The 576,716-nt window shown below is 33.2% G+C and overlaps 5 protein-coding genes and 7 long non-coding RNA genes across 24 annotated transcripts in view; 4 read left to right on the top strand and 8 right to left on the bottom strand.

Moving 5' to 3' along the window:
- Window positions 1–46,742: 46,742 nt before the first annotated feature.
- On the bottom strand, window positions 46,743–63,483 carry LOC126890719 (larval/pupal cuticle protein H1C-like). The gene is made up of 3 exons (XM_050659887.1): window positions 63,408–63,483; window positions 47,329–47,650; window positions 46,743–47,241 (listed from the first exon to the last, which is right to left on the bottom strand). Exons 1-3 carry the CDS (start codon window positions 63,417–63,419, stop codon window positions 46,823–46,825), a joined length of 753 nt encoding a protein of 250 aa, XP_050515844.1. The 5' UTR covers window positions 63,420–63,483; the 3' UTR covers window positions 46,743–46,822.
- Window positions 63,484–111,619: 48,136 nt separating this feature from the next.
- On the bottom strand, window positions 111,620–252,846 carry LOC126890709 (tachykinin-like peptides receptor 99D). 7 transcript variants are annotated; one of them, XM_050659878.1, is made up of 9 exons: window positions 223,565–223,683; window positions 198,309–198,622; window positions 189,940–190,058; window positions 183,435–183,596; window positions 171,399–171,573; window positions 143,103–143,309; window positions 134,702–134,852; window positions 114,561–114,757; window positions 111,620–111,847 (listed from the first exon to the last, which is right to left on the bottom strand). In XM_050659878.1, exons 3-9 carry the CDS (start codon window positions 190,010–190,012, stop codon window positions 111,688–111,690), a joined length of 1,125 nt encoding a protein of 374 aa, XP_050515835.1. In that variant the 5' UTR covers window positions 190,013–190,058; window positions 198,309–198,622; window positions 223,565–223,683; the 3' UTR covers window positions 111,620–111,687. The 7 variants fall into 7 exon arrangements, with proteins under 7 accessions (XP_050515835.1, XP_050515836.1, XP_050515834.1 ...); XM_050659879.1 differs by lacking the exons at window positions 198,309–198,622; window positions 223,565–223,683 and adding an exon at window positions 252,690–252,846; XM_050659877.1 differs by lacking the exon at window positions 198,309–198,622 and having other exon boundaries at window positions 223,565–223,693.
- LOC126890705 (uncharacterized) lies at window positions 125,584–128,271 on the bottom strand. Its single transcript, XM_050659867.1, has 2 exons — window positions 127,964–128,271; window positions 125,584–127,809 (listed from the first exon to the last, which is right to left on the bottom strand). The coding sequence occupies exons 1-2, from the start codon at window positions 128,109–128,111 to the stop codon at window positions 125,768–125,770; spliced, it is 2,190 nt and encodes a 729-aa protein (XP_050515824.1). The 5' UTR covers window positions 128,112–128,271; the 3' UTR covers window positions 125,584–125,767.
- A 2,684-nt stretch (window positions 252,847–255,530) lies between the features above and the next one.
- Window positions 255,531–394,479, bottom strand: LOC126890706 (zinc finger protein 678-like). 4 transcript variants are annotated; one of them, XM_050659872.1, is made up of 4 exons: window positions 394,070–394,479; window positions 356,537–356,662; window positions 351,228–351,356; window positions 255,531–256,929 (listed from the first exon to the last, which is right to left on the bottom strand). In XM_050659872.1, the coding sequence occupies exons 1-4, from the start codon at window positions 394,191–394,193 to the stop codon at window positions 255,644–255,646; spliced, it is 1,665 nt and encodes a 554-aa protein (XP_050515829.1). In that variant the 5' UTR covers window positions 394,194–394,479; the 3' UTR covers window positions 255,531–255,643. The 4 variants fall into 4 exon arrangements, with proteins under 4 accessions (XP_050515829.1, XP_050515826.1, XP_050515827.1 ...); XM_050659869.1 differs by lacking the exon at window positions 255,531–256,929 and adding an exon at window positions 281,699–288,226 and having other exon boundaries at window positions 394,070–394,474; XM_050659870.1 differs by lacking the exon at window positions 255,531–256,929 and adding an exon at window positions 281,699–288,226 and having other exon boundaries at window positions 394,079–394,464.
- A 478-nt stretch (window positions 394,480–394,957) lies between these two features.
- LOC126890711 (uncharacterized) lies at window positions 394,958–400,223 on the top strand. The gene is made up of 2 exons (XR_007700414.1): window positions 394,958–395,122; window positions 398,268–400,223. It is a non-coding gene; the product is annotated as an uncharacterized LOC126890711 (long non-coding RNA).
- A 488-nt stretch (window positions 400,224–400,711) lies between these two features.
- LOC126890712 (uncharacterized) lies at window positions 400,712–405,252 on the bottom strand. Its single transcript, XR_007700415.1, has 4 exons — window positions 405,046–405,252; window positions 404,776–404,936; window positions 404,421–404,654; window positions 400,712–401,239 (listed from the first exon to the last, which is right to left on the bottom strand). It is a non-coding gene; the product is annotated as an uncharacterized LOC126890712 (long non-coding RNA).
- A 4,993-nt stretch (window positions 405,253–410,245) lies between these two features.
- Window positions 410,246–412,139, top strand: LOC126890718 (uncharacterized). Of its 2 annotated transcripts, none has more exons than XR_007700423.1 (3): window positions 410,246–410,511; window positions 410,714–411,025; window positions 411,690–412,139. It is a non-coding gene; the product is annotated as an uncharacterized LOC126890718 (long non-coding RNA). The 2 variants fall into 2 exon arrangements; XR_007700424.1 differs by having other exon boundaries at window positions 410,246–410,515.
- A 2,992-nt stretch (window positions 412,140–415,131) lies between these two features.
- Window positions 415,132–417,124, bottom strand: LOC126890716 (uncharacterized). 2 transcript variants are annotated; one of them, XR_007700421.1, is made up of 4 exons: window positions 416,928–417,124; window positions 416,572–416,782; window positions 416,329–416,511; window positions 415,132–416,266 (listed from the first exon to the last, which is right to left on the bottom strand). It is a non-coding gene; the product is annotated as an uncharacterized LOC126890716 (long non-coding RNA). The 2 variants fall into 2 exon arrangements; XR_007700420.1 differs by lacking the exon at window positions 416,928–417,124 and having other exon boundaries at window positions 416,572–416,868.
- Window positions 417,125–440,328: 23,204 nt separating this feature from the next.
- On the top strand, window positions 440,329–514,646 carry LOC126890115 (zinc finger protein 91-like). The gene is made up of 5 exons (XM_050658962.1): window positions 440,329–440,724; window positions 469,280–469,408; window positions 475,173–475,304; window positions 489,193–490,386; window positions 512,090–514,646. The coding sequence occupies exons 1-5, from the start codon at window positions 440,607–440,609 to the stop codon at window positions 513,508–513,510; spliced, it is 2,994 nt and encodes a 997-aa protein (XP_050514919.1). The 5' UTR covers window positions 440,329–440,606; the 3' UTR covers window positions 513,511–514,646.
- Window positions 514,647–536,726: 22,080 nt separating this feature from the next.
- Window positions 536,727–541,630, bottom strand: LOC126890717 (uncharacterized). Its single transcript, XR_007700422.1, has 3 exons — window positions 541,457–541,630; window positions 537,223–541,295; window positions 536,727–537,124 (listed from the first exon to the last, which is right to left on the bottom strand). It is a non-coding gene; the product is annotated as an uncharacterized LOC126890717 (long non-coding RNA).
- A 29,931-nt stretch (window positions 541,631–571,561) lies between these two features.
- LOC126890713 (uncharacterized) lies at window positions 571,562–574,144 on the top strand. Its single transcript, XR_007700416.1, has 2 exons — window positions 571,562–571,843; window positions 573,713–574,144. It is a non-coding gene; the product is annotated as an uncharacterized LOC126890713 (long non-coding RNA).
- Window positions 574,145–575,943: 1,799 nt separating this feature from the next.
- Window positions 575,944–576,716, bottom strand: part of LOC126890715 (uncharacterized) — a 6,891-nt gene continuing 6,118 nt past the window's right edge. For both annotated transcript variants that reach the window (XR_007700418.1, XR_007700419.1), the window contains one exon: window positions 575,944–576,716. This exon is cut by the window's right edge and continues 2,708 nt beyond it. This is a non-coding gene — a long non-coding RNA (uncharacterized LOC126890715).

The raw sequence follows: 576,716 nt of genomic DNA, 5'->3' as shown, positions 1-576,716 counted from the left end.
GTAAAATAGATGAGAAGGCAAATTCAAACTGTTTCATTTTACTTTTTAAATTATTAGCTGTCATTCTCTACTCACGATCCGTGGTAGTTAATATTATTTTAGACAGTGTTTTTAAAATTGACATGTAGTTCTGCTTTACACAAGCACAGTTTGAAATCTGGATGACCACCTAGTCACCGATAGCGTTTTTAGAGTATAAGCGATTTGGTTGGAAGTTTTTCTGCATTGTTTGCTAAATCGAATCGAGAGAAGTTTTAAAGATTTCCATGTACTGCATAAAAACGTTGGGTACGCATGCGTAAAATAATATAGCAATAACACATTTTTACATATTATATGAGACGACAAGATGGGCTCCTGATATATTGGGGCACCCCCGCAAGCTTCATGCTACGGGGGACTCTGTTACGCCCCTGAAAATACCAGTGTAATGTTGACGTAAAATCAACCTGCGATGTCCGTTATTTTTATGAACAATAAAATACCTACTTCTTTTTAAACAAACTGGAACATGAAGTAAAACCACTTCTATATAAAAGGTATATTTGCTAAAATTTTTAAAAATCCCAATGGATTGAATAAAATGTGTTCATCAGAACGTTTTCGAACCTATCGGTCCATCATCAGTGAATTTGGATACTTGCAAAATAGCCCCAGAACCAAACAATGGTTGTGATTATAAATCAATCTACATTGTGTTAAAATAATATTGTAAAGGCTAAAAGCCGATGTTCATGGATATAACCTCTGGGAACATGGTGATACTCTACCCTAGGACTCAATCAACCATCTTAGGTCAACGATTGACCTAAGATGGTTGATATATAGTATAGTTTAGGTATATTTGAAGCATATTAAAAAATAAACCACATCTCGATAAAAGGTGTCTTATCGAAAAAAATACTAAGAGTCGAAAACGTTTTAAAAACACTGTTTAACTAATGGTACCGCAATAATAGTTTAATTGGAACGTACACAAACATTTGGGGGGTTTAAAGGAACAAACCCCCATAAAAGTTATGTACAGTAGGAAAAATTAAAGAATACCCATGAACGAACATATAAAACACGCTGTATTTTCCTGTCACCGTGTCACACAAAAAATTGACCAGCGCAAATACATGTAATAATTATTATTACATGAACTTGCGATGGTCAATTTTCTTTGTGACACGGGGACAGGAAAATACAGCGTGTTTTATATGTTCGTTCATGGGTATTCTTTCATTTTTCCGACTGTAAACATATTACAGATGAAGCCGCATCTTGATAAAAACTGTCTTATCGAAAAAATACTAAGAGGCGAAAAAGTCTTAAAAACAATGTGTTTAACTAATGGTACTACAATAATAATTTAATTGGAACGTACCTACACAATCGTTTGGGGGGTTAGGGGAACAAAACCCCATAAAATTTTTATGGGGTGTACAAATTTCACTGTTATTTTTTTTAAGATGTTCCTGCCATAAGAATGCCACATGCCCATTTTCAATAAAAAATCTCGAGTTTTTGATATATGGAAAAAAATCAATTTTTATTTTGTAACTTCAAAGTTAGCTTCGATCTATTTTTGGCCCCAGAATATGTGATTTAATTCAGGGACCCGGACCGAAATGAAATAAAAGGTTCCGGTCCGGTTCCGCAGTAAAATTCAAAATTTTAGGTCCGGTTTTGTTAAAATATTTCGATTCTGTTCTGACCAATTTTTTTTGTCCAAACGGTTTTTTTCTGTTCCTACAAATTTTTCAATTTCACAGTCTGATAAAAAAGTAAATATATGGTGTAATTTCTCCATATAAAAGTTTTTTATGTAAGATATATAGTAGGAGAGGAAAGTATGCTAAATTTTCAGTTACTCGAGCGTTATGGGGACCCATTGGGTTGTGAAGAGTAGGTCTTAAAACCAAAAAAAGTTAAGTGAAGTTTTCCATTTAAGTGGGGACTAGCCATTTTTTAATTTAATTTTCCATTTTCAACAATCGTTTTTCCGATTATAGCTGCCGTTCCGCCATCTATCATCCATAATTCGGAAAATATCTCGAATAAAAGTTACTTATTTTTACGTAAGGAATCCAAATCTGCAATAAAAAATGGGGGCTTCTATTTAAGATAGTAACCCCCACCCCACCTCCGTGGGGGGTAGTGTTTGGTGTAATTCGATAGATTTTTCAAAAATATTGAAATACGTATATTCTGCACTTTTTCGATCTGATGTTCATTTTGCGAAATATAGCGGGGTTCCTATGTAAAATTTAAAAACAGCCGAACCATATTCTAGTCCAATCAGAGAGTGCTGCAAGCACCCCTACCGGTTTCGAAACTCATTAGTCTCTCATCAGGAGGCACCTATGCTGCTCTCCCTGATCCAACCAAAACAAACCCCAGCGTGCAGTCCCGGATTGCAACGAACGAAATGGCATAGTTGCCCTAGCGGCAACTGCTAGCAAAAAGATTAAGTTTTCACTCTAATGGCACATAAAACAACATAATGCTATTCTACATCCCACCAGAATGAAAACAATGGGAACCTTCTCTAGTTACACCCCCGAGGCTTCTACAATTTGCAAGCCATACGGATGCTGAGACTAAGGAAGATGAGGTAGAATATGGTTCGGCTGTGTTTTCGTTTTGCAACGAAATTGAAAATGGTTATTCATTTTTTATTTACATTTACTCTGTGTGAAGTATGAAGGGAACCATTCTCATCTTCCTTAGTCTCAGCATCCGTATGGCTTGCAAATTGTAGAAGCCTCGGTGGTGTAACCAGAGAAGGTTCCCATTGTTTTCATTCTGGTGGGATGTAGAATAGCATTATGTTGTTTTATGTGCCATTAGAGTGAAAACTTAGTCTTTTTGCTAGCAGTTGCCGCTAGGGCATCTATGCCATTTCGTTCGTTGCAATCAGGGACTGCACGCTGGGGTTTGTTTTGGTTGGATCAGGGAGAGCAGCATATGTGCCTCCTGATGAGAGACTAATAAGTTTCGAAACCGGTAGGGGTGCTTGCAGCACTCTCTGATTGGACTAGAATATGGTTCGGCTGTGTTTTCGTTTTGCAACGAAATTGAACATGGTTATTCATTTTTTATTTACATTTACTCTGTGTGGAGTATCAAGGGAACCATTCTCGTTGGAACTTTACCGCGCTGAGCAGATGTGACGTGAATTGTAAATTGTAGAATTCCCTCATCTTCCTTAGTCTCAGCATCCGTATGGCTTGCAAATTGTAGAAGCCTCGGAGGTGTAACCAGAGAAGGTTCTCATTGTTTTCATTCTGGTGGGATGTAGAATAGCATTATGTTGTTTTATGTGCCATTAGAGTGAAAACTTAGTCTTTTTGCTAGCAGTTGCTGCTAGGGCGTCTATGCCATTTCGTTCGTTGCAATCCGGGACTGCACGCTGGGGTTTGTTTTGGTTGGATCAGGGAGAGCAGCATATGTGCCTCCTGATGAAAGACTAATAAGTTTCGAAACCGGTAGGGTGCTTGCAGCACTCTCTGATTGGACTAGAATATGGTTCGGCTGTGTTTTCGTTTTGCAACGAAATTGAAAATGGTTATTCATTTTTAAATTTTTTATGTTTATTTAAAATTTTGGAGGCATTTTTGTGGCCCCAAGTGATTCCAACATATAAACTGTTTTACTTTTTTTCCCACATCCGCACATTCTGCATGGCACTTCCCACATAACAATTTCATGTTCTTAGTAGATTTATAGAACATACTTTTCAGAAAAAGTATATACTATGAGAATATGCGTAGTTACCATTGCGAATGTGCAGAGCACATACTGAGTATATACTACATTACAGTACTTAAACGTTCTATGTATATACTTAGAATGTACTACCGCACTTCTTTTCAGTATATACTAAGAATATACTTTTTAGAAAATTCCAAGGACGTGCTATAAACCTTCTATTTATATACTTAGAACGTACTACCGCACATCTTTTTAGTTTATACTATATAAGAACGTACTTTTTAGAATATTCCAAGGAAGTGCTATAAACCTTTTATTTATATACTTAGAACGTTACTGCACATCTTTGTATTAGAAGAATATACTTTTAAGGATATTCTAAGAAAGTGCTATCAAGTGCTATATTGCTCAGAAGTATGTTTTCAGCATCACCTAATCTCATTTTGGGTTCTACCAAGTACCTATTATATTTACATATCTTAATGGCAAATGAGAGTGTAGTTAGTACCTATACATTCCTTTACTTAAAAAGTAAGTACATATTTATAAATTTTAGTTATTTATATAACTATTATATTATAATATTTAGCTAAACTAAACTATGTATGAGTAACTAAAATTTATATACTTATATGTACTTACTTATATGTATTTATTAAATAATATTGAGTTACCAAAATAGATTGTACCTATTTAGAAGCACCGCAAACAAAATAAAGTGATTATTTATGTTCTTTAGACCTAGTACTTTATTATCATTCGTCTTCATCGACTTCATCCTTAACAATGCATGCATAGATACAAATAATGCCTATTTTCGATTTCATATTTTACCGTTGTTCCTATCCCTGATCCATTCAGGTAAGAAATGATCAGAATAAGACGGGGATCGGGGATATTACGGATATTTGTATTGTGGAATAACAACATCGGTGCACCGGTGGTTAGTGTTGCCAAACGGAGGGAAATTTCATTTTTTGCGGGAATTTTCAATATAAAAGGTGATAAAGGAAAAAGTTAACTCAAAAAGGGAATTTTGTTCCAGTCTAAATTGTAAAATATTAAAAAAAAATCAAAATATTTGAAAATATTTAAACATATCTTCTCAGATTTTGTAAACAGGAGGGAATTTGTTTATAAAAGTGGGAATTTTTAAGGTAAGTTGACGGAAAAAGCTTAATCGACGGTGGGCAACACCAAAACCTTTGGTTGTGGTTTTTGGCATGCTTTGGTTCTGGAATGGTCCATATTGAATTTAATGTACCCAAATTCAAATTCCAACTATGTAAAAATACTCATGATAAACTCGAAATGGTAAAGTTATTTCAATTATGAAAACGAATTTTTAATAATAAACGTTAATACAATTAATGTTTAAACTTTTTTACCACACAACAATTTTGAAATGAAATTCGTCCAATACTATACTTACATACATAAATTTTATTAATTATTCTAAAATATAACGAAGTTGATAATCTATAAGGCTAATATTATACTTCCTATACTTACATATTATTTTTAAGATATTTTAAAAGTATCTACTTATAAGTATGTGTTAAGAATGTACTTATAAGTATGTGCTAAGAATATTCGATAAAGGTATATTCTAAGAATAAACTTTTACGCATATTCCGAGATTCTACGTACACTGTCGTACACGAATGTACTCAGTATATTCGGTACGAGAATAGGAGAATATACTTTAAAGTATATGCAAAGAACATGAAATTTAGAATGTTTTTAAGGTACCTACATGCTATGCTATGTACTACACATATACTAAAAAGAATATACTCCGACGAATGTTGATAGTATATGCTTAGAACATGATGCGAACATCATTGTTATGTGGGTTGAGTTTACTTATTACAATCGACATCAAAGTTTTCATCTTTAAGATCATTCCAGAATTCCGCTTCTTCTTCTTCGCTGCTATTTTTTTCCACTACTTTCTTCTTGGCCCTTCTTGCCAGTTTTTTTCTTTCTTAAATTGCATTTTCTTCTTACTTCTGTCTGAGCTCAAATCAGGTCTCGAGTAGGATTGAGCACACCGGTCTTCCCACGTTTTCGCGTTTTTTCATTTTCTGGTTTACGGGACTTAGAGCCTACTGGAAGCGGTGACAATATTACAATACGGTCCTTATTTTTTGTACAAATGAAGGTCCCTACAACAGGTGCGAGAGCACGCCAAATATAATTCTATTTTAGTGACGTCACGTTGCCTAGCAACCGTCGATTCTCCCATTATGAAATTCTATTTTGTGACGTCAGCAAAATAAAATTCTATTTGGTGTACTCTGGGCCCAGGCACATTATCTTCTGGCATTTTAATTTCATATTTCGAAGATATTTCATCAGTAGTATTTTCAGAGTGAATAATCGATGCTTCTAAGCGCTCTTCTTCTGCACTTTTTATGATGGCATACGGCATACTCGGGCATACCTAAAGTGTTACGGTTCGGTTCCAAAAATTATATTTGATATCAAATAAGGGTTCAGTTTCGGTTCTGGTCCACTAAAAAATATCGGTTTCGGTTTGGTTTTCTGTTTTAGCGGTAGGTACATTTTTGTTATTAGGTTTGTTCCAACATGAACTTTTGGACGGTCCAGAAACCGTCACGAAACTACTTGTACCGTTTGTTGTGCGCATGTTCGTAATTGTATCGCCCAGTTATCGTCCCATGACGGTAATTTTGAAACCGATGTTGGAACGGTTATCTGACTGATAACTGATTTATCTATAATTATCATATATATGTCATTTTTGTTGGTGACGATTGTGTGCTTTTAGTCGATCAAAGGCTCAAAAAATTTAAAGAATTAAATCCTAGTGCGCAAGTCAGTCCAACCAGCACATTATGCATCTGCCTGATTACTGAAATGATCATCACGAAACCGTCACTGAAAGATCACAATTCTTGTTGGAACATTGGGAAGGACGATCCGATGACGATCATATTTTTGTTGGAACGGATTTTGTTTACTGCGCAGGAGCGTTACCGTTTCGTGACGGTTCTCGGTCGTGTTGGAACAAACCTATTGTGTTCTTACCGATTTTAAATTTTAGATGTTACATTAGGTTTGTTCCAACACGACCGAGAACCGTCACGAAACGGTAACGCTCCTGCGCAGTAAAGAAAATCCGTTCCAACAAAAATATGATCGTCATCGGATCGTTCTTCCCACTGTTCCAACAAGAATTGTGATCTTTCGGTGACGGTTTCGTGATGATCATTTCAGTAATCGGGCAAATGCATAATGTGCTGGTTGGACTGACTTGAGCACTAGGATTTAATTCTTTAAATTTTTTGAGCCTTTGATCGACTAAAAGCACACAAGCTGTCACCAACAAAAATGACAAATATATGATTACCGTCATGGGACGATAACTGGGCGATACAATTACGAACATGCGCACAACAAACGGTACAAGTAGTTTCGTGACGGTTTCTGGGCCGTCCAAAAGTTCATGTTGGAACAAACCTTATGGAAATATTTTATATGGCAACACTGTAGTATTTTTAGCTTACTTCTTCTTCTTACTTACGATCAATTATCAACTTGTCATTTGTCGATGATTGTCAACTACAACTACAAATTGGTTTGGTTATGTTTGGTTGCTCTTGCCTCTTGCTCTGCTGTCCTGTCCAAAACAAATTATATAAATCAATAAATCTAAAGAAGGTTCTTTTCTTTTTCAATAAACTGTGTTACATTTGATTTTGCTGTTTGGATGTGAACTTAAAACTGAAATTAGTAAATAAAATCAAATATGGAAATACACCAAGAAGCTAGTGAGAAACCTTGTAAAATAGAAGTAGAAGATTGGTGCTTGGATGGCTTCAAAATTGAGATTAAAGAAGAACCAGAAGAATCCAAGAGGGAAACCACATACGAGGCATTTGATTGTTTAGACTTAAACGAATTTTCTCTAAACACTAAAGTAGAACAAGAACAAGATGAATATAAATTTACTCCATTTGAAGAAAAGCAAAAAACAAATGAAGAAAGTAAGTAAATAAAACTGATTAATACAATAACATGAGAAATTAATTGTATGTTGAAAAAACATATTATTTTTTGTTCACTAATGCTGGCCACTCAATATCAGGTACAGGGCCACTCAATATCAGGTAGACCTGTTGGGTGTACCTGATAATGTGTGGTGGAAAGAAATAGTGGTTCTAGTTTCGAAGAAGGGATATTAAAAAATGTTACAACATATTAATGAAGTTCTTGGTGACTTCATTGAAATATCTTCCCCATGTGCCATATCAAAATTATCTGACATTGACCATCGCCATTGTGAAGGCTTCTCAATCTACTGCAATATGGAATAATTGTTCTGCATTTGATATTCAGAGTCCATTCACTAATGTTTTTTAACCAAGAAACTTGTTCTCTCCCTACACCTCTATGTTGCGTTTAACATGTTAACGGACAGTGCATCAAATGTATAAGCAAGTGTTGTGACACTATATATATTTCGCAAAGTAGAATATGGAAAATGCAACATCTATTAGACATTTTGTCACATTACATTAATGGAAATTATATTTCTATAGACGTTCTGTCTGTCAACGTGTTAAGGATCAGTTTGGATAATATTTTCGAAATCTATCTTTGTCTTACAACGCACTCGGTGGAATAGAATATTGTCAGTCAGACAGTGATAATCAGTGACAATTTTAAATATTTGACATGGCATCGGGAATATTTTGAGTTGTTGATAAAATAATATTGATATATAATGTATAGTGTATTTGATAAATAATTGATTTAAGACGTGAACTTAATAAAAAGTTATTTATTGTGTATTATTTGTGGAAGATCCAAGCAGAGAATACATCAGGATAATATATTCTGTGATCCAAGTATTTTGTTGTTAAAGATGTTCAAAATTTTAAGCATTCCATAGTAACAATATATTATTAAAAAATCACTTTAACACTTTTCCTCTTTTCTCGATTGAGTATTAGTTTTTGTTGTACATATAAATTATTACAATCACTGAATACATAGTTAGTGAAAAAATTTATCACATTTATTAACTGAATTACTAAGTTGCAATTATACAAATAACAGTTATCCAAGAACATTCAAAAGCCATCTCTTTAAGTTAATGATGACATTTTCAAGTAGCATGATATTCTAGTAATGTTTACATATCCATACCAGTGTGAATTTTACTACACATAATTTACCGTGTAAAGACAGAAAAAGTAGGGATAGCCATAAAATATTTGCGAATCATGTACCCATGGCCTTAAGTATAGTACCTAATTATATAATTTATAGCTAATACAAGAATATTTATATGGCCTAAAATGTTAATTTGAATGTTATTTACTACAGTGTTCACAATCACCCCCTGAAATGTTGAGCATGGGGTAAATGAAAACATCTGTTAGGAGTAGATGGAAACAATGTCAGGAAAATGGAAATCAAATTTTCATGTTAAGGGAATTATTTTATTACAAGTCTTGCCATTTTAAAAATGCTGAGCAAGTACATATAGAAGAGAGAACCAACAAAATACTGTTTGAATGATTTAGAAAATGCAGTGGCAGACATTAAAACGAAAAAAAACACAGAAAGGATGCTGCTTACTAAAGTAATCCATATTGCATTATTTACAACCGCATAAAGGGTAGAAACATACATGAACTGTTAAAAGGGAACTAGTGTGTCTACTGCATGGTCAGCCAAAATTGAAAACAATATTGTTACATGCTTAAAAGCACGAGATTGTTGTTTACTTTTACCCCGCTTTTTAGTTTTTTTCTTAAAATTTCTGAGGTAAATGGAAACTTTGAATATCTTATTTTTTTGTGACTTTTTCTTACTAGTTTTTAAGACATTTTACTGTAGACTTATTGTAGAATAGCTTTTACTTTAGCCAAAGGCTTTTATTTTATTATAATATGAAACATTATATTTTTAAATAAGTTTCAAATGGTTAGATGTCATGAAATTTCAAATAGTGTTTTCAATTAACCACATTAACCCTATTCACAGGGCATAGCTGTATTTTGTAGGTCATACGTTTTTTACAGCGTCACAGACCCAATCACAAAATATAGTTTGGCATTTAATGTGTTAATGATATAACGTCCATCAGGTATACTTGAGAGTGTGTGTGCTCCTCATACCGGACAGGTCTGTCTGTTCAGGTGTATCTGAGGGGCTGGCCTAAATTAATAGCACTGGCAAAGCTAAAACCATGACTGGCAAAAGGTCAGTCATGGAAGTTTATTATCAACTTATGTATGTTGAGAATATGTGTATACAGTGATGAGCACACTAATAACCGGCAAAATAACGCAAAAGATGTAAAACATATTAAGTTGTGAGATAAAAAGAGATGAACATAGTAGAGGTGTTAAATTTAGCGATAGTAACTTATAGATTGACATTATATTGATTGTTTCCCACCTTTAGACGTATCAGGCGAGTTTGAGAAATGCCACTGTCACAGTGACAGTTATAGTTGACATACTCATCTGATACGTCTAAAGGTAGGAAACAATCAATATAATGTCAATTTATATGTTACTATCGCTAAATTTAACAACTCTACTAGTTTTATTTCTTTTTATCTCACAATTTAATGTGTTTTCCATCTCTTGCGCTATTTTGCCGGTTATTAGCGCGCTCATCACTGTATACAAGTACTTTTAGTATAATGATTATATTTACACTTGAGTCCAGAGATCTTTACCCATGCGTCATTAATATCTGGCGATATAAAACACATATTTGATAACTCAAATTTTAACCTGTGATAGGAGCAGTAGCTACTTACTGTCACTTGCTGTTGTGTTTAGTAATACGAGAATATTCATACGGGAAAATTCATAGTATCCTTACCGTTCAAGGAGCCGATAAGTTCACTCGGAGATTCTTTTCGGCAAGCGAAATATCGTTTTTTAAATCTCGAGTGAAAATTAAGTAAGACGCTGATTTAAGAACTCTTTATAGCACATTTATTGAGGAATATAAAGAATTAGGTCATATGAAAAGTTTGTGTAAAGTTTCAGAAGCAGTAACAGACTTTAGCGAAAAGGGCACATTTTATTTTATGCCACATCATCCAGTTCTAAAGGAGAGTTCTCTGACCACACGTTTGCGCGTCGTGTTCGATTGTAGCGCTCCAACAACAAGTGGTGTCTCATTAAATCATATTCAAATGGCTGGGCCAACCCTGCAAAATTACTTACTCTCCATTTTATTGCGGTTCCGAACCCATCTATATGTGGTGAGTGTGAGTGCCGACATAGAAAAGATGTACCGCCAGGTGATGGTTGAAGACGAGCAGAAATCTTTGCAATGCATTTTGTGGCGAAATCATCCGGAAGAGGCTATTGAAGTTTTCCAATTGCAAACAGTGACGTATGGAATGAAATGCTCTTTATATTTGGCGACAAAGTGTCTAATGACATTAGGTGAGGAGCTAGAAGCTAATAATCCGGACCTTGCTAACATTATAAGGACCGACTTTTACGTGGACGATCTTCTAACGGGTTTTAATTCAAAACAAAAGGTGCGCGAAACCTGTAAGCAATTTTTTGAGGTCCTCAAGAGAGGAGGATTCACATTGCGTAAATTTTATTCAAATGAACCGGAGGTATTAAGAGATATTCAGGATACTACTGCCGCAGACTCGGATATTCAATTCGGCGAAAATGAAAATGCGAAACCTTTAGGTTTGTTATATTCACCTCAATCGGATACTTTATTTTATAGTATAAATTCGTCTCTATATCGTACCGTTACAAAGCGAATTTTATTATCGGAAATAGCTCAAATTTTCGATCCCATGGGTCTATTAGGCGCGTGTACAATTACCGCGAGAATTATGCTGCAAAGGCTATGGCTGGAGCGTCTTCCGTGGGATGATCCCATACCCGAGCATTTAGCGAAAAATTGCCTACAATTCAGGAGCGCATTACGGCATTTAAATAAGGTAAAAATACCGCGGCACGTCATATGCTCTCGTGAGGTCAATATTGAACTGCATGGATTTTGTGATTCATCTGAAAGAGCATACGGCGCTTGCATATACGTAAAATCTACCGATACGTTAGATAGATCACATTCATTTTTATTATGTGCGAAGAGCAAGGTTGTGCCCGTAAAACCCGTTACCATGCCGCGTTTAGAGCTCTGCGAAGCAATAATTTTATCGCGTTTGACCAATAAGGTCAAAATGTCATTAAATGTACAATTTAACGCATGCTACCTCTGGATAGACTCCTCAATAGTGATTAGCTGGTTGAAAACCCCGGCTAATTTATTGAAGACGTTTGTGAGCAATCGCGTAGCCGAGATACAAGAAACCACGTCCTTTGCGCAATGGCGACATGTTCTTGGTAAAGATAATCCTGCAGATTTAGGGTCCCGAGGGGTGGAGCCAGAAAAAATAATGGAATGCAACTTATGGTGGCATGGACCCGAGTGGCTCATGCAAGAATCTGATAAATGGCCAAATTTACAAGTTGCGTCTACTGAAATCAGCGAAGAGCGAAAAAACAAAGGTTTTTGTTAACAAGCTGGACGCAACACACAATGGGGAAGTATTTTCGTTTGAGCGCTTTTCTAATATTTCGCGGTTGAAACGAACCGCAGCGTACGTGTTCAGATTCATTCACCTTTGTAAAAGCAAAGAAAAGACTTCCGATCCCCTTTCGGCGCAAGAAATAAATTCTGCTTTTAATCGAATTTTAAAAATGTGCCAGGCACAAGCGTTTTCCAGCGAAATTGGTCTTTTGGGCCAGAAAATGCCTCTGGAGAAAAACAGTAAACTCATAAGCTTATCTCCATTTCTTGATAATCAGGGCATTCTGAGAGTAGGCGGTCGTTTAAAACATTCGGAGTTCGCGTATGATAAAAAGCAGCCGATCATTTTAGGGGCAGATCATGTAGTTACGGTTGTAATATTTAATCATTTTCATAAGGACTTAATGCATGCGGGTCCTCAACTTTTGCTCTCTACAGTAAGAGAAACCTTTTGGCCCATATCGGGTAGAAATTTAGCACGACGTATCGTGCATAAATGTGTGAAATGTTTTCGTTTGAAATCTAAGCCCATTCAGCCAATAATGGGAAACCTACCTGCGTCGCGTCTCGCAGGTGGTCCACCGTTCATCGTGACCGGTGTGGATTATGCGGGACCTTTCTTAATTCGCGACAGAAAGGGTCGAGGTTGCCGATTAATAAAGAGTTATATGTTTTTATTCATTTGTTTCTGTATGAAGGCCATACATTTAGAATTAGTTACCGAATTATCTAAGGAATCATTTCTGTTGGCTTTTAAAAGATTTATTGCGTGTAGAGGCAAGCCTCAAAAGATGGTTTCCGATAATGAAACCAATTTCATAGCACACTCCAGCGATAAGAGAATCCTTGCTAAAGGATAATATTTCGTGGTCTTTCATACCTCCGTATTCTCCTCATTTTGGCGGCTTGTGGGAAAGCGGGGTAAGAACAGTTAAGCATCATTTACATATAGTCTTGGAAAATGCCCACCTAACGTTCGAGGAATTTTATTCGTTGCTTGTGCAAATTGAGTCCATAATAAATTCCCGACCTATTCATCCTTTATCCTGTGATCCTAATGATCTCTCCCTCTTGACTCCTAGTCCAGAGAAATAAGATTTTTCTCGTGACACATTCCCCTCCAGGCCGAAACCAAATTTTTTGAGTAGTATGGACATCTATATTAATAACCTATATGTTTCCTGCAGCCGATTTTGATGATATACATAGTTATAAACAAATGAAAATCAAAAAACGCTAAATTTTCGCTTTTTTCGTCTTTTTCGTCTATTACTAAAAAGTGAAGCATTTTAAACAAATTTGAGAGTAAGAAACTAATAAATCATATAAAAAACTTCAATATGACGTTCGCTGCACATCTATATTCTTATTTGTTGCTTAGAAAATTGCAAAATAAGTCATAAATTTTGAGATTTTATAAATATTCATAACTTATGTAAAAATTAAGTTAGAACATTCTTATTTCACAGAATGCTGAGACTTCTGGTGCTTAAATTATATTCTAAATTTCAAAACAATTGGTCAAATAGTTTAAAAGTTATTTAATTTGTTTATCCCAAATTAATGTTTTTTGCGACACTATAAGTCAGAAAACGATAAGGTTATAGTAATACTTCCGACAGTTTATGAAAGAAGAAAATTTATGCTATTAACTTAATTTAAAAAAAATGACAAAAAATAATTTTAAATAGCGTAAAATTATTTTGCAAGAACATGTCGATTTTTTGCTTATAAACAATTAGAATAACTTTTTAACCGTTCGCTGTAGAAAAATTATTTTTCCATATTTAGAAAGACTGAATTTTTATACATATTTATAAAGAAAAACAATTGTCCTAGCACAATTAGGGACGAAGTTAGCACCCTTCTTTTTTTAATTCACAGCAGCTTTGTTTATAACAATTAAGAAATAAAATTAGACGCATTTGAAAGATCATACTTCAAAGTTTTAACTTACCAAGTATACAAAAGATTTCCTTTTAAGGAAATCGTCCACAAAGTTTAAAAATGTGGCCCTTAAAATCGGCCGGCGTTGAAACTTGGGATGGCGATGAGAGGGCGGAAGGAGCTGTTAACTGTATCTCTGGTTCTCGATTATTTATTTCGTTGTTTCTTTTTTTAATTTGTATGTACTTTTTACGTACATTACGAATAGGCGTTATTTAAATAAACTAATTGTTATATACACCATCAAATTTGTTTAAACAATTTTTTTTTCAATTTTTTAAATAATATTTGATGTACCTTTTATTGTAAAATGTACATATTAGTTATACAGGGCGTAACAAAAATACATGCCATAAATTAAATCACATATTCTGGGACCAAAAATAGATCGATTGGACCTAATTTACCTTAATACAAATGTTCACATAAAAAAAGTTATAGCCCTTTGAAGTTACAAAATGAAAATCGATTTTTTCCAATATATCGAAAACTATTAGAGATTTTTTATTGAAAATGGACATGTATCATTCTTATGACAGGAAGATCTTAAAGAAAAACTATAGTGAAATTTGTCCATCCCATAAAAATTTTATGGGGGTTTTGTTCCCTTAAACCCCCCGAACTTTTGTGTACGTTCCAATTAAATTATTATTGTGGTACCATTACTTAAACTCACTGTTTTAAAACTTTTTTTGCTTCTTAGTATTTTTTCGATAAGGCAGTTTTTATCGAGTTGCAGCTTCTTTTTTAATATGTTTACATAAAAATTTTATGGGGGTTTTATTCCTTTACACCCCCCAAATGTTTGTGTACGTTCCAATTAAACTATTATTGCGGTACCATTAGTTAAACACAATGTTTCTAAAACTTTTTTGTCTCTTAGTATTTTTTCGATAAGGCACCTTTTATCAAGATGTGGCTTCTTTTTTAATATGGTTCAAAAAATGCCTAAAAATGTAAATTATAAATAAATTTTCATACGATTACCAAGTCTCCATAATCGTACTTAACCATATTTACAAATATGTGGTGGATTTGACTAATATTCAAAATATCTCAATAAAAACTGACTTTTCGAAAAAGTACTGAGAGGCAAAAAAGTTTTAAAAACATTGTGTTTAACTAATGGTACCACAAAAATAATTTAATTGGAACGTACACAAAAGTTTGAACATACACAAAACGACACCCCATAAATTTTTATGGGATGTCAAAATTTTACTATAATTTTTTTGTAAGATGCTCCTGCCATAAAAATACCACATGTCTATTTTCAATAAAAAATCTCGCGGAATTTTCGATATATTGGACAAAATCGATTTTCATTTTGTAACTTCAAAGGGCTGTAACTTTTTTTATGTGCATATTTATACTAAGGTAAGTTAGGTTCAATCGAAGTATTTTTGGTCCCAGAATATGCGATTAAATTTATGACCTGTATTTTTGTTACGCCCCTTAATTATTATATACTAATCCTATTCAATTATTCCTAAATCTAACATTGGCTTATAATATTGAATTGAAAATAAAAAATCTCAAATAAACTAAGTTTTATTTCTTGATAAACATGCTACTAGAAAACGAAAAATGAAATGTAACAAAATTAGAGAGAGGATAAAAAGAACAAAATTATTTTCAGAAATTTTCTACAACATTGCAATAATTGTATCTTACAAGATTAAAAGTTATAATTTTAAGATTGCAAAAAAGCAAAAATTAAGATATTTCATACATTTTGGTATTATAACAAGGCTATTAAAATAAAATTAAAGGAGATTTATTTAGGAATACTTGTATTTTTATGAAAAACGTAACAATTATCAGTTACCTATTTATTATAAGTTATTGTAAAGTCAAATGCATATGATCCAATCCTATGATTGCCAACAAAGGCATTCTAAAAACATCGTAAAAGAATTTCCAAAAATTGTTTACACAATTTACATAGTTATTTAAATACCCACTTTATTATCAAAAAACATATCCGTAACGTACGCAAAGAGTACATACAGATTAAAAAAAGAAACTCCAAAATAGATAATAGAGAAAGATAGAGGTTTTGGTTATCGAAGTCCATAAACTATTTATATCTCTGTACTAACAAGTACCCGGTGCAACCAGTTTTGCAAGAGCAGATAGTTTATTTTAGTAAAATATCTGGTATAAAGATATGTCATGGACAGGGGGGGCGTGGCCCCCTAGCTTTTCGGGTGCTGTTAACTATATATGGTTATCCAAAGTATACAAAATATAATGTGCAACATCTTCACGTCTGCCCCCCCTGAAAATGTTTATATAGGCGCCCGTGTATAAAGAAGATCTGTTGATCGGATTGATACTAACGGTTCTTAGCTTAATTTCCAACCCCAATCAATTACGTTTATCTCTTGTTTGGCGGTTCTGTAACTTCAGTGTTTTATTCATCTAATAGCATGTTTACCAGTAAATAGTCTATCAAAATCTTATTTGAGATTTTCTGATTTCCATAGACCAATATTATTTTTAGAAACAATTGAATGGGATAATTTGTTTTTTCATACTGTGACGAATTTCTAACTGAGGCCGGCCCTGCCCCTAGTAGTCAACAAACAACAGCGACACGTCATCGACGAGTATTGTCTCCGCTAATCCAGAAGTTTCCCCGATGATAGACGTGGACCCGCCTCAGGCCTTCCTGACGTTCTCGAAGCAGAGCCGTATCTATATAAGCGGATGATTTTTAAGCAGCAGGCAGTCAGTTAATATATTCGACGCGATATATTGTTTTATTGTTTGATCGGGTTGCTGAAATGTATGTATTTTTAAAGTAGATAAGTCGTATTTGTAAATAAATTAAATGTTAGAAAGTGTAAAATAAATTAGATATTGTTGTTAAATAAGTGTTAATTGTAAGTGTTATAAATAAACAATTTCAAGTAAGTCTTTTATTTATTTAATAATAATTAAAAGTCAATTCGCGTAATATTTCCTAAAAAACCTAACAAAATGGTGTCAGAAGTGGGATACTTGAAATACATAAATTTAACGTAAATTTTCGGTTTAAATAGAGTGTGGAACTTTTAAAAATAAATGAAATATAAATCGTAATAAATAAAGTGTGTGACAATGTCTTCACAACATAAGAAAATCACTGAATTGATCGTTAAGGAGCTCCGCAACCAGTTAGAAGAGAGAGACATGGACACTACTGGGAAAAAGGCTGATCTAGTCGAACGTCTAAAGAACGCTCTTCAAGAAGAGGGTCAAGATCCAGAAACCTATTTGTTTGAAGACAAGCATGCTGCTGTGATCTCGTCGATTTCGAAAGTTTCCTCCGATGTTTCTAAAGTTTCCTCCGATGTTTCTAAAGTTTCGACAGACATTACATCGTTAGAGAGCAAAGTTTCTAGTGAAATCTCCCAAGTTTCGACAGACATTACATCGCTGGAGAACAAAGTTTCAACAGAGATCACATCGTTAGAGAAAAAGGTTTCTGGTGAAATTTCCCAAGTTTCCTCGGATGTTTTGAAAGTTTCGACAGACATTGCATCGTTAGAGAAGAAAGTTTCGGGTGATATTTCATCCCTTGACAGCAAAATGACTAACGAGATCTCTAGGGTCACTTCGGATTTTGACGACAAGATATCGTCCATAAAATCTACTTTTGAAGAAAAGATCAAGGAAATAGAAAAGAAAATGGAGGAAACGGAAAAAGTAGACAAAGGGATGGAACCCATCTTAACAGATATTAAAGATGATGAAACCAAATACAAATTGGAGCCACGGTCGATAGCTGAAGGGAGTGTGGGTCATGCTCGTGTTAAGCTGCCAAATTTCGACGGAAAGTCATCATGGAACAACTACATGAAACAGTTCGAATCGGCGGCCAGAGCGAACGGATGGTCCGAAAAAGAAAAGGCTGTAAACCTCACTATTGCTCTTCGAGGCGACGCTTTGGATGTCCTCCAGACCATAGCCGTAGAGGAGACAGATGACTTCGAGCAGCTTAAAAAGAGACTGAATATGCGATACGGGCACGAACATTTAGAGCATGTCTATCAGTCGCAGTTTAAAAATCGAAGACAAAAGAAAGATGAAGCTCTTCAAGAATACGAGGTCGATATTGCCAGGTTAGTACGGTATGCATATCCAACAGCTCCCGAAGACATGATGGAAAAGTTGGCTGTTCAAACATTCATTGATGGCCTTCGTGATCATGAAATGCAAAGAACACTGCGATTAGCTCGTCACAAGACGCTGGTTGATGTCTTGTCTGCCGCCCTCGAATACGAATCAGCTACCCAGGCATCTGGCGGGTACAGTAAAGTTAGGACTGTGAAAGAGGAAGAGGATGAAGACAAACTGGACCAGATTGTCAATATGATAAAGGGCATTTCATACAAGAAAACAAAGACCATAAGGTGCTGGAATTGTGGGGAAATGGGACACGTACGGAGTTCATGTAAGTACCCTAGGTACAATAACAGTCAAGAGACTCACCAGCAGGAAAACTAGAACGGGTCGGCCTTAGGGAGGCAGCTTCGACCCGCAACTTTTCCAAAGACCCTCTCATACTAATAGCTTCTTTGAAATGTCGTGAAGATAGTGTATATGTGGATGGAGAAATAAATGGTAAAAAGTACACATTGTTGGTGGATACCGGAGCGACCAGGACCATTATACGACCGTCAGTTTTAAACAGCCGTAAGAAACTCTTACCAACGAGGTTGCGACTGCGGACTGCCACAGGTGAAAACGCCAACACCCATGGAGAAATCCAGATACAATTAGGGATTGGAGCAGAAAAGTTCGTCCATACTGTCATAGTTGCAGACATCGAAGAAGATGTTATATTAGGAATGGACGTAATGAATTTGCATGGATTTCAATTGGATTTTAAGAATAGGGTAATCAAAGTTGGCAACGAGGAGGTATTTCTTCATCCACATGATGACAGAACTGTGCTAGCAGCCATTAAAGAAGATACAGTTGTGCCTGCGAGGAGTGAAACGATCATCGTAGCGCGGTTACAGGGAACTGTAGAAGAAGGAACACCTGTTATGATGGAGCCATGGAACCACGACGAGGAGGTTGGCCGAGGGATCATAATTGGAAAGGAATTGGTTACTTCTGCTAAAGAAATTCCCGTGAGATTGATTAATGTCAATGACTACCCGGTGACCATCAAGAAGGAGACAAAAGTAGGAACTTGTGTACCCGTGACGTCCATAATCCGTCAGACAACAACATCAGATAATTCCAACGACAAGTTCGACCAAATGGTTGCAGTTGCAGGCCAATCTCTGAATCAAGTGGAGAAAAGGAAATTAAGGGAATTTCTTAGGCAATATCGTAACATATTCGTACCGAAAGGAGGAAAGACAGGAAGAACGACAGTTGTCAAACATAAAATTGACACTGGTACCGCTAGGCCAATTCGTCAATCAGCTCGACGATTACCACAGGCGAAGAGAGAGGAAGCTGAAAGGATTGTTCAAGAAATGAAGAAAGACGGGGTGATAGAAACTTCTACGAGCCCATGGGTCTCTCCGGTGGTCCTGGTCAAGAAGAAAGATGGAACTACGAGGTTCTGTGTGGACTACCGTTTGTTGAACAATGTTACCAAGAAAGATAGTTATCCTCTGCCTCGGATCGACGACACGTTGGACACATTAGCTGGAAGTAAATTGTTTTCTACGTTGGACTTGAAGTCTGGATATTGGCAGGTAGAAATGGATCCAGTGGACAAAGAGAAGACGGCCTTTACGACAGGATCTGGATTATGGGAATTCAACGTTATGCCGTTTGGACTCTGTAACGCTCCTGCGACATTTGAGAGGCTTATGGAAAATGTGTTGAGAGGGTTATCTTGGAAAACGTGCCTGGTGTATTTAGACGACATAATCGTTTTGGGAGAGACGTTTGAAGACCACCTGAAGAATTTAGAAGACGTCTTTAATCGACTTAAAGCTGCCCAGTTAATGTTAAATCCCAAGAAATGCCAGTTATTTCAAAGAAAAGTCAATTATTTAGGTCATATAGTCAGCAAAGAAGGAGTGGCCGTGGATAAAGGAAAAATCGATGCCATTAAGGAATGGCCTGAACCAACTGATAAACATCAAGTGAGAAGTTTTCTGGGACTATGTACTTACTACCGGAGGTTCATTAAGAAGTTTGCAGATATCGCTAAGCCATTAACACGACTTACAGAGGAAGCAAGAGATTATTGCTGGGATGAAGACTGCCAAACGGCCTTTGAAACTTTGAAGAGGCATTTAATTACAGCGCCAATATTAGGGTATCCACTACCAGAAGGAGAGTTCATCTTAGATACGGATGCAAGTAATGTGGGAATTGGAGGAGTGCTGTCTCAGATCCAAGGAGGACAGGAACGAGTCCTTGGATATTTTAGTAAAGTGCTTTCAAAACCTGAACGAAATTATTGCGTCACGAGAAGAGAACTTCTAGCAGTAGTAAAATCAGTGGAACACTTCTATCAATACCTCTACGGAAGGAAGTTTCTAATCCGAACCGACCATGCCGCCCTTAAATGGTTAATGCAGTTTAAGAATCCAGAGGGTCAGATAGCCAGATGGATTGAACGACTTCAAGAATATGATTTCAAGATCGAGCATCGGGCCGGAGTTAGCCACAGAAACGCTGATTCTCTATCTAGAAGACCGTGTCCAGCAGAATGTTCCCATTGCAACAAAACAGAGTCAAAGGAAGCAGCAGTACTAAGAACAACAGTGGTCAACGACGAGTGGACGCCTACCAAGATCAAGGAAGAACAAGAAAAAGATCCAGTTTTACAGAAGATTCGAAAATGGAAAGAAGAAAATCGTCGACCATCTTGGCAAGAAATATCAAGCCTAGGCTCAGCAGTTAAGACGTATTGGGCCCAGTGGGACTCATTTATCTTGGAAGACAGCTTGCTTAAACGAGTAATAGAAAATGATGATGGTTCGGTGAGGAGAACACAGTTGGTGATTCCAAAGAGTAGAGTAGCCGAAGTACTTCGTCAGTTACACGACAGTCCATCAGGAGGGCATTTTGGTGTAAAGAAGACCCTTCAGAGAATTCGGGAACGATTTTATTGGATGAAGAGTTCCGACGATGTGAAGGACTGGTGTAAGAAATGTACTACCTGTGCTACAAGTAACGGGCCCTACCGGAAAAGAAAGGCTCCTATGAGACAGTACAATGTTGGAAGTCCGTTTGAAAGAATAGCTTTGGATATTGCCGGGCCATTTCCAGAAAGTGACAATGGATGCAAATACATGTTGGTGGTAATGGATTACTTCACGAAGTGGGTGGAGATCTTCGCAATTCCAGACCAGAAGGCCGCCACTATTGCAGATGTGTTAATCAAAGACTGCATCAGCCGATTTGGAGTACCTCTGGAGATCCATAGTGACCAAGGAAGGAACTTTGAGAGCGATCTATTTCAAGGAATTTGTGATAAACTAGGCATGAAGAAGACAAGAACCACGGCCTATCACCCGCAATCGGATGGAATGGTGGAGCGTATGAATAGGACAGTTGGCAAGTATTTGACAAAGATGGTGTCCAATCATCAACGAGACTGGGACCAGTACCTTCCGTTCTTCGCAATGGCCTATAGATCTGCTGTTAATGAATCAACTGGCCAAACACCAGCAAAAGTCCTATTTGGACGTGAGATGCGTCTACCCTGTGATCTAGAGTTTGGATGTCGACCTGGAGAAGATGTTGCTGGTGAGGATTACGTGAATGAATTGCGAAGAAGAATGGACGATATACATGAGTTGGTCCGTTCTAATCTTCAGATCGCTAGCGACCGAATGAAGAAACGATACGATACCCAAGCCGAGAGGGGATGTTTCAAGGAGAACGACAAAGTCTGGCTTTCTAATCCAAAGAAGCGAACAGGTTGTTCTCCCAAGTTGCAGCAGTTCTGGGAAGGTCCGTACCTCATTGTCAAGAAAATCAATGACGTTATCTACCGAATAAGCAAGATTCCTAGGGGAAAGCCGATGATAGTCCACCATAACCGGTTGGCGCCGTACGAGGGAGACCACGACGTAGATGAAGAAGTGGAAGTCAACCAAATTCGAGGAATACCTGACCTTACCTTTGAAGAGTTCATGGGTGCCTACGGAGGTACCGGTAAAGCAAGACATGGTGTTACCACTGAAGAAAAGCGAGATCTTCTCGCACTTCCCGATGACTATTCGCTGGCCCATACCATCCCGGCCAGTATCAAAGACGCACGAGGGTTGGCATCCGCCTTCCGAAGGAAGTTTGGTCGAGTTGCAGAACTTCAATGCCAACTGCCAGCTCCTGGCAAAGCATTGAAACTCCAAGATGCATCACGTTACCTATTCTATCTGGTAACAAAAGACACTGTCCGTGACCAACCTACCTACCAAGATGTATGGGATGCATTAATTCAATTGAGAGAGCACGTGTTGGAGTCCGACGTGCAAAAGTTAGCCATACCAAAGTTAGAATGCAGCCAATTAGACTGGAGAGTTATCCGAAATATGGTAGAAGAAATTTTCCAAGACACCGAGGTCCAGGTGTTAGTCTGTTGCAATCCGCATAGTTACTGGTGCGGAAAGAAGACCGTCCCCTGTCACTTTTATACAACTGGGAGTTGTAAAAGAGGGTCCAGTTGCCGATACCAGCATCCAGTTCCAGTCCTGACAAGGTTCCAGGAGGAACCATCTTTTAAGGAGGGGGCAATGTGACGAATTTCTAACTGAGGCCGGCCCTGCCCCTAGTAGTCAACAAACAACAGCGACACGTCATCGACGAGTATTGTCTCCGCTAATCCAGAAGTTTCCCCGATGATAGACGTGGACCCGCCTCAGGCCTTCCTGACGTTCTCGAAGCAGAGCCGTATCTATATAAGCGGATGATTTTTAAGCAGCAGGCAGTCAGTTAATATATTCGACGCGATGTATTGTTTTACTGTTTGATCGGGTTGCTGAAATGTATGTATTTTTAAAGTAGATAAGTCGTATTTGTAAATAAATTAAATGTTAGAAAGTGTAAAATAAATTAGATATTGTTGTTAAATAAGTGTTAATTGTAAGTGTTATAAATAAACAATTTCAAGTAAGTCTTTTATTTATTTAATAATAATTAAAAGTCAATTCGCGTAATATTTCCTAAAAAACGTAACAATACTTTAAATTATTACTAAGTTTAATAAAAAACTATGTATTATTATATTATTCATAAATATTCATGTTTTGTGATTAAAATTACTTAAAATATTATAAAAGAAATTGAAAAAAAATTGTTTAAACAAATTTGATGGTGTATATAACAATTAATTTATTTAAATAATGCATACTCGTACTGTACGCAAAAAGTACATACAAATTAAAAAAAGAAACGTCGAAATCCATAGGCGAGAACAAGAGATACAGCTAATAGTTCCTTCCCGCTTCTCATCGATCTCCCAAGTTTCAAAACCGGCCGATTTTAAGGCTCACAATTTGAAGCTTTGTGTAAGATTTGTTTGTAAGTATATATTTTTTATATTTGGTACATTAAAGCTCTGAAGGATGTTCTTTCAAATGTGACTGATTTGATTTCGTAATTGTTATAAAGAAAGCTGCTGTGACTTAAAAAAAGGGGAGGGGGCAACTTCATCCCTAATAGTCCTAGGACAATTTTTTCTTTTTTTAAATTTGTATAAAAATTCAGTCATTCTAAATATGAAAAAATAATTTTTCTACGGGTAATGGTTAAAAAGTTATTCTAATTGTTTATAAGCAAAAAATCGACATGTTCTTGCAAAATAATTTTGCGATACTTAGAATTATTTTTTGTCATTTTTTTTAAATTAAATTATTAGCATAAATCATCTTTCATAAACTATCCAAAGTATTACTGTAATTTCATCATTTTCTGACTTACAGTGTTGCAAAAAAAATTAATTTGGGATAAACAAATTAAATAACTTTTAAACTATTTGACCAATTGTTATGAAATATATTGTATAATTTAAGCACCAGAAGTCCCAGCATTCCGTGTAATAAGAAGGTTCTAAGTTAATTTTTACATAACTTATGAATATTTATAAAAACTCAAAATTTATGAATTATTTTGCAATTTTCTAAGCAACCAATAAGGATATACATATTCAGCGGACGCCATATTGAAGTTTTTTATACGATTTATGAGTTTCTCACTCTCAAATTTGTTTAAAATGCTTAACTTTTTGGTTATAGAAGAAAAAAGCGAAAATTTACCGTTTTTTGATCTTCATTTGTTTATAACTATGTATATCATCAAAATCGGCTGCAGGAAACATATAGGTTATTAATATAGATCTCCATACTACTCAAAAAATTTGGTTTCGGCCTGGAGGGGGTTGTGTCACCAACATGATATTTTTTTTCCTTATTTCTCTGAACTATCCTGCACATTTTCTCATCGGAAGACCACTTACTACCAATCCAGATCCAGATCTTCGTCATATTCCAGTTAATCGTCTCTCGAAGTTTCAACATATCCAGCAGCTTTCCCAGCACATATGGGAACGCTGGAACAAGGAATACATCTCCGAACTACAGAAGCGTACCAAGTGGACTACTACTCATGGTGAAGTGACGGAAAATGCGTTAGTGCTTATTAAAGAGGACAATTTGCCTCCATTAAGGTGGAAGTTAGGTCGCGTGATTGAACTGATTCGCGGCAGCGATGGTGTAGCAAGAGTTTTCAAGATAAAGACAGACAATGGTATTATTACTCGTTCCTTCGCCAAAGGGTGTCCGTTGCCTATTTCGGACTAAGTTAGTTAAGACATTTGAACAGTTGTTTAGCGGTATTTGTTGGCAGTGTTTGCCAAGGCGGGGGCCATGTTTATGCCCTCTTGGTAACGTGGCAACGTGGTAGTTTTATACCAATATATCCACATATCATACGATAAAGCCAGTCGCAAGCAACAGTTGCCCACGAAAGGTTCGTAAAGCATATGCGTCAAACACCACGGCATGGGCGAAACAATCCCATCTTATCGTGCATATCTCTTCAAAGTGTCGTGTCGTGTTTATCCAAACTTTAGACAGTACAAAGTGTAACGGACTTATCTTATATTTTACTGTTTAATTTAGTGTCTTAGAGCTAATAAAGTCAATATCTTTCACACGTTGTAATCACTTAACCAGCATCTTATCCAAGTTATTTATCGCGTTAACTCAGTCAAAGTCAACAGTCGTCATATTTTGGTACGGATGGGCCTGCCTTAAAAAATTTATTCAACAATGTTTTTCCTGCCTTCTTGTCTATTTCGTTCTTCGTTGATTTATGACAGTTAACAGCTGAGTTAGTTTATTGAGAAACTTAAGCACTATGTTCGATGTCAGGATCATTTTCAAGGAGAATGTTTATTGCTGGTTCGAAATAGGAAAAACCTGTATATAAGTTTTTTGATGTTAGCTCTTTGGATACAACAGACTCTGTCTCTTCATCAATGGCGGTTCTGTTTGCAACTGAATGAGTTCCTCATATGAAAGGAGTTCCTTATCAGCTTCATATAGATCAAGCATGTCACATTCGTTCAAACCCTCAAAACCGAGATCATATGCCAGATCTAAAATGTTTACCCTAACTTCAGGAAAGAAAATAACTTCTGCATCAGTAATTTTTACACATACTGGCCATATTTTGTCCAAACATAGTTCATTTTTATTAATTTTAATTCCTTCAATGATTTACTAATGCTGTCAACGGCATCCTTATGTTATAGTTTTTCCAAAAGGTTTTAATTGAAGATTTACCATCAGTGTCCCTTAAAAGTTGTCGGAAAGTTCGGCGTAGTTAATATGCCTTAAAAGTGACTATTGCAGCCTGATGCATTGGTTGGATCAGAGTTGTTGTATTTTTCAGAATGTATTCAATCATGACATCTTCAGATAGTTAAGATAAATTAGTAGGATGGCCTGAAGCATTCTCCAAAATTAGCAAATTCTTGTTGCTTAAGTGATTATGTATCGTGTTTAATATTTTTGCTTCTGTACAAAAGTGATTTTTAAACCATTTCTCAAAAGTAGTTTTAGTCATCCAAGCTCTCTTGTTGGATCTCCATATCACGGCTAATTGATTTTTATTTAGTCCTTTGAGGCCTTGGATTTTCGGACAAATATATTAAAGTGGTTTTAGCTTAAAATTACTCGTGGCATTTGCATTAAGTAGAACAGTTAATCATTTTTTAAACACCTTATATCCAGGTGCAGATTTTTAGATTTTTGTCATGCGATCACGCATTCGCTTCTAATAAAGCCCTGTTTTGTCTATGTTAACCACTTGTTCAGGTTTATAACCACCTCTTTCAATAAATCCCTTTAAACTGTTGGGATATTCCTCAGATCCTGTCTCATTGGGGCCAGAGGTATCCTCTTTTATTTTCAAATTATACAAATAAAATCCTTTTTTTAAATTTTCAATCCATCCTCGGCTTGCTTGAAATGAGACATCTTCAGCAGGTTCATCGGTATCTCCATTCTTCAAATTTTCAAAAATACTTAAAGCTCTTCCTGGATAGTCATTTGACTTATTTGCATTCTCCGTTTGTTATTGTCCTCAGTCCATATTCTTTCTTTCTTTAAGTACTGTGCCCAAATTTTAGGCGTGAGTAGCTATCATGACAATTTGTCGATATCATTCTCGATCTTGCGCGGCACGTAATAATTCATCTGCTGATAAACCAGTCCATTGACGAAGGTATCGGAGCCATGAATATTTCTTCCTACCAGTGGCGTGCGGTGACTTTTTCGAAAGGGGAAGCGATTCAATAAGGATATAAAAATATTTGCTAAGGGTCGAGCAACTTTCCACCTGATAACACTCTGATGCGCAGGGGCTCTCTATCAGCAAAGTACTTAATTATGTGAGACGTCCTGCGTACAAGGACTCAGACACTAAATCCGTGACGCGTGAATGCGTGAGGCACTCTATTCCCGCTATTTCTAGTGACTAGTGACCTATCATTGATCTGTATTGCTAGTTCGGGCCTTGAGTCCTCGCGCCGGGCTTAGTTTCCTAAAGAAGAATCCTATTTAAAAAAAAATGTACTCCGAGGCATTTTCCACAACACACAACTTTCACTAAAATGACATTTATACTCGAGGTCTATTCTCCTATCAACTTCTGATAATTGTTGAATGCAGTATTTTTCAATGGATAATAGGGCTAACTTTCAAAGTCTGTCTTTGCTTGTTGAATTTCTTTTAAACTCTTAATTTGAAACTTTTAATGCATCTTAATACTGCAAAACTTCGTTCAACTGATGCACTTGTGGCTGGGATAGTTAGTAGTACTAATTCACACAATTTGACCACTTCACACAGCGACTTGTTTAAACCAGTAGTTATAAAGAAATCCCAGATTTCTGGGTATTTCTTTATCATTCATGTCAGTTGTTTCATAAATGATACTTAACTGAGAATGCAAAGCTGGGATATCAAAAAATTTTCATTATTTAATCGTAATGACATAAATTCCTCTGTGGGAAATTTTGATGAATTATAATTAGAAATATTAAGATTATATATAATTCTACAAATTTTAAATCTGCTCTCGTTTTTTTTTTAATTATCGTATTAATAAAGTCATCAATTTGTCTTATACAAAATGCAATACTATTTGATTTCTGTAAAATGTCAAATAAAAGATCAGTAAAAGGAAATATCTCTGCAAAAAATTTAAATGGAAATATTCTTTAAGCGAATGTATGTAATACCTAAGCACCCCTTAGCAGCAGTAACAGTCGGAGCATCTCACTTTCGGGAAGGCGATATAACGAGCGCTTCCATGGCATACCAAAATTTGCGCGACTAGTGGGTGCGGTCATTGAACCCTGACCAATTTTAAAAGGGACAACTGCATGACAAGCGGCGATTTTGAGATGCGCTTCTGCCAGGAGTGGACCAAATAGTTGAATTGTGTGCATATTGAGTTCGTTCGTACGCGATAAATTTTTAATATTTTTCAATGCCTATTGGCTAGGTAATATGTAGATTATTTGGATTATGGAAAAAAAATTATTATTAAATATTAATTAATAATATATTTTCTTATATCGACAAATAAATAGGGAAGCGGCGCTTCCTCCGCTTCCATGGACCGCACGCCTCTGCTTCCTACCAATTCCTCTTTTTCCGTCGATCTTTCCGTTGAGTTTTAACTACAGTATCCTGTATCTGTTTAATCTGTTACCTCTCATTATAAGCCCCAGATATTCAAGTTTGCTATTTTTATCATCTTCATTAAGTCACCTTCGCCTTGACCTACCCTGTTTAAGACTTCTCTGTTTGAAATGCGTTGAACCGAAGATATTCTGAGCATTTTAACATATGACCACATCTCGAAGGCTTCTAACTTGTTCATCACGTTAACCTTCATGATCCAGGTTTCACATCCATGTAGTAATACAGGGTACAAATAACATTTTAGGAACTTGATTCTTAGTCGTAAATTCAGCTGAGAATTGCTCAGAATAGATCTAAGTTTCATATATCAATTCATCTAATCAATAGTTTTTCTATTTTTCCATAATTGAGAATATAATTTACCATAAGTACATATTATATCGAGATCGAAAAAAAGTTTTTTTGGCCGTTATAGCGAAACATTTTAGGCCGTAAATCGAGAACTGCCTTAATATGTATTATCCTGCATAAATAAGAAATTATTCCCAACGAAAGGGGCGTAGATACTCTCATACAGTCCGTCTTAATTTACTTACCGTTGCACGTCATTATTTACGTTAGAGATCTAAGTTGACATTGTTGCCCAATTACAAAAAATTCTTGAATTCATTTTAAATCAAATACATCACATAATTTTTGCGGAGGTGGAATATACAGCAAAACAAATTAATATTCAATGTAAATAAATAAAAACTTTGGAAATAGAAAACAAGAATTAAGTTATAATCTTACGTTAAAGTACATAATAAAAACAGTGAATATAAAGAAACAAATAAATAGTAAAGAATAAAAACAAATATGAAGTGTCATCACCGCAACTGTCAAATAAATGTTACCAATTTATGCCAAAATATCACCTTCGTTCGATTACAGTTACAGTGTGTTCCGAACAAATGTGCTTCACAAAAACGCTTTATAATCCATTTATACAAATTAAATAAAAAGTGTTATTGTGTATTTCTTTAAGTTAGCATTAATAGAACTCTTTAAATATAATTTCTACGCGTACATAATAAAATATGTCTAGTGGCTGTAATGCCAGTGTACTCGGCAAAATGAGTCTAAAAAAGAACACACCTACCGCCTAAATATTTCGTGTTGGTATCATGTGACGTCACGGGCTGTGACGCGGATGACGTGCAACGGTAAGTAAATTAGACGGAGTATATGTACCTATCAGTGGCGGCTCGTGATGTTTAAAATAGGGGAGGCTATACATAACTCTAAAATATCTAGACAAATTTGCACTAGCAAAATAATGCGCCAGAAAATGTAATGTAAGGCCCCTTTTTTGACCATTTTTTATTTACATTTCATAATATCATAATTCATAATTTCATAATATCATATCATTTTAAGAATACACTCTGGTGCAGAAAAATCGATCCACTAAAAATTTGGTCATTTTTGATGTTTTGAATTTCCTAAACCTTTTGTCCGATTTAATTGATTTTTTACCACATTATAGCCTTATCCATTGACAATATCGATGTAATAATATTGTTGCTAGACAGTAAACTGTCATTGTATACCGGATTTACGAATCAAACTGTGTTTTTTTCTCAAAGTTCGCATCACCCTGTGGACTATTCTAGCATTTATAAAACACTGAAATTAAAACCCAACTATAGCCTCAGGTTTTCTTAACATTTTGTCTTTCGATTCATTCGCTTATGTTGAATAATAAAAAATTAGGTACTTTAACAACTGGCCATGTTGGTCATCAGTACAGGGTGTTTCTAAATAAGTGCGACAAACTTTAAGGGGTAATTTTACATGAGAAAATAATGACAATTTGTTTTATAATCATATGTCCGCAAACGCTTCGTTTCCGTGATACGGGATGTTCAATTTTCTTTTACAAACTGACGATTTATTTATTGCTTTAAAACCAGTTGAGATATGCAGATCAAATTCGGTGGGTTTTAAAACGTAATTGTTGCACATTTTTTGACATACAATTAAGAATTTTATATTCACCATTGGCGTGCGTACGGGTAATATTATCGGTCATAATACCCGTTTGAGCGCCACTGGTGAATATTAAATTCTTAATTGTATGTCAAAAAATGTGCAATAACTACGTCGTAAAACCCACCAAATTTGATTTGCACATCTCAACTGGTTTTAAAGCAATAAGTAAATCATCAGTTTGTAAAAAAAAAATTGAACATCCCGTATCTCGGAAACGAAGCGTTTGCGGACATATGATTATAAAGAAAATTGTCATTATTTTCTCATGTACAATAACCCCAAGTTTTGTGCAAATATTTTAGAAACACCCTGTACTGATGACGAACATGGCCAGTTGTTAAAGTACTTAACTTTTTTATTATCCAACATAAGCGAATGAATCGAAAGACAAAACGTTAAGAAAACCTGAGGCTATAGTTGGGTTTTAATTTCAGTATTTTATAAATGCCAGAATAGTCCACAGGGTGATGCGAACTTTGAGAAAAAACACAGTTTGATTCGTACACCCGGTATACAATGATAGTTTGACTGGCTAGCAACAATATTATTACAGAGATATTGTCAATGAATGTGGCTATAACGTGGTAAAAAATCACTTAAATCGGACAACAGGTTTAGGAAATTTGAAACATCAAAAATGACCAAATTTTTAGTGGATCGATTTTTTGCACTGCAGTGTAATTAATCTAATTGTAAAAGTTTAATACCAAAGTTTGTGTCGTTTATTTGTTAACAATTCCATCTTTGTAAGTAGATATGCATATCAAAATAAATACAGATTTGAAGTTTTGCAGTCCATACAGGTTGAAGGTTTACATTTTTTAAGATACTCAAATGAATTTTTTAATTCGAAACGCGGCCTACTGCGAATTGAAAAACATGATAAATTACCGATATTTTGCTTTGCGTTACAAATATCTCAAAAAGTTATTTTAACAAGTTGTTCCAAATCCTACTCTAACACCAAATACCAAATTTCATAACAAAATTCGCACTTTTAGTTTTTTCATTATTTTTAGTCAGGACCCTAAAATTCGTTGTCCCGAGATGCACGCAATGGCAACGGAGCCGAGAAGCTAGTTAGCCTCCGTTGGTAAATCTCCGGGCAGCGTGTTAGGAGACCGGGACTCCTTAAACGCCTGCTGCGCTGCGCGGAGCATTAGCAACGGAGGCTAGCCGGCTTCTCGGCTCCGTTCATGCATCTCGGGATAACCCAGGGTCTGCAATAATAAGTAAAAAAACTGAGAGGCAATCAGCGTTCTAAGATGTTTACTTCTGCACAGAAAATGTATAGAAACCAATATAAACATAGCAAGTTGACAGCTTATAGAACAACTGTATTTGTAGTTTACATACAGTTGTCATTGTATTAAAGTTGTAAAAGTTATAAGTATTGTAATATTGTTGGGGTGTGAGTAAAGTTTTTTTTTTAAGCAGAGTAACAATGGTATTAATTACTGTATTTTTTGTATGGAAAAACAATTATTTTGAATAGTTTCATGACAGTCACATGACATGATAGACATGGGTCACAGGTGAGAAAGGGCCGGATTAGTCCACGCCTAGAAATGATGCTGTGAGATGCAAAGTGGCCTAACCCACAACTTAAAATGTTACCAAAACGCTTTTATTACATTAAAGTTATCCCTTATTTAAGTATTTTCAGATGCAGAGTGGCTCAAGCGTTGGTTGCTTGAGCCACTCTGCATCTGAAAATACTTAAATAAGGGATAACTTTAATGTAATAAAAGCGTTTTGGTAACATTTTAAGTTGTGGGTTAGGCCACTTTGCATCTCACAGCATCATTTCTAGGCGTGGACTAATCCGGCCCTTTCTCACCTGTGACCCATGTCTGTCATGTCATGTGACTGTCATGAAACTATTCAAAATAATTGTTTTTCCATACAAAAAATACATTAATTAATACCATTGTTACTCTGCTTTAAAAAAAACTTTACTCACACCCCAACAATATTACAATACTTATAACTTTTACAACTTTAATACAATGACAACTGTATGTAAACTACAAATACAGTTGTTCTATAAGCTGTCAACTTTCTATGTTTATATTGGTTTCTATACATTTTCTGTGCAGAAGTAAACAGTGCAACAAGTGAAGGGTTCAGGACTGTATTACCTCAATGCACCCGTGTGTCTAGTAGCGTGGCGGTTACTGTATTATATTTCTTTGTTTTGCCGTTTCAGTAAAATGTTTATAGTTGGTTTTTATTTCAGGTTATTCTCAGGAAGAAAATAAAATAAAACTTATGGAAACCTTACATTCGCGCCATAAAGGAAAATCTACAGGTCGCCTAGTTGAAAGAAAAATATTGAACAAAAATATAAAAGTTGCAACTAAACACAAACCTTACAAATGTGAAATTTGTTTTAAGCCTTTTATTACAACACGTGGTTTGAAAAAACATTTGAAAGTGCATACTGATTTGAAAATACACTCGAGAGTGCATACTGGCGAAAAACCCTACAAATGCGAAGTTTGTTTTAAGCAGTTTAGCCAAAGAAATAATTTGAAAAGACATTCGAGAGTACACACTGAAGAAAAACTTGACAAGTGTGAAATTTGTTTAAAACAAATTACTACAACAGCTCATTTAAAACAACATTTGCGAATACACACTGGGGAAAAACCGTATAAATGTGAAATTTGTTTTAAACAATTTAGTGAAGCATGTAATTTGAAAACACATTTGAGAGTGCACACTGGAGAAAAACCTCACAAGTGTGAAATTTGTTTTAAGCAATTTAGTGAAGCAGGTTCTTTAAAAAAACATATGAGAGTGCACACTGGTGAAAAACCTTACAAGTGTGAAATTTGTTTTAAGCGGTTTTCTCAGAATGGTTATTTGACAAGTCATTTGAGAGTGCACACTGGTGAAAAACCATACAAGTGTGAAATTTGTTTTAATCAGTTTAGGCAAAGAACTAATTTGAAAAGACATTATTTGATAGTGCACACTGGAGAAAAACTTTACAAGTGTGAAATTTGTTTAAAACAGTTTGGTGATTCAGGTAGTTTGAAATATCATTTGACAACACACACCACAGAAAAACCGTATAAGTGTGAAATTTGTTTTAATAAACAATTTTCGCTAAAACGTTTGTTAACTGCACATATGAAAGTTCACAGTGGAAATAACCCTCACAAATGTGAAATTTGTTTTAAACAATTTACTACAACAACTTATTTAAAACAACATTTGCAAACACACACTGGAGAAAAACCTCACGAGTGTGAAATTTGTTTCAGGCAGTTTTCCCAAAAAAGTTCTTTGAAAAATCATTTGAGAATACACACTGGGGAAAAACCGTATAAATGTGAAATATGTTGTAAACAATTTAGTGACGCATGTAATTTGAAAAAACATTTGAGGGTGCACACTGGTGAAAAACCATACAAGTGTGAAATTTGTTTTAAGGCATTTGCTAGAAAATGTGATTTGAAAATTCACTTTAGAATGCACACTGGGGAAAAGCCTTTTAAGTGTAAGATTTGTTTAAAACGGTTTCGTGAAACAGGTTCTTTGAAAAAACATTTGAGAGTGCACACTAGAGAGAAACCTTATGAGTGTGAAATTTGTTTTAAGCAATTTAGTGAAGCAGGTAATTTGAAAGTACATTTGAGAGTGCACACTGGAGAAAAGCCTTTTAAGTGTGAAATTTGTTTTAAGCAATTTAGTGAAGCAGGTAATTTGAAAGTACATTTGAGAGGGCACACTGGAGAAAAAATCTTATTAGTGTGAAATTTGTGTTAACCCAAACAGCACAAGTAGGTACATCCCTGGGGTGTTATTGTCGAATTCATTCGAGCTCATTTCGCATACGAAATTAGAATAAATTCGCTCGAAATCCAGTTTCTTGTATTTTCGAATACTTCGTGTACGAATTTTTTCGTATACGCTGTGAGCTCGTACGTAGAGGGGATATTTAAAATTTCGTGAACGTCAATAGTGACAAATCAGTGAACGTTCGCTGGAAATTTGACATAAATGTCAGTGAATAATTTAAAACATTGAAATTAAAAACATTAATAGGAAAAAATATTAGTTGGTCAAAGCTGTGGTGTATATTTTTACCTTAAATAAACTTACGTTTTAAATACTGAATTTAAGTTTTTTTAATATTTCGTAATATGTAATTGTAAATTAATCTAAGCGCCATCTACACGACAATTGTGAAAGTATCCGAAGTAAGAAATTAATATTTCATTAATAGAACGTCAAAATGGTTAGCAAAATCTTAAAAAAATCGATTACAATTTAATTACTTTTTTGCGTTGTAAATACTACGCGATAAAAATTAAATAATAAATTTAAAAATTTCCGGCGAAAGCTGCATTAGTAAAATCCGCTGGTTAGCGACTCCAGCGAAGCTCAGAGCGTATACGCCGACTCGAATGGATCTAAATGTTCGAATTTTGATGCTCGTATACGAATTAAAGAAACAGAAATAACAGACAGAAAAAACAGAGCATATTTACTGATGCAACAGGGGCACAGAACCCGACAAGCAGAGGAAGAATATAAACAACTACGCAAAGAAGAACAGAAAACTCCCCAAAGAAAAAAGAGAGAATATATGAACAAAGAACTTCAAGAACTGCAAGAACTAAGTAGATCGACAGAGACAAGAAAATTTTATCAGAAACTGAACAAAAGCAGAAAAGACTTCAAACCGAGAACGACGATGTGTAGAGATAAGGAAGGTAATATATTGACAGAACTGCAAGAGATACTAAGAAGATGGACAGAACATTTTACGGAAAAGCTTGAAGGAGATGGGAGTGAGACGAACCCTGATATACTATTAGACCAAGCAGACAACAGAGAAAAGAGTCCACCAACAATAGCCGAGATTAGAACAGCAGTAGACAAATTAAAGAACAATAAATTACCGGGATCGGATCAAGTAGCATCGGAATTACTGAAGGAAGGAGGAGACACACTACAGAAAGCGATACATGAATTGATAACAAAGATATGGTCAAATAAACAGCTACCAGCGGAGTGGAATAGTGGTATTATTGTACTATTACATAAAAAAGGGAATCAGTTAGAATGTGGAAACTACCGTGGAATCACGCTGCTGAATGCAGCATACAAAATAATGTCCAACGTCATTTATGAAAGACTTGGACCACACGCTGAAAAAATAGTTGGCAGGTACCAAAGTGGCTTCTGTAGACAGAAGTCAAAAATAGACCAGATATTTGTTCTGCGACAGATCCTCAAAAAAACAAGTGAACATAACATCGACACACATCATCTCTTCATAGACTTCGAAAGCACATATGACAATATAAACCGAGAATTCTTAATAAAAGCAATGAAAGAATTTAATATACCAACACAACTAATAGAACTGATAAAAGAATCTCTAAAAGTAGAAAGTAAAATCCGGATACAAAACAAACTAACGGAAACAATAGATGTGAAAAAGGGACTACGCCAGGGAGACGCTCTATCATGCATCTTGTTCAACATCGTACTCGAGAAAATAATGAGGGACACAACAGTCAATACTCGAGGAACAATAATTAATAAAAGCGTGCAAATATTAGCATTTGCAGATGATGTTGACATAATCGCAAGATCAAGAAGAGAAATGATAGAGGCATTCAATCAAATAGAACCAGCTGCACAAAGTAGTGGCCTTAAAATCAACCAGAACAAAACAAAATATATGCAGGTAAGTAAAAACACAGAAATAAGGCAGCCACAAAATATAACAATAGGAGAATACAACATCGAGGGGGTAAAAAACTTTACATACTTGGGATCCCTAGTCACATCTGATAATAACGTAGCAGAGGAAGTGAAGAGGCGAATATTTATTGCCAATAAAAGTTACCATGGCTTAATTCGGCAACTAAGATCAGATAACGTCGCAAGGAAAACAAAATGCCAAATATACAAAACCTTAATAAGACCGGTACTCACATACGGCTCAGAAACCTGGACATTCACTAAAAGAGAGGAAACATTGCTAGCCACCTTTGAAAGAAAAATCTTGCGACACATATAGAAGGGCACAAAAGAAAATGGAATTTGACGAAGAAGGTACAACTTTGAACTATACGAAATATACGAGGATCCGGATATCATAACATTCATTAAAATAGGACGGCTGCGTTGGATGGGACATGTAGAAAGAATGGAAGAAGGCGAAATACCAAACAAAATATTCAAATAGATGCCAGTAGGAAAAAGAACAAGAGGAAGACCGAAGCTGAGATATTTAGAACAAATAGAAAATGATATAAAAACCTTAAAAATAAAAAACTGGAGAAAAAAGCACGAAACAGATCAGAGTGGAGAAGAATCCTGGAACAGGCCAAGACCCAGAAAGGGCTGTCGAGCCAATGATGATGGTGATACGAATTAAAGTAATAATTGTCATTATGTGATGTGTACGTCAGATAAGATCTCAGATGATAGTTTGTAATCGTTGTTGCATACAATATTTTTACATTGAACTTACATTTTAACATTGGATGCATCTCAAAAAATTCTCTCAATTCTTTTTTTGTTCGGCCAATACTGAATCACTATATTTCATGCCCTTTTTTGCTCTTTTCAGCTAATTTACAATACAAGAATCGAATTGTTTTAGATAACAGAATCATAGACTTATATATTATCATAGAAAGAGTGTCATTCAGAGCGAAGTGACAACACCGTCTTTTTTATTTGGCTCAGTGCTGTTTCACCCTTACGCTTAGTAAAGCAGCGACAGTAGTCCTCCCCTTCCTTGCCTGTACTCACACTTAAATGTCATCTTAGTTTCTCGATACAATGTGCTAGAAAGAGATAGCACCAAACCAGTCCAAGAGATCTTGTCGTCAGGAAGTGTGGAGGGTTAGGCTCACTCTATGTTAATATACAGGGTGATGCAGATAAAGGGCCTATTAGAAATATCTCGAGAACTAAAGATAAGAAAATCATGAAAATTGTTATACAGGGGTTTTGAGGTGTGAACTATTTAATGAAAATATTTTGGTCTCTTTGCTACTTCCGGTTATACCGGAAGTTGATTGTAACTTCGTTTTTTTTTTAAATGGGACACCCTGTATATTTTTACATTTTTGAATTCTCGATTTTTTCTTTCTTTAAATATAAGGTTTTGTAATATTATACAGGGTAGGTTAAAAGATAATTACGTTTTCTTATTAATTTCGTAGCAACATTCATACCCTGTAGGCTTGTAGTAGTTTGACATAATAAACTCTATTTATGTTCAAATGATTTTTTAATATAGTCTACTATTGTTAGGAATTATTGGTATAGTTAAATTTTTCGTTTTAGTATACAGGGTTGGTCCAAACTCGGAATGAGTATTTTCTGAGTTTTCTTAAATGGAACACCCTGTATTTTAGTATTGTAATGAAATGTTCTTTTATGGTACATTTTAATTACTTAAGCACTCCCTATACCTAACTGCTTTAATTTGCGAGTTATTGGTAATTCAAGCAAAACATTAATTGCAACACAAAATATGTGAAATTGTATTAGGTTGGCCATGAAAATATTCATTCACAAATAATTTTTGGAAATAAATACATATTAATCTAGACTGATACTTAAAATTGCCAATAATGGTTGAACTGTCAAAATACCATCGAAGTTAAGATTGTTGGTGCGATTAACAATTAAGCACAAATTAAAGCAGTTATAATGCTTAAGAAATAAAAAAGTACCATGAAGTATCATTTCATTACAATACTAAAATATAGGGTGTTCCATTTAAGAAAACTCAGAAAATACTCATTCCGAGTTTAGATCTACCCTGTATACTAAAATTAAAAATTTAGCTATACTAATAATTGTTAACAATAGTAGACTATATTAAAAATCATTTGAACGTAAATAGAGTTTATTATGTCAAACTACTACAATCCTACAGGGTGTGAATTTTGCTACGAAATTAATAAGCAAACGTAATTATCTTTTAACCTACCCTGTATAATGTTACAAAACATTATATTTTAAGAAAGAAGAAATCGAGGAGAATCCAAAAATGTCAAAATATACAGGGTGTCCCATTTAAAAAAACGAAGTTATAAGCAACTTCCGGTATAACCGGAAGTACCAAGTAGATGAAAATATTTTCATTAAATAGATCAGTCTTCAAAACCCTCATAATTCAGTTACCTTTAGTTCTCGAGATATTTCTAATAGGCCCTTTATCTGTCTCACCCTATATACCTCTATGGACGTGGCTGCGTTCACCAGAATTAATCGGTTTAAGTTTCAACTAAACAGCTCTGTTTCAGCGCTTTAAAACTATGTTCAATCTGGTGATTGATCAAAAGAAATAATTTTTAGTGCTGCTGTGCTGGACTTGGCAGAACCATTGGATGATAATGTATTCTCATCATAAAGAAATAATAATGCCACGAGAAATATGAATTATGTTGAAAATATTCTTCCTCAATACATAGATTTACAATTTCGTGAGCATAGACAATTATGTATCTTCCCATTTTCAATTACTTTATAATTAAAACATGATTAAAACCATTGTAAAAGTAAATATTTTCAAATAAGCACGCCATACAATATATTTCTTAAACACGTTCAATATTGAAGCGATGCAAATCCTACGTTGAATAAAATGGCGACCGCTTCGTCAACACGTTGAAGTTTAGCCTAAATTGACATTGACGTTTACCCGAAAAATCTTAAACAGTTTCAAAGCGCTGATACAGCGCACTGGTCTGGTGAACGCACCCAAAAATCACCACAAGATAGGTCAAGTAAAACTGTCAATTATTCTCATTTATTTTTCTTATTTGAGCTTTGGTTGTTCGAATTTGCAGTGTTGCCGGTGCAAATTCTTCTCGTAGACGTAGGTATATCCAGGTCCACGTGTGTAATGTGTGTGGCGCACACAGGCGCAGTGTGTCCAGAAACTCTACCGACAAACGAAGACAGGAGATTCCTCAGATAATTTTAAGACAATTTAACCCAATTCACCTAGCCCGAAAATGCTTCCTAAGGGAGCTAGAGCTTTTTGAAGATGGCGTCATGTAATTAGTTTTTCTTAAATACCTCCAGAACGTTTCTATTTAGAAAAATGAAAATTGGTATGCATATTTACTTTCCAGAAATGAATCGATTTCATCCATTGCAAATTTCTAGTACCGGTCATAGGCGTCCGTTTTGGGTAGGGCAACGGTTATTTTATCGCCTAACTTTTTTGTCTTTAATTTTTAAGCATTTTTGGCTCTGAATTATTAAATTGTTAGGTATTCTAGTACTAAAAGGTTCTTACTTTAAGTCGATAGGATACACCGTTTTCTAGAAAAATCGATTTGAAAATTTTTCGTTCTTTGAATGTCAAAAAAAAGATTAAAAAAAACTATTTAGAAAGATGAAAACTGGTACATTTATTTATTTTCCAGAGATTAATCGATTTCATTAATGGCGAATTTCTACTACCGGTCATAGGCGTACGTTTTGGGTAGGTCAACAGTTATTTTATAGCATAATCTTATTGTCTTTAATTTTTAAGTATTTTTGACACTAGATTATTCAATTATGAGATATTCGAGTACTAAAAGTTACTCTTGCTTTAAGTTGGTAAAATACATCGTTTTTTTTTATTTTTTTCGATTTTTTTTTCAAATTCCCAAAACTAAAAACTTTCAAATCGATTTTTCTAGAAAACGGTGTGTCCTACCGACTTAAAGTAAGACTACCTTTTAGTACTAGAATACCTTGCAATTTAATAATCCAGTATCAAAAATGCTTAAAAGTTGAAGACAAAAAAGTTATGCGATAAAATAACTGTCGCCCTACCCAAAACGGACGCCTATGGCCGGTACTAGAAATTCGCACAATGGAATCGATTCATTACTGAAAAGTAAACATGTATACAAATTTTCGTTTTTCCAAATAGAAGCGTTCTCGAGGTATTTAAGAAAAACTAATTACATGTCGCCATCTTCAAAGAGCTCTAGCTCCCTTAGGGAGCATTTTCGGACTAGGTGAATTGGGTTAAATTGTCTTAAAATTATCTGAGGAATCTCATCCTGTCTTCGTTTGTCGGCAGAGTTTCTGGACACCCTGTATAGTGATGTTAAATATTTAAATGGCCATTAAAAAATAACGGTTGAATATAAAAAAGTGAAAATTTAGGATTGTATGTATATTTTGGTTCTACATCGTATAAAATTAAGAAAAAAGAGTTTGTCCAAAAAAATTTAGAAAAATTTCGGGGGGGGGGCAAGCCCCCTTTTCACTTAGGTTGACCGTACCACTGCGAAAACCATCCCGCGTTCATGCACAACAACTTTGATTAAGGTCATCATACGATCAAATGCATAGTTTGCAAGTCTATAAGGTACATACATACATACAAACATACATACATTCATTTTTATTTATACTTACATTGTACCTTACAGAGAATGTGTAGAAATGCAAACAAATTTAACAGTATTTAATGATTTTTTCGATTTATCACTAAGTACTATTAAAAATAAGATCGAAAATACCTTTTATGTAATCACATTGTGCTTTAATGAGTTAAGTTAAATTTAAGTTGATTTGTAAAAAATGGCAAGTTCGTAAATAAAGTATTAAGTGCATTAAGTACATAAAGTACATTACGTTACATAGAATTTTGTTCTGATTATAATTAGGTAATTAATAATTAAAAAATGACTTTTTTTATAAATTAAAAAAAATCCACTAAAGCAGATATTATTTTAGTGTAAATTACAAAATCTCTCTTGTAATTTTTCTATTAAGTTGATCGTTTTCGAATTATAAACAATTTAAAACAAAAAAGAGAGAAAAATGACGATTTTAAAGGCTTAAAACATATGTTAAGTAATAAAATATCATTTTTGAAATTACGAAGTACCTAAATTCAAGTTAAAACTTTGTTCTATCAGTTCTTGATAAGTATTTTAGACTTATTTCAGTTTAAAACATTGTTTTTAAACGCTTTTATTTAGTTCAACAGTTTGCGTCAAATCTTTAGACACGTTAATTAGACTGCCTTTTCTTCAATGCAAATGAATGAAAATTTGCAGACATGCATTCGCGGGAACAATACACGAATAGTCAATAAAAAAAATTTTCACTAGTAATACCACTAGAGGTCAAATTATTTCCGGAAATTTTTTTGAGATCATGAATATTTTGAAAATTTCCCGAGTCGCAGACGAGGGAAATTTTCTAAAAATATTCATGATCAAAAAAAAATTTCCGGATATTAATTTGACTTCGCGTGGTATTCGGTAAGAAAATTCCACACCAAATTTGCATTTGAAAATCCAAAGCTGCATGAACAGATTAATAGCGCGCCATAGCTTTGTCAGCAATTATTTATAGTCCAGAAAGCCACTGCGCATCCGCTAGGAAAAATATTCTAATTCGGATTTTTTGCACAATCTTACTCAAAAAGGACTCCTTTTAACAAATTTGCATGTTGCCAGGACCAAAAAGTGGTCAAAAATTTTTTAAACTTTTTTTTTTGTTTTTTTCCTAAAATTGTATGGTACACCGACAGTATGGTGCAAATGAAAGGAATAAATTCGTTATTTCGTAAACCGGCGACTTTAAGGAAAAATCCCGAAACAGGTCGATTTTTTAAGTTATGATATTGTGGCATATATGGTATACTAATGACGTCATCCATGTGGACGCGATGACGTAATCGATGATTTTTTTTAATGACAATAGGGGTCGTGTGCTAGCTTATTTGAAAGATTCTTCAATTCTCTATTCAATAATATAAACATTTACATAATTATTTATACAGGGTGTCCAAAAAATTTTTATTAAATTAAATTATTTGACAAAAAAAGAAGTAGAAGGACACCCTGTATAAATAAATATGTAAATTTTTACATTACTGAATAGAGAATTGAAGAACCTTTCAAATGAGCTAACACACTACCCCTATTCTCATTTAAAAAAATCATAGATTACGTCATCACGCCCAGACGGATGACGTCACTAGTATACCATATATGCCACAATATCATAACTTAAAAATAAAAATCGACCTGTTTCGGGATTTTTCTTTAAAGTCGCCGGTTTACGAAATAACGAATTTATTCCTTTCATTTGCACCATACTGTCGGTGGAAAATAGTGTCGCGCACGCTTGATTAGCAATTAAAAAACAAAGGAGTTTTGAATATTGTATTGCAAAAAACTCTTCGGGATTTCATCAATCGATGTTTAAAGAATATCTATCTACCTTGGCAACATTCAAATTTTCAGTTTTTCACATAGTTTTTGAGGGTTAAAAATGGCCGATTTCGCAATTTTTCAATTTTTAATCGCTTATATGTCAAAAACTATCATTTTTAGAGAAGAGTCACTAAAGACCTTTTCTGTTTGAAATGATCCAAAAAACCTAAAAAAAACTTTTTTCCATGCAAAAAAAATAATTTTAGGAAAAAAAACAAAAAAAAAACGTTTAAAAAATTTTTGACCACCTTTTGGTCCTGGCAACATGCAAATTTGTTAAAAGGAGTCCTTTTTGAGTAAGATTGTGCAAAAAATCCGAATTAGAATATTTTTCCTAGCGGATGCGCAGTGGCTTTCTGGACTATTAGGCTTTCAAATTCGTAATTTCTACTCATTGTAGTTGCATGGGAATACCATTTCAAGATAGAAAATAGTATATTCTTCAATTTTACATAAGTTTTGATTAACTACAAGTGATACAAAATTATTTTTTGGCGTTTTTAAAACTAAACTACGCAAAATTGAAAGTACTGAATGGGAAAAAGGTAAATAAATTAGTGTCTAAATATTATATATATTTTATTAGACATAGAAACTTAATTGAAAACATTCAAAGTCCTGCATTTTCGCCATTAAGAAGAGAGGAGGTGTCCGAAGAATATAGAAAACATCTTAGCTTTGTAACTAAAATGAATCAAAACTAAATTATGTAAACAAATAAAAACCAGTCTGTCAAAAATGTTCTGTTATTGTAAACGTCAAAAAATTTCCACTATAATTCGCTGTTGGATACCCCACGAGCAAAAAATTTCCGATAAAATACCTCCGTTGCCATGGTGATCTGTCAAAATAACGTATTTTGATTGGTTCAAGATTACAGGTGTGGAATTTTCATGTTTATTAATTGTTTAAATAAAAAAAAACGATTTTAATGGAAAACGCTTGTTTTTTACAATGTAAAAACTTGAAACTTTTACGGATTGTATAGCTAATATGAACAATACATAATTTCACTTTTTACGTTAATTGTTTACGTTATACTTCATTAATAAACAATAAAGTTTTAAATTTTTTGCCGATTCCGACTACTTTTCATGTTAGTACATCATATATGTTTTATACATATTTTAATAAACATGACGATATATTTTAATGTTTAAAAAGTGTAAGACTAAAAAGTAAAAAATACAAAAAAAAATTGTAAGAAACGCTTTTCTTTAGTTACGTGTGACTAAAATTAAAAATATAAAAAAATCAACCAAAAAGCAAAAAATATAAAAAATTGAAAAAATCTAACACATTCGTTAAAGAAAAGCGTGGGGCGAAAACCGTTTATTCTAACATTATTTAACCGGATGTGTTAGATTTTTTCAATTTTTTTTATTTTTTGCTTTTTAGTTGATTTTTTTATAATATTTTTAATTTTAGTCACTCGTAACTAAAGAAAAGCGTTTCTTAAAATTTTTTTCATATTTTTTTATTTAGTTGTTAATGCAGACCGATCGCCCTTCTTCCCATAAAAAACCTTCCTCATTAATAATTAAAAATATATTTTAGAATAAAGCATGGCCAACATTCTTATCGGGACTTGATAGAATAGAAGAAGATTTGAACTTTTTAGGTACTTGATGGTTACAAAAATAATATTTTTTACTTGTGTTTTTGAGCCTTGAAAATGGTCTTGGTTCGTTCTTTTTTCAGTTTTAAATTATTGATAACCCGAAAACGATCTACTTAAATGAAAAATTACAAAATACGTTTTTCGTTTAGAATGATCCAAAGAATCTAAAATAATGTCTGCCTGGGTCGAAATTTTTTTTTAATATTTTATAAAAAAATTAGGTTTTTAATTAATTATATGTAGTCAGAACAAAATTATGTCGGTCACCCCTTGTTTTTATGTATATTAGCTTATGTACTAAATTATATACATATTGGGTGGAATGCATAAAACGTGGTAGCTGCTAATGCTTCAAGTACGTACTACATTTTTGAAGAATTTGCTACACTGACAAAGCATTTGCTTTCCTCCGTAGCATCTGCTACTATTTACCAGATACATAGAAGAATGTACTACGCTTTTGAAGTATTTGCTAGTTTAGTAGAATTTGCTTCAGTTTAGGTGAAGTTGGTGGATGAACGACTTCGGCGTATGTGTTTTTTATTAAAAATTGCAGCATTTATGAATGTTCGTCGTAGAAAAATCTACAAACCAGGAAGAAGATACAATGACGATATTTATCGTAAAATATTTAGGTAATTATCATGAATCATGCAATTTTATTCATACAGTGCGCTGGAATATTAACTATTACCTCCCATATTAACTCATTTATTTTTAGTATATAAGCAAAACGCTCGTAGAGGTCAATTTTGAAAATAATATATCATAGTATATTATAGCATCATTGTTTCGAACTTTACGCAATCCCTCTTCAGGTGACAGTGATAACTATGATTTTTTAAATGGGAAAGTACATCATGTGACACCCCATTTAAAAGCTTCTGAAATACTGATTACAAAAATGTATAATACTTGGGCAAAATTTCGGTCAAATGCTTTTTAAATGTATTCATTTTTTTCAAATCCTGAGAAAACTAATTTAGTATTTTTGAAAAATTTAAACGCAGAATGAAAGATTACATTATTACCGAGGGCCAAAAGTCCCTTAGACTTAGAATAAACAAAAATTTTCTTTTGAATGATATATTTGAAATTAAAAATCATACTAAATTTTCTCTTCGTTTTCACCCCTGTAACTTATTTAAATAAACAATATAGAAAATTTTAGGGACTTTCGGCCCTCGGTAATAATGTAATCTTTCATTCGGCGTGTAACATTTTAAAAATTCTTATTAGTTTTCTCAGGATTAAAAAAATGAAAGCATTTAAAAATCAGTGGACCGAAATTTTGCACAAGTATTATAAATTTTTGTAATCAGTATTTCAAAAGCTTTTAAATGAGGTGTCACATGATGTACCTACTTTCCCATTTAAAAAAATCAAAGTTATGACTGTCACCTGAAGAGGGATCGCGTAAAGTTCGAAACATTGATGCTATAATATACTATAATTATTTTAATTATTTTAAAAATCGACATGTCCAAGCGTTTTGATTATGCCGAAGACTGTTGAGCTCGAGCACAAGAAATTTGAGCTTCGGCTGCTTCAATTTGTTTTCGTAAGCAGATCTTCTGTAGTTCAATCAGCGACTCCTCCTTCGCACTAGGATATTTGGGAGCTCTGCCTGTTAGTTTTTGGCAACCAGAATTGGACCTAAAAAGAACGTTTTCATCATTTTTTTTTTGTAATGAAACCTCAATCTCCTCTTTTACACGGGCTTGACAAGCACCTGGTACCCTGTGCAAGACGAGGATTTTCTCCAATGGTCCATAACTTATAGAATTTTCTTTGCCAGTCAGTTGGTCTGATTTTTTTGTTACCAGTTTTTTTTACGTCAACAATTTTTTTAACTTTTGTTTTCATCTTGTTGAATTTCTTCAAAATCTGTTTTGAATCTAGGTTTTTTCGATTATTTCATTAACGGCAACAGTTAATTTATTCAATGCAGCTTCTTTTTCATTTTTAATTTTTGGGATCATTCTTTTATCAAATAAAATTTGATAATTTTCAAGAAGATTAACAAACAATAGGGCACTACGGCTGACGCTATGTTTAGTAGTAGATCCTTCAGGTCAGTAGCAGGTACTTCGGTTTTGTAGTACGGTCTTCTCAACAAAGCACCTACTTTTATGTAAAAGAAAATGCTACAAATTAGATACTATTTGCTGAAGCAATAGCATCTACTATGTTTTATGCATTCCACCCATTATATCCAATAATTTTTATCCTATAAACAGATCGGTGCAGATCGACCTTATATCGGATCCTATAACGCTTCTTTCACACATTAAGAATTTGAAACGTGCGAGGGTTAGAACGTACGATGACATTCCAATGTTGGCTCGAGCAATCATATGGAACTTTTCTCATTACACGGCGGCGGTTGGAACGTTCGGTGTAATGTGAAAGTTACCATGGGATTGCTCGAGCCACCATTGGAATGTCATTGTGCGTTCTAGCGATCGCACATTCAAATTCTTAGTGTGTGAAACCGGGGTAATACAATAAAAATACAACTAATACAGAAACAATACCTTTTATTCAAAGTTCAATAAATAACCTTTTTTATATACAAAAACATAGCTTTTGCAAAAATCAGTCTACCATTCATAAGCAGTTCCTAGGCCGGTAAATGTAGTGTGGGCTACAACTGTGGCAGGAGAGTAACCAATCGCGGCCTTAGCGACAACAGGTCCAGCTGAGACGGTTAGGGGGGCAGCAACTGGGGCAATTGTTTTGGTCAAAAGAGGTGCAGCATAAGACTGGAACACTGGAGCGTGGACAGCTTTAGCAACAATTGGACTGTGGGCAGCATAGGCTACGGGAGCTGGAGCGGCATAAGCAAGATGTTCCGGAGCGGCAACAGCTACAGGTGCAACAGCTTTAGCAATGACGGGTTGGGCATGTTGGATGTATGATGTGCTTACAGAGGGAGCAGCTGAGTAAGCAATAGTTGGAGCTAAGGCTTTGGCAACGGGGGCAGCGGCATATGCAGCTACGGGAGCATGGGCTGCAACACCTAAAAGAAACAGTAAGGTATTACATAAAATAGTCAATCTAAGTTCACGTAGTACCAAACACAATAGGTAAAGAAAAATATTATTACCCAAAGTCAAAGCATCATTGGTGATTCTAGTGTCATATTTTCTTACGCTGGAGAAAGCGCTGTCGATGGCTTTGGAGTAGTGAGAGATAGATTGGGCTCCTCCAAGAGATCGTTCTACGCTTTGATGACTGGATCCATATGCAGGGGCATGGATTGCTACTGGTGCAGCCGCGTATGCTGATACGACAGGCTTAGCAATTTCCAAGGGAGCTGAGTGGATGTAGGCAGAACTAACTGCAGGTGCAGCAGAATAAGTTGCTACGGCAGGTGCACCCAGTAGGCCTGCATTAGTGTAGGCTAAGAAGGAAGCGAAGATAACAAGCTGAAAAATGTAACATAGCTTCAGTAATACTCTTTTTTAGATTTTGAAAAAGCGTTAGATCATGTCCAACACCACAAGTTAATGCAGATTTTCAAAAACTTGATATATACCAAAACGACATAAGATGCATTAAAAATTTTTACTGGTATCAAACGGCAAAATTAATAAAAGTAGACATTTCTATATCAAAGCCCTGTACATATAAGAAGGGGTGTTCGATAGGGACGTGTGCTTTCCCCTATTTTATTTAACATTTATTTGGAAGCCATATTTCAAGAGTCTTTGGAAGATGCAGAGATGGGAATCAAAGTGAATAGATTATTGATCAACAACATACGATATACTGATGATGGTGAACTATAATCTGTTGTAATGGTCAATACTATAATCGGAGAATACAGTAAGCGAATAAGATTAGAGATTAATACCAAAAAGACCAAATTCATGATCATCTCCAGAAACTTGTGTGCACTTGAAAACTCCACCATAACACTGAATACCAAGTCCATTGAAAGAGTGAGCAAATTTAAATACCTGAGAACGTTGCTTTTTGAAGACTGAGCATCGGACAGGGAAGTACAATGTCGCATTGAGCAAATCCGACAAGGTTTTGTAAAACTGAGGAAGGTGCTGACCTGTTCATAGTTCGATCTTCAACTAAGATTAAGGTTTACTAAGTGCTACGTATGATCGGTGCTGCTATATGGCCTAGAGTCGCAAATGTAGATGTCCTTAAAAGAATCAACCAAGAACGCCAACTTTTCGAAACCATCAAGAAATGGAAAACGGCGTACCTGGGTCACATCATGCGAAACGAAAAATACCAGTTCTTTCAACTTATAATCGAGGGTAAAATTGAAGGCAAGGGAGGAATAGGACGCAAGAAAATGTCCTGGCTCCGAAAAATAAGGCAATGGACAGAGGGTAACAATTACAGATAGAGGATACAATATCTGATACACCCCAGGCAACCAAACGACGTTTTTATAACGTAAATAACACGTCATAAAAATGACCAATTGACGGGTTTCTATGACGTAGTACTGACGTTGAAAATCACGTGTATTTGTCTCATCGATTTGACGTCATAATTGTGACGATTTTAAAACGTCAAAAAGATGACGACTTTTACACGTCGCCGTCGGTAAAATCACGTCTGTAATACTTTCAAAAAATGACCTCTTTCTCTTTTTGATGCTTCAAAATAGTATAAAAAATATATAACATGAAAATGTAGGTTAAAAATTAATTTAATTAAACTCGATAACACATAATCAGTTCATTAACAGAAAAAACATAACCTCAAATAGTTGACAAGAAGAATTACTGCATTAAACTAACTCATTGAGCAAAAGCGAATAAAAATCTCTTAATTAACACGTTTCTTCAACTAAATATCTCAATGAAAAGTCTTATTTTATCACACCAGACACAAAGCACGTAAACAATAAATGAGAAATTTCTTAAGAACTACGTTATAAACTAAATTGTTTGAAGTCAAAACAAACAAGCTTTTTAAGCTCCTCCCAATTTTGTGACGTCAGACTTAGGCTGTCTGAAATGAAAACGTCTTTTAACCGTATTTTAACGTCATTAATCTTACGTATTTAAAATCACCTACAAAGGACGTTTATATCCCGTAATGTTCAAACACGTGTATATATTCAAACAAAACTGACGTTTCCTCGACGTTATACGACGTTACTTGGTTGCTTGGGACACATTGCAAGAAACAAAGAGTTAATAGAAAATGTGGTCGCTAACATACATTAGTGGATTTGCATCTAAAGAAGAAAGAAGATTGGATGAACAGATCTACTTTTATAGTCATGCGAATAAATATTTGTGTATAATAAAATGGGAAGGAGAATGATAGTAAACTTCAAAACAACAAAGAGTCTCTTACTGCACCGAGATGTTCCACACTTTCAGAAATATGTAAAACATATTGGAAAATAGACTAAAAACACGGAAAAAATGAAATACCACATACAAACGAATTACACAGATGATCGAGTAGGGTTGACAGAGTTAACATGAAGATTTGAGTTACTTGAAGAGGAAGAGGATTAACTTTGAAAACACAACAGTAGGAGATGAGATATAAGATTTGCAGATAAATGACAATGTAGTAATAAAGGACATATATCTCAATACCTACATAAAAACTAAAAAAGGATCCCAAATGGGTGAAATATTTTTAACCGTCAGAAAATTTAACATGTTAAATGTTAAAAAAAATTCATGGTTATAACAGCAATTCCAATAAGATGTAAATTAGAGATCTAGATGGTCAGATAATAGAACAAGTGATGCAGTTTAAATATCTAGTCATGACATCTGACTATCTATTGATGGCTCGAAATAGAAGTGAAAGATGGAGTAAATAGAGCAAACAGAGCCGCAGGTTGCCTGAGAATGAAACAATATGAACAAATAAAAATATCAGAAAACAAATGAAAGGCAGAATTTACAAAACATTAATCAGATCAGACCAATAATGACATAATAGGTATGCGGTAGAAACACAACCTGACACAAGGAGAAAACCCTTCGCAAAATCGATGGTAAGACACTATGGGACAGAGCTAGAAGTACATACAGATATATGACTGAGATGCAAGGTGGATAACAATAATAACTGGGTAAGAAACAGAAGAGCAGAATGCAATGACTATACAGGGTGATTGATTAGTAGGGTAAAGCTCAATAGCTCCGCTATAGTAATAGATAGCAATAAAAGTTAATAACAAAAATTTTATCCACCTTTGAGCTTCACATTACAAAATTAGTTAAAATGTTACAGGGTGTTCGATAACACAGTGGCAGACCAAACTGATGTTTTTTTTAAATGGAACACCCTATATTTTATTTTAAATTCGAAATCCTGTTAACTTCTCCATCACAAAAATATAAAGGTTTGTTATGTTATACAGGGTATTTACAAAGTTATAAGCAATTTTATATGAAAATCGTAACAAGTTCAACTCCCTGTATAAATAAAAATAGGCAAACAGACAATGGTTTATTAATGCCATATTTTTAACGTATTGTCAAAATTTTCAAGAATGGTCGATATTGCTAATTTTCTTTGTATCAAATACAGGATGAGTCAAAACGCAAGTACATTATTTTATAATTTTAAATGGAACACCCTGTATTTTATATCACTATTGAAAAGTACCATTACCGTACTTTAATTTTTAGATAACATTCCCTATGTCTAAATTTATGAGTTTTCGAGATATTTTCATTTTTCAATGGACCAGTAGCGTGGCCACCCAAATCACCAGAATTTAATAAACTGGACTGATTTTTTTGGGGTTACGTTAATAATGAAGTTTATAAAATACCTCCAACAACAAGGGATGAGATGAAAAATAGAATACAAACTGTATTTCGATATGTTAATTTACAAATGCTCCCCCACATAACAATTTCATGTTCTTAGTAGATTCATAGAACATACTTTCCAGAAAAAGTATATACTTAGAATATGCGTAATTACCATTGCGAATGTGCAGAGCATATACTGAGTATATACTACATTACAGTACTTAAACGTTCTATGTATATACTTAGAATGTACTACGGCACTTCTTTTCAGTATATACTAAGAATATACTTTTTAGAACATTCCAAGGACGTGCTATAAACCTTCTATTTATATACTTAAAATGTACTATCGCACATATTTTTAGTATATGGGAAGAATATTCCAAGGAAGTGCTATATACCTTCTAGTTATATACTTAGAATGTACTATCGCATATATTTTTAGTATATTGGAAGAATATTCCAAGGAAGTGCTATATACCTTCTATGTATATACTTAGAATGTACTATCGCACATACTTTTAGCATATGGGAAGAACATTCCAAGGAGGTGCTATATTTCTCAGAAGTATGTTTTCAACATCACCCAATCTCATCCTAGGTTCTACTAATATACTATACTTACATATTCTAATTGCATATGAGAATGTAGTTATTACATTCTACAATATTACGTAAAAAGTAAGTATAAAATATATAAACTTTAGTTAGTTATATAGGTACCTATGTATAATAAATATTATATGGGTAAGTAGCCTATATATAAAATATAAGTAATATATTTAGTTATTATGTGCACATCAAAATAAAAATGCTGCTTATATAATTATATAATAGCCAAATATATATAATATGTATGTAAATTACTAAAATTTATAGGTATCTATATACATTATACATACTTTTACTTACTAGGTATTTAGGAAATATTGAAGTACCAATATGAATTTATTATTTTCAAGCTGCTTTTTTTTAAATGTTTTAGTCCTTGTAGCTAGAAATATTTCGTCTTCGCTTCGTCCTAACTGGACATAAATGCCCACCCCCTCATCTATGTGCCTAAACTGCTGGAAACTATTTTCATATTTTGCTCTTTTGTTACCTACTCCCTTCCCTTGTGCAGGTATAAAATATGCAATGCAAGGGTCAGAATGACAATGAATGGCCGTTTCCGGATTCCCGAAAAGTATAGGTAAAAATACTTATGGTATAAACTCAAATTAAAATGGTATATTCATTTCAATTGAAAACGAAACGAGAATTTCTCATTTTTCTTCAATAGAATTAAGTTTTAAACTTTTTTACCATACAATTAAAACGGTTTAAAAAAAATGAATTAGATAGTTCAGTAGTACCTACCAAAATACCTAAATTTTATTAATTATTCTTAACGCGAAGTTGATAATCTATAGGCTAACATTATTCTTCTTCCTATAGGTACATACATATTATATTCTTTTTAAGATATTTTAAAAGTATATACAAGTATGTGTTAAGCATATATACTTACGCATATACTTTTGCATATACTTACGCATATACTAAGAATATTCTATTAAGGTATATTCTAAGAATAAACTTTTACGAACATTCCGAGATACTACGTACACGAATGTGCTCAGTATATTCGGTGCAAGAATATTCTTTGAAGCACATGCAAAGAACATGAAATTTGGAATGTTTTTTATGGTACATGCTATGCTTGTACTACGCATATACTAAAAAGGATATACTTCGACGAATGTTGGTAGGATATGCTTAGAACATGATGCGAACATCATTGTTATGTGGGCCGTAGAGTAAGTAGCTCATTAAATGATCGTTTTTAGGCGTACATAAATGTGTTAGGAGATAATTTTGAACACCTTATGTAATTAAATATTAAAAATATTTTATTAAAAGTAGCTTCTAATTTTTTCAAACATGTTTTTTTGCAAAACGTATTACTGATAAATTATGTTTCGTTCTTTATTTGTTACATTGTTACCTTTACATACAAAAGTAGTGTTTAATTGTCTTCACAAAATATTGTATTTTGTGTTTGTGTGTTTTTTTGTAAAATTTATTACTAATTTTCTTTGTTTATTTGTTGCATTTACATAAAAAGATAGTTTTTAATTGTTTCAAAAATGTTGCATGTAGTGGTTGTGTTTATGTTTGTAAAATGTATTACTAATAAATTATTTTTATTTCTTTATTTGCTACAGTGTTACATTGATTACCGGATTGATAGTCTTCAATTGTCAATTCAGTCATGGCTTACTTAAAATTTAGATAAATTTAAACACCTAAAATAATTTGCTCTGAAAAATGAAAATATCTCGAAAACTAATAAATTTGGGCATAGGGAATGTTATATAAAAATTAAAGTACGTTAATGTTACTTTTCAATAATTATATAAAATACAGGGTGTTCCATTTAACATTACTGAGAAAATAATGTACTTGCGTTTTGACTCACCCTGTATTTGATATAAAGAAAATTAGCAATGTCAATAATTCTTAAAAATTTTGACAATAAATAAAAAAATATGGCATTAATAGACCATTGCTGTTGTGCTTATTTTTATTTATACAGGGAGTTGAACTTGTTACGATTTTCATACAAAATTGGTTATAACTTTGTAAATACCGTGTATAACATTACAAACCTTTATATTTTTGTGATGGAAAAGTTAACAGGATTTCGAATATAAAATAAAATATAGGGTGTTCCATTTAAAAAAACATAAGTTAGGTCTGCCACTGTATTATCGAACACCCTGTAACATTCTAACTAATTTTGTAATGTGAAGCTCAAAGGTGGCTAAAATTTTTGTTATTAACTTTTATTTCTATCTATTACTATAGCGGAGCTATTGAGCTTTACCCTACTAATCAATCACCCTGTATAAGCCGAATAACAACGAATAGTAGTACGGATGGCGAGAGACGCTTCCCCAATAGGAAGACGATCAGTGTGAAGACCACGAAAATAATGGAACGACAACTTACTGGAGGCACATTGAAGAAACAAATAGGGCCATGTAGACACAAAAAGAAGAAGAAAGCATCCAAATAAAAGTACCTGAGGCACAATCACAAGCCGCTCTAACTTTTCCCATGCATCAGGATTTATTTTCAAACAAATTAAGTCAAAACCTACAGTGAAACGAACGTCGATGTGTATATACATTTTTTATACAGCGTGTCTACTTAAGTTGGAAACATATGGGAAACTTTTTTGTTATTCATTTTACGAAAAAAAGTTATTCTTTATAAAAAGTTCTGCATGTTCTAAAACCTAAGATTCAATCATTAGATATCAAATTTTGTCAATATTATACGAGGTATGTTAAAGAATATGAATTTCGTTCAAGAGTAAAGTACCTTTATTTCTCTCAATATCGAAAATTCTTATTATGAAAAGTTGTTTGGAAATAAAAACTAAAATCAAATATGCAATTACATTCTTCTAATTGGAAATAAATATTTTCCAAATTTTTCTCAAATTTATTGATATAATACTTAACTTCGTTTTTATTTATTACACATACGATAACTCTTTTATTATTACTTTTACGAAAAAACTATATTCTTTATAAAAAGCTCTGTATGTCCTAAGATCGAAGATGCAACCATCAGATATCACATTTTATTAATTTTATACGAGGTATGTCAAAAAATATGAATTTCACTTAAGAGTAAAGTACCTTTATTTTTCTCAATATTGAAAATGGTTATTAAAAAAAGTTGTTTAGAATTAAAAACTATGTTTCAATATGCAATTACATCCTTCTAATTGAAATATTGTGAAATATAAAGGTACTATAATCTTAAGCGAATTTCATATTTTTTGACACACCTCGTATAAAATTAATAAAAGTTGATAAATCATGGTTGTGTCTTAGATTTTAGACCATGCAGGGCTTTTTATGAAGAATAACCTTTTTTCGTAAAGTGAATAAGAAAAGAGTAATAATCATAATTGTAATAATTAAAAACGATGTTGGGTATCCATATTTTTTTTTTTCAATTAGAAGCATGTAATTGCATATTTGACCTTAGTTTTTAATTCCAAACAACTTTTTATCATAAGAATTTTCATTATTGAGAGAAATAAAGGTACTTTACCCTTGACCGAAATTCATATTTTTTGACATACCTCGTATAATATTGAGAAAATTTGATATCTGATGATTGAGTCTTAGGTTTTGGGGCATGCAGAACTTTTTATAAAGAATAACTTTTTTTCGTAAAATTAATAATAAAAAGGTTTCCCATGTTTCCAACTTAAGTAGACACGCTGTACTTTATACTATATACTACACACAGCAGCGTACGTTTCACTTTAGGTTTTGACTTAATTTCTTTGAAAATAAATCGTGACGCATGGGAAAAGTTAAAGCGGACAAACAATATGCGTTCAATTCGAATAAAAATACATGAAGCAACAGAATTTGTTTAATAAGTCGTAAAGTTAGACAAAAATACGTAATAATTGAAAAATTATACATTTACACAATAAATCTATTTCTGTTTCACTAGAGTAGATAGAGACTTATTTTAGATTAGAGCGACACTCCCTAGAAATACGCTCAAATGAGATACATGACAACAGCACTAGATAGAGAGGGTGGAAAAGATAATCTAAAGGTTTATCTCCAAATTTATAAAAAAGGCTTTAACATAGATAGACGGTGGCAACGTTGCGCTGAGTGTGTGAATATTAATTGTATTTTGCTCCTCCATTAAACCCGTTTTTCGCGAAATGCAGAGTAAATCAATTACAGCAAACGCATAAAGTGTGAAGTTAAGTGAGTAATCTTCGCGCTGAACGAAAAATAATAAACTAAATATTGAAATTGTGCTCCAAATTGGCAAAAATCAAAGGTAAGCGTAACACATAAACAAATAAAACGTCATCGATATTACGATATTCGAAGTGGATTCTTGTTTGATTGGAACGCGGTGTTGCCAAGTCGACAGGGAAGTCCTGTAAGTAGGGAGGAGCGAAATAGTATATACTGCTCAATATAATTTTATCAAAAAAAAAAAAGAAAAAAAGTAAGACGCTACACTGAGAAAGGTTAATTTTCCGCGGAGATAGTCCGAACGAGACCTTTATCGCAGTAAAACGAACCAGTTGTAATGAGCAGAGAAGATAAAAAATACGAAGAGCTATTATTTCGAACAGAAAGTGACGGTACCACGACAGACGAAAACGACAAGAAGAGAAAAGAGGAAGAATTGGAACGGGCTTTTAACAAAAGTCGAAAAATAAGCAGATCTCCCTCCTACAGAAAGGAGAAAATGGAGGAGAATATAGAAAAAATTATGGAAATGATGGCACGAGTAAGTCTAAAAATCGAGGAACAATCAAGAGAACTTAGCGAGATGCGTAGAGAGCAGAAAGAATATAGAGGTGAAATAAGAGCTACGCCAGGAGAATGTAACATTAAGAGAAGAAAACACGAAACTAAAACAGGCAGTTTATCAAATAGAAGACCGGCTTGAAAGTTTAGAAAATCAAAAAAGGCGGAAAAATATAATTATACAGGGATTGAACATAGATACAAATGGGCCAGATATCCTAAAACATGCAATGAAAAATTTTATGCAGACAGAATTAGAAGTAGATGTACAAATAGAGAAGGCTCTGAAGTTAGGAGAAAAAGTTTGTCTGGTTGAGCTTGAAAAGGAAGAAGATAAAAGAAAAATCATGCGAAACAAAACCAAATTGAGAAATCGAGAAGAAGGTCTAGTTTATATCAACGATGACCTATCAAAGAACGACAGAATTGTACAGAAACGTGTCAGACAAAAAGCGCAAGAACTAAGAAAGGAAGGGAGAAAAGGTATAAGAAAATATATGCCGATCATGAAATATGGCGCTGGGATGGAATGAACTAAACGTTGGTGGTAGAGACCAAAGCAAAAAACTAAGCAATAGCAATGAAAGGAAACAAATGACGACGAAAAATGCAAAGAATAGGATTACGAACTATGGAAATAAAACAAATCAAGACAGCAATAAAAAAGAAAAGCCGAAAAATGACAAGATACAGTTTGCAACAGAGATAAATAAGACGGAAACGACGCAGGCAATGGACAAGGCAATAAGTAAAGATAACAAAAAGAAAACTAAAGTCAACTTGGGTACATGGAATGTAAGAGGCACATACGAAACAGGAAAACTCAAAGAATTAATTAGAGAAATTAAAAGATATAATGTAGAAATAATAGCTTTACAAGAGACAAAACAATTGGAAACAGAAATAGTAGAAATAGAAGACGTGGTATTTTTTAAAAGCGGGGGAGAAACCAGAAGGTTAGGAACAGGTTTTATAATACAGCGAAAATGGAAGGAAAGAGTAATGGCATTCCAACCAATATCAGATAGACTATGCACAATAAGATTAAAAGGGGACAAACGAAACATAAGTATAATAAATGTACACGCACCGATTGAAGATGCCACAGAAGAAGAAAAAGATGAATTCTACGAGCAATTGGAAAGAGAATATGATAAATTACCAGGGTTTGACATCAAAATAATAATGGGAGACTGCAACGCCAAAGTAGGAAGAGAGAATATATACGAACACATAATAGGGAAATATAGTAAGCATGAGGTGTCGAACGATAATGGCCAAAGAATAATAGGCTTTGCAACAGAAAGGCAAATGGTGATACGAAGCACACAATTACGCCGAAAAGATATATATAAAGGAACGTGGATTTCCCCTGATAAGAAGACAGTAAATCAGATAGACCATATTTTAATAGAGAAGAAGCATGCAAACAATGTAATAAATGTAAAGAGCATGAGAGGAGCGGACTGTAACTCTGACCACTACCTGGTGAGAGCAGAATATAAAATCGAGCATAACATAAAGCGAAACAATAAAACAACAGAAAAAATTGGAAAACAATTTAACATAGGACTACTAAAAGATAACAACACACAGAAGAAGTATGAACAGGGAATAACCAACAGACTAATCAGGGAACAAGAAACGTCAAGCCCAGACAAACAATGGCAAAATATCAAAGAAGCAATCTTGGACACAAGTAAAGCAATCCTAGCGAAAACCAAAAGAAAACACAAAACAAAAGATTGGTATGATGAAGAATGTCAAGAAGTAGCAGAAGCAATAAGAAAAGTAAGACTCAAAAATCTCACAAATGACGAAGAAAGCACTAGAGAAGAATACAGAGAATTGAGAAAAATCATGAAAAGAAAATGTAGAAGCAAAAAGAGAAAATACAACGAGAACAAACTGAAAGAAATAGAAGAAAAATTTCAAAAAAAAGAAATAAGATCATTCTACCAGGAAGCAAAAAAAATGGAAAGAGGATATCAAAAAAACAACCCATATATGAGAGATGATAAAGGGATGTTGCTAAATGAGCCTGAAAAAATAATGGAAAACTGGCAAAACTATTTCACAGAACTGCTAAATAAGAGCGAAGTACAAACAAACCATGGAAACGGTTGGAAACAAACCATGAAATTGAAGATGATCAGATAGCAATAGAAATACCCACAGAACAAGAAATAAAGAACGAAATAAAGAGCTTGAAAAATAACAAAAGCCCAGGAATAACAGAAATATCGGCCGAAGTGATAAAATCAGGAGGGAAAAGACTACGGAAAGAGATATATGACCTGATAAAAAGAATATGGGAAGTAGAAAAAAATGCCAGAAGAGTGGACCATAGCAAGAATATGCCCTATACATAAAAAAGGTGATAGAATGCGATGCGAAAACTACAGAGGCATCGCACTATTAGAAATAGTTTACAAAATCTTGGCACAAAGTATAAGAAAAAGGCTAAGTCATTATTCGGAAAAAATACTGGGGGCATACCAGGCAGGTTTTAGAAACAACAGATCAACGACTGACCAAATATTTGCCTTAAAAGAAATACAGACTACCTGTTACGAACATAAAACAGTACTATATGCTTTGTTCATAGACTTTAAGCAGGCTTACGACACAGTAAATAGACAGCAGATGTACGAACTGATGAAAGAATTGGGGATACCAAGTAAAATTGTCAGGATGATAAAGATGACGATGGAAAACACAACAAACGAAATAGCTTGGAAAGGGTATACATCCAAAAAGTTTGAAACCAAGGAAGGATTACGACAAGGAGACCCACTATCAACAATGGCATTCAATCTAACATTGGAAGGAATAATCAGGAAAAGCAGAATAAACATGCAAGAAACGATATTTAAAAACGGCCACCAATGCATAGCATTTGCAGATGATCTGACGCTATTAGCAACAAGCAAAAAAGAACTACAAAAGTTAATGAAAAACATAATAACAGAAGCCAAAAAATTCGGACTTAAAATAAATGAAGAAAAGACAAAATATATGATAATGGGAGAGATCCAAAAAGAAAAAGAGAATAACATCATAGTACAAATAGATGGAGAACAAACATACTCGTTTAAAAGAGCCAAAGAAATTATTTACCTGGGAGCCAAAATAGATGAAAATGGTCATGAAGAAGGGGAGATAAAGGCAAGAATAGCTAAAGGAAATAAAAAATATGGAGCATTACGCACATTATTGAAATCCAAATACGTATCAAGAAAAACAAAAATAAGAATTTATAAGACTGTTATCAGACCTACAGTAACATACGCAAGCGAAACATGGGTGCTCAAAAAGTCAGAAACAGACCTGTTAGAAAGATGGGAGAGAAAAATGCAAAGAGCAATATATGGAGGTGTGAAAATAGAAGGTCAGTGGAGAAGAAGAACCAATAAAGAATTGGAAGAACTATATCAAGAGCCAACGATTACGACGACGATCAAAGCACAGAGAATACGATACTTGGGGCACATAGAGAGAATGGGAAGTAAACGAATGCCAAAAATGGTACTTTCACGAAGACCAATACAAAAGAGGAGGAAAGGCAGGCCAAGGAAAAGATGGAAGGACAGTGTATATGAAGACTTGAAGAAAAGTAACATTGAGAGATGGAAAGAACTAGCATTGGACAGAAGGAGATGGAGAGAGGTTGTGAAGGAGTGTATAAAAAGACTGAAGTGTATTTAAATAAAATTTATAAGTTATGTAAGTTATATTAAGTTATTTACTATATTATTTATGTAATCAGAAATGTAAACATTTTAGCCCTAGGCCTACAAGGCCTGTTGCGCTTAATAAATAAATAACATAGATAGACAGTAATACTTTAACCGTTATTCTCAGAGAATTTGTTGAAGTTACTTAAAATATACTATTATGTCCACAGACAAATAAATAAATCACAAAAAAGAAGAAGAAAGCTGCAATTGTAATGATAGAGGAAAGGACCATACATAACTTGTAAATACGGACTTTTTGATAATAGGTAAATCTAAAATTTATGTTTGTGTCATATTTGATTTCATTTTCTAGAGACGACTAATTGAAATTCTAAATAACGTATATATTATAGGAATTGATGATAAGGGCATCCGAATTGTGACAAATCTCTACTGGAATCAGACAGCCACGGTAAAAGTTGGCAATTCGTGCACAGGGAGCACCGATATCAGAAAAGGTGTGCGACAGAGATGTATTCTCTACCCTCTCCTGCCAGACAATTGACAATAAAAAACCAATTAATTCAACAAGTTGACTCGTATATATACCTTGGAACAGTCGTATATACGATACCTCGAAATTGGATCAAACAACCGAAATACGATCTAGAGTTGAAAAGGCCAGAGCAATATTTAACATGAGAAATATATTCACCTATTGCGACATATATCTCTCCCACTAAAAATACTAGTAAATACGTTCTTTAATGGTAAAATATTGCAAAACCTCATAAGTTTTAAAGAACCGCTTGGATTGACATGAAATTTGGCGTACACATAGCTAACAAGTCAAAGAAATAAAGTGATATTGTGCCGATGTGTGCTTTTGCCCTAAGGGTGAGTTTCACCCCCCTTTTGGGGGTAAAACATATATGTTCGAAATAAGTCCGAAGATGGATAAAATGACTAATTCTAAGCAACTTTTGCTCTATAAGTTTTTTCACCAAGTTAATACTTTTCGAGTTATTTGCGAGAGAATGTTAATTTTTCTAGAAAATAACCACGTTTTCAGACGGTTTTTCACAAATAAGTCAAAAAGTAAGTATTTGGTCGAAAAAAAATTCTTACCAAAAATATAGCACGTAAAAAAGTGAAAGAACATGGTTTACATATTAGGTCATTATACCTAGTAGAAGCAGAGTTATAGCTAATGAAAAATAGGTTCATATTCGTCAATTTCCAAATCGAATATTTTAACGTGCCATAACCAAGAAACGAAGCAGTGTTTTGGGGAAAACTCATTTTACCTTTTTGAAAGTGTTTAAAAAATGCTTATTTTTGTTTTTTTTTTTAAATTTCGGCATCAAAAGTAAACAAGTTACGCTCAAAATAAAGTTAGTCCCTTTTTTTTGGTAAGAAATCGGGAAAATCACCCCCTAATTAGCATTTCAAATGAACTTAATTGTTACCACTTCACAAGTTTTTTACTCGCGTATGTATTGATTATAATATGATCTGTAAGTTTCATCGGTTCAAAGTCCTTATTTTTGAAAGGGCTGTAGTTAAAAGAGCTTGAACGAGTCACTTATCACGAGTGTATGCAAATTTAGAAACACTGAATCTTAACCAATTTTTGTCTTACAGAAAAACAAATAAACACAAAATATTCAGAAAAGTAAAGCCGACATTTTTTATTGTTTAAGATTTTTGGTATCTATAAAAATTTTTAAGTTATTTTGAAAAAAATAATGTTTTTCAAAATTAAAATTTTTAAAAATTTTACTTTAAAACCAAATTTTTTCAAAATAGGCACTTTGAATCGATGAAACTTACAGATCATATAAACACAACATAAGTAAAGTAACTTGTAAAGCGGTAACGATTAATTTCATTTACATTGCTAATTGGGGGTAATCTTCCTGATTTTTTTTTGTCAGAACAAAAGGGGCCAACTTTATTTTTAGCGTAACTTGCTTACATTTGATGCTAGAATTTTTTTTATAAAAACAGAAATAAATAATCTTTTTTGAAACACTTTAAGAAAGTTTTTTTTTTGGCACAGGCATTTTAAGAAAGTTGTAATGTATTTTCCCCAAGAATGCTTCATTATTTGGATATTTCACATTGAATTATTCTATTTGGAATTTTTCGAATATCAACCTATTTTTCATTAGCTATAACTCTGTTTTTGCTAGGTATAGAGACCTAATATATACACAAATTTTTTCACTTTTTTTATAGGCTATAGTTTTGCTAAGAATATTTTTTTCGATAAAATGCTTACGTTTTGAGTTATTTGCGAAAAACCGTCTTAAAACGTGGCTATTTTGTTGAAAAATGAACATATTCGCTTGCAAATAACTCAAAAAGTATGGTGAAAAAACTCTATAGAACAAAAGTTGCTTAAAATTAGTCAGTTTATCCATTACGGGACTTATCTTGGACATATATTTTTTCATCCCCGAGATGGGGTGAAAGTCACCCCCAGGGCAAAAGCACACATCGGCACCATATCACTTTTTTTCTTTGACATGTTAGCTATGCCTATGCCAAATTTCATGTCAATCCAAGCGGTTCTTTAAAATTTACAGCAAAAACCGTGAAAGAATGTACCTACTATACGGCTGCTAAAATGCTATGTATTCCAGGCTTGCTGTACGGCGCAGAGCCTTGGACAACAACCGAAACATTAATAAGGAAGCTGGAGGCATTCGAAATGTGGGTGTACAGACGTATCCTCAAAATATCCTGGACGAATAACATAACACCACCAACGTAGAGATATTGCGTCGAATGGGAAAACAAAAAGAAATCTTTTTCACGATTAAGAAACGGAAACTTGAATACCTCGGTTATATTATGAGCCATGACAAAACGGAAACAAGAGTGAAACGAACACATTAGTAGAATGGTAGAGGATAGGATAGTGCAAATAGCACGAGATAAGTCACCAAATGGATGAAGAAGTATTGGCTGACCAAAAAAAGATAATTTAAACAATTTAGGAGGCTAATATTGAAGAAGAAACAGTATTTAAAGCCTACATACAAGAAAGAAGAAGATAAATATCATATACTCCAACTGATAATACAGGGTAAAATAGAGAGCAAACGCGGACCCGGAAGAAGAAGACACTCATAGCTTCAAAACTTACGCCAATGGTTTGGACTAACATCGATTGAGTTATTCAGAAACGTTGCAAACAAAATTGAAATTGATATGATCATAGCCAACGATCGCAACGGACAAGGCACATGAAGAAGAAGAAGAGACGACTAGAAAAATTAGCAAAACATTAAAACACAAATAAAAGATATACTTGCATTTGTATATTTTAACAATTTTTATACATAGATATTATAAATACCTAATGTTAAATTCACTTACTTTGAATGCCATTGTTTAATGTATGGAACAAGAAATGATTAACTGATGCATATTGGATGAACATACCGACTTATATAGTCATCCGAATTGCATAATTTTGACCCAGGTCCTACCAATAATTGTTCTCATCTGATTTTTAAGAGTTGGAAAGTACTTCCACAACAAGTTATTTCTCGGTAACGTTGAATAATTCCGATTAGGGTTGTAATATCGCTTTAAAGTGTATTATAAAATAGGTAAGGGTAAGGTAATTAAGAGAATACTATCTAATAAAGAAAAGAAGAAAAATAAGAATAAGAAAAATGATTTTTTTGGAATGTCCAAGGAATAGACAACAATTCGGTTTCAGAGAAGGATTTGGAACAAGGGAAGCTTTTTTCTCAATGCTAACTTTACTTCAACGGTCAGAAACCAACTTACATCTGATTTATAGAGTCTGAGAAGGCGTTTGATAGGGTTAAACATGATAGGCTGTTTGAATATCTAGAAATTATTGAAATATGTATATGATAAAGATCTGAGACTGTTACAACTTCTATATTGAAATCAAGAAGCTTCCATTCTGGTAGATGGCAAAGAAACAGACAAAATTTGCATTCAAAGAGGTGCCAAACAGGATTGTGTGTTGTCCACAACTTTGTTTACCGTTTACTCAGAAATACTTTTTAACGAAGCCTTGGATGGGCAATGTGGAGTTCGAATCGAGGGGGAAAAACTACATATTAACAACATCAGATATGCAGATGGTGACACCGCTATCATGGCTGAAAGTATTGAATATCTTCAATTCCTTATAGATCGAGTCACTAGAGAATGCTCCAATAACGTACTTAGCATAAATACAACAAAGACAAATAGACCGATCAAATAAAATTACAATACATGTAAATCAAAATGTAATTCCGTACAGGTTGGAATAAATTTTTTATCAAAGTTTAGGTACAAACAAAAGATATTTTCAAGAAAGTATATGATTCATATGAGGGGATCATTGTTTAAATAATTAAAAATTGATAATTTTTGCACAAAATTTACTTTTTTAACTGCTGCGGTAATTCGTGTTTTTATTAAGGATTTTACTATTTTTTCTGCAAAGATGAAGAAACAGTCTTTTATATGAGACTTGCTAAATTAAATTTGACCCATAATTTATTTAAATAATTGTAAATCAATATTGGAAAACAAATTTCCAAAAAAATATTATTTGCAATATAAATAAGCACTATAAAATATTTTGTTTTGCAGAAAAAGTTGCGCTATAAAATCACAATAAATTGACAAAAAAATTGGTTGTAAAATATTAAGTAGTTTAGGAGATATTTAATTTGTTTATAAAAAATTACAATTTTTTCAATTGCAAAAACGCGGTTGTTGCCTACAGAGTATATAAGTTTTTAAGGTCTCATTTGTTTAGCTTTTATGTATATTTTCGATAAATGTATTGACAAATCAAAATTTCAATTAAACACCCCTCCATAATGGCGTTTGAAAATTGGTACCTATAATTTGTTTTTAACTTATTTTTTTAATAACATCGCTGGTATTAAAAATTTTTAAATTATTTTTCGATATTCTTATTCTAGGTAATTTTTGACATATCCACAAAAAAATAAAAATTTTCTAGAAGCATTTTTGGCCGAGATAGCTTTTCCCAGTTTAATAATTCATAATTTGTTTATTTATCAATATTGACATTTAAAAGTACGTAAGTACATCTATTAACCTTAATACTTAACAATGTCATTTATAAACATAATAAAAGTTGTAGAATATTATAAAAAATGATGATATTCGTAGCACCTTATGAAAACTTTTTGTCTGAAAATTGGCGGAGTAGTTTCCAATATCTCCGTTAATAATGTGCCAATTTCAATATTTTCTATTAATTTAGGGTAACATATAACCCTTATATATGACCCTTTTCACATCCAAGATAATCACAAAAGAGCATTAAAACAAATTTGTATTTTAAAAATTTAACAAAATAGTACAGGGGCGTCATTTGGGCGTCCAGGGGGGGCATTTCCCCCCCTGACCCTAAAAAATGACTGAAATTTACAAAAAATACATTAATATTCATCATAACATCATATATAATGTATAATATATATAGTACTTGCCCCCCCAAACAAAATTTCAAATGACGATCCTGAAATAGTAAAATTTCGTTAAAGAATCACAAAAACTTTGTTCTTTGTACAAATCATTGTCACAATCTGGCAAAAATAATGTGAATACATACAAAATTAAATCTATAAAAATAATGGAGGACAACCTCTATATAAATATATTATGTATATAAGTGAAAAAAAAATAACAAATATATACACAATTCTTAGTGTATTACCTGTTAAAAAGATTATAGAATTAATTGTAAAATAGATATATATTTTAATACATAGTACAAAGAAAAAAGCCTTTAACAAATTTTAATGCTAATTCAGTATTATTTTTTTTATAAAAATCTTTTGTATCAACTTTTATTTATAACATCTAGAGAAAAAAAAATAAAAGAAATTGTTTATAACAAATTGACGAATATTTATTGTTAAAAGTGTCATTTAGATGTACTATTTTTATATACTACCATAAACTAAAAAGAAACATTGAAATTGGTCCATTATTAAAGAAGATATTGCAAAGTACTACTGCACCACTCTTCATGCAAAAAGTTTTCAGTTAAGGTCGCTACGAAAATCATTATTTTTTAAAATATTCTTAAATTTTAACTCTATGTGTAAATGACATTGTCAAGTAGTAGGATTGAGAGATGTACTCACGCACTTTAAAATGTTAATATTGATAAATAGACAAATTATGAATTTTTAAACTTGGAACAGCTATCTCGGCAAAAAATGGATCTAGAAAATTTTTTTCTTTTGTAAGTGTGTCCAAAACTACCAAGAACACGAATATCGAAAAATAATTTCAAAATTTTTAATCCCGGTGATGTTATTAAAGCGCAACTTTTTCTGTAAAACAAAATATTTGATAGTGATTATTTATATGGCAAATAATATTTTTTTGGAAATTTGTTCTTCAATTTTGATTTACAATTATTTAAATAAATTAAGGGTCAAATTTAATTTAGTAAGTCTCATATAAAAGACTGTTTCTTCATCTTTGCAGAAAAAAATTGTAAAATCCTTAATAAAAACAAGCATTGCCGCAGCAGTTAAAAAAGTAAATTTTTTGCAAAAATTACCAATTTTTAATTATTTAAACAATGATCCCCTCATATGAATCATATATGTACTTTCTTGAAAATATCTTTTGTTTTGACCCAAACTTTAATATTAAATTTATTCCAACCTGTACGGAATTACATTTTGGTTTTATTTTATTTTATTGGGCTAAAAGTTACTTGTAGTTACTATACAAGACGTCGGCCCTATGCAACTAATTGCCAGTAATGAACAGATAACCAAAGTTAACCATTTTAAATACCTAGGATGTTGGATAAATGAAACAATAAATCCGGATGAAGAAATCAAAACTCGTATAGAAATTGCAAGAGGAGCATTTATAAAACTTAGATCTATTCTGAGCAATTCTCAGATGAATTTACAACTAAGAATCAAGTCCTAAAATGTTATGTGTATCCTGTATTACTATATGGATGTGAAACTTGGATCATAAAAGTTAACATGATGAACAAATTAGATGCCTTCGAGATGTGGTCATATTTTAGAATGCTCAGAATATCATGGGTTCAACGCATTTCAAACAGAGTAGGTCAATACGAAGGTGACTTAATGAATATGATAAAAAAGAGAAAACATGAATATCTGGGGCATATAATGAGAGATAGCAGATACAGGATATTACAGTTAATACTCAATGAAAAGATCGACGGAAAAAGAGGAATTGGTAGGAAGAAATATTCATGGTTTCGAAATCTTCGTCAATGGACTGGCTTATCAGCAGATCAATTATTATATGCCGCGCAAAGTCGAGAACGATACGGGCAAATTGTCAAGAAAGCTATCCACGCCTAAAATTTGGGCACGGTACTCAAAGAAGAAGAAGGGGTAGAAGTTTCTATCGAAAACTTAATTCCACTGTAGAAAGTGCCAATCCTACCTAGGCCAAGAAGAAATTCTCGAATTTTGCGGAAATCAACTTTCCACACCAGCTGCTCGTAACACCAATGATGGATGGATAGAAGATACGACGCACAACTGTCAACACTACATTATTACTCTCTACGAACCATTCACCACTGAAAAAGTCTCAAATATCAAATAGCATAACTGGAAAAGTCGTGGGCCAGACGGAGTTCAAAACTTCTGCCTTAAGAAATTTTGGAGTGTTCATGAGTGCTTACCAACATTAACTAATCATGTTATTTCTAATCCGCAGGAAACATCATCATTCCTAACTCAGGAAACAACTTATCTAATATCTAAGGATCACAATAATACCCAACAAAATCCAGCCAAGTACCGCCCAATTACTTGTTTTCCAACTCTGTATAAATTAGTCACATCCTGTGAACTGTGCTCTGAACAATATCATAGAGCCTCTAAAACAACACTTCATAATCTGCTCTCGCATTTCTAACCAGGCAAACACGTACCAAAGGATCGGAGGATATACCAGATATTTCACGGGAGGAAATTCAACATGTCCTTATAGGCTATTGATTATGTACCTATTATAAAAAGGAACTACAACGTTAACGGGGTTTTATTGTTTAATATAGTCAATGGACCTCTAAAAATGAAAAAAAACGTGGAGTGCTATCATTTAAAGAGGTGCATTTTTGAAAAAGGGGTGAATTAGTGCCTATGCACAGGGCGAATTAGCGTGAGTTCTATGCACTTTTGGTATAAACACGTCTACAAGAAAATTGTTCCAGGTTAAATTTACTATTGAAATATCATATTTCAAAGTGAAAAAAATTTTTTTTTGCAAAAATATATTCAAAAGAAAAGCAAAAAAACAACACGAAAGATAGCAATTTTATTTTTTGCCCCATAACTTTTTCCCATGGGGATATAGGTATAGGCATTGCTTCACAGAAAAAAACTTCCATCCTTCCTCTTTAAAATGGTGTTTGGTAAAAGTCTCTACAAATTATAGTTTCCAAAATATGATTTTTCAAACTTCTCTACTCACAGCAATTTTGACCCATTTTCCTTGTTCCTTCGCAAACATTGTTCTGTAACTTTTTTCTACGCAGCTTTAGGTATATGCAATGGTACATTTAGTAGGAAGAAAAGTCAATCACCATTAAAATTGTCTATTGTAGAAGGCTGTATGACTATTTTTAACGACGTTCTACACTCTACACCTTCGTTGCGGGGTATGCCTCTCAGAGGAAAGGGGGGAAACTTATATGCAAGCGAAAGTTGGTAACAATGCATTTATAGCAGAATACTCAAATCATATGTTTCAGTATTAAATACTTTATAAAAATAAATTATAAAAAATTACGGAAATTACGGAATTAATTATAATAAATAAATTAAAAATAAATGGTACGGTACACAATCCTCATTTTTTAATATGGTATTCCTTACAAAAAAACCTTTAATTTAAGCACAAATAATTTAAAATCGTAAATTTGGGTCAAAAGTTATTAACTTTTTAAGAATTCCCATAAGAGCCCGTGTTAAAACTTAACTTTGTCCCTTAATAGTAATTAAACGGCACGGTATAACAATTTTTTAAAAATCAAGTCTTAGTTTTTTGAAGTAAACTATAACATACCTACTAAAATTTCATGCAAATCCTTAATTCTTTGCTGAAGGTGTAGAACGTATTAAGCAATATATGGTTTTTAAAAATTGTATACTTTTAATGATTTTTGATATATTTTTCGATTATTTTTGAATTTCTTCTTATAACTTTTTTTATTGTACGAGTGTAACAAAGAATAGTTTGATTGAACCTAACTTACCTTAGTACAAATGTGCATATAAAAAGAGTTACAACCCTTTGAAGTTACAAAATGATAATCGATTTTTTCCAATATATCAAAAACTATTAGATATTTTTTATTGAAAATGGACATGTGGCATTCTTATGGCAGTAGCATGTTAATAAAAAATTATAGTGAAATTTGGACACCCCATAAAGTTTTATGGGGGTTTTGTTCCTTTAAAAAACCCCCCCAAACTTTTGTGTACGTTCCAATTAAATAATAATTGTAGTACCATTAGTTAAACACAATGTTTTTAAAACTTTTTTGGCTCTTAGTACTTTTTTGAAAAGTCAGTTTTTATCCAGATATTTTGAATATTTGTCAAATCCGCCACATATTTGTATATGGTTAAGTACGATTATGGAGACATGGTAATAATATGAAAAATGTATGATTTACATTTTTAGGTATATTTTGAACCATATTAAAAGTAAGCCACATCACGATAAAAGGTGCGTTCTCGAAAAAATATAAACAGACAAAAAAGTTTTAAAAACACTGTGTTTAACTAATGTTACCGCAGTAATATTTTAATTGGAACGTACACAAACATTTGAGGGGTGTATAGAACAAAACCCTCATAAAATTTTTATGTTAACATATTAAAAATAAGCCTCAACTCGATAAAAACTGCCTTATCGAAAAAATACTAAGAAGCAAAAAAGTTTGAAGAATATTGAATTTAACTATTGGTACCACAATAATAATTTAATTGAAACGTACACAAAAGTTTGGGGGGTTTAAGGGAACAAAACCCCCATACAATTTTTATGGGGTGCACAAATTTCACTATAATTTTTCTTTAAGATGTTCCTACCATAAGAATGCCACACGTCCATTTTTAATAAAAAATCTCGAATAGTTTTCGATATATTCGAAAAAATCGATTTTCATTTTGTAACTTCAAAGGGCTGTAACTTTTTTTATGTGCATATTTGTACTAAGGTAAGTTAGGTTCATTCGAACTATTATTGGTCCCAGAATATGTGATTTATTTATCTTCTTCTTCTTCTTCTTCTTTTTATATAGACATTACTCTGTTTTTCAATGTGCCTCCAGTAAGTTGTCATTCCATCTTTTTCGTGGTCTTCCCACTGATCGTCTTCCTATTGGGGAACCGTCTCTCGCCGTCCTTACTACTCTATTTGCTGTCATTCGGCTTATGTGGTCGTTCCATTCTACTCTTCTGCTTTTCAACAAGTTATTAATGTTGTCCACCTGTATTTATTTATTTATGACCTGTATTTTTGTTACACCCTGTATATTTAGGTATATACATTGTGCAATAAAAAAGCCTATTTTCTTTACTTTAAAATGGTGTATTGTAAAAAATTTTAGGACTATTTTTAAACAAGATATGCGTTCTCAAAATGTGACATATACACATTTACACATGCCACAGGTCCCACTAAGCTGGAACCATATGGAAACATTTGTATTACCTATTAATTTATGAAAAAAATTACCTTTATATTTCACAATATCGAAAAGTGTTATGTATTAAGAAAAGTTATTTGAAATTAAAAATTTTGTTATAATATGCAACTATATTCTTCTAATTAAAAAAAAAATAAAAATTTTTAAAATTTTTCTCAAATTACGGATACTCTTCGATATCCTACGGATATCTTGTTTAGAAATAGTCCTAGAATTTTTTGCAATACACCATTTTAAAGTATAGAAAATAAGCATTTTTTAAGCACAATGTATATACCTTTTTTTTTTTTTTTTTTTTTTTTTTTTGGGAGGTGGGAATCTTCTCAAGACCGTCTGGGAAGGTGTCCCAGGTGTGTCGGATTCGGTCCGTCCTATCTGTATCACGGGCCGCCTACCGACTAAACCCACCCCCTCTTTTCTCCAGCCGACGGGTCTGGGACCGCTCTTAGCGAGCATATCTGACCCGTCGACCTTACTCATATCTCCCCTCCGGCACTCCTAGCGTGCATTCCATGAATCAGTTGGCCCCCGGGTCGACCCCCCGCCCACGCCCCGCACCAGGCCAGTCAGCGTAGCGACCGTCTGGCGCAACCCGTGCGCAGGTAGGGCGACAAGGAGGCCCCCAATCCCGGATAAAAACAGCCAGAAGATGTCAGTTGGCAGTTACGAGCAACTCCAGTCGTTCATACTTTCATCTATGCACTCTTTCTCGTCCGCTCCTTCATACTTTCTCTCATTCAACTCCAATCATTCATACTTTCATCTATGTAAGCTTACTCATCCACCCATTCAGTTCGGAAATTAAAATGGGACAGTCGATGGTAAAACGATACAAGACATAACACAAAGGACTAAACGAGAGTGAAAAAAGAGAAGAAAAGAGCAGAGATAAAATGAGAGAAGAGAAAAGAAAGAGAAAAGACATAACGAAAAAGGAAAGAAAAAATAAAGGACAGTGAAGAAAGAAAAGATAGAACACATAGACAGGAAAAACCAAAAATAAAAATTGTTGGAAAGAAATATTAACTTATGTAAATAAAATTAAAGAGGTAAATAAATAAAATACGATAAAATAAATAACTAAAAATATGAAAAAGTAAAATAAGTAAATAAAAAAATAAAAATAAAAATGGGCAGTCAGCGTGGTTTGGATGTAAAGGGTCCGCCCCCCGCTGGTTGCCCGATCACAACACAAACACATTTTAAGAAAATAAATATAAAGCGGTCATCCCGCTTGCAGCCGCCTCTCTTTCTCTTCTTTGTGCTTTATTGTCTTTGTGACGAAGGCAATGATCAGCTCAAAGTCTCGTTTGCTGTCGATAGCTCTATCGATCAGCTCATGAGGCTCGCCTAGTGGAGATCCCAGGCCCAGCTGCAGTTCGGTACGCCCCGCGCGATAGGCAGGGCATACGAACACGACATGCCGCGCGTCATCCACCACACCACACTCGGGACATAGATCGTCCCTAGTTTTCCCAATACGGTGGGTATATTGTCGAAACGATCCATGCCCCGTCAGAAACTGTGTAAAGTAGTAGTTGACGCGCCGATGCCGACATCCGTACCACCTCACTACATCCGGGATCAGGGATCTCGTCCAGGCGGCCCTTCCGACTTCGGCTGCCCATTCCCTCTGCCACGTCTCTAAACTTCTAGCTTTCTCCAGTGGTCCTGAACCTATCGCCCCGTTGCCCCTTCGGTACATTTGGACTCTCTCCCTGGCCAGGATGTGCACCGGCAGAGAACCAGCCACTACCTGTAAAGCAATGGTTGATACAGTCCTGTACGCGCTGCACACTCTGATCAGGGGTTTCCTTTGAGCCCTCAGAAGCATGTCTTTATACTTTTTCATCCGGAGGACCTCATGCCACACTGGGGCCCCGTATAATATTATGGATAATATTGATTGTAACATCATTAGCCTCTTCTGGGATCCGGGCCCCCCTATATTTGGCATTAGTTTATTCAGCGTTGAGGTCCTCTCCTCCGCCTTTCGACATGCTTCTATCACATGTTGTCCAAATGTCAATCTCTCATCCAAAGTTATGCCTAAATACCTTACTGTCCGTTGGGGTCTTATTTCGGAACCTTGATATCTGAAAACTGTATCATCTCTTTTTCTTGGTCCCCTCAAGATTATTATTTCTGTCTTTTCTACTGCTAACTTTAAATCGTTTTTCTCTATCCACGCCGCGGTCTTCTCTATAGCTTTATTTACTTTTTCCGTTATACCCCGACTCATATCATCTTCCACCAGTAAGGCTAGATCGTCCGCGTATGCTATCGCTCTAACTCCTGTTCTCTTGTGAATTTCTAGTACCCCGTTATATAATATATTCCAAAGTAAGGGTCCCAGGACTGACCCCTGGGGTACTCCCGCGGTCATTTGTTTCTTTTTCTTCTTCGATATGCATACGGATCTCTCAGATAGATAGTCCTTAATTATGTTGGACAAATATTCCGGAGCACCACATTCGCCTATTCGGTTCACTATGAGGCCCCAGTTTGCTGAATTAAAAGCGTTTTTTATGTCCAACAGAACAAGGACCACCCATCTTTTCTTGCTTGTCTTAGCCGCATCCCTTATCCAGGTAGCGGCATCGACTGTCGATCTACCTTTTCTAAACCCATATTGTTGACTAGATAAAACTGTCTTATCTTCCAACATGCCCTCCAGCCTCCTCTTGACAAGTCCTTCATAGAATTTACCAAGACAGTCCAGGAGGCATATTGGCCGATAAGAAGTTGGTGAATCAGGGGGTTTCCCAGGCTTTAGGAGTAGAACCAAGTTCGCTTCCTTTAAGTCCCTGGGAAACTCTTGTTTCTGCAGTAACTCATTACATATTTTTCTGATCAAACCTGGTTTCTCTGTTGCTATAATCTTTATTGCCTCTGGTGGCAGCCCGTCAGGGCCGGGAGCTTTCCCTGTCTTCATTTCCTGACCAGCGGTTTTTATTTCCTCTTCCGTGAACTCCTCGACCATGGTAGGAAATACCTTAATAAAATTCTGTGGTTCCTTAGTGGGGAAGAGGAGCTCAGCTGATTTCATCCGCTGGTCTTCGTCGAGTCTATATGGGGCCATTATCTTCAAGGTTTTCATTGTAATCCTGTATGCGTCGCCCCATATATCCTCGTCCAGTGCTTTTATCAGGGTCTGCCACTTTTCCTTTTTCTCTCGTTTTATTTTATTATTTAATGTTTTCTTTAAGTCTTTATATATTTCTTTGAGCTCGAGGTTGCCCTGGCTTCTCGTGTAAATCCTTCGAGCTCTGAGGCATCTCTCCCGTAAACCTTCTATCTCATCCGTCCACCAGTAGGGGGATTTTTTATCATTTTTCTTCTTAACGGTGGCCAACTTTGCTGCATTTTGTAAAGCTCTTCTCAGTTGGTCAAGGTCAGAAATCTCTTCTTCGTTTATTTTTCTGACCTCCGATAGGTACTTGCTTTTATTGAAGTATGATTCTGTGTGACCTATCGTCCGTTTTAATCCCCCTTTAACCTTTATCTCATATTGTATGTAACGGTGGTAGGTAAATAATTGATCGTCGAGGACGTCCCATCCGTGCACCTTTCTGGATAGCCCTTCGCTTGCGAACGTGACGTCAATATGTGATTGGCTGGCCCCCCTTACGAATGTAGGTTTGTCGTTGTTTAATACTTGGAGGCCAGCCTGGGCTATCCATTCATTCCATAGTTCCCCCTTTTTGTCGTTTATGGGGGAACCCCATAATCTGGACTTCGCATTAATGTCCCCGGCGATCAATATTTCTTTTTCGCTTATGGCGGTGCTCATTATTTCATCAACGATGGCTTCGTATCTCATCATAGGGATGTTCGGAGATATGTAGCATGCCAGGAGGCTGAAACCCTTCAACCCGATGAGGATATGATTCCCCCCCCTGACAATGCTCTGCACTCCCACATCCCTATTTCTAATGAACACCGCCACGTTCTTTCCATTGTCTTGAACCCAACCACCGCCCGACGTAATCTTTATGTTTGGTTCGGGGACGATGAGCAGGTCTATGTCTAGCTTGCAGGCTTTTGCGAGGACAAGGTCGTGCGCTCGACGCGCCCTGCCCACGTTTACCTGCAAAATCCGTATACCAGGTTGATCCTTGAGGTCCACTTTGGTTCAGTTCCCTGAGGTCGTTTCTGCAACGGATTCGCGTCTTTCTACTGAATTAAAATTCCTACAAACTACAAAAAATAAATAAATATATATAAATAAAATAAATAAGTTGGTAAAATAGTTAAAATTTGTATAAATAAAATTATTTAATAAATAAATTATATAAATAGGTAAAGAGAATAAATAAAATGAAATAAATAAAATAAATAAATGAAATATATAAACAAAATTTGTATAGATAAAATAATGGGGTGTTTGATTTTCAATAGAGTCTATTCTTCGCGAAACTCTGTGAGAGGTGGCTTCCTGTTTCACTGGTGGACCGTATAGGGGCCCACTCCCGTTCTCCAGAAAGCAACCTCTCACCTTTTCACTGTTCTTTCTATTTTTATTTTTATTACTCACCCTTCTGGAGTTCCCCATTTCTTCCCCTGCCGTACACCCACGCCCTATAGGCTGGGCATTGCATACGGTCCATCCTGTGTCCCTCTTCTTTACAGGTTAGACAGTATGACGCACTGCTACACTGTACCGCAGTATGTCCCGTTTTAAAGCAGTTGTAGCAGCACGCTACCCTGCTCTCCCCCTTACATTCGTAGGTGTTGTGTCCATAGTGAAGACACTTGTAACACCTTGTGGGGGTGTATCTTTCCATTATAGGGCATGACACCCAGCCTATCACTATCGCATTATATTTGCGTAGCTCCTCCGCTTTTGTAGGGCGCACGGCTATGGTGGCAACCTGCTCCCCTTGTCCATTTGTTCTTAGCATTTTTATACTTACCTCTTCTTTGGGTATTCCCGTATAGACCTTAATGGCATCGTGCAAAATTTCTTCTGTGACCCCTGGGTGCAGTTTAGTAATCGTGAAATTATGCTCCTTTCTCCTAATTGCCATATTCATGCCGGACATCCTAGTATCCATTTCCTTTCTTAGCTTTTCAGCAGCTCCCTTCCCCTTTAATTTTACGAGGATATCCCCCCCGTCTGTCTTCTTCATCCTGTCTACTTTAATTCCAATTTTTCCTATATCGATCTTTTGGTTCATTTCCTTCAAGACGTCGGTATATTTCTTCCCACCAGTTTTGATTAGAAGGGCCTCTTCATGTTCTTGTCTAGCCCCTTTATCCATTTCTTTCCCTCTAATCACGATTTCCCACGTTATATTTTCTCCCCGACCCACGAATTCTAAGGCTTTCCGCACGTTTTCTTTATTTATTTCATTATTTATGATTACACGAATTGTTTCCGGCGGTTCTTCCCTCTCTTTGATTTTCTTCATGGCCCTCTCGGCCATTTCATACATACCTTGCTTCCTAGTTTTTGCTACGTACGTGTACCACAGCCTTTTTCCGGTGGCCATGGAACTTTTTTTCACATTTTCTATATATTCAATGCTTCCCTCTTTACAACCTTCAATAATTTCATAAACATCTTCCCTGATTGTGCGTATGGCGCTTTCTACCCCTCCCTCTTTTATATCGTTATTCGTTACTATCAAACATTCCTTCTTCTCTATCGTGTCTTGTAGGCCCCCCTGTTCCCATTTTGTTTTTTCGTATACTTTTTCTTCCCATTTCTTTTTGTATATTTGACTAAAATGATTAATGTTCCCCCCTTCGTTTAGGACTCTTAATATTTTTTCCGTTTCTTTTTTTTGTCTTTCCTGTTTTATTTTGATTTTACATTGTTCGCATTTCGTGTCTTCTTCCTCCCTTTGTGTCGTTTGATTTTGGGTTTGGCTAGTCTTGTTTTGTATGGTTGTTATTTCCCCTATTAACTTTCTCGCTTTCGCCTTTTTTTCTCCTTCTATGGATCCATTAGCATTTAGGATTTCTAGTACCTCCTTTAGCTTTCTTTGGATCCTCTCATTTTCGGTTTCCTCGGAATATGTTAGGCTTTCTTCTCGCTTCTCTTTCTTGAATTTTTCATTTATTTCGAGGCTATCCCCTTTCCTTTTTTTATTTTGTTTTATTTCTTCTTTATCCGCCTCATCGAACAGAAGAGCCGACAAGACGCTCTCTTCTGTGTCTTGCCACTGTACATTCCTTTGCTCTTCTTTTTCCCTTTTGGCTTCTGTTTCTTCCTCTTCTTCTATTTGCACTGAAGAATCATTCTCCCCTTTATCTTCTTCTTCTTTCTCTTCTTCTTTGTTGATTTCCTTTACCATATCATCCCCTACCAGTGTCGAGTGTTTTGGGGTACATGACCTGTTCATCTTTGGCTGCCTATTATGCCACTCCAACATTTCTTCTTCGAATCTTCTTTGTTCCTCTTCTTCTGATCTGCCGTCTTGCGGCTGTTCTTCCCTATTCTCATGTTTCTTGGTTAATTCATCGTCCTTTTTCACTTGCCTGTAGTCATCTTCCTGTTTTCCTATTTCTTTTTTTGTTTTTGTAGTATCCATATAAGTCCCACGAGTCGGGACGTGTTACATGTCCGGCGCGGCAGTGCGCCCTTACCGCGCTAAGACTGCATTACTTCGGGAGGTCGCCAGGTATCCCGAAGGGATCGTTTGCGATGCTCTAACCCTCGCATCTCTCATATCTTTGGCACGATGCCTTCCACCGTGATAGTGGGGATTATTTTATTGAGGTTTACTCCTCTAGGCTTTTTATCACGGTTGCCTCCGGACGCAGTGGCAGTCTGTATTCACAGGCTACCTGGAATTTCCGCGTAACTGCTGCCTCCCCTGTCACGCGGGATTTGGAATGGATATGTGGTAGGAAAGGTACTTTGGTGGGGTAAGACATGGCGACTACTCGCAGTGGGTATGTCGAGAAAGTTCTCGAATAAAGATTTGTGATCGGAGTTCGACGTAGAGCCCCAGCATGGTGCGTGGGGCTCCCCCTCGACCTCCGGCAACAATGCTGGAGTGGGCGAGAATAACTTTAGGGATTACAGTAGTCGTAGGGAAGTTGGAAGGTGAAATACAATAGCTGAAGGCGAAGGCGTCGCAACTGCTCACCTCAGTTGCGACGCCTTTTAGCGTCCAGCGGCGGTGTCCGGCGCTCACCCGGTGCACAGTCGCTGGACGCTGGGACTGTTCTTGGTTTCATCGGTCGTGCTCCCCTCACAGTTTTAGGGACCACGACCGGTTACTCGGCCCTCCCACCGTCGTCGAGGTAGAAATACAGCCCCGGGGAGGGACAATGTATATACCTAAATATACAAGAAAAAAAGCCATAATAAGAAATTTAAACAATAATCATAAAAATATCAAAAATCATTAAAAGTATAAAATCTTGAAAAAGCATAACTTGCTTAAAAATAGTCGCACAACCTTATACAATATACTGTTTTAAAGGTAACTAACTTCTATTTCTACTAAATGTACCATTACATATACCTAGAAATACGTAGAAAAAGTTACAGAACAATGTTTGCGAAATAATGGGGAAAATGGCCCTAAAAATACTGTGAGCGACGACTTTGAAAAATCCTATTTCGGAAAATATAAATCCTGGTGACTTCTACTAAACATCACTTTAAAGAGAAAGGACTGAAGTTATGTTTTGCTGAAGCAATAGCTATACGTATATCCCTGAGGAAAAATTTATGGGGCAAAAAACAAAATTTCTTTCTTTGGTGTTTTTTTCTTGCTTTTCTTTTGAATATATTTTTGTAAAAAAAATATTTTTTACTCTAGAATGTGATATTTCGATAGTAACCTGAAACAATTTTCCTGTACACGTTTTTGTACCAAAAGTGCATAGAACTGACCCTAATTCACCCTAAGCCTAGGGACTAATTCGCCCCTTTCTCAAAAACGCACCCATTTAAATGGTAGCACTCCACGGTTTTTTCAAATATAGAGGTCCATTGACCATATGAGACGATAAAATCCCGTTAACGTTGTAGTTCCTTTTAGCTCTCTTATTTTGAACATAATCAATAGCCTATTAAAAATATGAAAAATAATAGAGCTCCGGGGGAAGATGGTGTAATCATTGAGACATTAAAGGCCGGTTGTTCGAACGCTAATCAAGAAGATGATTATAATTAAGTACCCTTAATAACCATCAAATAACAACACCCCTCATTCGTACGTCAATCAGTTGATTGTAATCAATTATGTTAATTAACATTATGGTATGAACATTAACGGAGAGTTAATTAACAATATACGATACGCTGATGGCACGCTAATAGTAACAGATAACCTAGCAAATTTACAGTATTTGATGGAAAACATAAACACTCATACCAATAAGTATGGTCTAAAACTGAACATCAAAAAGACTAAATTCATGATTGTAACAAAGAAGCTATACACCAATGTGAATTTAACCATAAATAATCAGCCAGTTGAAGGAGTTCCGTCCTACAAATATTTAGGGGTTTGCTTCACTGGTACTAATGACCAGACAAGAGAAATCAAGTGGCGAATTGAGATAGCGAGACAATCGTTTGTTAAAATGAAAAAGTTCCTATGCAGCCGGGACATAAATATAAACTTAAGAACGAGAATGTTAAGGTGCTATGTTTTCTCCGTTCTGCTGTACGGCATGGAAGCTTGGACACTGAAAAAGATAAACATCAAAAACATGTAGGCATTCGAGATGTGGTGTTACAGGAGAATGTGGAAAATACCATGGACAGAAAGAGTAACAAATCAAGATGTTTTGCTGAAGATGGGGAAGGAATGCGAAGTCATAAAAACCATACAAACGAAGAAACTGGAGTATCTAGGCCACGTAATGAGAGGAGAAAAGTACTCTCTGCTAAGACTCATAATCCAAGGAAAAATCTCGGGAAAGAGAAATGTGGGACGTAGGAGGATTTCCTGGTTGCGAAATTTAAGGGAGTGGTATGGGTGCAGTTCAATACAGTTGTTCAGAGCTGCAGCCAACAAAGTTAAGATTGCTGTGATGGTAGCCAACCTCCGATAGGAGACGGTACTGCAAGAAGAAGAATTATCATTATGATAATTAACATAATTAAATTATGATAATTACAGTTGGTGACAGTAATTAAATATTTGATAACGATCAGTTGATTCCATTTTTGATTAGCGTTCGAACAACCGGCCCTTAAACTATTAGGAGGTCCATTTTTGATGTCACGAATCCAAACACTTTTTAATCTACGTCTGAAATTTTTTTATCGAGATATTTTGAACATTTGTCAAATCCACCACATTTGTAAATGGTTAAGCAAGATTATAGAGACCTTACTGCTCTATTTGTTGTCATTCGGCTTATGTGGTCATTCCATTCTACTCTTCTGTTTTTCACCCAGTTATTAATGTTGTCCACCTTGCATCTCCGTCGCGTCGTATATCTGCACTTCTAGCTCTATCCCATAGTGTCTTACCATCGATTTTTCGAAGTGTTTTCATCTCTGCTGTTTCTAGCATTCTTTTTTCCTTTCTGTATCAGGTCGTGTTTCTGCTGCGTACGTCATTATTGGTCTGATGACTGTTTTGTAAATTCTGCCTTTCACTTCTTTTCCGATGTATTTATTTCTCCATATTGTTTCATTGTGGTAACCTGCGGCTCTGTTTGCTTTATTCACCTGATCTTCCACTTCTGTTTCGAGCTTTCCGTAGCTAGATAGTGTGACGCCTAGATATTTAAACGCCATGACTTTCTATTATTTGACCCTCTAGCTCTAATTTACACCTTATTAGATTTGCTGCATTGCACCATGCATTTGATCTTTTTGGGGAAATTAACATGTTAAATTTTCTAGCTGTTATGTTAAATTGGTACAGGATACGTTGTAAATCATCTTCACTTTGAGAGATTAGTATTGCGTCGTCCGCATTGCAGATTATTTTAATAGTAGGGCAGCAAAGTATGCTAAATGTGCAGTCACTCGAGCGCTTTGGGGACCTATTGAGGTTGTGACGAGTAGGTCCCAAAACAAAAAAAAGTTAAGCAAAGTTTTCCATTTTAGTGGGGACTTTTCATTTTTAATTTAATTTTCCATTTCCAACAATTGTTTTTTTAGATTATAGCGCCATCTGTCCATAATTCGAAATAATGTCTCGAATAAAAGTTACTTATTTTTACGCAAGGAAACCAAATCTGCAATAAAAAATAAGGGCTCCCATTTAAGATTTTAAAGTAACCCCCACCCCACTTTTGTGGGGGGTCGTATTTGGTGCAATTCGATAGAATTTTAAAAAATATTGATTAAGTATATTTTTCAGTGTTTCGATCTGATGTTCATTTCGCGAAACATCGCGGAATTCGTATTTAAAATATTAAATTTACCCCCCCACCCCTCTCGGTGGGAAGTCGTGTTTGGTATCATTCGATACATTTTTGAAAAATATTGAGTACGTATTTTTAAGTTTTTCTATCTGTCATTCATTTCGGGTAATATTCGCTTTTTTCTTGTGAAACTTTACGGCCCGCTCAAATCGTCAGATTTTCGAAATATACACCGTTTTGCATGTACTTAACTTTCCTTAACTTAATCTGACAATTTCGAGTTTTTCTAAGGATAGATTTTTTTTGGGGCCCCTTTAACAATCGTCCCTCTATTAAGATCCAATATATGGTAGAGGTACATTTACAGGGTACAAGGTTTCTCCCCATACCATAATCTGACGCGCTCGAGTAACTGCAAAAATCCCTGCTTGGGCTCCCCTACCATAAGTTGTTTTTCTCCCATTTGGTATCCTTTTTTTGTTCTTACTTTATTTATTATTTTATCCATGATCAGGTTGAGCAATAGAGGACTTAGGGAATCTCCCTGTCTTATCCCATTGCCAGCTTCAATTGGGTCAGTTAGTTCTTCATCTACTTTTACTTTTATTTTGTTGTTCTGGTATTTTCGATCGTTTTAATTATTCCTGGAGGTACCCCTCTTGGGTACAATAAATGGACAACTTCCTTTAATTGGACTCTGTCGAATGCCTTCTTAAGGTCCACGAAACATAAGTATGCTGGTTTGTTGTATTCTAACGATTTTTCTTGAACCTGCATCATTATAAATATAGTGTCGGTGCATGATCTTCCCGACCTAAAACCTTGTTGTTCTTCCGCTACTGTTATAATTTTATTCAGTTTGTTTGTTATTACTTTGGTCGTTAATTTTAGTGTTGTGTTTAATAAATTTTTCTCCCTTTTTGAAGAGAGGTATTAGGATGCTTGATCTCCATTCTTGTGGTATTCTGTTTTGTTCTATTATTTTTTGGATTAGTTTTAATAGTTGTTTGGTTAGATATTGTCCTCCGTACTTTAGGAGTTCATTAGATATTCTGTCCTCTCCAGTGGCAGATCAAGACATTTTTTCGGGCGGGGGGTGGGAGTCATGGGTCTTGAGGGAGATTTAATTACTTGTCTCTGATGCAAGGTCACTTAGTCTTACCAACCCATAGGTGGGTTTACAATTTGGGTGGGGTCATGACCTCCGTGACACCCCCTTGGATCCTCCAGTGGTCCTCTCCTGGTGATTTTCTGTTTATAATTTCATTAATGCTTCCGTTACCTCTGCTTCTTCAATGTTTATTTCTTCGTTTGTTGTCACTTAACGTGTTGGTGGTTCGTTATTTTTATCTTTAGCAAACAGAGATCGAAAATAGTTTGCCCAAGTTTCCTTCTGAATGTGTTTGGTTTTTATTAGTTCGTTCATCTCTTTCTTTATCCTCTGATCATTCTCCATATTTCATTTTTTGTTCCGTAGAAGTCGTGTTCCATCTGTTTTGAGAAACTCTCTAAGTGTTCCCTTTTTCTTTTTCTGATTAAAGTGTGCGTTTCGTTTCTAATTCGTTTATAGTGGTTATATGCCTGTTGTGTTTGTTGCGTTCTGTATTGTAAAAAGGCTTTCTTCTTTTCTTCACATTTTATCTTCACTTCCTCTCAAAACCATGGGGTTTTCTTTTTTGATATATTGGTATTCGTTACTTTTCTCTCCCCAAGTGATTCTGTTGTTGCGTTAATTATGTTATTTTTTAGTTTATCCCAGCTTTCCTCGATGTTATCGTTTTCTAATATTCCATTCTCAGCAATCTTCTCTGAAATTATTTTTCTGTATAAGTATGAGTATTCCGTGGATTCCGTATTTAGTCCTTCGACTCTGATTTTTGTTTACGTTGGTGCCACTCTGTTAGGTCTGAAGTATTTCATGGTGATTCTAATTTTACATAATACTAGACTGTGGTCACTACCTACATCTGCTGAGTTGAGGCATCTTACGTCGATTATTTTTGATGGATGTATATCTCTGTTAGATATCAACATAATCTATCATAGATCTTTGTCCGCGGGTGTTATTGAATGTATATTTGTGTTGATCTTTGTGGTCAAAAAGGTGTTGTTTATTCGAAGTTCGTTATTCGTGCAGAAGTTTATCATCAGTCCGCCATTTCCGCTTTTGACATTCTCATTATGTTTTTGTTTAATTCCGAGTATTACTTGGTTGCCTATTCGAGCGTTAAAATCCCCCAGTATTATCAACTTTCCTCTAACTTGATCTACTACTTGTTGCAATTGATCATAAAATAGTAGTCATCATAAATCAGTCAAACCCAATGATTACAAATCAGTGTAAAAATTAACTTTATTTTTCGTCAGAGAAGGGAATAATAATTATTCAGATCTTTTCTGCTCATTTTTCATTCAAACTTTAATTGATTTAATTAATATTCTGATCAATCTAATAGTGAAGTTTAATACTTATTGAAAAAGTAAAATTTTCAAAAAGTAACACTCCGAGCTCTATTTGTGGTCCACTTTCGATCTCGTTGAAGGTCTGGGTTAGGGCGTTACCTACTTCTTCACTCGAACTTGATGCAATTTGGTCCACCGAATTAAATGTACAGGTCCGTATCAAACAAATTTGTAACCATTTAAATAATCGGCAAATTACTAAAATAGTTTTTCAAAAAAAAATAAATTTAATCTAAAAACAAAATTAAAACTAAAATAGTATAAAACATTAAAATAGTATAGTCGGACATAATTTCCAATTGATTTGTTACCCTATCATTAAACTCTCATGCAAAAATCAGACTGCTATTTATCACCAACATAATTTCTTTCATTTGGCATATTCTACGTGCCGGACTTATTAAAATGCCCAATATATTTGTCGGACAAATAATTTTTCATCTATTATATAAAGTTTTCCATAGTAGTTCCATTTTATCTTTGCCCGTGGGGTACGATTCATTTTCAAACAAATTAAATCAAAACATAAAGTGAAACGTACGCCGAAATGTGTAGTAGAAAATTATGAAAATCAGAATACAGGGGTTTTGAGGTGTGAACTATTTAATGAAAATATTTTGGTCTCTTTGCTACTTCCGGTTATACCGGAAGTTGGTTATAACTTCGTTTTTTTAAATGGAACACCCTGTATATTTTTACATTTTTGGATTCTCCTTGATTTCTTATTTCTTAAAATATAAGTTTTTGTAATATTATAGGTTATGTAGGTTAAAAGATAATTACGTTTTTTTATTAATTTCGTAGCAAAATTCACACCCTGTAGAATTGTAGTAGTTTGACATAATAAACTCTGTTTATGTTCGAATGATTTTTAATATAGTCTACTATGTTAAGAATTATTGGTATGGCTAAATTTTTCCTTTTTTTTTGTGTACAGGGTTGGTCGAAACTCAGAATGAGTATTTTCTGAGTTTTCTTAAATGGAACACCCTGTATTTTAGTATTGTAATGAAATGTTATTTTAGAATACTTTTTAATTTCTTAAGCAATCCCTATACCTAACTGCTTCAATTTGTGAGTTATTGGTGATTCAAGCCAAACATTATTTGCAACACAAAATACCTGAAATTTTATTAGGTTGGCCGTAAACATATTTAATCACAAATAATTTTTCGAAAATAAATACATACTAATCGAGACTGATACTTAAAATTGCCAATAATGGTTGAGCTATCAAAATATCTACGTAGTTAAGATTATTGGTGCGATTAACAATTAAGCACAAATTAAAGCAGTTGGGTATAGGGAATGCTTAAGAAATTAAAAAGTACCATAAAATACCACTTCATTACAATACCAAAATATAGTGTGTTCCATTTAAGAAAACTCAGAAAATAGGTACACATTCCGAGTTTCGACCCACCCTGTATACTAAAATTCAAAATTAAGCTATACTAATAATTGGTAACAATAGTAGACCATATTAAAAATCATTTGAACATATAAAGGGATTTTGATGTAAAACTACTACAATTCTACAGGGTGTGAATTTTGCTACGAAATTAATAAAAAAAAACGTAATTATCTTTTAATCTACCCTGTATAATACTACAAAACCTTATATTTTAAGAAATAAGAAATCAAGGAGAATCCAAAAACGTAAAAATATATAGGGTGCCCCATTTAAAAAAACGAAGTTACAATCAACTTCCGGTATAACCGGAAGTAGGAAAGAGACCAAAATATTTTCATTAAATAGTTCACACCTCAAAACCCCTATATTCCAATTTTCATAATTTTCTTTACTTTAGTTCTCGAGATATTTCTAATAGGCCCTTTATCTGCCTCACCCTATATATAGTACAAGAATAAAAAACCGCTAAAGGCCGTAAAAATGAGTGGCGCATACAATATTCCAGCTACAAAAGATTTGATATGAATATTACGTGGCGCGAAAATGTATTTTCATTTTGATGCAAAACAAAATTCAAGTTTTATTTTAAAAGATTTTTCCATAATATTTGCTAAATTTGAAGTAAACGCACCACAAAAGAGTAACTTTGATACAGTTTGAATTTTGAAACTCTTTTGTGGCGCGTTTACTTCAAATTTAGCAAATATTATGGAAAAATCTTTTAAAATAAAACTAGAATTTTGTTTTGCATCAAAATGAAAATACATTTTCGCGCCACGTAATATTCATATCAAATCTTTTGTAGCTGGAATATTGTATGCGCCACTCATTTTTACGGCCTTTAGCGGTTTTTTATTCTTGTATCAGGAGTTTTTCAAAGTTATTTATAAATTAAATGTATGAAGTTGAATGCAATGTTTCTCGATTACACGTTAAGCTTTATAAATGGTCACCTTTGTTGTATTATCTCCCAAATGATCGAGTGTCCATCGAATGTACACTAGATTTTCTTTCTATTCAAAATAGATTTAAAAAATATTGAGATGGCCGGTAAATGAACTCGGATTGCCCATTGCTAGATCAAATTTAGCGTCGTAACCACTACAAATACGTAAACCATCGGGAATACGTAGGTATTCTCCTTTTCATGAACATTTTTCAGTGCGTCACAAATTATAGAAAAAAAGGTAAGTCCGTGATAATACACATTTATGACATTTATTCTAACGTGACATTTTAGTTAAATCTGACAGTTGTCAAATTTTATTTTCAATTTGGAATAAAACCAAATCAATTGTGTCTATTGCATTTATAAAATGGTATTTTCTTTCATTTGTATAGTCTTATAAATTGTACAGATTATATTGATAATATTATTATTTTATTTAATAAATAATTCTTTTTTGATTATGGCGCCATCTATCGACAACTAGAATAATCACCGAACTAGAATAATTACCGAAGTATTCCCAGACGTGCCTTTTTTTCTGTCATATACAATTTAATGCGTTAGAGAGAAATCGAAAAACTGTGACGCACTGAAAGATGATCATGAGAAAAAGAATACGAACATTCGTGAATAATCGTTAATTGGATTATACTTTTGTAGCTTAATAAGTTCTAAACGGCTTAAACGATTTTGATCAATAAACATGAGTTTGAAACGTATTGACCAGTAGTGTCTGATGGACCTAAGGTCAAGTATGATAACTGAAGCTATTACAGGAATTATTGAGCCCGAGAAACCGTTTTTCCCATAGGAAATAGATTTGATCATACTTATGAAGCCTATAACTTAAAAATTCGAATTTTCCCGAATATAAGGTATACACCGTTAGATTCGTCTAGAGTCCTTCTACAAACGCTCAGTTATTGGCGCAATTCGTAGGTTGAAATTTTGAGTAATTGTCGAAAAACAAAAATTTTCAAAGTTTAGTTTTTTAGTTTTTCGGCTATACTGAGCCGTGTCTATGTTTGATTCTGACGGCTTAAACACCATTTGAAAGCTTAACTCAACACTATTGATTTGGTGTATTTGAGGTTCTCCTGTCTCTTCTTAAACCGAAGATATATACCTCCAAAAAATATGCCGTTTCGTACCTACCAAGTCCTATAGCTGGCTTATGGGTGATCAAAAGTCACAAACTACACCGGTTCTGAATCGGTCCTGACTCCCTCTTCAAACACAGAAAAAAAAATTCAAATCGGTTTAACTTTTCCACATACATAGGTACATACATACATATCCACAAACATTTTCCCTTTTTTAAATAGAAATTGAGTCATATTTCTGAGCTCGGTAACTTTTGAATGGTATAACCGAATTTTAAAATTGGACATGCATTGGAAAGGTAATGATCAGTACTATTAGAAGTCGTAAAGGTCGGACTTAAATTTTTGAAGTTTTTGGGAGTTTTGGGGACGAGAACGAAAAACAGACCCTAAATAGGAAGGGCCGTAATATCCACACCTTTGGACCAAAATGGATGGTTGACATATGAATGGGTGAGTCTTTTCCTGAACTTTAAGATGGGAGTTGGCCCAATTTCCATTTCAGTCAGATTTAGAAAATCGAAAATTTCGTGTATATATAGTGTCGCGTGTGGGGGGTGTGGTGTGCGCCACTGGCGAGAACTGCCGTTCTCTGGTAATACAAAATGTATATACACATCGACGTTCGTTTCACCTTATGTTTTGACTTAATTTGTTTAAAAATGAATCCTGACGCATGGGAAAAGTTAGAGTGGACGAACAATATTGTATAAACTTAAAAACAACTCTAGTTTTCGCAATCATAAACTTGTCAGGATGACACGTTCCACAATTAAAGCTTTCCCTATTCCAGTGTTCCCATACATCAATATTTGTCTAAGTAGACACCGTTAAGCTAATAACAAATTTTCAGCTTGCTATTAATAACCTTTTTTTGGTACGCGGGATCCAGGCCTAGTATTTTCAGTAAAATAAAATGATTACAGCCTGATCTATTATCGCAGACTAGGTACTATAATTCTGTGATGGATTCGACCGTTACATGATGGAAGTTCGTTTTATTTAACAGTAAAACACTTGTTTTCAATACTTCAACAACATTTTTGTAGTTAATGTTACTACACCTGTTTCGGCCGAATACTTTTCTCAAGTCATATTATATTTATCTGTACTGTACATCTGCACTGTAAAGTCTTTAACTGAATATGTTGAGGAGAGAAGAGCTAATTGTCTCAAGTTAGTCATTCAGTATTAAATTTGTATTTTTAACGAATTAATTTCCATAGATTCTAATATAGATAGCTTAAGGCGTATTCTAATAATTTTATACATGAAGAATTTGAAACAGTTGAAAGACTGATAAGTTTGTACACACTTGAATAAACGAAGGAAGTGAAAATATATGTAGTATGTCAAAGTGTGTAAATAATTTATTTCTTTAGCTGAGCGCTTTCGACATAGACGTGATCATCGAAGCTAATGCTACAATAAAAAAAAATAAATAAAAGAAATATTGTGAGAAAAATAAGTACAAAACTCTTTTTTTTCTTACGTCAATTAGTAAAAAGTACCGCTACATTGAGGCATATGCGCGAGCATCTTCAGAATATAAATATGAATTTGATTTACAACTTTTCTAAGTGCTTTGTCCACCGTACAACCCCCTAAACAGCAAAAAAACAGAAAAAACTTTTATCATGTGTTACGTGTTATGTGTTTGTGTACCGTATATGTGGCCGTTTTTCTGTTTTTTTTTGCTGTTTGGGATTGTACGGTGGAGAAAGTACTTAGCAAAGTTGTAATTCGAATTCAAATTTAAATTCTTAAGATGCTCACGCATATGAATCAATGTAGCGAGCAGTACTTTTTACTCAGGGCATCCAGGGCGCATCTGTTTTGAGATTGACGTTTAGAAGTAACTCAAATGTTTTTGCAGAAATTGCTTGAAAGTAACTCAAATAATAATATTTGAGTTATCCTCCCACTCAAAATGGTTCTGAACATTGTTTAAATTATCAAAATGTTAAAATATTAAGGAAAAATTCGAATTTTTTATTGTTTTTTTGATTATAACTTTAAAACTATTTGTTTCTGAGAAAAGTTTTACCAATATAAAAGTTGCGTATTGAAATTTCCTACAATATAGAATTGGTCATAAATTTAAAAAATAGCCACCCTTGTTGCAAAATAGCAACAATTGCGAAAAACACCATACAAAAACAAATATTCGCATTTTACGTTTTTCAACCATTTATCCTACACTTTGAACCTTCATATTTTACCCAGAAAAACTTTATGATATAGTAAAACAACACTGTAAATTTCATTAAGATCGGTTTAATAGATTTCGCAAAATAAATTTTACAATCCAGCTTTCGCAAAAAAAATTCATTTTTTTTTAAATGTTGCAGGACTGAAAATAAAGCAGATAGCAAGTTGAATATTTTTTTGATTATAAAAGTGTACTGTACCTTTCATTTGCAATTTGCAAAAATAAAATCGATTAATTACCACGGCGTCAGGAATTTTTTTAAATAAACATTAATTTTTGGTGCTACGCGCAGGACAGCGGTGTTCAATTCACATAAGTTGATTTCCACCCAAATTTCTTCCAATCTTTATCTAATATATTATTTTCTTACTTTATATTTTGTTGTATTTTAATATTTTAATTCCACAAAAATCAAAATAGTTTTATTATTGTTTGTGAAATATTGTTTAAACAATGGCATATGTTTAAAAATAATAAACTTTTATTCTCTAAGTTAAAATATATGGACAAAGAAAGTTTTCGCTAAAAAAAGTGTTACTTCAAAGGATAGAGTATGTGTTTTTATTTTGCAATAAACAAATTTATTTATTTATATCGAAATGTAATAAAAATTCTTCTTCTTCTTCAGCCTGTGTTCGTCCACTGCTGGACATAGGCCTCTTCCATTTGCTTCCATCGGTTTCTACTCTTGGCAATTCTCATCCACTGTTTGCCCGCGACTTGTTTGATATCATCTGCCCACCTCTTCTGCGGTCTGCCTACTAATCGTAATAAAAATTAAAATGTATCAATTATTATCAAAGGCCATTGGAATGCCCAATCAGAGCAAACTATCCGCTGTCCTGCGCGTAGCACCAATAATTAATGTTTATTTAAAAAAATTCCTGACGCCGTGATAGTTACTCGATTTTAGTTTTGCAAATTGTAAATGAAAGGTACATAACAGTACACTTCTATAAGCAAAAAAAAATTCAACTTGCTATCTGCTTTATTTTCAGTCCTGTAACATTTTGAAAAAATGATTTTTTTTTTGCGAAAGCTGGATTGCAAAATTTATTTTGCAAAATCTATTAAACCGATCTTAATGAAATTTACAGTATTGTTTTACTGTATCATAAAGTTTTTCTGGATGAAATATGAAGGTCCTTAGTGTAGCACAAATGGTTGAAAAACGTAAAATGCTTTTTGTACGGTTGTTTCGCAATTATTATGTCAGTACAACTTTTCTCGGAAATGAATACTTTTAAAGTTATAATTAAAAACGAAGAAGAAAATCGAATTTTTCCTTCATTTTTTGACATTTTGATTATTTAAACAATGTTCCGGACATTTTTGAGAGGGAGGATAACTCAAATATTATTATTTATATATTTATTTATATATTTATATATTTATATATTTATATATATATATATTTATATATTTATATATTTATATATATTTATATATTTATTTACAATTTCTGCAAACAAATTTGAGTCACCTCTCAACGTCCAAATGTACTAATATTTTTACAGATGCGCCCTGGTCTACTAATTGACCATTAGCTCCGATGATGACGTTTATGTCGAAAGCGCTCAGCTAAAAAATAAATTATTTACACACTTTGACATACTATATTTTCACTTCCTTCAGAATTTGAAACTGTCCATTATAATAATGATTATGATCTAGAAGGTGAAGTGCGTATGTACAATATGTTTTTCTACTTTCGAAAGCTCTTTTGTGTTCTGCTATATGTTTGTTAAAGGTTCTTCCAGTTTGACCGATGTAATTTTTTGGACAGTCACCACATGCCAGTTTGTAAACACCACTCTGTAATTGCTTTTTCTTTTGGCTTTTATTGTTCTTAATATATTTGCGTAAGTGGTTGTTTTTTCTGAAAGATGGTGTTATTCCTTTCTTTTTATGTGTTTGACTATTTTTGTTGATATCTTGCCTGTATGTATATATAGAGCAATAGTTACTGGGTTTTGCCTCTGGTGATGGAAAGGCTAATTTCAGGGTTTTCTTATGCAATTTTTGGTTTAAAATTTTGTTTACTGTTTGTTCGTTGTAAATAATTAAAGTAAATACATGGTAAATGATGGTCACATATGCAATAATTATTCTTCTTCCTTTTTTACTCTTAGAGATCTTTATATAAGAAATAAGGAATAACATAAGTCAATTAAAAAACAGAAAATCCCCAGGACTCAATGGGATACCAAATGAACTCCTAAAATATGGAGGAGGAACCTTAATCGACAACATAGAGATCCTCTTTCAAGAAATAATATGTAGTTAGCGTATACCAGACCAGTGGAGGACGAGTATAACAATATGTACCTATACACAAGAGAGGAAACAGCAAAGACCCTAGCAACTACCGTACCATCACCTTGCTGAGCACAACTCTTAAACTTTTAACAAAAATACTTGCTAATAAAATAAATGAAGAATACACAATTAGTGAGGAACAACAAGGTTTTCGGAAAAATAAGTCCACAATAGACGCCATATTCATAGCCAGACAAATTGCTGAGAAAACACTACTGGAATACAATAAACCTGCATTTATGTGCTTTATAGATCTGACTAAGGCCTTCCATTGTGTACGATTGGAAGATGTGCTAAGATTGCTAAAGGAGAAAAATCAGTCCAACAAGATGATAAGGATAATTATTAAAGACATTAATACGAAGAACAAAACTAGAATAAAAGTCGAGAATGAACTAACATCGGAAGTAGAAATCAGCTCGGGAATCAGACAAAGGGATAGCTCAAGCCCTTTGCTTTTTTGAACATATTTATCATTTTTCGGCTATACTGAGCCGTATGTAGTGTGTATGTCTGATCCTGAATGCTTAAGGACCATTTGAAAGCTTTTTATTTATCTACTCAATACCATTGATTTGGGGTATTTGCGGTTTTCCTGTTTCTTCTTGAACCAAAGATATATACCCCCAAAAAATATGCCGTTTTGTACCTACCCAGTCCTATGGCTGGCTTATGGGTGGTCGAAAGTTACAAACTACACCGGTTCTGAATCGGCCCTGACCCTCTCTTGAAGCACAGAAAAAAAAATTTAGATCGGTGTAACTTTTCCACACACCTACACACATACATACAAACATAGTCCCTTTCTAAATAGAAATTGAGTCATACTTCTGAGCTCGGTGAATGGTACAACAGTTTTTCAAAATTAGACATGCGTTGGAATGGTAAGGATCAGTACTATCAGAAGCTGCAAAGGCCGGACTTAAATTTTCGAAATTTTTGAGAGTTTTGGGGATGAAAACGAAAAACAGACCCTAAATGGGAAGTGGAATGTGGAAAAATAGAATGTGGAAAATTCTACACCCTTGGACCAAAATAGATGATTGACATATGGATGAGCGAGATTTTTCCTAAACTTTAAGATGGGATTTGGGCCATTTTCAATTTAGTCAGATTTAGAAAATCGAAAATTCCGTGTAGGTATACAATATAATATAGTGTCGCATGTACGGGGGTTATGCGCCACTGGCGAGAACTGCCGTTCTCTGAGCTTTCGAATCCTGAGAAAACTAATAAATATTTTAAAAAGTTTAAACGCAGAATAAAAGATTACATTATTACTGAGGACCGAAAATCCCTGAAAACTTCTATAATGTTTATTTTAATAAGTTACAGGGGTGAAAATAAAAGAAAAAATTCAGTGTGATTTTTAATTGCAAATATTTCATTCAAAAGTAACTTTTTATTTATGTAAGGGACCCTAATAGCACACGACGTCCAATGGACGTCCAAAATAGGTCCATTTTTGGTCCTAACGTCCATGGACTATAAATGGACGTCCTTTGGACGTCCCATGTTGGACGTCCTTCGGAAGGAATAAATATGGACGTCCTTTGGACGTCCGACGTTGGACGTCCTTCGGACGGAATAAAAATGGACGTCCTTTGGACGTCCGACGTTGGACGTCCTTCGGAAGGAATAAATATGGACGTCCTTTGGACGTCCGACGTTGGACGTCCTTCGGACGGAATAAAAATGGACGTCCTTTGGACGTCCGACGTTGGACGTCCTTCGGAAGGAATAAATATGGACGTCCGACGTTGGACGTCCTTCGGAAGGAATAAATATGGACGTCCTTTGGACGTCCGACGTTGGACATTCTTCGGACGGAATAAAAATGGACGTCCGACGTTGGACGTCCTTCGGATGGAACAAATATGGACGTATATATACTGGACGAAATACGGACAATTCCCTAATAGCACACGACGTCATTTGGACGTCCAAAATAGGTCCATTTTTGGTCCTAACGTCCATGGACTATAAACGGACGTCCCATGTTGGACGTCCTTCGGAAGGAATAAATATGGACGTCCTTCGGACGGAATAAATATGGAAGTCCTTTGGACGTCCGACTTTGGACGTCCATACTGGACGAAATACGGACGTTTTATGAACGCTTATATTGGACACATTATACCAATTACGAGATCAAATAGCAAAATAATTCAATAAAATATTAACTTGCGTTAACTTTACGTTAATGAAATACAGTCAAACCTGTCACTAACGGCCACTAAAATGAAAGAACTATTGGCCGATATAGAAAAGTGGTCGTTATTGCCAGTTTTTGTAGCCTAGATATACAGTACAACCTGTGTTACTGGCCACCTGTACTAACGGCCAGTTTAAAAATTCCCCAAACCAATTATATCTAGACTACAAAAACTGGCAATACCGGTCACCTTTCTATATCGGCCAATAGCTTTTTCATTTTTAGCGGCCGTTACTGACAGGTTTTACTGTAATTAGTGTGGGGAATTTTTAAACTGGCCGTTAGTACAGGTGGCCGGTGTTGGCAGGGGGCCGGTAACACAAGTTTTACTGTAGTTTAAATCGATTAGATCGAAAGATTAAATCTTAATTCAAAATTGTATATTAAATTATTACAATTATAAAACTATATAGTTTAATATCCAAAACATGTTTTGATTTCATGTAATGTAATGAAAATCTTATTTGTAAATTATTGGTTACAATGTTTAACAACAGGAAATATTCAAGAATAAATAAAATAAAAGTTTCCCCTAACAACAAAACATTCCAGGAATTCTACTATCAAAGTTCTATTCCGTGAACATCTGATTAAATTATGGCTGGAAAGTTACCACAAGATATTCTATGAAAAGAGTACAATGTCCTCCTGGAGGGGTAAAATTTTCCATACTCTAAAGAGAGGCCATTTAACTATTCAATTTGCGTTCATTTTCAAATTTGCCGCGCGAGTATCTATGTAGCGTCGCGTGGTCATTGGTCATCAAGTCATCAATTATTTCATTTTCATCATAAGATAACCTAAAAATTTAGTAAAAATTTTGATTGGAAAAAAATGCATCGATAAGGGGGTGAAAAATGGAAATTAGTGGCTTTTTTTGCTGTACTCAACTGTACTGTTTTGTATGTACTAGTATGCTAGTTTTGGCTATGGCTGGATCTCTTAAACAATTATGTAAGTATTATAAAATCCGTTTTCAATTTTCTTTATGAAACGAATCATTTATGCATGTATTACCTGTAAATATTTTGATTTTTAATTGTAAAGAATAGAAAAATTACCGTTCATTTTAATTTTTTTTAGAATCAGCTGAAAGTGGTCTACAAAAAACCAGATATAACCAAAATAAAGATATAAAAAGTGTATTGGCTAATTGGAAGAAACAACATTGTCCATGCATAATAAGTTATTACTTTATAAACAAATATTAATACCTAGGAATGGAACCTGGATATAATCATCAAGAAGATAGCAGGAATCCCGACAAACAACTTAAATAAGTACAAGAATATTGAGGAAATCCTCCTCGATACTACTGGGCAAACTAGAAGATTGAAGAGGACAAAGCCTTTTGAACTAGTTTGAGTGATAGGTGATAGTGAAAAGCAGAGCATAGTGCGTGATGTGGCTGTGTATGTTAGAATAGTGCACGATCTTGTTAGATTAGATAAGAGACGCTATCGGGTAAGCTCTTCATTTTAAGAAACATTAGTAATTTAGGTTAAATTAAAATTGCTCATTGGTCAGTTATGACCAGATTGCTTTTTTTATGTTTGGCAAAAAGGGCGTAAGTCAGAATTGCACATTGCTAATGTTTTGATGATTTCTGGACCAGCAAAAAACTGTTGTAGACGTAAACTGTATGTACCAATAAAAAGAGCCGATTTTTCTGGTCCAGAAATCATCAAAACATTATCGATGTGCATTTCTGACTTAAGCCCTTTTTCCCAAACATCAGAGAATTGTAATGTACAAATTCTCCTATCTGATTTTTCATGAATTTTGTAGGAGACGAAAAACCATTTTTAGGATCATCTCCTGCTTTCACATGTAAATTTTGACATGTCTTGTAGTAAATAGATAGTTGAATTTACTACAAAACATGTCAAAAAATATATGAAAACAGGAGGTAACCATAAAAAAGTTTTTAGTCTCTCTTACAAAACTCATGAAAAAACAAATCGGAGGTATGTCACATCAGTGACTATATCCAGGGAATGTCTAAAAAATATACTTTGATGTCCCAAGAACCAAATATAACCTTTATATATATACAGGGTGTAACAAAAATACAGGTCATAAATTTAATCACATATCCTGGGACCAAAAATAGTTTGATTGGACCTAACTTACCTTAGTACAAATGTGCACAAAAGAAAAGTTACAGCCCTTTGAAGTTATATATTAATAGCACCAAGGGCCTTAGAGGCCCATGGCTTGAAAAGTTTGTTTTTTCTTCATTTTCACGTTTCTTTATGTACTGAGATCTTCTCTGGCTTGATATGTGATTTTTCTCCATTCCTTCCTCTTATTCATTTTTCTTTTCTGACCCTGTAACACCATTCTTTCCAAATCTTTTTCGACCTCTTGCTTCCATCTATTTTCCGGTCTTCCTCTTCTCTTTCTTGAAGCTATAGTGTAGTTTAGTACCCTTTTCGGAGTCCTCGTTTTTGGCATCCTTTCAATGTGACCTCGTGATCTAAGTCTCTGTGCCTTTATCACTCATTTGAAGTTACAAAATGAAAAGTGATTTTTTCCAATGTATCGAAAACAATGTGCTTTTGTGCACGTTTCAATTTAATTATTATTGTAGTACCTACCATTTAAACAACGTTTTAAAAACTTTTTTGCCTCTTATTGCTTTTTCGAAAAGTCAATTTTTATCGAAATATTGTGAATATTTGTCAAATCCACCACATATTTGTATATGGTTAAGTACGATTATGGAGACTTGGTAATAATATGCAAACTTATTTATGCTTTACATTTTTAGGTATATTTTGAACCATATTAAAAAAGAAGCCAGACTCGATAAAACGTGCCTTATCGAAAAAATACAAAGAGGCAAAAAAGTTTTGAAAACACTCTGTTTAACTAATGGTACCTCAGTAATAGTTTAATTGGAACATACAACATTTGGGGGGTTTAAAGGAACAAAACCCCCATAAAATTTTTACGTGGACATATTAAAAAAGAAGTCGCAACTCGATAAAAACTGCCTTATCTGAAAAATACTAATAATGGTACCACAATAATAAAATTGAATTGGAACATACACAAAAGTTTGGGAGGATTTAAGGGATCAAAACCCCCATAAAATTTTTATGGGGTGCACAAATTTCACCATAATTTTTCTTTAAGATATTCCTGCCATAATAATGCCACATGTCACATGTCCATTTTCAATAAAAAATCGCTAATAGTTTTCGATATAATCGAAAAAATCCATTTTCATTTTGTAATTTCAAAGGGCTGTAACTTTTTATGTGCATATTTGTACAAGGTAAGTTAGGTTCATTTGAACTATTTTTGGTCCCAGAATAATGTGATTTAATTTATGACCTGTATTTTTGTTACACCCTGTATATACAGCCCATTACGCACCACCTTAAAAATTGGGCATTTTTGATGTCTCGAATTTCCTAAACCTGTTGTTGCATCTAAGTGATTTTTTTTATAATATTCTAGCCTAGGCCCTAGAATATGTTACCTCCTTATGCTTGTCATGCACAGGGAGCTATACTGTAATATATATTATATCACATTACTATAGAGAGCGATATGATATAATATACATATATTACAGCATGACAAGCTTAAGGAGGTAACCTATAGCCTAGGCTATAATATTATAAAAACATCACTTAGATGGGACAACAGGTTTAGGAAATACGAGACATCAAATATACCCCATATTTAAGGTGGTGCGTTAATTTATTGGAGAAGTGTATTGTAATTTAATGTAAATACTGTAATATACAATAATTGTAATTTGATATAAGATGAAATATAAGTTCCTTAAAAAATATATTTTTTATTTCCCACAATACATTCTCCACAGGTCTAAATATCGTCGCTAGACGTCCACCGAATGACCTTCCAGGACGTTAGATGGATGTTCAGCAGCAAGACATTGGACCAAACTGGGACATCCTATGAATGCCCAAATGACGTCCACCGAACGTCCCCTCCGACGTTAGGTGGACCTCCATTGGACGTTTAACAACTTGGCCTTTGGACCAAAATTGGACGTCCTGTTAAGGTCCAATTCACGTCCCCTAGGACGTCCGATTAAGGTCCAATTCACGTCCCCTAGGACGTCCGATTAAGGTCCAATTTACGTCCGATTAAGGTACAATTTACGTCCGCTTAAGGTCCCATTTACGTCCGATTAAAGTCCAATTTACGTCCGATTAAGGTCCAATTTACGTCCGATTAAGGTCCAATTTACGTCCGATTAAGGTCCAATTTACGTCCGATTAAGGTCAAATTTACGTCCTATTAAGGTCCAATTTATGTCCGATTAAGGTCCAATTTACGTCCGATTAAGGTCCAATTTACGTCCGATTAAGGTCCAATTTACGTCCCCTAGGACGTCCGATTAAGGTCCAATTTATGTCCGATTAAGGTCCAATTTACGTCCGATTAAGGTCCAATTTACGTCCCCTAGGACGTCCGATTAAGGTCCAATTTGCGTCCGATTAAGTTCCAATATACGTCCCCTCGGACCTTAGATGGACGTCCAATGGACGTTCGGTAGCGCGACATTTGGACCAAAATAGGACGTATAAAGGACGTTCCTCGGACGAAAACGGACGTCCAAAGGACGTCCCTAAAGTCCGTGAAGGACGTCCAATGGACGTCCATTGGACGTCCTTGTGCTATTAGGGGACTTTCGGTCCTCGGTAATGAAGTAGTCTTTCATTCTGCGTTTAAATTTTCCAAAAATACTTATTAGTTTTCTCAGAATTCGAAAAAACTAATTACATTTAAAATACATTGAAAATTTTGACAGGCATCAAAATTTTGCATTTTGTTCCTTTCCCCTTAAACTGTAAAATTTGTGAAAAATGTTTATTTCGTAAACGAAATAAATAAAAAAGTTCTTGAGACATAAGATTTTAAAAAATAATAAATATTTCTCCTTCACATGCACCATAACAAATCAAGTCATGTAGCGAAATCATCAATCTGGTTTGAAATAATTATTTCAATGATTCAACCAACATTAAAACTTGTTCAGGTGTTTCGATTGTTATTGTGGTCCAGTATTGTACTGGTTCGTCTGAAGGTAAAATCAAAAACCAGATTTACTCTCGTCGTTGTAGTTCAGGTTTTAATGACAGGATTGGGTTAAGTTTTTCTAGAGAAAAGTATACACTTTATTACTTTACATTATATTATAATAATTATTATTATACACACATTTTTTTATAATTTCCTCTTTTAATAGTAAATGTAAGAAGAATTGGATCTTATTATAAAATCTATAAATAATTGAAATAATACTAGTCCAGGCTGTATGCTCGCCCCCGTTAGGTAAACTAATCAGATTCCTTTTTTTTTGCAAACTTACTCAAAAAGAGATCCTTGTAATAAATCAACAGGGTGCTAGTCGGTACCGCGGTCGAAAAATTGTTGAAACAATTTTTAAACAAATTCACAAATATCAATTTTTTCACTTCGGACATTGTTTTTTTTTAGAATCTTTGGGTTATTCATGGGTTATTCTCAGTAAAAAAAAAAGTATGTTGTGATTTTTTTCTAAAATTGATTGTTGTCGAGTTATACGCGATTTAAAATTTAAACTCAGTTAAAAATTATTATTATGAAAGCCAGAAAGTGGCCAAATCAACGTTTAAAGCCCCCCTACAAGATCCTGAAGAAATTGTTGTCATTATTTTATTACAAAGCTGTTATTTTTAATTATTAACAATGAGCGCTAAATGCGTATGGAGCGCCGCGCCGCCGCTCAATAGAGTGCGGGAGAGATGCACCAGTGCACGGCTGCGGCCGGGCCGCGCATATCTCACATTCTATTTAACGGCCGCCTCAATACGCGCTTAGCGCTAATTGTTAATTACAAATAGCAGCTTTGTAATAAAATAGTGACAAAAATTTCTTCAGGATCTTGTGGGAGTCTTTAAACTTTGATTTGGTCACTTTCTGATTTTCATAATTATATTTTTTAACCGAGTTATTAAGCCTTGAAAATAACCATTTTCGCGTTTTTAAAATTATAAACCGCGTATAACTTGACAACAATCAAATTTAGAGAGAAATCACAACAGATCTTTTTTGCTCAGCAAAAACCCAAAGATTGTAATAAAATTGTCCGAAATGAAAAAAATTATTTTTTAAATTTATTTAAAAAAAATTGTTTAAAGAATTTTCTGACCGAAGTACCGCCTGGCACCCTGTAGATTTGTTACAAGGACCTCTTTTTGAATATCTAAGCTTGTGCAAAAAAACGAATCAGAATAATTTACCTAACGGGGGCGAGCATACAGCCTGAACTAAACAGGGTAATCAACTTTCGTGATAAAGTTCGTTTTATCTGTTATTATAAGATAACCAATTCCTGATGTTCCTGGATACCTGGGTTCTGATGGCGTATTCGTGTTCATCAACCGCAAAGACCCCTCGAGTAATATATTTACATGAATTTAGTGTCGGAAAGCCTCGAAATTCCAGAATATGAAGTGCATATCAGTCACCCTTGACACTCTGTACCTACTACGAGAGTCGGTTTTGATGTCATATTCGTATTCAGCCACCCCATACATCCCCCGAGTAATCTGATTGTAACAAATTAGTGCCTTTAACCATCGAAACTCCAGAAGATGACGTGTCTCAGCAGTGACCCTGGGCACCAGATACTCCGGGGGTCTGTTATGATGACGTATTCGTGCTCGGCGATCCCAATTGAGTGTCGAAAACCCTCGAAACTCTAGATGACGTGCTCTAGCAGTAACCTTGCGCACCAGGTGCTTCGAGTGTCGTTTTTAATTGCGTATTCGTATTCAGTGACCCCAAAAATCCCCCGATTAACAAATTCTGGCCCTTAATATACTGATTTTGACATGTTTATGTTTATGTTGACTTTTGGATACATGATATGCACTTTAAAATGCAATTATGCATTTCCACCCATTTTGCTATTGTAGACGTTTTCCTGACGTCATCCTGAACACAATGCAAAAAGTTGTCCCTAGGTGCTATATTTAACAATCAATTTATTTTGTGCTAAATGCTCTGGTCTATTGTGTCCCATTTAAAATAATAAATGGATTATGACAAAATATTATTTTGTATAATTAAACTGGTAATTCTTCTTTTAATTCTAATTAAAAGTTTATTTATTAAAATTGAAAGGGTAATTAAATCTAAGGCGCATAAATCAGAAAATTTATTGTTTTAATTTTTCAAATTGATTTGTCATATCAATTTACTATTTTAACTCGGAATAAGCGACAAAATTGGCTTATTTTGCACACTATAATAGATAGAGACAGCTAAACCGCATACACAGCATAGCACCAAATATAATAATGTAGGTAAGTGAATTAAATACGTGTTATTATGAAGGACAAAAAAGGCATCTCATCCTATAGTCGGTTCGCTAAACTCAGACACAATTGGCTAGTAATTTTAGTAGGTAGGTAATTTTTTGTTTTTGACCAATTTTGCCAAAATTGGCAAAATTACTAACTATTTAGTAATTATTAACTAATTAGTAAGTATTTTTTATCAATTTTACCAAATTGGCATAATTACTTACTAAAATAACTAGCCAAGTGTGTCTGAGTTTAGCGAACCGACTATAACAACCAATAAATATTACATATATGCAGCCTGTTTCATATTGCAGGGCGTATACGCTCTACGTTGTTGTCAAAGCGTAAATTAATTATATCTGTTTATCCCATCTACATATCTAGTCCTGTCGCCAGGGGAAGGGGGTACAACGGCCTCCTTAATTCAGATGGACTTACCCAAGTTTTTTTTATGTATTTTGACCCGTAGAACACGAATTTTTTGGGCAACAGTTGATAGATGTCGATAAGATTGTTATAAACAAAGAACTTGAGGAATTACATAACAGCGATTTTTGGCAAAACAAAACATTCTTTTGTATTTTTTGGGTGATTCTAAGTAAAAAATGTTCTTACAAGTTTTTTCGTAGGATGCATAGTTTTCGAGATAAACGCGATTGAACTTTAAAAAAAATCAAAAAATTGCAATTTTTGAACCCGAATAGCTTTTGATTAAAAAATAAAATAGGTATTCTGCTTACCGCATTTGAAAGTTCAAGTCAAATTCTATCGGTTTTGATTATTTTCACTGCTAAAATTTTTTTATTGTTAAACAGAGCTATAAACACATAGTGCTTAAATGATGTTTTCGATGCATTTCTTATTTAAAATCGAACGAGTAGGCGCGCATATAGACAATTTCTACGTAGATTATCTACATTAAAACGCATGCATGGGCACGGGAAACACTATGTGTTTATAGCTTTGTTTAACAATAAAAGTATTAATTTTTAGCAATGCAAATAATCAAAACCGATAGAATTTGACTTGAAGTTTCAAATGCAGTAAGCGAAATTGCTATTTTATTTTTTAATAAAAAGTTATTCGGGTTCACACATTGCAATTTTTCGATTTTTTGAAAGTTCAACCGCGTTTATCTCAAAAACTAGGTATATATTGTTCCGAAGCTATTTCGTTGTGGCATTTTTACAATCAACTATTTTCAATGGGAAATAAGCCACAATTTTATAAAAAAAAATGATTTTATTAACGTTTCGAAGCCCAAATCGGGTTTCGTTGTCAAAATACAAAATACTACTCTATTTTAGTAGTATTTTGTATTTTGACAACGAAACCCGATTTGGGCTTCGAAACGTTAATAAAATCATTTTTTTGATAAAATTGTGGCTTATTTCCCATTGAAAATAGTTGATCGAAAACTATGCATACTACGAAAAAACTTGTAAGAACAATTTTTGATTAGAATCACCCAAACAATACAAAAAATGTTTTGTTTTGCTAAAAATCACTGTTATGTAATTCCTCAAGTTCTTTGTTTATAACAATCTTATCGACATCCGGATCAACTGTTACCCATAAAAAATTCGTGTTCTATGGGTCAAAATACATAAAAAACTTGGGTAAGTCCATCTGAATAAAGGAGCCCGTTGTACCCCCCCCCCTGACTACAGGACTAATCCTTTAATCTTCTGCATTTTTCATATTTTTAAGTGCGGTTGCATGAAAATTTGGATTTAATTTCTACTTTCCCTCCACTTTAAAGTTAAATATGTAGATATCGTTTGTTGCTTTTACTTGGGGGGTGGTAGTCACCCCTTCTAGGGAGTGAAAAAAATTAACTACCTAAGCAACTTTTGTTCTATAGAGTTTTTTTTATCTAAGTCAATACTTTTCGAGTTATTTGTGAGCGAAAGCGTTTATTTTTCAACAAAAAAAAAACAGCTTTTCGGGCTGTTTTTCGCAAATACCTGAAAAAGTAAGTATTTTATTGAAAAAAATATTTATCTAACTCAGAAATGTAGCTTATAAAAAATGGAAAAAGAAATGAAAAAAATTGTTCTTATTCGTCAAATTCCAAATCGAATACCTACTTCAACCAAAAAATGAAGCACTTTATGAATGAAATGTTTAAAAAAGCTTTATTTCTGTTTTTTTTTTACAAGAGTTATTAGAGTCAAAACTAAGCGAGTTACGCTCAAAATAAAGATGGCCTCTTTTTTTGTAATAAAACTCGTAAAAATCTTCCCCTGTCTAGCACCCCAAAAGTAATTAATCATTGTCGCCTTAAAATTTACTTAATTTTTGTATTTTTTATATGACCTGTAAGTTTCACAACATGTTCAAAGTGCTTATATTTTTGAAAGGGTTTCTTATTGCTCATATCTTAACCAATTTGTGTCTTACAGAAAAACAAAATAAAACCAAAATATTTATAAAAGCCAAACCTACATTTTTTTACTCTCGTATCACTAATATTATTTTTTATTTGGAAAAAAGGGCAGTTTTACAAATTTAAAGGCCAACTTTATTTAGAGCATAACTCGTTTAGTTTTGATGTTAGAAACTTTTATAAAAAATAAAAATAAAGCTTTTTTAAAATATTTAAAAAAAAAAATAATGAGTTTCCCCGAAAAAATATTCATTTTTTGGGTATTTCACGTTGAATTATCCAATTTTGAATTTGACGAATAAAAGCAATTTCTCATGAACTACAACTTTGTTGGTTCGATAGACTTGCGAAAGACCGCCTGAAAACGTGTTTTTTTGTTGAAAAATAAACATTTTCACTCGCAAATAAGTCGAAAAGTATGGACTTTTCGTGTCGTTAAAACTCTATAGAACAAAAGTTGATTAGATTTAGTCAATTTATCCATTTCCGGATTTATCTTGAACTTAGATTTTTTCGACCCCGAGAAGGGATGATTTTCACCGACCAAGTAAAAACAACCAACAGCACAAGTGCAAATTTGAAGTGGAGTGTAAGTAGAACTTCAATCCAAATGTTCAAGCCTATCCGTTGTGACGATGTCAATTACACTCAAAAATGGTCATTTACTGAGCTAAAAGCGTACCTAAATTAATTATCTGTTTATTCCGTATATCCTTGCATCTTCTGCATTTTTCATATTTTTTTAAGTGCGGTTTAATAGTGCATGCATTGTTATTTCATGAACTTGGGTTGTTATTTCTTACGGGACATATCTAAGCCTGTTTAAAATTTAAACTTGTGTTTACCTCGGTTTTCAGTAGAAATAGTAAAACTGTATGATACGAAGTATAACAAACGAAAAAAAAAACATTGGCCAATAAACAGTAAAAATATAGTTGAAATAACGAAAATTTCGTAAAAATACATTCAAAAAGTACATAATTCTGCATAATTATGTGATTAATGTTTATTAATCTCAAAATGTACAGTCAGAAGATACAGAATCACATTCGTTTAGTTGCCTTTGCATTGCTGGCAGTTATTTGAATAAAAAAGTGTGAAATGACGCATATTACATGATTCTGGCGATTGTTGCGTATGTACGGGCGGTTGTACATAAGTACTAGGTTCTGAATATTGTACGTCAAAAAGAAAATGTACCTACTGTTCATCAGTAATTTCAAAAGTTCCTTATAATTTGAAATTTCAAAAATATGCTTGTAAAATAAAATTTTCGAATTTCTTTCGGCCAAATTGGATCCACTATTTTGTTTTTCAAAAAAATAATGTTAGATTTGTAATCAGCGAACTTCAACTACCTACCAAATTGACAAAAAAAAAATGCGTTTTGATTGATATTTTTATTTTCTTACAGCCATGTTGGATCCGCCATTTTGTTTTTCAAAAAAACTAGTGTCAGATTCGTAATCGGCTATGCCAAAAACCCTTAGTAGTAGGTACAGTCATTCAAGCAATTCACCTCGCAATTCTAAAAACCTTCATGGATTTGTTTGAAATTTTGACAGTAGCTCAAAAATGATGCAAATAACAAACCTGACTTAGTACCAATGTATGCTTCCACCCCGGGGGTGAATGTCAATAATTTCCGAGTTATTCGCGATTGAAAATTCCAAAAAAAAAACGTTATCAACAGTTTTCGGAAATAAATCGAAAATTACGTATTTTCACGAAAAAATCATTCTCATCAAAGTTGAAACTTATAAAAAACAAAGAAACTAGTCAGTTTTAATTAAATTTTTTAGATTAAGAAACTTATCAGTCACTGAAAACGAATTTTTTGTTTTTTGTACATTTATGCAAAGATTTGAGCTCAAATAAGGGAAAAATGATTAATTTTTCATAGAAAATGTAACTAAACATTTTTAAAGTACTCTTTTAAGCCTTCAAAATATGCTTTGAATAAGCTTTGCCCCAATATATCAATCAATGCTTTAATAAAAGCCTCTAGCATTAGCATAAAAATTAAGCAAGTTATGACGATTATTTCATTCATAGGAGATTCTGACCAATAGAAAGCTACAGCAATCTAAATTAAATCGATAATTTTTGATTATTTATTTTCGATATACAGAAATCTGAATTAAATCGATAATTGCCCGTCGTTAAGTATATTACGTCAGATGCCCTTCGTTGCTACGAAAAAATACATTCAGTGACATTAATGACAATTAATGTTTTAAAAATTATAAAAGTGATGACTTTCAATCGTCAAATATTTATAAAAACTTTGTGTTTAATTGTACTAATTTGTACTTACATAAATAAATTACAATAAAATTTTGGTTTTGAACAGTTTTATTCATGAAATAATCGCAACAAATTGCACTCGACCTCTGAAATTAATATAGAATTTTTGCTCTCGTGACACTTTGACATAATTTCACTCGCCTTCGGCTCGTGAAATTAAAACTGACAAAGTGTCACTCGGGAAAAATTCAATAATTTCAGAGCTCTTGTGCAATTACTACTGATAATTTTTGGTAATTGAACGTCGTTAAGTATATTACGTCAGATGCCCTTCGTTGCTACGAAAAAATACATTCAGTGACATTAATGACAATTAATGTTTTAAAAATTATAAAAGTGATGACTTTAAACCGTAAAATATTTATAACAACTGTGTGTTTAATTTGTACTTACATAAATAAATTACAATAAAATTTTGGTTTTGAACAGTTTTATTCATGACATAATCGCAACAAATTGCACTCGAACTCTAAAATTAATATAGAATTTTAGAACTCTTGTGCAATTACTACTGAAAATTATTTAAGTTAAAAAATTGACGGTAAAATATACACTGTGTCTAGGTACACGCTAACGTGTACGCAAATAAAAAAAGTTAATTACACGCGAAACGTCATCAAGTCAGTGACGTCACTATTTAGCGTGCACTGTTGATAACTGTCTTTTTGCATACACGCTAAATAATTGATAATACCGCGAGTGAGGTTAGAATTTGTCTAATCGCGTTGTGTTTACATTTTTATATTGATTATAGTAAAGAGATTTCATATTTTTTTACTTGTTTATTGTTTGTTTTTAAATTAATTATGGAGTGTGGACAATCATTTAGTTCTTTTAATGAGTTTAACAACATTTTAAAACAGTATGAAAAAGATAAGAGACAAAAATTCGTGATTAATATTGTAGCAGAAGTATTAAGATAAAATATACAGGGCGATTAATTAGTGTCATAAAGCTCAGTAGATCCGCTATACTCGCTATAGTAATAGATAGCAATAAAAGTTAGTAACAAAAATTGTAGCAAACTTTGAGCTTCATATTAAAAAATAGGTCAGAACGTTACAGGGCGTTCGATAACATAGTGGCAGACAAACTTTTGTTTTTTTTAATGGAACACCCTATGTTTTATTTTATGTTCGAAATCTTCTTAACGTCCCCATTACAAAAATATAAAGGTTTATTATGTTATACAGGATATTTACAAAGTTATAACTAATTTTCTATGAAAATCGTAACAAGTTCAACTCCCTGTATAAATAGAAATAAACACAACATTGATTTATAAACTGGTATAATTTACTACATATAAAAATTATTTTTTTTATGGATGCTATACAATATGCAACTTCTCTCACTACTTACATACATACATTCAAAACGAACAATACCTCAGGCAGTGAGAAATATTTTTTCTCACGGGTTCTCCTACGATCTTTCATACTATGATCGCCGTTTCCATGGTAACATGCACAATACAAACACAATTAATGTTGTCAAATAAATGTGTTAAAGCAAAACTTACCAGGAATTGCCTTTCAAAACTGTTAAAAAATAACTTAATTAGAATTCAAAAAAATAAGGTATATAAATTTTAAGAATAATAAATACCTACATGTATATTATGTATCTTATTTTAATTTATGCATATAATTTACGTAAAAGCACCTAAATTATTTAATTTTGAAGTTTGAATTCTTGACAAATTCGCATCCATAGAAAAAGCACAGTGTACAACACATGAGAAAATTACATATTTCTCCCTCGCTTGATTTGCGGCCTTCGGCTCGTGCCAAGAAACTTCTGCGCTCGTGAGAAATATATCTTTTTTCTCACTTGCTGTACAATATACTATTAACTGTATTTTGTACATGTCATGTCAACTAAATATTTATTTTGCTAACCTTAAATACTTTTATACTATACACATTGATTTATTACAATTAAGTTTGAAACATCTGAATAGTTCTGCTTCCCTTCCCCTTCGCTTAATAACAAATATTTTTTATCAAACAAACACTAAACATATCAAAATAGCGCGTACCAAAATATACAGTCAATGTACACGCTAAATAATGACGTCGCTGCTGGCTTGATGAAGTTTAATTCGCGTGTACTTAACTTTTTTATTTGCGTACACGTTAGCGTGTACCTAGACACAGCGTAAAACATATGCCATATGGGGCAAAATTAATATTAATCATACCCCATGTAAAATTAACTTTATTTATGTTCCAGTAACACGTTCCAAAAGTTTAAATAATTTAGAACAATTACGTTTTGAAAAACCTTCAACGTAGGTAATTACGTTTTAAGTAAATTTTTATTTTTTCGATTTTTAAAAAAATACGTTATTTTTTCAAAATATCTCAAAAGCTATTGGATTTCTTAATCCAATTAAGTGTCCTGATCAAAAATTTTGCTTTTTTTTACTGAAAATTTTGCTTGTTTTAACTCACTTAGCTTATAAATTATTCGAGATATAAGCGTTTAAAGTATTGGTTTCAATGCAAAGGGAGCGTCTTTTTAGCCATTTACCATTAAAATTCTCTGAAAAAATGGGTCTAGAAAGATTGCAACTCTCATGATCTTACAGCTTATGAAATTCCCTACAAAATGATGTGTGGGTGAATGCAAAAAGCTTAAAGGGAAGCTTATAGGTACGAAAGTAATTCCGAAGTGAATGAACAATATACGCTTTTAAAGGTTTATGACCACCTTTTCGGCATTTGGCACCACAGTGTGATGGTGCTGGATTTAATTATAAAAATTATAAATATGCCAGGAAATGAATCAATAAACCTATCAAATTTTTGCAGTTGGATTAATCTCACTAAAACTTTTTGTATTCGATTTGTAAGAGCCTTAGGAAATTTTGTGAACAAAAATTTCACGAATATGATGATGACGAAATGAAAATTGTATTATTGGAAAAGTAAAATGCATTTCGAAATGATGAAAATAACAAATTTGTAATTCTTAAATAATTGATCGAAATGAGTCTAATTTTGCTACCTTTTAGTTTGTAGGGTCGCTGAACACTAATATCACGTTAGTGATGATCACTGAGGCACCTGGTGCCAAGGATGGGCCGCTTCTCCTAAAGTTTTATCGAAATGTGATACAAAGTCAATGCAGACTCATTAATCGGCGGGTTTTTGGGGTTGCTGAATGCTCATATCATGTCGGCGATGGTCTCAGACACCTCGTTCCCATAATGGGTATGTTCTATAGTTTTATGGTAATTCGATACAAAATCAGTACAAACTCAGTCATAACTATAGGTGGTTTTTCATTCATTACTCGGGGGTTTTTAGGGATGCCGTAATTTGCTAAAATTACTCCTTCGTCTTTGCAAGTCTCTCTCATGTTTGTACATGTTAGTAGATGGTGTGATTCTGAACCACACCATAGTAGCAGCTATCAACCTCCTAGTATCCCCATGTTCTCGGGTTGCTAGTACAATCTGTTTCGAATCTGTTCGCTTTCCATTTCAGGTGAGAAAATTTGTATCCAGCTACCATTTTCCCTATTAGAATAGCCATGATGATTGCTAACCTCCTTCGCAGAGAATGCACGCAGAGAAGAAGACCATTTTTCCTGTAAGCGCAAAATGTTTTATACTAGCTGACGCTTGCCATAGCTTTATTCAGCGTATTTCAAGCTCTTCCTGGACGGACATTAATTTTTTCAGAAAGATGTTCTGAAACCTTAGCCTCCTTGACTGAGTTTGGTGGTCATATAAGAAGTATCTTCGTATCTTTGATCCGAAGTTACCTCTGACGTGACCTGTTTTCTAATGGGTCGACGATTTCAACTATGAGGTAGTCATCTTTGATGGATTTCGACTTCAGATAACCCGATATTATATGGACTGTTTAATGAAGAGCAACGTCGACATTTGTATTTATAAATTCCTTGACGACAATATGATAAAACATAATGCTACGATAGAGGTGCGGAGACTATGTGGTCGTGCTCAACATTTTGTATTATGTATTTTGCAGATTATGTTATTTCCTGCGCTTACTGTTTTCTTGGCCTTTTGACAATAGTATCAGTAAGACACAGTGGTGTCATCGTGTGGGAACGCGTGGGAACGCCGTTCCCGCACTGGTTAAGAAAAGAAAAAAAAAATAATAGATAATTTAGGTTTTGTAAACAAAAATTAGCAGTGCGTTGCGGCACTGCGTTCCCGCACTGCTAATTTTGCCATGACACCACTGGTAAGACATAATTCCATCCAAACGTATGCCGAAGTATTTTGGCGTTTCGTTGTAATCTAGGATCTGGCCTCGCTATTCCACCTCTAGAGTTAATCGAGTATGATTGTTACGAATGTGGAAAGCTCACACCTATGTTTTTGCGGGATTGAGTGTCAGATGGATTTCATCATAGTATAGTGTTAAGTCTTACAGAACATTTGGTAGTTTTTCATATACTTCATTGAAGTTTCTTCCCCAAGCTATTGGTTTATGGGACGTTAGTGTATATAAAGTATGGAATCGGCTCGAGGACACTTACCTAGGTTAGCCCATTTTTTTGGTTCTTCCACCGACTGTTCCTGGACTAAATGTTATGTGGAAACGTCTGGTCTGGAGAAGGCATTTCACTAACCACGTGAAGTTTCGTTGAATTTAGTTAACAGTCGTTAATAGTTAACTGTGTAGTTAACTATAGGCGGAATCCTATGATAGTCATGGGAGACATTTAGGTCTACGAACATTATCCCTGTTTTCTCTTTTTATTCAAAATCATCATCAGTGTGTTGGTTAGGGTTAAGAGTTTGGCTATATCAGGGCTTTCCGGGTCTGAACCATGCTTCTTCTGGATTAATTTAGTCTCCACAAATTCAGCGTCACGGTTCAGTATTATTATTTCTTGAAAAGGTAACACAAGAGAGAGATAGGTCTAAACCTCTTTGTATCCAGCAGATCCTTCTCTGATTTAAAGGGCGACAACTATGAATTTCGTCCATATTATTGAAATTTGTAATGTACTGATGCAGCAAATCATCATTCGTACAAGCCACCCTACGGTTATTGGTCCAAAGTTCTTTATTTAGGTTTTTCGTATTTCGTCCAGACCACCTTCTTTATTATCTTACATTTAGTGGATCGTGCCTTTCATCTCCTCCTGACAAGAAGAGATAGATACCTAGAACTCCACTTTCACAGTGTTCTTTCTTGATATCAATATACTATTTGTCAGGAGACTTTGGGCTATCTGATCGAATGTGAGTTCTGTCAGGTTGGGGGCAGGGACAGAGAGATGGATTTCGAATCAACCGAAAGTTATAGATTTTAAGCAAGGGTGTAGGTACAATCACTACAATCTATCATATTTGATATCTTGGAGTGAATTTGATGTGATATCATATTTTATTTTTGTTTTCTGATCCTAAAACAGAACTTTCGGGTTTCTCTATTTATTTGAAAAAGCAAATTTGGTAATTTTCGTCTTTTTCCTTTATTAACTAGAAGAAATCTTTAATTTATCGTGGATTGTTGAGATATTTTCCGCCTATTCTTATTTCTATTTATCCTTTCTTGAAAACACGTATGATGTGATTAACCCATTTTAATGATATTTTCTTTTTTTGTCTTATTCCTCCATTCATATAAGTATAAGTAATATATTTATTGTTCCTGTAGCCAGAACATTTTATTTTTGGTTGTTAATTTTCTTTTCCAATGTAGCCGTCTTAACTTTTATCAACAATTCATTTAACAGGATACATAATATTACCTTTTAACACTTCTAAAATGACATGATTTTTTAAATTAATCATGCAGACAAAGGCATACTCTCACAAACTCACTTTGCCAAAAAATATTAAAAAAGAGGCTTTAGTTGGTGCACTGTTTATTCTTATAGCTTAAACAAAAAACAGACAACTTTTACAAACACAAATATCTAAAACGTCATTTGAGTCGTTAAAGTATTATTCCGTTGCAATTTTCTTCCATAATATGATTCTTGTGTATAAATCCTTTCACTTCTACTAGGGGATTTACTTGGATCTACTGTAACAAAAGGCAGAAAAGAAAACACTTGTTTGAATCCTCTACGGAATCTAAAATATAAAACAAAATTAAATGTAGTTGGATACTGTTACGAGATTACTGATTTATATTTTGACACTTATATTTATTTAAATAAAAACACTTAATTTATATTCTTTATATACAAAATTATTGTTTAATTTATTTAATATTTAAATTAATTTATATTATGGTTATGGTTATGATTATGGTATATCAGGGTAGGGCCCACTTGTGAGCCCTTCAGACACTTAGACCTCATACGGAGGGTCCATTGTCCATCTTACGAACCAGGTACATAAGAACCTGGTCTTCGGCGTTTCTGGGGCCCAGGGTACACCAGGCTCCCATGTCTCTCAGAATCAGCAGGGCCCGCACATCTGAGCTCCTGCCGATGCCACCCCGAACGTCTAATCCCCAGAAACCTTATGTTTAGAAATAATTATTTTACAATTCAGAAATACCGCAGAACGTACCGCGTAAACGATTATCTTATCTTCATATCAATCCTCAGAAATTTACCTAACGATAAGTGCTCTCCTCAAGCTGACTTATGGTAAGAAGGTTGAACCTACTGAAGAAGAATAAAATAGAAACCCTCTAAAGCGCGATGTGTTCCGGCAATGTAATGGAGAAGAGATCCTCAGCTTCAATGAAGTGTTGCCGTTATCAGTTATTTATGCTGGGGCCACACTAACGGATAATGCCGTTAATTATTGCATTATTTGACATTAAAGAGAAGTGTAGCCAGGACTTAGCGCGCTAATTTGTTATAGGGCTTTTCATCGATTGTTATATGTTTCGAGTTTATGTCATATGTTGTATAATACGTGTACAATATTAACATACACGGATTATACGACATATGACAGAAGCTCGAAACAAATGACTGTGAATGAAAAGCCCTATTGCGATTATCAATCACGTTAAACGTTATGCTGGGGCCACACTAACGTTAAAGTTTAACGTTCATTATCGTATTAATTTATACGCCAAAAATGATGGATTAAACTGCGCATTTGACTGACCACACTTATTTTAGCGCGTAGTCAGTAGAAAATGCGTTTTTTAATTAAATAATTTCTAGGTGGAAATCGAAGCTGCTATACTGTTATATTGTATGACTGCTAATTATTATTTTGTGAATATATTATTTTATAAATGGATCAAGTCAAAACCTAGACTCAAAAGAATATGATAGATGATAAAAATGCACAGAAAACGATTTTTTATACCTATTTATTTAAATGAGTCGTATAGTATCCCATAAGAGTGTCTTTTTTCTTTTTTAGTTTTCTACCGTCGCTGGAAAAAATAATGACTGCACAATTTGACGCCAAGTGTCACCATGAACACCACGATTTTTTTGTGATTTTTGTCGGGGATTCGATAAACAAGGTTATGTTTCAAACACTGTTAAAAATTCGATTATTTTTTCATTACTCCACTCCAGTTTCGTAGAATAGTATGTATTTCACAAAACAAATTACTCTGCTGAACTGCAAGCTAGAACTTGTTGCGTATAACTAAAACAGCGCTAGTGTAGCCAAAACAACGCGATAAGTAACTCCTTTGATATGTCGAAAGGAACCGATACCCGAGCTATTGCCTAACGTTTAATGTGATTAATAATGGCAATAACAAATTAGCGCGCTATGTCGTGGCTACACCTCTCTTTAATGTCAAATAATGTGATAATTAACGGCATTAGACGTTAGTGTGGCCCCAGCATTAGGCGATAGCTCGAGTGTCGGTTTCTTTCGACACATCATAGGAGTGATTCCATCACTTATCGCGTTGTTTTGGCTACACTAGCGCTGTTTTAGTTATACGCAACAAGTTCTAGCATGCAGTGCAGCAGTGTAATTTGTTTTTTAAAATACATAGAATAAGAACATACTATTCTACGAAAATTGAGTAGTGCAGTGACAAAATAATCAAATTTTTAACAATGTTTGAAACCGAACCTTGTTTATGGGATCCCCGACAAAAATCACACAAAAATGGTGGTGTTGATGGTGACGCTTGGCGTCGAATTGTGTAGTCATTATCTTTTCTAGTGACGGTAGAAGATTTAAAAAAGAAAAAAGACACTCTTATGGGATACTGTACGACTCATTTAAATAAATATAAAAATCGTTTTCTGTGCATTTTTATCATCCACAATCTTCTTTTGAGTCTTGGTTTATGCTTGATCCATTTATAAAATAATGAATTCATAAAATAATACCTAGCGTTCATAAAATATAACAGCATAGCAGCTTCGACTTCCATCTTGAAATTATTTTATTAAAAAACGCGTTTTCCACTGACTACACGCTAAAATAAGTGTGGCCAGTCACTTTAATGCGCAGTTTAATCCATAATTTTTGGTGTATAAATTAATACCATAATGAACGTTAAACGTTAACGTTAGTGTGGTCACAGCATTACATGCAAGAAACGTTCTGTCATTGAAGTGATTTGAAATTATTGTACGAATGAGAGTGTTGATTCTGACTGATAGCACCTGATAGTCAGATCTTTTTAAAATATCATGAACATGAAAGTATTGTTAGGTTTTTATAAACAAAAATAAAAAATATTAGTTTAAAATATCGTAAAATATAATTTTTTTTATATCCTTGTAACAGTTTCCCAACATTTATGTAAAGGAAACATTATTTACAAAAAGACGTAAAATTTACGAGACGCGCCCGCTTCTGTGAAATTATAAGGCGCTCGAGGGTTGAAACAGTTACTTACCGTGCGTTCATCCAACAATATATGATCGGATTATACATGGAATTGCTCATTGCTAACCAGTATATCAACAGATATACCTCCTGAATAAAAGGAGCCAGCGTTATAGATGGATAGTAAAAAGTAAGCAGAAAATATATTTGATAAGGAGACCAGCAAACTGCAAATATTGTTACAACAACTATCATCATTTTGACGACCTAAAAAATAATAAATCGTAAATGATAGGTGTCTGAAAAATTACTGATAATATTTTCAAACTTCATTTCTAATCGAGTTATTAATTTTGAGTTGATCAGGCAAAAGAAAGAGCACACGATGCCAAATATAAAAGACAAGAGAAACAAGATGGAGAGAACGTTTTAAAGAGGTAACACATGCAGACGTAGATAACATAGTGAAGATACAAGAAATTCATTCATTCATTATTTATTGACGGACCGAAGTCCATTAATACATGATACAATTAAAATGTCACACAAATTAGTAAAACAATTCAAAATAAGATCTATGTAGTAGGTACAAAATTGGTAAATACATAACAAAAAATAATAAAAAATAAAATTACTTGCTCTCATTTAACAATTGAGAGCTAGAACATTTTGCAATTAACAAATACAACCTATCTTACAACAAAGACAATAACAGTAATTAACAAATCAGTCTTGAAATTAGAACATAACTTAAATATAAATGTAATTGTGTGGAAAACGCAGTAACGGCGTTCATAAAGAAATCAATATGCGGAGATAATGTGTTTGCTAATTTAATAGCTTTACAGAGATAGGAACTTGAACGTTCCTATCCGTTTGCACGGTTAATGACTTCGTGGAAGGTAGTCACAGAACGGGTGGTTCTTGAAGGTATACGTAGACCAGTTTTATTTAAGAGTGAGATACAGAATTTATGACCATGAATTAAGTTATATAAGAAGCAAAGGTCTTTATGTTGACGACGACTCTGTAATGAGTCAAGTCGAATAATTTGCAGTAAAGAATCATAACTTTGACCAGTGAGATGCATCTTATAAGCATAATAACGTAAGAATTTACGCTGAACTTGTTCGATTTTATGAATGTGACAATTATATTGAGGTGACCAAACATATGAAGCATAATCTAAATGTGGTCTAACCAAAGAATAATAAAGAAGTTTTAAAGAACGACCAGTCGTAAAGTCATAGCTGCATCTTTTAACAAAGCCAAGCATCTTTAATGACTTAGAAACCATGCTATTAATGTGTAGGTTGAAATTCAAGTTAGTGTCAAGAATAACATCCAGATCTATACCTGAGTCAACTAATTGTAACCTAGTGTCCCGTATATAGTAAGAATTATTCTCAAAGTTTCTTAGCCGAGAAAAAGTTATAGCATGGCATTTGTTTTCATTTAAGTCCATACCATTAAGTGAGCACCATTCCACAAGACCATTAAGATCTGATTGCAAATTGTAGCGATCCCAATCAGAGGTAATTATGTGAAATAATTAAGGTCATCAGCAAATAGAAGAAATTGGGCAAAATTGAAACTTTTATTTATGTCATTTATAAATAAATTAAAAAGGATAGGTCCCAAGTGGGAGCCTTGAGGTACCCCCGATTTAACTATAATTTCATTAGAGAAATAATTCTTAATACGAACTATCTGCCTTCTATCTAATAGATAATTTCGAATCCAACTAAGCAGAGGATCAGAGAAATCTAACTGTTCGATCTTATGTAACAATAACGTATGGTTGACCCTATCGAATGCCTTGTAAAAATCTGTATTAATCGCATCTACCTGTTGTTTGCTTTCCAATGCTTCATTTAAGAAGGATGTATAATTTAACAAGTTCATTTCAGTTGATCTTTCCATAACAAAACCATACTGTTGTTCAATGATTACATTTTGTATAGTAGGCTAAATTTTGTCACATATTAAACTCTCGAACAGTTTAGGTATATTATTAAGGATACTAATAGGTCTGTAGCTTTGAACCATGCTTCTATCGCCACTCTTGAATATCGATGATATAAAACTAACTTTCCAAACGGGAGGTTATTCACTCGTTTGTAATGATTTTTGAAAAATAAAGAATAAGGGACGAGCAAGATTAAAACTACAGTATTTCAGTAAATTGGGTGGGATTCCATCAGGCCCTGGACCCTTATGTATGTTTAGCTGGGATAATTTGATATATACCTCTGAAATAGATAAGTCACAACCAGTAATGTTGAAACTAGTGTTAACCCTTGCACTATTTGGAATAGGACATTAGTCCTCACTATACACTGCAGCAAAGTACTGAGCAAACATCTTGACTATGGTAGAACCATCGGAACTGGTTTGGCCATTATGGTTTAAGGCGTTCGGAATGCTATTATTGTTCCTTTTAGAATTTATGAACCTCCAGAAGCTTTTAATGTTACTGAGAAGTGTATGTTCAACGTTTGCTACAAACTGATTGTATGCTTGACCTGATAAGGACTTGCATATCGACCTTAATCTAGAAAATTCATTATAGTCTTGAGGTATCCTGGTCACTTTAAATTTCTTATGAGCTTTCTTTTTAGCAATGATGCAGTTTCTTAACTCTCGGGTATACCATTTAGGAAAATTGCCGGTATAAAACTTTTTCATTGGTACATAAACATCGATAGCGCCATATAAGACATCATAAAGTATATTGACCATATCATCTAAACTTTTGTCTCTGAAAATTTCATCCCAGTATATTGTGTCTAAGTAATCAGAAATACCTTGAAAATTTGCTGATTTAAAGTCGTAGAAAAAGCCTTCAGCTTTCATTTCATCAGCTAAAACATCTCAGCGGTTTAAATTAAAGCATAAAGGAGAGTGGAAACTATCGGGGTCAAATAATCCCTCGTCAGCTTCTGCGACAATGCAATTTTTATCATGAACCAAAACTAGATCAAGTAATAAGTTTACATTATTATAGATGTTATTGCGTTGGAAAAGATTTTGATAGGAACATACATGATTCATAATATTTATAGCATCTTCTTCGATTAAAGGAATGCCTGGAGCAGGAATTGCCGTAGAACAAAAATTATCATGAGACCAAGAACAGTGTAGGTTGAAGTCCCCTGCAATACAGAAATGAGAGGTGGGAAATGTATTTGAAAGATATCGATACTGTTATTGAAAGAGATATATTTTTCTAAAGCAGATAAATAAATTAATGAAGAACAGGTGGAATCCATAACAAGAGAGGAATTAGAGAGCGACAAAAAGAGTAAGATTAGGCAAAGCACCAGGCAAAGATTATATCACCCCGGAAATGATAAAATTCATGGGAATGTAGGAAATAGACAGCATGAAAGAACTAATGAATGATATCATTAATAGAGCAGAAAGGACTGGAAGAAAGACATCTGTTACCAATACACAAAAAGGGAGACAAGAGAAACTGTAATAATTACCGAGGTATTACCATATTATCAAGTATCTCTGGGAAGGTATTCGCAAGAATAATAGAGACAAGAATAAAAACTCAAATAGAAACAACTATGGAAGATACACAGTATACTTTCAGGAAGGACAGAAGCACGTAAGACGATACCGGAGAAAGTAAAAACGGCAGTCGTTAGATCAGTAGTTAGACAAACAACCATGTATAGCAGTGAGACATAAACATTGAAGGGGAGACAAACATTCAGAGTCAATGCTATAGAAATGAGGTTTCTGGGAAAAATAAGAAGAATAGCAAACAGAATGACAGGCAAAATACGAAACGAAACAATCAGACAAAACCAAAACCTAGAACCAATCAATGAAAAAAATAGTAGAGGGACAACTTAGATGGTTCGGGCACGTGTGTAGAATGTCGAACGAGAGACTACAAAACGAGTGTTCAAAACGAGATTGCAGAGGCAAAACAAAAGAGGAAGACCAAAAGGTATTTGGGTAGATTAAATCAGGAAAGAAGTCGAGAAGAAAGGATTGACTAGTGATGAGCGAGACTGGTCTTGTTCTTGCGGTCTTGGTCTTGGTCTTGCAGCAAGACCACGACCAAGACCGCCTTTTGGTTTGCAAGACCAAGACCAGGTATTCAAGACCAAGACCAAGACCGAACCTTGCAAGACTACGCAAAACCAAGACCAACCTGCAAGACTCTTGCACTTTTTTGCCAAATTGGTTTTTTATTATTTAACTTTATTTTTTTTAGTTCAATAATATATACTGACACTGTAATAAACCTTAAACAATATCGAATTTTTAAAATACATAATATTTTAAGCTAAAAATCAACAATTTTGATATATACTTTGATCGGTAGTAAAACAGATTAAGGGGAATTGGTTTTAACAGTCCTCTTCTAACTTTTCTAGCGTTATCTTATAATTTTGCAACAGTAAGTACAGGGTATTTAACGTAAGCAGGCCACTCAAATAACAAAAAAAGCAATCGAACGTCAAAAAAAAAAGGGGAGCACAATCTAATTTAAAAAAAAAATGCCCCGTATTAGACTGTCGCATAAGAACACATTTTATGAAAAGAATACTGATGACGTCGTTTCTGTAGTACCCAAAAATTACATTTAAAAAACCGTATATGTAGAAACAGAAATAAAATTATTCCTATGACAGTTCAACAGTTTCCAGTATAATAGATTTTCCGCCATATTTGTTTCTAATTGGAACTTAAAAGCTAAAAATAATGAAATGTTTTTGAGTGATAGTGATACTGGATTCTTCGGAAAATGATTTTCTTTAATTTTTCTATTTTCAGTTATTCTCTGTTATGAACAGTTTCCGAGATATCGAGCTTTGTCACACTATACAGCCACCCTGTATATGCAGAATGTTTACTAAGTATGTGTACAAACTTTATAGGTTAAACGTTCATATGACCTGAAAATAATTTTTTCTACGAGCGTGCAAAAATGTCTACTTACGCGCACGCGTTTTAGTTTAGAAAGTTTTACTTTTCCGCACGCGTGTTACTTTTCCGCACGCGTTTTACTTTTCCGCACGCGTTTTACTTTTCCACACGCGTGTTAATTTAGATATGTTAATATGGCCTTAAAGTAATTATAATACATGCAATATACTAATATTTAGATATTATTTACTAATTTATTTCAAATATATCTTATTATGTTCATGTTTTAATGAAATTAACGCGAGAATTCGATGAAATAAAATAATTTTGACATAATATTCGAAAGTCAAATCAGTAGACAATAACAGTGGTTTTAAATCGTCGTCATGGAAATCAAGATCGTCGTCATGCTAACCAATTATGCTGAAACTTTGGTTTTGACAACCTTGTCAAAGATTTATTTTGTGTATGTATTTTCATATTACTTAAATTAATTGATTAAGATTTGGTCATTTTTTAAAGACTCGTAGAAAAAATATTGTTCCTAACGCTTGCAGAAAGTCTCTTTTACGCACTCGACTGCTTGCCGAACTCCCGCTTCGCGTCGTTCGGCAAACTGCAGTCGCATGCGGAAAAGTATGACTTTCTGCACTTGTTAGGAAAATAACTATTACATCTGGTTAAAATTGAAGGTTTTTTTAATTTTTTGTTCACATAAAAAACACAGTTTTGCTTTTGCCTTGTATATAAGTATGTAGGTATAATTAAACAAAGCGCGTATTTCCTCCAAATAAAATAAAATGTAACTAATAACTTTTTCTTTTTTCTTCTTTTTTTTCACTTTTTTTTCTTTTATATCATATGCTATTGAATGTATAAAAAGCAGGTTGTGTCTCAATTCAACTTAAAATTGAAATTTGAAAATACATAAACCTTTATATTTGAAACATACTTTTTAATGAAATAATTAGGTGAATGTATAATGTTAAAATTGGTATCCGTTTGAAACTACATTCTACATTCTTTTAAAATTTTAAAGCAAAAAATATAGTTTCATTCTTCACATCTTTATTTATTTCAATGTACATTTTATTCGAAATTGTTTGGTTCAAATTATTACTACCAAAAAAGCAAGACTCTTGCAGCAAAACCAAGACCAAGAACAAGACCGGCTAGTGCAAGACCAAGACCAAGACTGCCTTTTAGCTGCAAGATCAATGACCAAGACTAGCCTGGTCTTGGTCTTTTTCTTGTTTTGCTCATCACTAGGATTGACATTGGAAAGTGCGAGAAACCTAACACAAGATCGGAAAGCATGGAGACTACAATGCCAAACTCAACTGCAGCAGCCTTACACACTTAAAGGTAGAAAGGCTTAGGACTAAGTAAGTAAGTAATTTTGAGTTGAACTGCTAAGTGAGTCACTAAAAATATAAAAATTCAAAAAAATACAATAAGTTTTAAAATAGATTGTTTGTCAAAGCCAAATGGAATACACTTCTCAACAATTGAAGTGGATATTATGAAAATGTGTATTTTATTTTTTGTTAATGTTGTTCTGAAGCTATTTTCTTGTGGCATTTTTACAATTTTAACTATTTAGAATGGGAAATAAGCCACAATATTATTAAAAAATGATTTTTATTAACGTTTCGACGCCCAAATCGGGTGCCGTTGTCAAAATACTTTTGTTTTTTTATAAAATATTTGGGCGTCGAAACGTTAATAAAAATCATTTTTTAATAATATTGTGGCTTATTTCCCATTCTAAATAGTTAAAATTATTTTTTGTTCATAAGGTCAAATAGAAAAATGGAGTGATATAAATAAAGATTTATTTTTACTTCGTATTTTCATACAGATGAACCGAAAGAAAGAAATTATTTAAGAAAAAAAAAATAGAAAATAAACAAAAATTGTAAAAAAACCTAAAATTTCTATTTCTGCTCAATTTCTAATATCCCGAAAAGAAAAATTAATAGTGTGTGGGTCCATCTCTGTGTCGCCTTAGCGCTCTACTCTATTTGGAAGACCTCTTATTAAATTATTGATGAACTGCTGCGGTATACGTTCCCAAATCGCGCGTAATGTATTGGCCAACTGATTTAAGGTTTGGGGGGGGGGGGGTTGAAGGAGCCTGTTTTGTTGCCTAGACATTTCGGCCCAAACATGTTCAATGCAATTCATATCAGGTGAACACGGTGGCCACTCCATTCTTGTAATGCCATGAGCTTCTATACACTCGTTGACAATTCTAGCACGGTGAGGGCGAGCATTATCATCAATCAGAACAAATTGTTCGCCTATTGCACCAAAAAATGGAACAACTATTGGTACTGTGACTCTGTCTCGATATCGTGTAGCAGCCATTGTCTCATTAATTATGACGACTAAGTCCGTGCGACCGTCAAAACATATGCCTTCCCACACGCAAACGGATCCACCTCCAAAAAGAGTGGTTGGGACTCTCAGATTTTCATTGTAACGCTGTCCTCTTTCCCTCCACACCAATATTTGGCCATCATTCGTATACAAACGAAATCCACTGATAGTGTTCCATCGCCCAGCGATATCTTCATGCACGCTGCTCCCTAGTTAGTCGTGGATGGGTAGCGCGCCGTCTAGCCCTTAAATTGGATGCATGTAACCGTCTTCTGACAGTTTGACTGGAAATCGCTCGTCCAGTAGCATGCCTGAAGATACTGTTAATTCTGGAAGCCGTGAATGTAGGGTTTCTTCTTGCCGTCAGAACTACAAAACGGTCTTGCCGACGAGTTGTAGATCGTTCTCTTCCTCCTTCATGCCTGTATGTTGCAGATCCAGTTGCTACATACCGATTCCATGCACGACTTATCACACATTGCGAGCATTTAGCCTCATAGCAACCTCTTGTTGAGTTATGCCTTGTTGGATCCAACGAACTAATTGCTCGAGCTGCACTAGTTCTAAACGTCTTTGCGGCATAATGTTTTTGTGATAAATAGATTTCTTGACTTATTGACAACTGGTAAAGCCAATACAAGCACTTTTATACGAATGATATATTCATGTTTGGAACAACATTTCTCTCTTTGTACGAGATAAGGGCCGATAAAAATAGGGAGAAAAAAACCACATTCAAAAAATATTCTCAATAAAGATAGCATATAGAGTATAGTACAGTATTTTAAAAATAGTTTTATATGTTAATTTTAGGAATTTTAAAATTATTCACTTCAATTGTTGAGTAGTGTATATTAAATATTTCGTGAATGAGAAATTTTGGAAATATATCCCCAAACAAGCCGATTTTTATTTTTAAATTATGATATTTTGGCATTCATATCATACTAGTGACGTCATCCATCTGGGAGTGATCACGTAATCGATGATTTGCACGTAAATAGCGCCAGTATTGCAGAGTGGAATCCCCAAGGGAAAAGAAAAAGAAGTCGTCCAGCGCAAACTTGGAAAAGATCCATCATGGACGATATATGAGGTTAAGGTTCTATGTTCGCGTTTTTACGCGACGGCGCGTTTTTACTGAGGCTCTATGCTTGCTCCACTTAGGAGTTCAAGTTGAATGAAAATGAATGAAAACTATGGTCCGAAAGATTGCATTTTAGTAACTTAAGTTAGAAAAGAACTGCACTCATGTATTTTTTGATCATATTTTAGTACCAAATAAGAATATATTTTAATAGTTTTCTACTGTATGGATGCAAAATAGCTATTATACTGTATGAATCTCTTGTCAACAATTTTTTTTGTGGACAACGCTTGAACCACCTATGGTACGCTGATGACATGGTATTCATATCCGATAAAAAAGAAAAATTGTTTGAAATGATGAAAAAACTGGACATAGAAGTGGAAAGATAGGTCTTAATATAAATTACAGCAAGACTAAAATCATAAATACTTATAGATGAGGATATCACAATGAGGATCGGACAAGATGAAATAGAACAAGTTCACGGGTATATACAGGGTGTTACAAAAATGTAGCTCATAAATTAAATCACATATTCTGGGACCAAAAATAGTTCGATTGAACCCAACTTACTTTAGTACAAATGTGCACATAAAAAAAGTTATAACCCTTTGAAGTTACAAAATGAAAATCGATTTTTTTTCAATATATCGAAAACTATTAGAGATTTTTTATTGAAAATGGACATGTTGCATTCTTATGACAGGAACATCTTAAAACAAAATGACAGTGAAATTTGTACACCCCATAAAAATTTTATGGGATTTTGTTCCCTTAAGCCCCCCCAAACTTTTGTGTACGTTCCAATTAGATTATTATTGTGGTACCATTAGTTTAAACACAATGTCTTCAAAAATTTTTTGCCTTTTAGTATTTTTTCGATAAGGCAGTTTTTATCGAGATGCTGATTCTTTTTTAATATGTTTACTTAAAAATGGTATGGGGGCTTTGTTCTTTTAAACCCCCCATATGTTTATGTACGTTTCAATTAAACTATTATTGTGGTATCATTAGTTAAACACAGTGTTTTTAAAACTTTTTTGTCTCTTAGTATTTTTTAGATAAGCGACCTTTTATCGAGATATGGCTTCTTTTTAATATGTTTCAAAATATACCTAAAAATGTAAATTATAAATAAATTTTTATATTATTACTAATTGTTCTTAACCATATTCAAATATGTTATGTGGTGGATTCGACAAAAAACAAATAAACAAACATATTCGACAAAATATCTCAATAAACACTGGCTTATCGAAAAAGTAGTTGGAGGCAAAAAAGTTTTAAAAACATAGTGTTTAACTAATGGTACCACAATAATAATTTAATTGGAACGTACACAAAAGTTTGGGTGGGTTTAAGGGAACAAAACCCCATAAAATTTTTATGGGGTGCACAAATTTCACTATAATTTCTTTGTAAATATCTTCCTGTCATAAGAATGCCGCATGTCCATTTTCAATAAAAAATCTATAATAGCTTTAGATATATTGGAAAAATCGATTTTCATTTTGTAACTTCAAAGAGTTGTAACTTTTTTATGTGCACATTTGTATCAAGGTAAATTAGGTCTAATCGAACTATTTTTGGTCCCAGAATATGTGGTTTAATTTATGACCTGTATTTTGGTTACACCCCTGTATATCAGGGTCAAATTATAAAACTTAACAAGGAATACGAAACAGCAGAGATCAAAAGAAGAGATAGACTGGCATGGGCGGCATTTGGCAAACATATCCACAACATCTTAAGACCAAGGTATACAATGCGTACTCCCTGTACTTATGGTTCCCAAACGTGGACGTTTACAAAAGCAAACATGGAGAAATAGACCGAGAGATATTATACAGAAGTTCAGCCACGATTTTCTAGGTCCTGCCTTTTGCAATAGTGAAAGAGTAGATGAGGTACTTACAAATTGTGGAAATATCCACAAATTTCCTGTGACATTTTCCTGTAAAAATTAGATTTTCCCAAAAAATAAAAATAGGGTTTTGCGATGAATTTCTGAGTCCTGCCATATTCGTAGAATGACAGAATACTATGGATTTTATGAAGAAAATTTTTTGGGCAGGAGTGTTGCAAATTGGCTAACGGAGTATATATGTATACAAACATGCAAGGAAAATAATGAAATTTTCATGATTTTCTGGGTCCTGCCAACTAAATAAATTAAACTATTTATTTCAAAATGATCAAAAAAAATGTTGGCATGACGTCTCCTACTGTTTAAGTATACTTGTCCCTTGAAAAATTATGCGCAAAACTTTTACCCTGATTCCGTGATTTTCTGACTCCTGCCTTTAAAAAGTTATACTCAAATACAATCAATACTTTTTCGGTACTCGGCAGGAAGGTTAAACGGTTCTTGTAAGATGGCAGGAGTCCTAGATTTGTAAGAAAATTCGTGAAAAATTCCACGATGTTCTGAGTCTTGCCATTTTGCATATGTTTCAAGAACCTTAATATAAGTTTATTTACAAAGAGGCAGGATGGTTTTATAGTTCGCTGTTGCGCGTGAAAAGGGGGACAAGTCATAAAATGTGAAAACGAGAAAAACGCTATTTAAAATTTTACAAAAAAATGATGTTTTTTTACAGATGTTTTGAATGATAATCTACTTGAAATTTGTTTTTACATGTACTTTTCCTACATGGATTAAAATTTTTTTGCTGAGTATTTGGGAAAAAAATATGTTTAAAACGATATTTGTTTGACTTACCTCGTTTTTCACAAATACTCATATGACTTACCCCCTTTGTAGTTGAACATAATAACGATAACACAGGATAATGGAAAATTTTATTACGTTAATACAAGCTTACTTAAGTGCTACATTATATTTATGTACTAAAAACATTAAACATAAATTACTTATGCATACAAATCTAGCTACAAGATACTTCAAACTTTTAATCGTCGTCAGAAGTTGATGAATCCGGGAGCACATCAGCTAAGTCTTTATCTGTGGGTAGATTTTTGTAAAAGTCCCACAGTGATTCTGATATATACGGCAGTAAGTCCATCAGGTGCTTTTTCTTTTCTATCGTTATCGGCACAGGCTTGTTATATGCCTCCTTGGGTAATAAATTTATAGCCGCTTTTCCCCTCTTTTCTAAATCTACGGTCTTAAAAGGTTCTTCTTTGTCAAAGGACAACTTGTATTGAAACTGGTTAGATTTTTCATACCGTAACCAACGATATTGTCTCCAGTTTATCTTGTTATTTTGAGTATCAGTTTTGCGGTTAACTAATACAGAATTAAATAAGCCACCAAAATTAAGAAACGCAGAGCGCTGCATTTCTGTAACTAAAAATTGACGTTTGCTCCCTACTTGCCGAATTAGTTGAGCCCAATCATGTGGATGTTCTATTTGACTACTAAATTTTTTCTTCTTTTTTTCTATTAAACTATGATCCGTATCGCACTCCATATGTGTATGGCCTGGTATTAAAAACTTGTGTTCAATAATTTTTAAATTTGCAGAGCATTGTAAAGCAGTTAAACAAGCTGCTGTTATGAACCTGTTCTTATTCTGGCCAGGACAGCAGTCTGAATACATTATTACGTGTTCAACTTTAGGATCTAAATCTTTTGTTAGGTATTGATATAGGCAGGAACTAATTTCATTTCCGCCCCGTTTTGCTAAAGATTCATGCCATAAATAGCAGTGGGCTTGTGAGTTATCACAGTCGTGAACTGTAAGATTAAATGTCCACAATTGCCTCTTGTAAAACGACTCACTACTGTGGAGGTCTGGTATTGGCAGGCATTGCTGGAGATCAAAAGTAATAGTTTTCATTTTAGCATTATCCTTAGTCAGAAATTTATCGTCTTCTTTGTTTTTATATCCTTGATCAGCTTGTAAATGGTGTTCGTTTAACTCTTCTTTTAGTAGTTTTATTTCATCCTCATTCTTGCACATAGTAATTTTCATTTTTAATTTGTCACATTTACCGCATGTGTCTTTCTTAGGTTTCTTTATAGTGATGTTAAGGCTGTGAAATATGTTTTCGTACATTTTACGATTAATAAAATTATCTGGGTAAATCTTTTTGTAAGCTTCATAAATAGCAGTGAGTGTGTAGTTTGAAGGTAAATATTTCCTCGATGACTGCCTTCTTGTATAGTGACTTTCATATAAGGGGATAGATAAAATGTGATCCCTTGCCCTTATTTTTTCATCATCTGATACCTTCTTCCGATTTTCATGATATCCTCGTTGGTCTAATGTCATTACGCCTGATATTTGAGAACATTTTTTCGCTACTATAACTTCTATGAATTTCTTACTAATATTATAAGTTTTCATAAAACAGTCCTTGCAAGCAACAGAACGAACGCCATGAAGAGGGAAATGATAAATTATGGTATGCTGTCGGTACCGTTGTTTGCTTGGGTCAGAACACCTAATTCGCATAGAACTCTTCTCTTTAACATCCATGAGAGCAGCTATATATTCTAACCTACGATTGTAGCTTCCCATTTCCCAGAATTCTTTAAAAAGTTGCAAGCGAACTTCGTCCTTTATTTTTTCCTTGCACTTATTTCTACATAATTTCAGTTCTTGCATAGTTTTTTCTTTAATCTCTTTTCCAGTTCTTGTAACATACGCCTTACCAAAATTTCGTTTTTCTCGTCTCTCTTGTCTCATTTTTCTCGTTTCTTTGTTCGTGCGTTTTTTAACTTTCTCGTGGACTTGCCCGTCTAAGTTATATTTGTCTACTGCAGTATTATTTATATCTTCTTCTGAATTGGCTCTTCTTTTTTTTCTTTCTACTATATCGCTGTCCGCGGCAAAGCTATCATATTTTTCATCCTGCGCAGGGACAAAATTTGGATCTGCAATACTATCATCTGATGAAAAATCTAATAGATCCTGAATTTCATCTGGAAGTGATGCAGCAACGCTACTGGCGTAGGACATCTCAGACTCATCTCGGGCATGTTGCTCTAAAATGCAACAAAAATAAAATTAGCTAATAAAATTTTTATTAGCAAACAACAAAAGAACGACACTAAATGCGCATTTTGTTTTTGTTCATATAATTTCTTCCATAGTTTGTATTACGTGTACCCACTTTTAATAAAATTATTTATTACTTACCAGAAGGAAAGGTTTTCTGCATTGGTATAATCCCTTCCAAGTAATTGTCAGCATTTGTACATCTTTTATTGCAATTTTCTAATACAGTTTCCTTATCTGAACAATATATACGAACATTCTCTTGTTCATCTGTAAAACAATATCCCATTTATTTTATTTATTCTGTGTACACATTATACATACAGAAACAACTGGATAATTTTAGATTACAGTAAAAATATTCTACCACTACCAGTGGAAAATAAATTATGATTTTACTTACCATCGGCATTTAGCATATTTAGAATTGGTTTTCCTCTAGACATTTTTTAATTTTCACTTATTATATTGGTATTACTAAATTTAAACAAATATTTTTATTTTGCAATAATAATCACAACTATGACTCGTTTTGCATACTAATTTATAGGTTATGTGTGTTAAGGTGGTTGCTCGCTACATTAAAAGCTAACCGTGAATAAGGGGGCAAGTCAAGTTGTCTCATTATTCACTAAGAGAAATACTGATATGGGCAGTGCCAAAAGGAATATGTTAACATATCCCTTTTTACACTAAACTTTATGTACTATTTTGTAAGTGCCTCTTTTGGAACAATCAACTTTACATACAAATTCAGCTACATTGACTAGTCCCCTTTTACACACAATTAAAACATACTTTTTTCAACCTATATTTGAGTTAATCCCGTTTTCATCAAAAATTGACTTGTCCCCTTTTTCACGCCCAACAGCGAGTTATTTCGTATACAGGGTGGGGCATCAGTGTGACAAAGTCCAATTACTCGTTTGTCGTAAGAGATACGAAAAAAAGTTATTTAGGTAAAACGTGGGGCAAAGAGAGAATCATAATTTAAAAATATTTTCTAATATACAGGGCTACCCGTATTGACAGGGTGACACAAACTTATGTTTTTTTTTAATGGAACACCTGTGGTAACGGCCACCTTGTCAAAACCGGCCACCTGAACTAGCCGGCCAGTTTCAAAGTTCCTCGAACCAAAATTTGTGAACTACAAAACCTGGTATTAGCGGCCACCTTTTTATATCGGCCAATAGTTCTGTAATTTTTGGTGACCGTTATTGACAGGTTTTACTGTAATTTTAAGATTCCTAAGATAATTTTAAGACAATCTAACACAATTCACCTAATCCAAAAATGTTTCCTAAGGGAGCTAGAGCTCTTTGAAGATGGCGCCTTGTAATTAGATTTTTTTTATCTCCAGAACGCTTCCATTTCGATAGACAAAAACTGGTCCGTCTTTTTATCTTCCAGATATAAATCGATTCCATCAATTGCGAATCTCTAGTACCGGTCATAGAAGTCCGTTTTGGGTAGGGCAACGGTTATTTTATCGCATAACTTTTTTGTCTTTAACTTTTAAGCATTTTTGACACTATATTATTAAATTGTGAGGTATTCTAGTACTAAACGGTACTCTTGCTGTAAGTCGGTAGGATGTACCGTTATCTAGAAAAATCAATTTCAAAATTTTTCGTATTTTGAATTTAAGAAAAATTAAAAAAAAATTAAAAAAAACGGTGTATTTACCGACTTAAAGCAAGAGTAACTTTTAGTATTAGAATACCACATAATTTAATACTCTACTGTCAAAAATGCTTAAAAATTAAAGCAAGTTATGAGATTTCGTTGATCTACCCAAGACGGACGCCTATGACCGATACTAGAAATTCACAGTTGATAAAATATCCATCTGTGGAAGAGAAATAAACATACTAGTTTTCGTTTTTCTAAATAGTTTTTTTAAATAGTTTTTTTAATTTTTTTTTTCAAATTAAAAAACCGAAAAATTTTTACAAATCGATTTTTCTAGAACACGGCGTATCCGTAAGCAAGAGTACCTTCTAGTACAAGAATACCCCATAGTTTAATAATCCAGTGTCAAAAATGCTTAAAAGTTAGACACAGAAAAGTTATGGGATAAAATATCCGTTTCCCTACCCTAAACGGACGCCTATGACCGGTACTAAAAATTGACAAATGATGGAATCGATTTATCTCTGGAAGATAAATAGGTGTCAGTACCAGTTTTCGTTTTTCTAAATAGAAGTGTTCTGGAGCTATTAAAAAACTAATTAGAAAACGCCATCTTTAAAGAGGTCTAGCTTCCTTGGGAAGCATTTTCGGACGAGGTGAATTGAGTTAAATTTTCTTAAAATTATCTGAGGAATCTCCGGGCTTCGATTGCTAGAAGAGTTTCTGGACACCCTGTATAATAGGTACAATCCCTACTATAACCAATTAATTGTAAAATTATTGATTTTCTTCCTATTACTTTTATTACGTTTACTTAGATACAAATATGATCTATTCGCTTAAATTAAATGTGTTACAGTTTGGTATTAGATTTGAAAGGTGTGTAAAAATCCGAGACATTACTCAGGAAAATAATATTTAATACCGTACGATTCTTTTAACGATATAAAAATTAATTTATATGTATTAAATATTTTTGCGGTTATCCGGCCACGTTGTAAACGGTTTTAGATTAGTGTTTTTTAAGCATACCTGACATGGCATGACTCAGAAAATTGTGGTGATATGAATATGTTTGTATAACAACCTGCAATAATTTTACTGACTTCAAATTTTATTTTTATATACGATTTAGTCTCATTCGAACCTTCAAGCAGTTAAGAAGTATCAAAGAAATAACTAGTATAATTACCTTATTATAATCATTATCGTATGGTAATTAATTTGACATTAGAAAACTGAAATACAACCGGTGCGATGTTTTGTATTTAAACAAAAACTGTTGTGTTGTGATAAATGTTGAAGTAATTATCCAGTTCGAAACCAGTACTACAAATATATGTATTAGTAGGGGAGATATGGGCAAAATGATAATTCTAATTTATAACGATGGCTAGTAACTTCAATTACAATTATACAGGGATACCACTATCCCAACCAAACCCAGCAATGTTCTTAGATCAAAACGGACAAATGTACCAAAATAGTCAAATGTACAATAGTCAACCGTTACCTGGATATCAACCAACACCACTTCAAATGATACAACAAACAGCACCAACATACATGCAGATCGGTGGAAACGAACCCAACATAAACCAAAACATTGTGCAAACAACGTTGTTACCACAACAACAACCACAAGCGCCAAATGAATGGAAAACAGTAACCTATCAGAAAAGAATACGCAGTCCCGATGATATCCAAAAGCACTCAAAACAAACCAAATTGGATGACTACTGGTTAGGAACAAACAAACAAACAAATATATTTGAAAATTTACCAAAAGAACAAGAAGAAGAGGAACACGAAGCTAAAAACGACCAAAAAGAACCAAAACCTCCACCAATTTATATAGACGGTGTAGCTGACATAAATCCATTAATATCACTTCTAGAAGAGATCGTTAAAGAGCAGTATCTCATCAAAACGGTTGGACAAGAGAAAGTCAGAGTACAACCTAAAGTAGGTGAAGCCTACACTAAAATTATAAAAGCCTTGGAAGAAAAACAAACCCAGTTCTACACGTATAAGCCGAAAACTGATAAAACCTACAGAGTCGTGTTAAAAAATCTGCATCGTTCCACTGACATGGAAAAAATCAAAACAATTTTAATGGCATTAGGACACGAAACTGTAAATATACACAACGTTCTCCAAAGTCGTACAAAAAAACCTTTGCCACTATTTTTTGTGGACTTGAAACCCAAGGACAACAATAAATCCATTTATGAAATAGAAGAGCTCATGAACTGCAGTGTTATAATTGAACCACCTCGCAAGAAACGGATAATACCCCAGTGCACGAGATGCCAACAATACGGTCACACAAAAAACTTCTGTCAGCGAAATCATAAGTGTGTGAAGTGCGCGGGTCCACATAATACAGCAGAGTGCCTCCGGAAAACAAGAGACAACACAGTGAAGTGCGCGAATTGCTTAGAAAACCATCCCGCTAACTACAGGGGTTGTGTAGTGCACAAACAGTTACAACAACAACTTTACCCGAAGCTACGAGAAAAGACCAATGGAGAGAACCAATCAAACATCAGACCTGGAATATCATATGCTCAAGCAACAGTGGGACAACAGCAGCAACAAATACAGCAAGTAAGTAATACTCAAACTCAGATACCATTACAAATGATACCTCCACAGCAAAACGATATAACCGAGTTAAAAGGAATGTTGAAGGACCTAATCACACAGATGGGGACCATGATGAACCTTATCACAGCCCTAGTTAACCAATTATCGAAATGAAACAGTTACTAAAAATAGCTCAATGGAATTCAAACGGACTGAGCCAACATGCAGAAGAAATAAAGACGTTTCTCAAAGAAAACAAAATAGACATCATGTTAATAGCAGAGACGCATTTTACTAAAAAGTCTTATATGAAAATCGCAAAATATAATATCTACCAAACAAATCACCCAGATGGAGCAGCCCATGGTGGAACTGCAATTATAATTCGCAGCAATATAAACCACAACGAAGAAACAAACTATGCGAAAGATCACCTGCAAGCAACAACAGTTGCTCTAAATACTGGAAGCGGTATTCTAAAAGTTTCTGCAGTCTATTGTCCTCCAAAACATAACAATAAAAAACAAGAATACTCTAAATTCTTCGAAACGCTTGGAAACAGATTCATAGCAGGAGGAGACTATAATGCCAAACACAAAGCCTGGGGCTCCAGACTAATAACTACGAAAGGTAGAGAATTACTTCAAACTATAAATCACAGTAACTTAAAGCACTTCGCCACAGGAGAACCTACATATTGGCCCAGTGATCCACAGAAAACACCAGATGCCATAGATTTTTTCGTAACAAAAGGCATTAATACTAAACAACTCAAAATACAGTCAAGCTTTGATCTGTCATCTGATCATTCACCAATACTGTTAACCATGTTTGAGGGAATAGTAGGGCGACCAAAAAAACCTATAGTATGCAATCATAAAACAAATTGGGACACCTTTCAGGAACGGGTGGATGCATGTATAGATCTTAAAATTCCTCTTAAAACAACCGAGGATATAGAAGTAGCATTAAAAAAACTAACAACTTCCATTCAAACTGCGGGTTGGGTTGCAACCCCGATACAAAAAGACAGTGATAAAATCGACGAAAACCCAATCATAATAAAAGACCAAATTGCTGAAAAGAGAAGACTACGCAAGAAATGGCAGCAAATAAGAAAAACCTCAATAAAGCAAGTAAGGACCTAAAAAAACTTCTGTTAACGATGAAAAATGACTCGGTTCAGGCATATCTTGAAAACCTAACGCCAACGGAAGCAACAGACTACTCACTCTGGAGAGCAACAAGAAAATTGAACAGGCCACAACAACATATTCCCCCTATAAAAGATCAACAGGGGAAATGGGCCAGAAACGACAAAGAAAAGGCCAATGCATTTGCACTTTACCTATCAAATGTGTTTAAACCAAATGAAGTAGAGAGTACACAAGAAGACATGGACGACATACAAAACTACCTGGAGTCACCTCTCCAAATGGAACAGCCCATAAGCAACTTTAAATACAAGGAAATAAGAGATGTAATTGTACACCAAATTAAACCAAAAAAAGCACCGGGCTATGACCTAATAACCGGCATTATAGTGCAAAAACTCACTAGAAAAGGAATCACAGCATTACTACAAATTTTTAACGCAATGCTAAGGCTGAGCTACTTTCCAAATCAGTGGAAAGTAGCAGAAATAATAATGCTTCCCAAACCAGGTAAAAACCCTAATGAAATATGCTCGTACAGACCCATCAGTCTCTTGCCAATCTTATCAAAAATATTTGAGAAACTTCTACTCAAGCGAATGCAGCCAATATTAACGGAAAAAAAGCTCATACCAGATCATCAGTTCGGCTTTAGAGCAAAACATGGCACAATAGAACAAGTCCACAGAGTCGTTAACATTTTTTCGATCATTTTCAAATAATTATGTTTAATTTATTAAGTTGGCAGGACTCAGAAAATTATGAAAATTTCATTATTTTCATTACATGTTTGTATATCCATATACTCCCTTAGTCCTTTTGCAACCATCCTGCCCAAAAAATTTCTTCATAAAATTGATAGTATCCTGTCATTCTATGGATATGGCAGGACTCAGAAATTTATCGCAACTCCCCATTTTTTCCTCGTGGAAAATCTAATTTTCACAGGAAAATGTCACAGGAAACCCGTGGATTTTTCCATAAATTTTAAGTACCTTTTCTAACCTTCCAGTTTTGCAAAGGGCAGGACTTAGAAAATCGTGGTTGAAGTTCTGTTAATATCTCCCGGTTTAAAAATCATTAAAATGCAAAGAGCAATGGAAAGGCAAATGTTGCACAAAAGACTAATGGATAAAAAGAGAAACGAAGGGATAAGAGAGAAAACCAAAGTTGGGGATGTTAGACAAGAAGTTGTAAAATTGAAATAGAGATTTGCCGGATACAATATAAGACAAAAAGAAGACAGATGGAACAAAATTCTTATAAATTGGAGACCGTGGGAAAATAAACGAAGCAGAGGAAGGCCACAAATGAGATGGGCAGATGATATCAAGAAGCAGGTGGGCTCTAGGTGGATAACTGTAGCGACAGACAGAGACGAATGGAAAAGTATTGGGGAGGCCTATGTCCAAAGATAGACTGAAGAAGGCTAATTAGATAGATAAAGATAGAGAATCTCTTATATGTTGTGATTTCACTATGCAAATAACTTTTGTTTTACCTTTCTTTTGTTTGTGATAATCTCCATTTGCCTATCGGTAACTTCACCGATACTTTTTGACCACCATAGTTCCGCTGCTACTTGAGAATATGAAATAATCATCGCAACGATAGGCATAACGTACATAAAAACTATGAACGATATGTTGTAGCTGAAACAAAATTAATACATAGATATAGTAAGAAATAATATAGTAGAAACATTTTAAGAGCGGAACCTTTGGTCCATGTTTTGTTTATATCGACAGGTTTGCACAGACCGAATCAGTTTGTACGAAGTATTTTAGGTTTTAGTCGGAAAGCAGTTGCTTACTAGAGTGTAGGTGTGTATAAGATTTAATTATGGTATATTTAAAATTCCCTAAATAAGGATTACATTAAATCACAGAATGTTTTTGGATTATAAAATCCATCATCAGTGTTACTAAAAACCAATAATAAAGTATGCATGCCTGAGCCACCAAAATGTTTTGGGTAAAAACCCTTTCAATGTTAAAAATTGTTATGATATACCTACTACATATTTTTAATAATACATATTTAGTGATGTATTCCTGGATATTATCCAGGGCAACACAGAACTCTTCCCATGTGGTTGAAATTTAAGGATTGAAACCTCACATACAGTTGAGTCCCTGAATCTTTACCCGTGCATCATCATTTAAAGCATTTAAAATAAGTCGATGATAAGTCGGAAATTGAAATTTACTAAACGCAACAGCAAGTGACAGTAAGTGACTTACTGTTGCGTTTAGCAAATTTCAATTTCCGACTTATCATCGACGTATTTCGTATGCTTTAAATGATGACGCACGGGTAAAGATTCAGGGACTCAACTGTATTGGAGTTAAATGGCCAACTCTCCACCAACTAGGAGAGTGTAAATTGTAGAAAAGTTTTTCAGCAAATTGCAATTCATCTCAATCTACAGGCAAGTGTAATTGTTACTAATGCAGCAATGTATAAATCAAAAACAGGGTTTTTCTCATCATCTCTTTTATGGGAAGTTGCAGAAAAAATAGACTGCCAACCATCAGTGTGGTTGCAAGTTATTTGCACTAATCACCCCCGCAAACTGTTGCAGTACTTTTGCTTCAGTTGGTACCAAGTTCTTCAGGATGTGAAAGAAATTGGTCATTATTTGAACACATACATTCAAAAAAGAGGAACAGATTTATAAATTCCCGAGTTGAAAAACTTGTTACAATTCGCAGTAACATGTATATTTCCGATAAAAATGTTGCAGGAAAAATGACACTGAGCGTTATGGGGACCTATTGGGTTGTGAAAATTAGGCCCGAAAAAAAAGTTAAGTAAAGTTTTCCATTAAAGTGGGGACTTTCCATTCTTTAATTTAATTCTCCATTTTCAACAATCGTCTTTTTAGATTATAGCGCCATCTATTTACAATTGAAAAAAAAGTTTTTATAGACGAAGCAACGAAACATTAAACCTAGGAATTTTGTGCAGTAAGATGTATCGTCATGCAATTTTTTGCATTCGATTAGAGAGAGTGTCAGGCAACTTTGTGAACTAAATTCATCTAGGGCAAAAATTTTTGTGCATAAGAAAATGCATTTTAAAAGTGCATCCCGAAGAGGTGAAAAAGAAAAATTTAGAACTCGGGAAATATTGATAAAAATGAGTTGAATTTTTATAATCGGAGGTTTTGGGGATCGCTGAGCACGAATTTCATATCGGCGCTGGTCTCCGAGGTACCTGGTGCCCACGGTGGAACTCGTCGCCTAGAGTTTTATGTTATAATCATTAAAAATCAGTCAACATCCATTACTCGGGAGGTTTTTGGTGTCGCCGGCCACGAATTTAATGTTGGCGATGGTCTCCAAGACACCTGGTGCCCAGGGTGGAACTCGTCGCCTGGAGTTTTATGTTATAATCATTCAAAATCAGTCAATAACCATTACTCTGAGGATTTTGGAGGGCGCTGAACAAGAATTTCATGTGGTCGATGGTCTCCAAGGTACCTGGTGCCCAGGGTAGAACTCGTCGTCTGGAGATTTATGTTATAATTGTTACAAATCATTTAAACCATCACTCGGGGAGTTTTGGGGGTCACTGAGAATGAATTTCATGTGGGTGATGGTCTCCAAGATACCTGGTGCCCAGGGTGGAACTCGTCGCCTGGAGTTTTACGATATAATCATACAAACTTAGTCAATAACCATTACTATGAATGGTTTAGGGGTCGCTGAGCACCAATTTCATGTTGGCGATGGTCTTCAAGGTACCTGAAGCCCAGGGTGGATCTCGTCGTCTGGAGTTTTATGTTATAATTATTAGAAATCATTTAAAACCATTTCTCGGGGAGTTTTGGGGGTCGCTGAGCACCAATTTCATATTGGCGATGGTCTTCAAGGTGCCTGCAGCCCAGAGTGGAACTTGTCGTCTTGTGTCTTATGTTATATTCATTCATATATTCATTCAAAATCAGTCAATAACTATTACTCTGAAGGTTTTAGGAGTCGCTGAGCACCAATTTCATGTTGGTGATGGTCTTTAAGGTACCTGGAGCCCAGGGTGGATCTCGTCGTCTGGAGTTTTATGTTATAATTGTTACAAATCCTTTAAACCATTACTCGGGGAGTTTTGGGGGTCACTGAGAATGAATTTCATGTCGGTGATGGTCTCCAAGATACCTGGTGCCCAGGGTGGAACTCGTCGCCTGGAGTTTTACGATATAATCATACAAACTCAGTCAATAACCATTACTATGAATGGTTTAGGGGTCACTGAGTACCAATTTCATGTTGGCCATGGTCCTCAAGGTACCTGGAGCCCAGGGTGGATCTCGTCGTCTGGAGTTTTATATTATAATTATTCCAAATCATTTAAAACCATTACTCGGGGAGTTTTGGGGGTCGCTGAGCACCAATTTCATATTGGCGTTGGTCTTCGAGGTGCCTGGAGCCCAGAGTGGAACTTGTCGTCTTGTGTTTTATGTTATAATCATTCAAAATCAGTCAGTAACTATTACTCTGAAGGTTTTAGGAGTCGCTGAGCACGAATTTCATGTCGGCGATGGTCTCCAAGGTACCTGGTGCCCAGGATGGAACTCGTCTGGAGTTTTATGTTATAATCATTCAAAATCAGTTAATATCCATTACTCTGGGCGTTTTGGGGGTTGCTAAGCACGAATTTCATAACGGCCATGGTCCCCGAGGAACATGGTGCCCTGGAGACCATCGCCGTCATGAAATTCGTGCTCAGCGACCCCCAAAACTCCCCGCTTAGTGGTTTTAAATGATTTGGAATAATTATAACATAATACTCCAGACGACGAGCTCCACCCTGGGCACCAGGTACCTTGGATACCATCGACCACATGAAATTCTTGTTCAGCGACCCCCAAAACCCTCAGAGTAATGGTTATTGACTGATTTTGAATGATTATAACATAAAACTCCAGGCGACGAGTTCCACCCTGTGCACCAGGTATCTTGGAGACCATCGCCAACATTAAATTCGTGGCCGGCAACCCCAAAAACCCCCCGAGTAATGGATATTGACTGATATTTAATGATTATAACATAAAACTCTAGGCGACGAGTTCCACCGTGGGCACCAGGTACCTTGGAGACCATCGCTGGTATGAAATTCGTGCTCAGCGATCCCCAAGACCCCCGAGTATAAAAATTCAACTCATTTACATCAATATTTCCCGAGTTCTAAATTTTTCATTTTCACCTCTTCGGGATGCACTTTTAAAATGCATTTTCTTATGCACAAAAATTTTTGCCCTAGATGAATTTAGTTCACAAAGTTGCCTGACACTCTCTCTAATCGAATGCAAAAAGTTGCATGACGATTCATCTTACTGCACAAAATTCCTAGGTTTTGGGCTTTTTAGTGCTTCGTTGCTTCGTCTATTAATTTTTACGTAAAGGATCCAAATCTGCAATGAAAAATGGGAGGTCCTATTTAAGATTTTAAAGTTACCCCCTACCCCAACTCCGTAGGGGCCGTGTTCGGTGTCATTCGATAAATTTTTCAAAAATATTGAATACGTGTATTTTGCAGTTTTTCGATATGATGTTCATTTCGCGAAATATCGCGGTGTTCCTATTTAAAATTTACCGCCCACCCCTCTCCGTGGGGGTCGTGTTTAGTATTAATCGATAGATTTTTTAAAAATAATAAAAAAGTATTTTTTAGTTTTTCGATCTGACGTTTATTTCTTAAAATATTCGCTTTTTTCTTGTAAAACTTTGTGACTTACCCATTTCCTTACGCCCCGCTCAAACCGTCAGATTTTTTAAATATACACTGCTCTGCATGTACTTGACTTACCTTATCTTAATCTCACGATTTCGAGTTTTTTTAAGAATATAATTTTTTTTCGGGCCCCCTTAACGAGCGCCCCTGTATTAAGATCCAAAATATGGTAGGGGTACATTTACAGGGTACAAGGATTCTCGCCGTATGATAATCTGACGCGTTCGAGTAACTGCAAAAATCCCCGCTTGGGCTCCCCTACCATTATATTTGTTGTGTTTATACGAATATTGATAATTTTATTGTGTATTATTTGAGAGAATATATATTTTGTTATTGTTTAATTTTTATTTTATTCATCACTCTTTAAAAAATCAAAAACAACCTTCTTTCACTGGAAATCCGGTAATTAAATTGAAGGGCTTAATGTGAAACAATGACAAGCCTCAAAAAGGTAAAAATGAGATATTTGACCTTGAATGTTAAAAATAATATTAAAAAGTGAAATAATAACTTTTATTGTTTTAGTTTAGATATTTCGATGCGTCATGCCCTGGGACTATAGTTGACAACAACATTAATAAACTTACTTGAAACTCGAGAAAAAACAGCCTTTATTTAAAAAAAAATGTGGCTTGTTACATTATTCCATTAATAATAAATACCCAAATTTTAGATATATGTAGATTCAGAATTTTCTATTATTGACCAAGTTCGGAGCGGTTTCAACCCTATACGTGTTAAACAGTGTTTAAGTATTTCTTTGTCTCCATCAACTTGTTGGAATTTTTGACGGGTGTGTTTGGTTTTGTCCTTTTTATTGATGGACCTTGTTTATTATCCTACAATCAAATGCAATAATATAACAAGCCACGTCACAAGCCATGCACTACATTAATCTTGAATGGTAATAATGTGACAAGTCACATTTAGGAAAAATTACATATCGCTGTATTTTCATTACTTGACTTACTTCTAGATTGTACATAATAGTACGTTCTTTAACGGTAAAATATTGCAAAACCTCTAAATTTTAAAGAACCGCTTGGATTGACATGAAATTTGGCATACACATAGCTAACATGTCAGAGAAAAAAAGTGATATTGTGCCGATTTGTGCTTTTACTCTGGGGGTGAGTTTCATCCCCTCTTGGGGGTGAAAAATACATGTTCAAAATGAGTCCGGAAATGGATAAAACGACTAATTTTAAGCAACTTTTATTCTATAGAGTTTTTTCGCCAAGTTAATACTTTTCTAGTTATTTGAGAGTGAATATGTACATTTTTCAACAAAATAACCACGTTTTAGACGGTATATCGCAAATAACTCAAAAAGTAAGTATTTTCTAGAAAAAAATATTCTTAGCAGAAATATAGCCTGTAAAAAATTGAAAAAAAATGGTGTAGGTATATGTTAGGGCTCTATACCTAGCAGAAGCAGAGTTATAGCTAATCAAAAATAATTTCATATTCGCCAAATTCAAAATCAAATATTTCAATGAAAAATAATCAAAAACTGAAGCACTTTTTGGGTAAAACTCATTTTAACTTTTTAAAGTGTTTAAAAAAAGCTTTATTTCTGCTTTATAAAAAAATTTCTAGCATCAAAATTAAACAAGTTATGCTCAAAATAAAGTTGGTGCCTTTTGTTTTGATAAAAAAATCGGGAAAATCACCCCCTAATTAGAATATCTAATGAACTTAATCGTTACCACTTTACAAGTTTTTTTACTCGTATATATATTGTTTATATGATCTGTAGGTCTCATCGGTTCAAAGTTTTTATTTTTGAAAGGGCTGCAGTTAAAAGGATTTGAACGAGTCACTAATCACGAGTGTATGCAAATTTAGAAACACCAAATCTTAACCAGTTTTTGTCTTACAGAAAAACAAAAAAATACAAAATATTCAGAAGAGCATAGCGGACTTTTTTTTGTTACTTAAGATTTTTGGTATCTCTGACAATTTTTAAGTTATTATGAAACAAAGCATGTTTTTCAAAATTAAAATTTTTTAAAAGTATACTTTAAAACCAAATTCTTTTCAAAAATAAGCACTTTGAATTAATGAAACTTACAGATCATTTAAATCCAACATAAGTAAACTAAGTTGTGAAGCGGTAACGATTAATTTCATTTAAGTTGCTAATTAGGAGGTGATCTTCCCGATTTTTTTTGCCAATACAAAAGGGTCCAACTTTATTTTGGGCGTAACTTATTTACTTTTAATGCTAGAAATTTTTTTATAAAATAAAAATAAAGATTTTTTTAACACTTTAAAAAAGTTGTAATGAGTTTTCTCCAAAAAGTGCTTCATTTTTTGGATATTTCACGATAAAATATTCGATTTTGAATTTGACGAATATGAACCTATTTTTCATTAGCTATAACTCTGCTTCTGCTAGGTATAGAGCCCTAACATATACACCATTTTTTCAGTTTTTACAGGCTATATTTTTGTTAAGAATGTTTTTTTCTAGAAAATACTTATTTTTTGAGTTATTTGCAAAAAACCATCTAAAAACGTGGTTATTTTGTTGAATAATGAACATATTCACTCGCAAATAACTCGAAAAGTATTGACTATAGAGAAAAATTTGCTTAGAATTAGTCACTTTATTCATTTCCGGACTTATTTTGGACATAATTCATCCCCATGGCAAAAGCACACATCTCTACAAACGGTTCTTTAAAATTTACAGCAAAAGCCGTGAAAGAATGTACTATAATCAGGGTTACGGTCACCGTCATCGAATGTCAAGTCAACTTTGCTATTATTCTTACTAGAGTCGTCAGAAATCAATAATTATCTGAATCGCTTCCGCCCAGTGGCGGCTCGTCAGAGGAGGCAAGGGAGGCTCAGCCTCCCCATAAATTTTTTACACACTCTACACTGTTTTGTTTATCATGAATCGCGAAAATAACAAGCACTCTCACTATTATACAACGTGTAAAGTCCATATTATCACTAATTATCCATACGTACGGAGCATTAGCATTAGAACGCATGATCGCGTCTCAGTTTTATTACATATTATTGTAGGCAGGACCCTGGGTTATCCCGAGATGCATGAACGGAGCACGGAGCCGAGAAGCCCAGCAGTCTCTGTTGCTAATGCTCCGTGCAGCGCAGGAGGCCTTTAAGGTCTCCTAACAGTGGCATCTACGGTGCCATCACACGCTGCCCGGAGATATACCAAGGGAGGCAGAATAGCTTCTCGGCTCCGTTGCGTGGTTGCGTGCGTCTCGGGACAACGAATTTTAGGGTCCTGACTAAAAATAATGAAAAATCTAAAAGTGCGAATTTTGTTATGAAATTTGGTATGTGGGGTTATAATAATATTTGGAACAACTTGCTCAAATAACTTTTTCCGATATATCTCTAACTCAAAGCAAAATATCGGTAATTTATGGTGTTATTGAATTCGCAGTAGGCCGCGTTTAGAATTAACAAATTCAGTTGAGTATCTTAAAAAATTTGAAGCTTCATTATGTATGGACTGCAAAACTTCAAATCTGTATTTATTTTGATATGCGAGGTATCTATTTACAAATAGATGGAATTGTTAACAAATAAACGACACAAACTTTGGTATTAAACTTTTACAATTATACTAACTATTTTTAAAATGATATGATATCATGAAATTATGAATTAGGATGATATTATGAAATGTAAATAAAAAATGGTCAAAAAATGGGGCCCTAAATTACATTTTTTGTCGCATTTTTTTGCTAGTGCAAATTTGTCTAGATATTTTACAGTTAGGTATAGCCTCCCCTATTGTAAAAATCACGAGCCGCCACTGCTTCCGCCCATATTCGCCATTTTAATGTGGCTTGTCATTATGTCAAAAGATATTAGAGACAAACTAGGCCTACGTAATAGTGTGACCATAGATTTATCGGGCCATCTATTAACGAAGAGTTGAGATAATTTGTTAGTGGCTTGTTATACTATTAGGTACTTTAACCAAGAATAACACTAACTCTTTTTGAACTCATGTGTGGCTTGTCATTGTTTCACATTAAGCCTTTAATTCCTTATTGAATTTTTCCACGTTTTGGTTTTTTTCGGACCTTCAAGAAAAAAAAAACGAAAAACACCAACGTTTTTTTAAGCCGTTTTTTTTCGGACTGTTAAAACACTGCCTCATAAATATTACTTACATGTACTCCAATTTGGAATTATTTGTATCTCCGTCTGGCCATACCATGTAACAGGAAATTCTGTCAGTACATGGAATCGTGTCAATTCGAAAAAACATCAACTGCGGCATTGCAAATACAACTCCCAAAATCCATGTCCACAAAATTACAATTAGTGTACATTTTTTACTCATGCGTCTTCTTAAAGGAACTATTATAGCCATATATCTAGAAAGTGGAATTTACTTATAAATATAAAAATTATAATAAATATAATAATAAATATACTCGTTGTGAAGCGAAACAAGAGCCGTCTTATTTTAGTTAGTTTAAAGAGAGCCAAAAGCACCTAGTTTTAACCCTTCTTATGATCACATCAGAGAGTGTTTAATAGGGATGGGAAAAACCTACCGGTTTTAACCTAAAACCGGTTTTTTAGTTCGCAATAACCGGATTTACCGGTTGTTTTTTTGTCCCGGTTATAACCAGTTTTTTCTTTTTAAAGTAAAAACCGGTTATTAGGTTTTTACGGTGATAAAGGATTAGGTTAGGTATTATTTTGGATCCCAGTCATAATTATTGCTCTCAAGTAATTATTCCAAACAAAACCATAATTCAAATTTTATTTTATTTTATAAAATACAGAAGCAAACTGAAAGTGCAATCTCACATCAGCCAGAAACAATTAAGTTTTATTATAAGGTATTTGTAATCATGATGTTTACATAAGAAGTGATCTATTTTTCACACTTGACTCTTGACATTGAAAGTAGGTGAATGACTTTTTCTGATTACCAAAAATAATGTTCTGACTATGAATATCGAATTACCGATTAAGAATACGAATATCCAAGGATTTCCCTACGTTTTCAAAACGATACACCCATACAGGAAGTATTAAATGAGTTGATATGTACCTATTATACAAATATACACACGTGTTAAAAGAAATACATGATAATTTTTTTTTGATGATAATAAAAATAAAAGATAAATTGCATTATCCAATTTATTTTTAAGTAAAATATTTATGTTGCTATTATTTTTTTTAAATCCCATTTGAAAGAGTCTGGGAAATTTTTTATAAGTTGAAATGGTTGGGTTAAATTGTATATTATTGCAATATGTGTATATTAATCTTATATTATATTTATATTTAATAATAATCAATAAATATATAATAATAATAAAATAATAAATAAATATAATAATTAATAGAATAAAATGGTTTTATTAAAAATTGTGTTTTATTTATATTGATATTGATGTTCTTTCGATAGTACTAATTTTGATCATATTGATATCGAGTATCGAGTCGAGTGGAGTATCGCAAACTAAAGTGCATTGTAACCTATTGGATTAAAAAACCGAAAACCGGTTTTTCCAAAAACCGGTTTTTTTTTGGCCGGTTATAACCGCCAGGTTAAACCGTAAGCAAAAAAACCGGTATAACCGAAAACCGGTGTTTTGTCAAAACCGCCATCCCTAGTGTTTAAATATGAAATTGTAGCTTATTTAGTTCCCAAGAACCTAGTTTGTAAAAAATTTTTCTACGACAAAAATTGAGTGAGCTATTGACAATTAAAACTTTTAATAACATGTAAAAAGCACCTTTACCAACACTTTCAATGTCACCTCTTTTTGAGACTAAGGATTTTAAAAAGATTTAATATTAATAGGCTTATAGATCTGGTAAAAACCTGCAAAATTCTTTTTTACCAAACTTTCTAAAGTAAAAAAAAAGTTACGGTTAAAAAATCAATATATTTTTTTGAAAAACAGAAAGGGTGAAACCAATGGGAAGCATAATAAAGTTAGCGGTGTTTTTAGTAATTGGTCTTATTCATTATTATTTATTTATATATTATTAATAGATTCTAGAAGTTTGACTCTAGCTTAGAATGATTAGTTTTTAAAAAACTGGAGTTAAAAGCGAATAACGAATTTTTGTAGTTTGGTAAAAATGCCATTTTCTTCAGAATAGAAAGATTAGCATTAGAGATACGAAAAAATGTTTCCATATAAAATTGTAGGTTATTTAATTCCCAAGAACTTGGTATGAAAAACTTTTTCTACGGCAAAAATTGAGTGAATCGTAAATGATTACATATATCGAAAACATTGATTTTTTCGATATAAAACTAACACTTTCGATAGCGAATAAATCAAAAACTATTAATTTTATCAAATAAATGTATAGAATATTTTTTGCTTAGAATGAATGTTTTTATCAACTTTTGCGGTTAAAATATAATTAAAAATTTCCACCCCTGAGATGGGGTGGAACCACCTCCATGGTAGAAGCGCCTTTCGGCATCATATAGATTTTGATCCTTGGACTATCCACTACTTTCTCGTATTTTCAAACAAATCGATCGATTCTGTAAAAATTGCGAGGTGAAAAGCTTCGGTTCCTGGCCTATTTGGATCTGATGTTTCAATTATTTGTCTTCTGTGCAACTTCGGATGATGAAACATTAATACGTACATGAAAAACAGCCACTTAAACAGTACAAATACATAAAATTTTTGATCATGGTATGGGTATTTCACCCAACCATTACATCTTAATAGGAGTAGTTCACTCAACTGTTCTGTTAAGTAAGTAAAAGGGTTCTTGCACTTTCTCAGGTTTATTGAACTCAATACAATACAGTCAGTAGAAGAGATGAGATCTGCCATCGGCCATCCGCGTTGACGTATTAGTGCCTTACTTCACAACTTACAGGGTTGCCAGATTGTGCCGATAGTACATCTCCCTCTTTACAAAAACAAATTTTCATGAAATTAAATAATCTTTCAGATAAGCTGGCCGTCGAGATATCCTTTTCGGACGAGACGAATCCTGTTCCATATTAGAACAGTTATTTTCTGTATTTGGAACTGTTAGCACAATATTGTTATCATTACACAACTCACTGTTTCCTGCACAATCCTTCCGACTCGCACAATCTTCCCACCTACCTTCTTTACTATTAAAATTAGAATCAGAAGTGGGCAGAGGCAGTGCTGGAGTAAATTCAGGTTCAAAGTAGTATGGTGCTGGAATGAGGTCATGACGGTTTCGTCTGTAATTTCCAGACTTGGTTTTTACTATATAAGATCTTGGTTCGTTTAAAATGGATGAAATTTTTCCGTACAACCTCAAATCAATTACCCAAACACTGTCTCCTATAGATAAATCTGACAAAGTCCTGGCCCTATGTCTTTTATTAAACTGGAAGGCTGATTTTTCTTTCGCTCTATTCTCTCTTTCTACCACCGAATCAGTATTAACGGGATTATTTAACAATTCTGGAATTACGGGTAAGGGAGATCTCAATTTACGATTCATTAGTAGTTCGGAAGGCGAAAATCCACATTCAAGGGGTGTGGTACGATAAGCTAATAAAGCTAGACTAAGGTCTTCATTTTTCTTAAGGAGATTTTTTGCTATTTTAACTGCAGCCTCTATGCATCCATTGGATTGAGGGAAATAAGGGCTACTAGTAATATGTCTGAAATCATATTGAGAAGCAAATATTCTAAATTGAGTACTGAATTGAGGCCCATTATCTGAACGCACTATCTCTGGAATCCCATACCGACTAAAAAGTTCTTTAAGTTTGGATATTATTACCAATTCAGTCATAGTGGTTAATTTAAATATTTCAAAGAAACGGGAATAATAGTCAGTAACAATTAAGTACCAGCAGTTATGTTTAAAAAGGTCCAAAGAAACTTTCTGCCATGGGCGCTCAGGAAAAGGATCCCTTATAAGGGGCTCTACCGGATTTGTTCTATGTTCTATACATATAGGACAATTTCTAACTAAATTTTCGATCTGAGTGGATAGACCCAACCACCATATTGAAGCTTTTGCTCTCGCTCTACATTTTACAATCCCTAAATGACCTTGGTGGAGATATTCTAAACACCGAAATTGTAGACATCTAGGGATAAATAATCGGGAATTTCTCAATAATAGATTATCGCTAAAAGACAACTCCAACCTATAATTATAATAAGGCTTTAAGCATTCCTCTAATTTATTTTGTTCAGGCCAACCCGACGTACAATATTCTCTTAATTTTAAACAAATGGGATCTTTTCTCTGTTCTTCCTTAATTTCTTCAATAAAATACGGCTTTACTTGAACCGAACTAACTATAAGATGAACATGAGCTTCTACTTCGCTTGCTAATTCGTCTTCAATTGGGTCACTGCTATTCTCATCGAACCGACGTGAAAGAGCATCCGCTACAACCAGCTCTTTGCCTGGAGTATAATGAACCTCATAATCATATCTCATCAATCTAATTCTGAGTCTTTGCAAGCGAGGTGTGAGCTCATCGATCGGTTTTGATTTTAGTACTTGGACCAACGGTTTGTGGTCAGTCTCTAAAACAATCGGTATCCCAGTGATATATTCTTGAAACTTATCAGCAGCCCATGTCAGAGCTAGGGCTTCCCGCTCTATTTGGGCATATCTTTTTTCAGTGGAAGAAAGCAAACGAGAAGCATAGGCAACAATTTCCTTTTTACCCTCATTAAACTGAATCAAACATGCTCCCAATCCAAATGATGAGGCATCCGCTGAAACTGCTATCTGTTTGGTAGGGTCAAAGTAAGCTAAACATGGACTTTTTTGTAGTAATTCCTTAACTCTTACAAAGGCTTGTTTCTGCGGACTGTCCCAGATAAATGTGACACTCTTTTTCAGTAATGACGTAAGGGGCTCTAGGATTTCAGAGCGATTAGGTATAAATCTACATGAAAAATTTATCATACCTAAAAACTGTAGTAATTCTGTTTTATTAGTCGGTTCTGGAAAGTTAACAAATGCTGAAATCCTTTCAGGTGCAATTGACACTCCTTCATTTGAGATTTCGTGACCTAAATACTGGAGTTTTTGAACAGCAATCACACATTTATCTTTATTTAGAGCTATACCTTCAGCTTGTATTCTGGATAATACTTCATCCAGAATTTTGTTGTGTTCTTCTAGTGTTGGAGCATGGATTAAGATATCATCTATGTGACTAATTACACCGTCCAAACCAGCTAATATTTTGTTTAACAATATAGAAAAATATTCGGGGGCACAAGTGATACCGAAGGGAACTCGAGTGAATAGATACCTACCGAAGGGAGTTATGAATGTGGTAAGGGATTGAGACTCTGGGTCTAAACGAATCTGATAAAATCCAGAAGAAGTATCAAGTTTTGAGAAATATTTACTATCTTTTATTCTGGCTAAAATACTTTCAACTTTGTTTATAGGAAAATATGAACGAAGAACAGATTTGTTTAAATGGGTATAATCCACACAGAGTCGAACTTTTTGGCCTTTTTGGACCACAACAATGGGACTGACCCACTCTGTAGGATAATCAACAGGTTCAATTATTTTTAGATTTAATAATCTATCAATTTCTTCTTTTAACGGTTGGAGTAATGGAATAGGAACTGTTCTAGGGACTGATTGTACATAGGGTTTAATGTTGTCTTTTAATTTAATTTCCATTTCTGTTTTAAATGTACCTATATCATTAAATATTGTTGAAAATTTTCTGAAAACTGCCTCTGGATTAAATACATTATTTATATTTTTTACTGTAACATTTTCATGAAATTGTAGAAGTTTTAAGTCTATTATTGATTTCCTTCCTAAAATAGGTTTAGATAAATTTTGTATAACAAACATTTGAGTTTTTGAAATGTCATTATTATGACAGAGGGTAACAGGAAGAGTTCCTACTACCTCCAATTTAATGCCAGATGGACCAGTAACTTTTTGATAAGGCTTACATAAAGTTTTTAATATCTCTTTAGGCATCAGAGAACTAGGAATACATGAAACATCTGCTCCAGAGTCAATTAAAAATTCAAATTTTGTCTGCAGCTCAAACACAAGCACAGAAATCAGCCACTCTCGAGCCTCAATATTATTAATATAAACAGAGCCGACAAAATTCAAATTATTACCCTCTGAATTTATCATAAAATTATCAATTTCTACAGTACTAACCTTATTTTCCCTTTGACCTTTACCAGATAAACAAACTGATGCCCAGTGCCCAAACTTTTTGCACTTATTACACTGAGACCTTCTAGCAGGACATACCTCCCTAGAGTGAGATTGCTGACCACAAAACATACACGTGTCTCCCTGGAAATTCTTTCTTCTGATGTTGTCTGCCTTCTGAAATGATCCGGTGACATTGCCTCGTTCTCTATTTTGGACACCCACTTTTGCTACTTCTTGAGTTGGATGATAACGGTTTTCATTACGCAATTCCCGAGTCTGATTTGCCTGCATTTCTGCTTGTTTTGCAGCAATAATAGAATCTTTCAAAGTCAGAGTACCTTGTAGTTGCAAACGTTCGCTAGTTTTTGTATCTGACATTCCTACCACTATGCGATCCCTAATTAGCTCTTCCTTAAGGGTGCTGTAGTCACAATATTCTGCCAACGAATGTAAACTGGTAATAAAGTGTTCTATAGCTTCTCCTGGTTGTTGAATTCGGGAGTTAAACTTAAACCGTTCGAATATTACGTTGCGACGGGGAATAAAGTGATTTTCAAAACTCTGTAACATCTCCGAATAAGTAGCTGGAATTTTCGGAAACTGTAGAACGATTTCTTCGGCCTCATCTCCCATTATATACATAAGAATGTCAATTTTGTCTTTCTCCGGCTTCTGATCTTGTCCCGACACGCTCATGAAACGCTGGAACCTCTTGCGCCACTGGGGCCACATATTTGGCTGTGAAAACGTAAATTTCTCCGGTGGATTTACCTGAACAGGCATGTTAATTGTCGTTGAGCCGCTACTAACGTCTAAATCTGTATTTGTCATTGCCATTTTGCTTTGTGTATGATTTCAACACAACGTACATAACCTAGACACTACACATGGAAAAGTTAAACTTCACTAATCATTTTTCTCTCTCTTCACTTGAAATATTAAGTTAATCTGGAAAAGTGCACCAGCTGCCACCATGTTCTGTTAAGTAAGTAAAAGGGTTCTTGCACTTTCTCAGGTTTATTGAACTCATAGGCCAGGGTAGAAAAATAAAAACGGGAAAAAAATCAATACAGGTATTTGAAGGTGCTAAATCGTAGGGAGGATATAGTTAATTAAAAATACATACAGAGGTACTCGTAAATCGACCTCATTTTTTTATAAAAAAATGCCAAAGTCAGAAAATATTGTTTTTTGACTATAGCATTTTTAGTATCATATTTACAGCAAAAGTTGTGTTATGAAAGTTGTGTATCACAAAAAAACGATTAATTTGAATTTTTACAAGTTAAAATCCATAAAGAATTAACCGAGATAATTGCAAAAAACCACGTTTTTTGCACTATTTTGGAAACGTTAATAACTTTTACCAAATAGGCCATAAGGAACTTATTATACCTTGATCATGAGGTAATTAAGTGCCTTTATTAGTTTACAAAAGCTCAAGAAGATCTGTTTGTTAGTTTACAAGTTATGTTAAATGTTTATCCCAGACATCGAATGTTTAAACAATCATTGTTGCCCAAGGAGTGTCTTCAGAGCTTTTTGCCAAAGTGAGATGACTACTTAAGGACTCAAAGTACTAAGAAAGTTAAAAAAAATAATATATTTGTTTTTTAAATGTTGTTAAACAACTCGATAAAAAAGTTTTTTCCTTATAAACAATTATAATATCTTTGTCATTTTTTCTGATAAATAATTATAATTGGTTGTGTCAAAAGGCTGGTAAAAAAATGCAGATAAAAATGAAAAAAAAAACTTTCTAGGACCAGTAATAGCCAAGTTTTACTTTTTTTTTGAAAAATCACATCTCTATTGTTTATAAATATTAAAAGTTGAAATTTTTACAGCATCGTAATAAATATCTATATTTTATATGACAATTGATAAATACGTAATATCTTCTATTTAAAACGAGTAATAACCCTTTACAGTCAAGTTACTCACGCTGACTGAGCTGGGAATGTGTGATATGGAAGAATGTCGGAGTCCAGTTTCTCTAGTCGAGATTTTGCTATAGAAAGTTCAATTTGGAGCGCTTGAAAAATTTTATAATATCTTAGCTTCCAGAGAACCTAGAGCCTTCAATTTTTTTTAAATTGGGGTAACTCGACGAAAGAATAACAACTAGCTAACTTTCATTGACCGGAAAATCGGAAAATTCTGGAAAATGGATTTTTTTATTCAACATTCATTTACAACGTTAGCACTAATATATTTTGATAAATATTTTCATAAAATATTATAAATTTTTGAATAAATATTAAAATATAATTATAGTATGTATATATTTATTTATATACAGGGTTGTTCATTTTATTCGCCTCAGTGTTGTACGGAAAACGACTTGATTTTAAAAAATTCTTCTTAGAAATATACAAAGCCATTAACACTACAATCTAAAAATAATATTAATTATACACGGTGCTTCAAAAAAGAGTGGTATATCAAAGATATATTTTTTATGGAACACCCTACACCTGATGCAATTTTTGAACTGCTCTTAAACAATAAGCTAGACTATACCTAAGTACAGGGTGTTTTGATTTATTTCAATTTAAAAAAAATGTAAAGTTTTAGAAAAAAAAAATAAATAGGTATTTACGAATCTAAGAATTTACGAGTACCTCTGTATGTATTATTAATAAACTATATCCGCCCTACGATTTAGCACCTTCAAATACCTGTATTGATTTTTACCCTGAAATCTTTTTACCCTGAAATTTTTAAATAAATTTTAAATCTAAAAATGTCCGATTAAATAATTATAAATTTTATTACAATAAATATCTGTTCCAATATGCTGAATAGTCTATTATAAAGATCCAAGAAAAAATTTGTCACCGATTCTTAGATTCGTAGATATTAATTTTTTTTTTCTAAAACCTTACATTCTTATAAAAATCGAAATAAATCAAAACACCCTGTATTTAGATATAGGAAACCCTTATAAAAATATAGCTTATTTTTTAAGGAAAATTCAAAAATGGCTCACGTGTAGGGTGTTCCATAAGAGAAAATATAACTTTAATTTACCCCTCTTTTTTGAAGCACCCTGTATAATTATCATTAGTTTTAGATTGTAGTGTTAATGGCCCTGTAAATGGCTGTGAAGAATTTTTTTAAATATCAATCGTTTTCCGTACAGAGACCGAGGCAAATACGATGAACCACCCTGTATATACATATACTGTACATTCTATTATTTATTTACAAATTTATATGTTATGAAAATATTTATTGAAATATATTAGTGTTAACGTTGTAAATGAAAGTTAAATAAAAAAGTTCATTTTCCAGAATTTCCCGATTTTTCCGGTGAATGAAAATTAGCTAGTCGTTAATATTTCGTCGAGTTACCCTAATTTAAAAAAAAATGAAGGCTCTAGGTTCTCTGGAAGCGGAGTTATTGTAAAAATTTTCAAGCGCTCCAATTTGAAATTTCAATATCAAAATCTCGACGCGCGAAAGCGGACTCAGAGATCCTTCCCCCATCACACGGTCCTTAAGTCAGCTTGAGTACCTTTATTTTAAAGGGTTATTACTCATTTTAAATAGATGATACACTGTAGTTATTAATTGCAATGTAAAATATAGATGTCTATTATGATTCTGTGCAAATTTCGACTCTTAATATTTATAAACAATACAGATATGATTTTTCAAAAAAAAAAAGTATAACTTGGGTATTATTGGTCATAGAAAGTTTACTTTTAGTTTTTAATGTGTGTTTGTTTACCACTTTTCTGATACAACTAATTATAATTATTTGTCGTGAAAAATAACAAAGTTATTCTAATTGTTTATAAGGAAAAAACTCACTATTTATTAAACGACTTGTTTAAGAACATTTAAATAATAAATGTATCGTTTTTTTTTAAATTCTTAGTAGTTTGAGTCTTTAAGAACTCATTTCACTTTGCTAAAAAGCTCTGAAAATACTCCTTGGGCAACAATAGATGTTTAAACATTCAATGTTTTGGATAAACAATTAACGTAACATGTATACTAACAAAACTATCTTCTTGATACTTTGCACTCTAATAAAGGCACATAATAACCTCATAATCAAGGTGCAATATGTTCCTTAGGGGATATTTAGTAAAAGTTATTAACATTTATAAAATAGTGCAAAAAATGTGGTTTTTTGCAATTATCTCGGTTAATTATTTATCAATTTTAACTAAGAAAAATTAAAATTAATCGTTTTTTTATGATACACAACTTTCATAATACAACTTTTGCTGTAAATATGATACAAAACATGCTACAGGCAAAAAACAATATTTTCTGACTTTGGCCTTTGTTTATAAAAAACTGAGGTTGATTTGCGAGTACCTCTGTATGTATTTTTAATTAACTATGTCCCCCCTACGATTTAGCACCTTCAAATACCTGTATTGATTTTTACCCTGAAATCGCTCATTTTTATTTATCTGCCCTGGCGTATCAATACAATACAGTCAGTAGAAGAGATGAGATCTGCCATCGGCCATCCGCGTTGACGTATTAGTGCCTTACTTCACAACTTACAGGGTTGCCAGATTGTGCCGATAGTACATCAACTACTCAACTAGAGTCAACTTCTTCTTATTAAGGTGCCTGTCCGTTCCGAACGTTGGCTATCATGCTGGTCGATCAGTCAACTAATCTTCTCAAAAGGTAATGGCTGGGTGAAATACCCATACGATGATCAAATATTGTATGTGTTTGTACCGGGTGTCCCAATAAGAATGGCTCTCTGCCATATCTCAGGAACCGTTTATACAACAGCTTTGAGAAAAAAATATTTATAACAAAAGTTGCCTCGGGAAAAGAATTGAAATTATTTTCATAATTGTAGGTCCACCGATAGAGGGCGTAATTGAATATCAAAAATTAAAAAATCAAAATTTTACAAAATTTACCTAATGAAAGGGTACTGGAAATCCAATTATTGTATTTTTCATAAAATTCTGCGCATATTTGATTTCACAAATTTAAGTCTACCTTTGCAAATAAGAGGTGGGGTTGAGTGAGAACCTTCTTATGAAAAAATGACTGTAAGTCCGGTTCTGCTAAATCGAATTTTGCATACTTGGTCTTGTTGAAAACAGCTCTTTTTCGTAAATCTAAGTGTCTTATTTTCGAAATAGCGTAATAAGTAATATGCAAGCTAGGAGGCGTTATTTAATTATTTTCAGAAATCCAGTTTTCTTTGGAAAATATTAAATACAAGTATGCATTTTTAATCCTGTATTGTAAAATTAGACCAAATTAGCAACATAATACCGAAAACCGCATGTCGATAACTTTTTTCTATCTCGAGATATCTTAAGAAAGGTGTAAATTTTAAACAACTGTTAATGTCACCGGTAAACGTATATAATTAATTAAAACAACACTATAAAATATAACAAAGAAATAAAAGCAACGACTTAAATGTGACGACCTAAATGTTCAAATTGTTGCCCATCATTATCGATGCAAGCATATACTCTTTCAAGAGTAGATTGAACAGCAGTCTCAATTTCTGCTTTTGCAATGCTTTTAATGGCGTTTCGTATTCTTTAGATTCTAGATAATGTTTTCTCGAGTAGTGGGCCCAGCGGCAAAAACAAGGTCTTTAATCCGTCCCCATAAATAAAAGTCTAAAACAGTTAAATATGTTGCTATTCAATCTACTCTTGAAAGAGTAAATGCTTGCATCGAAAATGATGGGCAACCATTTGAACATTTAGGCAGTCACTAAGACTAAGTAAGTATAGTTGCTTTTATTTCTTTGTTATATTTTATAGTGTTGTTTGTCTTATTGTTGTTTTAATTAATTATATACGTTTAGATCTGGAAAATGTTTATTTGTTTTTTCCATAGCACACTACTTTTCCAACCTAGTTTGCCGGTTACAGTAACAGTTATGTTTAAAATTTACACATTTCTTAAGATATCTCGAGATAGAAAAAAGGTATCGACCTGCGGTTTTCGATATTATGTTGCTAATTTGGTCTAATTTTATAATACAGGATTAAAAATACACACTTGTATTTAATATTTTCCAAAGAAAACTAGATTTCTGAAAATAATTAAATAACGCCTCCTAGTTTGCATATTACTTATTACGCTATTTCGAAAATAAGACACTTAGATTTACGAAAAAGAGCTGTTTTCAACAAGACCAAGTATGCAAAATTCGATTTAGCAGAACCGGACTTACAGCCATTTTTTCATAAGGAGGTTCCCCTCACCCCCACCTCTTATTTGCAAAGGTAGACTTAAACTTGTGGAATCAAATATGCGCACAATTTTATGAAGAATACGATGACTGGATTTCCAGTGCCCTTTCATTTGGTTAATTTTGTAAAATTTTGATTTTTTAATCTTTGATATTCAATTACGCCCTCTAGCGGTGGACCTACAATTATGAAAATAATTTCCAGGCTTTTCCCGAGGCAACTTTTGTTATAAATATTTTTTTCTCAAAGCTGTACTATAAACGGTTCCCGAGATATGGCCGAGAGCCATTCTTATTGTGACACCCGGTACTGTTAAAGTGGCTGTTTTTCATGTATGTATTAATTTTTCATCATCCGAAATTACACAGCAGACAATTGAAACATCAGATCCAAATATTGTAATGCAATTTTAACATCTAATATCCAATGTTCAACACGATGCACACAACTCTAAGTAGTGGTACTTCTTTTTTATATATTGACCATTAGCTCCGAAGATGACATTTTTGTCGAAAGCGCTTAGCGAAGGATAATAATGGTAGGGGAGCCCAAACGGGGATTTTTGCAGTTACTCGAGCGCGTCAGGTTATGACGTGGGGAGAAACCTTGTACCCTGAACATGTACCTCTACCATATATTGGCTCGTAATACAAGGGAGTTTGTTAAGGGGGACCGAAAAAAATCTATCCTTAGAAAAACTCGAAATCGTCAGATTAAGATAAGGTAAGTTAAGTATGTACATGCAAAATAGTGTATATGTTATAGTGAAATCCCGATTTTCAGGCACTCCTAGGTTTGACTAGGCAATCCTCAGGTCTGACTGACGATCTTAGTCAAAGCTCGAAATAAATTACAGTTTCGGCCTTTGACTAGTCAAACCTAGGAGAGACTAAGTTGGTCAGGCAAAGGCGAAATTTAATTTTATGAAATCGGAGTTTGACTAGTCAAACCCCGATCAGCTATTAAAATGTCGTAATTTGTTAGATTAGGTTTAACAAAACGTCATTTTTTAATTTGAATGTTTTTTATTTTTATATTATCGTAATTAAAATAAAAAAATAGTGTTTATTCTCACATGTTGAGGCATTATGGCATTTAGAGTTGCACAATACGTTAGAATTTTTACACTTTTGAAGAGCAGAGTCCTCAAAATTCAGAGTCTTTTGTACTAATTACTCTTGGAGACAGCTTAACGTCTGGAATATCTTCGAAATTAAGAAAATTCTCTTTGCATTCTCTTATTTGATTTCTTGAAACAAGTTTGTTTATTGTTCCGTATTTCGTACCAACTCTATATAAACCGTCAATTGTTTAATCTTGTGTGATAGTCAAAATATTTCGAGCATCTCCTTTGTCTCTATCAAAGCTGGGGATAGGTATTGTTACAGTTTTCCCGATCGAAATTGGAGGAATTTTTTTTCACTTAATTGTTTCTTAGCATTAGAGTGGGCATGAAGACCTTCAATCGCTTTCCTATATTTATTTTAATCTTTTCTGTCTGTGTAACAATATCTATCCCCAGCTTTGATATAGCCAAAGGAGATGCTCGAAATATTTTGGGTATAGCTAAAACAATTGACGGTTTATATTGAGTTGGTACGAAATACGGAACAATAAACATTCTTTTTTAAGAAATCAAATAAGAGAATTCAAAGAGAATTTTCTTAATTTTGAAGATGTTCCAGACATAAAATGTCTCTTAGAGAAATTAGTACAACAGATTCTAAATTTGGAGGACAAAACTTTATAAAATGCTACTGCAATAAGAAATGCTCTTCAAAAGTGTAAAAAGTCTAACGTATTATGCAACTCTAAATAACATAATGCCTCAACATGTGAGAATAACACTATTTTTTTTATTTTAATTACGACAATATAAAAATAATAAACATTAAAATTAAAAAATGACGTTTTATTAAACCTAATCTAATAAATTACGATATTTTAATAGCTGATCGGGGTTTGACTAGTCAAACCCCGATTTCATAAAATTAAATTTCGACCTTTGCCTGACCAACTTAATCTCTCCTAGGTTTGACTAGTCACAGGCAGAAACTGTAATTTGTTTCGGGCTTTGACTAAGATCGTCAGTCACACCTGAGGATTGCCTAGTCTAACCTAGGAGTGCCTAAAATTCGGGCTTTGACTATAACATATATTTCAAAAATCTGACGATTAGAGCGGGGCGTAAGGAAATGGGTGAGTCCTAAAGTTTCACAAGAAAAAAGCGAATATTTCGCGAAATGAATGACAGATCCAAAAACTAAAAAATACGTGCTCAATATTTTTCAAAAATCTATTGAATGATACTAAACACGACTTCCCATGGAGAGGGGTGGCGGGTAAATTTAAAATTTTAAATACGAATCCCCCGATATTTCGCGAAATGAACATCAGATCGAAAAACTGAAAAATACACTTATTCAATATTTTTCAAAAATCTATCGGATGGCATCAAACACGATCCCCATGGAGGTGGGGTAGGGGGTTACTTTAAAATCTTAAATAGGAGCCCCCATTTTTATTGCCGATTTGGATTCGCTACGCAAAAATGAGTAACTTTTATTCGAGACATTTTTTCGAATTATCGATAGATGGCGCTATAATTAAAAAAAAACAATTGTTGGAAATAAAAAATTAAATTAAAAATGGAAAGTCCCCACTAAAATGGAAAACTTTTCTTAACTTTTTTGGTTTTATATAGGTCTCCATATCACTCGAGTGACTGCACATTTAGCATACTCTGCTCCCCCTCCCCTACCATAAAATACCTTTACACACTTTAATTTACGAATTTTCTTTACTTCCTTCTTCCTTTATTCATTCAAGTGTGTACAAAATGTATCAGTCTTTCAACTAATAAATTCAATATTTCAAAAACAGAAGACTTAAAAAGCTTCTAAAACATGTCAAGGTTAATATTTGAATTATTATACACTGCGCGCCAAAATAAACGCATAATTTTAAAATTATAATTTCAGTTGTATCTAATGAAAAAGAAATGTTTGCTCTTTTGTTCTTTAAGGTTGCTTTTAGAACATCTGAAATAAAAATCTTTTCTTTTTTTACAAAAAATGTATTGCAATAAAACTACATAACATCATAAAGAAATGGCGGAATTGAAAATTTTTAAAGGTTAAAAAAATTAAACTAGTAGCTATTCTTGCTCCCCTCTGGCATTTATTACTGCTTGACAATAATCTCTCAAACTGAGAATTACCGGTCTTATTTCATCTTGATCAATTTGTTGATCTAATGTGGTTGGTGCATTAGGCAGTTGTCGTAGTCGTCTCCCTACGATGTCTCAAACATGTTCTATTTGGATGAAGTCGAGACTTCTCGCAGGCCAAACCGTGGTAAGAATCCCAACCTCCTGACAAAATTGGTGCATAATTCTTGCAATGTGTGGCCTGGCATCAGCTTGCATACGCATGAAATGATCCCCAATCAATGGTGCAAATGGCATAACATGCTCTTCTAAAATGTCTTTAATGTATCTGTGTTGTATATGCCACCCGTGATCTATTCTAACTAACTCCGTACGAGAATCCAAATTAATCCCACTCCACACCATTACCGAGCCCCAACCATACTATACAGTCCTTATAGTGTTACACTGTTCGTAGCATTCCCCAAGCCTTCTGTACACTCTGTTCCGCCTCTGATCAGAAAAAAGACAGTACCTACCTGGATTCATTGGTGAACAATATTTTTCTCCAATCATCATTATTCGAAACATGTTTTCGACAAGAATGCAATATGTGCTTTCTATGATCTCTGGTCAATAATGGGTCAGTGGGTGCCCTTCCAGGCCGCAGGTCGTTTGCGGCAAGTCTTCCCCTTATTGTATTTTGGCTGATTCAGAAGTTATAACGATCCAAAAATTCATTTTGTAGAGAAGTAGGTACTGGTAACAAATCTTGGTCTCAGTGTAAGATGTGTCAAAATAGACGAGGGCATTTAGCACAAAATAAATCGATTTTTAAATACAGCACCTAGAGACTTGCAGTTTTTTGCATTATGTTCAGGATGACGTCAGGAAAAAGTCTACTATTCGAAAATGGGTGGAAATGCATAAATGCGCTTTAAAGTGCATAAAGTGCATCCAAAGTGCATCAACATGTCAAAATCAGTATACTAAGGAAAAAATTTTGTTATTCGGAAGGTTTTGGGGTCACTGAACACGAATACGCCATCAGAACCAACCCACGCAGGGCCGTCTTAACCCGGGGGTGCAAGGGGTGCGAGGCACCCGGGCGCCAAGTCCAAGGGGCGCAAGCCGAACACTTGTTAAGCTCATTTGTCTTGCTAAGCTAACTGGAGCATTTTGTCTTTAAAAAAACTAAAAATAACAAAAACATAAAAGTGCACTTCCGGTATTTTTTTACGAAGGCTATTAATGCTTAACACCTACAATATTCAAATGAAAATACGAAACTCATTTATATTATTCCGACAATAATTTCAAAAAGGTGACGTGTACACTATTTTGACCAATATTGAATGTCGAGTGACAATGAATCACCATCTTGTAAAAATTTATCAGTGTGTCCGATTCTGTTGACAAAAGTATAATTGCCGTTTGGGGAGCTATATGTGATGATGATTTTCAAAAACCTAATTTTCTTCATTACGTTTGCGACAAGAAAGACGTTCATTCATTACGTTTTTAGAAAGACACGAGAAAAGTTGTAGTCACTTAAATTCTATAAAGCAATATGTAGATCTAAAAAAAGACGCGAAAGAAAGACGCAGTTGAACGTGAAAGAAAAAGGTGGACGGCGGTTTTAGAAATAATTATCAGTAGTAACTACACGAGAGCTCTAAAATTATCGATTTGTATCCCGAGTGACACTTTGACAATTTTAATTTCACGACCCGAAGGGAAGTGAAATTATGTCAAACTGTCACGAGGGCAAAACAAATCGATAATTTTCGAAAGCTCGAGCGTAATACGGTAAGATTATTTCATGAATAAAACTGTCTTTTTAATCATTTTAACTAATATTTTATTGATATCTTCACCTGAATATTTGCTAAACCTGTTTTTGGTGTTCTCTGTGACAAGTTGTAAAACATTAATTGTCATTAATATCACTGAATGTATTTTTGCGTAGCAACGAAGTGCGTCTGACGTAATATTGACGACGGGAACTTATCGAAAGAAATTATCAGTAGTAATTGCACAAGAGCTCTAAAATTATGGAATTTTTCCCGAGTGACACTTTGACAGTTTTAATTTCACGACCCGAAGGGGAGTGAAATTATGTCAAAGTGTCACGAGGTCAAAAATTCGATAATAATTTTAGAGAACGAGTGCAATTTGCTGCGATTATTTCATGAATAAAACTGTTCAAAACCAAATTTTTATTGTAATTTATTTATGTAAGTACAAATTAGTACAATTAAACACACAGTTGTTATAAATATTTGACGGTTGAAAGTCATCACATTTATAATTTTTAAAACATTAATTGTCATTAATGTCACTGAATGTATTTTTTCGTAGCAACAAAGGGCATCTGACGTAATATACTTGACGGGATATTATCAAAAATTATCACTTTAATTTTTATTTCTGTAGCTTTCTATTGGTCAGAATCTCCTATGAATGAAATAATCACTAGTAATTGCACGGGAGCTCTAAAATTATCGATTTGTTTCCTAAGTGACACTTTGATAGTTTTAATTTCACGACCCGAAGGGGAGCGAAACTATGTCGAAGTGTCACGAGGGCAAAACAAATCGATAATTTTTGAGAGCTCGAGAGTAATTCGGTAATGTTATTTCATGAATAAAACTGTCTTTTAAATCATTTTAACTAATATTTTATTGATATCTTCGCCTGAATATTTGCTAAACCTGTTCATGGTGTTCTTATTAACTAACAAGATGTTAAAACATTAATTGTCATTCATGTCACTGAATGTTCATTTTTTCGTAGCAACGAAGGGCATCTGACGTCAAACTTGACGACGGGAAATTATTTAAAAAAATTACCACTGTAATTTTTATTTTTGTAGCTTTTTTTCTATTGGTCAGATGCTTGATCAAATTAGTAAAGATTTTTCCAACAACCGCACTGACACTGCGTTTGAGTAGATATTAAATGACTCGGTATCACTTGGTAAAGAACTAGATTGCAAAACTTAATTTTCTAAAACTGTTGGTCCACGTCCCCGAAAAATACATTTCAATTACAATGCTGCAGTCGAGCCTCTTTTTGACTTAAAACAAAATTTTAAAGTTAACTTCTATTATTATTTGTTGGAAATTGCCATTGCAAAATTAAGTGAAAGATTTGAAATATTGAGGGAACATAATTATAATTTTTCTTTCTTGGGAAATATATTGAGTTGGAGAAACTCTGAAGAAAATTAAAAAAAAAACACAATGATTAAATTACAAAAACAACTAGCGCATGGAAATAAATCTGATATAGATAGTGAAGATCTATTCCATGAGTTAGAATTATTACCAATATTTTTTATTGATATAGACACAACTCCACTCGATATTTTAAGTTATAATATATTCTAATAATTTACTCTCCGTTTTCTAAAATCTTTCTACATGTCTAAGGATATATTTAACAATTTCAGTAACAATAGCTGCAGGAGGAAGGTCTTTTTCAAAACTTAAATTGATCAAAAAATTTTTGCGCTCAACAGTGGACCAAGACTGATTAACAAACTTAGCTTTATAAGTGTAGAAAAGCAAGTAAAAAATAGGGATCACCGAAGCAATAAAAACTTTACGCTATAAAAGTTGACTTTGATATAATTATGTACTTTAAAAAGTATGGTATAGTGTTAAAAGATTTGACTTTTTTGAATACTAAAACAATAATAAACGTAATAAACATAATTAATTTTAATTTTAGCGTACCTATAACCTATATAATCTTCTGACAAAAGGGGGCGCAAAGATGAGCCTGCACCCCGGCGCCATGTATGCTTAAGACGGCCCTGAACCCACGGATCACCTGGTGCCCAAGGTCACTGCAAGGGACGTCATATTCTGGAGATTCGAGGGCTTTTGGCGTTAAATTGACGCAACTGGATTACCCATGGGTTTTTGGGGTCGCCAGACACAAAAATGCCATCAGAATTACCTCCGGAGTACCTGGTGCCCAGGGTCACTACTATGGTACGTCATCTTCTGGGGTTTCGAAAGTTTTCGGCATTTAATTGATGCAAATGGATTACTGGAGGGTTTTTAAGGTCGCTAAACACGAATATGCTATCATAATCGACTCCCTGTGTACCTGGAGCCCCAGGTTACTGTAAACGACGTCCTCTCCTGGAGCTTTGAGGGATTTCGGCATTGAATTGATAAAAATGGATTACTTGGGGGGTTTTTGACGTTGTTAAACAGGAAAATGTCGTCAGAACCGATCCACGGATCACCTGGTGTCCAAGGTCACTGCAAGGGACGTCATCTTCTGGAGTTTAGAGGGCTTTCGGTATTAAATTGATGCAAACGGATTACTTACGGTCTTTTTGGAGAGCTACTAGGGCATGTCATGTCATATTCTGGGGTTTCGAGGGTTTTCAGCATTTAATTGATGTAAATGGATTGCTGGAGGGTTTTTGAGGTCGCTAAACACGACACCTGTGCACCTGGTGCCCAAGGTCACTGCTAAGGACATCTTCTTCTGAAGTTTTGAGGGATTTCGGCATTAAATTGATGAACATGTATTACTCGAGGTTTTTTGAGGGTGCTGAATATGAATACGCCGTTAGAACAGACACTGGAGCACCTGGTGCCTAAGGCACGTTATCTTCTGAAGTTGCGAGAGTTTTTGATAGCAAATTCATGCAAACAAATTACTTTTGGGATTTTCGGGGTTTGTGAACACGAGTATGACTTAGATGAAGGATTCTGGAGTATCTAGTGATTACGATGATCAATAATAACGCCAACGCATAATAACATTATCATAATAGAATATAGTAAATCGATCTGGAACTAAATAAAGGAAAAACATTGTCAGATATGTACATTACGTAAATCGTTCAGCTGGACATAGGGAATATACCTACATTGAGAGAATTGTGGCAACTGCGCTAACCTGTGCTAGTGGAAACTTCTGTTCGAGTACGAGTTTTCGGTGCGATAGAGCTGTTAGAACTAATAGAATGAGTAGGTTTTGAAACAAGGCTGTCCATAACTAAATCAAAAACAAAGTTTATGATTAATAAGTTAATAATTTTACTTTAATTTTTAAAATATTTTTTATTAAAATAGTTATTTTCCTAACAAGTGCAAAAAGTCATTCTTTTCCGCACGCGACTGCAGTTTGCCGAACGACGCGAAGCGGGAGTTCGGCAAGCAGTCGAGTGCGGAAAAGAGACTTTCTGGAAGAGTTAGGAACAATATTTTTTCTAAGAGTCTTTAAAAAGTTACCAAATCTTAATCAATTAATTTAATTAATATGAAAATATATACACAAATTAATTCTTTGACAAGGTTGTCAAAACCAAACTTTCAATATAATTAGTTGGCATGACGACGATCTTGGTTTCCATGACGATGATTCAAAACGACTGTTATTGTCTACCGATTTGACTTTCGAATATTATGTGAAAATAATTTTATTTCATCGAATTGTCGCGTTCATTGTCACGCAAAACGTCAAACTGACAGTGCCCATTAAAATCTGCTCTTAATAAAATTAACTATTTAGCGAGTTAATTAGTAGAAAAAAGAACACTTGGTGTGATTTAAAAACTGATATTGATTGAGTGCGATAAACAGTGCTATAAGCGACCCCCAATGGGGGAAGCTTTTTCCCCAGGGACACCATTAGGTGAAAACTTTTCAGGTGCTAGTGAAAATAGTGAAATGGATATTATTGAATCAAGTTTAATAGAAAATTTGGATGATTCTACTGCGAAAATTACAACTAAAACCAGAGATGTTATTAAAGTGCCGACACAACAAATTCCACCTCCGCAAAAAGTTGTAGAGAAAAAATTGTTCAACGTTGCATCAGATAAGTACAATTTTAATAATGTTTATGTATATATAGAAAAATCAAACAATCAGGATATTGGCCGTTTACATCCACTTACTGTTGCGGACATTTTGCATAAAAAATTGAACATTCCTAATATTATTGAAATAAAAGCCATTGGAAAAAACAGAATTAAAGTTTTGTTAAGGTCAATCGTAGATGCAAATAATTTAGTTAAAAATATAAAATTAAAAGACCAAAACTTAGTAGCATATGTCCCTAACCATTTACTAGAAATAAGAGGCCTAATAAGAGATATTGATACTCAATACGATGAAAAGTATTTGTTAGATAATAGTAAATCTCCCTCCCCCATAATAGCCTTTAAAAGAACTTACAGAAAAGTTGACACCGATGGAAAAACTAACTATGTACCCAAAAGGACAATGATAGTCACCTTCGAAGGAAATATTCTCCCTAGCTATATTTCAATAAATAGTGTATTTTTTCCTGTTGAAACCTACATTGGCAAAGTAACACAGTGTTACAATTGCTTAAGATTTGGACATATTTCCAAGCAGTGTCGCAGTCCACAAGCACATTGCATAAAATGTGGAAAAATCAAAAATGAAGATCATACATGTCAAGATAATGATGTTCAATGCATACATTGTGATAGTAAAGATCATGTTTCCATATCCAAGAAGTGTCCAAAATACGAACATCAAAAGAAGATAAAGAACGTGATGATTGAGCAAAAAATTTCCTTTATCGAGGCAAAAAATTACTGTGAATCGTCCTTCTCGGGATTGTTTATTCAGAATAGATTTTCCACACTAGACAATATCGAAGACAGTTTTCCTCCCCTCCCAACATCTTCAAAAAAATCATCCCCTTCTACTACCACACATAAAAATCAAAACATTTCAAATAATACATCCCAATCCCAACCCTCCTCAAGCCACTATAATATAGCTAAAAAACGAAAAATATCACCAAACCAAACACAAAACAATTCACCCATGTTCCCTTTTAATTTTGGGCCCTCCAAACCCCTTCCTGCTAATTTAAAACCCCCAATTTGTCAAAACAAATCAGATCAAAGAGTATTGGAAACACTAATTTCCAATTATATTTTTAATTTGATTACAAATATTCAAACTGTAGATGATATAAAAACTATGAGTCAAGATAGTATTTACCATGGTATAAAAACGATTTTAGAGGATATCACTCATAAATAACATGTTCCCAGAACTTAAATCATTAAAAATTTTGCAATGGAACGGTAGATCCGTTGTTTCGAATAAAAATAGTTTAATTCATTTTTTAATAACTGAAAATATTGATATTGTATTATTAAGTGAAACCTGGTTCAAACCAAATCAAAATTATACATTTAAAGGTTATAATGTAATTCGCCAAGATAGATATGACGGGTATGCAGGTGTTGCAATTTTAATTAAAACAACTATACCATTTCGTGAAATAAATATTAGAAACAATTTTAATGAGGGAATTTTAGTATGCGGTGCTATCGTTAAATGTAACACAATAGAATTAAGTTTTTTATCTATATATAGACCTCCAAATATTAGTACATCCAAAAACGATTGGATAAATATCTTCTCACAAATCAAATCACCTTTTTTAATTGGCGGAGATATGAATGCTCATCACTCACTATGGGGCTCACTGCGTAATGATCCAGTTGGTAACCAAATTGTTAGCAGTATCGAAGACCTAGATCTTGTAATTTTGAATAATGGAGAACCTACATATCTTCCTAGATATGGTACTCAAAAATCTATGATTGACATTTCACTCTGCACAGCTAATATAGCCAGTAAATTTACTTGGTCAGTTTTATCTGACACCTTAGGCTCGAATCATTTTGCTATATCTATGAATTTTTCAATAACAAACACCTCACAAGAAATAATTTATCCAAAAAGCAAATGGAATATCAAGAAAGCCAATTGGTCCCTGTATACATCCTTAATTGAAAACATGTTTTCCAACTACAATAGCTCTTTCAATACTTATCAAAATTATAGTTTTCTATTAGATTGCATTAATGATGCTGCAATTAGATCTATTCCTCAATACAAAATTTTTAAATCTAAAAATCGATCGCCTCCACCATGGTGGGACCCAGAATGCGATCTGATAATCAATGACAGAAAAGAAGCATTAGCATTGTATAAACGTTCACCAAGCCTTGATAATTATCTAAATTGTCAGAAAGTTACTGCTCATACTAAAAAGCAGTTGAAACAAAAAGCCAAAGCTAGTTGGATTAAATGGTGTTCTAATTTAAGCAAAAATACCTCCACTAAGGAGATATGGTCACAGGCCAACAAAATGAATCGAAAAGCATCTATTAGTATAAAACCCTTCAATGATAATCTATTAGACGACTTTTTTAATAAAGTATGTCCTCCTTTTGCTCAAAATTCACCTACACGATCTACACAAAGTCATCATTCAAATAATCACTTCCTGTTAAAACCATTTACTGAAACTGAATTAGATTTTGCCCTTAAAAACCGCATAAATACTTCTCCTGGTATCGATCATATAAAATACCCCATGTTAACCAACCTTCCAGATGTTGCTAAAAAACTTCTTTTAAATGTCTTCAATGATATCATCCAAAAAAATATAGTTATCGATTCTTTCAAAGACATCTTAGTTGTTCCTATCCTTAAACCCGGAAAAGACCCAAACATCGTAAGTTCATATAGACCAATATCCTTACTGTCTTGTATTTTTAAAACTTTAGAAAGGCTTATAAAATTTAGATTAGATTGGTGGTTACAAAAAGAGAATTTACTTCCAGTAAACCAGTTTGGTTACAAAAGAGGTTTTGGAACTCTAGACGCTTTAACAACACTTGTTGTAGATGTACAGAATAACTTAACTAAAAATAACTACTTAGCAGCACTATTCTTAGATATTGAAGGAGCATATGACTCAGTTTGTTTATCAACCTTAAAACATAAAATGGTAAATTTTTTTCATATGCCAATTGCTTTCGTTAACACAATAATCGGTTTCTATACAGATAGGGTAATTTACATCAGAGATCATAATAATAAACTAATAGGACCTCGACATAATTATTACGGTATACCACAAGGCTCAGTATTATCACCAATTTTATTTAATCTGTACACCTCTGACATACATAAGATGCAAATAAACAACATCCCATTCAAAATCATACAATATGCAGACGACTTTTGTGTCTATATGGAAAGCAAGAAATATGAAAACGGTATGCAAAACCTAAGTACAGTTTGTAGTTCCCTATTTCCATGGTTCTTAGAGAACGGCTTAAATTTATCAATTAAAAAATCAGCAGTATCTGTCTTTACAAGACACAATCTTCCTATAAACCAAGATGTATTACTTAGTGATCAATCTTTTACATTTAAAAATAATGTCAAATATCTGGGACTCATTCTGGACAAAAAACTAACTTGGAAACCACACATACAATATATGCTGGATAGATGTAGCAAAGGTATTAATTTCCTTAGAATGACAACTAGAGTGTGGTGGGGCTGCGATGTTGAAACATCTTTATTGTTTTATAGAGCTTATATACGATCCATTATAGATTATGGTGCTACTCTCTACGGTTCTGCTTCCAAAAACCTTTTAAGAAAAATTGACGTTTTCCAAAACTCTGCCTTAAGAATCTGTTTAGGTGCTATGAGATCTACTCCTATACAACCAATACATGTTGAAGCTTCTGAGCCTCCTTTAGAGATTAGAAGAAATTTACTAAGCGAAAAATGGGTACTTAAAGCACACACTACAAATTTCGAATTATTTTCCAGTATATGTCATCTTAACGAATCAGATCTTACTCACAAGTATTGGATTAAAAAACCATCTCCGCCTTTATGTACTGCATTACAGAACAATCCTATTTTTTCAAAGGAATTAAACACAGTAGACAAAAACTTAGACTACTTTGCTCTCTTCCATAAAACTGATGTAATAATACCCACATACAACGAAAACAACATAATCGGCAACAATATCCTGAAATCTATTTTGAACTGCTACAGTGATGCAACAGTTATATACACAGATGCATCTAAATCAGGAGAAGGGTCTGGCTGTGCGTATTTTTTACCCTCAGGAGGTTTCGAATTCAAGTACAAACTTCCCAATGAGTTTTCAATTTTCTCTGCGGAATCATTGGCCATACTCGAAGCGTTGAAATATATTAAAAACTCTTATACTAAAAAAACGTTAATTCTTTCAGACTGCCTATCAGTTTTACAGAATATCAAAAATACTTTTTTGCCCAAAACATTTAGTAATCCTTACATATTTTTAATAAAGGATATGTTAAAGCAGTTAGAAGACTCTGGCTTCAATATAAAATTTATTTGGGTTAAGGCACATATTGGACTCAAAGATAATGAGTATGTAGACTACTTAGCCAAATCCAGTATAACATCAGGCACTTTATTGTCATATTCTTTATGTGTATCAGATGTTATTACTATTTTTAAAAGAAACCAACTATCGATATGGAAAGATCAATGGAATCTTTACTGCTTAACAAACCCCACAAGATACACCACTTTACAACCAGTGATTCCACAAAATACATGGTTTAAGAGTTTTAAAGCTCCACGTAAATATATAACAACTATAAATCGATTACGTTTTGGGCATGCTTGCTATCCAAGTCATTTATATAAAATAAATGTGATTGAAGACAATAATTGCAAACATTGCGGAAAGCAGGGTGATCTTGATCATATCTTTTTTGAATGTACTAAGTTTCAACAGCATTCAAACTCTCTCTATAAAAATTTAATTCAACTTGATATGCATGCACCATTCAATATACAGTCTTTGCTGGCTACAGGCTCACAACAAATATACAATATCATTATAGATTTCTTGTCAGATACACGCACAGTCCTATAAGATTTGTACGCGGGCATGAGATTTTTTATGATTTAAGTTCAGATTTGCATCTTTTTTTTTTCATAAATGTTTTATCACTTTATCAGAGTTCCATTATTGTTTTTATTGTATTATTATTGTATTGTATTATTTATTGTGTTACTATGTTGTTTCTGTTTATTTTGTATTAGGATTAGGATTGTATTTTGTTTATTGCAACTGGCTGAATGACTAATGTCTATGCCATTAAATAAAAAAAAAAAAAAAAAAAAAAAAAATTGTCGCGTTAATTTCATTAAAACAGGAACACAATAAGATATATTTGAAATAAATTAGTAAATGATATCTAAATATTAGTTTATTGCATGTATTATAATTACTTTAAGGCCATATTAACATATCTAAATTAACACGCGTGCGGAAAAGTAAAAACCGCGTGCGGAAAAGTAACACGCGTGCGGAAAAGTAACGCGTGCGGAAAAGTGAAACTTTCTAAACTAAAATGCGTGCGGGAAAATAGACATTTTTGCACGCTCGTAGAAAAAACTAATTTCAAAACTAAACTGTTTTCCCATTACCTTAGTCCAAAAATATTTAGCTACTACATTGTCATATTTTGACGTTTATTTGTGTCAGTCGAAATGAGTTGTCAATTTTGAGATTAATGCCCCTTAATGCTAACAACCAAATTGTCATTGATAGAGCTCAGTTGCCACAATTACCTCAATATAATACAATGTATGTATTTATGTATTTAAATACATACAATGTATGTTCCGTATGTCCAACTGAACGATTTACGTACTGTATAAAGTTTTTATAAATTTTATAAATAAGTAAAAAAATTTAATAGTTCAGCATAGTTATCTTATTAAAAAGTCTACAAAAGGCAAAAAAATTCTCCAATTTGAACACTTGCCCAAAATTGTAGTCGCATTAGAGATCGCTTTCTGCGACTACTATCATAATAATAAAATTATACCAGTCGAATCATTGCGTTAAGAATGTGTGAATGAGTCCACAATGTAATAAGATGATATACCTTAGGCACCAGGTGCTTCGGTGTTTGTTCTGATGGCGTATTCATTTTTACCAACCCCAAAAACCCATGAGTAATTCGTTTGAATCTATTTAATGCCGAAAACCCTCGAAACTCCAGAAGATAACGTGCCTTAGGCCCAGGTGCTCCAGTGTCTGTTCTAATGGCGCATTCGTATTCAACAACCCCAAAACCCGTGAGTAATCTGTTTGCATTAATTTAGTACAAAAAAACCCGAAACTCCAGATAGCCTGCCTTAGAATGACGCCCCTTGCAATAACCCTGGGCACCAGGTTCTGCGGGAGTCAGCTCTGATGGCATATTCGTATTTAACTACCTCAAGAATCCTCCAGTAATCCATTTGCATCAATATAATGCCGAAAATCCTCGAAACTCCAGAAGATGACGTGCCTTAGTAGCAATCCTAGCACCAGGTACTCCGGAGTTCAATTCTGATGGCAAATTCGTGTTTAACGACCCCCAAAACCCATAAGTAATCCGTTTGCATCAATTTAATACCGAAAGCCCTCGAAACTCCAGAAGATGACGACGCCTGTTGCAGGGACCTTTGGCACTAGGTGATCCGGGGGTCAGTTTTGATGGCGCAATCGTGTTCAGTGGCCTCAAAAACCCCCCGAATAGTAAATGTTGGTCCTTAGTATACTGACTTTGACTTTATTTTTATATTTATGCACTTTTTTATGAATTTTATGCACTTTAAAATGCAATTATGTATTTCCACCCATTTTTGAATAGTAGACTTTTTCCATACGTAATCCTGGACATAATGCAAACAACTGCAATTCTCTAGGTGCTGTATTTAAAAAATCGATTTATTCGGGTGTTTTTGGTGCTAAATGCTCTGGTCTAAAAACTGGACTTGATTAGGAGTTGTAACCCTTTTACGGCCCTTACCGTGTCTCCTTGAGATACTTCCAGTAACAGTAAAACGTGTTAGGACTTTTGAAATGGTTGACTGAGTGACGAAACCATTCAGCGAATTCAACTTAACGGTATCATTCTTCGCGAAGAGTAACGATTCAAATAGGTACAGTGACCTTATGACAAATTTCGATTTTATTCCTGCCGATAGTTTATTTTAATAACAAAAACCCAACTTTAAAATTTTAAATAATTAAAATAAAGATTATACTTAACTTACCTATCGATTGAAATTGCCATAAGTGAAAAAACTGAAGCACAAATAGTTGAAACTGCCATAAACTGTGTAATTTTGCAGTACACCAATCCAAATGGCCAAGTTGCGTGTAGCATATATACAAAATTAAAGGTAACATTGAATGTTGACACCATAGTATCTGCTACCGAAAGATTTACTAAAATAAAAAAGAAATATAAAATAATTGACATAATTACTATAATGGATTTGTAACGAAAAATATTTTTTTCTTCTTAACTACACTTGAAGAAGAACTTACTTCGAGCTTTAATATTATACCTACCTATGTTTTAAAATTGTGACTTCATTCTACTTCGAATATCAAATCGATTTTTAACAGAGAAAATAACGTCCGTCCGCTATAATTTTTCGCATGCGTCACGATTCATTTTCAAAAAAAAATTAAATCAAAACATAAAGGTTTGTTCCAACATGAACTTTTGGACGGTCCAGAAACCGTCACGAAACTACTTGTCCGTTTTTTGTGCGCATGTTCGTAATTGTATCGCTCAGTTATCGTCCCATGACGGTAATTTGGAAACCGATGTTGGACCGGTTATCTGACTGATAACAGATTTATCTATCATTATCATTTGTCATTTTTGTTGGTGACAGCTTGTGTGCTTTTAGTCGATCACGATTCCCGCTTTCGATTTGCAAAAAGGCTCAAAATTTGCAATGCTCAAAAAATTTAAAGAATTAAATCCTAGTGCGCAAGTCAGTTCAACCAGCACATGCATTTGCCCGATTATGGCCCGATTACTGAAATGTTCATCACGAATGACGAAACCGTCACTGAAAGATCACAATTCTTGTTGGAACAGTGGGAAGGACGATCCAACGACGATCATATTTTTGTTGGAACGGATTTTGTTTACTGCGCAGGAGCGTTACCGTTTCGTGACGGTTCTCGGTCGTGTTGGAACAAACCTAAAGTGAAACGAACGTCGCTGTGTATATACATTTTGTATATTGTATCCTATATACTACACACATCGGCGTAGGTTCCACTTTATGTTTTGACTTAATTTGTTTGAAAATGAATCGTGACGCATGGGAAAAGTTATAGCGGACGAACAATATATACAACTGACCAAATATTCAGTGATGTACAATGATTCACAGTAAAAAATTCTAAACAAATTGTGGTAATACGACATTGACATCCAGGATACAGAATACAGAATTGTATATTCATAGATTTGAAACAGGTCTAAGACTCATACTCAATTAATACACACAAGTTATATTAAATATTGCACAGCTTTAACATCCTCCAAAAATACATTTACTAGTAAAAGAATCAATGGGCTCATCAACAGAAGCTGTTAGAATACAAAATGAGCTCACTGAGAAAATTCCAATAGTCAAAGGGTTAAATCAAGGAGACGAACTGGAGATAATTATATACAGGGTATTTGGTAAAAAATGGGCCATAGCTTAACCTTAGATTTCTGAAACGAAACGAAAGTTGATAATAACCAAAATACTATACAGGTTAAAATAAAGTTAAACTTTTATTTTATTTATTCTTGAATATTTCCTGACATAGGCATGGGATTACAACACGAAATTTGGTAAGGGGTCATTTTTTGTGATGAGAAATGTAAATTCGCCACCAAAAATTATGAATTACCAAGAGGGCGCCACATATTATGTCTTTCAGCGCTCATTTAATACGTTCAATTGTTTTTATCACCCACTCTACATACTTTTTGAATCAAAATTTTTATTCTCTTAATATTTTTACTTAAAAAAGGTATACTACATTCATCTCGCTAAACGCAACTGTTTTCGAAACGCATTTTATATCTGCGAGGCAACATAATCTTTTGCATAATATCATTCTAGTTCTTCTTCTTCTTGTAGTGCCTATCCGTTTCGGATGTTGGCGACCATCATGGCAATCTGTACTTTGCACACTGCTGCTCTGAAAAGATTTGTAGTGGTCGTGTTGAACCACGTACGTAGATTTTTCAGCCACGAAATCCTTCGCCTTCCTGGTCCTCGCTTTCCCTCTACTTTTCCCTGTAAGACCAGTTGCAGCAGTCCATATCTTTCACTATGCCTCATGATGTGACCGAGGTATTCGATTTTGGCTGTTTTTATTTTGATTAACAGCTCTTTTTCTTTTTGCATTCTCAGCAAAACACCCTCATTAGTAATGTGGTCGGTATAAGATATCTTCAGGATTCGACGATAAAGCCACATCTCAAAAGCCTCAATTTTCTTGCAGGTGGCGTCTGTGAGAGTCCACGACTCAACTCCGTACAACAGTATAGGGAAGATATAACATCGTAGTAATCTGACTTTTATGGGTATCGACAAATCATGACATTTGAACAACTTTGCCATTTTTTGAAATGCAGATCTTGCTTTATCTATCCTACATTTGATTTCTATAGAATGGTCCCAATTTTCATTGACGTTCGTACCAAGGTAGGTACATGTCTTTACTCTTTCTATTTGTTGACCATTTACACTGAGTCGTCCAAATTGCTGTTTGTTCTTAGAGATAATCATACATTTTGTTTTCTTAGTGTTTAGTGAAAGTCCGTATCTCTGACTGACCTCCGCGATTCTGTTCATTAACTCCTGTAGGGCTTCAGAACTGTCAGCGAATACCACAGTGTCGTCTGCGTATCTTATGTTATTGATACATTCTCCGTTAATTCGAATTCCGGCTTCAACATCATCCACTGCTTCTTGAAAGATTTCCTCAGAGTAGATGTTAAACAGCAGGGGGGATAGTATACATCCCTGACGGACCCCACGTTTGATTTTGATATCTTCGGATTCTCCTGCCTCTGTCCGGATAGAGGATGTTTGATTCCAGTACAGATTGCTGATAATCCTTAAATCACAGGTGTTAATTCCAATATTGGTTAATATCTTCATCAGCTTGTCGTGCTTTACTGTATCATTCTAGTTACACCCGGAAAATTAACTTGAAACTATAATAATTATACCAGTTCTGATATTTTTGTCATTGTATCGCAAATTCCATTTGAAGAAATTTGCGATACATTTTTGGGGATTTTTATGATTTTAAGTTATTTTTTGGGTGTAACTACAATGATATTATGCAAAAAATGATGTTGCTTCGCAGACTTAAAATACGTTTATCTCGAAAACGGTTGAGTTTAGCGAGATGAATGTAGTATACCTTTTTTAAGTAAAAATGTTAAGGAAATAATTTTTTTTTATTCAAAAAGTATGTAGAGTGGGTAAGAAAATAATGGAACTTATTAAACGAGCCCTGAAGGGCGTATGTGGCGCCCTCTGGATAGTACATAATTGTTGGTGGCGGTGGCGGATTTTGATTTCTTGTCTCAAAAAACACCACGCTTACCAAATTTCGTGTTATTATCCCATGCCTGTTAAGAAATATTCAAGAATAAATAAAATTAAAGTTTCATTTTGACACTCTATATGTATTACGGTTATTGTCAACTTTCATACTAAGATAAGTTAGCTTAAATCGACCAATTTTAACCTTAGGAATCTAAGGTTAAGCTATGGCCAATTTTTTACCAAACACCCTGCATAGAAAAAGTTACTCTCCTACCAAAGGAATCAATACAGATTCTTCTTTATGCTAATGACAGCAACATTATATCTTCCAGAACGAAAAAGGTGGCAGAGATATAATATTCACAATACAAAGAAAGCTAATAAAATCAAGAGCTAGGGGAAATATAGGCTATTGATTATATTCAAAATAAGATATCTAAAAGGAACTACAACGTCAACGGGGTTTTATTATTTCATATGGTCAATGAACATCTATATATGAAAAAACCGCGGAGTGCTACCATTTAAAGGGGTGCGTTTTTGAGAAATGGGTGAATTAGTCCCTGGGCACAAGTTACATTAGGGTGAGTTCTATGCACTTTTGGTACAAACATATCTACATAAAAATTATTCCTGATTAAATTTACTATCTAAATATCACTTTTTAACGTCAATGATACTTTTTTTACAAAAATATATTCAAAAGAAAAAGCACAAAGAAACCCAAAAGAAAGAAATTTTGTTTTTTGTCCCATAACTTTTGTCCATGAGGATGTAGGTATAGACATTGCTTTACAGAAAAAAAAACCTACATATTTCTTCTTTAAAACGTTGTTTAGTAGAGGTAATTAGGATTTATAGTTTTCGAAATATGATTTTTCAAAGTTCGCCACTCACAGTAATTTTGGGCAATTTTCCTTGTTATTTCGCAAATATTGTTCTGTAACTTTCTTCTACGTAACTTTAGGTATATGCAATGGTATAATACACGTAATATGAATAGAAATCAATTACATACCTTTAAAATGGTCTACTGTATAACGTTGTACGACTTTTTTTTAAAGAGATTATGGTTTTTCAATGTTTTATACTTTTAACGATTTTTTATAATATAAAAATAAAATAATATATTATGTATTATATAATATTATATTATATATAGTATATATAATAAAATATTATATTATATGTTATATATTATACAATACCAAATATAAAAAAATATTATTTTTACATTTTTTACGATTATTTTTTAAATTTCTCATTATAACTTTTTTTTCTTGTACATGAATATAGGTACTATATATATTATTAGGGCTTATTTTCTGTTCTTTAAAATGGTGTATCATCTATAATTTAAATAATGGAAGCCGAGTGATTCTTTGATATTTTTTACCTGTATTATTTAAAATTATTTCTTTTACAAAAATTATTTAAACGTTGACATTTAAAAAATTTTCAAAATCAAAGTCCATCTCTTCGTTAGCATTAGCTTCAATATCTTCCTCTGACACCCAGTTATCTTAGAGTTCCCACAATTAGTACCCATGCGCATGCACCCTTTGCAGAATATTGAACAACTAATTCCTATCTTCCTACAACCGCAGTTTTTTGTACATACATCCTTTGGTACATTTACATGCTATTTTTTCAAGCAAAGCTTGTGGTGCAGGAGCTTTGACAGTAAATATTGGAATTAATCCATATTTTGAAGTTTGCCGAGTCAAGTAGATTCAAAGTATTACCTATAAAAAATATGATTCAATCATAACACACAATCACATAAAAAAGTTATAATGAGAAATTTAAAAAATAATCCTCAAACCAAAAGTCGTTGCAAGTACTTATTACATTTTGAAAAAGCATATCTTATTCAAAAATAATCCTAGAATTTTTTATAATACACCATTTTAAAGTAAACAGAATAAGCTTTCTTTTTTATTGTATAATATATACCCAAATGTAGAAAAAAAAGTTATAATGGAAAATTTAAAAAATAATTGTAAAAAATATAAAAACTCGTTAAAGGTATAAAATCTTGAACAAGATAACCTCTTTAAAAGAAGTCGTACAACATTATACAGTAGAACATTTTAAAGGTAATTGATTTCTATTCCTCTTACATGTACCATTGCATATGCCTAAAGTTACGTAGAAAAAAGTTACAGAACAATATTTGCGAAATAACAAGGAAAATTGCCCAAAATTGCTGTGAGTATCGAACTTTGAAAAATCATATTTCGAAAACTGTAAATCCTAATGACTTCTACCAAACATCATTTTAAAAAGAAAATATGTAAGTTTTTTTTTTCTGTGAAGCAATGTCTATATCTATATCCCCGTGGACAAAAGTTATGGGATAAAAAACAAAATTTCTTTCTTTTGGGTTTCTTTGTGCTTCTTCTTTTGAATATATTTTTGTAAAAAAAAGTATCATTGACTATAAAAACTTATTTAGATAGGAAATTTAACCAGAAATAATTTTTATGTAGACGTGTTTGTACCAAAAGTGTATAGAACTCACCCTAATGTAACCTGTGCCCAGGGACTCATTCACCCATTTCTCAAAAACGCACCCCTTTAAATGGTAGCACTCCGCGATTTTTTCGTATATAGAGATTCATTGACCATATGAAATAATAAAACCCCATTAACGTATAGCTGAATTAGAAGGCAATATTTAAATAGTACAAAGTTTTACGTATCTGGACGTTGAATTAAGCACAGATGGAACATTCTTCTTCTTCTTCTTCTTCTTCGTCTAGCCATTCACGTCCACATCTGAACATAAGCCTCTTCAAGTCTTCCTTTCCATTGTTTTTTGTTGTACGCTACTTATAGCCAGTTTTTCCCGACAGTTCGTTTCAGATCATCTGTCCATCTCATAGGAGGTCTGCCTCTGGGTCTTTTGTGTTCGTATGGTCTCCAGGTTAGAATTGTTCTGTGCCATTTGTTAAGATCGCTCCTAGCTACATGTCCAGCGTATTCCCATTTCAATTTTAGTGATTTTTGTACCACATCGGTGACTTTGGTTTTCTGTCTTATCCATGTGTTTGTTTTCCTGTCCTTAAGTGATATGCCAAGCATTGCTCTTTCCATCGCGTGTTGAGTGACTCTAAGTATGTTCATATTCTTTTTTGTGATTGTCCATGTTTGTGCCCCATATGTCAATATCGGAGTAATGCATGCATCAAAAACTTTTGATCTAAGATGTAGTTGAATTTGCTGATTTCTGAGTATGTAGTTCAGTTTGCCGAATGCTGCCCATGCTAACTTTCTTCTTCTTTTTATTTCTTCCGTTTGAATTTCCCTATTTAGTATTATTTTTTGTCCTAAGTATATATATTCTTCAACTTTTTCTATAACTTTGTTGTTTATTATTGTCATGGTTTCTTCGAAAAGAATGACTTTTGTTTTGTTTAAATTCATTTTCAGTCCTATTTTAAAAGATTCTGTGTGTAGTTCTGAAAGCATGGTTTGCAGTTCTTGTAGGTCAGTAGCTATCAGGATTATGTCATCCGCAAATCGTAGATTACTAAGGTCATTGATGTTTATTCCCTTATATTTCCAATTTATATTTTTAAAAACGTCCTCCAAAACTAAGGTGAACAGTTTGGGTGATAGAGTGTCTCCCTGTTTGACTCCCCTGTTTAATGGTACAGCGTTCGTGTATTCATTTTCATTTAGGTAGTATGTAGCTGTAGATTGGTTCATAGTTTCTTTTATTAAGTTAATATATCTGCTGTCTATTCTACAATTTTCCATTGCGTTTATTACGGCCGTGTGTTATATAGTGTCGAAAGCTTTTTCGTAGTCTACAAATGCTAAAAAACTGGAAACTTGTATTCGTTGCATTTTTCTATTAATATTTTTGTGGTTAACAGGTGATCGGAAGTTGAATAGCCTTTTCTAAAACCTGCCTGTTCATATGGTTGGTATTCATCTAATTTTCTTGTTAGTCGGGTAGTTGTAACTTTGGTGAGTATTTTAAACAGGTGTGACAGTAGACTGATGGGGCTGTAGTTTTCCAACTTTCGGTTATCACCTTTCTTGTGTAATAAGATTACTTTAGAGTTGTTCCAGCTCTTAGGTACTTTGCCCTGGTGTAAACAACTGTCTATAAGCTTAGTTACAATTGCAATGAGTTCGTTACCTCCTTCTGATATCATATCTGTGGTAATCCTATCTTCTCCTGTAGCTTTATTTCTCTTCATGTTTCCCAATTCTATAGTTACCTCTGAAATTGTTACTTTTGGCATTATTTCCGATCCAACATTTTTATTAATTTCCGTGCTGGTCTTATTTCATCGTCTTGTTGATGTGTCCTGTAGAGTTCCGTGTAAAATTCTTCTATTCGTTTCAGTATGTTTTCTCTAGTTGTGATTTCATTTTCGTCTTTTCCCATTAATGATATTATCTGACGTCGTCCTAGTGTCGGTTTGAGGCATTTCATACTCTTATTTTTTTCATTAGTTGTTGTTATTGATTTTTCTTCTTTTCTTTTCTGTTTTCTGATTCCTTTTCTAATCTGCCTATTAAGTTCTCTATATTCTGCGGTTCCCTTTTTGTTAGATATATTTAAAATCTTCATTTTTTCTATTTGTTGTAATATTTCTTTGTCTAATTCATTGTGCGTTGTTTTTGGTTTTTTCAGTTGCAGAATGCTTTTGTTCACTGTTTCAGTTATAAGGTTATTCAAATCATCAATATCATTGGAGTTTATCTGCTGCATGTTAACTTGATTTAATGCATGCATTATCTTTTTATTAAATTCACTATTTTTGATTTCTTCAGATGTCCATTTGTCTCTTTTTTCGTGTATTCTTTTTCTTTCTAGTTTTTTGTTTATTACTAGTTTTGTTCTTATTAGTCAATGGTCGCTTCCTAGGTCAAACTGATTTAATACCGATACGTCTTTTACTAGGTTTCTATTTTTCGTTAAGATATAATCTATTTCATTCTTTGTTTTTTTATCGGTGCTCATCCATGTCCATTTTCTGCTTGGTTTTTTTATTGAAAAAGGAGTTCATTGAGTACATGTTATGTTCATTCATGAAATTGAGAAGCATTTCTCCTCTATCGTTTCTTTTCCCGTAGCCATAATTGCCAATTAAATGTTCATGGAACATAAAAACAAGAAATGAAACAAAGCTTACTTTTTACTCGCCCATGTATTTCGCTCTAAACCCAAATACTGGAGATCAAAAAGGAGGGTCTATATAAAAATAATTTAAATTAGACTAAAAATAAAAAATAAATTAAAAATAAAATAAAAATAAAAATAAAAAGGCACTCAGCGTGGTTTGGATGTAAAAGGTCCTCCCCACGCTGACTGCCTACCACAGCCGAAACATATAAATAAATAAAATAAATAAATAGAGACGGTCATCCCGCTTGCAGCCGCCTATCCTTTTCCACCTTATGCTTTATTGTCTTTGTGACAAAAGCAATGATCAGATCGAAGTCTCGCTTGCTGTCAATAGCTCTATCGATTAGCTCGCAAGGCTCGCCCAGGGGAACTCCCAGGTCCAGCTGCAGCTCGGTACGCCCCGCGTGTTATGCGGGGCATACGAACACGACATGCCGCGCGTCATCCACAACCCCACACTCTGGACATAGATCGTCCTCGGATTTACCAATACGGTGGGTATATTTCCTGAACGATCTATGCTCCGTCAAGAACTGTGTGAAATAGTAATTGACGCGCCGATGCTGACACACGTACCACCTCACTACATCCGGAATCAGGGATCTCGTCCAGGTTGCCTTTCCGACTTCGGCTGCCCATTCCCTCTGCCACATCTCTAGACTTCTGACTCTTTCCTGTGTTCCTGAACAGGACCGTTGCCCCTCCTGTACATCCGGACTCTTTTCCCGGCCAGGATGTGCACCGGTACAGAACCAGCCACCACCTGCAAGGCAATGGTAGATACAGTCCTGTAGGCACTGCACACCCTGATCTGAGTTGTCTTTGGGCCCTAAGAAGCATGTCCTTATACTTCTTCATCCGGAGAACCTTATGCCACACTGGGGCCCCGTATAGTAGAATGGATATTATAGATTGTAGCATAACTGCCCTCGTTTGCGATCCGGGCCCCCCGATATTTGGCATTAGCTTATTTAGTGTTGAGGTCCTCCCCTCCGCCTTCCGACATGCTTCTTGTATGTGTTGCCCGAAGCTAAGTCTATCGTCAAAGGTAATTCCTAGTTACCTGACTGTCCTTTGGGGTCTTATTTCGGAGCCTTGATATTTGAATACTATGTCGTCTCTTTTTCTTGGTCCCCTCAAGATAATTATTTCTGTCTTCTCTACTGCTAATTTTAAATCATTTTTCTCAATCCACGCCGCGGTCGTCCTGATTGCTCTATTTACTTTTTCTTTTATACCCCAGTTCATATCATCTTCGACCAGTAAAGCTAGATCGTCCGCGTATGCAATCGCTCTCACTCCTCTGTTCTTGTGAATTTCTAGTACCCCATTGTATAACATATTCCAAAGTAAGGGTCCCAGGACTGACCCCTGAGGTCCTCCAGCGGTCATTTCTTTCTTTTTCTTTTTCGATATGCATACGGATCTTTCGGATAAGTAGTCCTTTATTATGTTGGACATGTACTCTGGAGCCCCAAATTCGACGATTCGGTCTATTATGAGGCCCCAATTTGCTGAGTTGAAAGCATTTTTTATGTCCAACAAAACAAGGACCATCCATCTTTTCTTACTTGCCTTAGCTGCGTCCCTTATCCAGGTTGCGGCATCGACAGTCGATCTACCTTTTCTAAACCCGTATTGTTGATTAGACAGAACTCTCTCATCTTCCAACATACCTTCCAGTCTCTTCTTGATAAGTCTTTCATAAAACTTACCAAGGCAGTCCAGGAGGCATATTGGCCGATAAGAAGTTGGTGAATCTGGGGGTTTCCCAGGCTTTAGGAGTAGAATCAAGTTCGCTTCCTTTAAGTCCCTGGGAAACTCTTGCCTGTGAAGTAGATCATTACATATTCTTCTGATCAGACCTGGTTTCTCTGTCGCTATAATCTTTATCGTCTCTGGTGGCAGCCCGTCAAGGCCGGGAGCTTTCCCTGTCTTCATTTCCTGACCAGCGGTTTTTATTTCTTCTTCTGTGAACTCCACGACCATCGTTGGAAATATCTTGGTGAAATTTTGAATTTCCTTGGTGGGGAAGAGGAGTTCAGCTGATTTCATCCGGTGGTCTTCATCCAGTCTATATGGGGCGAGTATCTTCAACGCCTTCATTGTGATCTTATACGCATCGCCCCATATATCTTCATCTAGTGTTTTTATAAGGGTCTGTCACTTTTCTTTTTTCTCTTGTTTTATTTTCTTATTCAGTGTTCTCTTCAAATCTTTGTATATTTCTTTGAGCTCGAGGTTGCCCTGGCTTCTGGTGTAATTCCTTCGAGCTCTGAGGCATCTCTCCCGAAGACCTTCTATCTCATCCGTCCACCAGTAGGGGGATTTTTTATTATTCTTCTTCTTCACGGTGGCCAAACTTACCGCGTTTTGGAGAGCTCTTCTCAGTTGGCCAAGGTCAGAAATCTCTTCTTCGTTTATTTTCCTGACCTCCGATAGGTACTTGTTTTTATTAAAGTATGATTCTGTATGACCTATCGGCCGCTTTATTCCCCCTTTTGTTTTTACTTCAAACTGTATGTAGCGGTGGTAGGTAAATAACTGATCGTCGAGCGAGGACATCCCACCCCTGTACTTTCCTGGATAGCCCTTCGCTTGCGAAAGTAACGTCGATGTGTGATTGGCTGACCCCCCTTATGAATGTTGGTTTATCATTATTTAGTACTTGGAGGCCAGCCTGGGCTATCCATTCGTTCCAGAGTTCCCCCTTTTTGTCGTTTATAGGGGAACCCCATAATCTTGATTTCTTTTTCATTTATGGGCTCGGCATTGCATGCGGTCCATCCGGTGCCCCTCCTCCTTGCAAATAAGACAGTACGCAGTGTTGTTACACTGTACCGCTGTATGTCCTGTCTTTAAGCAGTTGTAGCAACAAGCTACCCTGCTCTCACCCTTACACTCATAGGTGCTATGTCCGTAGTGTAAGCACTTATAGCACCTCGTGGGGGTGTACCTCTCTGAAATGGGGCACCACACCCAGCCTATCAAGATTGCATTATATTTTCTGAGTTCTTCAGCATTTGTGGGGCGCACGGCTATCGTCGCTCTCTGCTCCCCATTTCGGTTGGTTCTGAGAATCTTTATATCCACTTCATCTTTCGGAATCTCGGTGTATGCATTTATAGCATTTTGAAACATATCCTCGGTGACCCCGGGATCCATGCCAGTTATGGTAAAGTGGATTTCTTTCCGTCTAACAGCCATGTTTAAGCCGGACATCCTCGTGTCCATCTCTTTCCTTAATTTGTCGGCAGCTCCTTTCCCCCTTAATTTCACGAGGATGTCCCCGCCTTACGTTTTCTTTAATATATCTACTTTCACCCCTATCTTTCCGATGTTTATCTTTTCGTTCATTTCTTTTAGAACATCGGTATACTTCTTCCCCCCGTTTTAATCAGGAGGGCTTCCTCCTGCTCATGCCTGGCTCCCTTGTCCATTTCTTTTCCTCGAATAACTAATTCCCATTACTCTATAACCTAAGAAAAAACTGTTTAGTACTTACACAGAAAATAGTTTGTTAGGTACTTATATTCTAGTTGGTTACTAAGCTCGGAAAAATCCTCTGTACTTACACAAAAAATAGTTGGTTACTGTTCTCATTCTTTTGTTAGTCCAAATTATCCATATCACAATTACGTTTCCTCCTATTGCTGTTATTACCATTACAGCATAAAACGCGCACCAAAAAATTTGCCTCCATAGGGGTAAGATAAACTGCACAGCTGGAGGAAATGCTGTAATTATGTAAAACTTAAATTTAGATGGTTTATCATAAATAATACGATTGTTCAATTGAAACCCTGAGACATCTAAAATAAGATAGGCCTGGATCCCGCGAACCAAAAAAAGTTGGTTAATAGCAAACTGAACATTTGTTAATAGTTCAACGGTGTCTAGTCGAATAAACTTTGATGTACGGGAACAGTAGTACAGGGGAAGTTTTAATTATGGAACAGTTTAAAAATCTGGAACGTCAGATTACGAAAACGCCCCATGTATTTTGTCGGACACAACTTCCAATTGATTTGTTACCGTTTCATTAAACTCTCATGCAAACATTAGACTGCTATTTTATCACCAATATAATTCCTGCCATTTGACATGTTCTTCTTGTTCCACTCATTAAAATGCCCAGTTGGTGATAAACACCAGTCTGATTGTTGCATGAGAGTTTAATGAAATGGTAACAAATCAATTGGAAGTTCTATCTGACAAAACACATGGAACGTTTTCGTAGTCTGACGTTCCAAATTTTTAACCTGTTCCACAATGAAAACTTCCCCTGTTCCAGTGTTCCCATACATCACAGTTTGTCCGGCTAGTCACCGTTAAGCTATTAACAAATTTTCAGCTTGCTATTAATCAACTTTTTGTTGGTACGCGGGATCCAGGTCTAAGGCGACTACTAGAAACAACAAAGATTATGATACTTCGACGAATATCAGGGAAAAGTCTGTTGGATAGGGAGAAAAGCGAAAACATAAGAAGATCATGCAATGTAGAAGACACAAATGGATGGGTGACAAAACGTAAACAGGAGTGGAAAGAACACATTGGTAGAATGGCAGAGGATAGGATAGTAAGAATAGCACGAGATAAGTTACCAAATGGAAGAAGAAGTATTGGAAGACCAAGAAAAAGGTGGTGCGACAATTTAAACAATTTAGGGGGCTAATGTTGAAGAAGAAACAGGGTTTAAAGCTTACATACAAGAAGGAAGAAGAAGATGAAGAAGAAGACGTTGACAGATCACTTGTGACGTAGGGAATTATCGAAATTCCATAGTATCATTCTTCTTCTTGATGTGTCTATCCGTGATGAATATTGACGATCATCATGGCAATCTTTATCTTATCTGCAGCAGCTTGAAAAGCTACACAGATGTTCGCATAATGCGTCTTGAAGTATTTTAACTTTCGAGATATGATGGTGGTCGGTACCTCTCGGGTTTTCTTCATGCGTCTGAGAATAAGAAGAACTTGAAAGTTCTCTTAAAAACTCATAAGTATTCTCCTTTTTCTTGCTAATTATCATGATCTTTGTCTTCTTTGTGTTTATATTGAGTATTAGAGAAGACCAAATCGTCGAATCCCTGCGAAAAGTCACTAACTGACATTTTACTGTTTTCGAGGTACATTAATTCGAAGTAATAATTTAAATTTATAAATTAACCGTTGACAATAGTATATTGTACAACAAGAGAGAAAAAAGACATATTTCTCACGAGCGCAGAAGTTTGTTGCGAGGCACAAGGCGAGGCACGAGGCGAGTGCCGCAAATCAAGCGAGAGAGAAATATGTAATTTTCTCTCGTGTTGTACACTGTACTTTTTCTATGGATGCGTTTTTGTCAAGAGTTCAAACTTCAAAATTAAATCAGTTAGGTACTTTTAGGTATGTTATATTATATGCCTAAATTGAAATAAAATACATATATACACATAGGTATTTAATATTCTTAATATTTATATACTTTATTTATTTAAAATTATAATTCACAGTTGAACAGTCTTAAAAGAAATTTTTGATAAGTTTTGACAAGTTTGAACACATTTTGTTTGACAAAAATAATTGTGTTTGTATTGTGCATGTTACCATGGAAATAACGATCAGATGTATGTAAACCGGCGGTGAACCCGTGAGAAAAAATATTTCTCACTGCAATGGCCGACTTTTCTCACTGCCTGAGAAATTGTTCGTTTTGAATGTATGTAAGTAGTGAGAGAAGTTGCACATTGTATAGCATCCATAGAAAAAATATTTTCCATATTTATTGTTTCTAGTGACGCTGCAATAAGTGAATAATGAGTGTTATGTATAATTCGAGAGTAGTTAGTAATACGTCTGATTTTTGGCAAAAAAAAAAACAGTTAGTGATTTTTTTAAAATACTAAACAGAGCTCATATGCTAGTAATGATTTATTAAAAATAAAGATTATTATAGTTATAACACGTTAAAATGAGTTGTTATTCTGAGAAGGCTTCTTCATCATCGTCTTCTTCATCAACGGCTGGTTCCTGTGTTAAATCCGGTACATTCGCTGTTGGTAAGGAAGCATACCAGGCATGAAGTCCCTGAGGTATTACTTCTTTGTTGCAAAGTTGTAACAAATCCTTTTTTTTAATGAACTGATCGGAATAGGGTGCTGATATGCTTTCTTAATTTCGGTAACATAGGGTTGACGACCTTTTCCACTTACATTGAGTTTGATGTAAGGTCCAGTGTACCCATATCTAAACTTTATAACTGCATAAATTGTAAATGCATAAATTGTAAATACACAATTTTTGGCTGTAATATAATAAAGATACATTTCCTGAGGGTATCTGAAGAGCAGCTTGCATATCAAATGTTGCTGAGATAAAATATGTAACATATTCTTGTGACCTAATTTTGTCATTGGTTTTTGCCTCATAGGCTGCTTCTTTTCGTTGAATATGCTCATTAAAGCGCTGTTCCAGCTGTTCTGTTAGTTCTCCTGCTAATTTTGCCTCAGAAACTTTATTACACAAAGGGCACTGGTCTTTCTTTGGTACAAAAAATGCCAAATTGTACGATTCACAAAAAACTTTTCGGTATTCTGAATGATCCACTGGAACTTTATTTTTTTCTTCACATAATGTAGTATAGAGTGAGTACATTTTGCGAATAGATAACTTGGAGTCCAAGTAGTGTCTCTTTGTACTTTTCCTACAGTAGTGCGACTCCATTGAAGGAAACATATTAATATGTTCTTTGTCAATATCAGCGACTTTGGTTTTATCGTTTTGTAGAGAACACTATTGTGGCAAAAGTCACTAACTGCCATTAGTGATTTTTTAACATACAATATTCCCTATAATACAGGGTGTCCCGAAAAGATTGGTCATAAATTATACCACACATTCTGGGGTCAAAAATAGTCCGATTGAACCTAACGTACCTTAGTACAAATGTGCTCATAAAAAAAGTTACAGCCCTTTGAAGTTACAAAATGAAAATCGATTTTTTTCAATATATCGAAAACTATTAGAGATATTTTATTGAAAATGGACATGTATCATTCTTATGGCAGGAACATCTTAAAACAAAATTATAGTGAAATTTGTCCACCCCATAAAAATTTTATGGGGGTTTTGTTCCCTTAAGCCCCCCCAAACTTTTGTGTACGTTCCAAGTAATTCATTATTGTGGTACCACTAATTAAACACAACGTTTTTAAAACTTTTTTGACTCATAGTATTTTTTTGATAAGCCAGTTTTTATTGAGATGCGGCTTCTTTTTCAATATATTTACGTAAAAATTTTATGGGGGTTTTGTTCCTTTAAACCCCCCAAATGTTTGTGTACGTTCCAATTAAACTATTATTGTGGTACCATTAGTTAAACACAGTGTTTTTAAAACTCTTGCCTCTTAGTCTTTTTTTCATAAGTCATCTTTTATCGAGATGTAGCTTCTTTTTCAAAATATACCTAAAAATGTAAATTATAAATAAATTTTCAGATTATTAACAGGTCTCTACAAATCGTACTTAACCATATACAAATATGTGGTGGATTCGACAAATATTCAAAATATCTGGATAAACACTGGCTTATCGAAAAAGTACTAAGAGGCAAAAAAGTTTTAAAAATAATGTGTTTAACTAATGGTGCCACAATAATAATTTAATTGGAACGTACACAAAAGTTTAAGAGGGTTTAAGGGAACAAAACCCCCATAAAATTTTTATGGGGTGCACAAATTTTACTTAAATTTTTTTTAAGATGTTGCTGCCATAAAAATGCCACATGTCCATTTACAATCAAAAATCTATGAGAGTTTTCGATATATGAAAAAAAATCGATTTTCATTTTGTAACTTCAAAGGGCTGTAACTTTTTTTGTGTGCACTATTGTATATAGGTAAGTGAGGTTCAATCAACCGATTTTTGACCCCAGAATCTGTGGTATAATTTATGACCAATCTTTTCGGGACACCCTGTATATTATATTATAACACATTGATCTTATTGGAAAAAGTCGTTAACTCCTTTAGTGAATTTTACCAGTTTTATATTTTTGTTACATGTCATATAATGATCCCAATTATACCAATTTTAAATTACTATGATTCATTCAGTTTTGCAGTTAGTGACTTCTACAGATGAACAAACTGCCCACAGTAGACCACTAGATGTAGTTAAGTAAATTTCATATAAAATGTCAGTTAGTGACTTTTCGCAGGGATACGACGAAATACAGCCTTTCCTCAATCTACACATGATTTTCACATATTCGATGTGTTCACATTCAATTCTGGTATGATTCCAGTAAAGGTGTCTAATTATTTTCAGATCTTGGTTATTGGTTCCTATTTATTTTAGCATTTGCATCATCTTTACGTGCTTGATCAAACGCTGATTTCTTATAACCGACCAGACGTGCATATATGTTGCAGTTGACGTCTCTACATAATATCTGGAATAAGACTGGTACTGAGATCTAAGCCTCTCTCGTAACAAAAGTATTTTTATGAACCCGAACTGGTTGGGGGAAATTTGACTTTTACAAACAGCTTGTACATTAATTCTCTTATGGATTATCTTTAGGAACAGTTTTAGGATATGACTCATATTGGAAGGTTCAAATGCGAAGATATTCTTAAGTCAGATCTCAGCCATCCTTTTGTATTTCTGTAGAGTTGTATAATGTTGTTGAGTATATTTGTGATTATTGCTATTGATTCACGTTTGCATAGTTATGTTTGTATTATAGTCAGGGCTACTGTTTTACCATCCTTTAGCTCTGTTATTGCAGAATAAACTTCCTGGGTCCATCATTTACCTCTTCTTCTAGCTCAAGAGTATTATCTCTTTAGTCTTCAAACAGTTTCTCTAGGTATTCTTCCACGTTCTTATTTTACTGTTTGTCCAAGGCGTTAGTTATATTTACGTTCTATCTCCCTCTTTGTCAACTGGTGAGTTATTTAATTTTCCTCTGTACGTTGTGACTATCGTACTTTATCTGTAGAGTCCCAATTTCTTCGCACATTTCCTTTGCTTCTTTTTGTTTCGCTTCGCTGATTCTCCTTTTTATTATTTTATCGTTTGTCTTTCTGTGTCATTTTACATCTGTCAAATCTTAACAGATGTAAAGCTGAATCGGATTCTTTTATTTTAGACCTGGTTCCCGCGTACCAAAAAAAAGTTAATTAATCGCAAGCTAAAAATTTGTTACATAATAGCTTAACGGTGTCTTGTCGGACAAACTTTGATGTATGGGAACACTGGAACAGGGGAAGTTTTAATTGTGGAACAGGTTAAACATTTGGAACGTCAGACTACGAAAACGTTCCATGTATTTTGTCGGACAGAACTTCCAATTGATTTGTAACCATTTCATTAAACTCTCATGCACAAATCAGACTTGTGTTTACCACCAACTGGGCATTTTAATGAGTGGAACACGAAGAACATGTCAAATGACAGGAATCATGTTGGTTAGTAATAGCAGTCTGATTTGTGCATGAGAGTTTAATGAAACGGTAACAAATCAATTGGATGTTCTGTCCGACAAAATACATGGGACGTTTTCGTAATCTGACGTTCCAAATTTTTAAACTGTTCCACAATTAAAACTTTCCCCTGTCCCAGTCTTCCCGTACATCAAAGTTTGTCCGACTAGACACCGTTAGGCGATTAAAAAATTTTCAGCTCGCTATTAATCAACTTTTTTTGGTACGCGGGATCCAGGGCTATTTGGAATATTTGGCAATTAACAAAAATGTGTTAGTGACAACTAGTTCTGAGCCTTTTGCGAATTTTTCTGGGAGCGTTCCCTAATACAGAAGGTCTCCTAGGAGGTCACTACTAGCATGGGTTAATTCAAGAGATAGTCGGAAAGTAAGAAGGAAAACCATGAAAAATACTGAAAGATATACCTATCTAATGGTATATTAACGAGAGCAGCAAGACAAAGAATCAAACCTACTGTACTTCTTGTAAATAGTTAATCACATAATATAACTATTCTTTCATATTAATTTAGAATTCCCTATTTTTCATTTTATATCTTTTAAATAATCAGTATTAAAATACGTGAGTAAATGAGACTTACATGAATTATTATTAAAGGAGAAGTTACATTTACATATGACTGAATCGACACATTCTGGAACAGTAGAATTCATAATCCTTTCTTGTGTGAGTTCCTTTTGAAACTGTAGTTCGCATAAACTATAACAAATAATAATTATGTAATAGTGGAAAATTAAATGTACTATTAGGATTTTAAAAATTGTTATAAACATAAATAATTATAGGCGGCGTGTTGGTCTTATGCTCAAATCGTCTCTTTTTTGGCGGATTGCTGGTCTTGCCAAAAGTATCTTCCCCTTTCTTCTGGTTTGAAAGGCAAATGTGTCTGAAGTAACTTATACGATACAAAATCCACCCATTCATCACCCCTTCACCTTTTGAAGGAAAACAAGAAGTAAGAAAACAAATACAAGTAGAACAGCAGGAGATACCTATTAACTAAACGACATATAAAAAAACATGTAAACTTAGAAATAAAGACATACATAGTGGACCAAAATTCTGGAAACCCCTAATTATCTCGATAATCGATGGTCCGAATTGTAGAAAAACCGGGATCCGCCTTTTCTACAATATGGAGATTTTAAATTTGATGCTTCTAATGTTGGCAGATTTGCCATTTTTCTGATATCATTAGTCACTTTGAATTTTTTAAATACAACACTCTTTTTATCTAAAGATGTCCGTGACTATATTTAGTGGAATGTTTTTAAATAATGACACCACATCCAAAGAAATCAAAACATAATCCTTTGGCAACTTGGTTAGGAGAATGCAGTTACCAAAGGATTATAATTCAGTCATATATATATATTTAAAGATGTTCCCAATATTAATATAGCTATATACAATACCATAAACAGCAAACAATTATTTTCAAAAATTAAAGACCCAGTACCAACTTTATATAGAAGTAATGTTGTTTATGAAATACCAAGTCTAGGATGTCAGAATAGCTACATTGGCCAAACTTCACAATGGTTAAAGTAACGCATCACACAATATAAAAGTGATTGCCGCTTAGGAAAAAAATACCTGTGTAGTAGTTGAGCATTATGAAAACACCGGTCATATGCTAGACTATAACAATACTCGTATTTTGGCACAGTCTGATAACTATAAAAGCCGATTATTTCTGAAGATGTATCACATTAACAAAAATAAAAAAAAAACTTTAAATTGTAAAACAAACAGTTAAGTATTGTATATATTGTAATATATTAGATACAATTTACGATAGTGAATAAGCCAATACTCACCTTAATGAACAACTAACCTTAATAATTAATTAAAATAATAGTAGGCTTCTAATGTTTCTTTTATTGTCATTTTTTGCATTTGAGTAATTTTTACTTGTTTTGTCTTATTACTGTAACGAACGTGCTTCAGACCTTTCTTTAATAATTTTAAGATGCATTTTAATATGTTAGGTCTGGATTCCGCGTATGAAAAAAAGTTGATTAATAGCAAGCTGAAAACTTGTTAATAGCTTAAGGGTGTCTAGTCGGATAAACTTTGATATATGGGAACACTGAAACAGGGGCAGTTTTAATTGTGGAACAGGTTAAAAATTTGGAACGGTCAGACCACGAAAACGGCACATTTATTTTGTCCGACAGAACAGACTTAAACTCTCCGAACAGAGATTAAACTCTCATGAAAAATCAGACTGCTATTTATCACCTCTCATTATTCCTGTCATTTGACATATTCTACATGTTCCACTCAATTAAACGCCCATTTGGTGATAAATAGCAGTCTGATTTTTGCATGAGAGTTGAATCTCTGTTCGGAGAGTTTAAGTCTGTTCTGTCGGACAAAATAAATGTGCCGTTTTCGTGGTCTGACCGTTCCAAATTTTTAACCTGTTCCACAATTAAAACTGCCCCTGTTCCAGTGTTCCCATATGTCAAAGTTTCTCCGACTAGACACCCTTAAGCTATTAACAATTTTTCAGCTTGCTATTAAACAACTTTTTTTTCATACGCGGGATCCAGACCTATATCAGTTACAATTTTTATTTTAATGTCAATGTTATTTATTTGTGAAATCTTTTAACTTTCTGTAAGTATTTTTAAATCTATTTGTACGTCTTTTTTTTGGTTTTTGTACGAATGCAGTACTCACCTCAAATAATTTTTTCTACTAGACTTCGTGTAACTGCTTGGTTTGAGTGTTCGATTGTAAGCTTTTTTGTGGAAATCAACGTATATTGTATGATCCAATTAACTAAATTCTTTTAATCTAGGCAATAAGGAAATTATTGTGTGTCATAATGAAATAACGGCTAATGGGTTTATTAAGGTGCAGCCTGTCATGAATATTTGTCATTCTTCTGGATGTATTGGTCTAGTAGATTGACATAATAAAGAACATGTGTTTGTTATAAGTGGCTAAATGTATACAATATAAATATACAATTTAATCGTCATATTCCTTTTTTTTTGTAGATTTAACAGTCATTTAAATGATATATTTATTTTATATAGTGGAATGATGCAAAAGTGAGGAATAAATTCATTATAGAAACGACTTTAAAAAAATCTTAAAACAAATCAATTTTAATATTTAAATGGCCATCAATAATTGCTATATATGTGTTGAACATTACATCATCAGTGTTGGCGTATTGACGTAACCGACGATTTCTTTAAATACAAACTGAGGTCAGAGACACCTCACTTGAAAGGTGTCCTAATCGCCTTGGCAACGATGTATCATTTGATTATTTATTTCTACAAGATTAACCAAACTTATGTACCTACTTATGTAGTTAAGTAAAATATATTTACCATAAAAATTCATTGACCAAACTATCACAAGGAAAGAATTTACTGCCGTTTTTTTGATTCCATCATTGAAAAGCTGAAAATCGTAAATTTCAATATTTCTTACAATCCTATTGTACATATTTCTATACAAACATATATTCGGTCTCATAACGTCTTACGACGTTGTCTGATTTCCAAATGCCACTGTATTCTGTCCTAAGTTCTTCATTTAGATTTCGAGTGCTAATCGCTTTCCTAACTCCCAGATTCCAGCTCTGTGGTGGTCTTCCTCGTTTTTTCTTCTCTGGGGGTTGCCACATCATAGTTTTTTCGGCAATCTCTTGTCACCCATTCGGCTCCCATGCCCATGCCATATGAGCTGTTCTCTCTCAATATCTTCAACTATAGTGCCCTCTACAGCCATTTGTTGTTTTATTACTTCATTCCTTATTCTTTCGGCTCTTGACATTCTCATCGATCTTCTGATGGCATCCATTTCCGTTGCTTCGACCTTTTCCTTATATTTTCGGTTATTTTCCATGTCTTGGCTCCATACAGTAGGCTAGTTTTTAACCATTGTCTCGTATACAGAGTAGCGAGAAAGTATGGAAATAAGGTAATTTCTCGGAAACCGCTAGAACAATTTTTATAGATTTTGATGGGTAAGGGTCTTCTAATGCGGTCGATATTATAGTGGTAATTACATTGTTGTCACATCTTCCGTTTTTCTGGAAATCTAGTGAACTTTCTTATTATAAATAGAACATCCTGTATATTTTTTGTGTTTTGAAGTTCTTACAAGATACTGATTATTTTTTATGTTATATTTCCTATACCTAAATGCCCTAATTTCGGGATTAATGCTACATTTATTAAAAAAAATTTTAACCAAATTGTAAAAATCATTTTTTTCGGCTGGGATAGGCATTATTTTAGGTTCTTTAGATCATTGGAAACAAAAAATGTCTTTTGTAATTTTCATAAAAAGGTAATCGTTTCCGAGTCATAAACAATTTAAACCTGAAAAAAATCGAAAAATGACGATTTTCAAGGTTCAAAAACACAAGTAAAAAATACTATTCTTGAAACCACAGAGTGTCTAAATTCAAGTTCAAACCTTATTTTATCAGGTACCGATAAGTAATTTGGTCTTATATAATTTTGAAACATTGCTTTTTAGTTAATGCAGCCCGATCACCCGTCCTCTCATATGCGCTTTATAAAAAAAAAACAATGTTTTAGAACAAAATATGCCAAAAATTCTTATAGGGAGCTGATAGAACATGGTTTGAGCTTGAATATAGGTACTTTGTAATTTCAAAAACTATTTTTTTTCTTGTGTTTTTGAACCTTGATATTTGTCATTTTTCGATTTTTTTCAGTTTTATATTGTGTATAACTCGGAAACGATTAACTTTTGAGAAAAATTACAAAAGATATTTTTTGTTCCCAATGATCTAAATAACCTAAAATAATTTCTACACGGGTCGAAAAAATGTGATTTTTAAAATTTGTTAAATTTTTTTTTAATAAATGTAGCAATAATTCCGAAATTATGGCATTTAGGTATAGGGAATATAACATGAAACATAATCAGTATTTCTGAAGGACTTTAAAACGCAAAAAATATACAGGGTGTTCTATTTGAAATAAGAAAGTTCATTTGATTTCCAGAAAAACGGAAGATGTGACAACAATGTAATTACCACTATAATATCGGTCGCGTTAGGTGACTCTTAAGGCGCAGTCTCTCTTATGCGATTGTCGCATGCGTTTGACGCAAGCAGCAGTCGCAAGCGATGTTCTGTGCACTCCTCAAATGTAAACTTTATACGAGCGGTCTGTCTTGTGCGTCCGACTGGTGATGATAGCAGTGCTTTGCAGTGACTGCATGCGCCCATTTCATAAAACAACAAAAAATTTGACATAGAATTTAAAAGTTTGTTGTTTATTGTTTATCGATTTATGATAACGAGGTTAAGAAGCTTTGTTAATTAATATTTTCATAATATGTAATTTCCAGATATAAATAAGCAATGCTGTTGTTTTCATAATTGCACAGAGAATAAACATTTTGTACTAACCATTAATGTGACACCAAGTTTTTCTTTTGGTGGTATCACTCTCTTTTTACCATTCTTGTAGGAGATTTCGTTATATGTCTTCCTTGATAACACATAACAAGAAATGGAACTGGTTCTTCGTCACGCGAAAGAAACTATGAAACTTGGTCTCATTATCAACCATATAGGTCTGGATCCCGCGTATGAAAAAAAAGTTGATTAATAGCAAGCTGAAAATTTGTTAATAGCTTAAGGGTGTCTAGTCGAATAAACTTTGATATGTGTGAACACTGGAACAGGGGTAGTTTTAATTGTGGAACAGGTTAAAAATTTGGAACGGTCACAGCACGAAAACGGCACATTTATTTTGTCCGACAGAACAGACTTAAACTCTCCGAATAGAGATTAAACTCTCATGAAAAAATCAGACTGCTATTTATTACCTGTCATAATTCCTGTCATTTGACATATTCTACATGTTTCACTCATTAAAACGCCCATTTGGTGATAAATAGCAGTCTGATTTTTGCATGAGAGTTTAATCTCTGTTCAAAGAGTTTAAGTCTGTTCTGTCGGACAAAATAAATGTACCGTTTTCGTGCTGTGACCGTTCCAAATTTTTAACCTGTTCCACAATTAAAACTACCCCTGTTCCAGTGTTCACACATATTAAAGTTTATTCGACTAGACACACTTAAGCTATTAACAAATTTTCAGCTTGCTATTAATCAACTTTTTTTTCATACGCCGGATCCAGACCTAATATATTTACTTATTAAATTGGTTTGGTATCCTTCTTCAACCCTATTCACATTCGTAGATGCTCCATTATTAATCACTAAATTAATTACTACTTACTACTACCTACTAATTATAAATTACTAAATATTACTATTGTTATAAATGACTAATGAATATTATTAATTACTAAGTATTACTATTATTATATATTCCTATTATTATTAATTACTAAGTATTACTATTATAAATTACTATGAAGCAATGTTACTGTTATCGGTGCTATTAGATAATATATAACATAACCTATTATTTTTAAAATTCCCGCTTTTCATCAGCTGTTTTATCTGATGCGTCTAAACGCACACGAGAGACCACCCCAACCACTGCGTTAATTGCTTGCGACTGCTGCTTGCGTCGAACGCATGCGACAATCGCATAAGAGAGACTGCGCCTTTAGGCACTGCGCCCTACGCACAAGTCCTGTAGTCGGTACAGTTCGGCTATTCCTATTCCGTTCCGCGGAACCTTAAGTTCGTTTTATGGCTACTGCTAGCGTCAATGTCTCGCCCGTGGAGCCGTAGCCTTACCTACCAAAATCTATAAAAATCGGTCTAGCGGTTTCCGAGAAATTACCGTGTTACAATACTTTTTCGCCACTCTGTATGTTGCATTTTCCTTTCTTTGATATTTCTTTACTCCATAGAACTCGGTTTAGGCATGCTATATAGCTCTTCGTGCTTGTATGATTCGGTGTTCTATTTCTCGTTCGTCTTTTCCACTACGGTCGAAGATGACGCCCAGGTATTTATATTCATCTCATGGATTTATTTTTTGATTGTCGTCGATATCGAGTTGTTCTACTTCAGCGCCAATTGAGAAGTGTTTTATCTTTTCTAAATTGATACCCTCATTTCTGGTACTGTTAAATTAGTTTTCTAAGCATATATTCCATGTCGTCTTTGTCATTTGAGATCACCACCTGATCATCTTCAAACTGTAAAGTATAATATCGCGCTAATAATACAATAGTGTCGTAACTCAAAAAAGATTATTTTTCAGAATCAACTAAAACCTCATTACTCACTTCCTATTGCAGGTAAACAAAAAATTAATGCATAATGTGTTTCTAATTAAAATTAAAGGAAGATTCTTTGTACTTTTATTTAAATAAAAAACCTGTCAGTGAAGTTATTTAAGAATTTTAAGTTAAAACGGTATTGTTCTAATCAAAATGTTCGAAATGAAATATTATTTTTAGTTATGACATTATTTATGAAATATTTTGTGTTACTACAATTTGATTTACTAATTTTTTTCTGCGGTTTACGTCCATTTTTGGGAAATTTTGCGGACTCTTTGTCGCTCATTGTAAAATTAAAACAGTTAATTCTACTTCTCTAATGACACTTGGCCTCTTGGTACTGGCAGCACAGCTTGCAAGTCATATACGGCGAATATTGTTGAATATATTTTCGCATTTTTGTCTTTTTCTTTCTCCTTTCTGGACAGTTATTTTTTTTCAAGTGGTTTTCGTACGTCACAACAATACTGTTTTTTCCATCCTTATCAGCATTTTTGAAATTTTCACAAAGATCACATTGATCTTTTTTGGTGTATGGAAGGAGATGTTAAAATATTTAGTAAAAATGGGGTTAAAATATGTTGCAGACGTAAATGATCTAAAGTTTTCTTCTGTACATTTATCTTTGTAGTCTCGATATAAATCAGCTAAAGACTTGTCACACTGGATATATTCCCGTGACGTCTGAGCTCTGAGGAAATGTAATTCGACGCGTGGTATAGCGTTTATAAAATGTTTGACACCTTCATAGATCTCCGGTTCCACAGTATGTTGTTTGCCATGTTTCCTGCATAATTTGCCATGTTTTCTGCATTTTCCAAGAGCTACTAGTAGAAGAGCTACTAGAAGAAGAGCTTCTTGAGGGAGAGCTACTTGATGGTTTTACTGTTTGACATCGAAACAAACTATAGGTTTTCCTTTGCACAACAGGAACGAAATGCGGATCTCGGTTAGAGTCATCGGAATCAAAGTCACTCTGGTCTGAGTGCATCGGTGAAATGTGATTTTGCCTTTGGTTGGATTCTGTTATAGGTTTAACATTACTGACCTTACTAAAGGTCATTGTTTACGGCAATTTCTTAAAGTACTTTGATGACTTGTAAATGGTGAAGGTATAGGTGCTGGTTGTACTTTCGTAACGTCACTGTTCTCTATCTGGGCACCAGGTTCATTATTTGTACACACCAGTGGGAATAACGACGGTGAAGAGTTTTCATGCTCGCCATCCTCAATATTTATTGCCATAGCAACAAGTAATCGCCCACGGTCACTTAATGCTATGAATCGCCCACGGTCACTTATTGCTATGAATCGCCCCCTTAATAATGAATTAAGTAATTATTAACATAGGTAATTGACGAAATGAACAAGAATGTCACGAAGAGTGTGGTAACTCTAAATTTATAAAATATTTAGTATTTAGTAAGCTTCTTAATAATACTGCTGCAAATTTTAGATGAGTTATTCCTATACGTAGATTAAAAAATAGATAATGATTAATAAATGTTTCACAAACAACAAAAAAATGGTTTAAAGTTATGATTCAACAATAGTGTAGCATGTCAAAAATAATGAACTGCACCAATAATAGTGTCGTTAGTAAAAATATTATTTGAAAACGTGCTTGTATAAATCAGTAATAGTGTAATAAGTAGAAAAACAGCAATGGTATGGTTAGGTTCAAATCAAAAAGAATGCAATAACTCAAAATATAGATATGCAAATTACATACCTGATTCAGCAATAACGTGGAAACTCAAAATGATGAGCAAAGCAACACGTACGTTCCCGATCACTGTTGGCCGCAACTAAAAATGGCAATGGCGCAATATTATGAGGGCCATAACGACAGTCGGTCAGTCATGAATAACGTCTTATGCCATCTCTCATTCATTTTATGCACTATTAAAACGACGGTTTTATTGACTTGCAGGGAATTGAACATTTTGAGTTACGACACTATTATATTATTAGTGCGATATATGCAATCCTGATCGTTCAATTGTACACCCATTCCTTTGACTTTCCGTTTCCATTGTTTCAGAGCTGCAGAGATATACATCTTAAATAGAGTCGGAGAGATACATTACTAAACTTTTAGAATAGAATAGAATAAAAATATACTTTATTGTCATGAAAAATTTTAACAATTTTATAGACAAAGCTTACAAGAATCATAAATAAAAACAATAACAAGTACAATTTACTAAAATTATATAAATCGTAAATATAAATAAAACAGAGTAAAGTGAAATAAAAATCAGTAACAATATATTGCAAACTTAAAAAAATTGCAAATTGCGTAATCTACCTTAAGAAATTTAATAAGTTAAGCTGCTGCATATGACACTCAAATATAGATTAAGATTCAACTTATACATAAGAATACTGTAATTTCTTAGTTATTGGTTAAGAAACTCTGCTATTGAATAATATGGTCGATAAATAGGCTTTTGTCATTTTACGGAACTTGGGGAAAGATGTTGCAGATTTAAGTTGTAGAGGGAGATGGTTGTATAATTTTTTTGCAGAATATAATATAGATTTCTTTACTAACTCACTGGACGGGATCGGTAAATAGATGTCAAAAGTAGAATTTCTGGTGGAATAGTCATGTGTAGGTCTTGCTGGAGAGACATGTAGATGTTTACGAATTAAGCAAGCAGTTTCTAAAATATATAAAGAAAGTAGTGTTAGAATCCTGTGATCTTTGAAGTAGCTTCTGCAACGTGTTGTTCTTCTGAGGCCAAACAGATATCTTATTGCTCTTTTTTGTAATTTAAAAATAACATCGGATTGGGCAGCTGTACCAGAACCCCAAAAAGGAAGACCATATCGAAGATGGGACTCGAACAAAGAAAAATATGTTATTTCGGAAGAGGCTAAATTTATTTCCTTCGAAACAGATCTTATTGCAAAGCAATCTGAGCATAGTTTCTTGCTTAACACATAGATATGAAGGGACCATTTAAGGTTGCTACCTAAAAAAAATACCAAGAAACTTTACAGAATCAACGATACTGATCTGGCTGTTATGAAGAGGTAAGAGTTGAAGAGTTCCTTTATAGGATAATGCTACTGTTTTCTCTACGTTAAAAGAGTAAATTAGAATCGGACCAGGATTTTATTGTGAGTAGATCAGAAGTTATAGTAGCATGAAGAGTTGCGATATTTGATTTGCTCAAAGTGATACAAGGGCGGATCCAGAGAGGGGGCCATGTCCGCCTCCGAGAATTAAAAAAATATATAAAATTAAATATTTACTATTTGCAGTTCAAATGTTTCTAGTTTCAAACGCATATTCCGTTTGCCACGTTCACAACGAATCAGGTTCAAAGTGCAAATTATTACTCAGTCAAATTTAACGAAAGGACTGATACATCCCACGTGGAACAGTTTTCCCTAAATTTGAGATACATAGATACTCAATAACAACATTCGTGAAGATTTGTCAAGTCCATTGACGCTTATGCTGAGAATATAAAAATAATTAGTAAAAATCAAGAAAGAGGGAAAGAACAAGGCCTGGCAGAAGAAGAATTGAAAAAAAGCGTTAAACTTGTTGACAGAACTGCAGTTGGATATGAAGATATAGGTAGAAATCTGTACTGACAGTTGTAGAGTAATGAGCTCTGAAACGGTCGGTGCAATAACAGAAATAAAAAAGGTCACAGTAAATGCAGTTAGATGCAGTGGAGGATCTACGGGGTGGGAAAAAGGGGAAATTTCCCCCCTAACAAGGTCCAAAATTATAGAAAAAAATTGTTGCACATAAAAATATATTAGCTGACATGCAACTCAAACCACAGACAGACCAATTCCATTCAATAAATACGCTAGTTAGTAAAATTAAAAAAAAATAATACATATAAGTTATTGTGTGTGTCTTTTATGTAGTTTGGGGTTTATCTTTTTTATGTCTTTTGGTTGATGTTTCATTGGAATTTCCCCTCTGATTTCACCCTCTAGTTCATTTTCTATATTGAGCCGTTGTACGCTTTTGATTTTTTAAGGGTGAAATCTACCCCTAAAAAAACTACTTGTAACAAATTATAAAACAACATTTTAAATTTTAATATTGTCAACATTTGATTCTTATTAGTTACATAATGATTGTTTTATGCTTTAAGATAAACTATCATAATATTTCAACCCTTAACACCACCCTTGTTGGAGCTATATATAAAAAATTACTTATTCTAAAAGAATAATTCCGGCTTGCATCGATTTACATAAAAATTTGGGATTAGGATCATCTCACACTGTACTTCATATTCTCTAACATCCTCAAGGGCGTCGATTATCTTTAGGGGTGTAAACTACCCCTGATTGTCAAAAATTATTTAAAAACGTTGTAAACTTTAATATGGATAAAATTTGGTTTTAATTGGCTAAAAATAATGATTATTTTATGCTTTAGGATATAATATCATAATATTTCAACCCTTAAAAACCACCTTTAAGAACATTATAATTTTTATAAGTAGATAATTTAATAGATCTAAAAAGAAAAAAAAAGTAGAATTATAGAATTACAAAAACATTTATTTACAACAAAATACGAATTTACAAATATGTAGAAGTACAAATACACATAGTTTTTAAGTCATCTTCCAGTATACGAACCAGTTCTGTGATATTATACTTACATGCATTGAAAATGTTCCATAAGCGGACTATTCGAATATTTCGAAAAAAAAAACGCGTTTTATAAACATAGCTCCTTCATTTTTGGCGATAAAAAGTTTTTTCAAAAATGGTTTTGTAGGATTTTTGAAGAACTATAAGAATGTGTTAATTAAATTCCGTTAGATCCCTTACTTTTTAATTTGGGTGTGTTTAAAGGGCTCGAATAAGGGGGTGTTTGCTCGTAAATAGAGGTTTTAAACAGCTATATCTCGCTAACTGTTCACTGTAATGAAAATCTATGCATAACATTATTTTAGTTATTAAAAAGCTACAATTTAGTAGTCTACCATTTTTTTCGTATTTTCAGTATTTTCGGAGATATTTGGAAACGTGAAAAATACGAAAGTGCAAAATATCAGTTTTTCTTTAAACTCCAATTTTTTTAAAATTTGGCCTTTTAAATAGGTCAAACTTCTTGGGTGTATTGACAATATAAATATACAAGGAATTCTAGAAAGGTGAAGACCAATTTTTAATTAGAAGGGTAGTTAGGGGGTTATTTTCACTGATTTTTTCGTAGAGAAAAGCAGGTACCCACATTTTTTTTATCAAAAATCGCTCTATTTTTATGATATAAATTTTTTATTATTATTCTTTGAAAGGTTTAATTTTATACTTGAAAATAGATAATTTAAGTTTTCCTCGAAAATGCAAAGTTTTCCCGTTATTTGGCTTTGAATATTTCAAATTATGCATTTGACGAGAAAAGCTAACCTTTAACATGCCGTATCTCGGTTTGTATTGGTCTTAAAGATATTATAGAAAAAGAATTTAGTTTGTCTTACTAAAAGATACAATTTTGTTTTCTACAGTTTTTTTGATTAAATGCATATTTTTCGAGATATTCTCAAAAAATCCTCTAAAAAGTCGATTTCTTCGACGAAAAACTGTTACTTTCAAGCGCGAATAACTCGAAAAATATTAGTTTTACGAAGAAAATGTAAAAAACATTTTTTTTCTTAGAATTACTTTTTACATCGATTTACATGGCTAAAATGTAATAAAAAATTCCCACCTCCGAGATGGGGTGGCAACCACCCCCAAGGTTTTAGCGTACAGCGGCATGATATAGAAAATGATCCTTGGACTATTCCCTACCTTCTGTGAAAATTTCAAGTAAATCCATGCTGGACGAAAAAATTGCCAAAATGCTTCATTTCCTCGACTATATAACTGAAGCACTAACATCTATCTCAATATGATCATGGAAGGATTCAAGACTGCTATACTTGCATTAACGTTGCTTAATCTTTATGCATGTACATCTGAGTTTCTAGAGTCAATGATGACTGACTGACTAAAATTAATATTACCACTAAGCCGACTTCTATAAACAAAATCTTTTGATGCTAACCTGGCAACTAAGGTTGTTTCTAATATGTACCATGTTGACTTTGAAAGACAGAAGATCTAACTGCGAAGAAAATGTTGGTCAGATCTTTACCGAAGTTAAAGAATTGGCAGACAAATTGGACGTTAAAGTTAAGTTATCTAGATTTGTGGGTAGACAGACTAAGAGAGCCAATCATCCATGTGGCCCAGAAAAATATTACAGACGTACAATTTACATACCTCTTCTAGACAATGTTATACCGATTTAACGTCAAGACTACATGTCACCTCACTGAGTTGTTTGTGGCTACGGGGCATTATTTCCACACTCTTTGTTGATTCCTAAGGAGAAAAAGAAGTGGAACTATTAAAACCTTTGAAGAAAGCAGTTGAACAGTTTTCACCTATCATGGACATTAGTGATACACAGACAAACATTCTTCTATTGCCAAATTAAGTAACAAAGGTACTTGACGTTTGTGACGCAATTATTTTTAAGGCACTCAAAAGTATGTGAAGAAAAGTGCCTTAAAACCCACTATTTTAACCCTGATTTTTAAAAAATTTCCCCCAGACTCACGGATATCCCCCACCAAAAAAAGTTTATGGCCCCTCCCGAAAATCGGTCGTGGATCCGCCCTTGAAGTGATACTGGTATCGTCAGCAAAAAGAAAAACTTTTCCATCGATTTTTAAACTAGTGATGTCATTAATAACGATAAGGAAAAGTAGAGGACGCAATACTGAACCTTGTGGTACCCCACATACAACATTTTTGAGACTAGAGTCTGTATAATTTGCTTTAACCAGTTGTTTCCAATTATCCAAGTAAGATTGAAACCAGTTCAAAGAAATACCTCGAATTCCATAGAAATCTAGTTAGCATAATCACAAAAAACAGTGGCAGTGTGCAGATTATTGTTTAATGCTTGATAAACCTCATGTAGTACAGAAAAAATGGCATCGGCGGTACATTTATTATTTAAAAAGCCGAACTGATTTTGTGATAAAATCTTGCTATCAATGAGAAAGGACATAAGTCGGGCTATTATGAGTCTCTCAATAATTTTGGAGAGTACCGGTAGTAATGTAATAGGTCTATAATTGCAGGCATTAGATTTTTCACCACCCTTATGAAGAGGAATAACGATGGCCGTCTTTAGGCACTCTGGAAATTTACCTTTCTCAAAAGAATCATTAATTAGAGAGATGAGGATTCCCAACATATTGTCTGGGAGATTTGAGAAAATTTTTATGGGTAGTCCATCGGTACTACAGGAAGATTTGCTTTTGATACTATTGATTGTTTATATAAGTTCAGATTTATCAACCGGTCTTATAAAGAATGAATTCAAAACCTTTCTTGAATTAGGGAGATAGGAAATAGGATCTTGTTGTGACACAATAGTTGATGTTATATTTTTACTCACATTAACAAAGTATTCATTTAGATTTTCTGGGTCTGGAAGGGAAAATGTTTGAGCTATGTGAGTTTTATTTCGAAGATCGTTTATTATGGACCAAGTTTCTTTTGCAACACTTTTAGAGCTTTATAATATAGTGGAGTCACTGAAGGCTTTCGCCTCCGATTTCGTTGAACCTTCATCAATTTTCATAAAAATTGGTGAGTAGCTAGAAGATACTTCAATGAACAAAGGTGACACGATGCCAACTTGCGCTTTTACCCTGGGGTGGATGCCACCCCTTCTCGGGAGTGAAATTTTTTTATTAAAAATAATACCAGAAATCGATAGAGGGGCAACTTCTAAGCAAAATTTGTTATATAAAGTTATTAACATATATCAATACTTTTGAGTTATTAAATATCAAAGATTTTATTTTTTTTCTTAAAAAAATGCATGTTTTAAAGCTGTTTTTCACGTATTACTCAAAAACTTTAAGCTTTTGTAAAAAAGCTATTATTACCAAAATTAAAAATTATAAAAAATTTAATACATTCCCACTTAAAGAACTAAACTAATGTTATTTCAGTACCGTAACAGTAAAGTACTTCGGAATACCTATCAAATGAGCTTCAGTAGAAGTTAATAGCATGAAAATTAAGCAAATGATGAAAATAAGAGAACCCTTTCGATTTTTTTAGGAAAAAGTGAAAAATAAAACATACGCCATTTCCACAAAAATTTAAATTTGTAGTACCTAATCCTCACAAGAATTTCTTTAGGTTAACATAGTCAATGATTTCAACAATTTTGACCGGTTTAGAATGCATATTTTTGAAAAAAAAAATGTAATTAAAAAAATCAGAATTACTCCAAAAATACTCAATATACGTAAAAAATGATATATAACTAAATTTTAGTTTTCTTTGTTACAAATACTTTACCCATTTTACTATTTCCGTAAGATAAAAAAGAACCGAGATAAAAACGTTTAAAATTTCAATTTTGCTGCGAGAACCATGTAGCCGGGGCCATTTAACCTTTTATTTTTAAGAAAGCAAGAGGTTTAAAAGACTAATTTTAACGTTTTTTAATAGCTCTTGGAATCAAATTTTAATGAGTTTTTAGATGAATCTAATATTTTAAAAATTAACGAAGTTATTTACAAAAAAACAATAACATTTTTTGGAAAAATTTTTAAAAGATACATTTTGAAACATTTTTGGTGCATAAATTTTAATGCTATCAACTTGTTCGAGGGCTTATTTGATAGATATTTCTATGAGCTTTGACAAATGTTAAATAAGTTTATGTTATAAAATGCATCATTTTCCCGGAATTTAAGCTTGAATACTTAGATTTGGGTACTCGCCCAAAGAAATATACATTCAATTACCTATAACTCACTCTTAGTTAATATTGAAAGGTTTTTCTAGTAAGGAGTTTATTTGATTTTTTATTAGCCTTAATTTTGATAATAATAACTTTTTTGTAAAAACTTACATTTTTTGAGTTATTTATGAAAAATCGGTTAAACACATGCATTTTTGTTACGAAAAATTAAAATTTTTGATCTTTAATAACTCATAGTTTTGATTTATTTTAATAACTGTATATAACAAATTTTGCTTATAATTTGTCCCTCTATCGAATTATGGGGTTATTGTTAATAAAATAATTTTCACCCCCGAGGAGGGGTGGCATCCACCCCAGGGTAAAAGCGCAAGTTAGCACCATGTCACCTTTGTTCCTTGAGATATCCTCTAACCACTCACCAATTTTCATGCAAATCGATAGAGGTTCAACGAAATCGGTTCATATCCACTTTCAGTGACTGCACTAATAAGTTAATTTCAATAATAAACCATCAGTTTTGAAAACCTTATAAAAATAAATATTTTAATTGCTTCATTGCAAAGGTGATTAGGAGAAATTTTAAATAAGGTATCCCGTGACCTCGGTTTGCATTTAAAAAATAGTCGATTAAGTCATTTGATGGCCCTTCAAAATTGAAGATTGACGTGTTTTAAGATTTTTTAAATGTCGTCTGTTTCTAAAATAAAGAATTTATTCCATAATTTTGCATCATACTTAACTAAGTACAAAATGTTGGTTAACTCTGTAGAAATAAATATTCAAATAATACAACGTTGTAAAGCCGATTAGGAGACCTTTCAAATGAGGTATCCCATCACTTTTGTTAGTCCAAGTAATGAAGCTTAAAATAGTACAAAACCTCGCAATTTTTACAGAATGGATCGATTTGCTTGAAAATTTGAGAATAAGTAGTGGATAGTCCAAGGATCAAAATCTATATAATACCGAAAGACGCCTTTACAATGGGAGTGTAAATTTTTTATTATATTTTGACAGCAAAAGTTGGTAAAAACATTCATTCTAAGCAAAAAATGTTCTATACAATTTTTGCTACTTTTTTACTTTTCTACTTCATCTAAAAACTTTCTGCAATATATTCGTTTGGTTGCCAAAATTATTCACTGATCCATGGGTTGAATAAGCTACGTATTTTTTGGCAAAAACATACAATTAAAGTTGCCATCTTCTGAATGTCGAATATTTTCTGGAGGATAAGCAGGAGCGTTGCCTAAAATCTATAAACATTTCACCTCTTTCGGCGGTATTTCCAGTTTCTTCACTTGAAATTTTCTCACTCTAGGTACAAGTTCTTTAAAAATCCCATTTTTGAAAATATCTGTGACGAACCATGCCTTATTAGAGCTATAATATGAAACTGGCAGATGATGCATTATATCTTTGACAACTCAAGGGGTTACGAGATTTGTCAACAATTATAGCAGTCAATCCATGCGATCCATCGGCGTTGGCACAAAGCAGTGCCGAGATAATGTCCTTGATGATTTTTGTTCCAGAATTCCATTTTTCATATTTTTTTGCATTCAATTTTTTTTTATATTTGATCGGATTTTTTGTCCGTTATATCCGAAGTCCGTTCTATCGAGGTTTTACTGTATTACAGTCGGTGTATAAGAGAGAAACTATTCGAAATAATGAAATAACAAATTTTATATTATTTCCTCTTTCATTATTTCTAATACTTTCTTTCTCATACACTGACTATAATACTGCGCATAGACGCCATCCCCCACCGGCACCTTTAGAATCTGTGCACTATGATTACCTGGCATTTCTATAAATACAACAATTTATTGTTGAGCATATTTCAAATAGCAAAAATATCGTCTATGCATAACCAGAAAAGAAAAGTTTATTTTCAAATACGTAGCCGCATAAACTAAAGAGTCAAAATCTGAAATGCAACACTAAACATTCTCTAAACTGTAATTTGCACGTGAGATACAATGATTAATTTATTTGTAAAAATACAGGGTTGCCACTAAAAAGAATCCAGCCTGATATTTGACTATAGATATTATTTATTGGATTTTGTGAAAATTCTAAAACAGGTTAATTTCTATTCTAAAGGGAACATTTGATCGATATAGATATTTGTCACTTGTAGGGGAGCTCAAGCGGGGATTTTTGCAGTTACTCGAGCGCTTCAGATTATGACATAGGGAGAAGCCTTGTAACCTGTAAATGTACCCCTACCATATATTGGATCTTAATACAGGGCAGCGGCGGCTCGTGGCCTAAAAAAGTGGTGACGACGAGGAAAGTCTGCCGGACCCAAAAGAAATTTCGGTATACTTATACCTATGACGCGCCCAAATCTCATTAAAAATGCTTTACAAAATGTTTAAAGTTTAGGGCCCTAACAACTTGAAAATTTTTTATGGCACTTATATTAGAGACGAGGATGAAGAGATACTTAAACAAAAAAGCAGTATGTATTAGATAGATTAATAAAACTGACTTAATTAATTTTTATAAATCAAGTCGAGTCTTTGATCGTTTATGGAAGCAAATCTATCAATGATATCTTCGTAGAAAGGAAGCTTGTGCAAAGTTTATATAATAGTTCTCTATGAGTGCGATAACAGTCAAACTAAAAGTTTTTAGCCTTTTTAAGCACGAAAAACTTCTCTTTCTACAGATACGGTATTCGATGGAATTGTCAGAATTAAACAAAACAAATTATAGGCTTCTGTAACAATGTCTTTAATTGGTTGTAATTTTATAACCATTTCTTGCAAATTACCATTTTTTTTTATTTTTGTCGTCAAAACTTGACCGAGAACGGTTGTCTGTAAAACATTTATCTGTGCTAAATAATTGCTGTTATCAATTTTCGATTAAAACCTAATTACACCTTAATGGATTTAGAGTGTTAAAAATAAATCTGATTTAGTGATGGGAAACAGTTAATTATATTATATTAGATTTCAAATTAAACTGATTAATAATATTATAAAACAAACAAATTAATAGGGTTGTTAAGAAGTCTCCCTCCGCACGGTTGAAGTGGGGAGACTTCTTAAGCGGAATTTCAAAAATACTGTAGTTTAAGTGCGGTACATTAAAAACTCATTAAGTGATATCAAACATCTGAACACAAACTTTCGTTTTGTTAGCTACTCATTTGGTCGGTAAGTGATAACAATAGTAATTTAAACAATAGGTATAATTTAATTTAATCCTAATATTAAAAATGGAAATACGAGTAGAACCATATACAGGGTGACCTCAGGAACAAAATGAGTAATAATGATATTGGAATACAACCAAACCAAATGGTTTACTATGATCAAAATGGACAAATGATAACAAACCAAGCCATGATGCCGCAACAGCAACAGCTTATGCCCACAAATATTTCACCAAACACAATGATAATGCCTAATCAACAACAAACAAATATCGTGCTACCAATGGATCAAACTACATCCCAAATCAATCCGTATCCTTCAATATCATCATCCGCAAGCGGATCCCAACAACAGTCTCATATAAACTACGAATGGCAAACAGTCAGCAGAAAAAGGTTATGCAGCCCTGAAGAAAACCCAAGAGTTAAAAGACAAACCTCTATTAAAGACTACTGGCTGAGCTCGAATAGAAAAGATGGAAATATATTTAATAATCTCGAAAACGAAGATGATGCCCCTCCCACAGAAGGTAATTTAGAAAAAACAAATGAGCCCAAGCCTCCTCCAATATTCATAGATAAGGTAGAAGATATCAATCCATTAATCGATCTATTAACAAAATTATGTCCCAATCAGTATACATTAAAAGCCTTGGGAGAAAAACAAATAAAACTACAACCTAATACAGGAGAAGTGTATAGTAAAATCACAAAAGCACTACAAGAGAAGAAAGCAGAATTTCATACATACAAACCAAAACAGGACAAAAGTTTTAGAGTGGTATTAAAGAACCTCCACCATTCAACAAACATTGAGCATATTAAAAACAACGTAGAAGACCTCGGCCATGAAGTTGTCCAGATATGGAATGTGAAACAAAACAAGACAAAAAAACCACTACCAATGTTCTTCGTCGCCTTAAAGGTCAAAGAAAATAACAAAGATATATACAACACCAAACTGTTCATGAATACAAGGGTAATATTCGAACCGCCAATCTCTAGAAGAACAATACCACAATGTATGCGATGTCAAAGGTACGGACATACAAAAAACTTCTGTCAAAGAGAATACGATGCGTCAAATGTACAGAATTTCACCAAACATCTGAATGTCCTAGAAATATAAAAGACAACACAGTCAAATGCGTAAACTGCCTGGAAAACCATCCAGCAAACTATAGAGGATGCATAATACACAAAGAATTACAACAAAAGTTATACCCCAGACTGCGACAGAAAAACACAGCGACCACAACTAATAGTGCACGCACAGTAAACGCTGATAATACATATGCACAAGTTGTTACAATGCAAAACGTAACAAATAATCCTAACGGAGCAACCAATATCCAACAATCACAATCAAATGATCTCACGGAACTAAAAAATATGATGAGAGATCTAATAACCCAAATGGGAACGATCATGAATCTAATCACAACGCTTGTTTCAAAACTTTCTTAATGGATACTCAATTGTTAAAGATAGTACAGTGGAACGCCAATGGTCTGAGTCTACATGCTCATGAAATTAAAGCTTACATCATCGGCAATAACATTGATGTATTTCTAGTCTCAGAAACACATTTTACCAATAAAAACTATTTCAAAATACCTAAATATAACATCTACCACACAAACCATCCAGATAATACAGCTCATGGAGGAACAGCAGTTATAATTCGTAGCAGTATACAATATTATGAATTAGAAAGTTATCAAAAAGAATACCTACAAGCAACCAGTGTAGCAATAGAAAGTAGCACTGGTACTCTGGTTCTATCAGCAGCATATTACCCACCTAAACACAACAACAAAAAAGAACAATATACTAACTACATAGGAACACTCGGAAACAAATTTATAAGTGGAGGTGATTACAATGCCAAGAATACACATTGGGGATCTCGACTTACAAACACTAAGGGCAGAGAATTATTGACCACAATCACAGGTAACAATTTAAGCATCAAAGCAACAGGAGAGCCCACCTACTGGCCGTCCGATCCTGCGAAAATACCAGACTTTATCGACTTCTTCATCGTAAAAGGTATTAACCCAAACTACCTAAAAATTGAAAGCAGCTATGATCTTTCATCAGATCATTCTCCTATAATATTGTTATATTATTAATAACGTTACATGCAAAAGTAATAAGAAAATACCAAGAACCTCAATTATGCAACCTAAAGACCAACTGGGAGCTATTCCGACAAAAACTTGATGAGAACATTGAATAAACGTTCCACTCAAGACACCACAGAACATTGATGAAGCCGTCGCAAATCTAACAAAAGGAATTCAAACAGCAGCCTGGCACGCAACTCCCAATGTTGCCGATAATAAATCCAAAGGTGATAATCCAATTATTGTAAAAGAAAAAATCATAGAGAAACGAAGACTTCGTAAAAAGTGGCAAAACAATAGAACTGAAATCAATAAAAGGAATTATAACAGAGCAGCATCTGAATTAAAAAGACTACTACACACAATAAGGAATCAGAACGTACAAGAGTACCTCGAAAAACTAACACCTACGGAAGCAACAGATTATTCTCTATGGCGTGCTACACGAAAAATGAAAAGACCAATACAACAAATACCTCCGCTTAGAGACTCTGCGGGAACATGGGCAGAAGTAATAATGAAAAAGCAAAGGCCTTTGCTCAACACCTAAGCAACGTCTTTAAACCTTACAACATGGACCAAAACGACGAAGATAATAATGAAATCTTAAATTTTCTTGATATTCCTTTTCAAATGGATCTCCCAATAAAAAAATTTAAACCTAAAGAAATCCGAATGGTAATTATGGATGAAATCAATCCAAAAAAGGCTCCTGGATATGATCTCGTCACTGGAAAAATCCTGCAAAACGTAACTAAGAAAACAATCATGGCAATAACACATATATTTAATGCAATACTTACGTATGCACATTTTCCCAATCAGTGGAAAGTAGCAGAGATCATAATGTTACAAAAACCAGGAAAAGACCCCAAAGAACTGAACTCATATAGACCCATTAGTCTCTTACCTTGTTATCTAAGCTATTTGAAAAAATGTTTCTACGTCGATTAGAACCAATAATAGAAGAAACAAGATTAATTCCAAAACACCAATTTGGTTTTCGTAGCAAACATGGAACAATAGAGCAAACACATCCTATAGTCAAACAAATCAGCAATGATCTAGAAAACAAGAGGTACTGTAGTGCAGCTTTTCTAGATATCAGCCAAGCATTCGACAAAGTGTGGCATACAGGACTCCTCCATAAGCTGAAGAAAAATCTTCCGTATCAATATTATTTAATTATAAAATCGTATCTGACAGATCGCTTTTCATTAGTAAAACAACAAGATGCTCGCTCAGAACTATTTAAAATAAAATCCGGCGTCCCACAAGGTAGTGTACTTGGTCCCTTACTATACCTGTTATTTACTGCTGACCTACCTACAACTAGATTGACAACAGTCGCAACATTCGCGGATGACACAGGTATTATCGCATCTCACACAGACTACCAAAGAGCTTCGCATAACTTACAAGCCCACTTAAATAAAATAGAAAAATGGTTAAAAAAATGGAAACTAAGAGCTAATGAAACAAAATCGACCCACATGACATTAACCATGCGAAGAGAGAGCTGTCCACCAGTATACATAAACAACAAACAATTATTACAAGTAGATACAACCAAATACCTGGGCATACATCTAGATAAAAGACTAACATGGAGAAAACACATATTCACCAAAAGAAAGCAACTTGGACTCAAACTTCAACAAATGTACTGGATTCTGGGTAGACATTCAAGACTGTCAATTGAAAATAAATTAGTGGTATACAAAGCCATACTTAAACCCATATGGACCTATGGCATACAGCTATGGGGCTCAGCCAGCAACTCTAACTTGGAAATTATACAACGTTTTCAAAATAAGGCATTAAGAACCATAGTAAACGCTCCATGGTACGTCCCCAACGCAATAATAGAGAGAGACCTGAAAGTTCCCAGCATCAAAGAAGAAATCAGCAAATACAGTGAAAAGTATGAAGAAAGACTTAGTGCGCATGCAAATGATTTCGCGAGTGAATTATTAAACACGGAGGGTGAAGTTCGCAGACTTAAGCGTTATAAACCAACTGACTTACCAAATAGATTTTAGATAAATTAGAACTATTTTAAGTTTTACTTTATTTTACTAGTAGTACTATCTATACATTTGTTGATAATTTAGAAAGGCAAGTTTTCATTGGAATTCTTACCTACATGTCATAGCCTAAGAAAGTCATAACTTTAACTGATTGTTCCTAACGGAACAGATAGTTAAATAAATTGGAGTAATAAAAAAAACCATTTTTTAAATTTCCGTCAGCATAAAAAAGGCACAGCTCTCTTTTAAGTCTTTAAATTTTAGTAAATATTTGCCAAAAACTCAAAATAAATTTTGAAAAGCGTCGGAAGGAATGACCAAACTGTATGACCCAAACTTTGTTATATCTGCTAAGCTTATTCATCACAATCACAATTCACAAAGAATTTTAATTCATCACAATCCTGGAAATGTACATCCATTTCCATTAAAATATATATATTAAATAGAAAAATTGAGTAGAATTTGCATTCGTGCTCATACCATCATCACACCTATAGATCTTTTAGGTCTGGATCCCGCGTATGAAAAAAAAGTTGATTAATAGCAAGCTGAAAATTTGTTAATAGCTTAAGGGTGTCTAGTCGGACAAACTTTGATATATGGGAACACTGGAACAAAGGAAGTTTTAATTGTGGAACAGGTTAAACATTTGGAATGGTCAGACCACGAAAACGGCACATGTATTTTGTCCGACAGAACAGACTTAAACTCTCCGAACAGAGATTAAACTCTCATGCAAAAATCAGAATGCTATTTATCACTAAATGGGCGTTTTAATGTGTGGAACATGTAGAATATGTCAAATGACAGGAATTATGACAGGTGATAAATAGCAGTCTGATTTTTGCATGAGAGTCTAATCTCTGTTCGGAGAGTTTAAGTCTGTTCTGTCGGACAAAATAAATGTGCCGTTTTCGTGATCGGACCGTTCCAAATTTTTAACGTGTTCCACAATTAAAACTGCCTATGTTCCAGTGTTCCCATATATCAAAGTTTATCCGACTAGACACCCTTAAGCTATTAACAAATTTTCAGCTTGCTATTAATCAACTTTTTTTTCATACGCGAACTATTTTCATCGTAAGCGAACGTCAGATCGAAAAACTAAAAAATACGCGTTCAATATTTTTTTAACATCTATGGAATGATACCAAACACGACCCGCCACGGAGAGGGGTGGGAGGTAAATTTAAAATTTTAAATAGAAACCCCGCGATAATTCGCGAAATAAATATGCAAACTAAAACTGCAAAATATACGTGTTAAATATTTTTGAAAAATCTATCGAATGACACCAAACAGGACCCACACGGAGGTGGGGTGCAGGGTTACTTTAAAATATTAAATAAGAGCCCACATTTTTTATTGCAGATTTGGATTTGTTACGTACAAATAAGTAACTTTTATTCGAGACATTTTTTCGAATTTTGGATAGATGCCGCTTTAATCGGAAAGAGCGATTGTTGGAAATTGAAAATTAAATTAAAATGCATAGTCTCCACTTAAATGGAAAACTTTATTTAAAACTTTGGGTTTTAGGATATAATCTGCACAAAGCAATAGGTCCCCACAACGGCCGAGTAACTGCAAATTTAGCATACTTTCCTCCCCTACCATTGTCAACCCCTACCTTAAACTTTAGTTTTAAATAGGAAATATATCATGTGTGATACAACAGGTTTGTTCCAACTCAATACAAAAGTTTTCTTGAATCGTTACGCGCATGCGCAATAACGAAAATTTGTGCAGTAACATATTTTTAGTTACTGCGTATGCTCGTAACCGTTCAAGAACGGTTTTGTATCGAGTTGGAACAAACCGAATATTAAACAGATATTTCTTTGTAGAATTCAGGCATCCACGATTTTTTCCGTTGTTGTCAAAAAGTATCGTCTATGTTTTGCTGGTGTCAGTTTTTTTATTTAGCTTAATGCCTCAACAACTAATGGCCATTGGCATGATGTGTTAGTTTTAAATCTTTCCCATTCCGTAAAAATTATATTAAAACTAAGTTTGCCACATTAATAGGAAACTTAAATGTAACTTAAATAAAATAAAGTAAAAATATTGAATGAATAAATTCATAATTTAAGTTTTCTCGAAGGGTACTTAATTACAGGTGGTTGAAGGATGGTACCTAGGCAACCAAGAGACGTCAATAACGTCGAGGAAACGTCAGTTTTTGGTTGAATATACACACTTGGTTGAACATTACGTCATACGGACGTCTTTTGTAGGTGATTTTAAATACGTAAAATTAATGACGTTAAAATACGTTTAAAAGACGTTTTCATTTCAGACAGCCGAAGTCTGACGGCTGACGTCACGAAATTGGGAGAAGCTTAAAAGTTACAAAACAAAGGTTATGTTTGTATCGTCGTTTCATTTCATTATTTGACGTATTTTGCCTATTTTGGATTCATTTGGATTTTGTTGGCTGTTTTTTTTTGTGTATTTTTTAAAACTTTTGTTTGTCATTTGTGAATTTTATAAATTTACCACAATGTAAAGTGATTATTTAAGGAAATTATTATTGGAAACTCCAAATGTTGGAGAAAAAGGTAGGCGAAACAATTTTTATTTACTGTTCATTTTCCCCTGATATTTATCAATAATGATGAATTTTGCAAGCGATCCATATACAAATCAGTCATCAGAATTGGATTTTACAGTAAAGTGCATATTCTTGCAATTACCTACTATTATAATGCTATTATAGATACATATTTATACATATCTGGTAGAGTCTCACAATTACTACTTTAAGCAGCAAATGAAAGCATACAAAAGCCTTCAGGCACATAAAAAGCCTTCACAACTGGATTTGTTTTGAAAGTTGGAGTAAAAATTGTTAATGATTTCTATATTATTGTTGGAAAGGTATGCCTTTAATTTTATTTATTCACCATTAAGAAATATATGGATAACAGTATTAGTGTCTTTTGGATAAATTATTTTTAAATATTATATTTATTTACGTTTATATATCTGTATGAAACCAGACATATTGTCGTCCTAATTTGTAAACTGTGTAACTCCATATTTCTCTGAAAATGAGTTATTACTGCCATTTATTTGAAAAAATCCCTACTCGTTTAAAAAAGGAAAACGGTTATGCATATTTTTACCAGAAGAGTAAATATAGTGACCTCTTCGTATACACTGTATCTCCCTTGCGGCAAATTTAGTATGAGAAATATGTAAGTCCCCAGTTTGTCATACCACACGACTGACCTCACTGTTTAGAAAGTGATATTTTTAAGAAAAAGTTGGTGGTAAATAATATTAAATACTCATTAAACAATATAGGTACAAATGTTAGTGATATGTGTACCTATCTATAAAATATTCCATTTTAGCATCCTATCTTTTAAAATGGGAGATACATAGTATTCACATTAGTCATATTTAGAGAAATAGTTTTTTGTGTCTCCTGTAAAATTTGGATAAATGGAGTTACGCAGTTTACAGATTAGGTCGACGACATGTAATTGCTATGACAGAAAAGAGAATAATAGGTAAACAGTCATGATTGTTTGTTCTAAAATTATATTATATGAATGTCTGATTTTAAAATATTCTCAATCATTGTAAAGAACGCAAATACTCTAAAAAAAATAAATATTTGTAGTTGAAGCATTTCCACAAAGATAAAATATTTTTTTTAGGTGAAGCATTCCCAAAAAGCTAATGCTAAACCACTAGGTGCTTGGCTGATAGCCAGTTCCAATGGCATAGCAAATGCACATTGTATGTGTCTTGCCGGTAATAGTGAAGTTTGCAGCCATATTGCAGCAATCTTATTTGCAGCTGAGTATGCCCACAGCAAGACAGAAGAAAAAGAACCCAATGCATGTACAGATGTTACAGCTATGTACATTCTCTGATGAAAAACTAATGAGTTTTGAAACTGTTCAATCAGAGTGCTTGTTGCGTTCTTTAAACGAACTGAAATATAAGACGGCTTTGGCTTCATGTTGCAGCGATATGAAAATGGTTATTCATTTTTAATTATAATGTACTTCTTCATCATGAGTTTTTATGTATTAGTCTTTTAAGTGTGTATTATCAGATATCACATGTAAATTCTTTTTATCATTTTAATTTGGTCATTACAGTCCCTTAATCAAAAAATATATTTTTCAAGTGTCTGTAGATCTTTTTGTATGCAAAAATGTGTAATAATTATTTGAAATCAATTTGAGGATTATAAGAGTGTGGAAATATATGTGAGAACACAGACTATTATAGTTTTGTCCTATTTTTTATCATTCAATTCTCTTCCTTAAAATTTCTAAATATAAAGCAGATAGTTTTCATTGAAGTTCAATATATTGGGTCTTATTTGTATGTATTCATTTCTGACTAAAGGTACGATTCCGACAACGACTGCAGACGGCAACTGCAAACATCAGTTGCAGTTGTCAGTGTTACGGACGTTACTACTTTGCACTATTTATTTGTATGAGACTGGTTCCGACATCTGAGTGCAACTGCTGTCCGGCAGAACGTCAGTTGCTAATAATTATGCAAATTAATAGTGCAAAATAATGACGTTTGTCATGGTGACAACTGTAACTGCCGTCTGCAGTCATTGTCGGAATCGTACCTTTAAAGTGTGTGGTACCTATAATTATATATATTATATAACTTAAATGGTTTAAACTTAAGTTTGTTATTAAATTGTGACTTAATAAATATTTAAATTGTTAATAAATGATTTATTAGTTTATATGTTGTTTCAGTTTTGACACAGTAGGTAAATATAATATAAAAAGTGAAAATTCTATGTATGTTATATATGTTGCATTGAGGACATTGTAATTCTATGCATTTTAACGAGCCTTCCATTTGGTTTTACTTAAATGGAAAAATTGCAATACCAACAATGCCCATACGAATAATTGAATGGGTCTGTAGAATAACCCTGTAAGCGCCACATGGTTTGTTTTTGAGAAGTCAAAGAAAAAGTTTTAATATTGTGATAATGGTGAGTTTATACATTTTAAGGGTTAATGATACAGTTTTTAAATACAAAATGTATTACTCACCTTTAAAATGTATAAACTCAACATTATCACAATATTAAAAATTTTTTTGACTTCTCAAAAACAAACCATGTGGCGCTTACAACGTTATTCGGCGGGCCCATTTAATTATCGTGTATTTCTAAAACCATAAAATGAAAAAAATAAATCTAAAAAACGAAGCAAAATCGACGTAAAAACTACGTTTTTCATATCGCGTATTTAAAACGTGATAAAAATGACGTGAAATATGATAAAGAAACGTCGAAAAAAACGTGATAAAGTGACGTCGTTTGGTGATAATTATGACGTTTTTTCAACGTTTTGTAAACGTTATTTGGTTGCCTGGGTAATGGCATGGCCCTCGGAGACAGCGTGAGATGCCGACATCCACACTGTAATAAAACACTGAAAATGCCCAGTGTTTCCTGACGAATTAGACGAAGATTCTAGGAATAGGACTCAGATCTGCCAGCAAGTCAGCAGAGCAGAGAGGGTAAAAGGCGAGTTTCTGGTACCTAAAAACTGGAACAGGTCGGCTAAGGGGAAAAACTGATCAAAAATTCTGGACCTTCAAGTATGAGTGTTGTATCGACGTGCTAGCAACTTGTCATTCGAAAAACGTTTTAAATATGCTAAAAATTTTGATAATTCGCCTCGGACTATGGATGGATTACAACGACGACGAAAATTGCAACATGAACGGATATTGAGAATGGCTACATAGAAGGTACAAGGTATCAGAAATAAACAAAAGCCATTCTTATCGGAACATGAAAAAATGGAAATCGATATCTGTGTACTGAGGGAAATAAGGATAAAAAGGTAAAGGTAACGCAAAACTCGGTAACTATATACAAATGATAGCGGTGTAGTGTACCAAAGAATAAAAAGTTTCAAATTCTTCATATTCAAAATAAATGGCTTAAGCTATCTTTAGGAATATATGGAAATTAATTTGAAAAATACAGGTATAATTCTGAATGACCAACTTGAGATAAACAGCTCCCCACTCCTGAACCTATTCAGTTAGAGACTTAAAAATACAGACACATAGTAAGAAAATTTGTGATCACGAACAACAGTGCAAAGAATGGGAGAGATAGAACAGTGACCTTTTTGACAATGTTTCTGGAGAAAATGCTCTACATACGACATGTGGTAACCAGTTGTTTAGACAGAGGTCCCAGTATACTGAAATCGGAAGTCAAAAAGGCAATACAGCAAACCAAAAACAATAAAGCATCTGGACCAGATCAAATCACTGTTGAGGTACTTTTGGATAAGGAAAACATTACCTACTTAACCACTTTCTTTAACAAAATTTACAATGAAGGAAAAATGCCACATGATTGATTGGAGTCATTGTTTATAAAATTACCAAAGAAAAACAGGCCTACCAAATGCAGCGATTTTAGACTAATCAGTTTGATACGTCACGTACTTAAGATATTTTTACGAATTATATAAAACCGAGTATTGTTTCTGTGCTAAAGTATAAAGAGATGGTCTAAGAACTATAGAGAAGCACTATTTTGTATACGTGTTCTCTTACAAAAAAGTTGTAAGTTTCGAAAGAACGTTTAGGTATATATTTTGTTTTATCGACTTCGAGAAGGCATTCGACCGAGTGCAACATGATACACTTTTCAATTGCCAGTGGGCAGCAGGACTTGACCACTACGATATAAGACTGCTAAAATACTTATTACAATCAAGTAGCCAGTAGTCTCTATCCAAGTTGGAGATAGTTGTACTGAAAAGGTACCCATCAAACGTGGAGTATGACAGGGTTATGCTTTTTCACCCAGTCTTTTCAATCTGTACTCTGAAGAAATCTTCAGGGAGGCTTTGGATGGCACACAAGAGGGAGTAAGACTAGACGGAGAAGTAATCTACTAGTATAGTAACTAGACGATACAGCCATTCTTGTAGAAAATTTACAAGATCTCCAGACATTAGTAAATCTAGTTAGTGAAGCAAGTTATCGGAGAGGCCTTGAAATCAGTACTTCTAAGACAAAGTGGATGGTAGTTGGAAATATTAATATAGATCAAGGAACTTAATTGGAAGGAAATAAAACGGGTAAACCATTTTAAATACCTTGGAAGCTGGTTAAATGTAAATTGTGACTCTGAGGAAGAGATAATAACCAGGATCGAAATATCACGGCAGGTTTTTATGACCTGAAAACCAGTTTTCTGTAACAGAAACCTCTAGACGAATATTGACAAGAAGATACTGAAATGTTATGTGTGGTGTATCCTATTGTATGATTGTGAGATATAGACCTTAAAAAGCACAATGCTAAAGAAATCAGATGCATTCAAATTATGGTCTACTCATAAATATTATAAGGAGAAGAAAAACAGAATACTTCGGCCATATAATTAAAGGACTTAAATACCATCTACTTCGCCTTATAATACAAGGAAAATGGAGGGAAAGAGATGGATTGGTAGAAAGAGAACTTTTATGGTTGCGTAATATTAGACACTCTCTCAATTTCCGCAACCATGACATTCTACATTCTTGAGAGAGTGGTTTGGCTGCACCACTAATGAACTTTTTAGGTCAGCTGTAAACAAATTCAGGGTAGCCTTGATGATTTTCAAGCTCCGATAGGAGTGGCACAAGAAGAAGAAGAATATTAGACAAAAATTTCTGGGTAAGAAATATCACAAAAGTTAAGGATGCTACTCGTCAAACAGCTAAACTAAAATCGAAATTAGCCGGCCACACTATTAGACAAAAAGACATATAGTCTGGGCTGATTATCGGAGAATAGGCCATTTTTGGGAAAAGTTATTTACCAGCAATTTTATTGCTGGAATCGAATTATAAGATCCTATATATTAATTATATAGGTATGCAAAGTCCTCAGATAGTGTGCTACTTTTTTTATAAACAAAATGGCGCCCGAAAATCGTGATTTTTTCAATTATTGCATTATAACTCCGAAGATTTTAATTTTACAACAAAAACACTCAAATAAAAATTCACCGTGATTAAATTCTGCATAGAAACGTGTTTTTCCCGATCTGCTCGGATGAAAATTTTCCTCGGAAAATGCGGGTTTTCCCAACAAAATCTCTAATTTTCAAATAAAGTTTTAGATAAGTAATTATCTACCAATAATTAAATAATTTGGTGACTTAAAAGCCTTCTTGTATTAGATTATAGTTCCAGAAGCTGATGAAAATTAAACGAATATTTTAGCAACAATTCAATTGTTAATTAATAATTTACGGTCGCAATAATAACCAAAATAATTATGATACACTGATCAAACTTTGAAATCTTATAAAGATGAGATGCCTATTTAACATTTTGTCGACAAAATATAAATTTTTTATTTTTTTTTGCATAATCTTTTAATGTTTAAAAAAATAGTTATAAACAAATTAACGTTTCTCAGAAAGTTTTTATTATATTGTAATTTTAAAAAATAGCTAAAATGCGCATTTCAAATATCTTGAAAATAAATGCTTTAAAACTTTTTTGCAACCATTTGCAAAAAAGTTATGAAACAGCAAAATAAACATACGATTACTACGGTGTTTATAATTTTTTTTAATTCTTTCAAAGCGTAGAAGTGAGTTTAAAGTACAAGCTAATTATTTACAAAAAATATCGATCATCAGTTTAATGGTTATATTTTAATTAAAGATTATAAATATATTTTTTTGTAATTTACACGCGCAAAAGTAGAATCATACAATACAGTACTGTAGCTAAAATTTTTACTCGGAGCGACGACCGGCCGCGCGAGACGTACACTTTTATAAATAATGTATGCTACGTCTTAGTCGCTTCGAGTGAACATTTTAGCTCCGACTCTGTATCAGGCCTACTTTTGCGCTAAAAATTACAAAAAAAAGTATTTTAATATTTGATTAAAATATAACCATTGCACTAATTTTTGACATTCTTTGTGAGTAATTAGATTGTACCATAGACTCACTTTTAAGCTTTGAAACAATTAAAACAAATTATAAACAACGGAGAAATTGTATATTTATTTTGCTGTTTCATAACTTTTTTGCAAATGGTTGGAAATTTTTTAAAGCATTCATTTTCAAGACCTATGAAATACGCATTTTAAGTATTTTATAAAATTAGAATATAATAAACAATTTCTGAGAAATGTTAATTTTTTTAAAACAATTTTTTTTAACATTTAAAGATTATGCAAAAAAATGAAAAATTTATATTTTGTCGACAAAATATTAAATAGGCATCACACCTTTATAATCTTTCTAAGTTTGATCAATGTCTCATGATTATTTTGGTTGTTATTGCGACTGTAAATTGTTAATTAAAAATTGAATTGTTGCTAAAATATTCGTTTCATTTTCACCGGCTTCTGAATTTATAATCTATACCAAGAAAGCTTTTATTTCACCAAGCTATATAATTATTGATAAATAATTACTGGCCCAAAAAATTTATTTGAAAATTCGAGATTTTGTTGGGAAACCCCACATTTTCCGAGGAAAATTTTCATCGGAGCAAATCGGAAAAAACATGCTTCTATGTAGAATTAAATTGGGGTGAATTTTTATTTAAGTGTTTTTGGTGTAAAGTTAAAATCGTCGGAGTTATAGAGCAATAATTGAAAAAAATAAGATTTGTCGGCGCCATTTTGTTTATAAAAAAAGTAGCACACTATCTGCGGACTTTGCATACCTATATTAATAATATATAGGATCTTAGAATTCGATTCTAGCAATAAAATTGCTGGTAAATAACCTTTCTTTGTACTTTACTAATAATACCAGCGTATTTTAACTATTTTTTTTTCAAAATTTAAAGATTATGCAAAAAAAAGGGAAATTTATATTTTGTCGATAAAATATTAAATAAGCATCTTATCTTTATAATCTTTATAAGTTTGATCAATGTATCATGATTATTTTGGTTATTATTGCGATCGTAAATTGTTAATTAATAATAGAATCGTTGCTAAAATATTCGTTTAATTTTCAACGGCTTCTGGAATTACAATCTATACCAAGAAATCTTTGATGTCACTAAGTCATTTAATTATTGATTAATAATTACCTACCTAAAACTTTATTTGAAAATTAGAGTTTTTGTTAGAAAAACCCGCATTTTCCGAGGAAAATTTTCGTCGGAGCAAATCGTGAAAAACATATCTCTATGCAGAATTTAATTGCGGTGAATTTTTATTTGGGTGTTTTTGTTGTAAAGTTAAAATCTTCGGAGTTATAGAACAATAATTGAAAAAAATACGATTTGTCGGCGCCATTTTGTTTATAAAAAAAGTAGCACACTATCTGCGGACTTTGCATACCTATGTTATTAATATATAGGATCTTATAATTCGATTCCAGCAATAAAATTGCTGGTAAATAACTTTTACATGAATTTTGCTAATTAGCCCAGAGTAATAAGATGGAATAAAATTATTACAGAGTGGAGACCATGGACATACAAATGAAAGAGAGGGAGACCACAGATGAGATGGGTAAATGACCTAAAACACCAAGCCGGCTCAAAATGGATGCACAGGGCTCAGGATAGAAAAACATGGAGGAGCGAACGGGAGGCCTATGTCCAATATTGGATATTGCAAGACTGATAGATAGAATATTAGACAATGCTGTGGAACCACAGTTGAAGAATTATATCGCACAGCAGCCTATAGAGAAAGGTTTCAGGAACTTATAAACATGATGACGACCTACGTCTGAATACGGACACGATACCTAAAGAAGAAGAAGCACTCCAGGAAATATACTAAAATGTTTGTCCGTATCTCTAAAACCAAAACACTGAACATATTTATCTAAAGCTTCTAAGATAATAATTTGTATGTACTTACCCGAACACTGAAACTATACATACTCACACTAAAAGTTTAAAATTACGATCTAATATGCGTATTGGATATATAAATTAGTAGTATTTTTATATTAGATAGAAAGCGTAAAATTAGATTTATAACAAAAGCGAGAATATTTTGATGTTTATTAATTTTAATAATAGTGGTTTTTGCCAATATAAACATTTGAGTGATTAAGAGATTCTCATTGTAAACACGTGAATTACGGAGTGTGAATTACGATAGTTGGAGCAGGTAAATCTGTTTTTCTCTAGTTTTAAGAGAATTTTATGTCTAATAATTAGGTAGAAAATCAGGACTGTACAGTAAAATTTATAACAAGTGTTAACACTAAGATGAAGGCACATAAGTACACTTTAGAATTTTCAAAAAATAAAAAAAATGCATTTTTCAATACCTTATAGCTAAAAGGAAGAAAGTACACTCTTAGAAGATGCTCTGCAGAATGAAAAGGCTGTAACTCCCTGAACTAATACAGAACTGGAAAGGTACACGGTATCTATCCAAAACAAAATAAACTATATATATACTAAGGATTTCCACAGTTTTCACTGTATTCCTTCACTCAACCGTTCTCTCCAGCTCTTTCTGTTTTGCCAGTCCCCTTCCTGCAGATTTCTTCTCTCCATTGCTTCGACTACTTCATCTCTGAAGGATCTTCGGGGTCTGCCTCTCTTCATTTTTCCTATCGGGCTCCACTCTGTTATTCGGTTTATCCACCGATTTTGGTCTGCTCTTCTGACATGTCCGTACCAGGTTAATCTCTTCTGTTCGATGTAGTCTATTATGTCTGAGTTCACTCCCATTCTTCTCTTAATTTCTATGTTATTTATTCTATCTCTCCTTGTTACTCTGCAGCTTCTCCTTAAAAATTCCATCTCTGTCGCTCTTATTTTATTTTTGGTTTTCTTATTTATTATCCAATTTTCACACCCACAAGTTAGGATACTTCTTGTCATGGTATTATATATTCTTATTTTTGTGTTTATGCTGATGTTCTTATCCCACAGTATCGGGTTCAATTTTTGTATGCAGTCTCTTGTTTGTCCTAGTCTATTTTTTATATCTTCCTCAGTTGTTCCTTTGTTTGAGATTATAAAACCTAAATACTTGTACTTATCTGTTCCTCTGATTTATTTACCTTCGTCTATTTCCAGTTGTTTTATTTCTATATTCTCGGTTGTTCGGTATTCAGTTTTCTTTAGGTTTATTTCCATCTCACTCTGTGTATATTCCTGTTCCAGTTTCCTCATCATAAAACTGAGGTCATCTTCGTCTTGTGCGATCACTATTTGGTCGTCAGCAAAACTTAGGGTATATAGATACTCATTCCTTACTGGTATACCCATTCCTTCGCACTTTCTTTTCCATGGTTTCAGGGTCTTTTCCAGGAATATTTTGAATAGGGTAGGGGATGTAGAGCAGCCCTGTAGTAGTCCCTTTGTCGTCTTAAATGGACTGCATATTCGATTGCCCATTTTGATAGCTACTGTGTTATTTTTGTAGAGTGCCTTTACTGCTGTTATTAATCTTCGTGGGATTTCGATGTCTTCCATTGCTTCCCATAGCTTGGTTCTAGGTATCGAGTCATACGCCTTCTTAAGAGCTACAAATGCCAGATGGACGGATCTATTTTTGGCCATTCGTTTTTCTATTAGTTGTTCGACCGTGTAGATGTGATCCAAACATGCTTTTCCTGCTGTGAATCCTGCCTGGTCTTCTCCGATTTTATCCTGTATATATATTTCTAATTTTTCCTTTATGGTCTTTCCATACAGTCTGCCTATAGATGATATTATGCTTATTCCTCGATAGTTTTCGCAGTTTTTTCTATTTCCTTTCTTATATATTGATGTCATATATGCTTGAGTCCATTCTGCCGGTAAGTCTTCTCCATTCAGTGCTCTCTCAAACATTTTGTGTATCATGCGGAATAGCTTTTCCGATCTGTTCTTTATCAATTCATTTGGTATTCCGCCGGGGCCTTCTGCTTTTTTGTTCCTTAGTGTTTTGATCGTTCTTTTTACCTCTTCTTCTTCTTCTTCAGGTGCCATCTCCGCTACGGAGGTTGGCAATCATCATAGCTATTTTAATTTTTGAGGCAGTAGCTCTAAATAGTTGTTTCGAGCTGCATCCAAACCACTCTCTCAGGTTCTTCAACCATGAAATTCGTCTTCTTCCGATGCTTCTTTTGCCATCTATCTTTCCCTGCATTATGAGTCGTAGGATGCCATACTTCTCGCCCCGCATCACATGTCCGAGATACTGTAGCTTCTTTTCTTTAATTGTAAGTTCAACTTCCTTTTCTTTACCTATTCTTCTCAGTACTTCATTGTTTGTAACTCTATCTACCCAGGAAACCCTCATAATTTTTCTATAGGTCCACATTTCAAAGGCGTTAAGTCGTCTCATTGTCTCTACATTTAACGTCCATGATTCCACTCCATAGTATAGAACACTGTAGACGTAACATTTTGTTAGGCGTACTTTAAGAGCTAATGTTAAATCTTTGCTACATAGGACCTTTTTCATTTTTATAAAATTAGAACGTGCTTTTTCGATTCTGACTTTTATTTCTGCAGTGTAGTCATTATTTTCTGTTATAAGTGTTCCTAGGTAAGTGTACTTTTTTACTCTTTCGATCTGCTGGCCCTCTACTATCAAGATTTCGTTAGTATTATGGTTGTTTTTACTAATTTTCATAAACTTCGTCTTTTTGATATTGAGAGAGAGTCCGTACTCCCTACTACACTTTACTATTTTACTCATGAGTCTTTGCAGGTCTTGTAAACTATCGGCTATTATTACTGTATCATCTGCATATCTGATGTTGTTAACTAAGACTCCATTTACTCTTATGCCGACTGTTTCATCTTCCAGAGTTTCTCGCATTACCTCTTCAGAATAAGTGTTAAATAATAGAGGTGATAGTATGCAGCCTTGCCTGACTCCTCTCTTTATTTCCATTTCTTCAGATGTTTCTTTTTCAATTCTTACTATTGCTCGCTGATTGTAATAGAGGTGTGTTATTAGTCTTAAATCTCTTTCATCTAGGTTTTTATTTTTTTTAAGATTTCCATGAGTCGATCATGTTTTACTTTATCAAACGCCTTATTGTAGTCTATAAAACAGACGTAAAGAGGATGGTTAACATCCAAACATCTCTGTGTCAGCACGTTGAAGGAGAATAATGCCTCTCTGGTACCCATACCATTGCGGAACCCATATTGAGTGTCACTAATATCCAGCTCCAGTTTAGAGTGTATTCTGGCGTGGATAATTTTCAATAGAATTTTCAAGGTATGTGACATTAAGCTTATGGTTCGGTAGTCACTGCATTCTTTTGCATTCACCTTCTTTGGCAAACACACAAAGGCTGATGTCAACATTTCTCTGGGGATGATTCCTGTAGTATAGATAGCGTTGAACAGTTCTACTATTATGTCCAGGTTTTTCTCGTTGACCAACTTTATCAGCTCGCTAGGCAATTCATCTGGACCAGCAGATTTATTGGTTTTCATAGAGTTTATTGCCTGACTAACCTCTGATTTGGTTATCTCTGGGCCTACATCTCCCGTTTGGCTATCTACGGATGTACTAGCTTCTCTCTGGTCATGAAATAGTTCCTCGATATACTCTTTCCATCGTCGTAGTTTTCGTTTTGTCTCCATTATAATATTTCCATTTTTGTCGAGCAATATATTTGAGGTTCTTCTATTTCCTATTCCGGCTAGTTCTTTGACTTTTTTATGTAGGTTGAAGTTGTCATATGTGTTTTGCAGTTCTTCTATTTCTTTACATTTTTCAGAGAAGTAGGTTTCTTTAGCCTCCCTAATTTTTCTTCTTATTTGGTTTTGAAGCTGTTTATAGCGGGTCTTATTAATGGTTTTGTTTTTTCTTCTTTCATTCATCAACTCTAGAATTTCCTCCGTCATCCATTCTTCTTTCTTACATTTGGTTGTAGTAAGTACTTTCTTACTTGGTTCTAATATAGAGGTTTTGAAGAATTGCCACTGCTGTTCTACGTTGCAATAATTTCCTGGGTTTCTGTCTAGATTTGTGTTGATTTCGTGTTTCAGATTTTCTTTTGTTTCTTCTGACTTTAGTTTCTGTATGTTAAGTTTATTGTTGTTGCGGCTTTTTTGCGTCTTTTTTAGTTGAAGTTGAAACCTAGCAATAAGAAGACTGTGATCAGAGTATACGTCTGCTCCTGGATATGCCTTTACTGCCTGAATTGAGTTTCGATATCTGTGCTTTATTAGGATGTAGTCAATTTGATTTCTGACAATTTTGTGCTCTTTGTCAGCTGGTGATTTCCATGTATACAGGCGTCGCTTAGGTAATTTAAAAAATGTATTTGCGGCTATAACATTATGCTCCTGGCAAAATTCTATTAGGCGATCTCCTCTGTCGTTTCGTTCGCCAAGCCCATATGATCCTACATTAGGGTAGCATTTTCCTTCGCCAATTTTTGCGTTGAAATCACCCATGATCACTGTTATGTCTCTAGATGCTGTGAGATGTAATGTTTTCTGGAGTTCGCTATAAAAGTTTTCTATTTCTTCTTCATTTTTGTCAGCAGTTGGCGCATAAATCTGGATTAGGTTCATTTTTCCATGGGTTGTCAATAACTGCAACATTATTATTCTTTCGGACATCGGAACGAAGCCTGTTACTGATCTCGTTACTTTTTCGCTGAGGATCATAGCAACTCCATATCTGTGTTGGGTGTCGCTGCTTCCAGAGTAATATATTCGTCCATTGTTTGTATTGAGTTCGCCAGAGCTGACCCATCTTGTATCGCTTATTCCTAATATATCGATATCTAGTCGCATCATCTCTTGCTGTATATTCTTCAGTTTCCCAGGTTCATACATACTTCTTACATTCCATGTAGCGATTTTGTAGGTGGATTTGTATATATTTAGCTAGGCTCAGCTTTTTACCTCAGCTAGGCTTAATTCGATTTCGTCATGTGTATAGATTTCTATTCCGTCTCTTTCTACTTCTTTGAATTGGGGGTGACTTTCGGTTAGCAATTTTTTATAGTATTCTTGCATCTCGTTTTCTTTGATTTGACCGATCTTGACCTTCTCTGTCTTATTTCTTTGGAGTGACTTTAAGATACGCCATGACTCTGAATTTCTCGTTCCTGCTACGTGTTGTTCTATTTCTATGCATGTTTTTCCCATCTTTCATTTTTTTCTTTTGCTACTTTTCATTTTACTTCTTTATTTTTTTCCCTGTAGAGTTCCAAGTCCTCATAGTTTTTTGTGTTCAGGTATTTTATATGGAGTTTCTTCTTCTCTTTTATGCATTTCAGTGTGTCCTCGTTTAATTGTGTATCTTGGTGGGTGTATTTTTGGTTTTTTCTCCAAGAGCTTCTAGGGCTGCTGTCTTTATGCAGGTTTTTATGTGTTCGTAAGTCTGTTCTAATGATTCATACCTAAACTCTTCTAGCTTTTGGTCCAATCTTCGTTTGTATAAGTCTTTTATGGAGTCTTCTTCTAATAAGTTTATGTTGAATTTCTTTTCTTTTATTGAGCACACATTGACAGGTATTGCCGGAGTCGTAGATTCGTCAGTATCTCCCAAGGTCGGTTTCTGTTGGGTCCATATAAAGGGGAATTCCATCTGAGCGATTACTAGTTTGTGATCTGTGCCGCATTCTGCGCCTCGTTTTACGCTCACATCCTTTATTTTTTTAGAGCTTTCTTGGTTTACTATAACATAATCAATAATATACCTCAATGTTCTTGTTTCTTGTGTCCATGTGTATTTGTGTATGTCTTTATGTTTATAGAATCCGTGTGTGATCTTTAAATGGTTTATTTCGCATAGTTAAATCACTCTCTCTCCGTTATCGTTTATTACATCTTCTCCAAATCTACCTACTGTTCTGTCGTTTACAAAATAAACTACGCTTTTAACAAATCCTATCCGATAAGGATGGTCCGGGAATGTCGCAAAACCAACTCTTGGTGGTGCGTCGAACTGGAACACCTTAGAAAGACAGCAATAACTGCTTTAATAAAGCAAAACGCACCAAACTCAAAGGGGATTAGGATATTTTATCAATCAAACCTCATTGAGTTTAAGAAAATCTGCAGATAAAAACAAATAGCTGCTTGGAGAGCCTACTGTGAGGAAATAAAAGATTTTCCACAAGCTTCCAGGATACAAAAAGCACTCTCAAAAGATTCACATCGGCATATTAACAAAGTAAGATGGAAGCAAAACTTCCAACCTTTGCAAAAGTGCTGCGATCCTGATGAAAACACACTTCCCCAGTTCTAGCGCCTTAAAAGCACCGAACTAGATGGAAGAAATTATCATACTCACACCGAATGACTGGCATCTTGCCAGAACATTAATTAGTAAGAAAAAGATAAGATGAGCCATATCATGCTTTGCCCCTTTAAGTCACCAGAGTTTGACGGCATATATCCAGCCCTACTACGGTGGGGACTAGATATCCTTTTTCCGCACCTTGTGGTAATATTCCGAGCCTCCTTGGCTCTGAGATATATTCCTAGAAAGTTGAAAGTGGTACATGTGGTCTTCATACTAAAACCAGGTAGGATGGATTACACACTACCGAAGGCTTTTCGACCAATTAGCCTAACATCTTTTCTCTTGAAAACGATGGAAAGGCTATACGAGAGGTACATAAGGAATGAAGTTCTGGTTCATAACAAACTTCATCCAAATCAACATGCATATACTTCAGGAAGATATACCGATTCTGCACTGCATCAAGTAGTGGGAAGAATTGAAAGATCGCTGTACAATAAATAATCAACCCTAGATATATTCAGAGACATTGAGGGAGCGTTTGATAAAACAACATTCCCAACCATCACCCAACAGCTCAATGTCAGGAATGTCTCCCTGCCGTGAGCGAATGGATATTAATATGCCCTCCAATAGAGCAATAAGCATAAATGTAGAAGACGTTTCAGTTAGAGGAATAGTTACGAGGGGATGTCCACAGGGGGGGTGGTGTTATCACCACTCGTCTGGAACATAATAGTTTTGGATACCCTGGTTGACCAACTCAGCAAGAACGGTTTCTACACCATAGCCTGTGCAGACGACATAACCGTCTTTAAAAGCGGTAAGTTTAAGAACACACTATGTGAGAGATTAAGTTGCTCTCAGACTAATATAAACATGATGTAAAGAACACTCACTGTCTATAAATCCAAAAAAGACAGAGATGGTCCTCTTCACGATAAAAAGAAGGATCACTGCTTAATACCCCCCCTAGGATTCTAAACTGCAGTCTGAACTTTTCTTAAGAGGTGTAATACCTTGGTATTACCCTTGATAGGAAGTTAACATGAAACTTTCAGGGTTTTCTCACTACGGAGAGCAATGGATTGTATCCTCGCCTTGTATCATATCATTGTATCCATCGCATCGTATCTTCGTCTGAAGCAGATTCATGTTCACAACAAGTTATCACGCCCTAGTATTATTGTTATCGTCCCTTCGTATTTACTCAGTGTTTGTTGTACGTTTGCCGACAGTATTTAAAATATTGCATATATTTTACCTGGTATTGGATACATGGGTACGATACATTGATCGGAGTAAGGCTTGGCACCTCGTAGTGAACACAACTTCACCTAGATAGTAGAGCTAAAAGAGCCATATATTGCCTATTAACAGTGCCAGCGAACAGTCGGACGCACTTGAGACCTTTCGCCCAGACTGATAGTCTGGGTCTACACTACTATCATTAGGCCAATGCTAACTTACGGAGCTATTCCTTGCATATTCAGCGGATGGCTTGCCTATAAATATAACAGGTTCCATGAAAACAACACGAACTGCTGCAATGGAGTTGCTCATTGGCATCGCCCCTTTAGACATATGTCAGGCGCTCAGAGAAACAGTGTCCTAATCCCAAAAATAAAGTTTTGAGATAAATGCAATCTTTGCATTGGTATTTACATTGTCCTGTTGTCCAATCTAGCCATCTAGCCAATTATAGAGGTAGTTTGTGTAGATCCTTGTTAATAGGAAGATTAGTGTTGCTGCTTTAAATTTAATATTGCTTCTAATTATTGATATATTAATCTAAAAATGCCGAATTTTTGGGTTAGGTCACTGTTGCTCTGAGCGCCTCATATGTCAGAGGTGGAGCTGATGACGATATTGAGATTGCGCTCAACGGGTGCAAACCTTGATGTAGAAATGGGACAATAAGATATCGTTTCTGGCAAAGTGGGCTGGAGGCACTGCCCCAGCTACATGCAGGTCATGGATGCGACTCAATTAAACCTACCTGTCTTCGATAATCCCTACAAAATCGAAAAAAGACAACGTAGGGAGTCAAACGTAGCAAATACATATTGCCTCTATACCAGGGGTGGCCAACCAGCGGCCCGCGGGCCGCATGCGGCCCGTTAACTGTGGTTTAACTGTGGTTAATTTCTCAAGTCCTTCGAATCAGAATATGGTGATGTTATATTTTATGCAGAAGTAAGATGGCTGACTCGTGGAAAAATGTTGAAAAGAGTTTTTGATTTGAGGCAAGAAATACAATCATTTTTTGAAAGCAAATCAAAGAGCATTTCAGAGTTTCAAGACGACGAGTGGGTTTCCGACTTTGCATTTCTGGTAGATATAACTATCCACTTAAATGAACTCAATATGTACTCGTCTACAAGGCAAAGATCAATTTATTAATGGCATGTATGATCTTATTTCTGCGTTTCAAATAAAACTAGGGCTTTGGGCACAGCAGTTCCAAACTACCAGATCTCACATCGGATACAGCGACTAAATACGCATCTTTGATATCTGATTTAAAAATTGAATTCGAAAACAGATTGCAAAATTTCAAAAAGCATTGTCTGCTTTTTTCCGCATTTGCAGCACCATTTTCAACAGACATAAATTCCTTGCCGGGACATTTACAAATGGAATGTTACGAAATGCAATGTGATGCACAGCTGAAAGAAAAATTTAATCAGGTTGGCTTGGAAGAATTCTATAAAAACTATTTTGACAAGGAGAAATATCCTACATTTTACAAACTTGCTCTGTTCATGATTTCATTATTTGGAAACACTTATGTTACACGTGTGAATAATTTTTAGTAAGATGAAGCATAATATTAAATCCCATATCAGAACACGGATTACCGATGTTCATCTAGAAAACTGTCTGCGTGTAGCAACGACTTCAATCGAGGTTAATATTGATGAGCTTAGTTCTACTAAACAGAGTCAGATATCTCATTAATTTACAAATTTGTTCAGTTAGCTGAATGATACATAAAACAAAAAAAAATGTGCCTTTATTTTTTCATTAAATTGTCTTCCTAAGAAATTTGTTTTATTTTTAAAAATATCTTCAAAAATTATGTTTTTTTTTGTTCGTTACTTAGCTACATAAGCTTATTTAGTAGTGCGGCCCGGTGCGAAATTGTGTTTCCGAATTTTGGCCCGGCTGCCGAAAAGGTTGGCCACCCCTGCTCTATACCAATGGCTCCAAAATAGAAGGCTCCAAAATGGAAAAAGGCTCAGGATGCGGTATATACTCCAGATCACTGAACCTTAGTGTAAAATTGGGTATGGGCAAAAATGCCAACGTAGTTCAAACTGAACTGGCTGGTATCTCCATAGCCGCAAAAGAGATACCTAACCTGGAAAGGTATAGCCGGTAAAACCATAATGATCTGCACAGACAGCAGACAAGCGCTACATTAACCCTGAAAAGACCAAGTGTCATATTAGGGCTAGTAATGGAGTGTCCTGAGTCACTAGCCCAAGCATTGGATGGTAACAACATTATCCTGAGTGACAACGGCAATAAAGGCAACCACACTGCTGACCAGCTAGCTAGGAAGGCAGCAGGCCTAAGACTCTTAGGATCTGGTAATCTTTTTGGCTGGTCAACTGCAACAATCGCGAAAATTGCCAAATGTCACTCCCACACGCAAACCGTGAAAAGATGGGAAGAAGGGATAGGATGTAGACTTGCCAAGGTAACACTAAGGAACCTTGAGAAGTCAGCATCACAAAAAGTACTTGAGAATGACCAGGAAAAACCTATGCTTGACAGTTAGTTTTTTAACTGGCCATTGTCAGCTAAGAAAACACCTCCACATACTCGGGCTAGGAGACCCACCTCTGTGCAGGAAGTTTGAACGAGATGACGATCCGGTGGTCGTGTGATGACAGAGAGGGATGATCGATTCATTGTCCTGAATGCCTCGAGGAATCAGCACGTGACAGGAGTTGAATTTCAACAATCTATGAGGCGAGGAATGTTCGAAGTGTCACCGTCACTCATTGGATAGCTAAAAAAAGACTTAAGGCTGCCACTTTGACTCCCAGACAAGTTAACACTGTTTCCGTATTGAACGCACGTGCAATGGGGACAATTCAATTCAACACATCAATTGGGACCTTGGACAATGGAGCAGAGTTTTATTCTCTTATGAGAGTCGAATGTGCTTGTAAAGCAGTGACAGAAGACGACGCGTATATCAAAGGCCCGGAAAACTATTTGGCCAGTACTGCATTCTCAATACAGTGAGCTATGGATGTCGTTCGTGTACGGTTTGGGGTGGCATATCTTTAGAAGGAAAAACAGAGCTTGTGTTCGTGCCCGGTGGTCGTCACAGAGGAGGTTTGACAACGGACCGTTACATTACGGGTAATCTCCAAAACCATATTACTCCTTACGCTGGCTACATAGGCAACGGCTTCATGCTAATGCGTGATAGTGATACTTGGCCAACACCAATATAACAACAATTGAGTCTGGATATGAATGCCATCGAAAACCTATGGGATGAGTTCAAAAGTGAGATTTGGGTCCGTAATCCACAACCAGCAACAGAGGTGGAGCCAAAAACTACATTAGATGAAGAGTGGGAAGCGATTCTTAAAGAATCAGTCAGAAACTTTGTAAGGTCCTTAAGATCTCGCATGGAAAGTGTAATACAACCCAGAGGAGGAAATACTCAGTATTCTTCTTCTTGTAGTGCCTATCCGTTTCGGATGTTGGCGACCATCATGGCAATCTGTACTTTGCACACTGCTGCTCTGAAAAGATTTGTAGTGGTTGTGTTGAAGTATTACTTCTGAAGTGAACTCAGTATTAATTTTGATTTTTTGGCAATTTACTTTTATGCTCATTATATAATGACTTTCATTCATCATCATCAGTCAGCCAATCGCGTTAACGTAATCTCGTTGTGTAACTGTGAGTTTATTCGCGGATTTTTCCGTCACTGTTAAAGTCTCTGCTCCATAAGCCTGTACAGGCAACACATTGGTTATAAACCTTTTGCTTGAGACACATGGGAATTGAACTTTTTAGAATATGGCTTAGTGCGCCAAATGCTGCCCATGTCAGGCCTATTCACCTTTGTATTTCATGTGTTTGATTGCCTCTGCTGATTTTGATCTAGTGTCCTAGATATTTGTAAGTGTCTATTTGTTGTATGTTATTACTGTCAATAGTTATGTTTCCACTCATTACGAGATTTGTCATAAGTTTAGTTTTCCCAAAGTTTATTTTTAATCCTGCTCTCTCAGACAGAGTTTTAAGCGAATGCATCACAGAAACTGTATCTGCGATTAATACAACATCAGATAATTGAATCTTTCTCCATTCATATTGATGCGCATACAATGCGCTGGAATAAGTGTTACCCCCCCTTATTAACTTATTTATTTTTAGCACATAAGCAACACGCTCGGACAGGTCGATTTTTAAAATAATCATAGTATATTATAGCATAAATGTTTCGATCTTTACGCGATCCCTCTTCAGGTGAGAGGCTCAACTTTGATTTTTTTACATAGGAAAGTACATCATGTGACACCTCATTTAAAAGCTTTTGAAATACTGATTACAAAAATGTATAATACTTTAAACCTTTTTAAGACCGTAGGAGCAAAATTTCTTTCGAATTATTTTTAAACGCATTTATTTTTTTCGATGCTTGAGAAAACTAATAAATATTTTTGAAAAATTTAAAAGCAGAATGAAATATTAAATTATTACCGAGAGCTGAAAGTCCCTTAGAATAAACAAGAAGTTTCTTTTCAATGATATATTTAAATTTAAAAATCAGACTAAATTTTCTCTATTTTTCGCCCCTGTGACTTATTAAAATAATCATTATAGAAGTTCTCAGGGACTTTCGACCCTCGATAATACTGTAATATTTCATTCTGCGTTTAAATTTTTCAAAAATACTTACTAGTTTTCTCAGGATTCGAAAAAAATAAATGCATTTGAAAATAATTCGAAAGAAATTTTGCGCCTATGGTCTTAAAAAGGATTAAAGTATTATACATTTTTGTAATCAGTATTTCAAAAGCTTTTAAATGAGGTGTCACATGATGTACTTTCCCATTTAAAAAAATAAAGGTATGGCTGTCATCTGAAGAGGGATCGCGTAATGTTCGAAACATTGACGCTATAATATACTATCATTATTTTAAAAATCGACCTGTCCGAGTAGTCCGAGAGCGTTTTGCTTATGTGCTAAAAATAAATAAGTTAATAACGGGGGGGGGGCACTTGGTATTTCAGCGCACTACATATTGCCATTGAATGTAGTTAAATATTGACTCTAGAGCTACGGTGAACAATTTTGGTGAAATATTGTCTCCTTGTCTTACACCTCGACCTAAGGGGAATTTTTCTGTTTCTTCGTGTAGTCGTATACTTGATGTAGCGTTCTCATATATACAGGGTGTCCAGAAACTCTACCGACAAACGAAGACAGGAGATTCCTCAGATAATTTTAAGACAATTTAACCCAATTCACCTAGTCCGAAAATGTTTGCTAAGGGAGCTAGAGCTCTTTGAAGATGGCGCCATGTAATTAGTTTTTCTTAAATACCTCCAGAACGCTTCTATTTAGAAAAATGAAAATTTGTATACATGCTTACTTTTCAGTAATGAATCGATTCCATCCATTGCGAATTTCTAGTACCGGTCATAGGCGTCCGTTTTGGGTAGGGCAACGGTTATTTTATCTCGTAACTTTTTTGTCTTCAACTTCTAAGCATTTTTGATACTGGATTTTTAAATTGCGAGGTATTCTAGTACTAAAAGGTACTCTTACTTTAAGTCGGTAGGACACAACGTTTTCTAGAAAAATCGATTTGAAAGTTTTTAGTTTTGGGAATTTGAAAAAAAAATTGAAAAAAATTTAAAAAAACGATGTATTTTACCAACTTAAAGCAAGAGTAACTTTTAGTACTCGAATATCTTATAATTGAATAATCTAGTGTCAAAAATACTTAAAAATTAAAGACAATAAAATTATGCTATAAAATAACTGTTGACCTACCCAAAACGGACGCCTATGACGGGTAGTAGAAATTCGCCACTAATGAAATTGATTAATCTCTGGAAAATAAATAAATGTACCAGTTTTTATCTTTCTAAACAGTTCTTTTAATCTTTTTTTGACATCAAAGAACGAAAAATTTTCAAATCGATTTTTCTAGAAAACGGTGTATCCTATCGACTTAAAGTAAGAGCACCTTTTAGAACTAGAATACCTAACAATTTAATAATTCAGAGTCAAAAATCCTTAAAAATTAAAGACAAAAAAGTTAGGCGATAAAATAACCGTTGTCCTACCCAAAACGGACGCCTATGACCGGTACTAGAAATTCGCAATAGATGGAATCGATTCATTTCTGGAAAGTAAATATGCATACCAATTTTCGTTCTTCTAAATAGAAGCGTTCTGGAGGTATTTAAGAAAAACTAATTACATGACGCCATCTTCAAAGGGCTCTAGCTCCCTTAGGAAGCATTTTCGGACTAGGTGAATTGGGTTAAATTGTCTTAAAATTATCTGAGGAATCTCCTGTCTTCGTTTGTCGGTAGAGTTTCTGGACACCCTGTATGTTCTTGATTAGTGATGTGTACATGTAGTCTACTCGGCTTTGCTTTGGGCCACTTTGGGGCTTCCAGTGCTGTTTCAAACTCTACAGAATCAAAATTTCTTCAAAATCCAAATCAAAACAATCAAAAACTTCGAACATTTGGCGTTTTTCTACAATTCTACACCGTTGTTTTCATTGCTCAAAACTTAATTAAATGTAACAGCCTAGTTCGATGCTGATCATTGTAAAATTAGATCTGATTTATTTTTTATATACAGTTTACGTTATGGTGATTGAAAGACGATATTTTTGATATAAAAAGTTTTTATTACATGAATTAACTTCTTTTGCCAGAATTGCTGGGTTTAAAAATATTATTAACACAGTTTGCTTATTTAACACAAGTGTTTATTATTTCGTATAGAGAAGGATCAATTTTTGATTACATATGTAAGTATTGTAGAACACGTGTTTGATTTAAAGTTGACTGACTTAACCATGACGATATTTTACCGAACTAAATCGCTACTGACTTTGATGACGAACAATAAAGTATCTGCTATATATGTAGTTCTTCCACTCTAACTGTTCCCATGCGTCACGATTCGTTTTCAAACAAGTTAAATCAAAAATAAAGTGAAACGGACGTCCATGTGTAGTATTGATACGTAGGTACTGTCAGAGTGTCTTCTTCTTCTAGTTCCTATCCGTTTCGGATGTTGCAAATCATATTGGCAATCATAACCTTGCTCGCTGCAGTTCAAAACAGTTTTGATTGAGGTTTTCTTCAACCATGTTCTCAAATTCCGCAGCCATGATATTCTCCTTCTACCGAGTCTTCGCTTACCTTTGACTTTACCTTGCAATGTGGACTGCAGCTAGCCCAGTCGGGATAGCATTTGACCTTGCATTAGGAGCTGCCCCAAATTTTATTTTTCTAATCTTTAGGGAGGGTCAATATTAGTATAAATTTAAAATCTCGACTGAATTCCACCGTTGCGTTAGCCGCCATCTTGATTTTAAACGAGAACCGTTTTTGCTCAATATCTCCGCCATTTTCAATTTTTTGACAAAAGTGTAGAAACTGAAATTGTTGAAAATGCGATTTTCTATAATTTCATTTATTATAATTTTTTTCGTGCGGTCGATATTTTCCGAGTTATGAGGGGAAAATAGTGACAGTTGTAGCATAATTATTGAATTATTGAATTATCTCGTTTAGTATTAGTTTTACAACAAATATTTACCTATACAAAAATGAAGAGAATTAAATTTTGTACAATTTTGATGCCGTTCATTTTTTTGATAAAATCAATATTTAAGGTAGTACGTATGTGGTAAAGGTGCGAGCGTAAGACCTGATTGATTTTGTAGCAATTGTTTTTGTTCAATATCTCCGCCATTTTCAACTTTTCGACAAAAAGTGTAAGAACTGAAATTGTTGCAATTACGATTTACTATAATTTTTCGAGAGAACCAGTGGCGGGTCTACAAGGGGGGAAATGGGAAAATTCCCCCCAACAGGGTCCAAAATTTAAAAAAAAATTGTTAGAACATCACGATATATTAGCTGACATAAAACTTCAAATATCGACAGACAAATTCAACCAATAAAACCCGCTAGTTAATAAAATTAAGTGAACTTAATGTATATAATGTCTTTTTATGTCTTTTATATACTTAGTTTGGTTGATGTTTCATTGGAAGTTTCAACAATTATATAAAATATAATTCTCTTTATTTTTGTTTATGTACAATTATGTCGTAAAGTTAATAATAAATGAGACAATTCAATAATTATGCTTCCCCTCCGCTTCCATTATTTTCCCCCCTAACTCGGAGAATATTGATCGTATAAAACATTGTGCCAAAGAAATTGTAGGAAATTGCATTTCCAATAACTTTCTTTCCCACCATTTATGTCGAAAAGTTTAAAATGGCGGAGATATTAAGCAACAACAGTTCTCATTTAAAATCAATATGGCGGCTAATGCAACCGCGGAATTCAGTCGAGATTTTAAATTTACACTACTGTTGATCTCTCCTAAAGGATATAATTATAAAATTTGGAGCAGCTCGTATTCAAAATTCAATTCAATAATTATACTCCCCCACCACTTTTTACTATTTTCCCATGTAACTCGGAAAATATCAACCGCATGAAAAAAATTGTTAAAAAGAAATTGTAGGAAATTATATTTTGAACAATTTTAGTTGAAAATGGCGTAGATATTGAACAAAAACAATTGCTATAAAATCAATCCGGTCTTACGCTCGCGCCATTACCGCATACGTACTACCTTAAATATTAATTTTAGCAAAAAAATGAGAGATTAAAATTGTGTAGAATTTAATTCTCTTCATTTTTGTGCAGGTACATATTTGTTGTAAACCTAATAATAAACGAGATAATTCAATAATTATGCTCCAACTGTCACTATTTTCCCCTCATAACTCGGAAAATATCGACCGCACGAAAAAAATTATAATAAATGAAATTATAGAAAATCGTATTTTCAACAATTTCAGTTTTACACTTTTTGTCAAAAAATTGAAAATGGCGGAGATATTGAGCAAAAACAGTTCTCGTTTAAAATCAAGATGGCGGCTAACGCAACGGTGGAATTCAGTCGAGATTTTAAATTTATACTAATATTGACCCTCCCTAAAGATTAGAAAAATAAAATTTGGGGCAGCTCCTAATGCAAGGTTAGGCCTGTTATTCGTCTAACCCGACTGGACTAAGCAGAGAGTAGGTAACGGTGCTGATTTCTCATAACGTGTCCCAGATACTGCAATTTTATGCAGAGGTGTAACCAGGATGTCCCTAAAGGGGGGGGTCACAACTACTTGATGGGGGTATGAAATAATAATGGTGTTAAGCGTATCGACTTCTAAGTAGGTACATCCAAAAAATTTGTGGTTTATAGCCCCCAACCCCCCCCCCGGTTACGCCTATGATTTTATGCGTTTGATGGTAAACACAATCTCCTAGGACTTCCTTGTTCGTGATCCTTGCTGTCCAATGATATTCTCAGCATTCTTCTATAAAGCCACATTTCAAATGCTTCAAGTTTTTTAATAGTGGTGTCTGTAAGCGTCAATGTCTCCGCTCCGTACAACAATATAGAGAAAACGTAACATCTCAAATGTCTCATTTTTGTATCTAGGGATATGTTGTGGCATTTGAAGATGGTATTATGGTAGGATTATTGTATTTTTAAATTAAATAGGCGTATTCAGTACAATTCATAGATTATTCAAGAAACAATTCGAGGAAAAATATTGAAAAATAAGCCAACGCGCAACCAGGGCCACGTTTAGGTCAATTGACGCCCTAGGCAATTTTCTAGTAGCCGCCCTTCAAACATGTACCATTTTTGCGAAAAAAAATTGCAGACATTTTTATTTAAATAAGAATATATTAACAATGGATTTAAACTACGATGTTTATATACCTATAACAGAAAAAGTTGTCATTCCAGTTCGATCACATCAGAGACTTCTTTTCGAAAAAAACTTTTTTTCTTGACAAAATCGACAAATTGTTAACACGTTCTTGAGTCATACTTGATGGGAAATTATTTTTAATTCTTGACATTTTCGAAAACGACTTTTCAGCGGACACGTTGGCAACTGGAATGCACACATAAATGTGCAAAGCAATGTCAAAATTAGGGAAAATATCTTTCAAATCCACTTAGTGCAGTCACTGAAGGTTTTCACCTCCGATTTCGTTGAACCTCCATCGGTTTTCATGAAAACTTGTGAGTAGTTAGAGGATACCTCAAGGAACAAAGGTGACATGATGCCAACTTACGCTTTTACCGTGGTGGTGTGGATGCCACCCCTTCTCAAGGATGAAAATTATTATTTTTTAAATAATACCATAAATCGATACAGAGACAAATTCTAAGCAAAATTTGTTATATGTATAAAATTATTAATATAAATCAATACTTTTTTAGTGTTAAAGATCAAAGATTTTATTTTTCGTAAAAAATGCATGTTTTAAAGCTGTTTTCCACGTATAACTCAAAAACTATAAGCTTTTACAAAAATTATTACTAAGATTGAAGATAATAAAAAGCTGAATACACTCCTCACTTAAAGAACTAAACTACATAATGTTAATTCAAAGTGAGTTATGGGTAATTGAATGTATATTTTTTTCGACGAGTACTCACATCTAAGTATTCAAGCTTAAATAAGGGGAAAACGATGCATTTTATAAAATATACCTGCTAAGCACTTGTCAAAGTACTTCAAAGTACCTATCAAATGAGTTCCAGTAGAAGTTATGATGAAAATAAGAGAACCCTTTAGAACTTTTTAGGAAAAATTGAAAAATAAAACGGACGCCATTTCCACCAAAATTAAAATTTATAGTAATCCTTAGAATAATTTCTTTATATCAGCATAGGTTATGATTTTAACAATAATTTTGACCGGTTTAGAATGCAATTTTTGAAAAAAATATGTAATTTAAAAAGAAAAATCAGAATTTTTAGAATTATCGTAATTTTCATTTTCTTTTGATAATAACTCCAAAAATACTCAATATACGTAAAAAATGACATGTATAACCTAGTTTTTTCTGTATCAAATATTTTACCTTTTTACTATTTCTGTATGGTAAAAAATAGCCGAAATCCGAAACGAGAAACGTTTAAGCTTAAATTTTGCTGCGAGAACCATGTAACCGGGGTCATTTAACCTTTTATTTTTAAAAAAGTAAGGGGTTTAAAAGATTAAATTCAACGTGGTTTAATAGCAGCCATTAAAATTAACTTTCAAATGGTTTTTAGACAAACCTGATATCGTAACAATTATCAGAGTTATTATTAAAAAAAACAATAACTTTATTGGAAAAATTTTTAAAAGATAAATTTTGAAAACTATTTGGTGCATAAGTTTTAATGCTATCAATTTGTTTGGGAGCTCATTGATAGATATTTCTTAGTACTTTGACAAATGTTTAATAAGGCTATGTTATAAAATGCATCATTTTACCGTTATTTAAGCTTGAATATTTAGATTTGGGTACTCGCCGAAAAAATTATACATTGAATTACCTATAACTCACTCTAGTTAACATTAAAAGGTTTTTCTAGTAAGGAGTTTATTTCATTTTTTATTAGCTTTAATTTTGGTAACAATAACTTTTTTGCAAAATCTTATAGTTTTTGAGTTATTTATGAAAAAGCGGTTAAAAACATGCATTTTTCTCACGAAAAATTAAAATCTTTGTTCTTTAATAACTCAAAAAGTTTTGATTTATTTTAATAACTTTGTGTAACAAATTTTGCTTAGAATTTGTCCCTCTATCTAATTTTGGGGATATTTTTAATAAAATCATTTTCACCCCTGAGAAGGGGTATCCACCCCCGGGGTAAAAGCGCAAGTTGACACCATGTCACTTTTATTCCTTGAGATATCCTCTAACCACTCACCAATTTTCATGCAAATCGATGGAGGTTCAAGGAAATCGGAAGTAATAGCTCATATTCACCTTCAGTGACTGCAGCAACTCTTCTTTAAATATTAAGGTATGTCAATTAGTGATTTTATTGTGGTATCCAAATGACCCTTTACGTGAATGCATTCATGTATGAATGATGTATCTTGGTCGTCTTTATTTTGTATCAGATTTTCAGCTTCTTTAATAATTTCTTCATTGCTTAATTTTGGCAAATCTGTTAGTAACACGAAAACGTTGATAAATAAGTCGATAAGATTCCAGACGTCTATTAAGGTCTCTTATCAGAGTGTCGATTATAACATAGAATGTGTGGATTTTCATCTCATCACTAGCTGAAAAGTTTAGTTCATCATCGGCCCCCTCGTCAAATTGAATTTTTGTTTTTCTCTTTCTTATTTCTTTATATGTTTTATTTGGGCACAATTTTTTGGCTTCCTTGCGGTAAAGTAATTTGAAAGAGCTTCATACTCTTTAATGACAGAAGCCAGATCCATAATTTTTATATACAAATATTTTTTGTACAGTATTTTTGCCGCCCTCTCATAATGTGCCGCCCTAGGCAACTGCCTATATTGCCTAATGGATAAAGCGGTCCTGCGCGCAACGGTGGAAAATTTTTAAAGACACCCCAAAAAACAATGGATTTTGCGGTGGAGATCCGAACTCATTATTGGATCATGGTAAACAAAAAATTCAAAAATATCTTATTAGCTTATGAGTTTTTCGAGGTAACGCTGTCGAGTTTTTTAGTTTTATTAAATTTTGACTTTTTGATATCACTCAGAAGTCAAAAGAACGTATTTTTTTCCAAAAAAGTGTGAAAATCAACATATTTATTATTGTTAAACAAAAAATAAGCATAAAACAAAAAATATCTCGACAGCATTACCTCAAGGAATGTCTAAAGAAAATATATATGTACAAAATTCCAGGTGGGTTGGTCAAATAGATTTGAGTTACAATGTCTACAACCTTTGAAAAAAACAGTTTTGAGAAAAACGCGTTGAAAGTATTGTCAACTTTCATTTTCAATTTTTTTGTCTGCCAAATCGTAAAGTGATGCATACCGGAATATGTTGAATAGTTGTCGAGATGTTGAATAGATAGTGTTGAATATCCCTACCTTCGACTCGCTTTGCAGCAGGTTCGCGTCAGCACGATTGAACGTAGTGAACAACGGTCAACAGCTGTTCTCATTTTCTGTTGTAAATTACTCCGCGATTCAAAAAGATTTGAGTGCATCATTTTACGATTCGACAGACAAAATGAAATTGAAAATAAAAGTTGACAATACTTTAAACGCTTTTTCCTCAAAACTGCGTTTTTCAAAAAATGCTGTAGACATTGTAACTCAAAAACTACTTGACCGACCCACCTGGAATTTTGTATATATACATATTTTCTTTAGATATTTCTTGAGGTAACGCTGTCGAGATATTTTTTGTTTTATGCTTATTTTTTGTCCAACAATAATAAATATGTTAATTTTCACCCTTTTTTGCAAAAAAAATCGTTGTTTTGACTTCTGAGTGATATCAAAAAGTCAAAAGTCGATAAAACTAAAAAAAATCGACAGCGTTACCTGAAAAACTCATAAGCTAATAAAATATTTTTGAATTTTTTGTTTACCATGCGCTAATGATGAGTTCCAATGTCCACCGCAAGATTCATTATATTTTGAGGTGTCTTCAAAAAATTGCCACAGTTGGCTTATTTTTCAAATTGATCATTGAATTTTTTCTTGAATAATCTATGAATTGTACTGAATATGTCTATTTAATTTAAAAATAAATTAATTCTACCATACTTTCAAAAAAATTGTGCTTGAAATATTGATTTCAACCCTTACGGCCCAACATAATATTACAAATACAAATCTAATTCTACATTTCTAATTAATTTCATTAATTCTATAAAAATATCAGTTATCTATATACAAATTTTTCCACTCTTTTCTGTCTTGTGCTATTGCTTTGGCATCTATCCAGTTTGATCTTTTCTTTTGCAGAATGGCACCTATTGTTTTATTCCATGTTTGTCTGGGTCTTTCTCTCTTCCTATTTTTTGATATTTTTAATTCCCATACTCTTTGAACTGGTCTAGTTTCTTTCATTCGTTGTAGTGTAGTGTAATGTCCCCACCAACATAATTGTCTTTGCTCTATACAGGGTCAGGCAGATAAAGGGCCTATTAGAAATATCTCGAGAACTAAAGGCAACAGAATCATGAAAATTGGAATAAAGGGGTTTTGAAGGATGATCTATTAAATGAAAATATTTTCATCTCTTTGCAACTTCCGGTTATACCGGAATATACCGGAAGTTGCTTATAACTTCGTTTTTTTAATGGGACACCCTGTATATTTTTACATTTTTGGATTCTCTTCGATGTCTTCTTTCTTAAAATATGAGGTTTTGTAATATTATACAGGGTATTTTAAAAGATAATTACGTTTATTTATTAATTTCGTAACAAAATTAACACCCTGTAGAATTGTAGTAGTTTGACATCTAAAACTCTACTTACGTTCAAATGATTTTTAATATACTCTACTATTGTTAAGAATCATTAGTACTTATAGCTAAATTTGTAATTTTAGTATACAGGGTTGGTCGAAACTCGGAATGAGTATTTTCTGAGTTTTCTTAAATGGAACACCCTGTATTTTAGTATTGTAATGAAATGATATTTTATGGTACTTTTTTATTTCTTAAGCATTCCCTATACCTAACTGCTTTAATTTGTGCTTAATTGTTAATCGCACCAACAATCTTAATTAAGTAGGTATTTCGATAGCTAAACCATTATTGGTAATTTTAAGGACCAGTCTGGATTAACAGGTATTTATTTCTGACAAATTATTTGGGATTGAGTATTTTCACGGCCAACCTAATAAAATTTTACGTATTTTTTGTTTCAATTAATGTTTCATCACCAATAACTCACAAATTAAAGCAGTTAGGTATAGGGAATGCTTAAGAAATAAAAAAGTACTATAAAATATCATTTCACTACAATACAAAAATACAGGGTGTTCCATTTAAGAAAACTCGGAAAATACTCATTCCGAGTTTCGACCAACCCTGCATACTAAAATTAAAAATTTAGCTATACTAATTATTCTTAACAATATTAGAGTATATTAAAAATCATTTGAACGTAAGTAGAGTTTTAGATGTCAAACTACTACAATTCTACAGGGTGTGAATATTGCTACGAAATTAATAAAAAAACGTAATTATCTTTTAAAATACCCTGTATAATATTACAAAACCTTATATTTTAAGAAAGAAGACATCGAAGAGAATCCAAAAATGTAAAAATATACAGGGTGTCCATTTAAAAAAACGAAGTTATAAGCAACTTCCGGTATAACCGGAAGTTGCAAAGAGATGAAAATATTTTCATTTAATAGATCATCCTTCAAAACCCCTTTATTCCAATTTTCATGATTCTGTTGCCTTTAGTTCTCGAGATATTTCTAATAGGCCAGTTATCTGCCTCACCCTATATACTCCAATGTGGATGGTATTTTTAACTCCCTTCTTAGGTCTTCATTTCGCAGTTGGTCTAAATTTGTGACGCCTTTTACTCTTCTCAGGAACTTCATTTCCATGGATTGGATCTTGCTTTTTTGTCGGTTTGTTAAGACCCAAGATTCGCTACCGGAGGTTAGTACTGGTCTATAAATTGATTTGAACACTTTAGTTTCTCTTGAAATTTCTTTTCTACTGATAAATGTTTTCTTTATTGCATGGTATAGCTGTATTGTTTTATCTATTCTATTGTTTACTTCAGCATCTTGAGTGCTTGCCTGGTCAATTATTACACCTACAGTAGGAAAAATGAAAGAATACCCATGAACGAACATATAAAACACGCTGTATTTTCCTGTCACCGTGTCACACAAAAAATTGGCCAGCGCAAGTACATGTAATAAATATTGTTACATGTACTTGCACTGGACAATTTTCTTTGTGACACGGTGACAGGAAAATACAGCGTGTTTTATATGTTCGTTCATGGGTATTCTTTCATTTTGCCGACTGTAGATAAGAGAAAGTTTTCACTTGTTCAATTTGTGTTATTCAATTTCTATTCTTAGCTCCTGTCTCTCTTCACCGATCTGTATTACTTTGGTCTTGCTTTTGTTTATTACCATTCGATTTTCGATGATTACTCTGTTCCATATTTCAATGTTTTGTTGTAAATATTTTTCACTTCTTGCAATTAACACCAAGTCGTCTGCAAACACTCCTTCTGATATTTCTACTGTACGTAGATATCTGTGTCCAATATTTAATGCTTTCTGCTTTATATTGTGCATCTTTTAATTACTTGGTCCATAAACAATATAAACAGCGTTGCGCTAAGTGCTCCGCCTTGTCCTAGTCCTCCTGTTACTGTAAAAGTGTTTGATCTATTGTCGTTACTAATCACCGAGTTCATATTCTGGCTATATATTTTCTGGATGATTCGTACCATTTTATACTTACACTTTTCTCTCTTAGCACTTTCCACACTCTCTATCTGGGTACTTTGTCGAAGGGCTTTTCTAGGTTAGACAAAGTATGTGTTCTTTTTCTCTTGAAGCGCTTTTTCGCTTACTTGTTTTAGCGTGAATATATATGATCTTGTATGATCCTTCCGCTTCTGAAACCGCTTTGTGACTCGTCTAGTGTATCTTCCGCGATTATTATTATTCGTTTATATATAATTTTCTCTAATATTTTCATTTATATATATATATATATATATATATATATATATATATATATATAGCTACGTCAATCCTCTGTAGTTATTACATTCTCTCTTGTCACCTGTATTATGTATGGAAACCATCAATGCGGCTTTCCAGTCTTCTGGTAATATTTCATCTTTCCAAACTTTATTCATTATTTCTACAAGTGTTTCAGTACATTGTCCCATGTTTTTCATTATTTCCACCGTTACTTTGTCAATTCCCGAAGCCATTTTTTTATTTAAACTGCTTGTTTCACTAAACTGCTTCTTGTGTGCACTCTCAAACGTTTTTTCAAATGACCAAATGGCTAAAACAAATTTCACACTGGTAATGCTTTTCACCATTGTGCATTCTCAAATGCCTCTTCAAACCTTCAGATTCAGTAAATGCCTTAAAACAAATTTCACATTTGTGCAAGTTTTCTCCAATTGAGTATTTGAAGCTTATAAATGTAAATCCAGACATTTGACGTATAAGTTGTTTCGAGTAAAATTCAAATAACCTACGAAAATCGTAATTTGACACCAATAATTAACATCGCGTTTTAACCAAAATTTTCTCTTTGATAGAGATAGTTACTAGCTAATAACACATAAATTAGACTTAGTAAAAAGATACTTTGATTTAAAAATTAGACATGTCTTGTTTTGCACGTGAGACTACACATGTCTGCTTATGTACCTAAATGAATCTCAACTGATTTTGTATTTCTTATAATATTGATAGCCTCGTGGGTAATACTAACAAAAAACGGTGGCAATAAAATAAAACCAAATTTTAAAAATAATACTTATAATGAATGTAGGAAACCAAACTAAATTATCAATTTAATATCTTCAGTATCAGATGAAGTAATCATAATCTTTTGCACCTTCAGGCTGATCTTCCGCACCCTCAGGATGATATTTTGCCTGGTTAGTATTTTCCAAGGAACTAAAACCGTTTCTGAAGAAATGAAGACGTTCATCAGCCGCAAAATGCATCTCATAGCGTATCGTTAACAAAGTGGATATGCTTTTTACTTTATCTGGTTTTAAACGTCTCCCTACACTTAATAGTTGTAACTGAATTTAGTAATATTCTTTACTAATATTCTGTCTTAGTGACATAAACGCATTTTTTTTTGTTTTTTGAAAATCATAATCGTTTAGACGGTTTAAGATGATTGAAAACGAAAATGCCAGGATCTAGAACTTTTAAGAACTTTTTACATCTCACCTTTCCAGTCAAAAACTGTGTGATCTTTGCCCATCTTTAGCGCTGAAGAATAATCCTTAATAAAATCAATATAAGCTTCTGGATCATTAATTATGGTAGCATATTTTTAACTTTTCTTTCTATTTGACCAAATAATACTCGATTAGGGGGAAGGAAAGAATAACCGACTACGGGGTATACGAGTTCTATACATTTTATATGAAGTTGAGCGTAGCATTGTAGGCAGTATTGGACCATTCCAGCCAATGTGATATTCTTATTTTGGCCCCCACAACCACTAAATTAACGTTTCTATTTCTTCATCAAAATTTAAATTTGTCAATGTGTAATAAACAGCGGAAACAATATAATTTGAACTTCCCCAATATAAAACAGCGCAAACACGACGTCACGTGACTAAGAAGTCGCATCCGGATTGGTTTAAATGCAAATGTCTGCTTTAAATGCGAGTATACACAAATGTCTGGTTTTGCATCTAAGGCTTAAACCGTCAATAAAGTCATTCAAAACTCTGTTTATGGACTTTAGAGTCAGAAAATCGGATGCGTATCAATTTTTAAATATGGAATCAATATTATAAAATATCTCATTTTTTTAATGTCAAATGTCTGGTTTCGCATTTATACGCTTCATTTTCAAGTTAAAACAAATTTCACACTTGTAAGGTTTTTCCCCAGTGTGCACTCTCAAATGATTTTTTAAATTCCCTAATTCAGTAAATTCTTTAAAACAAATTTCACACTTGCGCAAATTTTCTCCAGTGTGCAGTTTCGAGTGCCTTTTTAAATATCCACAAGGAAGAATTTTTTGTAGCCAAGTAATGTATACCATTAATAATTACAAGTAAATTTAATAAATTTATGTAAATTTTAAACAGGCTTACGACTCAATCTCACGAAACGGGCTATACGAAGCAATGAGAGCACTAGGAATATCAGAGAAACTGATACGATTAGTTAAAATGACGTTAACCAACACAGTCAATAAAGTCATGATAGAAGGCAGTTTTTCAAATCAGTTTAACGTCAACAGAGGATTAAAACAAGGGGACCCCCTGTCAACAGACTTATTCAATCTAGTACTAGAAAATATAATTAGAGGAGCCAATATCCAGACAAGCGGCACGATTCTTAACAGAAGACAACAGTGTATAGGTTTTGCAGATGACTTGGTGTTTCTGACGCGTTCAAGAAAAGAACTTCAAAAAATGTTCAAGCAATTTGAAGAAGAAGCAAAAAAATATGGCCTGACTATAAACCAAGGAAAAACCAAGTATATGGAAATGAGAGGAGAAAATGCTAAAGAAAATAAGTGGATTACTCTAAGGACAAATGACAAAGATTATAAATTTGAGAAGGTAACTGAATTTGAGTACCTTGGAGTCACAGTTACAAATAGAGGAGACGAAGAGAGAGAGATAGATAAACGGTTGTTAAAAGGTAGCAAAGCAGTAGGTTCATTAAACGCACTGTTGAAGGCAAAAAACGTGTCCAGGGCAGCCAAGATCCGAGCGTATGAAGCAATAGTGAGACCAACGGTGCTGTATGCATGTGAAACTTGGACAATGAACCAGAAAGTAGAAAAGAAGCTAGAGATTTGGGAGAGAAAAATATTGAGAAAAGTTTTTGGTGGTATAAAGGAGGATAACGGGGAATGGCGCAGAAGAACAAACCAGGAGCTAATGGAGATGTATAAGAAACCTAAAATAACTCAGAAAATCAAGGCACAGAGAGTTAGATGGTTGGACTGACCTAGAAGAAATGGGTACAAGAGACTGGAGAGGACAAGTACAGGACCGCAAAAAGTGGAAGAAATTAGTCAAGACTATCGAAGCCAAGGGCCTCTAAGGCCTGTAGGGCTGTTATATATATATATATATATATATATATATATATATATATATATATATATATATATATATATATATATATATATATATATATGTATATATATATATATATATATATATATATATATATATATATATATATATATATATATATATATCAAGTGAAATAGAGAATGTGGAGAAATCCCCTTACGAATATCTCACACATCCACCATTTTGATCCAAACACCAGTTCTCAGAAATGTGTTTCGCCCTCTTCAACCTCCCTGGTCTCATCGGTAAAGATGAGAGGTTGAATATCTTTAGACACATTCCACTCAAAAATTTTTGATTCTATTCAGAAAATTTTCCCAACCCAAAATGGTGGATGTGTGAGATATTCGTAAGGGGATTTCTCCACATTCTCTATTTCACTTGATTGATTTCATACGAGTGGCCGTTAAACCACAATAACTTCTCATCTTTTGTTTTAAATATATATATATATATATATATATATATATATATATATATATATATATATATATATATATATATATATATATATAAATTAATAAAAACATTTTTTTTTTCTTGGTAAAAGGTATATTTATTTAAAAACCCTTAAAAGGGCCAAACATTAATATCACAACAAAACATTTTCGCTCTGCAAAAAGAGCTTCATCAGTGTTACCTAAAATAAGTATAACCATATTAGTTAACACAAAAGTTTAAAGTTAAAATGTTGACCAAGGTAAAAAAAAACAAAGTTTGGTTATACTTACAAGAACATGCTATGGTAGGGGAGCAAAGTATGCTAAATGTGCAGTCACTCGAGCGCTTTGGGGACCTATTGGGTTGTGAAGGGTAGGTCCTAAAACCAAAAAAAGTTAAGTAAAGTTTTCCATTTTAGTGGGCGCTTGCCATTTTTTAATTTAATTTTCCATTTCCAACAATCGTTTTTTCCGATTATAACGCCATCTATCCATAATTCGAAAAAATGTTGCGATTAAAAGTTACTTATTTTTACGTAAGGAATCCTAATCTGCAATAAAAAATGAGGGCTCCTATTTAAGATTTTAAAGTAACCCCCCACCTTTTTGAAATATACACTCTTTTGCATGCACTTAACTTACCTTATCTTAATCTGACAATTTCGAGTTTTTTAAAGGATAGATTTTTTTTTCGGGCCCCCCTTAACGAACTCCCCTGTGTTAGGAGCCAATATATGGTAGAGGTACATCTGCAGGGTACCAGGTTTCTCCCCATATGATAATGTGACGCGCTCGAGTAACTGCAAAAATCCCCGCTTGGGTTCCCCTACCATAAGCCACTCAAAAATACAAAGGTTAAAACCTTTTAAAAGTAGATTAAATGTGTTACATAACGTCGCCTCAAAGCAACAGCAGGATAAGTAAAATATTGTAGTTTCGAGAAAAACGCAATTGAAAATTTTACGAGACTTCAGTAATTAACTTTTTTTATATTTGAATGGATTTACATTGAATTTTGTTTGAGTATCTAACTTTACATGCGTGACATAACAATTTATATTAATTCATAAAAAAGTGAAAAATATTTGGAAAAAAAGTTAGTTGTTCTACTTCTGCCCTCAAAGATAATCTGTGTTTTAACGATATCCGTAAATTTCTGTTATATAAACTTATATTGCACTAAAGTTTAAAATTTTTACACATTTCAATACGAACAACAACAATTTTTTTGTTCAAACCTGTTATTGCATAAATTATAACATGAACATACTTGTTTTACAAAAATTTAAAGATTTGACAAGATAGTAAACAAAATAAAATGGAAAAAATCACCAGAATCAGTTTTGGTAATACCGGATGCTGAAAGTTGTGAAAGTAAAAACTTTATATAAAAATTGCATTTTCTTAAATCAGCCCAAAATTTCTAAAGGGGAATTTATTATGAATTTAACTTACCTTTTTCCTGTGCTTGATAAATTAAATAATAATTGAATAAATTGTGCTTGATAAATTGAATAAAAATATTATTTTTATTCGCTAAATACCCTAAATACTCTTCTAGATACCCATAATTTTTACAATCTAAATTGGCTAAATTATTAATTTTTACTCTTAACATACACCTTTTAACATCAATGTAACTAATAGAAGTATTGTTTAAGATTACTGAAGATAAAATTGTGACCTCAAGCTGGATAATATAAACAAAGACATAATCGCAACTCAGCAATAACTACATGACAACAGTAGGATATGTGCGTAAGATAATTTAGTGTTGCATTAATATTGATGACCAAAATGGGTAAACGACAAAATATAATTGTATGATATTATGTATGTTGTCTTAGTGTTGCATTATAGAATTTGGGCTAAAAGGAATTAAGCTACACAAGGATATGTAATATTATGAAAAAAGTATTTCACTTTTTATTAATCTTAGTGTTACACACTATCGAAGGGTTTATTTCGAATCATTTGACATGGATATCACAAAAGTCATTTTTTTACATATCCTACTGTTGCTTTGAGGCGACGATAAATAGATACATTATGAAATCCAAAGGATGGATATAATCGCTATGGATATGGCCTTAGAGCAACATATGACTCCCACACGTCGTACGTGGGTTGCTAGGTACTAATAAGGTCATCACATTAAGAGAGGTGAAAGGCAACTACTAAGGTGAGAGTTTGAAAGCATTTCTGTCTGATGTCAGAACCAAAACTGTCAATGCAACTTAAAGTTTTATGAAATGATATAAACTTACTTCTTCTTCTTCTTCAGGTGCCATCTCCGCTACGGAGGTTGGCAATCATCATAGCTATTTTAATTTTTGAGGCAGTAACTCTAAATAGTTGTTTTGAGCTGCATCCAAACCATTCTCTCAGGTTCTTCAGCCATGAAATTCGTCTTCTGCCGATGCTTCTTCTGCCATCTATCTTTCCCTGCATTATGAGTCGCAGGATGCCATACTTCTCGACCCGCATCACATGTCCGAGGTACTGTAGTTTTCTTTCTTTAATTGTAAGTTCAACTTCCTTCTCTTTACCTATTCTTCTCAGTACTTCATTGTTCGTAACTCTATCTACCCAGAAAACCCTCATAATTCTTCTATACGTCCACATTTCAAAGGCGTTAAGTCGTCTCATTGTCTCTACATTTAACGTCCATGATTCCAGTCCATAGTATAGTACACTATATACGTAACATTTTGTTAGGCGTACTTTAAGAGCTAATGTTAAATCTTTGCTACATAGGACCTTTTTCATTTTCATAAAATTAGAACGTGCTTTCTCGATTCTGACTTTAATTTCTGCAGTGTAGTCATTATTTTCGGTTATAAGTGTCCCTAGGTAAGTGTACTTTTTTACTCTTTCGATCTGCTGGCCCTCTACTATCAAGATTTCGTTAGTATTATGGTTGTTTTTACTAATTTTCATAAACTTTGTCTTTTTGATATTGAGAGAGAGTCCGTACTCCCTACTACACCTTACTATTTTACTCATGAGTATTTGCAGGTCTTGTAAATTATCGGCTATTATTACTGTATCATCTGCATATCTGATGTTGTTAACTAAGACTCCATTTACTCTTATGCCGACTGTTTCATCTTTCAGAGTTTCTCGCATTACCTCTTCAGAATAAGCGTTAAATAATAGAGGTGATAGTATGCAGCCTTGCCTGACTCCTCTCTTTATTTCCATTTCTTCAGATGTTTCTGTTTCAATTCTTACTATTGCTCGCTGATTGTAATAGAGATGTGTTATTAGTCTTAAATCTCTTTCATCTAGGTTTTTAGTTTTTAGAATTTCCATGAGTCGGTCATGTTTTACTTTATCAAACGCTTTATTGTAGTCTATAAAACAGACGTAAAGAGAACGGTTAACATCCAAACATCTCTGTGTCAGCACGTTGAAGGAGAATAATGCCTCTCTGGTGCCCATTCCATTGCGGAACCCATATTGAGTGTCACTAATATCCAGCTCCAGTTTAGAGTGTATTCTGGCGTGGATAATTTTCAGCAGAATTTTCAAGGTATGTGACATTAAGCTTATGGTTCGGTAGTCATTGCATTCTTTGGCATTCACTTTTTTTGGCAAACACACAAATGCTGATGTCAACATTTCTCTAGGGATGATCCCCGTAGTATAGATAGCGTTGAACAGGTCTACTATTATGTCCAGGTTTTTCTCGTTGACCAACTTTATCAGCTCGCTAGGTAATTCATCTGGACCAGCAGATTTATTGGTTTTCATAGAGTTTATTGCCTGACTAACCTCTGATTTGGTTATCTCTGGGCCTAAATCTCCGGTTTGGCTATCTACGGATGTACTAGCTTCTCTCTGGTCATGAAATAGTTCCTCGATGGAAAATATAAACTTACACTAGCCACTAAATTTTAAAGTTTTTTATGGTACAAGCAATAATAACAACAAACAGCGGTGTGTTGGGATTATAAACATGCAAAAATTAGTAACAATAAATTACGTACGATGTAGAATTAACGAATTTGAAATTTTTTTAATTATCAATTAAGTGTACATGAAATGATAAAGTATAGATAGGCAAACAACAATACATGCTTCGAAATTGAGAGTTGAAATCCTTTGGATCTCATAATGTATCTACGTAAGACATTTAGTCTACTTTTAAAAGGTTTTAACCTTTGTATTTTTGGCTGGCTTAGCAGGTTCTTGTAAGTATAACCAAACTTTGCTTTTTTACCTTGGTCAACATTTTAACTTTTTATCCTAACTAATACGGTTATACTTATTTTAGGTAAAACTGATGATGCTCTTTTTACAGAGCGAAAACGTTTTGTGATGTTTGTGACCCTTTTAATTAAGGGTTTTTAAATAGACCTTTTAAACTTTTTGAACTATGTATTAAATTGTTTAAAATAACTTTCTCACTTGTAAGGATTTCCTTGAGTGTGAATTCTTAAGTGTTTTTTCAAACTACCTGATGCAGTAAATGCCTTAAAACAAATTTCACACTTATAAGGTTTTTCACCAGTGTGCACTCTCAAATGTGCTTTTAAATTTTTTGATTCAGTAAATTTCTTAAAACAAATTTCACACTTATAACGTTTTTCCCCAGTATGCGCCCTCAAATGTCTTTTCAAATTACTTTCATAACGAAATTGATTCAAACAAATTTCACACTTGTAAGGTTTTTCCCCAGTGTGCACTCTCAAATGTTGCTTCAAAGAACTTGCTGTAGTAACGAGATTCAAACAAATTTCACACTTGTAAGGTTTTTCTTGAGTATGAATTCTTAAGTGTTTTTTGAAATTGCTTGATTCAGTAAATTCCTTAAAACAAATTTCACATTGGTAAGGCATTTCTTGAGTATGAGTTCTTAAGTGTTTTTTCAAACTGCCTGATTCGATAAACTCTTTGAAACAAATTTCGCACTTATAAGGTTTTTCCCCAGTGTGCACTCTCAAATGTCTCTTCAAATTACATGCTTGAATAAATTGTTTAAAACAAATTTCACACTGGTAAGGCTTCTCTTCAGTGTGTGTTCTCAAATGCCTGTTCAAACCTCCTGATTCAGTAAAGTCCTTAAAACAAATTTTACATTTGTGCAAGTTTTCACCAGTGTGTACTTTCAAATGATTTTTTAAAATTTTTGCTTCACTAAACTGCTTTAGACAAATTTCACACTTGTGTGGTTTTTTTCCAGTGTGCACTCTCAAATGTGTTTTCAAAGAACATGCTTGGCTAAACTGTTTAGAACAAATTTCACACTTGTGAGATTTTTCTCCTGTGTGAACTATTAAATGTGTTTTCAAAGAAGCTGCTTGACTAAATTGTTTAAAACAAATTTCACACTTGTGCGGTTTTTCACCAGTATGTATTAACGAATGTCTTTTCAAATGACTTGGTTTGGTAAACTGCTTTAAACAAATTTCACACTTGTGTGGTTTTTTTCCAGTGTGCACTCTCAAATGCCTTTTCAAACTTCTTGATTGAGTAAATTCCTTAAAACAAATTTCACATTTGTAAAGTCCTTCTTCAGTCTCAACTTTCATAAGTTCATTTAAATTATTTTTGTAATCATTAATATCTTTAGAACAAATAGAATTATTTATTGTTACTTCTTCGGAGTTTAGACTTATTTGTTGTCTGTTAAAGGAATCCCCAGGTAATGTTTTCAAGACATCCATTCCATTCTTCTTGTAAGAGAGACCTGAAATAAAAACGGAAACATCCAGTGAGTTTTAGAGAACGCCTTATATAGATGGATATATAGTTAACTACATAATCAGAAAAAAAATGCCAAATTACAATTCTATTGTCTAACTTCTAACAGAAGACAAAACAGCAAAAAATAACTGATAATTACAAGGGCACACGTTAGAAATTAATTGTAAACTGAAAAAGAATATCGTAAATTTGATTGTTTTTTGTTATAAAGTACAAAGTTACAAAGCAATAATTTATTTGTCGTCTCTTGCCTAAATGTCAGAGATTAAGGATGTACCAGAAAGAAGTTCCAACAACAAATTTTTTAGATTTAAGTAATTATTTACTATTTTAATTTTTATTTTGATGGTGAATTTTGTATCTGGAAATTTTCGCTTTTATAATAAATTCACGTTTTTTTTTAATTTCCAAAATGTATTCTCACTTCGAGCAATACAATCTGAATCAAATCAGTGATAATGGGTTGTTTAATGGTATAAAAAATACAAAAAAAATATAATAAAAACAGTTTTTATTTATTATAAAATACACAATAGAAGAAAAAAGATTTAAACAGCAAAATGTGGAAGCAAGACAAACAGTTACTAATTTTTATTTTTATAATCATTATTAATACATTTACACAATCGAATACAAAATACAAAAATGTACAAAATGTTTTACAAGTTGTTTTAGCCAGATACTTACAAGGTGCAATTAATGACTCTGGCAAGGACGGCTTGGTCATTTGTTTTGAATGTAAGACGCCATTAACACTTTCATAACCAAATGAACAGTAATCAATTGGCTGCAATAGGGAACTTGCATAAAATTTTAATTTTGTTTGTTTTTCGTTTGGCCCCTAAAGACGACTAAAAATTCAACTTATACCAGCCACCCTAAAACGGGTCGTGATGTCACGCCGTTGTATGTTTACATTCTACACCAATTGTATATATAATTTTAAATTAGACATTATAAACGTCAGTAAAAAATACAGTTATGTGACGTTAAAAGTGTTTTTGATCGTTTGAACTATTTATAGAAAATTTGTACTTTTACAAAATGGTTTTATTTTCAATAGTAAACCTTCTTTCCTTTTCTTCAAAAACTGTATCAAACTCCAATTTTAACAAACTGGTATATATTATTACAACGACATAAGATAACTGTCATTAGAATATAAATATTTTTCCTTTATTCCCCGACGACGAGCTGGCGAAATACCCAAGTAGGTGGAGGCCAATAAACTAAACAAGGAGAAGAAGAATATACCTAAATATAACGCTGTGTCTAGGAACACGCTAAAGTGTACGCAAATAAAAAAGTTGGAGTGTCAGAGTGTTGGAATTTGTTTAATCGCGTTGTGTTTACACTTTAATTTTAATATTGATTAGTAAAGAGATATCTTATTTTTTATTTGTTTAGTGTTATGCAGTGTGGACAATTATTTAGTTGTTTTAATGAGTTTAACAACATTTTAAAACATTATGAAAAAGTTAAGAGACTATAAATGAATATATATTTTTTTAGTTATAAGTGAAAGAGTATTACCGTCCAAAATTAAAATAAAAGATAGACCAAAATCCTTCACAATAATAATTAACTTGTTCTGAAGCTATTTCCTTGTGGCATTTTTGTAATCAACTATTCTAAATGGGAACTAAGCCACAATTTAACTAAAAAAAAAAAACGATTTTATTAACGTCTCGACGTCTAAATCGGACATCGTTGTCAAAATACAAAATATTATTAAATTAAACAAAAATGTTGTTGCTTAGTAAAAAAATTTTTTTCTAATAATTTATTTAATCTGAATAATTTTTGTATTTTGACAATGACATCCGATTTGGACGTCGAAACGTTAATAACATCATTTTTTTTTTAGTTAAATTGTGGCTTATTTCCCATTTAGAATAGTTGATTATAATAATTAACTTACGTATAAAAATTATTTTAACAATATTTTGTACGTGTCATGTCAACTAAATACATATATTTATTTTGCTAACCTAAATATATACTTTTATATATACAGTTGAGTGCGCGAGTCTTTACCCGTGCGTCATTAATACCTGGCGAGATAAAACACATACTTTTTATCTAGCACCATTCTCTTCCACGCATGAAACTCATGACAAACCAGCTGCCGTTTGTTATTAAGTAAAAACACATGTTATTTTTATGAACCATCTAGACTCAGTGCATTGAAAAGAGATAGGTACAAAAAAAGACGATTCGGTATGTTTTCATATTTTAAGCACAATTTGTTTGACGTTTCTGCTTTGTTTACTGTTGTGGCTGTCAGCCAGTTGAATTTTTTGCAGTTTTTGTCGAATTTTTGCGTTTTGAAGTTTCTTTATATTACACAAACAGTTGTTTTCACAACTAATTTTATATTGGGCTTTTAAATTTCAAGGTAAATAATTATATTTTGGCAATTAATATTTAAAATATACAAAGCTAACGTCATTCACACAGTAAAGAGATGATTGTGTTTAGATTTCCGTCAAAGTGAATAAAATAACAAAAATAAAATATATGTTATTGAATTTTTTTATAAATTGTTTATTTATTTATTAATCAATAATAATAAAAGAATTTATTAAGCTACTTCAAATGTAGCTGTAATTATGCACAAAAATTTTGAAGCAAAACTTACATTTGACCTTCTATATAATTGATAACGTCAAATTTTATAATAAAACCCGTAATCGGAACAGTAGCCACTTTCTGTCAGTTGTTGTTGCGTGAAATAGATTTCAGACTTATTTCGTATGCTTTAAATGATGACGCACGGGTAAAGACTCGCAGACTCAACTGTACATTGATTTATTACAATTAAGTTTGAAACATCTGAATAGTTCTGCTTCCCTTCCCTTAACAAATATTTTTCTATCAAACAAACACTAAACATATCAAAATAGCATGTACCAAAATATACAGTCATTGCGCACGCTAAATAATGACGTCACTGGCTTGATGAAGTTTAATTCGCGTGTACCTAACTTTTTTATTTGCGTACACGTTAGCGTCATAGAGTTATATATTAGCATAGAGAGAGTGTCATTCAGAGCGAAGTGACGACACCATCTTTTTTATTTGGATTAGTGCTGTTTCACTCTTACGCATAGTAAAGCTGCTACAGTTGTCCTCCTCTTCCGTGCCTATATTCACAGTGAATGTCATCATAGATTTTCGATACAATGTGTTAGAAAGAGATGCAGCAAACCAGTCCATGAGATCTTGTCGTCAGGAAGCGCGGAAGGTAGGCTCCCTCTATGTTAATATATACCTCTATGGTTAGCGTGTACCTACACACAGCGAAATATAACCATAATAATAACTAATGTAAAAATATGTGACGTCACGGCTCGTTTGAACTATTTTATGCCGCAGAAGACTTTAAATATGTATTTCTAAGTTATTACGAGTTTTTGAAGCGTGAAATTTTGGAAATCTCATTTTTAAACAAAACTGAACATTATTATGTTATAAAAAAATGTGCAAATTCCCTATTGTGTTTGATGAGCATTTTTCCAAATAAAAGTTTGTACTGCAGCCCTTAATATATGCAAATGTAAGGTATCTGAAGTGCAAATAACTTTAGTTAAATTAAATCCGAAAACAATATTTTGAGAAATAAGTTTATGTCGCAATAATGTGTAGCACACTCGCAATAATATGTACAAGAATAAAAAACCGCTAAACGCCATAAAAATAAGTGGCGCATACAATATTCCAGCTACAAAAGATCTGATATGAAAATTATGTGTCGCGAAAATGTATTTTGATTTTGATGGAAAATAAAATTCTAGTTTTATTTTATTTTTTATTTATTATTTGTTGACGGACCGAAGTACATAAAACAATTAAAATGTCATACAAACTATAAAAATAATTCAAAATAAGATCTAGTACAAAATTGGTAAATACATAAAGAATAATAAAATTACTTGCTCTCATTTAACAATTGTTACAAGTCCATACCATTAAGTGAGCACCATTCCACAAGATTATTAAGATCTGATTGCAAATTGTAGCGTTCCAAATCAGAGGTAATTATGTGAAATAATTTAAGGTCATCAGCAAATAGAAGAAAATGAGCAAAATTGAAACTTTTATTGATGTCATTTATAAATAAATTAAAAAAGGTAGGTCCTAAGTGGGAGCCTTGAGGTACCCCCGATTTAACTATAATTTCATTAGAGAAATAATTCTTAATACGAACTATCTGCCTTCTATCTAATAGATAATTTCGAATAGAACTAAGCAGAGGATCTGAGAAACCTAACTGTTCGATCTTATGTAACAATAACGTATGGTTGACCCTATCAAATGCCTTGGAAAAGTCCGTATAATTCGCATCTACCTGTTGTTTGCTTTCCAAGGCTTCATTTAAGAAGGAGGTATAATTTAACAAGTTCATTTCAGTTGATCTCCCCATAACAGAACCATACTGTTGTTCAATTATTACGTTTTGTACAGTAGGCTTAATTTTGTCACATATTAAACTCTCGAACAGTTTAGGTATAGTATTAAGGATACTAATAGGTCTGTAGCTTTGAACCCTGCTTCTATCGCCATTCTTGAATATCGGTGATATAAAACTAATTTTCCAAACGGAAGGAAAAATACGGATTTTTGAAATAAGGGGCGAGCAAGATTAAAACTACAGTATTTCAGTAACTTGGGTGAGATTCCATCAGGCCCTGGACCCTTATGTATGTTTAGCTGAGATAATTTGGTATATACCTCTGAAATAGATAAGTCACAACTAGCAATGTTGAAACTAGTGTCAGCCCTTGAACTATTTGGAATAGGACATTCATCCTCACTATATACTGCAACAAACATATTGGCTATGGTAGGACCATCGGAACTGGTTTGGCCATTATGGTTTAAAGCGTTCGGAATGCTATTATTGCTCCTTTTAGAATTTACGAACCTCCAGAAGCTTTTAATGTTACTTGGAAGTGTATGTTCAACGTTTGCTACAAATTGATTGTATGCTTGAACTGATTTTAAAAGATTTTTTCATAATATTTGCTCAATTTGAAGTAAAACGCGCCTCAAAAGAGTAACTTAAATACAGTTTGAATTTTGAAGAATTTTGATGCTTCAAATTTAGTAAATATTATAAAAAATCTTTTAAAATAAAACTAGAATTTTATTTTGCATCAAAATGAAAATACATTTTTGCGCCACTTAATATTCATATATGTAGCTGGAATATTGTAAAAAAGCTGTCGGCGGGATGGCTGCCGCATTTTCTAACTTCGAACAATAAACGCAACCATGACACCACTTCAGAGCAGTGTCTGATGCTGTTTAAGCGTAATCCAAATGAGTTTCTACGTTGTTTCATAACCGTCGACGAAACATGGTTCCACTGGTAATCACCAGAGTCCAAAGAACAGTCGATACAGTGGACGTCACCCCATGAATGTGCTCCTAGGAGGGTGAAGACTATCCAATCGGCCAGAAAGCCCGTGACCACCATTTTCTGGGATTCACAAGGTGTGACCTATATCCACTTCCTGGAAAAGGGCAAAACCATGAAAGGACTTTACTATGCCGCATTAATAGGGCTTTTCATTCACAGTCATTTGTTTCGAGCTTCTGTCATGTGTCACATAATATTAATATATCTACGTCATACGTTATTGGTATATATCAATGATACAAACCAAAGACGTATGACGTAGATATATTAATATTATGTGACACATGACAGAAGCTCGAAACAAATGACAATCGATGAAAAGCCCTATAGTAGCCCGATTCGACGCCAAATTTCAGAAAAAAACAGACCCAATTGGGGAAGAAAGAATACTCTTCCATCAAGACAACGTTCCGGCTCACACCTCCGCCATCGCCATGACCAAATTGGTCGAATTGGACTACAAACTGCTGTACCATCCAACCTATTCTCCAGATTTGGGCCTGTAGAATTTCTTTTTGTTTCCAATCTTGAAAATGTTACTCACCGGGAAGAAATTTAAGTCAAATAAAGAGTTCATCACCGCCATGGAAGCATACTTTGCAGACCTCGAGAAAAAGTATTTTTCAGATAGGTTTAAGAATCTGGAGCATCGTTAGGTCAAGTGAATCGACCTAAAAGGAGACTACGTTCAGAAGTAAATCGTCACTTTTCCAAAATTTTCGTTTTTCTTTTGAAGGTTAAGTACTTATCGGACCGTCCTAGTATTTTAGACAAATGTCGTAACTATCAAATATTACTTCGATACTGTCAAACTAACGTCAGAACGTGTATGTATCGATCTGTAAATTGGTGCCGAAATTTGTAATTATTACTGTAAATACTTGTTATCAAAATTAGTTTTCGCTCAAATAGTGACTAATAACAATTGTGTTACGTGTTAATCATCAAGAACAAGCTGTAACTTCGGTCAGTAAGAGATGTTTTACTTAATAATCTTCCAACTTAAACAGATTCAGTGTCAAACTGTCAATAGTTTTTCATTGTTGCTATCCCGTCCCAACGGACGCCAACGGTTAGGCAACCAGTATTGCAGTGATGTATCCAAGGTTATCACTTATTTCCAGACATCCAAAGCCTTAATATAAACAAATTCAAGTTACTTTTGACTACATGAGTAACAATTTAAATCAATGTTCCCCCACTGTTAGCAACACCATGTCTGGATCCAATTCTTCCAGTAATCTTACTAGTTCATATGCAACTGCTACTATGACTAAACAACGTCCGAAGTATCCCAAGAAGACCGAAGCAATTTTATAATTAGTTGTACGTCTCTGTAGTATCCAATGAATGTATATCCAATTTTTTTTTCTTCGTAATTTTTAATTAATGTTATTTAAGATTTAGAAATTAACTGTTATAATATTTAGTTTTAAGTCCTTATTGTAATTAATTACTGTATAACCAATATTGTTTGTGTCAATGGCCATTGCTGCCGAGACACATAAATTTAAATAAAAAAATATTACTTCAATTCTCTTTCTGAGTCGCTGCACCTGTCTCACTCTTTTCCTTTCCCACCCATCTCAGATTGATGTCATTGTTAACGGGCATTGGAAAATCTCAAAAACCATAACCTTTGAATAAAATGAACGCTGTGCCTGTTTATGACCAATGGAGAGCATGGATGAATATTGCACTTTTTAAGGAATGATTTGAAAAACAAGTTGAACCATCCGTTTCGAAATTCAATAAGGAAGTTGGGCTTCCCAAAAGAGCCCTACTTTTCTTAGACAATGCTATTTCACACTCTGAAGTAATGGAGCTTATGTGTGTTGAAATTAAAGCTGTTTTCATACCACCAAATGTGACCCCGTTAGTGCAAATGAACCAGGTGTTCTGCAGTTTATAAAACTGTACTATACAAAAAATTTGGTAATAGAAGGCGAGAAAAGTTTCATTACTGACAACCTGAAAAAAAAAATCACCGTAAAAGATGATATTTATTGTGTGGCTGCGGCCTGGGACAACTGCTGTGATACTTTAATTAGAAAATCGTGGAAGAAGTTGTGGTCAGATTTACAATTTGAAGGTTAATTTTTCCAAGCTCCATCACAAGATGACCTCCTAGAAGTCCTCCAACAACTTCCAGGATGTGAAAACGAGGAAGAAAGTGCAATTACAGAATGGATTGAAGCTGAAGATAATGGGCACCAAGAATTTACGGATGAAGACATTGTAGACTTGGTTCAACTGGAAGGCAATCCTAATGAAGATGAAGAAAGCCAGGAAGAAGTTTCCCTGTCAGATCGAGTGACACACGCAGATGTCACTAAAGCTCTGGATGCGGCTCTACGTTACGTGGAGCAGAACTCTGCTGCGTTACCGGTCGCTGTAATGTTTTACTCCGGTCAACTTACACACCCGAGAGTACAAAAATTACCATCAAGCTGAAAATTGACAGAATTGTTCAAAATACCATCATAAATGAAATCTAAAAAGTCCTCATAAATCCGACCCAAGCTAAAAAATTTACGCGGGGTCAAAGGTCACCAAATATAGTTTTTAGCGATTTTCAGCGAAACGGTAAGTTTTATCATAAAATTAGTTCTAACAAAAAATGTAGATTAGATAATTATCTATGAAAAATGTCTTATTACTTTTTTCCTAAGAGCCAACGTTTGAGATACAACGATTAAAAAAGTTGTAATCGTCATAATATGCGCACACGTTTCCGCACCACCTTTCAGGTAGTGCACTTAGCGCGTTTTTAACGAGGTTTCCCCAGTAGGCCTATTCCACGGATCTGTTATGATTCTGTTCAATTTGAAGCTATTGAATAATTGATATTGGCCAGGGTTAAAAATAATAAAAGTTATAAAAAGCGGTATAAATTAAAAAAAAACGGGAAATTCATCCAACTGGTTCATAATTTTCTAATACTTCTGCTTCTTCTTCTCCTTATTCTTCTTCTTCACCTTCTAGTTCTTCTTCTTCTTCTTGTTTTTATTCATCTTGTTGTTCTTTTTCTTGTTCATCCTGGGTGCAAGTGAATTCCCCCAATAATGACACATCACATGGCTCCTCGATAGAATCAAATGAATCCTCAATTGTTGGTGATTCAACATTGGAGCACGACCGGTTTTAACAATTAGTGCATGCTACCGAACAAAACAGTCCAACTTTGTTGCAACCACATTTAGCGGTACATCCCTTTTTACAGTTGCAGAAAATTGTGTTCAGGAGATTTTCCGGCGCAGGTGGGAGTAAAATTTGAATTGGTTCTAATGAGCTGTCGACTAATTTCCATCCCCAGTCTTCTGGATCTAGCTGACAACCAAGCCACACTTGAACTTGGTAATATACTCGAAAAATATGTTGATGACCAGCCGCTGAGGTTGGAGGAAGATAAGATAATTGCACTTGTTTTTTATTTCGAGTATTTTTAAAGAAACATGCATATCGAAACTTACCTAAGCACGTACTTTTTTAGGCGCTCCATAGATAGAGAGAAGAAAGCTAATCCGTTGGAAATAACTTCTTGTGGAGTTGAATTAGTTTTTTAAAAACTTCAGCACATTTAAGTAAAATTAGGTTTAACACGTATATTTACTCCGGAGTAGTACTTAAGACTAATTAATACCTCGAGGCTGTCATCTACCTGAAGGATTTCCAGGAAGATAACGCTGTAATTTGCATAATAGTAAACAAACTAAATTTGCATAAAGTTTATTGTATATTGAAATGTTTATTAGTACTTAGCAATAAACATTTTGCCTAGAAAGTTGGCTTTCATTATTATGTTCAAACCCTTCTGAGGAAAGAATAGGTAGGGTGATTAGATTAGCCCACGTACCTATATAACGTGTTTATTCTGACAAAACCCATCTTTACAAATTGAATAAGACGAGTCAGTAAGAATTATTTTAAGGTAATACTTTGTCGTATCAATTTACTATTTTTGTTGGGAATAAGCCGTAAAATTGAAATAATAATTTTTATTATTTTTGCGTTATATTCACTTTGTAAAGATTTTTTTGTTGGCACTGTAATATAATACCGCTTATACATTGCATCCCTCGGTAGACCGCAAGCTGTATAGTAGAAACATTATCTTATAATATCTTATATTATTATGTGTAATGTAAGTTAAGTTGACCGATAGAATATTATGTTTACTTGTATTACAGCTTCAGTGATGTATATACGTGGTGTACTAATACATAAATATGACGATTGAACTCTTTTAACTCTTTGAATCGTTGTATCTCAAAAACGGTGGCTCTTACGAAAAAAAGTATTAAGATATTTTTTATAGATAATTATCTAATCTACATTTTTTGTTAGAACTAATTTTATGATAAAACTTACCGTTTTGCTGAAAATCGCTAAAAACCATATTTGGTGACCTTTGGCCCCGCGTATATATCGGCACTATATCACTTTTTTTCTTTGACTTGTTAGCTATGTGTATGCCAAATTTCATGTCAATCCAAGCGGTTCTTTAAAATTTAGAGGTTTTGCAATATTTTACCGTTAAAGAACGGACTATTATGAGGACTTTTTAGATTGCATTTATGATGGTATTTTGAACAATCCTGCCAATTTTCAGCTTGATGGTAATTATTGTAACCTCACTCCTATTTTTGAGTCTAACTAGACCGGTCTATTATGAGTAAATGGTTCAACATCGCTACGTCAAGTCGCCACACCTCCAGGTATCAGAAGAAAGTGACCGACTTCTTTAAGAATGCGCCTTAGGGCTGAAAACGTTCTCGTAAGAGTTTGGGCAATATTTTGGGACTACAAGTGAACCGACGTAAGTTTATGTTTAACCTTTATAAGCACTACGTATAAAATACGGATTTATTTTTTTTAAGACATTTTAAAAGTCGAAGTCCCATTAGTCCTAAATTGTTAAATTTTCTGGCTTTACTCTGTATAATAAACATGGTTTTAAGCTTTTATCTTGAATTTTTAAATTTTCACTTTCCGTTGGTTCGGATTTGCCGACCGTTCGGATTAGCGGGGTTCTACTGTACACGTCTTTTTAAACTGCTTGCTTTACTAAACTGCTTCTTGTGTGCACTCTCAAATGTCTCTTCAAATTAGCTGCTACACCAAATGGCTTAAAAAAAATTCCACAGTGGTAAGGCTTTTCTCCAGTGTGCATTCTTAAATGCCTCTTCAAACCTGCAGATTCAGTAAAGTCTTTAAAACAAATTTCACACTGATAAGGTTTTTCACCCGTGTGCACTCTCACATGTGTTTTCAAATGATATGCTTGGCTGAATTGTTTAAAACAAATTTCACACTTGTGAGGTTTTTCACCAGTGTGCACTCTCAAATGACTTTTCAAATCACCATTCACCATTCTGACAAAATTTCTTAAAACAAATTTCACATTTATAAGGTTTTTCTCCAGTGTGTATTCTCAAATGATTTTTCAAGGTAGTTGCATGTCTAAACGGCTTAAAACAAACTTCACACTGGTAAGGTTTATCTCCAGTGTGCACTCTTAAATGTCTCTTCAAATTACCTGCTTTGCTAAACTGCTTTAAACAAATTTGACACTTGTAAGGCTTTTCACCAGTGTGTACTTTCAAATGATATTTTAAAAATATTGCTTCACTAAACTGCTTCAAACAAATTTCACACGTACAAGTTTTCTCCAGTGTGCAGTCTTGAGTGCCTTTTAAAACTTGTGGAATTACTAAATTCCTTAAAACAAGTTTCACACTTATGTGGTTTTTCTCCAGTGTGTTTCATCAAATGTCTTTTCAAATTAGTTTGAAGAGAAAACAGCTTAAAACAAATTTCACACTTGTGAGGTGTTTCACCAGTATCTATTATCGAATGTCTTTTCAAATGGCTTGGCGTAATAAACTGCTTTAAACAAATGTCACACTTGTGTAGTTTTTTTCTAGTGTGCACCCTCAAATGCCTTTTCAAACTTCTTGATTCAGTAAATTCCTTAAAACAAATTTCACATTTGTAAAGTCCTTCTCCACTCTCAACTTTCATAAGTGCATTTAAATTATTTTTGTAATTAATATCTTTAGAACAAATATAATTATTTATTGTTACTTCTTCGGAGTTAATTTGTTGTTTATTAAATGAATCCCCAGGTAATGTTTTCAAGACATCCATTCCATTCTTCTTGTAAGACAGACCTAAAATAAAAACGGAAACATCCAGTGAATTTTAGAGAACGCTTTGTATAGATGGGTTTATAGTTAACTACGTAAATCAGAAAAAAATGCCAAATTACAATTCCATTGTCTAAAGTCGACTTTACGTTATATGATTTATCATGTGATTTGGTCATGGAGTAAAATTTACATGTTTACACTGTGTGATTTGTCATAATATGATTTTGCCATAAGCATTGTGTTTTAGCATAAGCATTGTCATGCGGCTCGTCATGGGCAAAATCATATGATAAACCATGTAGTGTAAAGTCGACTTAACTTCTAACAGAAAACAAAACAGCAAATATAACTGAAAATTACAAGGGTAGATGTTAAAAATTAATTGTAAACTGAAAAAGAATATCCTACATTTGATTCTTTTTTGTTACAAAGTACAAAGTTGTTGTACAAAGTAAGAAATAAAGTTAATTCGCTAATCTGAGACACAACAACTGTCTAGTGAGTTGATATTTTTTTAGTTAGGTTGCTATATGAAGATACCCAAATGTTATAAAACAAAGTGAAGGAAGTAGGAAGTCATGAACAAAAACAAAATGGAAGTACATTGCAGAGCAGACCAACAAGAGACAACATAAATTAGAAGATTAGGCGGTAAAACTAACAACTCGGAAAGACCGGTCCTTGTTGAGCTAACAAGTGGAAGTAAAAAAATGGAAATCCTAAAGGCAAGCGGAAAATTAAAGGAACAAAATGGTTCGTGAATGAGGATTACCCAAAAACCATTTTGGAACAAAGAAAAATACTTTTCAAGCACATGAAAGAAGCAAGAATAAAATGATATAATGCGAAGATTAAATATGACAAGCTAATAATAAACGGAGATGAATACGGAATAGCAGAAGTCAAAACATGGAATATCCCAACGGATGAACGAAGAAAGGAAAATATTACAGAAACTCCCATAGATAAAACTAGAGCCAGAACGATGAGTGATAGATCCACACACGGGGAAAATGACCAAAGAGAAAAAATTATGAAAGTAACCCATCCAGCAAAAAACTAAAATTAAAACCTGAACAACATACGGAGACAATATCGCGCGAAACGGATATGAGTATGGTTTTGAAAACAAGTAAAATAGACACGGTGGGGAGAAATAGAGTAAATAGCAAGAAAAAAAGAAACAAACAAAACTTGGAAATCAATAGAAGGAGAAATTGATACAAGGGAAAACATATTTATAGGTTGTTGGAATGTACGAACAATGGCGGAAATAAGTAAAGCACATCAGATAGCAACAGAAATGGGTAGATACAACATAAGCATACTAGGGATCAGTGAAACTAGATGGAATGGATCAGGACGAATCCAATTACAGTGTGGAACTACTGTCATCTATTCTGGCAAAGAAGATATAAACTCAGCCAAAGAAAAATGAGTGGCATTAATGTTAAATAAAGCATCGGCCCAAGCTTTGATGGAGTGGGAAAATGTCTCTGAGAGCAGGACCGGTGCTAGGGTATCAGGTGCCCGCCTGCAAAACTAACATAGGCGCCCTTCGGTTTTTTTAGAATTAGCATTTTGTGTAACACTAGCAGAAAAAAACTCATTATGGCGCCCGCGCCCCCTAAACAACGGCGCCCGCCTGCAGTGCCTTGCAAGCCCGTTATCGCCGGCCCTGTCTGAGAGAATTATATGGGGAAGATTTCGAACAAATTTAGAAACTTAATAATAATTAATGTGTATGCTGCAACAAATCAACAAGAAGATGAAACAAAGGAAGAGTTCTACGACAAGATGTACACAGAGTTGGGATAAAGTATGGAACCAAGCAAATATCTTTGAAACGAAAAGAACAATATTTATGAAACTTAGCATGCAAGTACCGTGACGCAAAAGGCATCTGATGCCATATTTTTTGTTACTACTATACTTCCGGTTTCACCGTAAATACCCTTAACTTATTTACGTTAAATGGGACACCCTGTATATTTTTGCAGATTTTAAAAGAACTTGTTATTTTTAATTGATACATACCAAGTTTGGAAGAAAATACTATTAACACAAGAAATAAATCTCTTTACAGTTAAAAAAATGGGTTAATTTATTTACGTTAGAACAATGATATTAAAAATAAAAAAAATAATTTCAAATGTTGAAAATGTCTGCTGTTCACCTCCTGACAACGTGCAAGCCTATAAATAAATTCGCGAGTCACTTTTTGCAAGATTTCTCCACGTATTCACATTCATCAATTATTCATTGTCTCAAATCCTGCAAGCATGTTGGTCGCCTAACGTAAACACGTGATTTTAGATAACTACAAAGAAAAAAATCTAATGGGTTGAGGACCGGAGAACGAGCGAGCCACTCTATGAATCCTCTACGTCCAACCCATCGATTTGGAAAATTCACTTTCAAAAAATGAAAATTCAGTATAACCGATTATCATTAGTATTTTAATACGATCTTTTTCACTTAAATGAACCATTTTTAATACAACTTATTTCTGTCAATTAGTTCAGTAACAGTTTTACGTGCTATACTAAATTCAAATAATTCATGTAGTGCATGTAAACAACAATTTTAGTCTACAGTATCGATGGTACCTACTCGTTTATTTCCTACTACGTTGTATTAATACAAAAAATTATCTACAGACACTTTTTAACAAATTTTTTCTACCAAATTTGGTATGTATGAATTAAAAATAACAAGTTCTTTTAAACTCCTCAAAAATATACAGGGTGTCCCATTTAAATTAAATAAGTTAAGGGTATTTCCAGTGAAACCGGAAGTGGAGTAGTAACAAAAATATGGCAACAGATGCCTTTTACATCACTGTACTTGCATGCAAAGTTTCATAAATATTGTTCTTTTCGTTTCAAAGATATTTGCTTGGTTCCATACTTTATCCCAACCCAGTATGTTATAGCAAAAGTACAAAAATCATACAAAAGGGATATAAAAATCGTTTTGGAGGATTTCAACGTCAAAGTAGGATCTAATAATAATGGAAAGGAACATGTAATATGGAATCATGGCATGGGGCAAAGGAATGACAATGGCACGAGATTAATAGAACTTTGCTCCACAAATGATTTGATGATTGGGGGAACATTATTCTAACATAAAGATATCCATAAAACAACATGGACGTCACCAGGAGGGAAATTTAAGAACCAAATTGACCACATTCTCATTGAAAAGAAGTGGAAAAATTCCTTACCACATATGAGAGCAATGAGGAGCCGACTGTGCATCAGACCACGGGAGCAAAAATAAAAATTAGCCTCAGAGCTAATTATAAATCAAACAAAAAACAGAAAATTCAATACAAATAAATTAAGAGACTCTAGCATAACAAGCAAATACCAAGAAACGCTGGAGAGGCATGTGGGAAATTTGGAACAAGTAGGAAAATCTAGCATTGAAGGTATATGGGGAATATATAAAAACGCGTACATGGAAGCAGGGAAAGAGATATTGGAGTATAAGGGGAAAACTGATCAACCATGGATAACGCTGGACACTAACAAAAATCAAGGAAAGAAGAGCAATCAAAACCGAATTGATCAGAACAACAAACCCAATGAAACGAAAAGAAATGCAGGTAAAATACACAGAAAAAATAAAGAAGTTAAAAAACAAGCCAGAACAGATAAAAGGCTGTATATGGAACAAATGTCAGAAAAGCAGAGGAAGCAGCGAAAATACATGACACAAGAGCACTTTACTCAATAACAAAAGAAATTAAAGGGGGTAAGAACAAGCAAAGAACGAAACTATGAGAAAAAAAGGAGAAATACTCATAACTCAAAAAGAAATCGCACAAAGATGGACAAAATTCTTCGCAGAACTCTATGAAGAAGGAATTGAATTACAAATACAGATGGAAGAAACAGAGAGAAACGAAACATTAAACATTAGAAAAAAAGAATTTACGAAGGACGAAATAAGGTATGCTATAAACCTTTTAAAAAATGACAAAGCAGCTGGTGTTGATGAAATTCCGGCAGAACTGATAAAATCACATTTAAACTTCTCAGTGGATATGTACTACTTACTGTTTATAATATTGGAGAGAATTAAAGATCCCATAAATGAAAAATTAAGAATTAACCAAATAGGATTCAGACCGAACAGTTCTTGCATGTATTGACCATATAAATACCCTAAGAATCATCCTGGACCAATCAGCGGAAATGAATCAGGAAGTTTATATCAACTTTGTAGACTTCGAAAAGCGTTTGATTAAATAAATCGTAATATGATGTAGAGGATATTAAAACTCTATGGAATACCAGACAAATATGAATGAGTAATAAGGCTTTTCTACGACGAATGTTTCGCTAGAGTTGAACATGAAGGGGAACTATCCCAACAAATAAGCATCAAAAAAGGAGTAAGACAGAGGTGTGTCTTGTCACCGACGTTGTTTATAATAGCAGTGGCGGCTCGTGGCTTTAGGGACAGGGTCGGCAAGGATTTGTCTCCTCAGATAGGTATGGCATCTAATTAAAAGGCTTCAATTTCATAGAAGATTTTTGGTTTTTGTTTTTTTTATTTTTTTTTCTTGTAAACCTGTTTATAAATTAACTCTGGTCTATGTTGTTTCGAAGTAGCGAAATGGGTTATAACGTCATTGTAAAATTTATTATTGTTTTGGAGAGGTTTTAAAAGTTTTTTTCTATTGACATTTGAGACAAGTTTGACATTCTCTCTTGTTTCATGGTGTTTCCACAATACGTTTTGACTCTATTGAGACAAGAGAAATCCCGTTCATTTGAGGCAGAATTTGCCCACATTTGAGCACAATAATTTATTAAATTCGGGAACAGTTTGTTATACCTAATGAATTGCTGTATATAAAATTAAACATATTTTGTAACTTATCCCACCCGAAAATATTTAAATCAGCATATAAAACTGTTAATCCATTTTCTTATTTTATTTGATTAAAGAATGATGGATAATTTTTACTGAACTTGTCTAATAGATATCTTGAAAATTCTTTGGAAATAATAACTGAGTTATCCTTCCACTCAAAAAGGTCCGGAACATTGTTTAAATAATCAAAATGTCAAAAAATGAAGAAAAACTTCGCTTTTTTCTTCGTTTTTTGATTTTAACTTTCAAAGTATTCACTTCTGAGAAAAGTTACACGACATAAAAGTTGGGTAATTAAATTTCCTACAATATAGGATTGGTTCAAAATTTTAAAAAGTGTCATCCTTGTTGCAAAACAACAATAATTGCGAAAAAAAACATAAAAAATAAGTATTCGCATTTTACGTTTTTCAACCACTTATGCTACACTTAAGACGTTCATATTTTAACCAGAAAACATTTATGATATAATAAAACAATACTGTAAATTTCATTAAGATCGATTCAATACATTTTGCAAAATAAATTTTGCAATCCAGCATTTGCAAAAAAAAAATTTATTTTTTCGAGTACTGACAATAAAGCAGATAGCAAGTTGATTTTTTTTTACATATAGAAGAAAGGTATTCTTTTTCTCATGATCATCTTTCAGTGCGTCACAGTTTTTCGATTTCTCTCTAACGCATTAAATTGTATGTGACAGAAAAAAAGGCACGTCTAGGAATACTTCGGTAATTATTCTAGTTCGGTGATTATTCTAGTTGTCGATAGATGGCGCCATAATCAAAAAAGAATTATTTATTAAATAAAATAATAATATTATCAATATAATCTGTACAATTTATAAGACTATACAAATGAAAGAAAATACCATTTTATAAATGCAATAGACACAATTGATTTGGTTTTATTCCAAATTGAAAATAAAATTTGACAACTGTCAGATTTAACTAAAATGTCACGTTAGAATAAATGTCATAAATGTGTATTATCACGGACTTACCTTTTTTTCTATAATTTGTGACGCACTGAAAAATGTTCATGAAAAGGAGAATACAGTATTCTTCTATACGTAAAAATAAATTCAACTTGCTATCTGATTTATTTTCAGTTCTGCAACATTTTAAAAAAATGAATTTTTTTGTGAAAGCTGGATTGCAAAATTTATCTTGCAAAATCTCTTGAACCGATCTTAATGAAATTCACAGTATTGTTTTATTATATGATATAGTTTTTCTGGGTAAAATTATGAAGGTTCTAAGTGTAGCATAAACGGTAGAAAAACGTAAAATGCGAATACTTGTTTTTTATGATTTTTTCGCAGTTATTGCTATTTTGCAACAAGGGTGACAATTTTTAACCCACGAGTAGTCGCGCGGTGAGATAGAGTCTCAATTTTTATCCTTTTTCGCGATAACTTGATGAAAAATTTTGCAATTTTGAAAATTTTTCGTAAGTGCTTCGGGGAAGGGTGTAGTAATGCGTAGGAATTTTTTCTTCTTCTTTTTGTGGAATTTATGGCTTTGGGGAGAGCCAATTAGCTTTAACCCGCGAGTAGTCGCTCCGTTAGATAGAATCTCACATTTCATCCTTTTTCGTAATACAATAAAACCTGTGTCAACGGCCACCTGCCAACATCGGCCACCTGTCCTAACGGCCATTTTAAAAATTTCCCAAACCAATTATATGTAGACTACAAAAACTGGCAATAGCGGCCACCTTTCTATATCGGCCAATAGTTCTTTATTTTTAGTGGCCGTTACTGACAGGTTTTACTGTACAGTAAAATTTTGCAGCTTCTTGAAATTTTGAGGTTATAACTATGATTATTTTTGATTTAGTGGATAGCGTTAAATTATGATATGCTGGATAATTTGTTAATAAATTATTTATTAGTTTATATGTTGTTTCCGTTTTGACAGAGTAGGTATACCTATATAAAAAGTGAAAATTCTATATGTTGCATTGAGGGTATTTTAATTCTATACATTTTAGAGAGTATTCCATTTGGTGTTACTTTTAGTCTATTCGCACCGTGCGTCACCCCTCTATTTACAGTCACGTGACACGCTGACAGTTTTGTAAGTACGTTTTATCATTGAGTCTTATGTGATTATTTTGTTAAACTTGAATATTTTATTTTTTAATGATATTAACCCAATACAAATTGTTAGAATTCATTAGTTATTGTTTTATAGTGTCATTTATAGTTAAACAAAAATATTTTGTGTCGTTAATAAATATTTATTGACAATTTGCGATAGTGAGGTTATATAGGACATACAATATCCGTACGTTTTGGAGTCAATTCGGATTTATCAGAGCTAAAAAGTGTATGTAATATGTACAAACCTTATAAAAACGTAAATAATATTATATTATGTGTATATTGCCATATCCTTTGTATATATGGAAAACGTTAACATCACTTCATTCTTCTAACAGGATTAATCAATTTTCTTCTTTAATCTAAGTTTTTTTAGGAACGAGGAAAATAAAAGTATATCACATCACTATTTCTAGATGTATTTTTACAGTGAACAACACAACAAATAGCGTGATATGGCATTTTTTTAAATATCTCATTTAAACATACACTAAATCGTCCTTACAAGCATTTCAACCAACCGCCACCATGAGCAGGTCAGTCGATTTTGCTTTGACAGTTTGTTAACGCTCGGAGCGAATGGGCTAAATTTAAAACAGTTAAATGAAAAATAAATATAAAAAAAACGACATAAAAACGTTTTTCATATCACGTATTTAAAAATTGATAAAAATGACGTCAATTATGGTGGGACAAATTCACGTGACTTTCGACGTCGAATAAACGTGATAAACTGACGTGGTTTGGTGATAAATATGACGTCTTTTCAACGTTTTGTAAACGTTATTTGGTTGCCTGGGATGCTACCTGAAAAACCGCAAGGTGCCCTTTGCTCCACTTGGAGATGTATGATTATGATGAGGTTGCTATATAGATGCAGGTTGCTAGACGTGACTGGAAATTACTACACAACCAAACATACTTGCTCATAGCCAATATTATTAATAGTAAACAGACATAAATAACATAAGCCTTACGCCAATCAAAATTTATTTACACCATTATAATGTATTGATAACAAATGAGAAAATTATTTATTCTACAAAATAAAAATATTTTGTAGAAATAAATTCCACAGAATTCTATTACTTTAGTATACACTCCCACTATTTCCAATAATTTAAAATCAATGGGAAAAACCCAATAGTTGGCTGTATACCATATATAGTCTAAAAAAATCATACTAAAGTAAAAACTTCAACTCGTATTCTGGTATCAAATCGTTTATTAAAAAACTATCTAAAAAGTCATCCAAATGGATTGCAAAAAAATTTGAAACATGAAATATACTCACATTAAATCAATAAAATCCATTAGTTTTTCTAGAATAGAGAGTGGCTAATTGAGACTTTACAATAGATTATAATATTTAAATAATTTAAATTGCATTTTCAGATATTTAATAACAACTTTTACATTTTACTAAAAATCCATAACCAAACTACAGTTTTTATGGTTTAACCAAAAATTGGCTTTATCTTGTCACGTCATGTCACTCTTGTCATATTGAATGTCCATTTCCTAATTTCTCAGTTGGTCTGTGCCCATTGAACTGGCAAGTACCTAGCATTTTCGAGCAGGGAACCAGGTTGCCCTTTGAGCATGTGTTCTATTATATCTAACAACATCGACTTGTAGCCAACATGTTCTAGTAAAATAAGATATCTAAACCATATATTATGGGGTTACCACTTTAAATAGTGTGCTAGTTTCAAACTACTCAGCAGAATGTAAGTATTCCCACATGTTTTTTCTTTCTAACAGTTACAATTTTAACCTTTTTGCTTTAATCTAACGTGGAAATACTTCATTCTAGGCACTGAAGATGTTCTGAATTAGAACGAAAACGTTTTGCAATCCATTTGGATGACTGTTTAGATAGTTTTTTAATAAACGATTTTATACCAGAATACAAGTTGAAGTTTTTACTTCTGTATGAGTTTTTTCCAATAATTCTTCTTTTTTTTAATGAAAGATTAAGTTGATTTGAGCAGTTAATAGTGCGAGGTAGGAATTTTTGTGTTGTATGATTCCTATTCAGAATGTGTCAAAATGAATCTCGGCTGAGCGAATTCAGTATAAAGGACGTGATAGTGTGACGTCAAAACGTCAAAAGGTTTCCAAACACGTTGTGTCTAGGTATACGCTAACGTGTATGCAAATAAAAAAGTTAGGTAGAATTAAACGTCATAACAAATAATTTTCTATCAAACAAACACTAAACATATCAAAATAGCGTGTATCAAAATATACAGTCACTGCCCACGCTAAATAGTCGCTAGCTTGATGAAGTTTAACTTTTTTATTTGCGTACATTTTAGCGTGTACCTAGACACAACGTGTTTGGAAACCTTTTTTTGACGTTTTGACGTCACGACTATCGCGGTCCATAGTTGTTATGCCACTGACATGTAGGTTGGATAGAGAAAGTATCTTTTTTTTCTGTTCCCAAAGCACTGAATTTTGAACATGCTGCCCACTTAAAAGAATTATCTGCTAAACACAGGACAAGAATTAATAGAGCCATAAGAAGAGCAAACCTCACAAACTAAAAATTAAAATAATGAAGAATGATGTGTTGTAGACATTTTATTCAAGGTTATAGTCAATAATTTTCTATAAACAAATAATATCAATCATAATATAAAATATTGTATTTTAAATATTGATTTTAAATAAAATATTCAATAAAAATCGATTGTGTGTCATAATTCTTCCTCTTCTTTTAGTTTCTTGGCCTCCATCTCTTAGGTACTTGGCCAGTTCTCGTGTTTAGACTGTAACTGGAAGCATGATACTATATACAACGAGATACATAGTACCTTCCTGTAGCGCAAATACGTCCGAGTTCGCGTATGATGACGTAACTGGAGACCGGAAGTTGAATTTGAATTCTTGCTAAAGTTAAATGGGATTTGTATGCATTCTGTGATGAAATTATTCAATTAGCAAAATAACATTAAACTTAATGTATTCGAAAAAAAATTAGAGTCGAGATTCCTGTCAAAATAACTGTCAGAGATAAAATATAAAATTCACTTAGCTTACACCCGCGAACAATGCCAACTAATCGAACATTACGAATGATTACGAACCATTACGAACTTGCGGGTCTCCACTTACGTCACGACTTCCGGAAGTGCAATATATTATCTTGTTATATTTATAGTATCATGATTGGAAGGGAATCCTCGTTTCAAGTCAAAGGGTCTGGATTTCCAAATTCCCTTCGTTAAATACATTGTATTATGATTGTCAAATAACTATTTTATATTTTAATTTGAAATGTTGTTATAATTTGATTAATCTTTCTTAATGTTTGGTCATTAATATTATGTAGATTTTGTATTGAAATGGGCGTTGGACTTCCTATATTAACAAGTTCCTAATACAGGTCAAATTGATTTGTTTTGTTAATTCAAGTAACATATGAGTTATACTTCCTATTTGTCCACATTCACAGAAAGGAGTATTACTACAATTGATTTTAAACAAATAGTCTGGTTTGAGGCAATGACCCGTTCGCATTCTAATAATTCATGTCAAGTGCCTGCGATCCACAAATGTGAATTTGTGGAACCAAGGGTTTGTAGAAAAATCACTTTGGCATTGTTGATACCATTTCCCTTTAGTTTTGAACTGTTTTGTCCATTCAACTTTAAACTCATTTACAATTTTTTGTTTAATAAAAGGTAAAAAGTCAAATTTGTCTATTTTGATATCTGCAGGAACATTTAAAGTCTTGCCTATACTTGCCAATTTCTCAGCCTCTGTATTCCCCTTTACTCCAGTATGGCCTGGAATTCAAGCTAAGATTATATTAAATCCTGCTTCCATTGACTCCATAATGAGTCTTTTGGTTAGGTTTACAATATGGTTGTTTGTCCCCCAAATGGTGTTATGTATTTTTTGGATAGCACTTTTAGCATTTGAAAAAATGATTGCTTCTTTAATATTTCTTTTAATACAAACAGATACTGCCTTGTTAATTACAATAATTTCTGCAGTGCATATTTAAGTGTGCTCATATAATCTGAATGCATAGTTGTAATTGATTGGAGGTATGTGTACTCCAAAACCTGCAGTCCTCGACTCGGGATCTAAAGAACCATCTGTAAATACCCATGGATTTACATATAACCCATGTATTTACATATATTGTGTATGTGTGCCATACTTCCGCCATTGAAAATGTTAAAAAAATAACGTGGTTTGGATTGCCTAATAATGTCAATGGTGTCAGTGTTACCAAATGTATATCATATATAATCAGCCCTGTGATGTATGAAACCCGGTATAAATAACGTGTACGTTATCCTGCATTTACGTTAAATTCTACAAATTGATGTGAGGTATGACAAATGACGTTTCTCAAAAACGTTATCTGATAACATAACAGGTTCATTTTAACGGGACCTACAGTCGGAAAAATGAAATAATACCCATGAACGATCAGATCAATCACTTATTTTGTATTTGCTGTCTTTTTCTATAACAAACGTTTGTTATTTATAGCAAAAAACAGCGAATACAAAATAAGTGATTGATGTGATCGTTCATGGGTATTCTTTCATTTTTACGACTGTATTTAACCTCTTGGTATAAAATAACGTGTGGTATAAAGAATAATTAAATATAAAAAATGGACAATTTAGTCCAGAATTTTGGTCAGATTGTAAACGTCGGGTTAATAAAATAATTAGATGATGTTATTAGAAGGTTTGTTAAAGTTATTTTTTATAAATAGTGTATTATTTTTTGAGGTTATGTTATTTGTAGACAAAAACATTTTATTCATATAAATAATAATATCGTATGGCATTTTTGCCGGGGAGATCCTTTCGGACACTTTCGGCGCCATTTACATCTTTAACCCTGTTTCAACTAACTAGTGCCGATGTACACTAGCCCAGGGGGACCGACGGCTTAACGTGCTCTCCGAGGCACGGTGAGACGGCTCGTGTTATTATTGGAAATGAAAATGGTTTGTCTTTGGCAGGGCTCGAACCCACGTGCACTGGCGTATGAGGCCAGCGAATATGCCGTTAGTCCACGGCCGCTCACATATACTCACTATTCATATAAATGAAAACATACAGACTATAGAGACCAGTTTTGCGAGATTGGGTAAATTCATTTGTATGTTCATTTTGTAGTTTATTTCAATCCTTGTTAAGCCATTTTATATAACAACACAAGCAAAAATTTAAAAAATGCATAATAGAATAGAAAGAACACCTCACGGACCGAGGACCGGGAAACTTCAAATAACATCTTGGTTTTGGTGCCAGATGTGCGATGAACAAGAAGCGTACTTCGCTGCACGCTGCATGTTTATATCTGTCTTCCTCTAATAATTAAATTTTTGATTTTTGATGCAAGACGATATTTTAACATTTTGAAAATAACATGCTCTATAATAGTCTATAAGAGCTAGAGCCGAAAAATCATCGTCATAAGTAATATGGAGTTTAGCATGTGAAATATGTCTATTGTATATTGATAATTATGACCCCTTTCAGGCTGACACCTCAGTGGATACAGGAAGTAGCAATAAGGGATGAAATAGGAAAGTTAGTGTAGTCTTTAAAGGTTTTCATCTATTTTGTTAAACCTCCATCGATTTTCATGAAAATTGGTGAATAGTTAGAGAAGATATGGTCTTGGTCCCCAAGAAATAAAAATGATTTGGTGACAACTTGCACTTTTACCCTGGGATGGATACCACCCCTTCTTGGGGGTGAAAACTATTTTAATAAAAATAACCCCACAAATCGATAGAGGAACAAATTATAAGTAAAATTTTTTATATCATGTTATGAAAATAAATCAATACTTTTTGAGTTAATAAAGATCAAAGATTTGTCTGTTTAAGAGCACATGCGTGAAGTTACGGATGATAAAAAGAACATATTAATTAATTGTATGTTACTAAAATATTATTTTTATATTATTTCGATATTATAAATTTAGCAAAAGTGTATTCGAATATGTCAAATGTACCCATTATTGGACACCCCCCAGTTTCAGGACATATTGAGTTTATATTGATAGAAAAAATTCAATTAAATATCGAAATAATATAAAATTAATATTTTACTAACATACAATTAATTAATATGTTCTTTTTATCATCCGTAACTTCACGCATGTGCTCTTAAATAGACAAATCTTTGATCTTTATTAACTCAAAAAGTATTTATTTATTTTAATAACATGATATAACAAATTTTACTTAAAATTCTGTACCTCGGAGGTAAAGGACAATATGTCCATTTTTATCGAAATCGGGATTATTGCACTTTTTAATATAACTTTTCTTGCTCTACACAGAGGTAAACCACACTATGTCCAGAGACAATTGTACGCCAAGTTACCGACTTTTTAATAAACACCAAGTCCAGTTCAAGTCAGAGGTAAACAATACCATGTGGACTTGGTTTCGTTTACCTCTACTAAATGTATGCTCCGTTATTTACCATCCGGACATGGTGTTGCTTACCCCTGGCGCGTGATGGAATTGTCGTGAACTAAAATAATTGTAGCTACTTTATTTAGTTCACACACAATAGTGAACAGTGTTAGATTGTTAAAAGTTTTAAAATACAACCGTTTAATAATTATTGCAAAATGAATCCGAACTCTCGTGGGAAAAGAATACTACAATTACTGTCATGTAATATTCCTAATGGAACAACTACAGGTAAGCTATTGTTTAATATCACTGATTTAGTATTTTTCTAACCGCAAATATTTAGTATTGTACATTCTTTTGTATAGATCTCAGAATTTCAAACCGTAGGCGTCTACATTTTCTATACCTATAAAATAAAAGTATCAGTTCAAATGTTTTTTTTTATTAGTACATACAGCATTTTGTCTGTTTTAAAGAACCATAATGTAGTTGTTTAAGACAATGTAGTGTTATTTATGTTATCGCGTTATAAGCAGAGTCAGCAGAGACCGGAATTTACTTACCGAGCAATTCCCGGTATTCCTAAGATTAGGCAAAATTAATTTTAAATGCAATGGTTATAACAATAATTATTGTTGTTGTTGACACCAACATATTTTAGGGTAAGCAGATGTAGCCAGATCTGTATTTTTTTAATGGGAGTAACGGAAATTGCTCATTTAATTCCAGTCTTTGGTTATAAAAATTATTTTTGTGTTGGCCAATTATAATAGGCCTACAAAAATAGCCTATGATTCTTAGTACAAGGCTGGATTTGTTTCAGAAACTCCTGGTCACTGCAGTAACTTTCAAGGTAATGGTAGGGAAGTGGACGAAGATGATAATTTGTTTGGAGATGATTCGGATATTGACAAAACCTATGAGCCTTTAAGTGGTGAAAGCTCAGAATCAGACGATAATGATGTGAGACGTATAAGTAAACAAGCGAAAACAAAGGTAAAAGAGAAAACTGTTACTAGTCCTACGACTAGTGGGGCAACAACTAAAAATCTTCTTAAGGACGATTTATCCCTAAACATTGATGCAGACAATTCCAATGAACATAATGAAGTTATTTTACCAGAAGAGAAAAGTGGCAAAAGAAAGGTACAACATGTAACTAAGTGCAAACAGAAAGGTAAAAAACGTGTAGCGAATGAACAAAATTGGGCCTGTAATGTTCGCAAACGGAAAATAGCTGTCGGGAAAGAGTATCTCAGTAAACGAGGTAAAAATATGCCTGCAAGAATGTTAAAGCCTCCTTGCATGTGTCGGATGAAATGCTCTGAAAGATTGCCAGAAAACGAAAGACAAAAAATCTTTAACTCATACTGGACTGAGACAAACGTTTCAGATGTTAAAAGGCAATTTATCTTCTCATGTGTCGACATACAACATACTGTTCGATCAAGAAAGAGAGATCCAAACTCTACCAAATCTAAAAATAATACATTACACTACCATTTTACGGTAAACAATCAGAGATTGAAGGTGTGCAAGATTATGTTTTTAAACACACTTTGTATCTCCAACTTAGTAGTAGTGAATATATTGAAAAAAATTGAGCCAGGAGGTTTAATAAAATCTGATCAAAGAGGTAGACATACTCCAACTAATAAGACTCCTACTGAAACCATAAACAGTGTACATCAACATATCAATTCCTTCCCAAAGTATGACAGTCATTACTCCAGAGAAAGGAGCAAGCGAAATTATCTGGGCACAGAACTGACGACAGAAAAGATGTACCAACTTTACATTGATGAATGTAATGAAAAAAATGTGGATCCAAAGCTAAAAGCTAAAAAGTGGTTATACGCAGACATTTTTAATAAAGACTTCAAGTTGTCGTTTAAACCACCTGAAATAGACACCTGCGATACATGCAGTTCATTCACCGCTCAATTGAAAAATAAGGATGCTGAAATAGCTATATGGAGATGGTGGTCCAACTCTGAATCAAATATAAACAAAACCTGCCTTGATCTTTTTTATCTTTGAAAAATAAGCTTACTGCAGATGAACTAACAAGTGTACAGGCTGATCATGATGATCACCTGATTGAATCTAAAACTCGAAATAACTTAAAACAACTGGACTTCACAATGGCTAAGGAGTCACCAAAACACAAAGGTTTGCATCTGGTGATTTGCAAAAGTGTTTGCCTTCACCATTAACAAACAATTGCATTAGTTTCTACAAGAGGAAGCTTTGGACATTAAATTTTACATTATATGATGGCAGTGATTCCTCTGTACAATGTATGATGTGGGACGAATCAAAAGGGCCCCGGGGTGCAAATGAAATTGCCTCGTCAATTATGAAATGGGCTGACAATACAATCTCTGGTAGTCAAGTAGAGGACATCACTCTTTGGACCGATAACTGCTATGGTCAAAATAAAAATATAAGCATTATAATGTACTATTTTTGGATATTGCACACGTACCCTCAAATAAAGGCAATCACACACAAGTTTTTACTGAAAGGGCACACGCATATGGAAGCAGACAGTGTCCATGCATTGATCGAGAGAAAAAGAAAGAAACTCCCCAATTTCGCCATTTTAACACAGGTACACATTTAAACATCAGGTAAATACACAGTGCACAATATGAAACTTGCAGATTTCAAAAACTTCAAAACGCTGTTCGATAAGAAACTGTCACCTAATCCTCCTTTTGTAAATAGAAAAAATAATGTTAACAAAGAGCCTGTTCTACTGTCAACATGTGTTTTCCTTCAAGTTCAACAAGAACACATTGGAAAGCTCTTTTATAAGACCGATTTCAATGACCAAAATATGTATGAGGTGGACTTCACGAGGTATCGAAGACAAGAAGTAACGTTTCCAGCACAACTAAATCAAGTCTCAATAATCCCATTACCAATCACAAAACAAAAGCACAATGACTTAATTGCACTATTGCCGTTTGTTCCGTCGGTTTGTCATGCTTTTTATCAAAATTTAACACATAGCGATGTAGCCACAAACGATTACCCCCAAGGAGATGAAAATGATATGGAGCCTCTCTAACAATTTTGTGACTTGTCGTCTATCATTTTACTGAATTGTTATAACATTATATTATTCGTATTTTTAATAAAATAATAGTATGGGCTGTTTAATGTGTTTGTCTTGTTTATTTCGTAGAGACCTTAACATGTAGTGTCACATTATTTAAAAAAGTCGTTAGAGGTAAACAACACTATGTCCAACTACACATTTAAAAAACATTTTTTTATAGTGAATGGTAAGCTTCAGGTATATAACACTTCATGGAAGGAAAAACGATTACACACAACAAAAATAATATATTAATCTTGGTTAAATATAAGTAACATTTGAGCATTTAGCGATTACAAATTTAAAAAATGTTTAAACTGCTCTCCTGAAAAAGTACGAAAATGGACATAGTGTCCTTTACCTCCGAGGTACAGAATGTGTCCCTCTATCGATTTGTGGGCTTATTTTTAATAAAATTGTTTTCACCGGCGGGAAGGGGTGGTATTCACCACCAAGGTAAAAGTGCAAGTTGGCACCAAATCAGTTTTATTTCTTGAGGTATGCTCTAACTAGTCACCAATTTCCATGCAAATCGATGGAGGTTTAACAAAATAGGAGGTGAAAACCTTTAATGACTGCACTAACTTTCCACTTTCATCCCTTATTGCTACTTCCTGTATCCACTGAGGTGTCAGCCTGAAAGGGGTCATAATTGACAATATACCATGGACACATTTCACAGGAAAAACTCCATATTACTTATAACGATGATTTTTCGGCTCTAGCTCTCCGTATATAACGTGCTCGTTAAAAACATGATACATCACCTCTAATTTTTGGTAACACGTTATCCGCTGTGAGCTCGTACGTAGAGGGGATACTTACAAATTCTCGAGCGCCAGTAGTGGCAAGTCTGCAAACGTTTACCGGAAATTTGACATAAATGTCAAAGTGATTAATGTAAAATTAAAATTAAAAACATTAATTATAAAAAATATTAGTTGGTCAAAGCTGTGGTATATATTTTTACCTTAAATATACTTACGTTTTAAATACTGAATTTAAGTTTTTTTAATGTTCCGTAATATGTAATTATAATTTAATCTTAAAATCTTAGCGCCATCTACACGATAATTGTGAAAGTATCCGAAGTAAGAAATTCATATTTTATCAATAGAACGTCAAAATGATTAGCAAAATCTTAAAAAAATCGATTACAATTTAATTTATTTTTTGCGTTGTAAATGTTAAGCGATAACAATTAAATAATAAATTTAAAAATTACCGGTGAAAGATAATTCCAGTAATCCGCTAGGAGCGCCACCAGCGAAGCTCACAGCGTATACAGTCTGTTATGGTCAAACCTTATTTTAACATAACGTGTAATATGTCATATAACGTTTTTGATACATCACAGGGCTGATTATCTATAAGCACACAAAGTAGTTACAGGACAGGCAACACATATACACACCATGCAACAGGGGTTGCATACATGTAGGAGATTTGTTACACATCTTTTTAAACTGCTTGTTTCACTAAATTGCTTCTTGTGTGCACTCTCAAATGTTTTTTCAAATGACCTGCTTCACCAAATGACTTAAAACAAATTTCACACTGGTAAGGCTTCTCTCCAGTGTGCATTCTCAAATGCCTCTTCAAACCTGCAGATTCAGTAAATTCCTTAAAACAAATTTCACATTTGTGTAAGTTTTCACCAGTGTGCAGTCTCGAATGCCTTTTTAAACCATTTGAACTACTAAACTGTGAAAAACAACTTCCACACTTGTAAGGTTTGGAAGGTTTTTCTCGAGTGTGACTTTTTAAGTGTTTTTTCAAAGTTCTTGATTCAGTAAATTCCTTCAAACAAATTTCACACTTATAAGGTTTTTCCCCAGTGTGTATTCTCAAATGTATTTTTAAGTTACTTGCATCACTAAATTGTTTTAAACAAATTTCACACTTGTAGGGTTTTTCCCCTGTGTGCACTCTCAAATGACTTTTTAAATTACCTGATTCAGTAAATTCCTTAAAACAAATTTCACACTTGTGCAAATTTTCTCCAGTGTGCAGTTTCGAGTGCCTTTTTAAACTATTTGGACTATTAAATTTTTTAAAACAAATTTCACACTTGTAACGAATTCCTTGAGTGTGAATTCTTAAGTGTTTTTTCAAACTACCTGATTCAGTAAATTCCTTAAAACAAGTTTCACACTGGTAAGGCTTTTCACCAGTGTGCAATCTCAAATGATTCTTTAAATTTCTTGACTCAGTAAATTCCTTAAAACAAATTTCACACTTATAAGGTTTTTCCCCAGTGTGTATTCTCAAATGTTTTTTCAAAGTGGATGATTCAATAAATGCCTTAAAACAAATTTCACACTGGTAAGGCTTTTCACCAGTGTGCAATCTCAAATGATTCTTTACATTTCTTGACTCAGTAAATTCCTTAAAACAAATTTCACACTTATAAGGTTTTTCCCCAGTATGTATTCTCAAATGATTTTTCAAGTTACTTGCATCACTAAAAGACTTAAAACAAATTTCACACTTATAAGGTTTTTCCGTAGTGTGAAGTCTCAAATGTCTCTTCAAATTACATGCTTCACCAAATGACTTCAAACAAATTTCACACTTGTAAGACTTTTCACCAGTGTGCCTTTTCAAATGATTTTTTAAAAATGTTGCTTCACTAAATTGCTTCAAACAAATTTTGCACTTGTATAAGTTTTCTCCAGTGTGCAGTCTTGAGTGCCTTTTATAACTTATCGAATTGTTAAATTCCTTAAAACAAATTTCACACTTATGTGGTTTTTCTCCAGTGTGTTTCACCACATGTCTTTTCAAATTAGTTTGAAGAGAAAACAGTTTAAAACAAATTTCACACTTATAAGGTTTTTCACCAGTATGTATTATCGAATGTCTTTTCAAATGACTTGGCGAAATAAACTGCTTTACACAAATTTCACACTTGTGTGGTTTTTCTCCAGTGTGCACTCTCAAATGCCTTTTTAAACTTCTTGATTCAGTAAATTCCTTAAAACAAATTTCACATCTGTGAAGTCCTTCTCCAGTCGCAACTTTCATAAGTTCATTTAAATTATTTTTGTAATTAATAATATCTTTAGAACAGATAGAATTATTTATTGTTACTTCTTCCCAGTTTGGACTTATTTGTTGCTTATTACATGACTCCCCAGGTAATGTTTTCAAATTATCCATTCCATTCTTCTTGTTAGAAACACCTAAAATAAAAACGGAAACATCGGGTGAGTTTTACTTTGTATAGATGGGTATAGTTGAGACGGTAAATTCTTAGAAATGTGAATGCGATAAAGCGACGACATCGTTGCTATTTAGTTTGTAATAATTAGACAAGGCGAAAACGGCGGGTTCGAAGGGAAAAATATTCCCATGAGATTTTTTTGCATAATCACATTCGTGAGACATCCCAGAATAAGGTTCGAGAAGTCGCCCACGTGAAAAGTGGGACAATTTTTTTTAACAATTTTTTTTTAATCAAATTGCAAGAATCAATATTTTTGGCCCGAACAATTTTTTCTTTAATTTTTTGGACCATTCTGGACAAAAAAGGTCTCTTATAATTTTTTTCTTAAGGTGATCGTTTTCGACTTATAAGCAATTTAAAATTGAAAAAACGAAAAATGACAATTTTCAAGGCTTAATAACTCAGTTAAAAGTTATTATTATGAAAGTCAATATATGACTAAATTAAAGTTTAAAGCCCCCCCTACAAGATCCTGAAAAAATTTTTGTCATTATTTTACTACTAAGCTGTTATTTTTAAGTAATAATAATAAGCGCCATCCACGTGTGCGGCGGCTGTAAATGCTGAGTGCGAGAGAGAAGCCATTCCAGCAGTCCAATTGTGCATCTTACTCGCACTCACATTTACAGCCGCATCAATACGATCTAACCGCTCATTGTTATTAATTAAAAATAACAGCTTAGTAGTAAATTAATGACACAGATTTCTTCAGGATCATGTACTTTGATGTAACTTTGATTTAGTCATTTTCTGACTTTCATAATAATAATTTTTAACCGAGTTATTAAGTCTTAAAAATGGTCATTTTCGCGTTTTTCAAATTTTAAATTGCTTATAACTCGAAAAAGATCAACTTTAGAGAAAAATTATAAGAGACCTTTTTTGTCCAGAATGGCCCAAAAAACCTAAAATAAAAAAAAAATAAAAAAATATGAAAAAAATTTTTTTTAAGAAACGCTTTTCTTTAGTTACGAGTGACTAAATTTAAAAATATTTTAAAAAAATCAACGAAAAAGTAAAAAATAAAAAAAATTGAAAAAATCTAACACATCCGTCAAAGAAAAGCGTGGCGCGTGTTCATCGAATAAACGGTTTTTGCCCCACGCTTTTCTTTAACGAATGTGTTAGATTTTTTCAATTTTTTTTTATTTTTTACTTTTTCGTTGATTTTTTTAAAATATTTTTAATTTTAGTCACTCGTAACTAAAGAACAGCTTTTCTTAAAAAATTTTTTTTCATATTTTTTTATTTTTTACTTTTTAGTCTTACACTTTTCACACTTTTCAAACATTAAAGTATATCGTCATGCAAAATCGAATCTGCAAAAAATTTGAAACTTTATTGTTTATTAATGAAGCATAACGTAAACAATTAACGTAAAAAGTGAAATTATGTATTGTTCATATCATTAGATATACAATCCGTAAAAGTTTCAAGTTTTTACATTGTAAAAAACAAGAGAATTTAAGCGTTTTCCATTAAAATCGTTTTTTTTTTTATTTAAACAATTAATAAACATGAAAAAAAATTTTTATTTACTATTCGTGTATTGTTCCCGCGAATGCATATGTCTGCAAATTTTCATTCATTTGCATTGAAGAGAAGACAGTCAAATTAACGTCTAAAGATTTGACGCAAACTATTGAACTAAATAAAAGCGTTTAAAAAATTAGTCTGGTCCAAAAATATTAATTTTTGCAATTTGATTAAAGAAAATTGTTAAAAAAAATTGGCCCACTTTTCACGTGGGCGACTTCTTGAACCTTATTCTGGGATGTCTCACAACTGTGATTATGCAAAAATATCTCATGGGAATATTTTTCCCAACGAACCCGCCGGTTCCGCCTTGTCTAGATAGATATTCTAGCAATTTATATTTTAATCATGCACATGCAGCAAAATTATTATCATAGAAATAATGACATGATTTCAAAGTCAATTAATACGCCAGTCAGTGGGAGCAAGAATAGGATATTACCTCCGAATTCTATCATACTGCATGGATTTTAATGAAATTTTGGGCCTAGCCTCTACTTATCTCCTAATTCAAAGTCTACCCTATGCCGATGTGTGCTTTTATCTTGGGGGTGGTTCCCACCCCTTCTCAGGGGTGGAAAATTTTTTGGTTAAAATTACCACGGAATTCGCTAGAGAACCTAATTCTAAGCGAAAACTGTTTTATAATTTTTTTTTGAAAACTCAATACTTTTTGAAATATTCGTGGTTGAAGATTGACCATTTTCATTGAAACAATACCTTTTCGAACGATTTTTTTTGCGAATACCTTAAAAACTATGCATCTAACTAAAAAAAACTATATTAAACATTTTTGTAGATTATAAAAAAACAAAGAGACACTTGCCTTCATAAACCTTCTAGTTATAATACAAAAAGAGATATGGTAGGTGAAACTAGTTTGTTTTTTGGTACATTCTCAAATTGGTGTATTCAACTTGAAATAACAGAGAAACGGTCGATTTTAGGTGTATAATGCTACTAATATCTTTTGTAGTGCTTGAAAAGACCTTTAAAATGAGCTATATTAAAGGTCCATTACATTAAAACTAAGCGAGATATACTGCAAACAAAATTGATAACTAATGTATCTTAAGAAAAAATGAGAAGTAATTTTAACCTCAATCTACCAAAATGTAAATGCATCGTTTTCCTTCCACAATACCTTTTATTATAGTGTTATTTCTATGTTCAAAAAGTTGGACGGGTTTAAGTTGAATGGTTTTTGAAAAAAAAAGATCAAATTATAGCGCATTTTTAAATTTTCTTAAAAATCTTCCTTTTTCTCCATGTAACTTGAAAATGATAAGTTGATAAGAGATACAGTAATGAAAAATAAAAAGGAAATTTTTATCTGAAAAATCCCTACATTTTTGTGTGGTATCTTTTTTTCGTATCTCTTATCTTTTTCGAGTTACATGGAAGTAATAGAGGGACGCCTATGGATTTCCAGCCTAGAAGTGATGACATGGTATTACTTTGACTTTGAACTCATGAGTGCTGACGCTAGGTGAAATCGTGTGAACTGTTATATTGCATTTTTCATAATGTTTTATTAAATTGTATTCTTAGTTCAGTCTAGATTCTGCTTTTATTGTAACTAGTTGTTTTAGCTCTAATAAAGTTTTTTTTAACAGTCTTTTTCGGCATTCCCAAATATTAGTGGCGCAGTCAGTAGGATAGGTCAAACGAAATTTAACGGATATAAATTTCGGTTCGTTTCAACGATTTATTGGCCTTTATTCGGTGTGATATATTCCTGTGGGTGGATCGAGTAGCCCTGCGTAACAGGAATCGCGTTAAGTAGACTTCTCGAGTGAATATCGAAGATACCTGTCTAACCAGACCTTCAGAGGGAACCGGCTTACATAGAGTGGACAATAATTCTCTGGTAAGTGCTTATATGTCGTATAGAGAGCCTAAAAAATTAGTTAATTCTGATGCATCAGACTCAGATTCTGACTCAACATTTCCTATTAAAGATAATTTTAGTTCTAATCCCATTTTAACCACTAATCGTAATTCTAATTTAAATTTTTGCTTAAAAAATAAAATAAAGATGGCAACCCCACAAATCCCACAATTAAAAAAGGAATATCTCGATATGATTCCGGATTTCCACGGAGAAACTACATTACTTCCTAGATTCGTGGAAATTTGTGAAAAATTAGTAAATAAATTTTATAACACAGTAGATTTAGGTGATTTTCAGAATGAATATTTAATGTCTAGTATATTAGCGAAAGTTAAAGGTGAAGCTGCTATTAACATATCAGCATGTGTAGTTAGAACATGGAAAGATCTCAAAGATGCCTTACTAAACACATACGCTGATAAAAGAGATATTTACACATTGAGTATAGAAATGTCAGAGTTAAAACAAAATAATGAAACTCCCTTTGAATTTTTCAATAAAGTACAACATCTTTTGAATTTACAAATATCTTTAATTACTACACGTTCTAATGCACAAGAACTATTAATTCTTTCAAACTATTTTCGAAGTTTAGCCCTTCGAGTATTATTACGTGGTCTTAAAGAGCCACTTGGCACTTTTATGCGCACGAAAAATCCAGATAATCTAAACTCTTCCCTAAGTATTTTAACCAATGATTTTTAAATTTATTTAAATGAAAATAATTCTTCACGTAGGCAAACAAGGCCAAATTTTCAGAATAATCATAATCCAAGACCAAGGTCTAACTTCCAACAAAATTTTCCCCAAACAGATCGACCATTTACATTCAATGAACCTAGACAAAGATTTCAAACTCCATTTGTATCGAACCCTACACAATTCCAGCAAAACACGAGACCTTTTTATCAACAACCCTTAGCATCAACCTCCTATCCAAATAATAACAGAGGTACTAATATTTTTCCAAATAACAGAAGTAGTAACGTCTTTAAATCAAACCCACATAAAAAATTTCAAGCCCCAACTCCAATGAGTACCACTAGTCACAATACTTTTAGACCATCAAATTTTACAAGCCAAAGTCGCCAAAGACGCTTCAATAATAATTTTGCAAGTCAACCCCAAAATTTAATACCTGAGGAACTGCATAATATTGACAATACCGAGGAAAATTTTGAGTTAAGCGATGAAAATCATTTTTTAGAGAACAAAGCCTCGGAAAATCCTTAGTTACACAAGTTGAATATTTAAATCTAACAAATAACGAAAGTGAATTGCCGTACATTGTATTTCCTGAACATAATCTAAAAGTACTAATAGACACTGGGTCCACAAAATCGTTTGTAACCCCAGAAGTCGCTGAAAAATATTTTAAAAATTCAATTGTTCATAAACCTTTTCAAATTTCAACTGCACTTGGAGTAAGACAGGAAAATTACTGTACTGAAATTCCTTTATCGAAAATTTTTAAAAATAAAAATAAGTTAAATTTAAGTTACGGAATTTTCAAATTCCATGGACATTTTGATTGCCTATTAGGCCTCGATAATTTAAGAAAATTAAATGCAAGCATTGATTTAGCCAATAATGTATTAATTACTTCTCATAGTAAAATAAAAATAAATTATTATAAAGCCGGTAATAATAGTGGTGACACGAATTGTATAGTAGTGCCTCCACGGACCGAGCAAGTTATCAGTTTAAATGTAGCAAATATTAAAAATGGTGATGTAATTATACCATATACACAAATCGGCAAATTAGAAATTCCTGAATGTCTCACTAAAGTAGAAAATAATAAAGCTATTTGCACGATTTTAAACCCTTGTGAATCTTATTTTAAATTAGATGTAAGTTCCCCAATCGTGGTGGAAAAGTTCGATGAATACGAACAAACTTTAAATCCCAATTTTAATTCAATATATGCTGATAAATTTAAGTTCGATATTTCTAAAGTTAGAACAGATCATATGAATCTTGAGGAAAGAAATTCAATATTAAAGCTAATAAAAGAATATTCCGATATTTTTCATGTCGAAGGAAATCAATTAACTTTTACTAATAAAATTAAACATACTATTAAGACAACAAACGATATATCAGTATATTCAAAATCGTATAAATACCCAGAAATTTATAGAAAAGAAGTGCAAAATCAAATCCAGAGTATGCTGGATCAAAACATTATTAGACCATCGAACTCTGCCTGGTCCTCAAGCATTTGGGTGGTCCCAAAGAAGATGGACGCCTCCCAGACACCTAAATTTAGAGTCGTAATAGATTATAGACGTCTTAATGCTGTCACACTTGATGATAGATACCCTTTACCTAATATTAGTGACCTATTAGATAAACTTGGACGGTGTCAATATTTCACGACACTCGATCTCGCTTCTGGATTTCACCAAATCGAGATGGCAGAAAGCGACATCGAAAAAACCGCATTTAGTACGGAAAATGGTCATTACGAATTTTTGCGAATGCCTTTCGGACTCCGTAACGCCCCGGCAACATTCCAAAGGGTTATGGATAATATTTTGCGAGGCATACAGAATGAAAAATGTTTGGTATATCTTGACGATATTATTATATTTAGTACAAGTCTTCAGGAGCACCTAGTTAATTTAAGAGAAGTATTTCAAAGATTAAGAGAATCAAACTTTAAAATCCAAATAGATAAATCTGAGTTCCTAAAGAAGGAAGTCGCATACTTGGGTCATATCGTGACACCAGAAGGTGTTAAACCTAACCCAGATAAAATAAAAGCCATAAAAAATTTTCCAATACCCAAAAATACTAAACAATTAAAAGGATTTTTAGGACTTTTAGGCTATTATAGAAAATTTATCAAAGATTTTTCTAAACTTACTAAACCTTTCTTTAACTATTCGACTAAAGAAAAATGCTGTAATCAATGTAAATGATTCAGATTATATCCAATGTTTTGACACTTGTAAACAACTCCTAATAAATGAACCCATATTACAGTATCCTGACTTTTCCCGTCCTTTCAACCTCACTACAGATGCAAGTAATTTTGCACTAGGAGCCGTACTTAGTCAAGGAAAGATTGGATCCGATTTGCCGATTGCTTATGCAAGCAGAACCTTGAACGATTCGGAAATAAATTACTCAACTATTGAGAAAGAGTTACTGGCGATAGTGTGGGCTGTCAAATATTTTCGCCCATATTTATTTGGACGACGCTTTACTATTATTACTGATCATAAACCACTACAGTGGTTATTTTCTTTGAAAGACCCCAGCTCCAAACTTGTAAGATGGCGTCTGAAACTAGAAGAGTATGATTGCAAATTGCGATACATTATCCAGAATAGAACTAAACGTTAATGAAACAAAAAATTTGGAAAACTCAAAAAATATTTTTGAATATATGGAAACACTCAACGAACAAGCTCAACAAGATATTCCCAATGAACCAGATACAGAATCTCTAATTGTTGAAATAGACGAAGACAATAGACAAGAAGAAGAACCTGATGATGACGAGACGATACATACCAACATAGAAAACCCTATTCCCGGAATTCCTATTTCCGAAAATCCTGTAAATACGGGAATTAACCAAATTTTTATCTCAGAAGTCAATTTTAATCCTGCTAAACCCACTATAATTAAAATATTTGATAAAAGACAAAGATTTCTTGTCCAGCTTTCAAAAAATAATTTTGAGCGTGACGTGATTGATTTTACCGTGATTGATGAAAGGATATACCGTACCTAAATTAAAATATCATCTTTATTTTGAAGACCCAGTATATAAGAAATTTAGTGTTGTTGTCCAAAAATATTTCAAAAATTCTCAAATATCATTTATTAATTGTTCCAAAAAACTAATCGATGTTCCTATAAACGAAATTAAGGAAATAATTCAAAAGTATCATGAAGGTAAGCAAAATCATCGAGGGTTAGATGAAACAGATAGCCGAATTAAGTCATTATACTATTGGCCCAATCAAAGAGCCTCCATACAAACTTATATTAACGAATGCGAAATATGCCAAATAACAAAATATGATAGAAACCCTATAAAGCCAACATTTAACATTACCCCTACAGCAATTAAGCCTTTTCAGATTTTACATTTAGATTCCATAACACTTGAAAAAACCAAATTTCTAACGATAGTAGATTCTTTCTCCAAATATGCCCAACTTTACAAACTTAATTCTGCCCAAGGCATCGAAGTAGCTAACGCTTTGATTAGATACTTCACCCATCATTGTATTCCAGAACAAATCATTTCAGATAATGGCACAGAACTAAAAATTCCATCGTTAAAGATTTACTAGCATTACACAAGGTAAAAATTCACTTTATCTCCTCCCAGCATCCAGAATCAAACGGTATAGCTGAAAGATTTCACTCAACTATTATAGAACATATCAGATTGCTAAATAATCAAAATGAGTATAAAGCCGACCCAATCGAACAAAAAGTAAATTATGCATTATTAGCATACAAGAGTAGTATTCACTCAGTAACAAAAATGAAACCCTATGAACTAGTTACGGGACATTTAGACAACAACTCCCCATTCAATATTGACCTAGAGCAACAATTAATTAATAATTATATCTCTAATCATAAAGATAAAATGAAATTACTTTATTCTAGTATTAACGAAAAAATTCAACAAAATAAAGCGAAAACTATAAACAAAGCAAATGAAACACGGGAAGAATTACCACAAGAAATTCCTACCGAAGTATTTGTGCGAAATAAACAAATACAAAGTAAAACTAAAAATAAATATGACAAGGAAAGTCTTAAATCCGTTAATAAAGAAAAGAAAACCGCGAAAATTATTACGCGACATAAAAATACTACCGAAAACATTCACCTTTCAAATATAAAACGATCTAAACGGAAAACTTATATTTTTCCAGGTTCGTCACAATCGGACATACAACAGCCGAAATAAAGGATATCACCCACAACCTAGGCATTCTACCTATAAATTTAGGACCGGCAAAACTCCAAAAATCTAGTCATCAGTCATACTTACATTTTTATAATTTAAAACCACTGGTAACTGAATATGATAACTTAAATATGCAATTTGAGCATCTCAAAAATAACATTTCTAGCAGCGAATTCTTTAGATCAGAGACGTACAATTACGTTAATATTATTCAGATTATTAAAAATAGCATACAAGAAAAATTTGACAATCTAAATATTCATCTTAGTTTAACAAGGAAAAAAAGAGGTTTAATTAATGGTTTTGGTTCAATAGTAAAAGCGATCACAGGAAATTTAGACGCTGAAGATGGCGAAAAAATAAATCTTATACTAGAACACTTAAAAACTAACCAAATAAAATTAGAAAATCAAATACTAAATCAATATTCTCTCAGTCAAGAAATCACAGATAATTTCAATAAAACGATTCAAGATATTCAAACAAATGAAATAATCATTAAATCAAAGATTTTCGAAATAAAAGATATTGTCGATTTTCAAACTAAATTTGAGAATGTTATTTATTTAAAAGACATGTTTAAAAGACATGTAGAATTGTATGTGACATTATCACATACAATTCTATACTTGATGTAATGGAGACTGTAGAAAATTCTATTACTTTTTATAAGCTTAAAACCTTGCACCCTAGTATTATCAAATCTAGTGACCTATTTCGAGAGTTACAAAGAATCTCTTTATTTTATAAAACACAATTACCCTTTGAGTTAAAATACGAAAATATTTTAGATTTTGAGTCCATTCTGCAAATCACTTGTAAAATAGAAGAAAACCAAATTCAATATTTTCTAACAATCCCTATAGATTTTGAGAATACTTTCGACCTTTACTATTTATTACCTATCCCCACACAAATTGAGTCAGAATTTGCAATAATAATACCTAATACAAGATACTTGCTAAAAAATAAAAACACAATAATACCTCTCAACGACATTTGCACCCATGGTAAAATTTTCCAATGTCCAAGCCGTCTCCAAAATAATCAAGAGCACCTTTGCGAAAAACAAATAATCTTACAAGAAAATTCCAGTAATTGCCAATATATAAAAGCCGATATTCAAAGCAACCACATCGAAATCATACCAGAAATGAACCAATTTTTGGCAATATTTCCTATGGAGGAAAAACTAATTTTCAAATGTTCCGAAGAAGTACAAATTAAAACACTGACAGGCATCTTCCTGATCGAAAATACTCAGTGTACTATCTTTCTCAAAAACCAAGAACTCTTATTCCAAGAGCGAACTTTTGGACAGCCAATATTAATTTCCGAGCCAAAATTAAACTTCAAACAGCTAAACATTCTCACCCATAAAAATAAATTTGAAGAGTTTAAAATTTGAGAAAATTCCTACAAATAGAATCACACCCATCATAGAACAAAGAGACAATTATCACATTCCCAGCATTTGGACCATTTTACTATATTTTGCCATAGTATTAACAATAATCTACATTGCCTATAAGAAATTAATAATCAGAAAAAGAAGAGAAGAAAGAGGAAGAAGTCCTACTGATCCTGTTGATTCCAGTTCAAAATTTGACCTTCCACAACAGGCCTCATTCTAGGGGAAGAGGAGACGCCTATGGATTTCCAGCCTAGAAGTGATGACATGGTATTACTTTGACTTTGAACTCATGAGTGCTGACGCTAGGTGAAATCGTGTGAACTGTTATATTGCATTTTTCATAATGTTTTATTAAATTGTATTCTTAGTTCAGTCTAGATTCTGCTTTTATTGTAACTAGTTGTTTTAGCTCTAATAAAGTTTTTTTTAAAAGTCTTTTTCGGCATTCCCAAATAATAGTTGGAGGAAAAAGAAGATTTTTAAGAAAATTTAAAAATGCGCTCTATAATTTGATCTTATTTTTTTAAACCATTCATTTTAATCCAGTCCAACTTTTTGAACATAGAAATAACACTATAATAAAAAGTATTGTAGAAAGAAAACGATGTATTTAAATTCTGATGGATGAGGGGTTAAATATACTTCTCATTTCTTCTTAAAATACATTAGTCTTCAACTTTTTTACAGAATATATCGCTTAGTTTGAATGTAATCGACATTTAAAATTGCTCATTTTAAAGGTCTTTTCAAGCACTACAAAAGGTATTAAGTATCATTATACACCTAAAATCGACAGTTTCTCTGTTATTTCAAGTTGAATACACCGATTTGAGCATGCAGCAAAAAAACAAACTCTTCTTACCTACCATATCCCTCTTTGTATTTTACCTAGAAGATTTATGAAGGAACGAATCTCTTTGTTTCTTTATAACCTACAGAAATATTTTATATAGTTTTTTTGTTAGATGCATAGTTTTTAAGGTATTCGCAAAAAATCCGTCCGAAAAGGTGTCATTTTTCAATGAAAATGGCCAATTTTCAACCACGAATAACTCAAAAAGTATTGAGTTTTCAAAAAATAATTATAGAACAGTTTTTCCTTAAAATTAGGTTCTCTAGCCTCTTCCGTGGCTATTTTAAGCAAAACATTTTTCACCCCCGAGAAGGGGTGGGAACCACCCCCCCAAGATAAAAGCGCACATCGGCATAGGGTAGACTTTGTTTCTTGAACTATTACCTACTTACTGTGAAAATATCAAGTAAATCGATGTAGTAGGATGGAATTCGGAGCCAAATACCCTCATTGACTGCCCTATTCGGAGTTTAGACTTATTTGTTGTTTATTAATAGCCTAATAAAATAAAAAAAGTCAAAATATAAATTCGTACAGGTTAACACAAATTTTATATCAAAGTTTAGGTGGGTAAAAAAGATATTTTCAAGAAAGTATCCAAATCATACAAGGGGATCATTGTTTAAATAATTAAAAAGGGGTCATTTTTGCAAAAAAATTACTTTTTGAACTGCTGAGGTAATTCACTTATTAATGAAGGTCTATGGGATTTTTTTCTACAAAGTTGCAGGGTAAATCTTTCACATAAGACTTACTAATTTAAATTTGACCTCCTATTTATTTAAATAATTGTATATAAAACTTTAAAAACAAATTTGCAAAAAATTATTTTTAGCGTTTTAAATAAGCACTATAAAATATTTTATTTTACAGACTAAGTTGCGCTATATTACCAGTATTAAGCAAAAAAAATGGTCGAAAAATATTTAATATTTTTTGAGATATTGAATTTGTTTATTAAATGTTACTATATTTTCAATTGCAAAAACGCGGTTGTTGCCAAAGAAATATTCACCTGCTTAAGATCTCATTACTTTTATTTTTATGTATATTTTCGATAAATGTATTGATAAATTCAAATTTCAAATAAACTCCCCCTAAAATGGCATTTGAAAATTATTCAAATTTGTTTTTTTAATAACGTCGCGGAGACTAAGTATTTTGAAATGCCGTTTCGATAATTGGGTTCCTGGGAATTTTTTACTAATTAACAAATATTTTTTGTCGTTTTTTCTTTTTCTTTTTTTTTTTTCTTGGAGTACGGGCCCTTTTAGGGTTAAATTTTATTAATAATGTCGAATCTCTGAGTCGTAGATTCTAGACCTAAAAATATTAAGATTTAACTAAAATCTCATGAATAAAATGTGGCTGCTTACTGAGTTACAGGGTGTTTTATTTAAAAATTTAAAAATTATTGTTACCAATTACTTTAAAACTATTTGACGTATCCTTATCATACTTGGCAGAAAGTGTGGCTATTATACACCCTACTAAATTGTGATTAATAAACGTTTCTAGCTAGTGCCAGAGGCGTACGACAAGGGATAGTGAATGATTGACCCTTCCCAAATTCTACGCCACTGAGTGAATTACTATTTTAGCGAAATTTTTCGATTCTCCAATACTTTATATGTAAATAACTTTATTGATGTCGATAAAGTCATCAGTTTGAGAGATATTGGAAGTTTAAAATGAATGAATGAATGAATCAAAATAAATATGCCGTTTCATTTTTAACGTCCAATATCTCGAAAACTAATGACTTAATCGTTACCAGTAAAGAGTATATTATTTACATAGAAAGTATTGGAGAATCGAAAAATTTCGCTAAAATAGTAATTCCCTCAGTGGCGTAGAATTTGGGAAGGGTCAACCATTAACTATCCCCTGTCGTACCCCTCTGGTAGTAGCTAGAAACTTTTATTTATCGCAGTTTAGTAGACTGTATAGTACCCACACTTTCTGCCAAGTATGATAAGGATACGTCAAATAGTTTGAAAGTACTTAGTAAAAATAATTTTTAAATTTTTAAATAAAACACCCTGTAACTCAGTAAGTAGCCACATTTTATTTAAGCGATTTAAGTTAAATCTTAATATTTTTAGGTCTAGAATCTACAACTTAGAGATTCGACATTCTTAATGAAACTTAACCCTAAAAGGGCCCGTAGTAATATAACTCCAAGAAAAAAAAAAGAAAAAGAAAAAAAGACAAAAAATATTTGTTAATTAGTGAAAAATTCCCAGGAACGCAATTATCGAAACGGCATTTCAAAATATTTAATCTCCGCGACGTTATTAAAAAAACAAATTACATATAAACAAATTTGAATAATTTTCAAATGCCATTTTAGGGGGAAGTTTAATTGAAATTTGAATTTATCAATACATTTATCGAAAACATACATAAAAATAAAAATAATAAGATTTAATACAGGTGAATATTTCTTTGGAAACAACCGCGTTTTTGCAATTGAAAATAGAGTAACATTTAAAAAACAAATTCAATATCTCAAAAAATATTAAATATTTTTGGACCATTATTTTTTCGTTAATACTGATAACATAGCGCAACTTGTCCTGTAAAATAAGATATTTTATAGTGCTTATTTAAAACGCTAAAAATAATTTTTTGCAAATTTGTTTTTAAAGTTTTATGTATAATTATTTAAATAAATAGGGGGTCAAATTTAATTTAGTAAGTCTTATGTGAAAGATTTACCCTTCAACTTTTCAGAAAACAATCCTATAGACCTTCATTAGTAATTGAATGACCTCAGCCGTTAAAAAAGTAATTTTTTTGCAAAAATGACCCCTTTTTAATTATTTAAACAATGATCCCCTTGTATGATTTGGATACTTTCTTGAAAATACCTTTTGTACCCACCTAAACTTTGATATAAAATTTGTTTCAACCTGTAAGAATTTACATTTTGATTTACATGTAGTGTAATTTTATTTTACTAGACTATAAATGAATCCTCAGGTAATGTTTTCAAATTATCCATGCCATTCTTCTTGTAAGAAAGACCTAAATAAAAACGGAAACATCCAGTGAGAACGTTTTGGATAGATGTATATGTAAACTCAGTTCGAGCAATATAATCTGACTCAAATCACCTGCTTATACAGGGTGTCCCAAAAGTAGCGGAACGGTCGAATACTTCGCGAAATGAACATCGGATCAAAAAACTGAAAAATACGTGCTGAATAATTTTCAAATATGTATCGAATGACATCAATCACGACCCCATCAACCCCCTGGAGGTGGGGTGGGGGGGGGGGGGGATTCCTTAAGTAAAAGTAATCAACTTTTATTCGAGACATTTTTTTATATTGTGGATAGATGGCGCTATAATCGGAAAAAGCGATTTATCGTGATACTATAGGTAAATTACAAAAATGGTCTAATATCTCGAGAAGTACACTTCCAAATGAAAATCCAATAGATACTTTTTTAATATGTTTCAAAAACCTATCAAACATCCCCAAACATGATTTTCCACCCCACTCCCTAGAGGTGGGGTGGGGGTAACTTTAAAATCTTAAATAGGAAGCCCCATTTATTATTTCAGATTTGGATTTCTCATGAAAAAATAAGTATCATTTATTCAACACAATAAATCGTATTTTTCCGATTATAGCGCCTTCTATCAGCAATTCTACAAAATATTTAGACAAAATGTTACTTATTCTTTCACGAAGAATTAAAAAATGCAATAAAAAAATAAAAACCGGGGATTTCTATTTAAGATTTTAGGATTTACCCCCACCCCACCTCCACGGTGTAGAGTGAGGGATAGCGTTTGGTGTCAATCGATAGGTTCTCGATAGGTATGGACAAACTATATAGAACAGCTGTTTAACGACAACCGAGACACAATAGATAACGAATATTTCGTTGAGGAGACTGGACCAGAAATAACAGAAAGTGAAGTAAAACACACCATTAAAGAACTGAAAACTGGGAAAGCTGTAGGACCGGACGAAATACCGACAGAAATATTGCAACTTATAGCTGACTGCAATATACATGAAATTGTCGAATTATTTAATATCATATTAGTGGAGTCACTGAAGGTTTTCACCTCCGATTTCGTTGAACCTTCATCGATTTTCATGAAAATTGGTGAGTAGTTAGAAGATACTTCAAGAAACAAAGGTGACATGATGCCAACTTGCGCTTTTACCCTGGGGTGGATGCCACCCCTTCTCGGGGGTGGATACCACCCCTTCTCGGGGGTGAAATTTTTTTTATTAAAAATAATACCAGAAATCGATCGAGGGGCAACTTCTAAGCAAAATTTGTTATATAAAGTTATTAACATAAATCAATACTTTTTGAGTTATTAAATATCAAAAATTTTATTTTTTCTTAAAAAAATGCATGTTTTAAAGCTGTTTTTCACGTATTACTCAAAAACTATAAGCTTTTGTAAAAAGCTATTATTACCAAAATTAAAGATAATAAAAAATTTAATACACTCCCCACTTAAAGAACTAAACTAATGTTATTTCAAAGTGAGTGATGGGTAATTGAATGTATATTTTTTTCGACGAGTACTCAAATCTAAGTATTCAAGCTTACATAACGGGAAAACGATGCATTTTATAGAATATACTTGTTAAGCACTTGTCAAAGTATTTCGGAATGCCTATCAAATGAGCTCCAGTAGAAGTTGATAGCATCAAAATTATGCAAGTTATGATGAAAATAAGAGAAGCCTTTCGATTCTTTTAGAAAAAAGTGAAAAATAAAACATACGCCATTTCCACAAAAATTAAAATTTGTAGTAATCCTCACAATAATTTCTTTAGGTTAACATAGTTAATGATTTCATATTTTTGAAAAAAAGATAGTTTAAAAAAATCAGAATTTTTAAAATGATCGTACTTTTCATTTTCTTTTGATAATAACTAAAAAAATACTCAATATACGTAAAAAATGATATATAACTAAATTTTAGTTTTTCTGTTCGAAATATTTACCCATTTCACTATTTCCGTAGAGTAAAAAATAACCGAGATAGAAACGTTTAAAATTTCAATTTTGCTGCAAGAACCATGTAACCGGGGCCATTTAACCTTTTATTTTAAAAAAAGTAAGAGGTTTAAAAGACTAATTTCGACGTTTTTTAATAGCTCTTGGAATCAACTTTCAATTAGTTTTTAGGTGAACCTGATATCTTAAAAATTAACGGAGTTATTTACAAAAAAAAAAACAATAACATTTTTTGGAAAAATTTTTAAAAGATACATTTTGAAACATTTTTGGTGCATAAATTTTAATGCTATCAACTTGTTCGAGGGCTGTTTTGATATTGTTCTGAAGCTATTTTCTTGTGGCATTTTTACAATTTTAACTATTTAGAATGGGAAATAAGCCACAATATTATTAAAAAATGATTTTTATTATGAATAGTATTTTGTATTTTGACAACGGCACCCGATTTGGGCGTCGAAACGTTAATAAAAATCATTTTTTAATAATATTGTGGCTTATTTCCCATTCTAAATAGTTAAAGCTGTTTTGATAGATATTTCTATGAACTTTGACAAATGTTTAATAAGTTTATGTTATAGAATGCATCATTTTCCAGGTATTTAAGCTTGAATACTTAGATTTGGGTACCCGACGAAAGAAATATACATTCAATTACCTATAACTCACTTTTAGTTAACATTGAAAGGTTTTTCTAGTAAGGAGTTTATTTGATTTTTAATTAGCCTCAATTTTGAAAATAATAACTTTTTTTGTAAAAACCTATAGTTTTTGAGTTATTTATGAAAAATCGGTTAAAAACATGCATTTTTCTCACGAAAAATTAAAATTTTTGATCTTTTAATAACTCAAAAAGTTTTTATTTATTTTAATAACTTTATATAACAAATTTTGCTTATAATTTGTCCCTCTATCGAATTGTGGGGTTATTTTTGATAAAATAATTTTCACCCACGAGGAGGGGTGGCATCCACCCCCAGGGTAAAAGCGCAAGATGGCACCATGTCACCTTTGTTCCTTGAGATATCCTCTAACCACTCACCAATTTTCATGCAAATCGATGGAGGTTCAACGCAATCGGAGGTAATAGCTCATATCCACCTTCAGTGACTGCACTATATACAGAACAGGTATATTACCTAAAACCTAAAGAATGGCTTCTATCAACATTCGTGACTATACCGAAAAAAAGAAACGGCAGGCAATGTTGCGAACACTGTACCATCAGTCTAATGTACCACATACATACTCAAAGTATTTCTAAAGATTATTCATCCTAGAATATACAAAAAGTTAGAACAAGACATTGGACAAACTCAGTTCGGATTTAGAAATGCTCAAGGAACCAGAGAAGCATTATTTACAGTAAATATTCTAATACAGAGATGTTTAGATGTAAACCAGGACATCTATGTCTGCTTCCTAGATTATAACAAGGCATTCGATACGGTCAAACATAATCCGTTAATAAAACTACTGAGAACAAAGAACATCGACACACGGGATATAATAATAATAAATAATCTGTATTATGAACAAGAAGCTGTCATAAGAATAAATAATTTAAACACCAATAAAATAAAAATCAAAAGAGGCGTTAGACAGGGCTGTGTCTTGTCGCCATCACTGTTTAATGCATACTCAGAAGAAATATTCAATAAAGCATTAGAAGATGAAGTAGCAGGCATAAAAATAAATGGCCTAAAAATATGTGAAATTAGATACGCCGATGACACAATACTAATAACAGAAACTGTTACAGATCTACAAAGAATTTTAGATAAGGTTGTTGCAACGAGTGAAGAATTTGGTCTGTCACTAAACATAAAGAAAACGAAATTCATGGTAACCTATATCAAAGAAAAATATTAGAAACATAAATCTACACGTAAATAATAAGACGATAGAACGAGTTCAGAATTATAACTATTTAGGGACAAACATTAGTGAAACAAACGATTATACCAAAGAAATCCGAATTAGAATAGAAAAGGTTAGAAGTACCTTCACTAATATGAAACAAATATTATGTAGTAGAGACCTCAGCCTAAATCTTAGAAAGCGAGTACTAAAATGTTATGTATTGTCTGTTCTTTTGTATGGTGTGGAGACATGGACTCACAATAAACAATGCCTCAATAGATTGGAAGCATTTGAGATGTGGACGTATCGAAGAATGCTGGGAATCTCCTGGACAGACAGAATAACCAATGAGGAAGTACTAAGGAGAATACAGAACAGCAGGGAGATACTGGATTTCATCAAAATAAGAAAACTTCACTAACTTCACTTCAGACCGTCGGTCTTGACGGTCCAGTTAGCTGGGGCTCAGTCGATCGACAAGTTTAGTGGATTTGCGATTTGCGGTCGCTGGTTCGAGCCTCAGCTAGGTCATGAAATTTATAAAAGGCCAACGCCGTAGTATAAAACTCAATAGAGTCTACGGCTTGGTCTGGAATAAACTGACGTCTGATCGGCCTATGGAGGAGCGGTACGGGAAGGGATAAGGGCTTCCGGCTTGGTGATACTCCTCCATAGATCCCTACCGAAGGGCGTTGACGCCTAAGAACGGTGTATACATACAAGAAAACTTCAATACTTGGGTCATATAACACGTGGTGACAGATATGAACTCCTAAATTAATTATGCAGGGAAAGATTCAAGGAAGGCGCAGCACAGGTAGGAGAAAAATGTCCTGGCTGAGAAATCTCAGAGAATGGTTTGGATGCAGCTTAACTGAACTCTTTCGGGCTGTAGTGTCAAAAGTGAGAATAGCAATGATGATTGCCAACCTTCGTCGCGGAGATGGCACGTAAAGAAAGAAGGAGATAGGTTCTCGGAAAATATTGAACACGTGTTTTTGCGTATTTCATTTGAAAGTGTATTTCCAGAGATATAAAACCGTTTCTATAATTTACCTATAGTATCACGACAAATCGTTTTTTTTTTAATTATAGCGCCATCTATCCACAATACGAAAAAATCTCTCTAATAAAAGTTGCTTACTTTTATGTAAGGAATCCAAATCTGAAATAAAAACTGGGGATTTCCATTTAATATTTTCAAGTTACCCCCCACCCCACCACTAGAAGGTGGAGTGGTGGTCGTGCTTGGTGTCATTCGATCGATTTTTGAAAATTATTGATAAGTACTTTTACGATACTGTTCCCCTACTTTTACGACACCCTATCTAACTTAGCCAAACTTTGAATAGTATCAAACTTAATCTTGCTTGCTTTATCACTAAACCTTATCTAACCTCACCTAAACGAAAAGTCAAACAATAAAGGTTGCACGTAATTTTCCCCTTGTTGCCATATTTTAAATTTGAAAAAATAAGTATAGGAAATAATCAGACTTTTTTGACATGCGATGTCAATTACAGAGATTATTTCATTCATAGGAGATTCTGACCAATAGAAAGCTACAGAAATAAAAATTAAACTGATAATTTTTGAAAATTTCCCGTCGTCAAGTATATTACGTCAGATGCCCTTCGTTGCTATGAAAAAATACATTCAGTGACATTAATGACAATTAATGTTTTAAAAATTATAAAAGTGATGACTTTCAACCGTCAAATATTTATAACAACTGTGTGTTTAATTGTACTAATTTGTACTTACATAAATAAATTACAATAAAATTTTGGTTTTGAACATTTTTGTTCATGAACTAATCGCAACAAATTTCACTCGATCTCTAAAATTAATATAGAATTTTAGAGCTCTTGTGCAATTACTACTGAAAATTCCATTGCCTAAAGTTAATGACGAGTTTATATGACGTCATTGCTATATTTGGTGATATTGGCAATGGTAACTAACGTCTCCATAATATTGGAGGTTAAATATAATATCAAAATATTGTATTCAAATTATAATCTTCTTTGTGTGCCGTCGATTTGTCGTGTGCCTTTGTTTTCAAGGGTTGCGTTGGCTATCGTCGTATTAACAAGCTGATGAAACGTTTCTCGGCAGCTATATGAAACACTTCCTCGACCTCGACCGTTCGACCTATCCACACACACACACACACGCACATAAACAATACCACAATGTGAGAAACCTCCGCTAGATGGAATCAACATTATACAAAGCGAAGATGCAGCATTTGTGCGAGATCGCGGGATAAAAAGACTAAAATATCATGTAGTATGTACCGGGTGTCCCAATAAGAATGGCGCTCGGCCGTATCTCAGGAACCGTTTATAGTACAGCTTTGGGAAAAAAAATTTTATAACAAAATTTGCCTCGAGAAAAGCCTGGAAATTATTTTCATAATTGTAAGTCCACCGCTAGAGGGCGTAATTAAATATCAAAAATTAAAAAATCGAAATTTTACAAAATTTGCCTAATGAAAGGACACTGGAAATCCGATTATCGTATTCTTCATAAAATGCTGCGCATATTTTATTTCACAAGTTTAAGTCTACCTGTGCAAATAAGAGGTGGGGGTGAGTGGGAACATTGTTATGAAAAAATCACTGTAAGTCCGGTTCTGCTTAATCGATTTTTGCAAACTTGGTCTTGTTGAAAACAGCTCTTTTTCATCAATGTAATAGTTATAATTTGGAAAGAGCCTATTACGTAATATGCCGGCTAGGAGGCGCTATTCATTTTCTTTTTAGAAATCTAGTTTTCTTTGGAAAATATTAAATACAAGTATGTATTTTTTTCCTGTATTGCAAAATTAGACCAAATTAGCAACAGAATACCGAAAACCTCATGTCTATACCTTTTTTCTATCTCGAGATATCTTAAGAAACGTGTAAATTTTAAACATTACTGTTGCTGTCATATAAGTGGAAATATATAGAAGCAAGTAGTGTGCTTTGGAAAAAAACAAAGAAACATTTTCCAGATGTCACCGTATATAATAAATCAAAACAAAATATGAAAAACTCTACTACTGGGGTGACGTCTTTGGGGATATTTCGTTGCATTTCTTATGCATTCAAAGAATGTGGCTATCATGTCAAATGCTTCTTAGTTTGTAAGAATCATCTTGAATTTCACTCTGTATAAATTTTATATAAATTTTAATAGAAACAAACCGCAACAAACCATCAATGAACACATTTTTATGTTTTACTGATTTGACACATGATGACTTTTTGAAGTTAATACTTCTAATAGTTCTATTTTTTTCATAGCACACTACTTGTTTCCACTTTGACTTCCTTAACTTAGTTTACCGGTGACAATAACAGTTATGTATTTATCTTAGTTGGGAATAGGATAATTGATATTAAAATATAATGAAATAAAAATTAAAAATTTGTGTAGAAAACCTGACGTTTTTATATGTTCTACGATTCATCGAGAGAAAAGCAAATGTGCGGAGGCAACAATTCATAAAAATTTACATATTAACGCTATTTTTTTGGTATTATTTTAAGTATTAAAATTAGTGTAATATTTAAACAAAAATAAAATTAAACTGTTTAAAATATATTTATTTCGTTAAAATCATAATAGTAGAAGTATAACTTCTTACTCGCGTGCAAAGTACACACACTCTTTTTTTGTTATATTTTATAGTGTTATTTGTCTTATTGTTGTTTTGATTCATTATATACGGTGACATCTGGACAATGTTGCTTTGTTTTGTTTTTCATAGCACACTATGTGCTTCTATATATTTCCACTTATATGACAGCAACAGTTATTTTTAAAATTTACACGTTTCTTAAGATATCTCGAGATAGAAAAAAGGTATCGACATGCGGTTTTCGGTATTCTGTTGCTAATTTAGTATAATTTTGTAATACAGGGAAAAACATACATACTTGTATTTAATATTTTCCAAAGAAAACTAGATTTCTAAAAAACAATAAATAGCGCCTTCTAGCCGGCATATTACGTAATAGGCTATTTAAGGTGATTAAGCGATAGGCGATTAAGCAGAACCGGACTTACAGCGATTTTTTCATAACAAGGTTACCACTCACCCCCACCTCTTATTTGCACAGGTAGACTTAAACTTGTGAAATAAAATATGCGCAGAATTTTATGAAGAATACGATGATTGGATTTCCAGTGCCCATTCATTAGGCAAATTTTGTAAAATTTCGATTTTTTAATTTTTGATATTCAATTACGCCCTCTAGCGGTGGACTTACAATTACGAAAATAATTTCCAGGATTTTCTCTGGGCAACTTTAGTTATAAATTTTTTTTTTCCCAAAGCTGTACTATAAACGGTTCCTGAGATATGGCCGAGAGCCATTCTTATTGGGACACCCGGTACATTGTACATTCAGAAATCCCATTTGCAACATACATCGAGAATATAGTAAAAAAATTGTAGGCGCTGGCTGTAAAAATAATGAATAAGAGCAAATTCTAATAAAAGGTTAAAATAAAAAAAATGTAACTTTTTTAATAATAACAACAAAAATATTTCAATTACTAGTGCTTTATTGCATAACTTTCCAAACAATAATGTATAATTTAAATGACTTATTGAAGTATTTTAGTGGGGTACCGTAGTTATTCCACAAGGCCTGAAGCGTAAGTTTTTGTAGCACGGTTCCGGAAAGTTTAAATGTATCCCAGGATAGGGCTTCATTATAGCAAGATAAAGAGGTATTATACGTCTTTTTAAACTGATTGTTTCACTAAACTGCTTCTTGTGTGCACTTTCTAATGTTTTTTCAAATGACTTAAACACTTGTAAGGTTTGGAAGGTTTTTTCGAGTGTAACTTCTTATACATAATCATATAGATCAGGGGTTCCCAAACTGGGGGGCGCGCCCCCCTGGGGGGCGTAAGGACTTGTCAAGGGGAGCGCGAGACAAGTCGAAAATTAAATTAAATTCAGGTGCCTACCTAGTCTTTCTAAATTAACCATGATGTTTAGAAAATTAAAACAAACCACTGTAACATCTGACTTTAATACATAAATTTGAAATCGAAGGCTTGAAAGAATGGAATGTGAGCCGTTCAATGTGGCAATAGCGCGCATAATTTGACAACCGAGCGTTTCCAAGCACTGCCTCCCTCCTTCCCTCCTAACCGCCAGACGCAGGCCAGCTAACCGCAGACGCAGCTCTTATCAATTGTGACTCAGTGTTTGAGATACCTTGGCGTAGGTGATGAGATACCACTTATTTTTGCATTATAAAAGCGTACGTGTTGTGAAATTTTAATTGTGGTAGTTGACTTTTATTGATTTGAGTGAGGGAAGATAATTGTAGTCAAGATGAGCTCAGCAAAGAAACGCAAGTATAATGATGGTTATATCAAATATGGGTTTATTTGTATGCGTAAAGATAATGTCGAACATCCTCAGTATGTAATTTGCTATGAAGTATTAAGTAATGATGCAATGAGACCTAATCGTCTTGAAAGACATTTGTCATCCAAACATAACCCTTTTAAAGACAAACCAAAGGAATTTTTTGCTACAAAATCCGAAAATTTAAAACGCATGAAGTTAGATAGTACTGGTTCTACTGCTCAGTCATCTGAAAAAGTTCTTGAAGCTTCATATGAGCTATCACTTCTGATTGCTAAAGAAAAGAAGAGCCATATTATGGGAGAGACGCTTGTTAAACCGTGTTTGTTAAAGGCAGCTGATATTATTCTTGGAACGCAGAGTAAGCAAAAATTATCTCAAATACCTCTTTCTGACAATACCGTGAAACGTCGCATTGATGATATGGCCGAAGACATACAAAACCAGGTAGTTGATGCAGTAAAACAATCGCCATTTTTTGCTAGTCAGCTAGACGAGAGTACCGACATAGCACAATGTTCTCAGTTAATTGTGACTTCTGAGCTTCACTGAAGACGCATAAGGATGCTGAAATAGCTATATGGAGATGGTGGTCCAACTCTGAATCAAATATAGACAAAACCTGCCTCGAACCCCTTTTTCATCTTTCTCAGTTAATTGTTTATGTTCGGTATGTTGAAAATGATAGAGTGAAAGAGGAGCTACTCTTTTTTACAGAGTTGGAGACCACGACAAAAGCTATTGATGTTATGAAAGCAGTGTCAGACTTTTTTGACAAACAGGAAATCTCTTGGCAAAAACTAATCGGTGTATGTACGGATGGCGCGCCTTCAGTGCTTGGTTCTCGCTCAGGATTTGTACAATTAGTAAGAGAGAAAAATGCTGATGTGACTGGGATACATTGTGTTATACATCGACAAGCCTTGGCAGCAAAAACTCTTTCAAATGAATGCAATGCTGTCTTAAAGTTGTGTATTAAAGTAGTGAATTACATAAAAAACAGTGCGTTGAATACTCGACTGTTTAAATCTCTTTGTGAAGATTTAGGAAGTGATCACAAAACACTGCTATTTCATACAGAAGTACGATGGCTCTCAAAAGGAAACATGTTAGCAAGATTATTTGACCTTCGAGATGAAGTAATCACCTTCTTGGAACAGCAAAAGCAAAATGAACTAAGCGTGGCCTTCAAAAAAAGTTGTACCCAAGTAATATTGGCTTATTTGTCAGACATCTTTGACTCGTTGAACAGCCTTAACTTAAAACTGCAGGGTGGAGACTCAAATATAGTTACTCATCGTGATGCGATTAATATGTATATTGAGAAACTGCAACTTTGGAGGCGTAAAATGTCAGCAAACCCCTGCAATTATTCGAGTTTTCCTAAAGTAGAGTCAATGTCAGAAGAAACACGCTTCAGAGATATTTATGAAGGATCAAGTTTGAAAATCCGAATATCAAACCATTTGGAGAGCCTAATTGCAGAGTTCCAGAAATACTTTCCAAACACTTGTGACGATAGTATTTTCAGAATGTCAACCGACCCATTCCATGTCAACATAGACTCCTTGCCTGAATCACTTCAAGAAGATGCTTTGCAAATAAAACATGATTCCTCTGCCAAATACAACTTTGATATAATGGACAAACCTTCATTTTGGTTAAAATATTTCAAAGTGTATCCTAGTGTATCACGGGAAGCTCTTCGTTTATATTTGCCTTTTTCAAGTACCTATTTGTGCGAAAAAGCATTTTCAATGCAATTAAAACAAAGTATCGAAATAAACTTGATGCTGCTAGTGACTTGCGTTGTGCACTTACTAAAACTCAGCCACGAATAGGCATACTAGTAAAGAAAATGCAAGCCCATCCATCTCATTAACCAACCTAATCTATTTTTTCTTTTATTAATAATTTTTGTATTTTATTAAAACTGATATTGTTGTATTTTATGGCAGTATGTATATATAAATAAATGTTTTGTTTTTTATGTAACACTTATTTGATTTTGTTTTGTTCCCAGGCATATACAATTTATTGTTAAGGGGTGGGGGGGGGGCGCGAGAAACTTTCATTTCAACAAAAGGGGGCGTGGTACAAAAAAGTTTGGGAACCCCTGATATATATATATATATATATATATATATATATATATATATATATATCCCTTCTACCATACAATAGGTGTGGGTGTAGGGAGGGTGTGTCAGATAGGATTATAGTAGCAAGGTTTAAAACAAGATTTCGCAACCTCTCAATAATAAATGTTTATGCTCCCACCAACGACAAAGAACAGGTAGTGAAAGAAGAATTTTACGAGCAACTGCAAGCTGTATATGATAGAATGGAGGCAAATAATAAAAGTGATATCTTAATAGTGATGGGGGATATGAACGCCAAAATAGGTGGAGAAAATGAGGGAAAAGAGTTTGTAATGGGTAGGGAAGGCTTAGGAGAAATAAATGAAAATGGTGAAATGTTTACTGACTTCTGTGCCCAAAACAACTTAATGATTGGCGGAAGTATCTTTCCACATAAGCGCATACACAAGATAACGTGGATTTCTCCAGGAGGTGAAGTACAAAACCAAATAGACCACATTACAATAAATAGACGATGGAGGAAATCACTACTGGATGTAAGATCTATGAGAGGGGCAGATGTAGGGTCCGATCATGTATTAGTGATAGCGAAATTTACAGTTAAGCTGCAAGCAGCAGCAAAGAGAACGCCGAATAGAGAAAAATACAATGTTCACTGGATCAGAGATGGAAATGACGTACAGAATGAATTCAGAGAGCGAATGCAGAATAATTGGAGAACGGTCGGCGACATAGAGGAAGCCACTGTTGAGTAACTCTGGAACAAGTATAAAGAGACGATAAAGAAAACGGCAGTGGAAACAGTTGGCTACAAGAAAAACAGTAACAAACCCTGGATGACAAAAACAACATGGGACAAGATACAAGAACGTAAACAAATTAAAGTCAAGTTACTAGGAATGAAAGACGACGATGAGAAGCAACGATTAGAACAGAAATACTGGGAAAAAAATAAAGAAGTCAAAAGAAGCGCAAGAAATGACAAAATATCATACCAAAACACACTCATTAATGAAGCTGAAAATGCGGCAGGAGAAAACGACCTAAAAAATTGTATGACATCACAAGAACCTTGACAAGAACAAGCCGAAATGGTACCACTAAAATAAAAGATAAAGATTGTGTCGTACTGAAAACAGAACAACAAATTCTTACTAGATGGATGGAATATTTCAAAGAAATGTATGAAGAACAGAATATAATAAACGAAATAGAAGAGGAACCTAACAGACAACCAATGAACATGAACACCGAAGAATTCACCCATGAAGAGTTAAAAGATGCAATTAATCAATTAAAAAGAGGAAAAGCTGCCGGAATAGACAATACCCCTGCTGAGTTAATCAAAGCTGACATCGAAACGTCCACCTCTATACTGTACACACTTTTAAATAAAATTTGGAGAACCGAAGAGCTACCCAGAGAATGGACGCAAGGCTTAATTGTAAAAATTCCTAAGAAGGGCGACACATCCAAATGTGAAAATTGGAGGCCGATCACCCTGCTATGCACAACAAGCAAAATAATGACCCGAATCATGCTTGAAAGAATGAAGAAGGAATTTGATAAAGTTATAAGGGAAAATCAAGCTGGACTCCGCGCACGAAGATCCTGCATTGACCACATTTGTACGATGAGAACGATTATAGAGCAATCATTAGAGTGGCAGAATAAGCTATATGTGAACTTTATAGACTTCGAGAAAGCGTTTGATCGTGTAGATCGCAAAGCCTTATGGAAATTGCTAGAGAAATGCGGAATGCCTCCCAAGTATATCAGAATTATAAAACTGTTCTACGAAGGGTCCACAGCACGCATAGTCCACGAAGGCAAGTTAACAGAACAAATAGATATTGGTACAGGAGTAAGGCAAGGCTGTGTGCTCTCTCCAACCTTATTCCTGATAGTAATCGACTGGATTATGTATAAGGCTACTAGTAATAAGACTGGAATAAGATGGAATGTTTTTAACCAACTTGAGGACTTGGAATTTGCAGATGACATATGCCTTTTAACAAAAAAAAGACAACACATGCAACGCAAAACTGAAAAAGTAGCAGAGGCAGGGAAGAAGGTCGGACTTAACATAAACGTCAGAAAAACTAAGATAATGAAAATAAATACACCAAGAGAAATGGGAATATCACTGGGAGGCACGGAATTAGAAACGGTAGACAAATTTAACTACTTGGGCAGTATTTTGAACAACAAAGGAGGGACGGAGGAGGACGTAAAACGGAGAATAGGAATAGCTCAAAACGCATTCAATATGCTAACCCGTTGTCCTAGGTGAGCGACGGAAAACGACGCGACGCGATGCGATGCGTTGCGATGCGATGCGATGCGATGCGACCAGTAATTCACGCGACGTGTGGCTTATGTAGCGTCGCATCGCGTCGCTTTCCATCACTCAAACCAGGACAAACGTGACGATGTCAATTATTCATTCCTATTCTTAAGTGTGGGGAAGTATACGGCAGTGTTACTAGAAAATTCATATTTTAAATACTTAGCTCAAAAATTCCATAAACGAAAAAAAAAAGACAACAAATGTCATATATTTAGAACGAGTAAATTTGGAGAGTTTAATCATTTATATCCGAAATTAATGAACTAATCCACGTTGGTTTAAAGAGTATTGAGGCTTATTCATTTTCGATTATATCATTGCAGCTGTTAAACTCAGTATTAATAATATTGAGCTCTCAATAACTATCAATAAGTAATTTTCAAAAACCAAATTCTCTTGAGGAGAGGTTGTTACTGACTTTAAGGTATGTTAATAAAAAAACACTGGTACTATATAGTTATTATTAGTTTTATATATTTAATAAACTATTGCGTAGCATAATTTGAATTGAAAAAAGCAATGGGGCGTCACACTGTGTCGTGTTTCGTCGCGAACAAATCAAGTTCGCACTTCGTCGCGTCTTGTCGTACACTGATTAACCCGAAAACGTAGGCCATACACAAATACAACCATTACTTGATATTTTCGCGTCGCGTCGCGTCGTGTCGCGTTGTCGCGTTTGTCGTTCACCTAGGACGACGGGTATGAAAAATGTGGTCTTCACGTCAGATGACAAGTAAAACCAAGATAAGATTATTCAACAGCAACGTGAAGACTGTGTTATTATACGGAGCAGAAACTTGGAAAGTGTCAAGAAAATGTATCGGACAGATGCAAGTGTTTATAAATAAATGCCTAAGGAAGATTCTTAACATTTACTGGCCAAACCGCATATCAAACCAAGAATTATGGACAAGAGCTAACCAGGTACCTATATCTAAGACAATATGCAAAAGGAAATGGAGTTGGATGGGGCACACAGTAAGAAGACCTGATACAGACATTGCAAGGCAAGCCCTAGAATACACACCACATGGCAAGAGAAGACCAGGTAGACCCGTAGAAACGTGGAAAAGAAGTGTGGACAAAGAAATTAATGCTATTGGGAAAACCTGGGCAGAAATAAAGATTAGTGCAAAGGATAGGACAGAATGGAGGCAGACAGTTGACACCCTATGCTCCGCATGGAGTGAAGAGGAATAAGTAAGTAAGTACCATACAATAGTGTAGGATTGCAACTTTAATCTACCAACTTAACATATCGAGTTTTACATACCTCAAATATACAACTTACACCTTTACATCTAATTCTACTATTCTAATTAATCTCATTAATTGTATAAAAATATCAGTTATCTATACACTGTGTTCCAACGAAAATTTGACCCGACCCCACCCCCCAACCCCCAGAAACTCAATAACAGTTTCTTCAAAATTTAAAAAAACACGTCAATTTATACTGGGAAGGGGACGAATTTTCATGTAAAATTCATGCCCTCAAATGTAACCCCCTACTGCCCCGCATCAACCACCAGTTTTTTTAAATAGCAAGTGTGGTCGAGTGGCACATCATTTGTAGTCGAGGAAATGAAGCATTTTGGCTCGCAATTTTTTCGTCCAACATGGATTTACTTGAAATTTTCACAGAAGATAGGGAATAGTCCAAGGATCATTTTCTATATCATGCCGCTGTACGCTAAAACCTTGGGGGCGGTTGCCACCCCATCTCGTGGGTGCGAATTTTTTATTAAATTTTAACCATGTAAATCGATGCCAAAAGTGATTCTAAGAAAAAAATGTTCTTTATATTTTCTTCGTAAAACTAATATTTTTCGAGTTATTCGCGCTTGAAAGTAACAGTTTTTCGATGAAAAAATCAACTTTTTTAGAGGGTTTTTTGAGAATACCTCGAAAAATATGCATTTAATCAAAAAACTGTGGATATCAAATATCTTTTAGTAACGCAAACCAAATTCTTTTTCTGTAATATCTTTAAGACCAATACAAACCGAGATACGGCATGTTAAAAGTTAGCTTTTTTCGTCAAATGCATAATTTGAAATATTCAAAGTAAAATAACAGAAAAACTGTGCATTTTTCGAGGAAAACTTAAATAACCTTTTTTCAAGTACACAGTTAGGCCTTTCAAAAAATAATAATAAAAAGTTTCTAGTCTGAAAATTAAGTGACTTATGATCAACAAAATGTCGGTACCTGCTTTTCTCTATGAAAAAATCGGTAAATACAACCCCCTAACTACCATCCTAATTAAAAATTGGTCTTCGCCTTTCTGTAATTCCTTTTACGTATGTATTGTCAATACACTTAAGAAGTTTGACCTATTTAAAAAGCCTAATTTTAGAAAAATTGGAGTTTAAAGAAAAATTAATTTTTTGGAATTTCCCATTTTTCACCTTTTACTTCAAAATATCTCCGAAAATACTGGAGATACGAAAAAAATGATACACTACTAAATTGTAGCTTTCTTAATAACTAAAATTTCCTTGTACATAGATTTTCATTACAGTGAACAGTTAGCGAGATATAGCTGTTTAAAACCTCTATTTACGAGCAAACACCCTCTTATTCGAGCAATTTAAACCCACCCTAATTAAAAACTAAGGGATCTTACGGAATTTAGTTTACACAGCCCTATAACTCTTCAAAAATCCTACAAAGTTATTTTTGAAAAAACTTTTTATCGCCAATAATGAAGAAGCTATGTTTACAAAACGAATTTTTTTTTCGAAAAATTCGGATGGTCCGCTTATGGATAATTTTCAATGTATGTATAATACCTCAGAACCGGTTCGTGTACTGGAAGATGACTAAAAAACTATTTGTATTTGTATGTGTACATATTTGTAAATTCGTATTTTGTGTAAATAAATGTTCTTGTAATTCTTTAATTCTACTTTTTTTTCTGTATATTCTCTATTAAAATATCTACTTATAAAAACTGTAATGTTATTAAGGGTGGTTTTTAAGGGATGAAATATTATATTATATCCTAAAGTATAAAGCAATCATTATTTAACCAATCAAAACCAAATTTTACCCATATTAAAATTTACAATGTTTTTATATAATTTTTAGTTAGACAATAAGGGGTAGTTTACACCCCTAAAAATAATCGGACATCTTGGATTTTAAAGCACCCTAATATATCTATGTAGATATTGGCATTGAATCCGACCCGGGCCGACCGTCACATGTAACACCGTTGCCGTATCCTCTATTTTTTCATACTATCACGTTACAATTTTTTGTGATATTATATTTGTGTGTGAAATGTATCATTTTTGTGTATTTTAGGTATGTTCTAATATGTTATGTATATATAGGTTTTTACTTGATTATTTTAAATCATTGTGACGTTTAACTTGCTAGAAACCTTGTAATATTGTGTACCTAATGTGTTAAAAGTAAGTAATTTTGAAACACTAATAAAGTAAATTTTATTATGTTGTTGTTTTCACCAATTTTGAAAAAATGTGAAAACATTGAATTGTCCACGTCCGTCTGTCCGTCTTGTCTGTCTGTTTGCAAACTCAACTCCTTCGTCATTATACCAGGTAGAATGACAAATGAGGTGTCAAATGAAAGCTTATCCAAGGATGGTACTAAAGGTGAGAAATTTAACCTAGGCTGTCTGTCCGACCGCGTATATGATTCCTTCGTCACTGTACCAGGTAGAATGACAAATGAGGTGTCAAATGAAAGCTTATAATCCAAGGATGGTACTAAAGATGAGAAGTTTGACATAGGCTGTCTGTCCGCCTGTCCGTCCGACCTGGTATAGTGACGGAGGAGTTATATTCGCGGACAGACAGACAGACAACCTAGGTCTAATTTCTCACCTTTACTACTATCCTTGGAGTATAAACTTTCAGTTGACACCTCATTTGTCATTCTACCTGGTAGAGTGACGGATGAGTTATACTCGCGGTCGGACGGACAGACGGACAGACAGCCTATGTCAAATGTCTCACCTTTAGTACGATCCTTGTATTATAAGCTTTCATTTGACACCTCATTTGTCGTTCTACCTGCTATAGTGACGGATGAGTTATATTCGTGGTTGGACGGACAGGCGGACAGACAGCCTATGTCAAATTTCTCACCTTTAGTACCATCCTTGTATTATAAGCTTTCATTTGACACCTCATTTGTCATTCTACCTGGTATAGTAACGGAGGAGTTATATTCGCGGTCGGACGGACAGGCGGACAGACAACCTATGTCAAATTTCTCACCTTCAGTACCATTCTTGGATTATAAGCTTTCATTTGACACCTCATTTGTCATTCTACCTGGTGTAGTAACGGAGGAGTTATATTCGCGGTCAGACAGACAGACAACCTAGGTCTAATTTCTTACCTTTAGTACTATCCTTGAATTATAAGCTTTAATTTGACACCTCATTTATCATTATACCTAGTATAATGACGGAGAAGTAAATGTTATTATTCTATTACTCTTGTAGGTATATTTAACATGGATTGAAATTATGAAAGAAATATATAGAAAACAGCATGGCACCACTGTGCTGCACAAACATAAAAATGCAGCCACATTCAGCTGTGCCAGCTGTGCGTTACATAGGGTGCTTTAAAATCCAAGATGTCCAAATAATCAACGCCCTTAAGCATGATATAGAATGTGAAGTACAGGGTGAGATGATCCCAATCCCAAATTTTTATGGAAATCGATGCAAGCCGAAATTATTCTTTTAGGATAAGTAAATTTTTTATTTATAGCTCCAACAAGGGTGGTTCTAAGGGTTGAAATATTATGATAGTATATCTTAAAGCATAAAACCATTATTATGTAACTAATAAGAACCAAATGTTGACAATATTAAAGTTTAAAATGTTATTTTATAATTTTTTACAATTAGGGGTAGTTTTCACCCTTAAAAAAACAAAAGCGTACAACGGCTCAATATAGAAAATGAACTAGACGGTGTGATGAGCCTAATCCCAAATTTTTGTACAAATCGATGCTGGACGAAAAAATTGCGAGGTTTTGCCATTTTTTCAGCTTCATTTCCTCGACTATTGAAAGGTATTTTTTTTCTCTCTACACGACACTATATTTTTTTATTTGCGGTATAACTTTGGAAGATAATTTTGGATTTAACTAATTTATTGGTTGAACATCATTAATAACAAAAAAAAAACATAAAATTTCATCAACTTAACCAATTAAATGTTCGAAATAACCTCCCCCGGCCTCCATACAATAACACAGTCAATTTTCAAAGCCTCTTCGTATATTTGCAAATACCTCAATATTATGGAGATTGAATATTCAAGCAATAACTTAGTTAAATCCAAAATTATCTTCAAAGTTATTACGTAAATTAAATTACGTAAACTAAAAAAAAATAGAGTATTGTGTAGAGAAAAAAATTTCCTTTAAAATGATGTGCCACTCGACCACACTTGCTATTAAAAAAAAAGTGGGGGTTGATGCGGGGCAGTAGGGGGTTACATTTGAGGGCATGAATTTTACATGAAAATTCGTCTCCCTCCCAGTATAAACTGACGTGTTTTTTTAAATCGTGAATAAACTCTTGGTTTCTGAGTATGTGGGGGGGGGGGTTAAATTTTGGTTGGAAGCAGGTATCAAGATATTTGCAGATCAAACCAACCAACAACGTGAGCATTATAAAAAAAGTACAAAATGAACTACAGAATCTGATCGATTCGGGTGACCATAGCAAAACTATTAAATACATTAACAATAGACCAACGATTGTCAACAAAAATAATATAAATAATCAAAAAAACTAAAAATTGCACCTGATATAGGGTTACTTTTATCATCACCAGACAGTTGTTTAAAAATATTGCAACTAAATGCTCAATCTTTGACAAATAAGTTACTCAAACTTGAAGTCTTAACATTGCAAGAAACACCTGATATAATTTGTCTATCAGAACATTGGTGCACTGAAGAAAACATCCAATTTATGACCCTGAATGGATACAACATCGCCTCTTATTTTTGTCGAAAATTCCATATCCATGGAGGATCCATCATCTACATCAAAGCTGATATTACTAAATTCAAAACATTAGATGTCTCCAACTTTAGTGAAGAAATGGTGTGTGAGTGCTGTGCGATTTCTCTGTTTGTAGCCAATAGGAAAATTTGTGTTATTAGTGTTTATCGTTCGCCATCAGGAGAAGTTCAGAGTTTTCTGTATAAATTACATAATATATTGGAGCTATGCAGTAAGCTACTAAATTGGACTAAATATTGACTAATATCGAACCACATCTTTATAAGTCAAATGTTTACGAGGGGCACTTCAGTGGCCATAAAGCATTTTCACTTAGTGTAAATTTGCAAGCCAATAAACTATCGAAAAAAGATAAAAAATCCATCAGTTACAGGGATATGTCAGATGAAAATATGATGATGTTTAAAGCAGGGATTTCTTCTACAGCTTTTGATGAAGTTTATTCCCAATTGAATGCTGAATATGCCACAAATTCATTTGTTGGCATTTTAGATTACAATCTAAATTTATATTGTCCAATAAAAACACGGTATAAAACACACAAAACGAATAAGGCTACATGGGTAACAAATGAGGTAAGACATGCTAGTGAAAAGCTAAAAAATCTACACTGGATAGCAAAAAATATAGGGAGTCTCGAGCAGGGCCGTAACTACCATTGGGGCAACCGGGGCAGTGCCCCGGGGCCCCCGACCAAGGGGAGCCCCGTGCATAGATTTTAACGAGCAAAATAAAAATATGTATTTTGAAAGCCGATCCCAACGAAATATTTTTAAATGACACAATTTTAAGAAGACCGCAACATAGTTTTAATTTTTCACTGGGCAAATTAGTATTTTAGACTAAAATGCAATTGGAACATAACAGGGCCCCTGAGGCCTGAACTAAGCTGGGGCCCCTGAGACCTTAACATAAAAATTTAATATATTACTTAAGATATTAGTTATTTCGGCGTAATAAAACCTAAAATGCCATTGGAAGAGGGGGGCCCGGGCTAAGCTGGGGTCCCCGAGACCTTTCGTAAACATATAAATTGTGACTGAGGAAATTAGTTATTTTGGCGAAATAAAAACAAAAATGCAACCGGAATAGGGACCCCAGGTCCCAGCTACTTTGTCTTAATCCATTTACCCCAGAACACATCTTGGTACGTGAAAGGAACCACATATTGAAAAGAAAGGTATACACAAGATAGAATGGGCACGCATTAGGATCAGTCCCACCAGTACACTGACCAGCTTCACTGAGTGTGTTTGGCTCACACTGCAGTAGCTTAAGTTTAAGGCACCTTAAGGTGCTTTTAAATCAAAGTGAACATGAACGAAGGAACGAATTGTAGCGAACGAACCCATTCGTTAATAATCCGTTCGCAATGTCAGATACAGATGAAGTTGTAATCATTAGAGCTGCTAATTTTATAGTTATTGCAAGACATGCTGAAAAAAAAAGGAAGAAGAGAGTGTGGTGTTCACATAGGAGGGAAAATGCGCTTTCAAGGGGTTAAATATCAAACATTTTTCCGGACTCCCTTGGGCTGGGGGTAAATCCCCAAAACCTCCCGGTAGGGGGCCCCGAGATCACATTTGCCCCGGGGTCCCCAACATCGTAGTTACGGCCCTGGTCTCGAGTCTCAAGATACCTATAAACAGGCAAAAAAAGAATATAATTCTCTATTAATAAATACTAAAAAAAACTTTCATAGTGACTTAATTAATCAATCTTACAATATACCAAAAACAATTTGGAATTTAGTAAACAGGGAAACTGGTAGGCAAAAGAACAGGTCTGATATTATTCTACATTATGATAATAAAATTATTACCAAGTCTGGTGATATTGCTAATTCGTTTGCCTCATATTTTGCTACAATTACAGATTACAATCTTCAAACTCATTTTGGCACATCGTTGCCTTCTTCTTGTACTACCTCAAAAATGTGTAACCAAACATTTTTCTTTTTACCCGTAACTCCAATTGAAATAAAAAATACAATCGATCAATTAAAAAATAAGCCTAGTACTGGTATTGATAACATATCTGTAAAAATAATAAAACTGATTAGTGAGCATATATCGAATCCTTTAACCCATTTAGTTAATCTCTCAATAACAACCAGCCAATTTCCATCCATATTTAAAATGGCAAAAGTTATTCCAATCTTCAAAAAGAATGACCCTCATGATATTTCAAATTATAGACCAGTATCTGTCCTTAGCATAATTTCCAAAGTAATAGAGAAGGTTGTATACAACAGAATGTTAAATTTTATAGAAGAATTCAATTTATTAACTCCAAACCAACACGGATTTAGACCAAAAAAGTCGACACTCACGGCCGCATGCAACTTGTTTGAGCGTATTTATGATGAATTAGATAGTAGAAACCACGTGGCAGGACTATTTTTTGATCTATCACGAGCTTTTGACTGCTTAGACATAACATTTATTTGCAATAAATTATATAACGCTGGTTTTAGAGGGATATTTCTAGAATGGGTAATAAATTTCTTAAGTGACAGGAAGAGTGTTGTGAAAATTAAAGAATCAAGCTCAGAACCATACAAGACAAACAAAGGAGTACCACGGGGATCTGTGCTGGGACCATTATTATTCCTAATTTTTATTAACGATCTACCAGATCACATAAGGGCACTTATAATATCAATGTTTGCTGATGATACCTCGTTAATAGTCTCTGCACGTACACTCGAGGAATTAAAAATGACAATGAAGACTGTTGTTGACTGCTTTAGATGCTGGTGTAATACCAACAGACTAATATTAAACATTGACAAGACAGAAATTATTTATTTTCATTCATACAACTCATCTACCAATGATTATAACTTAACCATCCATGATAGAAACAATATGTTATCTTCCACTCTACAAAGTTTTTGGGTGTGTTCATTGATTGTAATCTGAAATGGCCAGAGCAAGTGAATTCAGTGAACATGAAATTGAATAAAGCTTTTTATGCTATATCTAGAATTAAAACACACTACCCATATCGGCATTAATAAACGTTTATTATAGCCTTGCTTACAGCCACATGTGCTATAATGTAATTTTATGGGGGAACTCAGTAGATAGTGCCAAAGTGTTCATTACCAAAAAAAAAAAAATTATCCGTAAAATGTTTAATTTGGATTATCAACAATCTTGTAAACCAATGTAAACCTATGTAAAAGAGGAAATAAATACATTTCCAGTAAATGCAGACAATCACTATTACAATACAAGAAGTGCTGAATCTTTACGAGTTCCTAAACACAGAACATCCAAATTTCAAAATAGCTTCAGATATATGGGTCTGACCTTATAAAACCATTTGCCAAAAGCTGTGAAAGAAATACCACTCTCCACTAAATTAAAAAAAGAATGTTAAAGATTTACTCATAAGAAAAGCATATTATTCGATAAATGAATATCTGGAGGACAAACTGCAGTAGCTTCATATTTTACTTGTAAGAATGTTATTTTATATATTTTATGTTTTGTCAATTTTGTTACACTGTGAATATTGTATTATAGACATTGATGTTTTTTTTTATTTTATACTGAATTCTGTATTGACGTATCCTATACATTTATTTTGAATGTCTTAAAGGATCAATAAAGTATGACTATGACACAGTGTATACAAATTTTTTCCAGTCTTTTCTGTCTTATGCTATTACTATGGCATCTATCCAGTCTGATCTATTCTTTTACAGAATGGCTTTTACTGTTTTATTGTCTGTGTCTTCCTCTCTTCCTGTTTTTTGATATTTTTGCTTCCCACACTCGTCGAACTGGTCTAGTTTTTTTCATTCGTTGTAGATGTCCCACCAACATAATTGGTGGTCCACCATTTAATTTTCTGCTTTCTATTGTGCATCTTTTAATTATTTGGTCCATAAACAATATAAACAGGGTTGGGCTAAGTGCTCCGCCTTGTCTTAGTCCTCCTGTTACTGTAAAAGTGGTTGATCTATTGTTGTTACTAATCACTGAGCTCATATTCTGGCTATATGTATATTTTTTGGATGATTCGTGTCCTACGTCATTCTATGTCCTACACCTTTCTCTCTTAGCACTTTCCACACTCTCTGTCTGACTACTTTGTCTGTACGCTTTCTAGGTCTAAGAAAGCTAAGTATATGTTCTTTTTCTCTTGAAGCGCTTTTTCCTTTATTTGTTTTAGCGTGAATATATTATGATCTTGTATACTCATTCCGCTCTGTAGTACTCTGTAGTTATTACATTATCTTTTGTCACATGTCTTATGTATGGAAACTATCAATGCGGCTTTCCAGTCTTCTGGTAATATTTCATATTTTCAAACTTTATTCATTATTTCTAGAAGTGTTTCAGTACCTCGTTGTCCCATGTTTTTCAGTATTTCCACCGTTACTTTGTCAATTCTCGGAGCCATCTTTTTATTTAAACTGATTGTTTCGTGTGCACTCTCAAATGTTTTTTCAAATGACCTGCTTCACCAAATGATTTAAAACAAATTTCACACTGGTAAGGCTTTTCTCCAGTGTGTATTCTTAAATGCCTCTTCAAGCCTTTAGATTCAGTAAATTCCTTAAAACAAATTTCACATTTGTGCAAGTTTTCTCCACTGTGCAGTCTCGAATGCCTTTTTAAACCATTTGAACTATTAAATTGTGAAAAACAACTTCCACACTTGTAAGGTTTGGAAGGTTTTTCTCGAGTGTGACTTCTTAAGTGTTTTTTCAAAGTGCCTGATTCAGTAAATTCCTTCAAACAAATTTCACACTTATAAGGTTTTTCCCCAGTATGTATTCTCAAATGTATTTTTAAGTTACTTGCATCACTAAATTGCTTTAAACAAATTTCACACTTGTAGGGTTTTTCCCCAGTGTGCACTCTCAAATGCTTTTTCAAACTGGCTGATTCGATAAATTCCTTAAAACAAATTTCACACTTATAAGGTTTTTCCGCAGTGTGCACTCTCAAATGTCTCTTCAAATTACAAGCTTCACCAAATGACTTCAAACAAATTTCACACTTGTATAAGTTTTCTCCAGTGTGAAGTCTTGAGTGCCTTTTATAACTTATCGAATTATTAAATTCCTTCAAACAAATTTCACACTTATAAGGTTTTTCCCCAGTATGTATTCTCAAATGTATTTTTAAGTTACTTGCATCACTAAATTGCTTTAAACAAATTTCACACTTGTAGGGTTTTTCCCCAGTGTGCACTCTCAAATGCTTTTTCAAACTGGCTGATTCGATAAATTCCTTAAAACAAATTTCACACTTATAAGGTTTTTCCGCAGTGTGCACTCTCAAATGTCTCTTCAAATTACAAGCTTCACCAAATGACTTCAAACAAATTTCACACTTGTATAAGTTTTCTCCAGTGTGAAGTCTTGAGTGCCTTTTATAACTTATCGAATTATTAAATTCCTTAAAACAAATTTCACACTTATGTGGTTTTTCTCCAGTGTGTTTCAACACATGTCTTTTCAAATTAGTTTGAAGAGAAAACAGTTTATAACAAATTTCACACTTGTGAGGTTTTTCACCAGTATGTATCATCGAATGTCTTTTCAAATGACTTGTCGTAATAAACTGCTTTAAACAAATTTCACACTCGTGTGGTTTTTCTCCGGTGTGCACTCTCAAATGCCTTTTTAAACTTCTTGATTGAGTAAATTCCTTAAAACAAATTTGACATCTGGGATGTCCTTCTCCAGTCTCAACTTTTATAAGTTCATTTAAATTATTTTTGTAATCATTAGTATCTTTAGAACAATTAGAATTATTTATTGTTACTTCTTCCGAGTTTAGACTTATTTGTTGTTTATTACATGACTCCCCAGGTAATGTTTTCAAATTATCCATTCCATTCTTCTTGTTAGAAAGACCTAAAATAAAAACGGAAACATCCGGTGAGTTTTAGAGAACGCTTTTAATCCGGTCAACTTAGACATCAAAATAGTTGGCAAATAACAAAAATTGCCGGAGAGCCAAATTTTGGTGGAGCGCTAGAGTTTACCATAACAAATAAAGTTTTAAAAGTCCCCATCGGTCCCATGTGTGCAACAAAAGTTATTATGGGTCAAAGGTCAAAATTTGAGATTTTTTGGATTTTTCTCGAAAACGGTAAGTTTTATCAAAAAACACATCAAACCAAAGTTGTAGATCTTAACATTCTCTACAAAAATAGTCCTTCCAATTTTTTTCCTAAGAGTTACCATTCCTGAGATATCGCGATTTTAAAAGATACTTTATACATTATATACACATATAAGCCACGTATATACATAACAAGAATAAAAACCGCTAAACGCCGTAAAAATGAGTGGCGCATACAATACTCCAGCTACAAAAGATTCTAGTTTTAATTTAAAAGATTTTTCCATTTTGCTAAATTTGAAATAAACGCGCCACAAAAGAGTAACTTTGATACAGTTTGAATTTTTAAAACTCTTTTGTGGCGCGTTTACTTCAAATTTAGCAACTATTATGGAAAAATCTTTTAAATTAAATCTAGAATTTTGTTTTGCATCAAAGGAAAATACATTTTCGCGCCACGTAATATTCATATCAGATCTTTTGTAGCTGGAATATTGTATGCGCCACTCATTTTTACGGCGTTTAGCGGTTTTTTATTCTTGTATCAGGAGTTTTTCAAAGTTATTTAAGGGTTAAATGTATGTGCTGGTAACCACCCCATCGTAAAAGCGTCTTTCGGCATCATATAGATTTTGATCCTTGGACTTTCCACTACTTATTGTCAAATTTTCAAGCAAATCGATCCATTCTGTAAAAATTGCGAAGTGAAAAGTTTCAGTTCCTGGACTAATTATACTTTTGGAACTCTATAACTTTTGAACGGCTTAACTTATTTTGATCAATAAACATGAGTTTGAAACGTATTGACAAGTAGTATCTGATGCATCCAAGATTAAGTATGATAACTGAACGTATTACAGGAATTATTGAGCTTGAAAAAAAGTTTTAGCCCATAAGAAATAAATTAAATCATACTTATGAATCCTATAACTTAAAAATTCGAATTTTCACAGATATGAGGTATACACCGTTAGATGCGTCTAGAGACCTCCTTCAAACGCTCGGTTATTGGCGCAATTCGTAGGTTGAAATTTTGAGTAATTGTCAAAAAACCAAAATTTTCAAAGTTTAATTTTTTAGTTTTTCGGCTATGGTGAGCAGTGTATACGTCTCAGCTTAATAGCTTAGACAACATTTGAAAGTTTAACTCAACTTCATTGCTTTGGTGTACTTGCGATTTTCCTGTCTCTCCTTGAACGTAAGATATATACGCCCAAAAAATATGCTATTTTGTATCTACCTAACCCTCTAGCTAGCTTACGGGTAGTCATAAGTCAAAAATTACACCGGTTCTGAATCGGCCCTCACACCCTCTTGAAACACAGAAAAAAAATTCAGATCGGTGTAACTTTTCCACACACATACATACAAACATATCCACAAACATTTTCCCCTTTTTAAATAAAAATTGAGTCATACTTCTGAGCTCGGTAACTTTTGAATGGTATATTCGATTGTCAAAATTAGACATCCGTTGGAAAGGTAATGATCAGTACTATCAGAAGCCGTAAAGGTCGGACTTAAATTTTTGGGAGTTTTGGGGACGAGAACGAAAAACAGACCCTAAATGGGAAGGGCCGTAAAATCCACACCCTTGGACCAAAATGGAGAGTTGACATATGGATGGGTGAGTCTTTTCCTAAACTTTAAGATGGGATTTGGTCCAATTTTCAAATCAGTCAGATTTAGAAAATCGAAAATTTCGTGTATATATAGTGTCGCTTGTAGGGGTATTGTTGTTGGGGTTGTGCGCCACTGACGAGAACTGCCGTTCTCTGGTAATTATATTATTCTGAAAATATTTCTTCAAAAGATAATCAGTCCCAAACTGAATTTCCTCTATCCACGTGGCCTTGAAAAACATTTGGCTATACCATTGTTTAAAAAAGAACATATTGTCTATTGTAAACAATACGGCTACAGCATTGTCCGTAGGTCTTGTTCATATTATCTGTTTCTTTTAGTGCTAAAGGTTCAGTTCAAGTGAATATAAGTACTTATTACAAGCGTCTACCATTTAGCAGACGTTACGGGCTTACAGTGACAGCGGCATTTGACGGCTACAGTGACTCGACAAAGAATATTAAAGCTGCAGAACAACGTCGTCGAACTACAAAAACATCATCGGGTTCTGAGATTATCTTTGATGAAAATATAACAGTTCCAGCGGATCAACCATAATTTTTCGCTAACATTAATAATAAATCTCGTTTACTTTCCATGTTAACTGACAAATTAACAGCTGCGACTATTGAAATGAAACAAGCTAAAAATGGCGCAGATGTCCTTATAATTGAGACAGCAATTGAAAAATTTAAGGCAACAAACACAACAATTGTAGTTGGTGAAGATGTTGATTTGTTAGTACTGTTACTGCAAGGACTCCAGTAGATAAAGTTATTTATTTTCTGAAACCTGGAAGGGCTCAACAGCGAACAGAGCTATATTCTTCGAAAAGTTTATCGGCTTATCCCAAATGCCAAAAGTACATTTTATTTTTACATGCGATAACTGGCTGCGACACTACGTCAGCAATGTGCAGAAGGGGCAAAACGTCAGTACTTAAATTATTCGAAAAAAAAAAAAAGATTTGACTGACTGCTGTAAAGTTTTTACAGAACTTGATTCCACACCGCAAACAATAATGACGGAAGGAATTCGCTTTCTTCTTGCGATTCATGGAGCTCCAAAAAAATTATTTGTCTTGATAAATACTGATACTTAACTTTTGTAAAAAATACGCGAAACAAGAAACAAGTACAACTATCATGTCTTCCTCCAACATCAGCATCTGCTTTTCAACATTTGTATCGAGTATATTATCAAGTTCAAACATGGCTAGGCAATGAACTGAATCCAGAAGACTGGGGTTGGAAATTAATAGATAATACTCTGGAACCGATTAAAACCTTACTCCCACCTGCTCCAGAAAAACTCCTTAACACTATTTTTTGCAATTGCAAAAAAGGTTGTAGTGCCAAATGTGGATGTAAAACAGTCAGGTTGCTGTGTTCTCTAGCGTGTCAACTGCCAAGTGTCAGTCTTGCTCAAATGTCCAGTTTAGTACAACAGAGGAAGACTCCTGTGATTTTAATGAAGAGATCAATGTCTCAGTCACATTTGAACAATTTTTGAACATCCAGCAAGAGGAAGAGGAAGAAGGTGAAATCGAAGAAGACTTGACTGTTGAAGTAGACTTTCAAGAATATGAATCTGATTAAAATATCTAAAGAAATCAAAACAATAGTTAACCTAATAAATCAATAGCAATATCAATAATCAATATCAATAATAAGGTAATATCTAGAACTTGACCGGCATTGTTTCCTTAAATTATCCTAAAATTGTCAAAACAGTTAGTGAAGTAGGCATACAAGGGAAACCACGGTAAAAAAACGCGCCGAGTACACTACCTCACAGGTGGTGTGGAAACGTGTGTATATCATGTATAATGTGATTCTTAGAATCGCGATATCTTAGGAATGGCAACTCTTAGGAAAAAAATAGTAAGGACTATTTTTGTGGAGAATTTTAAGATCTACAACTTTGGTTTAAGGTTCTTTTTTGATAAAACTTACTGTTTTCGAAAAAAATAAAAAAAATCTCAAATTTTGACCTTTGACCCCGAATAACTTTTGTTGCACACATGGGATCGATGGGGACTTTTAAAATTTTATTTGTTATGGTATACCCTATCTCTCCAGCAAAATTTGGCTCTCCGGCAATTTTTGTTATTTCAAATGTCTATATAGACCGGGTTATTTGTATAGATGGGTATAGTTGAGACGGTAAATTCTTAGAAATGTGAATGCGGTAAAGCGACGACATCGTTTGTGATAATAGATATTCTAGCATTATATATTTTAATCATGTACATGCAGCAAAATTATTATCATAGAAATAATGACATGATTTCAAAGTCAGTTAAATAGGGGAACGGCGTAAAGTATGGGGCACTTTAAAAAAAATGCAAATATAGTTTGCATTATGTGCTGGAAACAGTTAAAACTAACCAAAACCCATGTAAAGGTGACATTGGTTGCGTTAGTTGTGTTTAAAAATGTTTTTAAAACCACAGAAAATGCACAGCTGAATGCAATTAATTTGTTTGGTCATTTTTTTTACAAACCTAAATAAGTCTGGTAGTATGGGCCACAATGGATAAAATAAAAAACACATATTAGTAAAGACTATTAGGGTTCAAAAATTGCAATTTTTCGATTTTTTGAAAGTTCAACCGCAATTATGTCGAAAACTATGCATCCTACGAAAAAACTTGTAAAAACATTTTTTGCTTAAAATGACCCAAAAAATACAAAAAAAAATACTTTGTTTTGCGAAAAATCGCTGTTATGTAATTCCTCAAGTTCTTTGTTTATAACAATCTTATCGACATCCGGATCAACTGTTACCCAAAAAATTCGTGTTCTACGGGTCAAAATACATAAAAAAACTTGGGTAAGTCCATCTGAATTAAGGAGGCCGTTGTACCCCCCCCCCTGACGACATGACTAAAATATATTATGTTATGTGATTTCCACTTTGCATCTCTCATTTTAAAAATTAATTGCTCAGTCATTTGACAACCGATTTTAAAATTTTTTATATCGCTGGATAGGCAAATGACCGTTTTTTCAAGTTACAAAAAAATATACTGGGTGTTTTAATAAAAAAAGTCAACGTTTTTTTTTTCAAAAATCCGCCATTTTTTATTTAAAAGCGATATAAAAAATGGTCATTTACCTAAAGACTTGAAAAAACGGTCTTTTACCTATCCATCGATATAATTTTTTTTAAAATCGGTTGTCAAATGACTAAGCAATTAATTTTTAAAATGAGAGATGCAATGTGGAAATCACATAACATAATCAATTTGCTTAGTTAGTTATTTAGGTATGTGATATCCATGTTGCACCTCTCATTTTAAAAATTAATTACTCAGTGATTTGGCAACCGATTTTGAAAAACTTTATATCGCTGGATAGATGAATGACCTTTCTTTCAATTTACAAAAAAATATACTGGGTGTTCCATTAAAAAAAAGTCAACAATGTTTTTTTCAAAAATCCGCCATTTTTTTTCGTATTTGAAAGCGATATAAAAAATTCAATCCATTCAGACAAAACTTTGACTAAAATAAAATATTTTAGCGAAAACCGCATATTTCTATCTTTAGAGCCGTTTAGAAGTTATAGGCAGTTAAAATGGGGGAAAATATAAGTGGACACCCGGTATTTTGTGTTTTGTTCTGATTAATTTTAAGGCCACTATTTTGTGCAGCTCGTTCTATTTGATTGAATGCCTCTATCATTTATCTTCTTGATCATGCGATTATGTCAACATCATCTGCAAATGCTAGAATTTGCACGCTTTTATTAATGATTGTTCCTCGAGTATTGATTGTTGTGTCCCTCATTATTTTCTCGAGTACGATGTTGAAGAAGATGCATGATAGAGCGTCTCCCTGGCGTAGTCCCTTTTTCGCATCTATTGTTTCCGTTAGTTCGTTTGGTATCCGGATTTTACTTTCTACTTTTAGAGATTCTTTTATCAGTTCTATTAGTTGTGTTGGTATATTAGATTCTTTCATTGCTTTTATTAAGAATTCTACGTTTATATTGTCATATGCGCTTTCGAAGTCTATGAAGAGATGATGTGTGTCGATGTTATATTCACTTGTTTTTTCGAGGATCTGTCGCAGAACAAATATCTGGTCTATTGTTGACTTCTGTCTACAGAAGCCACTTTGGTATTTGCCAACTATTTTTTCAGCGTGTGGTCTAAGTCTTTCATAAATGACGTTGGACATTATTTTGTATGCTGCATTCAGCAGCACGGTAGTTTCCACATTCTAACTGATTTCCTTTTTTATGTAATGGTACAATAATACCGCTATTCCACTCCGCTGGTAGCTGTTTATTTGACCATATCTTTGTTATCAATTCATGTATTGTTTTCTGTAGTGCGTCTCCTCCTTCCTTCAGTAATTCCGATGCTACTTGATCCGATCCCGGTGATTCATTGTTCTTTAATTTGTCTACTGCTGTTCTAATCTCGGCTATTGTTGGTGAACTCTTTTCTCTGTTGTCTGCTTGGTCTAATGGTATATCAGGGTTCGTCTCACTCCCATCTCCTTCAAGCTTTTCCGTAAAATGTTCTGTCCATCTTCTTAGTATCTCTTAGTATCTACACATCGTTGTTCTCGGTTTAAGTCTTTTCTGATTTTGTTCAGTTTCTGATAAAATTTTCTTGTCTCTGTTGATTTACTTAGTTCTTGCAGTTCTTGAAGTTCTTTGTTCATATATTCTCTCTTTTTTCTTCGGTGAGTTTTCTTTTCTTCTTTGCGTAGTTGTTTATATTCTTTCTCTGCTTGTCGGGTTCTGTGCCCCTGTTGCATCAGTAAATATGCTCTGTTTTTTCTGTCTGTTATAATCTGACATTCTTCGTCAAACTAGTCATTCGTTCTTGTTCTTCTTTCTTTACCTTCTATGCCTAATACTTCTTTAGCTGCCTCTTTTATGATTTCTCTGCACTCTTCCCACTCCTTATTTGGGTTTACATGTTTTAGTCTGTTTTCTAGTTTGATGCTTATCTTTTCTTTATACTCTTTATTTTTGTTTGTTTCTTTGAGTCCTTCTACCTTGTATCGTTCATGTTTAGAGCCTCCTTCCTTTTTGATGTTTGAAATTCTAGCCCTTACCCTACTTTCGATCAGGTAGTGATCAGAATCCGCATTTGCCCCTCTTCTGGTGCGGACGTTTATTATATTCGATTGGTGTCTCGAGTCTACAATAACATATCATATTTACTGTCAGTCCATCTGGGGATTTCCAGGTACCATTGTGTATATCTTTGCGAGCGAAGTATGTGCTGGTAATCACAATGTTAGGTGATCTTGCTAGGTTTATTAACCTATTGCCATTGTCATTTGATTCCTCATGGAGACTGTGCCTACCTTCACAGGAGGTTTGACCGTTCACAAAACAAAAAATTACCTGCGATGCGAACCACTCGTGTACTAATGATACACTGTTTGCACCGAGATCTGAGGTGTTAGTATTACACTCTAGACTCTAGACAACCTACCGTAGCGCTGCCTATTGGCGAACTCTGGAAATAACAAGTGCGCCATACTTCCCGCCGGCCCATACTATACGCCACTCCCCTATAATAAATTTCCCTAGGGCGTTATTTTTGAAAATAACACCCAGGGCCTAGGGTATTAAATTTAAATACAGTCGGAAAAATGAAAGAATACCCATGAACGAACATATAAAACACGCTGTATTTTCCTGTCACCGTGTCACACAAAAAATTGGCCAGCGCAAGTACATGTAATAATTATTGTTACATGTACTTGCACTGGACAATTTTCTTTGTGACACGGTGACAGGAAAATACAGCGTGTTTTATATGTTCGTTCATGGGTATTCTTTCATTTTTCCGACTGTAACTATTAGTTAAATACTGTAGCTCACAAATAATAACCTAAGTAAACTACGGTTACCACAATTACGTTATGACTATTGCTGTTAAATGTACTTATTTGAAAACTAATTAATTCAAAATTCATTCAAATTATTTGCATATAAAGAATATTTAGTCGGACATTAGATGTTGAAGGCACCACGGGTATTATGGATAATAACGCCTTCAGTCAACGTATATCCTTCGGGCCAAAGGCCCTCGTGATTCACACCATTGACCTCAATCGTTATTATCCCTATAATATCCTTGGTGTCTTAATAACTACAGCCACAGGCACAAAATGCCGCCACCCAAATTGTTTTATTAAGTTTGACAATTTACAACTTTATTAATTGTACACCGATTTTCACGATTCTTGCATCAGTTTGCAGGTACATGTTTTGATGTCGTTTGTTATTATTCCGGTAAAAAAAATTTGCTTAGATGACTTTATACGGGGGTAAATGGAAGCGTTGTATTTTCTCATAAATTAAAAATATTCTGTGGAAAAATTGGAGGGCTGTTTTTGTTACGTACTCCATTTGTATTATCCTAGAGGTATCCCTAAGATTTTGTTTTTTTAAATTATTCGAACATCTCTTTTCTTCTAAAAGCTGTAAATAAAAACACTGCGTTGAAGGTTTATTTATTTAAAAATTTCAAACGCACTAAAATTAACAACACAAAATAAAATTAACAAAACAAAACAATTCAATAGCGGGTATGTCCACCTCTTTCAGCAACGACTGCTCGCAATGTGTTTGGCATCGAATAAAGAAGATGTGTTACCCTTGGCTGGGGAATAGCCCGATATTCCTCTACCACGGCCATAACTGTACCAAATTTTCTACAGGCGTAGGATGACGGTGTATAGCTGTTTTTAATTCGTTTCATAAATACTCAATAGGATTGAGATCCGGGCTACCTGCGGGTTATTCTATTCTCATCAATCCAACCTCTATTTAAGATATTTACGTTTGAGTCAATCAATGTTTTTATTTACAAAAAATTGTACAGCTTTTACAAGAAAAGAGATATTCGGATAATTCAATAAAAAAAAGAATGTGTGTGTACTTCGTACGCACGTAAGAAGTTATACTTCTAAATATGATTTCAATGAAATAAATATATACTTTCGGACAGTTTATTTGTATTTTATTTAAAGATTAAATTAATTTTTACTTACTACTTTCCAAACATTTTTATTAAAACAATACCAAATATTAAAAAAAAGATTAGAAAACACCAGGATTCGAACCGGAGTCCTCTTGATCTCCAGTCCAACGCTCTACCACTGAGCTATACCCTTTTGATTATCCGGGCTACAAGATTTCTCAGAGATAGTGACAAACAGACGAAGTGAATTATAAAATACTTTAAATATTACTTAGTATCTTATTCCCGAGGTAGACAAGTCCAAATACACAAAAATTATAATAATAGTTATTTAAGATATAAATGTTAAAAGTACAATTTTAAGGCACGTATGTGAAAGTTTCGTGTGAAAAATTCGCTTCGCTCATTCTGCAATTCACATGAGTGCCTTAAAAATGTACTTTTTAACACGTACCTATATCATACAATATTTTTTCTACAAACGTCTTATATATCAACAATTATAATTTATCTCAATTACAGGACAATAACCTACAAAAACTTTTACTTGAACTTGATTGACTGACATTCCATTTTTATATTTTTCTTGACATTACATCAAAACTGCCTATTGGGACCGTGCAAGTTCGGCAAAGCGACCCCTATTTCTACGCTCTATACTAAAATTCGCACTTTTAATTATATTGGCCAATTATATTAGTCCTGGTTACTGGATAATTGTCAAGGCCATAGTCCAAAAAAATAATAAGAAGAAAAAATACGATTCAGGTTATGTTATGAAAACGTCAACAATTGTATGTAGTAAATAAAATTAGTTATTAAAATGCAGTACTGCAAGCAAAATAAAATTAATTAAATTTACCTTTATATAATAATTGCATATCATATCAATATTGTGGAGCAATATATAATTTTTCTGCTTCATTGACAGAAGGTATGAAATATACGTCAATTTGACAATTTCAATTGACAATATGAATTATTTAAGACAGTTGCTATATTTCTCCGCGACTCGCGCAGGGTCGTTTCTCGTTTCCCCTTCCAAGTACTTGCACACCGCGAATACTGTCAATACGTAAATCAGAATAACCTCTACTTTTATTTTTGTATATTCTAACAAATTTTAAGTTTTTTTCTACAAACGTGTTAAAAATGCAATACAGTTTAAATTAAATTTTTAAAAACCTTTTATACCACCTTTTTCAAATTGCGCAAGTTGTATTATTAATATCTATTAATGTTAATATCTATTAATGTTAATAAATGAAATATAAATATTTTGATGTTTCACAATTTGACAATTCACTTTTAACTGCAGTGCCTTAAAATTGTTAAAGCACTGGTGCTTTAAAGTAGCATTTTTAACGCTCCTATGGAGTGATATAAATTGCATTTTTAACACGTTTGTAGAAAAATATATTTAAAAACACTAATATATTCTTTCCACACCTTTTCTGGACTGATAAATACATAAATTAAAACATTTAGTAACGAACTCCATACTGCCTGTGTGCGCATGCACGCATATTAATAAAATTTCACCCTCAATGAAATAACGCCTAAAGTATAACTTCAAAAATATGAAAAAAATTTTTTAGTAAACGCTTTTCTTTAGTTACGAGTGACTAAAATTGAAAATATAAAAAAATCAACTAAAAAGCAAAAAATAAAAATAATTGAAAAAATCTAACACGTTCGTCAAATAAAATCGTGGCCCGTCTTCATCGAATAAACGGTTTTCGCCCCACGCTTTTCTTTGACGTAGATTTTTTCAATTATTTTTATTTTTTGCTTTTTAGTTGATTTTTTTATATTTATAATTTTAGTCACTCGTAACTAAAGAAAAGAGTTTCCTAAAAAATTTTTCATATTTTTTTTTTTACTTTTTAGTCTTACACTTTTCAAACATTAAAATATATCGTCATGTTTATCAGAATCGGTAAAAAATTTTAAACTTTATTGTTCATTTATGAAGCATAACGTAAACAATTAACGTAAAAAGTAAAATAATCTACAGTAATTAGCTACAATCTGTAAAAGTTTCAAGTTTCTTTATTGTAAAAAACAAGAGAATTTAAGCATTTTCCGTTAAAATCGTTTTTTATTTAAACAATTAATAAACATAATAGCTATTTGTATAACAAGGGAAGAAAGTGCTACTTTTCCTCCCGAGAATGAAGTTTACTGCCCGACGCGTAGCGGAGGGCAGTAATCATTCAAGGGAGGAAAAGGTACTTTACTCCCATGTTATACATATGGTTTTTCCACCTTCCTCAAATAACAAGTCATTTTTTTATTTTTACTTAATATATTTATGTAACTAACCAACAAAATTTATTAGAACAAAAACCAACAAGTAGGTACATTATAACTGTCAACTGTCAAATATAAGCCAAATTATTAATGTAAACATTGTTAAATCAGAATAACAATTTACTGTTTTTTGCAATTCTGCAAAATACAGAGTGTTTTTAAATAAACGTTAAAATCTATAGATACTTACGTAATAGAAAATAGATATTGTACAGGGCATCAATAAGTTATATTTCATGAGTGAAATACCATGACGTCACTTTTACTTTTCCTCCCTAGGGAGGAAAAGTACAACTTTGCTCCCTACAATCAGGTCCGGAAAAGTATACTTTCGGTAGAGGTAGGTGGAAAAAAATTTTTTATTGACTATTCGTGTATGTTCCCGCGAATGCATATGTCTGCAAATTTTTAGTCATTTGCATTGAAGAAAAGGCAGTCAAATTAACGTCCAAAGATTTGACCCAAACTATTGAACTAAAGAAAAGCGTTTAATTAATAATTAATACGCCAAAATGAATTCTAATGTTAATTGTAGCACAAAACGTCTCTACCGGTGGTTTTTCTAAGACTACGATAAATACACGAATTTTTTGAATTCGAGTTTGGTTGAAGTTTTGTGTCGTATCGTATTGAAATTTGACACGAATAAGTGCCGTTTTTTATATAAACGAATATATGAGCGTTCAAAATTTGAAACTTTATTGTTTATTTATGAAACATAACGTAAACAATTAACGTAAAAAGTATGCATAGTTCATATCATTAGCTACAAACCGTAAAAGTTTCAAGTTTCTACATTGTAAAAACAAGAGAATTTAAGCATTTTCCATTAAAATAGTTTTTTTTTATTTAAACAATTAATAAACATAAAAAAAATTTATTGACTATTCGTGTATTGTTCCCGTGAATGCATATAATGTGTGCAAATTTTCATTCATTTGCATTGAAGAAAAGCCAGTCAAATTAACGTCTAAAGATTTGATGCAAACTATTGAACTAAATAAAAGCGTTTAATAAAAAACAAAATCTTAGGGACATCTCCAGGATAATATAAAAGCAGTATGTAACAAAATCAGTCCTCCACTTTTTCCACAGAATTTTTTAAAGTTAGGAGAAAATACGCTTCCATTCACCTCCGTATAATGCCATCTAAGCAAAAATTTTTGAAGATATTCTTCTTTAGGCGCGATTCGATTGAGGGTAAAATTGTACATAAATCTGCGCGCCTGCGCACACAGACAGTATGTAGTTCCTTGCTAATCTTTCAAGATAGGTATTTATGTATTTATGTTTTTAGTAAATGTAGTATTTATTATAATTCTTAAGTTTTTGGATTTGTGTTTCTCTGTAGTAAAATAATTATTTTACACTACATAACATTTTTACACTACTTGTCGCCGTGTTGTGTAATTATATCCGAAATTTACATGTCAATTAGAAGGACCTCGCTGGTATAGTTGGTAGGGCGTTAGCTCCGTGATTGGAATGACGCGGGTTCAAATCCTGGGCGATTCATATTTTTTTTTATTTTTGGTTGTTTTAATAAAAATTTTTTGAAAGTGGTAGATAAGAAAGTTAGTTTAATTTTTAAATAAAATACAAATAACCTGTTAAGTATATTTACTTTGTTGAAATTACCTATATAATAGAAGAATATCTTCTTACGTGCGTACAAAGTACACACTCATTCTTTTTTTGTTACCGGAATAATAACAAACGACACCAAAACATGTACCTACAAACTGATACAGGAATCTTGAAAATCGGAGTACAAATTATAAAGTTATAAATTATCAAACCTAATCAAAAATTTTGAGTGGCGGAATTTTGTGCCGGTGAGTGTATAATAACATCAATACATATTTATATACATACAGTGATGAACGCGCTAATAACCGGTAAAATAACGCAAAAGATCGAAAACATATTAAGTTTAAACAGAAATGACTAGAAACCTAAAGAAAATACCTAAACAGAAATGAAACTAGTGGAGGTGGGAAATTTAGCGATAAAAACCTTTACATTTACATTATATTTACTATTTCCCATCTTTAGACTATCAGAGGAGTATGTCAACTAAAACTGTCCTGCCACAGTGGCAGTTGCCAAAGTTGTCCGATATGTCTAAAGGTTGGAAACAACAAATTGTACATTTATAGGTTTTTATCGCTAAATTTCCCACCTCCACTAGGTTTCATTTCTGTTTATCTCACAACTTAATATGTTTTCCATCTTTTGGAAAAATATATGCAATATTTATATATAGAAAACATCTAAAACTATGATAATATTCTGCGTAAAAGTCATACATGACAACGTCGTGTTCTTAGGACCAGTAGAACGTTGCCATAAGATAGGGAGATAAATAATTGCTAACTGATTTCGTATTACTGATGGTACGTGATTTCGCTAACGGCGATTTATCTACGGTGAATTAAAAATCACAGGTAACGACCGTTTCTTGGTAACTTTAAAAACGGTAACTGGTGACCAAATATTAGATATGAACTTTGAATTCCCCGTCTCGCAAAACGTTTTTATGTACAGAATAAATAAAAACGATGTGACGTAACATCTGGCGATTATTAGAAACCGTGAATTTTAAAGAATGATGTAGTAAATACTTTATAATAATAAATATTACGATATTCTCGGTGATCGCGATTTGAGGAACAGCGATTATTAACCTGGGGATTTACCAACAGTGAATTTTAAGAATTGTGAAATACGATGTATTTTATGTTTATGTTATTGCAGACGTATTGAATATTTCTTTCTTTAGAAAAGCATTCTTAAAAGTACATGAAAAAATTTACTTGATATTTTAATACCTATTTTAGTTCACTTGGACACAAATTCATAGCAGGAGGAGACTTTAACTGTAAACATCATCACTGGGGCTCTAGAGTAATCACAACAAGGGGTAGACAACTGCTGAAGTCGATAATTGGAAACAATCTACAACACATATCTACAGGAGAACCAACTTATTGGCCTACAGATCCAAATAAAACACCAGATCTCTTAGACTTCTGTGTGATTAAAGGTCTCTTCTCTCTTAACTACTTAGCAATACAATCATGCTGGGACCTCTCGTCAGACCATTCTCCCATTCTAATTGACCTAGACTCCAAAGTCATACTCAGAAATAGGCCTCCAGTCCTAACCAATAACCAAACAAATTGGAAGATATTCCGAAGTGCATTAACAGAACAACTATCAACGAATTTGCCACTTAAAACAGAAATACAAATTGAAAATGCAGTACAACAACCTCCACACAAAAGGCGGGATGGAGTGCTACACCTGAACAAACATTATGGAAGGAAACCGTAATAGTCGGAGAGATAGAAGCGGATTTTGTGCGTGATAAGTAATATGGAAAAACTATACGGGGATATGTTGAATTAGTTGTGTACATGACTTTCACCAACGACCGGAAATCAGAGTTGGGGCCGAGGGTAGTTTTAAGGGGTCAAAGTCGCGGATTTTATTATTTTTTTATGATGCTCATGATCGAGATAGTGCACCAAAATTTGGGAATAAGTAGGTCATGACGTAACTAAGTAAAATCTTTAGGGGCGGAACGCTGCGTAACCGACAAAGGGGTGGGGGTAAGGGTGAATATAAAAAATATAAAGGGTTTTTTGCGAAGTTCGTGATTGAGATAGTGGACCAAAATTTGGTAATAAGTAGATCATGACATTAATAAGTAAAATCCCCAGAGCCGGAAACCAGAGATGGGGATGAGGGTAGTTATAAGGGGTCAAAGTCGCCGTTTTTATTATTTTTTTTTGTGGCTCTCATGATCGAGAAAGTGCACCAAAAGTTGGGAATAAGTAGGCCATGACGTAACTAAGTAAAATCTCCAGGGGTGGCACGCTGCGTGGCCGACAAAGGGGTGGGGCAGGGGTGAATACAAAAAATATAAGGGGTTTTTTGCGACGTTCGTGATTGAGAGAGTGTACCAAAATTTGGGAATAAGTAGACCATGACATAACTAAGTAAAATCCTCAGAGCCGGAAACCAGAGTTGGGCATGAGGGTAGTTATAAGGGGTCAAAATCGCCGTATTTATTATTTTTTTTTGTGACGCTCATGATCGAGATAGTGCACCAAAATTTGGGAATAAGTAGGTCATGACGTAACTAAGTAAAATCTTTAGGGGTGGAACGCTGCGTGGCCGATAAAGGGGTGGGGGTAGCTGTGAATATAAAAAATATAAGGGTTTTTTTGCGACGTGCTAGATTGGGATAGTGCACCAAAATTTGGGAATAAGTAGACCATGACTTAGCTAAGTAAAATCCCCAGAGCCGGAAACCAGAGTTGGGTATGAGGGTAGTTTTAAGGGGTCAAAGTCGCAGTGTGTATTATTTTTTGTGACTTGGCACAACATTTGTCCCCCACGCAGCGTACCGCCCCTGGACATTTTACTTAGTAATGTCATGATCTACTTATTCCCAAATTTTGCTGCACTATCTCGATCACGAACGGCAAAAAAACACCCATATATCTTTATACTCACCCCTGCTTACCACCCCTTTGTACCCCAAGCAGCGTTCCGCCCCTGAAGATTTTACTTAGCTACGTCATAACCTACTTACTCCCAAATTTTGGTGCACTATCTCCATCATGAGCGCCACAAAAAAAATAATAAAAACCGCTTTTAGCCCTTATAACTACCCTCCTCCACGACTCTGGTTTTCGCCTCTGAAGATATTACTTACTTATGTCATGGTCTACTTATTCCCAAATTTTGGTGCACTATCCCAATCACGAACGTCGCAAAAAACCCCTTACATTTTTTTATATTCACCCCTGCCCCACCACTTTGTCGGTCACGCAGCGTTCCACTCCTGGAGATTTTACTTAGTTACGTCATGACCTACTTATTCCCAAATTTTTGCGCGCTACCTCGATCATGAGCGTCACAAAAAAAAAATAATAAAAAACGGAATTTTGACCCCTTATAACTACCTTCCTTCTCCACTCTGGTTTCCGGCTCTGGGGATTTTAATTATTTATGTCATGGTCTACCTATAACCACATTTTGGTGCACTATCTCAATCACGAACGTCACAAAATACCCCTTACATTTTTTATATTCACCCCTACCCCAACCCCTTTGTCGGCCACGCAGCGTTGAGCCCCTAGAGATTTTACTTAGGTACGTCATGACCTACTTATTCCCAAATTTTGGTGCACTATCTCGATCATGAGCGTCATAAAAAAATAATAAAATCCGCGATTTTGACCCCTTATAACTACCCTCGGCCCCAACTCTGGTTTCCGAACGTTGGTGAAAGTCATGTACACAACTAATTCAACATATCCCCGTATAGTTTTTTCATATTACTTATCACGCACAAAATCCGCTCCCAGCTCTTAGACTATAAATTGTTCTCTGAGTGCAAAAAAACATGATTGAAGAGACAAGAAAACTTAGGAGAAAATGACAAAACACACACGCACCTATTGACAAATAAAATCTAAACAGAATTACCAGAAGACTTAAAAATCTATTAAAAGAAGAAAGAAACAGGGGATTCAAACTTACTTAGAAAATCTGACTCCATTCAAAGACACTAACTATTCGCTATGGAAGGCGACGAGAAAAGTAAAAAGCCAAAAGACGCCATACCTCCTTTAAAAAATGCCAAAGGTAAATGGGCAAGAACAGACACAGAGAAATCCGAGACATTCGCAGAACATCTTTCGACAGTATTTAGTCCCTTTACTAGAGTAGTACCATTAGAACAAGTACCATTTCATTCTTTTCTGAAGCTCCATATCAAATGGAACTGCCAATCTCACAAGTTTAATATTAAAGAAGTAAAACAGATAATAAATAATGAGATACAACCTAATAAGGCACCGGGATTCGACCTCATAACGGGTGAGGTCCTTTAGGAACTAACCGATGATTGTTACAGAATAATCACTATGATCTTTAATGCTATGTTAAGTCTGCACTACTTCCTGTTGCAATGGAAAGTGGCACAGATTATACTCATTCAAAAACCTGGAAAAGATCCAAAAGATGTCAACTCATACCGACCGATAAGTCTACTCCCAGTCATCTCTAAGGTTTTTGAAAAACTTTTGTTAAGAAAAATCAAACCAATATTAGAAGAAAAGAGTCTCATACCTGACCATCAATTCGGATTTCGTAATCAACATAGTACAATAGAACAAGTTCACAGACTGTACACAACAATAAGAACTAGTCTCGAAAACAAGCAATACTGCACTGCAGCCTTTTTAGACGCCTCTCAAGCTTTTGACAAGGTGTGGCACACAGGCAAGGTGTGGCACACATAGAGATCTTCAGGTACTATCAGTCTCCGAAGAGTGCAAAAAATCTTCTGAACAATATCAAAATAAGTCGCGGGTACATCTTAACACCCTGGCACACATTCTTCTCAACAACCAACAAGCGAAGAGACTGAAGCGATATGATCCCTTGGACCTACCTAACCGATCCTGACAGAGCCAACAGCAGAGGAAGCTACGCCTTCAACAGCGTCCAGTCATTGTGTTCTGTGCCAGTTTTAGTTTTCGTGCTCGCGTATCAGTTATCAGTGTATGTGCGCATGTCACCAGTAAAACGCTAATGTGTGTGTGTGTAGTAGTGTCGTGATGCTTTGGTCACTGGACCTTACATCTCTCTGTCATTGTAAAGACAAAGAATTTTACTTATTGTTTTCATTGTAAAACAGATTGTAAAAAATCTGGGATGTTAATAAAAAAAATATTTTAGGGTTATTTTTAGTTTTATTTAAAGAGGAATCGTTTTAAACGTCAAGCGTTTGAAACGTTTTAAAGTCAAGCTTGACTTTAGACAAGATAAGCCTTTGACCGGATTATCAGAGAAAAATGTGGGAAATATTAAAGAGATATGGAGTTCCATTAACATACATAAAAGAATTATCAAAATGTTCTATGAAATATATACCGCACAAATCATGCACAATGGGAAACTCACAAAACCAATCAACCTAGACAGTGGAGTCAGACAAGGGTGTATTTTATGTCCAACCATATTTTTATCTTAATCGACTGGGTCATAAAGAAAGCAAAGAAAAATAAAACAGGAATTAGATGTAATGCTTTCGGTCAGCTTGAAGGACTAAACTTTGCGGATGATATAATATGTCTAGTGTCCGAAAAAGACAACATAATTATGCAGAAAAAATCAAAAAAGGTGACAAAAGAAGTAAGAAAAATAGGATAAGGGAACACAAAAAAACCAAACGTATGAAGATAAATACGGAAAGAGAACTGGGAATATTCATTGAAGGAGAAGAAGTAGAAAATGTACAGAAGTTTTGCTATCTGGGAAGCGTAGAAGCTAGCGGTGGAACGGAAGAAGCAATTAATGGAAGGATAACTAAAGTCCAGAATGCGTCGTATATGCTTAAGAAAACATGGAAGTCCAATAAATTAACAATCAAAACCAAAACCAGGATATTTAATACAAATTATGTAAAGAGCATTTTTTTATATGCAGCAGAAACTTGTAAATTAGAGAAAAAAATTATATCAAAGATTCAAACTTCAAAGATTCAGCCAGGTTGCGTAGGTTGCATGGTATTATAAATACAAAAATGCCCGTCACAGTTCGGATGTGAATTTTAGTTATTAACAAATAAGTGTCAAAAATGACAGTTTTTTCGTTTAAATCGCTACAGGTAACAACAGGGTAATTTAGAGTATTCATCTTTTAGTAGATGAGCAAAGGTTCAAAATGGCAGTTTTTAAATTTTGCTCCGATCATTTGTTACTTCTAGGTCTGGATCCCGCGTATGAAAAAAAAGTTGATTAATAGCAAGCTGAAAATTTGTTAATAGCTTAAGGGTGTCTAGTCGAATAAACTTTGATATATGGGAACACTGAAACAGGGGTAGTTTTAATTGTGGAACAGGTTAAAAATTTGGAACGGTCACAGCACGAAAACGGCACATTTATTTTGTCCGACAGAACAGACTTAAACTCTCCGAACAGAGATTAAACTCTCATGAAAAAATCAGACTGCTATTTATTACCTGTCATAATTCCTGTCATTTGACATATTCTACATGTTCCACTCATTAAAACGCCCATTTGGTGATAAATAGCAGTCTGATTTTTGCATGAGAGTTTAATCTCTGTTCGAAGAGTTTAAGTCTGTTCTGTCGGACAAAATAAATGTGCCGTTTCCGTGCTGTGACCGTTCCAAATTTTTAACCTGTTCCACAATTAAAACTACCCCTGTTCCAGTGTTCACACATATCAAAGTTTATTCGACTAGACACCCTTAAGCTATTAACAAATTTTCAGCTTGCTATTAATCAACTTTTTTTTCATACGCGGGATCCAGACCTATTCGGTAATTGCAAAATAAGACTAAAATTTCGAAAATAAAAAAATTGCCATAACTTTTGCGAAAATGAACTTAAGACTTAGATATTGCATGAATAGTTGAGACAACTGGCACATATCATGCACAAAAAATTTCAAGACGATTCGTCAATTAGTTTAAATTTTATTCAATTTGTTTATCCCAAAGAAAGAGCTTTTTTTGCAATGTTATTGTTCAGAAACTAATAATGATACAGCAATGCTGTTGCAACCACATAAAAGAAGAACACTTATGTTTTCAAAGCGTTTAAAAAAAATTAGTTATTAACAATAAATATTTATTAACAATAAATAAAAGAAGAACACTTATGTTTTCAAAGCGTTTAAAAAAATTAATAAAAAGTCATGTTTACCATTCCGAAAACATTTTACTAAAGTAAAGTCATTTTTGGCTTAATAACAATTTGAATAGCTTTGTTAATATTGAATGTGGAGTAAATCTACTTTGGGATTTCAAAAGCTGGTATTTTTACACGAATTTAAAAAAAATCGCCTTGGTTAGTTGGCGGTCAGCCACTTTTATTATTTATTTCACAGTTACTTCTTAATACATAAAATTCTCCTGTAACAGTGTTAGTTATCATACTTCTCCGAAACAGCTTGACCGATTATTTTTATATTTTTCATACCCATAAATTATAAGGGGAATTGCCCCCTGACATTTTTTTATTTTTTTTTGACAAAATTGTCTACCTTAATTTTATATGGTGTAAAATTAAAAAATACATACAACCCTTAATTTTCACTCTTCTATCAGTAACCCCTATTTTTTAATAGTCATCTATATATTTACATCTATAAAATTCTCCTGTCACAGTGTTAGTTGCAATACTCCTCCGAGACCGCTTAACCGATTTTTATGAAATTATATATGTATATTTGGTAGGTCTTAGAATCGGTCGTAATCTATTTTTTATATCCCAAAGTGATAAAGGGAGTTCCCCCTAACAGTTTGTAATGTTAGGTGGGGATATGTATACATAACGTACTCTACAGGACTACGAGTACATGAAAATTAAAAAAATTATGATCAAAATCCATCAAAAAGCTCCGGAGATATTAATGGCAGCATATGCTTGAAGAATCAATTTCATTTTTTGAGTGCACGGATTTTAATAATTCCCCTCCACCGACCACGAATCGATTTCGTTAGGACGTCATGTTTAAAGCTGTCTTAACCACTTTGTTGAAGTTCAAAGTTTACTCAAACTTTTACACATAAAGTAGGTATATACCTTGATCTTCAAAATGGTGCTAGTTAGGTTGCTTAATTGTTATAAACAAAGTAGCTGTGAATTAAATAAAAAGGAGTGGCTAACTTTGACCGTAATTAACCTAGGCGAAAAGTTTTTTTTTAATTCGTCTTAAAATACAAGCTTTTCAAATCCCAAAGTAGTTTTAGTCTAGAGTCAATATTAACAAAGTTATTCAAATTGTTTATAAGCCAAAAATTACTCTACTTTAGTAAAATGTTTTCGAAATGATAAAAATTACTTTTTAATGATTTTTTTTAAATACGTTCAAAACATAACTATTCTTCTTTCACGCAGTTTTCACAGAATCGCTTCATTATTATTTTCTGAACAATAACACTGCAAAAAAATGCTATTCGGGATAAAGAAATTGAATAAAATTTAAACTAATTTACGAATCGTCTTAATTTTTTTTGTGTATTATACAGACTTTTGACTCAACTTTTCGTGGAATATGAAAGGTCATTTTCGCAAAAGTTATAGCAAATTTTTTATTTTCAAAATTTTAGTTTTATTTTGAAATTTTCGATGCAACAAATGATCGGACCAAAATTCAAAAACTGCCATTTTAAACCTTCGCTCATCTACTCAAAGAAGAATACTATAAGATATTTAACTACCCTATTTTTACCTGTGGCGATTTAAACGAAAAACTTGCCATTTTTGACACTTATTTGTTAATAACTAAAATTCTCGTCCAAACTGTGACGGCATTTTTGTATTTATAATGGATTAGGTATATACACTCACCGGTACAAAATTTCGCCACCCAAAATTTTTGATTAAGTTTGACAATTTATAACTTTATGATTTGTGCTCCGATTTTCAAGATTCTTGCACCAGTTTGTAGGTACATGTATTGATATCGTTCAGAATTATTCCGGTAACAAAAAAATGTTGCTTGCATCACATTATACAGGGATGAATGGAAGCGTTGTATTTTCTCCTAACTTTAAATATTTCTGTGGAAAATGGAAGAGCTGATTTTGTTTCATAGTCATGTCATACTATTCCGAGGCATTACTAAAATTTTGTTTTTTGAATTATCCGAATCTCTTTTCTTGTAAGAGCTGTACCATTTTTGTAAATAAAAACACTGATCGACTCATAAAATAGAGGTTGGTTTGATAAGATTAGAATGGCCCGCATGCATCCCCGATCTCAATCCTAATAAGCATTTATGGGATGAACTAAAAAAAGCTATTCGCCGTCATCGTAGGCCTTCAGAAAATTTGGTACAGTTATGGTTCTCGTAGAGCAATATCAGGCTATTCCCCAGGCAAGGATAACATATCTTTATTCGATGCCAAACAGATTGCGAGCAGTCGTTGCTGCAAAAGGTGGACATATCCGCTATTGAATTGTTTTGTTTTATTGTTAATTTTGTTTTGTTCCGTTAACTTTCGTGCGCTTGATAAATTTAATGAGATGAACCTTCAAAGCAAATTTTTATTTACAGCGCTTACAATAAAAGAGATATTCGGATAATTCAAAAAACAAAACCTTAGTGATACCTCCAGGATAACACGAAAGGAGTATCAAACAAAATCAGCTTTCCAATTTTTCCACAGAATTTTTTAAAGTTAGGAGAAATTACAACGCTTCCATTCACCACAGTATTCACCCCATCTAAGCCAAAAATTTTTGTTGCCGGAATATTAACAAAATACACCAAATATGTACCTACAAACTGATGCAAGAATCTTGAAAATCGGAGCACAAATAAGAAAGTTATAGATTGTCAAACTTAAGGGGCTATCCTAGTGTAAAAGTACGAAATTCATATACTTTTTTGGGAATTTCTAAAAGAAAAAGTCCTGTACCAATTGTTTTGAAAATTCGCATGAGCATTTATTATAAAAAGAAGTATAAGTAAAACAATTTTCATAAAAAAATATTGAAAATTAAACGATTTATGCGCCATCTACTGGCACCGTGAAAATAAAAACATAGCTCCACTGCTGCAGTGATAGGGACTAATAGAGATTCTGAAATATAAAATTTCAAAGTTATTATTGAAATATACCTAAGTTATTTTCTGTACCATCAACTAGGGGTTTTTTGATCGGATAAAAAATATCAATTTAACGGTTTTTGAAACTGAAAATGTTTTAGCAAATTTAAAAAAAAAAAAAATTCAACACCTCGTCATTTTTCCAAATTTTAATATTTTTCCAAAATTCTAGTTGATGGTATAGGAAATAACTTATATTTCAATAATCACTTTAAAATTGTATGTTTCAGGATCTCTATTAGTCCCAATCACTGCAGCAGTGGAGCTATGTCTTTATTTTCACGGTGCCAGTAGATGGCGCATAAATTGTTTAATTATAAATATTTTTTTATGAAAATTGTTTTACATATACTTCTTTTTATAGTAAATGCTCATGCAAATTTTCAAAATAATTAGTACAGTACTTTTTATTTTAGAAATTCCCAAAAAAAGTATATGCATTCCGTACTTTTACACTAGGAAATTTTGGGTGGCGGAATTTAGTGCCGGTTAGTGTAGTTCCGAAAAACCCCATTTGCAACCTGGCTGCTCAAGTGTCCCGAACATGGTATATTTTTGCCTTATTTCCCTGGCCTAAGATGCCTCAGACGATTATCGAAAATATATTGGTCAAATCGGATAAGTAACAAGGAACTTTGGAGAAACACTAATCAAAAGCCGATAGCCAAAACGATAAATAGACGCAAATGGAAGTTTATTGAACTCACATTAAGGAAAAATGAAGATGATATAACCAAACACGCCCTGGATTACCAACCAACTGGGAAAAGAAAAGGCAGACCAATGACATCCTGGAAAACAAATGTTACCAAAGAACTAAAAGACAACAAATTAACATGGAAAGAGGTAAAAACCCTAGACAAAAACAGATGGAGGGGACTGTAAAGGCTCTATGTTCCAAGATGAATAAAGTAAGTAAGTTTTATCTTACCTGATTTATCATTTGTTTTATTTTCCAAGTCTCCAAGTTCTAGAGCCGCAGACAGCTGAGGTGCTACATATTGTCGTTTATCTTCAATAACCTCTACCTCTTCTTTAACTTCAGTTTTTAGTTCCACAACTAATAACAGATACGAATTATATCACACTGTTTATTACCTATTTGGTGATAGTTTCATAAAAAGGTAGACTATTTATTGATATGAAATTTATATCATAGACCAGGGCGCATCTGTAAAAATATTAGTACATTTGGACGTTGAGAGGTGACTCAAATTTTTTTGCAGAAATTGCTTGAAAATAAATCAAATAATAATATTTGAGTTATCCTCCCTCTCAAAAAGGTCCGGAACATTGTTTAAATAATCAAAATGTCAAAAAATTAAGGAAAAATTCGATTTTTTTCTTGGTTTTTTGATTATAACTTTAAAAGTATTCATTTCCGAGAAAAGTTGTACTGACATAAAAGTTGCGTAACTAAATTTCCTACAATATAGAATTGGTTAAAAATTGAAGAAATAGTCACCCTTGTTGCAAAATAGCAATAATTGTGAAAAAAACATACAAAAACAAGTATTCGCATTTTACGTTTTTCAACCATTTATGCTACACTTAGGACCTTCATATTTCACCCTGAAAAATTTTATGATACAGTAAAACAATACTGTAAATTTTATTAAGATCGGTTCAATAGATTTTGCAAAATAAATTTTGCAATCCAGCTTTCGTAAAAAAATGCATTTTTTCAAAATGTTACAGGACTGAAAATAAAGCAGATAGCAAGTTGAAAATTTTTTTGCATATAGAAGTGCACTGTACCTTTCATTTGCAATTTTGCAAAATTAAAATCGCTTAACACCACGGCGTCAGGAATTTTTTTAAATAAACATTAATTATTGGTGCTACGCGCAGGACAGCGGATAGGTTGCTATTATTGGGCATTCCAATGACCTTTGATAATGATTGATACATTTTAATTTTTATGACATTTCGATATAAATAAATAAATTTGTTTATTGCAAAATAAAAACACATACTCTATCCTTTGAAATAACACTTTTATTAGCAAAAACTTTCTTTGTTCATATATTTTAACTTAAATAATAAAAGTTTATTATTTTTAAACATATGCAATTGTTTAAACAATATTTCACAAACAATAATAAAATTAGTTTGATTTTTTTGGAATTAAAAAATTAAAATACAACAAAATATAGAGTAAGAAAATAATATATTAGATAAACATTGGAAGAAATTTTGGTGGAAATCAACCTGTGTGAATCGAAGACCGCTGTCCTACGCGTAGCACCAAAAATTATTGTTTATTTCAAAAATTTTCTGACGCCGTGGTAATTAATCGATTTTAATTTTGAAAATTTCAAATGAAAGGTACAGTACACTTCTATAAGCCAAAAAAAATTCAACTTGCTATCTGCTTTATTTTCAGTCCTGTAACATTTTGAAAAAATGAATTTTTTTTGCGAAAGCTGTATTGCAAAATTTATTTTGCAAAATCTATTGAACCGATCTTAATGAAATTTACAGTATTGTTTTACTGTATTATAAAGTTTTTCTGGGTGAAATATGAAGGTCCTAAGTGTAGCATAAATGGTTGAAAAACGTAAAATGCGAATACTTGTTTTTGTATGGTTTTTTCGCAATTATTGCTATTTTGCAACTAGGGTAACTATTTTTTAAAGTTTTAACCAATTCTATGTTGTAGTAAATTGAATTACGCAACTTTTATGTCAGTACAACTTTTCTCGGAAATGAATACTTTTAAAGTTATAATCAAAAAACGAAGGAAAAAGTCGAATTTTTCCTCCAATTCTTGACATTTTGATTATTTAAACAATGTTCCGGACCTTTTTGAGAGGGAGGATAACTCAAATATTATTATTTGATTTATTTTCAAGCAATTTTTGCAAAAAAATTTGAGTCACCTCTCAACGTCCATCTCAAAACAGATCCGCCCTGGACTATCAATGAATTCTGTTTCACTTACTGATGATTTTACAACGGGTTTTTATTGGGGAGAAACGTTATTTTTCATGTCATTAGAGAACGTTATACGTTATTCTGCTCATGCGCAGTAACAGAAAAATAACGTATTACTTTATTAGCGGATAAGGTATCCCCTTATTTAGGTAGAAATAAGGTTCCCGTTATTAAGGGATAACGTATTTGTAAGGTTGCCAAATGTCATATATCTAAATCATAAAAAAACGAAAAAAATGTCATATGAGCTGAACCAAAGACAACTAGAATAAAAAACATAGTAACGATGTACAAAATTGTAATAAAAATTTGTTTTTCTTAAAAACTATCAGGTAATAAACATATTATATAATTGAATATAATCTGCTTGGCAACCCTGGTAGAATAATTCTAAATTACACCATTTCTTGAGAAATCTAACACTTGACTGAATTGTCTTGTTAAATTTAGGATGGATGTTTTGTGTTCCTAAAGTAGTAAATTGTCTTTGGTGAACGTCTTAATACATTTTCTTCCATTATGGCAAATAATTCAATAAAATAAGTTTTATCACATAACTGCCGTTTTATAGGTTACCTTTACCTAATGTCAATTAACGTTAGTCTGTATGCGTATTTTCTGAAAGGATTCAAAAACTATTTTACGTAAACACGTTATCCCTTATTTATTGCTCAATGCGCATGGCAAGTATAGGCTGTGACTGTATGACACTATGCATTTTCTTGTATCATTTCTAATATCGTTTCTGATATACATTTCCTTGTATCATTTCTTGTACGTACATTTGTGCCCTGTATGACACTATGCAAGTTCTTATATCGAAAAGTGTATGAAATTCGGCACGTGATTGGTCGAAATTTGTCACCCTGTGTCACGTTGGTATGGTAGTACTGCGTCTACAGCTGATTTTAAGGATTTTATGAAATTTATAAACTTTTAAAAACTTATAAATTTAACATTTTAATGTTAAGCACAATTTTACGTTGACTGTTTCAGGTTGATTTTGTGTTTTTATTTTGTTTTGATATTTGCGCTAAAATATTTGCATTAAAATTATCTTTAGTTTGATCCACATTAGTTTAATTGCATTTTCCTCTATTAAAAAATTATGCAACATGAAACCCAAAGTTATACATAGTTTGAACTTTACTAGGAGCTAAATATTATATGGTTATTAGTAGAACAGTAGTCCATATCAAACGGTATATTAAGTATCAATAAAAGATTTATAAATAATACCTACAAAAACACAAATAAATTCATCAAGACATAAATCATATGATTTTCAGCTTCAGCCGCCATTAAGAATTATGACATTTAGATGTTTTACCAGCAGGTTATACGTTTTTGCTCTTTGCGCAGAAATTGGCGCAGTTCTTGTACAAGAATCTGTGTCTGGCACAAATTCTTGTATCATTTCTTGTATCTGTGTATGACACTATACATTTTTTTGACATATATCAGAAACGATATTAGAAATGATACAAGAAAATGCATAGTGTCATACAGCCTTAACGTTTTATGTTTAACGTACGTCAAAAAGTAGAGGGTCTAAAATCTCTTTCATGAAACATCAAGAAATGACACTAATGACAACTGTTTCACAAAATTTTTAAGTAATTTTATGAGGAATTAACCTCATATTTTTTTTCATTAATTTGTAGATCAATAATAATTATTGATCTACATGAATTATTATTCATCATTAAGATGAATTATTCATCTATAAATGTATGAAAATAATTATTAGGTTAATTCGTCACAAAATTACTTAAATGGACTTTTACTTCCTGAAAAAACTTGATTTGTGGGTTACAACCTTTTACCTGTCAACTTCTCGTTCACTCGTCTTAACCCATAAGTAGTAGTAAAACTTGGTCACTTTGGCAAAACACACGTGTAAATGATTTATAGTCAATGTTTTACGGCTTCGAGATCAAATGACAAATTAATGGACCGTGACAGTGTGACGTCAAAACGTCACAAAAGTTTCCAAACAAAGCAAACGTTTGACGTCTGTCAATGGACCGTGATAGTCGTGACGTCAAATCAATATTGGCTAGTCTGGAAAAGTTTCCAAACAAAGCAAAAATTCACACGTAGTGTTTGTTTTCATTTTTATAATTGGAATATATTGCTTGTAGGATGTTTAATTTTTACAAAATGGTAATGTGTTGGGTACCCGTGATTGTAGTTAATGCTTATATTTCCCACCATATTTCCAAATAGGACTGGTTAAGAACCTGAAGCAAACGCAGTAAGTACTATGTAGTGTATAAATCCTTGATTTTGTGTAGGGACATTTATAAAATTAAAAGCAATATGATTGATATGGCTAACAAAGATTGTGTCTTTAGAAAAAATGTGCCGATGATGGTTAAAACAAAATAAAATTAAAAATGATTACACAAATCACGTGTATAAACAATTCACAGACGTCAAACATTTGATTTGTTTGGAAACCTATTTGACGTCACACTATCACGGTCCATTGATTATACATATGATTTGTGTAATCATTTTTAATTTTATTTTGTTTTAACAATCACCTGTACATTTTTTCTAAAGGCACAATCCTTGTTAGTCATATCAATCATATTGCTTTTAATTTTATAAATTTCCCTACACAAAATAAAGGATTTACAACACTACATAGTACTTACTGCGTTTCTTCAGGTTCTTAACCAGTCCTATTTGAAAATATGGTGGCAAATATACTATGAGCACTGATTACAATCGCGCGGGTACCCAACACATTACCATTTTGTAAAAATTAAACATCCGACAAGCAATATATTCCAATTATAAAAACGAAAATAAACACCACGTGTGAATTTGTGGCAGATTTTTGTTTTGTTTGGAAACTGTTCCAGAATAGCCAACATTGATTTGACGTCAGGACTATCACGGTCCATTGTTTGTTAGAAGTTATCGTCCATCTTTGAGATTTGAGCGCCCTCTATCGGAATTAATTTTTGAAAGTCGTTTTGGGATATTAAAAAACTTGATTGTTTTAACCAATATTATGTCTTTTCCTAATATATAATTTAATCCTAAAAAGCATTGATAGTTATTATGTTTCAGTGCGTTTTTTATTAAGACACATATACTTTTGTAACCTTTTCACGTAAATGTTTTTGGTTATTATTACATTTTTAGTATTTCGTGATTTTTGGGTACTTTTACTAGTCTCCCCCAAGTAAAACAGTAAAAATTGTATTTTTTTTAGGCTAAGTCCACAAAAAATCAGCATTTTTACGGCTTACCTTTTTATGAATCATTTGCCAGATGTTTTAATCTTACCTGATTTATCATCATCTATTTCATTTTCCAAGTCTTCAAGTTCTAGAGGTGCAGACAGCTGAAGTTCTACATATTGTAGTTTGTCTTCAATAACCTCCTCCTTAATTTCAGTTTTTAGTTCCACAGCTAATAAAAGATACTAATTATATTACACTGTTTATTACTTATTTTTATTCATTTAAATTATTTATTTATATATTTACGGGATGTCCTCATTTTTACACAAAAATAATTTTTTTTATTTATAATCATATCCCTTCTACCATACAATGGTGTAGGGTTACAAAAAAATTAACAAAAATAAAATGTTACTTTATAACACACTCACGGAGTCACAACTATTTCCTACCAGCACTAACAAAAAACTGGTCAAGTTAGTATGAACAAGTCAAATTAGTATCAGCATGGCACGCAAAGGTGACATGAGCACTGAATGGGTTAAGATTATAAATGGATATGTTCAAGATCCAGAGTCACTAAGTTTAAAAAGTTTTAATGTTAACAACTTCACTGTCCAAATGGTAATACAGTAGACTCCCTCTATAATGAGAACTGAAATGGCGGACTAATTACCTACCTCGTTATAAGCGGATCTCGTTATATTTGACAACAATATTGAAATATTTTAATGCCTCTTACGTAGTTTATTAGGTGTCGATGGTCGACCTGAACAATGAGCGCCATCGTAAATTCTAAATTTCCTACAATATTCAATATCGGTGGATAAACAGGAAGAAGTTTATTAATATTTATTAATTTATTACAGCACTGGCCTCGATAATAACGCAGATGTTAGGCATTTCTATAAATAGGCAGTTGGGGTATTTATTTATAGCCATTCATCATCATCATCATTCAACCCGGATCTATCCACTGCTGGATATAGGTCTCCCTCAGTCTTCTCCATGCATTTCTGTCCTGTGCTGTCTGCATCCAGTTTCTGTCGATCCGTTTGATGTCATCAGACCATCTAGTTGGCGGATGACCTCTACTTCGATATGCTTCTTGTCTTGGTCTCCAGTGTAGTACAATATTTATTATTAGGGGAACAATATTTAATAGATCAGTCCAAATTCTAGCATATGCAGACGACGTGGACATTATAACAAGAGCCAAGGTGAGAACTGCAGAAATCCTAACCGATCTAGTAGCAGCGGCAGAACGAATGAGGTTACATTTAAATCAAAATAAAACCAAATTCATGGCGACTAACACAAACACAAGACCTGGAAATGTTGACGCAGATCTAATAATCAATGTCCAAAACTTCGAAGCGGTCAAAGAGTTCATATATCTAGGGACATCGGTTAATCCCAATAATATCACATCTGAGGAAATAAAAAGGCGAATAATAATTGCAAACAGGTGTTATCATGGTCTATCGAAGTACTTATCTAACAAACGTCTGTCTCAAAAAACTCGTATAAGGCTCTACAGAACATTAATAGTCCCCGTTCTCACATATGGATCAGAGGCATGGACGCTAACTAAAACAGATCAATCCGCCCTATCAATTTTTTAAAGAAAGGTGCTACGTAAGATATTCGGAGCGGTCTGTGAGAACGGAATATGGAGGCGTAAATATAACTTTGAACTGCAGAATATCTACAAGCATACGTTTGATGGAAAAGATATTATCACTGTAATTAAGCGAAACCGCCTGCAGTGGGCAGGACATGTAGCCCGGGCCCCTGAATTGAACATGATAAAAAAGATTCTAACAGCTCAACCCGTGGGAATGAGAAGACGGGGTAGACCAAAGTTAAGGTGGATGGAAGGGGTAACACAAGATGCCGAGAAGATTGAAGTCAGCAACTGGAAAATGCAAGTAATGGACAGAACCGAATGGCGTAGAAAGCTTGAGAAGGTCGAGGCCCTCTAAGGGATGTAGCACGAAGATGATGAAGAACATCTAGATGCTCCAAGTACTAGTGCAAACATTCTTCCTTCACAAGTAGATCAGCCTTAAGAAAAAAGACCAACTGTTTTAATAATAGTCACTGTTTAATGTTTGCAGATCATTTAAAACTTTGGAAGATTGTTGAGGGTCCAAACGATCAGTTGCTTTTACAGAACCAATTACACAGTTGGTGTCGGGCGTGACCCGTCAAAATAGCCCGGTCAAAACAGCCCCGTCAAAATAGCCCGAACACAAAATAGCCCCGACAAAATAGCCCGCAAACAAAATAGCCCCGACAAAATAGATCGCACACAAAATAGCCCCGGTCAAAACAGCCCCGGCTAAAATAGCCCCGGCTAAAACAGCCTCTTATAAAAAATGACATAATTATTTATACAAGGTGTCCAAAAAACTTTTTTTTAATTTAAATTATTTGACAAAAAGGAAGAATGTATTTAATTTAAAATGTATTTTACTGTTGCCCGAAAACAGAAAAAAATGTTTATATCATAAATAAAGATTGATTTTCGCTTAAATTAAATGTTCAAACTTCCAAGGGACAGGGAAGACAGGACTCGAGTTCTCTGAAAAGACCATTTTTATTTAATGTGGTGAAGATAAACATCTGAATAGAGGATAATTACCATGTCCGAAAAAAAGTATTTTTAAGGAATTATTTCATGATGAATTCTGAATTTGTCGGGGCTATTTTGTCGAGGCTATTTTGTCGGAGCTATTTTGTCGGCGGGCTATTATTCCGCGGCTATTTTGTCTGCAGGCTATTTTGTCGGAGCTATTTTGTGTGCGGGATATTATGTCGGGGCTATTTTGTCGGAGCTTTTTTGACGGGGCTATTTTGACGGGGTACCGGTGTCGGGTTAATAAGATGGATCTTAATGTTAAAAAATGTTGTTTTATTAGTTTTACCCGTAAAATAATCAAATACCAGTCTTCATATGTCATTGATAATCAACCACTTCAATATGTTACTAGTTACTACTGTCAAAGACTTGGGAATCATATTTGATGAGAAATTAACATTTATAAATCATATTAATTCAATTGCTGTAAAGAGTAGTAAAATGCTTGGTTTTGTTCTAAGGAATTGCCAATACTTTTCAGTTCATACTGTCAGGGTTGTTTATTGTTCTTTGGTCAGATCAATTTTGGAATACTGTTCAATAATTTGGTCTCCTTATTTTCAAAATCACATGATTTATTTGGAAAGAGTTCAACATAGATTCTTAAGGGGCGGGGGTATAGTTAATTCTGCGTTTTTTTGCATAATTTTAAAACGTTTTCCCTTGAAATTGGTAGGGTTAAATTAAATGGGTAAAAGGATATCTTAAAGAAGAACACTTGAAGATTATTCAGTTAAATTTTTATTGAAAAATATTAAAAAATGAAGCAGTGGCGTCATTTTTAAGTAGATGATCCAAAAAAGAAGATGATTTGCGGTGTACACCATATCTTCGGACAGAATCATTTGAAACATATAAACCAAAAAGATTATTTTAGTTTAAGAGTTTTTTGAGGTAGTGACGTCGAGTTTTTATGATTATATTGATTTTTAAATTCATGGTATAACTTTAAAATGAAAAAATAAAAAAAAAACAAAAAAAAAGTGTGTTCGGTAAAGAGAAAAATGGTAATATAACCAAAAAAGTATTAAAATAAGCAAAAAGTGACTCGACGTCACTACCTAGTAAAATGTCTAAAAAAGAAGTGTGCAAAATTTCAGAAAGATCGGTGCATGACTTTTTGAGTTATGATGTACACTGCCTCAAAAAAACATGTTTTTCAGAAAACGCATTTAAAAAAATGTAGTTTTGTCAATATAATACTAAGAAAATTTTTGTATATATCCATATCTCCGTCAATTTTGCTCAGATTAACTTGAAATTTTAATGGTGTACTCTTGAAAATAGTTACAATCAAATAAGCCAATAAAAAAATCGAAAAAAATAATCAAAAATACTATACCCCCCCCCCTCCCCCTTAAGAGTGCGTGCTTTTAAATGTGGACTTACTATAATAGCTAATCATAATTACATGGAGATTGAGCAACACATTTCATTAACTCCGCTAAGCATCCGTAGAGATAGATTTTCACTATTATTCTTATTTAAGTTGGTTAATGGTCTGTTAGATTATCCTAATATCTTAGAATATGTTACTTTTCACATACCACGTCGTGATCTAAGGCAACAACCAACTTTTCGAATTCTCTTTCACAGAACAACTTATGGTGTGAATAATCCTCTTGACAGATGCATGTCTATGGCCAATAATCTGCAGATTGATTTATTTAAATACACTTTGAACCAACTAAAGAGGTACCTATCTTGTATTACATAGTATTCAGTTTGTTTAAAATGTTTTTATTTTAATAGTCTAAAATTATTTTTTTTAATAGTATATGTACTAGTTATCTCAATGATCTAGATTCATTAAGTCTGATAGAATTAGAATTACTTTTGAGTTTTCTTTTAACTTGGATATACCTAGTTATAATACCTATCTATTAGCCTTGCGACATCCAATATTGGACATAGGCATCCCCTTCTCTCCTCCATCTTTCTCTATCCTGAGCCATGCGCATCCATTTTGAGCCGGCTTGGTGTTTTAGGTCATCTACCCATCTCATCTGTGGTCTCCCTCTCTTTCGTTTATATATGTCCATGGTCTGCACTCTGTAATAATTTTATTCCATCTTTCGTCTTTTTGTCTAATCGTATGACCGGCGAATTTCCATTTTCGTTTAGCTGTTTGACGAGTAGCATCTTTAACTTTTGTGATATTTCTTACCCAGGAATTCCTTTTTCTATCTGACAGTCTATCATTTGTCTTTTGATTGCTCTTTGTGTTTTCGCAATTCTGTCCATATTCGCTTTTGTGAACGTCCATGTTTGACATCCATATGCAAGGACCGGAAGAATAAATTGGTCGTAGATTTTCGTTTTTAGATATTGAGGGTATTTTTTATTCTTCAATATGAAGCTGAGCTTACCAAACGAGGCCCACGCTAACTTCGTTCGTCTCTTTATTTCTGCTGTTTGGTTGTCTCTATTCAATTTTATTATTTGTCCTAAGTATATGTATTCATTCACTTCCTCTATTTGGTTTTGTTTAACTACGATTCTTAACTCATATTCTTGATTTGTTATCACTTTTGTTTGTTTTGCTGTAATTCATATTTAATCCAACTTTAGTGGCTTCTTGGTCTAGTTGTTGTATCATTATTTGTAGTTGTTCCTTGTCTGTAACGATAAGGACGATATCGTCAGCGTATCTTAGGTGATTTAAGTATTGGCCGTTAAAGATGATTCCATATTCTTCTCATTGTAATCTCTTGAAAATATCTCCATGTCTAACGCCCCTTTTGATAGGTATGGGGTGCGTATTCTGTTCAAGTTGGATCGTAGTTGTGGCCTTACTGTATGTATTAGAGATTAGTTCTGTATATCTGTAATCTACTCTGCTATTGTGTAGTGATTGTTTCACTGCCCAGTGTTCTATGGAGTCTGATGCCTTTTCAAAATCTATAAATGCCATATATATGGGTATTTGGCCTAACCTTTTTTAAAATTTAACTATTGTTTTTGTACTGTTAATGGGGGTTTCCCGTAAAAAAACGGTGTCAGTTTACGAAACCTACACTAGAAGAATGCATATTGCAGCAGGACACAGTGTGGTCGTCTAATGTCTAATGTACTGTTGGCAGGAAGGGAAAACTTTTCTGGAAATTCAGAGATCCAAAACTTTGATGCAATTCCACATTCAACTGGTCAAGTAATCATGATAAAAATATTTTAATACTTTTCGAATGACTTTAATTGATGAAATGGCATAATTCATACAAATAATTATGCCTGAATTTTGAAAGAGATGCAAACTAACAATAGGAGTCGACTGACTAGATGGAAAAATGTTGACAAAGAAGAACCTAAAAAATTCTTTGGTTTTATCTTAAGGGTATTGTCCAAATGACTAAAATAGAAAACTATTGGAAATTAGATGTGTTGTATATCTTTCCTCTTTATCATTGCATAAAAACATGTCGTATAATAGATTTATATCCATTTTTAGATGTTGTCATTTTGCTGAAATTCAACCAAACAGTGATAGCAAAACTAAAAAGATTGATACACTTTTAAAGAATACTGTACATAGGTTTAGTAGTTTATACATCCCTGGCAGTCCCGAATTAAGAATATTGAGGCCCTTTAAGAAACCTCCACCTTCTTCCTCCAAAACCTCGGATAGCCCCTCCAACTACGAGCGATATTCCTTAGATATATTAGTGGACATTTTGTAGACCTACATAAACTTCAATTTTTGTTTAATTTTGTATAACGTGTTGTTTGAAGAAATAAAACAAAGACATAGTCAAGAAACTGTTTGTTTATATGTTGCTTAAATTAAAACAAACATTTTCTTCTTCCTAAATTGCCCTCTCCTCAATGGAGGTTGACTACTACAATTGCAAATTCTTGTCTGTCTTCAGGTGTTCTTATTAGCTGCTCAAAATTTAGCCCTGTCCATTGTCGGATGTTTCTTAGCCACGATAGTCTTTTCCTTCCTAGTTCTCTTTCCCTCCATCTTTCCTTTCACTATTGTTTTCACCCAATTTTGAAAAAATGTGAAAACTTTGTATTATCCACGTCCGTCTGTCTGTAATCACAATTCCTCCGTCAATATATCAGCTAGAATGACAAATGAGGTGTCAAATGAAAGCTTATAATCCAAGGATGGTACTAAAGGTGAGATATTTGACCTAGGCTGTCTTTCCGTCGGTCCGTACGACCACGAATATAACTCCTCCGTCATTATACCAGGTAGAATGACAAATGAGGTGTCAAATGAAAGCTTATAATCCAAGGATGGTACTAAAGGTGACATATTTGACTTAGGCGGTATGTGCGTCGGTCCCTCCGACCGCGAATATAACTCCTCCATTATTATACCAGCTTGAATGATAAATGAGGTGTCAAATAAAAGCTTATAATCCAAGGATGGTACTAAAGGTGAGATATTTGACCTAGGCTGTCTTTCCGTCGGTCCGTACGACCGCGAATATAACTTCTCCGTCATTATACCAGGTAGAATGACAAATGAGGTCAAATGAAAGCTGATAATCCAAGGATGGTACTAAAGGTGAGATATTTGACCCAGGCTGCCTTTCCGTCGGTCCGTACGACCGGGAATATAACTCCTCCGTCATTATACCAGGTAGAATGACAAATGAGGTGTCAAATGAAAGCTGATAATCCAAGGATGGTACTAAAGGTGAGATATTTGACATTGGCGGTCTGTCCGACCGCGAATATAATTCCTCCATCATTATACCAGGTAGAATGACAAATGAGGTGTCAAATGAAAGCTTATAATCCAACGATGGTACTAAAGGTGAGATATTTGACCTAGGCTGTCTTTCCGTCGGTCCGTACGACCGCGAATATAACTTCTCCGTCTTATACCAGGTAGAATGACAAATGAGGTGTCAAATGAAAGCTGATAATCCAAGGATGGTACTAAAGGTGAGATATTTGACCTAGGCGGTCTGTCCGTCGGTCCGTCCGACCGCGAATATTACTCATCCATCATTATACCAGCTAGAATGATAAATGAGGTGTCAAATGAAAGCTTATAATCCAAGGATGGTACTAAAGGTGAGATAATTGACCTAGGCAATCTTTCTGTCGGTCCGTACGACCGCCAATATAACTCCTCCGCTATTATACCGGGTAGAATTATAAATGAGGTGACAAATGTCAAAGTTTAGTAAAAATGACTCAAAATTAGTAAATTCGTATATCAATCCACGCAAAGTTACACGTAAAATTCAAATATCGTCTTCCAGTTCTACTTTCGATTACTTTGGGTGAAAACCTAGGACTTACGAAGTCCAATTACTTGTTAGTTGAGCATATTGGTACTTATTGTTTCTCAGTATCTGACCTAGATATATTTTTCTAATTTTCACTGTGTTGAAAAGTTCTCGTTCTTTGTCTATTTTCTGCAACACTTCTTCGCTTGAGGTAAGTATGCGATATCAATGAAATTTTGAGGATTTTCCGTTAGATCCACATTTCAAAGGCCTATACTTTATTTAGGTTGCTGTTTTAAGGGTACACGTTTCAACTGCATAGAGAAGAGTCCACCAGACATAGAATTTTGATAAACGTCGTGAAATTTCGAGGTTTATTCGCGAATCGCATAGCAGTCTTTTTATTTTTCGAAGGATATTTTGGCCTGTTTTGGAAAAACACACAAAACACCGAATACTGAGTTAACTGAGTTCAATACATAATTGATCGATAGGTTTCAACCTTTAACTTTTCTCCACTTTGTAGAATAACTTCATTATTGGAATTAGCATTATCAAAATGTAGTATTTTTGTTCGCATTCGTTTACTCTCGTCGGAATATTCAGAGTAGGTATTAGGTATTATAGATCGCAGGCCATCGGCTCATAGTGAGCAAAATTATCTCTTTGTTGCATTATCAAAAATTGTTGCCCAAAACTCATTTATTATGAATGTTTCTTGTTTTGATATTTCTTTCAACAAAGAGTCTCATGTCTCATGAACTGTTTCAGCTTTCTAATTAGTGTCTTCAGCAAGAGTATGAAGAGTAAATTTGAAGACGTTGTAACTTTTAGACAAAAAGCTCTTGTTGCATCAGCCCTTGCACTCCATCTGGTGCTGCTTGTTCTTTTGACTAGATCGTGGCGAATGTTATCGTTTAGTAGAGTTTCATTTAAGCATTTGATCATACCTTCCCAACAATGGGTAGAGGCTGAAAAGGAGTTTTACACAGACTGAACAAATCCACAATACGATATTGCAATTTTAGCAGCACTTACTCCAACTAAATTAAGCGAGTGTGCCTGCAAGTTTATTAATCTTAGATAAATAAGGCTGGAGACCATTGTATTTGCCTGCCATATAACGAAAGGCATTGGTAGTGGAGGAGAGGGTAAGGAGAGGGCGTTGACTCATTTGTTCCCTTGCTCTTACTACTTTTCTAAAAAACAGTGCAAATAACTGTTCCTTCTACCAAACGGCATCCATTAGCGACTTATGCTCACAACATAGGCTTCACGAACGTCAAACTACTGTCAAAGTGTAAAGACGCATTTCAAAGTTCCTCTCGAAAATTTAAATTTATTAGCAGTTTTTATTAGTTAAATCCGTTGAATTTTCTTTTTTAGTTTCGTTAATTTAGTTATAGTTTAAGTTTTATATAAATATAAGTCAGTTTTAGCGTTCGAAGCGATTAAATCTTGATGAGCGGACACGGTGACGGTAACCCTCCCGATCCCGGAGAGGGCGAATTTTACAAGTTTAGAGAAGAACAGAATAATAATATGGAAATAACAGCGGTTTCAGGTATCGATAATATTAATAAAAATGTCAATAGCAGCTCAAACGTAAGTAGGTGGACAGTGTCGTGGTAAGTCTAGATGTTTCAAATGTGACGGTGAACATTTATCCTCCAAATGCACGGAAAACCCTAACAATAAATGTCTTCAGTGCAAAGGAGATCATTTAACTACAAATTTTCAGCTGTGTCCTGAATGTCTGAGGCAAAAAAACTATTAAAGATATTATGTCTCAAGAAAATTTAACATACAATGACGCAATTAAATTAATCCCCAATAGAACATATGCAAATGCAACTACTAGTGAAAATAAAACATTAAATCCTCAATTTCCCATAGAATTAGCGTCTCAAAAAGCTTTTCCACTCCTTCCCAGTCAAGCTGCTCTTCCATATTCTTCAGGTTTTTCGCAGTCTAGCCCCATAGATTCCCATAAATACATTATCTATAGAAATCCAACGAAAAGGGCCAGGCCTCAAACACCTGATCCTTGTATTAATGAAGTAATCAAAATAACTAAACCAATTGAAATCGCTAGGTTACAAGGAGGTATTTTAAGTCAAGAATCTTACCGAGAGAATATTATTAAAACGAATGAAATGTCAGAAACAGAAACGATAACATTAGTATTTGAATTAGATATGGATATATTAAAGTCTTTAAATAGGGATAATATTTTAAATGTTCAACAGTTTGAAGTGGTTAATATTATTAAGGACAGACTCAATAAACAGGGATTAAGCTCGCAGACATGAACAAAACGTTTTCTATTACACAATGGAACTGCCGATCGGCAGTTTCAAATAAATGTAGTTTGGAGTATTTACTTCATGAATATAAAATCAATATAGGTCTTCTTTCGGAGACTTGGTTTAAACCAAATATTTATTATAATTTCGTAGGTTATAATTGTTCACGTTTAGATAGAGAAGATGGAAAAGCTGGTGTAGCAATTTTAATTAAGGATGAAATTAGTTTTTCTGAGATAGATTTACCTCAAATGGAAAAGATTATGGCTAGGTGTGTATGTGTTCGGATTGGTCAATTTAAGGAAGTTTATCTTGTTTCAGTTTACATAAAATCTTTGAGTAGAGTTACACTGACACAATTTCTTAATTTTTTTAATAGCATACCAAAACCATGTATAATTGGTGGGGATTTTAATTCGCATCATTCGGCTTTTGGATCAGATCTAGAAGATTTTGAAGGAAGAAACCTGTTAGAAGCAATAAACTCATTAAATATTGTATTTTTAAACACAGGGGAACCAACCCTTGTTAGTAGACCAGGCCAAAGAAAAAGTGCTATTGATATTACTATATGCTCTCAAAATATCAGTCAATTATTTCAGTGGGAGGTACTTCAAGATCCCCATGGCTCTAACCATTTGCCAATACTCATGAGATGTCAACTTAGAGGAACGCCACCACCAACAAAAAGTCATAAAATATGGAAAATTAACAAGGCAGACTGGAGAAAATTTAACACTTTGTTATATGAAAAGTCATTGCATGTTATTGACGATAGTTATGACAAATTATTAGAAGATATGAAAGCAGCTACCGTAGCTATACCAAAAAAAGAGTGCAAATAAACGAAATACTTGGGAAAAATGCAAACCATGGTGGAATAATGACTGCCAAGATGCAGTAACGAAACGCAAGCAGTTATTTAGTAAATATAAAGAGAATCCAAATTTGGATAATCTTAATAAGTATCAAAATCAAGATGCGATCGTTAAAAGAATTACAAATGAAGCAAAAAGAGCTAGTTGGAAATCATATTGTGAAAGTTTGAACAAAAATACTCCAATGAAAGATGTTTGGGCTAAATTAAACAGATTCAAAAACATGAAACAAGCAAATAGACATCAAATAGAGTGGGGAGACTGGACAGAATATTTTCATAGTAAAATCTGTCCGAATTGGGTTAACGAAAAACCAAGAGAGTTCAAAAATTATTATACAAATGATCACATGCTAAATAAACCTTTCACAATGAACGAATTACAACAAGCTTGTATGAAAAGAAATAATACGTCTCCCGGAATAGACAACATCCATTACCCAATGATTGCTGAGATTCCAGTTATAACTAAGCAGCTCTTATTAGGCATTTATAACAGTATATATACAAACAAGTCGAACATACCAGACGATTGGAAAAAATATTTAATAGTACCTATTCTTAAACCTAATAAACCTAGAGATTCTGCAGACTCCTACAGACCTATTGCATTGGGGTCTTGTATAATGAAAACGTACGAACGACTTATTAAAAACAGGTTAGAACACTGGCTGGAGAAAAATCAATTATTATCAGCAGTCCAATATGCATTCAGAAGAGGACGTTCAACTCAAGAAGTTACAACATCATTTGTTACTGATGTACAATTAGCATTTACTCGTAACAACTCAATCTCCTGCCTATTTTTAGACATTAAGGGAGCATATGATGTAGTTAATCTAGAATCTAGACATATTGACAGATAAATTATACGCCATAGGAATTCCAGAAGGGGTTTGCGAACTTAATGAAGTTATACCGTGATAGAAAAGTGTATTTAAATATAAATGGAGTGATAGGTACGCCCAAATCAACATCAATTGGATTGCCTCAAGGAAGTATTTTAAGTCCATTATTGTTTATTCTGTACACTGCTGATGTTACTAGTTCTATTACCGAAGAAACTAGAATACTTCAGTACGCAGACGACTTTTGCATTTATACGGAAAAGAAGTCGATCGAAGCTTCAATCAATGCATTAGAAAACGCCACAGAAAGAATTGCCGAATGGTCACAAAGAAATGGATTCAGCATCTCTCAAGATAAATCAGTCATGTGTTCATTTACGAGAAGACGTTATCAACCACCAAACCAAATTAATATAGGACCTTTCACATTCCCATATAAAACATCTGTTGAATACCTTGGCATAATTTTAAATCAAAAGCTCTCTTGGAAAGAACATATTCATCATTTGTCAAAAAAATGTGAAAACGCAATAAATGTACTAAGAGCTTTTAGCCACACAAAGTGGGGAGCCGATTCAAATATATCACTAATCTTCTATAGAGCACTAATACGTTCAGTGATTGACTATGGTTGTATTTTATACGGAAATGCAAATTTAACTCAATTGGAGATACATATTGGAAAAAGTAAAAAATAAGTGTTTACGACTTTGTCTTGGATGTATACAAAGCACACCAACAAATATTTTAGAAATCGAAGCAGCAGAGCCTCCTTTGCATCTTAGACGGCAATTTTTGTGTGATGTTTTTGTATCAAAACTCCTAGCACAGAAAAGATCTGAGAAAATACAAAACCTCAATTCAAAAATAGATAGTCCCTTCTGGCGACGTAAAATTCATCCCAAAGTAATAAGCAGTTATCAGCTATTAATCCAATTTAATACCGAGGTTTACAGAAATGACATCCTTCCCTTTTATAATTGTGATTATAACCTATTAGGACTACAAATTCCTTATTATTATCTTAATATTGAACCACATGTTAATCAGTTTAACATAAATACGTTTGTTGAGCAAACAATTCTGAAAAGATGGCCGGAGTCCGATTGTATTTATACAGATGGATCCAAATTTGCTGAGTCTACTGGATGCGCCTTTTACCATTAAAATGAAAATCTATCCAAAAAATTTAAACTTTCAAATGAAATGTCTAGTTATACTGCTGAGCTCATCGCAATTCTTCAAGCTTTGAGGTATATTAATATCCATCACAAGACTAAGTTTATTATATTAACAGATAGCAAAAGTTCGGTAGACAAAATAGTACAAACTAAATTATCAAGCACTTCATCAGTAGTAATTATAAAAATTTTAGAAACAATCCAGTTACTTACGAATACAGGTAAACAAATTTCTCTGGTTTGGATTAAGGCTCATTATGGAATTAACGGAAATGAAATAATGGATAGACTTGCCAAGGATGCTACTACAACAGGGGAAACGATAGAAGAACCATTAATGCCAGTCACTGATCTACGACAATGGTTTAAGAAAAAACAAATGCAGCAATGGCAACTGGAATATGATATCTCTCTTAAAGGTATACGATTTCATGATATCCAACCAAAAATTTATTTAAATATAATTTGTTTAAAACCGTGGTTTAACGACATTACAAATCGGCACTTCATTAAAACCTTAAATAGAGCAAGGAACAAACATGGTTTATATCCAGTTCACAAAAATAAACTAGGGTTGGCCACTTCTCAAAACTGCACTTGCGGGAGTTGGGTACATTAGAGCATGTGATTTTCGATTGCGCAAACTTCCAGATGCTAAATCAACAGTTACATAAGAATCTACAAACAGTAGGAGTTACTCTCCCCACCAATTTAAATTCCATTTTATGTACACGAAATATAAATTTGTATAAAATTGTTTATAACCACTTAAAAAATATGAAAATTGATATTTAAAAAAAATATATATAAAAAAAAATCGAAAAAAAAAATATAAAAAAAAACAAAAAAAAATAAAAAAAAATAAAAAAAGAAATGAATATTAAAAAATCAATAAAAAAAAACAAAATAAAAAAAAAAACAAAAAAAAGCAAAAAAAATCACAAAGGCCTAAACCTCCGCGAGGTTGAATCGGGTTTAGGTCTTAGGGCCGGTTGTTCGAACGCTAATCAACAATGATCATTATTAAATATTTAATTACTGTCACCAAAACTGTCAATGTCAACTTTGTTTGGGTTGCTGAAAACATAATTAATTACAATTATGAGATTTATTATTAATTATGTTAATAATTATTGTTATATTAATTGATTATAGTCTCAGAATTGTAATTAATTATGTTTTAACAATTGACATTGACAGTAATTAATTATTTGATAATGATCATTGTTGATTAGCGTTCGAACAACCGGCCCTAAGTGTTTAATATTAGTATGTATTTTTAAGGTAATGTATGTAATATTTTGTAATTATTAAAATATAATGTATATTTTAATATACATGTAAGGGGGGTAGAAGGGGCTCCTTAGCTGTGGTGAAAGCAACCTCTCTAAGAGAAGGAACTCTGAAATCAAACCCTGGTCCTCCAAGTTGGGGGTTAAGGCATCGGGCTAACTCCTCGATACTTGTAAAAACAAGCAAATGTTAAACGACCCAATAATCAGACTCGGATGAATGGACGGATCACTCGGCAACGAAAAAAGCGACGAAAAAGGACTATGAATTTTGGAACATGGAACGTTCAAAGCCTCTCAAATAAAATGGATGAAGTTATATTAGAGCTAAAATACATGAAAATGGACATCGCAGTGGTGACAGAAACTAAGAGGAAAGGCCAAGGATCACAGAAATTGGGCTACTATGATCATTTTTATAGTGGAGTTCCAAAACACATAAGAGCTCAACAAGGAATATCGATCTTCATGCGCAGAACATTAAGAAAGCACATAACATCGTGGGAAGGAATAAATGAAAGAATGATAAAGGTCAACATGAACATATATGGCTATAGAATAACTATTTTGGGAGTCTATGGTGTAAACGAGGACGCACTGGTAGCTAACAAAGATGAGTTCTATGAACAGCTCAACGATGAAATCGTCAAAATACGAAATGCCAGAGAAATTATATTATTAGGAGACCTAAATGGCAGAACAGGCAATAAAAAACAGGATGACGTAGTAGGCAGATACGGCGAGGAAGTACTCAACAATAATGGAACAAGAATAATTAACATCTGTAAACAGAACAATTTAAGAATTATGAACGGCTTCTTCCAGCATAGATGCATTCATAAATATACTCGGACCCAACCTACTATGAACCAGAAAAGTATAATTGATTATCTTTTGATAAAACAACGGAGTCGAATGAAAATTAACGATGTAAGGGTTTATAGAGGAGCAACATGCGGCAGTGACCATCATCTTCTAAAAGCGGAAGTACTGTTCCCCGGAATGAAATCTCAAAAAAATCTAAATCCACGAGAACAAGGAGGAAACAAATTGGAACCAAAAAAGAAATACAACCTAGAAAGCTTACAACAAACAAGCATAAGAACGTTATACGAAAAGCGACTGGACGAGAAACTGAAAGGACAATATACATTTATAAATACGGAACATCTTCATACACATATAACACAATGTATACACGAAGCTGCATATGAGGCATTGGGGGAGTACAAAGACAACATAAGAAATAAACCATACTGGTGGGACTTAGAAATAGCCACCGAAATAAACGATAAGAGAGAAAAGTACCGGAAATATATGAGTACACAGAAAGATTCCGATAAGGTTTTATACAAAGAAGCACAAGCAAGAGTGCGGAAAAAAATCACACAGAAGAAAAACGAAACGTGGACAATCAAATGCAATCAACTTAACGCCTATATAGGGGGGACAAGAAACACAGAGAGCTGGAAATTCCTTAAAACGTTGAGAACAGATACCAAAAGGGATATAATAACACCGATTACTCTGGAAAAGTGGGATGGCTATTTCAAGCAGTTACTAGTAGAAAATAGAGAAGATTTTATTAAAAACGAAGATCAAGAAAGTTTCAATGTAATTGTCAGTGGCTCACCGATTCGGTTAAGACTGGAAGAAGTACGAAATGCATGCAAATCCCTAAAAAATAGAAAAGCGTCAGGGCCTGGCGACATAGCACCAGAACTGCTCAAATACGGTAGCAACACCCTGTATGAATACCTAAGAGATCTATTTAATAGATGTATGAATGGCGAAGTCATACCAAAAGAATGGCAATTGTCTGTAATTTCTACAATACACAAGAAAGGCAGTAAAAATATATGCGATAAATACCGGGGAATATATGTCACAAGCACCATCAGCAGAGTTTACGGAAAAATTATCAAAAATAAAATAGAAGACGAATACAAGGACTTAGAGGCCGAAGAGCAAGCCGGTTTCCGCGCTGGCAGATCCACCACTGACCACCTATATTGTGTAACACAGTTAATAGACAAACAAATAGCCTACAATCAAGAACTGCATTTAGTGTACATAGACTTAAAAAAAGCATACGATACTGTACCACAAAGTAAACTTTGGGAAGCCCTCGAAAAAACTAACATCAGTCTGAACCTCATTAAAGCTGTAAAAAATCTATACCAACATAATATAGCAAAATATATGGCCAATTGGTTCAAACCAAGGTCATAAATCTAAACACCACACACACACACACACACACACACACACACACACACACACACACACACACACACACACACACACACACACACACACACACACACACACACACACACACACACACACACACACACACACACACACACACACACACACACACACACACACACACACACACACACACACACACACACACACACACACACACACACACACACACACACACACACACACACACACACACACACACACACACACACACACACACACACACACACACACACACACACACACACACACACACACACACACACACACACACACACACACACACACACACACACACACACACACACACACACACACACACACACACACACACACACACACACACACACACACACACACACACACACACACACACACACACACACACACACACACACACACACACACACACACACACACACACACACACACACACACACACACACACACACACACACACACACACACACACACACACACACACACACACACACACACACACACACACACACACACACACACACACACACACACACACACACACACACACACACACACACACACACACACACACACACACACACACACACACACACACACACACACACACACACACACACACACACACACACACACACACACACACACACACACACACACACACACACACACACACACACACACACACACACACACACACACACACACACACACACACACACACACACACACACACACACACACACACACACACACACACACACACACACACACACACACACACACACACACACACACACACACACACACACACACACACACACACACACACACACACACACACACACACACACACACACACACACACACACACACACACACACACACACACACACACACACACACACACACACACACACACACACACACACACACACACACACACACACACACACACACACACACACACACACACACACACACACACACACACACACACACACACACACACACACACACACACACACACACACACACACACACACACACACACACACACACACACACACACACACACACACACACACACACACACACACACACACACACACACACACACACACACACACACACACACACACACACACACACACACACACACACACACACACACACACACACACACACACACACACACACACACACACACACACACACACACACACACACACACACACACACACACACACACACACACACACACACACACACACACACACACACACACACACACACACACACACACACACACACACACACACACACACACACACACACACACACACACACACACACACACACACACACACACACACACACACACACACACACACACACACACACACACACACACACACACACACACACACACACACACACACACACACACACACACACACACACACACACACACACACACACACACACACACACACACACACACACACACACACACACACACACACACACACACACACACACACACACACACACACACACACACACACACACACACACACACACACACACACACACACACACACACACACACACACACACACACACACACACACACACACACACACACACACACACACACACACACACACACACACACACACACACACACACACACACACACACACACACACACACACACACACACACACACACACACACACACACACACACACACACACACACACACACACACACACACACACACACACACACACACACACACACACACACACACACACACACACACACACACACACACACACACACACACACACACACACACACACACACACACACACACACACACACACACACACACACACACACACACACACACACACACACACACACACACACACACACACACACACACACACACACACACACACACACACACACACACACACACACACACACACACACACACACACACACACACACACACACACACACACACACACACACACACACACACACACACACACACACACACACACACACACACACACACACACACACACACACACACACACACACACACACACACACACACACACACACACACACACACACACACACACACACACACACACACACACACACACACACACACACACACACACACACACACACACACACACACACACACACACACACACACACACACACACACACACACACACACACACACACACACACACACACACACACACACACACACACACACACACACACACACACACACACACACACACACACACACACACACACACACACACACACACACACACACACACACACACACACACACACACACACACACACACACACACACACACACACACACACACACACACACACACACACACACACACACACACACACACACACACACACACACACACACACACACACACACACACACACACACACACACACACACACACACACACATAACATAGGCTTTCTATGTGAACAAAAAGTATGCATTGTATTGTAGTTTTATATGTCAACCATCACTTTTATGGTATTACGCGATACTTCAATTTTTCAACATAATATAATTTATAGTTTTTATTTAATTCTAATTATTATTTTTTCGTTTTGGGCCCTGCGAGGCCTCATTCACGGCAGAGGCCCCTAGGCAACTGCCTACTTTGCGTAATGGTTAATCCGGCACTGATCCCTGGTAAAATTCTTGTTGTGGACGAATCTATGGTGAACTTTCATAGAAGGCTTCTAATAAAAGCATACTATTCATCCAGTGGCGGCTCGTACCACTTTAAGAAGGTAGTGCCAGAATTCGGACAGCCGCCAAAATTTTTAGTGACGGGTTCACGATATTGCCAAAAAAAGTTATAAAACAAAAATTAAAAAAAAATAGGCGCTGATACTTTTACCTTATGTATCTTATGTATATTTATCTGAGGTGCCAAGAAATTGTTCAAAATTTATCAAAAGAGTTCCGTAAATTCATTAACAATAAAAAACGCTCAACACTTACAACCATTATTTACTGCTAATATTACTTAGCTTGTATTACGATTTAGTCTCTATTTACAAAATTATAAAAATAATACTATTTCATTATTTACACACATGCACAAAGTTGTGTCAATACTACTTTTAAAGTTTACGATACATCCTTCTTGTTTTTTTTGATTGCAAAGTTTTTAATGACTTTATTATTAAAATTATCAATACCATTTACAAAATGCTTTTCTGCAGATAACATACCTAAGTCGTTCTTCTTTCATTGTATTTTTAACTAATGTTTTAATTCGTTTTAACATCGAAAAACAGCGTTCTGCTTCAGATATTGATATAGAAATGGTAATTAAAATGCTTAAAAGTTAAATAGTTTCTTCCAATGTGCTTTTTAAACCTTCCTCATTTAATAAAACTCATAGCGGAATAGCCCCAGAGGTAGTACTTAATTCGTCTCACTAATACAGTACTTCTAATTCAGATTTAAACCGAGTTTTGTTTAAAAATTAAAATTGTCTCCATGTTTCAAAAAATGATTCGGGGAACCGACGGTTGTAAGCAGAAAACTTCTCCGACATAAATAAATTAGAAGCAACTACATGTCAGGAGACGGTAGACCTTTGAAAGATCTAGAACTTTAAATATTATGAACCTTCAAGTCGTTGTCTAATTCGGCGTTAAAATTGACCAGTTCCTTAACCTTTAACTAAACGCGCATCAAGTTATAACATAACTACACGCGTGGCGTACTTTGTACGCCACAAGAAAATACACTTAAAAACAGCGGATTTGTTTAATTTTTTTTGAAAAAATACACTTAGTTGTTTGTTATAAACCTTATTCGGCATCAGTGAATACTTGGAGTTCCTTTTCAGTAAGCCAATTGGGATTTATAACTGGAATCATGGAATAACTGGATTCCATGATAAATAAAATTACTAATAAAAATTTTTTTTAAATGTGATTTTTTACAGGAGAATAAGTATTGTTTACAAAGAAAAATATATTTTTTGCCATAATGACTAAAAAACAATTAAAATATGTACTTATATTACGACTTATAGTAATATAATCCTGGGGTATATTGTCCACCACCGGAAACAACAAATAATAAAATGTAAATTACGATCTTTCCAGAACGCCGATTATAACGAAACTAAAACCAAATTGTAAAGCACATTCCAGTGATAGGTTAGAAAAATAAGCAAGGTCAAAAATTAAATTTTTAAATATATTTCCAGTAGAATTCTTATATCTGGCGTACAAAGTACGCCAGCGCGTGTAGTTAAAGGTTAAATATGCCTCTATTTTGTGAATTTTTTTTCGTCGTGACCTCTTTAAGCTAACTCGAAAGCTCCACAAAACCTTACAAAATTTGTAAAGAAAAACCACCAAAAGAGTTTTTTAAGATACTAATCTGATTCAGTGTCAATTAATAAATTAAACTTAAGGAGGGGGTATGGTTTGAAATCAACATATCAAGCACATGTTTGTGAATTTTTTTCGAAACTATGGTAGAATAATTTTATTTTTAAATTAAATAAACACATTAAGTACAATTCAAAGAATATTTAAGAAAAAATTCAATCCAAAATATTGAAAAATAAGCCATTGGCGACAAATTTTGGCAGGCAGCTCCAAAAAAAAATGGATTTTGCGGTGGACATCAGAACTCATCACTGGATTATACGAAACAAAAAATTCAAAAAGATTTTATTAGCTTATGAGTTTTACGAGGTAACAACGTCGAGTTTTTTTTATTTTTAATGATTTTTGAATTTTTGGTATCACTCAAAAGTGAAAAATACGAAATTTTTGATAAAAATTTTGTGAAAACCAACAAATTTAATATTGTTGAACAAAAAATAAGCACAAAACGAAAAATAACTCGACGTTGTTACCTCACGAAATGTCTAAAGAAAATCTGTGCAAAATATCAGGTAGATCGGCCGAGTAGTTTTTCAGTTACAATGTACACCGCATTTGAAAAAGCAGTTTTGAGAAAAATGCGTTTAAAGTTTTGACAACTACATCTTCATCTTCTTATTTGTCTGCCAAATCGTAAAGTGATGAACATTGGAATATGTTTTTTAAATTGGGGAGTAATCTACAAAAGAGAAGGCGAACAGTTGTTTAACGTTTCTTACTACGCTCCGGCGTGCTGGCGCGAAGCCGCGGCAAAGCGAGTCGAAGGTAGGGATATTCAACACCCTGTATCTCTGGTAATTTTACTCCGATTATTTTGAAATTTTCAGAGAGTATTCTTGAAAGTATGCACTTTTATTTAAAATAATAAAATTTTTTAAATATTTCAAACCATACCCCCTCCTTAAGAAATAATCAAAATATTATTTATACTACATCCACGATCATGATGCACTAATAATAATATTATAAATACAAAAACTTTAACAGAAAATAGACATAACAAAAACGACAAGCCAGCACTTAAAGAAACTTAAAATAAATAGATACCGTGCCAGGCACGAGATTCTCAGTTAAGGTATACTAAATAGTCCAATATAGCTCTTTCTCTGTCACTTATATAGCATGCTCGTAAAATCTTTCTCTTTTCAGCGGTGCCAGTACCAATTTCGGCTCAAGATTCTCCAGCCGAATAATCTCCGCTGTAAGTGGCAGTGATTGTACTACGCGCACAGTTGCCAGATTTTATATAATTTTTGAAGATAAAAAGAAATACACACAAAAAATTAACAGGCATTAAAAGATTTTAAAAATAAAAAATATGCTTCTGCATAGTTAGGAAGGTAGTGCCATGGCTCTATGGCACTACCTCACGGGCCGCCACTGTATCCATCAACAGCAAGTAGGTATGGTCTCAAGGTTTATAAATTATGCACTGTTATCAGCTACATATGGTCATACGAACTTTATTCAGGTGCTTCAACTCAAATAGAAACTCTTGATAAACCCTCAACAATTATGTGAAGATCTATTGAACGAAGGGCACCTCGTTATTGCAGATAACTATTATAATAGCGTATCATTAGAAAATTATTTGAAGGATCACAAAACAGATTTATGTGAAACGTAAGAAAAAATAGAGTGGTATACCACTGTATAACAAAATCCAAGTTACAGAGAGGTAATCTCAAGACAGAAAGATATGACAGTATTAAAATGGCTTGGTAAATGAGACGGATTTTTCTTTGGATTGTTTTAAATCAGCCCATTAGACACAAAATTGGTTCAATTAAATGATAATTGTTAATATTGTTATTTTATAATATACCTCATAAATTTGTAACGTTACAAACGTCACACCTTTGTTATTTTATTTTTAAATAATTATTTTCTTTAATATTTCATTAACAATAATTTTCTTCTATTCGTTTTACCAGTTTTCTTCGTTAAAAACTCGTTGGCGCCCTCTTTTATTATCTTCTATTTAATATATCTCTTTTCATCTAACATCTAAGTCATCATACTGAACGTACATACACTGTCATGAAAGTGACACTTCATCAATACTCAATGTCATTTCAATTCTCAAAATGGTGGAGGGGTAATGTCATAAAAGCCAAGGAAGTTTCAGAAAGGACCGTGATAGTCGTGACGTCAAAACGTCAAAAAAAGTTTTCCAAACACGTTGTGTCTAGGTACACGCTAAAATGTACGCAAATAAAAAAGTTAAACTTCATCAAGCTAGTGACTATTTAGCGTGGGCAGTGACTGTATATTTTGATACACGCTATTTTGATATGTTTAGTGTTTGTTTGATAGAAAAATATTTGTTATGACGTTTAATTCTACCTAACTTTTTTATTTGCGCACACGTTAGCGTATACCTAGACACAACGTGTTTGGAAAAATTTTGACGTTTTGACGTCACACTATCACGGTCCATTAAACTTGAGGCTAGAGAACACTAATACTATGCTGGCGAGCTTCTAGACAAATGACAGTCAGTCTCTGAGTTTGGCGAGCAATTTGAAAAGCATATATTATACACTTAATATATATCATTAAGTTTAACACAGTAATAAATGAAAGACCTCACTTCGCTTGGTCGATTATCTATAATCTATATAAATGAAATTCAAAATATATTTTTATTAATCTAATTATATAGTATTAGCAATATTTTAAGTAAAAAAACATCGTTATATATTATGTATACGATACCTATGCTACGGTATAATCACTATAACTATATAAATCAATCACTTTCGTTTACGAAAATTTTTATTATGTGGAATATTTCTATTTTCCTTTGGACTGTTCTTTAATGTGGTAATGATATAACTTTTATATGGTTATTTTACTATAATTTATAACTTTCCTATGGTTAATTATTTTATAGAGAAATTCAAAATACTGGATTTAATTAACATATTAAGGAAACTGAAAATGGTGGTAATGCATGATGCCAAGTTAGACAAAGAAAAATTACATTTAAAAAACTGGCTTGATATGTGCTCAAATTGATCTAATTTCCTCAATGACAGAATTAAATGAAAAAAAAAACGTTTAACCGTTCATTGAAGTTGTGCTAAATGCAGAAGGAAGCACATTAATAATAGTACTAGAGGAAAATAGAAATATTCCGCGCATTAAAAATATTACTCAACAAAGGAAATTAGGTTAAGAAAAAACTCAAAATTGGCGTTTGAACAAACCTTCTAGTAAAGAAATTCAAAACAATGCTGTAAAATTGCTATATTTCCATTGTGATATATAACTAATACATATTATTGATGTTTTTTATTTAAAATATTGCTAATGCTTTACAATTAGTTATTAGGTAAAGTATATTTTGAATTTTATTTATTAAATAATCGAACAAGCGAATGAGATCTTTTATTTACTGTCTTAAATAATATATTTATTTTAAATATGCTTTTCAAATATTGCCCACCAAATCCTGACTAGACTGTCAATTGTCTAGAAGCTCCCCAGCTAAAGTATTATGTTTTCTTTAACCGCGAGTCAAAACTAAAACATTTTTATTTCAACAATCAACTCTCTTGGGGTAAGAATATTACGTATCATATTTTAATTCTAATTATTACAATCATTTAGTCCATTAAAATGTTACATTTTTTAGACCGTACCTTGCATTTCTTAGAGGAGTCAATTTTATTTCTTTAATGTGTAGGGGAGATCAGTAGAAGCTTAAGTTCAAGTTTTTGGGGTCGCCATCCTTGTCCCCCGGTCGCCATCTTGGAAATGGGGTACAAAGGGGTTTCGCGCTATATCTCGTAAACTACCAACCCTACGGAAAATCTAATTAAGAGGAAACAGTAGCGATCAACAGGTAGCGAAAACGCGTTCCAAGATTGCGGCTGTAATTTTGAATATTTTTTCGAGATATTTGGCACACGTATTCGTAATATTATAAAGAATGGCGGTACAGAGTCCAATTTGAAAAATATATTAATATGTGGAAATTACTCTGTAATTAAATATAATATTTAAAAAACGAGCCTGTACCGCCATTAACAAGAACAAAAAATACACTTTCTTCAAATAAACTTTTTTATCCGATGCCTAGATTTTGTGTCATTTTGGAACTACTAAAATTTTTTATTTCATTAGTAGTTCCAAATTGACACAAAATCTAGGCATCGGATAAAAAAGTTTATTTGAAGAAAGTGTATTTTTTTGTTCTTCTTAATGGCGGTACAGGCTCGTTTTTTTAATATTGTATTTAATTATAGAGTAATTTCCACATATTAATATATTTTTCAAATTGGGCTCTGTACCGCCATTCTTTATTATATTACGGATACGTGTGCCAAATATCTCGAAAAAATATTCAAAATTACAGCCGCAATCTTGGAACGCGTTTTGGCTACCTGTTGATCGCTACTGTATCACCTTAAACATAAAATGTAGCAAATTAAATTTTCCACAATTTTGTTTCTATTACTTTTTATTGTCAAGTGACCAAGAAAAAAGATATAACCAAAAATATGTAAATTTTTTTTAACAAGTTTCCTTTTGGATGTTATAACTTTTTCTCAGTTCATTTTAAAATAAAATAACATTACAGCAATTTTGTAGAGGGTTTTTTAGCGAACAATTTCCACTATAAAGTTGTTTAATTCTATTTATTTATATAGGTTTTACAGCGCTCCAAACTTGACCAGATTCTCGAATGCTCATAGGGATACAATAAAATCAAAAGTTAGACTTACTTTTCTATCTATATATATTTTTTATTCATACAATTTATTATGATTTTAACATTCCTATGCTATTATTAATCTGTTTTTGAACTTTCTTCCCACTATAAAACTTATAACTCTAAGCATATATAGAAAAGGCCCAAGAAGTTGTTTGAGGACAAATTCGCCGCTTCAGAAGAAGAATGACGCAACCGCAAAATGCAAAATTCTTAAGCAGAACAAAAAACGATTTTTGATATTTAAAATTATAAAGTATGATAAAAATTAGCTATTCACCACACCGTGGTCAGGATCTCGAGATATAAGCGTTTTTTGGGGTGTGCCGCTTGTATAATATGAAGTAACTTAACTTTTTTCCTATTATATAGGTATTTTGACTTAAAATTTTCCAAAAAACTTCTTCATGAACTATATTTTATTGTTGTGTTGGTTAAAATTATAAACTAAAAAGTTTGTCACTCAACTTTTTTAAGTAAACATGAAACTAACGAAATATGATGACAAAATGTTAATAAATTAACAACTCCTTTTTTAATGTGTTTAAACATTTGGAACAAATCCCATTGTTATCTACATACTTCAAAGATGACACAGTAAAATTTTTAAAAGGAAATATTTACAGCGACCAAAGATACAGAGAGGTAAATTTGAAAAATCATCAAAATTGATTTTTGGCATTTTTGTATAAAATTTATTTTTGGTAATTATTTAGTGTTGACTCACCGCTCCCACAAGTCTGACAACTGTATATATGGTATCTGCCTTACCTTCTTATCATTTTAAAATTAACAATTAACTGCGCTCGGCTTTAATTTTTGTATTTATCTCATTTAAAAATGTAAAATTTTCACATCAATTTCAAATTATGGCCGCCATTACAGTATGCGCAGATCGCTTACGTATGGATTGATGACAGTTTATTTCTGCAATGTTGCCTAATTTAAAAATTTTTATAATTTCTTGTGCAAAGACGGAAGGTGCTTTATTTTTTTTTAATTTTATTAATAATTAACAAAACACTCTACACTCTAATACCCGAAAGTTAGGTTTGGACCGAAGGGTTAGGTCTTCCTCCTTTGAGAAATTGTACTGTATAATACATAATATATTAATTTTTTAATTTTATTAATAATTAATATTATATTAATTGCAGACATAAACTGCATATTATATCAATTGCAGACATAAACATTGCAGAAATAAACTGTCATCAATCCATACGTAAGCGATCTGCGCATACTGTAATGGCGGCCATAATTTGAAATTGATGTGAAAATTTCACATTTTTAAATGAGATAAATACAAAAATTAATGCCGAGCGCAGTTAATTGTTAATTTTAAAATGATAAGGTAAGGCAGATACCATATATACAGTTGTCAGACTTGTGGGAGCGGTGAGTCAACACTAAATAATTACCTTATTTTTTTAACATCCACCAACTCCACCAACTCTAGATAAAAATAAACTTCATATTCGGATTCAGCGACCTCAACAACATAAAAATAGACCAACATTGATCATTCACCTTAAATTTGATTTTCGTGGTTGGCATAACGGTTAATGCCGCTCGTCTAATATATAGATAGAAAAGCATTATTTTTCTACGAGAATTCGAGAATCTGGTCAAGTTTGGAGCGCTGTAAAACCTAGATAATAAATAAAATTAAACAAATTTATAGTAAAAATTGTTTATTGAAAAATCCTCTACAAAATCGCTATGATGTTATTTTATTGTGAAATGAACGTAAAAAAAGTTATAACTTCCAAAAGAAAATTTCTTACAAAATTTTCTCTTATTTTTATTTATAACTTTTTTGTTGGTCACTTTACGATAAAAAGTAATAGACATAAAATTGTAGAAAATTTAATTTGCTTCATTTTATTTAAAATTAAATTTTCTGTAGGGTAGCTAGTTTACGAGATACAGCGCGAAAGCCCTTTGCACCTCTTTTTCCAAGATGGCGGCCGGGGGACAAGGGCCTCAACCCCAAAAACTTGAACTGAAGCTTCTACTGAACCCCCTACACATTAAAAAAATAAAATTGACTCCTCTAAGAAATGCACACTAAATGTAACATTTCAATGGACTAATTATATTCCTCATTATCCATGCATACCTAGTTTCTTATAACATCTTTTTGAAATATTTTTTTTATATCTAACCTCCAATGTCGAAAGCATGGTTTCTGATATTTTAGTTTTAAATATATCTTTTTAATTTACATATATGCACGTTTAGTAATCAAAATTTTAACTATTCTCCTCATCTAAATTTCATTTAATTTACCCTTGCCATCTACTAGTTTCTGAATACTATTTGGCAAAGGTACAATTTGGTTATTAACTTCTTGATTGTTGATATGTGTTTTATTCTTCTAGTTTTTGGGATAAAAGATCACTGTCATCCCTCCGGAAGCTTCAACAATCCTCAAATCGCCGGCGATACAACAATGAGTACCATGTCATCCATACTGCAACCACAGCAACTAGACTGCAACGACCAACAACTGTTATTGTATGTATTGTATATGTAGGCCTGGTGGAGTACAGCATTTAGAACCCCAGAGCCCGTTGCAGAACCAGCAGCAGTACCATTCAACATCAAGAAGTTACCATCAGATACGAAAAACCATAAGTATAATCCAGAATTGTTAGTTTTTGGCAAGAATTTGAATAGGTATATTTGTTAATGCACTTAATCAGTCATATTTTAATTATATATTTATGAACAATAAAGATGATTAGTTAAAATACTGTTTTGTTTGCTTCCATTCCGAATTTTCATAGTTCATTTCTAAGATTAGGACAAGACGAACATACATCTGAGAGACTGAGCTAAGCTAAGGGTGTAACAATGGCTATCTTAGTTGGTTGAAGTAAGAATATTTTCGAATGTTATTTCAATTAGCTGAGGTAGTCCATCGCTTATTTCGTTTCAAATTGTTTTATATTTTTAATACTATGTAAATGGCAATTATTTTATAATAAAACATACCTAATAAACATTTTTTTTCTACGACTGTTTAATAACATGCTCATTATTCACTATTTTTTCGTAGATAATAGCACCCATTACTGTACCCGTGAGTAATAATTCATTACTCACGGGCTGAAGTTACTCACGGGTCATTACTCACGGGCTGAAGTTAGATTCAAGTGACGCATGCCACTTTTAATATTAATCGTATATAAACTGCAAATAAAATTACTTAAAGTTGTTAATTTAATACAATAATTATTGTAATTTATGTCAATAATTAACTTCAAAAAATTTTTAAAGGAATTTTAACTGTAACAATGTCAGTATATTTTTTACGTTTATATCTTGTTTACTAAAAATTTTGACGTTTATCATTTATTTTAGTGACAGTGACATTAGCTCATTTTATTTATGTTAATTGGAATTTATAACTAATATCGTGTTCATTTTTCAAGTTATATTGTGTTAAATATGTTATAATATATTATGTATAGTTATATTATTATATTATATATAGTTAAATGTAAATATACATTATAACTATTGAAATACGTCCACCGACAACAGCCATTTCCTTTTTATTAGATTAATTGACAGTAGGTACAAATTTAAGCTTATAATTTTTCGAAAACGAATAGAACTTATATTGACTATTTCTAGTTGTATTTTTACAATAAATAATAATTTGGTAATAGTAGGCAACCAATTATTCAGCCACATATTAGGGGTAAATAGCATTTAGGTATTCTTGTAAATTATTATAATTTAAATCTTGAGTAGTTTATAATTAAATTTTTTACTAATTAAAATAAAAAAAAAGGTCGTAGACAAAGTATAGTATTCTACTCGCATGTAATGGCTATTCCTCACTCTGATGAATTATGACACTCGCCTACGGCTCGTGTCGCAAACTTCATCATCGTGAGTAGTAGCCATCATTACATGCTCATTGAATAATATACTATTGTATTGTTATTTTACTCCACATGTCTACATACTACTAGTAGTATAATATACAGGGTGCGCCAAACCTCTGGTCTTCTTTGATTACGGCAAAACTATGAGATATACAAAAAAATGTTTATAACAAAACTAATGTGTATCAAAGAGGTCTATAATTTAAAATTATTTTTAATTATACAGGGTGAGTCAGAACGACGGTATGAACCAAAGTTATATTTTTTAAATGGAACACCCTGTATATTAAATCATTTTTGAATATATTATTTAAAAATATGAAAAATTTGTATAAGGTCTTATAGGCCTAAAGTTAATAATTTTCGAAATATTTACATTTTTATTGAGAAAAATGGTAATATTTATAGGGTTGTGGATTATGTTTCCAAGGAAATAAAAATTTAGGTGATAGGTCAAAGTTTTTAAAATATAGTGTTATTTTTAAATAATATAATGTTTTTTACTTTTAGCCATAAAATATACAGTGTGATCACTATTTGCAAATACAAAATTTTCTCATTTTTTTAAATGGGACACCCTGTATATTAGTTTTGCGTTTTGTAGTAAATATTACAACCTTTCTTTTGGTATAAGGTTGTATGTACCTAGCATGTTTCGTTTTGTAGATATTTTAAAAAAACTATAGATTTTACGTGTTTGCGGATTTTTTATTTAAATTTTTTTTTGCAAAAAAAATAATTATAATCTGGTTTTAGAAACATACACTAAAATATAAAATATGAAAATAAAAACGTAATTAAAGATTAAAATAAATCGTATGCTAGTACAACTCAATTGAATTTAATAACTTTAAATTATTTTACAAAAAATATTTTACCATATTAATGAATGCATAAAATAGTTACTAAATTAAATAAACAACCAAATTTTAAATCAACCATAGTAATTTTTCTACTACAGCAACTTTCCTGTACCAAATTAATTGTTAGTTAAATTGTATTTAGTTAAACTTTTAAATTTACTTACATACATCTTGAGAATATAAAAATTATTATAAAGTATGGTTTGAAACAAATGAATGTTAAATGTATCATCCAAATTATTTATTAATATAAATAGTATTTAGTGGTGTCACAAAAACTGGTAATACTTTTGTAGTTGAAATTTTTGTAACAATTTTTTATATTTTAAATTTTAATTTTTTAACCGAAAAATGTTTGGATATGACATTTGTTTTGGGCGAAACCATTAGAAATTATTACCAGCTTTTGTGACACGAGTAGGTACACAGATACTATTTACTTCTTAATATACTTCCATAACGTTCATTTGTTTCAAAGCATACTTTATACGTTCTCAAGATGTAGGTAAATTAAAAAGTTATTAACTGATCTTACTCGTAAATACAATATAACTAACAATTAATTTGGTACAGGAAAGTTGCTGCGGTAGAAGAATTACTACGATTGATTTAAAATTTGGTTGTTTATTTAATTTAGTAACTAATTTATGTATTCATTAATAAGGTAAAATATTTTTTGTAAAATAATTTAAAGTTATTAAATTCAATTGAATTGTACTAGCATACGATTTATTTTAATCTTTAATTACGTTTTTATTTTCATATTTTATATTTTAGTGTATGTTTCTAAAACCAGATTATAATTATTTTTTTTTCAAAAAAAATTTTTAAATAAAAAATCCGCAAAAACGTAAAATCTATAGTTTTTTTAAAATATCTACAAAACGAAACATGCTAGGTACATACAACCTTATACTAAAAGAAAGGTTGTAATATTTACTACCAAACGCAAAACTAATATACAGGGTGTCCCATTTAAAAAAAATGAGAAAATTTTGTATTTGCAAATAGTGATCACACTGTATATTTTATGGCTAAAAGTAAAAAATATTAAATTATTTAAAAATAACACTATATTTTAAATACTTTGACCTATCACCTAAATTTTTATTTCCTTGGAAACATAATCCACAACCCTATAAATATTACCATTTTTCTCAATAAAAATGTAAATATTTTGAAAATTATTAACTTTAGGCCTATAAGACCTTATACAAATTTTTCATATTTTTAAATAATATATTCAAAAATGATTTAATATACAGGGTGTTCCATTTAAAAAAAATATAACTTTGGTTCATACCGTCGTTCTGACTCACCCTGTATAATTGAAAATAATTTTAAATTATAGACCTCATTGATACACATTAGTTTTGTTATAAACATTTTTTTGTATATCTCATAGTTTAGCCGTAATCAAAGAAGACCAGAGGTTTGGCGCACCCTGTATAAAATTAAGAATACTAGGTAGGTATAATATATCATTTTACCATTTTTTTTCACACTTCAAAGTTGATGATTATTACAACATGCTAAGGGCTTTTCATCGACTGTCAATTGTTTCGAGCTTCAGCCATGTGTCACGTAATATTAATATATCTACCTCATACGTCTTTGGTTTGTATTATTGTAGATACCAATAACGTATGACATAGATACAGTGGAACCCCGTTAACTCGGATTAATTGGGACCGCGGCCGATCCGGGTTATCGAAAATCCGGGTTAGCCGGAGAAAATGGTAAAAATTAATAAAATATGGTATGCTTACAGATAAACTCCGTTATAATTGTCACACAGACACTGGTAAACCACGTTCGCATTCCACACAAAACCACACATACAAAGCGTCGTCAAAAGTCTCATTCTTAGCTTTATTAGCTTTGCACCGATTAAACTGTCTTTTGTTATCATTTTGAAAAAAAAATTCTTCGATTTTAGTTCTATTTTTCTTCCAATCCGATACTGTAGATGTACCGACACCATAATATAATGCTGCAAGATTCACCTTTATCAATTCTACTTAATGCTTCTAGTTTCTTTTCCATTGCCACTACAACATTTTTACGTTTTGTTGCCCTTATAGACAAAAGACACGCAAACACAAAATCTGAATAAATTTACGAACGATTACAAAACGGAAGCGAACAATAATACGACTTTACTACACATAATACCGTCTCTGATGTTATGTTTATTTATTTATTTATTTATTTATTTATTAACGGGATAAACCCAATACATACAAAATACAATAAAGCAGAGCTTTTGTCATAATAATGAAAATATAAAATTTAGATACATGTAAAACTACAACTATAAAACACAAACATAAAAAATAAAAAAGAATATAAATTATTTGTAAATGATGAAAACAACTGAATTAACTATAACAGTTAAATCTATTTAATTTTTTAAATTCAAAATTCAAGACGCCCGAGTTCTTGTTTAATAGAGGAAACTGAAGAACCAAACAGATCTATTACATGACTAAACTTGTTTCCATACAGGGCCAATCTACTAATTGGTGCATATTGACCATAATTTGTAGCATGTCGTTGTTCCCTGAATATTTGTGGATTTCGTGTCAATCTAGCAGGTATATTAAAGTATACAAGACTTATCAATTCTTCGGAGTTAATAACACCAGAGATAATTTTGCGAAGACAACAAATATCCAACATGACTCTTCTGCGTTCAAGAGTTTGTAAATTTAATCTCTTTAATATATTATCATAAGTATAATTTCTAACTGTTAAACCCATCTTAAAAGCTGCGAAACGTAAAAATTTGTTTTGAACCTTTTCAATATTTAGGATTTGATATGCATAACTAGGTGACCAGATAATAGAACCATATTCAATAATTGATCTCACGATACTGCAATATAAGATTTTTATTGTGTGAATTGACAAATCTTTTGATGAACGCAATACAAAACCCAACATCTTAAATGCTTTCGAAACAGTATGGTCAATGTGAGAGTAAAATGTTAATTTACAATCAAATATTATACCCAAATCCTGAATTTCGTTCACACGTGTGACAGGAGTATTATTAATAAAATATTGATGGTGAATAGGCGAATGGGATCTAGCAAAAGTTATTAAAAAGCATTTATTAATATTAAGTTCCATATCATTTCTACCACACCACTCATAAAAATCATTTACTTGTGACTGAAGCTGAAAAATGTTATCCTCATTATTGACAGTCTTATATATTTTAACATCATCAGCAAACATTAAAAAGTTAACTTCCTTAAAAATAGAGTGAACATCATTCAAGAACAGATTAAATAGAAGGGGGCCACAGTGGGAACCTTGCGGTACTCCAGATGTAGCTGTAAAAGCATTAGAAAGAAAACATCCTATTTTTACACTTAAACTTCGATTAGTCAGGTAACTTTGCATCCAATCAAAGAGACTTCCAGAAACACCGTATGCTGTAAGTTTTGCAAGTAAGATATTATGATTGACCTTATCGAATGCTTTAGAAAAATCAGTATAGATGGAATCTACTTGTAATTTGTTCTCCAAAGCAATAACAATGTCATTCTGATAAAGAAGTAAATTAGTTACTGTAGATTTACCCTGTACAAAACCGTGTTGTTCATTCACCAGAATACTGCCGAATTCACAAGTAAGCTGCTTAGTAACTAAATAATCTAATAATTTTGGAATTGCTGATATAGTACAAACTGCTCTGTAGTTTTCCACATTTGACTTTGAACCAGATTTAAATATAGGTTTTACGTAACTTCGTTTCCAGCAATCAGGGAAAACCCCTTCTTGCAAAGATTTATTAAAGAGTATACACAATGGCTTAGATATAGTACAAACACATTGTTTTAATAGATAGTTAGGAATGCCATCAGGGCCAAAATTTAGTTTAGGAGCCAAATTGTGAATACTCTCAAAAATAGTATTTATGTTAAAAGAGCATGAACTCATGTTACCAGCATTTTCAAATTGATATTGTGGGGGGGTAGTATTATGGTCAGTGAACACTGTAGAAAAAAATTTGGCAAATAAATTCACAGCTTCCTCCCCAGAACTACTTTGATCATCTCCTAAATATAAATGGAAAGGTACATCATAATTTTTTTTGCGACTGTTTATATATTTCCAAAAAGTGCCTGGGTCATTATTAATTCTAAATTCAGAATCTCTAACATATAAATTATAACAATCTTTACTCAGTGTACTACATTCAGATCGTAAGTTATGAAAAATAATAAAATCATCATAATTGTTGAACATCTTATACTTTTTATGATATTTTTTCTTTTCTATTATTAGTCGTTTTAACTCCGGGCTAAACCAAATTGGAAATGTACTTGTCTTACATACTTTTTTAGGAACATAAGAATTTATTGCATGATTGACAATATCGTAAAATTTAGACAAAGCGTCTTCAATATTCAAAGCCTTTAGTGAATCCCAATTTATTTCCGACAAGAAAAAGTTCATACCAATATAATCACCGTTTTTAAAATCATAATATGACTCTGCGTACTTTAAAGGATCACTGTTATTTATTATATTAACATCAAATGTTACACCATTGTGGTTAAGGGAGTTAGGAAAAATTAAATCAGCAGCATTTACAACACTCAACTCGTTACAATTAGAAAAGATTAAGTCTAAAATTACATTTCTACTATTGGACACAAAATTATTTTGAAAAAGGTTGTAAAAACTATAGCAATTGACCATATGTAAAGCTGGTGAATTTGGTGGATAGTTCAATAAACTAACTCCTAAATTATCGTTTGTCCACGTAACATTCGGAAGATTAAAGTCACCAGAAATAAAAACCTTAGAGTAGTTATTGTTCATTAATATAAAATCAAGGACATTACAATGATCTTCGTATATTTCATGATCAGACCGTGGCGGTATGTACACAGAGCCAAAAATAACTTTCTCTGTTCCAATATTAACTAGTACAAAAATTTGTTCAACTTTAGTATGAGGTATAGATAGAGCAAAACTGTTAAACTTTTTCTTAACTTAATGTTATTTAATAAAAGTGATACTAAGACCATTGTTAAAAAAAGAATTTTAATAGTCTTTTCTAAACAATGCTAACACAGACAGTTTCAAAAAAATAAAGGATAATACAGGTGCATGTTGTTTTCGACAATGAATGTGGTGTACCATGAGTCATTTTTACTATGTTATATGTAGTTCAATCCGGTTCCATTATCTCTCAAATATTATATTACATAGAGTTGGTACAAAACCTCGTGAACCTTGAAAATGTGTATGTATAACCGAAATAAAATGAAGCCAAAAACATACGACTATTTTATTTGCTGCGAATTGCGCGACAGGGTCCCATCTGCACCCTGATATTTTCAGTAATGTCGGATTCATCAATCGTTTCGTTCGTATATTGACGTCACCAAATGAATGAATTAGGTTCACGAGATTTTGTAACAGCAATACATTTTTATTGTTGAAATGTTTGTCTGATAAAAATCGGTCCGGGTTAGCCGGAGTTCCGGGTTATCGGGGGCCGACTTATCGGGGTTCCACCGTATATTATTAGGTTTGTTCTAGCAAACAGTCAAACTAGTCAGAAACCGTCAGAAAACAGTTGGTCAGTGAGAGAGCATAATACAGTCACCAGTGCTATCCCCTCTACACGTGTAGAGGGGATAGCACTGGTGGATAGCATAATCCGTGTATAATAAAAATATAAACGGATTATACAACATATGACAGAAGCTGGTAAGCCCTATAGGGCTTTTCATCGATTGTCATTTGTTTCGAGCTTGTGAAATGTTTCACATAATATTAATATATCTACATCATACGTCTTTGGTTTGTATCATTGGTTATATCAATAACGTATGACATAGATATATTAATATTATGTAACACATAACAGAAGCTCAAAACAAATGACTGAATGAAAAGCCCCATAGGGCTTTTGATTGTCATTTGTTTCGAGCTTCTGTCATATGTTGTATAATCTGTATATAATATTAATATACATGGATTATACGAGATATGACAGGAGCTCGAAACAAATGACTGTGAATGAAAAGCCCTATAGGGCTTTTCATCGACTGTCATTTGTTTCGAGCTTCGGTCATGTGTCACATAATATTAATATATCTCTGCCATATGTCTGGTTTGTATAATTGGTATATAGCAATAACATATGACGTAGATATATTAATATTATGTGACACATGACGGGAGCTTCAAACAAATGACTGTGAATGAAAAGCCCAATAGGGCTTTTCATCGACTGTCATTTGTTTCGAGCTTCTGTCATGTGTCACATAATATTAATATATCTACGTCATACGTCTTTGGTTTGTATCATTGGTATATACCAATAACGTATGACATAGATATGTTAATATTATGTGACACATGACAGAAGCTCGAAACGAATGACTGTGAATGAAAAGCCCTGTAGGGCTTTTCATCGATTGTCATTTGTTTCGAGCTTCTGTCATGTGTCATATAATATTAACATATCTACGTCATACGTCTTTGGTTTGTATTATTGTATATACCAATAACGTATGTCGTAGATATATTAATATTATGTGACACATGACAGAAGCTCGAAACAACTGACTGAATGAAAAGCCCTATTACAACATGATACTTATTTGTGATGATTATCTGATTATCATCACATTCTATTTTAAAACTGCCTACAAAATAAGACCTACTCTTGAATCACATTTGATTCATGGACGCAGGGATTAGTTATAAACAGGCTCTTTGAATCATATATGATTTATTGGACAGTGAAGTTAATACTAAAAGAACTCCTATTAATACTGAGGTTTTCAACATTCCATTATTCACACTACAAATTATTGTCCAAATGAACCCATTACAAGAATTTCAGGAACTGCCAATGAGCACATTAATAGTTTATGAGTTATTTACGTTTAGAGCATGATTACTTAGCTAGTAATTTAGTTTTGGTTCGTTTTTCAATGCAACTATGCTTTGTAAAGGTTATACTTTTGTAAAAATGGTATATATCAGTAAACTAAACAGATAAAAATTACCCCAGTTACCTTCTCCTTCATGCTTCATGTCACAAAGATCTGATGTTTGTTGCTGCTGACTATCTAATCCTAATGTTTGGCCATATTCAACAAATTCTTCTTTAATTTCAATCTTAAATTCCATAGCTAAGCAAATTAGCAAAAAGCCGAATACAAATATTGGAAAATATCAATAGAACAAGATATGGATATGAATAAAATTATCAAGTCACATCAAAAATGTTTATAGAAGTTGTATTATAATATTACTCATTTATTATGTCTGCGTAGTACGTCTACGCTGAAGATGCAGAATTTCTCTTTTTATTTTTTTAAACATTTGCAAAAGACACCTATAAAGATTAAAAATGTCGGACATGTGTCGGACTGTCGGACAAAAGAACTGTCAATACTGATGGAATGGACGTAAGGCCGTATAGGGCATTTCGTAACTTTGACGTTTATGTAACCGCCGAGAGGCAATAAAGCGCGCCACGCACGGCGAGCTAAGCTATAATATATATTACAGATTTATTCGCGCTGCATATCCCGAACGTATCCTGATTTTTCCCAGGATATAAGTTTTGTTGGTGGAGACATTGACCCAAATTTACTATGTATGTCTTTGTACTCACTAATAATGCTCAAAAAATTACGGGATCTGGATTGTAATGCATTTTTTTTATAATTCTCATATCATAGTTGCGCGTGAAGTTAGGCGTATTGATGACAGTTGATTTTCAGTTCACCAACGGCAGGCGAGTCTTTGCGAATATCCTATGTATATCTCGAATATGCCTACCCGAGCGATATGGGAGCGATATATTTTTGCAAATATTTTGACGCGATGGCAGCGCCATGTGGTAGAATGAAGAAATATTAATGAAAGCAGTCGTGTTGACGGATGTCATTGTCATTTCATCCAAGAATGCAAGGAAAAAAAATTTTAATTTCAATTTCAATGTATAATTTTTATTTTCGCCTAATTTTTCAGGGATCAAAAGACGCAAACAAAACATCTTTATACGTATATTCAAAGAATAATTTGTATTAAGCAAACCTTAGTCAATACAGGTAATAGTGACAAATTAAAATGTGTTCCTCTTTATGATTTTTAAGATCATAAGATTAAACACCAAAAATTATGAATTTTCAGAAAAATGTAACATTTTGTTAATTATTTCTATATTACGTGATTATTTACTTTATTTATGGTACAAGAATTTTTAACCATTATTTTAATGAGTAAGATATTAAATAAAGCACATCATGTTTTCAAAAATGTTTATGCCTACAAAATTTTCAAATTTTTTCTAGCCTTCAAGTTTAATAATTTGTATCACAACTTACGCTGTAAATAAAGGGATGTAACAATTTATGATCTAGTCCATTAATTAACTACATTTATTTAATTACTAAAAATATGTAGGTAAAAAAGTATCATCTTCCTCCATAATTACTGTTTTTAAATAACTTTCTATGTTGTTCTGGATATTATTAAAATGAATTATAATGATATCATCAGCAAATAATTTTATCTTACTTCTAAATGTAGTAGCGATAATGAATTTATGCAAATAAAAAATAGTACAATAAGAACTGATCCCTCAGGTATTTGCATTGGGGTTTATAAATTTTACTTGAATAATTTTCTCTGTCATATCATACAGGGTGTCCAGAAAAGATTGGTCGGTCATAAATTATACCACACATTCCGGGGTCAAAAATAGTTTGATTGCACCTAACTTACCTTAGTACCTAAAAATGCGCTCATAAAAAAAATTTACAGCCCTTTGAAGTTACAAAATGAAAATCGATTTTTTTCAATATATCGAAAATTATTAGAGATTTTTTATTGAAAATGGACATGGGGCATTCTTATGGCAGGAACATCTTAAAATAAAATTATATAGGTAGTGAAATTTGTCCACCCTATAAACATTTTATGGGGGTTTTGTTCCCTTAAGCCCCCCCCCCCAAACTTTTGTGTATGTTCCATTTAATTCATTATTGTGGTACCATTAGTTAAACAATGTTTCTAAAACTTTTTTGCCTCTTAGTATTTTTTACATAAGCCAGTTTTTATCGGGATGCAGCTTCTTTTTTAAGATGTTTACATAAAAATTTTATGGGCGTTTTATTCCATTAATCCCCCAAATCTTTGTGTACATTCCAATTATACTATTATTTTGGTACCATTAAATAAACACAGTATTACAACTGTTTTTACACCTTTTATCAAGATGTAACTTTTTTTTCAAAACATACCAAATGATCTAAATTATAAATAAATTTTCAGATTATTAACAGCTCTCTATAATCGTACTTAATCATATACAAATATGTGGCGGATTCAACAAATATTCAAAATATCTCGATAAACACTAGCTTATCAAAAAAAATACTAGGAAGCAAAAAAGTTTTAAAAATATTGTGTTTACCTAATAGTGCAACAATAATAATTTAATTGGAACGTACACAAAAGTTTGGGGGGTTTAAGGGAACAAAACCCCCATATTTTTATGGGGTGCACAAATTTCACTTTAATGTTTTTAAGATGTTGCCGCTATAAGAATGCCACATGTCCATTTTCAATAAAGAATCTCCTGAGCTTTCGATATATGAAAAAAAAATTGATTTTCAGTTTGTAACTTCAAAGGGCTGTAACTTTTTTTGTGTGCACTATTGTATATAGATAAGTGAGGTTTAATCAACCTATTTTTGACCCCAGAATCTGTGGTATAATTTATGACCAATCTTTTCGGGACACCCTGTATAATTTTGAAAAATGCCAGTAATTTCCTCTTATTTCAAAGCTACTTTGTTGACTTTTATTGATTAAGGTAATTCGATAAGTTGACTTTCCTTTTATTGTTTTTGTCAATCGATCAAACAGTTTATCCCTAGTAAATTTCATTAGATCATCTGTCGTTTTATCCAGTCTTTTTACCTTCTTTCCTTCCAAATAAAAAATATGCTTAGGACTTTATGGAATGCTTCTAAATACATATTTGTATTTATTCCCAATCCATACCTATAATAATATGCCCATGATTTCACTCAATTAGCATAGTTATGTTGAAAATAAATAGTAAATTCTTTTGTAGTGCCATTGTTGTGAAGTTCATTTAGGGTATTTTCTAGAAGATTGCTAAATTCATTTTCACTGGTACTGTTCATTAGAAGTCTTAAACATTTATATACTTCAGCTTTAACTTATTGAGAGCCATTATTTACTGTTTTTAATTGTTTTTGCCAGTTTTGATCAACATGCCAAGCACAAAATAAGCAAGGTAGCGGTAAACCCATTACACTTACCCAAGCATTATAGAAAACAGCATCATCATCACACATAAATACTTTAGCATAGCGTTTCCCAACCGGTGGGTCGCGACCCACTAGTGGGTCGCGGGCGAATTTTAGGTGGGTCGCGGCGTAGCTCTTACAGTAACTGAATAACATACATATCATATACATATAACATCATGGGTGAGGGATGGGTTGCGAATATGAAAAAACATCAGAAGGTGGGTCGCCAGACATAAAAGGTTGGGAACCACTGCTTTAGCAGTTATAGATCCAGTTTCAGTTTTAATAATTTAAAAGAAATGGGCCATAAAAAATTTATCCGTTTTATTTGAAATTAAGTATGGCACAGGAATACCTTCTCCATACTCATCAACAAGAGTACTTAATAGAAAATCATAACTGTTTGTGCTATGTGTGGAATCTATACAAATGAGGTTTCTACCAAATTTCTTTAATAATTCAATCTGATACTGGGTCATTAAGATCAGAACAATATCGTCTTTCTTATACATATTATTTTCTGCTACTTTCGATTGTAATTTGTAATAAATTACAGGTGATTCATCACCTTATTTATTACACATATTATTTATCCAAGGAATCACGCTAACAGCATCATTTTGATGTAAATACATAGATTTATGTGTACAAAACTCCTTTTCAATTCAAGTAGTTTCATTTCATTTTGCAGATCTTTTCGATTCAACAAATTAATTCGTTTAATTAGCAGTCATGATACTTAGTTATAAGTATTTTCAATGATAGTGTAGCCTACCAATTTATTAGAAACATTAATAACAACAGACACAGGTCTTTTTTTTAATGTGAGTTAACATAAACTATTTGCCATGGTCTTCAGGCCATAAATGTACATAATATTTTGTAGCAATGCAATTATTCTTACTTTAAGGTGATTCTGGATATGCTCTAAGTCAGTTGATGTTGACATCCATCCAAAATGCATTACCTGCTACTCTAGAAGAAATATTCATCACAGAAGAACTGAATCCCCTATAGAGAGATGCAATGGGATTTTAAAATGGAGACATAGAATTTTACACTCCAACCATGGCTGAATAAAATAAATAATAATGCATGCACTGTGCTGCACAATTTGTGCATTGGTATGCATAATGTACCCCCTATTGGTTTAGGTGATGAAGAAAACAATCATATAGATATTGATTATGGAAATGTCAATGGAATAAATATAGAAGGTAGAATTCGTGATAGAGATCTGCTCACAGGAAGAAGACTCCAACAAATGCTAATTCAAATTAATTTTAGAAATTAATTCAATAAGTTTGGAAAAATGTATGTTCTGTGTTATTTGTACTTTATGTAAATATTGTTCTGAAGCTATTTTCTTGTGGCATTTTTATGATTAACTATTTAGATGGGAAATAAGCCACAATTAAATTGAAAAAAATAATTTTATTAACGTTTCGACGTCCAAATCGGGTGTCGTTGTCAAAATACAAAAGACTACTAAATTAAACAAAAATGTTGCTAAGTAAAAAATTCTTCTAATAATTTATTTAATCTGACTCATTTATATTGGCAATTCAGACATATATTATACATTTTAAAGTAGAAGACTTTAAAATGATATTGCCAATATTTATGAGTTGCGTTCCTGGGACGACTTAACTGAAAGATAGTTCATTCGATTACATGAAATCAACCTCAACTCAAGAATATCCATCACAAAAAAAAAATCATAGCATGTGATCTGTCTTTAAAAAGACAACCAAATGCAAAAAAAGTGATTTACTATGGAATCTCTAACGCGAGAATTTTACTGTCATCGTTGCATTTGGTTGTCTTTTTAAAGACAGATCACATGCTATGATTTTTTTTTTGTGACGGATATTCTTGAGTTGAGGTTGATTTCATGTAATCGAATGAACTATCTTTCAGTAAATTCGTCCCAGGAACGCAACTCATAAATATTGGCAATATCATTTTAAAGTCTTCTACTTTAAAATGTATAATATATGTCTGAATTGCCAATATAAATGAGTCAAATTAAATAAATTACTAGAAGAATTTTTTACTTAGCAACAACATTTTTGTTTAATTTAGTAGTATTTTGTATTTTGACAACGACATCCGAGTTGGGTGTCGAAACGTTAATAAAATTATTTATTTAATTGTGGCTTATTTCCTATCTAAATAGTTAATTATGTAAATATGTAGTGTGTTAGCTGTTGTTTTATGAACATCATAAAACATTATGTGAAATATTGACTGTATGTTATCCATGACACAGAACAAAAGTTAAAATGCATGTTTTTACATTTGTAGCCTTTTAATAACCTTATCATAATATAATAAAATAAATGCAAAGAAATTTATGTCTCAGTAAGTTGGAACCATGGACGTATAAATAAAGATATATCTTTATTTATACGTCCATGGTTGGAACCATATGAAAAACTTTTTTATTATCAATTTTAGGAACAAGTTATTCTTTATAAAAGCTTTGCATGATTTGAAACCTTTAGACAACCATCAAATATAAAAAATTTTCAGTTGTATACTAGGTTTGTCAAAAAATATGAATTTTATTAAAGAGTAAACTACCTTTCATTTTTCACAATATCCAAAATTATTATTAACCCTAAAACCACGAAGTGGGGTCACCTGTGACCCCACCGCTCAAATTTTTTTGACATGCGAGTTACTCCGATGATACGTATGTTTTTATGAAAGTTCACATTTAGTCGTAAATGCAGCACATTTCTGATTTTTGACCCCACCTGAGGATAGAAAAGGCTGCTATATTTGTGTTTACTGTGCAGAACATCAATTTAGTATTTGTAAAGATTGTAAATAATATAAAAATAAACTATTCAACTTCTAACTTTGTTTATATCAATGATATCTTATAAAGTATATCGACGGCGGAAAGGCAGGACCTCATAACTGAAAATGAGTTTCTTCGCTTTTCGCTTTAGAATAAGTGTATGTGTAATAGGTGCTGATACACTTATTCTAAAGTGAAAACCGAAGTAACTCATTTTATACAAATTTTTCAGTTATGAGGTCCTGCCTTTCTGCCATCGATATGTCAAATATAAGTGCTTTTATATTTTGACTTACTCTGTATATTAGTATTGCTTATTGTTATGTAACAATACAATTTCTGATTAGAAATCGAATCCTTTATGTTTGCTAAATAAGTTTAAAAAATATTGAAATGTCGTTTATTTTTAAAAATATTTTTGGGGTCGCTGGTGACCCTACCTTGTGAAATTCAGTTCATTCAAAATAAGATAGGAGGTTTTCATACTAAAGCCATCGATACATAGGTTATTATAAAATGATGGTTTGTTTTAATAAAGCAAATAATTTGAAAGTGTCTGAATATAGTTTATTAAACACAATTATTACAAAATCAAATTTAAACCTTGCATGAATTTCTTTTTGTAACACCACCTATATACAGCATCAATTTCATATATGTTGGTAATGAGAAGATGAGGTGCATCAACATTCAATTGATGGGCAAATTATCATCAATTGCTAAGTTATGTAACACTGCACTAGCCCTTATAAATGGGACTATATCTCTAATATTTCTTAATGGATGGTGATACAGCTGCCTATAAATCTTTGTTTGAGAAATCCAAAACAATATTTTTGAACAATAATTATAATTTCTTTACTGTCTTGTTAAATGACCCTTGTCTTTAACTGGAGTCAAAAAATGTTTAAACATGTGTATTCACTATCACCTAAAATATAGTATTCACCACATCTTTGTGGAAGAGCTGCAAACAAATTGGATCTCCTTAAAACTCTGCTATAGTGTACAGAACCTGGATATACAACAAATATATCCCTGATCATTTTCTCGTGATCATAAACCATTTGTGCCTGAAACAAAAATATGTGCCTATTGAGTGATATGAATATAAAAATTAACTGCAATCTCAAAATTGTGGGTCCAAGCACAGATCTTCTGTAAAGCTTATCAATATAGGTATATTAAATGCACTTTAAGCGCCAGACTCCACTTGTGATTTGTAGTTGTGCGATAGTTTTGTCCCAAAGATTGAACACATTGTTTCAAATACAAGTCAATCCATTTACGACTAAATAATCATGGATTGACTTGTATTTGAAACAATGTGTTCAATCTTCGCGACTGCAAATCGCAAGTGGAGTCCGGCGCTAACCCTTATTCACAATGGTGGACATTCCTAACCCGGTGGGCATTCCTACAATGCAAATTTTGTGGTAACCTCACCACTTAAGTTCATGTGTCTCTGTACCTCTCGGGCAGTTTGTATATCAGTACTAGTCAAAGCGGGTAGTGTGTATTGTCAATATTTTTTTCTTTTGTAACCCACATAAAAATCTTAACCGGTAAAAATTACCAGAGGTCTGTTTTAAGTAAGTATTAATTAGTCTTACATGGGTGAAATGTGAAATGTTTATAATATTTTTTTGTGTTTTTATGGAAAAAGTGAAGAAATGGACTGTGGAAATCATCGGGGACCTTTAATGAAGATTAAATTTGGAGGAGGAAACTTTGCAAAAATGGAATTGTCATTTAATTTTATCACAATTTAAACTCTTGCAGATTTTTTTTCATGGATGTATAAATTTTTGTCAATGCTATTTTCTGTTTCTTTGTAATTCTATGTTAGGTTTATTTGTTACAAAAATCAAAATTTTTGTTCATAGCATTTATGGCCGTTTGTTCCAATAGACCAAAAATGTTACCACAATTATCGTTTATTAGATTATTCTTTAAAAAACTTGTATTATATTATTAAAAATCACTCATTTCACCAGCTCTCCCATATCTAGAGACTCCAGAAAAATAATAATGCATAATTTTTATGTTTTCTTTTTATTAGCTTTACCTATATATCGACTCTATTTTATAATGACCGGTAAAAAATACTGGGGCTCTGTAACATTGTAATAATGGAATGTCTGTAATTAAGGGTTAAAATGTATTTGTTGGTGAGGAGGACAACTTATTGTATCTATCATTGTCTAATGAAAATTTCTGTTTCATAAAAAGGGTGACAACATGAACCTAGAGAATTACAGGCCAATTTCTCTACTCAACCATTTATACAAACTGTACACCAGAATAATAACCAATCGATTGGAAGCAAAATTTGAATTCGAATTAGAAATCGAATCCTTTATGTTTGCTATCACTCATTTCACCAGCTCTCCCATATCTAGAGACTCCAGAAAAATAATAATGCATAATTTTTATGTTTTCTTTTTATTAGCTTTACCTATATATCGACTCTATTTTATAATGACCGGTAAAAAATACTGGGGCTCTGTAACATTGTAATAATGGAATGTCTGTAATTAAGGGTTAAAATGTATTTGTTGGTGAGGAGGACAACTTATTGTATCTATCATTGTCTAATGAAAATTTCTGTTAAATTGTTTCATATTTATACACATTTAAAATAATATCCAATGTCTTTGGGTAATAGATAGTACAGATAGTTTAGAGAGGTTTGAAAACTATGAATGGATAACTGGCCCTATTTGTATACATAAACTAATTTTCAAATAAATTGCATGTCTAAGGCCCGGTTTTTCAGTGAGAGGTTAAAATGTTGGTTAGCTAACCTAGTTTAAATTTTAACCAATATTTTAACTGTCCTAGCATTTTTCAGTGCTTTAAACCAAGTTTAAAAAATTTCAGTTAGCTAACCACTTTTTTTCTTATGTTGGCTGCAGTAATTGTACTTGCGCATGTGCAATTCGAGAAATAATGAGCAATTTGACAGAAAAAAGAATGTGTGTGTACTTTGTACGCACCGAAGAAGTTATACTTATATATGATTTCAACGAAATAAATATACTTTCAACAGGTTATTTGTATTTAAAGATTAAACTAATTTTTACTTACTACTTTCCAAAAATTTTTATTAAAACAATACTAAAATAAAAAAAAAGTTAGATAACACAAGGCTTTGAACCAGGGACCTCTCGATCTCCGGTCGAACGTGCTACCACTGAGCTAAATCCCTTTGCTTTGACAGGTTACAAGATTTCTCATACATACTGACAAAATACTTTAAAATTTAAAGGAAATATACTTACTATTATTATAAAATATTTTATTACTGAGGAAGACAAATCCAAAGACACAAAAATTATAATAAATAATACATTTACTAAAAACACTAATATATTCTTTTAATGACTTATTTGCGCTGATACATACCTACATAATTTGAAAGATTAGCAACGAACTACATACTATCTGTCTGCGGATGCGCCAGGCAAGTATAAAATTTCACCCTCGATCGTAAAGAAGTATAACTTCAAAAGAATATATAAAAACAATTTCATAACCAAATTAAAAAAAAATGTTTAATGGAATATCAAGTTCGGATTCTTTATTTAGTTCATAGCATCTACCTCGGTTTCATAACAGAAGAGACCATTTACAATTACTGGGACGATTTAGAATTTTTTTGCCGATTTCGTTTGTCAAAGACCAGGGTGATATCGCTATTGGAAATTAGTAGCCAGGAAATAAGAAGTCGAACTGTGTAGTAAATAATTATTTTGCTGTATAGACATAATTATCTTTTAAAAATATTACTAGGAATCATGCATTAAATCCTGTTAAAGTATGTGTAAACAAAGATACCTGTTACAGTTATAAAAACATATTTCCTTACAATTCCTTCCTATTATAATAACCATAATAATATATAATTTTCTTATAATAATAACAAGGAAGAATATTTCCCACGATAAAAACAAAATACCTAACTATTCTCTTCAAAATAAACATTCCAAATTCGACTCTGATGCATTCACTGCACCCGTGCACAAGCGTAACCACAAAATTCGGAGTTAAACCATCTAACGAGTATCGGTTAAAATCTTGGTTAATTTAAACGGGCTTAATCTCTAACCTAGTACTGAAAAACTGATTAACCATAAATATTTCGGTGACTGAAAAATAAATAGGTTAACCCATCACTGAAAAACCGGCCTTAACCCTGTTTAACTAGGTTAACTCTGTATATGTAATTACAAAAATATTACATATTTTTACCTGTATTGAATATTTTTGTTCCTATTTTAATATGAATCTGGATCTTCCTTTGGTTTATCGATTTTCACATAAGCCCCCTGGGAAATTGCAATAACGAAAATATCTTTAAATAGTCTGTTTTTCATTGTCATTTACTCATTTGGCCAACGAACGTATTCAGCAGATAAAAAAGTGATTCTCCTTACTATTTTGTGTAAACAACTTTTGGATGTGTTGAATGGACCTGTAACATCTCTAAAAGTAATTACCTCATTAGCATGAAAATGGTCAAACATTTTAACGGAGAAATCTTTTGCGAATCTCCTTTTTGATAATGAGAATATTTAGAGTGCCTAAATCTTTCTGATAAGCTTACCTACTACTTTTACTCTGATGATGCCAAAATGTTCCAGGACATACATATCGCCATCGAACAAAGGCACAGTTTCCTCAAAATAATCTAAATTTTTTGGTACTCCCTAAGTGTCAATTCCTTCTAAATTCTCATCGCTGGATGGATGTAAAATGATCACTCATCTGTAAATAACAATAATTCATTAATAAATTAATACATACTGATAAAAATAATATGTGTACTGTTTTTAGTTCCATATTTATAATGTATTAAAATGTAATAAATACTTACTTTTTTATCTTATTTTTACCACTAAAAAAATGTAAGATTTAGTTATATTTATATAAAAATATGTATTATCACCTCTAAAAATAAATAAGTAATAAGTTAACCAAAAAGTTTTTGGCAAAAAAACAACAATCAAACCAAAAATCTGACAATTTACAGTCAGGAATTGTCAACTGTCTCTTGTCTCCACCAACAAAAGTCAAAGTGACATGCAGCGCGAATAAATCCGAAATCTGAAATATATATTATAGCTTAGCTCGCCGTGCGTGGCGCGCTTTAGGGATTCAAATGAACTGTCAGTGGTGGCCGGTGGATGGCTAAACTGACATGGCCATAGCCATAGTTAAGGGGGGTGGTCATGGCGTATCTAAAGACCGCTTTACAGCTTGCAAGAAAACTTGCTGCAATTTCTTGCATACAAGACTTTCATGCAAGTCTATTGCATGGTCTTTTACAGCTTGCAACCCGGCTGGCATGCAATTTGAAAGTTTTACCCTTAACCTAACTTATAAACTTTTGTTTTTTTTAATTACTTTATTGCTGTTTATTTAACTTGGTAAATTTCGAAATGCCAAGACTATCAGAAATAACCAAATATAAAAGGAAAAAGGCGGTAGCAGCAACTTTAAGTATTATTATTGCTGCAGCCAGCCTTTTAGTCACTAATTTAGAACGCCGAGATCGGAGATGGTGAGTAAGATCTAGTTGAACAAGAAGATGGGTAATAATGTATCTCCAACAGAAGAATTTATCCAAGTAGATGATGAAAATGACTCTAATTTTCTAGGAATGAATGTACATTTTAATAAACCCTTGGGAAAAATTGAACAATTACAAAGAAATCTATATTTCGAAATACTATTTCTGCGAAACACAAATTAATTATTATCCTAAGGTACTTAAGCTAGAGGAAAGAGAGCTTCCGTAGCTTAATATACAATTATTTACAATAATTATAGAATCTCAGAAAGTGCCATTTCATTATTCATTCATTTCCATCGTTGATATATTTCACAAACAGAAAACAGCTGATCGGCATGTATTCGTGAATACGTGTCGTCTATGACATTTGATATTGTGGAAAAATCAAATTCCCCTAGACTTGCATGAAAACTTGCAGAAAAAATGGCACCAAACCGATTATCGCGCAATTGCAAGAAGTTGCATGCAATAATCAACTGACGACATACTGCGCATGCTTTTAGGCAACTTTCTTGCGTCTTGCAGGTAGAATTGCAAGCTGTAAAGCGCCCTTAATGTTTACATTGAATATTGACAAATTTGTAAAGAATATTCTGTTTGGTTTTGTTTTTTTGTTAATTGTGTAGCGAAATTTGTGAAATTGTGATAGCAAATTAAATATGAAGTGGTTTAAACATTGGATACGCCTATGGATGACAGTTTCGCCATCCAGCAGCCATAATATATCACGTGATTTGGAATGCCTAATTTAAAGTGTATGTGGTGTATTCGCAGACATGATACTATGTTATTTATTGTATCATGTTCCCAGAGACAATTCAGGGACTAGTCCACGACAAGTGGAGCGTGGCATGACTTAAAAGTCCCAGACTGGGTCCGCAAACGAACATATTTTATTTGTTTATATTTTTTGACATTGTGTTTCTTCAATTTTTTACCCATTTCATAGTTTTTTAGTTGTATTTTGCGAACATTTTGTTGTTGATTTTGTGTAGTTTTTAGTTGTAGAAGTACTTGAACGACTTTATTTAGTTTTAAGCAGTGAATAAATAAAGATGAATGAATATTTTCGAAAGTTGTTGGCAGACAAAAAGTAGAGGGTCTAAAATCTCTCTATAATGTCCACTTTACATCAACAATAAATTGAATAAGAAATTGACAAAGTTATTCAAGGCCAAATTTTACGTGTACAAAATGTATGGTTTGTAAAAGAAAATTAAGGAATTTGATGAAATAGAACAATTGGATATGTTTTATTTTGTAAATTTCTTTATTTTCTTTTTATTCACGGCAAAATTGGATGTTTTGTATAAGTCAAATTTGGCCTTGAATAACTTTGTCAATTTCTTATTCAATTTATTGTTGATGTAAAGTGCACTTTAGAGAGATTTTAGACCCTCTACTTTTTGACGTACGTTAAACGTAAAACGTTATACTTGTCATGCGCACTGAGTGATAAATAAGGGATAACGTGTTTGCTTGAAATAGTTTTTGAAACCCTTCAGAAAATACACACACAGGTTAACGTTAATTGACATTTGGCTAACGTAACCTACAAAACGGCAGTTGTGTGCTATAACTTATTTTATTGAATTATTTGCCATAATGGAAGAAAATGTATTGACTGTTGAAATGATTTCTTGAATAAATTCTGTACATACGAAAATTTTTAATGAAAATTAACCTCTGCCTAAAAAAGGAGAGGAGTTGTACTCGAACTTTAAAGATCTTTTTGGAGGTTTGGGTTGCATGCCAGGTTTAGTAGATATAAAATTAAAAGATAATGCTGTACCTGTGATTCAAACACAGAGGAAGCTCCCATTAGCCTTGCATGACAGGTTGAAAAAATCACTAGATGATCTTGAACAGAAAAGTATAATATCTAAAGTTGATTATCCTACGGAATGGGTAAATTCGCTAATGATTGTAGAAAAACCTAATGGGTCCCTTCGTTTTTGTTTGGATCCAAAACCATTAAACAAATATATTTGTAGAGAGCACTATGTTATTCCCAGATGTGACGAAATCCTCTCTAAGTTAGAAGGAAAAACAATTTTTTCAGTAATAGACATGAAAGATGGTTTTTGGCAGGTCCAATTAACTGAAAAAAGTTCAGATCTCTGCACATTTAATACTCCATTCGGAAGGTACAAATTTCACAGAGTGCCCTTTGGCCTTAGTAGCATTCCAGAGATATTTCAACGTAAAAATGTGGAAATTTTTGGAGATATTCCCAATATAAGTATTTATTATGACGACATTATTATATATGGCTCTAATGAGCAAGATCATGATGTTGCAGTTAACCTCTGAGATGAGAAATCTGACAAGAAATGACATAAATTTTGAATGGTTAGATGTTCATCAACAAGAGTTGGATACTTTAAAAACTTTAATAACAAATAAACCGATTTTGAAAATATTTGATGAAAATTTGCCTATAGAAATACAAACAGATGCTTCAAGTCAAGGTCTTGGCTTTTGTATGATGCAAAATGAACATCCAATTTCATTTGCATCTCGTTCTCTAAATAAAGCAGAGGTAAAGTATGCTCAGATTGAAAAGGAGTTACTTAGTATTGTATTTTCTTGTGAAAAATTTCATTATTGGATCTATGGTCGTGCTAATGTCAGTGCTAGGCTACAAAGAATGTTGTTGAGATTACAAAAGTATCATATTAAAGTTGAATATTTGCCTGGTTCTAAAATGTTTGTTGCAGACACATTAAGTAGATCGTTCATTAAAAGTCCAATGCAAGTTGACGAGGAGTTAGAGTATACTGTACATTCTCTTTCTTTAACTGTACCGATGTCTAAAGAAAAAAAAATAATGTTTCAAAACTCAATTGAAAAGGATCCTATTTTATCCCAAGTTAAAAACTTTTGCGTAAATAACTGGCCTAAAAATAACAAAAAGTTATCTTCGGATTTAAAATATTTTTATAATTTAAAGGATAACATCTATTTATCAGATAATTTACTATTTTATAATCAAAAAATTACTGTTCCTTCTGAACTTAAATCTGAAATGCTTAAATTAATTCATTCAGCTCATTTTGGGATGCAAAAATGTAAGTTACGAGCAAGAGAGATTATGATCTGGCAAAAAATGACTAGAGATATAGAACATTTTATTTCTAACTGTGAGAAATGTCAACTAAATAAACCAGCAAATCAAAAAGAAACTATGATTGCACATAAAGTTCCTGATAGACCCTGGGAAATATTATTTTCAGATTTTTTTGAGTTTAAATCAAAAAGCTATTTATTAATAGTTGACAGCTTTTCACATTGGCTTGAGATTTTTCCTACAAATGATAAGACTGCAAAAACTGTAATTAAACATTGTAAAGACATATTTTCTAAATTTGGTGTTCCTGATGTTTTTTATGCTGATAATGTACCATATAATAGTGTTGAATTCAAAAATTTTGCAAAATCTTGGAATTTTGATGTTAAATTTTCAAGTCCGCATCATCACCAATCAAATGGGTTTGCGGAGAAGTATGTCGATATATCAAAAAATATGTTAAAAAAAATGAATTCTGTAGATGAGTTGCCTCACTATTTATTAGAATATAGAAGCACCCCTCTTCCTAATTTAGGATATGCACCGTCGCAAATGCTATTAAGTAGGTTGGTTAAAACAAAGCTTCCTTCTGCTTCAGTAAATTTATATCCAAAGATTATTGATCAGGAGCAAGTCGCTACAAAATTAAAGCAAAATTCGGAAAGAATTCAACATTATTATAATAAAAATGCCAAAGATTTGCCTCCCTTAAAAAAAGGTGATAACGTGTTATTTCAAAAAAATAACACTTGGAATAAGGGACAAATACTTGGCAAATATAATGACAGATCCTATATCCTTACGGATACGAAAGGCAATGAATTGAGGAGAAATAGGAAATTTATAAATAAAACTAATTTGCCTGTTACAATTATAAAACATTGTTGTAATGACTTATTATACGAGATTGATAATACTAGGTTTAGTGAAACTTTGAGTGAAAATACTGTGTAAAATATTGCTGCTAATATTACTGTGGTTGAAAACATTACAGAAGAAACATTGTCTGAGACAGACTCATCAGAGTATTTAAGTAGTTCAGAGCATGAAACAACTTTAGTTGAAACAGAGCAGAATAACACTTTAATAAGTAATAATTGCTCTGATATACCTGACTCAAGTAATGCAACTTCGCAGGAAGTTATAGGTAATGATATTGAATATATATATATATATATATATATATATATATATATATATATATATATATATATATATATATATATATATCTTAGCGATAATTCATCATTTTCTATGTCGAGCGATAATGCTAGAAATGAGAACTTAAGTGATGAAAGTGAACCTGAATCACTTATTCCAAAGCGTTCAGGTCGGGTTACTAAAAAACCAAATTATTTCAAAGATTTTGACCTTTCTTAAAAAAAAAAAAAGAAAAAACGTGTTGTAGTAAGTTGTTCTCCTTTTTAGGGGAGAGATTAAATGTCCAGCAAACGACGGCAATGTTGCCAGATTCCTTTTAGCGGGAATTTTAAAATTTTATAGCAGTTTGGTTTTAAATTTGACAGTTCTGTTTTCTCAAGTCAAAAATCTTAACCTTACTTTTACAAGTGATTAAGATTATTATTATTTTATTTACACGTAAATTGAAACAATAAATATTGTGCTTTGTCATAATTTAAAACTCATTATGTTGAAGTATTTTCCAGTTGATAAAATTGCAATTCAAAAACTTTTAGGTAGGTACGTGTAACTTCCACAATATTATTTATTTTTTAAGTATTAAGGTTGATGTTGATATCAAAAATTTAGATTTCAAAGATAGTTTTATGTAGGTAGATACTAATATAGAGTAATACTAGATAATAGATTAGATACAAAGTAAGCTGTAAGTAGTATAACTGCCCGTGTAATCACCTGTTATGTTGTTTTTTTTTTTAGATTTGCACTGTATGGATGGCACAGGAAGAGAACAGAGAACAAGAGTACAAGAACATGAAACATCTTATTATGAATGTATATGTATGTGATCCTCAAAAAATTATTTTTCAAAACAAGATAGAGAAAGAGCTTTAAAATCCCAAGGATCCTGCAAAATGTTTATTTGGCGTACTAGTCGAATAATAGTATCTAAAAATATTGAAACTGTTTTAAAACACATTATAGGCATGAGGATGATATAGAGCACTTACATAAATACCAATATCAGATAAATATCTCTTCAAAGTTTATTTTGAGACTTTCTTCAAAAATGTAAGTGAAATATTTGCATATCGACGGCGGAAAGGCAAAACTGAAAATTTTTTATAACATGAGTTACTTCAGTTTTCGCTTTAGAATAAGTTTATCGGCAGTTATTTTAGTTTATATACAGCAGTTTATATACAGCTGGGAAAGTTTCCAGAAGGCTTCCAAAAGGCTTTCCCAGCTCTAAAAGCTGTTTAATAGGTGCTGATACACTTATTCTAAAGCGAAAACCGAAGTAACTCATTTTATACAAATTTTTCAGTTATGAGGTCCTGCCTTTCCGCTGTCGATATACACAATATAATTTAAAACAAGAATGTTACCACTAAACCACTTTTTAAATATTAAGGCGGGTTGACATTACTAGTGAATAACGAACGTGGCTCACGCTTACGTATTTTGCCCCTGCTATTGTTAGATATTTTATTATCTATTTTCAAACTCGCGCAGTACATTTGTATCTATGCATTGCATAAATACAAATGTACTGCTTGGGTTTGAAAATAGATAATAAAATATCTAACAATAGCACGGGCAAAATACGTAAGCGTGAGCCACGTTCGTTATTCACTAGTAATGTCAACCCGCCTATACTCATGAATATTTACTACAGTTTACAATTTCAAACTAGTGTGTTTGATTCTCCTATACCTATATTTTACTTTTTTAGTAAACTTCAGACTGTTCAGGATAGCATAATAGCATAGGAGGCGAATTAAAAAGAATTAATTTACTTACAAGAAAAGATATCACAAACATTAAACTCTCTTATGGCATTGATTTGAAAGATGGGTATATGTACAAGGATGATGCAACCAGTGTTTATTTTTGGGTTGAATGCTTACAGACTCATGTCCAATATTATTTTACAAACAACAGGGCATACTAATGGATATTCATTCTGAATTTAACATTTATGATTTTTGTCTTATTTTCCTTAATACTGTGCCAAAAGGAAATGTTAATTAAGTTTGGCAAATCCTTTATCGCAATCGATGGAACTCATGGGCTCAATTCCTATGACTTTGAACTTATGACAGTATTAGTAAAAGATGAATTTGGGAATGGATTTTGTACTGCTTTCTTATTTTCAAATAGAAAAGATACCTACTTTAATTTACCAATTTTTTTAAATACATGTCTGTGTTGGTATTATATGTATAGTCAAATGTTTTCATATCAGGCATAAGTGACACCTTTTACAATGCCTCGTCAAATGTAATGGGTATTGCTCCTAATAGACTGTTAAGTGCCTGGCACATAGATAGGGCATGGTAAGTAAATCTTAATAAAATATCTGATTCTGAAAAAAATCCTATTATATATACAAGATGTATTAATGATGGTTCAGAGAGTATTAATAGCTTTTTGGGTAGACTTCTAAGTGATGCAGATACATACAATTTTAATAAGTATTTCCAGTAGAGCTACTGCAATAACATCCAACAATGGGCCTATTGTTATAGGAAGGGGTTGTGGAATTAATACCAATATGACCATTCAAAATTTTCATAAAATTTTGGATAAAAGGGTATTCATTAGTTGTTATCAGTTAAGTTTAAAACTTGGCACTCATGGATAGCTATACTCTATACCATAATATATAATACATAATGTACAATACTTGTTTCAAATATTTACATGTAAATAAAATAATCCTAATTACTTGTAAAAGTAAGGTTATAAATTTAAGAATACAGAACTCTCTTTTAAAACCAAAGTGGCATTAGACTAATTTTAAAATTCCCGCTAAAAGGAAAAAGGTAAATCTGGCAACAGTGCCGTCGTTTGCTGGAAATTTAGCCCCGTATTTATAGTCAGTACTCAAGACTGATCTCGAGACCGGTCTCAGCCAAGACGATCTTACGGCAACGTCGAGCTCAAGACCACGTGTGACCACGTTCTGTTTTATAAACGAGTCTTCGGCTGATCTCGGCCAAGATTGATCTCGAGGCTGGAAAATTATGGATTTTAAGCAATTTTGACATAGAACACCAACTAAAAACTGTCAATCGTCAAGTTAAATATCTTTGAAATGTTTTTATATTTATTTTGTTTTTTGAAAATGGATTATTAAAATGTTTTCAGTTAAATAAAGTTTATTTTATTAGTGGATAGTTTACATTTTTATTTTTTCTAAATCTTACATGCTATTTGTTCAAAGGTTAATGACCTCACATTTCTTTCCATTATGAGGTAAAGGATTTCTTTTCTTTGTGGTAAAGGATTGCATATTAAAGGAAAGTATAAATATATTCTTTGATATTACCCCAGTATATAACAGAATACTGTGATATTACTTTATTCTTCGTTGGAGATATCCTTTATTTCTTCTGAGAGAAAGCAAATAAAACTATGGTACTTCCTAGTATTACCTGCCTTTTTATTAATGGTGTAAGCTTTCTTGTATGTTTATATTCTTCATCTGACTTAAAACAAAGAAGAAACCATGACAGGTGGAACTTATATAAAATGCAATTACTATTTTCATGGGAATAAGCTGCAATTTAAGTTTGAAATTAAATTTATTTAATGTTTAAATTCTTAAAGACAGGTCACATGCTATAAATTTTGTGACGGATATTATTGAGTTAAAGTTGATTTTATGTAATCGAATTAACTATATTTTAATAAAATCGTCCCAGGAACGCAACTCATAAATATTGGCTATATTGCTTTAAAGTCATCTACTCTAAAATGTATAAATATATGTCTGAATTGTCAATATGAATGAGTCAGATAAAATTAAATTATTAGAAGAATTTTTATCAAGCAACAACAATATTGATATAAAATATTAACAATCTTACCCAAATAACAGCACAAAAGTAAATATAGCCTATCCATTTCTACTGGACATTAACGCTCCTCCTCCAATTCTACACTTCTATATCATCCAAATCTCCTTACTGCTTCTAACAACTCTTTTCATGGTCTTTCTCTTTTTTTTTTCCTCCAAAAATAATCTGTTACATGTCGCTCTTACATTCAAGTAATGTTGACCTAGCCACCTGACTTTCCATATCTATTATTTTTTGCCAGTCCTAACTCAGAACTGCCAGCCCCTACCAGTACTATGTCTATTTTCATTTCATCTTTCTTATTAATTGTTTCAAGTGCCACAAGCATACAATGCCACTTAAATAACTGCTTCATAATACATTTTTGCATTATAGTTGTCCTACATACGTTTTTGACTTCAATCATATACCATCGATCTGCTTACTAGCTCACTCTTAGTAGTATCTTTTCTATTTCTTTTTCTTCTTCCCATTTATCAATTATTGCCACTCCTAAATACTTGAATTGGTTGATATTTTCAATTTTGTATGCCTTTGTTCCTGTTTTTAGTGTGAAAAATTTATTCTACTTCATCTCTCCATACATTTCAATACACTTAATATTTTATTTTTGTTTCATTTATAGACATGCAATTTTCTTGCTTCACCTCTCAAGTTTCTAAACAACTTCAGCTTTTTTTCTTGTTAAGAGGACTATGTCATCTGCATAAATAATGGTATACAGTGATGAGCGTGCTATTAACTGGCAAAATGACACAAAAGATGGAAACATATAGTACGTTGTGAAATAAAAGGAGATGAAACTAGTAGAGGTGTACAATTATCAACCTACAAATTTACATTACATTACATAATTTCCCACCTTTAGACCTCTGCGACAGTTGTCATACTCCTCCCACACATCTAAAGGTGACAAACTATGTCATGTAAATTTATAGGTTTCTATAGATAATTTTACATCTCTTTTTATTTCACAACATATGTTTTCCATTTTTTGCGCTATTTTGCTGGTTATTAGAGTGCTGTTTACACGCCTGGACCTCGGAGGTAATCTACACTATATCGACATGGTGTTTTTTTATTAGTTGGATTATACACATTGGTTATATATTATCATTAAAATATAGTCATATTGTCTTTTAACTAATTATGGGATATATCAGATTTTTATTAACATCCTAAGTGCTCTAAACTTTGTTGCAAACAAACGCTAAACACAGTTGCTCGAAATGACATAGTGTAGTTTACCTCTGAGGTCCAGATGTGTAATTAATTTTATATTTGGTAAGGAAAGGTTTGTCAAATAAATACTTATTTAAGAAGAGGGAAACTCATACTCATTTATTTTAAAATAAAATATAAAAAATACATATTAAGAAATAAAATAAAAAATAATATATCTAACATAATACAGATTCAATAATGTATTCTCAGAATAAATAAACAAATTCCAGTTGAACAAGAGAAAGACAGAAGGTATATTTATATTCCAAAAATATATGGTGAAAGTACAATAGTAGAGTAGCAGTAGACAGGTAGGTAAAATAAATGATGATAAATTGATAAAGCACTGGAAACAACGATAAAGCACTAGAATCAGGCTAAATAGCATCTAAAATATGAAGACCAGAGAAGATATAATTTTGAACTATACAGGGCATACCACGATTCATATACATTCATCAAAATAGGACCACGTTCTAAGAGGAAAGATGGAAGCATATGAAATATAATTTTGAACTATACAGGGCATACCACGATCCATATACATTCATCAAAATAGGACCACGTTCTAAGAGGAAGGATAGAAGCATATGAAATATAATTTTGAACTATACAGGGCATACCACGATCCATATGCATTCATCAAAATAGGACCACGTTCTAAGAGGAAGGATGGAAGCATATGAAATACTTTCCAAAATAAACACACAAATGTCAGCTGGACATATAACGAGAGAAAGACTATAGATTAGATATAAGGAACAAACAGAATAAGACATTGATATTTTAAAAATAAAAAATTGCAAGAACAAATCCTGAAATAGATTGGAATGGAGCTGTATTCCTCAAGAGACCAAAACTCAAACAAAAAGGGCTGTCGAACAATGATCATGATATTTTGAGAAATAATAGACAAAAAAATCAAACACAATAAGAGTAGGTATTCAATAATGTATTCTCATGCAAAATATTGTTGAAAAAAATGTCACCAAAAATTTAGAAATTGTTCCACATCATTAACATGTCTATTTACCACCAGATCATTATTTACCTAGATTGTAAGGTACTGCTGTAGCACATATTATTGCAAGACATGTATATAATTTGGTTTGTAGACCTTGTTGAAGACAAGGAAACTCTTTTCCAGGTTCCAAATAGCTTTTCTACATTTCTTGTTCTCACATGAGTACTATGGTAAAAATCTTATTTTCTTGATCATTACCTAAAAAGATATTTATGTCTATTAAATAACCTACTATTTATTTAGCAATTATCAATAAATACCTGGGTGTAATACTGGGGTAAGTAGATAGTGTCTGCATGCATACCCACTACTGTCATCTATTCCTATTAATAATCCTGGAATTTCACTTCTTTCCATTTCACAATTTCACTCTTAATGCTCTTAGATCAAATATTGATAACCTTGTTGTTGAACAATAATACACATAATTTCTCTTCTAGTACCTACAAATTCATTTACATAAGAGCCTGAATAACATAATATATTGTATGTCTTTACAGTACCTGTACATTTTTGGAAAGCGGGGTCCTCATAAAAACTGGTTATATTCCTATAAGTAGCATAAAACCTTTATTGTTTAAGTTAATGCGCTGATTCGCTGATGAACTTCAATATTGTAATACTCCATTGTATTTTAGATTATATTTTTATCTTGAATATATCGCTTTTGTATACTTCCCGGGCGATTTTCTTCTCCAATATTATCAATAAACTCTAAAAATGCTTTTACTTCTTCATACATTTTTGTTGTAATTAGAAAAACAAAAAATATATGTTGGAACCAATGAACTGTCAATGAACTGACAGTTCATTGGTTGGAACTGAATTTAAAATATTCAAAATTCAAACAATAACAAACAAAGTTAGGTTAGAATCGCGGTCTTGAGGAAGGTCGATCGATGACTTGAGATTCGCCTGTCATTTTACACTTCCCAAGACAACGTCGTGTCTCGAGATCGGTTTATAAAACACAAAGTTGGTTCAAGGTCGGTCTTGAGCATCGACGCTGTCTTGAGACTCGACTATAAATACGGGCCTTAATCTCTCCCCCTTTTTAGTTATAATATATCTCTGATTTGTTCTTTGTAATTTTAAGTTGGTAGGTACCTACTGTTATCTTTTATAGGTTATTTTGATATTTTGAGGTTGGCGACACTGAATATAACATGACAGTCACGATGTAATAAAAATTTGTACTTTGAAGATAAAAATTAATAAAAACCATAATTAAATAAAGTAGTTTTTGTATGAAATATAAGTAAATAAGAAATAACACTACATGAAAGCAAAACAAAGACGTTCACCAAAGACAATTTACAACTTTAGGAACACAAAACATCCATCCTAAGTTTAACAAGACAATTCAATAGAGAGTTATTGCCACCGGCAAATAAAGGATCCTTTATTACAGGATACTTTAATAAAGGACAAATACAGGACGGGTCTAAAAGAGTGGTATTGCAAACGCAGTTAAGGAATCTTTTATTTTGACAAATGTCATGAAATATTTTTGTATAAATATAAAAATAACCTATAAAATTCCATTTGTTGATAAAAGTTAAAATAAGATAATTGAAAAGAGTAAAACGTTAAATTTAATTATTTTGTCATTTAAAGATGTTTAGACAGCAACTTATATCCCATAATACTCATCGTTCAATAATATGGAAGTGCAATTGGAAATACCTACTATTTTAGGAGTTTTTAAATACTTTTGGATTATGGGTATATTAAATGGGGAATTTCTGCAGAATATATTATTAGGGAATAGTGGATATCCAGTCCTACATATCCCATCTACAACTACCTATGACACCATTGCAGAACATTCAGACAGAAGTTGTGTTTTATAATCAATCACAAACCCCTTCAAGAATTGTTATTGAAAGAACATTTGGTATTTTGAAAAGATTTCCCATTTTAACGTATGTAATGAGATGCAAGTTACCTTTTGTTCAAAGAATAATATCGGCTTGTTCAGTTTTACATAATATTGCAGTAGATAATAGAGAAAACGTTGAAATACTGGCAAATGAGTGTGCTATTGATATTGATATAGAAGCTGTGGCAGTACATTTTCAACCAGGAGCTAATCTAATGCAACTAAATTGTGTGTGTGTGTGTGTGTGTTTGTTTAAAAATATTGTTCGACATTTAAAGCTAGCTTAAACTAATTTTATTTTTATTGGACTGCAGTTTGTTAATAAACTTATAAATAAATATAAATATTATATTGGTGACTGATTTTAAGTATTTTATAATCATTAGCAGGTTTTAAATAATAAATTTATAAATATATACATGCTATTGGCGTTTGATCTTTTATCGTTTAAAATATGTTCATTGTTCATTAAGATCCACTATGGCCCTCTCTTTTCACCTCTGGATAACTAGTTATCAGGAAGTTTATCTGACAAGATACTAATAGATATCTGGCAGAGAAAAACTTCCCATTAACTAGTTATCCGGAGCTGAAAAGACAGATACTAAGGATACTGTTATATAAACTTCCCAATAATTAGTTATCTGGAAATGAAAAGACCTCTAATAGCTAATCTGTCAAATAAACTTCCCCATAGACAAAAATATAATAGAAAAATTAAGCTTTATGGTGGTTTTTTATTAATTTTTTTGGCAGTGTTTAAATAAACAAACACTGATGGCATGAAATGGATCACGAATAAGGAGGTTCTAGGAGGAATGAAGAAAGAATTGGAGATTGTGTTTACCATTAAACGCATAAAACTGCAGTATCTGGGACACATATGAGAAATCAGCACCGTTACTCCCTGCTGCAGTACATATTGCAAGGTACAGTCAAAGGTAAGAGAAGACCCAGTAGACGGAGAATATCAATGGAACTGTTTCGAATTGCAGCTAGCAAGGTTATGATTGCTAATATGATTTCCAACATTCGAAACGGATAGGAACCAAAAGAAGAAGATGGCATGAAAATGAAAGTGTATTAATACTTTTGATTAAAAACTTTATAGATTCTAATCTGTAAAAGACTAAATTTTCAAAAATAAATAAGTACTTAAACCTTTGTTTTATTTTGTTAACCTAACCTGTTATATATCTGTTGAATTGAACTCTATTTTGAATCTAGAATTTTAACAAATCCTAACCTTCTTTAAAATTTATTGAAATTACCTCATATCTATAATAAATGTTTATTTTATACAAAAATGTAAAATATATTGAGTTTAAATGAGTTAATGATAATCTATGTCTGATCATTGTAATTAATAACACTTTTTATTTACATAATATTCCTTTTTACAACTTTTTGTAATCACTCAAGCTTCAATAAAATGTTCTTTTTTATATTCCTTTGGGTCAAAACATCAATAATCTATATCTGAGAATATTACTTAGAGTTCTTTTTAATAAATAAAACCCAACATACAACTTTAATGATGAAAGTTAATCAAATATCAATCCCACAATAAAATTATCAATCAAAAGAAACGACAAGATAAATTCAAAATACAAGTGAAGTTAGACTTTTCTTCACATTTTTGACACGTTATGTCAAAATAAAGGAACTTTTATTAAAAGAAGGGTGTCCTCGAATTTTCCTTAAATACAGGCGGCCTGTATTTTATTAAAGGACAAAAATAAAAGACGCAATACTGCGCATGCTTATATGTCAAAATAAAGGATCTTTTATTACAGGCTGAATAAAAAGACGTTGGCAATAGAGAGATATCGAAACTCGGAGTTAAAAGTTCCTTTATTACAGGATCTTTTAATAAAGGACAAATACAGGACATGTGCAATGAGAGTTATCGAAACCACTCGAAACGCAGCTTTAAGAAATCTTTTATTTTGACAAATGACATTAAATAATTTTGTAAATGTAAAAATAACGTAAATAACCTATAAAATTCTATTTGTTACCTCCTTTAATAAGATCTTATATATAAAAGATAAAAATTAAAATAAGATCGTTGAATTTAATTATTTTGTCATTTAAAGAACAACATAACCCATAATACTCATTGTACAACATGGAAGTGAAAAAATTAGAGATACTATATTAGTTGTTAAATACTTTTGCATACATATATGAAATGGAGAATTTATGAACAATGTATTTGCTAGGGTATATCCAGTGCTCAACCACCTAATGACACCATTGCAAAATCTTCAGACAGCAGTTGAAGTGCTATATAACTATTAATCACAAATTGCTTCAAGAATTATTGTTATTGAAAGAACATCTGGTATTTTGAAGAGAAGATTTTAAATATTAATATGTGAAATAAGATGCAAGTTACCTTTTATTCAAAGAATAATACGAGCTTCTTCAGTTTTACATGTACTAACAAATATGAAGGTGCTGCGATTTAATCCAACAAGCTGTGGCAGTACATTTTCAACCAGGAGCAAATCTAGTGCAACTGCAACTAAATTTTGTGTGTTTGTTTGTGTTAAAATTATTCTCAATTTAAGGCAAGTTTAAATGGTTAATGTTGATAATTTTATTTTTATTGGACTGCAGTTTGCTAATAAGTTAAAAATAAATAGGTATAGTAATATAGTATATATAGTTTAATATTGGTGTCTGATTTTAAGTATTTTATTATTAGCAGTTTTTTAATAAATTTATAAATACATATTGGTGTTTGATTTTATGTATCCGTTAAAATATGTTATCACTTTCCGTTAAAAGGACTTCCACAACTAGCAAAAATATATGAACAAACAAATTGTTTTAACAGGTTTTGGAGAACCGTTGATACACAGATGCGTTGCAGAGCACATATAGGAAATTAAACAGATTGTGGATGAGTGGAATGCCCTATACAAAGCTCGAATGCCACAAAAGCGACTAAAATCCAGGAAAAGCTTCCTTGGAACAGTGCAGGATGAGTATTTTCCTCTTCCCTAGGTTCAATGGACCGGCCAATCTCTAGACCTAGACTTTAAAACAAAGGAAACTATGAATAGGATAAGAACAGGGGTCGCTCCAGTAAAATCAAACATTCTAAAATGGGGGCAAATAGACCAAGATGATGTGAACTGTGACTGGAGAAATACAGAATATGGAACATCGTCTTACATGCAGCAACTATCCTTGTACCCTCGAAGATTTGTGGCTCGGCAACAAAGATGGAACAGACATAGCCCAAACCCAAAACTGGGCTGAAATTCTATGTCCGGACATGATAAAGTAAAGTAAGTGTTTTAAAGGACAAAAATAATAGAGGAATTAGCTTTATGGTGGATGAATTATTTTGACAGTATATTTAAATAAACAAAAGCAGATGGCACGAAAATGAAAGTGTAATATTTTTGGTTCAAAACGTTATAGATTCTAATACATAAAGAATTAAAATTTCAAAAATAAATACTTAAACCGCTTAAACCTTTGATTTATTGTATGAACCCGTTTATATTTTAATACCATTTATGTTATATATCTGTTAAATTGAACTCAACCTTTGAATGCAGAATGTTAACTGTTAACAAATCCTAAACTTTTCCACAATGTCTCAAGTACCATGTATGATATATTTGTGCATTCAAATTACCTAATTGAAATTAGGTAGGTATATCTTATATTATATCTGTACTAAAAATATTTATTTCTATACAAAAATGTCTGGAGTTGTTGTAAAGAAATTCTATGTCTGATTATTGTAATTATTAAACACTTTAAAATTATTTACAAAAATTATAGGTATGTATTTAAATTCCTGTTTACAAACTTTTTGTAATAACTCAATGCTCTTAAATATTCTTTTTTATATTGATTTGGGTCAAAACATTAATAATCTATATCTGAGAATAAACTTTTGTCCCTTTCTTTATGAGTTCTTTTTAATAAACAAAACTTCAACTTAGATCAAAAATATCCAAAGATGTGGGATGTGATAAAAAGATAAAAACATAAATATAAATGAAGTTAGACGCCTTTCTTTTCTTGTTTCTTCTTTTTTGGACAAATTTTTCACATTTTTGACACGTTACGTCAAAATAAAGGATCCTTTATTAAAAGATTTTTGTCCTTTATTTTTCCTTAAATACAGGCGGCCTGTATTTTATTACAGGACAAAAATAAAGGACGTGATACTGCGCTTGCGTATATGTCAAAATAAAGGATCTTTTATTAAAGGACGATGTTAAATAGGGTTTCGATATCTCTCTATAATCAAGTGTCAGATTTCTCAAGAAATGGGCCCTGATTCTAATTCATTTCGACAGTCGCAATTTCATTTCGACACCGCCATGACAGCCGCAGAATATAGCGATTCTTATTCATTTCGATATTAGTTCCAACTGGGGATATTAACCTTATCATGTTGAGACTGCTCAGAATTTGGGTTGGCGCTCCCGTTTATTGGAACTTGTTGATAGTCTGGGAAAATGATCGAAAAAATGCCATTTTTGGGAAAAATTATTTACCAGCTATTTTATTGCTAAAATCGAATCTTAAGATTGCATATACAGTGCGTCCATAAAGTAACGCATAAATTCATTATTTCGTAAACCAGCGACATTAATGAAAAATCCTGAAACGGGTCGATTTTTATTTTTAGATTCAGATTTTTTGGCATAGGTATATATCATACTAGTGACGTCATCCATCTGGGCGCGATGACGTAATCGATGATTTTTTTAAATGAGAATGGTCATGTGATAGCTCATTTGAAAGGGTATTCAATTCTCTATTCACTAATATAAACATTTACCTAATTATTTATACAAGGTGTTCAAAAAACATTTTTTTAATTAAAATAATTGAAACAAAAAGAAGAATGTACGTAATTTATTTAATTCAAAATACGTTTTACTGTTGTCAGAAAACAGGAAAAAAATGTTTATTTGAGAAATAAATATTGTTTTTTGCTTAAATTCAATGTTAAAGCTGCCACCCACCTGTCGCTTGGCAGTTTGAACATTTCGTTTAAGCGAAAATCAATGTTTATTTGTCAAATAAAATTTTTTTCTCTTTACTGACAGTAGTAAAATGTATTTTGAATCAAATAATTACATTATATTCTTCTTTTTGTCTCACTTATTTTAATTAAAAAATGTTTTTTGAACACACTGTATAAATAATTATGTTAATGTTTATATTCTTGGATAGAGAATTGAATACCCTTTTAAATGAGCTATCATATGACCCCTATTCTCATTTAAAAAATCATCGATTACGTCATCACGCCCAGATGGATGACTTCACTAGTATGATATATATGCCAAAAAACCGTAATTTAAAAATAAAAATCGACGTGTTTCGGGAATTTTCCTTAAAGTAACCAGTTTACGAAATAACGAATTTATGCGTTACTTTATTAGTAATATGGGGTATGACAAGTCCGCAGAAAGTGTGTTATTTTATTTATAAACAAATTAGCACTTCTAAATCTTCTTTATTTTTCAATTAGTGGTCTGTAACTCCTAAAATTTTTCCTTTGAGCCAAAAACACTCAAATAAAAATTCACCGTAATTTAGTTCTGCACAAAGTTATTTTTTTTCCGATTTCCTTCAACAAAAATTTTACTCAGAAAATCCGAGTTTTCCCAAAAAATCTGCAATTTTCAATTAAAATTTTAGGGAAGTACCTAATTATTTATCAATAATTAAATAATTGATGACATGAAAGATTTATTATAGTAGATTATACAGAGGGGCTAAATTATGGAATAAATTCATTTCTTTAAAACGGACGATTTTGGAGCAAAATCCCGAAAGAGGTCGATTTTTATTTTTAAATTACAATTTTTTGGCATATATTTCTTACTAGTGACGTCATCCATCTGAGCGTGATGACGTAATCGATAATTTTGTTAATGGGAATAGGGGTCGTGTGGTAGGTCATTTGAAAGGGCGTTCAATTCTCTATTCAGTAATATAAACATTATTATCATTGGTATTTATACAGGGTTGCCAAAAAAAATTTTTGAATTAAATTAATTGGCGCAAAAAGAAGAATGTATGTAATTTATTTAACTCAAAATACATTGTACTGCTGTCAGAAAATAGAAGAAAAGGTTTATTTCACAAATAAGCATTTCTTTTCGCTTAAATTAAATCACAAACTGCCTCCCTCCTACCTATTGGCAGTTTGAACATTTAATTTAAGCTAAAAGCAATGTTTATTTGCAAAATAAACATTTTTTTCTATTTTCTGACAGCAATAGAATGTATTTTGAGTTAAATAAATTACATGCATTCTTCTTCTTGCGTCAATTAATTTAATTCAAAAATTTTTTTGGCCTCCCTGTATAAATAATGATATTAATGTTTATAATACTGAATAGAGAATTGAACGCCTTTGTAAATGAGCTACAACACGAACCCCTATTCCTATTTAAAAAAAAATCGATTACGTCATCACGCTCGGATGGATGACGTCACTAGTTTGAAATATATGCCAAGAAATTTAATTTAAAAATAAAAATCGACCTGTTTCGGGATTTTTCTCTAAAATCGTCCATTTTAGAGAAAATGAATTTATTCCATAATTTAGCCCCTCTCTGTATATCAGGAGACCGGCGACAATCTAACCAATAGTTTAGCAATAATTAAAATGTTAATTAAAAAATTTCGGTCGAAATAATAACCAGAAAGATTATGATACACCAGAATAACTATGATTTTCGTATAAAAAAGCACTATACCTATTCAACGTACCTTACAGGATTGAAATTGGACCATTTGAGCGGTCTCAGGAATGTTATAAAGAAACAATTTTTTGGCTTATAAACAAATAGAACCCCTCAGAAAATATTAGATTTAATTAAATTAAGTTAACGCTGTTGAAAAGGGCACGGCTTCTGTGTCCTTTTCGAAGAAAAACAAATTGAATTGCGAGGAGTGATTCCAGGTATAACCGGTCAAATTTGACCGGCATTTGCGACAGAGTTATAAACAACAGGATTTTAATCTTTGAACCATTAGATACCTTTTAATTCCGGTCCTCTTTGTACATACAAATTTTCATATCTTCAAGACACTTATAACAAAAAAGATTTATGTCACTGTCACCAAATAATTTAATTATTGATAAATAATTACTTCTCTCAAATTTTAGTTGAAAATTAAAGATTTTGTTTGGAAAACCCGAATTTTCCGAGGAAAATTTCCGTCGAAGGAAATTGGAATAAATTATCAATGTGCAGAATTACTGTCAATTTTTATGTGAGTGTTTTGGTTTAAAGTTAAAATTTTCGGAGTTATAGAGCAATAATAAAAAAAGATTTCGGAGCGCGCTAATTTGTTTATAAACAAAATAGCACACTTTCTGTGGACTTTGCACAGCTATATTACTAATATAGGAAATCTTAAGATTTGATTTCAGCATGTCCAGCAATAAAATAGCTGGTAATTAATTTTTCTTGTTTTTTACTAATTTTCCCAGATTATTACCTTACATCTTTCATTGAGTTGATGATTCATGTTGTGGACATTCTCAATTATTATATTTCTAATTTAATACTATTCTATCTAATTCCTCAAAACAAGCAAATTTCAATTAAACCCAGCTATATTATAATACCTTTTGCTTTAGTTTTCCTTGCAAGAAATAAACAAAACACATCTAAACTAAACCTAACCTCGCTTTTGGCCATTCATTCATCTCCGTGTCAAATAATTTCGACAGTCGAAATTATAATATCAACACCCTTTTTAAAGTCGCTATTAATTTCGATAGTCGCTATTTCATGACGTCACTTCGTTAGTTCAACTAAAATCCACAAGGCTCGCACAATCGCATTTCAACCGTCGCCATATTGAAAGCGACTTGTTTAGTGTCGAAATTTGATTTAGAATCAGGCCCATGGTGTAATTTAGAATTATTCTACCAGGGTTGCCAAGCAGATTATATTCAATTATATAATAAGCTAGTATCTTATGGTTTTTAAGAAAAACAAATTTTGATTACAATTTTATACATCGTTCTGACTGAGCAACCATTGCACGCGCAGGTGCTTTTTATAGTTGCTTCAGTTTTCTTATGCGACGCTTACGAAACGATGTTGCTGAAACAGGAGGTTGCCTAGGCAACGTCAAGACAACTCAAAAATCGTCCACCAAATCAGTGCAGAATAGGGTCGTCTTCTAGGCAATAACAACGTTGTAAGAAAACGTTGCCACGCGGTAGACAACGTTGTCGCGTCGACAAATTGCTACTTGTGTTACTATTATTTTTTATTCTAGTTGTATTTGGTTCAGCTCATATGGCCTTTTTTTCGTTTTTTATGAGTTAGATATATGACATTTGGCAATCTTACAAATACGTAATCCCTTAATAACGTGAACCTTATTTCTATCTAAATAATAGAGAGATATTGCAGAGTCTTTTTTGCACTTGCTGTATTACAGCACGCGTTATTTTGACAGTAGAGCATGCGCAGATGTGATATCTGGCTTACGCTGCGTTATTGGGAATACGGCCTGCCGTTATTAGAGGAGTCGTTACGCTGTGCGGTATTCGTTGCGCTATTTTCTTTTCAGGTTATGTTTGTTATTTATCTTTCATTTGAACCAAATTTATTCGTAATAATTTGCTTATGGGTACCTCAGACAGTAGCAAACTAATTAAATTTACATCTGATGACGATTTGTGTTTATTAAAACAAGTTTTATGTCAAAATCCATTGACTTCTTCAGAAAATTGGACGTTAGTTCAGGAAAACATGAAGAGTGCAACAGGAAAATCTTTTATTTATAACATTCAAGGATCATTTGTTTCTCTTGCTCGATATTTGGAAGAAAATACAAACCTTTCTTCCATCTAAATTAAATTCTGGATTTTGAGTACAAATTAGATAAACAACTAATCTTAATCGAGCCGTAAAATACCGCAACCAAAATGTTGAGCAATATGAAACGTCTGAGAAATGTCAATTCTGTCAAAATAGCGCAACGTAGGCTGTGTTAAATTTGCAGTAGAGAGATTTTAGACCCTCTACTTTTTGACGTACGTTAAACGTAAAACGTTATACTTGTCATGCGCACTGAGTGATAAATAAGGGATAACGTGTTTGCTTAAAATAGTTTTTGAAACCCTTCAGAAAATACACACTCAGATTAACGTTAATTGACATTTGGCAAACGTAACCTATAAAACGGCAGTTGTATGCTATAACGGCTATAACTTTTTTTTTTGAATTATTTGCCATAATGGAAGAAAATGTATTAAGACGTTCACCAAAGACAATTTACTACTTTATGAACACAAAACATCCATCCTAAGTTTAACAAGACAGTGTCAGATTTCTCAAGAAATGGTGTAATTTAGAATTATTCTACCAGGGTTGCCAAGAAGATTATATTTAATTATATACTATGTTTATTACCTGATAGCTTTTAAGAAAAACAAATTTTGATTACAATTTTATAGATCGTTACTATATTTTTTATTCTAGTTGTCTTTGGTTCAGCTCATATGACTTTTTTTTTCGTTTTTTATGATTTAGATTTATGACATTTGGCAATCTTACAAATACGTAATCCCTTAATAACGCGAACCTTATTTCTACCTAAATAAGGGGATACCTTATCCGCTAATAAGGTAATACGTTATTTTTCAGTTAAAGCGCATGAGCAGAATAGCGTATAACGTTTAACGTTGCTGAAATAAGGGGCTTAAAAACTCTCTAATATCTCAAGGGGATACCTTATCCGCTAATAAAGTAATACGTTATTTTTCAGTTAATGCGCATGTGGAGAATAGCGTATAACGTTTAACGTTGCTGAAATAAGGGGCTTAAAAACTCTCTAATATTGGCTCCGTGCGTCTCCCCTCTACTTACAGTCACGTGACACGCTGTCAGATTTTGTCAGGACGTTTTAACATTGAGTCTTATGGGATTATTTTGTTAAACTTGAATATTTTATTTTTTAGTGATAATAACCGAATACAATTGTTAGAATTCATTAGTTATTAATTTATACTGTAATTTATAGTGCAACAAAAATATTTTCTTTTTCGTTAATAAAGATTTATTGACATAAACTGCGATGGTGAGGTTATGTATACAAAATCAAACTGATAATCAATATTGGAAATAGAAGAGTTTATATCAGATTAAGTGCGTTTTTATTTTCTGTTTATATTAATACATAATATCACTAGCGGGACACGGCATTTTTTTTAAATGTCTCATTTAAACATACACAAAGCGTCCTGATAAAATTTCAAAAAACCGCCACCATGAGCAGGTCGGTCGATTTTGCTTTGACACTTTTTTAACGCTCATAGCGAATAGCTGTTGTTTGTAGGTACAGTATGGGTACAGGTACAGTAGTTAGTTATTTAGCATTTTTATAACATTTTATAGCTTTTTATTATTATATTTAACCATTGTTTTTGTCTCTCAGATCATAACTTATTATAAGTTCAGTTGGTTTTATGCTTAAAATGTAGCACTGACCATAATACAATATAAATAACAAGATAATATAATATTGCATATCCTGAAGAGAGGGGAGTCGTGACGTAACTGGAGACCTGCAAGTGCAAGTTTGAATTATTCGCGATTGTAAAGGCTGTATGACACTATGCATTTTCTTGTATCATTTCTAATATCGTTTCTAATATCGTTTCTTGTATACATTTTCTTGTATCATTTCTTGTACGTACATTTGTGCCCTGTACCCAGATAACACAAAGACATCTTAAAGAAATCTAAAAGATAGCTTACTAAAGATGTTTTAGACGTCTTAAAGATGTCTGGTATTTCCGGAAAGATATCTTTACGACATCTTAAAGATGTACGGATGTTACAAAACCTTACATCTTAAAGATGTCTTTTTTGTCTATTATTAAGGTGTTTAGGATAGTTTTCTTTTTAATTTTTTATGAAATATTTTAAATGAACTTTTAATAAAAATAATTAGGTTCTAAAAATACGTTTATTGCTATTGAAATTTTACATGTACATATTTAAAATACTAATTTGTTTGCCTTTTTTTCCCAGCCAACTGTACTGTAAAGCTTGCTCATTGCTTATAATTAATTTTCCAACTCTTGATACAAAATCATAGGCTTTTGATCCTCCTACTTTAACAAGCTCTGATACCTAAAAAATATATTTTTAAGAGCATATTGTTAAGGTAAGCTGTTGAATTGAGAGACATGCATTTACTCTTGATAACAAAGTTAATTTTTTTACTTAAATAATATAACAATCTAAATCTAAACCTACCTCATTATTAAAATCTGTGGAGCAGTGGCGGCTCGTACAAATTTAGGAAGGTAGTGCCAGAATCCGGGCAGCTGCCTAAATTTTTGTGGCGGTTTTACGATATGGTCAAAAAGGATATAAAATATAAATAAAAAAAAAATAGGCGCAGGTATTTTTATCTTATATCTATATATTTACTATTTTTGGGATGCCAAAAAATTTACCAAAATTTATCAAAACAGTTCCGTAAATTAAGTAATTAGCAATAAAATAAATTCAACTTACCACCAGTATTTACTGCTGATGTACTTTTTTTTTGTTTTTTTCATCACTAGGTGGGGAATCTGCAAACAGACGTCGGAGGTAAACATTTCCAACAGTGCTGGGTTCCTGAGCTGAAACCTCATCAGTGTCACGTCGACCAGTTTGGCCCTAAATCGGACCTCCCTGCCCTCCGTAACTCCGATGTGGCCGGGACCAGCTAAACCCCACCCCTCTCATACTAGGGCATCAGGGTGGAATCGCCCGTTAGGGCATGACTTCTCCCCGATGTCCTTCTTTTGCCCGATTCTCAGTCGCTCGTCATCACGCATCAGCTTCCGTCTCTCACACTCATCCGACCACCACGTCCTTTAATCCTATGCTGTCAATGTTTCATTCTTCCTACCACTGCTGATGTACTTGAAGTTTGTTGTTACGATATGGTCTCTAGAGCCTATTTAGAAAATTATAAAAATAACACTATTCTATTATTTACACACACGCACAAAGTTATTTAATATCACTTTTAAAGTTTACGATATGTGAAGTCCATCCTTCTTTCTTTTTTGGAGGCAAAGTTTTCAATGACTTTATTATTAAAATTGTCAATGCCATTTACAAAATGTCTTTCTGTAGACAGCATACCTAAAGCACTTAGTCGTTCTTCCTTCATGGTATTTCTGAGGAATGTCTTAATTCGTTTTAGCACTGAAAAACAACGTTCTGCTTCAGATGTTGACATGGGAATGGTTATTAATATACTTAAAAGTTTAACGGTTTCTTCAAAGGTACATTTTAAACCTTCATCATTTAATAAAACAGATAACGGAACAGCCCCAGAGGTAGTACTTAATTCGTCTCGCTGATACAATACTTGTAATTCAGTTTTAAGTCGAGTTTTGTTTAAAAATAAAAATTGTGTGCATGTTTCATTAAGAAATGATTCGGGGAACTTATCCTTATAAGCAGAAAACTTCTCTGACATAAATAAATGAGAAGCAACTAAATGTCCGGAGAAGGTAAACCTTGTTTTTATTTGCAACAAAACTGCATCGCATATCTCTAAGGCTTCCCGTTTTCTGCTGGGCCTGTCCTCTTCAATTCGCGCCTTTTTTTATTGGTTCATCATTATCGGTTTGTCTCTGTGACGTGTTTATTTCTTCTTGAATACTATCCGTAATGACGTCCATTTGCTCCCTTATACCTTGAATTGCTGCTGCAAAATTCTCCAAATCTTTTTTCACTTTGACAGAATCAGTGCATACTTTTTGCAATTGATGAAAAATAATTTCTACGTGAGGCATAATTTTATTAAAAATAAATAGCCAAAATACAAAATCTTTATCCTGGTGCTTTAATTTGTAACCATTTGCTTGATTAATGGAAGACAAATCACGTGAAGTACTTTGTATAATGTCCATAACTGCAATGAGGTCTTTTCTATTTTCATGAACAGTATGAACACTTCGTGATTGAAAATTCCAACGTGTTTGGTGTTGTATATCTGTTAGTGTTAAGTTAGTTACAGATGGAAATGATGGGTAACACTTAGCAGGACTGACAGTGTGTGTCATTTTCGACGTTAGTTATCCAAGCTAGTGGTTAGGGAACATACGTATTGTATCCGACTAGACTATATAAAGTTAATTGTGGCACTGTATGGGTAATGTACATTAAATAAAGTTGTTTAACCGAATCCACATTTAATTGTCAGTCTATCAAGTATATTACATAACATTTGGCGACGAGGTCGGTCTTAAACAACTTAAAAGTTTTCACATGTCACATGTGCTCGTTTTAAGGTTATGGTCGCAGTTGGCAGGATAACCAAACCACAGTACAGTTTGTCAGCGATCAGTGACAGTGGCAAGTGATCGTGGTGTGACTCGGTCCTTAGACAAGGAAATAGAGCTTCGGGCTGTAACAGTAAGGTTAGGGTGACGTAACCTTGTTTTTTTTTGTTGATGTCCAAGGAAAAAGTCATGGCATTAGTAGGAAACATTGAGCAGTTTAATGAAACAGGTGGGGAAGATTTCAATTCGTATTTAGAACGACTAGAGCACCTATTCATAGTCAATAAGGTAGATGAAAATATGAAGATCTCCCTGTTCATTACACTTGCAGGTCCTATGGTTTATCAGACTCTCAAAAATCTGGTGGCCCCAAAAAAACCAACAGAATTAACATATGCTGAAATAAAAAGCAAGTTAATTCTTCATTATGCGCCACCTGTGTCAGAAATTTATGAGAGATTTGTGTTTTATAACTGCCAACAAAAAGTGAATCAGTCAGTTAGTGATTACATGGTGGAACTGAAGAAGTTATCCAGCACATGTAATTTTGGGCAATTTTTAGAGGATGCACTGAGAGACAGGTTTGTTTGTGGCATGATGGATGAAGGTATTCAAAAAAAATTGCTTGCGGAAGCAGGTCTGACATTTGCTAATGCATGTCAGATAGCCCAAGCATCGGAACTAGCCCAAAAACAGGTTAGGAGTTTAGCGGACACAAGCAGTAATGTCAATAGCTTAAAAAAATCTGGCTTCCAGCAGTCTAGCAGTGATAAGGTAAAATGTCCTAAGTGTGGAAGGAAGCATGAGAAAGGAGATTGTCCAGCGTCTAGGTGGAAGTGTTACGGGTGTTCTAAGGTGGGACATGTTAAGAGATTATGTCCAAACAAGAAGAATTCATCTACCATAGGGGTTGTAGAAGAAAGTGAAAGTGACAGCGTGTTTCAGTGTAACGAACTCAATGAAGATTTGTGGAAGTTGAATATGTTAAAAGATGAAGCTTCAGGGGCGCCACACAAATTAAAACTATTATTAAATGGTGAGTTATATATTGATTTTGAGGTTGATACTGGAGCTTGTAAGTCAGTAATATCTGCAGATGGTTACAAAATAATGTTCGGTAATCAGGTAAAATTAAGTCCTGTAAGTTATAAGTTAAATGTGGTTTCAGGGCAAGGTATTAAAGCTATTGGAGAATGTAATGTCAAGGTTGAATTAGATAATAATAATTTTATATTGCCACTAACAGTAATAGAATCTCCAAAGCAGTTTACCCCCTTATTGGGTAGAAATTGGCTCAATGTCCTGTTTCCTGGGTGGCAACAGAAGTTTTCATCTGGATTTGTAAATTTCCTTCAAGGCTCAAATACTGTCAGTGAGTTGAAACTCAAATTTCCAGTAGTGTTTGACAATAATTTGTGTAACCCTATTAAGAAATTTAAAATTAATTTTAGTATTAAAAAAGATGCTACGCCTATTTTTAGAAAACCTTATTCGATGCCATATGCATTAAAACACAAAGTAGAGGAAAAGTTGGGCCAAATGATTAAAGTTGGGATTCTAAAACCAGTTAGTTTTTCAGAATGGGCCTCGCCCATAGTAATAGTCCCAAAAAAATGTGGAAATGATGTTAGAATCTGCGTGGATTTTCGAGTCACTGTAAATAAGGTCTTGAATGTAAATCAATATCCTCTTCCTATACCAGCAGACATTTTTGCGAGTTTAGCAGGTGGAAAGATTTTTTGTGTTTTAGATATGTCTGGAGCATACCAACAACTTCAGGTGCATTCAGATTCTCAAAAATATCTTACCATTAACACTCACATGGGTATGTTTAGGTATACTAGGCTTACATATGGAATTGCTTGTGCACCAGCTTTGTTTCAATCTGTTATAGACCAAATTCTCTGTGGTATACAAGGTGTTAGTGTGTACTTGGATGATGTTTTGATTGCTGGTAGTTCTTTGGAACATGCAAAGGAAATTTTAGGTAAAGTATTAAGTAAATTATCTGAGTTTAATGTAAAACTAAATGTAGACAAGTGTAGATTTTTTGAAAATCAGGTTGAGTATTTAGGACATTTAATAGATAAAGATGGTATACATCCTACTAAAGAAAAGTTAAGGGCCATTGTAGATGCTCCAGAACCCAGAGATTTGACACAGTTACGTTCATATTTGGGTCTAATAAATTTTTATAGTAAATTTGTACCTATGTTATCAAGTCAGTTAAGGCCCTTGTATAAACTTTTGGAGAGAGGTCAAGAATTTTCATTAAATAAGGAGTGTATTGAAGCATTTGAAAAAAGTAAAAGATTAATTTGTGAAAATGATGTCCTCGCACATTATGATACAAATAAAACCATAGTGATAGCATGTGATGCAAGTGCTTATGGAGTGGGAGGTGTGTTGAGTCATAGAGAAAGTAACGGTCAGGAGAAGCCAATATTTTTTGTTTCAGGTTCCCTCAGTAAGGCTGAAAAAAACTATTCACAATTAGAACGTGAAGCCTTGGCTATTATCTTTTGCGTTAAAAAATTTCATAAATTTATTTATGGTAGATCTTTTATTTTGGTCTCAGACCATCAACCGTTAAAAATACTTTTTAACCCAGATCGCAATATTTCAGTATTGTCTGCTTCACGGATTACTAGATGGAATGTCATTTTATCAGCCTATAGCTATACTATAGAATATAGAAAGGGGTCAAAGATGTATGAGGCAGACATGTTATCACGATTACCTTTGAGTGACGTAACTGGTATTGATAGTTCAATTAATTCATTTAATTTAACAGAGGATTTACCTATTTCATATGAGGATGTAGCTAAAGTCTCATCAAAAGATGGTATTTTGTTACAGGTGATGGATTTTGTAAAAACAGGTTGGCCAAATAAATGTGGAGATGGTGAACTTAAACCATATTTCTTGAAAAGAAATGAACTTTCTATTGAAAGTCAATGTTTGATGGTAGGTATAAGGGTGGTAATCCCCACTGTATTACGTGAAAGTATTTTGGAATTAATTCATGAAGGACATATAGGTATCGTACGGTCTAAAATGTTAGCTAGAGCAGTAGTGTGGTGGCCGGGGTTGCAACAGGATATTGAGACAATGATCAATAGTTGTCAGGTATGTCAGATAACGCAAAATAATTCTGAAAAAGCTTTAGTGTCTTGGCCTAAAACTGAAAATGTATTTGAACGAATACATGTTGATTTTTTTTATAAAAACAATTGTACATTTTTAATTATTGTAGACTCTAAATCAAAGTGGGTTGATATACATGTTATGAAAAAGGGTACTTCAGTATTACACACCTTAGACAAGTTGAAGGTAACTTTCTCTTTGATGGGTCTGCCAGTTATGCTGGTGAGTGATAATGGTCCACCGTTTAACGCTACTGAATTTACAAGATTTTGTCAAAACAATGGAATAACCATTCTAAAAAGTCCACCATATCACCCTCAGTCAAATGGGTGTGCAGAGAGACATGTTCAAACAGTCAAAGCTGCATTGGAAAAATGTTCCATTCAACAGTCGGAGCTCACTATATGGAGCAGCAAGTGGTAAATTTCCTATTTAAGTATAGAAATACACCAAGTGCTAGTACTGGGTTAAGTCCCAATGAAATTGTCTTCAAAGTTAAACCTAGAACCAGAATTGACCTTTTAAAACCCAGAAAGGAAGGGAAAGTTATGTTCAACAAAAATGTTGACTATGTAAAACCAGATGTCTTTACTACAGGTGAAAAAGTGTTAGTGGGCAAATTAGGTCCATATGTTCAGGACAAATGGGTAGAAGGGGTTATTGTAAGATGTGTAAGTGCAACTACATATTTTGTAAAGGTAGATGATAAAATTATGTATAAACATGTGAATAATTTAAGAAAATTAACTAACACACGTGTAAACTTGGATGTTGAAAAATGTACGGAGCTTTTACCAGTATCACATGCAAATGTAGGCAATGACATGGTTCCTATAGCTAAAATTCCAAATTCGGATGAACAAGACAAAGGAAATTTGATACAGGTAAAATCTCCATCCATCCAAACAGAGGCACACCCTAGTAGTAGCCTGTCACAAGCAGTTAGTGGTGACTGCGCAGTAAATTCACCTGGAACTGAAACGTCCCTGAGACGTAGTTCCAGGATAGGCAAAAAACGTGTTAGATTAGACCTTTAGTTTAGTAGGGAAGGAAATGTTGTATATCTGTTAGTGTTAAGTTAGTTACAGATGGAAATGATGGGTAACACTTAGCAGGACTGACAGTGTGTGTCATTTTCGACGTTAGTTATCCAAGCTAGTGGTTAGGGAACATACGTATTGTATCCGACTAGACTATATAAAGTTAATTGTGGCACTGTATGGGTAATGTACATTAAATAAAGTTGTTTAACCGAATCCACATTTAATTGTCAGTCTATCAAGTATATTACATAACATTTGGGAAGATTTTGGCAACCTGCGATTAACCACCTCATCCAAAATTTTTGTTCTTTGAGGGGACGTTGAAAAGAATGAGCACAAACCAGATAAATTAGAAAAAAATATCCTAGCCTGCTTATTGATGGAACATGCACTTGTCATAATTAAATTCATTTGGTGTGCATAGCAGTGAACGTAATTTGCAAGAGGATATGTCTCCTTAATAATTTTTTGCACACCATTTAAGCCACCACTCATAACAGATGCGCCATCATAACTTTGAGCGATTAATTTGTTTGGAGTATGTTTTAACAATGGATTTAAAACATTTAAAATACATTCAGCGATTGACTTAGCATCATGTCCGCCCGGCACGTAAAATCTCCAAAATCTCTCAACTGGTCGTCCTTTACACAAATATCGAAAGACTATAACTAATTGAAATTCACCAGCAACGTCTGTGGTTTCATCGGCAATCACTGCAACATAAGGAGAATTTTCAATTTCTTTCTTAATTTCCTCGTGGTAAACATCTAACATGCACTCCAGTAGTTCATTTTGTGTTGTTTTTGATGTACCTTTAAAAGATTTGGAACTTTGAATGTGAACCTTTAAGTCGTTGTCTAATTCAGCGCTAAAATTGACCAGCTCCTTAAATATGCCTCTGTTGTCTGAATTTTTCGTTTCGTCGTGACCTCTTAGAGCTAACTCAAAAGCTCCACAAAACCTTATACAATTTATGATTTGATTCAAGACATATCGATTCTTATCTACCTGTTCATTATGTTTAATTAGAGTATCACGATAAGCTGAATTTAATTGGGTTTTTATATTTAACTTACCAAGCATTGAAAAGCTAAAAACGTTATTCATGTGCACTTAAGATTTTTCATGGGATTTCAATTTCTCCCATATATGTACAAGATCATCGGTGCCTTTGTTTGACCAAGTCTCGTCACACCTCCAAACAAAACGCATACAAAACAGAAGAGTTTATTAGTTTGTTCGCAACCACACAACCAGCTATTTTTATCATAAATAATTTTATTAAACTTACGACAGCGAAGTTTTTGTCCATTTCCACTTTGTTTTTCAATTTTTAAATCGGGTAAAGGCCGACCGAGTTCTTTAATTTGTAGTTTTTTTTTCTAACGAAAAACCACCAAAAGAGTTTTTTAATATACTAATTTGATTCATTGTCAATAAATAAATTAAACGTAGAAAATAATCAAAATATTATTTTTATACCTACGACACCCACGATCACAACGCACTAACTAATAATTACAAATTAAAAAATATAGTAGAGTATAAACACAAATATACAATACAGTAGTAGACAATAAACACAATAGCGTCAAGCGAACGCGTAAAGAAACTAGAAATATGTAGATCTAAAATATTGTATCTTAAGATCCACTAACTTCCTTTTCGAGATTTCGAGCCTGGCACGGAGACTCCAATTTAAACGTATGTTAAAAGTGCAATACCGCTCTCTCTCTCTGTCACTTACACAGGATGCTCATACAATCTTTCTCTTTTCTCACGAGCCACTATGCCGTTCGGCACTGGGATTTTTATGATTTTCATCCTTTATCCGGTCAGCTGTGGGTGGCCAGAGTCGGTAGATTTGCATTGCGCTACACAGTTGCCAGATTTGATATAATTTATAAAAATAAAGAGAAATATTCACAAAAAAAATAAACAGGCATTAAAATGTTTTTAAGATAAAAAATATGTTTCTGCATAGTTAGCAAGGTAGTGCCATGGCTCTATGGCACTACCTCACGGGCCGCCACTGCTGTGGAGTCTTCTAAATATCCCTCAAATAAAATATCTTCATTACAAGATATGGGAAATACCACTGAAGTCACTGATGTGAAAAAGCTTTTGTTTGGAGTTTGGCTTTTAGCTACCAGCTCTTGTTTTAATTGTTTTACTAACCTAACCTAACTTTTAAATTCGTAATTATAACCTATTTTTAAGAAAAAATGTCTTAAATTTGACGTTTAAAAGATATCTTAAATTTCGCGTTTTAAAGATATCTTAAATATGGCGTTTTAAAGATGTCTTTTAAAAGTCTTAAGACATTAAGACCATATTTGGTTGTAAATAAGATATCTTAAAGATGACCTGTGCTGTATGGGTATGACACTATGCAAGTTCTTGTATCGAAAATTGTATGAAATTAGGCAAGTGATTGGTCGAAATTTTGTTTGTCACCCTGTGTCACGTTATGGTAGTACTGCATCTACAGACACAGCTGATTTTAAATATTTTATAAAATTTATAAACTTTTATATAATTAACATTTTAATGTTAACCAGAATTTTACGTTGACTGAGGTTGATTATTTGTGTTTTTATTTTGTTTTGATATTTGTGCTAAAATATTTGCATTAGAATTATCTTCAGTTTGATCCAAATTAGGAACTATTGTATTTTCGTCTATTAAAAAATTATGCACCATGAAACCTAAATTTATAGTTTGAACTTTACTAGGAGCTAAATATATGGTTATTAGTAGAACAGCAGTCCATACCAAACGGTATATTAAGTATCAATAAAAGATTTATAAATAATACCTACAAAAACACAAATAAATTCATCAATACATTATCCCATTTTCAGTTCAGCCGCCATTATGAGTAAGTAATTTTGACATATTAGATGTTTTACCAGCAGGTTTTACGTTTTTGCTCTTTGCGCAGAAATTGGCGCAGTTCTTGTACAATAATAGGGAGTTTTTGTGCACACAAATACGTAAACGTAAAGCATCTTTTTGACATATACGCTTGCGCATTAATGGTTGAACTCCCGTATCGCGATACGTATTACCTAAGGTTACGGGCTGGTACGTTAGGTTCATACACATCCCTATCGAGCCGAAAGTCACCGAATGCACACGAGGATCTTGCCCGATTACCTACCAAATGAACATTTCATCAGCGTACTACCTGTTTATAAACATTTTAAGGTTATATTGGTTATTGGTTTAGTCTATTTGAGTAAAATTATTCTGTTTGTAATTGGAAATTGGAACTTCATAATAGATTTAAAATTTTATTGTTTTTAAGTTGTCTATTAATAAAGCAAAACAAACAAATCCTGTATTAATTTAAGAAATACAGTGATCACTAAAATTAATAACTAGATAAACAAATGACCTAGTTTCAGTAAAATTTTCAAATAAATATTACCACACTATTTACACTATACGTACTGGAATTCTGATATAGATATACAATAATTTACAACTAAAAAGTAGGTATGAACAAAAATAAAAAAATTTTAACCTAAGGAAAAATAATATTTTTATATTTAAATAGAAGCAATTAAAACCATACAATTTCATCATTCATTTATCTTTTTTTACATTTGTATACTAATTGTATATTGTGTGAACATTGTTTTATTTTTTTGAATGTCAACGGAATTTAAAAGTGACTTTACGATTTGCTTTACGTTACGTTAAGGCAGTTACAAAAACTACCTATTTTAACATTCATCCTCTAGGACACGTTAGTTGCTTTACGTATTGGCTCCGTGCGTCTCCCCTCTACGTACAGTCACGTGATACGCTGTCAGATCTTGTAAGGACGTTTTAACATTGAGTCTTATGGGATTATTTTGTTAAACTTGAATATTTTATTTTGTAGTGATAATAACCGAATACAATTGTTAGAATTCATTAGTTATTAATTTATACTGTAATTTATAGTGCAAAAAAATATTTTCTTTTTCGTTAATAAATATTTATTGACATAAACTGCGATAGTGAGGTTATGCATACAAAATCAAACTGATAATCAATATTGGAAACTGAAGAATTTATAGTGCGTTTTTATTTTCTGTTTATATTAATACATAATATCACTAGCGGGACACGACATTTTTTTAAATGTCTCATTTAAACATACACAAAGCGTCCTTATAGAATTTCCAAAAACCGCCACCATGAGCAGGTCGGTCGATTTTGCGTTGACACTTTGTTAACGCTCGGAGCGAATACGGAGATGCGTACGTTACGTAGCAACAAAAACTCCCTAGTCTGTGCCTGACACAAATTCTTGTATCGTTTCTGATATCGTTTCTTGTATCTGTGTATGACACTATGCATTTTTTTGACATATCAGAAACGATATTAGAAATGATACAAGAAAATGTATAGTGTCATACAGCCTTAACAACTTTTGTAGCTAACAACTAACAGGTTTTTTCCAACACGACCCAGAAACCGTCCATGAACGATCACCGTCCTGCGCAATACCATGGAACGTATTAATTTGTTCCCATGAAACCCATGGAACGTTAATTATCTAGTAACGAAACGGTAATCTGACGGTTCTTGGTTCTTGGTAGTGTTGGAACAAACAAGAACTCAAATTCAGGTCTCTAGTTACGTCATGCGATGCGCGAACTCGGACGTATTACGTCCGAACTACAGGAAGATCCTATCTTGTTACTTTTTTATAGTATCGTGACTTTCTAGGATGTGAATCTGTCTTTTTAGTTTACTCCTCTCGGTTTAAAAACAAACCATACCAATTTCAGAAATTTTAGGTTTAGGTTGGTAACATCACAACGCCTGAGTTGTCTTGTCATTTGTCATTGTCCGTGGTCCGCTCCGCTGTCCGACAAAATGTCCGACATCTTTATAGGTTAGGTTTCTTTAGCAAATGTTTAGAAGTTTAAAATTAAAAGAATAAAAAAAGAAATTCTTCAGCATAGACGCACCGAAGAGTCTTATTCGTTGGCTATATTATATTATACTGTGCTTTTAGTGACATAAATAAATAAGTAATTACAACTTCTTGTTATGAACATTGTTGATGTGACTTGATAATAACAATTATATTATTCATATCTTGTGCTGTTCATATCTTTATTCGGCTTATTGCTTAGAGCTATGGAATTTAAGATTGAAATTAAGGAAGAGTTAGGTGAATATGGCCAAACAATAGATAGTCAGCTACAAACATCAACAGATCTTGGTGACATGAAGCATGAAGGAGAAGGTAACTCAGGTAATTTTTTTTATTTAGTTTACTTACAGATAAATATACCATTTTTACAAAAGTATAACGTCAACCTTTACAAAGCATAGGTTGCATTGAAAAATCAAACCAGACTTAAATTAGTAGCTTAAGTCAAGTTATTAAGTAATCCTACTCTAAACTCTAAACCTCAACTGGTTTCTTAAATGTGGTAGATATTCCAAATAACTCTAAACTATTGCTGTGCTCATTGGCAGTTTGTAAAATTCTTGTAATGGGTTCATTTTTACCATAATTTGTAGTATGAAAATGGAATGTTGAAAATCTCAGTGTTATGAGTTCTTTTAGTATTAACAACTTCACTGTCCAATGAATCATATGTGATTCAAAGAGCATGGTTATAACCCTAAGCTGTACATTCAAGAATCAAAGGTGATCCAACAGTAGGTCTTATTTTGTAGGCAGTTTTCAAATAGAATGTGATGACATCACAAATATGTATATAAGCCCAGTATATATGTTACCAGCCAAACCCAATTTCACGACAACTAGTTTGTCCTAAGCGCATTAGGATAAACTAGTATGACCTAGGCCAGGGGTCGGCAACCTGCGGCTCGCTAGCCACATGCGGCTCTTTGGATGTGAAGCTGCGGCTCTTTAGTCCCACACGCAAATATTCTTTATTTTACGAAAATAAATAAATACCAAAATATCGCGATAAAACCAGTGCAACTGTTGACACAATAAGTTTAAAAAAAAATTAAAGATGAATTTGCTGGCAGATTTGAACAATTCAAAACCAACAAAACCACTCTAGCATTCATAGTAAATCCTCTCAACACAAATAGTAACGAAATCCACGTTGAGCCATTTGGAATAATTGAGACTGGATCTTTAGAAATGCAATTGATCGATTAAAAAAGTAAAGCTTTGTGGAGTGGAAATTTTACAGAATTGAAAAGCAATTAAAAGTAAACTAAAAAGCCAACTAACAAATGAAAATTTAGAGTCGTGTTTGACACTTATAGTCTAAGAGCTAGTGAACCCTCCGACTAACGGTTGTCCTGTAAGGCTAGAAATTTTATTAGTGATAATTCATAGCCCACCAAGGCTAAAAACCATGACCTGGCAGGCATCAGCAGTGCATGTGTATCTACAAAGTGAATCGAAAAGTGCAAATTTGGGGGGTAAAATAAACTTTCTCCTGTAAGGTTTAAATTTAAGTATGTGTTTGAGTAAGTCATTTAGAAGAAATGTGTACAATGACAGGCGATTCTGAAGAGCATAAGACCTTGCCAGGCGAGGGGAAAGATTAGGGGTTTTTCCTAAAATTATTCTTTTTGCATCGAACAATTTTTTTTTTTTAGGTTTTTTGAATCATTCCAAACCGAAAACGTCTTTAGTGATTTTTCTCTTAAGTTAATAGTTTTTGTTATATAAGCGATTGAAAATTTTGAAAATTGTGAAATCGGCCATTTTTAACCCTCAATCGGACATTTATCTAAAAATTTCAATGTTGCCAAGGTACGCAGATCGAGACGCAGATATTCTTTAAACATTGATTGATGAAATCCCGAAGAGTTTTTTGCAATAAAATATCGAAAACCCCTTTGTTTTTTAATTGCTAATCAAGCGGGTGCGACACTGTAGTATAAGTGAGGACGTTTGAGTTTGCATAAATTCATTTTCTCGAGAATGGGCAAATTTCAAGAGAAATCCTCAGACAGGTCGATTTTTATTTTTGAATTAGGACTTTTGGCATATATATAATACTAGTGACGTCATCCATCTGGGCATGATGGTGTAATGGATGATTTTTTTAAATAAGAGTAGGGGTTGTGTGATAGCTCATCTGAAAGGTCGTTTAATTCTCTATTCAATAATATAAACATTAACATAATTATTTGTACAGGGTGTACAAAAAAATTTTTTCTTCTATTTGTCAAATTTAATCAAAGTTAATTTAATAAAAAAAAATTTTTGTACACCCGGTATAAATAATTATGTTAATGTTTATATTAGTGAATAGAGAATTAAAGAACCTTTCAAATGAGCTATCACACAACCCCTACTCTCATTTAAAAAAATCATCGATTACGTCATACCGCTCAGATGGATGACGTCACTAGTATTATATATATATATATATATATATATATATATATATATATATATATATATATATATATATATATATTCTATATTGCTATTAGCAAATGACGGTATCATTATAAACGACATAACAGAATTTGCAAGCAAAAAACCGTGGTGGTTCCAGTAATAATTACGTTTCTGAATCGCAAACCCTTACAGCATGTGTAATGGATCCAAAAAACGTTGTCCCCAAATTAAATGTTAAGGAACAAGAGTCTTCTACAAAACGAAAGATGTATAGCATTTACATTTACGTTAATTTTGATAATTCTTACTTAAAAAACCATAAGAGAGAGGGTATAAACTATGCATGTAGTGGAAGAATGCGAACCCTCTCTATATTTATTATTAAGTATAGAACGATGGTAAATAATAATTCGATTGCTTTAAAGCATATTTTAAGACCCAAAAATTTTGACGATCTCAAGTGCTCCAAGAGTTTTATATGTCAAAAATGAATAACCATTTTCAATTTCGTTGCAACGCGAAACTACAGGCGCATCATATTCTAGTCCAATCAGAGAGCGCTGCAAGCGCCTCTACAGGTTTCGAAACTTATTAGTCTCTCATCAGGAGACACATATACTGCTCTCTCTGACCCAACTAGGACAAACCTCGGCGTTCAGAATCAGCTGATTTTACGTGTACAACAGAAAGACAAATACAGGAATTGGCCAAGGGCTATAAATACATAATTTGGAAACGTTGCTGACAAATCATTGGAGTTTGGAAATTGCTTCTCTCGCTAACAAAGATATTCAAGAACAAAAATTGCCAAAGCTAGTACCACTAAGTGATATTAAAATATTTTGAGAAGAAAGTATTCAAATTGGTGTGAAGTGTCAGAAGACGTTTGAGAGCAATATTGATAATGTTGAAACATAAAAATTTAGTTAACTATGCTCTAGCATTAGCCATTATTTTTAACAGAAGACGAATAGGTTATGTTCAGTATTTAAAAATTCAGCAATCTAGTAACGAAAGATAAACGGATTTCAGTGATTTTGAAAATGTTTTAACTGAAGGAGAAAAGGCACTTACGAGAGGACACAAAATTCCAGTGTGTTCTGGTAAAGGTTCTTGAGCTGTTGTTATTTTACTTTCAAAAATGTTGCAAGGTTTCATAGAAACTTTAATAAAACATAGACATAAATACATGTCTGACGTCGTCCGACGTTAATAACTATATGTTTGCAGTTCCAGGCAGTAAGCTAAAATGGGACAAATGGGATGTTTCGATCCGTAAACTGATAAGCAAAATGATTTTAACAAACTCTGAAGCTATATCAAGCAACAAATTACGCAAAAATATTGCAACAGTAGCACAAATTTTAAGTATGTCCAAAAATTAAACCTAAATAATTTGTCAAGTTTATGGGGCATGACGAAAAAATGCATGATGAATGTTATGAATGACATTTATCAAACCGTAAAATTGTCAAAATTTTTAATAGTAATGGAAAGGGATTCTCTTTCTTTAGAATATAAAAGAAAATCGCTTGAAGAACTAGATTTTCACCACGATTGAGAAAAATGCGGAAGAAAATAAAAAGCAATCTTCAAAATACGAATAGTAATTTTCCAAGTATTGCAGGTATGCAAAAAGTTAAAAAAAGTAAAGCGTTGGTTGCAAAAGATAACGTTCTGGCTCAAACAAGTAAAGAATTTAAAACGGACAGTGACGATAAATACTATCCAAATAAAAAAACTACTCAAAGCATAAAAAAACCAAGCAAGGGAAGATTCCGAATGCGATTCATATGTGCCTCCACAAAGAAGAAATATTAAAAAACAAACCTTTTAAGAGAACACTTTTCAAATTATATTCAAGATGGCGTATATCCATCTAGATAAAAAGATGAATTCCAATATTATAAAATCAAAAATTCAACATCTTATAAAAATAAAATATGTATGGCATATGTAAGTGTTTTATATGATGCTTAAGTGAAAATATAGAAATATTTTTTTTACTTTTTGTTGCTATTTTTATAATTTTTTTTTATTCTTAGATATAATAAACATCTAACCAACGCCTCAATTAAAGGGTTTGACATTTAAACAGTCAGTAAAGGCAGTAAAAAACTGTAAGTCATTTGCATGCCTATTCTTATTATATTATAAATTACTAAAATCTAAAGCTAAACAAAGCTTGACTATCATCATTTTCCATAAACTTTTTGCTAATTAAATTAGGAGATAAGGAACTAGAAACAGATATTTAACAGAGCTCTTGGTAATTGAACAATTAAAACTTAATTATACGAGACAGAGGCGGCATCAGAAAATTTTAAAGAAAATAAAAACAAATATTTTCACTAAAGATAAGGAAATTTCCTAAACGAAGGGAGTAGATTAACGGGTATATAGAAGGGCAGCTTAGGTAACTGGTCGGGGGGTGGACTGAGTAGCTTCTCGGCGGGTTCTCTGAGACGCCCATTAATTGCCCAAGATCTGCAAGGAATTTCTCGAGAAAACCATGAGCTCAAACGACTATACAGATGAACAGAACAATAAAAGACCGGCTGAAAACTTCGAGATATTTCAAAACAGTAAGAAAACGCATCGAACATCCACCATTACAAGTGATGAAAAACTCGAGAAAATATTATATCTGATGCAAGAGATGAAAACAGAAATAAAAGATGAGATGAAATTAATAAGAGAAGACCAACAATCATATGCAATGGAAATGAAAAAGTTAAAAGAAGAGAACGAGGAACTCAGAAAAGAAAATAAAGATATAAAAGCAGAATTAACACAAATAAAACAGAATATGGAATGGATCGATAAAGAAAAAAGGAAAAATAATATTGTCATAACCGGCCTGAATATTGATACAAGAAACCAAGCAGACCTCAAAATAGCCATGCAGAACTTTTTAAAAACCAATCTACAGCTAGAAATAAACGTCAGAACTGTAATAAAAATAGGAGAATCTCACTATCTCATCCAATTATATAATGGTGAAGACAAGCGAACAGTCATGGAAAACAAATATAAACTAAAAAACATAAGAAATCAAAAAATCTTCCTAAACAATGACATGACGAAACAAGAGAGGAAAATACAAAAACAGCTCCGAGAATTTGCTAAAGACGAAAAAGAAAAGGGAAAAGAAGTAAAAATAGGATACAATAAAGTTACAATAAACGGGGAGGAGTGGAGATGGAATAGAGTAAACGAAAAAATTGAGAAATCTGCTCAAAAAAACTAAGGAAACAACAAACGAGGGGTAGTAAAGACGATGACGACAACGCAAAGACAACGGAATGGAATTCGGATAAAGAAAAAAAGAAAAACATACAGAAGGAGAGGATAATCAACAAGAAAATGGACAAAAGAAAAAGGTCATTGAAAAAACAGCTAGCATGATTGATGTGGAAATGAAACAAGACACAAAAACTAGAATAAACGAAAATAACAACTTGAAAATTGGTACATGGAATTTAACATCCCTTAGAGGAAAGGAATGCGAATTAGTGCAAGAAATGCAAGAATTTAAAATGCAAATAATAGGTATTAGCGAAACAAAGAAATGTGGAAGAGGAAAAGAAAAAATATCAGAAAATTACACCATATATTACTCCGGGGTAGACAAAGAACTTAGAGCGAAAGAAGGAGTAGGCATATTAGTCACAGAGACAATAGAAAAAAGAATATCAGATTTCAAACCTATATCCTCGAGAATCATGTATATAAAAATAGAAATGGAAGAGGAATGGTACATAGTGCAAATATATGCACCAACAGAAGGAACGGAAGAAGAAAAAATGGAAGATTTCTACAATGAACTACAGAATACCCTAGATGAGATACGAGAAAAATGTGAAAGAATAGTGTTAATGGGAGATTGGAATGCAAGGATAGGAAAAGATGCAAACAAAGGACTTGGGTGCATGGGAAGACATGGTGAAGAGATCCTAAACAGAAATGGAATTAAAATGATCAGATTCTGCCAGACAAACGACCTATTAATAGGAAACTCGTTTACACAGCAATTACTACAAGATAAATATACATTTGTAGCAGAAGGCAGAGATGCAAAAAGCATAATAGATTATGTAGTCTACACCCAAGAAATGAAACAAAATATAAAACAAGTCTGGACAGAACAGAGAGCAGAGATCGGAACTGATCACAGACTGGTAATGGCAGAGATGACATGGCGAAAACCGGTACAACAAGAACAGATAGAATACAGCAGAATAGCAATAAAAAAGCTAAAAGATGAACAAAAGAAAAGGAGATACCAAGAAGAAACTGATAAGGAGTTCAAAATGGAGGAGAGAAAGAAAATAGAAATGGATATGGAGGAAAAATGGGAAAAATTTAAAGAAGTAATAATAAATAAGGCAGAAGAGATATGCGGAAATCTAACAGTCGGAAAGTTAAAGAAAAAGACGGAATGGTGGAATGCAGATATACAGGAAGGAGTGAGGAAAAAGAAAAAGGCATGGAAAAAATACAATCGCACAAGAGAGGATCAAGATAAAAAAGAATACCAAAAACACAGAAACATAGTGAAAGAACTAATAAGAATGGGAAAAAAAGAGAGTTGGAAGAAGTTTGGTGAATCCCTGAACCAAAATTACAGAGACAACAACAGATGCTTCTGGAATAAAGTAAGGAGTCTAAGAGGAAAGAAAAGAAAAGAACTCAGAGGTGTAAAAGACAAACACAACAACTAAAGACAAATACAACAGAAATACTAGAGGTGTGGAGAGAATATTGTGAAGAGAAATATATGGGCGAGGAAAGTGAAGAAATAGAGACAGAGGGAACCATAGAACAGACAGCAGAGGACGAAAACCAAATGGAAGAAATAAGTACAGAAGAATTGGAAGAAGCGATAAGTAGAATAAAAATAGGAAAAGCGAGCGGAGCAGATAAAATTGATCCCGAAATGATAAAATGGATAGGGAAAGAAGGAAAGAAGTGGTTGCTGGAAATAATGAGAGAAGCATGGAGAACAAACAAAATGCCGAAAGAGTGGGAAGAAAACTTACTGATCCCAATTCACAAGAAAGGAGAAGAATCCAACTGTGGAAACTATAGAGATATATGCCTCTCATCAGCAGTGTTCAAGCTATATACGAGAATAATAGAAAGCAGATTAAGAACAGAGGTAGAAGAAAAACTTGAAGACGAACAAACAGCATTCAGAGCCCAAAGACAAACAGTTGACAACATAAGCATACTACGAAATATAATAGAAAAAAATAATGATCGGGGAACAAACATATATATAACCTTCATAGACCTTAAAGCAGCGTTCGACTCAGTAGACCGGAAAGTATTGTGGAATACTATGGAGGAGCTGGGAATACCGAGGAAACTATTAGAGATAATTAAAAGTACGTACAGTAGAGTGGTGGGAAAAGTACAAATGGGAGGTAGCAGATCACTAGAATTTAGGATGAACAAGGGAATAAAACAGGGAGATAGCCTAAGCCCACTCCTATTCGTCATAATTATGGATCAATTATTTAAAAATGTGAAAATAAGGACTAATCAATTAAAAACAATAATAGGCTACACACACCTAACACCAGTTATGATAGAAGGATTACTGTATGCGGACGACGTCGTTCTCATAGCAGACAACCCGAGAAAGATGCAACGACTAATTGATGTATGGACTGAGGAAATAGAGAAAATGAAATTAGAAATAAACATCAGCAAATGCAAGACGATGAAAATAGGTCAGCAGGAGCACGAGATTGGAGGTGAAACATGAGTGTTCTGTAGAGGACAAGAATTGGAGAGGGTGACGGCCTACGAGTACCTGGGAACGATAATATCAAATGACGGAAAGCTAGACCTAGAAATTGCAAATAGGACAAAGAAAGCTACGAAAATATACTATGCGATTGATAATACGATACTGGGAAAACGGGAAATCAGCCAGGAAACAAAAATACATGTATATAATACAATCACAGCACCAACTCTTCTATATGCAAGCGAGACATGGGTCACAAATAAGAGACATGAAAGTGCCATAAATGCAGCAGAAATGAAGCATCTGAGAAAAATAGCTGGAAAGACGAAGATGGACAGGGAAAGGAACGAAAACATCAGAAACGTGCTAAGCCAGGAACCAATAGAAAAAAAAATTGAAAAAAGAAAACTGAATTGGTTTGGACATATAACTAGGATGAACGAGAACAGACTAGTAAAGAAGGTGACAGATGCCAAAAGACAGGGGAAAAGAAGAAGGGGCAGACCTAGAAAGGGGTGGATGGAGCAAATCGAGGAAATCGGGACAAAGAGAGGGAAAACAGTGCAACAGATGAAGGAAATGGCAGGAGACCGGAAGGCGTGGAAGAAATGGGTAAAAGATGGATAGGTGATACCAAAGTCCGACGCTCTTATAGGGCATAAGGACAACGAGAAGAAGAAGAAGACATTTAAACAAAACATAATGAAATCATTTTTGTAGAAGAAAAAAATTAAATAGGTACCTAAAAACCTAGTTTTGCGTTTTTCTCAAAATTTTTTGAGATTAGGATAAAAAGATCACTACACAAACTGTAGATTTTTTTATCGCCCACAGCTTTTGCGTTGAATTTTTTTAAACGATGCAATGTTTAGCCAGAAATTTCAGAAAACCATTTTTGTCCTTAAAACCACCCCACCTTCACCACCTTATGGATTATTTTCGTACACTTTGCTGTAAGAATACGTTTTGTTGGAACATTTTTACAGCTATGTATACGAGTTCACTGATTTTTAATTCAAATTTTTAAATAAACCGTTGACACTTTTTTCCGTGAGATAGGTAATATGTTTACTGCAAATAATAAATTATATCGTTAAGAGCCTTTATAATTTTACTGTATAAGAGCAATAATTCACACAAAATAACTTGGCTTAGCTTAATTTATTGCAAAATACTAGCTTTGGAATATCTACTAATAAAAATTTTTTAAACATAAATTCCAAACAAACCATGTTCATATGTTAAGCTTATTTAAAATATCAAAAATAACCATCCTTTATTTTTAATGTAAACAACAATAGAACATGTGAACAAATTCCCACTATTTATACCTACCGCTCGCTGTGCACTAAAGTTCGACTCACTCAATCCTTTATTCATTTTCGAATATTTGGCAACGCCGTCTGAGGCAACAACGTACCGGCTTTCATTCTTAGTCATATATAGTTGTGAGCAACAGCGCATTGGATTTAATCGTAAATTTATATATAAAAAAACATTTTAAATCGTTTCCCCTCTTTAGAGATTATTATTTAGAAAGTTCCCCTCATTGTATATATGCATATATTTTTTGAAAAAAAGAACTACAAAAGGGTGAGGCGAGGTCGTCATAGTTTTCACCGCGAGGCGACAACGTACCTTTTATCGATATATATATATATATATATATATATATATATATATATATATATATATATATATATATATATATATATATATATATATATATATATATATATATATATATATTAATTATTCATTTTATATATATATATATATATATATATATATATATATATATATATATATATATATATATATATATATATATATATCGATAAAAGGTACGTTGTCGCCTCGCGGTGAAAACTATGACGACCTCGCCTCACCCTTTTGTAGTTCTTTTTTTCAAAAAATATATGCATATATACAATGAGGGGAACTTTCTAAATAAGAATCTCTAAAGAGGGGAAACGATTTAAAATGTTTTTTTATATATAAATTTACGATTAAATCCAATGCGCTGTTGCCTCACAACTATATATGACTAAGAATGAAAGCCGGTACGTTGTTGCCTCAGACGGCGTTGCCAAATATTCGAAAATGAATAAAGGATTGAGTGAGTCGAACTTTAGTGCACAGCGAGCGGTAGGTATAAATAGTGGGAATTTGTTCACATGTTCTATTGTTGTTTACATTAAAAATAAAGGATGGTTATTTTTGATATTTTAAATAAGCTTAACATATGAACATGGTTTGTTTGGAATTTATGTTTAAAAAATTTTTATTAGTAGATATTCCAAAGCTAGTATTTTGCAATAAATTAAGCTAAGCCAAGTTATTTTGTGTGAATTATTGCTCTTATACAGTAAAATTATAAAGGCTCTTAACGATATAATTTATTATTTGCAGTAAACATATTACCTATCTCACGGAAAAAAGTGTCAACGGTTTATTTAAAAATTTGAATTAAAAATCAGTGAACTCGTATACATAGCTGTAAAAATGTTCCAACAAAACGTATTCTTACAGCAAAGTGTACGAAAATAATCCATAAGGTGGTGAAGGTGGGGTGGTTTTAAGGACGAAAATGGTTTTCTGAAATTTCTGGCTAAACATTGCATCGTTTAAAAAAATTCAACGCAAAAGCTGTGGGCGATAAAAAAATCTACAGTTTGTGTAGTGATCTTTTTATCCTAATCTCAAAAAATTTTGAGAAAAACGCAAAACTAGGTTTTTAGGTACCTATTTAATTTTTTTCTTCTACAAAAATGATTTCATTATGTTTTGTTTAAATGTCTTCTTCTTCTTCTCGTTGTCCTTATGCCCTATAAGAGCGTCGGACTTTGGTATCACCTATCCATCTTTTACCCATTTCTTCCACGCCTTCCGGTCTCCTGCCATTTCCTTCATCTGTTGCACTGTTTTCCCTCTCTTTGTCCCGATTTCCTCGATTTGCTCCATCCACCCCTTTCTAGGTCTGCCCCTTCTTCTTTTCCCCTGTCTTTTGGCATCTGTCACCTTCTTTACTAGTCTGTTCTCGTTCATCCTAGTTATATGTCCAAACCAATTCAGTTTTCTTTTTTCAATTTTTTTTTCTATTGGTTCCTGGCTTAGCACGTTTCTGATGTTTTCGTTCCTTTCCCTGTCCATCTTCGTCTTTCCAGCTATTTTTCTCAGATGCTTCATTTCTGCTGCATTTATGGCACTTTCATGTCTCTTATTTGTGACCCATGTCTCGCTTGCATATAGAAGAGTTGGTGCTGTGATTGTATTATATACATGTATTTTTGTTTCCTGGCTGATTTCCCGTTTTCCCAGTATCGTATTATCAATCGCATAGTATATTTTCGTAGCTTTCTTTGTCCTATTTGCAATTTCTAGGTCTAGCTTTCCGTCATTTGATATTATCGTTCCCAGGTACTCGTAGGCCGTCACCCTCTCCAATTCTTGTCCTCTACAGAACACTCATGTTTCACCTCCAATCTCGTGCTCCTGCTGACCTATTTTCATCGTCTTGCATTTGCTGATGTTTATTTCTAATTTCATTTTCTCTATTTCCTCAGTCCATACATCAATTAGTCGTTGCATCTTTCTCGGGTTGTCTGCTATGAGAACGACGTCGTCCGCATACAGTAATCCTTCTATCATAACTGGTGTTAGGTGTGTGTAGCCTATTATTGTTTTTAATTGATTAGTCCTTATTTTCACATTTTTAAATAATTGATCCATAATTATGACGAATAGGAGTGGGCTTAGGCTATCTCCCTGTTTTATTCCCTTGTTCATCCTAAATTCTAGTGATCTGCTACCTCCCATTTGTACTTTTCCCACCACTCTACTGTACGTACTTTTAATTATCTCTAATAGTTTCCTCGGTATTCCCAGCTCCTCCATAGTATTCCACAATACTTTCCGGTCTACTGAGTCGAACGCTGCTTTAAGGTCTATGAAGGTTATATATATGTTTGTTCCCCGATCATTATTTTTTTCTATTATATTTCGTAGTATGCTTATGTTGTCAACTGTTTGTCTTTGGGCTCTGAATGCTGTTTGTTCGTCTTCAAGTTTTTCTTCTACCTCTGTTCTTAATCTGCTTTCTATTATTCTCGTATATAGCTTGAACACTGCTGATGAGAGGCATATATCTCTATAGTTTCCACAGTTGGATTCTTCTCCTTTCTTGTGAATTGGGATCAGTAAGTTTTCTTCCCACTCTTTCGGCATTTTGTTTGTTCTCCATGCTTCTCTCATTATTTCCAGCAACCACTTCTTTCCTTCTTTCCCTATCCATTTTATCATTTCGGGATCAATTTTATCTGCTCCGCTCGCTTTTCCTATTTTTATTCTACTTATCGCTTCTTCCAATTCTTCTGTACTTATTTCTTCCATTTGGTTTTCGTCCTCTGCTGTCTGTTCTATGGTTCCCTCTGTCTCTATTTCTTCACTTTCCTCGCCCATATATTTCTCTTCACAATATTCTCTCCACACCTCTAGTATTTCTGTTGTATTTGTCTTTAGTTGTTGTGTTTGTCTTTTACACCTCTGAGTTCTTTTCTTTTCTTTCCTCTTAGACTCCTTACTTTATTCCAGAAGCATCTGTTGTTGTCTCTGTAATTTTGGTTCAGGGATTCACCAAACTTCTTCCAACTCTCTTTTTTTCCCATTCTTATTAGTTCTTTCACTATGTTTCTGTGTTTTTGGTATTCTTTTTTATCTTGATCCTCTCTTGTGCGATTGTATTTTTTCCATGCCTTTTTCTTTTTCCTCACTCCTTCCTGTATATCTGCATTCCACCATTCCGTCTTTTTCTTTAACTTTCCGACTGTTAGATTTCCGCATATCTCTTCTGCCTTATTTATTATTACTTCTTTAAATTTTTCCCATTTTTCCTCCATATCCATTTCTATTTTCTTTCTCTCCTCCATTTTGAACTCCTTATCAGTTTCTTCTTGGTATCTCCTTTTCTTTTGTTCATCTTTTAGCTTTTTTATTGCTATTCTGCTGTATTCTATCTGTTCTTGTTGTACCGGTTTTCGCCATGTCATCTCTGCCATTACCAGTCTGTGATCAGTTCCGATCTCTGCTCTCTGTTCTGTCCAGACTTGTTTTATATTTTGTTTCATTTCTTGGGTGTAGACTACATAATCTATTATGCTTTTTGCATCTCTGCCTTCTGCTACAAATGTATATTTATCTTGTAGTAATTGCTGTGTAAACGAGTTTCCTATTAATAGGTCGTTTGTCTGGCAGAATCTGATCATTTTAATTCCATTTCTGTTTAGGATCTCTTCACCATGTCTTCCCATGCACCCAAGTCCTTTGTTTGCATCTTTTCCTATCCTTGCATTCCAATCTCCCATTAACACTATTCTTTCACATTTTTCTCGTATCTCATCTAGGGTATTCTGTAGTTCATTGTAGAAATCTTCCATTTTTTCTTCTTCCGTTCCTTCTGTTGGTGCATATATTTGCACTATGTACCATTCCTCTTCCATTTCTATTTTTATATACATGATTCTCGAGGATATAGGTTTGAAATCTGATATTCTTTTTTCTATTGTCTCTGTGACTAATATGCCTACTCCTTCTTTCGCTCTAAGTTCTTTGTCTACCCCGGAGTAATATATGGTGTAATTTTCTGATATTTTTTCTTTTCCTCTTCCACATTTCTTTGTTTCGCTAATACCTATTATTTGCATTTTAAATTCTTGCATTTCTTGCACTAATTCGCATTCCTTTCCTCTAAGGGATGTTAAATTCCATGTACCAATTTTCAAGTTGTTATTTTCGTTTATTCTAGTTTTTGTGTCTTGTTTCATTTCCACATCAATCATGCTAGCTGTTTTTTCAATGACCTTTTTCTTTTGTCCATTTTCTTGTTGATTATCCTCTCCTTCTGTATGTTTTTCTTTTTTTCTTTATCCGAATTCCATTCCGTTGTCTTTGCGTTGTCGTCATCGTCTTTACTACCCCTCGTTTGTTGTTTCCTTAGTTTTTTTGAGCAGATTTCTCAATTTTTTCGTTTACTCTATTCCATCTCCACTCCTCCCCGTTTATTGTAACTTTATTGTATCCTATTTTTACTTCTTTTCCCTTTTCTTTTTCGTCTTTAGCAAATTCTCGGAGCTGTTTTTGTATTTTCCTCTCTTGTTTCGTCATGTCATTGTTTAGGAAGATTTTTTGATTTCTTATGTTTTTTAGTTTATATTTGTTTTCCATGACTGTTCGCTTGTCTTCACCATTATATAATTGGATGAGATAGTGAGATTCTCCTATTTTTATTACAGTTCTGACGTTTATTTCTAGCTGTAGATTGGTTTTTAAAAAGTTCTGCATGGCTATTTTGAGGTCTGCTTGGTTTCTTGTATCAATATTCAGGCCGGTTATGACAATATTATTTTTCCTTTTTTCTTTATCGATCCATTCCATATTCTGTTTTATTTGTGTTAATTCTGCTTTTATATCTTTATTTTCTTTTCTGAGTTCCTCGTTCTCTTCTTTTAACTTTTTCATTTCCATTGCATATGATTGTTGGTCTTCTCTTATTAATTTCATCTCATCTTTTATTTCTGTTTTCATCTCTTGCATCAGATATAATATTTTCTCGAGTTTTTCATCACTTGTAATGGTGGATGTTCGATGCGTTTTCTTACTGTTTTGAAATATCTCGAAGTTTTCAGCCGGTCTTTTATTGTTCTGTTCATCTGTATAGTCGTTTGAGCTCATGGTTTTCTCGAGAAATTCCTTGCAGATCTTGGGCAATTAATGGGCGTCTCAGAGAACCCGCCGAGAAGCTACTCAGTCCACCCCCCGACCAGTTACCTAAGCTGCCCTTCTATATACCCGTTAATCTACTCCCTTCGTTTAGGAAATTTCCTTATCTTTAGTGAAAATATTTGTTTTTATTTTCTTTAAAATTTTCTGATGCCGCCTCTGTCTCGTATAATTAAGTTTTAATTGTTCAATTACCAAGAGCTCTGTTAAATATCTGTTTCTAGTTCCTTATCTCCTAATTTAATTAGCAAAAAGTTTATGGAAAATGATGATAGTCAAGCTTTGTTTAGCTTTAGATTTTAGTAATTTATAATATAATAAGAATAGGCATGCAAATGACTTACAGTTTTTTACTGCCTTTACTGACTGTTTAAATGTCAAACCCTTTAATTGAGGCGTTGGTTAGATGTTTATTATATCTAAGAATAAAAAAAAATTATAAAAATAGCAACAAAAAGTAAAAAAAATATTTCTATATTTTCACTTAAGCATCATATAAAACACTTACATATGCCATACATATTTTATTTTTATAAGATGTTGAATTTTTGATTTTATAATATTGGAATTCATCTTTTTATCTAGATGGATATACGCCATCTTGAATATAATTTGAAAAGTGTTCTCTTAAAAGGTTTGTTTTTTAATATTTCTTCTTTGTGGAGGCACATATGAATCGCATTCGGAATCTTCCCTTGCTTGGTTTTTTTATGCTTTGAGTAGTTTTTTTATTTGGATAGTATTTATCGTCACTGTCCGTTTTAAATTCTTTACTTGTTTGAGCCAGAACGTTATCTTTTGCAACCAACGCTTTACTTTTTTTAACTTTTTGCATACCTGCAATACTTGGAAAATTACTATTCGTATTTTGAAGATTGCTTTTTATTTTCTTCCGCATTTTTCTCAATCGTGGTGAAAATCTAGTTCTTCAAGCGATTTTCTTTTATATTCTAAAGAAAGAGAATCCCTTTCCATTACTATTAAAAATTTTGACAATTTTACGGTTTGATAAATGTCATTCATAACATTCATCATGCATTTTTTCGTCATGCCCCATAAACTTGACAAATTATTTAGGTTTAATTTTTGGACATACTTAAAATTTGTGCTACTGTTGCAATATTTTTGCGTAATTTGTTGCTTGATATAGCTTCAGAGTTTGTTAAAATCATTTTGCTTATCAGTTTACGGATCGAAACATCCCATTTGTCCCATTTTAGCTTACTGCCTGGAACTGCAAACATATAGTTATTAACGTCGGACGACGTCAGACATGTATTTATGTCTATGTTTTATTAAAGTTTCTATGAAACCTTGCAACATTTTTGAAAGTAAAATAACAACAGCTCAAGAACCTTTACCAGAACACACTGGAATTTTGTGTCCTCTCGTAAGTGCCTTTTCTCCTTCAGTTAAAACATTTTCAAAATCACTGAAATCCGTTTATCTTTCGTTACTAGATTGCTGAATTTTTAAATACTGAACATAACCTATTCGTCTTCTGTTAAAAATAATGGCTAATGCTAGAGCATAGTTAACTAAATTTTTATGTTTCAACATTATCAATATTACTCTCAAACGTCTTCTGACACTTCACACCAATTTGAATACTTTCTTCTCAAAATATTTTAATATCACTTAGTGGTACTAGCTTTGGCAATTTTTGTTCTTGAATATCTTTGTTAGCGAGAGAAGCAATTTCCAAACTCCAATGATTTGTCAGCAACGTTTCCAAATTATGTATTTATAGCCCTTGGCCAATTCCTGTATTTGTCTTTCTGTTGTACACGTAAAATCAGCTGATTCTGAACGCCGAGGTTTGTCCTAGTTGGGTCAGAGAGAGCAGTATATGTGTCTCCTGATGAGAGACTAATAAGTTTCGAAACCTGTAGAGGCGCTTGCAGCGCTCTCTGATTGGACTAGAATATGATGCGCCTGTAGTTTCGCGTTGCAACGAAATTGAAAATGGTTATTCATTTTTGACATATAAAACTCTTGGAGCACTTGAGATCGTCAAAATTTTTGGGTCTTAAAATATGCTTTAAAGCAATCGAATTATTATTTACCATCGTTCTATACTTAATAATAAATATAGAGAGGGTTCGCATTCTTCCACTACATGCATAGTTTATACCCTCTCTCTTATGGTTTTTTAAGTAAGAATTATCAAAATTAACGTAAATGTAAATGCTATACATCTTTCGTTTTGTAGAAGACTCTTGTTCCTTAACATTTAATTTGGGGACAACGTTTTTTGGATCCATTACACATGCTGTAAGGGTTTGCGATTCAGAAACGTAATTATTACTGGAACCACCACGGTTTTTTGCTTGCAAATTCTGTTATGTCGTTTATAATGATACCGTCATTTGCTAATAGTCTAGCTAGAAGGCTTACAAGACATAATCAATAAAGTTACAGAAGTGAGTCAGCGTTATGGACTGAATCCTAATATTAAGGAACCTAAATATATGAGGATCAGGAAAGATAACGCATCAGTTGAAGGGCTAGAAAAAATCGTAAACAAATAAGCACAAACATGCAAATTACCTATAAGGATATTAATCTGGTGAGCAATATCAATGGTAAGTAAAATAAATAATAAAATAAGGGTACTTCGATGATATGTATTTCCCGTGTTTTCTTTACATCGCCATCTATCAAGTTCTTATTTTCAGTTATTTTGTTCGTTTCATGTCTTGTCAATTTATTTTTGTTAGTTTCTCATTTTATCGTCCTATATTTTTTTGCTTGAAATATTACTGTTGTCATTTCTATTCAAACATTTTAATGTCAGAATACAGGTTTTTCTTTCAGAACAGAAGTAGTAAACTTCTGATGTTGGATAGTGTTTTGTTGTTTCATTTTTGAGATTTTTGAAACTGTTGCTATTACTGCTCAATGATAAATTCCTATACGAAATTTACTTAGATTGACTCCCGTTTGCATGTCACCCACATAAAGATATTTATTTTGGTTTTACATAGTTTTTTTTTATTTGTGTTAAGCCATTCAGGTTCATTTTAGTGTTTTTCAACTTTCTGTAATTTCGATAGTAGGTATATCAGTGTTTATCCTTTGTCATAACTGTTATTTTTTTTCCTACTGCTGTTACAGAAAAAATAATTTATGTTCTTACTTTTGTAATAAAGTCACATAATATAATAATTTTTTTATTTTTTAGGATTAAATTAATGACTGGTTAGAATTTTCCTATCCTTTCGTCTTCATGATCCTTTGGGGCATAGACTTGTTCAATTCCATATTATAATAACTACTTAAGTATTACATACGTTCCATGATTACTAATATTCGGTTTGTAATTTTTATTAATTCCTATGCGACAAGCTAACATATTTTTATTCCGGCATGCTCTCTCTCTTATAGAACTTGTTTATACAGGGTGTCCAGAAACTCTACCTACAAACGAAGACAGGCGATTCCTTAGATATTTTCCTAAGACAATTTAACCCAATTCACGTAGTCCGAAAATGTTTTCTAAGGGAGCTAGAGCTCTTGGAAGATGGCATCTAGTAATTAGTTTTTCTTAAATACCTCCAAAACGCTTCTATTTAGAAAAACGAAATTTGGTAAGCCTATTCATCTTCCAGGGATAAATCGATTCCATCCATTGTGAATTTTTAGTACCGGTCATAGGCGTCCATTTTGGGTAGGGCAATGGTTATTTTATAGCATAACTTTTTTGTCTTTAGCGTTTAAGTATTTTTGACTCTGGATTTTTAAATTGTGAGGTATTCTAGAATTAAAAGATACTCTTGCTTTAATTCGGTAGGAGACATCGATTTCTAGAAAAATTTATTTGAAAATTTTTCGTTTTTTGAATTTGAAAAGAATTAAAAAAAAACGGTGTATTTTACCAACTTGAAGCAAGAGTAACTTTTAGTACCAGAATACCTCATAATTTAATAATCTAGTGTCAAAAATGCTTAAAAATGAAAGACAAAAAGTTATGCGATAAAATAACCGTTGACCTACCCAAAGCGGACGCATATGACCGGTACTAAAAATTTGCAATTAATGAAACTGATTCATCTCTGGGATATAAACAAACGTACCAGTTTTCGTTTTCTAAATAGTTTTTTTTTAATTTTTTTTAATTCAAGAAACGAAAAATTTTCAAGTCGATGTTTCTAGAAAATTGCATATTCTATGGACTTAAAGCAAGAGTACCTATTAGTACTAGAATAATTCACAATTTAATAATCCATAGTCAAAATGCTTAAAAATTAAAAAAAAAAAGGTATGGTATAAAATAACCGTTGCCGTACCCAAAACGGGCGCCTATGACCGGTACTGGAAATCCACAATGAATGGAATGGATTTATATCTGGATGATAAATATGCGTAATAATTTTCGTTTTTCTAAATAGAAGCGTTCTGGCGCTATTTAAGAAAAACTAATTACAAGACGCCATCTTCAAAGAGCTCTAGCTCCCTTAGGAAGCATTTTCGGACTAAGTGAATTGGGTTAAATTATCTTAAAATTATCTGAGGAATCTCCTTTTTTCATTTGTCGGTAGAGATTCTGGACACCCTGTATAAGGGCAACAATTTTAAATCGTGAGCTGCAACTTATATCATAAAGTTTTTAGCTGCCTTGTTACGGTACCGACGGCGCATATTTTTATTTTTCACGACCTAATACCCAATGCAAACTGAAAGCGACGTTGCCAAAATCTGAGGCAACAAGGTACCGGTTGTTAAACAAAAAGTAGAATTTATATGCTGAGGCGACAACATCCAGCTAGTCACTGCTGCAATGCCGATACTAGCGCCAGTGATATACTGCCGAACTAACGAACCAAAAAATAGTGAAAAGGGGTACGTTGTCACCTCAAAACTATTTTTTGCACATCGACTCATAAGGTGGTTGGGAAGCTGTCCTGAAATTTTCAGCCTAAAACGTTGTCGCCTCACCAAAGTGAGGCGACAACGTCATATATGAGGCGACAACGTCTACCGATTCACCGTTTCTGAGGCGACAAGGTACCCCTTATCAATATATATATATATATATATATATATATATATATATATATATATATATATATATATATATATATATATATATATATATATATATATATATATTCAACCTCTAATCTTCTAAAGATATTCAACCTCTCATCTTTACCGATGAGCCCACGGAGGTTGAAGAGGGCGAAACACATTTCTAAGAACTGGTGTTTGGATCTTTGATTCTATTCGAAAAATTTTTCCCAGCCAGAAATAGTGGATGTGTGAGTTATTCGTAAGGGGATTTTTCCACATTCTCTATTTCATTTGTTTGATTTCGTACGAGTGGTCGTTAAACCAGTACCTGTGGATCTTTTGATCACTGAGTGTGTTTCAAAGATCTACATCTTTTGTTTTTTCATAAACATTATCTTACTTACTCTAAAGTAATTAGGGAATTAAAACTTGAGACTGTCATTTTCAGGTTGGGCGTAGATTTACGCTCCTGTTATGTCTGTGTCTCGGATGTTGTTTTTTGATGGAATGTGTCTAAAGATATTCAACCTCTCATCTTTACCGATGAGCCCACGGAGGTTGAAGAGGGCGAAACACATTTCTAAGAACTGGTGTTTGGATCTTTGATTCTATTCGAAAAATTTTTCCCAGCCAGAAATAGTGGATGTGTGAGTTATTCGTAAGGGGATTTTTCCACATTCTCTATTTCATTTGTTTGATTTCGTACGAGTGGTCGTTAAACCAGTACCTGTGGATCTTTTGATCACTGAGTGTGTTTCAAAGATCTACATCTTTTGTTTTTTCATAAACATTATCTTACTTACTCTAAAGTAATTAGGGAATTAAAACTTGAGACTGTCATTTTCAGGTTGGGCGTAGATTTACGCTCCTGTTATGTCTGTGTCTCGGATGTTGTTTTTTGATGGAATGTGTCTAAAGATATTCAACCTCTCATCTTTACCGATGAGCCCACGGAGGTTGAAGAGGGCGAAACACATTTCTAAGAACTGGTGTTTGGATCTTTGATTCTATTCGAAAAATTTTTCCCAGCCAGAAATAGTGGATGTGTGAGTTATTCGTAAGGGGATTTTTCCACATTCTCTATTTCATTTGTTTGATTTCGTACGAGTGGTCGTTAAACCAGTACCTGTGGATCTTTTGATCACTGAGTGTGTTTCAAAGATCTACATCTTTTGTTTTTTCATAAACATTATCTTACTTACTCTAAAGTAATTAGGGAATTAAAACTTGAGACTGTCATTTTCAGGTTGGGCGTAGATTTACGCTCCTGTTATGTCTGTGTCTCGGATGTTGTTTTTTGATGGAATGTGTCTAAAGATATTCAACCTCTCATCTTTACCGATGAGCCCACGGAGGTTGAAGAGGGCGAAACACATTTCTAAGAACTGGTGTTTGGATCTTTGATTCTATTCGAAAAATTTTTCCCAGCCAGAAATAGTGGATGTGTGAGTTATTCGTAAGGGGATTTTTCCACATTCTCTATTTCATTTGTTTGATTTCGTACGAGTGGTCGTTAAACCAGTACCTGTGGATCTTTTGATCACTGAGTGTGTTTCAAAGATCTACATCTTTTGTTTTTTCATAAACATTATCTTACTTACTCTAAAGTAATTAGGGAATTAAAACTTGAGACTGTCATTTTCAGGTTGGGCGTAGATTTACGCTCCTGTTATGTCTGTGTCTCGGATGTTGTTTTTTGATGGAATGTGTCTAAAGATATTCAACCTCTCATCTTTACCGATGAGCCCACGGAGGTTGAAGAGGGCGAAACACATTTCTAAGAACTGGTGTTTGGATCTTTGATTCTATTCGAAAAATTTTTCCCAGCCAGAAATAGTGGATGTGTGAGTTATTCGTAAGGGGATTTTTCCACATTCTCTATTTCATTTGTTTGATTTCGTACGAGTGGTCGTTAAACCAGTACCTGTGGATCTTTTGATCACTGAGTGTGTTTCAAAGATCTACATCTTTTGTTTTTTCATAAACATTATCTTACTTACTCTAAAGTAATTAGGGAATTAAAACTTGAGACTGTCATTTTCAGGTTGGGCGTAGATTTACGCTCCTGTTATGTCTGTGTCTCGGATGTTGTTTTTTGATGGAATGTGTCTAAAGATATTCAACCTCTCATCTTTACCGATGAGCCCACGGAGGTTGAAGAGGGCGAAACACATTTCTAAGAACTGGTGTTTGGATCTTTGATTCTATTCGAAAAATTTTTCCCAGCCAGAAATAGTGGATGTGTGAGTTATTCGTAAGGGGATTTTTCCACATTCTCTATTTCATTTGTTTGATTTCGTACGAGTGGTCGTTAAACCAGTACCTGTGGATCTTTTGATCACTGAGTGTGTTTCAAAGATCTACATCTTTTGTTTTTTCATAAACATTATCTTACTTACTCTAAAGTAATTAGGGAATTAAAACTTGAGACTGTCATTTTCAGGTTGGGCGTAGATTTACGCTCCTGTTATGTCTGTGTCTCGGATGTTGTTTTTTGATGGAATGTGTCTAAAGATATTCAACCTCTCATCTTTACCGATGAGCCCACGGAGGTTGAAGAGGGCGAAACACATTTCTAAGAACTGGTGTTTGGATCTTTGATTCTATTCGAAAAATTTTTCCCAGCCAGAAATAGTGGATGTGTGAGTTATTCGTAAGGGGATTTTTCCACATTCTCTATTTCATTTGTTTATATATATATATATATATAAAATATATGTTTAAATATATATATATATATATATATGCCAAAAAGTCCTAATTTAAAAATAAAAATCGACCTGTCTGAGGATTTCTCTTGAAATTTGCCCATTCTCGAAATAATGAATTTATGCCAACTCAAACGTCCTCACTTATACTACAGTGTCGCACCCGCTTGATTAGCAATTAAAAAACAAAGGCGTTTTCGATATTTTATTGCAAAAAACTCTTTGGGATTTCATCAATCAATGTTTATAGAATATCTATCTACCTTGGCAACTTTGAAATTTTTAGAGAAATGTCCAATTTAGGGTTAAAAATGGCTGATTTCGCAATTTTCAAAATTTTCAATCACTTATATAACAAAAACTATTAACTTAAGGGAAAATCATTAAAGACGTTTTCTGTTTGGAATGATTCAAAAAACCTAAAAAAAATTTGTTCGATGCAAAAAGAATAATTTTAGGAAAACCCCTAATCTTACCCCTCGCCTGGCAAGGTCTTATGCTCTTCAGAATCGCCTGTCATTGTACACATTTCTTCTAAATGACTTACTCAAAAACATACTTAAATTTAAATCTTACAGGAGAAAGTTTATTTTACCCCCTAAATTTGCACTTTTCGATTCAACTGGTAGATACACGTGCACCGCTGATGCCTGCCAGGCCATGGTTTTTAGCCTTGGTGTGCTATGAATTATCACTAGAAAAATTTCTAGCCTTACAGGATGACCGTTAGTCGGAGGGTTCACTAGCTCTTAGACTAGTAAAACAGCAAGTTATGAGCCAGATTTATCCAAACTTTCTAAAACCATGCAAAGCCACCACTTCCATTGAGATTATTTACTCAATTGTTTGTCATTGAAGTACAAGTTAGTGTTGTAAGTGAATATTTGTTTTAATTTTTTACTTGAATAAATAAAATGTAAGAAAATAAGTGTATACATATGTGAAAAACAATATATTATATTACGAATAAATAGATTAATTTTTTTATCAAAGAACTTTATTTATGCGAGTACTATTTATTGTTGACAAAAAAAATTGTGGCTCTTTAAATACTTTGAAATTTTGTAAATTGTAATTTTTGGCTCTTCCGACTCAAAAGGTTGCCGACCCCTGGCCTAGGCCAAACTACACTTGAGAGCAAAATAATCTACTCACTTGCTGAATTGTACACATTAGAAGTCTCGAATTTTCTAAACCTCTTGTCTGATTTAAGTGATTTTATAGTATGTTATAGCCTTATTATTTAAGAAAATCAATGTAATATTATTGTTGCTAGACAGGTAAAGGTCATTTTATACCGGGTGTAACAATCATATGGTGTTTTTCTTCTTAAAGTTCGGAACACCATGTGTAATATTCTAGCATATATAAATTATTTAAATTAAAACTTAATTGTAGCCTTAGGCTTTATTAACATCTTGTTTTTGATTCATTCGGTTATGTTCAGTATTAAAAGAGATATGTACTTTTATATTACAAATGAGGTATGCTATTTGGTCTTGATCAATATCATTCCAAATCTCGAGAGCTACTGTTTCTACCTCTTTTAGGGTTATAGGAGGTGGCAAACGCTGTCGTAGTCTTCTGCCAATTATGTCCCACAAATTTTTGATCAGGTTAAGATCTGGACTATGCGATGATCAATGCAAAGTCCGAAGATTTACCTGTTGTAAATATTATTAAATGAATAATGAAATATAATGATAAGGGAGCATTCAAGTATTACGTAACGTGGTTTTTGAAGATTTTTGACCCCCTCCCCCTTACTTAACGCATCTTAATGGGGCATTCACGTATTACGTAATGCAATTTTTGAAGATTTTTAACCCCCCCCCCCCCAGCCTGCGTTATATAATACTTGAACGCTCCCTAAGAAATGATAATAAATTATACTCGTATTGATAACATATCTTTAAAAATAATAAAACTGATAAATGATCATATATCGAACTTTAACCCATTTAGTTAATCTCTCAATAACAACCAGCAAATTTTCATCCATATTTAAAATGGCAAAAGTTATTTCAATCTTCAAAAAGAATGACCCTCATGATATTTCGAATTATCTGTCCTTAGCATAAATCCATCTTTCCAAAGTAATAGAGAAGGTTGTATATACAACAGAATGTTAAATTTTAAGAAGAATACAATTTACTAACTCCAAACCAACACAGATTTAGACCAAAAAAGTTGACACTCACGGCTGCATGCAGCCTGTTTGAGCGTATTTATGATGAATTAGATAGTAGAAACCACGTGGCAGGACTATTTTTTGATCTATCACGAGCTTTTGACTGTTTAGACATAACATTTATTCGCAATAAATCATACAGGGTGTCCCGAAAAGATTGGTCATAAACTATACCACAGATTCTGCGGTCAAAAATCGATTGATTTAACCTTACTTACCTAACAGTAGTGCACACAAAAAAAGTTACAGCCCTTTGAAGTTACAAAATGAAAATCGTTTTATTTTTATATCGAACACTATTAGAGAATTTTTATTGAAAATGGACATGTGACTTTTTTTAACTATTTATAATGGGAAATAAGCCACAATATTATTAAAAAATGATTTTTATTAACGTTTCGACGCCCAAATCGGGTGCCATCTTATGGACATGTGACATTCTTATGGCAGCAACATCTTAATAAAAAATTTAAGTGAAATTTGTGCACCCCATAAAAATTTTATGTTAAGTATGATTACCTATAAAATCCTGTTAATAATCTGAAAATTTATTCATAATTTATATTTTTAGGTATATTTTGAAAAAGAAGCCACATCTCAATAAAAGGTGACTTATCAAAAAAAGACTAAGAGGCAAAAAAGTTTAAAAAACACTGTGTTTAACTAATGGTACCGCAATAATAGTTTAATTGGAACGTACACAAACATTTGTGGGGTTTAAAGGAACAAAACCCTCATTAAATTGTTATGTAAACATAAAAAAGAAGGCGCATCTCGATAAAAACTGGCTTATCGAAAATATACTAAGAGTCAAAAAAGTTTTAAGAACGTTGTGTTTAACTAATGGTACCACAATAATGAATTAATTGAAACATACACAAAATTTTTGGGGGCTTAAGGGAACAAAACCCCCATAAAATTTTTATGGGGTAGAAAAATTTCACTATAATTTTGTTTTAAGATGTTCCTGCCATAAGAATGATACATGTCAATTTTCAATAAAATATCTCTTGATAGTTTTCGATATATTGAAAAAGATCGATTTTCATTTTGTAACTTCAAAGGGCTGTAACTTTTTTTATGAGCACATTTGTACTAAGGTAAGTTAGGTTCAATCCAACTATTTTTGACCCCAAAATGTGTGATATAATTTATGACCAATCTTTTCGGGACACCCTGTATAATGTTGGTTTTAGAGGGATATTTCTAGAATGGGTAATAAATTTCTTAAGTACAGGAAGAGTGTTGTTAAAATTAAAGAATCAAGCTCAGAACCATACATGACAAATAAAGGAGCACCACAGGGATCCGTGCTGGGACCATTATTATTCCTAATTTTTAATAACGACCTACCAGATCACATAAGGGCACTTATAATATCAATGTTTGCTGATGATACATCGTTAATAGTCTCGGCATGTACACTCGAGGAATTAAAAATGACAATGAAGATGAAGACTGTTGTGACTGCTTTATATGCTAGTGTAATACCAACAGACTAATATTAAACATTGACAAGACGGAAATTTTTTATTTCCATTCATACAACACATCTACCAATAACTACATCTTAACCATCCATGATAGAAACAATATGTTATCTTCCACTCTCTCTACAAAGTTTTTGGCTGTGTTCATTGATTGTAATCTCAAATGGTCAGAGAAAGTGAATTCAGTGAACATGAAATTAAATAAAGCTTTCTATGCTATATCTAGAATTAAAAACACACTACCCATTTCGGCATTAATGAACATTTATTATAGCCTTGCTTACAGCCACATGTGCTATAATGTAATTTTGTGGGGGAACTCAGTAGATAGTAACAAAGTGTTCATTACCCAAAAAAAAATATCCGTAAAATTTTTAATCTGGAATATCAACAATCTTGTAAACCATTTTTTATTAAACATCAAATTTTAACTTTTTACTGCCTATATATCTATAAATGTTTACTTAATGTAAAAGAGGAAATCAATACATTTCCAGTAAATTGAGACAATCACTATTACAATACAAGAAGTGCTGAATCTTTACGAGTTCCTAAACACAGACCATCCAAATTTCAAAATTGCTTCAGATATATGGGACTGACCTTATACAATCATTTGCCAAAAACTGTGAAAGAAATACCACTTTCCACTAAATTTTAAAAAATGTTGAAAGATTTAATCTTAAGAAAAGCATATTATTCTATACTAAATTAATATCTTGAGGACAAACTGCAGTAGCTTCATATTTTACGTGTAAAAATGTTATTTTATATACATATTTTATGTTTTGTCAATTTTGTTACACTGTGAATATTGTATTATACACATTAATTTTTTTATAGTGAATTCTGCAGTGCCGTATCCTATACATTTATTTTGAATGTCTTAAAGGATCAATAAAGTATGACTATGACTATGATGATAAACGGGAAAGTTATAAAACACATCTAATTTCCGATAGTTTTCTATTTTAGGCATTTGGATAATACCCTTAAGTAAGATAACACCAAAGAATTTTTTAGGTTCTTCTTTGTCAACATTTTTCCATCTAGTCATTCGACTGCTATTGTTCGTTCGCATCTGTTTCAAAATTCAGACATAATTATTTGTATGAATTACCATTTCATCAATAAAAGTCACTCGAAAAGTATTAAAATATTTTTATCATTCTTACTTGACCAGTTGAATATGTGATTGCATCAAAGTTTTGGATCCCTGAATTTTCAGAAAAGTTTTCCCTTCCTACCGACACTACATTAGACAAGCACACTGTCTCCTGCTGCAATATGCGTTCTCCTAGTGTAGATTTCGTAAACTAACGCCGTTTAATTGGTATTTTTTCTTTGGGCTGATCTACTTGTGAAGGAAGAATATTTTCACTAGTACTTGGAGCATCTAGATCATCTTCAACGTATTGTAAATTTGCTTTTCTAGTCAGTTCAACATTTTCTGCTTCACTGTGTAGGTCGAACTGTCTTGTTCATAGCATTGGACGTGGTAGACTCTTTGTATGTATTACTATTTGAACGGTGAAGTTGTTAACAGTAAATCTTATTAAACCTAGTAACTCCGGATCTTGAACATATCCATTTATAATTTTAACCCATTCAGTGCTCATGTGGCCTTTGCATGATACGCCGATACTAATTTGACCTGTTTATACTAATTTGACCTGTTTATACTAATTTGACCTGTTTATACTAATTTGACCAGTTTTTTGTTAGCGCTGGTAAGAAGTACATAGTTGTATCTTTGTGAGCATGTTATAATAACATTTATTTATGGTATAATATGGTAGGTCTGGATCCCGCGTATGAAAAAAAAATTGATTAATAGCAAGCTGAAAATTTGTTAATAGCTTAAGGGTGTCTAGTCGGACAAACTTTAATATATGGGATCACTGGAACAGGGGCAGTTTTAATTGTGGAACAGGTTAAAAATTTGGAACGGTCAGACCACGAAAACGGCACATGTTTTGTCCGACAGAACAGACTTAAACTCTCCGAACAGAGATTAAACTCTCATGCAAAAATCAGACTGCTACTTATCACCAAATGGGCGTTTTAATGAGTGGAACATGTAGAATATGTCAAATGACAGGAATTATGACAGGTGATAAATAGCAGTCTGATTTTTGCATGAGAGTTTAATCTCTGTTCGGAGAGTTTAAGTCTATTCTGTCGGACAAAATAAATTTGCCGTTTTCGTGGTCTGACCGTTCCAAATTTTTAAACCGTTCCACAATTAAAACTGCCCCTGTTCCAGTGTTCCCATATATCAAAGTTTATCGGACTAGACACCCTTAAGCTATTAACAAATTTTCAGCTTGCTATTAATCAAGTTTTTTTTCATACACGGGATCCAGACCTATGGTATAATATGGTATAATATTCATATAACATTTTATTTTTGGTAATTTTTTGTAAAAATGGTGACATCCTGTAAATACATAAATAAATAAATATTTTGAATGAATAAAAATAAGTACCTAATAAACAGTGTGATAAAATTTGTATCTTTTAATAGCTGTGGAACTAAAAACCGAAATTAAGGAAGAAGTAGAGGTTATTGAAGATAAACTACAATATGTAGAACTTCAGCTGTCTGCACCTCTAGAACTTGAAGACATGGGAAATGAAATAGATGATAAATCAGGTAAGATAAAAACATCTGTAGCCCAGTAAATGAACGGGAAATATGGTGATACCGTGTAATTTTCAGGGTCAACTCCGAATTGCATGAAAATTTGGATTTAGGCTCTATTTACCCACCACTTCAAAGTTGAACATGTGCTGTTGGTTGCTTTTACATGGGGGGTGACAGTCATCCCTTCTCTGGGGTGAAAAAATGCGTGTTAAGAAAGTTCGGGAATGGATAAATTGACTAATTCTAAGCAACTTTTGTTCCATAGAATTTTTTAAAAAAGGCAATATTTTTTGAGTTATTTGCGATTGAAAATGTTCATTTTTTGAAAAAAAAAAGCCGCGTTTCCAGGCGGTTTTTCGCAAATAACTCAAAAAGTATTTTATCGAAGAAAAATGTAGCATAGAAATAAACGAAACAAACTGTGTATGCGTAAAGTCTACAGGCTCAGTAGTAGCTCATGAAAAGTACATTCTTATTCGTCAAATTCCACATCGAATATTTCAACGTGAAATAACCAAAAAATGAAGCACTTTTCGGGAAAAATCCATTAAAACTTTTTTAAAGTGTTTAAAAAAAGCTTTATTATTATTTTTAAGTTTCTAGCATCAAAACTAAGCCAGTTACGCTCAAAATAAAGTTGGCTCCTTTTTTTTGATAAAAAAAATAGTGAAAATCTCCCACTATTTAGTACCCCAAATAAAATTAATCGTTACCGCTTTACAAACAATTTACTTATGTATTTTTTATATGGGTGATCTGTAAGTTTCACCGGTTTAAAGTGCTTATTCTTGAAAGGATTATAGATGAAAAGGCTTGATCGAGTCACTAATCACGAGTGTATGCAAACTTTGAACAGCCATATCTTGACCAATTTTTGTCCACCAGAAAAACAAAATGAAAGTAGCATATTTCTAAAATCAAAACCTATATTTTTTTACTCTGAGGTTTTTCTTATCGCTAATACTTTTTAAGTTATTGTGAAAAAAGAGTATTTTTCCGAGATTCTAAGAAACAATTTTTTTACTATCAAACCAACTTTTTTTCAAAAATAAGCACTTTTAACCGGTCAAACTTACAGACCGTATAAACAATACACATACATATGCAGTAAATGGTAAAGCGGTAACGATTAATATAATTTAAGGTGCTAAATAGGGGGATATTTCCACCATTTTTTTACCAAAAAAGTCGTTTAGTTTTGATGCTAGGAATTTTTTGTATAAAATAAACACTTTAAAAAAAATTTTCCCGAAAATTGCTTTATTTTTGGGATTAGTTATTTCACGTTGAAATATTCGATTTGGAACTTGACGAACAGGAACGTATTTTTCGTGAGTTACAACTTTGCTTTTACTGGGCTTATAGACTTCATTAATACACAGTTTTTTTTATGACCTACATTTTTGATAAGAATTTTTTTTTTGACAAAATACTTACTTTTTGAGTTATTTGAGAAAAATGACCTGAAAACGTAATATTTTTATTGAAAAATACACATTTTCTCGCAAATAACTCAAAAAGTATTAACTTAGTTAAAAAACTCTATAGAACAAAAATTACTTAAAATTAGTTAATTTATTCATTGTCGGGCTTATCTTGAACGCATGGTTTTTCACCCCCGACAAGGGGTGACTTTTGCCCTCGAAGTTAAAGCAACCGACGATACAAGTTCAACTTTGAACTGGAGGGTAAGCAGAAGCTAAAACCAAATTACACTCCAAAACGGTCATTTACTGGGCTACTCGTAAATGTTTCATAAAAAGGTAGGGCTTAAAAATGCTGATTTTTTGTGGACTTAACCTAAAAATTGAAGAAAAGCTCAAATTTTACTGTTTTATTTGGGGGAGACTATAGTTTGTTTTTAAACCAGGAGGAGTAAACTAAAAAAAAAACAGATTCACATCCAAGATAGTCACTAGAAAAATCACCAAATACATCTTCTCTTTTGGTTGATCATGTCGGCCTTCGACGTTAATCCATAAATATTATATTAAACACTAATACAGTCTCAGACTTACACTGCGTGGGATCTACCACATAAACTGCAAGCGTCCAGCGATCGACTGCCAGTAAGTAAAACAATTTTGAAAATAAAAAACTTTATGGCACGTTTCAATTTGATAAAAGTTGTAACTACAGATAGTTATAATGAAAGTAATGTTTTTCATCTTAATTTTATTTGAATGTTGATGCATGGCACTGCATATCGTCCACAAGTTTTTTCATATGATGCTACGTAATTACCGAGGACCAAATGTAAACATGATGAGATATGTTCGTCAGCCGATTCATCATCAGGGCTTTTCATTCCGGATGGAATGTTTGCCGCTCTTACTAAGAGCTCACTGATTCGCTTATTGCGGTAAATCACTAAATACGGTGTGTTGTCAAAGTTTGTTGAATGACTTGGCTTTCGTTACAATTTTCTTCCATTAATTTTGATATGTGCATAGGTCCCTCCAGTTTCTCACTTCCAGAATTTTTATATCTCTCATGACCTGGTCCTCCCATCTCTCTCTGGGTTTCCCCCTTGGTCTTTCAGTTTCTGGTTTCCATCTCGTCATTATCTTAATCAGTAGGTCATTTTTCCTTCTCTGTATGTGTCCCAGCTATCTCAGACTCTTCATCTCATTAATAAATCTAACTATATCTTCTTCCTTCATTATGTCTCTTAGATCATGGTTCATTCTTCTTCTCATTTCTCCGTTGCCCATTCTTATCGGGCCCATAATCCGTCTGAGGATTTTTCTTTTGAATATTCTCAATTTTTCTTCATCTGTTTCCGTGAGGCACATTATCTCAGTTGTGTACGTAACTACTGGTCTGATTGCAACTCTGTATATTTTCAGTTTTGTATTTCTGGATAAGTTCTTGTCCTTCATTAGCCTACAATATCTCTAGCATGTTTTGTTTCCTGCTAGTGTTCGCTCCGTTACTTCTTCACTTCACTTATTTTGGCCATTTACTACTACTCCCACATATTTGAATTGTTGAATTCTTTCAAAAGTGTAGTGTTCTATTTTAATATCTCATCTTGTTATCTTCTCTTCTACAGCAGAGTAGATATTTTGTTTTCCTTCGTTAATTTTTAGACTTCTTTTCCGTGCTTCCTTTGTCAGAATTGTTACTGCTTCTTTTAATATTTCCTTATCTCTTCCCATAAGAACTATATCATCTGCATATGCAACTATTTATGTTGACAAGTGGGCTATAGTTCATTTAATTTTGCTGGCCTTGACTGTACTTTCTACTGGTCAGCCAGTTACGCTACTTTAATTTCACTACCTATATTTGTGAAAATGCAGACTCATACAAGTACGTTGATGCAAAGAATGCTGTGAGCTGCAGATATACTTGCCTGAAAGATGAATATTTGTCAGACGATATAAAAGATCAAAATGTCGTATTGGTCGCTCTGGACAAGGTATATATCCGAAATTATTTTCAGTGTCTCATTTTGGACGGAAATGATCTCCGTATTGAAAGTAATGGATATTTCAGTGACAAATTTTTCCACGTATTCACAAGAAAATGGATTAGACATGAATGTTACGATATCTGTCAGTTTTTTAAAATCAGCGAAGCGTCTTTCAAACTTGCTATGAACTGCTTGCAGATCCGCGATCGACTTCAAAAACTTCGGCGATCGACCGGTCGATCGCGATCGACCCTTTGAGCACCGCTGCACTAATACGTCGCTAAAAAATTCTAAAAGCAACTGTTTTTTATATAAAAGCAGACTAAAAATCCAAAACTTAAAGGAACAACGCAGAAAACACAGAAAATCGCCGATATAACTTGTTAACCTATGAAATGCCGGTAGTGTCAAAAATTCATAAACGTCATTAGTGTCAAAATTTGATACAGTGGAGTAAATTTGCCTTAGGTTGGACCAATTACAAACAAGCATTACGGCGCGGTAAATTTGAATTACTCTTCTTTGTTTAAAAACAGACCATAGTAAAAGTGCCCAAAAATAAAGAAATGGATACTGATAAAAATTAAAAAATTTAATACAACAAAATTTTATGTGAAAATGCCACAAAAGTATAGGTATCTTAATAAAAGAAAAACGTAACTGAAACATAATAAATAATATCACTCATTTTTAGGATTAAATTAGGGAAAATGCATATTATTGGTTAAAATAATCAAGTTTTTTAATATTTCAAAACTATTCGCAAAACCAATTCCGACAGAGGGCGTTCAAACCTCAAAGATAGACGATAACGTCTGAAAAACAATTAATTTGTCATTTGATCTCGAAGCCGTAAAACATTGAATATAAAGCATTTACACATGTATTTTGCCAAAGTGACCACTAAGTTTTACCACTACTTATGGGTTAAAGACGAGTGAACGAGAAGTTGAAAAGTAAAAGGTTGTAACCCACAAATGAAGTTTTTTCAGGAAGTAGAAAAAACGCTTCATTTTAGGGGGTAGGGGTATGGTTTGAAATATTTAATTTTTTTTATTATTTCAAATAAAAGTGCATACTTTCAAGAATACTCTTTGAAAATAATCGGAGTAAAATTACCAGAGATACAGCGTGTTGAATATCCCTACCCTCGACTCGCTTTGCCGCGACTTCGCGCCAGCACGCTTGAGCGTAGTGAGAAACGTTAAACAACTGTTCGCCTTCTCTTTTGTAGCTTACTCCTCGATTCAAAAAACATATTCCAATCTGCATCGCTTTACGATTTGGCAGACAAAGATGAAGATGAAGATGCAGTTGTCAAAACTTTAAACGCATTTTTCTCAAAACTGCTTTTTCAAATGTGGTGGACATTGTAACTGAAAAACTACTCGACCGATCTACCTGATATTCTGAACAGATTTTCTTTAGACATTTCATGAGGCAACAATGTCGAGATATTTTTCTTTTTTTTTGCTTATTTTTTGTTCAACAATAATAAATCTGTTGAATTTCACAAAATTTTTACCAAAAATTTCATTTTTTTTTATTTCTGAGTGATACCAAAAATTCAAAAATCATTAAAAAATAAAAAAACTCGACGTTGTGACCTCGTGAAACTCGTAAGCTAATTAAATCTTTTTGAATTTTTTGTTTCGTATGATTGAGTGTCGAGTTCTGATGTCCACCGCAAAATCCATTTTTTGTGAGCTGCCTGTCAAAATTTGTCACCAATGGCTTATTTTTCAATATTTTGGATTGAATTTTTTTTCTAAATATTTTAATTAATATGCTTATTTAATTTAAAAATAAAGTAATTGTACCATAGCTTCGAAAAAAATTCACAAAAATGTACTTGATTTGTTGATTTCAAACCATACCCCCCCCCCCCCCCCATAGTAATTTTATGAGGAATTAACCTAATAAAATTACTTAAATGGAACGTTTTTTCTACTTCCTCAAAAAGTTGAATTGTGGGTTAGGTACAACCTTTTAGGTACCTTTCAACGGTCGATATTTAAAAGTCGAAACATTTTATTTTTCATAAGAAAACATATTTTGTATGACTATGGCAACACTGTTAGAATTACCCTTCTTTAGCTTATGAAACAGTTGTTATTCGTGCCATTTCTTGATGTTTCATGGTGTACAATGGCGGTGGATTTTAAAAATAAGACATAGGTATTTTAAATGGAAATTACATGAAAAATAACGTTTGCCCTTAATAAAAACCCATTGTAAAATCATCAGTAAGTGAAACATTGATATAATTTTCATATCAGTAAATAGTCTACCTTTTTATGAAACTAGCACCAAATAGGTAATAAACAGTGTGATATAATTAGTATATTTTCTTAGCTGTGGAACTAAAAACTGAAGTTAAAGAAGAGGTAGAGGTTATTGAAGATAAACTACAATATGTAAAACTTCAGCTGTCTGCACCTCTAGAACTTAAAGACTTGGAAAATAAAACAGATGAAGATAAAACAGGTAAGATGAAACTTACTTACTTTACTCATCGTGTTCCATTTGGAACATATGGCATCTACAGTCCCCTGCATTCATCTGTTTTTGTCTAGGGTTTTCACATGTTTCCATGTTGTCTTCTAGTTCGTTGGTAATATTTCTTTTCCAAGATGTCATTGGTCTGCCTTGTTTTCTTTTCCTGGTTGGTTGGTAATCTAGGGCTTGTTTGGTTGTATCATCTTCATTTTTCCTTAATTTGAGTCCAATAAACTTCCATTTGCGTCCATTCGTTTTGGCTATCAGCTTTTGATTAGTTTTTCTCCAAAGTTCTTTGTTACTTATCCGATTTGGCCAATATATTTTCAAAATTCGTCTGAGGCATCTTTTTACGAATGTTTGAACCTTTAGTATAATGTTTTTCTCTAATTTCCAAGTTTCTGCTGCATATAGCAAAATGCTCTTTACATTAGTATTAAATATCCTGATTTTGAAGTAATATTTAAAAAAAGATTTGTCTTGGTAAAAGGTATATTAGTTTAAAAAGCCCCTATATGGCTACAAACATATGAACAAAACGTTTTCGCTCTGTAACAAGAGCATCATCAGTGTTACAAGAACATGGTGAGCCAACCACAAAATACAAAGGTCAAAGCCTTTCAAAAACAGACAAAAGTCTCATATTAATGTAAAAATAGCAAAATCCAAAGGATGGATATAATTCCTAAGGATACGGCCCTAGGGCAACATATGACTCCCACACGTGGTAAGTGGGTCAAAAGGTCACAATTAGGTCATTATGCTACAAGAGGTGACAGGCAACTCTGGAACACAGGAAATTCTTCCTTGTGGATCCTGATTTTGGTTTTGATTGTTAATTTATTGGGCTCCCAGTTTTCTTAAGCATATATGATGCATTCTGGGCTTTAGTTATCCTTCCATTAATTTCTTCTTCTATTCCACCGCTAGCTTCTATGCTTCCCAGATAGCAAACCTCTGTACGTTTTCTACTTCTCCTTCAATGAATATCGCCATTTCTCTTTCCGTATTTATCTTCATAAGTTTGGTTTTTTATGTTAATCCCTAATCCTATTTTTCTTGCTTCTTTTGTCACCTTTTTTGTCTTTTCCATATACCAGACATATTATATCATCCGCAATCTTTTTTCGGACACCAGACATATTATATCATCCGCAAAGTCTAGATCTTCAGGCTGACCGAAAGCATTATTTTAAAGTTTTATTTTTCGTTAATTTGAGTCCAATAAACTTCCATTTGCGTCCATTCGTTTTGGCTATCAGCTTTTGATTAGTTTTCTCCAAAGTTCTTTGTTACTTATCCGATTTGGCCAATATATTTTCAAAATTCGTCTGAGGTATCTTTTTACGAATGTTTGAACCTTTAGTATAATGTTGTCCCAGTCGATTAAGATAAAAAATATGGTTGGAGATAAAATACACCCTTGTCTGACTCCACTGTCTATGTTGATAGGTTGTGTGGGTATAATTTTCATAAGTTGATAATTATTTTATGTATTTTAATGGAATTCCATATTATTATCTCTTTAATATTTCCCACATTTTTTCTGTGTTAATTCGGTCAAAGGCTTATCTTGTCTAAAGTCAAGCTTGATTGTAAAACGTTTGATGTTTAAAACGCCTCCTCTTTAAATAAAACTAAAAATAACTCTAAAATATCGAGTAAATTTTTTCATGTGCTGTGAAAGAATGCTTTTATAAAGACAAAAATATCCAATACGTCTGCAATAACATAAAATACATCGCATTTCACAGTTTTTAAAATTCGCTATTGGTAAATGCCCATGTTAATAATCGCTGTTCCTCAAATCGCGACCACCGAGAATATCGTCATCTTCTTCTTCTTCTTCTTCTTCTTCTTCTTCTTCTTCTTCTTATACTTGTTGTAGATCTGTCGATCTGTTAATTCCGACGTTGAAGTATTTCTTGAGAGGTAGACTGCCAGCTAATACACAAACAAACATGGGTCTCCAACGACGGCGTCACAAGAAATCAGATCGATCATGTTCTAGTAGATGCCAGGAGAGGTAAAACTGCGTAGACGTAAGAAGCCTAAGAGGAGCTGATGGAGACACGGATCATTTTCTGGTAAAAACGAAGATAAGGACAAGAATAGCGTCCCAAAAAACACACATGAATATACCAACACAGTTATGGAATACCGAAGTTCTACGTGATAATGAGACAGAACAGAAATTTCAAAAGGCTATAAAAATAGCTCTAACACTGACAGAGGACTATAACAACATAGACTCAGCTTGGGAAAATATAAAATTAGCTCTGACAAGCGTATCAGATGAAATACTAGGACACAAAAAGAGAACAATAAAAAAATGGTTCGATGATGATTGCCTGAAATCCATAACAGGAAGAAATATGGCTAGAAGGAACATGCTACAAAACCCCTCGCACAACAACAATGAAATGTATAAACAAAGAAGAACAGAGACAAGAAAACTAATGAGAAGGAAGAAGAGGGAGTATCAGGAACAAATAATCAGAGATATAGAAAAAAAAAGAAGGAACAAACAAGCGAGACAGTTCTTCAAAGGAGTTTCAGATATCAAGACCGGGTACCAAGCAAGAAGAGGAAACTTCCTTCAAAACGACAGCGGGCAGCTTATCACTGACGACAAAGAAATCCTAAAAACCTGGAAGGAATCAACTATTAAACGACCAAGCTAACAGAAATACATCAAACACAGAAGTACATACAGCTGAAATAGAAGACCAATACCCGACATACGAAGAATTAATACAGGCAATTAAAAAACTTAAAAATAAAAAGACACCAGGTAGCGATGGTATACCCGCAGAGTGCTTAAAACATGGAGGAGAAGCGTTGTACAGTTCTATATACAAGCTAATTCAAGACATTTGGGAGAAGAAACAATGCCAGATGAATGGAAAGAAGGAGTTATTGTACCAATAAACAAAAAAGGAAACAAAAAAGCAATGTATGAACTACCGGGGAATATCACTCCCAAACACCACCTATAAAATCCTTGCAAAAATCCTGCTAGAAAGAACCAAAAAATACACAGAAGAAATCGTTGGAGATTATCAATGCGGATTTAGACCGGGCCGCTCTACTATTGACCAGATATTCACAATAAAACAGATAATGGAAAAATGCTGGGAATTTGATCGTGAGCTTCATCAGATGTTCATAGATTTTAAACAAGCATTTGATAGAGTATGCAGGGATAGACTGTGGACAGCGATGCAGGAACTTGGCTTTCCAAAAAAACTAGTCAGATTGATACGGATGTGTATGGAACAGTTACGATGTAAGGTGAGAGTTGGACAACAATACTCGGAGACATTTTAAATAAACAATGGACTAAAACGGGCAGATGCACTTTCACCACAACTCTTCAATTTAGCTCTGGAGCACATAATCAGAAGTGCAAGAATAGAAAAACCCAATACAGTATTTCATCGAGAAGGACCAAACTTACTACTGGCATTTGCAGACGATATCGATCTAATAGGTAACACACGATTAAGGATGAAAGAGACTTTCGTGAGGTTCGAGAAGATGGGGCTCCAAATCAACGAAAACAAGACGAAATATATGTATATGAGCCGCAATAACCAAAGCAGAGACAGAATTGGTCAGAACATCACCATCGATGACTTTAACTTTGAGCGCGTTAGAGAATTCAAGTATCTTGGAACAACAATAACTGAAGACAATAACGGATCACAAGAAATAAACAACAGGATACAGGCCGGCAACAGATGTCTTTTTGCCCTTAAACCTTATAAAATCAAAACAATTAACAAGACGTACGAAGATACAAGTCTATAAAACAATCATACGACCCGTTGTGATGTATGGAAACGAAACGTGGACGATAACAAAGGCAAACGAAGACAGGCTACTTGTTTGGGAAAGAAGAATCCTAAGCAAGATCTTTGGTCCTGTGCTGGATGAAGCATCAGGACAATATAGGATAAGAACTAACAAAGAGCTCGAAGAACTTTACCCAGACGCCAACATCATAAAAGAAATAAAGTCCAGAAGACTCCAATGGGCGGGACACCTCAGAAGACATTCTGACCAAAGAACAGTAAGACTGGTATGGGAGGAAGTCCCAACTGGAAGGAGACCACGCGGACGCCCTCGACTCCAGTGGCGAGATAATATAGCAGGAGACCTAAGCGCGATGGGCGTGGAGAATTGGATGGAGGTTGCTCAAGACAGAAAACAGTGGAGGCATGTTGTCGAGTTGGCTAAAACCCACGAACGGTTGTAACGCCACGGAGTAAGTAAGTAAGACTGCCAGCTATTTCTCCATCTTTTTGGTGGTCTCCTCGGTGGACGCTTGCCTGCTGGTTTTCATTCTAGAGCAATTCTTGGTAGTTTGTGCTCCTCCATTATTTTTACATGACTGAACCATTCTTTTCGTCTTTGCCTACCCCATCTGACTACATCTTGCACGCCACATTGTTCCCTGATGATGTTGTTTAGTATTCTATCTCTTCTTGTCTTCCCTGCTATTGCTCTTAGTGTCTTCATTTCGGCTGTTTGTAGCATGCTTTTGGGTTTATTGGTGTCTTCTCTTGATTCAATGCCATAGGTCATAACGGGTCTGATGCAAGTTTTATAAATTCTAACTTTGAGAATATCGTAATATGTAGTTATTATTATAATACCCGCTTTACACCAACAATAAATTGATGAAGAAATTAATTAAGTTCTTCAACGTCAAATTTGACGTATACAAACGTCTTACGTATTACATCCAATTTTGCCGTGAATAAAAAGAAAATGAAGAAATTTGACTAAATAGAGCATGTTCTGTTATAGGACATGTTTTATTTCGTCAAATTTCTTCATTTTCACGGTAAAATCACAGCACACTTTTGATGATCTGTGGTTAAAATTGGATGTCAAACTGTGTTTTGTACTACAAACTATACATTTTGTACACGTCAAATTTGGTCTTGAATAAATTCGTCAATTTCTTGATCAATTTATTGTTGGTGTACTAAAGGGGGAAATAGGTTTAGAGGTTCCAAAATTTCGAATATTTGGAACTAGCATGAATCGATAGTATTACTATTCAAGAATCTGTTCTGAAAATTTCAAAGCAAAATTCGAAGTCCTTCCCAAGTTATGAGAATTATACGGAGCGCACTCGCGTAGAGCGCAATCTATGATTTTTTTCAAACGCGTTTTTCTCGAAACGACTTTTTTTCGGCTTGCGTGACGTCAAGCTCAAAAAATAATAAACCAATTTTAAATAAACAAAGTGATTATTGTTCGTTATTAAATTGTCTTCGATATGAACCTCCAATCGTAAAAAAAGATGGGTTTTAAGTGTATTTTAAGGGCACATAGCTGAAAAAAAAACGTTAAAAATTGATGGTTTTTTTTCAAACTTGCGTAATTTTTCAAATTTTTGATTTTTTAGCAGATTTGAGGTTCATATCGAAGAGAAACTTGTAATGAACGTAAACATTTTTGGATTTTTGATTTTAGGCGTAAATTACGACCTCTACATGTCCGCAAGCGACATGTTCGTGCAGCGAAAGTCCATGGGTGGAGGCCTAAAACTGCTCTATTTTTAAATATAATAACTTAAAAAAATTTTGGACATATACTTTAGAATTCGTATAAAATGATCCCAAAGTTGCAAAAAAAAATTTTACCTAAAAAAAATTTTTAAAAAACATGAAAAATCGGGCTTCTAAACCTATTTCCTCCCTTAAGTATTTACTCCTATAAAATTCACGGTTCCTAATAATCGCCAGATGCTACGTCACGTTCGCCGTGAATATCATAATATTTATTCTATAAATAAACACGTTTTGTGAGGCATTGAATGCAAAGTAGATATCTAATATTTAGTCACCAGTCACCGTTATTGAATTTACTAAGGAACGGTTGTTACTAGTGATTTTTAATTCACCGTGAATAAATCACCATTAGTGAAATCACATACCACCACTACTACGTAATCAATGAGCAATGTATCATCTCTCTTATCTTATGGCAACATTGATCTACTATTCCTTTCTACTGGTGCTAGCTCCTAAGAACGCGACGCCGACGTTGTCATGTATGACTTACACAGAATATTATCGTACTTTTAGATGTTTTCTATATACAGAGAGGGGCTAAATTATGGAATAAATTCATTTTCTCTATATTTTGACGATTTCGGAAAAACATCCTGAAACAGGTCGATTTTTATTTTTAAATTACAATGTTTTGGCATATCTTTCATACTAGTGACGTTATTCGCTGTGAGCCGATGAGTAGAGGGGATTTGACAGTTTTTGCCAGCGCTGTTAGTGGCAGTTTTGTTCATTGAATTTGAACAATTTTATCAGAAAAGTATAAGTTTCAAACCGCGAGAGAACGCTACCGACGAAACCGACAACCAGTAAAACACAGGTAACCTCTAAATTTCACATAAACTTCTTCTTTTTCTCAATGGGCTCTTGCGTAAGCAATCATCTAGTCGCACGAATTTATATATTAAATAATAAAATTATAATGAATAAAATAAAAAAAAAACATAATTACTTTTACTATCAGTTCTGTGTATTCGTTCAGTAATCAGGTTACAATTATTTCAGTTCATAATTTGTGTTTTTCTAGATAAATATCTTATTTTCTCGTTTTGAATATTTCACATACACCAATTTTATCAGAAAAGTACAAGTTTCAAACTGCGAGAGAGCGCTACCGTCGAAACTCACAGCCAATCCATCTGAGCATGATGACGTAATTGATGATTTTTTTAAATGGGAATAGGGGTCGTGTGATAGCTCATTTGAAAGGGCGTTCAATTTTATATTCAGTAATATAAACAATAGTATCATTATTTTTACAGGGTGATCAAAAAATAATTTTTGAATTAAATTAATTGACGCAAAAAAGAAAATGTATGTAATTTATTTAACTCAAAATACATTTTACTGCTGTCAGTAAGTAGAGAAGATTATTTATTTCACAAATAAACATTTCTTTCCGCTTAAATTACACCACAAACAGCATCCCACCTACCTCTTGGCAATTTGAACATATAATTTAAGGGGATGGGTATTCATTTTTTTCGAATCCTGAGAAAACTAATGAGTATTTTTGAAAAACTTAAACCCATAATGAAAGATTACGTTATTAGCGAGGGCCGAAATTCCCTGAGAACTTCTATAATGTTTATTTTAATAAGTTACAGGGGTGAAAAACTAAGAGAAAATTTAGTGTGATTTTTAATTTAAAATATCTCATTCAAAATAAACTTTTTATTTATTCTAAGGGACTTACGGCCCTCGGCAATAATTTAGTCTTTCATTCTGCGTTTAAATTTTTCAAAAATATTTATTGGTTTTTTCAGGATTCGAAAACAATGAACGCAATGTCCGTGGTAATATTTCCAAATCTATCTTTGTCATACAACGCACCCAGTCGAATAGAATATTGTCAGCATATTGTCAGTCAGACAGTGACAATCAGTGACAATTTTAAATATTTGACATGGGATCGGGAATATTTTGAGTTGTTGATTAAATAATATTGATAATGTATTTGATAAATAATTTATTTAAGACGTGAACTTAAAAAGTTATTTATTGTTTATTATTTATGGAAGATCCAAGCAGAGAATACATCAGGACTGTGATCCAAGTATTTTGTTGTTAAAGATGTTCAAAATTGTAAGCGTTCCATAGTAACAATATATTATTAAAAAATCACTTTAACACTTTTCCTCTTTTCTCGATTGAGTATTAGTTTGTGTTGTACGTATAAATTATTACAATCACTGAATACATAGTTAGTGAAAAAATTATCACATTTATTAACTGAATTAATAATTTGCAATTATACAAATAACAGTTATCCAAGAACATTCAAAAGCCATCTCTTTAAAGTTAATGATGGCATTGTTAAGTAGAATGACATTCTAGTAATGTTTACATATCCATACCAGTGTGAATTTTACTACACGTAATTTGCCGTGTAAAGACAGGAAAAGTAGGGACAGCCGTAAAATATTTGCGAATTATGTACCGATGGTCTTAAGCGAAAAGCAATGTTTATTTGTAAAATAAACATTTTTTTCTATTTTCTGGCAGCAATAGAATGTATTTTGAGTTAAATAAATTGCATACATTGTTCTTTTGTGTCAATTAATTAAATTCAAAAATTATTTTTTTGGCCACCCTGTATAAATAATTACGTCATAACGCTCACATGGATGACGCCACTAGTATGAAATATATGCCAAAAAATTTTAATTTAAAAGTAAAAATCGACCTGTTTCGGGATTTTTCTCCAAAGTCCTCCATTTTAGAGAAAATGAATTTATTCCATAATTTAGCCCCTTTCTGTATAAATAAAGTATATGTTACAGTTTAAGTTGATTATCCAGTTGGAGTTGACTATTCCTAATTCGAGTCAACTCAAACGGCTGGTTTTAGTAAAAGTTGATTTTAATTATAAAATGAAGATTTTTATTCAATATTATTTCCTGATATATGCAAATCAAATTTGATAGGTTTTAAGAGATAGTTATTGCGCATTTTTTGAAATGCAATTAAGAATTTTATATTCACCATTGGTGCGTATGCACACCAATGGTGAATATAAAATTCTTAATTGTATGTTACAAAATGTGCAATAACTACGTCTTAAAACCCACCAAATTTCATTTGCATATCTCAACCGGTTTTAAAGCAATAAATAAATCATCAGTCATCAGTTTGTAAGAAAAAATTCAACATCCCATATCTCGGAAACGAAGCATTTGCTGACATATATGTTTATAAAGCAAACGGTCATTATTTTTCATGCAGAATTGCCTCTTGAAGTTTGTCGCACTTATTTAGAAACACCCTGTATTGATAGATAACATGGTAAGTTGTTAAAGTACCTAACTTTTTTATTATCCAACATTAGCGAATCAATAAAAAACAGAATGTTAAGAAAACCTAAGGCTATAGTTGGGTTTCAATTTCAGTATTTTATAAATGCTAGAATATTCCATAGGGTGTTGCGAACTTTGAGAAAAAAACACAGTTTGATTCATACACCCGGTATATAATGAAAATTTACCTATTTAGCAACAATATTATTACAGAGATATTACTAAAGAATAAGGCATATAACATACTAAAAAAAGCACTTAAATCGGACAACAGGTTTAGGAGATACGAGACATCAAAAATGACTCATTTTTTGGGGTGCCTGTTTTCTCTGACGCGCAGTGTATGTAACATGTTTAATATCTATCGTGGCGTGGCGTAGACCATTCGTGAGACAATCGTGCTGCACGAACATATGTTTACATTTCGTGTAACACGGGCCAACTACGTAAGCGTGAGCCACGTTCGTTATTCAGTAGTAATGTCAACCCGCCTTAACTTATATTGTATTTATTTTTGTAAATACTTTACTTTATCGTGTCATTCATAAAATTTCGGCCCAGTATCGGGCTACGTCGGTTCCATGTTCGTTGAGGAGTCACAAATCTTCGAGGGTACACCGATAAGGACAGTTTCTGCATTTAAAAAGATGTTCCATATTCTGAGTTTCTCCACAGTCACAGTTCACATCATCTTGGTCTATTTTCCCCCATTTTACCATGTTTGATTTCACTGGAGCGACCCCCGTTCTTATCCTATTCATAGTTTTCCAAGTTTTAAAGAGTCTAGAGACTGGCCCGTCCATTGAACCTGAGGAAGAGGAAAATATTCAGGCGGTTCATCCTGCACTGTTCCAAGGAAGCTTTTCATGGATTTTAGTCGCTTTCGTGGTGTTCGAGCTTTGTATAGGGCATGCCGCTCGTCCGCAATCTGTTTAATTTTCTCTATGTGCTTTGCAACGCGTCTGCGTGTTGGGGGTTCTGCAAACCCCGCTGCTTCATATAGGTTTGAGAGTGGCGTTGGTTTCATGCACCCCGTTACTATCCTGCATGTTTCATTTAGCGCAGTATTACCTTGTTTAGCGTGGGCAGATCTGCCCCAAACTGGGCACGCATATTCAGCAGTTGAGAAACACAGTGCCTGTGCCGTTGTTCTTAAGACGCTAAGACATGCACCCCATTTACTTCCCGTTAGTTTTCTGAGTATGCTGTTCCTAGTTGTTACTTTCCCTCTCGTTTTTATGCAATGTTGTCTGTAGGTGAAGGACCGGTCCAGAGTTACTCCAAGATATATAGGTTGATCTGTGTGCTCTAGTATATTACCATTCCACACAATTTGGAGTTTTCGCTTGGCTTCCTTTGTGCGAAGGTGAAAGGCGCAGACTTGTGTTTTAGAGGGATTGGGTCTCAGGGAATTATGTAGATAGTACTCTGTCATTGTTTTTAAGGTAGTTTCAAGTTTCTCCTCCACTTCTTCAAAGCTATTTCCTTGGGCACATATTGCGAGATCGTCAGCATAGAGGAAATGCTTGTAAATTGCTTGGAAATGCATTTTTGTAAATGATAATTTTAATCTCGAGTAGTTGATAATTATATTTTTTTTCTGATTCAAATAAAAGAGGTCGTAGAAAAAATATAGTATTTTACTCATATGTAACTGCTCGTGTCGCAAACTTCATTATCGTGAGGAGTAGCCATCATTACATGCTCGTTGAATAATAGACTTTTATTAGATATCTTAACGAATACAAAACGATCATTAATCTATAATAATAATGTTGCTGCATGTGAATGATTAAAATATAAATTGCTAGAATATCTATCATCACAAACTCACAACGATGACGTCGCTTTATCGCATTCACATTTCTGAGAATTTACTGCCTCAATTATACCCATCTAAAGAGGCTATTACATCTTGCTAAATTTAGTGTCCGATATTTAGAACGTACTGAATTCAGGATATAGTGTAATCGCATTTAGTCAGTTATGTAGCATCCTAATTAGGATGGTTTTCGACATTCTAAATGGCTAAATAGTCGGGACTATAACGTCGCCCTCGTTAGCGAAATTATTCCGACTCGATTTTTTTGCACAAACTTTCTCAAAAACAGGTCCGTATAACAAATTCACAGGGTGCCAGGCGGTGCAGTGGTCGAAAAATTGTTTAAACAATTTTTCTATACAAATTCACAAAAATAATTGTTTCATTTCGAACAAGTTTTTTAGATAACTTGGGTCATTCTGAGCCAAAAAGGTTTCTAGTCATTTTTCTCTAAAATTGATTGTTGTCGAGATATACGCGATTTAATATTTGAAAAATGCAAAATGCGAAAATGGCTATTTTAATCTTTAACTACACGCGCTGGCGTACTTTGTACGCCAGATATAAGAATTCTACTAGAAATATATTTAAAAATTTAATTTTTGACCTTGCTTATCTCTCTAACCTATAACTGGAATGTGCTTTACAATTTGGTTTTAGTTTCGTATAGTCGGCGTTCTGGAAAGATCGTAATTTACATTTTATTATTTGTTGTTTCCGGTGGTGGACAATATACCCCAGTATTATATTACTATAAGTCGTAATATAAGTACATATTTTATTTGTTTTTTAGTCATTATGGCACAAAATATATTTATCTTTATAAACAATACTTTTTCTCCTGTAAAAAATCACATTTAAAAAAAATTTTTATTAGTAATTTTATTTATCATGGAATCCAGTTATTCCATGATTCCAGTTATAAATCCCAATTGGCTTACTGAAAAGGAACTCCAAGTATTCACTGATGCCGAATAAGGTTTATAACAAACAACTAAGTGTATTTTTTCAACAAAAATTAATCAAATCTGCTGTTTTTAAGTGTATTTTCTTGTGGCGTACAAAGTACGCCACGCGTGTAGTTATGTTATAACTTGATGCGCGGGTACTTAAAGGTTAAGGCTTAATAATTTGATTAAAAATTATTATTATGAAAGTAAAAAGTGACCAAATCAAAGATTAAAACCCCCTCTTTCAAGATCCTGAAGAAACTTTAGTCATTATTTTATTACGAAGCTGTTATTTTTAATTACATATTAACAATTAGCGCTATAGGCTGTATCGTCTCCCTGGTTAGCGAAATTATTTCGATTAGATTTTTGAAGTTATACTTCTTTACGATCGAGAGTGAAATTTTATAATACCGGGCGCATGCGCACACAGACAGTATGCAAATTCGTTGCTAATCTTTCAAGATATGTATGTATCAGCGCTGTCAGCGCCAATAAGTCATTAAAAGGATATATTAGTGTTTTTAGTAAATGTATCATTTATTATAATTTTTGTGTCTTTGGATTTGTCTTCCTCGGGAATAAGATATTTTATAATAATAGTAAGTATATTTAAAGTATTTTTGTATACTTCACTTGGTCTATTAAATTTGTCAGTATGTATGAGAAATCTTGTAACTTGTCAAAGCAAAGGAATATAGCTCAGTGGTCGAGCGATTTTTGGTATTGTTTTAATAAAAAATTTTTAAAAGTGGTAGGTAAGAAAGTTAGTTTAATATTTAAATAAAATACAAATAACCTGTTAAGTATATTTATTTCTTTGAAATTATATAATAAAAGTATAACTTCTTACATGCTGCGTACAAAGTACACACACATTCTTTTTTTTTTGCACAAACTTTAACTTCAAGTATTACGTACCGCAATTTTTGGAGATTTTTGCCCCCCCCTCCTCCTCCAACCTGCGTTACGTAATACTTGAACGTCCCCTTATAACAAATCCACAGGTTTTTTCACTTCGGACAATTTTTTTAGATAATTTGGGCCATTCTGAGCAAAAAAGGTCTCTTGTGATTTTTCTCTAAAATTGATTGTTGTCTATTTACACGCGATTTAAAATTTGAAAAATGCGGAAATAGCCATTTTCAACGCTTAATAACTCGATTAAAAATGATTATTATATAGCGCTAATTGTTAATAATTAAAAATAATAGCTTTGTAATAAAATAATGACAAAATTTCTTCAGGCTCTTGAAGGAGAGGTTTTAAACTTTGATTTGGTCACTTTCTGACTTTCATAATAATAATTATTTTTAATTAAAATATTAAGCCTTGAAAATAGCCATTTTCGCATTTTTCAAATTTTAAATTGCGTATAACTCGACAAAAAATAATTTTAGAGAAAAATCACAAGAGACCTTTTTTGCCCAGAATGACCCATATAATCTAAAAAAAAAAAGTATTCGACGTGAAAAAATTGATTTTTTGAATTTGTTTAAAAAAAATGTTCAAACAATTCGCCAACCTCGGCACCTCCCAGCACCCTGTGGATTTGTTATAAGGACCTCTTTTTGAGTAAATTTATGCAAAAAAGTCGAATCGGAATAATTTCGAACGGGGGCGAAGGTACAGCACCGTCTAAAATCGGATGGGTGTACAATCAGAGAAACAATCTGGTAATCTGTACAATCTGTACCTTTTGTACCCAAAACCATAAACATGTCATCGACACGTAATTATTCACTCGACACGTCCGTCACTCAAGCTGGTTGTTCAAATCTGATTGCTTTTGTTTTTTTTTTACCTGCTTTTAAAAGTTTTACCTACTTAAACCGACCCCCTGTGGTTTTAACACTTGGTTTTCAAACCCTGTCTCCTGTCTTTTATAATTTATGATCCTAAATTTAGAATAGTGTAATCGCGAGCTTCAGTGACTGAATTTAATGTCCTAAATCGTATCCTGAATATCGGTGCTGAATTTAGCATAATGTAATACCCACTTAAGAGGCTATTACATCTTGCTAAATTTAGTGTCCGATATTTAGAACGTACTGAATTCAGGACCATCCTAATTAGGATGCTAACTGACTAAATGCGATTACACTATCCTGAATTCAGTACGTTCTAAATATCGGACACTAAATTTAGCAAGATGTAATAGCTTCTTAAGTATACAAAGCGTTCTCTATGACTCACTGGATGTTTCCGTTTTTATTTTAGGTCTTTCTAACAAGAATAATGGAATGGATATTTTGAAAACATTACCTGGGGATTCATTTAACAAACAACAAATAAGTCTAAACTCCGAAGAAGTAACAATAAATAATGATATTTGTGCTAGAGATATTAATTACAAAAATAATTTGGAAGTTGAGACTGGAGAAGGACTTTACAAATGTGAAATTTGTTTTAAGAGGTTTAATAAAACAAGTAATTTGAAACAACATTTGACAGTGCACACTGGAGAAAAACCGTACAAGTGTGAAATTTGTTTAAAGCAGTTTACTAAAACAAGTCATTTGAAAAGACATTCGAAAATACATACTGGTGAAAAACCTCACAAGTGTGAAATTTGTTTTAAGGCATTTACTCAATCAGACAGTTTGAAAAATCATTTGAGAATACATACTGGGGAAAAACCTCATAAGTGTGAAATTTGTTTTAAGGAATTTACTGAATCAAACCATTTAAAACGTCATTTGAGAGTGCACACTGGTGAAAAACCTTACAAGTGTGAAATTTGTTTTAAGCAGTTTAGCAAAGCAGGTCAGCTGAAAACACATGTGAGAGTGCACACTGGTGAAAAGTCTTACAAGTGTGAAATTTGTTTGAAGCCATTTGGTGAAGCAGATAATTTGAAAAGACATTTGAGAATGCACACTGGGGAAAAACTTTATAAGTGTGAAATTTGTTTTAAGGCATTTACTGAATCAGGTAGTTTAAAAAATCATTTGAGAATACACACTGGGGAAAAACCTTATAAGTGTAAAATTTGTTTTAAGGAATTTACTGAATCAAAAAATTTGAAATGTCATTTGAGAGTGCACACTGGTGAAAAACCTTATAAGTGTGAAATTTGTTTTATGCAGTTTACCGCAGCAAGTACTTTAAAAGTACATTTGAGAGTGCACACTGGTGAAAAGCCTTATAAGTGTGAAATTTGTTTTAAGACATTTACTATATCAGGCAATTTGAAAAATCATTTGAGAATACACACTGGGGAAAAACCTTATAAGTGTGAAATTTGTTTTAAGGAATTTACTGGATCACAAAATTTAAAATGTCATTTGAGAGTGCACACTGGTGAAAAGCCTTACCAGTGTGAAATTTGTTCTAAGTCATTTCGTGAAGCAGGAAATTTGAAAAAACATTTGAGAGTGCACACAAGAAGCAGTTTAGCGAAACAAGCAGTTTAAAAAGACGTGTAACAAATCTCCTTCTTCTTCTTCTTCTTCTTCTTCTTCTTTTTCTTCTTCTTCTTCGTCGTCTAGCCATTCACGTCCACATCTGAACATAAGCCTCTTCAAATCTTTCTTTCCATTGTTTTTTGTTGTACGCTACTTGTAGCCAATTTTTCCCGACAGTCCGTTTCAGATCAGATGTCCATCTCATAGGAGGTCTGACTCTTTGTCTTTTGTGTTGGTATGGTCTCCAGGTTAGAATTGTTCTGTGCCATTTGTTTAGATCGCTCCTAGATACATGTCCAGCGTATTTCCATTTCAATTTTAACGATTTTTGTACCACATCGGTGACTTTGGTTTTCTGTCATATCCATGTGTTTGTTTTCCTGTCCTTAAGTGATATGCCAAGCATAGATCTTTCCATCGCGTGTTAAGTGACCCTGAGTATGTTCATATTCTTTTTTGTGATTGTCGATGTTTGTGCCCCATATGTTAATATCGGAATAACGCATGCATCAAAAACTTTCGATCTAAGATGTAGTTCAATTTGCTGATGTCTGAGTATATAGTTCAGTTTGCCAAATGCTACCAATGCTAACTTTCTTCTTTGTCCTAAGTATATATATTCTTCAACTTTTTCTATAACTTTTTCGTTTATTATTGTCACGGTTTCTTCGGAGTGCATGATTTTTGTTTGGTTTAAATTCATTTTCAGTCCTATTTTAGAAGATTCGATGTGTAGTTCTGAAAGCATGGTTTGCAGTTCTTGTAGGTCAGTAGCTATCAGGATTATGTCATCTGCAAATCGTAGATTACTGAGGTAGCGGCCATTGATGTTCATTCCCTTATATTTCCAAATTAGGTTTTTAAAAACGTCCTCTAAAACTAAGAACAGGTTGGGTGATAGAGTGTCTCCCTGTTTAATGGTACCGGGTTCGTGTATTCATTTGCATTTAGGTAGTATGTAGCTGTAGCTTGGTTCATAGTTTCTTTTATTAAGTTAATATATCTGCTGTCTATTCTACAATTTTGCATTGCGTTTATTACGGCCGTGTGTTCTATGGTCTCGAAAGCTTTTTCGTAGTCTACAAATGCTATAAAAACTGGAAAGTTGTATTCGTTATATTTTTCTATTAATATTTTTGTGGTTAACAGGTGATCGGAAGTTGAATAGCCTTTTCTAAAACCTGCCTGTTCATATGGTTGGTATTCATCTAATTTCCTTGTTAGTCGGGTAGTTATGACTTTGGTGAGTATTTTAAACAGGTGTAACAGTAGACTGATGGGCCTGTAGTTTTTTAATTTTCGATTATCACCTTTCTTGTGTAATAAGATTACTTTAAAGTTGTTCCAGCTCTTAGGGAGTTTGCCCTGATGTAAACAACTGTCTAGTTACAATTGCAAGTAGTTCCTTACCTGCTTCTAATATCATATCCTATCTTCTCCTGCAGCTTTATTTCTTTTCATGTTTTCCAATGCTGTAGGGCAAGAACAAATCTCCTACATGTATCCAACCACTGTTGCATGGTGTGTATATGTGTGTTGCCTACCCTGTAACTACTTTGTGTGCTTATTAGATATTATATGATATACATTTGAAAACACTGAGACCATTGACATGAATGGATTGCAATGCCTTTTAAATGCCATCGACACAGTGGGAAGAGAGTTTGGCCTAAACATAAACTCAAAAAAATTGATAGTGTGTAAAATTTTTTTTTATTAATCAGCTAAGTACTTTCAACATATTACGTGCCATCATCAGAGCTTCCTAAAAGGACATTTAAGATAAGAGATTTTTTATAAAATAAAAGATTAAAAAACTTACGTCTTATTATAAAACCTCCATAGAAGAGCATTTGCTAAACATCACAATAAAAAACATAGATACTGGGCTGAAGCCACAGATCTCGGGTATAAAAACCCCTTAAAATTAATAAATTCACATCTAATTTCTTTTAATTTAAAAAAGACAACATGGCTGAGTCAAACCTTTATGAGTTCACGTGACCAGCTGAGGAGGACTGTCATTCTTTAAAATGATAAAGAAGGAACCACTATCTTATGCGACCTCTATATTCGTAAATAATAATTAAAAATTAATTAAAATTGAAAATGACTAACAAGCCATGTGTAGGTTAAATGAATTTTAAGTGAAGATACTAAATTTTTAAAGTTAAATTTTCAAAAAATTACTATTTACTCTGGGCTAATTAGCAAAATGCATGGAAAAGTTATTTACCAGCAATTTTATTGCTGGAATCGAATTATAAGATCCTATATATTAATAATATAGATATGCAAAGTCCGCAGATAGTGTGCTACTTTTTTTATAAACAAAATGGCGCCGAAAAATCGTGTTTTTGAAGTTATATTTCTTTAGGCGCGTTGGGAGTAAATTTAAATGTGCGCGAATTCATCAAAAGTCTTGGTCCTGGGCGCAGCTCAAACGTTATACGGGCTCTGATTGGGTAATTACAATGACCTGTCAACAATTGTTCAATATGTCGGTTATGGGTAAACAAATGTTGTGTATATTAGTTTTTATTGTTGTGAGGACAGAGAAAAAAGCAAGTTTAGAATTGTAGTGACTTTTTAAATAGTTTTAAAAGCAACAAGTACGTAATTGTAAATGTTTCAGTATTGAAATAAAAAATTACATAGGTACTTACCTATTTGAAAAATGTATACACCTATCTAGTAGGTAATGCTTTGATTTACATAATTTGATTACCAACAAAATTTCTACCAATCTTCATCTAATATATTGTTTTCTTATTCTATGTTTTGTTGTATTTTAATATTTTAATTCCACAAAACTCAAACTAATTTGATTAAATTCAAAATTGTCAAACAGTAAACCGTTCAGTTGGCCTATCTTCGTACATGACAGGTATGTGTAAGTGGCTAAATGAGTACAGGCTTCATTTTCAAATCCTAAGCACCCAAATAAACGCGGGTTCGAATCCCAATACAAGTTTTTATTTTTTTTTATACATTTTGTGATTGTAAATATATTTGTTATATAATTTTTTTTTTTTCAGAAAATGCGTATTTAGTTAACATTTTACCAACATTTAATGTTCAGAAATTATTTCTTTGTGACATTTTAAATGTGTATGTGTGTGTTTTATTCTTTATTTTTTTATTTTTGAAGTTATACTTCTTTAAGCACGAGGGTGAATTTTTACATTCCCTGGCACATGCGCACACCGACAGTATGGTCACGTATGGTATTCGTGGCTCAAACGTTATACGGGATCTGATTGGGTGTTAAAAGCATCTGTCAATAATTGTTCAATAATATGGAGATTATGGATAAACAAATGTTGTGTATATTAGTTTTTATTGTTGTGAGGACAGAGACAAAAAGCAAGTTTATAATTATTGTAGTGACTTTTTAAATAGTTTTTAAAAGCAACAGGTACGTACCTTATTGTGAATGTTTCAGTCTTGTAATACAAAATTACAAATTACATCCCTATTTGGAAATTGTACCTATCTAGCTAGTGGGTAATGCTTTGATTTACATTATTTGATATTTTGTCGTATTTTAATTCCACAAGACTCAAACTTATTTGAATAAACTAAGAGAATAAGCAAGTACTGTCAAAAAAAAATTTAAAACGTTTAGTTGCTATATCTTTCCACTTCATTCACATGTCTTGGTAGTTAAATTCTGCGTGGGGTGAGTTTAAAATAATCTAACAACCTGATAGACGCAGGTTCAATTCCCAATGCAAATTTTTATTTTTTTTTATACATTTTATGATTGTAGGTATATTTATTATATCTTTTTTCAGAAAATACGTATTTAGTTAAAATTTTCTCAACAATTATTATTGTTCAAAAATCATTTCTTTGTTTCATTTTTCAATGTGTTTGCGTGTGTTTTATTCTTTTATTTTTTTAATTTTTGGTATTGTTTTAATAAAAGTTTTTGGAAAGTAGTAAATATTAAAACTAGTTTAATATTTAAATAAAATATAAATAAACTTTTAAGTATATTGATTTCGTTGAAATCATATAATAGAAGTATAACTTCTTACGTGCGTACAAAGTACACACACATTCTTTTTTTAATTATTGCTCTATAACTCCGAAGACACATACACCAAAAACACTCAAATAAAAATTCCCGATTTTCTCCGGCGAAAAGTTTCCTCGGAAAATGCGGTTTTTCCCAACAAAATCTCTAATTTTCAAATAAAGTTTTAGATAAGTAATTATTTATCAATAATTAAATAACTTAGTGACATAAAAGCTTTCTTGGTATATATTGTAATTCCAGAAGCCGGTGAAAATTAAACGAATATTTTAGCAACAATTCAATTGTTAATTAACAATTTACGATCGCAATAATAACCAAAATAATCATGATACATTGATCAAACTTATAACGATTATAAAGATGAGATGCTTATTTAATATTTTATTGACAAAATATAAATTTTTCGTTTTTTTGCAAAATCTATAAATTTTGAAAAAAAAATAGTTATAATACTCTGGTCTAATTAGCAAAGTACAAGGAAAGGTTATTTACCAGCAATTTTATTGCTGGAATCGAATAGTATGATCCTATATATTAATAATATAGGTATGCCAAGTCCGCAGATAGTGTGCTACTTTTTTTATTAACAAAATGGCGCCCCCAAATCGTGTTTTTTTTTAATTATTGCTCTTAGATTTTAACTTTACACCAAAAACACTCAAATAAAAATTCACCGCAATTTAATTCTACATAGATGCATGTTTTGTCCGATTTGCTCAGACGAAAATTTTCCTGAGAAAATGTGGGTTTTCCCAAAAAAATCTCGAATTTTCAAATTAATTTTTTGCGCAAGTAATTATTTATCAATAATGAAATAGGTGTAATAAATGCTTTCTTGGTATAGATTATAATTGCAGAAGCCGATGAAAATTAAACAAATATTTTAGCAACAATTCAATTGTTAATTAACAATTTACAGTCGCAATAACAACCAAAATAATCATGAGACATTGATCAAACTTAGAAAGATTATAAAGATGAGATGCCTATTTAATACTTTGTCGACAAAATATAAATTTTTCTTTTTTTGCATAATCTTTAAATGTTTAAAAAATAGTTATAAACAAATTAACATTTCTCAGAAATTCTTTATTATATTCTAATTTAAAAAAATACCTAAAATGCGTATTTCAAAGGTCTTGAAAATGAATGCTTTAAAACTTTTTTCCAACCATTTGCAAAAAAGTTACAAAACAGCAAAGTAAATATACGATTGCTCCGTTGTTTATAATTTGTTTTAATTGTTTCAAAGCTTAAAAGTGAGTCTGTGGTACAATCTAATTACTCACAAAGAATATCAAATATTAGTTCAATGGTTATATTTTAATCAAAGATTAAAAAAAATTTTTTGTAATGTTTAGCGCGAAAGTAGGCTTGATACAGAGCCGGAACTAAAATGTTTACTCGAAGCGACTGACGCAGCATACATAATAATATAATTTTATTTATTAACTCTACGTCGCGCGGCGGTCGTGGCTTCGAGTGAAAATTTTAGCTACAGTACTGTATTAGTCTACTTTCGCGCGTGTAAATTACAAAAAAATATATTTATAATCTTTAATTAAAATATAACCATTAAACTAATAATCGATATTTGTTGTAAATAATTAGCTTGTACTTTAATCTCACTTTTACGCTTTGAAAGAATTTAAAAAAATTATAAACAACGTAGTAATCATATGTTTATTTTGCTATTTCATAACTTTTTTGTAAATGGTTGCAAAAAGTTTTAAAGCATTTATTTTCAAGATCATTGAAATACGCATTTTAACTATTTTTTTTTAAATTAGAATATAATAAAAACTTTCTGGGAAACGTTAATTTGTTTATAACTATTTTTTAACATTTAAAGATTATGCAAAAAAATAAAAAAATTTATATTTTGTCGACAAAATATTAAATAGGGCATCTCATCTTTATAAGATTTCAAAGTTTGATCAGTGTATCATAATTATTTTGGTTATCATTGCGACCGTAAATTATTAATTAACAATTTAATTGTTGCTAAAATATTCGTTCAATTTTCACCAGCTTCTGGAACTATAATCTAAACCAAGAAGGCTTTTAAGTCACCAAATTATTTAATTATTGGTAGGTAATTACTTATCTAAAACTTTATTAGAAAATTAAAGATTTTGTTGGGAAAACCCGCATTTTCCGAGGAAAATTTTCGTCAGAGCAGATCGGGAAAAACATATCTCTATGCATAATTTAATTGCGGTGAATTTTTATTGGAGTGTTTTTGTTGTAAAGTTAAAATCTTCGGAGTTATAGAGCAATAATTGAAAAAAACACGATTTTCGGGCGCCATTTTGTTTATAAAAAAAGTAGCACACTATCTGCGGACTTTGCATACCTATATTATTAATATATATAATCATAAGCTTCGATTTCAGCAATAAAATTGCTGGTAAATAACTTTTCCCAAAAATGGCCTATCCTCCGATAATCAGCCCAGACTAATTATTAATATTGAAGTGAAATGTTAACTTGTATATAAGTTATCAAAAATTCTTTTAAAAACAAAACTGTTATAGTTTTACCAAGTGTGGAAGAAGTTAGATGAAAACAAACCTATAAGCCTCATTTGACAAGTTCAGAGTTCGAGAGCTGTTATTTTATAAAATTAACAACATTATTAATTGATTTAGTCAAATATCAAATATTTTACTTATTTACAAATATGTAATCAATGAAAGAAAACACAAGAATACTTAAAAAATTATGTTCAAAAAACTTTCAGCAATTGTTGGGTATACTGTATAAACCAAAATTATTAAAGAAATTTCTTAAAGATAGGATCAAATTTACAATTTAATTGAATCTGGGTGTTAACACAGTTTTGAGGGGTTCTTTTAATTTCTCTGCTTATTTCTAGATCTTCTAGTAGATTCATTTTTAGAATACGTAGTTATTATTAGGTATGCTATGTTAGGATCCTACTATCTCTTTGGGGACTAAAGCTATGTTTCGAGGCATGCAAATGATGACCAAAGCTAGATTTATCGATCTTTGACAGATGTTCTTTAATACGTGTATCCAAAAGTCGCATCGTTCTACCCACGCACAGTGGTTCCAAATGCCAAAAACGTGGTCATGTACCTTTAAAAGCGTATATTGTTTATATATTTTGGAATAACTTTCGTTCTTAAGGGTTTTTGACATCGCTGATTACGAATCTGGCATTATTCTTTCTGAAAAACAAAATGGCGGATTTAACAGGGCGGAAAGAAAGTGAAAATATCAATAAAAAAGGAAATTTTTTTGTCAAATTTGGTAGGTTAAGGTGGCTGATTACAAATCAAACTTTACTTTTTTTTTAAACAAAATGGCGGATCCAATATGGACGAAAGCATTTCGAAAATTTTATTTTAGCCGCATTTTTGTTTAAAGTTTTATATTATAAGAGACTTTTGAAACTGCTGATTAAAAATACATTTTCTTTATGAAGTACAATATTCAGAACCTATTACTTATGTACAACTGCCCATACATAGTTAACCATCGCCAGAATTATGTAATATGCGTCATTTCCCACTTTTGTATTCAAACAACTGCCAGCAATGCATAGGCAGTTACAGGCAGCTAAACCAAAGTGATTCTGTATCTCCGTACTATATATTTTAAAATTAATAAACATTAGTCGCAGAATTATGCAGAATTTTGTACTTTTTGAATGCATCTTTACAAAATTTTAATTATTTCAAGTATATTTTCACTATTTATGCATTAACAAATTTAAGGCATTTATTGTTAATAAATGTTGATTTAAGTTACATCTTACATTACTACATACTTAAAAAAGACGAATCTGCTTTACAGCGATAAAATTGATAAACTACAAAACGTTTTACAGCGTTTTCAATAAAGCGCTCTTTTTCACTTTCTCTGCCGACCAAAATAACCCCGGACATGACCCACTTATTCCTGAGTTGTAAACCAGAATACATCCAGTCTGATCGTCATACTTGCGTATTAGGACTCTACGATAGTATGAGGAAACAACTGTAGACATGAAAATCCCTAAATAGTGACTCCTTTTTTTGCCTCATGACCACGTTTTCAGCATTTGGAACCACTGTGCCACGTAGGTCACATGGCAGTCACCACATGACAATTTATATATGCCACTTTTAGAAGTTTTTTAATTTTGTCTTTAGTATGAGAAAACATAGACTTGATGTTATCTACATTTAAATGAAAGTTTTAAGTTAGGAATGTTAATTTTAAGGGGTTTTTATACCCGAGATCTGTGGTTTCAGCCCAGTATCTATGTTTTTTATTGTGTTGTTTAGCAATTGCTCTGATGATGGCACTTAATGTGTTGAAAGTACTTAGCTGATTAATAAAAAAATGTTTTACACATTATCAATTTTTTTGAGAACATACACTTGTTTGCCGGTTTGACCTACTTAGAAGTGTGTACAAGTCTTACAGTCTTTTTCAATTTAAACATAAACTGTTCAAAAACAAAATACAAGCACATCAAGATTCACGGTTATATTATGTTTGTTGAAATATCAACATACTTCTGTTTTCCCACGTATACTTAAATTCTACGAAATGTGTAAAAATCTTGGTTTCACACAACCAACTGAAACTATTATAATAAACCATAATAAGTTAAAGCCCTTTACTGATTCACAAAACTATAAAATCCATTTTAAGTACCATATTCAACGTTAAAACCATGAACAATCATTTCCTTTTGGTAGTAAAAAATGAGTTCACATCTACTACACATGTCCCGCTCAGTGAATTGAAATTAGGTCACGCTCGCCCCTTCTGTAAATCGATAAGGGGAAAAGGGGAATTATAAACTACTCTCGTCTTAATCGCCAAGCAGAAAACACATTTCACATTTTTTTACTCTTACGCATTTTTGTATTAAAAGGACAGTTTCTATTTTCGAGTGCGATTTAAGTAAGTTAAATAAGTTATACGGTAAATTAATGTAGTATTAAACAATCTAAGTGAAAAATAAAAATTAGTTTGCATCTGGTGCTTTAATTTGGTATTGGTAGCAGTCTCCCAGCAGAAGAATAAATTACTTCAACTCATTCTTATGTGTGGATATTACTACAAGATCCGCACAATGTTGATGGTCATAATATAATTCAAAGAGTAAAGAGTAACCAGTTTTAAATATCTTGGTTGCCATATTACTGAACAACTAGATCCAGATAAAGAGATAAAATATAGAATTGAGATAGCCCGCACAACATTTTTAAAAATGAGGTCATTCTTTTGTAATGATAACTTTAACTTCGAAAGCGTATGCTTAAATGTTACATCTGGTCAGTCTTCTTATACCGTGTCGAAGCCTGGACATTAAAAATATCTACCATTAATCGTTTGGAGGCCTTTGAAATGTGGCTACACAGATGTACACTAAAAATACCGTGGACGGCTATGCTGACAAATGTGGCAGTCCTTAAAAGAGCAAATGCTACTCGCGAGCTGCTTGATAATATCAAATGTAGAAAGATGGCCTATTTTGGACATGTAGTAAGGGGAGACCCATATAATATTCTTAAACTTATTATGATGGGTCAAATCGAAGGACGCAGAGGAATTGGTAGAAAACAGGCCTTTTAGTTGAAGAATATCAGGACGTGGACAGGCATAAATAAAGCAGAACAACTATTTAGAATAGCTGGAGACAGAGACAATTTCACCATGTTAATCGCCAACGTCAAGAGGACTTGATAGGGCACGTTAAGAAGAAGAGACCATTGATATTATTAGGCAATCCAAATTCCAATTAGGACTCAGGTTATACTGGAGTAAAGGGGAATACAGAGGCTGATAAATTGGCATGTATAGGCAAGACTTTAAATGTCCCTGCCGACATCAATATAGATAAATTTGACTTTTTACCTTTTATTAAACAAAATATTGTAAATGAGTTTAAAGTTGAATGGACAAAACAGTTCAAAACTAAAGGGAAATGGTATCAACAAGGGAAAAATCACTAAAATGATTTTTCTACAAACCCTTGGATTTACCAAATTCACATTTGTGGATCGAATACACTTGACATCAATTATTAGGATGCGAACAGATCATTGCCTCACACCAGACAATTTATTTAAAATCAATTGTAGTGATACAGTAGAACCCCGATTATCCGTGCTCCTCGGGACCGGACGTTGGCACGGATAATTGAAAAGCACGGATAATCCGAACATTTATTTCGTATTGTAATACATATGTACGTATATCCATACATATAGCCCTACCATTAAAAGACAACAGAAAAAATAAATCTTTTATTATGAGTCTCCCTCTCCGCGTATAGAGTTTCCGTCGAGTGATTTACAGTGACGCTATTTTGATAAAACCTCAAAAATGCAATTTAAGTAATAGAAAATCATAGCACGGATAATCCGCAGCCTGCATAATCCGCACACCTATAATCGGGTTCTACTGTACTTCTTTTTGTGAATGCGGACAAATAGGAAGTATAACTCATGTTACTTGAATTTCCAATTAACAAAACAAATCAATTTGACCTGTATCAGAAACTTATCAATATAGGACCCCATAGGAAGTCCAACCCCCATTTCAATACAAAATCTCATATATAATATTAATGACCAAACCTTAAGAAAGATCAATCAACTTATAACAACATTTCAAATTAAAATATAAAATAGTTATTTGACAGTCATAATACAATTAATTTAACGAAGGGAATATGGAAAAATCCAGACTCTTTGAAAAGAGGATTCCCTTCCAATTACAGTCTAAATACGAGAACTGGCCAAGTACCTAAGAGGTGGAGGCCAAGAAACTAAAAGAAGAAGAAGATTTTTATTGAATGTTTTATTTAAAATCAATATTTAATATTTAAAATACAATATTTTATTGAATTATATTAAGATTGATATTATTTCTTTATAGAAAATTATTGACTATCACCCTGTTAAATAGCTATTTGTATAACAAGGGAGGAAAGTGCTACTTTTCCTCCCGAGAATGAAGTTTACTGCCCGACGCGTAGCGGAGGGCAGTAACCATTCAAGGGAGGAAAAGGCACTTTACTCCCATGTTATACATATGGTTTTTCCACCTTCCTCAAATAACAATACATTTTTTTATTTTTACTTAATTTATTTATGTAACTAACCAACAAAAATTTATTAGAACTAAAACGAACAAGTAGGTACAACATAACTGTCAACTGTCAAATATAAGTCAAATTATTAATGTAAACATTGTTAAATCAAAATAACAATTTAGTGTTTTTTACCATTCTGCAAAATACAGGGTGTTTTATAAATAAACGTTAAAATGTATAGATACTTACGTAATAGAAAATAGATATTGTACAGGGCGTCAATAAGTTATATTTCATGAATTAAATACCATGACGTCACTTTTACTTTTCCTCCCTAGGGAGGAAAAGTATAACTTTGCTCCCTACAATCAGGTCTGAAAAAGTACACTTTCGGTAGAGGTATGTGGAAAAAAGGTTTACAACACACTTTTTCATTGTTTTAAATTTTATTTTGTGAAGTCTGCTCTTCTTATGGCTCTTATCAATATTTGTCTGTGTTTAGCAGATAATTCGCTTAAGGGCAGCCAAAGTTAAATAATTGAATTTTTTAAGTTTTTTTGGGTACGATTGAAAATTATTTGAAATCTTCTCTTTACAACGATATACAGGGTGTCCCGAAAAGATTGGTCATAAATTATACCACACATTCTGGAGTCAAAAATAGTTCGATTGAACCTAACTTACCTTAGTACAAATGTGCTCATAAAAAAAGTTACAGCCCTTTGAAGTTACAAAATGAAAACCGATTTTTTTCAATATATCGAAAACTATTAAAGATTTTTTATTGAAAATGGACATGTATCATTCTTATGGCAGGATCATCTTAAAACAAAATTATAGTGAGATTTGTCCACCCCGTAATAATTTTATGGGAGTTTTGATCAAATAAACCCCCCCAAACTTTTGTGTACGTTCCAATTAATTCATTATTGTGGTACCATTAGTTAAACACAATGTTTTTAAAACTTTTTTGACTTATTGTTTTTTCGATAAGCGAGTTTTTATCGAGATGAGGCTTCTTTTTTAATATATTTACATAAAAATTTTATGGGAGTTTTGTTCCTTTAAACCCACCAAATGTTTGTGTACGTTCAAATTAAACTATTATTGTGGTACCATTAGTTAAACACGAGTGTTTTTAAAACTTTTTGCCTTTTAGTCTTTTTTTTGATAAGTCACCTTTTATCGAGATGTGGCTTCTTTTTCAAAATATACCTAAAAATGTAAATTATAAATACATTTTCAGATTATTAACAGGTCTATAATCGTACTTAACCATATACAAATATGTGGTGTATTCGATAAATATTCAAAATATCTCGATAAACACTGGCTTATCGAAAAAGTCCTAAGAGGCAAAAATGTTTTTAAAACGGTGTGTTTAACTAATGGTGCCACACTAATAATTAAATTGGAACGTACACAAAAGTTTGGGAGGGTTTAAGGCAGGGGTGGCCAACCTTTTTAAGTCGAGTGCCAATATGAGAACAAAAAAAATTTGGCGTGCCACTAAAATTTTTCGACATACTAATATGGATACTATATATTAATAATATACGGTACAATATGTATTTCTTATGTAAATTCCACATTTTTCCGTTTAGTCAAGATAGTGGAGGTTTAAAAAATAACGTAATAAGTAAAACATAACAACAAACTTACTTTATTGTTAATAAAAATAAAATAAAAACGTTAAACAAAAAAACTTAAATATTTTCTTATTATCTAAAATTCAAATTATTAAACAGTTACTTATTTAATGTGGTATTTGAACTTGTATTTTTTTAATTAATTCATCTATATTGGGATTAATTTCGGAACTAGCCAACAGAATTAGATTTTTTAAATGCATGTCAGTTAATCGTGACCGATATTTTGATTTTATTATGTTCATAATAGAGAACATTTGCTCACAAACGTACGTTGAACCAAATCTACAACAATATCTCAGAGCTAACTCGTGTAAATTAGGAAAATTGTTTGCTGGTACAAATTTCCAAAATTCAATATAATTGGGATCAGTAACAGTTGAAATAATTTCCCTATATTTGGTTTTTAGTATAGTGTGGTTCTGTAAATCAATAATTTCGATCTGTATTTCAGCTGAGTAACAATTGATATCTTGCAGAGAAATAGAAAAAGGATTTATGAAAAGGTCAACATTCATTTTGTCTTTTTGAAAATCTTCAAACCGGGTATTGAATGAACCTAGCAAAATAGATATAAGGTTTTTAAATCTGTCATAATTTGGAGTTCTACTGATAGTCCTGTCGCCAGGGGGGGTACAACGGCCTCCTGTATTCAGATGGACTTACCCAAGTTTTTTTTATGTATTTTGACCTGTAGAACACGAATTTTTTGGGTAACAGTTGATCCGGATGTCGATAAGATTGTTATAAACCAAGAAGTTGAGGAATCACATAACAGCGATTTCTCGCAAAACAAAACATTTTTTTGTATTTTTTGGGCCATTTTAACCAAAAAATGTTCCTACAAATTTTTTCGTAGGATGCATAGTTTTCGTGATAAACGAGGTTGAACTTTCAAAAAATCGAAAAATTGGAATTTTTGAACCCGAAAAACTTTTGACTAAAAAATAAAATAGCAATTCTGCTTACCGCATTTGAAAGTTCAAGTCAAATTATATCGGTTTTAATTATTTGTATTGCCAAAAATGTATTATTTTATTGTTAAAACAAAGCTATAAACACCTAGTGCTTGAGTGATGTTTCAATGATTTCTCATTTAAAATCGAACGAGTACGTAGAGGAGGTAAAAGTGCAAGCGGGGCTATTTCTAAGTAGCATGCAATAAAACGCATGTATTAGGCACGGGAAACAGTATGTGTTTATAGCTTTTTTTAACAATCAAAAAATAAATTTGTAGCAATACAAATATTCAAAACAGATATAATTTGACTTAAACTTTTAAAGGCGGTAAGCAGAATTGCTATTTTATTTTTTATTCAAACGTTATTCGGGTTCAAAAATTGCAATTTTTCCATTTTTTGAAAGTTCAACCGCGTTTATCTCGAAAACTATGCATTCGACGAAAAAACTTGTAGGAACATTTTTTGGTTAGAATGACCCAAAAAATACAAAAAAATGTTTTGTTTTGCGAGAAATCGCTGTTATGTAATTCCTCAACTTCTTTGTTTATAACAATCTTATCGACATCCGGATCAACTGTTACCCAAAAAATTCGTGTTCTACGGGTCAAAATACATAAAAAAAACTTGGGTAAGTCCATCTGAATTAAGAAGGCCGTTGTACCCCCCCTGGCGACAGGACTATGACCTTGTTGGCTAATTCCTGCATTAATGTGAAATGTGTCAATCTCTGTTCTCCAAAATCGTTACAAAAAAGCATAAGTTTATTCACAAAAGAAGATATATGACCAACTAGAGTAGGAAAAATACAATTTTTTCCCTGTAATCTTAAATTTAATTGATTTAAATGTTTCATAATATCAGTGAGAAAAGCTAAATCCCAAAGCCAATCTTTATCATTAAGTAACGAGCACTCACTGAGTAGTTCATTGTTTTCTTGCAAATATTTTAAGACGCACTCCTTCAAGTTCCAAAACCTTTCGAGTGCATTTCCTTTGGAGAGCCAGCGCACACTGCAATGGAGAAGTAACTCTCCATCTTGCTCCGTTTCTTCCGCGAACAGTTCTCGAAATTGTCGTCGATTCAATGCCCGAGCTCGTATTTTGTTAATGCAGCGTATTACAGGGTCAACAACAGATGACATGTTTAGGTCCTTGGCACAAAGAGCTTCCTGGTGAATAATACAATGGTACTTAAAAACTTTTCTTCCCAAATAGTTTTCCAGTAATGTAACAAACCCCTTTAGTCTACCAACCATGCAAGGAGCTCCATCTGTACAAACACTATCTAATTTTGACCATTAGTCAACTTTGTTGACTTCGATTACGTTTTTAAGCTGTTGAAAAATGTCCTCTCCTGTTGTTGTGACTAGTTGGCGCAAATCCAGAAGCTCTTCGGCATTTTCAAAATTATCATTGGTATAACGGACAAAAATGCTTAACTGCGCATTTTCTGTGTTGTCACAACTTTCATCCAACGCTAAAGAAAAGAATTTGCAGGATTGTAATCCACTTATAATTTGGGAAACAACATCCTGGCCCATATCATCTATACGGCGCATGACTGTATTTCGGGATAATGCAATATTATCGACCATATTTTTGATCTTTACATCTCCCACATTTTTAGCAAATATTGCCAGACTATTTTTAATTATCTCCTCTCCATCAGAGTAGGCTTTTTTCTTCCGGGCTAACAGCAGAGAAAGTTCATATGATGTTTTAACCATAGTTTCCATTTCATCACTTCTCTTCTGAAACAGTGACTGTTGGCTGGCTAGGGTTTTCTTTTTTTTTTTCAATAAAGTCGGCTCGCAAATGTGAACCAATAGGATATTTGTTGCTGAAGTCCTTATGCAGTTGTTTATAATGTCGTTCCAGGTTAAATTTTTTCGGAACTGCTACAGACAATCCACATATCAAACAAACAGGCTTTGAAGTATTACGATTAGTAAATAAAAATTGTTCTTCCCAAGCAGGTTGAAAATCGCGAATTGCAATATCATCTTCGTATTTTCGTTTTGAAGTCGAAGGCTTACTCGTGGACATATCGAACAAATACTTTTAAAATTTTAAAGAAACAATGCGCGATGACAAAATGTGCACATACAACGGGGCAGTTTAAAATAAACTAAGCAAGGGTAACGCAGTCCTATTGCACATTACGACAGCTAGGATCACGTGCACCAATCGCAGCAATATCGCTCGCCAGAGGATGCAATGATGCCGCATCTATCGTAACTTCCGTAAACCTACCAAGTTTCTTCTTATTATTTTTTGTTTTTCAAGTTTTAATTTTTTTGAAAGTTTTTTAATCCAAAACGCTACGCGTGCCACTGATAGGACTCAATCGTGCCACAGAGTGGCACGCGTGCCGCGGGTTGGCCATCCCTGGTTTAAGGGAACAAAACCCCCATAAATTTTTTATGGGGTACACAAATTTTACTTTAATTTTTATTTAAGATGCTGCTGCCATAAGAATGCCACATGTCCATTTTCAATGAAAAATCTCTATAGTCCAGAAAGCCACTGCGCATCCGCTAGGAAAAATATTCTATCGGATTTTTTGCACAATCTTACTCAAAAAGGACTCCTTTTAACAAATTTGCATGTTGCCAGGACCAAAAGGTGGTCAAAAATTTTTTAAACGTTTTTTTTTGTTTTTTTCCTAAAATTATATTTTTTGCATGAAAAAAAGTTTTTTAGGTTTTTTGGATCATTCCAAACAGAAAAGGTCTTTAGTGACTTTTCTCTAAAAATGATAGTTTTTGACATATCAGCGATTAAAAATTGAAAAATTGCGAAATCGGCCATTTTTAACCCTCAAACACTATGTGAAAAACTTAAAATTTTAATGTTGCCAAGGTAGGTAAATATTCTTTAAACATCGATTGATGAAATCCCGAAGAGTTTTTTGCAATACAATATTCAAAACTTCTTTGTTTTTTAATTGCTAATCAAGCGTGCGCGACACTATTTTCCACCGACAGTATGGTGCAAATGAAAGGAATAAATTCGTTATTTCGTAAACGGGCGACTTTAAGGAAAAATCCCGAAACAGGTCGATTTTTATTTTTAAGTTATGATATTGTGGCATATATGGTATACTAGTGACGTCATCCGTCTGGGCGTGATGACGTAATCGATGATTTCTTTAAATGAGAATAGGGGTCGTGTGGTAGCTCATTTGAAAGGTTCTTCAATTCTTTATTCAGTAATGTAAACATTTACAGAATTATTTTTACAGGGTGTCCTTCTACTTCTTTTTTGTCAAATAATTTAATTTAATAAAAATTTTTTGGGCACCCTTTATAAATAATTATGTAAATGTTTATATTACGAATAGAGAATTGAAGAACCTTTCAAATGAGCTAGCACCTGACCCCTATTCTCATTTAAAAAAATCATCGATTACGTCATCACGCCCAGATGGATGACGTCACTAGTATACCATATATGCCACAATATCATAACTTAAAAATAAAAATCGACCTGTTTCTGGATTTTTCCTTAAAGTCGCCGGTTTATGAAATAACGAATTTATTCCTTTCATTTGCACCATACTGTCGGTAGAAAATAGTGTCGCGCACGCTTGATTAGCAATTAAAAAACAAAGGAATTTTGAATATTGTATTGCAAAAAACTCTTCAGGATTTCATCAATCGATGTTTAAAGAATATCCACCTACCTTGGCAACATTGAAATTTTCAGTTTTTCACATAGTTTTTGAGGGTTAAAAATGGCCGATTTCGCAATTTTTCAATTTTTTAATCGTTTATATGTCAAAAACTATCATTTTTAGAGAAAAGTCACTAAAGACCTTTTCTGTTTGGAATGATCCAAGAAACATAAAAAAACTTTTTTCCATGTAAAAAAAATAATTTTAGGAAAAAAACAAAAAAAAAACGTTTAAAAAATTTTTGACCACCTTTTGGTCCTGGCAACATGCGAATTTGATAAAAGGAGTCCTTTTTGAGTAAGATTGTGCAAAAAATCCGAATTAGAATATTTTTCCTAGCGGATGCGCAGTGGCTTTCTGGACTACTAATAGTTTTCGATATATGAAAAAAAATTGATTTTCTTTTGTAACTTCAAAGGGCTGTAACTTTTTTTGTGTGCACTATTGTATATAGGTAAGTGAGGTTCAATCAACCTATTTTTGACCCCAGAATCTGTGGTATAATTTATGACCAATCTTTTCGGGACAACCCTGTATAACACATTATAGTAGAAAATATCCATGGTTACAAAATTATTTGTTTTTTGAACGTCTGCACTCAACTTACCGTGAACCGGTAGCTTTATGGCCTATTAGAGTGTTTCATGTTTTTGCAATTTCCCGAATACTAGGTTTTTAACTTTTGATGTCAAACATCTCTGGATCCTTAGATGATAGAAGATCCAAAATTGTACATTAGTTGTACTATAATAACATCAAGTTCCTGGTAAAGTTATATTAGAAAATGTACAAAAACAAGTAAAATAAAATGTAAACTTTTTGTATTTTTTATTAAAGTATTTAAAAAAAAAATTTAAATAAATGTTTTTTTACTTTAACTTACAAAAATCTACGCGGAACTAAACAATACATCTAGTTTTAAAATAAAAACTAAATTAGGTCTCTCAGACATGTGACATAATAGAGAGATATTGCAAATTTAACACAGCCTACGTTGCGCTATTTACACCGCGCTATTTTGACAGAATTGATATTTCTCAGACGTGTATTTTTACAGCTCGATTAAGATTAGTTGTTTGTCTAATTTGTATGCAATTTTGGATCAAGATTTAGTTAGAAGCTCTCATTTTGGCCAATGCTAATGATGAAGACATCTAGTTTATCATCTTGCATAACATTCTGAAAGATGAATGTACACCTATTACATGCTAAAAATAAATAATTTGATTTAAATGAAAGGAAGGTTTGAATTCTCTTCCAAATATCGAGCATGAGAAACAATTGATCCTTGAGTGTTCTTAAAATAAAAAAAAATTCCTGTTGTACACTTCATGTTTTCCTGAACTAACGCCCAATTTTCTGAATAAGTCAATTGATTTTGACCTAAAACTTATTTCAATAAACAGAGATTGTCATCAGATGTAAATCTTTCGTTTGCTACTGTCCGAGGTAGTCATTTTAGAAAATTATTACAAATAAACTTGGTTTAAATGAAAGACAAACAACAAACATAACCTGAAAATAAAATAGCGCATCGAATACGGCAGAGCGTAACGACTCCCCTAATAACGGCATGCACTATTTCCAATAACGCAGCGTAAGCCAAATATCACATCTGCGCATGCTCTACTGTCAAAATAACGCGTGCTGTAATACAGCAAATGCAAAAGTGACTATGCAATATCTCTCTAATGTTAACAATGCCGGTAAATGGGATTTCGGATGCCCTTAAGTGGGCAGCATGTTTAAAATTCAGTGCTGGTAACAGCAAAAAAAGATACTTTATCTCTATCCAACCTGCTTTCACAGTTACTATGTAACGTTACAAACGTCACATCTTTGATATTTTATTTTTAAATAATTATTTTACTTTATTTTCTTTAATATTGCATTAACAATAATTTTCTTCTATTTGTTTTACCAGTTTTCTTCGTTAAAAACTCGTTGGGGCCCTCTTTTATTACCCTCTTTTATTATCCTCTTTTATTATCCTCTTTTATTATCTTCTATTTACTATATCTCTTTTCATCTAAAAGCTAAATCATCGATTGAACATACTGAACGTACCACATACATTCTTACTCTGTAGGTATCTGTTTTTCAATACGGAACATGTCCGCCATTACCTATGTCGCATTGTCATGAAAGTGTCACTTCATCCCTACCCGCTGACACAAAATGAAAATGGAAGGGACAGGGAAAATAAATCTATTTAAAGAGATGAGCCCATAAGGCCTGATCTATTTCCAGTCTTTCACTCTCTTGGGTTTTTTGGATAATATCACCGTCCTCCCTCTGGGAGCTTCAAAAAGCCTATCGCCGGCGATGACAGTAAGGCTGACAACAATGGGACCATGAAATCTAGGCTGCAACAACTACTACCTTCAGCTGCAGGGGCCTAGGGTCGAAGATCCGCCCAGGCCTACAAGAAGTCTACAGCAGTACCATACGACATCAAGAAGTTACCATCAGCTACCAAAAGCCATAAGTATAATCCAGAATTGTTAGTTTTTGGCAAGAATTTGAATACATTTGTTAATGCAATTTACTAAGTCATATTTTTATTATATCTTTATTGAACAATAAACATGATTAGTTAAAAATATTGTTTTGTTTGCTTCCATTCTAAATTTTCAGAGTTCATTTCTAAGATTAGGACAAGACGAACACACACCTGAGTGACTGAGCTAAGCTAAGTGTGTAACGATGGCTATCTTAGATGATTGAGGTAATATTTTTGAATATTATTTCAATTAGCTCGGGTAGTCCATCGTTTATTTCGTTTCAACTACTACATACATGTCAGTGGCATAACAACTATTACTACCTAAAATAATAAAATACATAGGTAGAAATTACCTAAACTCTATTTTAGGGATGCTTAAATGCAATTAACTTATGACATAAAATTGTTAACCTACCTTTCTTCAATCCTCCAAATTACTTAGTTAAAACTTTTTAATTGCCTACTTATTACTTAAGTTTATTGATGTTAGCAATATTTTTTCCACCTACCTCTACCGAAAGTGTACTTTTATTGACCTGATTGTAGGGAGCATAGTCATACTTTTCCTCCCTACGGTGTAAACACGACGTCACTAAAAGTGACGTCATGGTATGTCATTGATGAAATAACTTATTGACGCCCTATACTCTATACAATACTCTATTATCTATTACGTAAGTATCTATACATCTTAACGTTTATTTGTAGAACCCCGTATTTTGCAGAATGGTAAAAAACTGTAAATTATTATCTTGGTTTAACAATGTTTACATTAATAATTCGACGTATATTTGACAGTTGACAGTTCTACTGTACCTTTTTGTTGGTTTTAGTTCTCTAATTAATTTTGTTAGTTACATAAATAACTTATTTAAAAATGAAAAAATGACTTGTTATTTGAGGAAGGTGGAACAATCATATGTATAACGTGGGAGTAAAGTACCTTTTCCCCCCTTGAAAGATTACTGCTCCGCTACGCGTCGGGCAGTAAACTTCATTCTCGGGAGGAAAAGTAGTACTTTCCTCCCTTGTTATACAAATAGCTATTACTATGTAACAGAAATATTTAGCAATACTTAGGCGGACATAAATATACGAAAATTACTTTAAGATACTAAAATAACAATATACTATCATATGCCTTTAACGAGTTGTATGCCATACGACGGACATATTGGAATAGTTTGACAGATCTATGGATTGCCTAATTAGGCATTCCAGTGAACTGTCAACCATGGCCGGAGGAGGGCAAAATCTAATGTTTACATCGACATTAATCTGTAAAGAAAATCCTGTTTGGTTGTTTTTTTTTTTGTTAATTGTGTAGGGAAATCTGCGAAATTGTGATAACAAAATAAATATGAAGTGGTTTATCGCCTACAGAACTGAATTATCCCATAAGTAGTTACCAGTTTGTGTCAATAACTACTATGGGATAATTCAGTTCTGTAGGCGATAAACTACTTTATATTTATTTGATATTACAATACCGCTGCACAATTAACAATAAAAAACAAAACCAAACAGAATATTCTCTACAAAAACTGATGTAAACACTATATTATTAAATTTTTGCCCTCCTCCGGCCATATTATATCACGTGATTTGGAATGGTCAGTTACGAATAAATTATTACTTTGTACTTTGTAACAAAAAACAATCAAATTTTGGATTTTTTTTTCAATTTACAATTAATTTTTAACATGTATCCTTGTAATTTGGCATTTTTTCCGATTTCTGTAGTTAACTATATACCCATCTATACAAAGCGTTCTCTAAAACTCACTGGATGTTTCCGTTTCTATTTTAGGTCTTTCTAACAAGAAGAATGGAACGGATATTTTGAAAACATTACCTGGGGATTCCTTTAACAAACAACAAATAAGTCTAAACTCTGAAGAAGTAACAATAAATAATTCTATTTGTTCTAAAGATATTAATTACAAAAATAATTTAAATGCACTTATGAAAGTTGAGACTGGAGAAGGACTTTACAAATGTGAAATTTGTTTAAAGCAGTTTAATAAAAGAAGTCGTTTGAAAAGACATTTAATAATACATACTGGTGAAAAACCTCACAAGTGTGAAATTTGTTTTAAGGCATTTACTGAATCAGGCAGTTTGACAAATCATTTGAGAATACACACTGGGGAAAAACCTTATAAGTGTGAAATTTGTTTTAAGTCGTTTATTACAACAAGTCATTTGAAAAAACATGTGAGAGTGCACACTGGAGAAAAACCTTACAAGTGTGAAATTTGTTTTAAATCATTTGGTGAAGTAGGTAGTTTGAAAAATCATTTGAGAATTCACACTGGGGAAAAACCTTACATGTGTGAAATTTGTTTTATACAGTTTACCGCAGCAAGTGGTTTAAAAGCACATTTAAGGGTGCACACTGGGGAAAAGCCTTATAGGTGTGAAATTTGTTTGAAGCCATTTGGTAAAGCAGATAATTTGAAGACACATTTTAGAGTGCACACTGGGGAAAAACCTCTCAAGTGTGAAATTTGTTTTAAGGAATTTGCTGAATCAAAAAATTTAAAATGTCATTTGAGAGTGCACACTGGTGAAAAACCGTATAAGTGTGAAATTTGTTTAAAGCAGTTTACTAAAAGAAGTCATTTGAAAAGACATTCGATAATACATACTGGTGAAAAACCTCACAAGTGTGAAATTTGTTTTAAGGCATTTACTGAATCAGGCAGTTTGAAAAATCATTTGAGAATACACACTGGGGAAAAACCTTATAAGTGTGAAATTTGTTTTAAGGAATTTACTGAATTAAATAATTTAAAAAGTCATTTGAGAGTGCACACTGGTGAAAAACCTTACAAGTGTGAAATGTGTTTTAAGTCTTTTAGTGATGCAAGTACCTTGAAAAATCATTTGAGAATACATACTGGGGAAAAACACACTCGAAAAAAACCTTACAAGTGTGAAATTTGTTTTAAGCAGTTTATTACAACAAGTCATTTGGAAAAACATGTGAGAGTGCACACTGGGGAAAAACCTTACAAGTGTGAAATTTGTTTTAAATCATTTGGTGAAGCAGGTAGTTTGAAAAAACATTTAAGAGTGCACACTGGAGAAAAACCTTACAAGTGTGAAATTTGTTTTAAATCATTTGGTGAAGCAGGTAGTTTGAAAAATCATTTGAGAATTCACACTGGGGAAAAACCTTATAAGTGTGAAATTTGTTTTATGCAGTTTACCGCAGCAAGAGTTTAAAAGCACATTTGAGAGTGCACACTGGGGAAAAGCCTTATAAGTGTGACATTTGTTTGAAGCGATTTGGTAAAGCAGATAATTTGAAGAGACATTTGAGAGTGCACACTAGGGAAAATCCTCTCAAGTGTGAAATTTGTTTTAAGGAATTTACTGAATCAAAAATTTTAAAATGTCACTTGAGAGTGCACACTGGTGATAAACCGTAAAGTGTGAAATTTGTTTAAAGCAGTTTACTAAAAGAAGTCATTTGAAAAGACCTTCGATAATACATACTGGTGAAAAACCTCACAAGTGTGAAATTTGTTTTATGCAGTTTACCGCAGCAAGTAGTTTAAAAGTACATTTGAGAGTGCACACTGGTGAAAAGCCTTATAAGTGTGAAATTTGTTTTAAGTCATTTTGTGAAGCAAATCATTTGAAAAAACCTTTAAGAGTGTACACTGGGGAAAACCTTATAAGTGTGAAATTTGTTTTAAGGCGTTTAGTCATGCAAGCACATTTGAGAGTGCACACAACACTGGTGAAAAGCCGTACACGTGTGAAATTTTTTTAAACAGGTTAGCCATGCAGGTGATTTGAAAAAACATTTGAGAGTGCACACTGGGGAAAAACCTTATAAGTGTGAAATTTGTTTTAAGGCGTTTAGTCATGCAAGCACATTTGAGAGTGCACACAACACTGGTGAAAAGCCGTACACGTGTGAAATTTTTTTAAACAGGTTAGCCATGCAGGTGATTTGAAAAAACATTTGAGAGTGCACACTGGGGAAAAACCTTATAAGTGTAAAATTTGTTTTAAGGAATTTACCCAATCAGGTAGTTTGAAAAAATACTTAAAAATTCACACTCAAGGAAATCCTTACCAGTGAGGAATTTATTTTAAACAATTTAATAGTTCAAAAAGTTTTAAAAGTCACTCGAAACTGCACACTGGAGAAAATTTGCACAAGTGTGAAATTTGTTTTAAGGGATTTACTGAATCGGGAAATTTAAAAAGTCATTTGAGGGTGCACACTGGGGAAAACCTTACAAGTGAAGGTACAGGGTAAAAACAAGCTAAGTCAAATTTTATGGTTTGAAGATAATGCAATTTTAAAGTTCAAAACTCCACAAACACTAAAGTTTTTGTAGTCAGAATTTGTTTATTTTAACTTTATGTTTTTAAACTACCTGAGATCCTTGAGTTAAAAACTGAAAATATTTAAAAAAAAATTGATAGAAAAATAAATATTGTTTTTATAGTTGATTCTAACTTAACCCGTTTTCTTCCTCAATGTATAACAATTTTAAGAGTTTATGTACCGATTAGGTACATAAGATTAAATAGTATTATTTCAATAGTATGACAAAACTGAACTGAAAAAACTGACAATCTGATTACTCAAACTAAGACATTAATAGTTTGAAATGTTTTTTCATAGAACAAAATAAAAAATGTCCCCCATATTCTTAATTAATTATTAAATTAATGATTAATGACGAAAACGCGCAACAATATAGTATAGATAGAAACTCTGCGACACTACATGGTGGTCCACAGCATATACTTTAATATCCTCTGCTCTTGGCCTGATACCTATATCCGGTGGCAGAATACTGTGCACCAGTGTGGCTAAATAGCAGGCATACCCACCTGGTCGACACTCAACTAAGCCGTGCTATGCGTATGATAACAGGCACAATTAAGCCCACCCCTACAATGTGGCTACCTACCCTTAGTAATATAGCACCACCCAACCCACGCCGCGAACATGCATTAGTTATAGAATATAACAAAATAATGGACAGTCGCCAACTTCTAGTCTACAACGACACCCCCGATATTCTTGGAGACCGTCTCCGATCCATGTTACCCTCTCTAAAATTTGCTCAAGCGCTGCAGCAATCCAACTTTGATTTAAATACCCGATTGAGGGAAGATTGGGAAAGTAAGACAGATCCGCATTACCACAGTCTACCGAACATCATAGAAAAACCTGACGAATTTGAACGTCCCCGTAAGATTTGGGCAGCACTTAATCGAATTAGAACAAACTGTGTAAGATGGGGTAAACCCTCTACAGATGCGGTAAACTTCCCTCGCCTTCTTGCGACTGCGGCGCTGCAAGACAGACAATCAGACACATAATTCAGGACTGCCCACGCAGAGCATACACAGGCGACCTTATAGACTTTGTAATGGCAACCAAAGGGTCAATCGAATATATAAAAAAAACGTAGACATCTGTTTGTGATGCATTGTATAATGTATAAATCTAATTAATTACCTATTCTGTGATGTACGACATACGCTAAATAAAATAAATATTAAATTAATGCACCAGGGGTAAAATATAATAAAATGAGGTAAACTATATAAGCGCGAAACACGTTTTTGCACCGACTTATCCCGTTTTTCTCATGCACCGGATATTTTTCCTATTAAATATTTTGTAACGTATCGTAATTTTGTTCTGAGAGTTATGTTTACAACAAACTATAACGTCTGTTCTATACGATAACGGCAATCTTAAATACGGCAAAACTTGACAACCCGTTTTTCCCATGTACTCGTTTAAGTGTGAAATTTGTTTTAAGCCGTTTAGTGATGCAAGTAATTTGGAAAATCATTTGAGAATACACACTGGGGAAAAACCTTATAAGTGTAAAATTTCCTTTAAGCCATTTGGTGAAGTAGGTCATTTGAAAAAAACATTTGAGAGCGCACACAAGAAACAGTTTAGTGAAACAAGCAGTTTAAAAAGACGTGTAACAAATCTCCTACATGTATCCAACCCCTGTTGCATGGTGTGTATATGTGTGTTGCCTACCCTGTAACTACACTGCGGTGCAAAAAAATCAATGCACTAAAAATTTGGTCATTTTTGATGTTTTGAATTTCCTAAACCTGTTGTACGATTTAAGTGATTTTTTACCACGTTATAGCCTTATCCATTGACAATATCGATGTAATAATATTGTTGCTAGACAGTTAAACTGTCATTGTATACCGGGTGTACGAGTCAAACTGTACACCCAGTATACTGAACAAGTTGCAGAGCATAGAAACCAGGTGTCGCTTAGCCGAACTTGCACGGTCCCAATAGCCTCAGGTTTTCTTAACATTTTGTCTTTTGATTCATTAGCTTATGTTGAATAATAAAAAAGTTAGGTACTTTAACAACTGGCCATGTTCGTAGTTCGTCATCAGTACAGGGTGTTTCTAAATAAGTGCGACAAACTTTAAGTGGTAATTTACATGAGAAAATAATGACAACTTGATTTACAATCATGTCCGCACACGCTTCGTTTCCGAGATACGGGATGTTCAATTTTTTTTAACTGACGATTTATTTATTGCTTTAAAACCAGTTGAGATATGCAAATCAAATTCGGTGGGTTTTAAAACGTAATTATTGCACACTTTTTGACATACTTATATACTTAATTTTATATTCACCATTGGCGTGCGTACGGGTAATATTATCGGTCATAATACCCGTTTGCGCGTCACTGGTGAATATTAAATTCTTAATTGTATGTCAAAGAATGTGCAATAACTACGTCTTAAAACCAACCAAATTTGAGTTGCACATCTCAACTGGTTTTAAAGCAATAAATAAGTCGTCACTTTGTAAAAAAAAATTGAACATCCCGTATCTCGGAGACGAAGCGGTTGCGGACATATGATTATAAAGCAAATTGTCATTATTTTCTCATGTACAATAACCCCTTAAAGTTTTGCGCGAATATTTTAGAAACACCCTGTACTGATGACGGACATGGCCAGTTGTTCCTAAAAGTACCTAACTTTTTTATTATCCAACATAACCGAATGAATCGAAAGACAAAATGTTAAGAAAACCTGAGGCTATAGTTGGGTTTTAATTTCAGTATTTTATAAATGCCAGAATAGTCCACAGAGTATTGCGAACTTTGAGAAAAAATCACAGTTTGATTCGTTCACCCGGTACACAATGATAGTTTGACTGTCTAGCAACAATATTATTACAGAGATATTGAAAATGAATAAGGCTATAACGTGGTAAAAAATCACTTAAATCGGACAACAGTTTTAGGAAATTCGAAACATCAAAAATTACCAGATTTTTAGAGGATCGATTTTTTTGCACCGCAGTATACTTTGCATATAGATAATATATGATATACATTTGGTAACGCTGAGACCGTTAACCATATGGAGGCAAGATTTACAAGACTTCGTCTACAGAAGAGTTGACCAGCAGTATGTCAGTTGTAACCTCATACAGAACGTTAGTTTTGGTGGTGGCGACATAGTGCTACGGAGCGGTATTGTTTTGAAAGGACATACCGAACACGTGAAGGTGATTAGGCGAATTCCAACTGATATGTACATTGAAAACATTTTAGAAGATCATGTTTTGCCATTTGAAAGCCATATTGGATATGTCATATTGGTGTTAATGCACTTCTTGTCGATAGCATAGTAAATACTTATCTTGATGAGATTTAATTTAAAAATTATATTGGCCAGTATATAGCCCAGATAAGATTTAAATGCGATTTAATGCGATGATGGTTAGTCTAACTACTAATCTAACGACTGCCGATTTTACCTTTTCCGGTATTAGTGCAGGCCCTGAAAGTATTTGATTATACAAATCCTGAGAACCGGCAATATGCCTTAAACCTGGGACCTTAAACAATGAAAAACTGAATTTTGCCGGAAGGTGCGCTGGTGCATTATTATCTCCTTTCCGCGCCGTATGTTAAGTATAGCGCTCGACCGCTTTAGTATGTCTTTGTGTCCCTCGATGTAATAACTTTCATTTAAATAATTGTGATTGTTATTAACCCATTAGTTCCCAAGATTAGAAAAAAGATTGTGCTTTTTTATTACATTTTATTGTTAATAATATACTTCAGTATACTAGTTTTTTCATAAAAAAAATGTTATGTTTCAACGATGAAATTTCCCCAGAACAATTTTTTTTTTAAATTTTGAACTACTGTGAATATGTTCAAAGTAGTTTGGATGTACCCAGATGGATTTTACACTTCACACACATATATACAGTTGTACTTTTGCTTGTTTTTATCTTCTTCTTACTTTATTTTCTTCCTCTGCAATGAAATGACATACGTTATCAAGTATAATTTCTAATAGTCTGGGCTGTATCGGAGAATAGGCCATTTTTGGGAAAAGTTATTATAAGATCCTATATATTAATAATATAGGTATGCAAAGTCCTGAGATAGTGTGCTACTTTTTTTATAAACAAAATGGCGCACGAAAATCGTGTTTTTTTCAATTATTGCTCTATAACTCCGAAGATTTTAACTTTATAACAAAAACACCCAAATAAAAATTCACCGTGATTAAATTCTGCATAGGGACGTGTTTTTCCCGATCTGCTCCGACGAAAATTTTCTTTGGAAAATGCGGGTTTTCCCAACAAAATTTTTAATTTTCAAATAAAGTTTTAGATAAGTAATTATCTACCAATAATTAAATAATTTGGTGACTTAAAAGCCTTCTTGGTTTAGATTATAGTTCCAGAAGCTGGTGAAAATTGAACGAATATTTTAGCAACAATTCAATTGTTGATTAATAATTTACGGTCGCAATAATAACCAAAATAATTATGATACACTGATCAAACTTTGAAATCTTATAAAGATGAGATGCCTATTTAACATTTTCTCGGCAAAATATAATTTTTTAATTTTTTTGCATAATCTTTAAATGTTTAAAAAAATAGTTATAAACAAATTAACGTTTCTCAGAAAGTTTTTATATTATAATTTTAAAAAATAGCTAAAATGCGCATTACAAATATCTTGAAAATGAATGCTTTAAAACTTTTTTGCAACCATTTGCAAAAAAGTTATGAAACAGCAAAGTAAACATACGATTACTACGGTGTTTATAATTTTTTTTAATTCTTTCAAAGCGTAAAAGTGAGTTTAAAGTACAAGCTAATTATTTACAAAAAAATATCGATTATAAGTTTAATGGTTATATTTTAATTAAAGATTATAAATATATTTTTTTGTAATTTACACGCGCGAAAGTAGAATAATACAGTACTGTAGCTAAAATTTTCACTCGGAGCGACGACCAGCGGTTGCGCGACGTACACTTTAAATAAATAATGTATGCTGCGTGTCAGTCGCTTCGACTGAACATTTTAGCTCCGACTCTGTATCAGGCCTACTTTTGCGCTAAAAATTACAAAAAAAAGTATTTTTAATCTTTGATTAAAATATAACCATTGCACTTATTTTTGACATTCTTTGTGAGTAATTAGATTGTACCATAGACTCACTTTTAAGCTTTGAAACAATTAAAACAAATTATAAACAACGGAGATATCGTATATTAACTTTGCTGTTTCATAACTTTTTTGCAAATGGTTGGAAAAATTTTTTAAAGCATTCATTTTCAAGACCTATGAAATACGCATTTTAAGTATTTTTTAAAATTAGAATATAATAAACAATTTCTGAGAAATGTTAATTTGTTTATAACAATTTTTTTTAAACATTTAAAGATTATGCAAAAAAATGAAAAATTTATATTTTGTCGACAAAATATTAAATAGGCATCACACCTTTATAATCTTTCTAAGTTTGATCAATGTCTCATGATTATTTTGGTTGTTATTGCGACTGTAAATTGTTAATTAACAATTGAATTGTTGCTAAAATATTCGTTTCATTTTCACCGGCTTTTGAATTTATAATCTATACCAAGAAAGCTTTTATTTCACTAAGCTATATAATTATTAATAAATAATTACTGGCCCAAAAAAATTATTTGAAAATTCGAGATTTTGTTGGAAAAACCCACATTTTTCGAGGAAAATTTTCGTCGAAGCAAATCGGGAAAAACATGCCTCTATGTAGAATTAAATTGGGGTGAATTTTTATTTGAGTGTTTTTGGTGTAAAGTTAAACTCTTCGGAGTTATAGAGCAATAATTGAAAAAAATACGATTTGTCGGCGCCATTTTGTTTATAAAAAAGTAGCACACTATCTGCGGACTTTGCATACCTATATTAATAATATATAGGATCTTATAATTCGATTCCAGCAATAATTGCTGGTAAATAACCTTTCTTTGTACTTTACTAATTAGACCAGCGTATTATAACTATTTTTTTTTTCAAAATTTAAAGATTATGCAGAAAAAAAGAAAAATTTATATTTTGTCGATAAAATATTAAATAAGCATCTCATCTTTATAATCTTTATGTTTGATCAATGTATCATGATTATTTTGGTTTTTATTGCGATCATAAATTGTTAATTAACAATTGAATTGTTGCTAAAATATTCGTTTAATTTTCACCGGCTTCTGGAATTACAATCTATACCAAGAAAGCTTTGATGTCTTTAAGTTATTTAATTATTAATTAATAATTACTTACCTAAAACTTTATTTGAAAATTAGAGTTTTTGTTAGGAAACCCCGCATTTTCCGAGGAAAATTTTCGTCGGAGCAAGTCGTGAAAAACATATCTCTATGCAGAATTTAATTGCGGTGAATTTTTATTCACCGCAGTTATTTTTATCAACTAACAAATGAAAATTTAGAGTCGTGTTTGAAACTTAAAACGACAAGTTATGAGCCAGATTATCCAAACTTTTCAAAATCATGCAAAGCCAACCATGCAAATAAGCTCCCATTGAGATTATTTGCTCAATTGTTTGTCATTGAAGTACAAGTGAATATTTAATTGTTTAAATTTTTTACTTGAAAAGTATGATACCTAATACGTAATAGTATGATAATATATACAGAGTGGGTCAGAGAAGAGAGCCCACCTTGATATTTGACGGTAGTTATTAGATTTTAAGGAAATGCCGAAACAGGTCGATTTTTATTTTTTTATTGCGTATAATTTCATACTATCTAAGCGTGATGACGTAATCGATGATTTTTTTAAATAGAAATAGGGGTCGTTTGGTAGCTCATTTGAAAGGTTAGTTAATTCTCTATCCAGTATTATAAACATTTACATAATTATTTATACAGGGTGTCCAAAAAAATTTCTCAATTATTTGACAAAAAGAACAATGTGTCAATGTATGTAATTTATTTAATTTAAAATACATTTCACTGCTGTCGGAAATCAGAAAAAAATGTTTATTTCACAAATAAACATTACTTTTCGCTTAAATTAAATGTTTAAACCAGCTTCCGCCAGCCACCTGCCTCTTTGGAAGTTTAATTTGTGATATTGTGATAACATTTTTCTCTGATTTGAAATTTAATTAATAAAATAAAATAATTTGATTTAAAAAAAAATTGGGGATTGTATAAATAAGTATATAAATGTTTATATTACTGAAAAGAGAATTGAACAGTCTTTCAAATGAGCTAGCACACGACCCTATTTCCATTTAAAAAAATCATCGATTACGTCATCACCGTCAGATGGATGACGTCACTAGTATGAAATATATGCCAAAATATCATAATTTAAAACCCTGTATGTGAAAAACTTCATATACATATGAATAAATAGATTAATTTTTTTATCAAAGAACTTTATTTATGCGAGTACATACTATTATTTATTGTTGACAAAAAAAATTTTGTGGCTCTTTAAAAACTCTGAAATTTGGTAAATTGTAATTTTTGACTCTTCCGACTCAAAAGGTTGCCGACCCCTGGTCTAGGTGTATAGTTCGACTGTTCTCATACAAACAAATATATATTAGCATGCCAGTTAGCTGCGAAATCTCTGGGTGACAGCATATGTAATATCTTGCCAGCATTATATGCTGTAGGTGGGTGCGATACTATATTATTTTTGCTACAAAAGCAAGATTACGTAGGTCAAAATTTCTTACGTAAAAGCACTGTCAAAACATTAGAATGTGACTTTTCATCATGACCACGTTAATGTCATTACTTGTCAGATATTTTTCTTTGTTTTTGTTTACTATAAAAATAATATCTATAATTCTTTATTCTAATTAATAATGTCAATCGGATTTCATCAATTGCCGAAATATGTTAATCATATGCCAAAATATTTGTTAATGTTAACGAAAATAATGTTATTCCATAACATCAACTCTAGAATTGAAATTTGTGTAGCACAGCTAAAATACGACACCAACACGGAACTGCCCTATCTTGTATAAGCGTTCACATGGTATTTTAATAAAAAAACGTAATCGCGATTACATTGAGAATTTTAGAATTATATTAATTAAATAACCAAAAACATTTATTATTATCAATAATATAAATTTTCTAAAACAATTATTTAAGTTCAATATTCCAAAAAATAATAATTTTAGTTAAATATTTTAGACATTCGTAAACTACTCATACATTCAAACGCAAATGACAGTTCAGTGTTGCTGGTTGCGGTCAATTAAGCTATGAGCTGGGAAATAATCTATTTTAATTATTATACCTACCTACACTATGATAATATGTTTCTAATTAATATATTTCGGCAAGTAATGAAAACCAATTGACATCATTAATTAGAATAAATAATTATAGATATTATTTTTGTAGTAAACAAAAACAAAGAAAAATATCTCTGACAAGTAATGACATAAACGTGGCCATGATGAAAAGTCACATTCTAATGTTTTGACAGTGCTCATACGTCAAAAATTTTGACCTACGTAAACTTGCTTTTGTAGTAAAAATACTATACCAACAGATTTGGCAGTAAGATGCAATGTTTAAAAGCTGCAACACAAGGTTTTGTGTAAGCAGCCCTTTTAAACCTGGGAAATTTTAATTTAAATAATGAACAATTAAGAGAATTAGAAATAGTTTGCACATACATATTTGTTTTCAAAGAAGAAATTAACAGTTATTTGTACTTCAGATGCTTTACATTTGCATTTATTAAGGGCTGTAGTACAAACTTTTATTTGGAAAAATGCTCATCAAACACAATTGCAGCCAATAGGGCTTTTCATCGACTGTCATTTGTTTCGAGCTTCTGTCATATGTTGTATAATCTGTGTATAATAATATACACGGATTATACGAAAGATGACAGAAGCTCGAAACAAATGACTGTGAATGAACAGCCCTATTGATTACTGTTCATTTGGTTATGTGCGTTATGGTTTGGTTAATGGCGTCTTACATTCAAAACAAATGACTAAGCCGTCCTTGCCAGAGTCATTAATTGCACCTTGTAAATGTCGGGCTAATTGTCGGACGTGCATTAACTCGTCATCGAGATTAAAATTACCAATTTGGTTAATCTCCTACTGAAGAAACATACATCAATTTGTCCCCGAGAATAGCAGGCAAATAAAAATATATTCATCAACTCGTCCCCGTAAAATTATAGATCCGTATCAAAGTATCATATCACAAGTTCACTCATCAATTCCATGTTGAAAAGTATATATAAAAAATATTCAGTAGTACCTATACAAAAAATATTTACTAAATATATTACTAATAATGTACATACAATGTGTATTTTAACGTTTATAAAAATATGCTATACATTCTTGAATATATTCTTGAATTTTCATACAAATAACTTTGTATTTTTATATAAAATGTATGTTTGAAATTGTTTTAAAACTTCAAGAAAATGAAAAATTGACGGATGTGCCTAATAGAAACTGGCATTAAATTTAGCATGGAAAGATTCACATGCATGTGTGCTCCTTTCTATACTATTGCTGAGTTCAGCCCATAAACAAGGCGAAAATACTGCATCTTCGGATATATAATTGTCTGCGCGGGCTCTCTAAATCATAAATAGTTAATCTGCGCTTTGTTATACCTTACTCGGTTTAAGAGTACAAATGACCACGTTTTATTAAAGTAATCTGCGACGCATTATTGGAGTGTTCTTCTAGCGGCGCCGCTTGGTACTACTGTATCTCGGTTAACAGATTACTGACTCGTGGTCGAAATTATTTTCACTAATTTCGTCATTCCCCGTTAGAGGACAGTCTAACCACACTCCGCTGCAAATATTTTAATATCTGCAGTTATTTTTCGTTTCGTTATGGTGCAATTCAGTCTTCTTGTAAAGCCTCTTTGACAAGGGATAGATTCCGAAACACCAGGTGTCAGGGGATGGCAAGAGACTCGAATTGAATCAAAACGAAACGATTATTTATGACAAATTGCTGACAAATAGTCAGCAAACAATTTTGTAGACGTTCGTTTTGGATTCTATTTCAGAAAAATGGAAAGCAAAGCCTTATGGTCTTGGACAACCTAACGATCGAGGACAGAGATTGTATGAATTTTGTAAAGAAAACGATATGATCATTGCAAACACCTGGTATAAACTACCCAAGCGACGACTATACACTTGGAAAGCCCCATTTGATGATGGCAGTAACCCTGAGTCTTCAAGAAATCAAATAGACTATATACTTGTAAATGAGCGTTTCCGAAATGCCGTCAAAAAGTCACTACATTTCCTGGGGCAGATATTGGATCTGATCATCAACCACTTGTAGCAGATATTAAACTAAGGTTAAAACGAATTCAGCGACAAAAACCAAAAACCAATGTACTTAACTTTGACGATATAAACATAAAACATAACATTAAAAAAGAATTTAATAATAGAATAAAAAACATCGGAGAACAACTAGAAGATCCAGAAGAAATATGGAGTGAATTTAAAAATCAAGTTAACGAAATCTCCACAAACAATGATTATAGAAAAAACTTATTCAAGAAACATAAATGGATGACAGACGACATCTTGAAATTGATGGAACAACGACGACTGATCAAATCTAATAAAGCAGAATATAGACACCTGCAGAGAAGAATAAAAAAGGAGATCAAATTAGCCAAAGGAAAATGGATTAGAGAAAGATGCGACGAAATGGAGGATGTGATATCTAGACACGACTTATTTAATGTGCACAAAAAACTAAAAGAAATAAGTAACATATTTAAAAAAAACGAGTTCCCTCTGTGCTCGTTGGCAATAATAACAAAATTATTGTAAATGAGCACGAAATAAGAAAAGAATGGCAACTGTATATATCAGAGTTGTTTGAAGATGATAGGAATAATATTGCCGAATTCTACCAAAACTGTACTGACGGCCCAGAAATTATGAAATGCGAAGTAGAACACGCTATACATAGTGCTAAAATTAGAAAAGCTTGTGGTCCAGATGATACACCAACTGAGTTGCTGAAACTAATAGAGGATGATAACATAAAAGTAGTAGTAAGATTTTTTAATTCGATATATAACACCGGAGTAATTCCCACAGATTGGCTCAAATCCATCTTTGTCGCAATACCTAAAAAACACAATGCGAGAAAATGCTCAGAACATCGATTAATTAGCCTAATGAGCCACACTCTTAAGATTTTCCTAAGAATACTTCACAACAGAATTAGACGCAAATGCGAAGAAGATCTCGAAGATACCCAATTTGGTTTTAGAAGTGCTATGGGTACCAGGGAGACACTTTTTGCGCTTAACATTCTATTACAAAAATGCCGTGATCAAAGAAAAGATGTATTTGCATGTTTCGTGGACTTCGAAAAGGCATTCGATAAAGTGCAGCATGTAAAATTAATGCAAATACTGAAAAATATCGGAATAGATGACAAAGATATTCGTGTCATTAAAAATTTGTATTGGAATCAAACTGCTACGGCAAAATTGGAGGTAACTACACCGATGAAATCTCCATACAACGAGGAGTCAGACAAGGTTGCATTTTGTCACCAACATTGTTTAATGTTTACTCGGACCAGTTATTTAAAAAGGCACTTGAGAGACAGCCATATGGAATAAAAATCAACGGAGAACTACTTAATGTGATAAGATATGCAGACGATAGAGTAATTCTGTCAGATAATATTGAACGTCTCCAAATTCTGCTTGATCGTATTCACGAGGTAGGAGAGGAAATGGGCATTAAAATAAACTCAAACAAAACCAAATTTTTAGTGTTTAGTCGTGACCCACATCCCGATGCAAAGCTTCAATTAAACGGAGTCCAAGTTGAGAAGTTCACAAAATGACATATTTGGGAACTGTGATAACGGACCAACTAGATCCAGACATAGAAATAAAACGTAGAATATCAATGACTAAAACTACTTTTACGAAAATGAAGTCATTTCTTTGCAATAATCATCTCAGTTTAGAACTAAGACCAAGAATGGTCAAGTGCTATGTTTGGTCCGTACTTTTGTATAGTGCAGAAGTGTGGACGCTAAAAGTATCGATTATGAACAGAATTGAAGCATTGGAAATGTGGATTCATAGACGGATGCTGAAGATACCCTGGACAGCAAGAAAAACTAATGAAGAAGTACTAAGGAAGGTCAACAAAGAGAGAACTGCTAAAGATTGTTAAACATCGAAAAATGTCTTATCTGGGACATATAGTGAGGGGAAGTCGATATAAAATATTACAATTGATCCTTAAAGGCAAAATAGAGGGCCGTGGAGGTGTAGGAAGAAAACAAGTTTCTTGGTTAAAAAACATTCGTGAATGGAGTCAGATATCAAATGCAGGACAACTATTCCATATTGCAGAAGATCGAGAAGCCTTCGCAATGGTGATCGCCAACGTCGGATAATTCTGATATGGCACGTGAAGAAGAAGAAGGAAAGCAAATCAATCACCTACTCAGTGGCGGATCCAGAAATTTTGTTTGGGTGGGGTCATGGGTCTTGAGGGTGATTTAATTACCTATCTCTAATGCGACAATTCTGGGAGGGGCATGACCCCCGTGACACCCCCCTCGATCCGCCAGTGCATCTACTTCCGATGGATTCAAGAATGGTAAACCAAGTATATATCGTAGCCATTTTCCAGTTTCACTGTTTTCGTTCCTTTAATCAGGAACGAGGCCCAGATTTTGAATTTTGCGGAACCATGCTTGTATCAAATGACACCTGCAGCCTACTATTTTGGAATTTGGGAACACCGTTCTTATGGCATTGTGAATGGGTATTTCAAAGTGTGCTAGAATAATTTCTGGGATCAGATTTAATCCCAAACTTAAGCATTTAATTTGCAAAAGTTTAAAAAAAATTTTGTAAGAACATTGTCTTGCAAATGTCTGAGATTCTACTATTAATATAGGTTTTCCATGTTCACTAAAACTTTTAGAGCATTCCATAATGTTTTTCTTCAAATATATAGTTATTACAAAATTAAAGTGAAAATAAATTTAAACTTGCTTAAAATCAAGTTGGTTTTCACAGAAATTATAATGCCGTGCTCGGGGACCAGAAGTGGTGTCATTAAAGTACCAAGTAAAGCGGGGCATTCATGATCCGATTTGTGGTCCCTCTAGTGGGACCACTAGTGGTCTTACTAGTTGGATGTTCCGCACCATTCACGGTCCAACTTTTTATCCAACTAGCCTCCAACTTCAGGCTTTACCTTTCAGTCACCTGTTTTCACGGTGGTGTACACTGCTCAGCCAAAAATGTATCGAGTAAAGTCTATGCAAAATATAATTCGGAGGATTTGTGTTTTTAAAAATTGGGTACATGAGTTGAGGTTTCATAATTAAGCATGCCATAAGTTTCGTTTGTCTAGCATTTGTCTAGGGCTGATATGAACTAATTAATTTTTACGACTCTTGTAATTTTTACGACTTTTTAAGATGTAGGATAGTTATATTCTATTTTAGAAAGAAATAAAAACTTGTTCTAAACTGGAGCTGGGATTTACTTTGCTGTGTGTGGGTGTATCATGTATTTTTAATAGTAGCAATTTTTCGTGCCATTGCCGGTGGCAATGTCACGAAGTGGAAGTCGAAACATCAAATAAATTTAAAGTATAACTACTATCGCGGCTTATTCCCAATTCAAATAGTAAATTTGCATAAGATGCCAAAAGAAAATAGTTTCAGATTAATAAGAAACTGGTCTTTATTTACTGAAAAGAAAATGATTGATCCCAACAAAAAGTAGATAATGAAGAATACTGTATTTTAATAAGGGTAATTTTTGTGAAAGTTTATTTTCTATTAAATATTTGCAAACTAGGAATGTTTGCGTAAAGAAACTTGTAGACATCCCATACGTATTATACTGCGAGGCATAAGTTAGGGATATAGAAAATTTATGCTCATTTTCATAATTGATTTTGTTTGTGAAGGATTAACGGGTCTTGCTAATTTTTTTTACAATTTTAGATATTTCTTTAGTATTAACACAGTTATGCAAAGATTTACTCAAACTTCTTCTTTGTACTTATACCGGGTGGAGGAAAAGAAATGTTTTTCTTATGTTAAGTTTGAAACACCCTGTAGGGAGGACGAGGTACAATAATGAGTATGCATCAGAATCGTATTATAGTCTTATGTTTTGTGAACATTTTGTTTTTTGAATGTGCCTGATCTCTTTAGAAACAAAGAAAATAGACGGCTTTGTAGTTTAACATGTGATTTAACCGAAACAAAAGTTTGAGACACCCTTTAGGGAGGAAAAGGTAAAATGGTGGTTATGCATCGATACTATGTTGTAGTCTGATTTTTGTGAACCATTTATTTTTTTAATTTCTCTGATATCTTTAATAACAAATAAACTAGACGGTTTTACTTTTTAACGTTTACTTTTTAAAGTGTTTTAACTGATGACTGCAATACTTGAGGAGGTCATGTCTTGCTAAGTCATGTGCTAAAGAAAAACAGTGTTCAAAGAAAAATAATATGTGTAATGTACCTCTCGATATTTAAAGAGCCTCCAGGTAGACACCGAATCCGTATTACTTTCAGGGAAATTCCACCCCAAAACATCATATAGCCTCCATTAAACAATCTCGTCTCTCTTATGTTGTGCTGTGCATACCGCTTTCCTGATCGACAATCGTTTACGTTATGTGCCTTTCTGTTTTTAAAGTTTTGTTAACTGTTGTTTTTTAGTGTTAATTTAGTTTTGTTTCAGTTAAAATACATGTTAAGGCGTAAAACCACCTATTTTCTTTGTTAGTTTCTTTATCTTTAGAAAGCTGAAGATATCATGCAGGGAGATTCAAAAAACAAAATGTTTACAAAACATAAGACTACAAACTTAACATAAGAAAAACATTACTTTTCTTCCACCCGGTATAAATACAAAAAAAAAGAAATTTAATTAAATCTTTGCACAACTGCAAATATCTCAGATAATAAAAAAAAATAGCGAAATCTGTTAATCCGTTCACGAAAAAATCTACTATGAAAATGAGCAGTGTAGTGGAAATTTTTAATCCAACATCCAACATCGGCATTCACGCTCCAACTTTCTTAGTTGACCACTAGTGGTCTTTCTAGTGGTACACTTCGCGTCATATAAAACTGGTACACTTTTTTTTCCCAATGTAAACCTGTGTTCAGACTGACAATTATTGTTCGTGAATCACTTCGTTGTTGCCATCACAGATAACGGAATTGCACTAAATCTAAATACAAAAAATAACTTTTAAAATGTATATTTCGAATTGTAATACATAATATATTTAAATTACACATTTGTTCACTGTAAAAGTTATTCATTTTGTATTAGTTTCAAATTTAATTTTTAATTTTTCCAGTGTGTTTTATTTATTCTACACAACTTAATGCAGTTTTGTCCTACAATTTACGAGAAACCAATCACACCTCTCGATTTGACATTAAACATAATAATTTAAAGTCATGTCAAGATTTATTATCTATCATTATTTTTGAATTGAAATATTTTCATAAATTATAATAAAACACGAATCAATGTATGGATACTTAATTGAGATGACGGAAAATTACAATTGTTTTAGTTTTTAGTATTATATTAAAAAATGCGGTCTGTCGCACAGCCCCGTTTTTACCTAGTTTTATATAATATTTTCGTTGAACTGGCAACGTTGCCCTAGAAATTGGAATGACACTTGTGACAAGATCAATTTACACAACTTGAAAAACACGATTTCTGGTTATAAGAGTTGTACCAGTTTTTTTTGACGCGAAGTGTACCACCACCCACTCACGGTCTGATTTTAAATCCAACGTATCACTCTCTCTCTCTCTAGTCGGACCACTAGTTGGACCAAAAAATCGGAACGTGAATGCCCCGGTTAAGCATCGGTAGATATTAAGGGTAAGATTATCTTCTACTACCTGCTCGGGGACGAATTGAGGGCCGTCCTAATTGTCGAGCAAGGTCGTGCACTTGTAAAAAATCACAATTATTTTGTATTCTATTGTGTAAATGTATTAATAATGATTGCAAGAATACAATTTAGTAACTATTTGTTTTGCTTGAACTTATTGCTATTTAAATCCTCTTTCTTCTACTGTGTATTTTATAATTAATAAAAACTGTTTTTTATTATATTTTTTTGTATTTTTTATACCGCTAAACAACCCATTATCACTGATTTGATTCAGATTTTATTGCTCGAACTGAGTATACATTTTGGAACTTGTTGGAACTTCTTTCTGATACATCCTTAATCTCTGACTTTTACAATTTATAATACAAGAGACGACGAATAAAGAAAGCGTACAGGACTACAATATCCAGTCACATTCCGCTTTCATTCGTCTAGGAAAAACGGTCCGAAAGAAAGTTCCTAGTACTCAAATCTGAGTAAAGATAGAAGTGAAAAAAAAAAACAGTTTGTTTCCTTTCGATTCAGAGGCTATGTGCAATCTCCAGACAGCTGTTTATGTCTTACGACTTCCTCAGTGGAGCTGCATGCACATCTCTGAAGCAAAACGAAACCAAACTGTCTATTTACGTGTAATTTTAAAAAACTTTTAAAAGCCACTTTTGGGAAGCTGCAGCGGCATCTCTTAAATAAAAGCGAAAAGTCCCAGATACAAAATTCACCATTAAAATAGTAAATAATTATTTAAATCTAAAAACTTTTCTTGTTGGAACTTCTTTCTGGTGCATCCTTAATCTCTGACTTTTACAATTTATAAAAGAGACGACGAATAAATTATTACTTTGTAACAAAAAACAATCAAATTTAGGATATTCTTTTTCAATTTAGATACAATTAATTGTTAACATGTGCCCTTGTAATTGTCAGTTATTTTTTGCTGTTTTGTCTCCTGTTAGAAGTTAGACAATAGAATTGTAATTTGCCATTTTTTTCTGATTTATGTAGTTAGTTAATCAAAAATACAGCGTTCTCTAAAACTCACTGGATGTTTCCGTTTTTATTTTAGGTCTTTCTAACAAGAAGAATAGAATGGATGTGTTGAAAAAATTACCTGGGGATTCATTTAATAAACAACAAATAAGTCTAAACTCCGAAGAACTAACAATAAATAATTCTATTTGTTCTGAAGACAAAAATAATTTAAATCAACTTATGAAAGTTGAGACTGGAGGAGGACTTCACAGATGTGAAATTTGTTTTAAGGAATTTACTGAATCAATAAGTTTAAAAAAGCATTTGAGAATGCACACTGTAGATAAACTTTACAAGTGTGAAATTTGTTTTAAACAGTTTAACCAAGCCACTAATTTGAAAACACATTTGAGAGTGCACACTGAAGAAAAACCTTATAAGTGTGAAATTTGTTTTAAACAGTTTAGTCACACTAGCCATTTGAAAAAACATGTGAGAGCGCACACTGAAGAAAAGCATTATAAGTGTGAAATTTGTTTTAAACACTTTAGCCAAGCGGGTCATTTGAAAATACATTTGAGAGTGCACACTGGGGAAAAACCTTATAAGTGTGAAATTTGTTTTAAGTTATTTGGTGAAGCAGATAATTTGAAGAAACATTTGAGAGTGCACACTGGGGAAAAACCTTATAAGTGTGAAATTTGTTTTAAACAGTTTAACCAAGCAGTTAATTTGAAAACACATTTGAGAGTGCACACTGAAGAAAAACCTTATAAGTGTGAAATTTGTTTTAAACAGTTTAACCAAGCAACTAACTTGAAAACACATTTGAGAGTACACACAGGGGAAAAGCCTTATAAGTGTGAAATTTGTTTTAGACAGTTTAGTCACACAAGTCATTTGAAAAAACATGTGAGAATGCACGCTGGTGAAAAGAATTACCAGTGTGAAATTTGTTTTAAGTCATTTGGTGAAGCAGATAATTTGAAAAAACATTTGAGAGTGCACACTGGGGAAAAACCTTATAAGTGTGAAATTTGTTTTAAGTCATTTGGTGAAGCAGATCATTTGAAAAAACATTTGAGAGTGCACACTGGGGAAAAACCTTATAAGTGTGAAATTTGTTTTAAGCCGTTTAGTGATACAAGTAACTTGAAAAATCATTTAAGAATACACACTGGGGAAAAACCTTATAAGTGTGAAATTTGTTTTAAGCCATTTAGTCATGCAAGTAACTTGAAAAATCATTTGAGAATACACACTGGGGAAAAACCTTATAAGTGTGAAATTTGTTTTAAGTCATTTGGTGAGGCAGGTGATTTGAAAAAACATTTGAGAGTGCACCTAGGGGAAAAACCTTATAAGTGTGAAATTTGTTTTAAGGCATTTACTCAATCAATCACTTTAAAACGACACTTAAGAAGTCATACTCAAGAAAAGCCTTACCAGTGTGAAATTTGTTTTAAGGCATTTACTATATCAGGCAGTTTGAAAAAGCATTTGAGAGTGCACACTGGGGAAAAACCTTATAAGTGTGAAATTTGTTTTAAGGAATTTACTCAATCAGGTAGTTTGAAAAAACACTTAAGAATTCACACTCCAGGAAATCCTTACCAGTGAGGAAGTTGTTTTAAACAATTTAATAGTTCAATAAGTTTAAAAAGTTACTCGAATCTGCACACTGGAGAAAATTTACACAAGTGTAAAATTTGTTTTGAGGAATTTACTCAGGAAATTTAAAAAATCATTTGAGAGTACACCCTGGCGAAAAACCTTACAAAAGTGTGAAATTTGTTTCAAGGAATTTACCGAATCAGGTAGTTTGAAAAAACACTTAAGAATTCATACTCAAGAAAAGCCTTACCAGTGTGAAATTTGTTTTAAGGCATTTACTGAATCAGCTAGTTTGAAAAAACACTTATGAAGTCACACTCAAGAAAAACTTTCCAAACCTTACAAGTAGTGCAGTCAGAGAGGGTATTTCTCTCCGAATTCCATCCTACTAGTTCAATTTACTTGATATTTTCAGTGTAAGTAATGAATAACGTATGTCCTAAAAGTTTTGGCACAAAATTCATTGGATTTACTTTTAACAAAAACAAAATAATATCAAGTTGCCTTTGGAAACAAAAGCTTTTTTACATTGTCCACTCTCAGTTAAGATTTATTTATTTTAAAGTTTTTGCTTTAAAATGTAGTATACATTTTAAATAAGAAAAAGTATCTACGTTGGGCGGGCACTCAACTGAAATCTGTCGAATATTTCGGAATGAAAACAATTCACGCAGATCCATTTTTAGAACAATAACGGAATGTAAGTAGAGAATACCATGGCTGAATCTACCAAAATATGGAAGACCACGTGCATGTACTGCAGAGAAGTCGGAGAGATTGTGAGAAGGGTAAAAAACCAGATTTGAATGGAAACTAGAAGATTGGCTCGTCAATACAGATTTTCTAAGGGTACGATATCATTTGAATTGAGGAGGAATGGTCTTAAATATCTAAAGAGAGTGCCTTAAATACTCTTAAGCGCAACTCCTTCAGACCTAAGCATCATACTATTAGTAAAGAAATACTCAATACCCTTTGTTCCCAAAAACCATAATACTCCAAACTTTCCGCAGGCTCACCCGATAGAGGATTTTTGGGCTTTGATGTCTAGGAAAGTATATCATGGAGGCTAGGAAGCCCAAGGTGAAGAACAATTATGACGACGGTTTTACAACAACTAAGATATTGCTATGAATTCCGCCCAGGACCCCATGAAAGACATACGTAGAAATTTGCGTCTAGTGGAGAAGAATGGGCCACTCTATATCATTTGATAGTATAGTTTAGTTAAGCCTTGAGTCGTAATTTATGATAACTAGTTAGTGTTTAACTAAATTTCTTCATTAATAAAAGAATTCGATAAATATTTTGTGCCAAAACTTTTAGGACATAAGTTAGCTCAAGAAACAAAGACCAACCACTTTGTTTCTTGTGGTTCCCACCACTTCTCGGGAGTGGAAAAGGGTTAAGGGTAGGATTATCTTCTACTACCTGCTCGGGGACGAATTGAGGGCCGACCTAATTGTCGAGCAATGTCGTGCACTTGTAAAAAATCACAATTATTTTGTATTCTATTGTGTAAATGTATTAATAATGATTGCAAGAATAAAATTTAGTAACTATTTGTTTTGCTTGAACTTATTGCTATTTAAATCCTCTTACTTCTATTGTGTATTTTATAATTAATAAAAACTATTTTTTATTATATTTTTTTTTGTATTTTTTATACCGCTAAACAACCCATTATCACTGATTTGATTCAGATTTTATTGCTCGAACTGAGTATACATTTTGGAACTTGTTGGATATTCTTTCTGATACATCCTTAATCTCTGACTTTTACAATTTATAATACAAGAGACGACGAATAAAGAAAGCGTACAGGGCTCTACAATATCCAGTCATATTCCGCTTTCATTCGTCTAGGAAAAACGGTCCGAAAGAAAGTTCCTAGTACTCAAATCTGAGTAAAGATAGAAGTGAAAAAAAACAGTTTGTTTCCTTTCGATTCAGAGGCGATGTGCAATCTCCAGATAGACGGAGAGCTAGAGCCGAAAAATCATCGTCATAAGTAATATGGAGTTTTTCCTGTGAAATGTGTCCATTCTATATTGACAATTATGACCCCTTTCAGGCTGACACCTCAGTGGATACAGGAACTAGGAATAAGGGATGAAAGGGGAAAGTTAATGCAGTCATTAAAGGTTTTCACCTCCTATTTTGTTAAACCTACATCGATTTGCATGAAAATTGGTGACTAGTTAGAGCATACCTCAAGAAACAAAACTAATTTGGTGCCACTTATTGCACTTTTACCCTGGTGGTGAATACCACCCTTTCCCCCAGGTGAAAACTATTTTATTGAAAGTAACCCCACAAATCGATATAGAGGGACAAATTTTAAGTAAATTTTGTTATATCATGTTATTAAAATAAATCAATACTTTTTGAGTTATTAAAGATCAAAGATTTGTCTATTTAAGAGCATATGCCTGAAGTTACGGATGATAAAAAGAACATATTAATTAATTGTATGTTTTTGAGAGTAAATTAAATGTAAAACCAAATATTTACGATGTCGGGATAGTATCACAAGGTTTTTCCTGGTTTTCCCTTGTAATTTACTATGAAATCTCTAACACTAGAATTTTACTGTCGTTGTACTTGGTTGTCTTTTTAAAGACAGATCACATGCTATTATTTTTTTGTGACGGAATATTCTTGAGTTGGGGTTGATTTCATGTAATCGAATGAACTATCTTTCAGTAAGTCGTCCCAGGAACGCAACTCATAAATATTGGCAATATCATTTTAAAGTCTTCTACTTTCAAATGTATAATATAGGTCTAAATTGCCAATATAAATGAGTCATATTAAATAAATTATTAGAAGAATTTTTTACTTAGCAACAACATTTTTGTTTATTTTAGTAGTATTTTGTATTTTGACAACGGCACCCGATTTTGGCGTCGAAACGTTAATAAAATTATTTTTTCAATTTTAGTGTAGCTTATTTCCCATATAAATAATTAATCATAATTGTATGTTAGTAAAATATTATTTTTATATTATTATTTCGTTATTTAATTGATTTTTTTTATTATAAACTGAATATGTCCAGAAACTGGGGGTGTCCAATAATGGGTACATTTGACATATTCGAATACACTTTTGCTAAATTTATAATATCCAAATAATATAAAAATAATATTTTAGTAACATACAATTAATTAATATGTTCTTTTTATCATCCGTAACTTCACGAATGTGCCCTTAAACAGACAAATCTTTGATCTTTAATAATTCAAAAAGTATTGATTTATTTTAATAACATGATATAACAAATTTTACTTATAATTTGTGCCTCTATCAATTTATGGGGGTATTTTTAATAAAATCGTTTTCACCCCCCCCCCCCAGAAGGGGTGGTATTCACCCCCAGGTTAAAAGTGCAAGTTGGCACCAAATCATTTTTATTTCCTGAGGTATGTTCTAACTAGTCACCAAGTTTCATGCAAATCGATGGAGGTTTAACAAAATAGGAGGTGAAAACCTTTAAAGAGTACACCCTAATAGCACAAGGACGTCCAATGGACGTCCATTGGACGTCCTTCACGGACTTTAGGGACGTCCATTGGACGTCCGTTTTCGTCCGAGGAACGTCCTTTATACGTCCTATTTTGGTCCAAATGTCGCGCTACCGAACGTCCATTGGACGTCCATCTAAGGTCCGAGGGGACGTATATTGGACCTTAATCGGACGTAATTTGGACCTTGATCGGACGTCCTAGGGGACGTAAATTGGACCTTAATCGGACGTAAATTGGACCTTAATCGGACGTAAATTGGACCTTAATCGGACGTAAATTGGACCTTAATCGGACATAAATTGGACCTTAATCGGACGTAAATTGGACCTTAATCGGACGTAAATTGGACCTTAAGAGGACGTAAATTGGACCTTAATGGGACGTAAATGGGACCTTAATCGGACGTAAATTGGACCTTAACCGGACGTAAATTGGACCTTAATAGGACCTTAATCGGACGTAAATGGGACCTTAATCGGACGTAAATTGGACCTTAATCGGACGTAAATTGGACCTTATCGGACGTAAATTGGACCTTAATAGGACGTAAATTGGACCTTAATCGGACGTAAATGGGACCTTAATCGGACGTAAATTGGACCTTAATCGGAAGTAAATTGGACCTTAACCGGATGTTCTAGGGGACGTGAATTGGACCTTAACAGGACGTCCAATTTTGGTCCAAATGCCACGTTGCCAAACGCCCAATGGAGGTCCACTTAACATCCGAAGGGACGTTCGGTGGACGTCAATTGGCCTTCACAGGACGTCCCAGTTTGGTCCAATGTCTTGCTGCCGAACATCCATCTAATGTCGTGGGAAATAAAAAATATATTTTTTAAGGAACTTATATTACATCTTATATTAAATTACAATTATTGGATATTACATTATTTACATTAAATTACAATACACTTCTCCAAGAAATTAACGCACCACCTTAAATATGGGGTATTTTTGATGTCTCGTATTTCCTAAACCTGTTGTTTCATCTAAGTGATTTTTTTATAATATTATAGCCTAGGCTATAGGTTACCTCCTTAAGCTTGTCATGCACAGGGAGCTATGCTGTAATATATGTACATTATATCATATCGCTCTCTATAGTAATGAGTGAGCCTGCAGACAGGAAACAAATGGTTCCGTATGTGCAGGCTCACTCATTACTATAGAGTGCGATGTGATATAATATATATTACAGTATAGCTCCCCGTGCATGACAAGCATAAGGAGGTACTTAACCTATAGCCTAGGGCCTAGGCTAGAATATTATAAAAAAATCACTTAGATGCAACAACAGGTTTAGGAAATTCGAGACATCAAAAATGCCCAATTTTTAAGGTGGTGGGTAATCGGTTGTATATACAGGGTGTAACAAAAATACACGTCATAAATTAAATCACATATTCTGGGACCAAAAATAGTTCGAATGAACCTAACTTACCTTAGTACAAATATGCACATAAAAAAAGTTACAGCCCTTTGAAATTACAAAATGAAAATCGATTTTTTCGATTATATCGAAAACTATTAGCGATTTTTTATTGAAAATGGACATGTGGCAGTATTATGGCAGGAATATCTTACAGAAAAATTATGGTGAAATTTGTGCACCCCATAAAAATTTTATGGGGGTCTTGATCCCTTAGATCCTCCCAAACTTTTGTGTATGTTCCAATTCAATTTTATTATTGTGGTACCATTAGTTAAATTCAATATTTTTGTTTCTTAGTATTTTTCAGATAAGGCAGTTTTTATCGAGTTGCGACTTCTTTTTTAACATGTCTACATAAAAATTTTATGGGGGTTTTGTTCCTTTAAACCCCCCAAATGTTTGTGTACGTTCCAATTAAACTATTACTGAGGTACCATTAGTTAAACAGAATGTTTTTAAAACTTTTTTGCCTCTTTGTATTTTTTCGATAAGGCACATTTTATCGAGATCTGGCTTCTTTTTTAATATGGTTCAAAATATACCTAAAAATGTAAAGCATAAATAAGTCTGCATATTATTACCAAGTCTTCATAATCGTACTTAACCATATACAAATATGTGGTGGATTTGACAAATATTCAAAATATTTCGATAAAAATTGACTTTTCGAAAAAGCAATAAGAGGCAAAAAAGTTTTTAAAACGTTGTGTTTAAATGGTACTACAATAATAATTAAATTGAAACGTGCACAAAAGTTTGGGGGGGTTTAAAGGAACAAAACCCCCAAAGTATTTTTATGGGGTGTCCAAATTTTACTATAGTTTTTTCGTAAGATACTGCTGCCATAATAATGCCACATGTCCATTTTCAATAAAAAATCTCTAATAGTTTTCGATATATTGGAAAAAATCACTTCATCTTGTAACTTCAAATGAGTGATAAAGGCACAGAGACTTAGATGGCGAGGTCACATTGAAAGGATGCCAAACACGAGGACTCCAAAAATGGTACTAAACTACACTACAGCTTCAAGAAAGAGAAGAGGAAGGCCGAAAAATAGATGGAAGCAAGAGGTCGAAAAAGATTTGGAAAGAATGGTGCTACAGGGTCAGAAAAGAAAAATGAATAACAGGAAGGAATGGAGAAAAATCACATATCAAGCCAGAGAAGATCTCAGTACATAAAGAAACGTGAAAATGAAGAAAAAAACAAACTTTTCAAGCCATGGGCCTCTAAGGCCCTTAGTGCTATAATATATATATATATAACTTCAAAGGGCTGTAACTTTTCTTGTGTGCACATTTGTACTAAGGTAAGTTAGGTCCAATCAAACTATTTTTGGTCCCAGAATATGTGATTAAATTTATGACCTGTATTTTTGTTACACCCTGTATATATCTACATACTTCGTCTAATTTACTAACTGTTATTTATTTTAACTGAAATATTTAGGCGGTAGGTGTGTTCTTTTTTAGAATCACTTTGCCGAGTACAATGGAATTACAGCCACTAGACATATTTTATTATATACGCGTAGAAATAATATTTGAAGATTTCTATTAATGTTAACCTAAAGAAATACACAATAATATGTTTCATTTAATTTGTATAAATGGATTATAAAGCGTTTTTATGAAGCAGATTTGTTTGGATCACACTGTAACTGTAATCGAACGAAGGTGACATTTTAGAATAAATTGGTAACATTTATTTGACAGTTACGGTGATGACACTTCATATTTGTTTATATTCTTTACTATAAGTATCTGTTTTATTTATTATATTTACTGTTTTTATTATTTACTTTACTATAAAAAGATCCTCTACTATAAAAATATAAATTTCACCTAATTTTATAACGACTTGGAATAATCGAGGTATCTGACAACTTTTTTAGTTGTTATTGTAGACATTTTATACAAAGAAACCTACCAGCTTTTTGCCAAGAGTTCGGAGCCGTTTTTTAATTATTAACAATGCAGTGCAAAAACTCTTGCACTGCAAATCTTAAAAGATTATAACTTAATTCTTGTTCTCTATTTCTTAAGTTTTTACTTATTTACATTGAATATTAATTTGTTTTGTTGTATAATCCACGTTTACAATAATTATGTGATATATTTGATTTAAAATGGATTCAGGATCTTTTTATACTTTGGCAACTATGTCAACTTAGATCTCTGGCGTAGATAATGACCTGCAACAGTAAGTAAATTAGATGGACTGTAGGTTATATTTGGTTCTTGGGACATCAAAGTATATTTTTTAGACATTCCCTGGATATAGTCACTGATGTGACATACCTCCGATTTGTTTTTTCATGAGTTTTGTAAGAGAGACTAAAAACTTTTTTTATAGTCACCTCCTGTTTTCATATATTTTTTGACATGTTTTGTAGTAAATTCAACTATCTATTTACTACAAAACATGTCAAAATTTACATGTGAAAGCAGATGATCCTAAAAATGGTTTTTCATCTCCTACAAAATTCATGAAAAAGCAGATAGGAGAATTATTGTACATTACAATTCTCTGATGTTTGGGAAAAAGGGCTTAAGTCAGAATTGCACATCGATAATGTTTTGATGATTTCTACAGTACTGTAGTAGATTCTACTGTGCATACAGTTTACATCTACAACAGTTTTTTTCTGGTCCAGAAATCATCAAAACATTATCAATGTGCAATTCTGACTTAAGTCCTTTTTGCCAAACATAAAAAAACAATCTGGTCATAACTGACCAATGAGCAATTTTAATTTAACCTAAATTACTACTGTTTCTTAAAATGAAGAGCTTACCCCATAGCGTCTCTTATCTAATCTAACAAGATCGTGCACTATTCTAACATACACAGGCACAGCACACAAGCACTATGCTCCGTTTTTCACTATCACCTATCACTCAAACTAGTTCAAAAGGCTTTGTCCTCTTCAATCTTCTAGTTTGCGCAGTAGTATCGAGGAGCTGGATTTCCTCGATATTCTTGAACTTATGAAGTTGTTGCTCGTGACCCTGCTATCTTCTTGATATTTGTTGATAAAGTAATAACTTATTATGCATGGACAATGTGGACTTTCTTCCAACTAGCCAATACACTTTTTATATCTCTCTTTTGCCTTTCATAGCCACAAGGCTATACATTTCCTTCTTGGTTTTTTTTTGTAGGCCACTTTCAGCTGATTCTAAAAAAAAAATTAAAATGAAGGCTAATTGTTCTATTCTTTACAATTAAAAATCAAAAGAAATAGGAAATAGGTACTATTTACAGGTAATAATATGCATGCATAAATGATTCGTTTCATAAAGAATAAAGAAAATTGAAAACGGATTTTATAATACTTACAAAATTGTTTAAACAAGAGATCCAGCCAGAGCCCAGAGCAAAAACTAGCAGCATAGAAAAAAGTGTTGTGTGACTTGACTAGCAGACAGTACAGCAGAAAAGCCACTAATTTCCATTTCCCACACCCCCTCATCGATGCATTTTTTTCCAATCAAAATTTTTACTAAATTTTTAGGTTATCGGTTATCTTATGAAAATGAAATGTGAAATGTGATGACCAATGACCACGCGACGCTACATAGATACTCGCGCGGCAAATTTGAAAATGAACGCAAATTGAACAGTAAATGGCCTCTCTTAAAATCTTGTAATGGAAAATTTTACCCCTCCAGGAAGACATTGTACTATAGAATATCTTGTGGTAACTTTCCACCCATAATTTAATCAGATAGATGTTCACGGAATAGAACGGTAGTACCTATATTCCTGGAATGTTTTGTGTTGTTAGGATTAAACTTTTATTTTATTTATTCTTGAATATTTCCTATTGTTAAACATTGTAACCAATAATTTACAAATAATAAGATTTTCATTACATTACATAAAATCAAAAACATGTTTTGGATATTAAACTATATAGTTTGTTTATAATTGTAATAATTGTATATACAATTTTGAATTAAGATTTAATCTTTTCGATTTAAACTACAGTAAAACCTGTGTTACCGGCCCCCTGCAAACACCGGCCACCTGTACTAACGGTCAGTTTAAAAATTCCCCAAACCAATTACAGTAAAACCTGTCAGTAACGGCCACTAAAAATGAAAAAGCTATTGGCCGATATAGAAAGGTCACCGGTATTGCCAGTTTTTGTAGTCCAGATATAATTGGTTTGGGGAATATTTAAACCGGCCGTTAGTACAGGTGGCCAGTAACACAAGTTTTACTGTATATCTAGACTACAAAAACTGGCAATAACGGCCACCTTTCTATATCGGCCAATAGTTCTTTCATTTTAGTGGCCGTTACTGACAGGTTTGACTGTATTTCATTAACGTAAAGTTAACGCGTAAGTTAATATTTTATTGAATTATTTTGCTATTTGATCCCGTAATTGGTATAATGTGTCCAATATAATATATAAGCGTTCATAAAACGTCCGTATTTCGTCCAGTATGGACGTCCAAAGGACGTTCAACGTCGGACGTCCAAAGGACGTCCATATTTATTCCGTCCGAAGGACGTCCAACGTCGGACGTCCAAAGGACGTCCATATTTATTCCTTCCGAAGGACGTCCAACATGGGACGTCCAAAGGACGTCCGTTTATAGTCCATGGACGTAAGGACCAAAAATGGACCTATTTTGGACGTCCAAAGGACGTCGTGTGCTATTAGGGCACTAACTTTCCCCTTTCATCCCTTATTGCTACTTCCTGTATCCACTGATGAGGTGTCAGCCTGAAAGGGGTCATAATTATCAATATACACATTTCACATGCCAAACTCCATATTACTTATGACGATGATTTTTCGGCTCTAACTCTTAGACTAAGACAGCTGTTTATGTCTTACGACTTCCTCAGTGGAGCTGCGTGCATACCTCTGAAGCAAAACGAAACCAAACTGTCTATTTATGTGTCATTTTAAAAATAATTTAAAAGCCACTTTTGGGAAGCTGCAGCGGCATCTCTTAAATAAATGCGAAAGGTCCCAGATAAAAAATTCAGCATTAAAATAAAAATTAAAATAGTAAATAATTATTTAAATCTAAAAACTTTTCTTGTTCGAACTTCTTTCTGGTGCATCCTTAATCTCCGACTTTTGCAATTTATAAACGAGACGACGAATAAATTATTACTTTGTAACTTTGTACTTTGTAACAAAAAAACAATCAAATTTAGGATATTCTTTTTCAATTTAGGTACAATTAATTGTTAACATGTGCCCTTGTAATTGTCAGTTATTTTTTGCTGTTTTGTCTTCTGTTAGAAGTTAGACAATAGAATTTTAATTTGGCATTTTTTCTGATTTATGTAGTTAACTATATATTAATATATACAAAGCGTTCTCTAAAACTCACTGGATGTTTCCGTTTTTATTTTAGGTCTTTTTAACAAGAAGAATGGAATGGATGTCTTGAAAAAATTACCTGGGGATTCATTTAATAAACAAGAAATAAGTCTAAATTTCGAAGAAGCAACAATAAATAATTCGATTTGTTCTGAAGACATTAATTACAAAAATAATTAAAATGAACATGAATGTTGAGACTGGAGATGGACTTTACAAATGTGAAATTTGTTTTAAGGAATTTACTCAATCAATAATCTTAAAAAAGCATTTGAGAATGCACACTGTGGAAAAACTGTACAAGTGTGAAATTTGTTTTAAACAGTTTAACCAAGCAACTAATCTGAAAACACATTTGAGAGTACACACAGGGGAAAAACCTTATAAGTGTGAAATGTGTTTTAAACAGTTTAGTCAAACAAGTCATTTGAAAAAACATGTGAGAGTGCACACTGGTGAAAAACCTTATAAGTGTGAAATTTGTTTAAAGCCGTTTAGTCATGCAAGTAACTTGAAAAATCATTTAAGAATACACACTGGGGGAAAACCTTATAAGTGTGAAATTTGTTTTAAGTCATTTGGTGACGCAGATCATTTAAAAAAAACATTTGAGAGTGCACACTGGGGAAAAACCTTATAAGTGTGAAATTTGTTTTGTCATTTGGTGAAGCAAATCATTTGAAAAAACATTTAAGAGTGCACACTGGGGAAAAACCTTATAAATGTGAAATTTGTTTTAAGCCGTTTAGTCATGCAAGTAGCTTGAAAAATCATTTAAGAATACACACTGGGGAAAAACCTTATAAGTGTGAAATTTGTTTTAAGTCATTTGGTGAAAATCGTTTGAAAAAACATTTGAGAGTGCACACTGGGGAAAAACCTTATAAGTGTGAAATTTGTTTAAAGGAATTTACCGAATCAGGTAGTTTGAAAAAACACTTAAGAATTCATACTCAAGAAAAGCCTTACCAGTGTGAAATTTGTTTTAAGGCTTTTACTATATCAGGCAGTTTGAAAAATCATTTGAAAATACACACTGGGGAAAAACCTTATAAGTGTGAAATTTGTTTTAAGAAATTTACTGAATCAGCTAGTTTCAAAAAACACTTAAGAACTCACACTCAAGAAAAACCTTCCAAACCTTACAAGTAGTGCAGTCAGAGAGGGTATTTGGCTCCGAATTCCACCCTACTAGTTCAAGTTCAATTTACTTGATATTTTCAGTGTAAGTAATGAATAACGTATGTCCTAAAAGTTTTGGCACAAAATTCATTGGCTTTTAACAAAAACAAAATAATATCAAGTTGCCTTTGGAAACAACAGCTTTTTTGCATGGTCCACTGTCAGTTAAGATTTATTTATTTTGAAGTTTTTGCTTTGAAATGTAGTAACAAATAAGAAAAAGTATCTACAAATTGGTTGGGCTGACACTCAAAACTGAAATCTGTCGAATATTTCAGAATGAAAACAATTCACGCAAATCCATTTTTAGAACAATAACGTCAGAGTAAGTAGAGAATACCATGGCTGAATCTACCAAAATGTGGAAGAACACGTGCATGTACTGCAGAGAAGTCGGAGAGATTGGTGAGAAGGGTAAAAAACCAGATTTGAATGGAAACTAGAAGATTGGCTTGTCAATACAGATTTTCGAAGGGTACGATATCATTCGAATTGAGGAGGAATGGCCTTAAATATCTAAAGAGACGTAAGTGCCCCAAATACTCTTAAGCGCAACTCCTTAGACCTAAGCATCATACTATTATTCAAGAATTACCCAATATGCCCTTTGTTCCCAAAAACCATAATCCTCCAAACTTTTCTTCAGGCTCACCCGATAGAGGATTTTTGGGCTTTGATGTCTAGGAAAGTATATCATGGAGGCTAGGAAGCCCAAGGTGAAGAACAATTATGACGACGGTTTTACAACAACTAAGAGATATTGCTATGAATTCCGCCCAGGACCTCATGGAAGACATACGTAGAAATTTGCGTCTAGTAGAGAAGAATGGGCCACTCTATATCATTTGATTGTATAGTTTAATTAAGCCTTGAGTCGTAATTTATGATAAGTGGTTAGTGTTTAACTAAATTTCTTCATTAATAAAAGAATTCGATAAATATTTTGTGCCAAAACTTTTAGGACATACGTTAGCTCAAGAAACAAAGACCACTTTGTTTCTTGTGGTTCCCACCACTTCTCGGGGGTGGAAAATTTTTTGGTCAAGACAACCACGAAAGTAGCTAGAGAATCCAATTCTAAGCAAAAACTGTTCTGCAATTTGGTTTTGAGAACTCAATACTTTTTGAGGTATTCGTGGTTGAAAATTTTCCATTTTCATTGAAAAATGACACCTTTTCGGACGGTTTTTTGCGAATAACTTAAAAATTATGAATCTAACGAAAAAACTAGGTAGGTATATAAAAAGTTTTTGCAGCTTATGAAAAATCAAAGAGACTAATTTCTTCATAAATCTTCTGGTTATAATAAAAAAGAGATCTGGTAGGTGGAAAAAGATTTTTTTTTCATGTTCATATCGGTGTATTCATCTTAAAATAACAGAGAAATTGTTTATTTTAAATGCTTTCCATACATTTTGTAGTGCTTGAAAATACCTTTAAAACGAGCACTGTTCCATGTCGATTACATTTACATTCAATGTGGTGCAAAATAATTGATGACCAATGTGTTTTAAGGAAAAATGAGAAATGTGTTTAACCCCTCATCTACCAGAATTTAAATGTACCGTTTACCTTTTAGAATACTTTTTTTTATAGTGTTATTTCTATGTACAAAAAGTTGGACGGGTTTAAAATGAATGATTTAAAAAAAATAAGATCAAATTATAGAGCGTATTTTCAAAACATTCTTAAATTCTTGAAAATCTTTCTTAAAAAATGATAAGAAATACGAAAATCGATACAATACAAAAATGTAGGGTTTATTTAGATAACAATTTTGTTTTGTCTTTCATTGCTGTATCTCTTTATCATTTTCGAGTTACGTGGAGAAAAAGGAAGATTTTTAAAAAGATTTAAAAAAAGCTCTCTATAATTTGATCTTATTTTTTTTCAAAAAGCGTGCATTTAAATCCGTAAAACGATGCATTTAAATCTGGTGGATGAGGGATTAAATATACTTCGCATTTTATCTTAATTTTTTCTACACCATATCTCGTTTAGTTTGAATGTAATTGACATTTAATAGAGCTCGTTTTAAAGGTCTTTTTAAGCACTACAAAAGATATTTGTAGCGTTATACCATTAAAATCGTCCCTTTCTCTGTTATTTTAAGCTGAATACACCGATTTGAGGACCAAAAACAAAATCTCTTTTCACCTACCATATCTCTTTTTGTATTATAATTAGAAGATTTTTTAAAGTAAAAAAATGTTTTAGGTAAGCATATAGTTTTTTTCGTTAGATGCATGATTTTTAAGGTATTCGCAAAAAACCGTACGAGGTGACATTTTTCAATGAAAATGGCAAATTTTCAGTCACGAATAACTCAAGAAGTATTGAGTTTTCAAAAAAAAATTATATACATAATAGGTTTTGCTTAGGATTTGGTTCTCTCGCCATTTCCTTAGTTATATTGACCAAAAAATTGTTCACCCCCAAGAAGGGGTGGGAGCCACCCCCAAGATAAAAGCGCACATCGGCATGGTAGACTTTAAATTAGGAAATATGTAGAGGCTATTCCCAAAATTTCGTTAAAATCCATGTAGTTGGATAAAATTCGCAGGTAATATCCTGTTTTTGCTTTCATTGACTGGCGTAAAGTGTGGAAGTTGTTTTTCACAATTTAACAGTTCAAATGGTTTAAAACGACATTCGAGATTGCACACTGTAGAAAACTTGCATAAATGTGAAATTTGTTTTAAGGAATTTACTGAATCTGCAGGTTTGAAGAGGCATTTGAGAATGCACACTGGAGAAAAGCATTAGCAGTGTAAAATTTGTTTTAAGCCATATTTGGTGAAGCAGGTCATTCGAAAAAGCATTTGAGAGTGCACACAAGCAATTTGAAAAGACGTGTTGGTATAATGAAGCCCTATCCTGGGATACACTTAACCTTTCCGAAACCGTGCTACAAAAACTTACGCTTCATCCCGTGTGGGGTAACTAGGGTACCCCACTAAAATACTTTCATAATTCATTTAAATTATACATTATTGTTTGGAAAGTTATACAATAAAGCACTAGTAATTGAAATATTTTTGTTTTTATCATTGACCACTTAATGTAACACTGTAGCAAATAAAGAAAGAAAAATAATTAATTAGTAATAAATTTTACAAAAAAAAACACACAAACACAAAATACATTTTCGCAAAAATGAAAAGCTACTTTTACGCCCGATTTCATAATATAGTTGAAGTTGACTTTAAATTAAAGATGACTAACTATAGCAATTGTATTGTAAAGGTACCATCTTAAATTTAAAGTCCACTTTAACTTTATTATGAAATCGACCGTTAATAAATTATTCTAAATATTTACATTTTTTTTATTTAACCTCACAATTTATTTACAATCTGTAAAACAAGTTACAATGAGTAAATGTTGTGACCACTAGTGTAGGTGACTTAGAGAAAATGATTCATTAAACATTTTCTTTACAAATATTTTACATAGATATAAAATTGTTTGTCTCTGGGAATCACTAGGTGTATTTCATCTAAGTCTTCGTCTGACTGGTTGTCTCATCAGGTTTCTGGCTAGTACATTTGGATGTTGTGTCAGTCTGTCTTCGTATTTCTATGCGAAGTTAGTAATTTCTTCTTTTACTGTTGCAATTTCTAGATCGCGCCTAATAATATTATTTGCAACGTACCATGGGGCATTTGTGATTATTCGAAGAACCTTCGACTAGAACCTCTATAAGATTTCGATATTGGAGTTTGATGCAGTACCCCAAAGTTGGATCCCGTAACTCCATATTGGCTTCAAAATTGCTTTGTAGACAAGTACTTTATTTTTCATTGAAAGTGATGATTTGTGACCAATCAGCCAGTGAAGATTGTGTAATTTGAGACCAAGTTGTTTACGCTTCATAAAAATGTGTGTTCTCCAGTTTAATCTTTGGTCCAGGTGCATTCCAAGGTATTTGACTGCTGCTTGCTGTTTTAGTTGGCGGTTGTTGATATATACAGGCGGGCAGTGTTTTTACGGCGGGTATTTACTTACATAAGGTGTTCAAAATGACCGCCATTTATGCACACCTGAAAACGGTCATTGAATGAGTTATTTACACTACGAATCATTTGTATATTAACACTTCGAAATATACTGTGTATTCTCTTTTTTACCTCATCTTGTTATGCGATGAAAAATAGAACTTTTAACGTAACACCAAAACAATTAGTCCATTTTATTAAATTCTGGCGATGTAGGTGGCAGAGCCGTTACTACCATCGGGGCACTGCCCCGGGCCCCCGGCTAAGGGGGCCCACAGAGGCCTCCTTTTGGTTGGCCGTGCATAGATTTTAACGAGGAAAATAAAAATATGTAATTTAAAAGCCGACATCAAGGAAATATTTTCAAATGACACAATTTTAAAAAGACAGCAACATAAAGTCTTAATTTTTCACTGGGGAAATTAGTCTTTTCGACTAAAATGCAATTGGAACAGAACAGTCCCCGAGACCTTTCAGAAAGATATAAATTGTTGCTGAGGAAATTAGATATTTTGACGAAATAAAAATTAAAATGCAAACGGACTGGCTACTTTGTCTTAACCAATTTTCCCAGACCACATCTTGGTATGTGAAAGGAATCACATGGTACCACATTTTGAAAAGAAGGGTAAGATAGAATGAGCACATTAGGATCAGTCCCACCACTACACTGACCAGCTTCACTGACTGTGTTTGGCTCATATTGCAGTTGCTTAAGGCACCTTTTGCTTGGTAGCATTTACGTTTGCTTGGTAGTTCGCTTGGTTATTCGTTCGCTACAAAGTAAGACCATTTACATTGTAGTGTACGAACGCATTCGTTGATGATCCGTCCACAATGTCAGATACAGATGAAGATGTATTCATTAGCGCTGCTAACTTTATAATTATTGCAAGACATGCTGAAAAAAAAAGAAAAGAGAGTGTGGTGTTCACACAGGAGGGAAAATGCGTTTTCAAGGGGTTAAATATCAAACATTTTTCCGGACCCCCCTTGCGCTGGGGGTAGGGGCCCCCATATTACGTTTGCCCCTGGGCCCCCAACATCGTAGTTACGGCCCTGGTAGGTGGCTACACTACTGGTACATTTCTTCGAATCCATCTATCATGAAACCGATCGTCAAGTTCACCTTGATTCATTGCATTAAATATGGTCAACAGGAGCAGCCTCATTTTAAAAACCACATTTTTTCACGTATACGAACTGGAACATCTTCCAACAGTATGGGCAATTTATTCAGCAAAAAATCTGAACTCCATTTAGATTTTCTTTAAAAAATATGGCCCCACGATATACTTATCAAAAATACCTACCATACGTTCAGCGACCATCTAGTTTGACTGTGTGCAACTATGTGTTACGGATTTGTTGTGGCATAATAAGGAAAGATGTCTATCAACTGAACCGTTTTTATGAAACGTAGCTTCATCTCCAAATAGTAAATTATCAGTAGTAATTGCACAAGAGCTCTAAAATTATTGAATTTTTCCCTAGTGACACTTTGACAGTTTTAATTTCAAGAGCCGAAGGCGAGTGAAATTATGTCAAAGTGTCACGAGGGCAAAAATTCTATATTAATTTTAGAGATCGAGTGCAATTTGTTGCGATTCTTTCATGAATAAAACTGTTCAACACTAAAATTTTATTGTAATTTATTTATGTAAGTACAAATTAGTACAATTAAACACACAGTTGTTTTGACGGTTGAAAGTCATCACTTTTATAATTTTTAAAACATTAATTGTCATTAATGTCACTGAATGTATTTTTTCGTAGCAACGAAGGGCATCTGACGTAATATACTTGACGACGGGAAATTATCAAAAATTATCGATTTAATTCAGATTTATGTAGCTTTCTATTGGTCAGAATCTCCTATGAATAAAATAATCGAAAAAATCTATTTGTTGAATGATTTTATCTAAGGTCCATTCACACAATAAAATAGGTCTTGGGCCCACATATAAAATTATCATTTATGACCACACCGTCGAAACTTTTTGTACTTGTTATTTAGGTGGAGTCGGACAAATTTGGAGCTTGACGCATTATGGTAGTGGGGCGTTTGTCTGTCAAGCTGTCACGAAGTTGCCAATTTTATGCAAGAAAAAAATTTCTAACCACATTTTTCATTTTATTTTAATCACTGGTTTTTTATCTCATAATCAGTGAAAACAATTTTGTTGGACAAAAATATTGGGCCATATGACGCGTCGGATACTCTAAATATGTCAAATTTATGAAAATAATTAATTTATTACCACATGGCTAATTTTTACAGAATCTACCATAAAACCTTTTTACGATAATGTGTTAACCCTGTCGGATAATTTTCACGGGGCACATTCGCAGTCGAATGCGCCGAAGATGTCAATTTCCTGGAATTTTTTATTTATTACCACAGATGTCATTTTTATTTTGTACTGTTTTTTTGCATGTGTAATGCATATTGGATCACTTGTCGGACAAAAATAATGGGACTTTCTGGTACAATTTAAAAAAAAAAAGTATTTTTTTTCATTTTTGACTTCATATATTACGTAAATTATACAAACGTTTGCTAATGTAAACATTTTTTCCTGTTTTCGGACAACAGTAAAATGTATTTTGAATAAATAAATTACATACATTCTTCTTTTTGTGTGAAATAATATAATTCAGAAATTATTGTATTGTTTATATGTATTGCTAAATAGAGAATTGAATTACCTTTAAAATGAGCTATCACACAACCCCTACTCTCATTTTAAAAAAATCATCGTTTAGGTCATCACGCCCAGATGGATGACGTCACTATAGTATTATATATCTACAGTGTGTTTGGTAAATAATGGGCCATAGCTTAACCTTAGATTCCTGAGGTTAAAATAGGTCGATTTAAGCTAACTTACCTTAGTACAAAAGTTGATAATAACCGAAATACAGGGTGTCAAAGTTAAAGCTTTATTTTATTTATTTTTGAATATTTCCTGAGAGGCATGGGACAACAACAGGAAATTTGGTAACTGGTGCTGGTACGGTACACCCTACTACTGGTGCTGGTACTGTACACCAGAGGCGTACGACGGGGGAATGTGAATGGTTGACCCTTCCCAAATTCTACTTTATTTGCAATTGCTATTTTAGTGCAATTTTTTGATTCTTCAATAGTTTCTATGTAAATAACATACTCTTCATTCGTAACGATAAAGCCATTAGTTTTCGAGATATTTGAAGCTAAAACTAAGGAGCATAAATACATTAATCAAAATAAGTGTGACTTTTCATTTTTAACTTCAAATATCTCAAAAACCAATGACTTTATCTTTACGAATGAAGAGCATATTATTTGTATAGAAAGTATTGGAGAGCCTAAAAATTATGCTAAAATAGCAGTTTCATCAGTGGCGCAGAATTTGGGAAGGGTCAACCATTCTCTTTCCCCTGTCGTACGCCTCTGGTAGTAGCGAGACATGATTAATTAACATAATTTAGTAGGGTGCACAGTGCCTACACTTTTTACCAAGTATGACACGGATATATAAAATTACTTTAAAGTATTCTTTTTTTTTTTTAATAATTTATTCTTTGTTTAAAACTTTAAGAATTATGTGTGCCCGGTACTATAAAATCATTTGACATATCCTTATGATACTTGGCAGAAAGTGTAGGTACTGTACACCCTACTAAATTATGTTAAATAATCGTTTCTGGTTAATACCAGAGGCGTACGACACGGGAAAGTGAATGGTTGACCCTTCCCAAATTCTACGCCACTGATGAAACTGCTATTTTAGCATAATTTTTAGATTCTCCAATACATTCTATGCAAATAATATACTCTTCATTCGTAACGATAAAGTATTTAATTTTTGAGATATTTGAAGTTAAAAATGAAAAGGCACACTTATTTTGATTATTGTATTATGCTCCTTCGTTTTTAGCTTCAAATATCTCGAAAACTAATGGCTTTATCGTTACGAATGAAGAGTATGATATTTACATAGAAAGTATTGGAGAATCAAAAAATTGCACTAAAATAGAAATTCCGCCAGTGGCGTAGAATTTGGAAAAAGTCAACCATTCACGTTCCCCTGTCGTACGCCTCTGGTAGTAGCCAGAAATGTTTGTTTAACATAATTTAGTAGGGTGTACAGTACTACCCACATAACAATGATGTTCGCATCATGTTCTAAGCATATCCTACCAACATTCGTCGAAGTATATCCTTTTTAGTATATGCGTAGTACAAGCATAGCATGTACCATAAAAAACATTCTAAATTTCATGTTCTTTGCATGTGCCTCAAAGAATATTCTTGCACCGAATATACTGAGCACATTCGGGTACGTAGTATCTCGGAATGTTCGTAAAAGTTTATTCTTAGAATATACCTTAATCGAATATTCTTAGTATATGCGTAAGTATATGCAAAAGTATATGCTTAACACATACTTGTATATACTTTTAAAATATCTTAAAAAGAATATACTGTATGTACCTATAGGGAGAAGAATAATGTTAGCCTATAGATTATCAACTTCGCTTTAAGAATAATTAATAAAATTTATGTATTTTGGTAGGTACTACTGAACTATCTAATTCATTTTTTTTAAACCGTTTTAATTGTATGGTAAAAAGTTTAAAACTTAATTCTATTGAAGAAAAATGAGAAATTCTCGTTTCGTTTTCAGTTGAAATGAATATACCATTTTGATTTGAGTTTATATATCATACCATAAGTATTTTTACCTATAATTTTCGGGAATCCGGAAACGGCCATTCATTGTCATTCTGACCCTTGCATTGCATTTTATACCTGAACAAGGGAAGGGGGTAGGTAACAAAAGAGCAAAATATGAAAATAGTTTGCAGTTGCAGTACAAGTACAGCTATGCATTTATGTCTACGCTGTTAGGTAGGACCAAGTATTTCTAGCTACAAGGACTAAAACATTTTTAAGAACATAAAAAGCAGTTTGAAAATAATAAATTCATATTGGTACTTCAATATTTCCTAAATACCTAGTAAGTAAAAGTATGTATAATGTATATAGATGTCTATAAATTTTAGTAATTTACATACATATTATATATATTTGGCTATTATATAATTATATAAGCAGCATTTTTATTTTGATGTGCAAATAATAACTAAATATATTACTTATATTTTATATATAGGCTACTTACCCATATAATATTTATTATACATAGGTACCTATATAACTAACTAAAGTTTATATATTTTATACTTACTTTTTACGTAATATTGTAGAATGTAATAGCTACATTCTCATATGCAATTAGAATATGTAAATGTAATATATTAGTGGAACCAAAGAATACTAACACACCCAGTGGGTGTGTTAGTATTCTTTGGTAGAACCTATAGGATGAGATTGGGTGATGTTGAAAACATACTTCTGAGAAATACAGCACATCCTTGGAATATTCTTCCCATATACTAAAAATATGTGCGATAGTGCATTTTAAGTATATACATAGAAGGTATATATCACTTCCTTGGAATATTCTTCCCATATACTAAAAACATGTGCGATAGTACATTCTAAGTATATAACTAGAAGGTATATAGCACTTCCTTGGAATATTCTTCCCATATACTAAAAATATGTGCGATAGTACATTCTAAGTATATAAATAGAAGGTTTATAGCACCTCCTTAGAATCTTCTAAAAAGTATGTTCTTGGTATATACTGAAAAAAAGTGCGGTAGTACATTCTAAGTATATACATAGAACGTTTAAGTACTGTAATGTAGTATATACTCAGTATATGCTCTGCACATTCGCAATGGTAATTACGCATATTCTAAGTATATACTTTTTCTGAAAAGTATGTTCTATGAATCTACTAAGAACATGAAATTGTTATGTGGGTAGCACCACTTACCAAATTTCGTGTTGTTGTCCCATGCCTGTTAGGAAATATTCAAAAATAAATAAAATAAAAATTTAACTTTGACACCCTCATCATCATTCTCTTTGCCTTATCCCTATGCGAGGTCGGCTTCCCTAATTGCATTTCTCCACACAATTCTATCTTGGGTCATATCAATGTCAATCCCCTTTACCAACATGTCCTGCCTTATCGTCTCCCCCTAGGTCTTCTTTGGTCTTCCTCTCCTACTCCTTCCAGGAATCTGCACTTCAGCTATTCTTCGTATTGGGTAACATGACCAAACCATGTTAACCTATGCTCTCTCATTTTGGCATCAATTGGTGCCACACCTAGACTTCCCCTAATATACTAATTTATAATTTTATCCTTCTTTGCCGCTCCACTCATCCTCTAAGCATTCTCATTTCCGCCACATGCATTCGTTGTTCCTCTTTCTTCTTCAATGCCCAACATTCAGTTCCGTACATCATAGCCGGTCTTATGGCTGTTTTATAGAATTTTCCCTTCAGCTTTATTGAAATTTTTCTGTCACACAACACACCACTCGCTTCTTTCCACTTCATCCATCCAGCCCTAATTCTACTGCATGCATCTCCATCTATTTCTCCATTACTCTGTAATACCGATCCCAGGTACTTAAAACTATTGCTTTTTACAATCAGTTCACCATCCAAAGATACCATTTTATTTGTAGTAACTCCATCTTTAAATGCACATTCCAAATACTCTGTTTTTGTCCTACTAAGTTTCAAACCTTTTACCTCCAGAGCTTGCCTCCACTGTTCCAGTCTTTGTTCTAAGTCTCTTTCACTATTTCCTACTAACACATCATCAGCATACATTAAGCACCATGGAATGTTACCGTGTAGTTTCGCTGTTATCTGGTCCAAAACTAATGAGAATAAATACGGACTAAGCACAGAGCCTTGGTGCAATCCTACTTTGACATGAAATTTATCAGTCTCTTCCACACCTGTCCTAACACTAGTCGTTACTCCCTCGTACATATCCCTCACAATCTTTACATATTCACCAGGGACTCTTTTCTTATTGAGTAGTCCTTTCTTATTGAAAATGGTTATTCATTTTTGATTTACATTTACTCTGATTGGAGTACGAAGGGAACCATTCTCGTTGGAACTTTACCGCGCTGAGCAGATGGGACGTGAATTGTAAATTGTAGAATTCCCTCATCTTCCTTAGTCTCGGCATCCGTATGGCTTGCAAATTCTAGAAGCCTCGGAGGTGTAACCAGAGAAGGTTCTAATTGTTTTCATTCTGGTGGGATGTAGAATAGCATTATGTTGTTTTATATGACATTAGAGTGAAAACTTAGTCTAATCTTAATATAAGTCTATTTACCTTATAGTAGGGAGAATTTTGGGAAGTGTAAAATTCTCTCTACTCTAAGCTATTTACAAAGAGGCAGGATGGTTTTATAGTTATTTTCTTATACAGGGGTATTATAGTGTGACAAAGTCCAATTACTCGTTTGTCGTAAGAGATACGAAAAAAAGTTATTTAGGTAAAACGTGAGGCAAAGATAGAACCATAGTTTAAAAATATTTTCGATTATACAGGGCGACACAAACTTATGATTTTTTAATGGAACACCCTGGATATAGTTTTAAGATTCCTAAGATAATTTTAAGACAATTTAACACAATTCAACTAATCCAAAAATGCTTTCCAATGGAGCTAAAGCTCTTTGAAGATGGCGCCTTGTAATTAGATTTTTATATCTCCAGAACGCTTCCATTTCGATAGACAAAAACTGGTCTGGCTTTTCATATTCCAGAGTTAAATCGATTCCATCAATTGCAAATCTCTAGTACCGGTCATAGGAGTCCGTCTTGGGTAGGGCAACGGTTATTTTATCGCATAACTTTTTTGTCTTAACTTTTAAGCATTTTTGACACTAGATGATTAAATTGTGTGGTATTCTAGTACTAAAAGGTACTTAATACTCTACTGTCAAAAATGCTTAAAAATTAAAGACCAATAAGTTATGAGATAAAATATCCGTTGATCTACCCAAGACGGATGCCTATCATCGGTACTAGAAATTCACAATTGATAAAATCGATTCATCTTTGGAAGAGAAATAAACTTACCAGTTTTGGATTTTCTAAATAGATTTTTTTTAATTTTTTTTTTCAAATTCAAAAAACAAAAAAATTTTCAAATCGATTTTTCTAGAACACGGCGTATCCTACCGACTTAAAGCGAGAGTACCTTTTAGTACAAGAATATCCCAGAATTTAATAATCCAGTGTCAAAAATACTTAAATACAGAAAAGTTATGTGATAAAATATCCGTTTCCCCACCCAAAACAGACGCCTATGACCGGTACTAAAAATTGACAATTGATGGATTCGATTTTCCTCTGGAAGATAAATAGGTGTACCAGTTTTCGTTTTTCTAAAGTAGAAGCATTCTGGAGCTATTTTAAAAAAACTAATTACAATACATACGCCTTTTTAATGAGTTCTAGCTTCCTTGCATCTTCGGACTAGGTGAATTGAATTAAATTTTCTTAAAATTATCTGAGGAATCTCCGGTCTTCGTTTGCTAGGAGAGTTTCTGGACATCCTGTATAATAGGTACATTCGCTACTATAACGAACCAATAAATTGTAAAAATTATCGATTTTCTTCCTATTACTTTTATTGCGTTTACATAGATAAAAATATAAGCTAATCGCTTAAAATAAAGATGTTATAGTTTGGTACCTATTAGATTTAAAAAGTGTGTAAAAATTCGAGACATTAATTTTTATATATTAAATATCTTTGCGGTTATCCTGCCACGTTGTAAACGGTTTTAGATTAGTGTTTTTTAAGCATACTCGACAAGGCATGACTCAGAAAATTGTGGTGATAAATATCTTTGTATAACAACCTGCAATAATTTTACAGACTTAAAATTTTATTTTTATATACGAATTAACTATACAACCATCCTGCCTCTTTGTAAATAGATTTATATTAGCATTCTTGAGATATGTGCAAAATGGCATGACTCAGAAAATCGTGTAACTTTCTCCGAATTTTCTTACACAGATTTTAACTATGTAGAGTAAAAAAAGATGTAACTAAACATCCTGCCATTTTGAATAATGTCTACTTAATTGATTTATTTTATAATAAACTTTATTTTATGACTCAGAAAATCACGGAACCATGGTGAAAATTTTCCACAGAATTTTTCAAGGGACAAGTGCAATTAAACATTTGGAGACGTCATGCCAACATTTTTTGATCATTTTGAAATCATTATGTTTAATTTATTAATAAGTTGGCAGGACTCAGAAAATTATGAAAATTTCATTATTTTTATTATATGTTTGTATATCTATATACTCCCTATACTTGTCTTCATAAAATCGATAGTATCCTGTCATTCTATGGATATGGCAGGACTCAGAAATTCATCGCAACTCCCCATTTATTTCATCATGGAAAATCTAATTTTCACAATAAAATGTCACAGGACCGTGGACTTTTCCACAAATTGTAAGTACCTATTCTAACCTTCCAGAATTGCAAAGGGCAGGACTCAGAAAATCGTGGTTGAAGTTCTGTCAATTATTATACATTTTCCTAACACGCCTCTTTACATTTATATTGTATTCACATAAATTCAAATCTAATCTATGTACATCGAAATCTTTCAATCTGAATCAAATCTTTCAATCAAATTTATACTGATGGATCGAAATCGGAACATGGAGTTGGTTGTGCCGTTTATTACCCTTCTAAAAATATTAAGTTAATATACAAACTACCAGAGTCAATTCTCAGTGCAGAGCTTATTTCCATAAAACTAGCAATTAGCATGTGTTTAGAACAAGAAGATGATAAATTTGTTATATTCACAGACTCTAAAAGTTCCATAGAAAATCTTAAAAACCTTTGTTTAAATCCTAATTTAAATTATATACTGCTTGATATTTTGGAATTGTATCACAATGTATTAAGTAGGGGAAAACAAATTTATATTTCATGGATCAATGAAGTGGATTCCAAAATGAAGAAGTTTATTCTTTAGCAAAAAATGGTGCGAAAATGGAAGAATACTCGGATCAAAAATACCAGAGTCTGACTTTATTCCAATTTTTCGAAAGGAACTAAAGGAAAATTGGCAGCTAAAATATAAATTAGGAGAGAATGAACAGTTTTTTAAGAATATACAACCAAAAATAAGGGACAAACCATGGTTTGAGAATATATTAATCGTTCAATTATTCGGATTATAAGTCGAATGCGCTAGCTGTAACCATGCCTTATTTCCAGTGTATAAATGTAAAATAGGTTTGTTAGATAATAATAAATGTCTGTGTGATGAAATTGCCGATTTACAACATATTCTTTTAGAATGTGCTTTAAAAAAATTAGAAATTGACAAGCTTTATCAAAATTTAATATCTTACAACATGAAATTTCCAATAAATGTTTCAAATCTATTGACATTAGGATATAGTATAGTATAGTTGATCCAAAAGATAGCATAACCCAGACAGGGCCGGATTAAGGCACGGGCCAACTGGGCCGCGGCCCAGGGCGGCAAAATTTTGGGGCGGCGGATTTGAGAAAAAAAAAGTGTAATTATTTTTGATTGATTATAAAGCTTTATTATCGATTATCAAGACCAGTGAACCTGAGCATTAAATATTAAAAAACTATTTTATTGTTTATTATTTATTTATAACGCGACACTCTGCGCGGTGTAATGTGTCGCAGTACACTACGCTACGCCACTCTATCCAAGTGAGTCGAAGGGGCGAGGCGGCAGTCTGTATCGTACGCTACGCACGGGAAATTTAGTTGTGGGATCGTAGTAGTTGCTAGCATTGGCTGATGGCAGGCGTCTTGTCGCCTTGCCGCTTCAACATCAACCCCTTTAGCTTCAGCATCAGCCCCTCCGGTTTCAACATCAACCCCTTCAGCTTCAGCATCAACCCCTTCAGCTTCACCCTCAACCCCTTCAGCATCAGCACCTTCAGCTTCGTCATGTGTTGATACTGACAAGATCAAACCAGCTATATCCGAATTAACTTTTGTTGTTGACGAGATTGAAGATCAATTAACAGTCTCTGAACCTGACTCTTCTGTCCATTTGAAACCAAATTATGATCCTGCTTTATGGATAGTGAATGAAGAGACGCGGGAATATTTTGTTAAAAATGGATGGAATCAAAATAAAGATTGCGATTTTAAAAAATCTGAAAGGCAATATCCAGACAGGAAAAGAGTGTTGGCTAAATGGCTATTCGACAGAAAACTTGCAAATGGCGAAATTGTAAATAGAGATTTCTTGATTTACTCACCAAGTTTAGGCTCTTTGTTCTGTGGTCCATGCAAATTGTTTAGTTCGACCTCTACTCAGTTTACTGAAAATGGGTTCAGTGATTGGAAACATGCATCAGCGAGAATAAAAGAGCATGAAAACTCGCACGTTCACTACAATAGTGTAATAGTATACAAAGAGCAGAAGCAGCCGGGAGGATCGATAAGCTTCTACAAAACCAAGTGGAAGAAGAAATAAGGTATTGGAAGGCAGTTCTCCAGAGAGTGGTGGCCGTAATAAAAAAACTTGCCTCGCGTGGTCTTGCCTTTAGGGGGACTGACGAAAAATTTGGTTCTTTTTCAAATGGCAACTATATGATGTGCTTGGAGCTGATTGCCGAATTTGATCCATTTTTGAAAGCACACATTGAAAAATATGGGAAAGCGGGTAAAGGCAAACAGTCATACCTATCATCAACCATTTGTGAAGAACTCATCGAAATAATGGCAAAAACCGTTATTGATACAATTTTGAATGATGCTAAGAAAAGCAAGTACTATTCTATAATAGTAGATTCCACCCCTGATGTAACACACATTGATCAATTGTCTTTCATATTAAGGTATGTGAATGAATTGGGAATCCCTGAAGAACATTTTGTTGAATTTATGAAAAATCAAGGTCATACAGGTGAAGAACTAGTGAACTCAGTGCTTTCTTTCCTACAGTCGAAAGGATTGGACATACAAAACTGTAGGGGACAGTCCTATGACAACGCGTCAAATATGTCAGGAATGTACTCGGGGTTGCAGGCAAGACTTAAAGAAAAGAATCCCTTGATATTTTATGTGCCTTGTTCAGCGCATTCACTAAATTTAGTGGGATCAAGCGCAGCAGAATGCTGTTCTCTTGCAAAACATTTCTTTGATCTCTTGCAAGGATTGTACAATTTTTTCTCGTCTTCTACGCACAGGTGGAATCTTCTTCTGTCAAATTTCACGGCCACAGGAAAGGACAAGAACACGTCGTTGAAGTCTCTCAGTGTTACAAGATGGTCTGCAAGGGAAGAAGCTTGCAAAAGCCTTAATAAAGACTACAAACCCATGGTCAAGACGCTGATAGACATGACTTCAAGCAATCATCAAAACAAACAGACACAATCCAAAGCCAAAGGGTTGTTGCGAAAACTAATGTCTCTAGAAACATGTTTCATGGCAGCCCTTTGGGGAGATGTACTTCAAAAATTTAATTCAGTCAGTGAAAAGATCCAGGCTGAAAATATGACCGTGGACAGCGTTGTAATCCTGTACAACTCACTCACAGAGTATGTGATGAACATGAAAGACATGTTTACCCACTATAAGAAAGAGGGCGAAAAAAAACTGCAAATTGCGCAAGGTGAAATGAGACAGAACGATGAGCCAGAACTTCCACAAGAGACGCAGCCGCAGGTGCAGCAAGATTTTGATCGCCCAAAAAGAAAGGCGAAAAGAAAGAGGTTCTTTGATGAATCTTCAGAAGAAGATGAAGAAAGAACTTATGATGAGGATGATGACATTAGGGGAAATTGTCTTCAACAAAGTTATGACATCATCGTGGAAACACTTCAGTTTCAGTTAGACAAAAGGATCTCTGTGTACACAGACTTCGTTGCAAAGTTTTCATTTCTAACAAAATTAAAGACTCTAACTACCGAAGAAATTACTGCTAACGCGACGTCTTTGCAGAAAATCTATATTGAAGACATTGAAGAGTCAGAGTTTATATGCGAGTGCATCCATCTGAAAGGACTTCTGATCCGAGGAAACTACAAAGAAGCCGAAAAAGACTTTTCACTATCAAACTTGTACAGATTTTTGATAGAAAAAAATCTACAGGACTTGTTTCCCAACGTGGCTATTGGTTTGAAAATGTTTTTGACAACTCCTGCTACAAACTGTTCTGCTGAGAGATCGTTTTCGACCTTGAAAAGAGTAAAAAACTATCTGCGTTCAACAGTGACTCAAGAACGACTCGTCAGCCTGGCTGTTTTAGCCATAGAACATGAACTGACAACAAAACTCGATTTCAGTGCAGTTGTTGATGATTTTTCCAATGCACGTGCAAGAAAGAAGAAGTTTTAAGTTATATTTACTTTAACAAAGCTAATTTAGTGAGTAAGTTATTTGTTTGGATATGTGATTTGTATGCTCTGAACAGTTATATTTCGATGTTGTATATATTTGTTATTATCCTATATTCAATACAGAAATTATCATTTATTTTGCAGTCTTACTCTGTACACCTTTTACTAATTTTAGCCCCTTCCTAACTGTCCTGTTTTTGCCCATAAATCGACAGCAATGACCGATTATGGCTCAAAGCCTGCGGGCACATTCACAGGTGAGCCGTCGCCGAGTAACGAAGCCGAATTTTCACTTCACTCCAAATCAATCATTCTCAGCCAAAATAGTCATAAAACTATAAAAGAATTGTTGAGTTTGGGAATTACGAGCTGCATGATGTTTCACAAAATAATATCAACAACGATTTTATTTACTATTATTGTAATCTTAAGTAATGGAATATCACGGTTGTAGAAAATGGTTTCGTAATTAACGGAGTTTTGTCAAATAGTTTATTTTAATTAATAAAACGCAATTTTAGGACATAGTTTCTTGTTTTCATCATGAGAGGTACTAAAACCATTACAATATCAAGAGACAGTTGAGCGCTGGAAAATGTCCCAAAATGCGTTATTTTGCCTCTAAATTTCAATTTTTTTCGGGGGGGGGCCCCGGACCCCCCCCCCCGGTGTTGCACCCCCGCTAGGGCGGCAGGCAGACCTCTGGCCCATGGGCGGCAAAAGTGTTAATCCGGCCCTGAACCCAGACATCCAAAGTGAAAGTTATCCTTCAACACCAAATTGTTCTATATGGTCCACACAATGTCCAGAAAAAAGTCACACCATTTTGAGCGTCGGGTTTGGGGGGGGAGAGGGGGGAGAAATCGGTAAATTCGTAGTTTTTTAAGTTTTTCGCCAATATTTCTTAAACTATGCGGTTTAGCATGAACAACCCTCTATACAAAATTGTTCTACATTAAATTTGAAATAAAAAAGGCCGTATGCATAATCTTTCTAAAATGAATGGTTCCAAAGTTACGGAGGTAGTATATTATAACTGGTCCAAAAAAGGCCAAACCCAAACATCCAAAGTAAATGTTTTCCTCCAACACCAAAATGTTCTATATGATCCACATATTGTTCAGTAAAAAGTTAAACCATTTTGAGTCCGGTTTGGGAGGGAGATGGGAGAAAAGCCGGTAAATTAGTAGTTTTTTTAAATTTTTCGTCAATATTTCTAAATCTATGCTTTAGCGTAAACAATGTTATATACAAAAATGTTTTACATGAAATTTAAAACAAAAAATGTTCTATACATAATTGTTATAAAATCAACGGTTCCAGAGTTACGGAGGGTGAAAAGTCGAGGTTTTCGATACTTTTTATATTTTTGGGCAATATTTATGATATAACTATACCAAAAACCCAGACATCCAAAGTGAAAGTTATCCTCCAAGACCAAATTGTTCTATAGGGTCCACATAATGTTCAGAAAAAAGTCACACAATTTTGAGCTTCGGGTCTGGGGGGGAGAGGGGGGAGAAATCGGCAAATATAAAAAGTATCGAAAACCTCCACTTTTCACCCTCCATAACTCTGGAACTCTGGTATAGAACATTTTTTGTTTTAAATTTTATGTAGAACATTTTTCTATAGAACATTCCTTACGATAAAGCATAGTTTTAGAAATATTGACGAAAAACGTAAAAAAACTACTAATTTACCGACTTCTCCCCCATCTCCCCCCAAACTGGACGCTCAAATTGGTGTAACTTTTTACTGAACAATATGTGGACCAAATAGATCAATTTGGTGTTGAAGGAAAACTTTTACTTTGGATGTCTGGGTTAGGCCTTTTTTTGGACCGATTATACTATACTACCTCCGTAACTTTGGAACCGTTCATTTTTGAAGGGTTATGCATAGGGCCTTTTTTTATTTCAAATTTAATATAGAACAATTTTGTGTAGAGGGTTGTTCATGCTAAACCGCTTAGTTTTAGAAATATTGACGAAAAACGTAAAAAACTACGAATTTGCAGATTTCTCCCCCTCTCCCCCCCCCCAAACCCGACGCTTAAAATGGTGTGACTTTTTTCTGAACATTATGTGGACCATATAGAACAATTTGGTGTTGGAGGATAACTTTCACTTTGGATGTCTGGGTTTGGGTCTAACTATACCATACTAATAATAGTCTTTATAATATTATATATCAGTATGTAAAATCTACTAACATTACTTTGTAAGCAGTACTGCGACAGACAAAAAAATTTTATTGTAAGCCTAAAACGAAAAAATAATTAAAAAACAAGCAAACAACAACAAAAAAAATATGTACTAAAAAATAAAATAATAATAATAATAAAAAAACCCTGTGGGAGTTTTTTGTCAGTTCTTCTATCAGGCGCGGCCCCCTGCGAATGGGGGATGCTTTGTGGGTATTCGTAGCGCCAATACCCAGAGGGTAGCAGGGATACTTGCCGTGGAACAAAAACTGACACCTGGCAGTAGGTATAAAATGCACACCCATTAATATGGAGAATATCGATTTATGTTTAGGATCGCTGCCTGGGGATCGCCAGGGCACGTCTGGAGCCGGCGCTGGACGTGACAGCATGCGGGACGTCGGTGGCAGGGTGTTGAGGAGGCGGGTCCCTGTCATACAATCAGCTACAGCCCAACAACAACAACAACCACAAGCGAGCCAAACAACAGCAAGAGCTCCACCCGCTGAAGGTGCTGCGCTGGAACATCAGCCGGCGCTCACTCAAGCGGGACGACCGAGGCAGCGCATGAAATGGACTGTGTCCATTAACGAAAGCATTTTGCGCTTCTATTATAAGGTGACAAACCTCGGTCAAGAAACGATCGGCTACAGACAACAGCTGTACGCCGAATTTTGCAGGGAGTACCCAGATATTCAAGTATCGGAGCAAAGAGTATCAGATCAATACCGGGTAATCATAAGAAACAACCTTATCCCAGAGGCTAGACGCAATACGATCAAAAGCGAAGTCAAACGGGAGATTAACAACCAAGGGCTAGTTTTAGATCAAGTCCCTAATGAAATCCTTGATGAGCAGATTCCTGAGATTCCCATACCAGAAACTCAACCTGACAATACAGAGCAGGAAAACAACGAGTTGCGCGATAGTCTAGCAAACGAAATGGCTCGTGCCGTACAAGAGTTTAATGGAACAAATCCACTTAGCAGACCACCGCTACCACGAATAAACTCTTGTAAGAAACTAGGTGCGCTGTTACAAATTGTGAACACTGAAGTCCTACCCAATTATGTCGTAGAAGCCCACACATTGGAATATCTGCATATGCTAATCTACTGTGCAGCCACAGCAATTGCTAATGTAATGGGCGTTAAGATCAGAACACGACGGGGTACTAATAATGGAAGGACTGGTAACAGAATTGCACCCTGGGAAAAAAGACTTCTCGGAAAAATTGAATTACTGCGTAGGGATATTGGTCAAGTTACAGAATATATAAGAGGTGTAACAAATAGAAAAGTCATTAAGAGAGCTGAAGAAATAATGCGGAGCACTGCAAGACACTCGAGATACGATCCAGAAAATAACACAGCCCAACAGTGTCTGGATACATTAAAACAAAAACTCTCCGTCTATTCAGGACGATTAAGAAGGTATAAAGTTAGTAACAAATGAAAATGTGACAATGCACTTTTTGAGCACTCTGAGAAGACGTTCTACCGAAAACTCAACTCCACCGTAGAAAGGGTCGACAAGTCTCATCCAAGCCAAGAAGAGATTCATGAGTTTTGGGGAAATCAACTTTCCACACCAGCTGCTCTTAACAACAATGCTGGCTGGATAGAAGATACGACGCACAACTGTCACCACTACGTCACAGCTAACTATGAACCATTCACTACTGAAGAGGTCTCAAATATCATCAAAGAGCTTCATAACTGGAAATCTCCTGGACCAGACGGAGTTCAGAACTTCTGGCTTAAGAAGTTTTGGAGCATTCATGAGTGCTTATCAACATTAATTAATCATGCTATTTCTAACCCGCAGGAAATACCATCATTTCTAACTCAGGGAACCACTTATTTAATACCGAAGGATCAAAATAACACCCAAGATCCAGCCAAGTACCGCCCAATTACTTGTCTTCCAACTTTGTATAAATTGGTCACATCCTGTATAACCCGTCATATCTACCAACACTGTGCTCTAAACAATATCATAGAGCCTCAACAGAAAGGATGCGCTAAGGGTTCTATGGGTTGTAAAGAACAACTTATCATCGACTCAGTCATTTCTAACCAGGCATTCACCAAAAAAGGAACCTCTTTACTGCCTTTATTGACTACAAAAAGGCCTTTGATTCAGTGCCGCATGAATGGCTTATAGATATATTAAGAATATACAAAGTCGATGATAACATAGTGACTTTTTTAAGGCATATAATGACTGTTGTGTATAACGGAACCCACCTTGCGAGTCGTGACAGATGACAGATGTCGAGGATGAAAGGCAGAAAAGCGCGCTTACTTCTTGGTTTTTAGGTTAAGAACCATGTATCTCTTGTAATCTAAAATAAAGTCAATTTCATCATAGTACGCTATTTAATTCAATACATATCATATTGGCGACGAATCGGAAAGAACACCACGTCACAGTATAGGAGAATCAGTAAGCTCACTCGTCAAAAAATTTGTTCCATGCGCGAAGTTGACCAAAATTCGTTTCACCGTGCGCATCCGATAAAGCGGATCGGATATGTTTGCTACGATTGGTCGGGAGTCGGGATCGTGTCATTCATCATCTGATTTTCTTTTGAGAATTTTTTGAGGTTGTGTTTGGGAATTGGATTGTTTTGGTTAATTTACTACTTTGTTCTCATATTAATAATATATATTATGTACGTGTAAAATATTATGTGCTGGGTCAATCCAAGCCAAGTGGTCCAAAGGTGGTTGCTTGACTATTTTTAATATTTTTTATTTTTCTACCTTTTAAACTTCAGTCTATAGAAAGCACAAAATTGTATTTATTTTATTTTTAAAAAAATTATTTTGCCGATGACGGCCCTTTTTGTTAAAGCGTCTCGATCATTTTCACGGAAAACATGGCTTCGCTCTATAGCCAATATTTTCACTGAGGTTGGTCCTAGAACAAAAAATCAAAAACCAACCTTTTTAGAAAAGTATGTTCTAAAAAAACGGCCTGTAGCATTATTTAATTTCAAACTACCCTTAAGGCCTTAAATGAACCCCAAAATTTGTAAAGGTAAACTGATAAAATGCCATTTTCAGCATTTTTTAACAGCATAAGGCAAGCCGATAATGGTTTATAATTTTTTTCTGAAAAAGATATACGTACATACTTTAAATAAAAAAAGTTTGAGCTTTGAGACTTGAGTAAATTTTTTCAAAAAAAATCTCAAAAATGTAATTTTATGCAAAATCTTAAAGTTTGACCCCGTATATCTCTGATGGGCACGGATGAAAAAATTTGAAATTTGGCTAAATGCTAGCCGCTAACAAGTAGAATAAGTGGTAAAAATTTGGAGTTGCAGACTTACGGCATATTATAGAAGTTATAGGCCTGACAAAATGGTCAAATATTGTTAATTTTAGGATTTGCGGACAGAGCAATTTAAATTCAAATAAACTGTTTAATGAAGTAAAAATTAATTTACTTGCAGCAAATTTCACAATAAATACAAATTTTTACTATTTTATAAAATATTTAATCTTTTTATATTTAGCAGTTCAGAAAATTTCATTATCATAATTTGAAAAAAAACTTGTTAATACTTAACGACCTTACCCATTACAAATAGACCTACTAGGTTTGGTAATTAATTTAAACCACTAAAATATATTGGTAATATAACGTGTGATCCAAAATTATTGTTATCACAGGTGGCTCTGAACGACAGAGATAGCTATACAGTGCATGTCTATTATTAATTCAGATATACTTTCCAGTTTACGTCAACTTCGACTATGTTCAGATACTTGTCAGTGTACGTCAACTTAACAAGAAAAGTTAGGTTATATTATAGAGATGTTGGTGGTGGACATATACGGTATCTTCTTTGATTTTATTTATTACTGTTAGTTATAAATTTGTGAATTCTTTTTATTTTTGATTAAAGTTCTGTGTGAAAAGTTTTGACTGATTTTTGTTTTTCAATGTTAATGAAAATTAATTCATAAACCAATGATACAAATTCAGATTAAAACAAGACATACGTAATTTTTTGCACGGATAGCTTTGATCCCAATAATTGTGGATCTCTGATTATATATTTACTCTGTGCTTGTAGTGATAGAGCTCAGTTTAGTCTAACATTTAGTACTGTGCAGTACATAGTCCCTAAATGGAGTGCTCTGTAGGTGTATTTTGTAGTGAAGAATGTCATAAAGGTGTGTAAAGGTAAAGTGTCAAAAAGTATTAAACTGATTAGTGAGTTTAGTGATGATGACAACCTACTGTTAAAGTTAAGAACAAATGGAGACATCAAAACTATTTGCAAATATCATGAATTAAAGTTTTTACTTAAATACAACCATATTTATGGCAGAGTATGTTCAGATCCTTGTAAAATACATTTAAAACTTGTCAACAAAGGGTTAAGAGAGATAACATTAACTTATTTGTGTAAACCCAAATTTGTTGATGTTGTGCTCATACCAGGAAAATCAATATGCCCAACATGCAATACCAAATTGTCTAAATTTAACACGGAAGATCATTATGAGGACCTCCCATTTTTTCCTGCCTCAGAATCAATTAATATAATAGATCGAGCTTGTTCAACCTTAGGCGTATCACCTGCCTCAAAAATCAGAAAAGTGAGTACTGAAAAAAGAGTTGCGGCTATTGAAAAAAAAGTAAGCCAAATTTCCGAAAAAGTAAAAAGAAATATGTTTGAAAATTTTGAGCAAAGCTATGATTTAAAAACATTAGGCCAACCTACTACATCCAATTCTAGTGAACATGAAGATTTAATTACTAAATTAAAAGAGAAGTGCTTTATATCAAATAAAGAGGAGAAAGTTAAAATAATTAGCTTATTACCGTCGTCTTGGTCTAGACAAAAAATAAGTCAAGAGTTTGGCGTGTCGGAACGTTTGGTTAAGTTATCTAGAGATCTAGTAAAAACACAAGGTATCTTGCCGGATTTACATAAAAAAGATTATGGTAGGAAAATAAGTTCTACAACAATAGATACAGTAGTTGAATTTTATTTAAATGAAGAAAACAGCCGGATATGCCCTGGAAAAAAGATTGTGTATCTGTGCGCATCGAAGGAAAGTCAGTTCACAAACAAAAATATCTTCTTTTATCTAACTTGAACGAGCTGTACGTTAAGTTCAAAGAGAATTATCCAGGCATAAAAATTGGCAGATCAAAATTTTGCGAACTCCGCCCCAAGTGGTGTGTTATTGCTGGCGCCTCAGGAACTCATACTGTATGTGTATGCAGTTATCATCAAAACATTAAACTAATGGTAGCTGGAGCTAACTGAAATATAGATTATAAAGACCTACTAGAGGAACTTGCTTGTGACATTAATAATTATGAATGTATGATGAATGAATGTTTTGAATGTGGAGATGTCAAGGAACTCCTTGAAACCCTATTACAATCTGACGAAATGGAAGAAATGTCGGATAATATTGAGTACAAATAATGGGTAACCGTTGACCGAGCTGAAATGGTAACAATTATAAAGCCCAGAGATGATATTTTTGAGTCGCTTGTACAAAAAGCTAAAGATTTAAAGTATCATCACTATGTATCTAAAGTACAGTCCTCATCATTTAAAAACTTAAAAAACTCACTAACTAAAGAGGAATGTGTTATCATAGCAGATTTTTCTGAAAACTTTACATTCGCTATGCAGGATGAGATCCAGAGCTATCATTGGGTTAACAAACAAGCCACAGTTCACCCATTTGTTTACTACTATCTTGATGATGATGTAGGAGTTGTTAAAAGCCGAAGTCTATGCATCATAAGTAACTATCAACAACATAATACTGCTGTGGTTCACTGCTTTCAAAAATATTTCATTGAAGACTTAAAAGCTATTTCTCCAGCTGTTAAAAAAGTAATTTATTTTACTGATGGTGCCAGTAGCCAATATAAAAATAAAAAAAATTTCCTGAATATTTGTCATCATGTGCAAGATTTTGGACTACAAGTGGAATGGCACTTTTTTGCAACAGCCCACGGGAAAAATGCATGCGATGGTATCGGCGGCACAACAAAAAGAGAAGTTGCTAAAGCCAGTTTACAATCAACTTGTAAGAATCAAATTTTAACTGCAAAAGATATGTTTGATTTTTGTTCACAGAATTTAAAAGGTATTCAGTATTACTATGTTGAAAGTGAAGAAATCCTAGAACATCAATCACAACTTGAAGACAGATTTAAAACTTGTTTGACAATTCCTGGCACCCGTTCTTTTCATCGAATTGTACCAATCTCAGAAAATAAAATCAAATGTTTCAACACATCCCAGGCCACTAAATATTTAGAATTTTTTACAACAAGGGCTAACAAGTCAAAATGATATAAGAGCCTGTGTGTATGATGGAAAGTGGGGGCTGGGGGTAATACAAACTGTCATCAGTTAAGTGTCCATGATGAAGCTTGGGTACCCTTTCATAATATCTTGAGGAAAATCACACCCGCAGAACTAAAAACAGCAACTGGTTGCTCAAATCATAACACATCTCAAGATTTATGCGATGAAATATCCCAACTTCTGATCTGCCAAAATTAAAAATGAAGGTTAATATTTCTATAATTTTGTATAAATTTGTATTCGTTGTGAAATCTGGTGAAAATGTATTAATTTTTATTTCATTGGTCAGTTTATTTGAATTTTAATTGCTCTGCCCGCAAACGCCCAAATTAACGATATTTGACCATTTTCTCAGGCCTATAACTCCTATATGCCGTAAGTCTGCAACTCCAAGTTTTTACCTCTTATTCTACTTGTTATTGGCTAGCATTCAGCCAAATTTCAAATTTTTTCATCCGTGCCCATCAGAGATATACGGGGTCAAACTTTGAAATTTTGCAAAAAATTACATTTTTGAGATTTTTTTTGAAAAAATTTAATCAAGTCTCAAAGCTCAAAGTTTTTTTATTTAAAGAATGTACGTATATCTTTTCCAGAAAAAAATTGCAAAGCATTATCTGCTTGCCTTATGCTGTTAAAAAAATGCTGAAAATGGAATTTTATCAGTTTACCTTTTCAAATTTTGAGGTTCATTTAAGGCCTTAAGGGTTGTTTGTAATTAAATATTGCTATGGAGCGTTTTTAGAGCATACTTTTCTAAAAAGTTTGGTTTTTGATTTATTGTATTAGGGCAAACCTAAGTGAAAATATTTTCTAAAGAGCGAAGCCATGTTTTCCGTGAAAATGATCGATACGCTGAAACAAAAATGGCCACCATTGGCAAAATAGTTTTTTTAAAAATAAAATGGATGCAATTTTGTATACTCTATAAACTGAAGGTTAATTTGTAAAAAAATAAAAAATATTAAAAATAGTCAAGCAACCAACTTAATTTATATTGGACCACTTGGCATGGATTGACCCTGCTGTGAATGTGATATTATTTTCTTAAATCAATAAAATGGAAATAAAGCAAGCAGAAAATAATTTTTACAAAGAAGAATGTAAAATTAAAATCGAAAATTCTGGACAACCTGTGTGATGCTGTAATAGTTCCTATTCTGTTAAAACTTTAAAACTGAGATAGAGTAGAGACTGTAGAGAGTCTTTAAAACTGATAAAAGTAGTTATTTCTATGGTGGAAATTTTTTGGACCAAATAAATAGTGAAGACATCAAATAAAAGGAGGATAGATAATTCATGTCCAAAATGGTAAGTTTTTCTGATTATGTTTCCATAGGTCTCTGTAGTAAAATTAAATTAATTAAACATTAACACATTAATTAACTCATGCAAAGGCCAATTGTAGTGAACTACGATCGGAGTTTCCATTATTAACATGGAGTTTACACATGTAGTATGTACTCCTTCACTCCTTGTATGTACTTACATATTTCAAAAGCTAGGTACACACTTTCCAAAAAGATCAAGATCCAATTCACTGTAGAAAATACCTCATATATTTGTATAAGTTATTTTAAGATATTTAATTTTAATCAACATTATGATAGTTCACACTAAAAAATTCGTGTAAAATATTAATATATTTGGAAATAACCATATACCTAGTCGGTTTGCTAAACTCAGACACAACTGGCTAGTGATATTAGTCGGTATTTCTTTTTGGCCAATTTTGAGAAAATTGGCAAAATTACTAACTATTTAGTAATTATTTTTTTTTTGCCAATTTTACTAAATTGGCAAAATTACTTACTAAAATCAGTAGCCAGTTGTGTCTGAGTTTAGCGAACCAACTATATCAATAAAACAATCAGGATTTCTTAAAATGTAGTATGTTAAAGATGTCAGTTTTTTCTAAATAATAACAATAAATACAGAGCATCTATATTCATTGATAATAACTTATTTATTATTTACAACTATTCTTATTTTGACCTGATCTATGAATGATGTATAAGCAGACCTTATGATTCTAATGCCCGCATTACACGAGGCTAGATTTTCAAGCTAGCGCTTTTAAACAAGCAGGTTAGTATTACTAGCTCCATGTATACAGAATTAGCTTCGCATGTAGGCTAGTATGCTAATGAGAAAGACAGTAAGTCAGTGTCTTAAGCTAGGATCGGCTAATAGCATGGAGTTCTATTTTGTTAAGCTATTGGTTTTATTATCTTGGCATGTGTACCACCCTCGTCTGGCCCGCAAAGCTAGTGTTTTTAAACGGCAAGCGCATAATGTCGACCTGTTTTATTTTTTTAAAGAGATAACCACATACTTCTAAAACTCTTGCTGGTAAAGCGTTTTTGTGTGTGTTTTGTGTATTGGCACTGGTTTTCACAACCAACTGGCCAGTCAATTTCATAATGATTTTTTAGACTATAACTTATCACTAACTCAGGGGAGTAATATGTAGTGTGTATGTTGAGTAAGTGTCTTGTTACTTTGCAAAGTAGACGTCATTGTCTTTCCAAAGAGATGCTAATTGTATCCAAACATCTGCAGTCTCTCTGGTGAGTACCGATCCCACAAGGACAGAAATTACTTTCATTTATTAATTTAAAATAAACGAAAAACCCTGGTGAGATTCGAACTCACGACCATTCGACCTTTCGATCCAAAGGTACGCACCCTGACCACTGAGCCACAGAGGGGGTTAGTATGCTGTCGTTGACAGTTGTTGATCTCGCAATAGTACAGTGACTGGCTGAAAATTTTCCAGCCACATGTAAACCGTTCTAGCATGCGCCAAGCCAGGACAGTAACTCAAGCTAGGATACCAGGATATCTAGCTTACTATCCTAACTTGAATAACTAGCCTCGTGTGATCCTGGCTTAAGGGTTCAAAGATAGAGGGAAGTTACTAGGAATTGACAACTTCTCTGGTAGCAGGCTCAGGTTGACACAGAATTGTCAAGCTAATTATGATAATGATGTTATTTATGAAGTTCATAAAAAACTATTAAAAGATAATAAGTGATAATATGGTTTTTTTTTCAAAAATAATGAAGGTGGATCAAAATCAGTATGGTGGACTATCATTCGGTTATGATTATGATTTTGTAGTTTGTTCACATAAGTGAAAATAAATAATTTATTCTTTAAACTTAATTTTTGTTTTAGATTTTCTTCATAATAAATGAAGAACTGAAGTTATTGTAAAACCAGTGGCTGGACATTCTCCTGTCAAGAAGAACAACCCATTAGCAAGTGTGCAAAAGAAACAATGAAATTGTGAAATTTGTTTTAGGTTATTTACCTGTGTAGATTATTTGAAAAAACATTTAAGAGCACACACTGGAGAAAAACCTTATCAATGTGAAATCTGCGTTAAGCAATTTTCTCTAAATTCTCCTCTAAATCGACATAAATATATGATAGTTCATACTCGGGAAAAATCTCACAAATGTGAAATCGTTTACCACTGTGTGTCATATGAAAGCACATTTTAGAACACACAGTGGTAAAAAACCTTATGAATGCAACATTTGTAGTAAGCAATTGTTGACTGCAAAAACAAATTTAAATAAAAAAGTGACAAAGATGTGACAGAAATTTATTGTCTTCTTAGTTTTTATACCCTCAATCAGCTTGTAAATAGTATTCTTTTAAATGTACTTTAGTTCATCCTCATTTTTGCATATTTTCATTTTTAATTTGTCACATGTACCGCATGTATCTTTCTTTATGTTTCTTCATACTGATAATCAGGCTGTAAAACATGTTTTCATATATTTTACAATTAATAAAATTATCTGGATACATCTTCTAAGTTTCATAAATATGTAACAGTGAGAGTGTAGAGTGAAGGTAGATATTTCCTTGATGACTGCCTTCTTTTCATATTTATTCATATTCAAAATTTGTTTTTTTACACATTCTTCAATTTTCACTTATTATAATAAAATAATGTTATTAGTTAATTCAAACACACACTTTTATTTTGCAATAATAATCACAACGATGACACAACACTGTAGACTAATTTATAGGTTGTGTATGTTAAGTTGGTTGCTTATTACATTAAAATCTAACCATTAATAAGAGTACAAATCAAGTTGTCTCATTATTCACTAATAGATATACTGATATAGGCTGTACCAAAAGGAATATGTTGACATATCCCTTTGTACACTAAACTTTCTATACTATTTTGTAAGTACCTCTTTTGGAACAATCAACCTAACATACAATTTTTAGCTACAATGGCTTGTCCCCTTTTACCAACTTGGAATGGCGGCTCATTTTCTTCTTCTGCCGTAAGTTCGCTATAGTACTCATGCCATCTTTGTGTTTGCTCTTCTGTTGTTGTAAGCAGTTGTCCTTGTTTGTCTTTTAGTGGTGTGTCACTGTTGACATTCTTATTTGCAAGATGTTTAGTGGTTTTATATAGCTCTCTCTGATTATTTGTTTCGGCTACCTATTCTGCTAAGCGTGCCATCTCTGTCCATTCTCTTTTGTAATTCCCAGCACTCTTTTACTTGTCGTAATTCTCCTAATTCCTTTTACTTGTCCTAATTCTCATAATTCCTTTTACTTGTTTATTTATATCTGCATACTCTTGGGTTATTCTGATTTTATCTTCTAATTTTTGTATTCTATTTAGTTCGGCCTTTAAATCCTTTCTCTTTTTTATCAGTTGCCATGTGTTATCACCTAGCCACTCTGTTTTCTTTTCTCAGTTGTAGCCCAACACTTCTTGTGCAGTTTGGTGTACAGCCTCTTTGATTATCTCCCATTTGTTTGATATATTTGTCTGTGTGTTGTTTACAGTTTCTGTGTTCAACTTTATTTTGTTACTCCACATTTTTTGGGTTTCACTGTCTTTCAGTCGTTGTATATTATCTTCGTTTGTTATATTGTTTACTCCCTCTTTTGGCCTTGATTTTTACTTTTATTTCCGCTATTAGTAGGTAATGATGACTTCCTACATCTGCTGATCTTTTATTTCGTACACCTAGAAGGATACTTCTCCATTTTTTATTAATTAAGATGTGGTCTATGTGATTTTGCGTTTTATTATTTGGTGAGATCCAGGTTATTTTGTGGCAGTCTTTGTGTGAGAAAAACGTTCCTCCAATGACAAGATTGATTTCTAGGCTAAGTTCTATAAATTTCTCTCCATTGTTGTTTCTTTTCCCTAGTCCATATGTTCCCATGCATTTTGCCACTCCCTTACTGTCTTTGCCAACTTTCGCGTTCAGATCTCCCATGACTATGAGTATATCTCCTTTGGTCAGCTTTCCGATAGTATCTGTTAATTGTTGGTAGAAATTTTCTTTCTCATCTTCTGTAGGTGCGTAACATTGAATAATGGTTTAATAACAATAATAAATTTAATAATTATAAATAAATTGAGGAGAAATCTGTAAATTTATTAAGATTAGATAACAACAGAAGCTAAATATTTCATTACTTACAACTAATTAATATAAATTTTCTAAAAATATCTTGAACATTGACTTACTACATACCAATTGGATTTATTTTGACATATTTGGGAATTATGGTAACTGGAATAATTTTTATTTCAATAGAATTAACTATTTCAAATGGGAAATAAGCCACAATTTAACTAAAAAATGGTTTTAATAACGTTTTGACGTCCACATCGGATGTCGATGTCAAAAACAAAATATTAATGTTTAATTAATATTTTGTAATACCATTAATATTTTGTATTTTGATAACGACGTCCGATGCGGATGTTGTAACGATAATAAAATCATTTTTTTTTTATTAAAATTGGGGCTTATTTCCAATTTAGAATAGTTAATTACAAAAATGCCACAAGGAAATGGCTTGAGAACAACATTTTAATAAAATGTTATCTAATATTGATTTTTTTAGTGAACAGGTCAAAGTAAACAAGAGAAAGTATTTACAATTTTTTTTTAAGGTGTAAAGGTACTATTAATACTAGAAAATAATAAAATAGATTTCTCCTGAAGAAGTTTCTCCAGATGTTGGTATTTTGGAGGTTACTCATCTCGTCAAAAGTAGTAGATATTCGTTGCTGCTTTTGAGAATAGGGCAGTTCACGTGTTCTCACATCCTCACATGAAAATTCTTAGTGGGGAAAAACCTCACAAATGTGATTTTTTCTAAGCAGTATACTACTGCAACT

Source organism: Diabrotica virgifera, chromosome 8 (genome assembly GCF_917563875.1).
Source record: "Diabrotica virgifera virgifera chromosome 8, PGI_DIABVI_V3a".
Classification (NCBI taxonomy): Eukaryota; Metazoa; Arthropoda; class Insecta; order Coleoptera; family Chrysomelidae; genus Diabrotica; species Diabrotica virgifera.
Note: the sequence above shows the minus strand (reverse complement) of the source record. Positions and strands in the feature narration are given on the sequence as shown.

Bases quoted from the DNA above. Each gene is read 5' to 3' on its own strand.
- LOC126890719 (XM_050659887.1), bottom strand. The intron at 47,242-47,328 runs GTAATAATATTT...TGTTTCTTTTAG, and splicing joins CAATGATGCTTTGACTTTGG to GTGTTGCAGCCCATGCTCCC.
- LOC126890705 (XM_050659867.1), bottom strand. From the start codon at position 128,111: ATGGGATATTGTTTTACAGATGAACAAGAGAATGTTCGTATATATTGT. The intron at 127,810-127,963 runs GTAAGTAATAAA...GTTGCATTTTAG, and splicing joins GCAGAAAACCTTTCCTTCTG to AGCAACATGCCCGAGATGAG.
- LOC126890709 (XM_050659879.1), bottom strand. From the start codon at position 190,012: ATGAATTCTACTGTTCCAGAATGTGTCGATTCAGTCATATGTAAATGT. The intron at 183,597-189,939 runs GTAAGTCTCATT...ACATAATTACAG, and splicing joins CTCCTTTAATAATAATTCAT to CATTTCCTCCAGCTGTGCAG. The intron at 114,758-134,701 runs GTAAAACAAAAG...ATTATTTTTTAG, and splicing joins TTATCACAAACAAAAGAAAG to GTCGTCAAAATGATGATAGT.
- LOC126890706 (XM_050659869.1), bottom strand. From the start codon at position 394,193: ATGGAATTTAAGATTGAAATTAAAGAAGAATTTGTTGAATATGGCCAA. The intron at 351,357-356,536 runs GTAAGATTAAAA...ATCTGTTATTAG, and splicing joins AATAGATGATGATAAATCAG to TTGTGGAACTAAAAACTGAA. The intron at 288,227-351,227 runs GTAAGATAAAAC...TTTTTATTTTAG, and splicing joins TAAAACAAATGATAAATCAG to GTGTTTCTAACAAGAAGAAT.
- LOC126890115 (XM_050658962.1), top strand. From the start codon at position 440,607: ATGGAATTTAAGATTGAAATTAAGGAAGAGTTAGGTGAATATGGCCAA. The intron at 475,305-489,192 runs GTAAGATGAAAC...TTTTTATTTTAG, and splicing joins AACAGATGAAGATAAAACAG to GTCTTTCTAACAAGAATAAT. The intron at 490,387-512,089 runs AAAAAGACGTGT...TTTCTATTTTAG, and splicing joins TTTAGCGAAACAAGCAGTTT to GTCTTTCTAACAAGAAGAAT.